The sequence below is a fragment of the Homo sapiens genome, chromosome 1 (assembly GCF_000001405.40).
Source record: "Homo sapiens chromosome 1, GRCh38.p14 Primary Assembly".
Taxonomy (NCBI): Eukaryota; Metazoa; Chordata; class Mammalia; order Primates; family Hominidae; genus Homo; species Homo sapiens.
In genome coordinates, this window is record NC_000001.11 from 16,849,606 (window position 1) to 17,370,088 (window position 520,483).

The 520,483-nt window shown below is 50.2% G+C and overlaps 8 protein-coding genes, 6 long non-coding RNA genes, 6 other non-coding genes and 5 pseudogenes across 100 annotated transcripts, besides 55 other annotated features; 18 read left to right on the forward strand and 7 right to left on the reverse strand.

The window, feature by feature from the left end:
- PDE4DIPP9 (PDE4DIP pseudogene 9) lies at nt 7,106-9,679 on the forward strand (annotated as a pseudogene).
- MIR3675 (microRNA 3675) lies at nt 9,344-9,416 on the reverse strand. The gene has a single exon (NR_037446.1). It is a non-coding gene; the product is annotated as a microRNA 3675 (primary transcript).
- On the forward strand, nt 10,593-10,665 carry TRV-CAC11-2 (tRNA-Val (anticodon CAC) 11-2; annotated as a pseudogene).
- TRG-CCC1-2 (tRNA-Gly (anticodon CCC) 1-2) lies at nt 12,316-12,386 on the forward strand. The gene has a single exon. It is a non-coding gene; the product is annotated as a tRNA-Gly (tRNA).
- Nucleotides 17,082-17,681: an enhancer, noted in NCBI's record as "OCT4 hESC enhancer chr1:17193182-17193781 (GRCh37/hg19 assembly coordinates)". NCBI's record gives its function as "activates a minimal SCP1, AML or CMV promoter by ChIP-STARR-seq in primed H9 embryonic stem cells {active_cell/tissue: H9 hESC(primed)}" and the evidence as "EXISTENCE:reporter gene assay evidence [ECO:0000049][PMID:30033119]".
- On the reverse strand, nt 17,623-23,725 carry LOC124903860 (putative protein FAM231BP; annotated as a pseudogene).
- Nucleotides 21,163-22,000: an enhancer, noted in NCBI's record as "H3K4me1 hESC enhancer chr1:17197263-17198100 (GRCh37/hg19 assembly coordinates)". NCBI's record gives its function as "activates a minimal SCP1, AML or CMV promoter by ChIP-STARR-seq in primed H9 embryonic stem cells {active_cell/tissue: H9 hESC(primed)}" and the evidence as "EXISTENCE:reporter gene assay evidence [ECO:0000049][PMID:30033119]".
- Nucleotides 22,001-22,837: an enhancer, noted in NCBI's record as "H3K4me1 hESC enhancer chr1:17198101-17198937 (GRCh37/hg19 assembly coordinates)". NCBI's record gives its function as "activates a minimal SCP1, AML or CMV promoter by ChIP-STARR-seq in primed H9 embryonic stem cells {active_cell/tissue: H9 hESC(primed)}" and the evidence as "EXISTENCE:reporter gene assay evidence [ECO:0000049][PMID:30033119]".
- On the forward strand, nt 22,621-24,491 carry LINC03126 (long intergenic non-protein coding RNA 3126). 2 transcript variants are annotated; one of them, NR_160658.1, is made up of 2 exons: nt 22,621-23,538; nt 24,118-24,491. It is a non-coding gene; the product is annotated as a long intergenic non-protein coding RNA 3126 (long non-coding RNA). The 2 variants fall into 2 exon arrangements; NR_160657.1 differs by having other exon boundaries at nt 24,179-24,491.
- TRE-TTC3-1 (tRNA-Glu (anticodon TTC) 3-1) lies at nt 22,978-23,049 on the forward strand. Its single transcript has one exon. It is a non-coding gene; the product is annotated as a tRNA-Glu (tRNA).
- Nucleotides 24,103-24,246, forward strand: RNU1-5P (RNA, U1 small nuclear 5, pseudogene; annotated as a pseudogene).
- Nucleotides 25,046-25,609: an enhancer, noted in NCBI's record as "H3K27ac-H3K4me1 hESC enhancer chr1:17201146-17201709 (GRCh37/hg19 assembly coordinates)". NCBI's record gives its function as "activates a minimal SCP1, AML or CMV promoter by ChIP-STARR-seq in primed H9 embryonic stem cells {active_cell/tissue: H9 hESC(primed)}" and the evidence as "EXISTENCE:reporter gene assay evidence [ECO:0000049][PMID:30033119]".
- Nucleotides 25,446-25,604: a silencer, noted in NCBI's record as "fragment chr1:17201546-17201704 (GRCh37/hg19 assembly coordinates)". NCBI's record gives its function as "represses an EF-1alpha promoter that drives an FKBP-Casp9 reporter gene in an ReSE screen in phorbol 12-myristate 13-acetate-treated (for megakaryocytic differentiation) K562 erythroleukemia cells {active_cell/tissue: K562(+PMA)}" and the evidence as "EXISTENCE:reporter gene assay evidence [ECO:0000049][PMID:32094911]".
- Nucleotides 25,610-26,172: an enhancer, noted in NCBI's record as "H3K27ac-H3K4me1 hESC enhancer chr1:17201710-17202272 (GRCh37/hg19 assembly coordinates)". NCBI's record gives its function as "activates a minimal SCP1, AML or CMV promoter by ChIP-STARR-seq in primed H9 embryonic stem cells {active_cell/tissue: H9 hESC(primed)}" and the evidence as "EXISTENCE:reporter gene assay evidence [ECO:0000049][PMID:30033119]".
- LOC107985101 (uncharacterized) lies at nt 37,730-40,008 on the forward strand (annotated as a pseudogene).
- On the reverse strand, nt 38,933-40,061 carry LOC105376805 (uncharacterized). Of its 4 annotated transcripts, none has more exons than NR_135059.1 (2): nt 39,943-40,061; nt 38,933-39,177 (listed from the first exon to the last, which is right to left on the reverse strand). It is a non-coding gene; the product is annotated as an uncharacterized LOC105376805 (long non-coding RNA). The 4 variants fall into 4 exon arrangements; NR_135058.1 differs by having other exon boundaries at nt 38,933-39,180; NR_135057.1 differs by lacking the exon at nt 39,943-40,061 and adding an exon at nt 39,611-39,873.
- A 10-nt stretch (nt 40,062-40,071) lies between these two features.
- TRN-GTT4-1 (tRNA-Asn (anticodon GTT) 4-1) lies at nt 40,072-40,145 on the forward strand. The gene has a single exon. It is a non-coding gene; the product is annotated as a tRNA-Asn (tRNA).
- Nucleotides 45,737-46,670: an enhancer, noted in NCBI's record as "OCT4-NANOG-H3K27ac-H3K4me1 hESC enhancer chr1:17221837-17222770 (GRCh37/hg19 assembly coordinates)". NCBI's record gives its function as "activates a minimal SCP1, AML or CMV promoter by ChIP-STARR-seq in naive and primed H9 embryonic stem cells {active_cell/tissue: H9 hESC(naive and primed)}" and the evidence as "EXISTENCE:reporter gene assay evidence [ECO:0000049][PMID:30033119]".
- RNU1-2 (RNA, U1 small nuclear 2) lies at nt 46,375-46,538 on the forward strand. The gene has a single exon (NR_004427.1). It is a non-coding gene; the product is annotated as an RNA, U1 small nuclear 2 (small nuclear RNA).
- Nucleotides 46,413-46,492: a silencer, noted in NCBI's record as "silent region_336". NCBI's record gives its function as "represses an Ori minimal core promoter by ATAC-STARR-seq in GM12878 lymphoblastoid cells {active_cell/tissue: GM12878}" and the evidence as "EXISTENCE:reporter gene assay evidence [ECO:0000049][PMID:35858748]".
- Nucleotides 46,671-47,603: an enhancer, noted in NCBI's record as "OCT4-NANOG-H3K27ac-H3K4me1 hESC enhancer chr1:17222771-17223703 (GRCh37/hg19 assembly coordinates)". NCBI's record gives its function as "activates a minimal SCP1, AML or CMV promoter by ChIP-STARR-seq in naive and primed H9 embryonic stem cells {active_cell/tissue: H9 hESC(naive and primed)}" and the evidence as "EXISTENCE:reporter gene assay evidence [ECO:0000049][PMID:30033119]".
- Nucleotides 54,223-54,502: an enhancer, noted in NCBI's record as "active region_271". NCBI's record gives its function as "activates an Ori minimal core promoter by ATAC-STARR-seq in GM12878 lymphoblastoid cells {active_cell/tissue: GM12878}" and the evidence as "EXISTENCE:reporter gene assay evidence [ECO:0000049][PMID:35858748]".
- Nucleotides 54,689-55,328: an enhancer, noted in NCBI's record as "NANOG-H3K27ac-H3K4me1 hESC enhancer chr1:17230789-17231428 (GRCh37/hg19 assembly coordinates)". NCBI's record gives its function as "activates a minimal SCP1, AML or CMV promoter by ChIP-STARR-seq in primed H9 embryonic stem cells {active_cell/tissue: H9 hESC(primed)}" and the evidence as "EXISTENCE:reporter gene assay evidence [ECO:0000049][PMID:30033119]".
- Nucleotides 54,973-55,022: an enhancer, noted in NCBI's record as "active region_272". NCBI's record gives its function as "activates an Ori minimal core promoter by ATAC-STARR-seq in GM12878 lymphoblastoid cells {active_cell/tissue: GM12878}" and the evidence as "EXISTENCE:reporter gene assay evidence [ECO:0000049][PMID:35858748]".
- Nucleotides 55,123-55,172: an enhancer, noted in NCBI's record as "active region_273". NCBI's record gives its function as "activates an Ori minimal core promoter by ATAC-STARR-seq in GM12878 lymphoblastoid cells {active_cell/tissue: GM12878}" and the evidence as "EXISTENCE:reporter gene assay evidence [ECO:0000049][PMID:35858748]".
- Nucleotides 55,329-55,968: an enhancer, noted in NCBI's record as "NANOG-H3K27ac-H3K4me1 hESC enhancer chr1:17231429-17232068 (GRCh37/hg19 assembly coordinates)". NCBI's record gives its function as "activates a minimal SCP1, AML or CMV promoter by ChIP-STARR-seq in primed H9 embryonic stem cells {active_cell/tissue: H9 hESC(primed)}" and the evidence as "EXISTENCE:reporter gene assay evidence [ECO:0000049][PMID:30033119]".
- Nucleotides 55,329-56,003: a biological region, named in NCBI's record as "Sharpr-MPRA regulatory region 252".
- Nucleotides 55,709-56,003: a silencer, noted in NCBI's record as "tiled region #252; HepG2 Repressive non-DNase unmatched - State 5:Enh". NCBI's record gives its function as "represses a minimal TATA promoter and a strong SV40 promoter by Sharpr-MPRA in HepG2 cells {active_cell/tissue: HepG2}" and the evidence as "EXISTENCE:reporter gene assay evidence [ECO:0000049][PMID:27701403]".
- Nucleotides 64,219-64,958: a silencer, noted in NCBI's record as "silent region_337". NCBI's record gives its function as "represses an Ori minimal core promoter by ATAC-STARR-seq in GM12878 lymphoblastoid cells {active_cell/tissue: GM12878}" and the evidence as "EXISTENCE:reporter gene assay evidence [ECO:0000049][PMID:35858748]".
- Nucleotides 64,480-123,359, forward strand: CROCC (ciliary rootlet coiled-coil, rootletin). 9 transcript variants are annotated; one of them, XM_047435134.1, is made up of 37 exons: nt 64,480-64,532; nt 68,723-68,828; nt 74,720-74,874; nt 80,241-80,426; nt 80,519-80,602; nt 80,681-80,742; nt 80,824-80,989; nt 81,686-81,792; nt 87,032-87,268; nt 88,036-88,132; nt 88,795-88,878; nt 89,304-89,537; nt 90,289-90,488; nt 94,495-94,677; nt 95,857-96,001; nt 96,654-96,800; nt 97,156-97,386; nt 98,726-98,919; nt 99,194-99,321; nt 101,348-101,517; nt 103,697-103,876; nt 104,618-104,752; nt 105,129-105,272; nt 105,707-105,945; nt 106,392-106,551; nt 108,978-109,145; nt 111,153-111,525; nt 116,118-116,287; nt 116,394-116,514; nt 116,803-116,966; nt 118,598-118,813; nt 119,511-119,735; nt 120,180-120,329; nt 120,648-120,848; nt 121,031-121,162; nt 121,860-122,042; nt 122,755-123,359. In XM_047435134.1, exons 3-37 carry the CDS (start codon nt 74,740-74,742, stop codon nt 122,839-122,841), a joined length of 5,838 nt encoding a protein of 1,945 aa, XP_047291090.1. In that variant the 5' UTR covers nt 64,480-64,532; nt 68,723-68,828; nt 74,720-74,739; the 3' UTR covers nt 122,842-123,359. The 9 variants fall into 9 exon arrangements, with proteins under 9 accessions (XP_047291090.1, XP_047291076.1, XP_006711121.1 ...); XM_047435120.1 differs by lacking the exon at nt 68,723-68,828 and adding an exon at nt 73,058-73,193; NM_014675.5 differs by lacking the exons at nt 64,480-64,532; nt 68,723-68,828 and adding exons at nt 72,326-72,473; nt 73,058-73,193.
- Nucleotides 70,968-71,740: an enhancer, noted in NCBI's record as "H3K27ac-H3K4me1 hESC enhancer chr1:17247068-17247840 (GRCh37/hg19 assembly coordinates)". NCBI's record gives its function as "activates a minimal SCP1, AML or CMV promoter by ChIP-STARR-seq in naive H9 embryonic stem cells {active_cell/tissue: H9 hESC(naive)}" and the evidence as "EXISTENCE:reporter gene assay evidence [ECO:0000049][PMID:30033119]".
- Nucleotides 71,741-72,512: an enhancer, noted in NCBI's record as "H3K27ac-H3K4me1 hESC enhancer chr1:17247841-17248612 (GRCh37/hg19 assembly coordinates)". NCBI's record gives its function as "activates a minimal SCP1, AML or CMV promoter by ChIP-STARR-seq in naive H9 embryonic stem cells {active_cell/tissue: H9 hESC(naive)}" and the evidence as "EXISTENCE:reporter gene assay evidence [ECO:0000049][PMID:30033119]".
- Nucleotides 72,513-73,284: an enhancer, noted in NCBI's record as "H3K27ac-H3K4me1 hESC enhancer chr1:17248613-17249384 (GRCh37/hg19 assembly coordinates)". NCBI's record gives its function as "activates a minimal SCP1, AML or CMV promoter by ChIP-STARR-seq in primed H9 embryonic stem cells {active_cell/tissue: H9 hESC(primed)}" and the evidence as "EXISTENCE:reporter gene assay evidence [ECO:0000049][PMID:30033119]".
- Nucleotides 73,285-74,056: an enhancer, noted in NCBI's record as "H3K4me1 hESC enhancer chr1:17249385-17250156 (GRCh37/hg19 assembly coordinates)". NCBI's record gives its function as "activates a minimal SCP1, AML or CMV promoter by ChIP-STARR-seq in primed H9 embryonic stem cells {active_cell/tissue: H9 hESC(primed)}" and the evidence as "EXISTENCE:reporter gene assay evidence [ECO:0000049][PMID:30033119]".
- Nucleotides 74,240-74,850: an enhancer, noted in NCBI's record as "H3K4me1 hESC enhancer chr1:17250340-17250950 (GRCh37/hg19 assembly coordinates)". NCBI's record gives its function as "activates a minimal SCP1, AML or CMV promoter by ChIP-STARR-seq in primed H9 embryonic stem cells {active_cell/tissue: H9 hESC(primed)}" and the evidence as "EXISTENCE:reporter gene assay evidence [ECO:0000049][PMID:30033119]".
- Nucleotides 76,680-77,290: an enhancer, noted in NCBI's record as "H3K4me1 hESC enhancer chr1:17252780-17253390 (GRCh37/hg19 assembly coordinates)". NCBI's record gives its function as "activates a minimal SCP1, AML or CMV promoter by ChIP-STARR-seq in naive H9 embryonic stem cells {active_cell/tissue: H9 hESC(naive)}" and the evidence as "EXISTENCE:reporter gene assay evidence [ECO:0000049][PMID:30033119]".
- Nucleotides 83,405-83,599: a silencer, noted in NCBI's record as "fragment chr1:17259505-17259699 (GRCh37/hg19 assembly coordinates)". NCBI's record gives its function as "represses an EF-1alpha promoter that drives an FKBP-Casp9 reporter gene in an ReSE screen in K562 erythroleukemia cells {active_cell/tissue: K562}" and the evidence as "EXISTENCE:reporter gene assay evidence [ECO:0000049][PMID:32094911]".
- Nucleotides 111,405-111,594: a silencer, noted in NCBI's record as "silent region_338". NCBI's record gives its function as "represses an Ori minimal core promoter by ATAC-STARR-seq in GM12878 lymphoblastoid cells {active_cell/tissue: GM12878}" and the evidence as "EXISTENCE:reporter gene assay evidence [ECO:0000049][PMID:35858748]".
- Nucleotides 122,433-123,410: an enhancer, noted in NCBI's record as "H3K27ac-H3K4me1 hESC enhancer chr1:17298533-17299510 (GRCh37/hg19 assembly coordinates)". NCBI's record gives its function as "activates a minimal SCP1, AML or CMV promoter by ChIP-STARR-seq in naive H9 embryonic stem cells {active_cell/tissue: H9 hESC(naive)}" and the evidence as "EXISTENCE:reporter gene assay evidence [ECO:0000049][PMID:30033119]".
- Nucleotides 124,845-125,652: an enhancer, noted in NCBI's record as "H3K4me1 hESC enhancer chr1:17300945-17301752 (GRCh37/hg19 assembly coordinates)". NCBI's record gives its function as "activates a minimal SCP1, AML or CMV promoter by ChIP-STARR-seq in naive H9 embryonic stem cells {active_cell/tissue: H9 hESC(naive)}" and the evidence as "EXISTENCE:reporter gene assay evidence [ECO:0000049][PMID:30033119]".
- On the reverse strand, nt 124,897-131,978 carry MFAP2 (microfibril associated protein 2). 5 transcript variants are annotated; one of them, NM_001135247.2, is made up of 9 exons: nt 131,909-131,978; nt 128,632-128,709; nt 127,504-127,590; nt 127,292-127,318; nt 127,103-127,189; nt 126,896-126,940; nt 126,038-126,125; nt 125,664-125,737; nt 124,897-125,418 (listed from the first exon to the last, which is right to left on the reverse strand). In NM_001135247.2, the coding sequence occupies exons 2-9, from the start codon at nt 128,666-128,668 to the stop codon at nt 125,315-125,317; spliced, it is 549 nt and encodes a 182-aa protein (NP_001128719.1). In that variant the 5' UTR covers nt 128,669-128,709; nt 131,909-131,978; the 3' UTR covers nt 124,897-125,314. The 5 variants fall into 5 exon arrangements, with proteins under 5 accessions (NP_001128719.1, NP_059453.1, XP_047276983.1 ...); NM_017459.3 differs by having other exon boundaries at nt 127,504-127,593; XM_047421027.1 differs by having other exon boundaries at nt 127,504-127,593; nt 131,346-131,978.
- On the forward strand, nt 126,256-128,190 carry LOC105376806 (uncharacterized). Its single transcript, XR_947003.3, has 2 exons — nt 126,256-126,957; nt 128,064-128,190. It is a non-coding gene; the product is annotated as an uncharacterized LOC105376806 (long non-coding RNA).
- Nucleotides 128,777-129,282: an enhancer, noted in NCBI's record as "H3K4me1 hESC enhancer chr1:17304877-17305382 (GRCh37/hg19 assembly coordinates)". NCBI's record gives its function as "activates a minimal SCP1, AML or CMV promoter by ChIP-STARR-seq in primed H9 embryonic stem cells {active_cell/tissue: H9 hESC(primed)}" and the evidence as "EXISTENCE:reporter gene assay evidence [ECO:0000049][PMID:30033119]".
- Nucleotides 129,283-129,790: an enhancer, noted in NCBI's record as "H3K4me1 hESC enhancer chr1:17305383-17305890 (GRCh37/hg19 assembly coordinates)". NCBI's record gives its function as "activates a minimal SCP1, AML or CMV promoter by ChIP-STARR-seq in naive H9 embryonic stem cells {active_cell/tissue: H9 hESC(naive)}" and the evidence as "EXISTENCE:reporter gene assay evidence [ECO:0000049][PMID:30033119]".
- Nucleotides 129,791-130,296: an enhancer, noted in NCBI's record as "H3K4me1 hESC enhancer chr1:17305891-17306396 (GRCh37/hg19 assembly coordinates)". NCBI's record gives its function as "activates a minimal SCP1, AML or CMV promoter by ChIP-STARR-seq in naive H9 embryonic stem cells {active_cell/tissue: H9 hESC(naive)}" and the evidence as "EXISTENCE:reporter gene assay evidence [ECO:0000049][PMID:30033119]".
- Nucleotides 136,353-162,323, reverse strand: ATP13A2 (ATPase cation transporting 13A2). 43 transcript variants are annotated; one of them, XM_047416553.1, is made up of 29 exons: nt 162,124-162,323; nt 156,079-156,173; nt 155,769-155,951; nt 155,409-155,467; nt 155,102-155,216; nt 154,727-154,803; nt 152,691-152,768; nt 152,429-152,498; nt 150,795-150,902; nt 150,641-150,707; nt 150,406-150,537; nt 147,415-147,570; nt 146,781-146,891; nt 146,649-146,695; nt 146,371-146,559; nt 144,024-144,230; nt 142,881-142,976; nt 142,638-142,797; nt 142,404-142,524; nt 142,129-142,253; nt 140,522-140,682; nt 140,282-140,398; nt 140,086-140,165; nt 138,717-138,869; nt 138,533-138,629; nt 137,441-137,664; nt 137,200-137,351; nt 136,858-137,027; nt 136,353-136,753 (listed from the first exon to the last, which is right to left on the reverse strand). In XM_047416553.1, exons 1-29 carry the CDS (start codon nt 162,131-162,133, stop codon nt 136,616-136,618), a joined length of 3,498 nt encoding a protein of 1,165 aa, XP_047272509.1. In that variant the 5' UTR covers nt 162,134-162,323; the 3' UTR covers nt 136,353-136,615. The 43 variants fall into 43 exon arrangements, with proteins under 43 accessions (XP_047272509.1, XP_047272506.1, XP_016856334.1 ...); XM_047416550.1 differs by having other exon boundaries at nt 146,386-146,559; nt 150,795-150,929; XM_017000845.2 differs by having other exon boundaries at nt 150,795-150,929.
- Nucleotides 143,635-144,136: an enhancer, noted in NCBI's record as "H3K4me1 hESC enhancer chr1:17319735-17320236 (GRCh37/hg19 assembly coordinates)". NCBI's record gives its function as "activates a minimal SCP1, AML or CMV promoter by ChIP-STARR-seq in primed H9 embryonic stem cells {active_cell/tissue: H9 hESC(primed)}" and the evidence as "EXISTENCE:reporter gene assay evidence [ECO:0000049][PMID:30033119]".
- Nucleotides 160,575-160,654: an enhancer, noted in NCBI's record as "active region_274". NCBI's record gives its function as "activates an Ori minimal core promoter by ATAC-STARR-seq in GM12878 lymphoblastoid cells {active_cell/tissue: GM12878}" and the evidence as "EXISTENCE:reporter gene assay evidence [ECO:0000049][PMID:35858748]".
- Nucleotides 161,418-161,467: an enhancer, noted in NCBI's record as "active region_275". NCBI's record gives its function as "activates an Ori minimal core promoter by ATAC-STARR-seq in GM12878 lymphoblastoid cells {active_cell/tissue: GM12878}" and the evidence as "EXISTENCE:reporter gene assay evidence [ECO:0000049][PMID:35858748]".
- Nucleotides 161,958-162,487: a silencer, noted in NCBI's record as "silent region_339". NCBI's record gives its function as "represses an Ori minimal core promoter by ATAC-STARR-seq in GM12878 lymphoblastoid cells {active_cell/tissue: GM12878}" and the evidence as "EXISTENCE:reporter gene assay evidence [ECO:0000049][PMID:35858748]".
- Nucleotides 166,194-166,728: an enhancer, noted in NCBI's record as "H3K27ac hESC enhancer chr1:17342294-17342828 (GRCh37/hg19 assembly coordinates)". NCBI's record gives its function as "activates a minimal SCP1, AML or CMV promoter by ChIP-STARR-seq in primed H9 embryonic stem cells {active_cell/tissue: H9 hESC(primed)}" and the evidence as "EXISTENCE:reporter gene assay evidence [ECO:0000049][PMID:30033119]".
- Nucleotides 166,729-167,264: an enhancer, noted in NCBI's record as "H3K27ac-H3K4me1 hESC enhancer chr1:17342829-17343364 (GRCh37/hg19 assembly coordinates)". NCBI's record gives its function as "activates a minimal SCP1, AML or CMV promoter by ChIP-STARR-seq in primed H9 embryonic stem cells {active_cell/tissue: H9 hESC(primed)}" and the evidence as "EXISTENCE:reporter gene assay evidence [ECO:0000049][PMID:30033119]".
- SDHB (succinate dehydrogenase complex iron sulfur subunit B) lies at nt 169,117-204,427 on the reverse strand. Of its 2 annotated transcripts, none has more exons than NM_003000.3 (8): nt 204,343-204,427; nt 195,156-195,283; nt 183,455-183,540; nt 178,995-179,131; nt 178,144-178,260; nt 174,368-174,469; nt 173,003-173,125; nt 169,117-169,353 (listed from the first exon to the last, which is right to left on the reverse strand). In NM_003000.3, the coding sequence occupies exons 1-8, from the start codon at nt 204,412-204,414 to the stop codon at nt 169,276-169,278; spliced, it is 843 nt and encodes a 280-aa protein (NP_002991.2). In that variant the 5' UTR covers nt 204,415-204,427; the 3' UTR covers nt 169,117-169,275. The 2 variants fall into 2 exon arrangements, with proteins under 2 accessions (NP_002991.2, NP_001394290.1); NM_001407361.1 differs by having other exon boundaries at nt 169,147-169,353; nt 179,049-179,131.
- Nucleotides 169,359-169,408: an enhancer, noted in NCBI's record as "active region_276". NCBI's record gives its function as "activates an Ori minimal core promoter by ATAC-STARR-seq in GM12878 lymphoblastoid cells {active_cell/tissue: GM12878}" and the evidence as "EXISTENCE:reporter gene assay evidence [ECO:0000049][PMID:35858748]".
- Nucleotides 180,377-180,876: an enhancer, noted in NCBI's record as "H3K4me1 hESC enhancer chr1:17356477-17356976 (GRCh37/hg19 assembly coordinates)". NCBI's record gives its function as "activates a minimal SCP1, AML or CMV promoter by ChIP-STARR-seq in naive H9 embryonic stem cells {active_cell/tissue: H9 hESC(naive)}" and the evidence as "EXISTENCE:reporter gene assay evidence [ECO:0000049][PMID:30033119]".
- Nucleotides 204,307-204,366: an enhancer, noted in NCBI's record as "active region_277". NCBI's record gives its function as "activates an Ori minimal core promoter by ATAC-STARR-seq in GM12878 lymphoblastoid cells {active_cell/tissue: GM12878}" and the evidence as "EXISTENCE:reporter gene assay evidence [ECO:0000049][PMID:35858748]".
- Nucleotides 204,917-204,966: an enhancer, noted in NCBI's record as "active region_278". NCBI's record gives its function as "activates an Ori minimal core promoter by ATAC-STARR-seq in GM12878 lymphoblastoid cells {active_cell/tissue: GM12878}" and the evidence as "EXISTENCE:reporter gene assay evidence [ECO:0000049][PMID:35858748]".
- On the reverse strand, nt 217,156-269,846 carry PADI2 (peptidyl arginine deiminase 2). 3 transcript variants are annotated; one of them, NM_007365.3, is made up of 16 exons: nt 269,675-269,846; nt 255,273-255,456; nt 253,382-253,454; nt 246,304-246,365; nt 243,962-244,079; nt 242,803-242,928; nt 236,916-237,094; nt 234,994-235,097; nt 234,121-234,232; nt 232,940-233,047; nt 229,659-229,810; nt 226,074-226,218; nt 225,251-225,344; nt 221,801-221,886; nt 220,483-220,611; nt 217,156-219,672 (listed from the first exon to the last, which is right to left on the reverse strand). In NM_007365.3, exons 1-16 carry the CDS (start codon nt 269,764-269,766, stop codon nt 219,439-219,441), a joined length of 1,998 nt encoding a protein of 665 aa, NP_031391.2. In that variant the 5' UTR covers nt 269,767-269,846; the 3' UTR covers nt 217,156-219,438. The 3 variants fall into 3 exon arrangements, with proteins under 3 accessions (NP_031391.2, XP_016855637.1, XP_047298931.1); XM_047442975.1 differs by lacking the exons at nt 217,156-219,672; nt 220,483-220,611; nt 221,801-221,886; nt 225,251-225,344; nt 229,659-229,810 and having other exon boundaries at nt 226,087-226,218; XM_017000148.3 differs by lacking the exons at nt 234,121-234,232; nt 234,994-235,097; nt 236,916-237,094; ... (4 more) ...; nt 255,273-255,456; nt 269,675-269,846 and adding an exon at nt 233,807-234,109.
- Nucleotides 236,249-236,750: an enhancer, noted in NCBI's record as "H3K4me1 hESC enhancer chr1:17412349-17412850 (GRCh37/hg19 assembly coordinates)". NCBI's record gives its function as "activates a minimal SCP1, AML or CMV promoter by ChIP-STARR-seq in naive H9 embryonic stem cells {active_cell/tissue: H9 hESC(naive)}" and the evidence as "EXISTENCE:reporter gene assay evidence [ECO:0000049][PMID:30033119]".
- On the forward strand, nt 262,171-264,240 carry LOC124903861 (uncharacterized). Its single transcript, XR_007065506.1, has 3 exons — nt 262,171-262,256; nt 263,821-263,980; nt 264,066-264,240. It is a non-coding gene; the product is annotated as an uncharacterized LOC124903861 (long non-coding RNA).
- Nucleotides 269,656-269,865: a silencer, noted in NCBI's record as "silent region_340". NCBI's record gives its function as "represses an Ori minimal core promoter by ATAC-STARR-seq in GM12878 lymphoblastoid cells {active_cell/tissue: GM12878}" and the evidence as "EXISTENCE:reporter gene assay evidence [ECO:0000049][PMID:35858748]".
- Nucleotides 270,437-270,971: an enhancer, noted in NCBI's record as "H3K4me1 hESC enhancer chr1:17446537-17447071 (GRCh37/hg19 assembly coordinates)". NCBI's record gives its function as "activates a minimal SCP1, AML or CMV promoter by ChIP-STARR-seq in primed H9 embryonic stem cells {active_cell/tissue: H9 hESC(primed)}" and the evidence as "EXISTENCE:reporter gene assay evidence [ECO:0000049][PMID:30033119]".
- Nucleotides 272,388-272,571: a silencer, noted in NCBI's record as "fragment chr1:17448488-17448671 (GRCh37/hg19 assembly coordinates)". NCBI's record gives its function as "represses an EF-1alpha promoter that drives an FKBP-Casp9 reporter gene in an ReSE screen in K562 erythroleukemia cells {active_cell/tissue: K562}" and the evidence as "EXISTENCE:reporter gene assay evidence [ECO:0000049][PMID:32094911]".
- Nucleotides 276,380-276,469: a silencer, noted in NCBI's record as "silent region_341". NCBI's record gives its function as "represses an Ori minimal core promoter by ATAC-STARR-seq in GM12878 lymphoblastoid cells {active_cell/tissue: GM12878}" and the evidence as "EXISTENCE:reporter gene assay evidence [ECO:0000049][PMID:35858748]".
- On the forward strand, nt 286,060-289,350 carry LOC105376808 (uncharacterized). Its single transcript, XR_947005.2, has 3 exons — nt 286,060-286,337; nt 288,279-288,527; nt 289,055-289,350. It is a non-coding gene; the product is annotated as an uncharacterized LOC105376808 (long non-coding RNA).
- A 50,833-nt stretch (nt 289,351-340,183) lies between these two features.
- On the forward strand, nt 340,184-346,782 carry LINC02783 (long intergenic non-protein coding RNA 2783). Its single transcript, NR_148993.1, has 4 exons — nt 340,184-340,325; nt 343,360-343,560; nt 345,838-345,996; nt 346,695-346,782. It is a non-coding gene; the product is annotated as a long intergenic non-protein coding RNA 2783 (long non-coding RNA).
- Nucleotides 343,457-343,958: an enhancer, noted in NCBI's record as "H3K4me1 hESC enhancer chr1:17519557-17520058 (GRCh37/hg19 assembly coordinates)". NCBI's record gives its function as "activates a minimal SCP1, AML or CMV promoter by ChIP-STARR-seq in naive H9 embryonic stem cells {active_cell/tissue: H9 hESC(naive)}" and the evidence as "EXISTENCE:reporter gene assay evidence [ECO:0000049][PMID:30033119]".
- An 8,740-nt stretch (nt 346,783-355,522) lies between the features above and the next one.
- Nucleotides 355,523-396,402, forward strand: PADI1 (peptidyl arginine deiminase 1). 9 transcript variants are annotated; one of them, NM_013358.3, is made up of 16 exons: nt 355,523-355,704; nt 372,685-372,865; nt 374,016-374,088; nt 374,762-374,823; nt 376,206-376,323; nt 376,428-376,553; nt 379,020-379,192; nt 379,343-379,446; nt 380,480-380,603; nt 380,967-381,074; nt 383,214-383,365; nt 387,709-387,853; nt 389,011-389,104; nt 390,099-390,178; nt 391,030-391,155; nt 394,405-396,402. In NM_013358.3, exons 1-16 carry the CDS (start codon nt 355,613-355,615, stop codon nt 394,636-394,638), a joined length of 1,992 nt encoding a protein of 663 aa, NP_037490.2. In that variant the 5' UTR covers nt 355,523-355,612; the 3' UTR covers nt 394,639-396,402. The 9 variants fall into 9 exon arrangements, 7 of the variants coding, with proteins under 7 accessions (NP_037490.2, XP_047274712.1, XP_016856592.1 ...); XM_017001102.2 differs by lacking the exon at nt 355,523-355,704 and adding an exon at nt 366,662-366,748; XM_017001101.2 differs by lacking the exon at nt 355,523-355,704 and adding an exon at nt 366,753-366,839.
- Nucleotides 360,605-361,106: an enhancer, noted in NCBI's record as "H3K4me1 hESC enhancer chr1:17536705-17537206 (GRCh37/hg19 assembly coordinates)". NCBI's record gives its function as "activates a minimal SCP1, AML or CMV promoter by ChIP-STARR-seq in naive and primed H9 embryonic stem cells {active_cell/tissue: H9 hESC(naive and primed)}" and the evidence as "EXISTENCE:reporter gene assay evidence [ECO:0000049][PMID:30033119]".
- PADI3 (peptidyl arginine deiminase 3) lies at nt 399,493-434,628 on the forward strand. 4 transcript variants are annotated; one of them, NM_016233.2, is made up of 16 exons: nt 399,493-399,624; nt 409,973-410,153; nt 412,528-412,600; nt 416,054-416,115; nt 417,114-417,231; nt 418,232-418,357; nt 420,628-420,806; nt 421,274-421,377; nt 421,462-421,573; nt 423,735-423,842; nt 425,030-425,181; nt 426,914-427,058; nt 427,169-427,271; nt 430,745-430,824; nt 431,066-431,191; nt 433,241-434,628. In NM_016233.2, exons 1-16 carry the CDS (start codon nt 399,533-399,535, stop codon nt 433,472-433,474), a joined length of 1,995 nt encoding a protein of 664 aa, NP_057317.2. In that variant the 5' UTR covers nt 399,493-399,532; the 3' UTR covers nt 433,475-434,628. The 4 variants fall into 4 exon arrangements, with proteins under 4 accessions (NP_057317.2, XP_011539874.1, XP_011539873.1 ...); XM_011541571.3 differs by lacking the exon at nt 399,493-399,624 and adding an exon at nt 407,641-409,393; XM_017001463.2 differs by lacking the exons at nt 399,493-399,624; nt 409,973-410,153; nt 412,528-412,600; nt 416,054-416,115 and adding an exon at nt 416,462-416,691.
- Nucleotides 409,429-409,930: an enhancer, noted in NCBI's record as "H3K4me1 hESC enhancer chr1:17585529-17586030 (GRCh37/hg19 assembly coordinates)". NCBI's record gives its function as "activates a minimal SCP1, AML or CMV promoter by ChIP-STARR-seq in naive H9 embryonic stem cells {active_cell/tissue: H9 hESC(naive)}" and the evidence as "EXISTENCE:reporter gene assay evidence [ECO:0000049][PMID:30033119]".
- Nucleotides 409,931-410,430: an enhancer, noted in NCBI's record as "H3K4me1 hESC enhancer chr1:17586031-17586530 (GRCh37/hg19 assembly coordinates)". NCBI's record gives its function as "activates a minimal SCP1, AML or CMV promoter by ChIP-STARR-seq in naive H9 embryonic stem cells {active_cell/tissue: H9 hESC(naive)}" and the evidence as "EXISTENCE:reporter gene assay evidence [ECO:0000049][PMID:30033119]".
- Nucleotides 421,092-421,335: a silencer, noted in NCBI's record as "fragment chr1:17597192-17597435 (GRCh37/hg19 assembly coordinates)". NCBI's record gives its function as "represses an EF-1alpha promoter that drives an FKBP-Casp9 reporter gene in an ReSE screen in K562 erythroleukemia cells {active_cell/tissue: K562}" and the evidence as "EXISTENCE:reporter gene assay evidence [ECO:0000049][PMID:32094911]".
- Nucleotides 424,392-424,893: an enhancer, noted in NCBI's record as "NANOG hESC enhancer chr1:17600492-17600993 (GRCh37/hg19 assembly coordinates)". NCBI's record gives its function as "activates a minimal SCP1, AML or CMV promoter by ChIP-STARR-seq in naive H9 embryonic stem cells {active_cell/tissue: H9 hESC(naive)}" and the evidence as "EXISTENCE:reporter gene assay evidence [ECO:0000049][PMID:30033119]".
- Nucleotides 428,284-428,370, forward strand: MIR3972 (microRNA 3972). Its single transcript, NR_039768.1, has one exon. It is a non-coding gene; the product is annotated as a microRNA 3972 (primary transcript).
- Nucleotides 445,851-446,020: a silencer, noted in NCBI's record as "fragment chr1:17621951-17622120 (GRCh37/hg19 assembly coordinates)". NCBI's record gives its function as "represses an EF-1alpha promoter that drives an FKBP-Casp9 reporter gene in an ReSE screen in K562 erythroleukemia cells {active_cell/tissue: K562}" and the evidence as "EXISTENCE:reporter gene assay evidence [ECO:0000049][PMID:32094911]".
- Nucleotides 454,914-455,774: an enhancer, noted in NCBI's record as "H3K4me1 hESC enhancer chr1:17631014-17631874 (GRCh37/hg19 assembly coordinates)". NCBI's record gives its function as "activates a minimal SCP1, AML or CMV promoter by ChIP-STARR-seq in naive H9 embryonic stem cells {active_cell/tissue: H9 hESC(naive)}" and the evidence as "EXISTENCE:reporter gene assay evidence [ECO:0000049][PMID:30033119]".
- On the forward strand, nt 458,592-514,399 carry PADI4 (peptidyl arginine deiminase 4). 9 transcript variants are annotated; one of them, NM_012387.3, is made up of 16 exons: nt 458,592-458,709; nt 481,364-481,544; nt 484,338-484,404; nt 486,554-486,621; nt 488,433-488,550; nt 490,083-490,208; nt 492,338-492,516; nt 492,694-492,797; nt 496,423-496,534; nt 498,336-498,443; nt 504,928-505,082; nt 506,378-506,522; nt 506,752-506,854; nt 509,233-509,303; nt 509,675-509,803; nt 513,917-514,399. In NM_012387.3, the coding sequence occupies exons 1-16, from the start codon at nt 458,618-458,620 to the stop codon at nt 514,148-514,150; spliced, it is 1,992 nt and encodes a 663-aa protein (NP_036519.2). In that variant the 5' UTR covers nt 458,592-458,617; the 3' UTR covers nt 514,151-514,399. The 9 variants fall into 9 exon arrangements, with proteins under 9 accessions (NP_036519.2, XP_011539453.1, XP_011539452.1 ...); XM_011541151.2 differs by lacking the exons at nt 504,928-505,082; nt 506,378-506,522; XM_011541150.1 differs by lacking the exons at nt 486,554-486,621; nt 488,433-488,550.
- Nucleotides 466,304-466,861: an enhancer, noted in NCBI's record as "H3K4me1 hESC enhancer chr1:17642404-17642961 (GRCh37/hg19 assembly coordinates)". NCBI's record gives its function as "activates a minimal SCP1, AML or CMV promoter by ChIP-STARR-seq in primed H9 embryonic stem cells {active_cell/tissue: H9 hESC(primed)}" and the evidence as "EXISTENCE:reporter gene assay evidence [ECO:0000049][PMID:30033119]".
- Nucleotides 508,953-509,672: an enhancer, noted in NCBI's record as "H3K4me1 hESC enhancer chr1:17685053-17685772 (GRCh37/hg19 assembly coordinates)". NCBI's record gives its function as "activates a minimal SCP1, AML or CMV promoter by ChIP-STARR-seq in naive H9 embryonic stem cells {active_cell/tissue: H9 hESC(naive)}" and the evidence as "EXISTENCE:reporter gene assay evidence [ECO:0000049][PMID:30033119]".

Genomic DNA, 520,483 nt, shown 5'->3' on the forward strand with positions numbered 1-520,483 from the left:
GTAATCTTCAATATACAGGCTTTCACACCTTTTTTTTTTTCTTCTTTTGTTTCTAGACACGATCTCACTCTTTCACTCAGGCTGGAGTACAGTGGCAAGATCACACAGCTCACTGCAGCATGGAATTCTCAGGCCGATGACATCCTAGGGCCTCATCCACTGAGTACCTGGGACTACAGGCTCACACCACCACAGCCGGATAATTTTTCTGATTTTCAGTAGAGATGAGGTCTCACTATGTTGCCTAAGCTAGTTTCAAGCTTCTGAGCTCAAGCGACCCTCCTGCCACGGCCTTCCTAAGCGCTAGGATTTGAAGCTGAGCCTGGCTGGCTTTCACATCTTTGCTATGTAGTTTATATTTCTTGGTGTTATTGTAAATGTTTATGAAAGGAATCTTTTAAAAATTTTGTATTAAAATTATATATTTAAGGAATTACATATATTATATATATTTAAGGAATACAACCTGAGGACTACATATACATATACACATACACATACACATACATACACATACACATACACATACACATACACATATACATATACATATACATATACATATACATATACATATACATATACATATACGTATACTATACATAATGAACTAATGCCTACTAGGTGAGGGGCTGCCTTGTGAGCAAACCCAAAGTCCTTGGCTCACAAAGCCTTGTCTAGAAAGATGGAGGGATCAGCAAAGTGGGCACACAGCAGGTTCTGTCTTTAGTGCGGGCACCTGCCCACTCGGGTCTCTGGCAATCCTGACCAGGCTTCATGATGGGTGAGGTGAGCTAGGAATGGGAAAGTGGATGACCTCAGATCCAGAGACTGCAGTTGTCACCTGGGGACCTGGCATGTGCGTGGAGGAGTCTCCCACTGATTTGGCCCTGGATCAATGCCCAAACATGCACAAGGACAGGACTGTTGGCCTCAATGTTTTAGGAGCCACCAGTCTTCTAAAGAGGGTTTGTGGTGGGGAAGAATGTTCAACAAAACAGAAGAGTTATGGGTACTCTAGCTTGGCAACAGAGAATACTTCCTTGTGCTACTAAATGACAATATTTGACAATTATGGATGACATAATTGAGCAACAGCTTTCACTGTTTAACAAGCAGGGTCTCTGGAACACTAGGTTAGTGCTGTCGGAAGTTGACTGAAAAGTCGGTGGTTTGAGCCCATCCAGTCGCATTAATGTTTCTAGCTGATGTGACCTTCCATCTGAAGAGTCTCTTCCTTGGACCAAATATATCTTCAAGCTTCTCCTCTTCTTGTCTCTTGTCTATTTTCCAAGGTGCCTCTTTGTTGCTTGAGGCAAAAAAAGTTCATTATTAATCCACACCCAGCAAACATCTACCCTTACTTATCCCGGTTTTTAGAGTTTTGAGTTTGTTTGTTTTCTCAGCTTCTCATATTTGGAATACTGGGAATTCCTAAAGTGGAGAACAACAGAACCTGAATCACACCTATGGTGAAGCCACAGGCCCTGGGTGAAAAACCTAATCTGCTCGCGTTTAAAGATAAACCCATTAATTTTCTGTGCTTCCATTTCTATCTGTCTAATGGGCTAAATCAGAACACTTAATTTGTCCAATGTTTAAACGAGCAGTGCAGGAAAAGCGTGGAGCCAATGCCTGTCACGTAGCAATTGGTCAACACGCATGAGCTCCTATCAGCGTCACGGCCTCCAGCATTTCCATCAGGCTTTGATCTTTGAAACGTCCTTCCTGATATGAATGGGTCATTCTTCAAACATTCTCTAACCGATGGCCATGACATTGTTCCAATGTGTATTATTACAAATACAACTGCAGAGACCAGACTGACACATGTATCTGTCGTGCATCACTTGTCTATTTCTCCGTAGATACCTGGAGATGGAATTGTCAGACCAAAGTATTTATACATTTCTGATTTTGCTAATTTCTATCCAAATTACTATGAAAAGAAGCTGTAACAAGTCATACTTTTAATATTTTATGAGAATTCTTTTTTTCTCCATCTTCTGGCCAAAACTGGGAAGTACTTGCCTACCATTTCCTCTGAACTTACTTTTGCCAACATTTCTGTAGTCACACAGTGGGATCACATTGCATGCATGACATCAAACTCAAATCCTAATTGAAAAGAGGGGTTCACAGGACTCTATAAAAATTTATATTCAAAATACAAAAATGCAAACATATATGTGTATACAAATACATATATATACACATACATATATGGGAAAGGAATTTTTTTATTTGGATACCTTATCAAAGTTATATAGACTGGAAAATTTGTTTAGTAAAACAGCAGTCCCCTTGTGTACTCCCAGAGTTTCATCACATAGAAGCAAGTATTTAGTTATTTATCTCCTTATGTCTAAATAGATATTATTCCTTTTTGATTTTCAAGCGTAGGCACTATCTCTCCTTCACATACTTGCTCATCACCACCACCCCCAAACATGCCTCTCACTACCTTACCCTCTAACATGTTTGTGTCCTAGTTTGAGGGCCAACTACTACATTATTATAACTTGTATATGTTATTCAGAGTTCAGTCACACTGGATATACATAGCAGGAAATGAAAGGCCAGTATCTTCAGGGACTCTCTCTCAAGTGGATAAGCTTCAGAGATTTTTGTAATCTTTGGTCACCCTCTCCATCTTTTTCCTATTCCGGGTAAGTACTGGATCTGATGGGCCCAGCTCAGGTCAGGCACTCTCTCCTTGAGAAGGGGAGAGCAGGACATCTTCATGTGTAGTACCAAGAAGACACTGTCCAAAGAGGGACAGGTAGTTCTGAGACAGAAAAGTCAATCTGGGGTATGGGTAGGCAAAACGAGGACACAAAAAAAAACCCATGTCTGTTCTGTGAGGGGAGCATGCAGTAGAGGGTGGATTCAGAGTGGGAGGGGAGAGTTTTGAGAGATATGGGCCATGGATAGCCCTCTGTGGGCTGGAGCCACGCAAGGCTGTTGGGGTCTCTCAGGGGCAGGGAGCTGAGGAGAATCTGCCCTCCCCAACCTGGGAGACTGGTGAGGGGACTGTCCTGGTCACCAGACAGAAATGGGGTCTGGGCCAGGGCAGTTCTGGTGGGAAAGAAAGAACAGGACATCTTCTCCTTAGGTAAGGCTCTGAGTTCAGGTCTTGGTAGGGAGGGAGGTTACCTTGGGCATTGGCCACTGAAGATGGTTGGCCAGATGAGCACACTGAAATCTATGTTCTATAAACTTGCAGTTCTAGTAAAAGAATGACTGCAGTAAAGGGTCTTTAGGAAGAGGAGGTGGAAGACCTGATTTGGGTTGGGGGCTCCAAGAAGAATGTCTGCCTTGCTGTGCAGAAGCCTGCTACACAACCTCCCTGGTCCCCTTGCTCAGTCTCCCGGCCAGACCCCCAGAGTACCTGCCCTGTGCACCCTGGAAGTACACAGTGAGTTCAGCCAAGGCATCTCCAGCCGGGACTCATCCCTGGGCATTTCTGTGGCCTTGGGTGCCCTGGCCTTCTCCAGGCCCTGTCTTGCAGGCAATCGTCCTGCAGGGGAATGGGAGAAGGAGGCTACTTGACAGTTGACTCTGAGTGGCTCCACAAGTTCCTGACTTAGCTCCTAGTCACTTGCAAACCTATATACCCCCATCTCATCCCCCAAATGGTGAAAAAGAAACTTTGCCAGGACTCATGCCAGACAAATAGAACAGAACCGTTCCATAGAGCCAAGGTCTTAGGACATCAATAAGAGATGGAAACCACCTGCTAGAAGGTGCCACAGTGGGAAGCTTGTTGGAAGGGAGCAGTCACTGAACTGTCAGGGTGAATCCTGGCTCCTGGCCCTCACACGCCCTTTCTCCCCTTCCTTCCTTCTCTCCTCCCTCCTGTCTGCTCTTTCCCCTCTCTCCCCTGCATCCCTCAGGTACCTTCCATGGGCCCTCACCCCTCCTTTTCAGAGGCTCCAAAGTGAGCCCTCAAAATACTTGGTAACCTTGGGCATTTCCAAAACTGGAGAGATTTGGCCACACCATTTTTAGGAGCTAGGAACGTCCTCCAGAGCTCTTGCCTAAATTTTTCTGCTGATGAGAAGAGAACAAAAGAGTTTCCATCTGATCTGGTCCTAAGGCAACTGCTCCTTGGAGCAGAGTCTGGGCAGGAAGAAGGGGGTTGCCCAGGGCCCCAGACTTGCCCCTCCCAGCTGCTGTGCTCCTCTCCCCTTCACTGCGGGAGGCTGGCCAGGGATCGGGAACCTCTGTTCTCCACAGTTGCTGCGATCCCAGGCCCAAATCTAAATATTGGCTGATTTAGGAGGCTAAGGGAGGCAATTCCCTGGAGAGAGGTGTCAGGATCTGGGACAAGAGCAGCATCTGGTTGCCATCCACGGAGACCCCAAGGACAGGAATCCAGTGGTAGCCTGTTGGAGGGGATCCCATGACAATAAAATGAAACGTGTGCATTAGAACTGGAGCCAAGACCAGGAGCTGAAAAACCGCGCCGTCCTAAGGGATGAAGGAATTAGGGAATCCCGGAAGTAAAGTTTTTCATATAGGTCATTTCTTCCAAAGAGACACAGGGCAATGGCCCAATGACATGTATAAAAGAAAACTCAGGGTCTAGGATTGAGGGGAGGCAGCCTTTTCAGTGGAGGAGACCTGTCACCTGGAGGCCCAGGGTCACCCTGAGAGGGGAGGGGTCTTGCTGGGTCGCTGGGTCTAGGACTCCAATTGCACACAGCCAGTGGCCTGGACGGTGGGTGACCATGACTGGGGCAATTTCCCCCATTCCGCTTAGGGAGCAATAGGAATATCATTGGCATTATACAGAAAGGTCCCACTGAGACTTGAACGCTGATCACCGTACTCAGAGTCCAAAGCGCTCACCATTACATCATGGAACCTCACAATAGCTCGTAACTGGAGGGCACTGAGTTCACAGAGCAGCCGTAGTTCCCACGCACCTCTGTTCATGTATTTCCTCTGATCCCTCAAGCAACACCGAGGAAGGTGGACCTGAGATGGAGGAGTCGTCCTCTTTCTTTCTCTGCCCTCTCCTTTGATCAACTTTTACCATTTCCTTTGCATCTTAGAAAATGAGGCAAAATCCAGTTTGGGCTTAGGGCCAGAGAAGAGCCCTTGAGGCCTCCCTCATGGAAAACATACTCTCTCAGTTTACCAGAGTTTCCTGTACCAAGGGGAAATTTCTGCAAACAGTAATGTTATATTCTTTTTGCCTTCCCTCTTTTCCCTTTGCCCAGGGAGGCCAGATGATTGTCAGAACAGGACTTGGGCCTTCCTGGGTGCCTCGCCCCCTTCCTCCATGTAATAAATAATAGCTGACACCAAGCAAGTGGGATTGGGAGGCAGGGAAGCTTTCATTTTCTTTTTGATATACTTTTATGCATTTGCTTGGTTGGTTATGGCAAGATTTTCTCACCAGAAATGGAGATTTGTTGGATTGAAAATAAAAAGTAATCAGCCATGTTTTACATTCAACATTTATTGAACCCCTGCTGATAAAGCACTTGCCAGCTTCAGTGGGTCTGCTAGAGATGAGAGTACACAATCCCTGACTTACAGATACCTTGTCCCAACTAAGGCCTAGGTTATCTGAAGGGGAGATTATCAATGGCAAATGCAGGCTCCTCCTGTGGAAAGAAATTCTGCTTCCTGGAGCTGGTGGTCTCTTCTCCCACCAGTTCAAAGAAGCTTCTCTCGCACTGTGGATCTGCCCTCCCTGCCCCACAAGGTTAGGGTATGTGCCATTGGGGCTCAGGGCATATGTGGGAAATTCAGACATTCTGTAACACCTGCTGTCTCTTCCCACGCAGGTGAACCCTTGCTGAAGCAGGACAGCAAGCAGGTCCAGGTGGACCTCCACGACCTGGGCTATGAGACTTGTGGTCAAAGCAAGAATGAGGCTGAACAGGAGGAATCCACCAGTCCCGGTAAGAGCACAGGGTGTGGGGCTCACCTTCCCTCCCTGGAGTCAGCTGTCACATTTGGGTGCTGTTGGCCAATTCCACACCTGACAAGTAGTGGGGAAGAGGAGGACAGGAGGTTAATAGGAGAACTCTTACCCAAAATGAGGCTGAGTATAAGTTTGAATTTCTACAATGAGTTTGTGGCATACTGCTAATAATAATAATAATCATATGAAGTTCTATCCAACTGATTATTATAGAAATACTAAGGCCTACTTAGAGACCACATGAGGTTTTGGAAACATGCAAACCATAAGTTAAAAATAATTTTGGTTTGCATTATAAAAGGACTACAACTATAGGGCCACCCACCACATTCAAAACGAGAAGAGAAGAAAAACACAGTCTCTCTCATTCTTGAGGAAGTGTACTGTGGCAGTTAAGAGAAAAGATCCTGGGGTCAGACTTGTTGCTTCAAATCCCAATTTGTAAACTTTCCTATGCTCCAGTTTCTTCAAATGTTAAAATAGTAATAAAGGAACTACCTACCCCATCAGGTACTAATGTCAATTAAATGAGTAAATTCTTATAAAATGCTTTAGAACAGTGTCTGGCATCGGGTAAAATGCTGTGGATTAGTTCTCATTCTGACTACCACTGCCCCAATACACTGATGTTAACATGCTGATATATTTATTCAAACTCTTATTTTCCTTTGCCTATTTTTCACACAGTTATAACCCAATAAACTTTTAAATTATAGTAAACTTTAGAGAGCATTAAACTTGCAGCATGCAGAAATAGCTTGTCCTACATTCTTGTGGCTATCCTAACTAGATAAGGCCATGTTAATAATGTCTTGAGAAACATCAGTGTGTGTGGAATGAACACAGGATGTTGGAGGATTTGAATTCAGGCTCTGCCACGTGCTAGTTTGAGTGATCTAGAACAAGCTGGTTTACCACCTCTCTTTAAGTTTTGGTTTCCCCAGTCAGTAAAATAGAGAGTGGTGAAACCTAACTTGTGGGTATAAGGAGGATAAGAAATACTGTATTTGAATGCCTAGTACAGTGTCAGGGTTGAATAAAGTACGACTTCACCTTTTTCCCTAGTAATTATTATCCTCATGACCAAACCTGCCTCCTCTCAAAGGCAGTGGCCACAACAGCACATCCAACTTTTATTCAGGAAGACATCTTTGTCTTTTTTCAGAGCATGAGGAGCACAGCAGCCGCAAGGAAATGGTCCTGGTGGAGGGGCTGTGCTCTGAGCAGGGGCGCCGGGGCTGAACGCTGGCTAGTTCCTCTGAGAGGAAGCCCTTGGAGAATGAACTAGGGAAGCAGGAAGAGTTCTGGGTATATGGAAAGTCAGAAAACATCTGGGTCCTATGAAAGGACATCAAAGATCTGAAGGCCCAGCTGCAGAATGCCAACAAGGTCATTCAAAACTTCAAGAGCCAGGTCCAGTCCCTCTCAGTTACAAGTGATTATTCATCTAGTCTGGAAAGACCCTGGAAGCTGAGAGCTCCTGACACCCTGGAGGGGTCTTCACCTCATAGTGTCACTGATGAGGATGAGGTGTGGCTGTCTGATGGCACTGGGGCTTTCTACTCTCCAGGACTTCAGGCCAAAAAGGACCTGAAGAGTCTCATCCAGAGAGTATCCCAGCTGGAGGCCCAGCTCCCAAAAAATTGACTAGAAGGGAAGCTGGCTGAGGAGCTGAGATCAGCCTCATGGCCTGGGTAAGGATGGCACTGTCTGGGCACTTTCTGGATTGAAAATGTGTAAGTTTGTGCTTGGTGTAGGGTAGCTCAGGCAGTTGGAAGAAACAACATGTCTGGGTATTCACAAGGACACTGATTTAAATGGTAGATATAGGTCTGTGGAAAAGACAGGTAGGCAAGCAGGAGGGCATAGGATGATGTCCCAGTATCTGGGAGATACCAGATCTCAGGGATTTCCTCTTAGGGATATATCAGTAAAGTAATAGTACATATGGTATAGTATAGTATAGTATAGTATAGTATAGTATAGTATAGTATAGCATAGTATAGTGGTAATACTGGAATCAGACTGCCTAGCTCTGATGCTTACTACCCATGCAACCTTCTTAACCTTTCTGAGCCTTTGTCATTACCTATTAAATGAGGATGATAACAGAACCCATCTCAAAGGGTGGATATTAGGTTTAAATGAATTAATACAAGTGCTGGCCAGGTGTGGTGGCTCATGCCTGTAATCCCAACATTTTGGGAGGCTGAGGTGGGCAGAACACCCGAGGTCAGGAGTTCGAGACCAGGCTACCCAACATGGTGAAACCCTGTCTCTACTAAAAATATAAAAATTAGGTGGGCATGGTGGTGCACCCCTGTAATCCCAGCTACTCAGGAGGCTGAGGCAGGAGAATCGCTTGAACCTGGGAAGTGGAGGATGCAGTGAGCCGAGATGGTACCACTGCACCCCAGCCTGGGTGACAGAGCAAGACTCTGTCTCAAAAAAAAAAAAAAATTAGTACAAGTGCTTAGAATGGTGCCCAGCATACATTAAGCTCTCAATGCTATTTGCCATAGTTATCAGTGTTATTGACACTTTGTGTTGAAAACACAGACATTCATCTTGGTATGCGTCCTGGTTATCTACTGCTAAGTAAGAACCACTCTAAAACTTAGTGACTTCAAACAGTACTTTATTATGCTTCATGGTTCTGTGGTTTGACTGGGCTCAGCTGGGTGGCTCTCACTTAGGGTCTCTTGTTTTGGGTCTCATCAGTTGATGGCATGAGAGTTTATGTGATGGCCATGATTGCAAAATACAGTCAGCCACAGTATCACAACACAGAAGAAATTCAGACATCAGGTGGTGGTTAAAACAGAAGACATGAAAGGTCCTATCTAGACTTAGGATGAGATGAGTCTAATTATTCATTGAGTATCTGCTGTGAATCTCTGTGATGCTGGTGCTGTAAGGGATGTGAAACGCAGAACTATCTTCATTCTCACAGACCTTACGATTTATCTAGGGACATATAATTAACATATATAGAACAGTTGAAGAACAGTGGCATGGTAAATTTTTTGTTTTGTTTTGTTTTGATACAGAGTCTCACTCTGTCACCCAGGCTGGAGTGCAGTGGTGCCATCTCGGCTCACTGCAACCTCTCCCTCCCAGGTTCAAGCAATTCTCCTCCCTCAGCCTCCCAAGTAGCTGGGATTACAGGCATGTGCCACCATGCCCAGCTAGTTTTTTTGTGTGTTTTTAGTAGAGGAGGGGGTTTCACCATATTGGCCAGGCTGGTCTCGAACTTCTGACCTTGTGATCTGCCTGCCTCAGCCTCCCAAAGTGCTGGGATTACAGGCGTCAGTCACCACGCCCGGCCCATACTAAATTTTTAGTGCAATAATTTATCAGGGTAGAATTTACTCTTAAATACCTCCTATGGCTTACGTGCCAGAATTCAGTTTGGGGGAGTTCCTTAGAGATGTTCTCATAGAAATCTCTACAGAAGCCCCATAACTTATCATCCACCCTTTCCTCTTCTGTCCTGCATTAGGAAATATGATTCCCTGATTCAGGATCAGCCCCGGGAACTGTCTTACCTACGGCAAAAAATACGAGAAGGGAGAGGTGTTTGTTATCTTCTCACCCAGCATGCAAAAGATACAGTAAAATCTTTTGAGGATCTCTTAAGGAGCAATGACATTGACTACTACCTGGGACAGAGCTTCCGGGAGCAACTGGCCCGGGGAAGCCAGCTGACAGAGAGGCTCACCAGCACACTCAGCACCAGTAGGTTGGCCACAGGGCTTTGGATACTCTCAGTCACCCCACAGTTCCAGCCCCTGGTGGCCACCACATCTCCACTGCAACTTTTTAACGTAGGGTCCTGTTTCTATTTCATTTCCTGGGGCTAATACAGGATCAAGACTGCTCAATGGGGAGCATGGAGAGGAACACACAGGGCTGGAGATGCCATGGTTACAACTCTAGAAACTTCACCACTCATGGAATGTGACCTGTGGGGCAGGGGCGGCATCTCTCTGGTGCTAAGAGGGAGTAGGGGACATGACATGGAAGGGCCTTGTTATAGGAGGAAGAGCCGTGAGCTAACAATTGCAAGACGTCGAGGCGCTGAGGCCAAAGGGTCCGTGAGGAAACAGGCGCAGCTCGCGCCCCTCGGCCTACGGGAGGGAGGGCAAGGAGAGTCCTACGGTTCCTGGGAGGACGAGAAGAGCCAAGAGCCCCGACGGCCGGCGCCGGGGAAAAGGCCCCGAGGCGGGGTCCGCATCCCTGGAAGGGCGGCGTCCACCCTCCTGAGAGGCACGGGGCGCCCAGGGCTCGGACGCTCAAAGCCCGCCGGCTCCTGCAGCTTCTGGGAGCCGAAGAGTGTCAGCCGGGAGGATCCCGCACACGGCGCTTAGTTCTGGAACTGCATACCCAGGGGAGGATGCGGGAGCCCGAAGCCCGGGTATGTGTCCCCGAAGCCCGGGTGTGGGTCCCCATGGTTTTCGTGTTGGGGGTGGGCGCGGAACGCTAAGCCTGGGCCTATTGGGAGCCATAGTCTTCTTGATGGCTGGTGCTTATTGGGCTTTTTTCAGTCGAATTTCGAAATGCAGTTGAATTTCTTACTTTGGAAACGATAATAGAAATGGCTGACCTAAGATTTTCATGATGATATTTTGCCTTTTTTGGTGTATATGCAGTTTCTGTGGTGTAGTGGTTATTATGTTCGCTTCACATATGAAAGGTCTCTGGTTCGAGACTGCGTGGGAACATCGTGTTTTGTTTTGTTTTTTTGTCCCTAAATTTAGTGAGTTTAATCGAGGTTGGGAAACAAACAGAAAAGTAGTTGAACCTGTGGCTACACTTTAGACCTCCTCAATCTAGACAGATCGTTGACCAGGCTACAGTTTCCACTGGTCTGCCAGCAAGAGGCCTGCTTAATATTAGCTTTGGTTCCAGAAATTCCTTCAGGTTCTCTTCATTCTCTTCTATCGCCTGTATTTTCACAGGCTGACACTGAAAGTGGATGACATCTTAGTGCATTTCCTAAGGGTCCCGCTTGGCTTCGCTTTACTCTGGTAAGTTGCAGATCTGGCTGATTTGCAAGACAACAAAAACAAAATATTTTTTAAAAAGGTTCTAAATCTGCATCTGGAAGTCATAGAGTCAATATTCCTAAATCACATGAATTATGTGTATACATTTGCATGCATACCCCTTCCCCAAATAATCCTCAGAAAACCGGTTAAGTTTTAGCATCTGTGACTCTGAGATGCATATGAGGCCTTTGTAAATTTAGAAGTTAAGAGTAGAAAGTACAGGTTTGTATTTTAGAAGGAGATTTGGGAATAAATATAGCTCTGGTGGATATAGATCATATGTTAAGGTTTGTTGGCCAGAGCTGGTTTGTGTCTTGGGTGTTGGGCAAAGAACAGAGAACAGCCAAAGCTCTGCGAGGTCAATGTGAAGGGTGATTTCCTTGGTGGGCTCAAGTTTATGACGCAGCCTGGACCTAGCTTGGCTTCTCAGCTAGAGAAGAAGCATGATTCCATGTCACAGCTCCTGTCTTTGAAAAAGTCATAATGACTCCCAGACCCAACATATGGAGAAAACTCTGGATTTGTCTCTTCAGTTGAATGTTTCCAGAGAAAATTGAGGAAAGAAATCTCTCTACTATTTGAACTTCATCAAAAGACTAATATGCTAATATTTGACCGTCAATATTTCCTTAAACTAGTCTACTCCTTACATAGCTAATACATCAAAGCATATTAACTTAGGAAATGGGATTCTCCCAAACAATGAAACATTGACGGCAAGCGTTCTTCATCTTTTCATATCACATTTCCTTCAAATGCTTTATACATCTTCAAGCAGACAAATAATAGTATTATAATGATTACGAGACTGATCGTTACTCTTTTGCCAAAAAAACCAGCGACAAAAGACTAACTTAGTGGACCAACCTTTATTTCTTCATTTTCTCTACCTTGGTTCTGTCCTTTTATTTCCTCTTTCTTCTAATTCTGCTTCTGCTACTGATTTCCTCCCTGGATTTGAACTTTACTTACCTAAACTACCAGTTAGGTTACCTTCTTAGAACCTCTAAGGCAGCAGTTTGAGGTTGACGATGGAAGATTTAGGATTAGAAAAAAGAAACGTGAATGAATTTCTGATGTTTTATTATAGGGGTTTGTAATGCAGGTAGAAAGAAGGACCTTTTTCAGAGTTAAGAGTTTGATCCGACAAATGAGCTATTTTGATATTTATAACGTTGTCTAGTAAAAGTTTCCTGTAAAAACACATTTGGTTTGGATGTCTTTGTTAGCTTTTAGTCGACACTTGAAAAAACCGCTTGGAACGGTTTCTAAGTCTTTGTGGATACTCTTTTCTGTTATCCTCCAGGCGGTAGTTACGCAGAGGCATTGGTGGTTCAGTGGTAGAATTCTCGCCTCCCACGCGGGAGACCCGGGTTCAATTCCCGGCCAATGCAAAAGGGTCTTTTTCACCCCGCTGTTGCTCTTTATCTGTCTTTTACGCTGAAAATCATACTGCATAACCTAATAGTGCATTTAGGGGCTTGGCCACCACAAGGTAAAGTGACGACAACACTCACGAAAGTAGCGGCAGGAGACATTCAGGAGACTAACTCAGGACCCCATGCAGTTGTTGGACTCAAACAGCTTAGCAAGCTGACAAGCATGAAGTGTTTCCGGTGAGTCACTGCAGTTTTCATACTGGTACCTGTGACTTTCATCTATTCACTGGAAGGATCCCTGCAAACCCGAAGAACCATCAGGTTCCTGATTCGCGTGCTGGACCTTGGGCTTACCGTTGAGCCACTATGGAGAGGATCAAGAAATGACGCTCTTGGAAGGAGAGAAGCTGCGGGCAGGACAGTCACCTCAGAGGTCCAAGAGGCGTCAGCGGCCCAAAGAAAGGGGTGGTGTGTGGGCAAGAGTCTGCGTGGAGATGAGGGGAGCGGCGGAGACTGGTCCTTGCGCAGAGGTGGCCAGTAGACCCTCAGGGCTGTACCCCAGACACCGTGAACCGAATTTGCTAACATCGTCAGCGACCGCGGCCTCCGCGTGTTTTGTGGGCCCATCGGTGTTCCCCGAGAAATTCCGTGTGTCTGGCAATGTGTGTCAACAGGTGTTGGCCTGAAATTTGGCCGGGCACGGTGGCTCACGCCTGTAATCCCAGCGCTTTGTGAGGCCGAGGCGGATGGATCGCTTGAGGTCAAGAGTTCAAGACCAGCCTGGCTAACATGGAGAAATCCCGTCTCTACTAAAAATACAAAAATTAGCCAAATGTGGTGGCATGCACCTGCTATTCCGGCTACTTGGGAGGCTGAGGCAGGAGAATCGCTTGAACTCAGGAGGCGGAGGTTGCAGTGAGCCAAGATCGCGCTACTGCAGTCCAGCCTGGGCGACAGAGCGAGACTCCGTCAAAAAAAAAAAGAAAAAAAAAAAGGAGCGAAAGAAGGCAGAGATGTCAATGGGACAAAGAGACCTCCCAGGAGGCTTGTTGTAGAGGCAGTGGCCGGATCCTGAGAGATGAGATTTTTTATTTAATTATGTAGCAGAATGGGGAGAGAAAGGGAGAAGCGCATGAAAGACAGAAAAGCACGAAAATCTGCGGACGTCCAAGAATAAAGCAGATAAAATAGTGTGAGTGTTTTTACATTCAAAAAATAGAAGAAGTGCAATGCTTGTCAGCAGGCTTTGTGGTCGTGTAGTGGTTAATACTTGTAGTTGTGGTTGCCACAACCTGGGTTCTAATCTGAGTCACAGTAGTGTTTTCTAGCCTGCGATTGTGGCTAATAGACCTGTCGTTTGCTTTGCCTTTAATCCTAGCAGCCTCCAGAGAGCAGAGTAAACCTCTGGCCCCGAAGGGCGCCAGCTTCTGGAGTTTAGCCCACAGCGCAGAAACTAGGGGGCGGCCTGGCCGATAGGAAAACTTGGACATGCTCTTTGTCTCACAATTGAGCAGGAAAAATTCCCGTAGGTGAAGATGCTGCCTCTCAAGGGCCCTTTGTCTGTAGCTTCCACTGATGAAATAATGCGGTTATAGTCTTTTCTGGTAGAGAAAACGGCTGTATCAGTGGAATTTTTTAAAAACACAAAACGAGAACGAGTTTTTAATGAGCTGACAATAAAATCTAAACTAGTTGTCATGGTCTGCACCGGCTTGCCTCCATTCCCCATCTGCTAATTTTTATGAGAACAGTAAATTATTACTATTATCATTATTTTTGAGACGTAGTCTTGTTCTGTCACCCAGGCTGGAGTGTCATGGCTCAATCTCGGCTCACTGCAACCTCTGTCTCCCAGGTTCAAGCAATGAGAACAGTAAAGAAACTACAGTTCACATAAAGTGCACAAATCTTTAGTGCAATTTGTTTAGTTTTGATCAATGTTATCACCACCCAGCTCAAGTTATAGAAAATTGCCATCATCTGAGAAAGGCCTGTTAGAGCCCCTGTCCAGGTGATTCCCACCCTGTGTCCTCTTAGTTATCACTATTCTGATGTCTATTCCCACAGGTTACAATTGCCTGTTCTTAAAGTTCACATGAGTGAATGTACATGTTTTGTGTCTGGCCTTTTTTCTGCAGTTACATTCATTATACTCATGAGATATATCCATGTAGTTTCATAGATCACTTCTCAATTTTGGGGTTATTGATTTCTTGTGCTGAATATTCTTATAACAGTCTTTGTGTGCACTTGAGATTCATGGAAGTCCTTCAATTGCTGGGTCATGACCTGAGTATAAGTTTAACATCAGTATAAATTGCCAGTCTTCTAGAATGTTTTTTCACCAGCGATGACAGTTGAAGTGGCACCAAATTCTTGTCAGCATTTGGTGTACGAACTTTGTTAAATGTAGCTATGCTCTCAGACCAATCTGGCCAACATGGCGAAACCCTGTCTCTACTCAAAATACAAAAATTAGCCGGGCATGGTGGCATGCACCTGTAGTCCCAGCTACTCCGGAGGGGGATGTTGCAGTGAGTCAAGATCACAGCATTGCACTCCAGCTTGGGTGACAGAATGAGACCCTGTCTCAGAAAAAAAAAAAAAAAAAGTAGCCATACACTGGTGAGTAGTTAGTGCTATCTCAGTGTGGAATTAATTTGTATTTGCCTAATGAGCAATCCTATGAAGCATACTTTCTTGTGGCTTCCAGCATATAAGAAACTCTCCTTTGCAAAGGCCTATTCAAATATTTTGCCCTATTTTATTTGGCTTAGCTCTATATTACTGATTTACAAAAGTTCTCTTGTATATTCAAGAATTGAGTCTTTTTTTTTGACTTTTTTTATTATACTTTAAGTTTTAGGGTACATGTGCACAACGTGCAGGTTTGTTACATATGTATACATGTGCCATGTTGATGTGCTGCACCCATTAACTCGTCACTTACATTAGGTATATCTCCTGATGCTATCCCTCCCCCCTCCCCCCACCCCACAACAGGCCCTGGTGTGTGATGTTCCCCTTCCTGTGTCCAAGTGTTCTCATTGTTCAATTCCCACCTATGAGTGAGAACATGCAGTTCTTGGTTTTTTGTCCTTGCGATAGTTTGCTGAGAACGATGGTTTCCAGCTTCATCCATGTCCCTACAAAGGACATGAACTCATCAATTTTTATGGCTGCATAGTATTCCATGGTGTATATGTGCCACATTTTCTTCATCTAGTCTATCATTGTTGGACATTTGGGTTGGTTCCAAGTCTATGCTATTGTGAATAGTGCCGCAATAAACATACGTGTGCATGTGTCTTTATAGCAGCATGATTTATAATCCTTTGGCATTTATAATCATTTATAATAATCATTTATTTATAATCATATAAATCAAATAAATATATAATTTATTTATAATCATTTGGCTTTTAGCAGCATGATTTATATACCCAGTAATGGGATGGCTGGGTCAAATGGTATTTCTAGTTCTAGATCCCTGAGGAATCACCATACTGACTTCCACAACGGTTGAACTAGTTTACAGTCCCACCAACAGTGTAAAAGTGTTCCTATTTCTCCACATCCTCTCCAGCACCTGTTGCTTCCTGACTTTTTGATGATCGCCATTCTAACTGGTGTGAGATGGTATCTCATTGTGGTTTTGATTTGCATTTCCCTGATGGCCGCTGATGATGAGGATTTTTTCATGTGTCTTTTGGCTGCATAAATGTCTTCTGAGAAGTGTCTGTTCATATCCTTCGCCCACTTGTTGATGGGGTTCTTTGTTGTTTTCTTGCAAATTTGTTTGTGTTCTTTGTAGATTCTGATGAATCTACAGATGAGTAGATTGCAAAAATTTTCTCCCATTCTGTAGGTTGCCTGTTCACTGTGATGATAGTTTCTTTTGCTGCACAGAAGCTCTTAAGTTTAATTAGATCCCATTTGTCAATTTTGGCTTTTGTTGCCATTGCTTTTGCTCTTTTAGACATGAAGTCCTTGCCCATGCCTATGTCCTGAATGGTATTGCCTAGGTTTTCTTCTAGGCTTTTTATGGTTTTAGGTCTGACATTTAAGTCTTTAATCCATCTTGAATTAATTTTTGTATAAGGTGTAAGGAAAGGATCCAGTTTCAGCTTTCAACATATGGCTAGCCAGTTTTCCCAGCACCATTTATTAAATAGGGAATCCTTTCCCCATTTCTTGTTTTTGTCAGGTTTGTCAAAGATCAGATAGTTGTAGATGTGTGGCATTATTTCTGAGGGCTCTGTTCTCCTCCATTGGTCTATATCTCTGTTTTGGTACCAGTACCATGCTGTTTTGGTTACTGTAGCCTTGTAGTATAGTTTGAAGTCAGGTAGCGTGATGCCTCCAGCTTTGTTCTTTTGGCTTAGGATTGACATGGCAATGCGGGCTCTTTTTTGGTTCCATATGAACTTTAAAGTAGTTTTTTCCAATTCTGTGAAGAAAGTCATTGGTAGCTTGATGGGGATGGCATGGAATCTATAAATTACCTTGGGCAGTATGACCATTTTCCTGATAGTGATTCTTCCTACCCATGAGCGTGGAATGTTCTTCCATTTGTTTGTATCCTCTTTTATTTTGTTGAGCAGTGTTTTGTAGTTCTCCTTGAAGAGGTCCTTCACATCCCTTGTAAGTTGGATTCCTAGGTATTTTATTCTCTTTGAAGCAATTGTGAATGGGAGTTCCCTCATGATTTGGCTCTCTGTTTGTCTGTTATTGGTGTATAAGAATGCTTGTGATCTTTGCACAAGAATTTTGTATGCTGAGGAGTCATTTTTAAAATAAATATATTGCAAATGAATTTTCCCAGTCAGTGAAAAGTCTGACTGAAAGCTGTCAACTGAAAAATCACACAATTTATAAATTTAGAAGGGAGATTTTATTTTTTATAAATGGTTACAGCCTGCAAGGTGGCCATTCCCACAGACTGGGAGGCATACCCTCCTGCTGAAACCGAAAAGTAGGTTTCCAGGGAGGGGAGGGGGGAACAGGGATTTATGTTGATCTGGTGGGCCACATATGCATATTCAACAGGGAATAGGAGGAGCTCTGAATATTCATGAAGGGATCGTGCTGCATGCATGCTGAGTAAACAAGCCTGTTACATGCAACCCATGTTCACTTTGGGGTGGAGATGACATTTAAATACATTATAATTAGTCCCTATGCTTCAAAAGGGGAAGCAGGGACACAAAGGCAGTCAAGTGCACAGCCTCTGTAAAACGTCCAGAACCCGTCCACAGCCAGTGCTCTCTTATCAAGGGGAAGTTACTGAAATCAGTCTCTTGTCCAATCAAAGCTGTAGTTATGGCTTGTGTAGGGAGGGCTCAGTCAGTTTATGGTAATGGGTGAGCTGCAAGTGCTTCAGCATTGCTTATCTCAAGGCCAGTGCTTGTTTAGCTAGAGAAAAAAAGGAAGAAGAAAAAAACCTGTGGCAATTGGAACATAGTTTATTCTTTAAGTTGAGGGGTGCATGACTCCACCTTGCCTGGCGTGGCCTTAGGTCTCGTTTATCATACCATATCTTACTACTGCAAGGAGTCTGTTCTGTCAGTCTTAGGATCTCTATTTTAACAATAATGCTGGTCAGTTGTGTCTAAACCACAAAGGGAGAGAGTATAAGGAGAGGTGTCTGAGCTTCCAAGTACTGGCCAGGAACTCAGTATTTAAGACTTCTCTGGGGTCTCCTTGGCAAAGAAGCCATCTGTCCAGCTAGTTGGGTGGCTTCAGATTTTAATTTTAGTTCTGAAAGCATTTAATTTGATGAAATTTTGCCATATTTTTTCTTTATTTTTAAAGCCCGTCATGTTCTATAAAAATCTTTCTACTCAGGATGTGAATGGATTCTCTTAATTTTATCTCTCTATGAGTTCCAGAGTTTCAGTTTTAATTTTTAAATTGATGACATCTAAAATTCTACTCCTAACCAAAACATTTTTGGGGGTGACTAAGGACAACTCCAAAAATCTTCCATAAATGGAAGTAAGACTTACTCCTTAAAGAACTTTCTGGGATCCTGAGCTGCGGGGCACAGTGGCTTTAGTGCACCTCTGCTCTTAAGACTATTCAGAAATTGTCTTTGTGAACCCATCAGGCTGTTTCAAAATCAGCAATTTAGGGCTTGCTTGCAACACGCAGTTAAGCAGCAGCTGTTTTTTGGATCTCATGAGTGCCTGCATGCATACTTCCCTGGGAATTTTCTAAATTTGAATTCTCATGGTATTTCAAGTGGCATAGTTGTCTCTTTCTTTTGCCTACAGCCACATACATACCACCAAATCCTGCACTCCAAGCTTCTCCTTCCTCACCCTGAACTCCCAACCTCCAGTTAGACAATCCACATCTTCCCACACCTGCCTCAGGCTCCATCAGGCCACTGTGCCTCCCGCAGCAACCAGGCCAGGGGGAATCTGGATTCCTATTACACTTCTGAGGAAGGTGATCAGGGGGCGTGGAGGATGTGGGTGGGAAGGGGTGAGATTGAGGGCAGGAGTACACTGTGGTCTTCTGTCTTCTACCTCATTGGCCCAGGTGCTGCTCTTCCTCCGGTTGTCTGCTTTCAGCCCTGTGTAGGGAATCAGGTCTGCGCCCTCATCTTCCTGACTCTCATTTTCTGAGGAACCTGAATGGATGAGCCGTCGCTCTTGTCCCACACATTGTGTCCAAAGGTGCCCTCCTCTCTACTTGCTCCGGTGCCTGCTCTCTGAGCTCTGACACTCAGGCTGGGATGCCGCCCAGTACAGAAGCTCTGCAGCCCTGCAGGGCTCTGACTGTTCCACACCAGCAGGATAAAGGCCACAGGGCATGCTGTGGTCGAAAAGCATTCAGAGGTGTGGGCTGAAGGCCTCTCTTTCCACAGTCCCTTTGAACACCCCATGGAAGTCAGCACCCCTTTGAGGAACGAGGTGGCCCAAGGCCTGGCTTCACATGCAGGCCGTTGGGTCCCAGTGGGTCCTCTCTGTGCCTGGTATAGCCAACGGCTTCATGCATCTTACCCGGTTTCCTCTCCTCCACCACCCAAGCTCCTCCTTGACCCCCTTGCTCAGCTGTTCTCAGGACAGCAAGATCCCCAGCCCTTGGAAAAGCCCATCTCCAGTGCTTGGGGAGGGAGTTGGGTTCAGGTCGTCTAACCACAGAAGGACAGAGAACTTGAGGCAGGAGGAAATCCCTTCCCTTGCTGGGTCTCTTGGCACAGCCCATCCAGGGGTCTGGGTCAGGGTCCAGGTATACTCTACCCTCCTATAGGACCTGGATTTTTAGGCCCCCGAGGTTGGTCAACGTGGAGTCTTTCCCACTGTTCACCTGGGAACTGAAGGAATATCCCATGGGGCCCTCTCTTACTCATTAGAGACACCCAGAAAATACTCCATTCAGCAGAAACTGCGTGCAGTGTACCAGACCACTATAATTATAACTGCAGGGTGTGGAGGTCAGACACGTTTTGTGGCTATTTTCTCTCTGTCTGTGACTTGCTTGCCTTTTCACTTTCTTAGTGGTATCTTTTGATGAGAAGGTGTGGCTAATGTTGATGAAGTCTCATTTATCATGTCTTTCTTATATATGTATTTTTTGTGTCCTGCTTGTTGGTAGGGTGATCTTTGCCTACCAACAAGTCACAAACTATCCTTGAAATGCTTTATATCTTTAACTTTTACGTTTTGGTGTGTAATGTACCTGAAATTACTTTTGTGTGTAGTGTGAGGGAGAATAACATTGTTGGTCTCCCCACATTCATATAAAAGTCCATTAATTGAAATGATTTATTTTCTTTTATTGAACTGCTTTTATTGAAAACCCATTTATTGACCGTATAGCTGTGGATCAGTTTCAAGTCTCTTAACTCAGTCTGTTTATCTATTTGTCACTCCTGATGCCTCGTCTGTAATAGCTTATAGTAAACCTTAAAGTCAGATAGTACAAGTCCTTGTTCTTTTTTACACATTGCAATAATTTTTGAAATAGGTAATAACTCATAAAACCATCACACACATCAGGATATGCTGTCACTTCATCCCTTTCTGACATGGTTTGGCCGTGCCCTCACCCAAATCTCAACTTGAATTGTATCTCCCAGAATTCCCATGTGTTGTGGGAGGGACCTAGGAGGAGGTAATTGAATCATGGGGGCGGGTCTTTCCTGTGCTATTCTCCTGATAGTGAATAAGTCTCACTATCTGCTGGGTTTCTCAGGGGTTTCTGCTTTGGCTTCTTCCTCATTTTCTCTTGCTGCTGCCTTGTAAGAAGTGCCTTTTGCCTCCCGCCATGATTCTGAGGCCTCCCCAGTCATATGGAAATGTAAGTCCAATTAAACCTCTTTTTCGTCCCGGACTATGTTATGTATTTGTCAGCAGCGTGAAAACGGACTAATACACTCTCATTTCTGAGTGGGACACATGCTGTCACTCACATATGCTGGTTGCTGACTTGTGACGGAAGATTCTCTATTGTACCCTCTGGGGACAATACATCTCCAGTTGCCTGCGGGGAGGATGAACATGCAAAAAATCCACAACACTCAGCACAGAGTCTGGATTTAGTCCCATTAGTCTGAATGGGACTAATGCCCTTATAAAAGGGACCTCGGGGAGCTCTCTCGCCCTCTTTCTGCCCCCTGAGGATACAATGAGGAGGTGGCAGTCTACAACCAGAACAAAAGGCCCTCACCATAAACCTACCATGTCGGCACCTTGATCTCGGACTTCCAACCTCCGGAACTGTGAGAAATCAATTTCTGTTGTGAATCAGCCACCCAGTTTATGTATGGTACAGTGTTAGAGAAGCCCGAACTAAGACACAGATGGAATCCCATGGAGAGTCTCTAATTTGCTAAGCTGGTCATCAGGCGGGATGTTGCCAGTTAGAAACAGGAAGAGCTGACATTTTGTGTATATGAAAGAAGATAGTGGACAGGCCCATTGTGTCGGCTTTGTCTGCCTTGGCAAACTGGAGACGGAAACTCGATTCACCATCGCCAGCCACGGGAGGACTGGGAGGACCTCCAGAGGAGGTTAGGTTGACTTCATGGTAACTTTAGATCCTGAAACCTCCCAGGATATTTCTTGTCTTCCCTTTGATCGCTCTTCCGCCTACCCAACAGGACAGGACTCGACGCCTTTCTTTCCTGGCAGCAAGAGGTCCGTTGCGGACAAGACCAAAGTGAGCAGCTGGTTTCCCCTACGTGTCCTTCCGGGCCTGGGCGTCTCTGGAGCTCAGGCTGACCCGAGACCTGACTCCCGGCCAGTGGGACCAGCAGGAGCCTGGAAGAGCGCGCCCACCGGGGTGGAGGTTGGTCGCCGGGGGTCGAGAACCGCAGTCAAACCCTCTTCTTCCCCGGGCACCGCGCACCTGCCCCCGGGGATGCCGAAGGAAGTGGCCCATAAAGCTTCTCTGCAACCGAAAGAGGCCTGAAGCTCCAGGAGGGCCGAGAGGAGCCTCGTTGAGCGAACCCAGCCCTCTGCCTGGCTGGCCCTGGTCAACAGGCTCGGAAGAGGCTGATTTGGAGGACAGAACGGAAGAAAAGACCTAAAGGTTTCGAATCTCATGATGTAGAGATGTTAAAAGCCTCCAATCCTAAGGTCTGACTGTGCGGGGGAGCGAGGGGGTCTCAAGCTGGATGGACCCCTGAGCCTTCATCTGGAGAGTCCTCTGCACAAGCTCAGACAGCAGGACAACGCGCATCAGTGGTTCTCAAGAGGGGGCAACTTCGCCCTTACACGCCTCTCACCTCCACGCTGGGACACTAGGTCACGAATGGGGGAAGCGGGGAGGGAGAATGCTAACCCCCTGGCATGTATCTAGTCAGCAGAGGCGACGGCTGCTGCTAAACACCTTACAATCCACGGGAGGGCCCCTCCCCTACCCCGAAGTAGCCATTCCGCAGAGGTGGAGAGACTCTCGTGTAGCTCAATGCCCACGCACTTAGCCGATGGGAAATTACGAATTGATGACCAGTTGGCTCTTGGATCTGAGGAAAAAACTCCAGAGTCAGAGGGAACTCTCGAAGTTTTGCCCGGAGCAAACGGAAGGGTGGCTTTGCCATCGCCTAAGATGGGAAAATGGCAGGTGTCACAGGTTGCAGGGGAAGGTCGGAGACCAGCTGAGGGCCCCGGAGCCTTCCTGGAAAGAGTTTCCCATCCAGCCCGTCTCGGTTTCCGCATCCGTCTGATTCCTTATGATGTTGAGGGTGCTGGCGTCTGGGTCCTTTATGATGCAGAGGGTGCCCCCGTCTCACCCTGGGCGCCTCCGCGCTCCCGCCTCCTCCTGGCAACCTGGTGCGCGGCTCCGGACCTGGCGACCCACGACCGGCTGGTCACTTGCTGCCACCTCGCAAAGGCGCATCTCTAGTTCAGTGGTGAGCTGCGGCCGGGTCGCTGCAACTCGCTCCAGGCCTCCGGACTCGTGGCCTCGGTGTCCCTCGCGGAGCCCTCGGTGTGTCGCTTGCAGGCTCTTTTTTTGAAGAAAGCAGGGAGGGAATGGCCTTGTGAGAGACTCCAGGAGCAAAGAGCGACCCTCACAAGGCCCAAGTCCTCCCAGAGCTCAGGGAAGCTGTCGCTTCTGACAGAAGAAGGGAGACAAAGCTCCCTCCTGTGTGTCCCTGGTGGTCTAGTGGCTAGGATTCGGCGCTTTCACCGCCGCGGCCCGGGTTCGATTCCCGGCCAGGGAATTGTTTTACACTGGCCGCCCTCCCGCAGGAATCTTCCTTCACTACGCTGTCAGCCGGCCTGCTCCAAGGGCCAGAAGCAGAACAGTCTCCGCAGCGGGGTTAAAGCCGGGCGAAGGAGGGCAAGTGCTGGTGGACCACCTCTCACGACACACCGTTCCTGTTTATCTCAGTGTCCGTCATCCGCGGGAGCAGCTTTAGAGAGCGACTGAGCGTCTCGCTCCGGTGTACACAGCCCGGCAAAGATGCCAGCCCCCGTGGAGCTGCACCCAATAAGCCCACCTTCTTTCCCGTCGCCACCCCGGAGACGCCCATCGGGCTGAGCTGCGAATAACTAAGAGAGAGGCCAAGCCAAGTCGTGGCGTTTGTGGCAGCCCCGGACACGGGCACCAGCCAGTCAGCGGAGCCTCCTCACCTCCGTTGCCAGCGAAGGCGCTCGTTAGGCCTTGGGAAGAGGCGACCGGAGGCGATGCCCGCGAATTTGTTAGGGGGGTAAGCGGCGGGTGAGGTCCTCGAGGGCGGTCCCGTTTGCTGATTGAGCGGTAGACGGAGGCGATGTTCGCTGACCCAACAAGGACAGCAGGTGGAGTAGGCACAGATGGAAAACTGCTGCCGGTGCCCTAAGCAGAAGGCAGGTGGAAAAATCAGCACTAGGACGTCGAAGCGATGGTACCACAGTCAAATCCCACGACGTCTACACTCTACCAAGCACTTGCGCACGCTCCCCCTTTTCCATTCAGTACTCCCAAGAGGGGTTCGGAAGAACCCCGAGTCCATTGTAAGCTCAGGGGAGAGCGGGAGCCAGGGAGGTGAAGTGCGCAGACTCGGCAGCGGCGGCGGGCAGAACCGCGGGGGGGTGAGAGGGCGCGGTGGCTGCGGGGCGGGAGCCGCTGCTGAGAGGCGGCCTGGGTTGTCTTGTGGGGTGACTGTCGGTGGAATCTTTGGTGGAGAGTGGTTTGGAAGAATGGCGAGGGGCGGCAGTGGGGAGGGTGGTGACCCTGAGCGACCGGCCAGGGCGAGGAGGCTGTGCTGTCCCTGCAGGCCATGTGCTCATTTCCACTTACCTGGCAGGGGAGAGACCGTGGTCACGAAGGGGGTTCTCCCAGAGTGAAGCTTCTTCATCTCACTCTAGAGTTGCTGATCCCTGTGATTTCCTCCATGTGGGAAACGGTGTTTGTGCTAGAAGAGGCTGCGCTCTTTACCTGACATAACGGGGTTCAAGACTGACAACGCCTCACGCCCACCCGAAAACGTTTACATGGCTTCCTTGTCTCTTTTTTTTTCTGTCCTAAAGTCGCCTCATCTTCACATCCCCTCTTTTTTTTCTTCCACACTCGAGAGTGTCTCTCTCTCTCAGTAAAAGCTCCACCAAATATTTGAAATATCTCAACCAGAAAGACTGCAATAAATACATTATTTCATTCGTGGAAGGTACAGACCAGCTAGATTGAGAGTTGCTTGATATTTTCTGCTAAACGGTGAGGCATAGAGCACTTGGAAGGTTTCTCTTTGGGCCACTGTTTGTGTACTCTTGGGTTTCCTTCTTTTCCCCAGACAGTATGGCGCTGTGGGGCCAGGGGTAAACCCTGCTTTCCGGCTTTCTGGCTGCAGATAAAGGCCTCAGCTGGTGCAGGAATCAAAAGCAAACCAAAAGACACGTGGGTTCGCCCCAGTGGGTCCAAGATAGAGTCTGACTGTACCAGGATTCCGATTAGAACAGAGGTTGCTGCAGGCACAACGCAGACTACTAACCACTAGAGAATCCCAAGGCGCCCCACACCTACTGCCCGTCGTTTTGCTTCCCCACCCCTCTATTATTTATTTGTATATTTTTTTGAGAGACAGAATTTCGCTTTGTCGCCCAGGCTGGAGGGCAGCGGCACGATCTCGGCTCACTGCTACCTCCGCCTCTTAGGTTCAAGCGATTCTCCTGCCTCAGCCTCCTAAGTAGCTGAGACTACAAACGTGCACCACCACGCCCAGCTAATTTTTGTATTTGTGGTAGAGACGAGCTTTCACCATGTTGGCCCGGCTGGTCTCGAACTCCTGACTTCAAGTGAGTGATCCACCCACCTCGGCCTCCCAAAGTGCTGGGATTACAGGCGTGAGCCACCGCCCCTGGTCCCCCGATTTTTTTTATTAATGTAAAAACATTATGCGATTTTTACTTCTTTATTCTTGGGCAGCTACAGGTTCTTGTGATTTTCTCTCACATCTTCTCCCCATTTCCCCCTCTCCATTCTGATACATGTCCCATCTTCTCTGCATCCAGCCGGTGCCCTCTGCACGGGCATCCTGGGCTGTCCCATTGTCTAGTCCTGGTCTCCCCTGCTTCTCCCTCCTCCTTGTCACGTTTTCCCTTTTGACTCCCCTGCCTCTTTCCCGCTCCCGCCCCACCGACCCCATCTACTGAAGCCGAGTTGAGTGAAGGGAGAGCAAGCGGAACAGATGATTGCCTGAAGGCGGCGCAAAAGAACAGAAAGAGCTACCGTGAGAGCCGTCGGGGAGTTCAGCTTCCCTTGGGCCCTACTTGGCTCAGGCTGGGGTCGCAGATCCAGGCATTTCCAGAGGCACTGGCTTCTGAAGCAGGCGAGGGTGAACGCAGGGTGAAGGCCATTCGGCCGCCCTTCTGGCTTCAGAGTCACGCAATGCACGCGTTTCTAACGTGCAGCAAGACGATTAGTCGACTCAGCCTCTCCGGTTTTCTGAAGCTTTGTAGTCTGCACAGTTGTCCCGCAGAAAGCGAATGGCAACTCCTAGGGTTTAGTGATTGCTTAATCTATATAGAGATGAAAGCAAGCGATTGAGGTTGTCTCTGTGGTGCAATCGGTTAGCGCGTTCGGCTGTTAACCATAAGGTTGGTGGTTAGAGACCACCCAGGGACGTGATTTTAAATGTTGGTTGTGACCAGGCGCAGTGCCTCACGTCTATTAATCCCAACGCTTTGATAGGCTGAAGTAGGGGAAGCCTCCACGGAGCTCAGAAGTTCAAGACCAGTGAGAATCCCACCTCATTTAAAAAAAAAAAAATGCAGTTGTATCTATCTCCTCAGACCCTTCAATGTATTTAAAAGTGAAAGACTGTTCCCTTGTGTCTTGTGCATCCCATGAGGACAGACAGCAGAAGGTCCCCCTCCAAGCCTCCTAGAAAATGAGATCTCTGCAGAACAAACTAGCTTGTATGTACGGGAAACGGAAAGTATTTGAAGGAACAAACTTCAAAAATTCTGCCTTGCTTTCCACAAAAATTAACCCATCACAGTCTGCCTTCAAGTGGCATCATACCTCTTCCCATGACTCCTCCCCCTGCCTTTATGCTATTGTCATGCATTTTACTTTACACCTGTTATAAACCTTACAATCCATCTCTATTACTTTTGTTTCAAGAGTCAGATGTGTTTTTGTTTGTTTGTTTATTTTTGTTTTTTTGTTGCTGGTGGTGGTGTTTTTAAGACGAGTCTCACTCTATCGGACAGGCTGGAGTGCAGTGGCACAGTCTTGGCTCACTGCAACCTCTGCTTTCCGGGTTCAAGCGATTCTCCTGACTCAGACTCCTGAGTAGCAGAGACTACAGGCTTGGGCCACCATATCGGACTAATTTCTGAATTTTTAGTAGAGAGGAAGGTTCACCATATTGGCCAGGATGGTCTCAAACTCCTGACCTCAAGTGATCCACCTTCCTTGAATCCCAAAGTGCTGGGATTCCAGGCGTGAGCCATCGTGCCCGGCTAAACAGTCAGATGTTAAAATTATATATTTGCCTATGTACATGTCATTTCTAGTGTCTTTTTTTTTTCATCCAGATTTTCATCTGGTGTCAGTTTCCTTCTGCCTGGAGGACTCCTTTAACTTGTCTATTAGGTGTCTTAAACTTGCACTGTCATTCACTGATGCTCTGTTCATTTAAAAAAAAACTTGTTGGCCGGGTGCGGTGGCTCACGCCTGTAATGCCAGCACTTTGCGAGGCCGAGGTGGTAGATCAGGAGGTCAGGAGATCGAGACCATCCTGGCTAACACGGTGAAACCCCGTCTCTACTAAAAATACAAAAAAATTAGCTGGCTGTGGTGGCGGGCGCCTGTAGTCCCAGCTACTCAGGAGGCTGAGGCGGGAGAATGGTGTGAACCCAGGAGGCGGAGCTTGGAACCTGTCAAAAGGCATTCTTAGCCTTAAAAGAAAAGCCAGGGACATCCCTTGCCTCAGGACTCTCGAACTTAGAAAAACCTTTCACCCTCTATGTGGATGAATAACAAGGGACAGCTTCAAATGTTCTAATTCAAAGGCTGAGGAATTGCTTTGGACCAGTGGCTTATTTCTCTAAACAGCTAGACCAGGTGGCAGCTAGGTGACTAGGAAGCTTGAGATCTGTGGCTACCATCACTTTATTGTTAGAAGAAACCAGTAAGTTTACCTTGGGACAAAAATTACATGCCATACCACCCCACCCCCACCCCCTGCCACCCCATGAAGTACAGTACAGAGGGTCCTAGAGGCAAAAGTACACCAATGGCTAACAGGGAGCCAGTTACTTAAATATCAGACCCTTCTGCTTGACACCCCAGATGTTACCCTGAAAGTATCCTGATTTTGAAACCCTGCTACTCTGTTGCTGCACCTCACATCTCAAGAAACAGATCCCAAACTCATTGACTCCTGTGTGGAAACCACGGAAGAGCTCTACTCTAGAAGGCCCAACCTTGAAGACAAGCTGTTGTCTAACCCAAATGTTGAGTGGTTTAGAGATGGAAATAGCTATATTCATGAGGGAGTAAGAAAGGAAGCTTAGCCAACAAGAAGTCATTGAGGCCAAGGGTTTACCTTCTCAGACTTCTGTTCAAAAAGCAGAATTAGCTGCTCTAATTAGGGCCTTCCAACCATGAAAAGACTTAAGCTGGACACGGTGGCTCACGCCTGTAATCCCAGCACTTTGGGAGGCCAAGGTGGGTGGATCACCTGAGGTTGGGAGTTCGAGACCGGCCTAGCCAACATGGCGAAACCCCGTCTCTACTAAAAATACAAAAATTAGCCGGGTGTGGTGGGGTGCGCCTGTAATCCCAGCTACTTGGGAGGCTGGGGCATGAGAATCCCTGAGTTTGCAGTGAGCTGAGATTGCAGTGAGCTGAGATCATGCCACTGCACTCCAGCCTGGGCGACACAGCAAGACTCCGTTTCAAAAAAAGAAGAAGAAAACCAAAACCTCAAGAGTCAATGTGTTGACTGACTCTAAATATGGGTTCCTGGTGCTCCATGCTCATGCAGCCATAGGGAAGGAAAGGGGACTATCAAGAGCCAAGGGATCCCCCACACAACTTTACTCAGATCTTGGAACTTTTAGATGCTGTCCAACTCCCAAAGAAATAACAATTACTCACTGCAGGGGACACCAGAAGGGAGACACTTTTATTATTAGAGGAAATTCCCTGGTGGAAAGAGCAGCTAAGGCCACAGCTAAGGAAACCCTGGTATTTCAGGCTGCTGCGCTACTACCAGGTACTGCATCCGTGTCAGTGACACCATACTATACCCCTAAGGAAATTAAAGGGACTGAGTAAAAGGCTTCCAGGGAGACCCCTCTGGATGGTTGCTAGAAAAGAACAAACTCTATTCCTGAGGCTGACAAATGGGAAATAATTAAACATTTTCATGATTCCTCACATTTGGGACAGGATTTTCCATTTAAATTAGTTTCCTAAATATTCTTGCGGAAGGGACTGTTCCAAACTATAAAAAGGGTTACCACTCAGGAAGCCACCCCATACCCCGATCCCTGCTTAAACCTGTACAACACCAAGGAACATACCATGGTGAAGACTGGCAGACAGACTTAACCCAGATGCCACCTTACAGGGGAGTACAAGATTTGCTAGTATTTATAGACACTTTCACCAGGTGGATAGAAGCTTTCCCCACAAGGACAGGAAAAGTACTGGAAGTGTCTAAATTCTTAAAGAAATCATTCCAAGATTTGGATTACCAAAAGGTTTGCAAGGTGACAACTGACCTCACTTCACAGCTAAGGTGACCCAGTGAGGTCATGCCTCAGCCTTAGGCATTACCTATCTTCACTCCTCATGGAGATCTCAGTCTTCAAATAACATAGAAAGCCAATCGCGACATTAGCAAAACTCTTTCAGTTTGGGGGCTTGCCTGCCCTGCGTCACTATCATTGTTTCCTTGGGTTTCCCAGGAATGTACATGTGTCAGACTGCCGCCCTGCTTATAGATCTGTTTCCCTGCAAGGAAACAGGAATATGTTGCCTGTGGCTTCCAGAGTTGGAGATACATGTAGTTGCACCCCTGAGGGCTAACATTTAATTTTGGAATCAAGTGATGCATTCAGACTGGTTGTTATCATTCTGTGGTATATATTTAGTGAACACATTCTGATTGAGTTTCCTGCTTTTAGCTGGAGCAAGAAAGTTTAATAATTGTGATTTGTATGAAAAAAATCATAGGCAAGGGAATGGGTGTAAAATAAACTTTATTGTCAGAGGTTTCTAAAGGCTCATCCTTCAAGGAAAACGGACATATGCTGAAGAGCTGATAAACCGTCTACAGCAGTGTTATTCTAAGCTAATCTTGATTCCAAGTTCTTGCCATTTTCCTCCAGCTGCTGTTGACTCCAGTTATATATAGGATGGGGGAAAGGGGATTATCTATGAATGTAGGCATCACTCTCTCTTGGGCAGTTATCACATTGGCAGACTGAAGGGATGTGATTTCTACAGTCAAACTATCCATTTGGAGTACAAATCTGGAGTGGCTGTAAAATTCGGTTCTCAGAGATGAACTTGCAGATTCAGACTTTCAATTGTTCTGTTGTTTTAGTTTTTCTCATCAACTGGGGAACTGTTTGTGACTAAGCTTTGTTAAAAGTAGAGAAGAGTTTTTCATAGTTCCAACATTAGTTGTTACCCGAAACAAACAAAAACACACACACATACAATTAAACAATAATCTTTGGTGAGGTCTTGCTGATACCTGAGGCTGGAGTGAGAGCTGACTGGTGATACAGGCCAGGTGCAAACTGAGTGCAACTAAGTGGATAATCTCCAGTAGTGAACTACAGTCTAGAAGAAGATAGTAATAATAGATTAAAAAAAAGTCTCCTGAAGTGAACCAGCTGGCGTGTGGTGTAGGACACAGGACCCCACCCACCTTATGATTCTAAGAGCCTTGCTCAAAGCCACTGCAGTTGAGTTCGCTAGGTCTCTACCACCTCCTCAGCATCAATTGACTCTCCATAATACTCCTCTGGAGAGAAATAAGGGTCTTTCAACCTCCCAGGAAGGGATTTGCTTAGCCTCAAATATGCACATTCAGGAATAGCTTGTCGTAAGAAAGAGAGGATAGTTTGCAGAGAAATAACCCTCCTAAGTCCACATCCTATTCCTTTTAAATAAGAGAGTGGTGACAAGGGAAGAGCCCTAGAATGTCAAAGCCAACAGGGTGCTCAGATACCACCCAAGTACAGTTCCATCTTTGGCCATAAGGAGACAATGGTGTCAAGAGGTTAAGGCCGTATGATCTGTAGGTGAAAAATCTGGGATGGGAATCAAGTCCTCAAACCTTTTCCACTACATCACAGAGTTTAGGAGCAGTTAGAGGGAAGGCTTCAATCTGGAGAACACTAACAGGCTCTAGAGATTATTGGGTCATGGTGGCTGGGACAGAAATAAGGATTCACAGAAAGATGTTTATAGTAAATGTTCTTTTGGGATTTTGCTTGATAAAAAGGCTGAGCAAAAGTAAAAATTTATTTCTTTTCTTTTCTTTTTTTTTTTTTTTTTTGTTTAGACAGTTTCACTCTTGTTTCCCAGGCTGGAGTGCAATGGTGCAACCTCAGCTCACCACAACCTCCACCCCCTGGGGTTCAAGCAATTCTCCTGCCTCAGCCTCCCAAGTAGGTGTGATTACAGGCATGCACCACCACGCCCAGCTAATTTTTTTTTTTTTTTTTTTTTTTTTTAGTAGAGACAGGGTTCCTCCATGTTGGTCAGGCTGGTCTCAAACTCCCAACCTCAAGTGATCCTCCCAAAGTGCTGGGATTACAGGCTCCAGCCACCACACCCGGCCAAAAGTAAAAATTTTCTAATTGCAATTCTGAACCACTTAGGGGTTGTGAAATCAATATAGTGGACTGCTTATTACTACAGGCTTTATTTAAATTCTAGGTAGGGTGGATTACACATAGTAAAAGATTTTTTAAAAACTGATCACAGGACAGGCGCGGTGGCTCATGCCTGTAATCCCAGCACTTTGGGAGGCTGAGGCAGGTGGATCACGCGGTCAGGAGATTGAGACCATCCTGGCTAACACGGTGAAACCCCGTCTCTACTAAAAATAAAAAAAAAAAAAATTAGCTGGGCATGGTGGTGGGTGCCTGTAGTCCCAGCTACTCAGGACGCTAAGGCAGGAGAATGGTGTAAACCCGGGAGGGCGGAGCTTGCAGTAAGCCAAGGTCACGCCAATGCACTCCAACCTGGGCAACAGAGCAAGACTCCATCTCAAAAAAAGAAAAAAAAAAACTGATCACAAAGAATTGTATATTTCTCACTGCGTCTTGTGGTCAGAAAAGTTTGAGAAACTACTCTACATAGGCAAATTACAGGTCCAATCTCTCCATCTACCTCTTTATCTCTTCTCTATTTCCACGCTATGCAGACAAGACCACGGAGAGAGGAAGGCAAATTCCATCAATGGGTGCTGTTAAGCCTTTTCTATGAGGTAGCTGCACATTTGGGGCACTTCAATACTGGTTACTTGAGATTCTAGTAGACAGATTGTCCTTTTCATCTCTAGCCACATGGTAAAATTACTTGGGAGCTTTTTAAGACTACTAGTGGCTTCCACCCACCTGGAAGCATTTAAATCAGAATCTCTATGTGTAGAGTCCAGGCACTTGTGTTAGTTAAAACCTCACCAGGCTTTATAATATGACAGAGTGGTTTAAAGCTACGGAGTAGACCCACCCTATTTCCTACCTTTCTCTTTGTTTCTCTTTCACCATAGGCTTCTTTCCCATGAGAAAGTAAAGATTTTAGTCTCTGTTTTCAGAGTCTCAAGTAAATCACTCTCTTTCTCAACTGGACTTCCAAGGCAAAGATTTCTTTCTATTTATCTATCTGCATTTTTACAAAGTTGGCCTCTGGATTCCCTTTTCCCAAACCTAATTCACCACAAAGGTGCCCCTCAAGTCAAGGAGCTGGGCTTTCATACACCTGCACCTGTCAATCATGGTAAATATTTTGCAGGCAGGGTTGCTGGGTGCTGTGGGATTGACGTAAACTCCCAGGTATTGCCAGCTCTGAGCCTCAGGCAAGCTTGTGACTAAATGACTCCAGTAGTCTGAGGATAGTCCTTACTCAGAAGGGTCTTTGGAAGCAAAAGCAAACATAGGCATGAGAGGGTAAAAAAAAAAAAAAAAAAAAAAAAAAAAATCTCATGTCATCTTGGCTTATACCTAACAGAACTTGTGCAAGAATGGATATTAAGGTGGGTATTGTACAGAGCAGAACTTAATAAATACCAAGTCTGGAGTTTAAGGGATAGGCTGAAGAGATTTTGCAGGCTTGTAAACATTTTTGCCAACTTGAACACACTTTTGTTTGGGTTTGGTTTTTCTCCTCATTGGTAAGAGCTACGCACAATAGGGTAGCTAAGATATTATAATTTGAATCGATACATTTGTATTTTGCCAAGGATCAAGATGAACTATGATGATTTCCATTTTTTAGTACTTTATTTTCATCAGTTTGAAAATTAGGACTTTTGCTCCTTTTTTGGCTTGTGGCACCTTTTTGGTTTTCACACTTTCTCAAAGACCAGTAACTTAGAATCTAAATTATGATTGCTTATTCTTTCAGTACTCTAGGGGAAAGTTGATTTAATCTTGACAAAATGTATTCAGTTAAAATAATTGTTCTCTTAAATCTTTCTTTCTTTCTTTCTTTCTTTTTTCTTTTTTTGGAGATGGAGTCTTGCTCTGTCACCCAGGCTAGTGTGCAGTGGCACAATCTTGGCTCACTGCAACCTCCGCCTCCTGGGTTCAAATGACTCTCCTGCCTCGGCCTCCCGAGTAGCTGGGCCTATAGGCGCATGCCATCACGCCCGGCTAATTTTTGTATTTTTAGTAGAGATGGGGTTTCACCATGTTGTTCTCTTAAATCTTTTCACCTTTTAAGTTTGTCCTTCCTTTCTCCAATTTGCAATAGGGGAGTGTGGCTCGCAGCTAAATAGTAGACTTCTCAGAGCTACTTATTCCTGGAGCCTGGCAGTCTGCAGGCCTGGAGGGGGAGCATCTAGAAAGCAGCCCTCTCTAAGTTGAGAATAACTATGAGAATTGTGGGTTATAAGGCTTTGAGCAGCTCTGGCCTCCCCGTCCTCTTTTGTTTCTACTGTGGGATGTGACAAGAGAAGGAACTCATCTGAGAGAGACTTCATATTGTGGCCTTTCACCGATTACTTCTGGAAATTTGATTCAGGCAAGCCAGGGAGAGTGTCTGGTATTCTTCTCTGAGAAGAAGAATTCATTATACAGCTGGACAATGGAATCTATGATCTGCCTGTAGAGGTTAGAGGTGCATCCTGTTCCGGGAAATAATTACAATTTAGGCAAGTTATACATGTTTGCTTAAGAGAATGCTTTCTGCACATTTCATGTTCTTCCTTTCTATCTTAGCCTAGGGAGAAAACCGTGGGGACTCAGGGCTGGAACTTTAGTGTGATGGGGCAGAAGCTTAATTTTCACATGATTCTCAACAAATGGCAGCATATCCCATGTATTATCATGTCCAATGGCTGCAATATGAAGGAGGCTTTTCCGAAATAGTTGCTGCTTTGGTAAAAAATTAACTAGATGGATTCAAAGTCAAATTTGAAGAAAGCTGAGCAGGCAGAAGAAACAATCAGTGAACCTGAAGATAAGGCAATGGAAATCATCCAGTTTGAGGAACAGAAATAAAAAAAGATTGAAGAAAAGTGAACAGAGCCTAAGTGACCATCAAGTGGACCACCATGTACATTGTGGAAGTTCTTTTTTGTTGTTGTTGTTTTGGGGGGTGGGAGGGGGGAAGGAGTTTCATTTTTGCTGCCCAGACTGGAATGCAATGGCGCTATCTCAGCTCACCGCAACCTCTGCCTCCTGGTTTCAAGCAATTCTCCCACCTCAGCCTCCCAAGAGGCTGAGATTGCAGGCATGCACCACCATGCCTGGCTAATTTTGTATTTTTAGTAGAGACGGCATTTCTCCATGTTGGTCACGCTGGTCTCAAACTCCTGACCTCAGGTGATCCTCCCGCCTCGGCCTCCCAAAATGCTGGGATTACAGGCATGAGCTACTGCTCCCAGCCTTGCATTGTGGAATTTCTAAAGAAGAGGGAGAGAAGGGCAATAGAGAATATTTGAAGAAATCATGGCTGAAAACTTCCCAAATTTGATGAAAGACATGAATACAAACACAGTAGCCTAACAAACTCCAAGTAAGATAAACCTAAAGAGACCTACACCAAAACGCATTATAATCAAACTTTCAAAAGTCAAAGAGAATCTTTAAATTGGTAAGAGAAAAGCAACTGGTCACATGCAAGAAATCTTTAATAAGATTATCAACAGATTTCTCATCAGAAACTTTGGAAGCTGGAAGGACAGGAAATCAAAAGCTGCCAACAACCAGGAGGGGTGGCTCATATCTATAATCCCAACACTTTGGGTGGCTGAGGCAGGCAGATCACTTGAGGTCAGGAGCTCAAGACCAGCCTGGCCAACATGACAAAACCCTGTCTCTATTAAAAATACAAAAATTAGCCAGGCGTGGTGGTGGGTGACTGTAATCCCAGCGACTTGAGAGACCAAGGTGGGAGAATCACTTGAACCTGGGAGGCGGAGGTTGCAGTAAGCCAAGATCTCGCCACTGCACTCCAGCCTGGGTGATAGGGTGAGACTCTGTATTAATAAACAAACAAACAAACAAAAGCTGCCCGTGAAAGGGAAAAGGATCAATAAATGGGTATTCCAAAAAGTCAAAAGTCACACAAATATCAAGCCAAAATAAACTGGTTTCCTGACTGGAAATCGACCCCAGGCTATGGCAGCAAAACACAGAACTTTAAGCACTGAACTGCAAGGTAGAGCAGACTTTATTGTGCATCCTGGAAGGGATCCAGAGCAGGCAGTTTGAGCTTATGAAGAATTTTAACTTTGTTTCGGGTCAAATTTTGCTCTTTAATTTAGTTAAGAGAATTTTTTTTCCCTACACAACACACATAATATTGTCAAGAGAATTTTTAAGGGTAGCCATGACACTATTATGTGTGTTTGTTTTAATTTGATCTTCCTATGAACTGTTAAAATAAGAGATCTCTAAAATCTTTTTTTTTTTTAATTCAGGTGTCTAATTTAAGGGATCCATCTTCAGGCCATTGGCAAGTAGAATTTCCAATGGTGTAATTATTGCAATAGCAATTCAACCAAATAGCCCCTTTGTGGAAAGCCCAGGATGTCATTTTCCAGGTTAACCTCCTGGGAAGGGCAAAGAAGAAGCAATCCCAAAGATTCCCCTGCAAGAAAAAAGTTCAATGCAAGGAGTAGACCACAGATGGGTAAGGATGATGTTGGCCTCCAGTAACCCAGATATTTATGGGGGCTTCCAGTCACAGACCTCTGAATCTATAATACCAGGTAGGCCCTCTTGGGATTGAGCTTTCCTAGGACTAACCAGGCAACAAGAATTGAGATGACAAAAGCCTCAAAGGGATGGGACTTCTTAAGACAAACCCCAAGAGCTTGACATGGTCAGAACAAAAAGTGTGCTGGGGTTCCCAGCCATTTTCAGACAGGCCACCTAGTATGACCTGATAGTTACTGCCTCTTTCCAGATAGTGGAAACCAAGAGAAAGCGCTCCCACTTGCTCACAAGTCAAGCTCTCAAGGACATAAAATAAGATGAGAAGGAACCTCAACCGGTACCCCCTTTTATGACAGAATAACACATAGAGACAAAGACAAAGGAACAGACAATTTCTGGGAACAAAGGGATTAAACAATAGGAATTGGTACCACAAAGTACCAAAAAGCACACCAGAGTCACTACACCCAAGACTAGTCACACAAATCCTTTTCTCCAATTAATCAAGATTTTGGAGAGGGAAAAGAAAGAAACAGTGATTTTTACTGTCCACTTGATGAGATTCCACACAGAGAAGGAGGCCAGGAGCCTGGCTGGTAAAAAAATTCTTACCCTTATGACAGCTGATCAGATCCTGGGTTCTTCACTGCAGCTTCCAGAAGAGCAGAGCTTTCCTATCCTGCTTACAGCTCCAAAACTGTAGGGGCCAATGGAAACCCTCCCTCTTAACCCTCTGAAGTTTCACTCAAAAATCAAGTCGCAAAAGGCAGATTAATTGGAAAAAAGGCATAAAATGTACTAACATGTGCATGGGGAGAGTCACAGAGTGATTACCCTCCCCTACCCACAATGGGATGCAGAAGCTTATATACCATCTTGAGGTAACAGAATGAATGAGGGCTCAAAGCATGGCCAAAACCAGGTGCAATCAGAGTCAGAGGTATATCCAATTATTGTGGACAAGATAAGTGATGGTAGGGAGAGAAGAGGAGGCTTGGCTAGCAAAGGTGGTCTTAATATGTAAATGAAACCCTACAGTTAGCAGCTCTCAGAGAGAATAAACCCTAAAAATTTCTTTCAGACCTTTACATGTGTCAGACTCTCAGTTAATCTTTCCTAGATCTGGGCAAGGAAAGACTTGGCTGTATCAATGCAGATTCCCTACAGATGCAAATCTCCCCAACAAAAGACAACTTTGCAGGGCTACTTCTGCAGCTGGCTTTCTGAACAGACATCTCAAAATATGTCAAAGAAATGTAGTTTGGGGTCAAATATTTTTAATTCCTTCACATCTACAGCCTGATGCATCGGCCGTTTCAATGCAACATTGTTGGTGGCAACTCCATTCTTCCCTATACTCAAGCCAAAAAACCAGGTTCTCCTTGAGGCTAGTCTTTTTCTCACAGCACACATCCAATTTGTCAGAAAACTTATGTTTCCTGTTTGGTTAATTACAGATTTTGATCTGCCCAATCTTTCTCTTTCTTGGTCTCTGAATTTTGGCAAAGGAGTCTCCTGATACAGGCAGGATAGATTCTACTGACGATTCTCAAAACCGTCAGACACTTAAGAGCCTTAATCTCGGGGTAGGGGTTTGGGCCGCCCTCGAACCTTTTCTTTGGGCCTCCCCATCAAAATCAGTCTGGCCAGGCCTGTCTTCAAGGCCCAGGGGCAGGGCCAGGTCCTCCCGATGCTTCTTGAAGCTTCTCCTGCCGGGTCAGCAGCCACCCTCCCCTTCCCTCTGACCTGCAGAGAAGCTTCAGGGGGCATTTATTCAATTTGCTAGGAGCTCACGGATGCAGGTGCGCGGTGACTCTGTGGTTCCCACCGCACCCACCGCCCTCCTTGGTCCTCTCACTGTCTGAAGCGGGCAGTAATGTTCAGGGTGAGCTTGGGCTCCGAAGACACCCAGTCAAGGAGGGACCAGTAGGGAAGGGCACTGGCCCCTTAGGTCCTTCCCAGCTAGGGATCCGAAAAAGTTCTTGAAGAAATAGAAAGGGAGAGTTGGAAGTAGATCAAAGGGAAAGAAAGAAAATCCTAGATTTCCTATCTGAAGGCACCATGAAGAGAAAGTCCGCCTCCTCTGGGCCGCGTCCTCACGTCGCTGGTGAACCAAGTTCTGTTCTCCATTGGAGACCAAATCAGTTGACTTTGGCTTGACTCCTAGTGAAGGAGCCCCGCTTTGTCCTCCCCTGTTTAGCTCTTGATCCTGAAGCACTTGATTGTCTCTCCCGGGCTTTTGATGGATTTCAGGGATGCAACTGAGAAATTTGTTTTTAATGCACTTAATTGAAGTAAGAATATTTTAAAGTATTTTGGCAAAGAAAAACGTTTCCTTTTGCAATGAAGACATTCAGATGTAAGGAAAATCACTAGGCTCTCACAAACACAAATTCCATGTCAGCAAGTAGATTTGACCCTCAGGTTGGGCACACTTTAAGTGTACTGTTGGAACTTAAGATGAATCTAGGACATTCATGATTAATATTTTTAGTTTTTTAGTACAATTTAATATTTTAAATTTAAATACACATTCTGAAAATTGTATAACCAGCACAAGAAACCGGCTTTACGCCATATTTACAAACATAGGAAAGAAAGATGATATTTTAAATGACAATGCTTCATAAATGGCAACATTTTTAAAGTACCTAGAGAAAAAAAGTTAATCTAGAATTCTATGCAAAAATAAAATTTCATAACTGTGAGTGAAATAAGGACATTGAAAAAATACAAAAGCTAAAAGAATTCACCAACCCATGCTGCAAGAAATCTTAAGAGTCCTCCAGGCAGAAGCAAAAGGATACCAGATAAAAATGCGGGCCTACACAAAGAAACGAATATTGGAAATGGCATTTAGAAAACATGTACTACACGTTTTCTTATAATTTAAATCTTTCAAAAAATATTTGACGTAATAAATAAAAGTAATAATGAATCACAAAGCTTATAGTGCATAAAGTAAAACTACATAACACTAGGATAAAGGCCAGAAAGGGAGGCATAATGACACTAGAAAGCAGACTATGATAAATTAAAGATGTATCCCGGAAACCCTAAAGCAGCCTCTTAAATAAGAAAAGGGTTATAGCTAATAAAGCAACAAAGGAAAGAAAACGGAATGAAATAAAAGCTATGTAAACACTATGCTGGAACAACTACTCTCCAGGCCTCCACCCTATAGAAATACACCAGTGGCCAATGAGAGTGTACAAGAATGATGACTGCAGCATTACTTGTAATCATAAAATGATAAAACCAACGTAAGTTTAAAGATATATGAAAAGGGTTTTATTTATTTAACAGACAGACAATGGAACAAGCAAACAATGGGAGCAAGTCCTTTGCCAAAAGGAACACAGAGGGTCATGATGATGCTACTCCTCCAAGGATTTCAGAGTTCCCAGACGCCTAGTTTTCTGTCTAGTTCTTCTGGAAGATGTTATTCTTGGGGAGCAATAGGTCCTCGAGTTTGGGGCTCTTTCAGGTTCTCTCTCCATTTCCCCATTCTGCTACAATAAACAAACAAAAACAATTCTCACTTCCAGAAGATCCCGCCTGTGCCTCTGCATGCGCCTTTCAGGAGGTCTGGATGTCTGGTCCACCGCTCCCGGGCTTCTTTCCCAGCTTTTGCTTTTCCCTTTACCTGCTCTCGCCCTACGGCCCCAGGGCCGGACCACGGCCCAGCTGAGCCCCGCGGCTCCACCGCGCAGAAGGTGCGCCGGAGGCCCTGCCAGTTTCCCGCCCTGCAGGGTACTGAGAAATCAACGATTTGTAAAAAGAACTTCCCCATGGAAAAAAATCTGTTGATTTCCGCTCTCAGGGCTCTTCAAAGGACTAAAAGCTAAAGGCGACAATGAATTCATTCGACAAGTCCTAGTCGTGAGCCCTGGTGAGTGCCAGACCCTGCTCCCCCCGAGGGGACCCACGAGCGACCCTCACCACCATCCCTGCCCTGGTGGAGCCCCCGTGCGGAACACAGGATCCGAAGATGGCAGCGGAAGCTCCTCCGCGGCCCCGAGAGCGACTGGGCAGGGTGGGCACAGGCTCTTCAATGGGTGAAGGCGGCGCAAAGAACGGGAAGAACCATCCCAGGAGCCCACAGGGCGTTCAGCTTCCCTTGGGGCCCCAGGCGGCTCGGGCTGGGTCGCCGACCCGGGAGTTCCTGGAAGCTTCTGAAGCAGGCGAGGGGCAGGGCGGGCGAAGGCAATTCCGCTGTTCTGGCTCCAGAATCTCCTAACGCGCAGGCGTCCAACGTGACCGGCGCGACTCACCGCTCTAATCTCTCTGGTTTTCCAAGGCCTTGCTCGGTGGTCCTGCCGGGCGGGCTCTGGGAGTAGAGGGAAGGGAGTTAGTTCAGTGAGTGGGCCCTTCCCATATCACCAGTAGAAGCGGAAGCGCTTGTCTCTGTGGCGCAATCGGTTAGCGCGTTCGGCTGTTAACCGAAAGATTGGTGGTTCGAGCCCACCCAGGGACGCTTATTGGAACTTTTGAAGCATTCATGCATTGTCAATCACTAGGTAAATGGGGAAGATTTTATCTTCCCGAAGTCCCAAGCCACTCATTTATGACTGATCCATGTCAAGGGCCGCCCACCTCCCCGACCAGATTCTTAACCGGCTATCTCCTGAAATGCCGGGTTTACACCTGTGTAACTTAGGAATCCTGAAACAGAGACCTAGGAACCCACTTCTGGTGTGATAAAATTCTAATTCAGTCCCTTATACGCTTAAACAAGTAATTCACGTGCCTCCATTTTTTCATATTTTAGTAATAGGAGTCCAGTATTACCTCCAGGATGTGCCTGGGTTTCCTGATTGCTCTATCAATAATGTGACCAGTGGAATCTTTCATCATGATAGTGATCCTCTCCATCATTTTTGAAAACAGTATTTTTCCTCAGTCTGTGCATGATTTATTTAACCCTTTTCAAAATGTTTTTGTTAGCCAGGCATGGTGGCACACACCTGTAATCCCAGCTACTCAGGAGGCTGAGGCAGGAGAATCGTTTGAACTTGGGAGGTGGAGGCTGCAGTGAGCTGAGATTGCACCACTACACTCCAGCCTGGGTATCAGAGTGAGACTCCCATCTCAAAAAAAAAAAAATGTTTTTGAGATGATGTTGGTTTCATGGTTTTAGGATTACAAAGAATGCTGCAGTCACCATTCTTGTACAGATATCTTTGGTCATTGTGGAAATGTCTACACTGCAGACATTTCTATAGTGTAGAGAGCTGGATGCGCCATTGCTACATTATAGTGCTTATATAATGCTTCTAATTTGAGTCCATTCTGCAAATGTGTCTTTCACGGGAGCAGTACCAAATAATATTCCAATATGAATATTTATAAAATGAAAATGTGCAGATGTGCAGTTGAGCTGCATGCCTCTCCATGGGGCCCATGTTCATAAAATGGTGGCGTTAGCAATCATCTGAGAGTGGAGTTTGTGGCCCTCTGACGTCAAAATCTGAGGCAATGGACATGAAAACCCTCACTGTACATCCTCCGTAGTCTGGCCAGAATCATTCCTGGGTCGGTGGTCTCTTATCAGGAGGGAATGCTGCTTGCTTTTTTTGTCAAAACCACAAAAGGGAGGGAAAGCATCAGGCTGTTGGTTGATAACAGTAGTGAAGCAAGTCTCTCCAAAGGCTTGGTTTGTTAACCCTTAGGAAAAAAATCCTAATTCTTGCCAGATGGTGCCATGCATTTCCAGGCTCTTGGTGTCCCAAACAAAGAACTGTACATGACACACACAAAGCAGCAAAGCAAAGCAAAAGTTTATTAAGCATAGTAACACTCTCAGAGTGGGGAGAGTGGACTGACCTCTGGGATGTAAGATAAGTATTAGTTTGGTGTACTTTGGGTCGTTTTATGTGTGTTTTTTTTTCTTCTCTTCACAAGGATGCCTAATCGTTAGCCAGTGTTTGCCTTTTGATTGATAGGTGGGTTGCTTAGTTACTTTGGCCCTTGTGTGCTTGCACATTGGCTCCATCCCATAATTTTAAGTACATGCATGATGTGCAGTCCATATGCATGAGTTTTAATGAGCTGATTATCATACGGAGTCATGTTAAGGATACTTTTTTTCTCTCATGCACATGCCTATCTCTGAGGAGCTGCCCCTTTACTGGTTTGGATCTCGCTGGCCATGGGGTCCTTGCTTGCTTTTCTTTTTTTTTTTTTTTTTTTTTTTTGAGACAGAGTCTCGCTCTGTTGCACAGTCTGGAGTGCAGTGATGCAATCTCGGCTCACTGCAACCTCCGCCTCCCGGGTTCAAGCGATGCACCTGTCTCAGCCTCCCAAGTAGCTGGGAGTACAGGAGTGCACCACCACGCCCAGCTAATTTTTTGTATTTTTAGTAGAGATGGGGTTTCACCATGTTGGCCAGGCTGGTCTGAAACTCCTGACCTCAGGTGATCTGCCTGCCTTGGCCTCCCAAAGTGCTGGGATTACAGGCATGAGCCACCGTGCCCGGCCTTGCTTGCTTTTTTAAATCTTACTTTTTGTTTTGGCTGCTCAACTTCTGCCTTTTATCTTGCTTCTTGCTCTCCCACCCCATCACCTTGCTTCTGTTTCTGCTTTTACTCGTTCTGCCTTTTATCCAACTTCCAATTCCCTCTGCTGTTCTCCTGCCTCATAATGGCAGTTAGTGAGCGGGGGTTTTGAGGTGGCATGTCCAACCTCCTAGCCTGCCACATCCAGAAACTGCTTTCAAGGTTTCTCTGTGGTCCTGTCAGCCAAGAGGGAGTCCGCAGTTGACTGTAGGGACTAGGGCTTATTTTCATTTCTCAATCCTGACAAGGTAAGGCTGGATTAACGCAGATTCTCTGCAGGTGTAAATTTCCCCTACAGAAGACAGTTTTGCAGAGTTCCTTCTGTTTGCTGGTTCTCTGACAGCCATCTTAAAATATGCCAAAGAAATACATTCTGGGGTAAAATATTTTGATTCTCTTCATCTATCTACAGCTTCACCATGCTGGCAGCCTCCAATCCAAGCATACCTGAAACCTTCTTTTTTTTTTTTTTTTTTTTTTGGTTTGAGACAGAGTCTCGCTCTGTCACCCAGGCTGGAGTGCAGTGGCATTATCTCGGCTCACTGCAAGCTTCGCCTCCCAGGTTCACGCCATTCTCCTGCCTCAGCCTCTGGAGTAGCTGGTACTACAGGTGCCTGCCACCGCACCAGACTAATTGTTTGTATATTTTTTAGTAGAGATGGGGTTTCACCATGTTAGTTAGGGTGGTCTTGATCTCCTGACCTCGTGACCACCCACCTGGGCCTCCCAAAGTGAGCCACCACGCCCGGCCCCTGAAACCTTTCTTTTTAAAAAGCTTTCCCACCTTTATGACTGCCTTCAAGTCTCTGCCAAAACACAAGTAACAGTGACTGACTCCCTGCTATACCAAGCTCACAGTAAATAGCCTTTGCTGTTTTTCATTTGGTTGGTCTTTGTTTATTTGCAGAAGCTTCAATGTAGAGTTGACAAGGACTCCAATCTTTGACCAAACCTTAGTAGTTTCCTCTGAGCCCTTTTCTCTGTTACTTCTTGGCCTGCCAAGTCCAGCTTTAGGAAAGAATCCTGTTGAGTCTAGTTTAGCAAGAGTCCTCGCAACCACCTTTGATAGCTAATCAAGTTCCTCTTAGTAATTTTCCATCCACTGACTTTCTTATCTTGCCAATTGGCTATAATCCTCAACTCCTCCTGCTGTATTTGAGGTTGAGCCCAGTTCTCTGGGCTCAACCTCAAATACACGTGTCCAGTGCAGCCCCTCAGAAACTACCTTTGCAAAATTATGACAATCAGAGAAAGCTGACATGGCTGACTCCATCTTGGTTCTAGCCTCACAGGCTTGCTGTCTTTGCTCATTCCTGTGCAATTTCTCCCAAGCTATCTTTGGGAAAAATTGAGTTTATAGTTTAAATCAGGGCTCCCCAATCCCCAGGGCCATAAGACAGGTACTGGTCCATGGCCTGTTAGGAACCCAGCTGAACAGCAGGAGGTGAGCTGCAGGCTTTCGAGCATTACCGCCTGAGCTCTGCCTCTTGTCAGATCAGCATGAGCATTAGCTGCTCATCGGAGCTCGGACCCTATTGGGAACTGCTCATGTGAGTGATCCAGATTGCGCACTCCTTATGAGACTGTAACTGATGCCACTGATGCCTGATGACCTGAGGTGGAACAGTTTCATCTGGAAACCATCCACCACCCCCTTCCATGGAAAAATTGTCTTCCATGAAACCAGTCCCTGGTGACAAAAAGGTTGGGGACAGCCAAAAATCTGGTTTAAATGATAACCTTCCCCAAAACTAAATTACCCCTGTAAAATGAATGAAAGGCCACCAAGTTAGAAGGATGAAAGCGGCCTGATTTCTAGTAAGATGTATGCCTCCTTAAATAATTACCAGCCATTATTCCAGAAGTCACAAGATTGGCAGCTTCCCCAGTTACTGCTGTGAAGAACATCACTATTGTAGAACCTAAGATTGGCCTCTTGAGATGTCTTTTCAGGCTTTGGCATTTCTGACTGCTGGATGGCACCATTTGGCCCGAAAATCAACCAGTCCCTTAGCCCCCACCCAGAAGCTGACTCCATGCAGGAGGGCCATTTTCCATGCCCCTGTGATTTCATCCCCAACGATCAGCACCACGCAAGCCCTAGCCCCCTCCCCACCAAACTATCTTTGAAAAACCCCTTACCTCCAAGCCTTCAGTGAGATTGCTTTGAGTAATAACTCTTGTCTCCCACATGTCGTGGCTGGCCTGTGTCAGTGAAACTCTTTCCTGCAGTGCCATGGTCTCCATGAATTGATTTTGTGTGTACATTGGGCAGGAAGAACCCATCAGGTAGTTACATCTGCAGGATGGTGCCAGTTCTTTCCACAAAGGCTGGTCAGATACCCAGAAAACATTTCTCCACTACTACCTGGACAATGTGTCTCCCTGTCAATCTCCAGGGAATGGGGCCTGGATCAAGTATTTAGTATTCAGCAGTTACTACACTGTCACCTAATCCCTCATTTTCAATATCTTGCCATGCCTTCCAGTGGCCTAACTGGCCACCATGCCACAGAATCTTTATGGTCTCCAAGGAGAACTCTCTACTTGATGTTTTGTGATTTGAGCAATGGAATAGAATCTGATACTGGTGGGCTGGGGGAGGTACCCGGACACTGGTGGGATCTCGACCCCAGCCGTGGTGTCCAGGCTCTTGACACCATCGCGAGAACAAAGTCAAAGATGAGTCAGCAGATAGTGAAAGAAGAGATTTATTGCAAAGCAAAAAGTACACACTCAAGAAAGGGGAGTTCAGGCATACCCAAGAGAGAACAATGGATTCTGGGGTTTCATCTTGATGGGTTTCTTTAACCAAGGAGTGGAATGTTCATGAAAATTCCTGGGTAAAGGTGGAGATTTCTCGGAACTGTGGTGCCATCCATTTTTACATCAAATATTGGTCTCAGAACTGTCATGGCACTGGCGGGTGTGTGATTTAGTATGTTAATGAGCATATAATGAGGGCCTAGGTAAAACCTCCGTCAAATCCAGCACCACATTGGGTCCACTCAGCCTTAGCCAGCTTGGTCCACACCCTGGTTTTTCAGCGTCTTAACAGCCCACAGCCTCAAGTCATGTAAATCTGCTGCCTAGAATTTGTTATCCTGTGACCACCCTGTAGTATTCCTGTCTGAAATCTACTTGTAAATATTCAAATGGTCTTTCACTTGGGCATTCCAACTTTGCTTACTTCACAGTGTTTCCTGCGTAATATATAAGAAAAGATGATCCAGACATTGTTAAACATCTCAAATAAGATGTAGCCCAGGTATTTGTGTCAAATTTGGATTATTTTGATTTCGTCTTTGCAGAATATAAAAAACTAACATGAGGTAAGCACTAAGGTGTGGAGATGGCTGTGCAAGAGATGACAAAGTCCAGCACCACGCTTGAGAGTGTCCAATCATCTCTTCTGGGGCAGCATAGTTTTCTACAATACTGATTTTGGAAAAAAAATCAAAAAAAAAAAACCTACAAGATTCATGAAACTGGACAACTGTCTTTATAACATTACCAGTGATAAAACCAGTAAGGAAGGCTGGTTTGCAGTCATCTGAGCAGCCTCTTTACTTTCATAAACATGGTTTCTCTCGGCTTCCAATTGCAAGTGGAATGCTGCATCACAGGGATAAAGATGTGAAGAGAACCGGTTTCTTCTGTAATCCGAAACATTCTAGTCTGCGAATTAAAAGCCATTATTTGAAGAAGGATGCCCCGGCTCCATCTGGCCACCGAAAGGTTGCTCCTTAACACAGGCTAAGGACCAGCTTTTTTGGGAGAGAACAGACGCAGGGGCGGGAGGGAAAAAGGGAGAGGCAGACGTCACTTCCTCTTGGCGGCTCTGGCAGCAGATTGGTCAGTTGAGTGGCAGAAAAGCAGACGGGGACTGGGCAAGGCACTGTCGGTGACATCACGGACAGGGCGACTTCTATGTAGATGAGGCAGCGCAGAGGCTGCTGCTTCGCCACTTGCTGCTTCGCCACGAAGGAGTTCCCCTGCCCTGGGAGCGGGTTCAGGACCGCGGATCGGAAGAGAGAATCCCAGCTGTGTGTCAGGGCTGGAAAGGGCTCGGGAGTGCGCGGGGCAAGTGACCGTGTGTGTAAAGAGTGAGGCGTATGAGGCTGTGTCGGGGCAGAGCCCGAAGATCTCATACTTACCTGGCAGGGGAGATACCATGATCACGAAGGTGGTTTTCCCAGGGCGAGGCTTATCCATTGCACTCCGGATGTGCTGACCCCTGCGATTTCCCCAAATGTGGGAAACTCGACTGCATAATTTGTGGTAGTGGGGGACTGCGTTCGCGCTTTCCCCTGACTTTCTGGAGTTTCTAAAAGTAGACTGTACGCTAAGGGTCATATCTTTTTTTGTTTTGGTTTGTGTCTTGGTTGGCGTCTTAAATGTTAATCCTACAGTGGAGGGCTGGCGAATAGGAAGTAACATGTCGCCTGCACGCCATAGGAGAAAAAGCGAGCATCAGCCGTATCGGCTTTGTAACACAAATTAGCTATCGTGAAGTCCGCTCAGCTCTTCCCTTTCTACCCTGGCTGCTTTTTGCAGGGATTGGTCCGTGGTCTCCAGTCTCTTGGGTTCTCACCCTGTGTGAAAATCTTCCTGTTTTTCCCTACCCCCCAAGTCACCTCTTACACAGCCTCTGCTTCCAAGCGCAGCCCCCACAGGAGTTTGTAGGATTTCTGTGCTAGCGGGGAGTGTGTTCTCACCTCATAGAGCCAGGTAGAAACTACGCAGATGGGTGCTGTTCTCCAGGAAGAAAGCAGGGCCTTTGGGGCTCTCAGTGTCCCCGTTGGGTTGTAGACATAACACGCTTACTTTGCGTAGGGGAACGGCTCTGCCGGCCCCCAGGTGCCCTCGCGCATATTCATGGAGGCCCGTAGGTCAGAACCGCAGTCTCACCTGTCTTGGCGGAAATGCCCTGCGATCCTCCCGGAGATAGAAGGCGGGAAGTTTTATGAGGAGCCAGGTACAGTTTCCCTACTATCTCCGGCAGTTCATATATCTAGTGTTTCTTCAGACTTTATTTAAGCGACAGCTTCTTGTTTGATGTCTCGCTCCCACATCCTACATCCATTGCCAGGCAACTTTCTAGATAGCACCCAGACCCATCCTTCCCACCCCCAAGCAGCCGTTTCCTATTTCTGGTGCCAGTGTCCTCCCCAGTCCCTCTTTCTTCAGGCCCTCGCTTATCACCTTCATGGACAGAAAATACTTAGCTCTCTCTCAACCTGCGGTTTATACCTGACACGCGTCAGTACCCTGACAAATTCCTTAATACCCTTTCTCAAATGGCACTGAAAATGCATTTCTTTTTAACTCCCAGAAGTATCTAATTGGTTTTGTCCCTGAACTACATGAATACTAGTATTCCACTACAGAGGAAAACCCCAGGCCTAGCGATGGCGGTTCTGGGCATTGTGCCAGCCTCTCCCAGGGTATGTTTTCTGACATCACCTACTTTTGATCAACTGAGGTCAGGAGTTCGAGACCACCCTGACCAACATGGCGAAACTCCGTCTCTACTAAAAATAAAAATAAAAATAAATTGCCGGGCATGGTGGTGTGGGTCTGTAATCCCAACTACTCGGGAGGCTGAGGCAGGAGAATCGCTTGAACCCGGCAGGCGGAGGTTACAGTGAGCCGAGATCGTGCCATTGCACCCCAGCCTGGGCAATAGAGTGAGACTCTGTCTCAAAAAAAAAAAAAAAAAAATTAGTCCATCTGAGACATTGTTGTTGGAGACAGTAGAATCCTGCATCCAACAGGCACTTGGTGCAGATCTGAACCCATTGAGCTATTGGCTCATGTTCCCTATGTTCTATTAAGTATCATGAGCAGAAATTGAGCTCTTTGGCTTTTACCCACTGAGTATGGCTATAGGACAGGTCTCTCTCTCTCTCTCTCTCTCTCTCTCTCTCTCTTTCTCATTATTTGCATCATTATTTTTTGCCATCAGTGTGGGTTTTTGGTTTTGAGGCTATGAAGTGAATTTCTGGGGACAATCTCTGTTGGGTCGTGTTGACAAGGATCCAGTCCCTGTTTGGTGATACATGACAGCTAATCTGGTCTGTGAGTCTTCTTTATTGTCTATTTATTGTCCTGAGAATAATGGTATTTCCTGAAATTTGAGACTGCAGCAATGATAAGTTGTTCAGATCTTGTCTTTCCAATGTTTGGTAAAAATTTTATAGGCCCAATTGTTGTCAATATCTGCAAGAGTGGCATCTCTATTACAAGAGTGATCTTACTACTCAATGTCCCCCCTCCCACCCAACTTCATTTCCTAGGGGCTCTTGGCTTTAACGAATTTACTGTATCTAAAAGACATCTTAGTACAGGAAGAAAACTAAATCTGTAGCATGTAAGGAGCAGTTTTCTTTGATTGGTATATTCAGGTTTCTAACCAGCTGAAAAATTCAAATACATGTCCTTTAAGGATTAAGTTTAAACTACACTACAGAAAGAAGAGAAAAGATTTATATGATCACATATAAGCAATGGAATCAGCAATATGAGCACTTTTCACAACTATATAAATCAAATTTAGTAATCTCCAGAACATTAAGGAAGTTCAGCCCTTAATGAAAATGAATGAAAAGAAATTATTCACCCACTGTTACATGCCCTGGAAAGAGAATGCCCTGCAGGACTCAAAAGGGTACCACAATATTACTCAGATTTTCAGCAATGAAGGCCCTCCAAGGATCTAATGATACTCATATTTTCAGTTTATTTCCTTCACTGATAAACATTGTTAATAGATACCATTGCCTCTGTTTTCACTTTAAGTGATGTTACTTAGCACAATTCATTTCTTTAGAATGCCCCCTAGTTTAGTGAAAGGAATTTTCCTGCTTTATAAATATAGGATATTTTCTCATGAAACAAGTTGGCGTACTCTTTCAGTGAAGGGACTAGACCGATTAGGTCTCTAAAATGTTAAAGGAGTCACTGCCTCCATTATCTTAGGAACAATAATAATCACTTATATAAAATTAAAATAAGAAAATTAAGCCAGGAATGGTGGCTCATATCTACAATCCCAGCACTTAAAGAGTTGGAGACCAGCCTGGGCAACATAGTGAAACTCCTGTCTCTACAAATTTTTAAGTATTAGCTAATTTTTTAAAGTTGGCAGGGCATGATAATGCATGACTGTAATCTCAGCTACTAGGGAGACTGAGGCAGGCTCCAGTGAACTATGATTGTGCCACTGCCCTCCAGCCTGGGTGACAGAGTGAGACTCCCAACTCAAAAAAAAAAAAAGAAAAGAAAATATAGAATTTGTTGAAAATTGTTTTACTACAATGCTAGGCTGCATGTCTTGCACCTGTACTCCCAGCAACTCAACAGGCTGAGGCGGAAGGATTGCTTTAGGCCAGCGGTTGGAGACCAGCCTGGGGAACAGGGCAAGACCTCATCTCTAAAAAAACACAAGGCAAGCTGAGCCAGGAGGATTGCCTGAGCCCAGAAGTTCCAAGTTGGTCAGCTATGATTGCCCTGCTGCACTCTAGCCTGGATAACACAGCAAGACCCTGTGTCTTATTTTTTATTTTATTTTTACTACTTATGCTTATTTATTTATTTATTTTTGAGACAGAGTCTTGCTCTGTAGCCCAGGCTAGAGTGCAGTGGTGCCATCTCAGCTCACTGCAAGCTCTGCCTTCCAGGTTGAAGCTATTTCCCTGCCTCAGCCTCCAGAGTAGCTGGGATTACAGGCACACGCCACCACATCCAGCTAATTTTTATGTTTTTAGTAGAGACAGGGTTTCATCATGTTTCCCAGGCTAGTCTCAAACTCCTGACCTCAAGTGATGCACCTGTCTCGGACTCCGAAAGTGCTGGGATTACAGGTGTGAGCCACCTCGCCCAGGCTCCTTATGCTTGAAATGTGAGGTTTCATTAGGGAAAAATTTTCTTGTTGAATTTCTAACATGAAAAAATAATAGATTTAGCTGTAGATTAAATTAATGGTCTTGATAGTTTGGTACAATAAAATAAATGAAATGAAGTTGATAGCAGAGAGGAATTTTTGATGCTTTTGGACAATTTAAATAATGTAATATTTAATATATAAAGACATGAAAAAGTTCATTACATTATTATATTTATTTATTTATTTATTTATTTATTTATTTTGAGACATAGTCTCACTCTGTTGCCTAAGCTAGAGTGCAGTGGTACAATCTCGGCTCACTGCAACCTCTGCCTCCCGGGTTCAAGCAATTCTCCTGCCTCAGCCTCGTGAGTAGCTGGAATTACAGACGTGCGCCACCCCACCCAGCTAATTTTTGTATTTTTAGTAGACACAGGGTTTCACCATGTTGGTCAGGCTGGTCTCGAACTCCTGACCTCATGATTCACCTGCTACGGCTTCCCAAAGTGCTGGGGTTACAGGCGTGAGCCGCTGCATCTGGTCTATTATGTTATTTTTTAAAAGTCAGTGTGACTCTTTTGACAAATTAGAATGGTTTAATAATCTTGGTTAGGCTGGGCATGGTGGCTCACACCTGTAATCCCAGCACTTTGGGAGCCTGAGGTCAGGAGTTCGAGACCAGCCTGGCAAACAAGGTGAAACCCTGTCTCTACTAAAAATACAAAAATTAGCCGGGTATGGTGGGGGGCTCCTGTAATCCCAGCTACTCAGAAGGCTGAGTCAGGAGAATTGCTTGAACCCGGGAGGCAGAGGTTTCACTGAGCCAAGATCGCGACATTGCACTCCAGCCTGGGGGGGCAACAAAGTGAGATTCGGTCTCAAAAAATAAATAAATAAATAAAAATAAAGTATAAAAAATTAAAATTATGTGTTCAAGTAAATTAAATATATGGCAATGAAAAGGAGGCCCAGCATGACTGACTGCATTTTGCTCCTAACCCTTCCTACCCTGTGGTGATGTCTTTCAGGCTAACTGCTTTTTCTTCTTTCTGCACATAGGCCAAGCTATCTATGGGAGGGATTTAGCTTACAGTTTAACTTTAAAGCACAGATGATAATAATCCTTTCCCCAAACTAACTCCTGAGAAGATAGGCAGGTTGTTGAAGATTTATAAGAGCAGTGTGACCTGACAAAGGACAAAGAATTTTCACCATCCCCTTGGGCTCTCACTGCAGCCCATATGTCTGTCATTGTCAGACCTCTTCACCTCAACCGCCTCCTTCTTCCTCCCTTCCCTAACGTACAAGGAACCTGAAAATCATATTAATTTAAGATGGTTCTTTAGGATGTTAGTTCACCATCTGTTCAGTTTGGTGGCTCTCTGGAATAAAGTCACCTTCCCTGCCCCTACACCTTATCCCTGGACTTATTGGCCGTCATGCAGCAAGCGGTGAGTGCAGTAAGCCGAGATCACACCACTGCACTCCAGTCTGGGTGACATAGTGAGACCTTGTCTCAAAAAAATAAAAATAAAAACAGAGAAATTTGGTTTTAGAACCAGACAAATTAAATGGGAGATTACTTCCAGTGAGACCTAGAAATTTCTAAATTTCTAAAATTTCTAAAAAAACTGAGAAAATTGCCTCCATTGAGGAAGTAAGCTGAAGGAGGTAAACTGTCATGTTTTCTGAATTGAGAAATATTGAGGAGGCTTTGTCTCTTTCACCTCCAGCTGCTCCTTCTCCTCCTGCCCCTGCACCTGCATAGTCTTTCTTACCTGAGCCTTCCTGTCCTGCCTTGCTTCTTCTTCCATCACCACCACCTGGGGAAAGTCCCCAGGGCTCTGGCCACTTCCCCAAAACTTCTGTTCTGACAGCCCCTTTAAAGGTAAAACCCAAACCCACAGGAAGAGGGGAGCCTACCATTGTGTATACCACTTCACCAAAACGTGAATTAAGAATATTATAAAGGACTTCCCTGATCTAAACTTAAATACATTTCACTCTTCTGTTTCTAAAGCAGGCTCCGAGATTCTATAGGCTCTGGCAGAAAATTTGACTTAACTGTTGAAACCTTTGAGCCCAAATATTCTGACCTTTATCAATCAATTCACATGCTGGTGAAGAAGGCAAGGCCACTAACTGGTTGCAAAGGCAAATTGGAAGGATTTTCAAAAAGGGACTGAAGCAGAACATGAAAGGTTCACATTTTCACCAAATATCTCCATGTTGCCACTCCCCAGGTCCTTCCTAAAAATATAGATTGGAGGATAATTCAGCATTGTACTAAAAAGCCAGACAAATCTGTCTTTGCTTAATTAAAATGGTTTGAGAGCCAGGTGTGGTAGCTCATGTCTTTAATCCCAGCACTATAGGAGGCCAAGGCGGGCGGATCACTCGAGGTCAGGAGTTCGAGACCAGCCTGCCAACATGGTGAAACCCTGTCTCTACTAAAAATACAAAAATCAGCCAGGTGGCTACTCAGGAGGCTGAAGGAAAAGAATCGCTTGAACCCAGGAGGCAGAGGTTGCAGTGAGCTAAGATCCTGCCAGTGCAATACAGCCTGGGTGACAGAGAAAGACTGTCTCAAAAATAAAAATTAAAAAAAAAAAGAAAAAATCAGCAGCGTAGTAGAAGTATAATGCACACAAGAATGATAATCATGAAGACAATCTGATTCTAGAAGAGTAAGGGAACCTATTCCATTAGAGAGCCAACTGAAAACATCAAATCCCAGTTCACACCCCAGGGTGTGGGGGCACGTGCCTGTAGTCCCAGCTACTCGGGAGGATTAGTAAGGAGGTTTGCTTGAATATGTGAGGTCAAAGCAGAAGTAAACCCTGATCATGCCACTGCACTCCAGCCTGGGTGACAGTGAGACCTTGTCTCAAAAACAAACAAACAAAAAACCCACAAAACCAAACAACAACAAATTGTCACCTCACTCTGAAATGACAGTGGCAAACATCACTTTGCTATTGGAAAATTAAAAGAAAAACACTCCCTCTTGCTATCAACCTGCCCTCTTGCTCTAACATGTCTGACCCATGGTTTAAAATGCCCAAAAGCTGATGTACTCAAATTATAATACACTTACCTGTTCTGCACCAGCATTTATTTTTGTCTGGAGGAGATCACCATCCATGGTCCTGTAAATGTCTAACGGCATGGAATGATGAAGGGCAGTGTCTTTTAGGATATTTGGTTATATCTATATATATGGCTCTGAAGAAACCCAACATTGGGCGAGTTCCCTCAAACTTTTCACTAGGCATGACCACTGCTCTATTTTAGATAGAGATTCTGTGGGGCAAAACCTGAGAATTATCTGCCTGGCTATCAAGAAGATAGCTCCTTGCATTTTTTTGGGGAGAACACTTGCTTCAAGGGAGTGTTTCCTCCCAGGATTACAAATCTTTTTGTAACCTCAGGAAACATTGCTGATGAAAACCAGGCATGGTGGCTCTGGCCTGTAATCCCAGTGACTCAGGGGCTGAGACAGGAGAATCACTTAAGCCAAAGAGTTTGAGGCTGCAGTGAGCTATGATGGCGCCACTGCACTCCAGCCTGAGCCACAGAGCCAGACACTGTCTCTGAAAGAAAAAGAAAAAGAAAGAAAAACATTGCTGATGAAACTGCGGCCTCTTTTGCAGCTCTATAAAAAGGTATTTAGTCACTGGCTAAGGTTGTACTAGATAATCACATCACTTTAGGTGATACATTTAGCTGAGCAGGGAGATGTGTGGTGGCAAATACCTTTTGTTGCATATACATATACATTTCCCATGTAGTAGAACCTTCTCTAGAAAAAATCAGAAAAGAAGCCACTTGGCTGCAAGAAATCACTAAAGAAGAAATGGGGTTTGATGTTTTCCCTGATGTTTTCAGTTGGCTGAAACATCAAATCCCAGTTCCCTGGTTCCCTTACTGTTCCAGGATACAGATTCTCTTTGTGATGATCATTCTTGTATGCATTATATTTCTACTACTCAAATTATTAATGTTATGTATTTCTCATTGTTTTACTTCTTTTGAGAAACTAAATTCATGGTACTCTGAAAACTAGAGATGATTCAACAAGTGACAGCAACTATAGAATTGGCCGAGATATCTCTCTCTCTCTCTCTCTCTCTTTTTTTTTTTTTTTTTCCATGTTGTGATGCCACACCAGTTCAGCTTTTGGACGCTGTTAAAAAGAGAGGTCTCCTTCCCTCCCCTGACCCCCGTGTGGGACAGGACTATCTGGGAATGAGCCATTCTGGCAAGGAGGGACACAGCTTTTGATCGACAATGCTTTCAAGAAATACTTTTTTTTTTTTTAAACGGAGTCTCGCTCTGTCGCCCAGGCTGGAGTGCAGTGGGCGATCTCAGCTCACTGCAAGCTCCGCCTCCCGGGTTCACGCCATTCTCCTGCCTCAGCCTCTGCGAGTAGCTGAGACTACAGGCGCCCGCCACCACGCCAGGCTAATTTTTTTTTTTTATTTTTAGTAGAGACGGGGTTTCACCGTGGTCTCGATCTCCTGACCTCGTGATCGGCCCGCCTCAGCCTCCCAAAGTGCTGGGCTTACAAGCGTCAGCCACCGCGCCCGGCCAAGAAAGACTTTTCATCTAAAGGGAGAATGGGGAAAGAAGAGAACTTTTTTATTTTCAAATTCTCAGGCCCAGCGAGGCATTACATTGAGACAGCAACCACATTCTGCTTCCTTTTTGTACACTACTGTATTTGAAAAACAAAAAAACAAACCTACAAGACTCATAAAACTGGACAACTTTCTTTATAACACTACTACTCGTAAAACCAGTAAGGATGGCTGGTTTGCAGTTATCTGAGCAGCTTCTCTAGTTTCATAGACATGATTTCTCTCTGTTATTAAAGGGCTCCCAATTTTAAGTGGAATGCTACTTCACAAAGATAACCAGGTTTGAAAGGGTCCGGTTTGCTTTGTAATCCGAAACGTTCCAGTCTGCTATTAAAAGCCATTATTTGAAGACGGGTGCACAGGCTTCCAGCTGCCCGCCAGAAGGGTCCTCCGCAGGACACAGGTTAAGTAATCACTTCTTCGGGGGAGACTAGATGCAGGGTCTCGGCGCACCTCCCCAAAAGACAAGGGCGAGACAGAAAGGAGGGACAGGCGGACGTCACTTCCCCCGCCGGCTGCGGCACCGGGTTGGTGGGCTGAGTGGAGGAGGGTGGGGCGGAAGAACAGAAGGGGACTGGGAAAGGCACTGTTGGTGACATCACCGATAGGGCGTTTCTATGTAGATGAGGCAGCGCAGGGGCTGCTGCTTCGCCATGAAGGATTTCCCGTGCTGTAGGAGCAAGTCCGGGACCGCTGGCTGGACGTGAGCGTCCTAGCTGTGCGTTAGGGCTAGGAGGGCTCAGGGTGATTGGGGATTGGCTGGGGTGGTGCTCGGGGCAAGTGACCGTGCGTGTAAAGGGTGAGGCGTATGGAGCTGTGGCGGGGCGGAAGTTCACATGTGTGGTATGTAGAGCACATGTTATGGTTATCAAAGTGGTTTACTGTAAGGCTGAGGGCTATGCATTCTATGGCTATGTTGTTGTCTCTTATTTTTCCAAACGTGGAAACCTCTGTTTTGTAACTTGTAGTAATAAGGTAGAAATTAAAAAGAAAAAGTATTTTCCTGTACTTGCTTGGCTGCAAGGTCAGGAACAGATAGTTTCTGAAAAACCACATCGCTGAGAAATGAGTTCTGGAGACTCTCTTAACAGTCTGTTATCCCTAGGAAGGATAAGAGCAAGAAACAGCAAATGCTTTTATTACCTTCTCTTTTCCCTTTACCATTTCTCACTATTCAAGTTTTGTTAAGTTCTTGATTTCCCTTCAGTGCAGCTGCAAGGTCACCAGCTATTCTTGCCTCGTGAGACCTGTCACAGTTTGACTAGCTGCCTTTGTTCTGCTTCTGTAAGCCCTCTTGCCTGCCCCGCGAGTTTGGTGCCATCATAGTCCCACCATGCCATTCAAACTAGCCAACCCCCTTTTTGAAGTGTGTATAAAAGTCAAACCCTGTCTTTGTTCGGGGCTCAGCCTTTGGATTTTAATCCTCTGGGCCTGAGGGCACTCAATAAAATCCTCCTGTTCCACCCATTGGTCTCTCTGTTCTCCTGATTCCCACAACAGTAGTAGGGGACTGTGTCTGCACTTTCCCCTGGTCTTTCACGGTATGAATAATAGCCTTTTTTTTTTCGCCTATAGTCGCAGGCTCGGTCTCAGTGATTTTATGGTGTGGTCAGCTGTTTTTGTTTTTGTGAGACCTTGTTTACTGTCCTGGGACAGATGTCTGTAGTCACTTGTTTCCTTGGGAGGCAAATTTCAGTCTCTGTGGCAGAGGTCTCTCATGTTAGCTGTGGTGGTACTTGGCAGGCGGAGCTCAGGGATCTAGGCTTCCCTGCTTTGTAGACTGCTCAATGGTCCCCAAGGCCTACTGGCTTTTACCACCACTTGAAAACCTTAGTGTTTTTCCACTGTCCCCAGAGTCACCTCTTACACAGACTTATTTTGTTTGTCTTTTTCCCCGAGACAGAGTCTCACTCTATCTGGTAGCATCTTGGTTTAAGCGATCCTCCCACCTCAGCCTCTGGAGTAGCAGAGGCACGAGTCACCACAGCCAGCTAATTTCTGTTCTTGGTTTTGTTGTGGTGGTGGTTGTTTTGTTTTTTAAGAGTTGAAGTTTCACCATGTTGCCCAGGTTGGTCTCCAACTCCTGGACTCAAATAATCCGCCCTGCCTTGGCCTTCTAAAGTCCTGGGATTACAGGTGTGATCCATCACACCTGGCCAGCCCCTGCTTTTCACTATAGCATTCATGGGAGTTTGCAGGATTTCTGTGCTGGGGGGAACGTGTACTCAGCTCATACAGCCAAGTAGAAATTGTACTTGGAACTGGTGCCGTTGGGTTGTAGACATAACATGCTTGCTGTTTGTATGGGAAGGGCTTTGCCAGTGCTCTGTGCCCCTGTGCAGGGCATCCAGGCCTGCAGGTCAGAACGGCAGTCTCACCTATGAGTTTGTGTAATACGCAGCAATTCTCCCTGGAATATAAGATGGGTGGTCTTGTGAGGTTCCTACAAGTAAGAAGACAAATTTCCCTTCAGTTTGTATTGACAAAATTCAAAATTAATAATAACAGCCCAACCTCTTGAATGATAAATGTCCTTTACATTGACAGACCAGAACTGCCCTGCTTGCCTCAGCTCCTCTGTGCAGGTGCAGCTCACAATTCCCCCCACACAGGTCATTTCCTCCCTGCTTTCTCCAAAAGAGGGAGACAGCAGTTCTGCAGGACCACAGGGCTCAAGGCCTTCCAGGGCCAAAAATCTCAGAAGAAGTTGCCCGTTCTGCCTGTACCTCACGACTGACCTAGAAATGGCCTTTGCTAGGAGCAAAGTAGGGGGAAATGGTCGCCAGAGCTGGGGCCTGGGTACTGGGCCAGGTTACCCCACAGGAGGGGAAGTACTCAGGGTTAGAGGGGGCCAAGCACCAAGACCTCAGCATCCTCAACCTCCAAAAGGACTCAGAGAGATGCAGAAACCGAGACAGGGTTCCTCTTTCAAGGAAAGAGACTTTTGAGGAAGACCCCAGGGCTCTGAACCAAAATCCAGATTTTTCCCCATCTGCAGCTTAATTCCACCTTAGTTGGTGCAACTTCATCCTTCCCCTATGCTCAGGACAAAAAACAGTTCTTCTATAGGCTGGTCATTCTCTGGCCCCATACATCCTATTGGTCAGAAAATTATGTTTTTTCTTTGGTTAACTGCAGACTTTGGTCTGCACAGTCTTTTTCTTTCTTGGTCTGAAAACCACCCAGTAGTCCCATATGTAGCTTTTTTGGATAAACCTAGAAATTGACCCTGCTGGTCTTAAAGCTTGAAACTTAATATTTGTTTCGTCTGAGTTCCTTCCTCAGGAAACAACCTTCAGGCCTCTCAAAAAAGCCATCAAAGAACTGAAATTCATCCAGACAATGAGATGCTGGGACCCCTCATTCATCATGATTGCTTCCTTGCTCCTCCCTAGTTCCTGTTTTCTTACACATTGTTACATTTCTTCCCTGCCATATAAACCTCTGGTTTTGTTGGTCAGGGAGATGGATTTGAGACTGAGTTCTCATCTCCCCCACTGCAGCACCCTATTAAAGCGCCTTCCTTGGCAATAATCATCTCGGTGATTGGCTTTCTCTGTGGCAACCAGCAGGAATCCCAGATCTCTGAATTTTGGCAAAGGAGTCTCCTGATAAAGGTGGGATGGATTCTACTGACCAACATCAAAACGATCAGACATTTGAAAGCCTTAATCTCAGGGTCGGGGTTTGGGCCGCCCTTGGGCCTTTTCCTTGGGCCTAACCATTAAAATCAGCCTAGCCAGGTCTGTCTTCCAGGCACAGGGGTAGGGCCAGATACTCCTGATGCTTTTTGACGCTTCTCCCACTGGGTGGGCAACAACCCTCCCCTTCCCTGTGACCTGCAGAGAAGCTTCAGGGGGCGTTTATTCAATTTGCTAGGAGCCTACAAAGCACAGGTACACGGTGACTCTGTGGTTCCCACTGCACCTGCCACTCTCCTTGGTCCCCTCACTGTCTCTGGCAGGCAGTAATGTTCTGGGTGAGCTTGGGTGCTGAAGACACCCAGGCAGGGAGGGTAGGGAAAGGCACCAGCCCCTTAGGTCCTGCGCATTAGGGATCCAAAAAACATCTGAAGAAACAGAAAGGGAGCGTTGGAAGTAGATCAAAGGGAAAGAAAGAAATCCTAGGAGATTTCCTATCTGAAGGCACCATGAAGAGAAAGTCCGCCTCCTCTGGGCCGCGTCCTCCTGTTGCAGGTGAACCGAGTTCCGGTCTCCATTGGAAACCAAAGCAGGTAACTTTGCCCTGACTCCTAGTTAGGAAGCCATGCTTTGTCCTCCCCTGTTTAGCACTTGATCCTGTAGCACTTGATTGTCTCTCCCTGGCTTTCTATGGATTCCAGAGATGCAACTGAGAAGTTTGTTTTTAATGCACTTTTCCTTAAAGTAAGAGTATTTCAGGCCGGGCACGGTGGCTTACACCTGTAATCCCAACACTTTGGGAGGCAGAGGTGGGCATTTTACTTGAGGTCAGGAGTTCGAGACCAGCCTGGCCAACATGGCGAAACTCTGTCTCTACGAAAAATACAAAAATTAGCCAGGTATGTTGGCACCGGCCTGTAGTCCCAGCTACTCGAGAGGCTGAGGCAAGAGAAACCTGTGAACATGGGAAGGGGAAGTTGCAGTGAACTGATATCAAAAAAAAAAAAAGTATCTTTTGGCAAAGGAAATGATTTCTGACAGGTTTTGCACTTAAGACACTCAGGTGTGAGGAAAACATGAAAACCACTATGCTAGGGAAAGCAAATGCTGTTGAGAATGTCTCATAAACACAAATTACATGTCAGCAGGTAGGTTTGACCCTCAGGTTGGGCACATTTTACTTTAAGTTCACTGTCGGTGGAACTTAAGATGAATCTAAGACATTCACGATGTATGTATGTATGTGTGTGGGTGTGTATACATATACATATATGTATACATATATATACACACACACATATATATATATACACACATATATATATGTCTCTCATATATATATGAGAGACAGAGTCTTGCAATCTTGCCCATATTGGTCTCCAACTCTGGGCCTCAAGCGATCCTCCTATCTCCCCATCCCAAAGTGCTGGGACTATAGGCATGCACCACCTCGTCCAGCCCATTTTAATGTTTTTAATTTAAATACACATTCCCAAAATTATATAACAAGTACAGGAAGCCCACTTTCAGCCAGTTTTACAAAAACAAAGTGGCAACATCCTAAAGTACTGAAAGAAATAAAGTTTTCCTAGAATTCTATGTCAAAGTGAAAAATCTTTCAAGAATATGACTGAAATAAGGACATTTAAAAACATATAAAAAATGAAAGAATTCAGCAACCCACACTACAAGAAATGCAAAAGGAGTCCTCCAGGCCTAAAGATAAGGATACCAGACAGAAATCTGGATCTACACAAAGAAATGGAGACTACTGCAAATCGGTATGTACATAGTTAAATATATATGTTCTTATTATTTAAATCTTTTTTAATAATTTATTTATTTTAAATTATTTATGATTTAAGTCTTTTTTTAATAATTAAAAAAAGCAATAATAATGGATTCTGGGATTTATAACATGTCTGAAATCAAGTTACATGACAACACTAGCATAATGGCCAGAAGAGGAGGTATAATGCCACTAGATGGCACTGATAAAGGTGTATTCAGGAAACCCTGAAGCCCTCACTGAAAAGGCAAAAGCAGGGAAAGAAGTCGGGGAGCGGTAGACCAGAAGAAAGAAAGAGTTATAGCTAATAAGCCAACAAAGGAAAGAAAATGGAATGATATAAAAACCATGTAATCATTATGCTGGAACAACTGCTCTTCATGCACTCCAGCCTGGGCGACAGTGAAACCCTGTCTCAAAAAAAAAGCCCACCCCTAGGGCTGGGCATGGTGGCTCACGCCTGTAGTCCTACCACTTGGGGAGGCCAAGGCAGGTTGATCACCTGAGGTCAGGAGTTCAAGACCAGCCTGGCCAACATGGTGAAACCCCGTCTCTACTAAAAATACAAAACAATTAGCCAGGCATGGTGGTGGGTGCCTGTAATCCCAGGTACTCAGGAGGCTGACGTAGGAGAATTGCTAGAACCCTAGGAGGGGAGGTTGCAGTGAGCCGAGGTCATGCCACTGCACTCCAGCCTGGGCAACAGAGCGAGACTCATCTCAAAAAAAAAAATCGTACACTTAAAAGGTCACGGAGGCAAGCAAAAATCACCTGGTGGCTGCAAAGCAGACCATCGAGAGGCAAAACTCTTTATCTGGGGAATTTAGAGGCAATTAGACTTCCTTATTATTTAAAGCAAGAATCTAGTTCCAGGCTTCTTTCCCAAAAATTTATAACTAACTAGAATTTCTGGGGTTTTTTTTTTGTTGTTGTTTGTTTGTTTGTTTGAGACGGAGTCTCACTCTGTTGCCCAGGCTGGAGTGCAGTGGCGCAATCTCGGCTCACTGCTACCTCCGTCTCCCGGGTTCAAGCAATTCTCTGCCTCAGCCTCCCGAGTAGCTGGAATTACAGGTGCCCGCCACCACACCCGGCTAATTTTTGTATTTTTAGTAGAAACGGCGTTTCACCATCTTGGCCAGGCTGGTCCTGAACTCCTGACCTCGTGATCCACCCGACTCGCCCTCCCAAAGTGCTGGGATTACAGGCGTGAGCCACCGTGCCCGGCCAGTAACTAGAATTTCTATACATCTCTGGAATACGTGCTTATCAAAACTTGTGCAACCCTTGCTGACATTAAGGCACCAAAATGTCTACAAATGTAGTATTCTGTGAGCCACCGCACCCGGCCTACAAAATGTTTTTTTAAAAAATTATTGTGTTGGGAGTGAATTATTGGGCTGGTGGCTCATGCCTGTAATCCCAGCACTTCAGGAGGCCGAGATGGGTGGATCACTTGAAGTCAGGAGTTCCAGACCAGCCTGGCCAACATGGTGAAACCCCATCTCTACTAAAAATACAAAAATTAGCTAGGCGTGGTGGCGGGCACCTGTAATCCCAGCTACTTGGGAGGCTGAGGCAAGAGAATTGCTTGAACCCAGGAGGCAGAGGTTGCAGTGAGCCGAGATCGTGCCATTGTACTCCAGCCTGGGTGACAAGAGCCAAAAAAAAAAAAAAAAAAGAAAGAAATCATTATTATTTCTACAATATGGGCTTATCCCTGTATTACTCTTCTGAACTTTTCACTTAATATATCGTAACCATCTCTCCAGTCATTGAATGTTCTTCTATAACATTTGGAATGATATCATAGTATCCCATTATATGAATAACCCATGGTTTATTATACAAGTCCCCTACTGCTGAACGTTTAGGTCTTTCTAACTTTTTGCTATTAAAGTCTGGCATGATAGACTCTGCAAGTTAGCCTTCAGATGCCCAGCAAATCCAGTTAACCAGAGCACTGTCCTCTAAGCCTCCTGGTGAATGTGGTTTTGCTGATGGTGGGCAGAGTCCACCCCAGCCGAGCCGCTGGATTTGGCAGGCACTTGGCCTTAGCAACCTGAGGGTGGTAACTCCAATCAGTTACTTGTTTCCCTGTTACCTGAGTTGCAGATTTAGAGCCCTCTGCAGTGAGCAGGTGAGCACCTGGCATGATTCTTTTCTGGTGAGTGGTCCTGGGGGTCACTGGGCCAGTCACCACCTGGTGACAGGACAGGGTGACCGGTGGGTGGCAGCACTGGGGATTCAAATGACCGCAGCCCGGTCAGGCTGAGCTGAGCAGAGCCAAGGACTCAGCACAGCAAGGAACCTAGGCTCTTCACAGAGAAGGGAGCTGGAGGACCCCCCAAGGAGATGAGTATGTGCCACCCTGCGGCAGGGTCCTGTGGGCTTTGGGAGTGAGAGGGTCAAGGGGAGAGGAGCTGTGTTTGCCACCCCCTGTTAAAAACCTCAAGTGAAGCAGCATGGTAGAGAGGAAAGAGCATGGGATTGGAAGCCATTGAACTTCCTGCTGTGTGTCCTTGGGCAAGTGACTACATGTCTCTGATCCTCAATCTCCCCTTCTATAAAATGGAGATGATCCTAGAACCTGCTTCACGGGAGTGTTCAGAGGGGACTGTAGACAGAGCGGGAACATAGAAGAGGAAGTAGGCGGCAGTGTGGTTCACAGCCAGCGCAGGCTGCCTGCAGGGTGCAGGTACTGTCACCAAGGGAGACCCAAGGTGCCCTGGAGGGAGTGGCAAGGACACAGGCCTGAGCCCAGCCCTGGTGATATGAACACTGGAGTGGGCTTCACAGGGACAGGCAGCATCAGAACTGGACTAGTGAGGTCATGAGCCCACCAGGGCCTGGGTAGGGACATAGCAAGTCTGGGGACTCCAGACAGGGTCACACAGACCTGGGCCATGCTGGGCATCCAGGGACTGGCTGTGCATACTGGCAGATGTCAGTCAGCCCTCCTGCAGTTGGGCCAGGGACACCTCAGGGAAACTGTGACCTTCCTTCCAATCTTGGTAACATCACCCTTCCACCCCAAATCCCAGGGAATGGCCCGAATCTCTCCTGACAAACAGCTCTCAGCCCTGGTCCAGGCCACAGTCTTGCTTGCACCGGGCCGGGTTTCAGAGCCCGAAGGGCACACTGGCAGCCTTTAGTGCAGTGTTTCAGATGTCACAGACAGGTTCCTCTTTGACGAAGATGGAACTTCCACTGCTTCCCTCCTACCACGCAGGAAACACAGAAGCAACCATCAGCCGAGGGCCTGCTGGCCGTTCTCTCTGGGTACTGTGTTTGGAAAAAGCACAAAATCATTAACTTAAACATGCTTTTTCAAACCAAACACATCCCTCTCTTAGCCCTGGAGATTCAGAGCTGCCTCTCCCTTTGAAAATGAATGATCTCGCCCGGGTGCAGTGGCTCACGCCTGTACTCCCAGTACTTTGGGAAGCTGAGGCGGGTGGATCGCGAGGTCAGCAGTTTGAGACCAGCCTGGCCAATATGGTGAAACCCCGTCTCTACTGAAAATACAAAAATTAGCCGAGCGTGGCGGCGGGCGCCTGTAGTCCAAGCTACTCAGGAGGCTGGGGCAGAGGTTGCGTTTAGCCAAGATCATGCCACTGCACTCCAGCCTGGGCAATAGAGCAAGACTCCCTCAAAAAAAAAAAAAAGCATGATTTCATCCAATGCCTTCAATAACAGAAGGAGGTCCAAGTCCAGTGAGAGGGTGGAACGAACATACTGTCACAGTGGAAAGGACACGAGACAGGCGCGCCACCGGGTTGAGTCTCGCGAACAAACTGAGGCCAGAGTGCCTTCCCCAGGGCTGCACGTCAGTCAGGAAAAAAAAAAGCATTCTCTCCGACAGGTCAAATCACCGAAGCCTCGGGATCGTCGCTGGGGGCTGTGACGGGGCTGGCATGAAACGTCCCTCTGTCTGGCTGGGCGATGGGTCAGTGCTCAGGAGTTTCAGGCCTTTAAGGCCCGGCCAGACCGCAGGGGGACTCTGCAGCCGGGTCGGGGTTTCGATCCTGCGCTGCGGCCTTGCAACTGCGAGGACTTGGGGGTCGTGCTTCGTTCGCCTGGTATCCTCGTTCGTGCGTGTAGGAGGCGCCTGGCTTGCCGGGCGGTGCCAGGCGGCAAGAGGGAGGGCGCACGGAGCGTGTCCGCCCAGGGCGGCCCCTGTAAGCGCTGCAGAAGCGCTGCTCCCGGCGCCCGGCCCCGCCCCAGCCTCCGCCCCACTACCGCGCAGCGCAGGCTCCGCCCCCAGTTTTCCCCGCCCCGTGGCGGGGACGCCCCGCCCGGTCCGGCCCGCTCGGCCTCGGCAGCAGCGGCTGCGGCGAAGGCGCGCGAAGGTAGGTGGCCGGGGGCGCGCGCGTGCGCGGGGGCGGGACGGACGCGCTCCCGGCGGAGGAGGCCGCGCGCCTGGGGGCGGGCTGGAGCCACGTACCGGGGCTGGGGGCGCTGTGTGTTCCGCGACTGCCGCGGCCCGGCACCGGAGGCCAGGAGAGCGTTCCCAACAGGCTCCGCGGATGCCCCGCCGCGTCCTGCCGCCCATCCTGCCCGGATTGTCGCGGGCCGGGGGCACGACAGGAGACTGGGGCCTGCAGGGCGCAGCCGTCCCTCCGCCGGCCGGGGTCCCCTCGCTCCGCGGGCGGCCGTGGGAGGCCCTCGCGACGGCCTCTGCCCCCCGCAGATGCCCTCTGCAGCTCCTGCGTGCGGGCCCCGCCCTGCACTGCCCTCCTCGTGTGGGATCCGGTTTCGTCTTCATTGCAGCCCTGCCGAGTCGGAAGCATCTCCATTGTGCGGATGGGGAAACTGAGGCCCAGAGCGCATAGTTGGGCTGGCCACGGAGGCAGGGCCGCCGGATGCTGTGCGGGGATGGGGCCCTGCACCCCTTGCGCCTCTCACCATGCGGCCTCAGGCCTCTGTGCCCGGCAGCGTCTCTGGAGTGGGCATTTTGAACGAGCTCCCTCCTGATTTTCACACAGACTTAAGCCTGACGACCATGCTGGGGCGGATGTCTGCCCCTCTGGTGACCAGGTCACAGCTCCCTTGGGAAGACGATTGACTGGGGAATGGGGACCCTGGGGAGGAGGACTTCAGGGTGCCATCTGTCTGTTTACGCCAGAAAACAGAGATTTCTGTTTTCTTTCGCTGGGCTCACAGCAGGTGCTTAATAAACAGATCTTGTGGCGGGAGCAGACGACAGCGAGGTTCAGGCAAGACTCCAGGAGTCAACCCCTGGATCTCGGAGGCTCCCCACCCGCGCACATTTCCCTGACTTAACCCTCCCCTCCCCAAGTCTTTCAGCCCTTTCCACCCAAGTGGCCCCTGTGGGGGTCACTGCCTGGTTTTCACCCTGATCTTCTGGGATGCGGCAGATGCTGGCTGGATATGTGTTCGCTGGTGTCCTTCCGTGATCCCCGTCTGTGGCTGACACCATCTGTGGCCCAACATGACCCCAGCCAGAGCCAAGGGGAATCATTTCTTTTTCCATTTAACATCCTATGTTATTACTTGGCTCTTAGCATTCATTAATTCATTCAGCAGCTCTTCATGGAGCTTTGGCCTTAGCCCATGCACTGTGGAAGTGACAGTGAGCTAAGCCAACCTGGCACTTTGGGAGGCTGAGGTGGGAGGACCGCTTGAGCCCAGGAGTTGGAGACTAGCCTGGGCAACATCTCATCTCTACAACAAGTAAAAAATTAGCCAGACGTGGTGGCACGCACCTGTGGTCCCAGCTACTCAGGAGGCTGAGGTGGGAGGATCCCTTAAGCCCAGGAGGTCAACGCTGCAGTGAGCCATGATTTTGCCACTGCACTCCAGCCTGGAAAACAGAGCAAGACCTTGTCTCAAAGAAAAAAAAAAAAAAGGAGGAGACAGACAACATACATGTTGGAGAAAATGGAACAGCCACTGGAGGGACCTCTTTAGCTGAGAGTCGGGGTAGCTCCCTCAGAAAGTGATATTTTTGAGCCAAAATCTGGCCGACAAGCGGGAGTCAGCTGTGCAAAAGAAGGGGGAAGTGCGTCCCAGGCAGAGAAAGTGGCAGTGCAAAGGCCCAGAGGTGGGTGCCTGCCTGGTGTTTGAGGAATCAAGAAGGCCATGAGCAGCCAGGTGTGGTGGCTCATGCCTGTAATTCCAGCACTTTGGGAGGCTAAGGTGGGTGGATCACTTGAGGTCAGGAGTTTAAGACCAGCCTGGCCAATACAGTGAAACCTCATCTCTACTAATACAAAAATTAGCTGGGCGTGGTGGTGCATGCCTGTAATCCCAGCTACTCGGGAGGCTGAGGTAGGAGAATTGCTTGAACCCAGGAGGTGGAGGTTGCAGTGAGCTGAGATTGTGCACCACTGCACTCCAGCTCAGGCCTGGGCAACAGATCAAGACTCTGCCTCAAAAAAAAAGGCCATGAGAGAAGGGGAGAGAGGAGATGAGGTGGGAAAAGTGGAGTGGGGCCAGATCTGGTGGGCCCTGTGGGCCATGGAAGGACTTTGAACTTCATTTTAGGTGTGGTAAGGGCTAGTAGAGGGCCTTGGGTAGGGGAGGGGTATGACCTTTACTGTGTGAAACTTGAGTGGGTGAGGGGATGAGCAGGGAAGCATAGAGACCCTCGGGGAGCCATCTCAGCAGTCCAGGCAGTGGCTTATATAATACACATCGGCGTCCTGGGGTGGTGCCAGGTACACAGCAGGCGCTGCAGGATGGAAGTCATTGCTGTTACTGTTTTTGTTTATTTGAGACAGGGTCTTGCTCTGTCACCCAGGCTAGAGTGCAGTGACACAACCACGGCTCATTGCAGCCTCAACCTTCCAGGCTCAAGCAATCCTCCTGCCTCAGCCTCTCAAGGAACTGGGACTACAGGAGGTGCATGCCACCATGCCAGGCCAATTTTTTTTATTTTTTTGGCAGAGATGGAGTCTCACTGTGTTGCCAGGGCTGGTCTCAAACGCCTGGGCTCAGGCAGTCCTCCTACCTTGGCCTCCCAAAGTGTTGGGATCACAGGTGTGAGTCAGTGCACCCGGCTTGCTGTTATTATTTAAAACTCTGGGCTGGGCGCAGTGGCTCATGCCTATAATCCCAGCACTTTGAGAGGCCGAGGCGGGTAGATCACTTGAGGTCAGGAGTTTGAGACCAGCCTGGCCAACATGGTGAAACCCTGTCTCTACTAAAAATACAAAAATAAGCTGGGCGCGGTGGCGCATACCTGTAATCCCAGCTACTCAGGAGGCTGAGGCAGGAGAATTGCTTGAGCCCAGGAGGCGGAGGTTGCAGTCAGCCGAGATCGTGCCATTGCACTCCAGACTGGGTGACAGAGCCAGACTCCATCTCAAAAACAAAACAAAACAAAAAACAAAAACCCTTTGGAATCAGGCACACCTAGGTCGCGGCTGTGACTTGAGCTCTTTGTGGCTGGGTGCATTGGAGCCAATTATTTAACTTCGCTGAGACTTCACGCTGTCATCTGTAAAGTGAGTAGGGTGGTGCCAGGAGTGTTAAAGCAGGTAAGGGACAGATGTAACGTTTTGGGCACAGGGCCTGGCTCGTGGTTGGTTCAATATTTTTGTCATAATTTCTAGTCAGCAGCAGGAGGATAACGAAGGGGTAAGCGGATAAGAGCAGCTGCTATGTTTGAAACGAGTAATCTTTGAGGGGCTTTTTGGCTAGTTCCTGCCGCTAGCCCTGGCAAAAGGCAAGTTTGGAGGGTGGTAGTGGGGAGGGAAGGGTACAAAGGGTGTCTCCTCTGTATTTGGTCACCAAATAATGTCTCAGCATCTAGAACAAGGCACAGGGTTCTAGCTTGGGGACTAGAAAGAGCCAATAATACTCATGATAGTAATGATAACAGTAGTAATAGCCAACACTTACCCGCTGTTGAACTGCAGGTAGTAATTAAGGTAACACTAGCTAATGTGATAGTGAAACCCTGAATTCTCAGAGGCTTAGCGCAATAGAAGTTTATTTCTCATTCATGAAAAGCCCTGTTGGGTGTTTGGCAGGTGGCTTTCTATGTGGCGACCCAGGGACCGAGATCCCTTCTGTCTTGTGGTTGCGGCATCCCCTAGGACCTTGGAGTTATTTCCTTCTAGCTGATGGACCAGGAAGGAGAGAAATAATTTTATGGACCAAGCCTAAAGTGGCACGCTGTCTTTCTGTCTTAATTCTATGGACCAGAACTTGACCACATGGCCGTATCTGACTGCAAGGGAGTCTGGGAAATGGCTTTTAGCCATATTCCTAAGAGGAATCGGAAATGCTTTGTGGTGAGCACATTGCAGTTTCTGCCACACCATATCCAGGCATATAGCTTAGCACGGAGTATTTTATTTAATGCTCATGCTAGAAACAGGCACCATTATTATCCCATTTTGCAGATGAGGAAACTGAAGCTCAGAGAAGTGAAGACACTGGTGCAGGGTCACACAGCTGGTGAGGGGCTGGTGAGCCAAGATTGGAGTCCAGGTGGCCAGATGCTGAAGCTGTTAGCATCCAGATTTCTAAGAGGAATTCAGTCTTTTTTTTTTTTTTTTTTTTTTTGGAGAATTGGGTGGAAGCAGTGGACACATACACGAGGTTCAGATATGACTTCCTGGGACCCACAGAACCCAGCAGGACTCTGGGGGAGAACTTTGGGGATGGAGCCAAGGGTGAATGTCACCTGGTGCCAGGGGCTGACATCCTGTCCCCTTCCTCCAACCCTTAGGGCCGTGGTCAGGAGAAGGCACAGAATAATCCAGTTCAGTCCCTCAAGGACATCTGGGGCCCCCTCTGCTGAGCTGGGCATGCAGGGCTGGACATGCTGGTCCAGGGGTATTTTTGGCTTCCCCCCTGTTCTGGTGGGCAGGTGTGCAGCCTGTAGAGGGGATTTTTTGGAGGCTGCCTAGAGGTAGAAGAGTGGGCGTCCCTGGGGTTTGTAGTGGCAGCTCTATCTGCTGGCCGGTTTAGTTTTTTGTTTTTGTTTTTTTTTTGAGACAGAGTCTCTCTCTGTCACCCAGGCTGGAGTACAGTGGTGCGATCTCAGCTCACTGCAACCTCTGCCTCCCAGTTTCAAGTGATTCTTGTGCCTCAGCCTCCCGAGTAGCTGGGACTACAGGCACCCACCACCATGCCCAGCTAATTTCTGTATTTTTAGTAGAGACGGGGTTTCACCACGTTGGCCAGGCTGGTCTAGAATTCCTGACCTCAAGTGATCGACCTGCCTCGGCATCCCAGTGTTGGGATTACAGGCATGAGCCACTGCACCTGGCCAGTAGCTGGTTTAGTTTTGCCCAAATCTGGCTTGCTTGCCATTGCAACTTGGCAACATTTATCTTTTCAGACCTGTTTCTTGGTTTTCCATTTGCAGGGCAGTTTCCTTAGTTGGGCGTGAGCGGTCCAGCCTGGACTGATGAGCATTTATACAGCACCGTGGCATTCTGGGTCTGACCTGGATACAGAAGTAGAGCCTCAAAGCGCAAATGCCTCGGCCTTGCCCTTCAGTCACTCATTGGGAGGCTGCTGGTCTAAGTGGAATGAGCTTTGGGCTCACCACTTCCCTGAAGCATGTCGCCTTGAATAGGTGAGAGCCCAATGTCTCTGAGCCTCAGTTTTCTCATCTGGAAATAGGTTGAAGTAAGGATTTAATGAGATAATGTGAATATGCCCCCTTTGGGGCACAGCATGGAGCAGAGGGCACCCAGGGACGGAGGGCTGAGGCATAGCAGTGTAGCAGGACAAGCCGCAGGCAAAACTCTTCAGTCACCAGGTTAAAGAAGGAAGGAACTTTATTCGGCTGGGAACTTCAGGAGACTTGTGTCTTAAAAGCCGAGCTCCTCGAGTGAGCAATTCCTGTCCTTTTTTAGGGCTTACAACTCTAAGGGCAGGAGCCCAGACACGTGATGCTAATGACAATAGGAACAGTGGCCCCCATTGGCTAATAGCTCACCACCTGCCAGGTGTGGTAGGTACTATCAGTCGCATTTTTTTGTTGTTTTTGGTAGGACAGAGTCTCGCTATGTTGCCCAGGCTGGTCTCAAACTCCTGGGCTCAAGCGATTCTCCCATTTTGGCCTCCCAAAGTGCTGGGATTATAGACCTGAATCACCACACTCGGTCTAGTCTCATTTTATTTTATTTTATTTTTTTGAGACAGACTCTTGCCCTGTCACCCAGGCTGGAGTGCTGTGGCACAATCTCGGCTCACTGCAACCTCCTCCTCCTGGGTTCAAGTGATTCCCCTGCCTCAGCCTCCTGAGTAGCTAGGATTATATGCACATGCCACCACGCCCCAGCTAATTTTTTTTATATTTATTTATTTATTTATTTATATTTTTGAGACGGAGTCTTACTGTGTCGCCAGGCTGGAGTGCAGTGGCATGATCTCGCCTCACTGCAACCTCTGCCTCCCAGGTTCAAGCGATTCTCCTGACTCAGCCTCCCAGGTAGCTGGGACTACAGGTGTGCACCACCATGCCTAGCTAATTTTTGTATTTTTAATAGAGACGGGGTTTCACCATGTAGGCCAGGATGGTCTTAATCTCTTGACCTCCTGATCCGCCTGCCTCAGCATCCCAAAGTGCTGGGATTACAGGCCAATTCTTGTATTTTTAGTAGAGATGGGGTTTCACTATGTTGGCCAGGCTGGTCTCAAACTCCTGACCTCAAGTGATCTGCCCGCCTCAGCCTCCCAAAGTGCTGGAATTAGAGGCTTGAGCCACTGCACCTGGCCTGGTTTAGTCTCCTTTTAGAGATGAGAAAACTGAGGCTCAGGGAGGTAACCTGTTCAAGGTCTTACTGTCTTGAACACCATAGTTGCAAGTGACAGAGCTGAGTCTCACATGCAACCTCAGACCTGATACTGACTCCAGAGCTGTGCGCCTAAGCACTAGAGCACATAGCCTCCTTGCCCCAGGGAAAGAACAATGGGAGGTGGTGGGTGACCTCTGGGTCTCAGGGCCCTGGGATATAGGGACTGTGCCTTTTTTTTTTTTTTTTTTGAGACAAAGTTCCACTCTTGTTGCCCAGGCTGGAGTGCAATGGCGCGATCTTGGCTCACTGCAACCTCTGCCTCCTGAGTTCAATCGATTCTCCTGCCTCAGCCTCCCAAGTAGCTGGGATTACAGGTGTGCACCACCACACCCGGCTAATTTTTGTATTTTTGGTAGAGACGGGGTTTCACCATATTGGTCAGGCTGATCTTGAACTCCTGACCTCAGGTGATCCACCCGCTTTGTCCTCCCAAAATGCCGAGATTACAGGCATGAGTGCCTGCGCCTGGCTGGGACTGTACCTTCTGGATTTTCAAATGAATGAAATGAGTATTTCTTGAGTGTTGGCCACGTGACCCCCCAGCACCATGTCATGTGCTGGGTATGCACACACGATACTGTTTCATCCCCGGACGGCTCCGAGAGATGAGTACCAATATTATCACATCTTACGTAAGAGGACACTGAGTCTCAGAGAGGCAAAGTCAGTGTCCCTGGTGCACCCAGCTAGTGGGGGCTGGGGTGGGTGTGAAGGGGCCAGAAGCTTCCCAATAAGTGCCTGAAGGGCAAGGCTAGGGCATTTGTAGTTCGAGGCTCTACCACTGTGTCTAGGTCAGACCTAGGAATGCCGCAGGTGTTGCATAAATGCTCATCAGTCCAGGCTGGACCGCTCATGCCCAACTAAGTGCCAAGCCTGGCCTGGGTGATCTCACAGCCTGCATTCTTTGCCCTACACCTGTTGTGGGAAAACATACTCCCAGCATGCTGTAAATCCTCTCATTCTTAGCTAACCATGTGACTCCCGTTCTGGGCCAGAAAGATGGTCACAAATACTTAGGACTCTGGCCTTTCCCGCCGCATGGCTACTGACCCCACCCCCTGGGCTTGGAGGGCTCTAGGACCCAGCAACCTGCGCAGGGTGAAGAGTGTGTGAGGTCCTGACCTCCAGGTGTCTCCCCTGTTTCCTCCTCCCATTCCCTCTTCTCTCTCCTCCCTCCTTTTCTCTCCCTTCTCCTCCCCTCTCTTCATCCTTCCTCTTCCTTTGGCTCCCTGCCTCTGCTTCCCTCCTCTCCTGTCCTTTCCCATCCCCTCCCTCCTCAGCCCACATCCTGCTCCTCCCACCGCGGTGGTCACATGGGGGCGCCGCCGGATTTAAGCTTAATCTGCCTGGTGCTCAGCACAGCATCCTGGCTGTGGCGCGTGCTGACTGAGCTAGTCTTGGGGTCCTGGAGAAGGGGGCTGGAGGCATGCCCACAGCCTCCCCCCCATGAGCTTGGGGCTGGCGGGGGCACAGGAGGTGGAGCTGACACTAGAGACGGTTATCCAGGTGGGTCCTGGGGGCTGTGCCCACCCTGTCTGGGGCGGGGCAGCGTGGACTTAACAGGAGTGGTGAGAGGTGTGTGCGTCTTGGGGATCAAGGGGTGGGAGAGGTGTGGTGGTGGTGGGGTATACAGGGGCCCCCCGCTTGCAGTTCCTGGCAAGATGGGGGGCAGAGGTACACACAGGGTGCACCTGCTGTGGCTCCCTCATCCCAGTGCCCTGGGTTGGGAGAAGGGGGTCTCTACTGCCAGATTTTAGGGCTTGGGGGACCTCTGGCATAGCCAGATCCTCATCCATCTAGGGTCGGAACCGGATTGGGGCCCCCAACACTGGACTGCCTCCAGTGGGGTTTGGGAGTTACCCGTAGGGTTTGGTTCTCATCTCTGGCCCTGGGCCTTCTTCCTGGGGCAGTGAGCACACAAGAGGCTCTTTGCATGGGGATTTTTTGGATTCTAACTCCCAGGCTTCACTCCATCTTGAGGGGGCTCCTGGGGACCTGTATCTTGGGCAGTAGGATTCTGTGGCTCTCCCCACGAGGCCAGGGAGCCCCGGGTCCCATGTCCCCTGAAGACCCTCTCGCTTTTCCCACAGACACTGGAGAGCAGCGTCCTGTGCCAGGAGAAAGGCTTGGGCGCGCGGGACCTGGCCCAGGACGCTCAGATCACCAGCCTGCCTGCCCTTATCAGGGAGATTGTCACCCGCAACCTCTCCCAGCCTGAGAGCCCAGGTGCCACCCCCATCCGCTCCCCTCCACAAACACCACCCACATTTTACCTCTTCTCATGTCCCTTTCCTGAGCAGTCACCATGATGATCATGACTGTAACTCACTGTGGGGCAGGCACAGCTTTATGACAGAAGAACCCATTTTACAGATGAGGAAACAGAGGCTCAGGGATGTAATTTGTCCAGACTTATTCCGCATGTGGTGCAACTAGAAGGAAGGGCCGAGCATCTCCTGCGTGCTTGCCTGTAGCCTGCTGCAGAGATGTGAACCCCAAATCCCGTATTCCCACCCGGGGAAGGTGTGAGCTGGCTGAACCCAAGATACAGGAAGAGGGCAGCTCAGCTCAGACCAGGGTTTTGCGGAAGTCTGAGTGGATGGCGCCGTCCATCCGTTTCCCACGTGGGCAGGAAGGCGGATGGTCCCTGCTCCTCTCAGTGGGTGGCGCACACGGTGTAGTTATGTGGCTTGAGGATCTGGGAAAGGCACACTCAGTTGCAGCTGGTGTGCTGGCGTGTGGCGTTTTGGTGCTCTAACCATTGTCTGTGTTCAACTCCCAAGCTACAGACGGGCCCCCTCCTTGGGAGCGCCAGGGATGTTGGCGCCCTGGAGCCCCAGACAGGGAGAGACTCAGAGGGCCCTCACCCTGACACCTGGGGTGTATGTCCAGTTCTCCCAGGGTAGAAGGGGAACCCACAGGAGGTGGACAACCCCGCTTCTCCCGCTGGCCTTTCTTTCCCTCTTCTCTCTTTCTCCTTCTCCTCACAACCTGACCTATGCTATGCTCTCCTGAGCCCTAGCCTTTAAAGTTCCATGAAGCCCTTCTCTTGAGCGAGGCTTTGATGCTTTTCTGGGAGGATCTGGTTACTACTATTCTACCTTTTTTTTTTTTTTTTTTTTTTTTGAGACAGAGTCTCGCTGTGTTGCCCAGGCTGGAGTGCAGTGGCGCAATCTCAGCTCACTGCAACCTCCACCTCCCCGGTTCAAGTGATTCTGCTGTCTCAGCCTCCCAAGTAGCTGGGACTACAGGCATACACCACCATGCCCAGCTAATTTTTGTATTTTTAGTAGAGACAGGGCTTCGCCGTGTTGGCCAGGCTAGTCTCAAACTCCTGACCTCAGGTGATCCTCCTATCTCGACTCCCAAAGTGCTGGGATTACAGGCGTGAGTCCGTGCCCGCCCCACCCATATTACAGATAAGTAAATCTGAGGCCCCGGAGAAGAAGACTAATTGGAAAAGGAGGGAGCAAGAACTCAGGGGTCTCCTGGCTCCTAGACTGAGTGTCTCTCCTGCACCTCCCAAACCTGCTGGGCCACACTTTAGCTGGAGTTGTGTTCACTTTACGTCCAGCTTTGTATCCCCTCCTTGCCTTCCTCCCTGTTCTCAGCTCTGTTTGCAGGCCTGGTGCTGCAGCCATTCCCATCTGGACTCCTCCCAGGGGCCTGGATGGTTTTCTTGCCCTCCCTGTTGGGGGGAGGATGTCCCACTGGACCCAGAAGCCAACCATGTGCCCACTGTCCCTTGCCAGTCCTGCTGCCGGCCACAGAGATGGCATCGCTGCTGTCGCTGCAGGAGGAGAACCAGCTGCTGCAGCAGGAGCTGTCCCGCGTGGAGGACCTGCTGGCCCAGAGCCGTGCCGAGCGCGATGAGCTCGCCATTAAGTACAATGCGGTCAGCGAGAGGGTGGGTGCCGCCCAGGTGGTGGACTAGGCCAGGGTTCCCCTCGTTCAAGGGCAGGGAGGCATCTAGACCAGGCCCACACACGGGGCAAAAGATGGGCCCTGGAGTCAGGTTGGCCTGGGCTTGGATTGAGGCTCTGCCACCTTGAGTGGCGTTGAGCAAATCACTATGCTCTTTAAGCCTGTTTTCTGTAGTGGGGATTGTAATGGGACGTGGAATTGTAGGAATCAAGGAGATAATAGAATAAAGTGCCTGGCACCAGGGGTATTTTGTTCCCATCTGTCCCAGGCCTGTTAGGGGTGTGGGACACGGAGAATGAGATCCCTAAAGATTCCTGCCCCTTGAGTTTCTGGGCATCTCCCATTGCCACGGGCCTTGGGGTTGAGGCGGTGGCTGGATGCTGGCTCGAGGCTGGTGTGGGCACCCGCGGTGTTCTGCAGCCCATCTGGGGCAGCCACAAGACCTGCCGCCACTGCCTATTGGAATGAGTTCCAGGCAGGGAAGGAAGGAGAAGCAGGCCTGTCTTCATGTCCAGGCAGGATTCACATCACCCGTGCTGCAGGCTTGTGGGGGTCCCAGGGTGTGGGGCGGGAGCTGGGTGTGAGCCGGTGCGAGGGGTGCGGGATGCTCTTGATGCACTGTCTGCTTTGGGCCTCCGGGTGGCCGGGAGGTGGCCCTGGGAAGTTGGTGGTGGCTGAAGATTGGTAAGGGACACTCGCAGCTGGGACAGAGTGTATGTGTGCAGATGAGAGGCATGCAGGTGGCAATAACGTATTAACAGTAGCTACTGTTTATTGAGTGCCTACTATGTGCCAGGCGCGTGCTGAGTGTTTCACATTTAATACACCAAGGTCGGGACCATTATGATGCCCATGTAACAGAGGAGAAAACAGAGGCTCAGGGAGGGGAAGCACCATGCTGGGGGCACACAGCCAGTTAAAGTTAGACACCAGGTCTTCCAACTCCCAGCCCAGGGCTCTGTTTGGTTTCTAAACTAACCCAGTCTAGAAACAAAGTTCTGAAGTTTCATTTCCTGTGTATGGGAAGAGACACTGGGCTAGGGATTTCAGGGCACAGCTGGCCCCCACAAAGTTGGAAGGGACCCAGAGAGGCAGGGGCTGGCCCAGGGTCCCCTGTGTGGTAGTGGCAGAGCTAGGGTTGGCATGGGACCCCTGAGCTGGACTTGTCCAGGCTGGAGCCCGCATTGGCAGGAGGGTGTGTGTTCCTGTGTATGACTGTGGGGTGTGCCCGTGTCCTGGGATTTGCCTGGCTGGACAAACCCACGACTAGTTGGGACTTGTAGAGGAGCAGAGTAGGCGGCCCGCAGTGGCCCCTGGCATGAGGACAGTGGAGAGCTCGTTTCCCCAGGGTCTGCAGCGGGTGTGTAGGGCACGCTGGCCCCAGTCATGAATTGTGGGTGGTGATGGGGCCCTGAGCCAGGCACCCCTTTCTTTTGGTCCATGCATGGCACAGTGCCACACCCCCAGGGCCGCCTCTTAAATGCCACCTTCTGAAGCTAGCCCTGCCCCCAGGTTGGCAGGGAAGGGAAGAGGTGGGAGGTAGCAGGTTCCTCCTCTGCTGGGACACAGCTGCTGGGGCTGGGACTGCAGCACAGGGGGTCTGGGTTAGTCTAGAAAGCTCCCTCCTGTGGTTAGTGGGGGCCCAAATGGCACGCAGAGGGCGCCCGCTGCTTCAGTTGTCCTCTATCCACCATGGTTTGAATGAGGCCCCACCTGGAGGCAGGGGTGGAACAGGAATGACCTCAAAGGCCTTTCCTGGAGGGTGGGTCCCCAGAGAACTTCAGAGCCTAGAGATCACCTCATCACAGATAGGGAAAGTAAGTCCGGGAGAGGGGCATGATAGGCCCAAGGTCAGTGGTGGTCCTGGGATGAGACCCTTGGTCCAGGGCTCTGCAGTTGGGCAACATTCTCTTTCCCTGCCACCCCCTTGTCCCCATGGCCACAGGTGGCAGTGCCTGCCCCTGTGGCCCTCACTGGCATGTTGGGCTGGGTTGGTGGGCAGTCAGCGAGATTGTTCTGATCTTTCCAACCCTGCAGCACCCCTGGCATGGGGAGCGGAGGGAGGGTCAGGTCTGTGTCCTGTTAACTGCATGTCCTGCAGGGAAACTGAGGCACTCCCAGAGGCCACCTCCCAGCCGAGAGAGAGGACCTCAGGGCCCCCATGGGGGTCCCCCCTTCTTGCTGTCCCTGAGAAGCAGATGTAGGCGCAGCTGGGAATGGAAAGGAGGGAGTGGTCACGCCTCCCTTGGCTCCAGAGGACAGACCCCCTGGGCTCCCTCGTGTCCATAGCAACCTGGAAAGAGTAAATTGAATGGCGGTCTGAGGGCAGCAGTTGCTAGGGGAGACAGTCAACTTCTTTCATCTCTGGCTTAGTGGCAGCCTCCTTCCCTTTTGAATTGCAAGTAAAATTGAAAGGCTGTTTTGCTCACGGTGAAGTTTGTGGAAAGGGGTGAGGTGTGGCCGAGAGGGCCCTGGCTCTGGTTCTGAGCACTGGAGAAGGGGGAGGAGAACCCAGCAACGGCCTGAACCCCTCTGTGTCCCAGAGGCAAACAGCACCTGCTTCACACAGATATGCAGTGTGTACACGACATGGGCTACACTGGGCCCCACACAGACACACAGATGCACAAAACATTCCACAAACAACATAGTGAGACCCTAAAACCAGGCCACACAGAAACACTCCAATTCACAGAATATGCACAGTGTTAGCCGCACACACAGCCAGATGCCACACAACCCCACACAGGCACAGAACAGTCCCCCCACCACCGGGGACCTATAACAACCATATGCAGATGACACAGCACGCTATCTCCCACCTCATGGGTGCACACGGACAGGAAAAGCATACAGTTCAACACAGCCACCAATCGGCCCACAAAGGTATGCCCAGATGCACAAAGTGTGTATCACACATACCAGGGAGCCCAGGCACACCCCCCAGACCCACCCACATGCGGTTGTACACTTGCCTCACCGACACACAGACATATACCCTGATACACACAGCCAGGCCCAACACCCGCGCCACAACATAGACCTTCAGCCACAGATGCCGCCTTAGCCGTTCACGGGAAGGCTCAGATGCACCAAACAGTCGACGTGAACTCAGCACCCACACACTACACACACAGTGTCCTGCGTGGAGACAAATGACAAAATACACCCCACTCGCACCTAGTGAGAGCCACCAACATCAGTGCACAGCCTGTGTGGCTGCCTCAGGCCACCGCCACCACACACAGATGTGGACACCGCTCACCATTGACCTCAGTGGGCTTGGCACAGACGCTTGACAGGCCTGCAGCCGCCATCCAGGCAGAAACCCCCTACTTCCACCTCCCCTGCACAGCCTTGGACTGTGTTCCTCCAGACTCAGGGGGAAGCCCCCAAGTAGTCACAGTTAGCTCCTCCCTATTGGTGGGGCTGCCATGCACGTGTCCCGGGGGTGGGGTGGGTAGAGATGTCCTTGCTTTGTCTGTGGCTCATAGAACATCTCTCAGCATATGGGGTCAATGCAGGCCTGGAGGGCACCTTCCCTACCGCTAACCTGGCCTGGACCCAAGACCCGAGATGAGCGTGGGTGAGAGCAGCTGCCCTCCTGTTGGCTTCCTGTGGCTGGCGTGGCCCTGCACGGGTGGGCTTTTGAATGCCCTGCCTGGGCTGTAGCAGGCCAGGTCCTGAGGATGCAGATGGTGAGTGCAGGGCTAGCATCAGAGTAAGCTGGGCTGGGGTGTTGTCGCTGCCAGGTGCCCTTGACCCACTGTGTGCTCTCCCACTGCCCTGCTCCTCCCTCACCTCCCTTCCCCCAACAGCTGGGGAAGATGAGGGGCCACCTGGGGCCAGCAGGTGCCTTAAGGGAGTTGAGAGGGTTCTATGGCTGGTAGGGACAGCCAGAGCCCACAGGGGTCTGAGGATGTGCGGGATGGAAGCTTCCTGGGGGTGGAGGAAGGGCAGCAGCAACAGAGGCTTTCCTGCAGTGAGGATGGAGGGGACCTTTTTTTTTTTAAGATGGAGTCTTGGGCCGGATGCTGTGGCTCACACCTGTAATCCCAGCACTTTGGGAGGCCGAGGCGGGTGGATTACGAGGTCAGGAGTTCGAGACCAGCCTGGCCAACATAGTGAAACCCCATCTCTACTAAAAATACAAAAAATTAGCCAGGTGTGGTGGCGTGCACCTGTAGTCCCAGCTACTTGGGAGACTGAGGCAGGAGAATCATTTGAACCCGGGAGGTGTAGGTTGCAGTGATCCGAGATCGAGCCATTGCACTCCAGCCCAGGAGACAGTGCAAGACTCTGTCTCAAAAAAATAAATAAATAAAATAAAATAAAAAATAAATAAATAAAGATGGAGTCTTGCTCTGTCGCCCAGGCTGGAGTGCAGTGGCACGATCTCGGCTCACTGCAACCTCCGCCTCCCAGGTTCAAGTGATTCTCCTGCGTCAGCCTCTTGAGTAACTGGGATTACAGGTGCATGACACCACGCCCAGCTAATTTTTGTATTTTTAGTAGAGACGGGGTTTCATCACGTTAGCCAGGCTGGTCTTGAACCCCTGACTTCAAGTGATCTACCCGCCTTGACCTCCAAAAGTGCTGGGATCACAGGCATGAGCCACTGCACCCAGCCAGAAGGGGGCATTAATATGCAGGCGCCGTATAGGGCAACACCTGTGTGCACCTCTTACAAATCTTAATGCTGTGTATATGAGGGGGTTCCTTCGTGTCCTCCGGGAATGTTTGAGGTTGCCTGTATGTGTTATGTGTGTGCATATCTTTAAGGTCAGATATGCATAGACAGATTGACACCTCTGTTTTGAATGTATTCCCATGAGCTCATCCCATTAATTCACTATCGCAACAAATATTTACTGAGCGTGAGCCATGCCATTCCACAGCCACCATTCTAGTACTAAGATACAATGAGGAACAAAAAATCCAGGCTTTCCTGAGCTCACATTGGGGTCGGGGCATGGTGGGAAGACACAGGCATCAATGTAATAAACAGAAACCACGACAGGGCTAAGTGTTCTGGAGGAGAGGCACATGGTGTACTGAGGCCCCTGAGGTTGACCCAGGTGCACCTTTGAGCTTTGCCTGCGTGGTTTGGGTTTGTGGGCTCACCTGCATGTGTCCATGCATGCCCCGTCTGCGTGCCCGTGCATGGCTGCATCACCCCATACACACGTGCACTGCCCCTGGGCTTGCCCACATGTGCTGCTCCCCAGGGCGCCAGGCTATCAGCCTACAAGGCATTGTGGGTCTGGGCCCAGCCTGCCACGCCCTACAGAAGCCTGAGCCTGCCTTCCCAGGAGGCCCAGGACTCTCACCCAGGGCCCTTCCCTGCAGCTGGAGCAGGCTCTGCGGCTGGAGCCTGGGGAGCTGGAGACGCAGGAGCCCAGGGGGCTGGTACGGCAGAGCGTGGAGTTGCGGAGGCAGCTGCAGGAGGAGCAGGCCTCCTACCGGCGCAAGCTGCAGGCCTACCAGGAGGGCCAGCAGCGGCAGGCCCAGCTTGTGCAGCGGCTGCAGGGCAAGGTCAGGACCACCCACTCCTGCTCCTGTCCTCCCACCTGTTCACTTTGCCCCGCCCCAACCCCTGGGGCTCACCATCAGCTCCCCATCCCCAGATTCTCCAGTACAAGAAGAGGTGCTCGGAGCTGGAGCAGCAGCTGCTGGAGAGATCCGGAGAGCTGGAGCAGCAGCGGCTGAGGGTGGGTGCCAGTGTGGGGCAGGGGCAGGCCCTGCCCTCCACCTGCCCAACCTGATGCTTTAACCTCTCTCCCACCCAGGACACAGAGCACAGCCAAGACCTGGAAAGCGCCCTCATCCGGCTGGAGGAGGAGCAGCAGAGGTGAGGGCGCAGCAGGGAGGGCCAGGGCTGGCAGGATGGCCCCCTGCGCGAGCGCCTACTGATCCCCTGTGCCCCATTCAGGAGTGCCAGCCTGGCCCAGGTGAATGCCATGCTCCGAGAACAGCTGGACCAGGCAGGCTCGGCCAACCAGGCTCTGAGTGAGGACATACGAAAGGTGACCAATGACTGGACACGCTGCCGCAAGGAGCTGGAGCACCGGGAGGCGGCGTGGAGGCGCGAGGAGGAGGTGGGCATGGGGGTGCAGGGAGGCCAGCCTGACCCAAGAGGAAGGGGCACTGCAGAGGAGGGAGGACTCAGAAGCCTGGAGAGGGAGAGGGAGCACTGTCCAAGGGAGCCTGTTAGCAGAAGTAAATAGCCGTCATCACAATAGCTGGTCTTTATCAGTGTGTAGCATGTACCACGTGCACGGTGTGCGTTGACCTTTATTCCTCATGATAACTGCATGTGGTAGGTGCTATCATTCTCCTCATTTTAAAGAGAGGTTAAGGCCGGTCGCAGTGGCTCACGCCTGTAATCCCAGCACTTTGGGAGGCTGAGAGATCGTGCCACTGCACTCCATCCTGGGCAACAAAGCAAGACTCTGTCTCCAAATAAGTAAATAAATAAAGAGAGTTTAAGTAACCTGCCCACAGTCATGCAACTGGCAGCTGGGATGCAAAGCTAGGTCCCTTGCATTTTTGCCCTTCGTTGCTGCCTCTTGCAGCCAAAAGAGGACTTGAAACCCAGGTCCCTGTGCAGGAGGGAGCCATGAGGCTTGGGAGGCTGAGCATGGCCGCTGCAACACAGCTCTGTGCACAGACCCACAGGAAGACCCAATCCCTGAACGACGGTGCCTCCCAGGATGGTCGGAGATGAGGGAAGCAGTGGGAGGGAGTAAACCCGCTCTCACACCAACCCTTCCCTCGGCATGTCTTCCCTCCAGTCCTTCAACGCCTACTTCAGCAACGAGCACAGTCGCCTGCTCCTCCTCTGGAGGCAGGTGGTGGGGTTCCGGCGGCTGGTCAGCGAGGTGAAGATGTTCACTGAGAGGTGAGGCCTGGCCGGGGACGGGGCAGCAGCTGAGAGCCAGCCCTGCTCTTTATGTCCAACTGAACTCAGTTGAATTTCAGTTCAACTCAACGCACTTACTGTGCACAAGGGCCGGTGAGGACACAGAGGCAACTTGTAATAACCATTACCACAGTCGTGGCAGTCAGCATTTATTAGATGTTTACTCTGGGCTAGGCTCATTGTATATTTCATTTCAACTAATATTCATAGCTTCCCTGTGAGGTAGGAACTGTGTTCATTCACATATTACAGATGAGGACATTGTGGCGCAGAGAGGTTGAGTGATCTTCCTGAGGTCACACAGTAGTACATAAGTGGCTGAGTCAGAGTTTGAAGTTCCTGATTTTTTTTTTTTCTCAGACGGAGTCTTGCTCTGTCACCAGGCTGGAGTGAGGTGGCACGATCTTGGATCACTGCAACCTTCACCTCCTGGGTTCAAGCAATTCTCCTGCCTCAGCCTCCTGAGTTGCTGGGATAACAGGCACATGCCGCCACACCCAGCTAATTTTTTTTTTTTTTTTGTATTTTAGTAGAGACGGGGTTTCACCATGTTGCCCAGGATGGTCTCGAACTCCTGAGCTCAAGCAATCAGCCAGCCTCAGCCTCCCAAAGTGCTGGGATTATAGGCATGAGCCACAGCGCCAGGCCGAAGTTCCTGATTTTAATCCACTAGAATATTCAGCTTTGCTACCAAGGACCTCACAGCCTCTTGTGATGAAAAGATGTAGATCCCCAAAATTCTAGGCTGGGCACGGTGGCTCACGCCTGTAATCCCAGCACTTGAGGAGGCCGAGGCGGGTGGATCACCTGAGGTTAGGAGTTCAAGACCAGCCTCAACATGGAGAAACCCTGTCTCTACTAAAAATACAAAATTAGCCGGGCATAGTGGTGCATGCCTGTAATCCCAGCTACTCGGGAGGCTGAGGCAGGAGAATTGCTTGAACCTGGGAGGCAGAGGTTGCGGTGAGCCGAGATCTCGCCATTGTACTCCGGCCTGGGCAACAAGAGCAGAACTCCATCCAAAAAAAGTAAAATAAAATTCTAGACTGAGGAAGCGAGTGGTCAGTGATATGTACGTGGAACAGAGGGAATGTCCTCGAGGCTCAGAAGGATGGGAGGGGTGGGGAGGTCAGAAAAACCACTTTGTGGAGATGGAATTTGCACAGAGCCTCAAGGGATGGGTAGGGTTGAAGCAGAGCAGCAGGCGCTCCAAGCAGGAGCAAGGCATGAGCAAAGGCATGGAGGTGGGAGCCCATGGCAGCCAGGGGGGTTGCAATGAAGAGCTGGTACAGGGAAAGGAGAGCCTGCCTCAGCGGGGGAGCTTGGGCCTGCCTGATCCGTGTGAGCAGTCAGCTCAACAGTAGTGTCAGGGAGGCTGCGGAGAGAGCCCCAAGGCAGGAGGCCAAGGTATTTCATTTAGTGCGTTAAAAACATTTTAGTTAGTAATCTTTTCTTTTCTTTATGGCTCACTACAGCCTCAGCCTCCTCGTCTCAAGCAATCCTCCTACCTCAGATCCTGTGCAGCTGGGACTACAGGTGCATGCCACCAGGCTTGCTGATTTTTTTATTTCTTGTAGAGTCGAGGTCTCACTTTGTTGCCCAGGCTGGTCTTGAACTCCTGAGCCCAAGTGATCCTCCTGCCTTGACCTCCCAAAATGCTGGGATTACAGGCATGAGCAACCACACCTGGTTTAATAATCTTTTGTTAATATCATCAAATAGCCAGTGTCTAAATTTTCCATATGTCTCATAAATGTCACAGATAGACCAGGTGCAGTGGCTCACGCCTATAATCCCAGTACTTCAGGAGGCCGAGGCGGGCGGACCACCTGAGGTCAGGAGTTCGAGACCAGCCTGGCCAACATGGTGAGACCCCTATCTCTACTAAAAATACAAAACTTATCTAGGTGTGGTGACACATGCCTGTAATCCCAGCTACTGGGGAGGCTGAGGCCCCAGACTCGCCTGAACCCAGGAGGCGGAGGTTTCAGTGAGCCGAGATAACACCATTGCACTCCAGCCTGGGTGACAGAGTGAAACTCTGTCTCGAAAAAAAAAGTCACAGATAGTCTTGCTTTAGTTTTTTCTTTACAATTTGTTTGAATCTCGATCCATAGACATTTACAAAACGTAAATGTTTGCTTTGTCTTTTTTTTCTTTTTTTTTGAGATGGAGTCTTGCTTTGTTGCCCAGGCTGGAGTGAAGTGGCACGATCTTGGCTCACCACAACCTCTCCCTCCTGGGTTCAGCAATCCTATGGCTTCAGCCCCCTGCGTAGCTGGGATTACAGGAGTGCGCCACCACGCCCAGCTAACTTTTGTATTTTTAGTAGAGATGGGGGCTTCACCATGTTGGCCAGGCTGGTCTTGACCTCAGGTGATCCACCTACCTTGGTCTCCCAAAGTGCTGGGATTACAGGCCCAAGCCACTGTGCCCGGCCCCTGCTTTGTCTTTTAAGTCCCTTTTAACTTATTTGTTCAGGAAACTGGGCTAGTTGTCCTTGGAGATTCTCATGGTCTGGATTTTGCTGGTTGCATCCTTATGGTGTCAATTAACATGTTTCTTTATCCCATGTATTTCCTGTAAATTGGATGTTGGATCTAAAGCTAGGTCAGATTCAGGTTCTTCTGCTTGCTTTTTTGTTTGATCAAGACTCCATAAGTAGAATGTGTTCTTCCAGCAGGATGCCCCTATGCCAGCTGTCTCTCTTTTCAAGATCCAACCCACTCATCAAAGGCTGCAAAACTGTGAGCTTCTCATTTAGTCACTCCTGTGTATATTAATTAGAATTCTGGAATGAGGCACTTTCTCTCCTTACTATTAGATAACCAGTGGTACTGTTCATTCAGGAAAGGAAAGGATTTAACCTGTATTATGGACTGAAAATACATTTTTTTTTTTGAGACAGTCTCTCTCTGTTGCCCAGGCTGGAGTGCAGTGGCACAATCACAACTCACATTAGGCTTGACCTCCCAGGCTCAAGTGATCCTCCCACCTCAGCCACCCAAGTAGCTGGGACTACAAGTGTGCACCACTATATCTAGCTAATTTTTGTTTGTTTGTTTTTAGAGACAGGGTCTTGCCATGTTGCCCAGGCTGGTCTTGAACTCCTGGGCTAAAGCAGTGCACCTGCCTTGGCCTCCGAAAGTGCTGGAATTACAGAAATGGCCCACCATGCCTGGCCTTAAAATACAAAACAAAACCAAAAATTTTAAGTAGCCTTTAAAATTTTTATATTTTACTTTTGATTAAGTCACATGTTCACAAGGTTCACATTTCAAAAGGGTACACAGTAAAATGGCTCCCTCTCACCTCTGACCCCAGATATTCCTCTTCCCTCCTTGGAGGCAAGCAGCATTATCAGCTTCTTTTTCTTTTTATATATACAGATTTTTTCTTTTTTCTTTTTTGCTTCTTCTTCTTCTTTTTTTTTTTGGCCACCAAGTTACCATGAGAAGCATTATCAGCAGTTTCTTTTTTTTTTTTTTTTTTCTTTTTTGAGATAGAGTCTTGCTCTGTCTCCCATGCTGGAGTGCAGTGGCACGATCTTGGCTCACTGCAACCTCCACCTCCCAGGTTCAAGCGATTCTCCCACCTCCGCCTCCCAAGTAGCTGGGATTACAGGCATGAGCCACCACACCCCGCTAAGTTTTGTATTTTTAGTAGAGGTGGGGTTTTGCCATGTTGGCCAGGCTGGTCTTGAACTCCTGACCTCAGGTGATCCTCCTGCCTCAGCTTCGCAAAGTGCTGGGATTACAGGCATGAGCCACCACGCCTGGCCTATCAGTTTCTTAAGTGACCTTCCAGGGTTATCTTACATAATCAAATAAAGCAGATCACACACACACACAGAGACACACAGACACATGCACACTTTTTTGCATATACGCCTGGTAAAATTTCATCTTCACAGTTCTTGAAGATGCTTCCCTAACCTACTAGTTATAACTGGGAGGTGGCTCTGTGTCAGGCCAGGAAGAACTTCTCCACTGGTTTTTTTGTTTTGTTTTGTTTTGTTTTGAGACATAGTCTCACTCTGTCGCCCAGGCTGGAGTGCAGTGGCCCAATCTCGGCTCTCTGCAAGCTCCGCCTCCTGGGTTCACGCCATTCTCCTGCCTCAGCCTCCCGAGTAGCTGGGACTACAGGCGCCTGCCACCTCACCCGGCTAATTTTGTTTTTGTATTCTTAATAGAGACGGGGTTTCACCGTGATAGCCAGGATGGTCTCGATCTCCCGACCTCGTGATCCGCCCTCCTCGGCCTCCCAAAGTGCTGGGATTACAGGCGTGAGCCACCAAGCCTGGCCTTCCACTGCTTTTTCTTGGCCACAGAGTGTTCCACAGAATGGATGTACCATCATGTACTTAGTAGCAGTCCCCTTTTGATAGACATTTAGGTTGTCACCAGGATTTCTTACATGAGCAATGCTGCAGTGAACCTCCTTGTCCACAAGCCATCTCCTCTGTGCTGGGGTATATCGTTGGATACGTTCTTAGAGGAGGAGCCGGTGGGGAAGGTCCTATGCATGCATAGTTTTCAGAGCTCTCCCTCAGTGCCCTCCGTTGTGGTTGTATCACCCTCCCACCAGCTGAGTAGGGGAGGGCCTGTTACCCCCAGAGCCCCTCCTTGTGTATTATGTATCCCTTTTTTTTTCCCCAATCTGAGAGTGGACAAATGGCATCCCAGTGTAGGGTTTTTTTTTTCTTCCTCTTTAGTTTTTGAGATGGAGTCTCACTATGTTTCCCATGCTGGCCTCAAACTCCTGGGCTCAAGCAATCCTGCCTCAGCTTCCCGCATAGCTGGGACTGCAGGTGTATGCCACCGCACCCAGCCTAGTATAGTTTTATTTTTATTTTATTATTTATTTTGAGACACAGTCTTGCTGTGTCACCCAGGCTGGAGTGCAGTGTCATGATCTCGGCTTACTGCAGTCTCCACTTCCTGGGTTCAAGCAATTCTCCTACCTCAGCCTCCCAAGCGGCTGGGACTACAGAAGTGCGCCACCATGCCTGGCTAATTTTTTGTATTTGTAGTAGAGATAGGGTTTCACCATGTTGGCCAGGCTGGTCTCGAACTCCTGACCTCACGTGATCTGCCCGCCTTGGCCTCCTGAAGTGCTGGGATTATAGGTGTGAGCCACCACGCCCTGCCCAAGCATAGTTTTAATTTGTAGTTGGGAGCAAGCCCCATCCATCCCCAGCCTGTGCTCTCTCCCGAAGGGACCTGCTGCAGCTGGGAGGGGAGCTGGCCCGGACATCACGAGCTGTCCAGGAGGCGGGCCTGGGACTGAGCACGGGCCTACGGCTGGCAGAGAGCCGGGCCGAGGCAGCCCTGGAGAAACAGGCCCTGCTGCAGGCCCAGCTGGAGGAGCAGCTGCGGGACAAGGTGCTCCGCGAGAAGGACCTGGCGCAGCAGCAGATGCAAAGCGACCTGGACAAGGCTGACCTCAGTGCCAGGTGGGTACCTGGTGGATGCCGCACGAGGCAGGCGTCCCTGCAGAAGGTAAAACTGGAGAGTTGGGGAGAAGGGAGCATCTGTTCACTAGGGGAAGGGCCTTCCTCTGTGAGCTCAGCCAGTCTTCCCATGCACTGAGGTTCCGAAGGCACTTGCCCAGTGTTTATCATAAACAGCTTAGCCTCCTATGGCAGAACTTGTGGCCGGGTGTGGTGGCTCACACCTGTAATCCCAGCACTTTGGGAGACCAAGGTGGGGGATTACCTGAGGTCAGGAGCTCAAGACCAGCCTGTCCGACAGGCAAAACCCTGTCTCTACTAAAAATACAAAAATTAGCTGGGCGTGGTGGCGCGTGCCTGTAATCCCAGCTACGAGGGAGGCTGAGACAGGAGAATCGCTTGAACCCAGGATGTGGAGGTTGCAGTGAGCCAAGATCACATCTCTGTATTCCGGCCTGGATGACAGAGCGAAACTCCGTCTCAAAAAAAAAAAAACAAAAAAAAAGAACTCGTGCCCCTTACTCCTGCCACCTGGACAAGTCCTCAACTGCTTTCCCATGAGATAAAGCTGGTGGGAACCTCATTCCCATTTCACAGATGAGAAATGTGAGATCTGGAGAGGAGCCGGGACTTGTCTGAGGTCACACAGCCAGGGAGGTGGATGTTAGGGTCCCTGCCTCGGGTTTGGAGAAGCATGGTGGACACAGAGCTAGTGGATTTGAGAAGCTGGGGTGGTCCCGTATTCACCTCTGTTGCTCCCCCAACTCCAGAGTGACAGAGCTGGGCCTGGCAGTGAAGCGTCTTGAGAAGCAGAATCTGGAGAAGGATCAGGTCAACAAGGACCTCACTGAGAAGCTTGAGGCCCTGGTGAGCTGCAGGTGCCCCTGAGATGGGGCAGGGTGAGATGGGGTACCGGCCAGATCCATGGACGCAGGCTTAGGGCTGGGCTGCCTGGGTCACCCCCAGCGTCCCACTCACACTCAGGTTCAGCCCTCACAGGTGTGCAGGCTTTGTGGGAAGCACACTCACCTCCATCCCATTTCTTCCTCCCAGCAGCCCTGTAGCATAATCCTCATAACACAGATGGGGAAACTGAGGCCCAAGAGGGGTAATGCTTGTCCAGTCTCAGAGCCACTAAGCGGGAGAGTCGGGACTTGAACTCCCATCCACGCTCTCCAGGTCCAGATGCGGCCTCTGGCAACCTAGCTGCCCCCCACCCCCACCAGTGGGACACTCACTCCCCCAGGGTACAGCCTGGTTTGGTCACCCCTCTGTGTGGGGCCTGGCCTGGGTTCTAGGTCCGGCTCTCCTGCAATCGACTGTGTGACCTGGGGCAGGACATAGCTCTTCTCTGGGCCTGGTCTGTTCAGTGAGGGCCTCGGGCCTGCTGTGGGGTCTACCAGGTGGCTGGCCTATGGACATGGCTTCAGAGGCCACCTGGTCAGTGGTGGGCCAGGTAGGGAGGGAAAGGGGAGGTTTCAGATAAGACAGAACCCCAACCACCCTTTGTCTCCCTAACCGCACTCCAGGAATCCCTGCGGCTACAGGAGCAGGCGGCCCTGGAGACAGAGGATGGAGAGGGGCTACAGCAGACCCTAAGGGACCTGGCACAGGTGTGAGCCCAGAGAGGCGGGAAGACAGCGCCCTGCCAGGCAGTCCCAGGCTCCCCCGCCACGTCTTTCGGTGACCTGGGACTGAACTGCAAATGGGTGGGGGCCTGGGACCCAGGCTGTAGCTGCTCAGCACCCCTGCTAGCTCACCCAGCCTCTGCCTTGGGGAGCCCCCAGTCTCAGAGGGGAGGCACGACCCTTTGGGAGCCCACCTGTGAGCAAGGCCAAATGATGTCTTCCCAATAAATGGGAGGCCTCAGCGGCGAGCCGAGGACTGAGCTAGTGGAGGAGGTGAAATCAGGAAGGCTTCTTGTAAGAGGCAGCATTTGGAATGAGGCAGCCCCCAGCCTCACCTGGGCGTCTTTGCCCAGCTAACCCCGCGGTTCCTAACTCAGCAGCCTCCTTCTGCCTCCCTCCCCCACCCTCAGGCCGTCTTGTCAGACTCTGAGAGCGGCGTCCAGCTGAGCGGCTCTGAGCGCACCGCGGATGCTTCCAACGGCAGCCTGCGGGGGCTCTCGGGCCAGCGGACCCCGTCCCCACCGCGGCGCTCCTCGCCCGGCCGAGGCCGTTCACCCCGCCGAGGCCCCTCCCCGGCCTGCTCAGACTCCTCCACGCTCGCCCTGATCCACTCCGCCCTGCACAAGCGCCAGCTGCAGGTCCAGGTAGGAAGGGGCTTGAGCGTTCTGGGCGCAGCCAGAGGCCTGGGGGAGGGGCTCGCGCCCTCCGGGTGGGGGCGGGGGCGGGGGCAGGTCCGGGGCCAGGGTCCGAGGGAGGAGTCTGAGCGCCCTGGGGTGCAGCCAGAGCCCTGAGAAATAGTTTCTGAGGGTGTCAGGACCCCCAAGGAGGTGGCCGAGAGCTCTGCGGTGAAGCCGAGCCCAGAAGTGGGGGTGCTTGGGCAGCTGGGGGTGGGTGCTTGGGCAGCTGGTGGAGGGAGGAGGCTGCGGCAGTGTTAGGGTCCTGGTAGAGAGGGAGACAGGTCCCTGGTCATACAGAGCCAGGACCCTGGGAAAAGGTCTAGCAAGGGGAATCAGAGCTTGGGAACTAGGGGCAGAGCCAGGGTAGGGAGGAGTCTGAGAGTGGAACCAGGATGCAAGGGGGAGGAGCCTAGGAGCCCTGGGGGTGGGATCAGAACCCAGGAGACGAGTGTGCCTGGGGGTTTGTCTGGCATCCGGGGGGCTTTGATAGGAGTTGTCCGGGACCCCAGGGAGGTGAGGGCTCAGAGGGTGGCGAGGGCACATAGGAGGGGAGCGGAAGCCTGGCTCTCAGGCCTAGGCCCCTATCCTGCCCCAGGCCAGGTCCAGGCCCTGGACCCCGCCTAGCGTAGGCTAGTGTGTATCCCTGGAACCAGAAGAGAGTAGGTGGCTCTGGAGGCCTCTCAGGCCCCCCCAGACTCTGTGACCCCCCACACCCCAGGACATGCGTGGGCGCTATGAGGCAAGCCAGGACCTACTGGGCACCCTGCGGAAGCAGCTTAGCGACAGCGAGAGCGAGCGGCGGGCCCTAGAGGAACAGCTGCAGCGCCTGCGGGACAAGACCGACGGCGCCATGCAGGCCCACGAGGACGCCCAGCGCGAGGTGCAGCGGCTGCGGAGCGCCAACGAGCTCCTGAGCAGGTGCCGGGGAGGTCTGAGCTGGGGGGTACTGAAGAATAAGTCACCGTCTGGGCATAACACCAGTCAAGCCTTATGCGTATGGCTCTGCACTAATATGGTCGCCACTAGCTGCATGTGCCTATTAACGTTTATTTATTTATTTATTTTTAAAATGGAGTCTCGCCCTGTCGCCCAGGCTGGAGTGCAGTGGCGCGATCTCGGCTCACTGCAAGCGCCGCCTCCTGGGTTCACGCCATTCTCCTGCCTCAGCCTCCCGAGTATCTGGGACTACAGGCCCCTGCCACCATGCCGGGCTAATTTTTTTTTTTTTTTTGAGACGGAGTTTCACTGTGTGGCCCAGGCTGGAGTGCAGTGGCGCGATCTTGGCTCATTGCATCCTCCTCCTCCCGGGTTTAAGCAATTCTCACCTCAGCCTCTGAAGTAGCTGGGATTATAGGTGCCCACCACCACGCCCGGCTAATTTTTTTTGTATTTTTAGTAGAGACGGGGTTTCACCATCTTGGCCAGGCTGATCTTGAACTCCTGACCTCATGTTCTACCCGCGTCCATCTCCCAAAGTGCTGGGATTACAGGCATGAGCCACCGCGCCCGGCCAACATTTATTTTTTAGTATTCAGTTTTGTTTTGTTTTGTTTTGTTTTGCTTTGTTTTGAGTCACACTCTTGCTCTGTTTCCCAGGCTGGGGCACAATTGGTCCATCACAGCTCACTGTAACCTGGAACTCCCAGACTCAAGCGATCCTCCCACCTCTACCTCCCAACTGCCCCTAGTTGGGGGCCTGGGCCTGGCCTGGGGAAGGATATGGGACCGAAGCCTGAGAGTTAGGTTTCCACTCCCTTCCTCTGTGCCCTCACCACCCTCTGAGCCCTCACCTCCCTGGGTTCCTGGGCAACTCTGATCTCAGCCTCGAGGATAGTAGACAAGCCGCCAACATTTCTAAATTTTTTGTAGAGATGGGGGTCTCACTATGTTGCCCATGCTGGTCTTGAACTCCTAGCTTCAATCACTCCTCCCACCTCAGCCTCCCAAATTGCTGGGATTACAGGCATAAGCCACTGTGCCTGGCTCTATTAAAATTTAATTAAAATTTTTAAAAAGTGAAAATTCAGGCTGGGTGTGGTGGCTCACACCCAGCTTGCTGGCCAACATGGTGAAACCCTGTTTCTACTAAAAATACAAAAATTAACCAGGCATGGTGGCATGCTCCTGTAATCCCAGCTATTCAGGAGGCTGAGGTGGGAGAATCACTTGAACCCCGGAGGCAGAGGTTGCAATGAGCCAGGATCGTGCCACTGCACTCCAGGCTGGGAGATAGAGCGAGACTCCATCTCAAAAAAAAAATAATAATAATAATGCTGGGCCCGGTGGCTCACACCTGTAATCTCAGCACTTTGGAAGGCCAAGGCGGGCGGATCATGAGGTCAGGAGATTGAGACCATCCTGGCTAACACAGTGAAACCCCGTCTCTACTAAAAATACAAAAAGTAAATTAGCTGGGCGTGGTGGCAGGCACCTATAGTCCCAGCTACTTGGAAGACTGAGGCAGGAGAATGGCCTGAACCCGGGAGGCGGAGCTGGCAGCGAGCCGAGATGGCGCCACTGCACTCCAGCCTGAGCGACAGAGCAAGACTCCGTCTCAAAAAAAAAAAAAAAAGAAAAAATTCAGTTCTTTAGTTGCCCTAGCCACATTTCAAGCACTCATCAACCATACATGGCCATAGAACATTTCTGTCATCTCAGCGAGTTCTATTGCCAGCACTATTTTGGACTGTATTTCTTGGAGTTTTTTTTAGAGATGGGGTCTTGCTGTGTTGCCCAGGATGGTCTCAAACTCCTGGCCTCAAGTGATTCCCCTGCCTCGGCCTCCAAAAATGCTGGGATTAGAGGCATAAGCCACCATGCCTAGCCTTGAAGATTTTTTTTTTCTCTTAATTTGAGACAGGGTCTTGTTATGTCACCCAGTCTGGAGTGCAGTGGTGCGATCTCATTTCACTGCAACCTCCACCTCCTAGGCTTAAGTGATCCTTCCATCTCAGCCTCCTGAGTAGCTGGAACTACAGGCACACACCACCACGCCTGCCTAATTTTTCTGTTTTTTGTAGAGATAGGGTTTCGCCATGTTGCCCAGGCTGATCTCTAACTCCTGAGCCCGTCTCGGCCTCCCAAAGTACTGGGATTATAGGTGTGAGCCATCACGCCAGGCACCCTGAAGATTTTTAAGACAAGAAATTATCCACTTCTTAGCTGCCAGGTTGTTTTTGATATTTTGTTGTTTGGTTTTTCTCTTCATAAATGTAACCATCTAATGAAAAGTTTGAAAAATAGGAATAAAAAGACAGCGCCTTCTCACAGCCTCATCTGCCCATCCTAATTCATTTAGGGCACTGGTTTTCCTTCCCATTGTGTTGCCTGGCAGTGAGATAGCAAACGTTTCCTGCACACCTACTGTGTGCCAGGCTCTTGGCCGAGTGTTTTGTATGTACTCTGTGATTTAGTCTTCCTGTCAAACTCATGCAATTCGGAACTCTGTTGTTGTAAGCTTGAGAGACTGGCTCAGACTCATACAGCGTGTGTGGCTGGGGGTGGCAGGGTGGGAACTGGAATTCAGGTCCATGTGAGAGTAAACCCAAGCTTTCCATGCCTGGAAAGGAGAAGGTCTTTTTAAGCAGTTGTGTTCACAGCAAACATCCCATTTTGCATTCTGCTATTTTTACTTAACAGCACATTGTCGACTGAGCGAGGTGGCTCACACCTGTAATCCCAGTATTTTGGGAGGCCAAGGCGGGTGGATCACTTGAGGTCAGGAGTTTGAGACCAGCCTGGCCAACATGGCGAAACCCCATCTCTACTAAAAATAAAAAAAAATTGGCCGGGCACAGTGGCTCACTCCTGTAATCCCAGCACTTTGGGAGGCCGAGGCAGGAGGACCACCTGAGGTCGGGAGTTCGAGACCAGCCTGACCAACATGGAGAAACCCTGTCTCTACTAAAAATACAAAATTAGCCATCCGTGGTGGCACATGGCTGTAATCCCAGCTACTTGGGAGGCTGAGGCAGGAGAATCGCTTGAACTCTGGAGGTGGAGGTTGCAGCAAGCCGAGATCGTGCACTGCACTCCAGCCTGGGCGACAGAGTGAGATGCCGTCTAAAAAAAAAAAAAAATTACTGGGCGCATTGGCTCATGCCTGTAATCCCAGCACTTTGGGAGGCCGAGGCGGGCAGGTCATGAGGTCAGAAGATTGAGACCATCCTGGCTAACACAGTGAAACCCCCATCTCTACTAAAAATACAACAAATTACCCGGACATGGTGGCGGGCGCCTGTATTCCCAGCTACTTGGGAGGCTGAGGCAGGAGAATGGCGTGAACCCGGGAGGCGGAGCTTGCAGTGAGTGGAGATTGCGCTACTGCACTCCAGCCTGGGGGACAGAGCGAGACTCCGTCTCAAAAAAAAAAAATAAAACAAAATCACGCTGTGAAGTTTTTTCGCACCTATGGCCAGTGGGGAACGTGGCAGCTCATGGCAAGTCTTTGGGGTCCCAGTTGTTCCCTTCTCCTCCCTCCCCTGCCGTGGCCACCATGTGCCTGTGTAGCAGGAAGCTGTGGGATCTGCAGACTCAGCTCTATCAGGCTTCCCAGAATTGAGGGGCATGGGGTGTTATAGGGGACATTTCCTGGTCACATGGCCTAGCAGAGCTGGTGGCACAATTGCCGTGTGTCCCAGGAGCCTAGCTCGGCCTCTTCTACCTGGTAGGGTGCTTGGAGATCACACCAGCACCTCCATCCACTCCAAGTGGGCGGACTGGAGAGAAGGAAAGCCAGGTTCTTCTGCTGGAGTGTGTGAGTGAAATGAGTCAGCCATGGACAGGGTGGTCAGGGAAGGCTTCCTGGAGGCAGGTGCCTTGGAAGACTGGAGGATGTAGCTCATGGCTAGAGGAGCAGCCAGCCACCTTCCCTGCAGAGAGCAGCCCCAGCATCCCCTCTGCTCCCCCTCCCCTTGTCCTGAAGGGAGAAGAGCAACCTGGCCCACAGCCTGCAGGTGGCCCAGCAGCAGGCCGAGGAGCTGCGGCAGGAGCGGGAGAAGCTGCAGGCTGCCCAGGAGGAGCTGCGGCGCCAGCGGGACCGGCTGGAGGAAGAGCAGGAGGACGCAGTGCAGGATGGCGCGCGGGTGCGCCGGGAGCTTGAGCGCAGGTGAGCAGCATCTCGCCACCCTGCCAGGACCCTTCAGATGTGCCTCGGGTCCCCTGACAGTGCCCCCCTGGGGTTAGGTGACACCCACTGGGTCCTGGGCCTCCTACCGTCTGGACCCCTCCGATGTCGGGTTTTCTAACCAGACCCATTTCAGGAAACTGGGGCTCAGGGAGGTATAGTCACTTACCTGGAGTCAGAGAACTAGTTAAAAGGTAGAACTTGGATGATAATAACAAGAATAATTAAAATAACAGTAGTAATATTAGCAGTAGTATTTTAAAAATTTAGTTAGAAGAATAATAATATCCTTACTAATTTCACTAAGTGCCAGATACCATTTTAAGCAATTCAGTTCTCTCATTTAACTCCATGATAACTCTGTGACATAGAAGCGGTTATCTCCATTTTGTGGATGGTAAACTGAGGCACAGAGAAGCCATGTCACTTGCCCCAGGTCACACAGTTAGCAGAAGAGCCAGGATTTGAACCCAGACATTCTGCCTTCAGAGTTAACCTCTTCACCACTGCGCTGCTTACCTCTCAGGGACGTGATCGATGATGATGTTTAGTAGACTGTGGTGGAGCATGTTATTCTTGTTTCTGAAGGTCCTTGGGGAGATGTGTCAGGCACTATTTTAAGCACATGTGAAGTTTGTATCCTTAAAACAGGCCGGGCGCAGTGGCTCACGCCTGTAATCCCAGCACTTTGAGAGGCCAAGGCAGGCAGATCGCCTGAGGTCAGGAGTTCCAGACCAGCCTGACCAACGTGGAGAAATCCCGTCTCTACTAAAACTACAAAAATTAGTCAGGCGTGGTGGTGAGCACCTGTAATCCCAGCTACTCGGGAGGCTGAGGCAGGAGAATTGCTTGAACCTGGGAGGCAGAGGTTGCAGTCAGCCAGGATCGCACCACTGTACTCCAGCCTGTGTGACAGAGCAAGACTGTGTCTCAAAAAAACAAACAATGTCACGAGGTAAGTGTTACCTCATTTTGCAGATGTGAAAACGGAGGCCCAGGGTCATGGAGCTAAGCGGTAGTGGGCTTGGTTGCCCTGTGGCTCAGGCTGTTTCTCTCCAAACTCCTGCCTCAGGCCTGGTCCCCAGCCCAGCATCTCGCTGGCTACAGGAGGTTCGGGGCAGGAAAGTGACATGGGCCACCCACCCACCCTTTGTCCCACAGCCATAGACAACTAGAGCAGCTGGAAGGGAAGCGCTCAGTCCTGGCCAAGGAGCTGGTGGAGGTGAGGGAGGCGCTGAGCCGCGCCACACTGCAACGGGACATGCTGCAGGCCGAGAAGGCCGAGGTGGCCGAGGCGCTGACCAAGGTGGGTCCCTGTCTGCTGCACAACCACAAACCTACCTCTGACCCCCAGCCCCAAGCCTTGTCACTCTGGCACAGACTGGTCCCAGTGTCAGGCAGACCTCTGAGCCTGGTCACAGACTGACCCCTTCCTTCTGGATACAGGCTGATCTTTGTCACAGGCCACAGACCTCTGGACCTCTGGTCCCAGCCATAAGTGGACTGACCTCTCTTTATGGCCGTATCCCTGCTCTTCTGGATGCTCCTGGGGGCAATGCCTATAGCTCAGGGTCATCCAGTGCCTGAGACTCAGCTCCTGGGGTCTGAGAGTTGTGGCCACAGCGCAGAGGGTCCTTGGCAGGGGGGCCTGCGCTGTCCGCTGCAGCCTGGGCTCTGAGCAGTGCTATCCCTAGACCCTACTCAGGGGATCCTCTGAACTCTGGCCCTGCCCTGCAGCTTGAGCTATTTTTGCACAGCTCTGTGGTGTGTGGCTTTTAAATGGCTCATAAGCAGCAGGCTTTCTGCGGTGATTTTTTTTTTTCCATCTCACACTGTGTCCCCTCCTTGTCTCCCCTACCCTGTCTCTGAGGGTCCATCTCTCTGGGTCTCTTCTTGGGCCTCCTCACCTCCTCCCGACCTTTCTGCCTTTCCTCATTTCTCGGGGCCTGACCCTGCAGGCTGAGGCTGGCCGCGTGGAGCTCGAGCTCTCCATGACCAAGCTGAGGGCAGAGGAGGCCTCCCTGCAGGACTCCCTGTCCAAGCTGAGCGCCCTCAACGAGAGCCTTGCTCAGGACAAGTTGGATCTGAACCGCCTTGTCGCCCAGGTACGCTGTGCACCTGCGGGCCCACCTGCCTTGCCCACCCATCCTCCCCACTCAGTGAGGCACCCCGGGCCCAGCCCTGTACCTGTCTTGGCCCCTGCCTCCCTTTCTGTCCCTGGTTCTCTGTCTGTCTCTGGTTCTCTGTCTGTCTGTCTATCCCCTCTAGGCGTCAAAGCACAGAAGTTCCATGGGCCCTCCTCATCTCCCCCTCCCCAGTGTCCCATACACCCAAGGGCACTGTCCCTCATTCCCTGGGAGCCTCCCCTGGGCTATTGTTGCTGGTGGGTGGGTGGAGGAGGCGTCCTGGTCCTGGGAGGGACGCCCTGCTCACGAGGCCCCACTCCTACCTGGCCTCCAGCTGGAGGAAGAAAAGTCCGCCCTGCAGGGCCGGCAACGGCAGGCAGAGCAGGAGGCCACAGTGGCGCGGGAAGAGCAGGAACGGCTAGAGGAGCTGCGGTTGGAGCAGGAGGTGGCGCGGCAGGGCCTGGAGGGCTCCCTACGAGTGGCGGAGCAGGCCCAGGAGGCATTGGAGCAGCAGCTCCCCACGCTGCGCCATGAGCGCAGCCAGCTGCAGGAGCAGCTAGCGCAGGTGGGCAAAGCTGTGTGTGGGGGTGGTGTGGAGAGCATGTGGGGCAGGCCGGGCTCCCAGCCCCCTGCATCCAGTCCTGGGTTAAGTCACAGGCACTGGAGCCTGCTTCTGGGTTAAATCCAGCCCCACTTCTGCTAGCTGGGGACCTTGGACAAGCTGCCCAATCTCCCATACCTCAGTTGCCCCATCTATAACATGGGGCCAGCCAGGCGCAGTGGCTCACGCCTATAATCCCAGCACTTTGGGAGGCCGAGGCGGGTGGATCACCTGAGGTCCGGAGATCAAGACCATCCTGGCTAACACGGTGAAACCCTATCTCTACAAAAAATTAGCTGGGCGTGGTGGCACGCGCCTGTAGTCCCAGCTACTTGGGAGGCTGAGGCAGGAGAATCGCTTGAACCCAGGAGGCAGAGGTTGCAGTGAGCCAAGATCATGCCACTGCACTCCAGCCTGGGCAACAGAGCAAGACTCCGTCTCAATAATAATAATAATAATAATAATAATAATAATGATACAGATTAATAATAGGTGGAGACTTTTTAGAATTGGAATCTTAGACTTTTGGGAACATCACATCTGGAAGAGACCTTAATGTTTCAGGGATCCAGGGACCTTCATGCAAGGTCTATCCTGGAGCGCCTAGGTTTCTGGGAGGGGCCTCTAGAGGATGGGGTAGGGGGTGCAGGAAGCAGGGTGCAGGTCTCCACCTTGAGGCCTGCCGAGCAGCTGCACTTGGGTCTGGTTTATATATTCAGCTTCTCTGCAAGTTTAGAGTAATACAAGGGTTCTGTTACTCCCAGAGCTGAGTGAGGGCCCTCATTTTTTTTGTTTCATTTTGTTTTGTTTTTGTTGTTGTTTTTTTTTCCAGACAGAGTCTTGCTCTGTTGCCCAGGCTGGAATGCAGTGGCACGATCTGGGCTCACTGCAACCTCCGCCTCCAGGGTTTAAGCTGTTCGCCTGCCTCAGCGTCCCAAGTAGCAGGGACTACAGGCGTGCACCACCACGCCCGGCTAATTTTTGTATTTTTAGTAGAGACAGGGTTTCACCCCGTTGGCCAGGCTGGTCTTGAACTCCTGACCTCAAGTGATCCACCTGCCAAAGTGCTGGGATTATAGGCACGCACCACCGTACCTGGCTGGGCCCTGGTTTTTGTACACACGTGCATTGCAGATCTAGAGAAGGTCATGACTTGCCCAAGTACATGTAGCACATCAGGGCAGACCCTGGGCTCAAACCCAGGCCTTCTGCCAGGACTGGGTTAGGCCCAGAGTTGGGGTGCTGCACGATGAACAAGCTGGGGGACGCTGGGAGTGCTACTCAGTCTCTGGGTGGGGGCCAGCTCTCCCGGCAGCTGAGCGGGCGGGAGCAGGAGCTGGAGCAGGCCCGGCGGGAGGCCCAGCGGCAAGTGGAGGCGCTGGAGCGAGCGGCCCGTGAGAAGGAGGCGCTAGCCAAGGAGCACGCTGGCCTGGCTGTGCAGCTGGTGGCTGCGGAGCGTGAAGGCAGGACCCTGTCAGAGGAGGCCACACGCCTGCGGTAAGGCCTTGGGCTCTGCCCAACCCGCCCTGGGGGGTCCTCCTGGGGCCACACCATGACCAGCCACACGCAGGCACGGGCCCCCAGGGGCAGTTACTAAGGAGTCTGGCTTGCCGACTCGTCCTAGCTGTGGCTCAGGCTTCCCCAGGGAGTGTGGGCCTGGCCAGGCAGGTAGATTGGCACTTGGCCCATGCCTGGCCACTCCCTGAGATCCACAGTTTCCTGGGGCCAGGGAGGCTGAGTCCCAGGGCCTCAGGGACTGTATGTGCTGCAGCTTGGAGAAGGAAGCCCTGGAGGGCAGCCTGTTTGAGGTGCAACGGCAGCTGGCCCAGCTTGAGGCCCGCCGGGAGCAGCTGGAAGCCGAGGGGCAGGCCCTGCTGCTGGCCAAGGAGACCCTGACTGGTACGAGGGGCTGGGGACTTGGGGGGAACACCAGGTTCCAGCCCAGACTGCAGCCTCCCAAGGTCTGGGGTCTCACAGAAGTTGGGAGCACTGGAGTAGGAGTCTGGCTGGCCTGGGTTCCAGTCCTGTGCCACCACTTAGATCTCACCTTCCCTTGAGCAAGCCCCTTTCCTCTCTGGGCTGCAGATTCCTCAGCTGATGATTGGAGGTGGCAATGCCCACCTTCTAAGCCTGTTGCCAGGATGACGTGGGAAAAGCGTGTAAGGCCGTGGCACGGTGCCTGGCTGAGTCAACAGTAACTGCCGTTCATCGGTCATCAGGCCTGTTAGTCTGAGTTCTCTGTGCTTTTCAGATGACTCTCTTGGCCCCAGAATCCCAGCCCCACTTCCCTGCACCGTTCCCATCCAGTCTCTGAACTCAGGGCTTCTTTCTGCTCACCTAACATTAACTAAGCACCTACTTGGGTCATGGAAATTAATTTTCCTGTCCATGTACACCTGAGCCAGACAGAACCAGGAAGGGAAATGCTGGTGGGTTTCCAACCCGGGAGATGGTTTTTAGATGGTAGCTATACCATTTCCATTCCCTGTAGTCATTTCCATTAATATAAATAGTTAACGTTTGACGGGTATGTTCATGTCAGTCATTAAAGGAGATGCTTTATGTGTAGCTGTGCAGCTGTGGGAAGTTGCTGCTGATCTCTGAGCCTCCATTTCATCATCTGTTAAATGGGGATGAGGATAAACTACATAGGCATGTTATGAAGACAAAATGAGGTTATGTCTAAAATACTTAGCTGGGCGCTTGACCCATAGTAAGTGCTCAGTCAGGAATAGGGTTGTTTTTTGTTTGTTTGTTTTGAGACAGAGTTTCACTCTTGTTGCCCAGGCGGGAGTGCAATGGCACTATCTCGGCTCACCTCAACCTCTGCCTTCTGGGTTCAAGCGATTCTCCTGCCTCAGCCTCCCAAGTAGCTGGGATTACAGGCATGCATCACCATGCCTGGCTAATTTTATATTTTTAGTAGAGACGGGGTTTCGCCATGTTGGTCAAGCTGGTCTCGAACTCTTGACCTCAGGTGATCCACCCGCTTTGGCCTCCCAAACTGCTGGGATTACAGGCATGAGCCATCACGCCCAGCCTGTTTGTTTTTTGAGACAGAGTCTCACTCTTGTTGCCCAGGCTGGAGTGCAATGGTGCGATCTCGGCTCACTGCAACTTCTGCCTCCTGCATTCAAGCGATTCTCCTGCCTCAGCCTCCCAAGTAGCTGGGACTACATATGCCCGCCACCATGCCTGGCTAATTTTTGTATTTTTGGTATAGACAGGGTTTCGCTGTGTTGGCCAGGCTGGTCTCAAACTCCTGACCTAAGGTGACCTACCTGACCCAGCCTCCCAGAGTGCTGGATTACAGGCATGAGCCACTGCGCCCGGCCTATTTGTTTTTTTGAGGCAGAGTCTCACTCTTGTTGCCCAGGCTGGAGTGCAGTGGTGCAATCTCAGCTCACTGCAACTTCTGCCTCTTGGGTTCAAGCGATTCTCCTGCCTCAGCCTCCCTGAGGCTGGGACTACATACGCCTGCCACCACGCCTGGCTAATTGTTGTATTTTTAGTAGAGACAGGGTTTCACCATGTTGGCCAGGTTGGTCTTGAACTCCTGACCTAAGGTGATCCACCTGCCCCAGCTTCCCAAAGTGCTGGGATTACAGGCGTGAGCCAAGGCACCTGACCTAGGGTTGTTATATGTTTGACATCCGTCCCATTTGGGAGGCCTTCTCATCAGTCATTTTATGCCTTTAATGCCATTCTAGGTAGGCAGGAAAGGGGTCAGGGCCAGTGGGCCCATGTAGCATATAGGGAAACTGAGGCCCAGAGAGGGCAAGCCACTTCAAGAGGACCCAAACTAGATGCCAGGCAGGCCCTCTGCCTCTGGGATTTTGCCCATGTGGCTCACCTGGCCTAAGTCTGCTGGCCCAAGGAAAAGTTTCAACCCAACCCTGCCCTTTCCCCCATTCCTCTCGTGCAGGGGAGTTGGCGGGCCTGCGGCAGCAAATAATAGCTACACAGGAGAAAGCCAGTCTAGACAAGGAGCTGATGGCCCAGAAGCTGGTGCAGGCTGAGCGGGAGGCCCAGGCCTCTCTGCGGGAGCAGCGGGCAGCTCACGAGGAGGACTTACAGCGACTCCAGCGTGAAAAGGTTCAGGCAGCTGGGGAGGGGTGGGCAGGACTCTGAGCCAGTGTTTCATCATCGTTCTTGCTCTGCCTCGGTCTCTACATCTGTGAAATGGGACTTCCTCTCTGTTGTGGAGGTCCTGGGGACAGCTAGGAGGACTGGGGGGATGGGGAGGTTGTGGTTCTTATTAGACATGCAGATTCCCAGGTCCCAAATCTGGTCCAGCCCTGGTAATCCTGATGCAGAGGGTCCACAACCACATTTGGGAAATACTGACCTAATGTACAGCAGGAAAGCACTTTCATTTGCTAAGAAGTACTGTTTGCATATGAAGAGCCACTCAGACCTCAGCATATAGAAAGGCAAGGGGCCAGGGAAGTTACTAGAACACTGACTCTGGGTTTGAATTGCCTGGGTTTGAATCGAATCTTGGTCGCTTACTGGTGATGCTACCCAAGGTGTCCGTGCCTTCATTTCCCCACCTGTAGAAATAGGGATAGGATAGTGAAAGGTATTGAAGATGAGCTGAGACCATCTGCATAGAGGGCTTAGCATAGTGACTGGTACTTAGCAAATGCTCCATAAGTTATGATTGCTGGCACTGACATGCTCTCCAGAGTGGCCCTCGGGACAGGGGCCCTCAGCCACCAAATCCTAGACAGGGCTGCCTCTGACAGAGGTGCAGGCTATGACTGCATGGCTCCAGGGCATGCCACTCACCCTGCAGTACCCCTGGCCTTGGGTGGTTGTTACCACGCTTCTCCAGGAGGTGGCGGTAAAGCTCTTTTTTTTTTTTCTTTTTTCTTTTTTTGAGACGGAGTCTTGCTCTGTTGCTTAGGCTGGATTGCAGTGGCGCAATCTCGGCTCACTGCAACCTCCACTTTCTGGGTTCAAGCGATTCTCCTGCCTCTGCTTCCTGAGTAGCTGGGATTATAGGCGCGCCACCACGCCTGGCTAATTTTTGCATTTTTAGTAGAGACGGGATTTCACCATATTGGTCAGGGTGTCTCGAACTTTTGACCTCGTAATCTGCCCACCTCGGCCTCCCAAAGTGCTGGGATTACAGGCATGAGCTACGGTGAAGATCTTAAAGAAGGGGCGGTTTGGCCGGTCGTGCTGACTCATGCCTGTAATCCAGCACTTTGGGAGGCCGAGGTGGGCAGATCACCAGGTCGGAAGATCGAGACCATCCTGGCTAACACAGTGAAACCCCATCTCTACTAAAAATCACAAAAAATTAGCTGGGCGTGGTGGCACGCGCCTGTAGTCCCAGATACTTGGGAGGGTAAGGCAGAAGAATCGCTTCAACCTGGGAGGCAGAGGTTGCAGTGAGCCAAAATCTCGCCACTGCACTCCAGCCTGGGTGACAGAGCAAGACTCCGTCTAAAAAAAAAAAAAAAGAAGTGGCAGCTCTGTCTGCTTCTCACAGAGTTGCTAGGGGCAAGTGCTGAGGCAGGCACCTGCCCTCAGGCTCCCCAGGTGGGCTGCTATTTGCCTGTGGGCTCTGCCTGCCCGCCTGTCCAGTCCCCAGGGATCTGAACTCCTGTGACCTCCCCCTTGCTCTTCTTGCCCTTTGCATTGCCTGGCTTGGCCTCATTAATGTCCCCAAATCTGTGTTCTCTCCAGCTCCTCTGGCAACCCCTGACCCCCTTCATTCCTCACAGCCAGTCCTAACTCCCCTCCATCCCAACCCCAATCCCTCTTCCACAGCTGTCGGAACATCCCCTAAGCTAAAAATCAGATTGCTCCTTGTCACCTTGGCTCGAGTCCTCTCTCCCACTCCCCTCACTGTCCTTAGAATCCCCATGGCCCACACGGCCTGTCCTGGCCCCACCCCTGCCTGGGGCTCTGGCCCTGTGACTCACCATGTCCCGTTCCCCTCTGCACCCTGCATCCTCTAGGCCTTTCCAGGGGCTGTGTTCTTGGCCTGGGGTGGTCTTTTCTCTCCTTACCTGGCTGACAGTTACTTGTCCCTCCGCAGGGGACCATGTTCGGACCCCCAGGCCAGCCCACTGCTGCTCCTTGGCACTTTCACGGCCCTGGCGTGTCCCCGTCATAGCCCTTATCACTCCCTTGTATTTACCTGGTCACCCTCCATCTCTGAGGGTATGGGGGCCAGATGGCTCTTGCTGCCCTGATGTTTTGGGGGGTCTGCCTGGGCCCCCTCCTGGTGTGTCACAGGCATCCGGTCCTGGCCCCCTAGGAGGCAGCATGGCGGGAGCTGGAGGCCGAGCGGGCCCAGCTGCAGAGTCAGCTGCAGCGTGAGCAGGAGGAGCTGCTGGCCCGGCTGGAGGCTGAGAAGGAAGAGCTGAGTGAGGAGATTGCTGCCCTGCAGCAGGAGCGCGACGAGGGCCTCCTCCTAGCAGAGAGTGAGAAGCAGCAGGTTCGTGAGCCCTGGCATGGCCTCTGCTGCTCTCTGAGCTGCTCCAGTTCTGGGGCCGGGCCCTGCTCTGCCACTTGGCAGCTAGGAGCCCTGGGGCAGGCCACTGCCCTCTTGGGGGCCTCAGTTTCCTTACCTGCAGGAGGGGAGGATTAGAAGGGGGTTCGTGAGGCTTTGCTGTGCTCCATGCCTGGCACACAGTGAGCACTTACTGAGTGACAGTGACAGTCGTGACACCAGGAAAGCTGTTCCATATTCTCCCATGCCTCGTCCCACCCCACGCTGGGCATGGATCCTCATGGCTGCCTTCTGAGCAGTCCCCACGATGCCCACAGGCATCAGCTGACGTGTCCCCCCAAATAACAAATCCCTAACTTTCCTATAATGTAACGGAGACAGGGCAGACTGTGCCCATCTCCTCTCCTCACCAGCTGTGTACCTGGGCGAGTCACTTTACCTCCTTGAGCCTCAGTTTCCTCATCTGTAAGATGGGTAGAAAGAAAGACTCTGCAGTCAGGGTGCTGTGGCGGGTTAGTGAGCTCTATGAGTGGTATCCACGTCCGGGATTCTTGTGACTGCCGTTGTGCCCTTTTCCAGGGCTGCATGTCTGCCCTGGGTCCACCTGCAGTGGCACACTCAGGCCTCTAAGCCCCCAGTGGGCACATTTCCTAGGCAGCAAGAAGCCTGAGCATGCCCCCAGGACCAGCCCATCCCCCAAGCCCTTTGTCCCCTGCCTCTGCCCAGGCCTTGTCTCTGAAGGAGTCTGAGAAGACGGCGCTGTCAGAGAAGTTGATGGGTACACGGCACAGCCTGGCCACCATCTCCCTGGAGATGGAGCGGCAGAAACGAGATGCCCAGAGCCGGCAGGAGCAGGACCGGGTAGGGCAGGCTGGGCAGCTGGGCCTCTGTCTCATAGAGAGGCACATCCCTGGCTGAGGAGCCCCCACCACGGGGCGGCATGGCCCTGTCCTGGAGAAGCTTCCAGGCTGTGGGAAAGGAGGTTTAGCCCTTCTTTTGGGAGCCCCCATCTGAGGGAGGTGGCTCAGCCCTGCCCTGATGAATCCTTTTGGCGTGAGGGAGAGGCTGGCTACACGGGCAGCACTCACTATGCATCCAGGGGTTGGCAGAGGGTCCGGCAGGCCAGCGGGAGGGGCCGTGTTTAGAGCTAAAAGTGGACAGTGCACTGAGCGGGTTGGGAGCAGCCCGGGGCTGGGGGACACAGCAGGACCAAGTCTGAGGAGCCCCTCTGTCCCAGAGCACCGTGAACGCTCTGACGTCTGAGCTGCGGGACCTACGGGCCCAGCGGGAGGAGGCTGCTGCGGCCCACGCCCAGGAGGTGAGGAGGCTGCAAGAGCAGGCCCGAGACCTGGGCAAGCAGCGGGACTCCTGTCTTCGCGAGGTGAGCAGCCGCCCCCCTCTTCCAAGCAGCATACCCTAAATGGCACTGTGTGCCTGGGGGCCTAGTTCCCCAGGGCCCCAGAAGAGTGTAAGATTCCTCCCTGCATTTGAGGACCAATGAATAGCAACTTAGAAAGGAGGCAGCAAGCACTACGAAGCACCTGTTGTGTACAGGTGGGATTTGGCCTCAAGGAGGGGTGAGTGGGGTCTCTGCCCTCTTGGTGTTGTGCTCAGGACAGTCCTGATTGATGGTGACTTCAGGTCAAAACATTACTGATTACAGCACGCCTTGCTCAAATGATAACTCACAGCCTGCGGTCTGAGCACTGCAGAGGGATGGGGCAGGCTCCCTGGGTCCAGGGATCTGGGGTACAAGACCCAGCTTGACGGGGGGGTCCCTGACCGCTGCCCTGGGGACACCTGCTGTGCTCACAGGCAGAAGAGCTTCGGACCCAGCTGCGTCTGCTGGAGGATGCCCGTGACGGGCTGCGGCGGGAGCTGCTGGAGGCCCAGCGCAAGCTGCGTGAGAGCCAGGAGGGCCGGGAGGTGCAGCGCCAGGAGGCAGGCGAGCTGCGACGCAGCCTGGGCGAGGGTGCCAAGGAGCGCGAGGCCCTGCGGCGTTCCAATGAGGAGCTTCGGTCTGCTGTGAAGAAGGCAGAGAGCGAGCGCATCAGGTGGGGTGTCGCAGGAGGACCAGTCCTGAGTCCTCATGGGATCCCATCCCTGAAACCTAACTTCACCCCCAACGTTCTGGGGAAATTGCCCAGATACGGATCCTCTGTCTCCTAAGCAGAGCCTGGCACCTGGGTGATTTTAGGAAGGTTTCCTCCCTGTTGATTGGGGAAAGGGGCAGAGGGGCAGTGGGCAGCTTTGGGTCCAGACTCAGACCCACCCACCGTCATCACCCTGGAAACCAGGTCCCCTCCTGGAGTCACTGGTCTACCCCTCCCAGCCGAGGGCCTGGGCCCCAGCCCTGCAGGGCTCAGGGCTTAGCTCTTCAGAGAGGCCACATGGGCAGGCAGTGCCTGATCCACTCCAGAAATTGGAGGAGACGGCTTTTGTGTAGAGCCACTGACTACTCCCAGGACCCAGGGCAGCCCCTGACCTCTGCCCTCTCCAGCCTGAAGCTTGCCAATGAGGACAAGGAGCAGAAGCTGGCACTCCTAGAGGAGGCACGGACAGCTGTGGGCAAGGAGGCCGGGGAGCTGCGAACTGGGCTGCAGGAGGTGGAGCGCTCACGGCTGGAGGCTCGGCGGGAGCTGCAGGAGCTCCGGCGTCAGGTACTCTCCCTGTGCCACCCCTTAGCCTGGGGCTTGCTGTGTGCCCCGGGCCAATAGCTCCCCCTTTCTGGAATTACGTTTCTACCCCTATGTAAAACCAGGGGCTTGAACTATGACAAGCCCTCTCACCTAACCTTGGTGTGAATGGATGGGCTTTGAGGAGTCCTTGAATCCCTGAAACTGTGCAAAAGTCTGCGTGCATTTGTGTGCACACTCAGGCTCACATTTCTGCAAGGAGAGGAGCTGGTGTCCTTGTCCAGTTCTCAAAGGAATCTGCAAACAACAAAAGGTACAGATTTTGTGAACTAGGTCAGAGGTTGGCAAATGGTTTTTTGTAAAGAGCCCAAATGGTCAATATTTCCAGCTTTACGGGCCACACAGTCTCTGTTGCAACTACTTGACTCTGCTGGGGTAGTGAGAAAGCAGTCCCAAACAGTGCATGAACAGAGGGGTGTGGGTTCCAGTAAAACTTTGTTTAGGGACACTGAAATGTGAATTTTCTGTCATTTTCATGTGTCAAGAAATGTTGTTCTTCCTTTAGAAATGATCCATTTTCGATGATTTAAAAATGTAAAAAAAAAAAAAAATCCTTAACTCAGACCCTTGTAGAAACGGGAGATGGGCTGAATTTGGCCTGTGAGCTGTAGTTCGCTGACCCGTGAATTCGATGATCTGCAAACTCAACAGCAGCATGTATTGAAGAAGCACCTGCTGTCTACTGGGCACTGGCCTGGACACTGTGGGTTCAGGCTTCTCACTCTAGAAGATGCAAAGAACAGGAAATGGCCTCATTCAGCCCCTAGGCGCTGCCTCACCCAGAGATATCACAACCAGGCCAGGCGCAGTGGCTCACACCTATAATCTCAGCACTTTGGGAGGCGGAGGCCAGTGGATTGCTTGAGCCCAGGAGTTCGAGACCAGCCTGGGTAACATGGTGAAAACCTGTCTCTACTAAAAATACGAAAAATTAGCCAGCTGTGATGGCTCATGCCTTTAATCTCATGCTTTGGGAGGCCAAGTTGGGAGGACTGCTTGAGCCTAGGAGTTCAAGACCAGCCCAGGCAACATAGTGAGAACCAGTCTCTACAAAAAATTTAAAAAATAGCTAGGTGTGGTGACACGCTCCTGGAGTCCCAGCTACTTGGGAGGCTGAGGTGGGAGTATCCCTTGAGCCCAGGAAGTCAAGGCTGCAGTGAGCTGTGATCGCATCACCGCACTCCAGCCTGGGCGACAAAGCAAGACCCTGACTCTAAAAAAAGTTTTTAAACTTTTAATTTTTATTTTATTTATTTATTTACTTTCTGAGATGGAGTTTCACTCTTGTTGCCCAGGCTGGAGTGCAGTGGCGCAATCTCGGCTCACTGCAACCTCCGCCTCCCGGGTTCAAGTAATTCTCCTGACTCAGCCTCCCAAGTAGCTGGGATTACAGATGCCCGCCACCACACCTGGCTAATTTTTTTGTATTTTTAGTAGAGACAGGGTTTCACCATGTGGGCCAGGCTGGTCTCGAACTCCTGATGTCAGGTGATCCACCCACCTTGGCCTCCCAAAGTGCTGGGATTACAGGCATGAGCCACGATGCCTGGCCCCCCCAAATTTTTTTAATTAAAAAAATTGTTTTTAATTACAAAAAAAGAGATCACAACTGGATAGCCAGAGATATTCTGATACTCTGATAGCCAGAGATACCACAGCCCCCTTCACCCAGGCCCCTTCCTGAGAAACCACAAGACTCCCGGAAAGGAGCTGGCATTTGCGTGCCAGCTTTTGCTGGACGCGTTGCATGCTACGGCCTCTCCTGTTACCCCTGCTGTAGCACATGGGGGAGGTAGGCAGTACCCCTCCCTGCTCCTGTGGGGAAATAGGGGCTTAGAACATTGCCGTTGTCTCAGATCGAATCCCAGTCTGGTGTGTGTGGGCTGTGTGACTTTGGGGAGGTTACTCTGACACTCTGAGGCTCAGTTTTCTCATCTGTTAGATAGGGATAATGTTACTACCTACCTCATATAGCATTGTACCAAGATTAAACGAGTTAATATAACTGAAGTGCTTAGAACAGGACTGGACACATGGTAAGCGCTCCAAAAACGTTCATCGCCATCGTAGAGGGGAAAGATAACCCAGGGAGCTGTGGTTCCTGCCTGTGAACTCCTGGTCTGCTAAGGGCTGAGCCCTCCTTCTATTATACCCACCCCTTTATGAAAGGTAGTTTTGGCCCATTGATTAAGTGGTAAACAGGCCACTGGTGCCCAAGTGCCTGGCATCGCCCAAGTTCAGTGTGGTTGTGTAGGGGCCGGCTCCCAGTGGATGTGGGGTGGTATTTGATACATGTGTCCCTACAGCAGTAGGTACCAAGTGGCCTTGGGCCAGAACTGGGAGGGTACAGGGGCAGAGCTGAACCTGCTGCCATTCCCGTGCTCTCACAGATGAAGATGCTGGACAGTGAGAACACCAGACTGGGCCGGGAGCTGGCGGAGCTGCAGGGCCGCCTGGCGCTGGGCGAGCGGGCAGAGAAGGAGAGCAGGCGGGAGACCCTGGGCCTCCGGCAGAGGCTGCTGAAGGGCGAGGCCAGCCTGGAGGTGATGCGGCAGGAGGTAACTGAGCAGGCGGGCAGGCTGGTGCATCTTTCCTTCCCCCAGCAGGAAGCAGGTGGGCACCCCAATGCTGGGGCCATTCTGAAAGGCCACTCCCTAGGGCTTGCTCCTTCCCCCACTCCTTGAGACTCTTCCCCAGTTGTAGTAACAACAACCCAAAGAACAGTGGGCCTACTGTGTGCCGGCACAAAATGGGTAGGGAGAGGCCCTGTAGATACAACCTTGTTTGATTTCCCCAGCAGCCCTATGGGGTAGGTACTGTTAGCCCTTTTTATTTAGTTATTTATTTTGAAATGGAGTCTCACTCTGTCGCCCAGGCTGGAGTGCGCTGGCACCATCTCGGCTCACTGCAACCTCCGCCTCCTGGGTTCAAGCAATTCTTCTGCCTCAGCCTCCCGAGTATCTGGGATTACAGGTGCTTGCCACCACGCCCAGCTAATTTTTTGTATTTTTAGTAGAGACAGGATTTCACCATGTTGGTCAGGCTTGTCTCAAACGCCTGACCTCAGGTGATCCACCTGCCTCGGCCTCCCAAAGTGCTGGGATTACAGGTGTGAGCCACCACACCCTTCCTACCATTAGCCCCATTTTACAGAGCCCTCAGAGAGGTCGAGGGATCTACCCAAGGTCACACAGCCACCTAAGTCTGTCTGACTCCAAAGCCCACAGGCTACCCGCTCTGCCTTTTCCGGCTGTTTCATTGCCATGAATCTGTTGTGTGGCCTGAACCAAGTCACGTCATCTCTGTGCCTCAGAGCGCTCATGAGAGATGGGCTAGCACAGCCGAGCATGTATGAAGGGCCCTGGCACAGGTCCTGGCAACCAGCTGCTCAGTAGATGGGTTTCCAGTGAAACTGGTGACCGTGAGAGGTTGACTCTCTAAATGGCAGGGGTGGCTTTGTGTCTGTGTGACCATGCATCCCATCAGGAAATGATATTTTAGTGCATGCCCCCATTGTGTGCAAATTTATTGATAAATTATGGGCAAGGGCGGCAATGTAGCCTAGTGGTTAAGGGAACAGCCTCTGGACACAGCTCCCTTTGGAACCAGTGGGCACTTAACCTTCCTGGCTGTTCACTGTGTTCTCAAGTGCAGCCCACAGCCCCCGTGTGGCCCCGTGTGGTATGCCTCCCCGCCTTTCCCCCACCCCCCAGGGCTGTGAGTACATGTGATTAATAAGCTGCTGTCAAGCTATTAAAAACAAAAAACAAAAAAAAAAACAGAAACAAAAACAGCCGGGCGCAGTGGCTCACACCTGTAATCCCAGCACTTTGGGAGGCCGAGGCTGGCAGATCACTTGAGGCCAGGAGTTCGAGAGCAGTCTGGCTAACATGGCAAAACTCTGTCTCTACTAAAAATACAAAAATTAGCTGGGCATGGTGGTGCTCACCTGTAATCCCAGCTACTCGGAGGCTGAGGTGGGAGGATCACTTGAACCCAGGAGGCAGAGGTTACAGTGAGCTGAGATTGCCCCACTGCACTCCAGCCTGGGTGACAGAGCTAGACTCTGTCTCCAAAAACAAACAAACAAAAACCCACAAAAACAACAAAAAAAACAGCCTTTGGAGCTAGAGTGCCTGGCTTTGAATCCCAGCTCTGCAGTTTACTAACTCTGGCCTTGGACAAGTTACTTAGCATCTCTGTGCCTGTTTCATCTTCTGTAAAGTGAGATCGATTCATAGAGTAGTAATTAGAGTTAATATTTTTTGGAAAGTTACTTAGTGCCTGGCACTGATAAGCCCTATGTATTCAAATGCCAGCTGTTATTACTAATAAACTATGGGCATTACAAGGCTTGTATAAAGAATAAAGAGATTAATAAACAAGTTCTAGTATTTCCTCCCACGGGGATGTTTTTGCACCGCCTGCTTGAGTGGCGAGCACTAAAGGAGAAAGGGTTGTACTGACCACACAGTCAGGGATGGTGGGCTCCAGTCTGGGCCTTAGGGGTGGGGCGTCGGGTTGGGAGAGGTCTTGCCGACCTCCACCTCCTGGCATCACTCCAGCTCCAGGTAGCCCAGCGGAAGCTGCAGGAACAAGAAGGCGAGTTCCGGACCCGCGAGCGACGCCTGCTGGGCTCCCTGGAGGAGGCGCGTGGCACTGAAAAGCAGCAGCTGGACCACGCCCGCGGCCTGGAGCTGAAGCTGGAGGCGGCGCGGGCCGAGGCTGCAGAGCTGGGCCTGCGGCTGAGCGCAGCCGAGGGCCGGGCACAAGGCCTGGAGGCCGAGCTGGCCCGCGTGGAGGTGCAGCGGCGCGCGGCGGAGGCCCAGCTGGGTGGCCTGCGCTCGGCTCTGCGCCGGGGCCTCGGCCTCGGTCGCGCGCCCAGCCCAGCCCCGCGGCCAGTGCCCGGTTCCCCTGCCCGGGACGCACCCGCAGAAGGTAAGGGCAGTGCCGCGCGCAGGGAAGGGGGGAGGTGGGCGGGCCGCACTGAGGCCCCGCCCCCACATGGCAGGGTGTTTTTGTTTTTGTTTTTGTTTTTTTTCAAGGAGCCCACCACACCTCTCCACTGAGGTCCACTTCTTAGCCCCGTCCCCTCACCGAGACCCCTCCCTTCACTGATCTGTGCTTCTCAAGGGCGCTTCTTTTTTCTTTAGACCAGGCCTCATCTGTTTCCCGGGCTCAAGTGGTCCTCCCTCCTCAGCCTCCTGAGTAGCTGGGACTACAGGTGTGCCACCACGCCCAGCTAATTTTTGTAGTTTTTGTGGAGACGGGGTCTCACTATGTTGCCCAGGCTGGTCTTAAACTCCTGGCCTCAAGCGATCCTCCTGTCTCAGCCTCTCAGGGTTGGGATTAGAGGCATGAGCCACGGCACCCGGTCTAGGCCACTTATTTTTTTGGGGAAGTGGGGTGATTCTTTTTTTTCAACTTTTGAGACAGGATCTCACTCTGTCACCTCAGTTGAAGTGCAGTAGTGTGATCTTGGCTCCCTCTGCCTTGGCAGCCTGTGCCTCCTGGGCTCAAGTGATTCTCCCACCTCAACCTCCTTTGTAGCTGAGACTACAGGTGTGCACTACAATGTCTGCTTAATTTTTGTGTTTTTAGTAGAGATGGGGTTTTGCCATATTGCCCAGGCTAGTCTTGAACTCCTGGACTCAAGCGATCCTCCCACTGGGATTACAGGCGTGAGCCACCGTGCCTTTCCTGGACCGGGGGCTGGAGGGCTCTTAATGCCTTTGACTCCTTATCTGATTTTCTGAGCTTCCATCCTGCCATATACTCCCACATACTTTCAGTCATCTCTAGGTTACTTAGGATACCAAATACAGCTAAGTGGAAATCTTACACTTGTTACACTGTATTGTTTTTAATTATTCTTTTTGTTTTTTTTTGAGATGGCGTCTTGCTCTGTTGCCCAAGCTGGAGTGCAGTAGCACGATCTCGGCTCACTGCAACCTCTGCCTCCTGGGTTCAAGTGATTCTCCTGCCTCAGCCCCCTGAGTAGCTGGGAGACTACAGGCGTGTGCCACCACGCCTGGCTAATTTTTGTATTTTTAGTAGAGACGGGGTTTCAAGGCTGGGCGCGGTGGCTCATGCCTGTAATCCCAGCACTTTGGGAGGCAGAGGTGGGCGGATCACGAGGTCAGGAGATCGAGACCACAGTGAAACCCCGTCTCTACTAAAAATACAAAAAAAATTAGCTGGGCACAGTGGCAGGCACCTGTAGTCCCAGCTACTCGGGAGGCTGAGGCAGGAGAATGGCGTGAACCCGGAAGATGGAGCTTGCAGTGAGCTGAGATCCCGCCACTGCACTCCAGCCTGGGCGACAGAGCTAGACTCCGTCTCAAAAAAAAAAAAAAAAAAAAAAAAAAACAGGATTTCAGCATGTTGGTCAGGCTAGTCTTGAACTCCTGACCTTACGTGATCTGCCCACCTCAGCCTCCCAAAGTGCTGGGATTAAAGGCATGAGACACTGTGCCCGGCACACCTGGCTAATTTTTGTGTATGTGTGTGTGTGTATATAAATATACATATATATATATGTATATTTTTTTTTTTTAGGAGAGATGGGGTTTCACCATGTTGGACAGGCTGGTCTCAAACTCCTGACCTCCAGTCGGGATGATCTGGGAACAGATGATGGTGATGGCTGCACAACAGTGTGAATGTAATTCATGCCGCTCAGTTGTACACTTAAAAATGATGAAAATGGCCAGACACGTTGGCTCATGTTTGTAATCCCAGCACTCTGCGAGGCCGGAGCGGGTGGATCACTCGAGGCCAGGAGTTCAAGACCAGCCTAGCCAACATGGTGAAACCCTGTCTCTACTAAAAATACAAAAAATTAGTCAAGTGTGGTGGCAGACGCCTGTAATCCCAGCTACTCGGGAGGCTGAGGCAGGAGAATCTCTTGAAACCAGGAGGCAGAGGTTGTGGTGAGCCGAGATCGCACCATTGCACTCTAGACTGGGCAACAAGAGCGAAACTCCGTCTCAGAAAAAAAAAAAAAAAAAAAATTGGGCAAAGCCAAGGTAGGGGCTAGGGCAGTTCATGCGGGGGCAGCAGGTGCCTCACTGAGGAGGTGATGGGTAAGGGGAGAACGTGAGCGAGCAGCTGGGAGGGGGACTCGGGGCGAGTAGGGAGGTCCTGAGTGGAGGTGCGCCTGTCCTGTGGACAGCAGGGGCCAGCAGTCCCAGAGCATCAAGCAGGGGGGTGAGATTTGGGGACGAAGGGCTTGCTCCAATAGACATTATAGGCCTCTACGGGGACTTTTACCCTGAGACGATGGGACCTTCTAGAGCTGGAGGCCCCCAGGGGCAGGCCTGCTTCTTTGGGAACCTCTGAGCGAGGCCTTTTGGGTGGTGACCAAGTTCATGGCTGCGGAGCAGTTTTGGTGTCCCTCTGCGGCCAAGGCAGGATGCTCATGGCAGGACCCGTGTCCTGCAGTTCCAGTGCCAGCCTCCAGGTAGTGCCCTGGTTCCACCCGCCCTGCCCCCTCCACCTCCCCGGGCCATCACTCCAAGCAGGAGTGCTGCCAGGGAGTCGGGCTGCCTGGATTCCCATCTCAGCCCTGAAACTTCCCAGCATTGAGAACAACCAAATCACTTTGTTTTTGTTTTTTTTTGAGCCCAAGTCTCGCTCTATTGCCTATGCTGGAGTGCAATGGCGCGATCTCGACTCACTGCAACCTCCGCCTGCTGGGTTCAAGCGATTCTCCTGCCTCAGCCTCCTGAGTAGCTGGGACTACAGGCGTGCACCACTGCACCCAGCTAATTTTTTGTATTTTTAGTAGAGATGGGGGTTTCACCATGTTGGCCAGGCTGGTCTTGAACTCCTGACCTCAGGTGATCTGCCCGCCTCGGCCTCCCACCAGAGTGCTGGGATTACAGGTCTGAGCCACCGTGCCGGGCCCACTTTTTTCTTTTTCTTTTCTTTTCTTTTTTCTTTATTTTTTTTTTTTTTTGAGACAGAGTCTCTCTCTGTTGCCCAGGCTGGAGTGCAGCACAGTCTCAGCTCACTACAACCTCTGTCTCCAGGGTTCAAGTGCTTTTCCTGCCTCAGCCTCCAGACCTCAGCCTCCCAGGTAGCTGGGACTATAAGCGTGGGCCACCATGCTCAGCTAATTTTTCTCTTTTCTTTTCTTTTCTTTTCCTTTCTTTTCCTTCCTTCCTTACTTTCTTTTCTTTTCTTTCCTCTTCTTTCTTCTTTTTTTTGACCGAGTCTCACTCTGTTGCCCAGGCTGGAGTGTAATGGTGCAGTCTTAGCTCACTGCAACCTCTGCCTCCCAGGTCCCAGTTCAAGCAATTCTCCTGCCTCAGCCTCCTGAGTAGCTGGGATTACAGGCGCCCGCCACCACACCTAATTTTTGTATTTTTAGTAGAGACGGGTTTTCACCATGTTGGCCAGGCCGGTCTCGAACTGCTGACCTCGTGATCTGCCCACCTCGGCATCCCAAAGTGCTGGGATTACAGGTGTGAGCCACTGCTCCCAGTCTTTTCTTTCTTCTTTTTTTGAGACGGAGTCTCGCTGTGTTACCCAGGCTGGAGTGCAGCGGTTCGATTAGGAACACTGCGAGCTCCGCTTCCCGGGTTTAAGCAATTCTCCAACCTCAGCTTCTCGAATAGCTGGGATTACAGGTGCATGCCACCACGCCCAGCTAATTTTTGTATTTTTAGTAGAGATGGGGTTTCACTAGTTGGCAGGCTGGTCTCGAACTCCTGACCTCAGGTGATCCACCTGCCTTGGCCTCCCAGAGTGCTGGGATTACAGGCATGAGACACCGCACCTGGCCAATTTTTGTATTTTCAGTAGAGACGGGGTTTTACCATGTTGGCCAGGCTTGCCTTGAACTCCTGACCTCAAGTGATCCGCCTGCCTCGGACCCCACAGTGCTGGGATTACAGGTGTGAGCCACCACACCCAGTCAACAGAACAAGCAAATCACTTAACTGCTTTGTGCCAGCCTTGCCTGGGAAGAGGGTAAATTGTTCCTTACCTGTCAGGAAGTTGTTGTGAAGATGAAGTGCCTAGCACAGTGGGCACTCAGTATGGAGAGACTTGAGGTGATGCAGCAACCACCCTTGCACTGGGCCCTGGGAACAGTGGTGGATGGAAGAGACGAGGCCCAGCCCTCATGGTGCTCCTGGTCGGGGTGGGGGTGGCAGACATCAGACCCCGCTGAGGGTGGGATGAGCTCACTGTAATCCAGCCTGTGGCCAGAGAGGCCTCTGAGGGAGAGGGATGGCCCTAAAGGATGGGCCAGGCAAAGAGAGGCCATGGGGAGAAGGGGAGCAGCATGTACAGAGGCCCTGGAGCTGGGACAAAGAATGTTCTAGAACATGGGAGATGCAGGGTGGCCAGTTTGTAAAGGGTGAGAGGGTTTCAGCTGGGATGGGCAAGAAGACCCCTAAGCTATAGCAGAGAAGTTGGGCTTGATTCTGAGGGCTGTTGGGAAAGGCAGGGATGACAGTGAGTGAGATGTGTGGGAGGCCCGTGGCTTCTGCATCACTGAGCAAGTCTTCTTTCTCTTCTAGGAAGCGGGGAAGGGCTCAACAGCCCCAGCACCTTAGAATGCAGCCCTGGGTCCCAGCCACCATCTCCAGGACCTGCCACCTCCCCAGCCTCTCCAGACCTGGACCCGGAGGCAGTGCGCGGGGCCCTCCGGGAATTCCTGCAAGAGCTGCGGAGTGCCCAGAGAGAACGGGTAAGCCTGGGTGTGCATGGCTGGATGGGGAACCTGGAGGGCCCTGGGGAGGTTGCAGGGTGTCAGAGCAGGGGTCTGTCTTTGTTCCCCCATGTCGGGGCTACAGGACGAACTTCGGACCCAGACCAGTGCCCTGAATCGCCAGCTGGCCGAGATGGAGGCTGAGAGGGACAGCGCAACCTCGAGGGCCAGGCAGCTGCAGAAGGCGGTGGCTGAGAGTGAGGAAGGTGAGTCTGATCCTCGGGGTCCCTGTTCTCTCTCCTGTGTTTTGGGCAGTTGAGGCAGGAGCCGGGGGATTGGCCTCTGACCTTGCCGTGGCCCCCATGACCTGACTCGGGGCTGTCTCCAAGAGGACCCTCCTTGGACAGCCTCACCTGTGTGCAGGCCCGCATACTACGAAGGGTGCAGACAGTCTGGCCCTGCACTGGGTGGAGTGCAGGCTGGACATTTTGTGACCTGGTTTGGGTCTCGGGGCTGTGCTTGGCCATGCCTGACGGGGTGGGTGGTGGCTACAGCCCGGCGCAGTGTGGATGGGCGGCTGAGCGGGGTCCAGGCGGAGCTGGCGCTGCAGGAGGAGAGTGTGCGGCGCAGTGAGCGGGAGCGCCGGGCCACGCTGGACCAGGTGGCCACACTGGAGAGGAGCCTGCAGGCCACCGAGAGCGAGCTCCGGGCCAGCCAGGTGGGCAGGAGCTGAGGGCCAGCGGGGCGACGGGGAATCTGTGTACCCGAGTGAGTGTCTAACTCTTATGTGTGTCTCCCTGTGTCTGTCTGCCTGAGTCTCTCTGCAACCCACTGAGGTGACCAGCCTGTGACTCTGTGAAACCATGTTCAGACTCCATCCTCTCATGTCACTTGTGGTCACTAGGCTGTAGAAAAAAGAGCTTGGTCAAGGTGCAGTAGCTCATGCCTGTAATCCTAGCACTTTGGGAGGTCGAGGCAGGTGGATCCCTTGAGCACAGGAGTTTGAGACCAGCCTGGGCAACATGGTGAAACCCCGTCTCTATGAAAAATACTTAGCTGGGCATGGTGGTGTGGGCCTGTAGTCCCAGCTACTCGGGAGGCTGAGGTGGGAAGATCACTGGAGCCCGGTAGGTCGAGGCTGCAATGAGCTGTGATCATGCCACTGCACTCTAGCAAGGCAGAGTGAGACCCTGTAAAAAAGAAAAGAAAAAAAAAAGAAGAAGAAGAAGAAAAGAAAGAGAGCTTGGGCTTTGGGCTGTCATCTGCCTGGTTTTCATTTTCCTAATCTGTAAAAGGAGGAGCAGTGATTACGTCACAGGGTGACACACACAGGCTCTTATCACAGGTGGTACTCAGGGGGCCTCTGTTTTATGTCTCTGTAGTTCTGGGGTTTTTATGTGTGTTTGGGGGACAGCTATGTGTGCCAGTGTGTATGTGCGTCTGTCGGGCAGGAAACTCAGGCCCTGGTGGTGACAGTGCAGCCAAAGCTCCCCTCTGCCCTCCCCAGCCTGTCCCTCTATTACTGCTTCCCCCCACCACCCCCGCCCCCAAGGCCTCTGGCCTGGGGCCGAGCTTAGCTGGATTGTTGTGTCTGCGGCTTCAACCCTGGCCATGGGCCCAGCCGCAGGGGCTGCAGGAGGAGGCCAGGAACAAAGCTGGGCAGGAGCCAGAGTGGGGGCCCCAGACAGGGCAGGGCTGGGGCTCTGGGCAGGGTGGCAGAGGGGCCAGGCTCAGGATAGGGGCTGGGGAGGCTCTAATAACACCCCCTGTTGATCCACCCTGTCTCTAGGATAGTACCAGGGATGGGAGGACCCCTAGTCTGCCTTCCTGTCCCATCCCCACTCCCCAGGCCTTTTTCACTGGCTGACCCTGGGCAGGGGAGGGGGAATCACCACCTGAAACCCTAGAACAGCAGGGCCCCCTCAGAACTGTCCGGCTCAGCTCAGTTTGCACGAGTCAGTGGGGCAGGAGAAGGGCCTTGGAATCTGCATTTCTACAGCCCCTCCTCAGGGCTCCTGTGAGCACCCAGGTTGTGGTACCCTGGGACCAATCCAGTGTCCCTACTGTACAGATATGAAATGGGGCCATAGGGCGCGAAGGGGCAGTCCTGGGTTCCACAGCCCATTGGCCTGGGCTAAAACTGGAAGGTGGGCTCTGGGATCTTCACGTCCACTCATCCTGGGAACGCATGGGGAGACCGAGGACCCCAGAGGGTCCCAGGCCGGCCCCAGGTCACGTAGGTCACCCTTCGAGGCTGCTCCCCACTTTCCCCCTAAGGGCCCCAGGGCGTGTGCGGGAGGGCTGCGGGGTGCACTGGACGTCTGGGCCTGAGCCCCATGCCACCTGCAGGAGAAGATCAGCAAGATGAAGGCCAATGAGACAAAGCTGGAGGGCGACAAGCGGCGCCTGAAGGAGGTTCTGGACGCCTCCGAGAGCCGCACTGTCAAGCTGGAGCTGCAGCGGCGCTCGCTTGAGGGGGAGCTGCAGCGCAGCCGCCTGGGCCTCAGTGACCGCGAGGCCCAAGCCCAGGCCCTCCAGGATCGGGTGGATTCCCTGCAGAGACAGGTGGGCCCCTCCCCAAATCACAGCCACAGTGTTCACATGCCCTGTGCCAAGAGCTTTGTAGGCACTACGCAGTCCCCCAACAACCCTGTGAGGCAAGTATTACCCACATCCCCATTTCACAGATGGACAAATGGAGGCTGAGAGGTGATGTCATTGTCTAAGATCCCATAGCTAGTAAGAGGCAGAGCCAAAATTAGAATTCAGGACTATTTGATGACAGCATCTGCATACATAGGAGTCATCTGGGACAAGTTAGAGATGTAGGTTTCACTCATTTCCCTTTTTGCCTTGACTGCTAGGAAGCTCAGCTCTAACTGGAATGTTAAATAATACGGCTAGCCTTGCCTGAACACCCAACAAGGTCAAAAATAAAAAAATTTTAGGGTCGTGGTGGTTTCCCTTTCTCTTCCACAGCAGAGAGGAGAGAGGAGTGAGGACAGGGAGGAGACCAGGGAGTCTGAGACAACTAGGTTGATGGCACTCTGGGCACTAGTAGTTAGCCAGCAATGGGATGGGGCCCAGGTGGCAGTAGGCTGAGCCAGCAGGAGTGCTTAGGAACACTGGGTCTCAATGATGGAGGCCCAGAGAGAAGTGGGAAGGGTGTGGATTGGGCATGCCAGGTGGAGGTCACAGTGGGAGCAGAGGTATAGAGGCCAGATGGGAACAGCCCCGATTGTTCTGGCTGTCCTCCTGCCAGGTGGCCGACAGCGAGGTGAAGGCAGGGACCCTGCAGCTGACCGTGGAGCGGCTGAATGGGGCCCTGGCTAAGGTGGAGGAAAGCGAGGGGGCCCTGCGGGACAAGGTGCGGGGCCTGACAGAGGCCCTGGCCCAGAGCAGTGCCAGCCTCAACAGCACCCGGGACAAGAACCTGCATCTGCAGAAGGCTCTGACCGCCTGTGAACATGACCGCCAAGTACTCCAGGTCTCGGGCCCAGGGTCTGGCTGGGGTGGGCCCAGTGAGAGAGTCAGCCAGTAAGAGCAGGCTTGGAGGGGGGCCCTGGTAGAGAGCCAGCCAATGGGGCAGTCAGTTGGAGCCAATGAGAGCAGGCTTTGAAGGGAGGGCGTGGGCCCAGTAGACCATCAGCCAAGGAGAAGAGGCTCTGGGTATGTCCCGTAAGAAGACAAGGCTACTGGTATAGACTTGGGGGGACCCAGGGGCAGGGTTTATTGGGGAGAGTTGGGGTCTGAGTGGGTCCCACCTTATGCAGGTCAGTGGATAGGCCGTGGATGGGTTTGGTGTGCACCCCACCCTCCAGGTGAGATGACTGCCTGTTTTATGCTCTGTGGACCTGTCCAGAGGTACAGAATAGAGAGGACTCCTTAGGGCTCCCAGGCCAGCCAGGCACCATCAGCCCCTGTCCCCCAGGAACGGCTGGATGCCGCCCGGCAGGCATTATCTGAGGCACGGAAGCAGAGCAGCTCCCTGGGCGAGCAGGTGCAGACGTTGCGAGGCGAGGTGGCTGACCTGGAACTGCAGCGGGTGGAGGCCGAGGGCCAGCTACAACAGCTACGGGAGGTGAGGGCCAGGGTGTGCCCCCTCTGTCCCCAAGACTGTGAGGCCCTAGGATAGGGTGGGGACGTTCCCACCCATCTCAACCTCATCCCAAACCCTGGTGCAGCCTCCAGTAAGGAAACATGGTTCATTCAGAGCATAGTCCTGTTATACAGATGGAGAAACAGACTGAGAGAGACAGGTTTGGCTTCAGGTGACAATTCTCTGATGTGGGCCTCACCGTCGCCTGCTCTGTGAGTGGGCCAGCCTCATTGTCCCCAAGCTTCAGATAAGTATGCTCAGGCCCAGAGGGATTCGGGGCCTGCCTGGCTTCTGTTGCAGGTGCTGCGGCAGCGGCAGGAGGGTGAGGCTGCAGCCCTGAACACCGTCCAGAAGCTGCAAGACGAGCGGCGGCTGCTGCAGGAGCGCCTGGGAAGCCTGCAGCGCGCCCTGGCTCAGCTGGAAGCTGAGAAGCGGGAGGTGGAGCGCTCAGCCCTGCGGCTGGAGAAGGACCGTGTAGCCCTCAGGAGGACGCTGGACAAGGTAGGCTGCTCCCCAGGCTCTCCCCTCACTTCCTCTGGGGCCTAACCGTGGTGGATCCCACTGCACATCCCCAGGGTCTGCTACCTCTGGTGGGGTTAGGTTATTCCATCAGGGTTCAGGAACCTGAGCCCCCTCAGTAAGCTCCTCCTGGCACCCTGATCTCCTGTGGCTCTCCTGCCTAGGTGGAGCGGGAGAAGCTTCGTAGCCATGAGGACACAGTGCGGCTGAGCGCAGAGAAGGGCCGCCTGGACCGCACCCTCACGGGGGCTGAGCTGGAGCTGGCAGAGGCGCAGAGGCAGATCCAGCAGCTGGAGGTCTGACCCCACCCAGTCCGGGACCCCAACTTCATCCCTAGTATGAGTGCTCAGCAATTCCAGTGGAGCTGATGGCCCAGCCAGCCCAGGGCCCATAACCCCCTCCCCCAGGAGCCCTGAGCCTTCCAGTGACCCAGCGGGCCATGGAGGGATGGGTTCTCCCTAAGGTGTACAGAAAAGACACGAAAGGCCTGTTTGCACGTGAGCCTGTGGGTTCATGTACGTTGTGGCCATGCAGCAGTGTGAGAATCCATGTGACGATTCTTGTGTATGGAGCATGAATCTTGTGCATGGTGTGGCGTGTCTAGGTATTATGAATATGTGTTTGTGTACAGATGTTTTCATGCATGGGGGAGTTGGGCCTTTGCACATACACATGCACCTGTGTGAGTCCAGATAGGTATTTACATGCTTGCCTTTGTGCCTGTGTGTATGATGTCTGAGTGTGTGTGTGTGTGTGTGTGTGTGTGTGTGTGTGTGTGTGTCCATGCACCTGCCTGAGTGGGGGTCATTGGGTGCACTCATCCTGGGCTCGCAGGCTCACTGTCAGGGCCAGCAGGATGGAAGACACACAAGGATCTCTCCTGCCTTCCCCCTCTGCACTGGCCGTGTCCCAGGGAGGTACCTGACAACCCGTCACACATGCACACACACACTCACACTGGGCCAGAACGCGGACCACAGCCCCTCCCTGCAGGCGCAGGTGGTGGTGCTGGAGCAGAGCCACAGCCCGGCCCAGCTGGAGGTGGATGCGCAGCAGCAGCAGCTGGAGCTGCAGCAGGAGGTGGAGCGGCTGCGCAGCGCCCAGGCGCAGACTGAGCGCACCCTGGAGGCTCGGGAGCGGGCCCACCGCCAGAGGGTGCGTGGGCTGGAGGAGCAGGTGTGCAGGCCCCCTTAGAAGGCTGGGCCAGGATGGATGTGTGGGGCTGCAGAAAGAGGAGAGACCCAATCAAGACCTTGTGGGTATAGGCAGTCGATGGCTCCCGTAACCGAAAAGGGTGGGGTTGGCTCTGCGCTGGTGTCAGCCAAGACCAGACCGGGGCCACGGGATGCTCCTGGGCCCCAGGCCTCCTGCCATGGCTCTGTTCCCCCTGGCTCCATGCTCAGGGTAGCCTTCTCCCTGGGTGGCCAGGTGGCCTCAGCAGCTCCAGCCTCAGGTTCTCCCAGCAATCTGTCATCTCAGAAGAGAGCAGGGGCAGAAGTCCTAAGGCTGTCCCTCACTGGCCCGCTCAGATCACATACCCCTTCCTGACCATGCCTGAGCCAGCCTTGTCGGCCGGGCAAGGCTTCTCTGCTAGGCCGGGCTGGGTCACATGTCCACCCCTTGGGTCTGGGCTGAAGCCACGCCCACCCAAGTGATGATGGGGATAAAGAATGGGGGTGGAGTTGCCCTCAAAGGTGCCCAACAGTCAGAAGACGCCTGACTCTGCTATAAGGAACAAAATGAGAAAGGCAGGACAGCCCCTGGCTCTCAGTGAGACCAGACCTTTCCTGAAACTGTGGCACTGTGTCCCTCCGGGTTCCCTGCTGCCTCCCTTTCTCTGAAGCCAGGCTGAGGACCTGGCTGGCCTTACCTTCCCTTTCTTCCCCAGGTGTCCACACTGAAGGGCCAGCTGCAGCAGGAGCTTCGAAGGAGCTCAGCACCCTTCTCCCCACCCTCCGGCCCCCCAGAGAAATGAGCTCCTGCTGGCATCTGGAGAACACCCCTGTGCCTGGGACAGGGGAGGACCCTTCTTTTGGACAGCCCCCCCACCCAGAGCCCGGTCCCTTGGGGGCCTCAAGCTGGGGTGGGATGAGGAGGCGCTCTGCTGGCAGTGCTGAGGACGGGTACTCCAGCTCCAGGCCTGGAGAGGCTTCCCAGCAACACCTGCAGTCCAGCCCCCCTCTTCTAGGATGAGCCACTGTAGATCATTAAAGTTCCTCCTTGAGAGGCTGAGCCGTAGCCAGGATTGGGGAGAGCCCTTGTCTCTGGTCAGCCCTGGAGCATGGGATCGTGGGAAAGAGGAGGGGGACCAGGCCCAGGGCAGGGGTCAGAGGCCCAGGCCCTGACTTCGGCTTCCCAGAGATCTCTCCGCCTTAGTTAAGAGCATGTGTCGGGAAATTCCTCAGAGTGCTCAGAGTCCCTGTATTTTTATACCTTTTTACAATGTTAACTGTTCAGAACTGTTTTTTGTAACAAAACCTTGTTTTTAAAAAAGTTTGTACAGCTGTGTCCCTTTTCTAGACAATTGGAGGAGACGTCGGGGGGAGACAGGTAGGGTCTGGGGCAAGAGGGATGGGGCCCTCTAGGGAGGGGTGCTTGGGGAGGCGGCAGGGAGAGCAGAGAGGCCGGTATTGGGAAGGGAACTTACCAGCCTCACAGAATGTCAGATGGGGAGGCCTCTGGGGTACTCGGTCACCCGGCCCATGGAACAGATGGGGCTGTTGAGGCCTGGGACTGGGCCCAGCCTGTGCACCTCGACTCCTTCCAGCCTATGCTTTCTTGCCCCTTTCTCTGGCCCCTCCTTAGATCCAAGCCCACCCTCGGGACAGTGACAGGCCTTCCAGGCAGCATGGCAAACAAGTGCAGGTTTGGATGTGAACGTGGGGTCTTGCCCTGGCACCGCTGAGTGATCCTGAGCAAAGCTGCTTAACCTCTTAGAGCCTCAGTTTGCTCATCTGTAAAATGGGAACCTAACCGCATAGGGTGGCTCTGGGGAAGTTCACATAGGAGGTGCTCAATCAGTGTCCGAAGGAGAAATTAACACTCATCCTCACCTGCTGGAGTCCAGCTGACCGATTCAGCCACAGCACTGCCACTGATAGCTGTGGACCCGTGGGTGGGACCCTTGGGTGGGTTACTTAACGTCTCTGGGCTCAGTTTTCCTGTCTCTAAGAAGGGGATATGAATTGCATCCACCACATATGCCTGTTCGGACGGCTAAACAGGAGTGTGTGAGCCTTCACACACAGAGCCCAGGCCCCACATGCTGGTTGGAGGGAGGTGTTACAATGGCTTGCTTGTTTTTGCCCTTTTTTTTTTGAGACACAGTCTTGCTCTGTCGCCCAGGCTGGAGTGCAGTGGCGCGATCTCGGCTCACTGCAACCTCCGCCTCCCAGATTGAAGCAATTCTTGTGCCTCGGCCTCCTGAGTAGCTGGAATTACAGGCACACGCCACCACGCCTGGCTAATTTTTTTTTGTATTTTTACTAGAGACGGGATTTCGCCATGGCCAGGCTGGTCTCGAACTCCTGGCCTCAAGTGATCCGCCCGCCTCAGCCTCCCTAAGTGCTGGAATTATAGGTGTGAGTCCCTGTGCCCCGCTTTTTTTGCCCTCTTAATGGCACCCATCTCCCCAACTTCCCAAACAAAGGCCTTGGATGTCAGTCCGCCTGCCTTGACCCTGTGCCCCCCCCACCCCATGGGCGGCCTCCCATTTTTGCTGTGTTCCTCTGGTGATGGGAACTCAATGTGCTCACCAAGCAGCCCCGGTCATCAGAAAGCTGTGTCCCTGAAGCCTTCCATCTCCCGTGCAATTCCCACAACACGCATGCGCGCGTACACTGTCATGACGCAGCGTTCTGGGCAGGGCAGAGCTGGAGCCGGCGGGTAAGGCGGTGGGGCTGGGACTGCGGAAGCACAGGGCACCTGAGCAGATCGTTCACTCCAAGGGGTCAGGAGCCTCTCAGGACAGTCCGCGTTGGGGGCACTTGGCTGGCCCCTCTGTGCTCTCCACCGAAAAAGTGACTTGATCTTTTGTAAAAACTTGTTTTTAATTTTGTATAAAATAAAGGTGGTCCATGCCCACGGGGGCTGTAGGAAATCCAAGCAGACCAGCTGGGGTGGGGGGATGTAGCCTACCTCGGGGGACTGTCTGTCCTCAAAACGGGCTGAGAAGGCCCGTCAGGGGCCCAGGTCCCACAGAGAGGCCTGGGATACTCCCCCAACCCGAGGGGCAGACTGGGCAGTGGGGAGCCCCCATTGTGCCCCAGAGGTGGCCACAGGCTGAAGGAGGGGCCTGAGGCACCGCAGCCTGCAACCCCCAGGGCTGCAGTCCACTAACTTTTTACAGAATAAAAGGAACATGGGGATGGGGAAAAAAGCACCAGGTCAGGCAGGGCCCGAGGGCCCCAGATCCCAGGAGGGCCAGGACTCAGGATGCCAGCACCACCCTAGCAGCTCCCACAGCTCCTGGCACAGGAGGCCGCCACGGATTGGCACAGGCCGCTGCTGGCCATCACGCCACATTTGGAGAACTTGTCCCGACAGAGGTCAGCTATTGGGGGCAGGAAGGAGGCAGGGTCAGGGTGGAGCTGGGTGATGGGAACCGCTGCCCCTCCCCCAACTCTGGTGATGGGAGTGTTTTGAGGATGAAAAGTAGCAAGGAGGGGAGCTCAGGGTGTCCTGGAAGTGGGCCTGGTGGATAATATGTGTTGAATAAACATCAGGTGGGTGGCTAGGTGGCCAGATAATGATGCGGGTGTGGGGACAGGGGAGGTCTTGGGGAGGTGGCCTTCCTACCTCGGAGGAGCTCCTCATGGGCACACACTGTACGAACACAGATCTCCTTGTTAATGACGTACACACGGCGGAGGCTGCGGGGACAGGGCACGGGAGGTCTCAGCCCCACTTCCACCCAATCCCACTGGGATAGCCCAGACAGAACCTGGCACGGGAGCCCGGACAGAACCTGGCACGGGAGCCCGGACAGAACCTGGCACTGGAGCCCAGGAGTGGAGGAGGTCCCTGGCCCAGGCTCAACCACAGAACTGAGCTCAACTTAAGGACTCACTATCTTTCCTCCAACTCCCACCTTGGCGGGCCAGAGCTGTCCCCTGTGCCCTCTAGCCCCCCATGCTCCGGAATCCTCCCGACAGCTGCCCATCTGTGCTCACCTGTAGAAGCAGACCTCGTTGAGACACTGTTTGCAAGGCCTGTGTATGGAGTAGAGGCGGGTGCACGGGTACTGTTCCTCACGGCAGTCTGGTGACAGGTGGGGTCAGACTAGGAGCCCAGAGTGGGGGGCGGCCCCCAGCCTCACCCACCTGAGGCTGGCTCACAGGGCCTAGTCCCCCCTGTACCTTCAGGCCCCGTGCAGACACCCATACCTACACATGCCCACATAGACCCACGCAGCATTGTCAGACTTCCCAGGGCTGTAATATTCACGTATCAATTCACAACCGCACTTACTATAGAAGCCTAAGTTCAAACAGAAATTTGCACCCACCCATGCATCGCCACAAAAGCCCATACCAACTCCCGAGCAGACGTGCCCACGCTCACAGAAGCCCACATAGGAGCGCTCACACCAACCCACACGAGAGTGAGCACACGGATTCTCCTGCACACACACACCTTGTTCTTTCAAGCTCTCAGCTAGGGCAGCCGGAGGGCACCGCTCAGCCAGCCTGCACTCCCTGGCCCTTCCTCGCCTCCACATGTGCACCACTCAGTCTCTCTGGCTGGCAGGAAGCCCCCAGCACACTCCCTGCCCCTCCCAGTATCTGTGAGGTCAGGGGCCTTCCTAGGCTGCCAATTTAGCCTCCAGCCAGGCACACTGGGGACAGGTGGGACCTCCTGGAGCTGCCTGGGGGGCCTGGTGATGCCAGCCTACGGCAGTCATACTGCCCACACTGCCAAGAGCCCACATGGGCAAGGGCCAAAGACCTCCAGCCCACCAGCACCACCCCCTACTCCACCCCAACTTCAGGGCGTGCCTCCATTTTTCCAGCTGTCAAGAAAGCCCTTACCAAGAGGCCCAGGCTCTGTGGGCTCCAGCTCTGCATTTCCTGGTTCTGGTGTGGAGACAGAGGTAGGCAGACATCACTGGGAGGGGTCTCCTCAGGGCAAGGGGAGTCACCTCTCCCAGCCCTGGCAGACCCCCACTCCCAGGGTTGACAGGGTGGGGAGGGGTGAGGCAGGAGCTGAGACGGGTGGGAGCAGGGTCTGGGGCCTACCTGGGGTTGGGGCTGGGATGACTTCCTGTTGGACTTGCTGCTGGGACTGGAACTGGAACTGTTCCTCGGAGGGCCGAGGAGTCACCTCTGCAGCCAGGGGAGGATAAGGGGGTCTGCTCCCTCTACCCCTCCCAGGGGGTCTCCCCACCCCAGCTGCCGGCCCGTCCTATCCTACCCCTAGCCCGTTACCTTGATAATCATAGTAGTCTGGGTTGTCTGCAAACAAAGATGAAAGTGGAATTGGTGGGAGTAAGGCTAATCCCCCAGCCCCTGGGGCAAACAAGTTCCCTCCTGAGCCAGGGACCAACCCCCAGAGTTCCCATCAGCGTGTCCAGTGCGGTCCCTGGCTGAGCCAGGCACATCTGAGCAGCCAGGCCTCGGTGACCCGGCAAGGCCCTTACCGATCTGGTCGCTATAGTGGGTGTACTGGACGTGGTCAGGGAACGGCGGCAGCGGGTCCAGGTCATACTGGCCCTGAGCCAGCAAGCCTGCTGTGGGGAGGCAAAGCATGTAGGGTACCCCATCGGGAGGGGCAACGGGGGCCCGAGGCGCTTCTGGAGAGTGGAGGCGGGGGTCACAAGGTCAGGCCCATAAGAGCCTAGGACCCCACAAGCAGATTCCTAGAGGATCCAGACTCTTCTTCGATGGTAAAGACCCTTCCCCACCCTGGTCATGGGTCACCTCCCTGACCTTACCCTGCCCCTTCCTGTTGCTGGCCTCCTGGCTGCTCCTAGGACTCCACATGCTCCTGCCTCCCTCAGAGCCTTTGCACCTGACACTCCCTGGGCCTGTGAGGCCTGCTCAGCTCCTTCAGGTCTTCCCTGGAATTTCAGCTGTGCCAAGATGCCGCCCCACCTCCAGCCCACCAGCCCTCCTGCTGATTTCTGTCCAGCACTCAGCACATGCTGGAGTTTCTCATGTCTGCTTGTTTCCTATTTGTCTCCCTTCCCTGGACTGGCAGCATGATGAGGAGCAACGATGTGTCTGCCTGGTTCATCGCTGAATCCCCAGGGCCTAGCCCAGCACTTGGCACGTGGTAGGGACTCAACACATCGCTGCTGAATGAATGAATGTTGGCCCTGCTAGGACTTTTGTGGTCCTCATTGATTCTCTTCATTTGGCCAGTAGGGACCCCCACAAGGTCAGGACTGTATAGAGCAGAAGGGCCCTGAATGGATCTAGAACTCAAGCATCCGGACTCCCTGCCTTGGGTGCCCCTGCACCTGCACATCGGCTCCCAGAGAGGCCTTGTGCCTTGTGCCCACGGAGTCCTTGTGCCTGGGACGTGCCCTCCAGAACCCTGCCTGCCTGCTGCTGTGGAAGGCTGGGGGAAGGGCCAGGAGCTGCCTCCAGATGCTGCCAGGGTTGGCTGGTCCAGTCTGTGGTCCAAGCAGGCAGAAGGCCCTGGGAGCTGGGGAGCTGAGTTCTGGTCATAAGTCGTGACAAAGGCTCACTATGAATTCCCCCTACTAACCCTACTCCTCAGCCCCACATAAGAGGAGCTACCCCCTGCCCCAGGAGCCACTTACCAGGCAGGAATAGCAGGAAGAGGTAGGCAGCTCTCATGGCAACAAAGAGGCAGGCCGGGGTGGTGTCAGAGAGGACAGCTGGGGAAAGACCGGTGGGAGAGCTCTACCCAGGGCCACACCCAGGACAGCAGAGCTCACCTTTGATCCCCTGATTTCGCCCTGGAGAAGGTGGCACCCAGAATAGAAGCCAGGCATGGGAGGGCTGGAGTGGAGGGACATCCCAGTCCCTGCTGGCCCACCCAGGTGTTCAGGTCACAAGGGACAAGGCCTCCAACCCAGCTCCAGGGCTGATCCTGACAAGCAAACCCCGTGTAGTGGGTGTACTTGATGTGGTCAGGGAAGGGCGGACCCTGCCCTGCTCACTAAGGGGACATTCCTAATGTGCTCCCAGCCCAGGCCATTCTGTCCTCACCCACACCCGTGCTCAGCCCTCTGGCCCAGTGGCTCCCTGGGTGTCCAAGGCACTGACTGCGTGAATCACTGAACCCAGGCCCATCCTTGGGACCCCAGCCCTGGCCAGCCGGCATCACCGCCTGGACTCAGCAGCTTCTGCCAAGCCACCACCTGCTCCCAATTAGCCCCTGGGCCCTAAGCATCCTGCTCAGCAGGAAACCACATACACATGGGCCTGCCCGGCCCCCAGAGCGGCCAGGCCGGGCAGGGCTCCCAGCTCCCAGAAGACTCCTCTCCTGCCAGGCCTCCAGGCCTCGCAAGACCTGGCTGTGTGCATCACAGGCTCACGAGACCCGGGCTATTTGCAGCAGCAGGAAGCACGAGAGTGAAGCCTGAGGGGGCTCCTCTGGATCCCAGAAAGGCAGCACTGAAGGGGCCGTGACATCACCCAGGCTGGGGGTTCTGCACCCCCTGACACTGTAGGCAAGTGTGTGTGTCATTTGGAGGGAGAGGGCATGGGGTCCGTGGCTTTCATCAGGCTCCTGACATTCAAGAGCCCAGCCTCCAGTCCTGGCTACACGGTGGGACTTGGGGGAGCCTCCGGTTCCCCACATCCAGCCCCAGCTCAGTGGAGGGCCACCTCAGGTCCGTCAGCCTTCTGTAGGGAGGGCTGCGAGGGCGGGGTCCATCCAGGAGGGCCCCTCCCGGCTGCAACCCAGGAAGTCCTTTCAGAGAGCTAGCTGGAAACCCCAACTTTGGTCTATTTTCCCCACTGGGAGTCCAGGGAGAGGGGAGGGAAAGGGGAGAAAGCAGGAGGTCTTTCCCTCCTTCCTCTCAATCCTGAGGCCTCCTGACCCCCTGGCTCCTCTCATGCATTAGGCACCTCACTAAGGTGGAGTGGGAGCCGGGAGACGAAGCTCAGGACCAAGCTGCCCCAGAGGCGAGGGATAGCTGGCTCCCCACACCCCATTCTGAAAACCCTTGACCTCCTCATGGGAGGGGGATGAAAAGACCCAGAGAGCCTTCCTTGCCCTTCTCCCCATCCGTCAGGTCGGTCGGAGCCCCCGCTGCTCAGCAGAAGGCGCTGAATTGGGGCAAGAGGGGTTGCAAGGTGTTGGGGGATGCCTGTCGGTACCCTGCGGGGAGTCTTCCTCCCCTAGGACTGGCCCCCGAACCCAGGCTTATTGGGGGAAGGAGGCCCACGGGCTAGCGGGGAGGCAGGAAAGAGAGAAGTCAGTGTGGAGTTCATGAACTCCTCCCACGGGACCACATCTCCGAGCTCTTCTAGACGAAGGGGTTTTGGGGCGTGCGGGAGGCCAGGACCTGCCTGGGAGGCTGCCCCACCCCCACCTCTGGCCTCTTCCACAGCTGCGGCCTCCCCCACCCCCGACTCCCCTGCGTCCTGGGAGGTGGGGGACAGGGGGCCCCGACGCTCGCTCAGACATCAGACGGAGGGAGGGCTCTGCCGGCTCCAGAGCCGGGCTCAGGGGGAGGGGTCCCGGCGGGAGAAACCCAGATGTTGCAGCGCCGCACAGCTGGGAACAATCAGCCGCGGAAACTTGCTCCGCGCGCCCTCGCGCTCCCGTCTCTGATCTCTCTTTGTCTCTCTGCGTCTCTGTCTCGGCCATTCCCACCGGACCCCCCCCCCCCACCCCACCCGCCACATTCCAACCTCCCCGGGAGAACAAAAGATGTCCCATCCCCCGACGACCTCACCTCTGGCTCCCCCCAAACTCGGGCTCCCCGCCCTTCCCAATTCGCGTTCTCTCTGCAGAGCAACCCCAAACTTTCCAGGTGCCCCCTTGGCCTCCGCTCTGAAGGCGCGGGGTTCAGGAACCTCCGCGGCTGCCCCAGGATCGAGGACCCAGAGAGCCTGGCACCCTCGCCCCCGCGCCGGGGGACCCGCCGACGCCCCTGACCGCCCCCCGGGGCCCCCAAGCGCCAGGCCCGCGCCTACCTGTCCGGGTCACTCCGCCGCCCGCTCCGAGTCCGCCCGCCGGAGCCGCCCCTTGGCCCGCTCCGAGTCCCCCTCCGGGCCCCCGACGGGGCTGGCGCCCGCCCTCCAGCCCCGGAGCCGCTGGGTCCTAACGCGAGCTGCCCGCATGGGCCGCCACGCCGTGCCCTCGGGGTTCCATCTCCTGGGGGGGGGGGTGTCCCCGGGGTAGAGGCGCCCGGGGCCGTCCTCACGTCTGTGCAAAGCTTCCTCCTCCTCACAGCTGCTCCTCACTCGACGTCGACGGGGTGAGGGGGGTGAGGTGGGCAAGGGTAGGTGTGTTGCCCATTTCACAGAGGAGGAAATCAAGCCTCCCAAAGTGACTCACCCTAGGCCCCTCAGCCAGAAAGTAAGCCTCGATCTCCCTCTGCCTTCTCCCAGCTTCCAGGACACTCTCCTGCCTTGGTTTTCCTTCTGCCTCTCCAGCCAAGCCTGCTGCCTCTCTCAGGCCCGCACCCTCCTCTCCTACACTGCTGAGCTCTGGGCCATGGCTGGCTTCCACAACCAGCGGTTCTTTCTTTCCTTTTCTAGAGACAGGGTCTTGCTGTGTTGCCCAGGCTCGTCTGGAACTTCCGGCCTCGAAATTTTGGCCTCAAGCATTCCTCCTGTCTCATCCTCCTGGGCTGTTGGGATTACAGGCATGAGTCCCTGCCCCCGGCCATAACCAGCACCTCTTTCAGCCCTGACCCAGCCTATGTGTCCCACAAATGTCCTCAAGATGCATCAGCTTCAACAAGCATCCAAGTCCAAATTCACGACCTCCTAACTCTCCCCCAGACCTGGCCCTCCAGGATTCCCAGTCCCCCCTTGGCCCCGCAGCCTTCCATTACCCAGGCTTCCTCCCCTGCCCTTAGCCCTGCATCTAATCCAGCACCCACCCGTGAATGCTACCTGAAAAATTTCTTTTGTGACTCCGTTCACTGCTCCCACCCTGGCCTAAGCCACTGTGAGACCAAGTTGCAATCCCAAGAAACCGCATTTGCTCTTTCTGCTTGTCAGAAGCTGACAAAGCCCTGACTCAGTGACTGGGGGCAGCCCAACGGAAGGATGCCTTGAAGATGGCAGGCAGGGCAGAACACAGGCTCCCACGCCTCTTGCCTGAATCACTGCATTGTTAGAAAATATAAGTTAAATGATCCTGGCTGTGCCTTTTCCTGTACATAAGATAGCACCTGACAGGATTGACGATTATGCCTCTATAATCTATATAACTAGGTGCATCCTCGAACCCAAACCTTGGCGAGATTTGCACTAGTGTAGCTTCTGAAGACATTTGATGTAAATTTTTCTTCTTCTTTTTTTAATGAGACCGGGTCTCGCTCTGTCATCCAGGCTGGAGTGCAGTGGCACCATCACAGCTCACCTCTTGGGCTCAAGTGATCCTTCCACCTCAGCCTCCCAAGTAGCTGGGACTACAGGCAAGAGCCGCCATGCCTGGCTAATTTTTTTTTTTTTTTTTTTTTTTTGTATTTTTTGTAGAGAAGGGGTTTTGCCGTGTTTGCCCAGTCTGGTCTCAAACTCCTGAGCTCAAGCAATCCACCCGCCTCAGCCTCCAAAAGTGCTGGGATTACGGACGTGAGCCACCGTGCCTGACCATAGCTTCTGAGCACACACAGAACCGCCTGCCTCTGTATCTAAACTGTGGGCTGAAATGCTGCTTTGGCGCAGTCTAACAGAAACTCTCTGAAACCCTCTCCCAGGGTGCAGTCCTCAGTAAGACTCAATAAAACTAACTTTAATTTTTTCAATGGCTGATTTTTTTTTTTTTTTTGAAATGGAGTTTAACTCTGTTGCCCAGGCTGGAGTGCAGTGGTGTGACCTCGGCTCCCTGTAACCTCCACCTCCCGGGTTCAAGAGGTTCTCCCAACCCAGCCTCTCGGGTAGCTGGGATTACAGGCACATGCCAGCATGCCAGGCTAATTTTTGCTTTTTTTTTTTGAGTAGAGACAGGGTTTCACCATGTTGGCCAGGCTCCTGACCTTAGCTGATCCGCCTGCCTTGGGTTCCCAAAGTGCTGGGATTATAGGCATGAGCCACTGTGCCTGGCCAAAAGGTGGATTTTTTCTTTTTCTTTTTTTTTGAGACAGGGTCTTGCTATCTCCCAGGCTGGAGTGCAGTGGTGCATCCTCAACTCACTGCAACCTCTGCCTCCTGGGTTCAAGCGATTCTCATGCCTCAGCCTCCAGAGTAGTGGGGACTACAGGCACCCACCACCATGCCTGGCTATTTTTTTTTTTTTTTTTATTTCTCGTAGAGACGAGGCTTCTCCATGTTGTCCAGGCTCGTCTCGTACTCCTGACCTCAGCTGATCCACCCACCTTGGCCTCCCAAAGTGCTGGAATTACAGGCGTGAGCCACTGCACCTGGTCAAAAGGCTGATTTCTTATTTAGTTGACACCACCATCATTTGCCTGGGCTCTGCGATAGCCTCCACTCTGGGCTCTCCCACGTGGGTCCTGCCTCCCTCACCCCCGCAGATCGTGCCCCTTCTACTGATCGCCTTTCACTCAGGTTAGAGGCTCAACTTCCCTGTGGCTTCCAGGGCCCCGGCCCTTTATGGCAGCCTGGCTCTGCCTCCTCTTCCTCCTCCAGCCACTGGCCTTTGGGGGTTTTCTCCCAAACCCCTCTCCCTCCCACACTGAGGCGTTTCTTCCTCCCGAGCACTGGCTGAGGTCTCCTCCATGGGGTCACAGATCAAACCCTCCCTTCCTCAGAGGGGCCTTCCCTTTTTCCTTTTTTTGTGCTTTCTAGCTTTACTGCTTGCAGTTGTCTTGTTGGCCTATGTCTGTGACCATCTGAGCCCTGTCCCTCTTCCCGATGAGACTGTCATCTTGCCCCGTGAAGGCCAGGACCAAGGCTGTTTTTGCTCATCTTCAGTTTTGCTCATTAAGTTCAGAGCCCGGCTCAGAGCAGCAGTTCAGCAAACATTGGTGGAATGAATGAGTGAACTGTACACTAAACTCTTCCCGGAGAAGCTGGCTGGGGGTGCAGATCCTCTGCGTGAGGGGCAGCCTTCAGCCCTGCCCAGGAGCCTAGGCCTGAGGCGGGAGTGAGAGTTGTAGGGGCTGCGGGCTGGGAGGAGATGAGGATGGCCCCTGATTTAGACCCTTGCCATCTGATCTCTTCATCGCCAGTCATTCCCCCACCTCCCTTAGACTCTGAGTCTTAGGGAGGGAGTAAATATGCCCTGTGCCTCCTTCATTCCCATGCCCCGCCCCCCAGTGTCTATTGCAGGGCAGCAGAGACTTTTGTCACCTGGAGAGAGGTGGGCCCTCAGGCCAGGCCAGCCCAGCCCTCTCTGCCTGCCCTTAGACCCCACTGCTGCCAGGAGCAATCCCACTGGCAAAAGAGAGGAACTCACCCAGCAGAAATGCTGTCCCCTACCCTTGAAAAAAGGAGGGAGGTTGGGTGCAGTGGCTCACACCTGTAATCTCAGCAGTTTAGGAGACCAAGGCGGGTGGACCGCTTGAGCCCAGGGGTTTGAGACCAGCCTGGACAGCATGGCAAAACCCCATCTCTACAAAAAATACAAAAATTAGCTGGGTGTGGTGGTGCTGGCCTATAGTCCCAGCTACTCAGGAGGTTGAGGTAGGAGGATCACCTGAGCCTGGGGAGGTAGAGGCTGCAGTGAGCCACGATTGCACCACTGCACTCCAGCCTGGGCAACAGAGCAAGACCCTGTCTGAAAAAAAAAAAAGAAAAGAAAAGAAAAACTGGGAAACTGAGGGGCTAAAGCTGACAATTCGTGTCCTGGCTCCCATGTCCTCTCTGCTGCTTCTACCCATTCCCCTGGCTGTTTCTTTGGGCAGGGGAGGGGATGGGGCTGTGGTTGCTGTGCTCCCACTACGTCTTTGGAGATGTGCTCCTTCCCTGCCAGGCTTTCACGCTGGATGGTGAACTGCTCGCAGGGTTAGACCATGTTTTTGTCCCGTTTTATTCAGTTTGTTGAGTTAGTCCTGGTGCCTGGCACACACCTGTCCAACAGATTCATGAATAATCAGCTAAGGGTAGAGGAGGGATTTGAACCCAGGCCTCTCTGTGGCTTCCTCTTAAACAGCATCTACCACCCTGAACCGTCGCTGGCTGGCAACACAGTGCCAGGAGCAGAGGTCCACTGTGATGTGCCTCCTGGCAGGACTTTCATCTTCACACCCACATCCCTTCTCCCCAGCATGATTCAACGTTTTCTCAGCCCCTACTCTGGCAGGCCTGGGGATAGCACCAGGGGTTCCAGGAATGAGGTTGGCCAGGGCTTTTGGAAGGCAGGAAACAGCCGGTCTTTCCTGTTCTCCCCTGCCCAGATGAGCCAGACGGCCAAGCTGCCTCTCTAGAGCAGAGGGGCTTGGCCAGGGGCCCGCTGGTGAGATGAGCTCAGAGGCACCCACCCTTCCCTGAGGGATGATGCGCGTGGTTCTGGCTGGGAGATGTGGGCTCCGAGCCTGGATTTCATCTGAGGAAGGAACTGCCCACAAACATGTCCCAGGATGCTGGGGTGGGACGGGGAGGGGGTAAGGTGGGAGAGAGGGAGCTGCCCCCTAGCAAATGCCTCCCAGGCAAGCCTACATCTCCTTGTCCTCCAAAGGAGGGTAGGAGGGTTAGGAACATCGAAGCTGGAGTCAAAGCTATCCGGCCCCACTCTGACTACTTGTGTAACCTCTAAGCCTTGGTTTCTTCATCTGTAAAATGGGAATAGTACCACAGTTGTTGGAAGGATGACATGACAATGTGTGTAAAATGCTAAATGGGGCCAAGCGCAGTGGCTCACGCCTGTAATCCCAGCACTTTGGGAGGCCAAGGTGGGCGGATCACCTGAGGTCAGGAGTTCGAGACCAGCCTGGCCAACATGACGAAACCCTGTCTCTACTAAAAATACAAAATTTAGCTGGGCGTGGTGGCACATGCCTGTAATCCCAGCTACTCGGGAGGCTGAGGCAGGAGAATCGCTTGAACCTGGGAAGCGGAGGTTGCAGTGAGCAGAGATCACCCCACTGTACTCCAGCCTGGGTGACAGAGCAAGACTCCATCTCAAGAAAAAAAAAAAAAAAAAAAAAAGCTAAACGGAATATCCAGGCACATGCTGGACACAGAGGAAACATTATTACTGTGAGATGAGGGAACACAGGCCCAGAGAGGGGAGTTGGCCAATGGAGTCTGAAAAACCAGGGGGTTCCAGGGGGTTGTCAGGCTGAAAAACCAGCCTGAAAAACCAGCCCCCCAGGGGGTTCCAGGGGCAGACACGTGCAGGGGCTGCCAGCTGGGCACCCGGGGGTATGTGCATTTCCTCCTGGGCAGGTGGGAGGGTCTATGGTGCCAGGTACAAGACAGGCACAGCAGAGCCAGGAAAATATCATGACTTTATTTGCTACACTGACAGCAGCACTGAGGGGAGCTGGGGGCTGCCACCCCTACGCGGGATGGTCCAAGGTAGGGGACAGTAGTCAACGCTTCCCCAGGGTGGGGGTGGTCTCGGGGGAGGAGTGTAGACAGTCGCCAACCTCAGGGATGTGGGAGGTGGTGGCGGTGGTGTTGCTGGAGAGGGGTCCAGTTGGTGGCTCAGAGGCAGGGAGTTCCAGTGTCTGGGGTGCCCGTGGGCCTGCACTACCTCAGGGGGCCGGCGGGCAGCGGCGGCCAGGGCTGCTCGGCCAGCTCTCGTTCCAGCTGCTTGAAGCGCTTCTTGGAGGCCCGCTTGGGCCGGAGGCGGCGCAGGCAGGCGGGGAGGCACTGGTCTAGCACGCTCTGCAAAGGGCAGGGAGGGTGTCAGGGGCAGCCGGGGCTGAGCTGGGGTCAATGCACCCCCACCTCCCTTCTCTCCCGCTGCTGAGACCCAGGGCGGGCCCCACCTCCAGCATGAAGGCCCCCACGAAGTTGAGGGTGACCAGACCCAGCAGCAGCAGCTTGAAGCCGGTGTCAGTGATGTTCCTCAGCGCCAGCGGCCCCTGCAGGAGGCCGGGGACCAGGACAAGGCCCACCAGGACGGAGCTCAGGAGCGCCAGGGCCACCAGGAAGGGCACTGGGAGCAGGAGAGTCTCTCAGGCAGGAGCCACGCCCCCCCGGCACCCACAGACACACGTGTGCACGCCAGTCTTCCACTCGGCCGGCACCTCTCTCCCATCTGCCTCCCCAGCACCCCAGGGCTCCTCCCTCCCTCCGCCAGCATCTCCCGCCCGCGCCCGCAGTGGCACCATTGGTGTAGAGCGGCCGGCGGAAGGGCGCCCCCTTGGACACGGCTGCAGCCAGGATGAGGTACTGGAAGCTGGACAGAGAGAAGACCACGGTGTTCTCGTAGTTGGGCAGGTTGTCTGGTGCGGCCACTGTCCTGTTCAGAGGCACGAACCTGGGGGTACAGGGATGGGGGTCAGGGAACGAACGTGGGGTGGACAGGGAAGGGGCGGGATGGGGGTGGTCAGTCAGCTCCCTACTCACCATGGCTGGGCCAGGGTCAGGAAGTAGCCCCCTAGCTGCACGCCGGTCACCAGGACCATCTGCAGCAGCAGGCTGCTGAGCACGGGCACGCTGAGCAGCGCCCCCGGTGGCCGCACCCGTCCCAGGACCAGCGCTGGCCCCGTGCGGCTCATGAGCACTGCCACTGTGGTGGTGATGACCAGGTCGATGGCCAGGAACTGCAGGTCACCCAGGTTGGTGTTGATCTGCCACAGGGAAGGGAGGACAGAGGGGAAACTAAGACCTGGCCCTGGCAGCCCCTAGTCTGATAGCAGAGGCCCCACCCCTGCCCCGAAGGAATCTGATGGGTAAGGCATCCCCCAGTCTAATGGGGGCCGTACTCTCCTGCCAGCCCAGCGGAGGAGGTGCCGCTCTTGATGTGAGACAAACCCCTGGTCTGATGGAAAGGGCACCTGTGCTGACCTTGGGGGCCTAAATCTGAGGGGAGGTTTCCCTCCCTGTAACAAACTCCCGGCCCGAAGGGGAGGCTTCGGCTCTGCCTTGCGGAGTCCCTATAGCTACCAGGGCATGCACAGTTCCTGCCCTCAGGGAGCTCCTCGCTTTCAGGCAGACACAGGGACAGACCCAAGTATAAGATGTGCGCCGCCCTGCAGTGTCACCTCATTCGCTGGGGGTGAGCAGGCCATGCCCAGAGCAGGGGAGGGGAGAGCTCCTCCAAGTAGGGTGTGGGAGGTACAGCCAAGGTATGGGGCAAAGCAAGTGCATCTGGGGAAATGGGCAGACCTGTGGGGATGGGGCGGGGGCGAGGGTTTTGGCCCTGCCTCCGTTCAGTCTTCCCTGCAGATTGGGGAGCTCCCAGAGTTGCGGTCAAGATGTTAGCCCATGACAGCTGCTGCCATTTGTGAGGACCTAGTGGGTACCAGGCTCCGTGCCTGGTGTTTTTCTCATCTCCCCCAAGCCTTGCCACCTCTCCAACCACACAGCCGGAGAGTGGCAGGGTCAGGATCTGGGCCCACGTCATCTATTCTGGGACCTGCCAGCTCCAAGGCACAGGGCTGTGTCCCCTCCCTAGTCCTGGGACGGCTCTGGGTACGGAGCTCTGCAGATACTCACCGTGTAGAGGATCAGGACGGAGATGAACTGGGTCAGGCTGTACAGAGCCATGTACTTGAAGACGCTGAACGAAGTGTCAAGGGAACAGCGCCCCTCCCTGGGTGGCAGGGCACGGACATTAGGGGACCCAGGTTGGCTGACCAGCCCTGCTGAGCCCTCACCCACCGGTCCCTGCCTGCCTTACCTGATGACCATGGGCACGCACTCAATACTGGCCATGCTCGAGGTGAAGGGTGAGACCACTGAGGCTTCTGCCTGGGACAGCGAGATGCCGACATCAGCCGCCTTCAGGGCCCCACAGTCATTGGCGCCGTCTCCGCACATGCCCACGCAGTACCTGAAGAGAGGTGTGGACAGGTGTGGCCTGGGGAATTACCCCACCACCCCATGGGTGGGCTGGCAGAATATGATGACAGCTGGGCCCCTAATGCCACATGGTGCCTGGTGTACAGGAGGCGCTCAGTGAATAGATGCAATTATTATTATTATTATCATTATTATTATTATTTTTTGAGACGGAGTTTCACTCTTGTTGCCCAGGCTGGAGTGTAATGGCATGATCTCAGCTCACTGCAACCTCTGCCTCCTGGGCTCAAGTGATTCTCCTGCTTCAGCCTCCCAAGTAGCTGGGATTACAGACGCCCGCCACCACGCCTGGCTAATTTTTTGTATTTTTAGTAGAGATGGGGTTTCACCATGTTGGCCAGGCTGGTCTTAAACTCCTGATCTCAGGTGATCCACCCGCCTCGGCCTCCCAAAGTGCTGGGATTACAGGCATGAGCCACCGTGCCCGGCCTATTATTTTTTGAGACAGAGTCTCCCTCTGTTGCCCAGGCTAGAGTGCAGTGGCGTGATCTCTGCTCACTACAACCTCCTCTGCTGCCCAAGTGCCCTCAGCCTCTTGAGTAGCTGGGATTACTGGTGTGCGCCACCATGCCCAACTAATTTTTGTATTTTTAGTAGAGACAGGGTTTCACCATGTTGGCCAGGCTGGTCTTGAACTCCTGACCTCAGGTGATCTGCCTGCCTCAGCCTCCCAAAGCGCTGGGATTACTGGCATGAGCCACCGCGCCTGGCCTATTACTATTTTTTGAGACGGAGTCTCGCTCTGTTGCCCAGGCTGAAGTGCAGTGGTGTGATCATGGCTCACTGCAGCCGCAGCCTCCCAGGCTCAAGCAACCCTCCTGCCTCAGCCTCTTGAGTAGCTGGGATGACCGGTGTGTCACCACACCTGGCTAATTTTTAAATTTTTAATAAGAGATGGGGTCTCACTTTGTTGCCCAGGCTGGCCTCAAACTCCTGGGCTCAAGTGATCCTCCCACCTCGGCCACTCAAAGAGGTGGGATTACAGGAATGAGCCACCGCACCCAGCCTACAATTATTATTTTTAGCATGAAAGACCTGGGAGAGCCTGCCTGCTTTTGGTGAGGAGGGGTGACAGCTCTCTGGTGCCTGAGGAGGGAGACAGGGCCCTGGGGAAGGACAGATGAACAGACGAACGGACAAGCTCAGTCTCCGCAGGCCCTTGCCCACACCCTCTGCCGAGCACTCACTGAAGCTTCTGTAGCTCGCACACCAGCTCTGTCTTCTGCTCAGGGGCCATGCGGGCAAAGACAGTGCCCTGGACCAGGACCTGGGAGCACAGGGAGATGGGGGAGGGCTGAGGCACCCACCAGGGAGAGCGAGCCGTGAGGAAGGAGACAGAGCAGGGGAGGCGCAGGGCGGCCAGGGAGCTGGGGGCGGCCCTACCTTGGGCAGCAGCTTGGGGAAGTGCTTCACAATGATACCAAAGGTGGGCCCGCTGAGGGCCAGGTGCCTGGATCGGGGGTCTGGCTCCACGGTGTAGCTTGCAGCCTGGTCAGGATCCTGGGGGCCCAGGAAGCTCAGCTTAGCTCCCCCTGCCCACCCTGGAGAGTTGGGGCCTGGGTCAGGTGACACAGGGGTGGGGTCACTGGGTGAGGTACAGCTGGAACTCTGGGTTAGCCTCACCTTAACGCCATTCACGGCTGTGGGGGACTCCATCGGCAGGAACTCGAGAGAGGCAGGCTGACCCCGCTCAGGGTGGGTGGCGTGGACGATGATCAGATGCTCCTGGGGGGCCACCATGCCACAGCCCCGGGCCACAGTCACCGCTGTCTGCAGGTTGTCCCCTGGGGGTTATGGGGCAAGGTGAGGGTCTGAGGCTATCCGGGGAGGCCATCCTCATCCTGATCCTTACAGATGGGAAAACAGGCTGGATGAAATCCGTCTGCCACCACCAGCCAAGTGAGCTGAGGCAGGTTACCAACATCCCTTTGCCTCAGTTTTCTCATCTGTAGATCCAGGCATTGAAGGGTCTTAGGAGAACCTGGAGCCGTGGGCTGGAGCTCCACATATACTCCTTTTTTTTCTTTTTTTAAGACAAGAGTCTCTCTCTGTGGCCCAGGCTGGAGTGCAGTGGCTTGATCTCGGCTCACTGCAACCTCCTTCCTCCTGGGCTCAAGCAATTCTCCTGCCTCAGCCTCTTGAGTAGCTGGGATTACAGGAGGGTGCGACCACACCAGGCTAATTTTTTTTGCATTTTTAGTAGAGATGGGGTTTCACCATGTTGGCCAGTCTGGTCTTGAACTCCTGGCCTCAGGTGATCCCCCTGCCTCGGCCTCCCGGAGTGCTGGGATTACAGGCACGAGCCATGTGCCCAGGCTACATATACTCCTTACTGCTGTGTGACTCTGCTGCCAAGTGCCCATGAATGTGTGTGCACATATGTGTGTGTGCAGGGGCGGGGAGGACAAGGACACAGACCTCTTAGCTCCTGCTGTCTCACCCTAGCTAGAATCTTTTTTTTTTTGAGACTGGGTCTCTCTCTGTTGCCCAGGCTGGAGTGAAATGGCGTGATCTCAGCTCACTGCAACCTCCACCTCCCGGGTTGAAGTGATTCTCCTGCCTCAGCCTCCCGAGTAGCTGGGATTACAGGCATCCACCACCATACCTGGCTAATTTTTTGTATTTTTAGTAGAGACGGGGTTTCACTATGTTGGCCAGGTTGGTCTCGAACTCCTGACCTCAAGTGATCCGCCCGCGTCGGCCTCCCAAAGTGCTGGGATTACAGGCGTGAGACACTGTGCCCGGCCATTTTCGTATTCTTTGTAGAGACGGAGTTTTGCCATGTTGCCCAGGTTGGTCTTGAACTCCAGGGTTCAAGACATCCTTCTCCTTTGGCCTCCCAAAGTGCTGGGATTACAGGCATGAAGTACCGTGCCCGGCCAGAATCTTTCTCTTCCTGCTCCTTGAGCTTGTCACAGCCTCTGAGGCTGACATCATTATCCCCATTTCTCAGAGGTGCCACCTGGAACCCAGGCTGTCTGACAGCGCACATGGGTTCCTTGGAAGTCACTCCACTCCTCTGAGTCTCAGTTTCCTCATCTGTCAAACAGGGGTGACAATTACCACTTGCGGGGGGGATATTGTGAAGATTCACGAAATGTTTAAAAAGGACCTGGCCTGAAGCAAGGGCCCAAAAAGATGCCCCAAAAAGGAATCCCTGGTGCCCCTCTTCTCTGCCAGGAAGGGGCGGATTCTGCCCTGCTAGCCCGGGCCCCTACATGCCATTGTACCTGTCACCATGACGGCGCGGATGCGGGTCCTTCGCAGAGCCTGGATAACTGGCGTTGTCTGCGGCTTCAGTAGGTTCCTCATGACCAGCAGCCCCAGGAGGCTCAGGTCTCCTTCCACAGTGTCCCTGGAGGGTGGGCAGACCTGGATCAGAGGTCATGCAGTGGCCAGGGCCCCTCTCCCAGCCACCAGGCAGGGCATCTTCCTTGGGCTCTGCCTGCGTGAGAGCCTCCCTCTGCCTAGTCCTCAGAGTGGGTGGGACAGGAGACAGGCCCACCTCGTCAGTTGCTGGGCTGCCTCCAGGCTGGGCACAGTGGGCAGTGGCTTGCTGGCCAGGGCCACGACACGGTAGCCAGCAGCTGTATAGCTCTGCAGCATCTGGGCGAAGTCGGTGGGCACTGCCAGGGAGAGGCAGGTGTCACAAGGAGGGGATGGCAGGGACAGAGGCTGGGTACCCACCCCATTCTGTGCCAATGCCCAACCAGGGGGACTCAGGGGCTTCCCCCTGCACCTGTCTCGGGGTTGCAGAGCCCTGCCACCAGCTCCGGGGAGCCTTTGACGTAGGCCTCGGGCTGAGTGGCCCCTGGCCACGCCACCACCACACTCATGCGCTGCAGAGCCGAAGAGAAGGGGAAGCGGTGGAGGACGCTGACTGGCACCGGGGGCTCCTCCTGCAGGGTTGGAGAGGCAGCTGAGGTGCTGGCTGGGGAGCCCACCCCTCTGCCCTGCACCCAACAGGCCCCCCTCAGCTCACCATTGCCTGCAGCTGGGGCTCCCAAAGTGGGGGTCTCATCACTGCCAAGACCTGGGTCCCAAATGCTGAGTCTGCAGCCGGCTCTTCCTCCAGGACCTGGCAGGCAGGCAGGGAAGTTTGGTGTCTGGGGGCTTTGGCTCACAGAGAGATTTGAGCTAGACTCAGGGAAGACTTCCTTCATGGGAGACTGAATGGTGGGTTAAGAATGTGGGCTTTGGAGCCCGGTGGACTCAAATTCAAACTCTAGCTTTGCTACTTACAAGCTGTTGGGTGACCTGGAATACGTCACTCCAAATCTCCCAGCCTCAGCATCCGTGAAGCAACATTTGAGCTTGCTTGCTAGGGCTTGGGGAAGAGGAAATGAGACCAGGCCTCTGTGGCCGTGCGCTGGCGCATAGTAGGCACTCAGCCTGAGGCCTTGCCATTATTATTATGTTACTTTTATTTTAAGACAGAGTCTTACTCTGTGACCTAGGCTGGAGTGCAGTGGTGTGATCTCGGCTTACTGCAACCTCTGCCTCCCGGATTCAAATGATTCTCCTGCCCTCAGCCTCCCAAGTAGCTGGGACTACAGGCATGTTCCACCGCACTTGGCTAATTTTTGTATTTTTATTACAGACGGGGTTTCACTATGTTGGCCAGGCTGCTTTCAAACTTCCGACCTCAGGTGATCTGCCCACCTCAGCCTCCCAAAGTGCTGGAATTACAGGCATGAGTCACTGCACCTGGCCTATCATTATTATTTTTTGAGACAGGGTCTCGTTCTGTTACCCAGGCTGGAGTGCAGTAGCGTGATCACAGCTCCCTGTAGCCTCGCCCTCCCGGGCTCAATTAATCCTCCCACCTCAGCCTCCTGGGACTACAGGCATGCACCACCACGCCCGGCTAATTTTTGTATTTTTGGCAGAGATGGGGTTTTGCCATGTAGGTCAGGCTGGGGTCCCGGGCTCAAGTGATCCTCCCGTCTTGGCCTCCCAAAGCGCCGGGAGCCACGTTACAGGTGTGAGCCACTGCGCCTGGCCTATTATTATTAATGGTGGGCATAATAAGAGACCACCCTGAAAGATGGAGAGGGAAGACAGGGTGGGATTCGTTAGGCCCCACTGCCCAGAGGCAGGGGGCTGACCTGCTTGGCCTCCTCACCCAGCCAGTAGACTCCACCATCTTCAAGTCCATGGGGTCGCCCACGGGGGTGTCCTGGAGCCGGCTGAGGGCATGGCAGGTGGCCAGTGCTCGGAGCAGGGGCCCCACAGGCAGGCGGCGAGGCTCTGGGACCAGGGGCAGGAATGCCTGCCCCTTCAGGGGCACCACCCCCATCACGTCTAAGCCGTCCTCAGTGAGGGTGCCCGTCTGTGGGAGACAGGTGGGTGGGGCAGCGATGAGTCCTGGGATGGGGGTACCCTGCTGAGCTGGGCCTCCAAACCCCAGGCCCGGCGGACCCTATGGGAACCCCAGGAACTCGAGCTGGAGCCAAAAGATGACCTTTCTTGACTGCTGTCCTTGGCACATGTGATTCCCTCTGCTGGGGTCCCCCTCCCCAGCCCCCACCGTCTCTCTGTCTAGCATCATCTCTTCCAGGGTGTCTTCCTCCTTAACTCCCAAGTTAGGGCAGGTGGTTTGCTCTGGGCTCCTACCCATGGCCTCTTCACTTCCCCACACTTGTGCATTGTGGTTAAGGACCCGGCCCACGGTTGGCTCGCTCTCTCTCTCTCATTTATTTATTTATTTATTTATTTATTTTTATTTTTATTTATTTTTATTTTTTGAGATGGAGTCTTGCTCTGTCGCCCGCGCTGGAGTGCAGTGGCGCAATCTCAGTTCACTGCAACCTCCACCTCCCGGGTTCAAGTGATTCTCCTGCCTCAGCCTCCCGAGCAGCTAGGATTATAGGCACGCGCTACCTCGCCCACCTAATTTTTGTATTTTTAGTAGAGACGGGGTTTCACCATGTTGGTCAGGCTGGTCTCGAACTCCCGACCTCAGGCAATCCACCCGCCTTGGCCTCCCAGAGTGCTGGGATTACAGGCATGAGCCACCACGCCCAGCCTCAATATATCTGTTGAATGAGCGCATGAGTCAGTGCCTGCGTTCCCCATCCTAGACTCTAACTGCCCAAGTACGCGTCTGGCTCCTTGGCTAGCCTGGGAACTATAAGAATCTGGTCATCCCCCTCCCCGGTTTATTTATTTTTTTTTGAGACGGAGTCTCACTCTGTTGCCCAGGCTGGAGTGCAGTGGTGTGATCTCAGCTCACTGCAACCTCTGCCTCCCGGGTTCAAGCGATTCTCCTGCCCCAGCCTCCCGAGTAACTGGGACAACAGGCATATGTCACCGTGCCTGGCTAATTTTTTATATTTTCAGTAGAGACGGGGTTTCACCATATTGGCCAGGCTGGTCTTGAACTCCTGACCTCATGATCCACCCGCCTCGGCCTCCCGAAGTGCCGGGATTCCAGGCATGAGCCACTGCGCTGGGCCCCCTCCCCAGTTTAAAAGCGCTCTGTGGCCCCCGACAGCCTCTGAATGTCACCTAGCCTCTGTCAACCAGGCCACTGCCTACCCGGCCCTGTCCTGCTCCACCACTCCCTGTGCTCAGGTACGCAGCACATCTGTGCCACGCCACTCCCTGTGCCCCAGGCACACGGTACATCTGTGCTATGACACTCCCACCTTTTACCCTTGCTTCTCCTCGACCTGCCCCTCACTGAGGTCACTGAGGGACCTGCTCAGGGGGCTTCCTTGACTGCCTTCTCTCTAAGGAAGTGTCCCCATCTAGAACCCATCAAGCTATCCCACTGGCTTCCTTCCTAAAACCCACTGCCCACTCCTCAGCCCCAGCAGCTCCTTTGTGCACTCCTGGATCACTTACTTTGGTGGGGGACACACACACTCCAGTGACCACAAGGATGCCTGTGTTGGTCACTGCTGGGCCCCAAGGGTTGGGAGCAGCACGGGATGCACACTAGGGCCCCAGGTCCCCACCAGTAATTTTTTTTTTTTTTTGAGTTTTGCTCTGTCACCCAGGCTGGAGTACAATGGCATGATCTTGGCTCACTGCAACCTCTGCGATTCTCCTGCCTCAGCCTCCCGAGTAGCTGGGATTACAAGCATGTGCCATCATGCCTGGCTAACTTTTGTATTTTTAGTAGACGGGGTTTTGCCATGTTGGTCAGGCTGGTCTTGAACTCCTGACCTCAAGTGATGTATCTGCCTCAGCCTCCCAAAGTGCTGGGATTACAGACGTGAGCCACCGCGCCCGGCCCCCCACCAGTTCTTGAACACATGAATACATGATTCTAGACATTTCATCTGCCAGACCGTGAGCCCAGTGAGGGCAGGAGTGGGATGGGGTGGATCCTCTGGGGGTTTCCATCCCTAGACAGGACCTGGCATCCTGTGGGTGCTGCTGAGAGAATAACGCGGGTGTGGAGGCCTCACTGGGGCGCCTGTGGCTGTCCCGCTCCCCTGCACCAACCCCACCTGCGGCCCCACCTTGTCGAAACACACCAGCTGCAGCTTGCCCCCCAGGTTGATGCGCAGTGGGTGGATGCAGAAAATGCCCTGTCTCCGCAGTCGGCTCTGGGCGTAGAGCGTGCACACAGTCATGGCAGCAGGCAGGGCAGGTGGCACCACCACGGTCACCAGGTCGAGAGCCCGGATTACAATCTCATTCAGAGGCACCTGGCAGGGGGCACCATGAATGTGAGCACCTGGCTGGTTGGCCCCTGGGCCCTGCTGGCAGCACCCCCCACCCCACCCCCAAGGCTTACCCGGTTTCGGTAGAGGATGAAGATGCTGTAGATGGTGCCGAGGAGAGCTGTGGGGACAGCGAAGGACTGAGTGGGATTTGGGACCCAGGTGGGGGGGGCTATGGGCAGAGGAGGGTGCAGGGGGCCACTCACCCAGGACAGAGAGGGCAGCCACAAACTTCATGCTGTGTTTATAGAACTTGAAGTTGATGGGCCGGGGGTGCAAGATGGAGCTCACCAGGCCCCCTTTTGCCGTGCAGAACCCTGGGGAGGAGGCGGGGACCCCAAGGCAGGGAAGCCAGGGTGAGGGCAGGCCTTCCCCACCCCTAGCCCTCCCGACCCGTGCCTCTGGAGTTGCAAGACATGATGTTTGTGAAATTAGCCATCAGCAGTGTGGAGTCCTAACAGGTCTGGCCCGGCTCTTGTAGGCTTTTTAAGGGCTTTAAACAAGGAACTAGTGGATAGCATCTAAACACTGGGTGGTTCCACTGAAAATCCAGACACAGGGAAGGCTCCTGCCTGCCCGCTACATCCCTGCCCGCTCCAGCACTGTAACCCCGGCGGCTCCTCCAGATCTTGCAATGCTTGGCCTTAGTCTGGCCCAACTTCTGCTAAGATGGGAATGCTCAGACCCCAGATGGGGGGCAACTGGCCCGAGGTCCCACAGCAGGGCAGCAGCAGAGGTGGGCGTGGGGTCCAGGGTTCCAGGTCCCACCCTGCCTCACTCCACCTCTCCCAAGGGTGCTGAGCCCGGGATCTCTCTCAAGCCCAGCCTCCCGGCTCATACCTGTGCGGGTCACCACTGCCAGGACGTGCGGTCCCACATAGGCCCGGGCCTGCAAGATGAGGGTCCCGCAGAAGAGTGTGTGCCGCCGGTGTGTCTCTGCACAGTAGGGCCCCAGCCCCTCCGGCAGTGCCGTCTTCAGCACTGGAATGCTCTCTCCTGGTGGGGAACGTGGTGTGAGGACCACTCCACACCCCTCCCTCCCACCAGCAAACCAGGAGTTCTGTGTAGAATTGTCCCACAAGCTCTAAGTCTCAGTTAACTCTGTAACCAGGTGTGAACAAGAAATCACAGCCCCATTTTACAGAGAGGAACACTGAGGCTCAGAGAGGACGGAGATATAAAGGCACAGGGAGACACTCCTGGAAGCAGGTGGCAGCCAGCTCCCTGGAACCAGCGGGGGGGGGTGGGTCAGACAGAGCATGTGTGGGCATCATGTGTGCAGTGGGGCAGGGTGGGGGAGTCGTTCTCTTTCTGCTGGAATTATTTTATAACATGCATGGAGTGCTTTTCTAACTCCAACCAACAGAAATATTTACAAGGGGCCAGATGCGGTGGCTCACGCCTGTAATCCCAACACTTTGGGAGGCTGAGGTGGGCAGATCACTTGAGGCCAGGAGTTCGGGACCAGGCTGGCCAACATGGTGAAACCCTGTCTCTACTAAAATACAAAAATTAGCCGGGTGTTGTGGTGGGCATCTGTAATCCCAGCTACTTGGGAGGCTAAGGCAGGGTAATAACTTGAACCAGAGAGGCGGAGGTTGCAGTGAGCCGAGATCGTGCCACTGCACTCCAGCCTGGACAACAGAGTGAAACTCTGTCTCAAAAGAGGAGGGGAGGGGAGGGGATGGGGTAAGGAAGGGGAGGGGGAAGGAGGAGGGGGAGGGGAGAGAAATATTTACATGGAGGGGGCAAATATTTCCATGAGTTGGAGTGAGAAAAGCACTGCATGCTCGCCATGGCCCTGTGAAGTCCTGGGCAGGCTGCCTAGCAAACAGTGGCACTCCCTTACTGAATGCCTGCAGGCTGGGACTATTGAGCACCTACTGTGTGCACATTCCTGCAAGGGAGTCAGACAATCCTGCCATGTCTGCCTCACAAGAGATGAGCAGATGAAGTATGTGTGGACAGTTTGTGGAGGGCAGGGCTCAGGGCGTGTGCCCACAAATCATACTGATCACAATTACTACTTTTTTTTTGTTTTCTGAGACGGAGTCTTACTCTGTCACCCAGGCTGGAGTGCAGTGGTGCGATCTCGGCTCACTGCAACCTCCACCTCCTAGGCTCAAACGATCCTCCCACCTCAGCCTCCCAAGTACCTGGGACGATAGACGTGCACCACTACACCTGGCTAATTTTTTGTATTTTTGGTAGAGATGGGGTTTCAACATGATTTCCAGGCTGTTTTCGAACTCCTCACCTCAGGCAATCCACCCACCTCTGCCTGCCAAAGTGTTGGGATTACAGGTGCGAGCCACTGCGCCTGGCCTACGATTTGTGATACAAATACAATGCCAGCCAGAAAACTTCCCTGGAAAAAAACCACTATCCTGTGGTTTTTAGTAAACTCTCTCCAGTATCTACCACCAAAATATAACACATCTCAGAGAAAGAAATACTTGCACACATCAAGAGACACAGGACAAAGCTGCTCCTGTGGCGTCCTTTGCAATGGCTGGAAAATCACATTCTAAATACTCATGGCGAGCGGGCCGGTTGAGTCAGTTACGATACATCCGTATTGTGGACTCTCATGCAGCCATGAGGTGGGGCCATCCGTGCTTGTGGAAGGATGCCAGGAGAAAAAGCAAAGTATGGAACAATACACAGCATACAATCCCACGTTCAGAACAAAAGGAGAGGCAAATCAGCCCATGTGCACACACGTAATGCAGAAAAAGGCGTGGAAGACACCTCACACCCTTCACAGTGGCTGCCCTGGGGAGGGGAAGGGAAGGGGACTGTGGGGTAGTGAATGGGGACCGCAGTCTCTCACTCTGGGAGAGGGCTTCCCACTCTCCTGTGCCATCTGGAATCTTTATGACCTGAAGGTGGGCACTGGTATAGAAACAGCTCAGATGCAGCCAGGTGCTATGGTTCATGCTTGTAATCCCAGCACTTTGGGAGGCTGGGGCGGGCAGATCACTTGAGGTCAGGAGTTCAAGACCAGTCTGACCAACGTGGTGAAACCCCATCTCAACTAAAAATACAAAATTAGCCGGGTATGGTGGCGCACACCTGTAATCCCAGGTACTTGGGTGGCTAAGGCAGGAGAATCGCTTGAACCCAGGAGGTGGAGGTTGCAGTGAGCTGAGATCGCACCATGGTACTCCAGCCGGGGCAACAAGAGTGAAACTCCATCTCAAAAAAAAAAAAAAAAAAAAAAAAAGGAGAAATAGCCCAGATGCACTGGGTGGCTGGCCATTTATGCTGCACCTCTCACGCTCCTAAGCACTTTGCACAACTCTGTCCAGGAGGAGTGACTGACAGCCATCTTACAGAAGAAGGAACTGAGGCACGGAGATGATACGTGGTAACGGCCCAGGGGTGTGAGGTTAGCAAGTCCTAAAGCTGGGATTGTTGCTTGAGAGAAAAAGGAAGAGGAGGCGGAGCGCTGGCACACGCCTGAAATCCCAGCACCTTGGGAGGCCGAGGTGGGCAGATAACCTGAGGTCAGGAGTTCAAGACCAGCCTGGGCAACATAGTGAAACTCCATCTCTACTAAAAATAAAAAATTAGCTGGGCGTGATGGTATGCACCTGTGGTCCCAGCTACTCAGGAGGCTGAGGCACAAGAATCACTTGAACCTGGGGGGTGGAGGCTGCAGTGAGCTGAGATCATGTCACTGCACTCCAGCCTGGACAACAGAGTGAAACTCCGTCTCACAAAAAAACAAAAAAGGAAAAGGAAACTCAAATGAAAACTTTTGCCGCAGGGCAAAGGGTTGGATGGCAGGGGAGGAAGGAAGCTGCAGGCCAGGGGCTGGGGGCTCACCTGTCAGAGAGCTCTCATTCACCATGCACTCGCCGGCCACCAGGGCGGCATCACAGGGCATCAGCCCACCCTCCTGGGGCAGCACCAGGCAGTCTCCGGGCACTAGCTCACTGGAGTCCACCCACTCTTCCTCTGCAGGCAGGCAGGAGAGGAGCTCAGCTAGGTGGGGCCAGCCCCAGCCATGCCCCCCCACCCTCCCACTCCTGCCCCCGCCCCCTGGGCCCTAGCTCCTCACCTCCCCCTGGCCGGCACACGCACACCCGCATGGACAACTTGACCATGTCCCTTAGAGTCTGGCTTTGCTGTGGGCAGGGGACAAGAGGGCCGTGAGTGGGTGGGGGCCCCTGGGGACCCACCTGTCCCGTCCCCACCCACCTTATGGCACTCACCTTTCTGGTCTTGTACAGCGACAGGCAGATGGAGATGGAGGAAATGAGGAAGATGCACAGGGCGTACCAGTAGTAGTGGTCAGCCAGCCACAGCGCGATGCTGAAGGCCTGGAACCCATAGTAGGGGTTCAGTGCCTGGGGGAGGGGCGGGAGGCAGCGTCAGGGCCGCGTCCCCCAGGGCAGCCCAGCCACAGGCTGGGTCTCCTGTGCCCATGGGAGCAGAGGGCCCAGTGGCTGCCAAAGGACTGGAGCCAGGCCTTTCTCCTGGTCAATCCCATCCCCACCCAACCAGACATCCCCAGGGCCCTCAGTTTCTCCGCTCTAAAGAGGACAAGGGTTTATGACCAGCCTGGGCAACATGGCGAAACCCCATATCTACAAAAAATACAAAAATTAGCCTGATGGGGTGGCCTGTGCCTACGCTCCCAGCTACTCAGGAGGCTGAGGTGGGAGGATCACTTAAGCTGGGGAGGTGGAGGGTGCAGTGAGCTGAGATCGCGCCACTGCACTCCAGCCTGAGTGACAGAGGGAGACCCTGTCTCAAAAAAAATAAACAAATAAATAAATAGGATAAGGGTATTTACTGAACCCCCACTACACGCCAAGTGCTTTATCTAAGTGTCATACAATGGCAATGACAATTCTACAAGGCCGGTACCACCATTAGCTCCATTCTACAGATGAGGAAACCAAGGCATGGACAGGTGAAGCCACTGGCCTAAAACCACATAGTTCCAGCCAGGTGCGGTGGCTCATGCCTATAATCCCAGCACTTTGCAAGGCCGAGGCAGGTGGGTCATCTGAGGTCAGGAGTTTGAGACCAGCCTAGCCAACATAGTGAATCCCCGTATCTACTAAAAATACAAAAAAAAAAAAAAATTAGCTGGGCGTGGTGGCAGGCGCCTGTAGTCCCAGCTATGTAGGAGGCTCAGGCAGGAGAATCACTTGAACCCAGGAGGTGGACATCGCAGTGAGCCGAGATCACGCCATTGCACTCCAGCCTGGGCAACAAGAGCAAAACTCTGTCTCAAAAAAAAAAACAACAAACAAAAAACAAAAAACCACATAGCTTCTAAGTGACAGACTGATTTCTATGGGGCCAGACTCAAAGATCTCTTTCATGGTGCCTGCCCCCGATCAGAGGGCTGGGATGTTCACACTTTATTCTAGTTGTGTCCAGGTCACTGGCTTCTCTTTGTCCCTGTGTGACCTTGGCCATGTCACAGCCTCCAACTGAAGCTTGGATTTCTCAGGTGTGAACAGTGCAGTCCCAGGCCCAACCCACGGGACTGTTGGGAGCATGAAAGTGGAGGACGCACAGAGAGGACCCAGGCTCTAGGGCGTGTCTCTGGGGACCCCATAGATGCTCAGGCTGCGTGGATTTGCCTCTTGGCCTCCAATCCCTATGAGTGGGGCCCCAATCTGTGACCCAAGCCTTGGGCAGAACCTCCAATTCCTGGACCTGGTCTCTCTGGCTAGGCTGACTGCGGCAGGTTCTGAGATGACGATCCACTATGGAGAAGGGGACAGCTGGTCTGGTTGCCACCGTAAAGTGGCCCAGAGGAGGCAAGCCCTGGGCCAAGGTCACACAGCACGCCAGGCAGGGCTGGGGCAAGACCCAGGGACAGCCCTACCTCGTCCACCAGCAGCTGGGGGTAGGACTTGACCGGTATGCTGATCACGTTGGGGCCGTAAATGGCCTTCCTGGAAGAGGGGATGAGGCCAAGCCATCAGAAGGAGGAGCTGTGGCTGGACCCTCCCGGGGTGAAGGAGCTCCCCACTTTCAGCTGGGGGAACTGAGGCCCAGAGAAGGCAGGTGACTGGAAGGCAACCACATTGGGGGGCAACACAAGGAGCCCCAGTTCTCAGGGCACCCCGGTCCAGGGCAGCACTGACCTCACCATTTGGTCCTGGAGGCTGAGGCCATGGCGGGAGCGGTGGACGTCGTCACAAGAGCGGCCATGGTCCAGGAGGCTGGGGGTGGGTGCGAGGGGACACGCATGGGCCATGGGGCCTGAGGTCTGCATCCCCCACCCTGTGCAGGCTGGAGACTATGGGCTCTAGGCCCCCCATCCCCGTTCTGCCACACTGAGCTCCTGGGAGCAAGTAAGCCCCCTTGAACCCAAGGCTTGGCTTTGCCCTTTTGTTCCTCTCACTGGGTTCCAAACCAAGTCACTGAAGAAGGAGAACAGCGAGAGATGATGCTAATAATATGAACAGTGAAAAGAGTAGCTGTTATTTAGTGATAAGGGCACTATTTACACTGATGATACCCTGGGCAAGTCACTTAACCTCTCTGTGCCTCAGTTTTCTCATCTGCAAAATGGGGGCAGTGACAGCACCTACCACATAGGGCCATGGGTAGATTAAGTGGGGCAAGCCTCGGGGACTGCTTTGGACGTGCCTGCCACTTGCTAAGTGATGAATGCACGGGTGATTTTTGCTATTATCCCCATCATGCAGCAGAGGCTGTTGCTGCCATCCCCATCTCCCCTCTGCCTCACCTCCACATGACAGCTGGACCCTGAAAACACCTGTCTTTACCTGAGGCCTTCTGGCTGCATGTGAATCCCCTGCCTGTGAGCCCGGAAAGCGTGGAAGACTTTGTGTCCCGTGACTGATAATGGCAGGGAATTTGATGGTAACTGTCCTCACTCCCTGTGTGAGGTCGCCCAGAGGTGTGTGGTCTACGCTGGCCCAAGGAGATCCCCAGGCGACTGAAGTCCGGGTGTCCACAGCTGTGGCAGCCAGCATAACCTCCCTCCGTGCTTCCATCCCTTCCCCAGCACTGCCTGGGATCAGCTTCAAAACAAACTCCCTGCCCTTGAGCCCTTGTCTGGGGGTCTGCTTCTGCGGCATTCAAACTAAAGTGTGTGAGCAGGGCCCGGTGGCTCATGCCTGTAATTCTAGCACTTTGGGAGGCTGAGGCGGGTGGATCACCTGAGGTCAGGTATTTGAGAACAGCCTGGCCAACATGGTGAAACCCCGTCCCTACAAAACATGCAAAAATTAGCTGGGTGTGGTGGCATGCACCTGTAATCCCAACTACTCGGGAGGCTGAGGCAGGAGAATCGCTTGAACCCAGGAGGCGGAGGTGCAGTGAGCCGAGAATGCGGCATTGCACTCCAGCCCGGGCAACAAGAGTGAAACTCCATCTTAAAAAACAAACAAACAAACCAAAAAAACCACACACACACACACACACACACACACACACACACACATACACACAAACTAAGGTGTGTGGTGAGCTTGTGTTTCTTTTTCTTTTTTTTTTTTTTTGAGATGGAGTCATGCTCTGTCATCCAGGCTAGAGTGCAGTGGCGCGATGTTGGCTCACTGCAACCTCTGCCGCCCAGGTTCAAGCGATTTTCCTGCCTCAGCCTCCCAAGTAGCTGGGATTACAGGCACATGCCATCACGCCCAGCTAATTTTTGTGTTTTTAGTAGAGATGGGGTTTCAGCATCTTGGCCAGGCTGATCTTGAACTCCTGACCTCGTGATCCACCTGTCTTGGCTTCCCAAAGTGCTGGGATTACAGGGGTGAGCCACCGCACCCAGCCTGAGCTCATGTTTCTTAAGCCTTTTGTAGGTGGCAGAGCAGTGACTAAACCCCAAGCAGACAGTCTGAGTACAGAGCTGATAGTCTGATTCACAGTGGTGTCACAACCTCAGATCACATTCGGTGCCAAGCTCTACATAAATTATTATCTATTTCACCATCAAAACAATCCTAGGAGGCAGAAGTTATCTTCATGCCCTATTTATAGACAGAGATCCCAGGCCTGGAGGGGCTCAGTAACCTGCCCAAGGTTTCAGACAGCAAAAGCATCAGAGCTGAGAGGGGAGCCCAGGCCATGCCATGCCACCGTCTGTGCCCAAACCAGTGCCACTCTGGGAGGTGACATGAGCCACACAGGCCCTGACTCCTACCTGACCTGGTAGAAGGCTTGCTGGGTCTCGATCCAGATATAGCGCTGGCCCTGGAAGAGGTAATACCGCAGCACCCGCTTCTGGGTGGGAGAGAGGAGAGGATGGGTTGGAAGCTGGCCCCGGCCCCAGAAGCAGTGTGCTTATGCTGGGAGCCGAGGGATGGGGGTAGGGGGCAGGGACTGGTGTCACCAGACAGAGAGGTGGGGAGAGGCCTGAAAGTGTAAACGTGCTCAGACAGCATCCTGGATGTTTGGGACAACAGAACTAAAAGGTGGTGGGAGAACATGAAGTCTGACTCTCCCATTGCACAGATCATGAAACCGAGGCCGAGAGAGGGGCAAGGACTTTTTCAGAACCCACCTGTCCGACACTCACCGCCTCCTCGCTCTTGTGGAGCTGGGCCGTATCCTTCCAGGCACCCTCTGGTACCGCCCCAACTGCCGCCTGGCTCCGGCCATCCTCTGCCTGGGACTGTGGGGACGGCTCCAGGCTGGGGAAGCAGGTGAGGGTTACTCTCGAGCTCTGGGAGCTGCCCTGGCACCTCCCTGTGCTCACAGAGCCATCTTCCCTCCCTAGGATGGGAGGCGCCAGAGTCAGCCTTTATGGGGGGGCCGAGGGTTGGGGAAGTTGGGGAGGCCAGGGTAGCAGGGGCTTCTGGGAAGGGGCAATGGGGCTGCCTCACCTGCCCTCGCCGATGGCCTCAGTCTGCACCTGGACAGTGAAGAGCTGCCAGGAACTATCCTGGAACACAGAGGTATGGACTCAGTCTCAGAAGAGTCCCCTCCCCTCCCAGGCCCTGTCCTACAGCCAGGCGGCCCCTGCTGGAGAAGGCAGAAATCAAGGCTATGGAGAGCCCTCCAGAAACCACCCGACCCGTCCCTTCTGCCCAATGCTCAGATGGGAAAGCTGAGGTCCAGAGAAGAGCGGGACCTGCCTAATGTCCCATGGAAAGTCAGTGGCCGGGTTGGCACCCAAGCATCCTCCACCCCCGACCCTGACCCTCACTGCGCTTCTCTAGCCCCAGGCTCAGCCTGACTCTCACCTCTTTGTCTCTTATTTCGATAACGAGTGTTTCGGCGTGGGCCAGGTTGCAGGGCCGGAGCCGCAGCCGCACCCCCCACAGGGGCTTCCAACGGAAGAGCAGCAAAGGGATCCCAGCCATCATCCAGACCACGACGTGATAGCCGATGACCCTCCATGGACTGCCACAGTAGCCGCTGAGCCTCTGCGAACGCAGCGAGAGAGGGCCCAGGTCGGGGTGGGAACGGGGCTGGAGTAGGAAGTTGGGGTGTCTGGGTGGGCCTGGGCATTCACCCCCTGCAGCTTTTCCCCACCCCACTCTGCCCACTTACCACGGATGAAACTGAGGAGCTGAGGGGATCTATTGATGTCCCTATCGTCAGGGTCCCATAACCGGTGGGCGTGCTGCCCACGAGAGGGCTGCTGTCTGTGGACAGAAAAGAGAAAGGTCATTTGGGGAGGCACCTTCTCCTCTTGCTTCCTTAAAAACAATAAACATCAGCCTGGGCGCGGTGGCTCACGCCTGTAATCCCAGCACTTTGGGAGGCCGAGGCGGGTGGATCACCTGAGGTTAGAAGTTCGAGATCAACCTGGCTAACATGGTGAAACCCATCTCTACTAAAAATAAAAAAAATTAGCCGGGCGTGGCAGCGCGTGCCTGTAATCTCAGCTACTCAGGAGGCTGAGGCAGGGGAATCACTTGAACCTGGGAGGTAGAGGTTGCAGTGAGGCAAGATCACACCACTGCACCCCTGCCTGAGCAACAGAGTGAGACTCCATCTCAAAAAACTAAACAAAACAAAACACAAAACAGTAAGCACCTGGTCTGACAGAGCCCAAAGCTCATGTCTTCCTGTGTCCTTTATCTGGCTCTTCTTTCCGTCGGTTCTTACTTACCGTATCTTTTTTTTTTTTTTGAGACGGAGTGTCACTCTGTCACCCAGGCTGGAGTGCAGTCACTTGATCTCAGCTCACTGCAACCTTTGCCTCCCAGGTTCAAGCGATTCTCCTGCCTCAGCCTCCCGAGTAGCTGGGATTATAGGCATGCACCACCATGCCCAGCTAATTTTTGTATTTTTAGTAGAGATGGGGTTTCACCATGTTGGCCAGGCTGGTCTCGAACTCCTGACCTCAAGTGATCTGCCCACTTTGGCCTCCCAAAGTGCTGGGATTACAGGCATGAGCCACCGTGCTTGGCCAGTAGTGTCTTGTTTCCTTGCGTGTGTCGGTCTTTCTGCTGGGTATGGCCCAGAATTGGAGAATGGGGCCTGGACAGTGCCCCAAGCCCCCATGGTGCTCGTGCATCCAGCCATTAGCTTCCTTGGAGCTCTGGGTCTCACTTTTCTATCCTCATCCAGTCCCCACCCTGAGGGCAGGGGTCAGGGATGCTTATCTTCATTCCATGCCCGTGCCCAGCCCAGGTCTGGCAGTGAGGAGATGCAAAGTCAAGTCTGGACTAATAAACGGTCAGCCCTGCAGGCCTATCTTTACAGATGGGTAAACTGAGACTTGGGGAATGGTATCAGGTGGTTCTATTGCAGATATTCTTTTTTTTTTGAGATGAAGTCTTGCTCTGTCGCCCAGTCTGGAATACAATGGCATGATCTCGGCTCACTACAACCTCTGCCTCCCAGGTTCAAGCGATTATCCTGCCTCAGCCTCCCGAGTAGCTGGGATTACAGGCGCCCAGCTAAGTTTTGTATTTTCAGTAGAGACGGGGTTTCACCATGCTGGTCAGGGTGGTCTCAAACTGCCGACCTCAGGTGATCCACCCGCCTTGCCTCCCTGAGTGCTGGGCTGACAGGCTGAGCCACTGCGCCCGGCCACAGACATTCTTTTCACTCCTTCCTCCTGTGCTGTAGAGCTGTGGCCTTAGCAGGGCAGGCAGCCAGTGGATGTTCTGGGGCTCCAGAGCGGGTAGAGCTCACCAGCCCCACCCTTGGACAGCCTCTGTCAGGGTTCATCTACGGTCCCAGACCACCTGGAGCACCTTTTACATATGCAGATGCCAGGGCCCTCCCCAGACTGGCTGGATCAACTCCTCAGGCCGGGGTAGGGATGGTGCTAGGCATCTGTGGTTTCACAAGAGCCTCTGAAAAAGCTCACTAAGCTGGAAAAGCTGGGCGGGTGCGGGGTAGGCTGCTGATTTTCTGGGCTCCCTCCTTCATCCCCCAATCTGAGCCCTTCTAAAATTTTTCCTTTTTTTTTTTTTTTTTTTGAGAGCGAGTCTCGCTCTGTCACCCAGGCTGGAGTGCAGTGGCGCGATCTCGGCTCACTGCAAGCTCTGCCTTCCGGGTTCACACCATTCTCCTGCCTCAGCCTCCCAAGTAGCTGGGACTACAGGCGCCCGCCACCACGCCCGGCTAATTTTTTGTATTTTTAGTAGAGATGGGGTTTCACCGTGTTAGCCAGGATGGTCTCGATCTCCCGACCTCGTGATCCGCCCGCCTCGGCCTCCCAAAGTGCTGGGATTACAGGCGTGAGCCACAGCGCCCGGCGAGCCCTTCTAAAATTTCTACCCAAAGAGTCCAGAGTGCCCCAGGCAGCTGCTGTGGGCACAGCACCCCCAGCCTCTGAGCAGCCCCATCCCCAAGCACTCTGGCTTCAACACTCCTAGAGGGCTCACTGTGCACAGGGTACATGGCTAACGTATCAACCCTGCCAGGTAACCTCGGTTGTGATGTCCTTTCATTCATTCATTCATTCATTTATTTACTTATCACTCTTGTAGCCTCGGCTTCCCAAAGTGCTGGGATTACAGGCGTGAGCCACCATGCCCAGCTTACAGTTTTCGTGTATAAGTCTTTTTTTGAGACAGTCTCTCTCTGTCACCCAGGCTGGAGTGCAGTGTTGCGATCATAGCTCACTGCAGCCTTGACCTCCCAGGCTCAAGCAATTCTCCCACCTCAGCCTCCAAATAGCTGGGACTACAGGCACAGGCCACCATGCCCAGCTAATTTTTTTTGTAGAGACAGGGTTTTGTCTTTTTGCCCATCATTTGTTCCTAAGAATTTCTTTTTTGATGCTGTGTTTCATACAGCAAGTGCCTTTGCCTCTCTGGGCTTCCATTTCTCATCTCTAGGATGATAGTCCCGAAGCATCCAGCACACAGGGAGGTAGAAGCATTTGAAGTTCCTGGGGGGGTTGCGTGGACAGGTGGGCAGGACCCGGCTCCCAGGTCAGGGGGGCGTGGCTTCTGCTTATCCATTTCCCAGGCTCTCTTCTCCTTTCACATCACCCTGTCTGAAGCCCTGGCTGTCCCACGGCTCCCTAGGCCCATTCAACAGTTGCTCCTTGTACCTTAAAACCCTCAGGCCGGCCGTGCGCAGTGGCTCACGCCTGTAATCCCAGCCCTTTGGGAGCCCAAGGGGGGCGGATCACGAGGTCAGGAGGTGGAGACTAGCTGAGACCATCCTGGCTAACACGGTGAAACCCTGTCTCTACTAAAAATATAAAAACCAAATTAGCCGGGCGTGGTGGCAGGCGCCTGTAGTCCCAGCTACTTGGGAGGCTGAGGCGGGAGAATGGTGTGAACCCAGAAGGTGGAGCTTGCAGTGAGCTGAGATCACGCCACTGCACTCCAGCCAGGGTGACAGAGCAAGACTCAAAAAAAAAAAAAAAAACCCTCAGGCCAACAGCCCAGCGGGCTCAGGGATGATGGGAAAGGAGCCATCCCTGCGGTGCTGATTTGATTTCCTCCCGCACCAACCCACAAGGTGGGCTCTCTTACCCAGTTTGACAAACGAGAGCACTGAGCCTCTGGGGCAGTTGCCCTCAGACTTGTCTCAAAGCTGGAACAGGGCTGGCCTTACTCCCAGGTCCTCTCTGCCCAGCACATCTACTCCTGACATTCCCCTCAGCATCAGGCTCAGATGGGTGTCACTGCCCTTACTGCTCACAGTACCTGCCATGTGCTCAGGGGTCAGGAAACACTGATTGACCGACTGACTGAATGAATGAATGTCTGTCTCTTGGACACAACAGAGCTTGAAGGCAAAGGTGCTGGGAGTTGGGGGGAGGGGCTTGAGCCTCTTCCTTTTTTTTTTTTTTTTTTTTTTTAAAAGAGACAGGGTCTCACTCTGTCACCCAGGCTGGAGCACAGTGGCATGATCCTAGCTCACTGGAGCCTTGACCTCCTAGGCTAAAGGAGGTACTCTTGCCTCTGCCTCCCAAGTAGCTGGCACTACAGGCAGGTGCCACTGCACCAGGCTAATTTTTTTTTAGTAGGGACAGGGTCTCATTTTGTTGCCCAGGCTGATCTTGAACTCCCGGCCTCATGCTGATCCTCCTACCTCAGCCTCCCAAAGTGCTGGGATTACAGGTGTGAGCCACCACACCCGGCCTCAAGACTCTTTATGAAGAAAAGGTTCTTCAAAAAGAGGGCAGAGTCCCCAGTATGTAAACAGCGGTCCCCCTGGGAAGTTCTTCCTCATGGCAATCGTATGACTGTCACTTCACAATGACACTCTCTCAGTCAACCTTGGCAAAGAGGAAAAGGGGAGTGGAACTTGAGGGAGGAAGTCACAGCTGTGGAAACCTCCAGAGCCCCTCCCTGCAGGGATCAAGCCCAGGGCACTCTCTCCTGCAGTACATCTGTTTATCCCCAGCCACAGCCCAGTCTCCCCAGGGCTTCTGTGGGCTCAGACCAGCCCAGAACAGGCACCCACAGGCTGTGTGGGGGGGCGAGAGCACCTTCATGATGGCATTGCTCTTTTTTTTGAGATGGAGTCTTCCCCCCCCGTTCCCCCCTTCCCCCCTGCCCGTCTCCCAGGCTGGAGTGCAGTGGAGAGATCTCAGCTCACTGCACCCTCCACCTCCCAGGTTCAAGCAATTCTCCTGCCTCAGTTCCTGAAGTAGCTGAGACTACAGGCACATGCCACCACACTCAGCTAATTTTTGTATTTTTAGTAGAGACGGGGTTTCCCCATGTTGGCCAGACTGGTCTTGAACTCCTGACCTCAAGTAATCCGCCTGCCTCAGGCTCCCAAAGTGCTGGGATTACAGGCGTGAGCCACCACGCCTGGCCTGTCATTGCTCTTCTGATGAACAGCAGCTCCCATGGAGTGCTCACCATGCCCTGCGGAAGCCCTTCAGTGTGCTAACTCAATGAAGCTTCACACACAACCCTCTGGGGTAGTGACTATTATTATCCCCATTGTACACCTGGGGAAACTGAGGAACAGCATGTGAATCCCTTGTCCAGGGTCATAGAGCTTGAAAGGGGAGAAGCTGGAAATGAGTGTGTCTGAATGGGCACATTCTTTCCCACAGCCATTCCATGAAAAGTACAGATTAGGATTCCCATTTAAAACGAGGCCCAGAGGAGTAGATTGACAAGCACAAAGTCACACAGCTATGAGGGGCCAAGACTGGACTTGAACCTCGTCTGAGGTCACAGCTCGGGGCAGTGTCACCAGCACTGTGGATCAGAGGGGCTAGAGCCATTTGGGACCTCTTATTTCCTGCGGAAGCCTTGGCTTCCTGCTGGTGACCTGGCAGCGGCCCAGGGCGGCTGCCTCCTCCCTGGCTGTGGTTCCCGGCGGCGGGGAGCTCCTGTCTTCTGCCAGGCTGAGGCGGGAGTGTGTGTGAACCATCTTCCCATCTTTGGATCTGGATTCTAGGGGCTGTCTTTCCTCATTCCTTCCCCTCCCTCGCCGGGGGGTGCACTCTAGGCTGTGGGGCTGGGGGCTGAGTGACAGACACTGAGATGAGACCTTTCTGGATAGGGGAGGAGGACTGGCCCCATTCCCGGCAGGTGGGATTTAAATTAGACCCTGGAGGAGTGGGCGTAGGACATCTGGCCAGGGATGGGTTGCATGGAGGGTGTGGCCCTTGGCCCTGGGTGTGACGGGTTTTCTCTGGGGTCTGAGGCAGGAGGTCAGGAGTGGCGCTGTGGCCCAGGACATCTACCCAGGAAATGGAGTCCCGACTCCCCCAACGCCATTCATTCATTCATTCAGCCCAGAGGGGTTGCCCAGAGGCCCGAGGATGCAGCCGTCTCCCCCACCTGGACATCCGTCACTCGGGGTGGGATCCGATTAAGTGGGCGTGGGGTGGCCTCCCCGTCCCCGCACGGCCCCAGGACCCTCTTGCACAAGCGCCCGGCTTCCAATCCCGCGGCTGAGGGGTGCAGGGGAGGGGAGGGACCGGCTGCGAGCGGCGGCGCCATCCCCAGCCCCGGCGTCTCTGGGAAGAAACCGGGGCCGAGTCCCCGTCAAAAGGGAGGGGACGGGCCAGGATCCCCAACCAGGTCCCGCTTCCTGGGCTCGCGACCCCGCGGTGGGGGGCGTCGCCTCCCCTCTCCCTCCAAGGGGTGACGACAACTGGCGGGCCGGGGACCGCGCCGGGCTCGGGGCCGACCCGGACTCCGCACTCACCTGCGCTCATGCCGGCTCCTCGCGCTCATCGCCGGCCCCGGCGCTGCGGCCCTCGGCCTGGGCCCCGGCGTGCGCAAGGCCCTGGGCGGGGGCGCGGTCCGGACGGCCCGGGGCGAGGGGCGCTGGGCTAGCGCGGGGCTGGAGCAGGGCTGACGCGGGCGGGGCACCTGGGCCACCAGGCTCGGCGCGGCTCCGACACTGCCGCAGTCCCTCCGTGCGCGCCGCAAGCCCCGCCCGGCCCTCTGCGGCCCTCGCAGCGCCCGCGCCGGGGCTGCCGGGACTTGTAGTCCCCGCCTGCTCCTCCGCACACACCGGGGGCGGGGCGACCGGAGACACACACCTCACGGAGGTAGCCCCCGCCAGCACGTCCCAGTGGTTAGGGACTGTGCGTGCTGGTCCAGCTCTCCATGTCTTCCAGGCCGCGCGACCGTGAGCAAGTCACTGATCCTCTCTGGCCCTCTTTTCCCAACCTGTAGGATAGCAATGCCTGCTTCACAGAGAACTGCTGCGAGGATCACACAAGAAAATGCTTGTCAACTGGGCGTGGTGGCGCATGCCTGTAATCCCAGCTACTCGGAGACTAAGCCAGGAGAATCGCTTGAACCCAGGAGGCGGAGGTTGCTGTGAGCCGGGATCATGCCATTGCACTCCAGCATGGGCAAAAAGAGCGAAACTCTGTCTCAAAAAAAAAAAAAAAAGAAAATGCGTATCAAGCACTTGAGACAGTGCCTGGCGCTGCTTGATGAATGCAAAGAAGGAAGACACACCTGCCCAGAGATTCACAGGGTCAGATGTGGGCCCACAGAGACCCAGGGAGAGTCTGCCATGATGCACTGGAGGCCTTGAAATGCCAGAGAAAGAGAAGCCTCACAGCGTGACCTGCAGACACACCTGCACTGGGGGGATTCATGAAGACCCCTGAAAGGCACCAGAGATGTCTTACCTGCGTGCAGCATTTATCCTGCTACCCCATAGTGACCGGCACAGGCATAGTGTTCCCTGTCTCCAGGACCTCTGGACAGAGGAGCTCCAAAGGGGAGAGTGGATCTGTGAGATCCTAGGGCAAACAAGGGAAGGTTCACGTTAGGGCCAAGGATAGACGTGGGCAGGATCACTGGTCATTTGTCCAGTATGAATTTATGGAGTGCCAGCACCACTGTGGGAGCCAGGAACGTGAGAGTGAACAAAACAGAGATGCCCCTGTCCCTGCGGAGACTGCTGTCTACTGGGAAGTAGCCCTAGTCAAGGAAAGGAAAACTCCAACGATCCCTATTGTGGAAGGGGCTGGAAGGAGACACAGCTGTGATGGTGGTGAGGGTGTGGGTAGGGGATAGACCCCAGGAGGGAAAGCAGCACCTGATTCATAGCAAGATCCCAGTGAACATTTGGTACAGGAACACACGTTGGCAGGACTTGCTGGTGGATAGGATGTGGGGGTGCAGGAATGTGTGGAATTCAAGATGCTCCCCAGGGTTTTGGCCTGAGCAGCTGGGTGCCAGTGGAGCCATTTACTCAGCTGGGGCAGGCTGCCCGAGCCAACCAGTTGCGGGTCATTCCTGTTGACCACCTGGGCCATGGGACTGGCTTCCTTGGGTCAGGTGACAAGAGTTCTTTCATCTTCCGGTGACACTTCCAGGGGAGGCAGGCTGCTTAACTTTTCAGAACTCCCATGTCCTCCCCCAGGGCTTAGCTCAATTTCTGGCAGGAACCCAGCCTCCAGGGCAGCAGGAAGGCTGGGTTTGGAAATGGCTAGCCCAGGTGGCCTTGGCAAGAGGCAGTATGGTACAGTGGCAAGGGGCTGGGTTCTGGCATCAGAAAGACATGGATGCATGAGTTGCTTTCTAGCTGTGTGAGCTTTAAAATGTCACTTTCCTTCTCTAAGGCTCTCCTTCCCCTCACCTACAAAATGGAAGGCATGGAGAGGATGAAATGAGATGGCAGGAACTTGGTAGAAGCCAGCTGCTTGCTTTAGATCCTGGCACTGGATTAGCGGCTTCATAAAAGCAGAGGTACTCCAGTCTGGGTGAAAGACTGAGACTCCCTCTAAAATAAATAAATAAATAAATAAATAAATAAATAAATAAATAAAAGCAGAGGGCTTGGGGACTGCATGGGGGACTGCCTTGCAAGGGTGCCCCCTTCATTCTTTTTATTGCTAAGGCTGCCTGGCCTTAAAGGGGCTCTATTCCCTGAGCCAGCTGGGAAGGAGCCGCACCTGCAGCTCGTCCCTTCTCCTTAATGAGGGAGGAGGCCAGAGGAAGCTTCCTTCCAAACCACAGAGCATGTGGGAGGCCTTGCCATCTGCTTGGGGTTACCTTTGGGGAAGTGGCTCTCGGTGTGTGGTCATCGAGGAGGTCTGTGGCCCAGGCTGTCTTCCCGGATAACCGTGTCTGAAATTTCCAGTCCCACGTGGGTGAGAACCGACTGAACAGCTTCCCTTCTAGGCTGTGGCTCTCTTGGGAACCCACGGAGAGGGCGTAATAGGCCTGGTCCCAGTGGCAAAAAGCTTGAGAAATCACTAATTTGGGCGAGTTTATTCCAGAGCATTGCTTTACTTTTCGACTTCTCTAGTTTCACTAGATTTTTGCAACAAAAGAGGATTTTTTTCACCTAGTAACAAACCCTGTTGGTAGGATTATGGCTGTCTAGACACACAGTAAAGTGGGGTTTCAGTTTTTGTTTTTGTTTTTTTTGTTTGTTTGTTTTGAGACAGGGTCTCTCTCTGCTGCCCAGGTTGGAGCACAGTGGCATGATCTCAGCTCACTGCAGCCTCGACCTCCTGGGCTCAAGTGATCCTCCCACCTCGGCTCAAGTGATCCTCCCACCTCAGCCTTCTGTGTACCTGGGACTACAGGTGAGCACTACCACACCCAGCTAATTTTTCTGTTTTTTTTTTTTGTAGAGATGGGGTTTGCCATGTTACCCAGGCTGGTCTCGAACTCCTGTGCTTCAGAGATCCACCTTGGTCTCCCAAAGTGGGATTACAGGAGTGAGCCACTGTGCCTGGCCGAGTTTCAGCACTTTGTATGGTAGTTATCCTGGTGCCAGGAAGGGAAGGGGCCTGAAGAGAATTTGACCAATGGGAGTCCCTCCCTGACCTGAGCAGTGTGACGGGAGAGATGAGAAATAAGCAATATTAGCCTTGCACGGAAAAACCATCCTCCCAACAGGGAGGCCTCTAGCTCTGGCCAGTCATGTCAGAAACATGCCAGCTGTCAACTCAGGGTTGGGAAGGAATTACTCTTGCAGCCTCCCAGCATTCACTCGAGGGCCTTTCACATAGTAGGTACTCAAGACAAATCCGTTCACTTGAGTTTATGGAGCATTTACTCTACTGCAGGCAAGATGCTTTCACATTTACTTTTAGACTTCAACCATAATTCTGAGAGGGGAATGCTGTTAATTCCCATTTTACAGATAGGAAAATAGAGTCACAGATGTTCAACATGTCCAGAGCTAGGTAAGAAGGGATGGCTGGCTTCAGTCCTACGAAATTCTATTTTTATTTTTAATTTCTTTAGAGACAGGTTCTGGCTCTGTGATCCAGGCTGGAGTGCAGAGGCACGATCCTAGTTCACGGCAGCCTCTAACTCCTGGGCTCAAGCAATCCTCCCACCTCCCAAAGCGCTAGGATTATAGGCGTGAGCCACAGGGCCAGGCTGGAAGTATTATCTTGTAAATGAAGGCACACTGGGCACAGAAGTAGCATACAGGACAAAATACTGTTCCCCACACAGGTCTGCAGTTTTACTGGAAAAGCCTTTGTGACTGTTGCAATAGAACATTTGTCTCCAATTCAATGAAAGATTAAGCAGTAAATTAAACTATCAGTTGATAACATATACCAATTTAACTTGGAGTTCAACTGCGGAGAGTGACCATCAGAGTCAACCCAGCCTCTGATGACGCTGATCTGAAGTGGCGACTCCTAAGCTACACCCTGCCTCTTATCAGTTGTTGCGGACCCATCTTTACAAAGCATTAAGTTGTTCATGAGAAGCAGGGTGTGCTTGCCCACACCTGTAATCCCAGCACTTTGGGAGGTCGAGGCAGGTGGATCGCTTGAGTTAGAGATCAGTATGCTCAACAAACATGGTGAAACCCTGTCTCTACTAAAAATACAAAAATTAGCTGCGTAACGCCTGTAACCCCAGCTAGTTGGGAGGCTGAGGCAGGAGAATCGCTTGAACTTGGGAGGCGGAAGTTGCAGTGAGCCAAGATTGCACCACTGCACTCCAGCCTGGTGACAGAGCGAGACTCCAAAAAAAAAAAAAAAAAAAAAAAGTCATTCATGAGAAAAACCCATCTTTCCCTACAGATCTGGAGATTAGAAGCCAAGTCAAATTATCCATGAATCCAAGGAATGTGACCTTTCCCCAGGCTGATAGAAAGCCATTAGGTCTGAGCTGGGGAACAGAAGCTATCCACAGACATGGCCCGCAGTTCAAGTTCCACTGTCTTTCAAGAAGCCAGTGCACTCCACAATCTTAGGCTTCAGCGCCGCAGGGCCATGTACTGTGTGTCTCACTGAGATAGTCAAGAATTCCAAGATGCTGTAGGGAGGGGCACACGGCCCTGTTCTTGAAATTTCTGATGTTTGTTCCTTTTTCCTTTGTGACCTTGGCTCCTAGGTGGCAGGCAGGCAACAAATCTTGTTCATCCTTGTCCCCAGCACCTCACCTTCCATAATGCCTGAGACAGATGCTTGTTGAATCAGCCCTTTAAGCCAGAAAATGCTCATTAAGGCTCATTCTCGGTGAGTCACACGTTTTCTCAGCTGCTTGCCTCAGGATGCATGAAACCTTTGTTTTCCGGATGATCCAGAGGTTTCCAGCTACGACTTAAAAAAGCAGCCTTGGATGAAAAGGTGAATAGGGACCACCCGAATGTGCCTTAGTAGGGGAATGGTTAAATAAGGGTACACCCATGCCACAGTGCTCTTAAGCAGGAGTTCCAAAAATTTTTACATACACACACACACAGATAAGGGAGGTCTTGGCTGGGCACGGTGGCTCATGCCTGTAATCCCAGCACTTTGGGAGGCCGAGGCGGGCGGATCACGAGGTCAGGAGATCGAGACCATCCTGGCTAACACGGTGAAACCCTATCTCTACTAAAAATACAAAAAATTAGCCGGGCGTGGTGGCGGGCCCCTGTAGTCCCAGCTGCTCTGGAGGCTGAGGCAGGAGAATGACGTGAACCCAGGAGGCGGAGCCTGCAGTGAGCCGAGATCGCGCCACCACACTCCAGCCTGGACGACAGAGCGAGACTCTGTCTCAAAAAAAAAAAAAAAAAAAAAACACACAACAAAACAACAACAACAAAAAGGTAGGTCTTTATTAGCACTGAAATCCCTTCTACATTGTGAGGTAAAAATAGAGGCCGGGCGCAGTGGCTCACACCTGTAATCCCAGCACTTTGGGAGGCTGAGACGGGCGGATGACGAGTTCAGGAGATCAAGACCATCCTGGCTAACACGGTGAAACCCCGTCTCTACTAAAAATACAAAAAAATTAGCCAGGCATAGTGGCGGGCGCCTGTAGGCCCAGCTACTTGGGAGGCTGAGGCAGGAGAATGGCGTGAACCCGGGAGGCGGAGTGCAGTTTTTTTTTTGGGACTCCGTCTCAAAAAAAAAAAAAAAATAGCTGCTGGCAGACTATAGGATACCCCTTTATTTTTAAAATCTTTTTTGGTATGTTAAGAAAAAAAAGAGACAGGGTCTCACTATGTTGGCCAGGTTGATCTTGAAGTCCTGGCCTCAAGCAATCCTCCCACCTTGGCTTCCCAAAAGTGCTAGAAGCCACTGTTCCAGGCTTTTTTTTTTTTTTTTTTTAAAGGAATGGGGTCTCACTATGTTGCCCAGGCTGGAGCGCAGTAACTATTCACAGGCGCAATCATGGCAAACCATAGCCCCGACCTCTTGGGCTCACGTGATGCTCCCACCCCAGCCTCCTGAGTAGCTGGATTAGGGGCACACGCCACAGCTCCTGGCTCTATGGTACCTTACTTTTGAAGGGAGAAAGTTTTATATATGCTGCATAACTGTAATAACGTAGAGTGTGGAAGGAAATGTCTAAGCTATCAACGGGATGAGTTTGGAGGAGCTTCCACTTTTACTTTCCCCCTTTCTCCTTTTTTGCATTGCTTTTTTGTTTTGTGGAGACAGGGTCTCACTCTGTTGCTCACACTGGAGTGCAGCGGTGTGATCTCGGTCACCGCAACCTCCACCTCCCAGGCTCAAGTGATTCTCCTGCCTCAGCCTCCCAAGTAGCTGGGATTACAGGCACGCACACCCACTGCCCAGCTAATTTTTGTATTTTTAGTAGAGACGGGGTTTCACCACGTTGGCCAGGCTGGTCTTGAACTCCTCACCTCAAATGATCCTCCCGCCTCAGCCTCCCAAAGTGCTGGGATTACAGGCGTGAGCCACCACGCCCGGCTGTGCAGTGAGCATGCCAGCCAAGGCAGCAGTGCTGTGGAGTTGATGTTTGCAGTGAGAGGCCCCACGAGGTCATTTGTGGAACTAACTGGATTCACAACTGACCAGGGTCATTGCTCTGTGCTGGAGGAATCTCAAACCTGGCCTCACCGACGTATCCAAAGACTTACCAAGATTTGGTTTTCAGTAATTCTGGTACTGAAAACTATAGAAACTGGGAAGATACAGAACACTAACACTAACTGAGTGTTCAGAATAAGTGCCAGGCATTCTCATACCAGATGAATGAAGTAGGCACAATTATGGATCCCATCTTACAGATGGGCGAATGGAGCAGCAAAGAGGTGAAGGAACTTGTCCAAGGTTGTCTAGCTGGTGAGTGGCAAAGCTGGGAACAAGCTGCAGGCCCTGCTGATGTCAGTTCCACGGCTCATCACCTCCTTCCAGCTAGGGTACCCCCACCCCCGCTCAGCTCTGAAGCCCTGTCCATCTCTCCAAGGACAAGGACTCCTGGCACCTTCACATTCCCCTGCGGCAAGTAAAGGAACAGGTTCTTTTTTTTTTGTTAATAAAGTAGAATAACATTTATTTCTTAAAATTTTTATTATACATGCTGTATTCATGGAAAACCAAGATCTTTAAAGGAACTCAAATTAGATATAAATTATGTTCAGCTCTGAGCTGGTTATAAATCATGTTTAGCATGGAAACAGTTAAACTGAAGCTTTCTTCTCCTTATAGGTTGCCATCATTTTCTTGATCTCTGCAATAGCTTTCCCTGGATTCAGACCCTTGAAAAAAGAGAAAAGAATCAATAACAAATGATAACTGAAACTGAAAGGGAAAACCCACAATCTTGGGTGAAACTCCTTCCTCAGCTGGTTCAGTGTCCAAGCAAGGTGAATGCAAATCAAGTCCCTCAAAACCATAGGGGTTGGGCTAAGGGCTCTCTTCTGTCTACCTTTTTTAACATTTGAAGATGGTCAGCTCCCTCTGGCAAGAGCTCTGCCACGTTGAATTCCTTCTTGTGTGGCTCACTCTAACAGGTAAACAGGCCCAGGGCAGAGGTGCACTCTCTGACTGCTCAAAGACACTCAGGGTAGTGTCTCTTCTAGGACTACAGGCCAATGTCAAAATCAGCCAGACATCTCTAAATCTTTTACATCATCATTATTAAATAGGCAGCAGCAGAAATCAGCATATACCAGCTCTCAAAAGTATGTGGAAGAAACTACCCTCTCTATTAACCCTTTGTAAAACCATGATGATTTCAACTGGCCAATACCATTGGTATTAGCTGCAGTTTGCCCCTACAGCTGTTAACATCTGCTTTGCAGGAGGCACAATAATTAAACCCACTGAATGCCAGCTTCATTGAAGTAGAAAGTAGGAAGTACTTTACCAAGTACTTGCTTTTACCAAGCAAGTACTTGGTAAAATGAGACAAGTACTCATCTGACGTTAGTGAAGGTTCCCCTCATTTTAGAAGGATAAGTCTACCCCCCTAAAAAAGTGTTGTGGAAAGAAAGAAGAAAAGGAAAGAAAGAAAAGAGATCTTGAGAGAAGAAGAGAAAGAAAAAATATATATTTTTTTGACAGGGTCTTGCTCTGTCATCCAGGCTGAAGTGTGATCATAGTTCACTGTGGCCTGGAACACCTGGCTCAAGTGATCCTCCGGCCTCAGCCTCTCAAGTAACTGAAACTACAGGTGCGTGCCACCACACCTGGCTAATTAAAAAAAATTTTGTTTGTAGAGATGGGATCTCACTATGTTGTCCAGGCTGGTCAAAAAGACACTCTTCATATACCAACATGGGATAATCTCCAAAATATAGTGGGTGAAAAAATACAGATAAATGTGATATAAGAAAGACAGAAGAGGACACATATGCATTTGTGTGCAGCATAAAACACCTCTGAAGTTCACACAAGAATCTGACTTCTAGGGAGGTGGCTGGGTGGAGTGGGAGGGAGAATTTTCACTGTATATCCTTCTGAATCTGGATCTACCTGTGTATTTCCGGTCCCCACAGGGTCAGTAAGGGTGTTTAGACTTAGAAGGTTGGTACATACCCAATCCATGCAGGAAGAAAGAGCACTGGATGGGGAGGCAGACGGCCTAACTCTAGTCCTACCTTCCCACTGACCTGACAGTGATCTGGGGCGAGTCACTCCCCTCCCCACCTGGGGCTCAATTTCCCCATCTGTATAAGGGGATTAAACTTGATGGTTTTCAAGTCCCTTCCAGTTTCATGATCGGCCTATGTCTATGTCTCAGTCCCAACTTCCAGCCCTGTTTTACAGAAGGGAGGGCAAGGCACAGAGAACCTGTTCTTGGCTGTCTCAGTTGTCTGCTGCACCCATCCCCTCCATGCACAGGTTTGTGACCAGGAATGCACCTTAGAGTCACTCGCAGAGCTTCTGAAGAAACACACAGCCAGGCCCCACCACTGAAGATGCTATCTCTGTCTCAAACAAGCCCAGTACTCATGTTTTTTTAAAAAATAACATAAGGTGACATTTATTGGGTGCTTACTATGTGCCAGGCACTGTTCCAAGCACTTTTATAGCATAACTTGCCTCAGAGGTCAGTAGCTATTCACAGGCACAATCATGGTAAACCACAGTCCTGGGGACAGGACCCAGATGGAAGCCCAGGCAATAGGGAGCTGAAGCCTGTGGGCTCCCCCAGCGAGGCCACTGGAAACACAGAGGGTTTCCAGGCAAAAAATAAGTGAATTCTACAGCTTGGATTTCATGTTTTCAAACACACAGTGTGATCTTTTTTTACGGCTAACTGGCCACCCTACAGTTTTCCACCTTGCCGCCCACTGACTCACTGCAACTTTTGAGTGAAATCACCCACAGTCTTTGCTCGGAGGGCAGCCGTGTTCTGAACCACACAGCCCTAGCCCTTCCCTGCCCACTGGGCAAGGCTGACTGGACCAGGGCTGACACCTGCTATGGTTTGAATGTGTCCCCAAAAGCTCATGTGTTGAAAACCTAATCCCCAATGCAACAGTATTGAGAGGTGGGACCTTTAAGAAGTGATTAGATTATGAAGGCTCTGCCCTCACAAATGGATTGCCATTATCATAGGAGTAAGTTCCTGATAAAAGGATGAGTTTGGATTAGTCAGGTGTGGTGGTGTGTGCCTGTAGTCCCAGCTACTCAGGAGGTAGGAGGATCACTTAAGGCCAGCAGTTCCAGGCTGCAGTGAGCTATGATTGCGCCACTGCACCCCAGCCTGGGCAACACAGTGAGACCCTGTCTTTTAAAAAAAACAGATGAGAGGGGCCGGTCGCGGTGGCTCACGCCTGTAATCCCAGCACTTTGGGAGGCCAAGGTGGGTGGATCACCTGAGGTCGGGAGTTCGAGACCAGCCTGACCAACATAGAGAAACCCTATCTCTACTAAAAATACAAAATTAGCCAGGCATGAGTGGTGCCTGCCTGTAATCCCAGCTACTCGGGAGGCGAATGCAGGAGAATCACTTGAACCTGGGAGGCGGAGGTTGTGGTGAGCTGAGATCGATCGTGCCATTGCACTCCAGCCTGGGCAACAAGAGCGAAACTCTGTCTCCAAAAAAAAAAAAGGCTGAGCTTGGGCTCCCTTTCTCTTGCCCTTCTGCCTTTTGCCATGGGGTAATACAGCACGAAGGTTCTTGTTAGATGCTGGCGCCAGCCTCTAGAGCTGTGCGTCAAATAAACTTCTTTATAAAATTACCCAGTCTGAAATTCTGTGATAGTACCACAAAACAGACTGAGACAGAACCTGGCCAAAGGGCAGCCGGTCTGTAGCCAGCTGTGGCCTCTGATGTGCAGGCATGAGAAGGTGAGCTGGGCCAATGCGACACCCTCTCAGGAAACTGTGCTGAGAAGTGCTGGGAGGCAGGCGGGTGGCTGAAGCTGGAAGTGTGCTGGGAGGCAAAATCCAGGCCAGAGTGAGCCAAAAGCAGCAGCAAATGCGAGCAGGAAGAGGAACGAAAGCCAGAGCTTTGAGTCAGAGAAAACCTCCACAGAGCCGAAGGAAAGAACAGGCTGCTAGAGAGCAGAGCAGATTAGCAGCTGACATCGCGAGAAAGATGGAGAAGAAATGAAGTCCTCACAGCTGCCCACGTTCCAACGGCTTTCGCTTTCTGTTTCCTGGGAAGGTTGAACGCAGGTACCTGCTCATGGGTTCCTGTGCATCCTTAACTCCCACAATGTCCCTGTGTAGCCTACAAATAAAGCCTGCTCCTGAGGTGGCCCGAGTCAGTCTACTCCTTGCAACTAAGAGCCAAACTAGCCCCTAGGCTCACACTGAAAGGACAGGCATATGCTGGTCCCTTTCCTTCTCAAATGACTAGGGTTGCTCTCTGCCAATCACCTCTTTGTGAGCACATGCTACTTCTGGCGTGTCAGCTCTGAGGCAGAGCTGAGGGTCACCAGCCCCACGTACCTTAGGACAGGTCCTTGTGCAGTTCATGATGGTGTGGCAGCGGTATAGAGAGAATGGGTCCTGCAGCTTGGCCAGGCGCTCCTCTGTGAAGTCATCTCTGGAGTCAATCATCCAGCGATAGGCCTGGAAAACCAGGGATGATTAGCTGAGCTGCCAATCAACAGGCCAGAGCGGCACCCTGGCTCAACTCAAAGCTCTGGGAGTGCAGAGGAAAGGGAATTCACTCAGCTTAGATGCCTCATCTCCATACTCTTTAATTCTTGTCCATCTTTCAAGGAAAGGTTCCCAACACTTGTAGCTTCACTTGATTAATGGTCCCTGCAAACCTTTGATCCATACTGCACCTGGTACCCGGGTGCTTAATTATACACACTGGGTATCATCTCCTAATTATTTCACATTGCTCAATAGCTTCCTACCCAGCTTATAATTTGGTGAAGGCAGGGACTGTATCATATAACTCTTATCTGTCTTCATGGCACCTACCCATGCTGGACTTGCTGTCTCTGAGTAAAGGAATGATTTAACAGACCTGTCTACAGATAGTATTTGTCCCACTTAATGATTCTTTGAACTTACACAGCGCTCTCAGCAGCCTGAGATCAGCAGGCTGAAACGAGTTAATCACATGACCATAGGCCTGCTCTAGCAGTGTTACTTAGAGGACCTCTACATCCCCAACTCGGAGCAGCTGGCAAAAGTGACAAGTATGAGTGTACTTCATTATCCAATCTTCACATGGCTGGGAATCAATATTGCTCATGTGGTCACACAAACCTGTAACTTCTCTTTTTGTGGGAAAATGAGAAAGAGAAGTTGGTTTTTGAGTTGCCTAGAGTCTGTGAAAAGCACGTATCTAAAAAAGCACAAGCTTTCTGGGAACAAAGACAGTGACTTTCTTTGCAGTGAACATCAATACTATTTTCTTTCTAAGCAACCCCTAAATCCAGGCTTTCATTAGCTGGGAAACAGCTTCCAATCTCATAGCTGGGCAGCTGCCCTTCAAAGACACTGCTTTCTCCCCTGCTTGCTCGCTACAAGTCTTATGTTACAAATCCTATGAGAGGGAGAGGGGGAGCCTCTGACCACCAGGCAAACGGAAATACATTTTAAACATCTGCAAGGCATGGTTTGCACCCCTTTGGGGTGACCCTCACTGCACTGAAACAAAGGCAATTTGCAGACAAGGCCCCAGATTTACCGAAAGCAAGTGAATACAATGCAACCAATTACCCTGTTTGGACTGGATGGCAATGAAGGAAACCAGGCCCCTCAGAATGGCTGGCTTACAGCAATCTATTGTCCTCTTGGACTTCTGGATGCTTGAGTTTCAATTTCTCTTAAAGCAATTAAGGAGCACCTCACCTGCATAAGAACTGCAGGCCCCAGATATTTGTCTCCGTTCCACCAGTAGCTGGGGCAGCTGGTGCTACAGCAGGCACAGAGAATGCACTCGTAGAGCCCGTCCTGTATGGGGAGAAAAGAGAGGCAGGAGCTTGTGACGGGAGAGACTCTGCTATGTCTTCAGCTGATTAAATGTTACCTTTGGGGTCAGTGCATGAACAAAGTGCCTACTTGCATGTGAATTTTCTTAGCAAAATCCAAGGGGTGATTTGCAGATATTTAGCAGATTAATAAAGATCTTGCAAGTGAAATGTAAACATCTGCCCAGGGTTCTTAAATCCACGTATAGTGCACTTTCCCTTTAATAAACAAGAACCTCTCACTTGTCTAAAAAAGAAATAGAAAACAAGAACACAAAAACAACTCCCATAAATTCCAGCTTCCTGGAATGAGGTCAAGACGGGAGAGATTCAAAAGCCTAGGGGCTGAAGCAGCAAGAGTCTGTAGCTGCTTCTGCCCTGGGCTCAGCAGAAGGGCCCTCAGGTTTTCACTGGGAACATCAACATCATCCCCAGTGACTGCCACTGCCAATCCTGACGGAGGCCCTGCGCCTTACACGCTTTCCTTAACTGATCATCACAGTAATCCTGTGAGGTGACTCCAGCAAGTTCCACTTACAGGTAAGGAACCAAGGCGAGGAGAGTGAGTTAGGCCATGTGCCCAGGGACGTGCCACTATAGGCAGCAGAACCAGGATGTGGCCCCGGCAGCTGGCTCTGGCTTCCTGCACTTTCACACCTGCCACACTGGGTCAATCTGCCCAACAAGTCCCAAACACAAACCGGACTTTCTGAGTTTGGAAACAACAGAAATGGATTAAAAACAGCAAAATGAAAGGGGCCCACTGACACCTGAAGTGACAGTTGAGAACAGATGAGACAGAACTGATGGTTGTGATTGAACCATGAGTCTTCAACCAAATCTATGTTATGTCCAGACAGCTGGTGGGAGTGTCAACTGGCCCCACTGGTCTAGAAGGCATAAGGTCACAGGATTAAGAGCCTTAAGAATAGTCATATTCTTTAACCCACTCCTAGAAAAATCTGTAATAAGAAATTAGAATGTTTTGGGCAGAACTTGAAGGATAAAGATGTTCATCTAGCCTTATTTCTAACAGTAAAAAATTGGAAACAATTTCATTGTCCAGCAACAGTGAAATGGTTTTATGGCGCATGGTGCATACATCTGAAGCAGTAGAAAGCAAAGTGTAAGTTAATGCTTATGAACAATTTTAAGAATATGAAGAAAATGCTCACAATAACATAAGTGAAAAAAGCAGGATATAAAAGCATATTTACATTTTGATCCCAGCTACATAAAAATATAATGTAATAAACAAAAAACAAAGGAAACTATAAATATTAACAGAGATTATGTTTTGGTGGTGGAATTATAAATTCTTTTTTTTTTTTTTTTTGAGACAGGGTCTTGCTGTGTGCCCCTGGCTGGAGTGCAGTGGCACAATCACAGTTCACTGCAGCCTGGAACTCTTGTGCTCAAGCAATCCTCCCATCTCAGCCTCCTGAGTAGCTGGGACTATAGGTGCATACCACCATGCCTGGCTAAGTTTTAAAGTTTTTGTAGAGACAGGGTCGCCCTATGTTCCCCAGGCTGAAAATTATAGCTTATTTAAAAAATGATGGAGCCTCTCTGAACCTATTTTGGTTTGGGGGCTGCCCAATTAAAAATAAATACATACATAAATTTCTCCACATTTTCCAATTATTTATTAAGTTCAGCATACTAATTTAAGGAAGCCAAAAAATGTTAAATGTTTGGTATGTAAATGAGTAAATGAGTAAATTTCTATTACAGGTTGGGCATCCCAAATCTGAAAATCTGAAATCCAAAATGTTCCAAAATCTGAAACTTTTTGAGCACCAATATGCTGCTCAAAGGAAATGTTCACTGGAGCATGGATTTCAGATTTCGGATTTGGGGTGCTCAACTAGTAAGTGTAAGGCAAATATTCCAAAATCTGAAAACATATGAAACCCCAAACACTGAAACCCAAGCATTTAGGATAAGGAATACTCAACTTGTATCTAGAAAACCAAACATGCTCAGGGGAACTCTTCAATCCCTAATAATACCACATCAGGGAGATGTTCACTAGCTACGCACCAGCCTTGCCTAGGAATGCAAAGGACTCGCTGGGCCAGAGGGCCCGGTTCAGCCTGGACTCTGGGATGCACAAGACTCTGGGAGGTAGAAACTGAGGAGCAGAGCTGCAGTCTGAGAAGAGCAGCTCTGAAGTCTCATCCCAGGCTTACTCTGACTTGCAGGCCACTGTGCTGACCCTCACTATCTTGATGGTGACAGACTGGGCACACTTACTAGGACTCCCCTTTTTCTCTTTTCTTTTTTTCTTTGAGACGGAGTCTTGCTCTGTTGCCCAGGCTGAAGTACAGTGGCACAACCTTGGCTCACTGAAACCTCCACCTCCCGGGTTCAAGAGATTCTCCTGCCTTGGCCTCCTGAGTAGCTGGGATTATAGGTGTGAGCCACCACACTCAGCTAATTTTTGTATTTTCAGTAAAGATGGGGTTTTATCACGTTGGCCAGGCTGGTCTCGAACAACTGACCTCAAGTGATCCGCCCACCTCGGCCTCCCTAAGTGCTGGGATTACAGATGAGCCACTGCACCTGGCCGGACTCCCCTTTCTTAACGTTTTATGGGCAACAGGAGAGGATGCTAAATATTTACCAAGTCTCAAAAGGTAGAATTAATTTATTCATTCATACAACTGATACTTTTCATATATTCACATATATGTATATGTTTTAGAGACAAAACCTGGGCTATGTTGCCCGGGCTGGCCTCAAACTCTCAGACTCTCAAACTCCTGGGCTCAGGTGATCCTCCTACCTCAGCCTCCTGAGTAGCTGGGACTATCAGAATGCACCACTGCATCTGGCCTTTTAAAAAATTTATATATATTTTTACAGTATTTACATAACTAATATTTATGGATAAAATAACATGCGCCAGGGCCTAGGGATCCAGAAAGGAAGAAGACACAGCCATTGCCCTTGGCCCTGTGCAGACCTGCAGGTGGGGCTCTGTCTCCATTTGGTCCCCTTCCTACCTCACGTCCACAAGTATGCAGGGAGTATGCAAATCAGAGAAGACTTCTTCGCAGAGGAGTAGAAGTAGTGTAGAAGAAGAAAGACTGAAAACTTGATAATGATGCCTCCGCTTTAAGATTTTACAGCTTGTACACAGGAATGGCAACTCCCAGAGAGTGAGCAGGCCAGGAATAATCCCACCCCACAGATCACCAGAAGTATGGTGTCAGGAAAGAATATCGATGACTCTGTTTTGCCATTAACATTTCACTCCCATTTGTAAAGCAGGACGGTGGTAGTTACAACTGGCCAGCATATGTGTTTCATTTTGCCCCCAGTGAGGGAACAGTTCTGACTTAGTGGTCACTTTTTAAAGCCCAGGCAATTTACATACTGGTTTCTTTTGAAAAAGATGGAGTAGCCACACAGCAACCACCCGCCCCTGCAGGCGGGGCACAGGGCTCTAGCTCCTTGGTCCACTCTGGGCCATTCACGGGTTCACACTACTCACCCGGCCCTAAGAGGATGAGTGCCCCACCCTTGTGCCAGTTCCTCTCCAGAATACACTAAATGGCTTGCATCAGCTTATGTTCCCTGCCAAGCCACACTCCTGGCAATCATCTTTGCAATAAATTCTTCAGATTGAAACAATAAATAGGGACTAATGACCAGTTTCTCACGCTCTTCTATGGACTGCAGATACTGCTGCTTGCCTTCCTGAGATTCATCCTTCTTCTTCAAATAAGGCTCAATGGATTTGTACTGTGCATAGAAGTTGCTCAAATCCTGTGGTTAAGAGGAAGAAGAAGAAGAAGAAGAAGAAAAGGATCAGATTCCATCATCACCTCAGCTTTATTTACCCCATTTCTTGGACACTGACTACTCGTCCACTCTATGCCAGGCAGAAGCCAGACTCTTTTCCTTTGTCATGAATATATGCAAAGATTACAAAAGGAAAAATGGTCACAATGTTAAGCATGGTTAGGAAACCTCTCCCTCACCTACTTGGGAAACCTGCCAATCCCACAGTCCTTTCTGCCCTTGAAAACACCACGTCAGCAAAGGTGTTCAAATATAGGGAGGTAGAAATTAAAGTGGGACTCATAAACAGCTGTTGCTTTCCCAACTGGCATTTTCCACATGATTTCTTTGTAGTTATGGCCAAATTATTCATTTCTGGGAATGTTCCAATTCTAAAATTCTGTGCCCCATTATTCTCAAACAAACCTCACCAAATGAGCTGCTGGAGGATTTTCTAGGCGTTTATCTTCTGCCATTCAAATTCTTTAATTAAACTCTGGCCACACTGTCTCAGATCTGGAGATTTTCCTAATCTCTCAGTGACACTGTGGTCCTCCTCCTGCCATAATATAGGAAACAGTCCCATCTATTTACTATCTGACTAGAAGAGGAGCCTTAAATACTCAAACAAATCCTGCCCTGAAAAACTAATAGCGTAACACACATAGCACTGCCCCCCATGCAAATAAAAACAAAACCAGAGAGATGCAGAAACTCACGGGAACAAGATCCTTTATCACATACATGTGTGGAAGAGGGTAGATTTTTGAGACCTTATTGAGGTTGGTGTCAATCCTTCGGGTGCAAGCTAGAGTGTTGCCTCCATTGATGTTCATTGCACAAGAGCCACAGATGCCTGAAAGAGACACACATTTAACACATCCTCACCCATATCCGGAATCAGTCCTGCCCCAAATACTTTCTTCTGGATCCTCCTTGCTGTGCCATCAGGGGCAGCACTGACATGCAACATTCCTCTGACAGAGGTGCCTGTTGGCTTTTCTCCCTTCCTTCCTTCTTCCTGCCTCGAATGTGGTTCTAATGGCTTGAGTTCCAAAAACTACTCTATGACCATGTGGCAACCTTGAGGTTAGAAGCCACATGCCAAGTATGGCACTGGAGGAGGCCAGAGGCCTGGGCGCTGCTGGCACCATGGAGTTTCCACAGCAGTTCTAGCTCCATGTGTCACGTGTTTTGAAGAAAAATCAGCCTGTTTTTTTTTTTTTTTTTTTTTTTTTTTTTAAAGAAAGGGTCTCACTCTGTCACCCAGGCTGGAGTGCAGTGGTGCAATCACAGCTCACTGCAGTCCTCAATGCCTGAGCTCAAGTGATCCTCCCACCTCAGCCTCCTAAGTAGCTGGGACTACAGAAGTAGCCCACCACACCCAGCTAATTTTCTGGTATTTTTTGTAGAGACGAGACTTGCAGAGACAGGGTTTTGTTATGTTGCCCAGGCTGGGCTTGAACTGCTGGGCTCAAGTAATCTGCCTGCCTTGGCCTCCCGAAGCACTGGGATTACAGGTCTGGGCCACCACACACCCGTCAAGCCTATTTTTTTTTTTTTTCTTTGAGAAGGAGTTTTGCTCTTGTTGCCCAGGCTGGAGTGCAATGCCGCGATCTTGGCTCACTGCAACCTCCGCCTCCCCAGTTCAAGTGATTCTCCTGCCTCAGCCTCCTGAGTAGGGGTGGGTGTGGTGGCTCACGCCTGGAAACCTAGATTTTTTAAAGCCACTGTTATTTGAACACAAATCTAACAGACACAATACCCAAAAGTAAAGTAAATCAACATTGTCTTGGTCATCTTAAGGTTGAAGTGACCTGGATACAGATTATTAAGAGATAGCTCTTCTTCTTTTTTTTTCTTGGCTGAGTCTTGCTGTGTCACCCAGGCTGAAGTACAGTGGTGGAGTCATAGCTCACTGTAGCTCACTTTAGCCTCAAACTTCTGGGCTCAAGCGATCCTCCCACCACAGCCTCCTGAGTAGTTGGGACTACAGGCACATGCCGCCATGTGCGGCGAATTCAAAAAAATTCTTTGTAGGTTGGGTGAAGTGGCTCACACCTGGAATCCCAGCACTTTGGGAGGCTGAGGTGGGCAGATCACTTGAGGTCAGGAGTTCGAGACCAGTTTGGCCAACATGGTAACCCCCTGTCTCTACTAAAAATATAAGTCGTGGTGGGTGCCTGTAATCCCAGCTACTCAGGAGGGTGAGGCGGGAGAATCATTTGAACTGAGGAGGAGAAGGTTGCAGTGAGCAGAGATCGCGCCACTGCACTCCAGCCTGGGTGACAGAGCAAGATTCCATCTCAAAAAAAAGAAAAAAATAATTGTTTTTTGTAGAGCAGGTGTCTCACTATATTGCCCAGGCTGGTCTCTAACTCACGGCCTCAAGTAATCCTTCTGCCTTTGCCTCCCACTGTGTTGGGATTACAGGCCTGAGCCACTACACTTGACAGAGGTAAGGCTTCTTCTATTGTCTTCATAAAATACGCAGCATAGTACCCTGGGGCTATGAAATCCACAAAAGCTGACTCAGCATGGACTTTCCAAAGAGGAGAAGAATGAACTAATATGAAACTGAGGCAAAGCAAAGCAAACTAAACAAAAAACGTGCTGACCCAGGACCCCGACATGAGAATTTTCTTAGCCTGGACCTACTTCCTGTATATGGAAATTTCCTGGGTGTTTTGGAATTTAAAAATGATTATGTACTCTAAACCTCTAGTGCCAGTCCTCTGAAGCTGTTTTTTGAAGATCATTAGGTCAGAGAAACCTGATTGCTTGAGAAAGTTGCACTGGTTATCATCTTTTTTTTTTTTTAGATGGAGTCTTGCTCTGTCGCCCAGGCTGGAGTGCAGTGGCACGATCTCGGCTTACTGCAACCTCTGCCTCCCGGGTTCAAGTGATTCTCCTGCCTCAGCCTCCTGAGTAGCTGGGATTATAGACGCCCGCCACCACACCTGGCTAATTTTTGTATTTTTAGTAGAGACGGGGTTTTACCACGTTGGTCAGGCTGGTCTCGAACTCTGACCTTGTGATCTGCCCGCCTCGGCCTCTGAATGCCTGGCCTCACCTTTTTTTTTTTTTTTTTTAATGGAAAGGGAGTCTATGTTTCCCAGGCTGGTCTTAAACTCCTAGCCTCAAGCTAGCCTACCACCTAGACCTCCCAAAGTACTGGGATCACAGGCGTGAGCCACTGCGCCCAGTCGGTTATCACTTTCATAAGACTAGAAAAGACAGTAAGACTCTCCTTCTCCTGTAAATCTTAGAAAGAGTGTAAGGGAACCCAAAGATGTGTCTTAAGCAAATACTCCTAGAGTTCCCCAAGAGACTGGATATTATCAATACATTTATGTATACCTGGCATCCAACTAGAGCAGTTTGCTTTTACAAGAAATGGCATAAAAATTAAAAAAATAAATCCAATGAACTTTCTCTCAAAAAGGCTCCCTGGGAATTCTCTTACAAGATGGGAATTAAAAAAAAAATAAGAAAAACAAGATGGGAATAAAAAGGAGTAGCAATTGATACAATTCTGCTTTATTTTTTTTAGTCCAGATGGGTCACACCTTATGTTCTTGGTTCTGAAAGAGTCCTACAGGGAAAGGTTACTGAAAAGCATCTACCTTTCCTGTGTTGCCAGGACTTAATGGGGAAGGCTGCTGTTTAACTGCCGCAGAATGTTCCCTGAACAGCAGGACTCAGCCGAACTATCATAATATCCATCAGCATTTGCAACGCTAAATAAGATTAGCTGAATCAAAACAGATGTCTTAAAAGACTTGAAATGCTTGAAATGTACAGCTGAACAGATAAAAAGCCATGGGCCGGTATCAATACTGGCTTTTCCTTTTTTTTTAAGGTTTTCTTAGAAAAAAGCTCAGTGTCCTCACAGAATCAAGCTACTCTCTGCTTTTGTTTTATCCCAGGTGTTCCAAGCCAAGTCAGTGCCTGAGAGAGCAGATCTGGAGTCTGGAGTCTGACAGCTTTGGCTGACTCCCGGCTCTCAAGTCACTCTCTATGTGTCCTTGTGGAAGTCCATTACCCTCTCTGGGCCTCACCTTTAAATTGAAGGTAGATAATAAGCACAGTCATCTACCTCATGTCCAGTGCACAGAACAGAGCCGGGCACACAGTCTGGCTCCACGGACATCAGGCCAGTCGGTCTTCACTGCACCCTGTGCAATTTTTGCTATACCTGAGAACCACCTGAATCAACTTTCTTTAAAGTATCTCTTGGGTTTTCTTTAACTTGTTTTGCTTAAATTCACATTAAAAAACCACTTATATCCCTATTATACCATCATTAGTAATTATATTTTTCTTTTTTTTTTTTTTGAGACTGTCTCGCTCTATTGCCCAGGCTGGAGTGCAGTGGCGTGATCTTGGCTCACTGCAAACTCCACCTCCCGGGTTCCTGCCTCAGCCTCCCGAGTAGCCAGGATTACAGGCGTCCGCTATCACGCCCGGCTAATTTTTGTATTTTTAGTAGAGACAAGGTTTCACCATGTTGGCCAGGTTGATCTCGAACTCCTGACGCCAGCTGATCCACCCGCCTCGGCCTCCCAAAGTGCTGGGATTACAGGTGTGAGCCACCGCACCCGGCAGTAATTATATTTTTCTAATACAGAAAATGAATACATTGCTATTCATGTAGAAAATGTTAGTCTGCACACTGCCTCAAATGGGCTCATGTGGCACCAGCAGCACAAGTAACCACATGCTGAGGGAGACACTGTACCAGCCAATCCAGAACACAGCTACCAAGGACATGTCATGCTGGGAGCTGAGGGAGACTCACACATCTCCCCTGCTGGACAAGCATAAGTGCCAGACAGAAACTCTCCACTGCTCCCTTAATAAAAGAGCTCAGCAGCATGGAAGGTGCCAGCCAGCAGGTCCTAGCTAGGCCTTGAAGCGTGGAGCAGCTCACAGGGACCGCCAGATGCAGTAACCACAGGATAGAATGCTCCTGAAGGAAAGTAAACTCAGAAACCAGAACTTGCACCATGGTTAGAATTTTGGATGCATTTACCCAAGAAAAGGAATTAGGTTGCACAGCAAGTTCACCCAGCAGAGAGCTGCAGCTGTTTTCCAGATGTCTCTATCAGCTTTGGCCAGCCCAAGCCTCTTTGGAAGACCACAAGTATCTGGAGCCCAACAGGAATGAAATGCTCACCTTCTCTGCATGATCTTCGGAAGGTCAAAGTAGAGTCAACTTCATTCTTAATCTTGATTAAAGCATCCAATACCATGGGGCCACATCTAACAAAGAAAAATATCCAGTGGTATTTATGTAACGTTCAACCTCCCTACACTTTATCATAATATAATCGGAGACACCTGGATGTATTAGCTTATCCATTTGGTCTTCTCAGGTCACCTTCGGAATTTGTTCTGTAGTTTTGTTTTTGCAGATTCTTACATTTTAAGTACTGCACAGTTCTATTTTGATGATCACAGTGCAAACACATTTCTAGGAAATGGAAAGCTAAAGTAGTAGTAGACAAGTATGACACAACTTCCATACAGTGGCCGAGTTTTTGTTTTTTACTTCTGAAGCTCCCTGCAAAGTTTTTCCAAATAATTTATTTCAAATTTTAGTTTGATTTTTAGGATGTAGACAATAGTTTTAAATAGTAATTAATAATACATAACCATAAGAGAAGACATAGTACAGAGAATAAAAGACACCCAATCACTCACAGTCCCCCAGTCAAATCACTGTGAGCCTCCTAGAACATACAAGGGCAGTGACATGGTACTAAGCGGAGCATCCCTGGGCGTGGGACCTGGAGTGCCGGCCTGGCAGCCAAGAGACTGGTCTGCACCATGGCTGAGCCACTTACCAGCTTGCAGGCAAATGATTTAATTTCTGCCTAGGCATTTAATCCACTGAGTGCAGAGAGCAGCACCTGCATCCCACAGGATTGCTGGAGGTGAGTTAATACACACGAGATCTTTACAGCAGCATCTGACATATAAATCATAGTTTAACTATAATAATCATCATGCAGAAACTGTGATTCTACGGAAATTACTCTCTGAACCTCAGTTTATCTGTAGAGTTAATATTTACACCACAGGGTTACTGTGAAAATTACATAAAAATATGTAATTTTTCATAGTACCTGGCATACAGTAAGTGCTCCACAAATCTATTTTCTGGTTGCCACCCTGCCCCCATTCCACTCACTAATTTTCTATGCATGAGATTAAAAATATACTTAAAAATACGTCATTTCCTTTAGTACTATCTGTATTTCATTTTTTTTCTTTTTTTTCTTGAGACGGGGTCTTGCTCTGTTACCCAGGCTGGAGTGCAGTGGCACGATCTCAGATCTGTAACCTCCGCATCCCAGCCTCAAGAGATCCTCCTGCCTCAGCCCCCCAGTAGCTGGGACTACAGGTATGTGCCACCACATCCAGCTTAATTTTTGTATTTTTTTGTAGAGGTGGGATTTCGCCATGTTGCCCAGGCTGGTCTCTAACTCCTGGACTCAAGTGATCCTCCTGCCTTGGATTCTCAAAGTGTTGGGATTATGGGTGTGAGGCAATGGTGCGATCTCGGCTCACTGCAACCTCTACCTTCCGGGTTCAAGCGATTCTCCTGCCTCAGCCTCCCGAGTAGCTGGGATTACAGGTGCATGCCACCACACCCGGCAAATTTTTGTATTTTTAGTAGAGATAGGTTTTCCCATGTTGGCCAGGCTGGTCTCAAACTCCTGACCTCAAGTGATCCACCTGCCTCAGCCTTCCCAAATGCTGGGATTACAGGTGTGAGCGACTGCGTCTGGCCCATTATCTGTATTTGTATCAGCACTATGTAGACGTCCTTTCTGCTGGACCTCTGCTAACACTGGGAATTGGAAGCTTTAAAAACCTTTGCTATTCTGATACTGGAGAAGTGTTATTGTTTTCAGTGTTTTAAATCGAGACTTTTGAATACTACATAGGTTGAATGTTTGTCATAAATTTACTAATTTTTCTTTATTTCCCAATTATTTATTGAACATTTACTCTGCCAGGTTCTGTTCTAGATGCTGGGGATGTAGCAGAGAATAAAAGAGACGAATACCACCTGCCCGCACAAAGCTCTGTTCCAGAGGACTCATTCTAGAGACTCAGTCTGTCCACATTCTTTGCCTCTGTTTACCAGGGTCTTGGAAATTCTTTTTCATGATCTGAGGCTCTTATATATTATATCTGTTGCCATTTCTGCTTCCTCCCTCACTGCCAATAGTAATGTGCTATTTGACTTCTAATTTTGGTAACAGAATTTTAAACATACATGAGTTAAATGTTTACATTAATAAAGGTGGCTATTCTTTCTTTTATAACATTATCTATCACTTTTAAGCCTAAACAGACCACTGCCCTTCCTGAGGTCTGATAAATACTTTACATTTTTTTCTACTTAAAAAAAATTTTAAGTTACTCCCCTAAAACTGCAAAAACTGTATCAGTTGTCCCAAATCACTGACTAAATCCTCTTTTGCTTCTTATTTGTAATACCTTTCTCCCATATTTAATACTGGGAACTTAGATAAAATTGAGTCTGTTTTGTTGCTACATTTTTATTCTAATGATCTGCCTGTTCTTGTCCTAGCATATTTTAAATGACAACAACATCTTTGTTTTTTTTACATTACAAAGGCTAATATTTGCAGCCTATAAAAATTTCAAATTGGCCAGGTGGGTGGCTCACGCCTGTAATCCCAGCACTTTGGGAGGCACTTTGGGAGGCCTTGGCGGGTGGATCATGAGGTCAGGAGATTGAGACCATCCTGGCTAACGTGGTGAAACCGTCTCTACTAAAAATACAAAAAATTAGCTGGGTGTGGTTGCACGTGCCTGTAGTCCCAATTACTTGGGAGGCTGAGGCAGGAAAATTGCTTGAACCCCAGAGGCGGAGGTTGCAGTGAGCCGAGACCGCACCACTGCACTCCAGCCTGGGAGACAGAGCGAGACTGTCTCAAAAAAATAAATAAATAAATAGATAAATAAATAAATAAATTCAAATCAAAGGTAAAAAGTAATCCTGCAGATCATACTGGGACAGAGAAAAATATTAAAAAGTCAAAGTCCTCTCTTTAAGCTGTTTCATGCTAAATTTCCTAATAGGTAGGGCTCATTAAAGAGTACAACATAAATTTTCTCAGATTTTACATAGATACCAAAATTGTTTGATATTCTGGGTCCCTTGCATTTCTATAAGATTTTTAGAATCAACTTGTCAACTTCTGCAGAAAAGGCAGGTGGGATTTTGATGGGGATTGCAATGAATCTGGAAATCAATTTGGAGACCACTGCCTCCTTAACAACATTAAGTCTTCCAACCCACAAACAGGGCATGTCTTTCCATTTATTTATGTCTTCTTAAATTTCTTTCAACAATGTTTTACAGTTTTTCAGCATATAAGTCTTTTACTTATTTGATTTTTGAGACAGGATCTCACTCTGTCGCCCAGGCTGGATGGAGTGCAGTGTTGTGATCACAGCTCACTGCAGGTTTGACCTCCCAGGCTCAAGTGATTCTCCCACCTCAGCCTCCAAGTAGCTGGGACTATAGGCACAGGAAGGTCATCAAGCCCAGCTAACTTTTTTTGTAGAGATGGGGTTTTGTCTTATTGCCCATATAATTTGTTCCTAAGAATTTCTTTTTTGATGCTGTTATATGGAAAATAGTTTTTAAATTTCATTTTAGGATTGTTCATTGCTAGTGTATAGAAATCCAATTTTTGTTTTTTTAACAGTACTTACAGGCTTTTTTCTAGGTAAGCAGGGTTTTACATATATAAATATAAATATTTATATAAATATGAATATATAAATATAAATATTTATATAAATATGAATATATAAATATAAATATTTATATAAATATGAATATATAAATATAAATACATATATAAATATATATGTATACACACACACACACACATTTTTTCTGTAGAGACTAAGTCTTGCTATTGTTGCCCAGGCTGGTCTCAAAACTCCTGGCCTCAAGCAATCCTCCTGCCTTGGCCTCACAAAGAAAGTGCTAGTATTACAAGTGTGAGCCACCATGCCTAGCCTAGAAAAATACATTTATCTGCTAATATCTGCTACACGCCAGTATTTTCAGAAAAAGAATTATGCTGTTGTGAAAATGAAAGAATATAGCTATTTTTTGTGTGTGTATACATAGCTACAAAGTAGGGTTTCAGAGTCGGATTAGAAGGAAATAGAACTATAATTAAAACATGGTACAATATAAAATGAAGACTGACAGACATAGGTTGAAATAAACATGGACAAATTATGCATAATAAAAAACTAAACTACATTTGATTTCTGTATACCAGTTTTGTGTCCTCCAACCTTGCTGAATTTGTTCATTAGTTCTAATAGTTCCTAGGGGGCAATGTCTTATATTTTCTTTTCTTTTTTTTTTTTGAGACAGCGTCTCCCTCTGTTGCCCAGGCTGGAGTGTAGGGCATGGAATCATGGCTCACTGCAGCCTCGACCTCCTGGGTTCAAGTGATCCTCCCACCCCACCCTCCCAAGTAGCTCGGACTACAGGAGTGTGCCACCACACCTGGCAAATTTTTTGAGACACAGTCTTGCTCTGTTGCCCAGGCTGGAGTGCAGTGGCGTGATCTTGGCTCACTGCAACCTCTGCCACCTAGGTTCAAGCAATTCTTGTGCCTTAGCCTTCCAAGAAGCTGGGATTACAGGTGTGTGCTACCATGCCTGGCTAATTTTTGTATTTTTAGTAGAGACAGGGTTTTGCCATGTTGTCCAGGGTGGTCTTGAACTCCTGGACTCAAGTCATCTGCCTGCTTTGGCCTCTCAGAATGTTGGGATTACAGGCGTGAGCCATCGCACCCAGCCTGGCTAATTTTTTGTTTGCTTTTTTGTAGAGATGGGGGTCTCATTTTGTTGCCCAGGCTGGTCTCCAACTCCCAGGCTCAAGCAATTCTCCTGCTTCAGGCCAGGCACAGTGGCTCACACCTGCAATCCCAGCACTTTGGGAGGCCGAGGTGGGCAGATCACCTGAGGTCAGGAGTTCGAGACCAGCCTGACCAACACGCAGAAACCCCATCTCCACCAAAAATACAAAAGAATTAGCTGGGCGTAGTGGCAGGCGCCTGTAATCCCAGCTACTTGGGAAGCTGAGACAGGAGAATTGCTTGAATCCGGGAGGCGGAGGTTGCGGTGAGCCAAGATTGTGCCATTGCACTCCAGCCTGGGCAACAAGAGCGAAAACTCTGTCTCAAAAAAAAAAAATTCTCCTGCTTCAGCCTTCCAAAATGCTGGGATTATAAGCACAAGCCACTGAGCCTGCCCAAGGTTTTGTGTAAAAGATTATGTTATCTATGAGAGACAGTTTTACTTCTTCTTTTCCAATTTCCTTTTCTTTCTTTTTCTCACCCAATTTCCCTGGCTAAGCCTCCAGTAAAATTTTGAATGGCTGATGTTAGCATAAATAGAATTATCTGTAGCCATTGAAATACACACACACACAAATAGTATTTTGCATATTGACCTTACATCCTGCAGCCTTGCTAAATTTACTTATTCTTTTAGTTTTGTAGACTCCCTGAAATTTTCTATGTAAACAATCATGTTACCTGTGACTACAGTTAGTTTAATTTCTTCCTTTCCAAGCTTACATATGCCTTCTACTTCTTTTACTTGCCTTTCATGGACTGGCTAGAACCTTCAGTACAATGTTGAACTCAAATACAGAGTGGACAACCTTCCTTATTCCTGATCTTATGGGGAAAGTGTTCAATATCTCACAATAAAGTATGCTATTAGCTGTGATTTTCACAGTCTTCATCTGGCTGATGAAGTTCCCTTCTTTTCCTATTAGCAGTTATTATTTAAGTAAAATTAGGACTATTCCTTTTAATTCAAATTCCTTATAGTTTTATTTATTTATTCTGTTAAAATATACACACTGTGAAAATTATTTAACCCATTATCATTTTTAAAAATCATGAATGAGTGTTGAATCTTGCCAAATGCTTTTCTGCATATATTAAAGCAATCAAATGGGTTTTCCCCCTTTATTCTGTTAATATGGTGAATCACATTGATTTTCAAATGTATTTCTTTATTTTTTCTTGCGCTTTTTCTTGCACTTAAAACAGCATATGGTTGGGTTTTGCTTTTTTTAAAAAAATCTATTCTGACACTGTTGGCTTTTTAACTGGGAGTATTTAATAGTTTTTACATTCAATACAGTTATTGACGTGGCCGGATTTAGGTCTATCATTTTACTATTTGTTCCATCATTTTGCTGCTGTTCTCTTCTTCTTTTCTTATTCTAAGTAATATTTTTAGACTAAGTAAATATTTTTAGAAATCAATTTTAATTTATATATTGGCTTTTTAGCTATATCTCTTTGCATTTAAAAAAATAATTACTCTTGGCTGGGCATGGTGGCTCACACCTGTAATCCTAGCACTTTGGAAGGCTGATGCAGGAGGACTGCTTGAGCCCAGGAGACCAGTGTGGGCAACATAGTGAGACCCTGTCTCTACAAAAAAAAAAAAAAAAAAAAAATTGGCCAGGCATAGTGGTACATGCCTGTAGTCCCAGGGACATGGGAGGCTGAGGTGGGAGGATTGCTTGAGCCTAGGAGGTCTCAGGGAGGGAGGATTGCTTGGTTGAGCCTGGGAGGGTTTAGTGAGCCATGATTGTGCTACTGCCTTCCAGCCTGGATGACAGAGTGAGGCCCTGTCTCAGAAGAAGAAAAAAAGTTACTCTAGAATTATACTTTACATAATTTACATCTTTAACTCTTTATACCTGTTTAGAGTTACTATTGTGCAACTTTATGTAATGCAAGAATCCTGCTACATTATTATAGGTCTATTTACCTGCTGTTCCCAGCCCCTACGCTATAGTTATCATATGCCTTACATCTATGTGAGTTATATATTACAGAATATAATATAATAACTTTGCTTTAAACAGTCATATTAATTTTAACAAAATTAAGAGGAAAAATCCTTTTATATCTACTATGTCCAGCGCTCTTCATTCCTTTTCTAAGAGCCAAGTTTCCACCTGGTATTATTTTTCCTCAGCCTGACTAACTTCCTATAGCATTTCATGTAGTACTGGTCTTCTGGCCATGAATTCTTTTCTTTTCTGTTTACCTGAAAATGTTTTTATTTCATAATCATCTTGAAGAATCTTTTTTTCTGAACGTGGAATTCCAGGCTGACAATTTTTCTTTTAGTACTTTAAAGATGGTATTTCACTGTCTCTTGGCCTCTAGTTTCTGATGAGAAGTCAGCAATTTTTCACCTGGTTTCCTTGTATGTAACATGTTGTTTTTCTCCAGCTGCTTTCAAGATTTTCTCCTATTTTTGGTCGTCAGCAACTTGACTTCATGGAACAGGGCATAGTTTTATTTTTATTTACCTAGTTGGGGTTCACTAAGCTTCTTGGATATGTGAATTATGTCTTTCATGGGCTCAGGAAATTCTTGGCCATGAGTTCTTCAAATAGATATTTATTTTGCCTTTTCTTTCTCTCCATTTTTTCTGGAAGTCCAATTACATGTGTGTTACATCCATCCATCCACTCACCCATGCATGGTCTTACTCTGCTGCCCAGGTTGGAGTACAGTGGCACAATTATAGCTCATAGCAGCCTCAAGTTCCTAAGCTCAAGCTGTCTTCCTGCTTCAGCATCCCAAGTAGCTAGGACTACAGGTATGTGCCACCACGCCTGGCTAATTTTTCAAAGAAAAAATTTTTTTAGTAGAGACAAGGTCTCACAGGTTGCCCAAGCTGGTCTTGGACTCTTGGCCTCAAGTGATCCTTTTGCCTCAGCTTCCCAAAGTGCTGGGATTACAGACATGAGCCACCATGCCTGCCCTAGACCTTTTGATGCTGTTCCATAGATCACAGGAGCGCTTTCCCTTTTCAAAAATCTTTCTTTTTCTTAAGAACAGATAATTTCGGCCGGGCATGGTGGCTCACGTCTGGAATCCCAGCACTTTGGGAGGCCGAGGCGGGTGAATCACTTGAGGTCAGGAGTTTAAGACCAGCCTGCCAACATGGCGAAACCTTGTCTTTACTAAAAATACAACAAATTAGCTGGGCGTGGTGGTGCACGTCTGTAATCCCAGCTACTCAGGAGGCTGAGGTGGGAGAATCGCTTGAGCCTGGAAGGCAGAGGTTGCAGTGAGCCAAGATTGCGCCACTGCACTCCAGCCTGGATGACAGAGCAAGACTCCGTCTCAAGAAACAAACAAACAAACAACAACAAAAAACTATATAATTTCTATTAATATTTTTAAGTTTGCTGATTCTTCTTATTGCCATTTCCAATCTGCTGTTAAGGCCATCCGGTAAATTTTCCTTTTCAAATATTATATTTTTCAGTACTAGATTTTCCATTTGGCTTTTCAATAGTTTCTACTTCTCCACTGAAATTTCCTATTTCATTATGAGCATAATTTCCTTTATCTATGAGGAAATTTAAAAATTCTTTAAATTCCACTGGGCGCGGTGGCTCATGCCTGTAATCACAGCACTTTGGGAGGCTGAGGTGGGTGGATCACCTGAGGCCAGGAGATCAAGACCAGCCTGGCCAACATGGCGAAACCCCAACTCTACTACAAAAATTAGACGGTGTGTGACGCGCGCCTGTAGTCCCAGCTACTCAGGAGGCTGAGGCAAGGGAATCGCTTGAACCCGGGAGGCGGAGGTTGCAGTGAGCCAAGATCGCACCACTGTACTCCAGTCCAGGTGACAGAGTGAAACTCAGACTCAAAATAAAAAAATAAAAAAGAAAAAAAAGAAAAATTAATATGCTGTAGAGAATCTGGATTGCATTATGTTTTTCTGAAAAGTGTGGATTTTAAAATTTTACACAGGCAATTAATATGGCTGCACGCAAGATGTGGGCAGAGTTCATGAACAGCATTTAGTGCTCCTCCTCTGTGTTTCTCTTCTTTCTAGGCTTTCCCCCTCATTTCCTAGTGGTTGTGGAAGGCCCAAAATGTGTCTTCTCGTTATTCAAGCTAAGATTTTTTTTTCTTTTTTTTTTGAGACAGAGTCTCACTCTGTTGCCCAGGCTGGAGTGCAGTGGTGTGATCTTGGCTCACTGCAACCTCCGCCTCCCATGTTCAAGTGATTCTCCCCCATTAGCCTCCCAAGTGGCTGGGATTACAGGCATGTGCCACCATGCCTGGCTAATTTTTATATTTTTAGTAGAGATGGGGTTTCACCATGTCGGCCTGCTTTGGCCTCCCAAAGTGCTGGGATTACAGGCATGAGCCAATGCACCCAGTCGGATTGTGGTTTTCCATCCAACTGTTAGTCCCGTTACTTCCCATACCAACTTGGACTTGTCCTCAGCAAAATCATGTAAGAGTAAAATGGTAATTTGTCCAATGCCATTTCATTCTTCCAAGTATCAACTCCCCTCCAATGTCTGCCCACTCGTGGTCCTTCTCTACTGTTCAGGCAGTTGTTTCTTATATTTTTTTCCGGAGTTGATCATTGTTATTTGTAGGAGGGTTAGTCTGATGAGAGCTACTGTGACAAAACTGGAAGTAAACCCAAAGATTCTTTAAATTTTTTATCACTAAAAAATCGTTATGGGCTGGGTGCTGTGGCTCATGCCTGTAATCCTAGGACTTTGGGAAGCTAAAATGGGTGGATTGCTTGAGCCCAGGAGTTTGAGACCAGGCTGGGCAACATAGTGAAACTCAATTTCTACAAAAAATACAAAACTTAGCTGGGTGTGGTGGCATGTGCCTATAGTCCCAGTTACTCAGGAGGATGAGGCAGGTGGATTGCTTGAGCCTGGGAGGTTGAGGCTACAGTGAACCGTGAGCATGCCATTGCACTGTAACCTGGGTGACAGCGAGACCCTGACTCAAAAAAAAAGGAATTTAACTCTTCCAGTTTTAGCCACATTCTCTGACATTCTCTAAGTTTTGATTTGCAACGTCTTTATTTTCTAAGTATCTGGCAATATTTTTTACGTGTTCCTGATCAAATAGTTAGAAGTGTACTTTTTTTTAGTTTCTAAGCAGTAGGGTTTTTTGTTTTATGAGTTTTTTTTTTTTTTTTTTTTTTTTTGAGACAGAGTCTTGCTCTGTCACCCAGGCTGGAGTGCAGTGGCACGATCTCGGCTCACTGCAACCTCCGCCTCCCAGGTTCAAGTGATTCTCATGCCTCAGCCTCCCAAATAGCTGGGATCACAGGCACCTGCCACAACGCCCAGCTTATTTTTATATTTTAGTAGAGATGGGGTTTCACCATGTTGGCCAGGCTAGTCTTGAATGCCTGACCCCGAGTGATCCACCTGCCTCGGCTTCCCAAAGTGCTGGGATTATAGTCATGAGCCACCGCGCCCGGCCTGTTTATATTTTTAATATGAGTTTAGTTTTATTGTATTTCGGTCCAAAACTGTGGTCTGTGCAATTTCTATTCCTTTGAATTTTGCTAGGGACTTTTGGTTGCTGAGTATTTGAAAATTTTGTCTATTTAAGAAGGTTATATATCAATTAATGCTACCTCATTAACAGCACTTACTTGTCACCACAGAAAGTCAAAGTAAGCATTTAGAGTATTCGTGGTATTCAAACTTTTTTTTGGTGCCACAGAAGCTTTTGTTTGAAACAAATAAAACACTTATTCACTTACACATAAAACAGATCAGAGAACAGTTCTGGTTATATGGGGGCGTGGAGTGGAGCAGCAGGAGGCTAGAGACTAACTTGCTAGATTCTTTCTTTTCTTTGGCTAACTGTGGAGTTCCTTAAAAGTGAAAGATGTTGGAAAAAGAGTGGTTTTGAGAGATGTGATGTGAAGAAGAACTCAACCTGCTGCTGCTGCTTTTGACGATGGAAGAAGAGGCCAAGAGCCAAGGAGTGCGGCAGCCTCTGGAAGCTTGGAACAGCCCTCAGCTTACAGTCAGCAGAATGACAGAGACCTCGGGCTCACAACCACAAGGAACTGCATTCCACCAATAGCGCAAATGAGCAAAAAATATTTTCCTCTAGGCTCCAGAAAGGAATGCAGCCTGCTGACACCTTGATTTTAGTCTGATGAGACTATACCAGTCTTTTGACCTACAGAACTATAAGATAATACATTTAGGTTGTTTTAAGTCACTAAGTTTGTGGTAATTTGCTCTGACAGAAATAGAAAACTAACACGCCAGTCCAATTTTTAACATTTTAACCACATCCCTACCTTGTCCATTCAAGGCAAGTTTCTGGCGGTTCTGTTATTATTATAGAAAACACAGGTCCAGATGTATAAGATATAATCAATACATTCAGCATTAAAAAAATGGTAATATATTAAATGACTTTAAATACTGTGCATAAAGTTAATTATACCAGTATTTCTAGAAATTTGTCATACTTTCATTTGGGAATTATTTTGGTATTATTCTTCTGAATCAGGTAACAACCTCATTTTTTTTTTTTTTTTGGAGACAGAGTCTCACTCTGTTGCCCAGGCTGGAGTGCAATGGCATGATCTCAGCTCACTGCAACCTCTGCCTCCTGGGTTCAAGCAATTTTTGTGCCCCAGCCTCCTGAGTGGCTGGGATTACAGGCATGAGCCACTATACCCAGCTAATTTCTGTATTTTTAGTAGAGAGGGGAGTTTCACCATGTTGGCCACATTGGTCTTGAACTCCCAACCTCAGATGATCTGCCCGCCTGAGCCTCCCAAAGTGCTGGGATTATAGGCGTGAGCCACCGTGCCCGGCCCAAGCTCATTCTTGTTTTAAAAACAGAGCCATCGGATGATCTCAGATTTTTAAGCCTTCCAAGGATGTGAAAAGCATGTCCCTAAATCAAATCAAGAACTCTCCTTCAATAGCTGGCTTTCACAGAGATACTCACTTATTAAGGTCAACTTCATAAGTCTGCATATGAGGTTTGTCTCCAGCCTTGTCTGGGTCCCATCGATAGATGGCAAATTTCTTGATACGGGGAGCTGTGGCTGCAGCTGTCTGGGCTCCTCGGGAGGCCTGAAATTTTTTAAAGTTCACAAAAAGGAAAAAAAAATTAGAAATACAAGATAATTCCATTTTGCTGGCACAACAGATGTAACGCTGGATATAAACTCACACATTACTGACACATAATCTTCTTAGAAAAGGCAGGCATTCAATATCCAACAAGTATTAAGCACCTATCATATGCTAATATATCAGACATGGTATTAGGGGCTAGTGACACAGCACTTAATACACAAAAACCTTCATCTTCACAGAACTTACTTTGTAGTGAACAAGAGTTAAATTAAACATTCACGATGAATATAAAGAGCGATACTGTTGGGAAAGTACAGGGAGCTCTGGATGAATACAGCAGAGACTTCAATGAGTGAAGAGTCAGAGAAGGCTTCCTCACATGTCATCTAAGTGGAGGCTTGACAAACCAGAATTAAGGGGAAGGAGTGTGGGGTGTGGTCTGAGGGTGGTGGCTCATGCCTGCAGTCTCAGCACTTTGGGAGGCAGAAGTGAGAGAATTGCTTGAGCCCATGAGTTTGAGAGCAGTCTGGGAAACATGGCAAAACCCCATCTCTACAAAAAATAAAAAAATTAGCTGGGTGTCGTAGTGTGCGTCTCAGGAGGCAGAAGTGGGAGGACTGCTTGGGCCCGAGAGGTTGAGGCTGCAGTGAGCCAAGATCATGCCACTGCACTCTAGCCTGGGCAACAGAGTGAGACTCTTTTTCAAAAATACAAAATAAAAAAGAAAAAAAGAAAGAAAAGACTATACTCCAGGACTGCTAATTTTTAAAATAAACTGATATAGAAAAGTAAAAACTCGGAAGGTTAATTGACTAATTACAAAAAGATGCAGTGGTGTTTATTACTGAGGCAGGAGAACAGGGTTTAGAGACAGGGAGTCTTCACTACAGCCTCTGATTCGTCTCGGGCCAAGTCTTCATTTGCATAGGGTGTAACTAATAGGAAACCCGTACAGGGTACTTTAATCCCAGAAGACTGTGCAGCTGGGGCTCTTGAACCACTTGCTCAATCCCACTCCTACTCTATGGAGTGTACTTTCATTTCAATAAATCTATGCTTTCGTCTTCTGTTGCTTTGCTTGTGTGTTTTGTCCAATTTTTTGTTCAACATGCTAAAAACCTTGACGACTTGTGGTCAAGACCGTCTACCAGTAACATTATTTCTTGGTAAAGTGTCCCGTATTAACTGAAGCTGAAAATACAAACATCAGCTAACAGTAGAAAAGAAGAAAATATATGAAGAAAATGAAAGTTAAGATGAAAGCTATGTTTTACCTTATCACCAAGCTGGCTAAAATCATCAACAAAAGGAAAGCCATTTCTACAAATGTTTTTCACCGGGAACCCCATTTTGTAAACTGACATGAACATCTAATGCCACCTTGTGGTATTTGGGAGGAAGTGAGAGGAAAGATTCCTGAAGGTATCAACTCCAGTGGACTTTGCTTGCTTAATGTCCCATTTTTTTTTTGGTCTTTTTTCTGTGAGATTTAATAAGGTATAATTCATTATAATAAAATTCACTAATTTTAAGGGTATAATGAGTTTTGACAAAGCAATGTAATCCTACCACAATTACAACAGAGTATTTCCATCCAAAAAGGTCTTTTGTGCCCTTGATGGCAAACATAAGTCCCCTTTTCCTACCCTTAGCAACTGATCAGCTATCATCACGAGTCTGCCTTTTACAGAATTCATATAAATGGCATCATACGGTACGTAGTCTCATGTCTAGCTTCTTTCACTCAACATAATGCTTCTGAGATTCATATGTTACTGCATATAACCATAGTTAAATGCTTTTTTAAAAAATTAAACTATTTATTTATTTATTTATCTTTGAGACTGAGTTTTGCTCTTGTTGCCCAGGCTGGAGTGCAATGGTGCAATCTTGGCTCACCACAACCTCCGCCTCCCCGGTTCAAGCAATTCTCCTGCCTCAGTCTCCCGAGTAGCTGGGATTACAGGCATGTGCTACCAGGCCCGGCTAATTTTGTATTTTTAGTAGAGATGTGGTTTGTCTATGTTGGTCAGGGTAGTCTCAAACTCCCAACCTCAGGTGATCTGCCTGCCTTGGCCTCCCAAACTGCTAGGATTACAGGCGTGAGCCACCGTGCCTGGCCAACCTTTTTATTTTTTAATAATTATAGATTCATATGCATTTATAGAAAATAATACTGAGGCCAGGTGCAGTGGCTCACACCTGTATCCCAGTACTTTGGGAGGCCAAGACAGACGAATCACTTGAGGTCAGGAGTTCAAGACCAGCCTGGCCAACATGGTGAAACTCCGTCTCTACTAAAGATACAAAAATTAGCCCGGTGTGGTGGCACATGTCTGTAATCCCAGCTACTCGGGAGGCAGAGGCAGGAGAATCGCTTGACCCTGGGAGACGGAGATTGCAGTGAGCCAAGATTGCGCCACTGCACTCCAGCCTGGGTGACAGAGTGAGACGCTGTTTCAAAGAAACAAAACAAAACAAAAAGAAGAAAATAATACTGAGACTCCACATACTCTTCTCACCTGTAATCCCAGCACTTTGGGAGGCTGAGGTTGGGAAATCACCTGAGATCAGGGATTCAAGACCAGCCCAGCCAACATGGTGAAACCCCGTCCCTACTAAAAATACAAAAAAACGAATTAGCAGGGTGTGGTGGCGTGTGCCTGTAATCCCAGCTACTAGGGAGGCTGAGGCAGGAGAATGGCTTGAACTTGGGAGGTAAAGGTTGCAGTGAGCTAAGACTGTGCCACTGTATACCACCCTGGGTGACAAAGTGAAACTCAAGCTAAAAAAAAAAAAAAAAGAGAGAGAGTTTTGCTCTGTCACTGATTGTGCAGTGGCATGATCACAGCTCACTGCAGCCTCAACCTTCTGGACTCAAGCGATCCTCCCATCTCAGCTTCCCCAGTAGCTAGGACTACAGGCATGCGCCACCATGCCCAGTTAGTTTTTTTACATTTATTTTTGTAGAGATAGGGGTCTCACTGTGTTGCCTAGGCTGGTCTTGAACTCCTGGCCCCAAGTGATCCTCTGCCTGGCCCTCCCGAAGAGTTGGGATATAGGCATGAGCCACCATGCCAGGGCCCACATACTCTTTACCCAGTCTCCCCAACAGGAACATCTTGCAAACTGTAGCACACCAGCACAACCAGAATACTGACAGTGCTAGTCAAGATAGGGGACATTCCCATAAGCACAGGATCACTAACATTGCCCTTTTATAGCCCTGTCCACTTCCTCCCACCCTACCTCCCCTGTACTCCGTAAGCCCTAGCAATCACTAATCTGTTCTCTACTTCTCAAATTCGGTCATTTCAAGAATGTTATATCAATATAATCATCTGGTATGTAGCCTTTTGGAATTGGCTTTTTTTATTCAGCCGAATTCTCCGGAGATTCATCCAAGTTGCTGTGTACAGCAATAGCTTTTTTCTTGTTATAGCTGAGTAGCACTCCAAGGTATCATGTACCACAATTTGCTTAACCATGTAACTACTGAGGGACATTGGGGGTGTTCTAATTTTTGGTGACATGAATAAAGCTGAGATGAACATTTGTGGACAAATTTCTGTGTGAACGTTACATCTTCATTTCTCAGGATAAACACCCAGGTGTGTAATTGTTGGGCTGTATGGTAGCTACAAGTTTAGTTTTTTTTAAGCAACTGACAAAACTATTTTCCAGAGTGGGTGGCTGCTGTGCCTGAGGCAGATAGTAGGGTAAGTGGGACAATATGCCTTTTAAAAAATGGGGCTACTTCAAGTTTTTACTTCTAATTTGGACACTTTTATTTTTCATTTATTTTTTAAAATATTTATTTATTTATTTATTTTGAGATGGGGTCTCACTCTTGTCCCCCAGGCTGGAGTACAATGGCGCGATCTCGGCTCACTGCAACCTCCACCTCCCGACTTCAAGTGATTCTTCTGCCTCAGCCTCCTGAGTAGCTGGGACTACAGGTGCCTGCCACCACGCCGAGCTAATTTTTATATTTTTAGTAGAGACGGGGTTTCACCATGTTGGCCAGGCTGGTCTTGAACTCCTGACCTCAGGTGATCCGCCTGCCTTGGCCTCCCAAAGTGCTGGGATTATAGGTACAGGCCACCTTGCCCGGCCTTTATTTTTTATTTTTATAGACACATGGTCTAGCTTTATTGCCCAGGCTGGAGATCATGGCTCACTGCAGCCTTTAACTCCTGGGCTCAGGCGATCATCCTGACTCAGCCTCCCAAGTAGCTGGGACTATAGGTGCACACCATCATGTCCAGCTAATTTTTGTAGAGACAGGGTCTTGCCATGTTGGCTAAGCTGGTATGGAATTTCTGGGCTTAAGCAATCCTCCCATCTCAGCCTCCCAAAGTGTTGGGATTACAGGTGTGAGCCATTGTGTCTGGCCCTAACTTGGACTTTTTTTTTTCTTTTTTGGAGAGTCTCATTCTGTTGCTCAGGCTGGAGTGCAGTGGCGCGATCTTGGATCGCTGCAACCTCCACCCCTCAGGCTCATGCAATTCTCCTGTCTCAGCCACCCGGGTAGCTGGGATTACAGGCATGTGCCATAAAGTCCAGCTAATTTTTGTATTTTTAGTACAGACAAGGTTTTGCCATTTGGCCAGGCTGGGCTCAAACTCCTGGCCTCAAGTGATCCACCTGCCTCAGCGTTCCAAAGTGTTGGGATTACAGGTGTGAGCAACCGCGCCTGGCCCCTAACCGGGCTTTAAACAGAATCTGGGACTGGAGCATAATCCCCTAGTTCTTTTTTTTTTTTTTTTTTTTTTTTTTTTTTGTGAGACAGTCTCACTCTGTCACCCAGGCTGGAGTGGAGTGGCGAGATCTCTCTGCCTCCTGGGTTCAAGCAATTCTCCTGCCTCAGCCTCCCAAGTAGCTGGGATTACAGGCGCGTGTCACACGCCCGGCTAACTTTTTTGTATTTTTAGTAGGGATGGGGTTTCACCGTTTTAGCCAGGATGGTCTTGAACTCCTGATGTCGTGATCCACCTGCCTCAGCCTCCCAAAGTGCTGGATTACATACAGGTGTGAGCCACTGTGCCAGGCATAACCCCCTAGTTCTAAAGCCTGATTTAGTATTGTCAGTGGGCAACAGGCATTAGGCTCTATCAAGCTGGGTATCAGAACCACAAGGCCTGTGGGATGACTGTGGTTACCTGCAATGAGGTTTTCCCTTCAACATTTCTTTATAACATTTAAATATCTGTTTCATATCCACTCTACACGGATAATTGATCACGTATTATCTTTCCAAAAGAGACTAAGTTTGTATTAGAGCTAATTTAAATTTTTAAAAAGTCTTATCATATGAATGATGTGAAATAAGAGCAATGCCAGGATGTACTACACTGAATATCTAAGTCGACATATCCCAACATCAGTTTTGGAGTGCCCCAAAATGTCATCATTTTTTTTTTTTCAGTACAACTAATTTAAATTTGTTTTGTGTCAAAAATGTATTTTATAGGCCAGGCGTGGTGGCTCATGCCTGTAATCCCAGTACTTTGGGAGGCCGAGGCAGGTGGATTACCTGAGGTCAGGAGTTCGAGATCAGCCTGGCCAACACGGTGAAACCCCGTCTCTACTAAAAATACAAAAAAATTAGACAGGCACGATGGCGGGCACCTGTAATCTCAGCTACTTGGGAGGCCGAGGCAGGAGAATTGCTTGAAATCCGGGAGGCGGAGGGTACGGTGAGCCAAGATTCCGCCACTGCACTCCATCCTGGGCAACAACGTGAGCGTGACTCTGTCTCAAAAAAAAAAAAAAATGTATTTCATACAATATTTGGTGGGGCAAAGGGGGTTTACCAGAATGAAAGAAGATTCTGAAATCAAAATCACCAGAGTGGTCATGGTTCTGAAAGTGATAGAGCTTTGCTCATCTTGAGGTCTGTACAAAGAGTTAATTCTCAGGATTATGTTATCTGTGTTCCACCAAAAAATTCGTTGAATACATATATCTAAAAATTTGCCAGATTTCATTCATCGAACCTTTATAATCTGTCACACACGGTGCCAAATAATCTCTAATCTTTATAACATCTCTATGAAAAATGTTTTGTTGTTCCCAGTTAAAAGACGAGGATAGGATCATATAGCAACACAGGTCACTTGATTCAAAAATCCAACCTTTTAGCCATTATAACCAGTGGTGAAAACGCAAACATAAAACGCAACAGTGCAAAAAGATAATTCCATTTCACAATGAGATCCAAGGAACAAAAGAAGTTGTTGCTCTAATCATACAATGAGACTATATGATTTTTTTCCCCTTGTTACCTGCCCAGCAATTTATACTACAAATCCAAAAGGAAAGAGGGCCCCTTGAAAGCATTTTTACGTTAATCTAAAGACTAATGAGTATTCAAGGCAGAAAGTACATTCCTAGGAAATCTTGGATAGTATGAATTTCATAGTTTATAATTTAAGCAAGGTAAGCAACAACTGAACTGAGAAGGGTGAATTCTGAATGGTGCTGAAGGCTGGTTGTTGTTCCTCCAGTAAAGTGTCCTTAGGGTGCAGGCTTGGAGTTGGATGGAGTGGATAAAGATTTGGAGGCCAGAGAAGAAGGTGGGGAAATAGAGAGGAAGAAAGCAAAAAGGACTGTATGAAGATAAGCCTGAGTAAAATACAAGGTGCAGGCTTGCTGAAAAGTGTGATTGGTGATGCTTGAAATCCAAGCTCTATCACTTACAAGCTGTGTATTCTTCTGCAAATTATTAGCTTTTCGGATTCTATTTCTTCCTTTGTAAAGGGTGGGTAGTATTAATATCTGCCTCATAAGATAACCCGGGGGAGGGGGGGTCAAGTTTCTAGCATAGCCCAGAAAAAAATTTTTGCTCTACAAGATTGGCAACCTTATCAGTCTTTGTATTATTCTGATTTGTAAATAGGTATCCTAGCCCTGCCAGCCTAAGGAACAAGATGCACATTTTTTAAATTTTTTTTTTTTTTTTGAGACTGAGTTTCGCTCTTGTCGCCCAGGATGGAGTGCAATGGTGCGATTTCAGCTCACTGCACCCTCCACCTCCCAGGTTCAAGCAATTCTCCTGCCTCAGCCTCCTGTGTAGCTAGGATTATAGGCGCCCACCACCACGCCCAGCTAATTTTTTTTTTATTTTTTTAGTAGAGACGGGGTTTCACCATGTTGGCCGGGCTGGTCTTGAACTCCTGACCTCAGGTGATCCACCCACCTTGGCCTCCCAAAGTGCTGGAATTACAGGCATGAGCCACTGCACCTGGCAAGATACACACTTTTAAGTAGGTAGTTCTTGTCCTAAAGGAGTTCATAGTCCAGATGAAGAAATAAGGCAACACAAACAATAGTTAATATACTACAGTCAAATACTTACAGGCAGAATTGTGGTTCAGTGGTCAGACTATAAGCATAAAAAGAATTCAGAACCTGAACCTGAATGTTACCCACAGGTAACACACCAAGCTCATTACTGAATTCTTTTGAGGTGGCTTTTGTGGGTATACATGTACATTCCCACAAGGAAGGGGAGGCCTTGGGGCTCTTCTATTTTCTGTTGCCCTCAGGAGGCCCTGCAAAGACCTTGCCTGGAATTACAAAAATGACCTATGAAATTAGCCTTTTCTACAATGCATTCTTAGAAGAGGGGCTTGGAACTCTCTCGTTAGTGGGGCTCTCACAATTTAATTGTTTGCTCAGCAACTATAAAAGGAACAGGTAAACAAGCTCATTATCAATCATCAATTTAATACTGAGAGGATGTCAGCTTGAGGCTCTGGTAGGCTGTCTTCTTCCTCTATCTCCCCTTTTCAGAAAGGCTGATGCAGACAGAGTGGATCCAAGTTCACACACAGCATGCTGGATAGAACCAGGATTGGAACATGGGCAATATGTACTGTGTTATGCAGCCATAGCAGGCACTTAAGATGAAAGATGTCCTCATTTAAGTGCAAGAGAGGAAGAGGAACTAAAATTTCTTGGACACCAACCATGTCCCAAGATCTATGCTAAGGAGTTTTTCTGGTACCATGTTAAAAAACTGCCTCAGGTCTGCTTCTTGGGAATGTGATATTTTGAGCAAGCCAAAAATTTTCTTTCTGGGGGCCTCAAGTTTTCAAAGCTCCAAAAAGGAGGGTAAGGATTCTTGCTTGCCCACCTTAAAGGGGTTGTTGAGAATCCCAGAAGAGGAACAGACTTAGAAAGGATTTGCAAATCCTTAGTCCCTTATGTATACAAAAGCAATTTCCCTTCCCCTTCTAAATGTTCCCACTTAGAAGGCAGGTCAGAAATGTGTTGTTTCTTGGCCATACAAGGGGCGTGGGAAAATCTGTTACTGCACACGGCATAGTAATAAACAAGAACAGCGCCAAGCCCTCTACCTGTCATTCCATGTCAACTCTATGAGGTCCGTATTATTATATGACCTTTAGAGTCAGAAACACTGAGAGGATACTAGTGAAACTGTGGTGACACTGCTTTAAGGAACCCAGTCTTTCCTGCAACCCCCACCACCCACCTCCGGGATCCTTCGAGGTAGGGGGCTGGGTGCATTTCCCTCCATCTCTCCCTTCCCCTGCCCTGTCCCCAACAATTCACATGTCCTTTCCTCACCCATCCCGGTCCTCAACCTCGCACCCTTGAGGAATTACCTCGCTTCCCAATTCCCATCCTTCACACCCCGCAGGTCTCCCTTTTCTACAGAGGCGATAGTTTGGTGGCAGAAAAAGGGCTTGGAACTCCAATGTCTGGATTCAAATTCTGGTTCCAGCAGTCATTCGCTTGCCATGTGACCTTGAGCAATTCAAGTCCCCTTTCTGAACGTCCCCCCCCCCCGCACCCTTAGCTGTAAAAAATTGCCCGTGCCCTAACTCACAAGCTGCTGCGAGGCGCAGAAAGATAACTTGACAGGGATGCTCGAAGCCAAACCAAAGCACTGCACCAGGGGGAGGAGGTCCTCCATCTCCCTGAGGCCTTGCCCTATGCTTCCTCAGTCTCTCCGCAGCCCCATCAGCTCCAGGCAGTCTCTGTGGCTTTCCTGACTTTTCCCTCTCTGAGGCTCCAGGACTCACCTGCAGGCAGGCTCCGCCAAGGGTTGTGGCCGGCAACCGGCGCCTCAAGGAGAGGGCGACCACCGCCGCCATCTTGGCTCCTGACGTCAGCCCCACCCCTTAACCCCGAGGTCGCTCTCCGCCGGTGTCCCGTCGAACATCGCGGCGCCCAGCCTACATCCACTGAGGACCCACTAGCCGCGTACGAGCAACCAAGTGGGAGGCGGCTTCCGGTTTCCCGGGTGGGCGGAGGGAAGGCGGGGCAAGCACAGCGAGCGTGCGCAATAGCGCAGTAGCGGCGCATGCCCATTTGGCTTCCCCCGTGACCTTCTCAGAAAGGGGAGGAGTCTGAGAGGCAGGGCGACTTTCAGGGGGTGGGGCTAAGACTTAGATGGGGCGGAGCCATCCTATCCGGGTCCCTGCCCCGATTTCAACCTCTTTATTCCTGGAATTTTTGTTTGTTTGTTTGAGATGGAGTCTCGCACTGTTTCCCGGGCTGGAGTGCAATGGCGCGATCTTGGCTCACTGCAACCTCCGCCTCCCGGGTTCACGCGATTCTCCTGCCTCAGCCTCCCGAGTAGCTGGGATTACAGGCGCACACCATCACACCCGGCTAATTTTTTGTATTTTTAGTAGAGACGGGGTTTCATCATCTTGGCCAGACTGGTCTTGAACTCCTGACCTCGTGATCCGCCCACCTTGGCCTCCCAAAGTGCTGGAATTACAGGCATGAGCCACTGCGCCCGGCCAATTTTTTTTTTTTTTTTCAGACAGGGTCTCACTCTGTTGCCCAGGCCGGTGTGCAGTCTTGGCTCACTGCAGCCTCGACTTCCCAGGCTCAAGCGATCCTCCCACCTCCAGAGTAGCTGGGACTACAGGCGTGTGAGCCACCATACCCGGGTAGTTTTTTTTTTTTTCTTTTTTTTGAGATGGAGTATCGCTCTGTCTCCCAGGCTGGAGTGCAGTGGCGCGATCTCGGCTGACTGCAACCTCCGCCTCCCGGGTTCAAGCAATTCCCTGCCTCAGCCTCCCGAGTAGCTGGGATTATAGGCGTCCGCCATCATGCCCGGCTAATTTTTTTGTGTTTTTAGTAGAGATGGGGTTTCACCATCTTGGCCAGGCTGGTCTTGAACTCCTGACCTCGTGAGCCACCCACCTCGGCCTCCCAAAGTACTGGAATTACAGGCATGAGCCACCGCGCCCGGCCACCCGGATAATTTTTTTAAAAAATTATTTGTAGAGATGGAGTCTGGCTATGTTGCCCAGGCTGGGCTCAAGCAATCATCCTGCTCCAACTTCCCAAAGTGCTGGGATTACAGGCGTGAGCCACCACACCTAGCCTCCCTAAGAATTTGTCAGTCTTATTATTCATCTCTGACGCTTACTGGCTTGAGTCAGCCCTTTCTGTCGCATACCGTGCAGCTTGCCCGAGGCTGCCCAGGTTTCTGCACTGAGAGTCCCAAACAAACTGGGCAGTTGGTGAATGAGCTGAGGTGATTTCAAGGGTGGCTGGCAAAGGTGCCATTCTTTTGTTCGTTCATTCATTCATTCATAAATACGAATGGAGTGGCTACTATGTGGCAGGCACCAAGTGCTGGGATGCTGCAGGGAATGAGCAAGCCAGGTGGTCACTGCTCATTGAATTTACTCTCTAGTGGTGGAGACGGCAAGTGAGCAGACAGCTAGACACTGTGAGCTCTGTTCTGTACGAGAGGGTGTGCCCAGAGAAGGACACCCAGTCCTTGGTGGCTTTGTTAGCCATTTAATATAAGAAACCATTTCTACTCTGTGCCAAACATTATGGTCCATTATCCCACTTAATCCCCACAGCAGTTCTGTGAAGAAAGTTTTTTGGTTTTGTTTTTTACTGAGTTTCCATTTTAGACATCTCAGCTTCTTTTTCCAGCCCCCTCCATGGATCTGCTCAGAGCTGGCCTCACTCTTGGGACTTACCTTGGGCAGGAGTGGCCTGGAGCCTCCAAGGCACCTGCCTCTTCAGTCACTCCACGCGTTTGTGTAGATTGTTAACCTTGCAGGTCCCGGGGTTTCGTAGGAGTGATTTTTTTTTCCCCTTTCTGTCTGCTTGTTTTGGACATGTGAAGGGCGCCTTTCTATAGTCTTTGGTTTCCACTCTCACAGCTGATGTGGATGCTACTGGAGACATTGAGATGGCCAGGTCAATTGGCTGGATGGGCTGTTTCTGGAGTCCTTGACTGGAACCCCGCTATACCGCCAGTGTGGCCTCATTAAAGGGGGTGTGTAGTGAGGCCTGAACCTCTAGGTCTAACCTGGAATATTCTCTTCAAGGCCATGTGACCTTGGATAAGCCCCTCCCCATCTTTGACCTATAGTTTCCTTGCCTGAACCATTAGGGTGTTGGGCCCTCTGATTTAAGATTCTGTGATTCACGTGGCTGTCTTGTGGATAACTGGTAACAATGCTGAGGTCACCTTGACTTTCACTGGTGCTGACCCAGGACTGGAACAGGGCCCCTCTGGTCTGCCCCATGGGGCCTCTTGGGTCACCCAAACTGGCTGAGATATGGGAAGACTGCCGCTCTGTCTCTAACTCCTAACTGAATTGTCGTCTGAGCTGAAGAAAGCTCTTCCTGAAAGGAATGTATTTCTAGAGAATTGGTCCTCTTAGCATTTTCAGGGTTCTTTCATCTCAAAGGCAGATGCCACCCCTAGATAAGCAACTACCCTTTCAGTTTGCCCAGGTCACCTTGGAAAAAGCAGTCTGAGGCCAGCATAAGTGAGACCTTGATTTATGGAGGGGCTGTTGGTGCCAATGGGCCCACATGCCCTGCAGTCACATCATTCCTGGGCTTCGTGGGGATTTGGGGAGCTCAAAGTTATGGAGGAATAAATTCCTGGGCGGCTGTACCTCCGCCCTGGACTTTGGGATGCCAGAAAGTCACAGCTGCAGAAGGACTTAGAAATTTTCATGGCCTGATCCTGACATATTTTCCAAAGATGTCCTCATGATAAGACCCTAGGTTTTTTTGGTTTATTTCCATTCGTCTAGAGAGTGACATATTGCTTTTCACCAGACAGTCTGCTAGACACTATGTTTATACTGAACTTTATCACTTGCAAAGGTGTTTACATAAACAGTCTCATTTAGTCCTCATAACCACACTTTTGGGTTGGAAAAGCTGCTCCTGTTTTCCAGACTCTCTCAGTCTTTGGACAGCAGGAAAACTGAGCAGCCTTAGGTGAGCGTTTTGCTTTAGGAGGTCTTTCTCCCCTAAGAGCTGGAAATCATGTCCAGAATTGAAAATTAAAACCAGCTGGGCAAAGTGGCTCATACCTGTAATCCCAGAACTTTGGGAGGCTGAAGTGGGAGGATCGATCCCTTGAGCCCAGGAGTTCGAGACCAGCCTGGGCAACATGGTGAGACCCTGTCTCTACAAAAAAATTTAAAATCCGCCAAGCATGGTGGTGCAAACCTGTAGTACCAGCTACTTGGGAGGCTGAAGTGGGAGGATTGCTTGAGTGCAGGAGGTCGAGGCTGCAGTGAGCTGTGATCACACCACTGCAACTCCAGCCTGGGCAACAGAGCAAGAACCTGTCTCAAAAAAATGAAAATAACAAAATAAAAAAGCATTATGTTGTATCAACTGTCATTTGTACAATCAATTGTAGTCTGGTGTCTTGTAATTTAGGGCAACCTGGATGATTTCTGCCAGCCAGAGGGTGAAGGAGGGTTGGATTTAGGAGGAAATATCAGATGTTGCCTGGGAGATTCATTTGCCTCTGGGAAAAACCCACAGCAACAGATTGCTGTGGTGGAGCTCTGGGGCCTTCTCATCTAAAATTTAGGATTTTTTTTTTCTTTTGAGATGGAGCCTCACTCTGTTGCCCAGTCTGGAGAGCAGTGGCACGATCTCGGCTCACTGCAAGCTCTTCCTCCCGGGTTCACGCCATTCTCCTGCCTCAGCCTCCCGAGTAGCTGGGACTACAGGCACCTGTCACCACGCACGGCTAATTTTTTGTATTTTGTTTAGTAGAGATGGGGTTTCACTGTATTAGCCAGGACAGTCTCGATCTCCTGACCTCGTGATCCACCCGCCTCGGACTCCCAAAGTGCTGAGATTACAGGCATGAGCCACTGCGCCCAGCCAAAATTTAGGATTTTATTTGCCTTTGGCCAGTGGGCTTCGTCCTTTCCGTCTCCCTGGCTGTCTCCTGAGCATCTCCATCTGGGCGTCCCAATGGTCCTTTAAACCCAACCTATCCCAAACGGTACATCTCACCTGAGGAGTTTATACTTGTCTTATTAGCACCACCATCTACCGGATATCCAAGCCAGAAACTCGATGTCATCTTGATTCTTCTCCCCACCCCATATCCAATCAACCATCAACTCCCACCATAGCTCCAAGGCTCCCCGGCTCCCCCGCGGGCCCTTCCAGTTACTTCTGTCCCTGTAATACAGCCTGCTCTATTCCCCGCCTCATTTCACACCTCCAAGCCTTTGCGTACGTCCGTGTCTTGGATCTGGAGTGTCCTTTCCTCCTCCTTCATGTGGTTGACTTGTCATCATTGAAGATTCAGCTCCAACTTTTTCCTCCCTTAGGAAGTCCCTCCTTGATTGTCCCTATCAAAATATCCTCTGCATATGCCATCCATGCATGCAACACCTGTTTTAACAATGACCCATGAATATGTCTGCCTCCCCAGACTATGGGCAATTTGAGGGCTTGACCCACTTGACTCTATTTGATTTTCTTCATATAACTTATTGCTATCTGCAAGTTTGTTTTTAATTCTTTTTTTTTTTGAAACAGAGTCTTGCTCTGTCACCCAGGTTTAAGTGCTGTGGCATGATCATGGCTCACTGCAGCCTCGCACTCCAGTGCTTAAGTGATCCTCCCACCTCAGCCTCCCTAGTAGCTGGGACCACAGGCATGCACCACCATGCCCAGCTACTTTTAAAAAGAATTTTGTAGGCTGGGCTCAGTGGCTTGTGCCTGTAATCCCAGCACTTTGGGAGGCCGAGGCAGGTGGATCACTTGAGGTCAGGAGTTCGAGACCAGCCTGGCCAACATGGTGAAACCCGTCTCTACTAAAAATACAAAAATTAGCCGGGTGTGGTGGTGGGAGCCTGTAATCCCAGCTACTCGGGAGGCTGAGGCAAGAGAATTGCTTGAACGTAGGAGGCTGAGGTTGCAATGAGCTGAGATCGTGCCACTGCACTCCAGCCTGGGCGACAGAGCAAGGCTCTGTCTGAAAAAAAAAAAAAAGTTTTTTTTTTTTTTTTTTTGTAGAGACGGAGTCTCCCTATGTTACCCAGACTGGTCTTGAATTCCTGGGCTCAAGCAATCCTCCTGCCTCCCAAAGTGCTGGGATTACAGGACTGTGCATCTGCGCCTGGGCTGTTTTTAATTCTTTATGAACGTATTTATTGTCAGAGCCTCCCATGACCGATGTCAAGGACTCCCAGAATTGGAATAGACGGAATTGGCAAATCAAAACGTCAACCAGCCAGCGGCACAGATCCTTTCTAGCCCCCACCCCAGTCCCATCTATGATTTTTCTCAGAGAAGCCTTGTCCCTTATGCTAGGGCACTCGGTGGTCATCTATACTAAGGGTCATGGGGCTATTGGGGTGACTAATGATGGTAACTGCCACATTTGGAGGACACATTTGGTACTGTGTACCAGGTCCTATGCAGAACACTTTGGGTACATGTCCTCTCTGTAATCATTTCAGCAACGGCACAAAGTAGGGATTACTATTCTTCATTTACAGTTGATGCAACTGAGCCTCAGAGAGTGTCAACAACTCACCGCAGGTCACCCAGCAAGTAGGTCAGCCTCTTCTGTTAGGTAGATGGGCTGGGCTGCAGGCGTGCGCCTAAGGCTCGTGGGAACATGGTGGTTGCAGCCATTCTGGTCTACCCACAGAGGGTGCTGCTGCCTCACAGAACTACCCAGGGCTCCCTACTGGACCTTGCCAACCTGCCCTTAGAAAGGCCTTATCTAAACTCTCTTCCCTCATCCCATGCAAACCCCACCATATAATTAGACTTCTCAAAATATTCTCTTCGAGTGGGATGGGGACAATCATAGGCTACAGGCTTCTCCAATTTCAAGAGCAGCCTCTATGGAACTCCCGGAGCAAAAAAGTCATGAGCCACCCCCACTCCAGATGGGGCTGCGTTTCACACAGCTGAAGTCAGCTCAGCTGCTGGGACTTAGCAAGTGGTCCAAGGCCTTCTGGGGACTGTCATGCTGCTGGCCCTATAGCAGCACACACACACATACATTTGGAGCTCACCCACCCTGCTAACTTCTGCCTCATTCCCAGATGCCTGCCGTCACCAGCATACTCTCAAATGAGCAGTTAGTTTGTTCCTCTGGATGTGTGTGGGTGAGCACTTTGCAAACACCGTATAATGCCATGATCAAACGCCCTTTCCAGCCGAATCTGGCTTTTGAGCACTGTTTTCTGTCAGAGACACAGCCATGCAAATGAAATGCAAATACGAATAGTGGGTAAATATTCATGCGTAGCGGCGAGATGCCAGCCGACTGGAAACAAAAGTCAGAGAGCTGCAGAACGTTAAAGGCAATTTGACCTCTTAGGGAGGCTGGTAGGTAGAATGGTTAAGTGTGCAGGCCTTTAGGGGTCTGAAACCCTGTTATATCAGCCATTTGCTCTGTGATCTTGAGCAAGTTCCTTAACCTCTTTGTGCATTCATTTCCTATTGTGTAAGACGGTGAAAAAGAAACAGTCGCCTTGCAGGGAGGAGAATTAAATGAGTTAGTGTCTATAGGGAGCCATCAATCTTAAATTGGTAGTGGAGAGCCCAGCTGGGGAAAGGAAAGAGGTAAAAGATAACTGTGCCTTATTAGGGGAAATAGATTATGCTTATCAGAATGGGAAGACTTCAGCATACATACAATGTCAAGGATTTCAGGCAGCTCTAAAAAATTATTTTAGAATACTGTACATATGTAATTAAATTCTCACTATGTAAAAATTTCAAGCAATATAGATAAAGCTTAAATCCCCTCAGTCACACTTCCTTTCCCAGGGGTGATTGCTATTGTCAGTTTCATGGGATTGCTTCCAGATTTTTTTCTTTGTATGTATTTACATATGTATGTTTCTACAGAAATCCATGGCTTTGCTTGCTGTTATTTTTCTATTTTATTTTATTTTATTTTTAGATGGAGTCTTGCTCTGTCTCCAGGCTGGAGTGCAGTGGTGCAATCTCGGCTCACTGCAACCTCCGCCTCCTGGTTCAAGCGATTCCCCTGCCTCAGCCTCCTGAGTAGCTGGAATTACAGGTGTGTGCCACCACACCCGGCTAATTTTTGTATTTTTAGTAGAGACGGGGTTTCACCATGTTGGCCAGGCTGTTCTCGAACTGCTGACCTTGTGATCTGCCGACCTTGTGATCTGCCTGCCTCAGCCTCCCAAAATGCTGGGATTAGAGGTGTGAGACACTGTACCCGGCCATTTTTATTTTTAGAAAATACAAACGATAACATACATGTTCTGCAAGCTGCCATTTTTTCGTCAAGTGCTGTGTCTTGGAGGTCTTTCCATGTTAGTATGCATAGATCCGTCTCATCATATATGCTGCAGAATATTTAAAAGCAGGGCTGTACCATGGTTTGCTTATCCCTCAGGAAATTTCTTAAAAATGTTTTCCCTATGAGTTTAATATCAGTGAAGAAATATGTTACTGTCAGCTTCCTAAAATACAGGATTGATCATGTGACCGCAGTGACCTCAAACCTTCAGACGGTTTCCAGGGCACCAACCCTAGTGTTTCCAGCATTACTGCAATCTATATTTTAGCTACTCACTATAATCACAATTTCCCAGACATATTACACACCTGGACCTCTTTGTGTCTCTACTCAGCTTGGCAACCCCTCCTCCCCTCTTTGCCTAATCATTCATTTCTACATTCACTCAGCAGTCATTCATCTTAGGACAAATGAACACCAGGCCATCCTTGGTCATTCTCCCAGCAGGAAAGGTGTGTGTGTGTGTACACAGATTTTTGTACCTTATTCATTCCTCCATTCAGCAAGTATTTATCAGGTGCCTATTCCATCAGTGTGCCTCTCTGCTCTCCTGTCTGTCTCCCTGACTCAGCTGTCAGCTCCTTGAGGGATTAGATCATGTCTCATGCACAGGGCTTTCCAGGGAGAACAAACACCCTGGTTTGCCGAGCATAGTTCCGGATTCTTCTGTTGCCCTGATGGAATTATTTGCAGGGCTCCTCTGAGATCTCAGAAGTGCCCTGGTTTAGATGAAAAATTGTGGGATCACTGGTTTTACACACAGTAGACACTTGGCAAATGTTAATGGAGAAAAGTGAATGGATGGATGAATGAATATAATTTGCTTTTCACGATTTAGACATGCCATCTTACTCCGAGCTGAGGAATAGAGAGAGCACATACTGAGCTACGTAGAGGTCATTTCATTATGGGCCTTATTGCCTTAGAGGGGTTTGTAGGAATCCTATAATCTCCAGACATCTTGCTTGCAGGTAGAGGGGATATCTTGTTGATAAGATTCTTCTAATAGGACACCTGACATGCTAAAAACTGGTGCAAAGATAAGGTAACATTTGTGAATGAAAGAATGCTAAACTTGGGTTAGAAAGCTGTTTCTTTTTTCTTTTCTTTTTTTTTCTTTTGAGACAGTGTCTTGTTCTGTTGCCCAGGCTGCAGTGCAGTGGCATGACCTTGGCTCACTGCAACCTCTGCCTCCTGGGTTCAAGTGATTCTCCTGCTTTAGCCTCTCTATTAGCTGGGATTATAGATGTGTGCCACCGCGCCTGGCTAATTTTTGTATTTTTAGTAGAGACGGGGTTTTGTCATGTTGGCCAGGCTGGTCTTGAACTCCTGACCTCAAGTGATCTGTCCACCTTGGCCTCCCAAAGTGCTGGGATTATAGGCATGAGCCATGGCGCCCGGCTAGAAAGCTGTTTCTGAGATGTAGTCAAGAGCAGGCGCTCAGTGGGTGGGCTCCGGAGCCAGACCACCCAGGTATGAATCCCAGCTCTGCCATTTCCTGCTGAGTAATCTTGAGCAAGTCACTTCCTGTCTCTGAGCTTCAGTTTCCTCATCTGTAAGGTGGGGATAACAACCTCACAGCTTAGTTTTGAGAATTAGATGAGATGACGAATGCAAAGCATTAGGTTGAACCAACAAAAATCGCCTCTATTTGACCATTTTGACCTTCCAAATGGGATTCCATATAGTTCCACCTGGTAGGAATGCAATCAATGTTTAAGAAATGTTTGGGCTGACTTTTCTGCTTCCATTGCCTAGCTGAACAGATGTTTCCTTCTTTTATTCAAAACACATTTGCTGAGCATCAACTATGTGCCAGGAATTGCCATCAGTAGGAAAACAAAATATTCCCTTTTTTTTTTGTTTTTTGGGATGGAGTCTCGCTCTGTCCCCCAGGCTGGAGTGCAGTGGTGCAATCTCGGCTCACTACAACCTCTGCCTCCAGAGCTCAAGCGATTCTCCTGCCTCAGCCTACTGAGTAGCTGGGATTACAGGTGCTCGCCATCACACCTGGCTAATTTTTGTATTTTAGTAGAGACTGGGTTTCACCATATTGGCCAGGCTGGTCTCGAACTCCTGACCTTAGGTGATCTGCCCGCCTTGGCCTCCCAAAGTGCTGGGATTACAGGCATGAGTCACTGTAGCTGGCCGGAAAACATTCCTTTTAAAGATTGAACGTATCTCTTCAGCTCTTCAGTAACACAGTAGCCTGCGCATGGGGCCTTAGCATGCTGGTCAGAGACTGTTAGTCATCTTTGGGTATAACCAGGGCTGTCAGAAAGCAGACCTTTGCTTGTGGAAGGTGAGGGATTGAGGCCAAGCTGGCGTGGCCTGAACCCAGCAGTTTGCTTAGAGACTACCCAGAGAAGACCTTTGCTTTTTCAAAGATCAGGGCTGAAAAAGAGCCCAGCTGGCCAGGGGGATGGGGTGAAGGTCTTTCACATCAGCCAGGCTTGAGACAAGGCTGCAGAGCTGGGCTTTCTGTCTGGGAGCATTCTTTTTCTGCATGTCCAGCTGGAGAAGGGATCCTACATGCTGCCATTTGATGTCACTCCTATATTTAGTTGCTAATAACTTTTCCATCAGCCCCTTGGACCTGATACCACTTGCTTGAGGATCCTACATGAATCTCACTGGAGAGGCAGATTCATTCCTGGCTGCTTTTTGTTTCGGAGGAGAGACCTCCCCCCAACCACTTCCGTGGGGTTTTGGCTATGCCAAGGTGTGGCTCTGATCCCATCTGGAATGCCGGAGGAATCTGAGATAACGAGCTGCTCTCACCTGGGACTCCAAGTACACATTTTAGATTAAATGTAGAACCAGGCTGTATCCACAGGAAGAGTGAGGGGAAAAAGAGGACCTGGTGGGGGTTCCCATCTTGACAGTGGGCAGAGGGGACCTGGCCAAAGGCAATCACCTTGCAGAGAGAGAGGGGGGTCCTGGTAACTTGGCAGCAGCCATGGTTCAGACAAGAAGACTTTCTGGAAGGGCAAGGGTCTGCATACCAAGGCCAGTGATGGCTCGTATCTATTTTACATTTCTCTTTTCAATATAATAATAATAAACTTTTATTAACCATTGCAGTCAAACTAGTGGACTCTGGGGGTTTAAGGAATGTGCCTATTTCCACAATTGGCGCTCAGCCTGGCAGACAAGTTTCTAGAACAATACCTTCCAATATGATAGCCACTTGTAGCTATTGAGCACTTAAAATGTGGCTAGTCTGAATAGATGTGTGATATAAGTATAGAATACACATTAGATTTCAAAGACTTACTACCAAAAAATGAGAATGTAAAATATCTCATTGAAATTTTACACTTTAGATTACATGTTGAAATGATAATTATTTGGATAGATTGGGCTAAAGAAAATATATTATTAAAATTAATTTCACCTGCATTTTACTTTTTAAATGTGGCTACTAGGGAATTCAAAATCACATTATGTAGTTTGCATTATATTTCTATTGGAAAGTGCTGTTCAAAAGTCTCAAGGTAACACTCAGCGACCCTGAGGTGGGTGATTGGCCAAGATGTGAAAACATCACCAGGATGAACTTGTTGAACATCCCAGCATCCCTTGGGGAATTGCAGAACTAGATGGGTCAGGAAATCTATGAAAGATTGGCCTTGCAGTGGCTTGGACCACATTAGTTGGGTATAAAAGAGGATTTCGGTAGGGTGCTGGCTCACGCCTATAATCCCAGCATTTTGGGAGGCCGAGGTGGGTGGATCACAAGGTCAGGAGATCGAGACCATCCTGGCCAACATGATGAAACCCCGTTTCTACTAAAAATACAAAAATTAGCTGGGCATGGTGGTGCTTGCCTATAATCCCAGCTACTCTGGAGGCTGAGGCAGGAGAATCACTTGAACCAGGGAGCCGGAGGTGGCAGTGAGCCAAGATCATGCTACTGCACTCTCCAGTCTGGTGACAGAGCAAGACTCCGTCTCAAAAAAACAACAAAACAAAACCAAAAAAAGGGGATTTCAGAGGCCTGGGCCCCTGGGTTAAGCCTGGGAGTGAGTGAACCAGTGATTCTCATTTTGCAGTGGCCCCTTTAAAATAGTGGCACCAAGACATTGGTCCAGAAGCTCAAGATGGGACTAAGGAGTGAGAAGGGCCCCAGGTGTCTCCCAAAGAACTTGGAAGCAGCTTCTAGACTCAGCAACCAATCAGGTGACTCCATTTTAGGGCCTCAGGAGTTTGTTCACAAAGACCCTGTTAGATCATGGTTATGTTGTATGGATTTTCATACCATGGGTCAAATCACAAATACTTGTGTGTAGTAGCTGTTGATTAAAAGGACACGACATCACCCAGAGCAATGGACAAGGCTGATTCCCTGCCGTGGTTGCGGTTCCCTCTTCTGGTTGCGGCAGAACTTGTCACAAGCTTGTGACTTTGTTCCTAATCCCAGCTGTGATCTTTAGATGGTTGCCTATGAGCTCCTGGTGCCCCCTCGCCCATTCAGAGGGCCAGAGTCCCCAGAGCCAATGACTGGTGCAGGCGGACAAAGACTCAGCCTCCAGACAGGACAGCTCAGAGGTGCCATTTATGCTCCAGAGCTCTCCAGGGATCGGTCTGAGGCTTCACCTCACACTCTTGTATGGTTTCTTCCCTTTCCTTGGCCTGCTCCCCCAGTTACCATCTTGGTTTCCCCGGAGGCTCCTTTTTTTTTTTTTTTTTTGAGACAGGGTCTTGCTCTATCATGTGGGTTGGAATGTAGTGCAGTGGGACGATCGTGGCTCCCTGCAGACTCCATGTCCTAGGCTCAGTTGATCCTCTTGCCTCAGCCTCCCCCCAAGTAGCTGGGACTACAGGCATGTGCCACCATGCCCAGCTAATTTTTTAAATTTTTTATAGAGATGGGGGTCTCACTATGTTGCCTAAGCTGGTATGGAACTCTTGGGCTCAAGGGATCCTCCTGCCTTGGCCTCCCAAAGTGCTGAGGTTACAGGCATGAGCCACTGCGCCGGCCACTTCTCAATAAATCACTTGTTCCTGAATGCTCATCTCAGGCTCTGCTCCTGGGGAACCCCATCAGAACAACATAGTCAGACTTTATTGCGGGTACTGGTCTTGACCTTCGGTGGTGGCCATGTAATATGCAGTTGCTGAGTGTGTTGGGGATTCCGAACCCTCAAGATACCTATGCTGAGAGCCCAGACCCTGTGCCCAGAACAGCAAGGGCTGCAGGACCAGGAGGGCCCAGTGTGTGGCTTGCCTCACTCCAGGCCGTGTCTATGAAGCAGCAAAGAACATCACACCAACAGCCATATGACTTCCCCTTGGACCATTTATTTCATTGTTCTTTAGTCGAGCTCTTCCCTAAACATCTTTAGATCTCCACCACAGGCTCTTTTCCAGAAATTTGAAACTGTGTTCTTCTTGCCATCTTCACGACATCCCCTGCCCTCTTACATAAGATATTTCAACATCAAGGTGGAAGCAGGAACTTAGCTGAGTTTTGCAACAGAGAAGCGTATTCTAGGCCTACATTTATAGAAAGTGGGGGTGGGGAAGAGCCATGAGTCCACGGGGGTATATCCACACCGAGGGTTGTCACACTGGGTGGGCAAGTGAGATGGGAACGGGTGTGTGAGTCCTGGGAACTTCAGAAACATCAGAAATTACCGACATCATTGGGGAAAGCCTTAGAAAAATCTATAAAGACACACTGTCTGCACATGGGAGGCGCTCACTTCCCCCTAATGTAGACTAAAAAAAAAAAGAAAAAAAAGAAAGAAAACCCATAAACCCACATTAACCAAACACACACACACACATGACAAACTCTAAGTCTCCAGACAGACACCCTCAAATAGGCACTTGGTGTTTTCAGCTCTGGGGCTGGAGAGATCTGGGGCTTTGGCCTCCAAAGGCAGGAGCTGCTGTCCCCAGAGAGGAGACAACAGCTTCTGGAGGCTCTGGGGACTCATTGGATGGGTACTGGCTAGGTAGATGGGAAGGGGGCCTGTTTAAAGAAGACCCCCCACCCCCACTGCCCATTTCACCACAACAGTGACTTGCTGGAAGTTTTGTGCCCTGCGGATTTCTGAATATAGTGGACTGGCATTTCTAAAGAGCGCATCACTGAAGGGGCAGAGGCTGGCCTTTAAATGTGGGCTTTGCATGTTGGGGAGTGATGGGTTCCATGCCAGTAGGGACCAGGTCCAGACTGCTACTAACCACTGTGTTTGCAGAGCCCAACGCCGTGCCTGGCGCTTAGTGGCATACAACAAATGTTTGTTGAATGGTTGAAGGAAATAATCCCAAATGAAAATCTTGTTCCTCCAAGAATATAAATTACATTATAACCTTTTCATTGGTTATAAATCGGTTCTTCAAAATGGGATTATAATTCATTTATTCTTCTGGCCCTAAAGGAACTTTTAACGATTGAAACTGAGTCTTTTCAGTTGGAGCCAGGGAATGAATCTGGGTATGTCCAAATGAGAGGGTCTTTGGCAAAGGCACTGGTGAATTTCAATGGGATAATCAAACCACCCCTAAGTTGGCAGCTGACCCAGAACTGGCTGTTGGGCTGGAGGGTAGGCCAGGGTCCTTATGTGTTGGATCTGATGTCCGGAGAGGAGGGGCTGGTCACTTATTATGCCCCTGGGAAGGCCTGAATCTGGCTGCTGGCGAACAAGTTCTTGTCTAGCTGCCTGGACAGATGGCACCAGGAATAAAAAGGAAGAAAGTCAAGGCAGTGGAAGGAGGAAGGTCAGGGAGCGGCCAGAGAATCAAGGACCAGGCAAGAGAAGATGGATATGGCTGACCAGGGGCATCTTTACGCATTGAACTCTCAGGTCACAAGTATGCTGGTCTGGGGAGAAATCCCCATGCATGCGGGGGAGCCTGCATCCCTGAGACAGATGAGGCAAAAGGAGCATCCCACACGTGGGGAAACCTGCTCAGATGAAATGTTTCCAGGAAGGTTCTAAGCTAACTTACTGGACCCTCAGGGAGTGGGGAGGACTAGCCAACAGTGTCCACACTGCAGAGAGAAAGCCAAGAGGATTTGAGAGGTTGGTAAGGAATGAATAATTGGGGGTGGCCACCTGGAAACCCTGAGGGAGATGTATTTGAAATGACGATGGCAGTTCAAGATACGTCTAGGGTCCCGGGGTCCTGGGGTCCCTTTCCATGGATTCTACCTTGATTTTCAGAGCATGGCTGCTGGAAGAACTGGCAATCCCAGAATCTCCTTCCCTTCTCCCCTCATTCAGTGTCAGATTAGAGACTCAAAATTCTTTGGGGAGCAGTTTGGGCACATGGTTTGCTGTGTTTTGTTGTGTTCTGTTCCTTATGTCAGGGCTACAGAGACACTGGCCCAGCTATTTTCAGCAGGGACAGAGTCGAGGCTCACTGGGGATGGCTTCAGAGGACACTGAGGCCCCTCTCAGGGAGGGCAAGGCACAGATACCCCAAATTCCACCCCACGTCCCAAAGGTCTCCCAGCGGGGCTGTCCAGTCCATGTCAGCAGAAGGCTCTGGGCGTGTGAGGGAGGGTCTGGAGAACTAAGCGAAGGAGGCAAACGCCAGGGCCCCTGGCAGGTCAGGGCACCATGTGCCACCACTTGAAGGTGAAGGGCTTCCTGCGGACGTTGGTGCCACAGTGGACTTCCCCCAGAAATTTGTGGTAGGCAGAAATGTCGTCGATGAAGGTGCATTCGAGGCCCAGGGGCTCCAGGAGGCCACGCACGTGCATCTCCAGGCAGCATTCCTCCTCAACCTGTGGCCCGAATGGCTTGGGGATGCCCAGGTCCTTGTCCAGCACGATCATGTTCACCTGTGACGGGGGATTGCGATGGCAACAGCTTCCATTTAGTGAGCACCTAGTACACACATGCCTATCCTAAGCTCATGGAACCCTCACGGCAACCCTGTGAAGTAGTAACTGTGATTGGATAGGGACGGAGTGGGGCTAAGTCACTCACAAATGGCAGAGCTGAAGTGGAAAACCAGGCAATCTGCCTCTGTATGTATGTGTGTGCAAAAGCATTCACATATGTCTGTACATGTATGTATATGTGGCTATATATGCATGCATCAGTGTGTACATGTACATGTGTATGAATGTGCACACACGTATGGGTATGTATGCATTTATGTGTGCATGTGTATTTCTGTGTGTGCATGTGTGTATATATGTTCATGCGTGCATGTGTGTTTCTGTGTGCATGTGTGTGTATATATGTGTCCATGCATGCACATGTGTTTATGTGTGCTCATGTGTGTATATATGTGTCCATGTGTGCATATGTATTGTTCTAACCTCTTTTTATGTTATAGAAGACTCCCCTCTATGTAACAGAAATCCCTCCTGTACATAAAGGACTTCTAATCTTTTGCACAGCACTTTCCTATCTGTTAAGGAAAAGGGTTCCCAGTATCCCAGTGAAGCAGCTAGGATGAGCATATCACTCCTAGGAGGAAATGGAGGCCCAGAGAGGGCAAGTGCCTGAGGTGAGGTCACACAGCAGCTCAGCCAGGATTGGGACCTGGGCCTCCCCATTGGACAGCTTCAGCTGAGGGGTCCTTCTGGATCTGGCTGCCCTGTACTGGCATGGGGCGAGGGTTGGGGTCTGCAGGGCCTCACCATGTTTGGGAAGAAGGCTCTGGCACGGTGGTCCTCGTCCATCTTGAACAGAGCGGGCAGGTCAATGATGTCCTGCTCTGTCAGTCCCAGCTCCTTCTTGAGGATGTCACGGTTCCAGTCTAGGCAGCGCTGGGTAGGAGAAAGGATGGAGGGCATGCAGGTGAGGGGGACACACACCGGCCACCTTGTCAACCCCATCCCTGTCTGCAGCACCAGGCCAGGGGCCCCGGCACTCCAGAGAGACTTCTAGCAGTCAGCGGGCGCCTCTGCAGCCTCTCCCTGGCCCTGTCCACCGGGGTTCATGAACAGCAGTCGTAATAGGACAGAGGAAGGTCACAGATGCCAGAACAGCAGCTGCCATTTCCTGAGCACTCACTAGAGCCGGTCCCTGTGCTAAGTGCTTCCCACACAGCACCTCAGTGACCCCTCGGGCCACCCCATGAGCTGAGGATAACACTGATGATTTTGGTAATAACAAAAGCTAATGCGTACATGTGCTTAGTACTGTTCTAAGCGCATTACATAGATTGCCTATTTAAGCTCCAGCCCTGTAATATAGATGCTATTATTATTCCCTTTTAATTTTTTTTTTAAGACTGAGTCTCACTCTGTTGCCCACGCCGGAGTGCAGTGGCACGATCTCGGTTCACTGCAACCTCCACTTCCTGGGTTCAAGTGATTCTTCTGCCTCAGCCTCCCAAGTAGCTGGGATTATAGGCGCCTGCCACCACGCCAGGCTAATTTTTGTATTTTTGGTAGAGATGGGGTTTCAACATGTTGGGCATGTTGGCCTTGAACTCCTGACCTCAGGTGATCTGCCCACCTCAGTCTCCCAAAGAGTTGGGATTACAGGCATGAGCCACCAGGCCCGGCCAAAGTTTTTATTTATTTTTTTTGTAGAGACAAGTGTCTCACTATGTTGCCCAGGCTGGTCTCAAGCCCCTGGCCTGAAGCAATCCTCCCGCCTTGGCTTCCCAAAGTTCTGAGATTACAGGCATGAGACACTGTGTCTGGCCCCCATTATCCCCTTTTTAGAGATGAGAGACCCAAAGACAGCCTTAGTGAGTTGCCCATGGTCCTACCTCCCCAAGTGAGGGGGCGGCACAATTTGGCACTTCTTTAACCCTGGGACTTTAGCCCAGGAGCAAAGCAAGGAGGCTGGCTGGATGCTGGTGGAGGCTCTTCCCTGTGCTGCTGTGCTCGGGGTCAGGAGCTCCTGAGCCCTTGGCCATTCTCTACGGAAGCCCCAAGGATGTAAGGGCCTGAGCCTCATCCCTCCCAGGGGCCCTCTGGCCCTGCACCCCTGCCCTGCCCTCACCTGGAAGTACAGGTTCTCCTGCACAAGGCTCTCGTTGGACAGAATCTTGTTGATGGTGATTCGCTTGCTGCTCATCCCACCCAAGCCTGTGGGGTTCAAAGGACAGGGGATGGTCAAGCTTTAGATACCCAGGCTGAGTGTTCCCCTTTTGCCAAGATCCTCCAGGCCTGGGCTAACTGCTGGACTGGGACTGGGGAGATGGGACTGGGGAGAGGCTGGATCACAGGAGGGCACTCCCAGGCAAAATCAGGCCCCCCTCTGTCTGGGGAGGGCAGCACACACTCTTTTCTCCAGAGTTGACCATGACATCTGAGCCAGGACAGTGGTGGCAGCTGCCTTGCTCTTGCTTTGGCCAGTGGGATCAGGGGTGCTACAAGTAGCCCCCTGGTTCTCCCACCTACAGCCTACTCCTAAGGATGAGCAGCTGACCAGCATGAATGTGGCAGAAGCAGCATGGCCAAAGGGGACACCCTTCCTGTTTTCCAGAGCTGCCTCATCTTGGCTGCTGCTCTGGAGTGGCCTGCGTTTTCCTCCTGTACCACACGATGGCTTATGTGGCTTCCAGCTTGATTAGTAATGCCTAATGCTCAATGAGCACCTACTATGTGGCCGACGCTCTTCTAAACGCTTTACATTGAATTAACTCATGGATCCTCCCCACATTTCTATGGGGTAGTCACTACCCTGAAAAATGAGGAAACTGAGGCACAGAGAAGTTATGTGACTTGTCTCAGGACTTACATCTAGCAAGCGGCAGAGTTGGTGTGCAGATCAGGCAGTCTGATTCCAGAGCCTATGCTCTTAACCTATTATTTGTTTATTTATTTTGGCCTCATCTGGGAAGAGACTGCTGGTCCATTGCACTTCCCAGGTTTATAACTGGACAGCAGTAAAGATGCCCAGCTACAAGCCGGATGTAATCTTTGAGGCTTAGGGACTCAGAAGGGAGGGTCCAGGTAGAAACAGAAAACTTTAGGGATCTGTGATTTTCTAAAACTGATCCAAGTTCAGGAGATAGATTGATATAAGCATTTTTCTGGAGGGCAAGTCTGTAGTTTTTATCATCTTTTAAAGGGATGTGTTTTCCCCAAACATTGTGGGCTCTGGTCCAGCGGAGATCTTGGCTCTTTGGCATTGCCTGGTTCACCTTCCTCCCCAGGTCTCCTATGTGCTTCTACTCTCTGCTGACTGCACATCCGCGCATCCTCTCTCTGTCTGTCCCAATTACATGAATGTCTAAGTCCAGGAGATAATGTTTCACTCCTGAACTGACAATGACGATGCCTGACCATGCCTTCTGTCCATCAAAGTCCAGTTTTCTTCCTGTCCCCAAACTGTATTCTATCTATTTTCTCTCTATCTCTCTTTCTAAAATACAAAGAGAAATCTGGGGCACTGCTTGCCCCTATTTGTACAAAAATAATGGTCCCTATATCCTATGGGTAGTTTTTGAGGGTATGTTTAATATTAGAGAGGAAGCCTCCAGGAAGTCAGGACTCAAGCTTGCCAATCCAAGAACAAACTTCCCATCAGTGGGGAATTTAAAAAGGGTGGTGGTGTTAAATTGGTCTTGTCTGTCCTAGACACCAGTGACAGTCAGGAACACTGTCTTTGGATCTGAGGGGCAGTCATGTAAGTATCAACCAGCTGCGGGAACTCAGGCTTTCAGGCATGAGATATATTATGGATACCAACCTGAAAAGTGACAAAAGTAATTTAAGAAAAAAATAGGCCGAGCATGGTGGCTCACGCCTGTAATCCCAGCACTTTGGGAGGCCGAGGCGGGTGGTTCATGAGGTCAGGAGATTGAGACCATCCCGGCTAACATGGTGAAACCCCACCTCTACTAAAAATACAAAAAATTAGCCGGGCGTGGTGGCGGGCGCCTGTAATCCCAGCTACTGGGGAGGCTGAGGCAGGAGAATGGCTTGAACCTGGGAGGCGGAGCTTGCAGTGAGCCGAGATGGCACCACTGCACTCCAGCCTGGACGACAGAGTGAGACTGTGTCTCAAAAAAAAAAAAAAAAAGTATAACGGATATAGAGAGTGCTGATGGTTAGTCAGCATTGTAGATGTATTTAATGTCCCGGAACTGTGTCCTTACAAGTGGTTAAAATAACAAATGTGTTAGATTAGGTATATTTTATCACAATAAAAAACATGTTGGACATAAGGATGGCAATGGCAAACACTGGGGACTATTAGAGTGGGGAGGGAGAGAGGAGGGAAAGAGTTGAATGACTAACTGTTGTCTACTATGCTCAGTACCTGCGTGATGGGATCATTCATACCCCAAATCACACAATACACCCAGGTAACAAACCTGCACATGTACCCCCTAAATCTAAAATAGAAGTTGAAAAAGAAAAAAAAGAAGTATGAGGAATTGGCATGGTGTCTCTAACCTGGCTGGTTGTCTCCACCTGATCATCTTTCCCTCTTTCCGTGATTAATTCAAATGCAAACCTCATCCCGACTATGTCTGTCCCAATTATGTGAATGTCTAAACGTAGAAGATAATGTCTCACTTCTGGACTGACAACCACGATGTCTGACCATGCCTTTTGCCCACTAAAGTCCACTTTTCTTCCTGTCCCTAAATTGTATTGCATCTATTTTCTATCTCTCTTTCTAAAATACAAGCTCCTTGAATGCAGATTGCACATCAGTTTCCTTTTCTTTTTCAAAATTTTTATTATAGAGAGGCTGGGTGTGGTGGCTCATGCCTGTAATCCCAGCACTTTGGGAGGCTGAGGCGGGTGGATCACCTGAGGACAGGAGTTCAAGACCAGCCTGACCAACATGGTGAAGCCCAGTTTCTACTAAATAAAAAAAAATTAGCTGGGCATAGTGGTGCCTGCCTGTAATCCCAGCTACTTGGGAGGCTGAGGCAGGAGAATCGCTTGAACCTGGGAGGCGGAGGTTGTAGTGAGCCAAGATTTCACCATTGCACTCCAGCCTGGGCAATAAGAGCGAAACTCTGTCTCAAAAAAAAAAAAAAAAAGTATTATAAAAATGGGGCTCTCACTATGTTGCCCAGATTGGTCTCGAACTCCTGGACTCAAGTGATCCTCTTTCTTCAGCCTCCAAAGGTGTTGGAATTGTAGGCATGAGCCACCAGACCCAGCTGCATGTCAGTTTTCAACCATTTAACCCTCCACTGGGTCTGGTGCCATTTAAAGTATACGCTAGGGCTTGAAGATGCGCTATGCACTGCTGGTGACACTAAGGAGCTGTGGGCAGCTCACAGTCCACCCAGCCACAGCAAGGGTCACAGGAGGCCAGAGGTGCTTCCCAGCATGGCGACCTCACAAACCCCCGATCGGGCCAGACACCCAGGGAAGTGGAGCTGGGTGCTCAGGGACAAAGTGCTTATCTGCCCCACCCTCCCGAGGGTCTCTCTGGGGCCTCCAGCTCGCCACTTCCTGTCAAGGCCCTGTGGCCACTCACCTTTGAACATGATGGCCTCTCCATGGCCGTCCTTCTGCTTCTCTCGGAAGAGCTTGTAGCAGGCCGAGGTGCTGGCCATGAGTAGCAGGAATTTCTGCAAGAGACAGTCCAGAGGGACAGAGTCAGCAGTGGGAAGGCACCCAAGGAGCACGGGGAGGCCCTGCGCTGAGGACCCAGTGCCTTGCCTGCTCATTGCCTCAGGCCTCCCATGCCGAGTGGCAAAGGCTGACGGGGAGGGTGTTCTCTGCTTCAGAGGAATATTTCTCACCTTTCCTCTACCTCAGCAATGTCACCAGATCAAGGCTCAGAGTCAAAGGTGGACTTGGACAGGACATCTCCAAGTTGCCAAGCAGCCACACAATTTGCAGAGAATTTCCAGGGTATGAAGTTGTACCCATAAGAAAATGAAAGAACCTCTTTCCAGTGCCACAGGTGCATAACCTATTTCTCTCTAGAGCATTACCACCAACACAATAGCCACTAGCCTTATGTGACTATTGAACACTTGAGCTGTGGCTAGTCTGAATTTAGGTGTGTCATGTGAGTAAAATCTTTGCCAGATTTTGAAGATTTAGTATGAGAAAAGAATTTAAATCTCTCGTTAATAATTTTTAGGCTGATTATGTGTTGCAATGCTAACATTTTGGATTTATGGGGTTAAAATTTTACCTGCCACAGCAACAACATGCAAACCAGCTTCAGCCTACTTCCTCCTTCCTTTATGCTGTCGAGTTCCTCTAGCTCTTGCCCTCTGCTGGCAGGGGCGGGTAATATATTGGTTTGCTGCTACCCCATTCACTCCAGCCTCGGGAGGCTAGCTTACCTTTGTGCCGGGGATGGGGACAAAGGACATGAACTCATCCACGTGGCCCACAGTCAGCCAGTCTGAGTAGAGCTCCACGGGCGCCTGCACCTGCTGGGCCTTCAGGAAGTCACGCACCACCTTGGTCATCCTCCGACCACCAGACCTGGAGAAGGGAGGAAGAGGAGTTTCAGCAAATTACCCACCGCACCAGAGGGCCTGCAAGAGGAGTTTGGTCTCTGGGACCCACCTCGGACCCAGAGTGACATCAGCAGAGAAGTCCCAGGAAGGAGACTAGGTTGGGTTAAGAGACCCTGGCGCAGGCAGTAAGGCGTTTGAGTCCCAGGGGAAAGAGTAGGTGTGAGTTGCAGCTGCGGCCTGTGTGAAGGGCAGGGAGCCCAGGCTTCAGCCCTTGAGGGTGCCAGTGAGTGTGCAGAGGCTACCTTTTGTGTGCGGGAGTCCCACCTGGCCTGCTGGACGGGGCTAGGGCACAGGAGGGCTCCAAAATCTGCCCTCATCCATGTGCCTCTTTGCTACATTAACTTCTACTTACTTTAATCTTTTTTTTTTCCCCCGAGATGGAGTCTTGCTATGTTGCCCAGGCTGGAGTAGAGTGGCATGATCTTGGTTCACTGCAACCTCTGCCTCCCGGGTTCAAGCAATTCTCCTGCCTCAGCATCCTGAGTAGCTGGGACTACAGGCGTGTGCCACCACGCCCGGCTAATTTTTGCATTTTTAGTAGAGACAGGGTTTCACCATGTTGGCCAAGCTGGTCTTGAACTCCTGACCTCATGATCCGCCCTCCTTGGCCTCCCAAACTGCTGGGATTACAGGTGTGAGCCACTGTGCCTGGACTTACTTTAATCTTTAATCAGTTCAAGAGAAACCTCCTCCAGGAAGCCCTTCCTCATTTCTTTTTTTGTGTGTGTTTGTTTTTTGTATTTTGAGACAGAGTCTAACTCTGTCACCAGTGCAGTGGCATGATCTCAGCTCACTGCAATATCTCCCTCCCTGGTTCAAGCGATCCTCCTTCCTCAGCCTCCCAAGTAGCTGGGACTACAGGTGCCCACCACCCCGCCCAGCTAATTTTTTTGCATTTTTAGTAGAGATGGGGTTTTACCATGTCGGCCAGGATGGTCTCGATCTCTTGACTTCGTGATCTGCCCACCTCAGCTTTCCAAAGTGCTGGGATTACAGGTGTGAGCCACCGCTCCCGGCCAGCCCTTCCTCATTTCTAGACCCCCCAAGGTCTGCAATCTCTCCATTATCCTCCGAAGATAACCCTAGCTCCTTAGGGTGGCCAACAAATTCCTTTCTGATCTGGCTCCTGGCCAGCCCTCCTCCCTCGCTTCCCTCCCTTCCCCCGGTTCTGTCTGCTCCAGCCACCTGCTACACTTGCTATCCCTTGGGGCTTTTCCCTTTGCTGTTCCTTCTGTATGGAATGCGCTTCCTTTACAATCTCCTGATGGCTGCCTACTTCTTAACATCCAAGCCTCAACTCTAGTCACATCTTCAAAAAAACAACAGCTAAGGCACCCCTGTCCCCAGGAATGTTTTATCATGTCACCCTGTTTTATCTTCTCCATTGCATGTATCAGCATTCAGAATTATCTAATTGATTTACTTGATTCCATGTTTATTTTCTGTACTGCCCTTACCCAACTATAAACTCCCGGAGAGCTGGGACTTCATCTGTTCTGGTCACCGCTGTATCCCCAGAGCCTAGAATAGTGCCTGGCACAGAGTAGTTTCTCAATAAATATTTGTCTTTAAGGGCCGCCCCTGAGCTCCTCGAGGGGGTTCAGGGCCACTCCCTGGGCTGACCTGACTCCCTGTTATTCTTTCTATCGTTGCAAGTCCCTCCATTTCATCAGGGTCTATTTGCATGCCTGAGACCTCTGCTATCTCCTTGAAGGCAGGGGCTGGGCTTCCTGTTTGGGACCCTGTGCCTGACACAGGGCCTGGCACTTGGCTGGTGCTCAGGAAATGGTTGCTGAGTGAATGAGTGGCCACTGAGTGGAGGGAGAAGGAGGCAAAAGTGGGCAAACAGTCGCTGGCTGTGCCAGTGGCCTCCCCGCAGAAGGCTGAGCATCCCATGTGGCTCGGAGGAAACTGGCGGCCAAATCCTGGCTGACCCCATCTGTGCAGGCTCCTGGCAGCCCTTTTGTGACGTGAGAACCTAAGGTATTCACTCTTTCCCCAGCGACTGCCCTGACAAGGAAGAATCTGTCTTTTCACTGGCTGGTGGGTCAACTGGGCAGGGAGTGAGGAGAATCATGGACAGGCCAGGGAGCCAGGGACTCACATTTCTGGGGCAGGACCACGTCTGCTCATACCTCTTTTAAGTATGGTAGCCCTGAGGATTCATTGGTACGCTCCCACTCATACCTGTCAGTTTTCCTTCTCTGGACTCCTCCATCCCTTCCCCAGCTGATTTATTTAATATTTTATTTTATTTTATTTTGTTTTTTGAGACGCAGTTTCACTCTTGTTGCCCAGGCTGGAGTGCAATGGCGCGATCTCGGCTCACTGCAACCTCTGCCTCCTGAGTTCAAGCGATTCTTCTGCCTCAGCCTCTTGAGTAGCTGGGATTACAGGCATGTGCCACCACGCCCGGCTAATTTTGTATTTTTAGTAGAGACGAGATTTTTCCATGTTGGTCAGGCAGGTCTCAAACTCCCGACCTCAGGTGATCCACCCGCCTCGGCCTCCCAAAGTACTGGGATTACAGGCGTGAGCCACCGCACCAGGCCTGATTTTTTTTGCCAGAGTCTCTCTCTCACCCAGGCTGGAGTGCAGGGCATGATCTCAGCTCACTGCAACCTCTGGCTCCCAGGTTCAAGCAATTCTCATGCCTCAGCCTCCCAAGAAGCTGGGATTACCACCATGCCTGCTAATACTTGTATTTTTAGTAAAGACAAAGTTTTGCCATGTTGTCCAGGCTGGTCTCGAACTTCTGGTCTCAAGCAATCTGCTTGCCTCGGCCTCCCAAAGTGCTGGGACTATAGGCATGGGCCACTGTGCCCAGCCTATTTATTTATCTATTTATTTATTTTTGAGATGAGGTCTCACTCTGTTGCCAGGCTGGAGTGCAGTGGTGTGATCTCAGCTCACTGCAACCTCCACCTCCCAGGCTCAAGCGATCCTCTCATCTCAGCTTCCTGAGTAGCTGGGACTACAGATGCATGCCACCATGCCTGGCTAATTTTTGTATTTTTTGTAGAGAAAGGGTTTTGCCATGTTGCCCAAGCTGGTCTCAAACCCCTGGACTCAAGCGATCTGCCCACCTTGGCCTCCCAAAGTGTTGGGATTACAGGTGAGAGCCACCGTGCCCCACCAACCAGCTGATTTATAATCTCATTATACACCTTTCCACTTGGGGAAAAGAGTTGTTTATTTAGTTATATATTAGATCCTAAATCACACAAAGATATAAAGGCTAGCTTGATTTTCTTTCCAAGAGTGTCGGCCTCTTAACAGGAAGTCGTGGGAGGGAATAATTCCCCCAGCCACTTGCTCCATGTGTGAGCAACCCAGGCCACCCCAAAAGAGAAACAGTGACTTCCCCACTCCCACAGCCCCTAGCCCCAGCCTGGCTTCTCTTACAGAGGAAAGCTGCTCCCGATGAGGATGCGGCCAAGCGGGTATGTCTTGCCGTTCACGGTCACTGGGGGACTGACCTCCAGGTTTCCAAATGAGTCAAGGCTGGTGACAGACTCAAAGAGGGGCTCCCGGGTCACGTAGCCAAAATCTGGGCCCTAGGCAGAGGGCACACACCTGCGTTAGTCTTCTGCAGCCAGGGTCCTCAGCCCCCAAGCCAGCCACCCTCTTTTATCACCTTCAGTCTGGGTCTGTGGGCACCCAGTTTCCAGGTGGGTTGTCCACGGTCTTCCTATGATTAACAAAGAGCAGGGGCCTGGGCATGGGGAGGCTGAGTGTGTGAGCATCTCGGTGTAGTGTGAGAGTGCGAGTGAGAGTGAGTGTGAGAGTGAGTGTGAGAGTGAGTGTGAGTGTGAATGTGAGTGTGTGGGCATCTGCATTCCTGTGTATGCCTCTATTTCCCAAGCACAGATACATATTGGTGATTTCAGAATTAGTCCGCATTTTATGCTATGCACTTTCAGTTTCCCCATCTGTTGTTGTTTTTTTTTTTCTGAGATGGAGTCTTGCTCTGTCGCCCAGGCTGGAGTGCGGTGGCATGATCTCAGCTCATTGCAACCTGTGCCTCTTGGTTCAAGTGATTCTCCTGCCTCAGCCTCCCCAGTGGCTAGGATTATAGGCAAGCACCACCCCTGGCTAATTTTTGTATTTTTAGTAGAGATGGGGTTTCACTGGGTTGCCCAGGCTGGTCTCGAACTCCTGACCTCAAGTGATCCACCCACCTTGGCCTCCCAAAGTGCTGGGATTACAGGGGTGAGCCACTGCGCCCAGCCCGTTTCCCCATCTATAAGAGAGTTACCAGATTAGGTAACCTGAGGAAGGGGAGCAGCTAGTATTATTATTTCCAGAGATTTGCTACCCTCTGCGCAGTAAGAGAATTTTGCATCCTGACCCATTGCCATGTGACTTCTGGCATCTTCCTGCAAAAGGAATATACTTCCCTGCCCAGTGTCAGACTTGGTCACGTGACTTGCTTTGGCCAATGAAATGTGAGCAGAAGGGATGCATGCCAGTGAACAGCAGAAGCCACAGGAGCCCCCACGTGTGTCTGCCAACTCTTTGAATTCTCCCTGTGCTAGGAGAATGGCATTTCCCAGACTGGGGCTGCTCTGGCACCTTGAGCGCTAGAGTAAGGAAGGCATAAAGAAGCAGAGTGGCAGACCACCAGCAGCAATCAACATGGAATGCCAGCAAGACACAGGCCTTTGCTGTTGTCGGTCATGGAGATTTCGGGTTGGTTTGTTACTTGGTGAAGCTGACCAATACATGCAAAAGTGGCAGCTATGAATATACATGACATCTCAACCCAGTCTCAACCTGCCAGACTTGCCACTGAGCCCAGAGGAAGCCTCAGAACCCTTCTTCACACAGAGCTCCAAAAAATTGGAGTTAGCCCGCAAGTCATAACCCCATTGGCCCCTGAATTTTAACATTCCTCTCATGGCTTTTGGGGTACAAATATAGGAATCTTGTTTGGGAGCTTGCACTGGGGTTGGGATGAAGCTTGCCTTACAAAATCCAGTGGAGTCGGAGGATGTGGCTTATCCTGGCTCAGCTGAGAGGCTCCAGGGACAGCTGAGCCCATGGGGTAGATGGCAGCAGCCTAGTGCTTTCTCATCTTGGGGCCCCAGCTGGCAACATGGGAGCTTGCCAAGGCTGGGGTGCTGGGGCTCTGCAGCACCATACAGGTGGGCAGGTATGCAGCACAAAGCCGGGCCTGGCCTGGGCCTCAAGGAACAACGCAGCCTGGGGCCTTGGAACCAGGCCAGCCTGGAATACTGAAGGCAGGTGGTGACCTGGAAAGGCCTCGCTTCTCATGCCTGTGGCAACTGGTGCTGGTGGTTGGTTTGACTCTACTCATCATAGTGTTAGGGAAAGTGGACAATAAGCTCACTAAGGACAGGGCCCGGGGAATGATAACCATAACAACAGCTAATAATGGTCATTATATCAGACATGGCACTGATGCCTTATACAACGCCTTCAATCTTCACAACATTCTGTGAGACTGATATCATTTCTATCCCCATTTTAGATGAGGAAACTGAGGCTCGTGGAAGGTAATTGCTTGCCCAAGGTCACATGGCTGCTAAGAGGTGCAATTAGGACTCAAGACCGGGTCCACCTGACATTCCAAAGCTCTGTGCTGACACCATTGGCTCTAGCATCTCCTTGTGAACAGGGCACTGGGTAAGGAATGTGGGGCAGAACAGGTGTGAACCTGGCACAGGGTCAGCTCTGGGCAGCCCTGGCGTCTGACAGGAATGCTGTCCTGCATGTGACCTTGGGAAAAGTCCCCTGATCTATTCCAGTCTCTTGTTTCATGCCCTGTTCAAACCTCCCCCAGCCTGTTCAGGGCAGAAGAGTGCAGACAAAAGAAAGATTGGTTTCGGTTCTAACTTCACACACTAGGTTGTCAAGGGCCTAAAAGGGGACTGAGAATGGCTTCCAGAATGGGAGGAGTCAGATGACTTAAAAACAAACAAACAAACAAACAAAGAAACAAAAAACATGGCTGAGTACAGTGGCTCACACCTGTAATCCCAGCACTTTGGGAGGCCAAGGTAAGTGGATCATCTGGGGTCAGGAGTTCGAGACCAGCCTGGCCAACATGGTGAAACCCCATCTCTACTACAAATACAAAAATTAGCCAGGCATGATGGTGCATGCCTGTAATCCCAGCTACTTGGGAGGCTGAGGCAGGAGAATTGCTTGAACCTGGGAGATGGAAGTTGCAGTGAGCCACTGCATTTCAGCCTGGGCGACAGAGCAAGACTCTTGTCTCAGAAAACAAAAACAAACACACACATACACACGCACCAAAAACCATAGCCTCAAAGTGCTGATGAACTTGGAAGTTGGAACCATGACTTTTGACAATTGCATAACTATGTTTTTTTCCTCTTTGAAACTTAACTCATTTTGCTGCAATTTGGAGGGGAAGGGCAGCAGCAGGGGCCAGGGCCTCTGGAACTAGGTCTTAACTCTATTTCCCTTAGTTCCCATTTCCCACTAGAAAACTCTCTATGTTTTGGAAAAACATCAGTTATCAGAGCAGGAAAGGACCTCAGAGGCAGCTATCCCAAGTGGACTCATTTTGCAGAGGAGAAACAGAGGCTCTGGGCAGCAGATGAATGTGTCAAGGCGGCCCAGGGTCTCCTGACCACTCTGTCTTATGAGAATCTCCAGGATCATGCTCCACCCGCAAGTGGCCCTCAGCATCTTACCAGGAGCTCCTTCACAGGGAAGTCCTTTAGGTTTCCATCTCGGGGAGAGTCCAGCACCACGGGGAAGCCTTTATGGGGGGCCTCGATGTAGCCAAACTCAATTTCATCCTGCAGGGACACCAAGGAGAACTGTTAGACGAATCCAGGGGACAATTTGTGCACATGGGCAGAAAACTCGAGAAACACAAGAGCACAAAGGAAGAAGAACGTCTGTCTTGTTCCCCATTCCCTGGTCCCCCATCCTCCTCCCCTCACACTGATGATGGCAGCACAGGTGTCCATAGGCAGTCTCTGCACATCACAGGCAGGTTTCTTACCGATATCAGCCCCATTTTTTTTTTTTTGAGACAGGGTCTCACTCTGTTGCCCAGGCTGGAGTGCAGTGCCATGATTATGGCCCACTGCAGCCTCAAACTCCTGGGCTCAAGCGGTCCTCCTGCCTCAGCCTCTGAGTAGCTACGACTACAGGTGTGCACTACCATGCCAGGCTAATTTTTAAATTTTTTTTTGTGGAGTCAGGGTCTTGCTATGTTGCCCAAGCATGTCTTGAATTCCTGTTCTCAGGCAATCCTCCCACCTCAGCCTCCCAAAGTGCTGGGATTACAGGTATTATCCACCACGCGTGGCCTAGACCTCATTTTAAAAAACACAATAACCAGGCGTGGTGGTGCATGCCTGTAGTCCCAGCTACTTGGGAGGCTGAGGTGGGAGGATTGCTTAAGCCCGCAAGGCGGAGGTTGCAGTGAGCTGAGATCATGCCACTGCACTCCAGCCTGGGTGACAGAGCGAGACCTCGTCTCAAACAAAACAAAACACACAAATAGCAAGCAGCATCCTGAATATGTTTTCCGTTGAGTAACAACTTAACTTGAAGCACATCCTGTATCCATATTGAGAGACTGGCTTCATCCTTTTTAGCGGTTGCACAGAACTTCCGGGAAGGCCGTTACTCAGTCCTCCACAGATGGACATTTAGGTTGCTTTGCAATCTTTTGCTACTACAAGAAGCAGCACTGTAGTGCACTTGTATGTTTATGTCTTTGTGCACATGTGCAGATATGAGCTGACAGAAGAATCCCCATCTGCAGAGCTGCTGGGTGCCAGGCAGTTCACATGAAGCCAACTCTTCTTTGCTTGACCCGGGGGCCATGTCCTTCCCAGCCTGGACCTGGGCTCCTTACCTGGATCCAGCGATCGCCTCGGTTTAGGTACTGGAAGCAGACCTTCAGCTCACAGTTGGTTTTCTCCACAAGGTTCTTCACCTCTTTCAGGAACAGGTAATTATCCTTCATGCTGAGAAGTTGGGGGAAGAAGGAGAGGCCAGGAGAAAGGGTGAGGAGGGGCCAGAGTCATCTCCCTGAGATGGTGACAGCAGCTGGTATCTCTGGGCTGTGCCGGGCAGATCAGTCTACACCTGTGCTCACGGCCACCTTTATAAAGGCCGCTGGAATCAAAGGCCAAGTAAACCCACCCACTCATGTGGCGTTTGTCAAGGTCATGAACAAATAAAATGAGGGGGGGAACTCTCACCCCCACCTGTCCCAATGCCTTACACCTCTGACTCCACAGATTTTCAAAGAAGAGCTCTGCCTGGCATGAAGATGGGATGGACGTGAGGACCCCAAGGGTCCCTTTTGGGTTGCTAGCCATCTAATCACAGGCACTTTTTCCCTTGGTTCTCATCTTGCTGTTGTGGACCTAGCTCATAATAGGTGGTCAATAAAAGTCTGTTTAATGAATGAGTCAGATGAGCTGCATTTCCACTGCATAGGAGGTTGCTAACTGCCTGGTAGAGGGTTAAGCAAGAGAACAGAATGGCAGCTATTATTTTTAGAGCATACCCTGTGTGCTGGGCCTTGGATAAATGCTTTGCCTGCTTCATCTCATTTAATTCTCACAGTGACTCTACGATGTGGGCATTTCAGAGAGGCCAAGAGAGTTGCTCAAGGTAACACAGTGGTAAGTGACGGGGCCAGGAACTAGACTCATGTCCATCTGACTCGGCCCTTGGCCACTCTGCCACGCTGCCTCTCCAGGCTGGGGTCACCCCTTACCAGCACACAAACACCGACACGGGAGGCAGGATGTTGGGGGTCATGATCCACGGAGCAATCCGGAATATCACGGTGTCCGTGAAGATGGGAGTCAGGGGAATGTCCTGGGTGTGGGAGACAAGGCGTGGGGGATCAAAAGGTTTTGTCAGGTGCTTTCTTTGCCTGCCTTTCAAAGCGGGTGAAACTGATGACAGTGAATACATTTCCTCAGGACTTGCTATGCACCAAGCCTGTGCTAAGTACTTTCACATGTGCCAATTCTTTTCTGCCTTCCGACCACCGCAGGAGGTAGATACTGCTATGATCCTCACTTTTCAGATGGGGAAACCGAGTCACAGGGCTGTTAACCGCCCAAGGTCACATGGTTGGTAAGTGGTAGAGCCACCCGTGTGCTTGACCACATGGTAGGCTTTACACCCAGGCAGTCAGCTGCTGAGGTCACACTCTTAACCACTGTCCTATCTTGTCCCATCAAACTTCTCTTCCTGAAATCGCCCCACGCAACAGCTGAGCCAGCCCCCCACCTTCCTCTGTTTTTGCCCTTGGCACCTTGCCGTTTTCTGTATGTGGGCATTTTCGCGTTGTTTTGGGTCAGTTTTGCTATGTCCAGACTGTTTTGTTTTAAGGAATGGTCAAGCAGCTTGCCTGGAACCCAAGGGAAAGTGAGGTCTGATTCCAGGGTTCCTTTGTGGGGCTGGCTTTCAAAAGATATAGGAAATGGACCCCATCCTTGGTGGGGAGGTGCGGGGGTGGTGGGACTGTTGCACGGCTTGCCTTGCTTGCCGTGGTCTGCCTTTTGAGTCTCTGCGGGTGCCTGAGAGATCCTGGGGGTCAGGCTGCCCTGGGCATGGGTGCCATAAGAAGCCCCATCCCCGTCCCCTATCCTGTTAGCTTTGCCTTTTCCACTTCCCAGGGAGCTTGAGGGTGCTTTGTAAGTAGAACTTCACAAGTTTGGATGCTCACAACCACCCCCGGCAGCAGAAACTTTTGGACGTTCTGTCTTACAGATGGAGAAACTATGGCAAACTACCCTTAACTAAGGAAATTAACAGGAAGTTTAATTCATTTGCCTAGTGTCTCGTGGTGGTTAAACCAGGAGTTGAACCTGGGCAGTCGGCTGCCAGGGCTCATTCTCATACATCTCAGCTAGATCCAGCCTCACCTTTCTATAGCACCCATTGTATCCTTTCCCAAAGTGGCCTGGGGATAAAAATGAGGGGCTCTTGTGTTTGCGAGAGCAGCCAGGTCCTTCCCTTTTTTTCTGAGCGAAACAGGGTGGGCCTGAGAGGCTAGGGTCTGGGGATGAAAGGTCTTTGTGATAGAGATTCTTGTGAGCACAGCACGCCCTCAGTGATGGGGGCTTCTCTAGAGGGACAGGACCTCTTCTCCTCATCCAGTTTCTCCCCAAAGCAAGAGCAAGGCTGGCTGAGATGCCTGGCCCCAGGGTAGGGCACAACCTGAAACTGGGATTTGGGGTTCAGCCTGCAGTCAGAGTTGGTATAACCCACAGTTGGGGGAGGGGTCAGAGTGGGGCAGGAAGTACAGAGCGCGCAGTAGGTGGTCAGCAAACCCCACCTGGGTGGCTGCTTAGAGCCTCGCGCTAATCAGCAGGACTCTGGGCCTTAGACCTAGGCAGGGAGCAGGGCAGGCCAGGACACAGGCGTGGAGTGTGTCAGGAAACATTGCCCACAGGGAATCCGTGGGGAGCAGAAGCAGCAAGGAGACTGATCCCAGGAGCATGGCTCAGAGGACCCTGGCAGACACGTGCAGGCTTTGCTGGGGGGCATCGAGGTCTCCTAGCCTGGACCCACCCCTTTGGCGCTTTGAGCAGGGTGGAGCATAGCATAGGAATGGCCCACTAGTAGGAGACCCACCCTGGCCCCTGGGGTTAGCCCCCTGTGGTGGAGGCCTGGAGCCCTCACCTGGGCCATGTACTCCAGCAGGCTGACATGGATGGAGACCAGGCCTGAGAAGCCCTCGTCGGGGAAACAGAGGCCTTCCACGAAGAACAGCAGCTCCGCGGAGCCACCCGTGTACTTGACCACATGGTAGAGCTTCCGCCGGCCCAGGATGTGGATATAGCGTTGGCCGAAGAACGGGTCTGGAGGGAAAAGGACCAACGTCAGACTCCCACCCGCATCAGAAAGAGGTCGGTGGGGTGGGATCACCGATGGGGACAAAAGGGCAAAGTAACTTGTCCTCTAGACAGAGAGAAAAGCACAAGCAGAAAATGCCACCAGAATGGCCATGGCTAGGTCATTGTCATTGTCTCAGCACTGCTGTGTGCTGGCTGTGTGGCGCTTTGCCAGACAGTCACCCTCTCTGGCTTTTGGCTTCCCCATCTATAAAATAAGCAAGCTCTCTCGTGAACGGCTGATAGGAAATTGCCAGCTGAGCAGTTAGTGGTTCCAGGGGAGGATGTAATTGTTTCCATTTCACAGATGAGGAAACCAATCTCAGAAAGGAGGAGTGGCTTGTCCAAAGTCAGACAGCCAGTAAATAGCTGAGCTGGGACTCAGATTCAAGTCGAATTCTGAATCCCGAGCTCTCATCCCCTCTGTATAAACAAACCATAAATGTGCCCATTATACCAAAAATTCCCTCCATATCATGGAAGCCGTGTTGGTGTAAAGGCCAGTGCATGGGCTGTTCATTTTTGTGGCTGGGCGGAAAGATAGGTTCCTCCAGGGCTCCTGCCCTCCTGAAAGCTCCCAGTTTGACTTGTGCTCTCCCCTCTGCCTGAAACAATTGTGTCCCTTCTTCCTTCAGGCCTTGGTTTGTGTCACTTGCAACAATCCAGCCCAGTTTCCCCAGAGACAAAGCCAGGGGCTCTGTTTGGAGCTCCCACAGCCACCTGCCATCTCCATCACAGTCTTTTTATGTTTGTTTGTTTGTTTATTTATTTATTTATTTATTTTTTGAGACAGATTCTTGCTCTGTAACCTAGGCTGGAGTGCAGTGGCATGATCCTGGCTCACTGCAACCTCTGCCTCCTGGGTTCAAGCGATTCTCCTGCCTCAGCCTCCCAAGTAGCTGGGATTACAGGCGCCCACCACCACATATGGTTAATTTTTGTATTTTTTAGCAGAGACAGGGTTTCATCGCCATCTTGGTCAGGCTGGTCTCGAACTCCTTGCCTTTAGTGATTTGCCTGCCTTCAGACCCCCAAAGTGCTGGGATTACAGGTGTGAGCCACCACACCCGGCCTCATCACAGCCTTTTTAAATGTGGGTGACCTGTGCGAGGGTAGAGACAGGCCCAGTGGGGCCCAGGGCCTGCCCGGCACATGGTCATGTTTAACAAATGTCTACTGAACGAACCAATGACTCCCACAACATTCCCTGTGGGAGAGACCAAGGGGGAATTTTCAGGCAGATTGAGAGCACATGAATCAGGCAAGGACCTTCGGGGAGACAGAGGTGGTCCAAATGCAGCCTCTGTAACAGCAGTGCTCAGCTGATGATAAGATGGAGCAGATGTGGGAAGCGTCATAACGGCGGCTATGGGTGAGATCCAGTCTGGTTACTTGGGGTAGGGTGGGGAGGGCAGAAGAGGCACGGTGGGAAGCATTTGAGCAGAGGAAGGCAGCCTTTGAGATGCCCTTGCGGGTTGGCAGAAATGGGTGTGTTGGGGAGAGGAGATACTTGCATTGGTAAAGGCATGGAGGTAGGACCCTATGCAGTTCCAGAAGGAATTTCTTTATGCCCTGTAGAGCTGGAAGGGCAGAATCAGCCTCAGCTTAGTGCTTTCAACGACAATGATAATGGTTAATGACCAGATGCTCAAGGGTTAGAACACATAAGCCGAATAGCCTGGCACAAACTAGGTGCTTGATTAAAACGTGAGAAATAAGTGGATGAACCGCGAAGCCAGGGCTTGGGATGGCTCCTCCTGTGGGACAATGTGCCGAAATAGACCCTGGTTATAAATCTCACTAAGGGTGCTTCCCTTAGTGGTTATGACTTCCAATGTCAGAGGGACCTTGGTTTAAATACTTCTCTGGCTTTACAAGCTATAAAACCTCAGGGAGCCGGGTGCAGTAGCTCACGCCTGTAATCCCAGCACTTTGGGATGCTGAGGCGGGCGAATCACGAGGTCAGGAGTTTGAGACAAGACTGGCCAACACAGTGAAACCCCGTCTCTACTAAAAATACAAAAATTAGCCGGACATGGTGGTGCGTGCCTGTAATCCTAGCTACTCGGGAGGCTGAGGCAGGAATATCACTTGAACCCAGGAGGCAGAGATTGTGGTGAGCCAAGATTGCACCACTGCACTCCAGCCTGGGCGACAGAGCGAGACTCCATCTCAAAAAAAAAAAAAAAAAAAAAAAAACCAAGCCTCAGAGAATTCACTTAACCTCCCTGAGCCTCAGTTTACTCATCTGTTAAGTGGGAGATAATGATACCCACGCCACAGGTTCAATGTAAATGACACAGGCTCAGTAACTTCAGTAACCTCAGTAACCATGGGTAACCATCAGTAACACTGCTTGGACCTGTATTACGAGGATGTGAAGGAGTTTTCATTGAATAGTTTCCAAACAGAAGGCAGGGAAACCACGTCCCACCTCATCCTCCCTTGGGAGGGAGGAGTCCAAGAAATGAGGTGGAAAAATTCAGATACTGAAAGTCCCAAAGAATAGAAAGTGAGGTCCTGCTCACCCAGAAACAATAGTGTGCACCCTGCAGCCCTGTCAGTCAGTAGTTTCAGATAGACTGGCATCATGAAAACATTTTCCTCCAGGCACTCGGGCCCTCCCATGCCCACAGGCCCCAGGCTGCACTTGAACTGATGCTCAGGGGACAGTCAGGCTTAGAAGCCAACTTGTCCTGGCAGAAGCCACACAGCCAAAGCTTTCCCAGGGCTCAGAGCACCTGGGGGGCTCCACCAAGGTCTGGGGTAGGAACAGGGATCTGGCCAGGGGTGGTGGGGCAGGTGGAGGACACGTTCTAGTCCGTCTGCCGGCAGCTTTCTCCCTCCCGATGTGGCCCGTGGCCTGTGATTCACAATGCACCTCTATTCTGGGCTGCTTTCTGACAGTTGGGGCCAGCTCCGGGCGGACTGATTTCTTGGTGGGAACAATTCAGCCATTGTCCCCAGGAGCCTCCTTACCCCGTCCTCCATCCCTGGCTCGGTGCAAACCCCACACTGAGCGTGGCCAGCTTTCTCTGCAGGAACCAACAATGCCGCTCTATTGAGTGGTCCTCGTGCCTTGGGCTGGGCCCACTGACCACCGTGACCTCTCTGCCCCAGGCATTGGCTGGCACGTGGTTTGCCTTAACCTTTCTAGCTACTTTGGAATGATTCCACTTCCCAGCGAGACTCCTTGATAGTGTGACCAGCTGATTTGGTTTCCCTAGGACTGAGGGGTTTCCTGGCATGAGGAGCCCTCAGTGCTAAAATAAGGAAAGTCCTGGGCAAACTGGATTACCATTTCCTTGTATAAAGAGGTAAGGCCCCAGTGCTTGGTGTTTTGGGCAGAATTTGAGGCTAAGGCCGTTACCAGGTCTTCCTAGGAGCACTGAAGCCTTCTGTCCACTCCAATCATTGTAACTAACAGTCATCATCATAATCTCAACAAAAGCCATAATTGCCATTTATGGAGAGCTTTCCAAAGGCCAGCTACTGCACTCAGTGCCTGACACACCTTCCTCATTAGATCCCCACCACGATCCGGGACACCCGGGACAGTCGGAACTCTTACTACTCCCATGCCACGTCAGAGATGAGCACCCCAAGGCTGGGGCTGGTGAGAAGACTTGCCTGGACCCAGAATTGTAGCTCCCTGACTCCAGCACTCCCTATAGGGGTCCTTCAGTCTCCAACCCAGCCCCCTGGCCTTGGGGAGAGCTGGTCTGACCCTACCAGGACACCTGACATTCGCTCATCCACAGGGGTGCCTGGAATTTGACATAACTCCAAAGTGTTTGCCTGGAAGAAAAAGAGACTGTGCTCCTGGTCAATTATCTGTCGTCCTTTGCTTGTGTGTGTGTGTGTGTGTGTGTGTGTGTGTGTGTGTCTAAGAGTTTTCACCCAGTGACCCAGTGTCAGCATTATTGGGAAACTGTCTCTTCTGGGTCCCCACTGTCTCAGTCGTGGCTGCTCCCCACAGGATGGGCAGCCCAAATAAGAGGCTCCAAGGGACGTTCTCAAAGCCCTTGTGGTAGTAGTTCCTCTTTTTTCTTGTCTGCTCAGGACCCATCTCAGATGGCAAGTGATGAGGAGGGATGAGATTATGGAACCAGACCAGTCCACTCCCTTTAGCAAAAAGAAGAAACTTCTAGATAATGTCCAGACATCATTATTTGCAACAGGTCTCGTGTCACGACACCAAGGTCAAGAGGCCGAGGTTGAGGTCCTGCTTGCATCCCTCCTGCTCCCACTGGTGATCCCATCCTCCATGACAACCCTGGCCTGGATGGTGTCAACATCAACATCTCCGGCCCCCTGCGGCAGCGGAGCCAGCCTGACTCTGGGCACATTCCAACCTGTGTGAGGTCACTGCTTGGAGCCCAGGGTGGATCAGAAGGAAGACTGGTATTGGGTGGCTGCTGGCCACTGCCATCCTGGCTAAATATCTCCCTGATGTGAGGGTCCAGGGTCCCTACTCACCTCATGGTGAATGCCCTGGATCTAGTAGGCCTGTCTAGAGGTGGGTTCGGGGCTGGGCCAGAGATCCTGGCCCCCCTAGGCAGCTGGGCATGCAGAAGCCTCCTCCCGCCACCCCACGACCCGCCTTGTACCATGGCAAATTGCAATGCCGACTATTTTGCTGAGGGAGTTTTTAAAACACATACATCATTATTATGACAGTCCCTTGCATAAAACCCTCTAATGGCATTCCATTGCACTCAGAAGAAAATCCAAACCCAGTCTGCATGCTCTGGCCCCTGGCCGAGCTGACTGACCTTGACTCCCAGCCCTGCTCTGGGCTTCCATCTGCTCTTCCCACACTCTAAACTGGTCTCCTCCTCCAGGCTTTGCAGATGCTGTTGCCTCTGCTTAGAACACTCTTCCCTCAGCTCACGAGTGGCTGGTTCCTTCTTATTGTTCATCTGAGTCTCAGCTCAGATGTCACCTCCTCAGAGAGGCCTTTTCAGAGGCACCCATCTAGTGGTGCCTCTGCCCTGCCATTCTCCTCACTTATTCTATTTCATTTCCTCCAATTGTGGTACTGATTATGTCTCTCTTGCTAGACTGGCGGCTCCTTGAGGGCAGGGTGTGATTGTTGTGTTTACTGCAGAGATCTCAAAGCTGAGAACAGGGCCTGGCACCAAAGGGCTCAACACATATCCACAGACAGGGTGAGGCAGAGCCGGCAGCTACGAGGACTAGCTCCAGGGCAGGAGCCCGTGCCCTACACAGTGGGGGCCCAGGACATCTGTTGCCATCGAGAGGAGCAAGGGGTCAACTCTTCAAGGGTGCCCACTGCATCTTTAGGGGGTCTTTGAAAGTCAGAGATGGCAGAAAATACCTGGAGGTGGTGCCTGCCCTGCCTCAGGTATCCTGAAGGTGACATGACTCCAGAAAAGAAGTGCCCAAATGCCCTTCCTCCCCTGATTCGTAGGGAGGAAGGGCCTCTGGGTTCTACATAGACCCATGTCACTCCAGACTCCTTTGAGAGGAGGAGCGATGTGTCCCCATGGAGTCTTTCAACTTCACGGGACAACAGCATTGCCATGTTACAATCACTCAGAGACCAATCCAGGTCTTCCCCAGGCACCTGCACCTGTGAAGGCCACAACTGCTAAGGGGAGGAGGGTAGGTGGCTAGAAAGGTCTAGGCTGGACTGGGCTGGGATCACTCACTCTCCACGTAGAACACGCCCACTTTGTCTGAGTCTGACATGGAAATGTACAGAACTATCTCGTATCCGGCGGGGAGGCGGTCGGGGCCTTTGGTCCGCAGGATCATCTGGGACATGTCCTTGAGATCTGAGGGACAGAAGGTGAGAATGAAGAGATCTATCTGTTGCTGGAGCCTCAGCTTCCCAATGCCTTTTACTTTGATAATCAGGAAAAAATCCCCATGGATGTGTATTATGGAAACTATAGAAAAGCATAAAGAGGCTGGGTGCTGTGGCTCACACCTGTAATCCCAGTGCTTTGGGAGGTTGAGGTGGGTGGATCACTTAAGGCCAGGAGACAAACACCAGCCTGAGCAACATAGCAAGACCCCATCTTTACAAAAATAAAAAAAATTAGCCACGCATGGTGGCATGTGCCTGTAATCCTGGCTACTCAGGAGGCTGAGGCAGGAGGATGGCTTGAACCCAGGGGGTTGAGGCTGTAGTGAGCTATGATCATGCCACTGCACTCCAGCTTGGGCAATAGAACAAGGCCTTGTCTCAAAAAAAAAAAAAAAGAAAAAAAAAGAAAAAGAAAAAAGCAAAGCATAAAACAGAATAAAAACCAGTTGTCATTTCCAACACTAGAGATGATTAACCTTTTGGGAATTTCCTTCTGGTCTATTTTCTTTTTATTCTTCTTCTTCTTCTTCTTCTTTTTTTTTCTTGAGACAGAGTCTTGCTCTGTTGCCCAGGCTGGAGTGCAGTGGCATGATCTTGGCTCACTGCAATCTCTGCCTCCTGGGTTCAAGTGATTCTCCTGCCTCAGCCTCCTGAGTAGTTGGGATTACAGGTGCATGCCACCACGCTCAGCCAATTTTTGTATTTTTAGTAGAGATGGGGTTTCACCATATTGGTTAGGCTGGTCTTGAACTCCTCACCTCATGATCTGCCTGCCTTGGCCTCCCAAAATGCTAGGATTACAGGTGTGAGCCACCACGCCCGGCCCTTGTCTATTTCCTATGGTTTTGCCTTTGGCTTTAAGCAAGAGTGGGAATTTGTGTCCACCATCCCCAGGAGGCCTGAGTCCACACCTGCCTCACCCTCAGCCCAGCCCAGGACTGGGCATGAATCTTTTCACTCCTCTCATCCTGCCCCCCAAGTGCAGGGCCTGCTGGCACCTTCCTTGCTGTAGACCTTCTCATCACGGCAGTCCTCCTTGGGCAACCAGGGTGTCTCTCGGTCACAGTTCACCAGCAGGATGGCCCCCTGGCCCTCGGGGCCCCAGGTCCAGGATGCCTACAGTGGCAGGAAGAAAGGTCAGTGCCCTCTTCTCTATGCTTGTATAGACCCCATGGGACACTGGAGAGATAGCCCCAGGATGAGGGTAAAGAGTAGCCGCCACCCACTGGGGCAGCTGTGACCTGGCAAATGTGAATCTCAAGACTGATGTCCACAGAGGATGAATGTGGGCATCAAAGGCAAGTTCAATAGAGGCACAGAGACAGGAAGGCTGACTGAGGCATTTATGGGCCTCCTGTCTGGTGCAGCTGGTGTCTGGTGTGGGTGGAGGCAGGGAGGTGGAGGCTGGCCAGAGAAATGAGCAGACAGACATTCTACCATGGGTCCCTAGGTCCCTAGGGGAGCTCAGGAGGAGACGCCTGGATGGATGCCACCCAGCTGTTTCCAGACACGCTCCTAGTGCTCCGAATGGGACCTGCATGGTGCTCCACTTTCTACACTGCAGCCATAGCACTACTAGAACAAACTCGGGCCAGATTGTGTTGCTTCCCTGCTTTAAGCCAGGTCAGGGGCTCCCAGTTGAGTTGGCATGAAGCCCTGATTCCTTGCTGTGGCTTGGAAGGCCTGGTGAAACTTGCCTTCCTCTCTGTCTCATCTCCTCCGCCTTGCCCCTCGCTCACTCTGCCCCACCCATCCCGGCGCCTTTCTGCTCCCAAAAGACTCAAGCTCCCAGGCCTTTGCCTATGCCAGTCCCTCTGCTCCTGTCCTGCCCCTTTCCACCTGGCCCACTCTACCCTTCCTCGGTTACAGCATGACTGTCTCTTCTTCCTGGAGGCCTTTCTGATTCTCTAGGACAGAGCAGCTTCCCCGGGTCCACACCTGGCCCTGTACACATCCTTTTTGGGAGGACTTAGGACAACTGTGATGACACAGCTATCCGAAACACTCCATATTTAATGTGGACCATGGGCTCCTTAAGGCCAGGGCTGTGTTTCTCTTGTTCTTTCTGTGTCCCCTGGGCCTGACCCGCTCCTGGAACATAAAAGATGCTCAGCAAATATTTATGGGATGAGTGAAGAAAATGTGAAAACTTCACCGGCCCAGATTTAAAAATTCTGGCCAAGTTCAGGCTCATGGGGATCGTGTGACTTTCCCAAGACTGCCCAGCCCCTTGGGGGAGGTTGGAAGCTGTCGCCCTGGGGCTGCTGGGTTTCAGAGGCCTCTGTGGAGTTCATTCTCATATGGCTTGGCCATAGACTCAGAGAATGAGTGTGCAGGGCTGGCCCTGGTCTCAGGCAAGCCTTGCTCACGATCCTAGAAGAAGGGACTTCCCCACATGGCTGAGAACCCTCTCCTGACCTGCAGAGAGTCAGGGTAGCAGGCTGCTAGGACCCAGGCTTCTCATCAGGCTGTGTTTATTTTACTTCGTAAGTACCCCTCTATGTATACTTTACTCTAGGCTTCAGAGTGTTATTATAAAAGTCACATATGCCCATGGCAAAAATTGAGATAATACAGAAGGGCAGAAAATGGAAAGCAGTTAGAAGCAACAGCCTGAATGTACACAGAGCAAGACTGATGGAGCCTAAAAACTAGGTTGAGGGAAAAGTACAAAACAGAATGTGATGGAGAACACCATGCCGTCTGCACAAATTAAAAATACATGCACACCAACCACACCACATGCCTCCTGAGAGTCACCAGAGCAGAAAGAGACACATTAAACCCAGCAAAATGGTCCTCTGTGGGGGAGCAGAATGGGAGTGGGGAATGCAAGATAAAAGAAAATAAGTAAATGAACGAGGGAACAAATGAATGAATGGTGAATGAATGCAAGAATAAATAGAAAGAGGAGAGGGGCCGTGCATGCACCAGCAGAGATAATACCACGCCTGGAACTGAGAATGATGAATGCGACCCTCTGTCCTGAGGGTCTGTCTCCCCCACCTCCCTAGTCTTAAAAGAACAGGCAAAATAATAAGAGCAAATGCCTTCACAGTGCTTCCTCTGTAGCGGGCACATTTATCCTTCCCAGCAGTTCCATGAATTGGGCGTCCCCATCATGGGATGGAGAAACTGAGACTCAGGAGCCTGCTCTGTTGCCGTCTCTAGGAGATGCCTGAGCTCCTCTGTGGGTTCCATCATTGGTATGCTGTGTGTCTGGGAGCCTGTCTTGGGCTTTAGTCTCCTGAGCTGTGAAATGGGAATTGCCTGCGGGATCTGGGGCTGTGCCCTCGGAAGCCCTGGGTTCAGGGTGGTGCCTGCCCTGAAAGCTAGGTACCTTCTTTGGGTTGTTCTTCTCCACCACACCATCCCGGTCTGCGTCCACATCCAGGGAGATCTCTGGGGAGAAGAGACATGGGTGAGTTGCTGAGCCTGCCAGGCAGGGCAGGGCAGGGGCAAGAGGAAGACCTGTGGGATTTGGGTGCGTCTCAGCCATTCATTTGGTCACGGGAAAGAGAGGACCTCGCTGAAGTCATCTTATGCAACCCCCTGCCTCAACATCCCACTACCCACTGGAGACCGTCAGCAGACACCGTGTGGACCTCGTAGCTTACGGCTGCAAGAGCTGCCATCGGGGAGGTCTGGGACCTCCTACCACTTCATTGTTCTGGCTGGGGGTTGGGGAATGATCCTCGCTGCACAGATCTGGATGCCTCAGTTCAGAGGTGAAGTCGCATGCCCAAGATCACATAGGGACGCTAGCAGAACTGGGGTACACAGTGCGGTTGGTCTGATTCATAGTTCATATTCTGAAAACTTAACAGGGATAGCATTCCCAAACTGCCTTTCTCAGTCTACCCGGGCATGCGCATAGGTGTGCACATGTGCACCTGGGTGTGCGTGTCTCTTTCTCTCCCAGAACTTCCAGTGGGCTAGATCCCACCTTCAAGGACTGAGGGTTTTACTGTGGGTGGGAAGCTGTCTCTAACCCCTCTTGGTCTGAGGTCACCTGTGAGTCTAGATGGAGGATCCAGGGCCAGGCCCCCACTTATCCCTTCTCTTGGTGAAGGGACCCTCAGCATCCCTAGGCCTGCCATGGAGACAGGCTTTGTGGAGACTGTAGGGAAGTGAAAAGGTTTAGTATCAGACAAGGTGGGGTTTAGACCCTGGTTCTCTGCTTATAAGCTGTGTGACTTTGGGCAGGTTAGAGGACCTCTCTGAGCCCCAGTTTCCTCACTTGTAACATGGGGCCCTTCCTGGTTACAGCAGATGCATTAGCTGCAATGGAAGGCACTACTGACATTTTTGAGCCAAATAACTCTTTGTGTGGGGGCAGCCTGTGCATTGTAGGATGTTTAACAGCACTCCTGGCTTCTACCTACCAGATGCCAGTAACATCCCTCCCAGTCGTGACAGCCAAAAATGTCTCCAGATATTGTCAAATGTCCCTTGGGAGGCGAAATTGCCTTGAGTTGGAGACGGATGAGGTCGAGTAGGGATGTGGTTGGGAAGGTGTTGGGAGTGTCACACACATGACATGTGCCCGTTCCAGGTCCCCAGAGCTGCCCGAGTGGGCTCATCTCACGCTGAGCATGACTTGGACCTGGTGGGCGCTGGGTGGTAATGAATGCATTCCTGGTTAGTCCCCGTGGCAGGCACACCCTCTGCCTGGAGGGCATGGAAAGGAGGGTCCTGGCACACGAAGTGCACTGATGTCACCCTTCTCTGGGCCAACCAAGCCCAGAGTCCAGAGATCACATTCAGGTCCTCCCTTTGCCTATAGCCTGCATACCCTAGACCTGCATGTGACTTTTCCAGTCTAGAAGGAGGCTGCAAGGGCGCCTGGCCCTTGAGAGAGGCAGTCTTGTGTGTCCCAGCCTCTGCAGCTGTGCGGTGAGTTAGGTGCTGTAAGGCATAATTTGTAACCTCCTCCCTCCGATCGCATTCACTCCACATTTCACTGCTGAGGAGCTACTGCTCCGGGAGCTGTACCAGGCAACGGGCAATGGAGGCACAGCACCTGCTCTCAAGGCGTCCACAGTCCCATGAGATGAATAGCATTGCTCTCGTTTCACAGGGCAGCAAACCCAGGTTCAGAGAAGCCACTTGTCAGCAAATCGGGCTGGTAATCTGGGAGGCTGGTGCAGGATAAGGACCCCAGGGGAAAGAAGGGAAGGCGGTACCACCAGGGGCTAAGAGCCTGGGGTGCAGGGGCAGGAATAATACTGGTTTTGGTTCCTGGACCTTTGTGAACTTTCCAGCCGGTCACGTCCACTGAATGCTGCCTTTCAGGGAGCTGGCTTCCTGAAACTCCTCCCTCGGAAGGAGCCGCAGGTCCAGCCTCTTTAGGGAGCCACTCTGTCCTTTTCAAGGTAAAAATTTCTCCCCTGCGGGCATCCTGCTCTGCAGCTGCACAGCGTTTTCCAAGGTGTGTTCTCTCGGCCACTCCAGGGGAGGCGTGACCACCCCCACCCCCTAACGATACAGATGAGGAAACCCAGGCCCGCAGCAGGGAAGTGACCACCGAAGTTCCCAGAACGCAGAGCCAGGCTCTCAGCAGGGCCTCGGACTCCGGCTGCCTGCTCTCTGCTGTTCCCTGCAATGAACCCAGGCTGACCTCCCTGCAAGCTGTTTCCAAAAGCCCAGCCCAAAGTCAAAGACACAAGACTTGCTCCCTTGAAGGTCATTCCCAGAGGAAGTGCCCATTTCCCCACCTTGGTAGCCCTGCGGCCTTCGTCTCTAGGCCGTAAGGTGACATTACATTGGGACTCCTTGTGGCGAGTCCATTAAAGCAGTGGGGCCGTGGGCTAGGAGAGAAATTATGGTGCAGTCTATACTGCTTCATTTCATTATGAATTCTTAAATGGAAACATTTTATTCATGTAATATTTGGACATAGTACAAACAAAATCAAATAAAATAGTAACACACTGTTTCTAAAGAAAGACAGCAGTTCCTTGTCCAGCCCTTCTTCTCAGCTGCCTAAGGCAACCTCTCTCATGCTTATTGCGATTTCCTGATTTACTGAATTCAGACAGGTTTCGTTACCTTCCTGTTACGAAATGTGGGCATTTCACAGTGTGGCTCCCTTATCGTCCTCCCAGCCTCTCACAGGGCTTCATAACTCCTCTCTGATGACCCATGACCTGTCCCCATAATCCACTGAAATGACCTTCTGGCCCCTTCACCCTCAGAGACCGCCCACCCTGTAGTCATGCCCATGGGACTTCGCCCCTGCAAGGCTTCCCCCAATGTCTGATTTAACTAGATTCCAGTGGGATGCTGCGGGTAGGGGCAGAGAACAGGGCTGGTGTGACCTGCCCAGAGCATTGCCTCTTGGGATGGCTCTGCCTTCCCGAGGGGGAGGAGGGAGAGGAGCTCTGCTTCAGGGCCTCCAGGCTCCAGACGACATTTCCCAGAGGCTCTGGATCCCACCTCAGTTCCCCAGAATAGCCCCAAGGCGTCAGGTGGCTCCTGGGTGTGGGGCAGATTGACGGGAAATGTCCCTAGGATTGGGTTCAAGGCAGTCTGCCCTGAGAATGAAGACACTGAAGCCTCAGCTCTGACCGAGAGGCACAAGCATTTTGGAGGGTCGCCAGAGAGTGGCAGGGTGCCTGGCCTTCTTGCCTTACTAAGCAGCTTGAGATGTTATGGGAAGGAAGGACACCCTCCCCCACAGCCAATCAGGGCAAGTATCCCAGCCTCTGGGGAGAAGGCATAGGATCAAGCCCCTTAGGTTGATGTTAAAATTTTCTGGGGCCCGCATATGTGTACTCCTTCCACTGCCAGGACCTCAAATAGGGTGGGATTCTTCCTCCCTCCCCACACCTCACCTCTTGCTCTCCCCCATCCCTCCCAAAAAATGGAAGTCTTTGCAAATCAACCCTAACCAGGGTCTTGAAGGTCCTTAGGGATTAATTAGCTCAAACCCCTTATTTTATAGTTTGTAAAAAGTGAGTCCTAGTGGGGGTGGTTACTTGTTAAGGTCACACAGCAAGTCCTTGGCGGGATTGGGACAAAGACCCAGAGCCTGATCTGGCCAAAGGAATCATGAATTTGCTCCCAAATCCCAGAAGGAAGAAGGAGAGACCATACATTTCTTTAACTTCACCCAGGCAGAGAGAAAATGCGGCCACCTCAAGAGCAAGAGAGAAAAGCAGGCGGAGCATTGACTAAGCACCCACTCTGTGCCGGGCCCTTCGCACACAACATCCCACTGAATCCTTGTAAACACCATGCAAGGCTGCTCTGTGAAGCGCATTTTATAGATGAGGAAGCCAAGGCTCAGGGGGATGATGTGACTTGTCACAAGCTGGCTGGAGGGGACAGAGAAAGATCTTAGGCTTACTTCTGTCTACCCAGAAGCCAAGGCTCTTTCTGCTCAATGTGGACTCAGGATAGGACCAGGGTGAGAGAGATTCAGATACATTTTTGTGCCCAGGGGACAGTCCCAGCCTCTCAAGATATTGGGGTTGGGGGGGGGCTTGCCTCTGAGGCGCTGCCCCTGAGTGATTGATTACTCAGGATGACGGGCTCAAGGGCTCCTGGGGCAGATGCTCGAGAAAAGAGAAAACCTAGAAGGGACAGAGAGAACAGTGGTCCCCAAGGGAAACCAGATTTTCACCAGGGTCTCTGTTGGAACAGGAAACAGAAGTTCAATGGTGTTAGTTTCTTTTTGCAATTGAATGACTGTCTCTTATTCTGTTTTTTGTTTTGTTTTGTGTTATTTTTGAGACAGAGTCTCATTCTGTCGCCGAGGCTGGAGTGCAGTGGCACTGTGTCAGCTCACTGCAACCTCTGTCTCCTGGTTTCAAGCAATTCTCCTGCCTCAGCCTCCTGAGTAGCTGGGATTACAGGCGTCCACCACCATGCCCGGCTAGTTTTTATATTTTTAGTAGAGACAGGGTTTCACCATGTTGGCCAGGCTGGTCTTGAACTCCTGACCTCAGGTGATCCGCCCACCTCGGCCTCCCAAAGTGCTGGGATTACAGGCGTGAGCCACTGTGCCCGGCCATGACTGTCTTTTATTCTGAGATTATGCCTTGCCTATTTTTTAAGAGTTAAAATGATAGTGATAGTTGATAGCAAATTTTTTTTTTTTTTTTTTTGAGACAAAGTCTCGCTCTGTCGCCCAGGCTGGAGGGCAGTGGCACCATCTTGGCTCACTGCAACCTCCACCTCTTGGGTTCAAGCAATTCTCCTGCCTCAGCCTCCTGAGTAGCTGGGACTACAGGTGCGTGCCACCACGCCCAGTTAATTTTTGTATTTTTAGTAGAGATGTGGTTTCGCCACATTGGCCAGGCTGGTCTCAAACTCCTGACCTCATGATCTGCCCACCTTGGCCTCCCAAAGTGTTGGGATTACAGGCGTGAGACACCGCGCCTGGCCACAAATTGTTTTATTGATGTATTTTTTTTTCTTTTTTTTGCCAAGCATCAAAGTTGTTAGTGTTCTCATTTTTTGGGGGGTGGGGGCAGGGGACATTTGATTGGCCCATGGAATCTAAATATCTGGAACTTGTGGCAGTTAAATAAATAATTATTAACAGACCTCGGAAGGATGAACTTGGTCACTTGTCGTGGGCACATGTGGCATCTTTTGGGACTCAGCCATGCCGCCAACTCTGAGCGGGCTTCCTCTAAGCACAGCTTTGTCATCTCCTAGTGAGGAGGAAAAGTCCAGTCCTGCCTCCTTATAGACGCTTATTTTGCCATCTATCCTAAGTCTGTCTTGCTTTGGTGGAAGTCTTGTTAATGGTGCAGTCAGCCTTCTGGGATCATCCTCATTTGACAGGTGTCAGGCCCCTGCCCTTCCTGCCCCCGTCCTCAGGTGTCCCTATCTTGGTGGGATTAGGTTTCCTCAGGGACTGTCATCTGAGACTGCCTGGATGCTGTGTGCATGCAAGGTTCACACACGTGCCAGGGCTCAGTACAACCCAGGAGTCTTTGTTGATCATCTGCCACCCTCACCAAGGTCATCCCGAGGTTCCCTACCCCAGGGCTGGGCACCTCCTTGGGACAGAAAGAGGGACAGGGGGACCAGCAACCAAGCCCATTTGGGAATTAGCCAAGAATGAGAAGGGCCCTGCTGCTAAGCCTGTTTAAGCAGCTGAGAGCACAGGGCTAGAGAGGAAGGGGCTGGCTCGGGAGTTAGTTGTATCTTGGGGAGATTCTGAGACCCCCCCTGAGAATGTGGGATAACTGGAATGATTGGCATCTCACCAACCATTTTCTGGAGATGTAGCTGCAGGCAAGTATTTGTTTTACCTTTTCTGAGCCTTGATTTTCTCATCTATAAAATGAGGATGATAATAATAATATCTATCCTTGGAATAGTTGGAAGAAGAGATTGAAATCGTGACGGTAAAACATTGAGTACTGGAGCCTGGCACACCATAGGTGCTCAATTAATATCAGGTGTTTACCATTCTCCCCCTCCTCCTCCTCATCAAAGTGCCCAGTGCAGCTCTAGACACACAGTAGGCCTGCAATAAGCAGGCCGCATCATTATTTTGAAAGCACTCAGCATGCAGTTGACTCTCAATAACTGGTAGTTCCCTTCCTCTGCCATGCGGCAACTCTGTCAATGTTAAACCAAGGTTGGATGAACAAAATGACCCTCTGAAATGTCCTCTTGGCTTTAACATTCTATGATTAAAAAATGAAATAAAATAGCATAAAAGTAATGCCTCAGTTTCAGGGGGTGGAGTGATGGAAAATTCAGATGATCACAGCCAAGGGTCCTGTAGAGCCAGGCTAGGCTCCACCTCCCTGGCATGCAGGCCTGGCACCCAGCGCAGGGCAGTGTGATGCAATGGAGAGAACCTGAGACAGGGATAATTCTGGGTTCTGGACTCAACTTGCCACCCAGTTGCTGTGTGATGTTGAATAAATTCCCTAACCTCTCTGGGCCTCACCATCCTGTGGATCAAATGAAGGACTTGGACTAGGTGAGTTAAGGACCTGGAGGCTGCATCTCTGCACCCTCGGGGCTGAATCTGGGGAGAACCAGGGGGCAGCTGGGATTGTCAAGAACAGCTGCTAGTTTTATAGACTGTGGCCATTCCCCTCACCATGAGAGGGACACTCTTCTCCAGGCTGCAGGGGAGAGGCAGGGGGAAACACACTTCACCTTTTTCTCTTTTAGGGCCACAGAGCCTGGGAAGGGGACCTTGACACTTGGGGGGGGGTTGCTGATGGATCAGGGAGTGCCTCTTCCTGCAGATAAGCCCCCACCCCAGTATGGAAGGACCGGGGTGGGGCACATGTGACATCCCTCCCCAGGCCTGTGCCATTCAGAAGAAGCTCCAAGTGCCAGGTCAGCCGCACTGAGAACCGCCTAAGTGCCCCAGAGAAGGACAACAGTGCCAGGCCCTGGGTGATGAAGGCACTGAGACGGCAACCATGCCAACTCACCAATGGCTGTGAGGAAGAGCCCCGCCTGGTCGATGGGAATGCTCCCTTCCTCGTCATAGTAGTTGACGGTGACCTTGGTGGGGAGGGGGCACATTGGAGTAGAGAGAAAAGAGAGCAGAGATCACAGATCACAAGCAGGAAAACCTGAAGCAACTGCTGTCCCTCACAGCTTGTCAAGCCAACCCTCTCCAAACATCAGAACCCTCTCCTCCAGGAAGAACTCCTGGGTTGGTGGGCGGTTTCCCTCAGGTAACTGAACTAGACTGTGGACTCCCCTCCTGCTGGCTGAGAGGGCAGTTAGGATGCTGTCTGCCTTCCTGTGCCACTGTGTGCATTCTGCTGCCTGGGGTCCCCCATATCTGCCATGTTGCACGTCTAGTGCCCACTGAGGGGACAGGGCTGAGGCTATTTTCTTTGGACCATGTTCAATGCCATCACTGTGATGGGGCACATGGTAAAGTTCATAATTACGGAACCCAGAAAGGAGACAGTTCTGGTCTCAGCCTCACCACTTAGGCAAATCACCCATGGATGTTCAGCACCCCATTTTACAGATAGACCAAGGACACTTGTGACTGTAAGCTCCAATGATTCTATGGTTCTGAGCCTCTAAACTTTCTATCACTCAGCTGTCTATAATTTTCATCCTTTACGAAGCCATCGTTCCATGGTCTAACCCCACAACATCCACATGGCTACCGAGCACTGGAAATGCGGCTATTCTGAACGGAGGTGTGTTATAAGGTGTAAAACTCACACTAATTTTAAATTTGGTATGGAAAAAGAATATAAACTACCAGCCTGGGCAATATAGTAAGACCTGTCTCTAAAAAAAAAAAAAAAAAAAATTAGCTGGGCACGATGGCAGGTGCCTGGAGTCCCAGCTACTCGGGAGGCTGGGGCAGGAGGACTGCTTGAACCCAGTAGCTTGAGGTTGCAGTGAGCTATGATCGCACCACTGCACTCCAGCCTGGGAGTCAGAGTGAGATCCTGTCTCTTAAAAACAAACAAACAGGCCGGCCGCGGTGGCTCACGCCTGTAATCCCAGCACTTTGGGAGGCCAAGGTGGGCGGATCACAAGGTCAGGAGATCGACAGCATCCTGGCTAACACGGTGAAACCCCATCTCTACTAAAAATACAAAAAAAAAAAAAAATTAGCTAGGCATAGGGCAGGCGTCTGTAGTCCCAGCTACTCTGGAGGCTGAGGCAGGAGAATGGTGTGAACCTGGGAGGTGGAGCTTGCAGTGAGCCGAGATCGCATCACTGCACTCCAGCCTGGGTGACAGAGGGAGACTCCGTCTCAAACAAACAAACAAACAAAAAACAAACAATTTTGTTAATATTTTTTATATTGATAGCATGTCAAAATGATAATATTTTGATAGATAGGGTTAAGTAATAGATATTAAGACAATTAATTTCACCTGTTTCTTTTTGCCTTTTCTTTTTTTTTTTTTTTTTTTTTGAGACGGAGTCTCGCTCTGTCGCCCAGGCTGGAGTGCAGTGGTGCGATCTCGGCTCACTGCAAGCTCCGCCTCCCGGGTTCACGCCATTCTCCTGCCTCAGCCTCCCAAGTAGCTGGGTCTACAGGCACCCGCCCCATGCCTGGCTAATCTTTTGTATTTTTAGTAGAGACAGGGTTTCACCGTGTTAGCCAGGATGGTCTCGATCTCCTGACCTTGTGATCCACCCGCCTCGGCCTCCCAAAGTGCTGGGATTACAGGCTTGAGCTACTGCGCCCGGCCTCTTTTTGCCTTTTCAATGTGGTTACTGCAGAACTGAAAATGACACATGGCCCACGTGCAGTTTCTATGGGACAGGGCTGGTCCACCCTGCCTCTATCCTGGCATGGTCCCGGGCCCGCAGAGGCTGGACTTCCCGCCGTGGTACCTTGTCACTGCTGGCCTCGGTGCTCGCCTGGCTCATGGTGACCCGCAGGGTGGTGCTGGGCGAGAGAAGCCAGCGCTGCTTGCCATTGGTGGCCACCTCCTCAGCCTCCCCATCACGCACCACCTCCACCCACACGTGTTCCGAGTGCTTCAGGCTGAAGGTTTGGGCCCCGGCTGGGGCCGCGCTGTGGGGAGAGATGAGAGAGGGTTAGGGAGAGCCCTGGGGTAGGTGGGATGAGGGGCTTCAAGAGGAGACTCCTGCTTCCAGCACTTTGGGAGGTCAAAGCCCGAGAATCACTTGAGCCCAGGCGTTTGAGACCAGCCTGGACAACAGTGAGACCTTGTCTTTATATACATTAAAAAATTAGCTGGGCATGCTGGTGCACACCTGTGGTCCCAACTACTTAGGAGACTGAGGTGGGAGAATTGCTTAAGCCTGGGAGGTTGAGGCTGCAGTGAGCTATGATTGTGCCACTGCACTCCAGCCTGAGCAACAGAGCAAGACCCTGTCTCTTCTTTTTTGTGTGTGTGTGTGTGAGGCAGAGTTTCACTCTTGTTGCCCAGGCTGGAGTGCAATGGCACAATCTCGGCTCACTGCAACCTCTGCCTCCCAGGTTCAAGCGATTCTCCTGCCTCAGCCTTCTGAATAGCTGGGATACAGGCATGCACCACCACAGCTGGCTAATTTTGTGTTTTTAGTAGAGATGGGGTTTCTCCATGTTGGTCAGGTTGGTTTTGAACTCCCGACCTCAGGTGATCCGCCTGCCTTGGCCTCCCAAAGTGCTGGGATTACAGGTGTGAGCCACCACGCCCGGCTCTTTTTTCAAAAAAGAAGACTTCTGGAGGGGCAAGTCTGCAAGGGCCCCCACAGGTAATCTGATCTGGGAGACCCCAAAGGGGCCAGCTGCATTGCAGTCACCTGGCTGTGAAGAGGACATCTGTTGAACATGAAATCTCTTGGGCCAATCTTGCACCTCCTGAGTGTGAATGTATGAGGGTCGGGCCTGGGGATCTGAATTCTTAACAACCTTCCTAGTGCCTCTGATGGGAGGCCAGTTTTGGGAGCCACAGGGTCCTGTGAAGGTGGAAGATGGAGACCCAGGCAGGAATGAATTTGCTCCACTAGCAGAGCTGGGCCTGGAACCCTGTCTCCCTGCCCAGGGTCGCTGAGTAAAGTGCTGAGTCCTCACAGGGATGGAGCCCAGTGCCTGGGTCCTAACAGGGCAGAGGTGGGGTGTCTCTTGTTACAAAGATCCCTTCCTTCCTGCCACAGCTTTCTTGCCACCTGACATCCCCCACCTTCTGAGTCATTTCTTGGGGTTCAAAAGTGGTTTTCCATTGCAAAGCAAATACTTTTGGAATTCTTGAATTCCGAAATTCAAGAACTCCGAAAGTATTTCAGAGCAGGAGAACAAATGGATGTGATCTGGCTGCTGTGTACTGAATGTTTGTCTCTCCCCAAATTAGCATGCTGAAGCCTTCACCCTCAGTGTCATGGTATTTGGAGATAGAGCTTTTAGGAGGTAATTAAGGTTAGGTGAGGTCATAGGGGCAGGCTTCTTTTTCTTCTTCTTTTTTTTTTTTTTGAGATGGAGTCTCACTGTCTCCCAGGCTGGAGTGCAGTGGTGCAATCTCAGCTCATTGCAACCTCTGCCTCCCGGGTTCAAGCTGTTCTCCTACCTCAGCCTTCTGAGTAGCTGGGATTACAGGTGCACACCACCACACCCAGCTAATTTTTGTATTTTTAGTAGAGATGGGGTTTCGCCATGTTGGCCAGGCTGGGCTCAAACTCCTGACCTCAGGTGATCCACCCACCTCAGCCTCCCAAAGTGCTGGGATTACAGGCGTGAGCCACCCTGGCCAAGGGCAGGCTTCTAATCAAATAGGAGAAGAAAGATGAGAGAGGAGGAGGAGGAGGAGGAGCAGCAAGAGAGGGAGGGATAGGTAGATAGAGATCTCTCTCCATGGACTGAGGAAAGATCTTGTGAGGACGCAGTGACAAGGTGGCCATTTGCAGGCCAGGAAGAAAGCCGTCACCAGAACCCCGACCATGCCACCACCCTGATCTCGGACTTCCAGCCTCCAGAATTGTGAGAAGATGAATTTGTTTTTAAGCCACCCTGTCCATGGTGTTTTGTTGTTGGCTTAAGGAGAGGTGACAGGAAGGACAGGGGACTAAGGGAGGAAGGTGCCTAGGGCTGGCGGCTTTGCTAAATCCAGCCACTGGTCTGGAGGCCCAAGAGGGCTCAGAGGGACTTAGGTGGGATTCTCGTGGGATTTGTGACTAAGACATAGGTGTAAGCCTGTCTCAAAGGCACAGCTGCTATTTTGGGGGCCTGGTGCTCTTGGGTTCCAGGAGTTCTCAACTATGGCAGGCATCAGAATCATCAGGGGTGCTGTTTAAATCTATAGGGTGTTTTTCTTTGAAGGCTGTAGATTTGTAGATCCAGTCTCTGGAGAGGCTGGCTGGCATGGCAGAGGCTGAGGGTGCTGGGGCAGCTGAAGATGGAAACAGTGGCCAGGGTTGAATGACAAGTGTAGGCCAGCGGCTGTCAAAGTGCAGCAGCAGTGTCTGGGGCGGCGGCACCTGGAGGTCTTGTCAAAACAGACTGCGGGGCCCCATCTCAGAGCATCCAATTCAGGAGGTCTGGCATGGGGCCCAAGAATCTGCATTTCTAACATGCTTCCAGGAACTGTTGATGCTGCCGGTCCCAGTACCACACTTTGAGAACCACTGGTCCAGACAATCAGCACTGCGGTCCACTGCTGAGAGCCCTGGGCTGGCCAAGGCCGTGAGCGTGAATCTGTAGAGGCTGCCGGGCAGTGTCTGTCTGACCTGGGCCACAGACTTCAGGGGCTATGGGCAAAGACTACTGGTCTTGGGCTCTGGCAGGAGAATTGGGAAGGACTCGGCAGCCTGTGGCCAGTGCTGGGAGAGGAGCTCAATGAAGACACCCCAAGGTCACTCTGGTTCTTGTCCTGCCCCCTTCCAAACTCCACAGCCTGTCCTGGGATGATGTGAGACTGGACACTTCTTGGTCATGGCTTGCTGTCCCCTCTCCGCATCCATCACTTTTTTTTTTTTTTTTTGAGGAGGAGTCTCTCTCTGTCACTCAGGCTAGAGTGTAGTGGCGTGATCTCAGCTTATTGCAAACTCTGTCTCCTTGGTTCAAGCGATTCTCCTGCCTCAGCCTCTGGAGTAGCTGGGATTACAGGTGCCCGCCACCATGCCCGGCTAATTTTTGTATTTTTAGTAGAGTTGGGGTTTCACCATGTTGGCCAGGCTGGTCTTGAACTCCTGACCTCAGGTGATCCACCCGCCTCGGCCTCCCAAAGTGTTGGGATTACAGGCGTGAGCCACCGTGCCTGGCCACATCCATCATTAAGAGGGGCACAGAGTCTGGACAAAAGCCCTGGACTAAGGGTGCACGTGCAGAGGACCTGGGTTTGAGTCTAGTTTTGCCCCTGACTTGAGGGGGTCTGCACCTTCTGAATGTCCATCTGTTAGTCCCTACGCCTCAGGAGGACTGCCACCCTCCTGCCCATAGCTCTCGTCTCTCACTCCCCCTAGGGCTGGGGCCACGTTTTGCTGAGTGGTGTTGCCACGTGGTACCTGCCCTCCTTTGGGTTATAAGTCCCCTGAGGGCATGGTCCGGCCTCTCCCATCTTCATTCTTCAGAGCCTAGCACAGGGCTTGGCCCATCATACACCCAAGCAAAGAGGGCAGAGGTGAGTCGGACGGAAGGTAAGCCGTTCCCAAGGAGAGGTGTGAGTACACACCCTGGATGCTTTAGGTGGCACAGGGAGGAACAATCTACAAGAAGACTTATGTGTTTATCAAACACAGTATCTTTTTATGGTGACTGATAAAGTCTTGCCATTTATGGTAATGCTATAAAATCTCTGTTTAAAATAAAGTTATTAAGAAAAATGTGAGCTGGGTTAAAGAAAAGTGTTATAGTGAGACAGGTTGAAGATGGTTTTGGCCAAAGCCATGAGAGTCTGGGAAACTATGGCCTCAGGTCTGGGAAGCATTCCTCTCCTGCAAGTCTCAGCTTTGCCCATCAACATGCTGGGTGGCCTTGGGCCAGGGACTTTCCCTCTCTCAGTTTCATCCAGTGTTAGGTGAGAGGATGGAACCAGAGCAGAGGTGGCTGAGTCCAGAGAGTGCAGAGGAGAGGCCCTGGGCAAAGGGGTGAGGAGGAAGGCTCTGGAAAGCTGGGGATGGCTGGGTGCGGTGGCTCACACCTGTAACCCCAGCACTTTGGGAGGCTGAGGTGGGTGGATCACTTGAGGTCAGAAGTTCAAGACCAGCCTGGCCAACATGGCAAAACCCTATCTCTACTAAAAAAAATACAAAAATTAGCCGAGCGTAGTGGCGTGTGCCTGTAGTCCCAGCTACTCGGGAGGCTGAGGCAGGAGAATCACTTGAACCTGGGAGGTGGAGGTTGCAGTGAGTTGAGATTGTGCCACTGAACTCCAGCCTGGGTGACAGAGCGAGACTCTGTCTATTAAAAAAAAAAAAAAAAAAAAAAAAAAAGCTTGGGATATCTCCACTGGATTCCTGCCACTCCCCTCCCCACCTTAACCAGAGCCACTACTACTACTATTGTTTATTTATTTATTTTCTTAAACTGAGAGTCGTGCTCTGTCATCCAGGCTGGAGTGCAGTGGTGCTATCTCTGCTCACTGCAACCTCCGCATCCTAGGTTCAAGTGATTCTCCTGCCTCAGCCTCCCAAGTAGTTGGGACTACAGGCATGCACCACCATGCCTGGCTAAATTTTGTATTTTTAGTAGAGATGGGGTTGCACTGTGTTGGCCTGGCTGGTCTTGAATTTCTGACCTCAAGTGATCCGTTCGCCTTGGCCTCCCAAAGTGCTGGGATTACAGGAGTGAGCCACCATGCCTGACCCAGAGCCACTATTATTTCATCTGGTTTTATATATTGAGCTTCTGCACACAATTCTATTTAGGAAAAAATGTTTTACAAGATGATCTTTTAGGACCCTGACTCAGTTACTGTAAGTGATGCTTCCTGCCCACCTTCATTCCTCTGGACCAGAGAGAAACCAAAGGAGGCCTCAGAGGCTCCAGAGGGTTAACGCCCAGCCCACATCGCAGCTCCAGGGCCCCACACCCTCCTATTCCCCAGCACCAGCCCTGTTCTGAGCTGAGCAAACAGCTATTCTTGGAGTGGCCCTGGGCAAAGCAATAAAGGGGCCCATTGTGCCCCTGCAGATCCTGTTGGCTGCCTTCCTCCTCAGGAAGAACCCTTTAGAATCTCTCTCGCAGAAACCCGAGAGCCAGGGGCTTCAGGCACCTGGATTGTCCCTGGAGGCTGCAGGGAGGGGCCCAGGACAGTATTGAGGGAAAGGGAGGGGGCTTGGGGGTGGTTATGACCTTCTTGCTTATTAGAGAGAGGCTAAGGAGAGCATGGATGGAGGGACAGGCTGCCAATCACTGTGGCCATGTCTCCTGCCTACCATGGAATCCCAGAACCCAGGACATGGATATGCTCAGTGTAGTCTTTGGCAATACATGAATGAATGCACCTGCCCTTCTTGGCTTTCCAAGCTGTATTACACAAGTGATTTAAAAAACAAACGAACAAACAAAAAAAACCCAGAAATCAGGTCATGGGCTTTCTTGAAAATATTCACTGGCTCCTCAGTGCCTACCCATACAAGAATATCCAAACTCTTCATCCTGGTGTTGAACTAGGCACATTTGGCCATTGCAACTCAGCTTGACTCTCTGGTTTCATTTTCTGCGGTTCCTTCCACCACTTCAGCTCCCTGCATTGTTCCATCTACTGTGCATTTTGACATATGTTGTTCCTTTTACCAGCAAGACTTTCCCCTGACTTCTCTGCCTGGCAAATGTCCATCTCTCCTTGAAGACCTAACTCCATCCATTTGCCCCCACAGTTACTGGCCCTTTTGGCAGTTCACTCCTTGAAGGTAGGGATTGGATCTTCTTGTTTGTTTGTTTGTTTGTTTCAGCACCTGGCCTAGTATGGGCACACCGTAAGTATAAATGTTTGCTGCAGGAGGGCTGGAGGAGGCGGGCTTACTTATATGGTCGTTCATTCACTCAACATGTATTTACTGAGCACTTACAATGTGCCAGGCACAGTTCTAGGCATTGAGGGGTAGATTAGTGAAAAAGCAAACACATTCCCTGGGCCCATGGAAAAGACAGACCTTTTTTTTTTTTTTTTTTTTTTTGGGACGGAGTCTTCCTCTGTTGCCCAGGCTGGAGTGCAGTGGCATGATCTTGGCTCACTGCAATCTCTACCTCCTGGGTTCAAGCGATTCTCCTGCCTCAGCCTCCTGAGTAGCCGGGATTATAGGAGCCCACCACCACGCCTGGCTATTTTTAATTTTTGTATTTTTTAGTAGAGACGGGGTTTCACCATGTTGTCCAGGCTGGTTTGGGACTCCTGACTTCAAGTGATCTGCCCGCCTCAGCCTCCCAAAGTGCTGGGATTACAGGTGTGAGCTACTGTGCCTGGACAGAAAAGACAGACTTTCAATGGATTACATGATTACAGCTGTGATAATTACTATAAAGGAGGAGAGGGTGCCATGAGGCCCCAGTCTGGGGTTCAAGGAGGGATTCCCTGAGGAAGTGGCATTTGAACTAAGGTTTAAACTTTATAATCTAAAGGACAGGCAGGAATTAATTACACCATTGCAGTGCTGACTGTAAAAAAAAAAAATTAAACCAGAGATTCTTAAATTTGAGTGTGCATTACCACTACCTACAGGGCCTACTAAAATACAGGTAAATGGGCCCAGCCCCTGAGTTTCTGATCTATCGACTGTGGGGTGGGACCTGAGAAACTGCATTTCTAACAAGCTCCCAGGTAATGTTGATGCTGCTGGTCCCCCACAGTTTGACAACCACTGAGTTGGACAAGGAAGGAGAGGAAGAGGAGCAGAGATTTCCAAGCAACAGGACAGCTTGCGTGATGGCCTGAGGTGGGGGTTAGTCCTGCATGTTCGAGAAGCTGGAAAGAGGGGAGTGTGTCTGGAGTTTGTGAGCAAGGGGGAGGGAGAGTGGTGGGAGCAGGGATTTTAGATAATGGTGAGGAGCTGGCCTTCCTCTGATTGTAGAGGGAAGTCACTGAAGGTTTCTAAGCAGGGGTGGCATGATCAGTTTTGCACTGTAGATAGATCATCCAGGGTGCAGGGTTGCCCAGAATGCAGGGTGGGGGATGGATTTCAGGAAAGCAACAGAGGAAGTGGGGAGGAGGTGGCTGCAGCTGCCCACGTGAGCGATTATGGTGTCTTGGGACCAGATAGTGGCTGTGGAAATGGAGAGAAATGGCCACTAGGTTGGTGTCAAACAAACGACACTTGCCCAGTCCCACAAATGCTTTGTGGTCTCTAGGAGCCATGGTCCTCTCTGGTCTTGGCTCGGTCAGTGGGGAGGGTCACTGGCTTGGCCTTGCAGGGCTGGGGTGGCTCACCAGCCCCAGACTTGAGGGCATGAAGCGCCTGCTCCTTGCTGGCATCTGGCTTTCTTAGCTTGCCCGCCTGGCCTGGGCCTCATTAACACCAGCTGGGGCTCATCCCCAGAGTGACCCCAGCTCCTGGCAGCCTGGGTGTGACATCCTGCTCTTGGGGCTTTAGAGGAGTCTGGGGGGGGGAGTCGTGGGTGCCAGCCTGTCATGCAACCCCATGGCGAGCAAGAGGCAGGCAAGGACCAGCGGGGAGAATGACCTCAGTCCAGACCTCACACCTGGTGCTCGGCATGGTGGTGGCTGGGGCCCTGTGGGTGGGCAGCTGCCCTGAACAGGGATCAGTGGAGGCAAACAATGACGTCTGCCTTCAGCCAGCTTCCCTCACCACCTGGTGCATCCAGCTGTCCCGGGCCTCTCCTTAGGGAAGAAACAATCTGATCTATAGCTACTCCTCTCCTCAGAAACCTTCAGTGACTCCCTGCTACTTACAGAACAAAGTCCAATGTCTGAACGATGTATTCAAAGCCTGGTTAGAGCTCATTGACCCTCCAGCCTTATACTCCAGGCCTCTGAAGCTGTGCCCTTTCTGTCTCTGTGTGCCCCAACTTCCCTGCCAGTTATCTCTGCCCCTGAGTGGCATGTTCTTGGTCTCACTCTGAACCCCAGTCCATCCTTCAAGACCCAGCTCAGTTGCCACCTCTTCCAGGAAGTCATCCCTGATCTCATCAGCCAGAATATATCTCTCCCTCCATTTATTGGTGTCTCAAACAACACTTAATAAATTCAGTTCTAGATTTCTTTCCCATAAGTGCTATGAAGTCTTTGAGGAGAGGGATCAGGTCTCATTATTACTTGTTTTCAAAATAAACTCAATACTAATACATAACAACTTACTGAGTATTTACTATTATTATTATTATTATTATTATTATTATTATTATTTTTCTAACCACTAGACCACCAGGGAACTGAGTATTCATTATGTCTCAGGCACTGTACCAAGCCCATGGCCCACATGACCTCAGCCCATTCTTTCGATAACCCCATGAGGCCCATACCACTGTGATTTCATTTTACAGATGAGCACATTGAGGCCCCTAGAGGGCAAGCACCCGCTTCAAATCTCAGGGACAGTCATGGCCGAGTGTGAGGGGAACTCAGGCTCTCTGAGACCTGGGCCTGGCTGTCCCCTCCCTGGGAGAGAATTCAAAGTCTGGAGTCTTTCCTGAGATCCCCCAGGTAGGTGTGCCTGGTGTGGGGCAGAGGGGAGGATCAGGCCTGGCTCTGAAGAGGACCAAATGAGAGCCCCTTACTTATTTCACAGGTGGGAGTCTGAGACACAGAGAAGGGACACTAAAGACTGGCTTCCTGTCCTGGGCTCTTGGGTCAATGACAGAGAGAAGCAAGCCTGGGCCCATCAAAGCCTCTGGGTGCAAGGTCTGGCGTGGCTGGGCAGGAAAGAGCTGCCTTCAAAAGCTGCCTCCTCCAAAGTGCAGCAGGTATGTCTGGCCAGCTAGGGGTGGGCACTGGGGTGAGCCCCTGCCACTGTGCTCCCATCCCAACTCAGGGCCCTGCAGTCAATGAGGGAAGGTCTCAGGGACCCCAACTATGCAGGGACTGTGAGCCTGGTTCTCCTTAGAACACTCCCAACCCCAGGAAACTAGCCTGAAACCAGAGCCCTGGAGCAATTCCTGGCAAGGCATCCCGTTTGGGGTTGAGGGCTCTGGGTGCTGTTCTAATTTATGGGCCACCTGACCTGGCCTGAATTCCTCCCACCGTCATTCTCTCAGGAGCAAGCGCTGCTCGGGCCAAGCTTGGCCACATGCCCTTGACCTTCCACAGGCCCATCCAACGGTGCCTGTCCCTTGAGGCTGGGGGTGGGGAGCTCAGCCCCATGACAGGCCAGTCCACAGGCATCACAGGCCACATTCATTCATTCATTCGTTCATTCATTCATTCATTCAGGGAGCCCTTCATTGACTCCAGGGAGGATCACAAACAAGGAGGAGGCACGCCTGAAACATAAGTACCAGGAGGGCAGCCTGGCAGAGCAGGCAGGGGCCTGGGCTCTGCACCCCACAGTTTACTGGCTGTGCCATCCTGGACAAACACTCCTTCCTTCAGTTTCCCCAGCTGCGAAAAGGGGACAATAATTGTACCTAACTCATAAAGTTGTTGCAAGGTTTAAATACGTAAATTATTACATGTCCGTGAGATGAGCATGCAAAGTGTTGAGAAGCCTGCACAAAATAAGTGTTCAATAAATGTCAACTAGTAACATTAAGAAACGATGAGAAGTTGTGCAAAGAAAAAAATGTGATGAAACAGAGTTCTCGGGACTCAGGGTAGGGCACCACGACATGGGGTAGTCAAAGAAAGCTTCCTGGAGGAGGTGACATTGGAGCTGAGACTTGACTGATGAAAGTCAGGCTTGTGGGGATCTGGGGGATGGTGTTCCAGGCAGAGGGAACAGCAACTGCAAAGGCCCTGAGGTGGGAATGAGCTTGGCACAGCCAAGGGCTAACAGCATCCACAAAGCCAGCGTGGCCGGAATGGAGTGTGTGCTGAGGAATTGCTAGAAGAGGAGATCAGTGAGGTAGGGCCTGGCACACTATGGGGAGGGGAGCCCATAGCACCCCAGGCCCCCATCATGGAAAACTGGATCTCAGACCCTCCTGGCCTTTGTCCTAATGACACTTTTTAAAAAAGCAAATACATCTCTAGCCTTCACACCAACCAAGAGACAGAAAGTCTGGGAGTGAGTTTGTGCCAAAGTCTAGGAGCGCCTGCCTGATACCTTCTTCCTATCTTCTGCCAGCGAGTTATGGGCAAATTATTACTATTTACTTGATATTACTAGCTGACATTTATCTTCTTTCTGTCTTCTACTGGGACAATGGCTGGTCAGCCTCTGCCTTGGGGAATCCCAGGGAAGGGAATCCTCCCACCTCCACCTCACAGACGCAGCTGGAACCTCTGCACAGGCAAAGGGACAATGTTAAGATCATTCCAGTGTCCTGAAGCTCCTGCAGACCTCAGGATCTGGATCCTGGCTCCTGTACACCAGGGAGGAAAAGAAGAGCCCTGCCTTCTCGAGAACTCTCACTGACAGAGGCATAAGCCGAGGGAGGAACAGAAGAAGCCATTCCCAAGGCCCAGCTTGTGGGCAGAGAGTGACCACCCTGCTACCTACTTTACTCCGAGGCTGCCCTGTCCCTAATAATCCTTCCAGACTCTGGGAGTGTCCATGCCTCCAGGGCTCACAAGAGGTGGGTGGCCAGGATGGAACCAACCTAGGGACTCCCTCTGTGCTCTCTTTCCAACTTCAAGCCCAAATCAGATGGGGACCCAGGCCAGCCCCACTGAAGAAGTGACTGTCGGCTAAAGGGACCACCGGAGGAGATTGTGTGGGCCAGGTGTACCTGTGCCAAGACTAAGATGAGTATATTTGGGAAGAGCAGAAGGAAACAGCGAGTATCTTTAACAACAATCACAAAGTACAATTTCTAACAAACACCCTACTTCCTTCTTTCTATGTATCTATTCATTGCTTGCTGGAGACTAGCAGTCAGAATGAGGCTAGGTCAAGGCATCCATCCCCAGGGGGGCCAGTTTTGCTGGGAGAGCGTGGGTGGCCCAGAGCACCCCTGCCCATGGTGGCCTGGATGACCCCTCATAGGGCAGCATAGTGGTCAATTGTTCATCACTGTGACCCTGAGTGTACATCTTCTATTGAATACAAGATCCTTCCTCCTGTTCTCTGATCGACCCCCATTTGGGTCAGTGGAGACTCAGAGAAGTGAAGCGATTTGCTCAAGGTCACACAGCCCGTGGATGGAAGCTGGTAGGGCAGTGCCTGCCAGGACCACAAGGTCTATTGAGGAATGAGGCTGGGGAGGCCCCTGCTATGTGTCTGGAGGGGATCCTGTGTGCCAGCATCACAGGAAAGGGAGTCCAGAGCCCTTGGGAAAGGGAGTGGGTGCTGAGGCCGTTTCGCTCACCTTTGCGACTCAGAAGGAGTGAGGGTCAGGATGCCACTCCGTAATTAACTGGGCCCAGCACCCCCGGGCCTTGTTCCTTGGGGTCTACTTGGAGGCTCTGGGGGCATCACTTGGGGTCTTGAGCCAGGACCTGTGTCCGGGCAGCAAAGGACTCAGGGAAGAGTGGAGGGCCAAATGGGAGTTGGTGAAGTCTCTGGGGACAGTGGGCTCGTGGCCAGGGTGGAAGAGACACAGGCTGAGAGGGCCGTCCAGTTCAACCCGCTGGTTTTAGGGTCACATAGGACAGAGTGGGGTATAAGAGCATGAGTTCTGAGTCAAACAGACCTGGACCTGAGTCCTGTGTGACTCTGGACAAATGGCTTCATCTCTCTGAGCCTTACCTTCCTCATCTGTAAAATGGGATGATCAATGAACCCTCCAGGGTCTATGGTGAGGAAGAAAGGAGGTGGTGGGTTCAGTTCCTAAGTGCCCACTAATACCTCCTCCTGTTATCAATACTGGCAGTTGCTCTCATTACTACAGGTAACTCGAGTCACAATAGCAGTAACAACTCAAGCTCCTTAGTCCTGGAAGAGGCTTCCTTCCACTGGACCAGTGAGTCTCAGCTGGCTGTGATTTTGCCCCCTGCCAGGGGACTGCTGGCACTGTCTGGCAACATTTTTGGTTGTCACAATTTGGGGGTTGCTACTGGCATCTAGGGGACAGAGGTCAGGGATGCCACTAAACATCCCGCTACAACAAAGAAATATCGAGCCCAAAATGCAATAGTGCGAGATTGAGAAACTCTGCACTAGACCTGTTCTGTCCCGGTGTCACTGGCTCACGGTGGCCAGTGAGCACCTGAGATGCACTCAATCTACGCTGAGATGTGCTGAAGTGTAAAATGTGCACTGGATTACAAAGACTTAGCATGAAAAAAGGAAGGTAAACCATTTCCTTAATAATTTTTATATTGATTGCATGTTGAAATGATAATATTCTAAAATATTGGGTTAAACAAAATATATTATTAAAATTATGCCTGTTGTTTTAACTTTAAAAAAGTGTGGACTACTAGAAGATTTAAAATGCAATTGTGGTTTTGTTGTGGTTCAAACTGGACTTTTCTGGACAGTACTGGTCTAGAGCGCACTGCCCCTCTCTGTGGTGGTGGAGAACCTTAAGTGCCGGTGGGGGTTAGGGTCTTTGTGGTCGTTGAGACAGGACAAGGGGAATCGTCACACTGCTGCCCCCTGCTAGAGGGAGGCTGAGTCCATATCTGCCCCACTCTGTGCCCCTACCCCAGCTGGGCCTCTCTTTGCCAGGATAGAGCGATAGCAGGGCGCCTGAGCAGGAACCCTCCTTTGCTCCCCACCCCCGACTGGGAGGATCATGCCAGCTTTTCAGGCGGCACCAACCATGCCCCAGCAAATAAACAGGTGGGTATGGTGACAGCTGAGGCTTAGAGACCTGAGCACTCTGGCTCCGCGCCCACTCCCTAGCGGTGCCCAGTTCAGGGCTGGGGGTGGGGAAGGCAGGGGAGCTCTTGCACCCCACCAGAGCCTGGACCACCCTCCACTGCTGTGTTCTTGTTCTCAGAGACCACCCAGTCCACCTCTGAGGTTTACATGGGGGACAACTGAAGCCCAGGCCCAGGGGAAGGCAGAGGTTGAGGCCAGGGACAGAGGCATGGAGTGGGTCCCTAGTCCTGGGGCTTGTTGGTATCAGCGTGGCCAGTGCCTCTGCAGCGGTGGCAGGAGACTGGTTGGGCAGGTGGGAGGGCTGCCAGGGCTGTGTGGGGAGACACATGATGGGTTGGTGGGGGCCTGGGAGAGGCAGGGTGCTCCAGGTGTCAGGATGATTTGAGAGCCATAAACCACGATGGTGCCTCCGTGTGAGTTCAGCTTGAGGCAGAGAGGATAGGGGACTCATCCGGTGTCAGCACAGGGTCCCACCTCAGAGTCCTGCATGCTCCCTGCCCCCAGCACTGACCCCTCCAACCCTAGCAATGGGGAGGTTTTAAATGCTTGGAATAGAGGGGGCAGATCAAACCCCAGCATAACCCCACCCTTTCATTCACACCAGCCACACCTTTCCAAGGCCCCGTCCCATTACTCAGGGAGACAGATCATTGGACTTGGCTGCTTTCTGGGATTGCGGGGGGAGTGGTAGGGCCCTACCCTACCTTCAGCTGTCTCGGACATCCCGCACTCTACCAAGTTCTTGGACAGAGAGAAGGGGAGGGAGCAGAACTCTGAATCAGGATCCTTTTCCAACAAAGTACCCCGCTATACACCCCAAGTCCCCGTCGTCAGCTGGGTAGAATATTGTCCCTCTGTGGTCTCAGAATGAAGTCAGGGGAAGGTATCTGGGGACACGGAGCTCAGGGCCAGTGCCTGGGGACAAGCAACCACCAGCAGCCCCCACAGGGCGAAATCGGAGCCTGAGTAACCTCCAGGGCCGGATTCAGCCTCAGGGCAGCTCCCTTCGGGTCCTGCCCCAGTCCCCGGCAAGTCTCCGCGGAAGCTCCGCTGAACTGGGAGTGGGAAGCAGGAGAGGGGCTGGGTTGAGGTGGGTCCGAGGGGAAGTGAGGTGCGGAGGGGAAGTGAAAGGGGAGAGGACGGCAGGGAAGCTGAAGGGGTGTGAGGTCCCCCGGGAGGAGAACTGGAGAGGGCCAGACGGAGGGTTACGGGTGAAAGGGAGGGTCTGTGAGGGAGCTGGGGCTGAGGCTGTGTTAGGGGGTCTGGGAGAGTCTCAGGGTTTCTGGAAGGTGGACACAAGGTTCGGGGGTTGTCAGGTTTCTGGATGAGATTCTTAGGATTTCTGGGCTCGGGGGCTCGGGATGAGGGACAACTCGGGCTGGACAAAGGCTGTCCACGTCCCCGAGTCTGAGCGCGTCTCAGGATTTCTGGGCTCGAGATCTCGGCCCGGGCATCACGGTGGGCCGGCTCACCTGTAGACATCGGTCCAGAGGTAGGTGCCCAGCACGTACACCGCCTCCACGCGGCTCCCGTACTGCAGCCGCACGGTCCGCTCGCGCAGCATCCTCCCCGCCGCAGTGCCCGCGCTCGCTGGTCCGGGGCGGCCGGGAGCACCTGCAGCAGGTGCGCCTTCTCCAGCAGCCTGCGCCCCACGGCCCCGCGCGCAGCCTTATCCAGCGGCCGGTGGGCGGGGCGGCCCGCCCCAGTCCTCTCGCAGTGGGCTGCGGGCCTGTCCGTCAAGCGTGGTCCCGCCCCTAACTCGTCCCGCCCCGCTGAGGTCGTGGCGAAGTCATCAGGGACCAGTTTTGTGCTTTCCATGGTTGGATTGTCATTCTTTCATTCGACAAACCTTCGGTGGGCGCCCAGGTGTTGGAGGGCCCTAGCTCCCCTCCGGACGCCCCAGCCCAGTGGGGCTGAAAATGCAAATGTGGGAACACAAAGAGGGTGCCCTAACCCAGCCTGGGGGCCAGGAAGCCTTCCCAGAGAAGACGATCCTGGAACCTTCTTAAAGGAGGCGTTTGCAAATTAAAGGCGAGGAGAGGGAGCTGCCTGTGCAAAGCCGGGTGCAGCCCGGTACCCCCATCCCCCAACAGTCAGATGAACCTCACCATAGAGAAAACGGGAAGCGGTGGGGATGGGGAACCCGGCAGCTGAGGGAGACCAGGACGCCAAGCCAAGGCATTGGAGGGTGGGAGATGGGAGCCTGGAGTGGTTGTCTCCGCGAGCCGTGGTCGGGTGTGCTCGTGAAATGGGTCATTCTGGGCTGGGGAGGGGCAAGGAAGCCCCTGGCTGTGGCCAGAGCTGGAGAGGTGGGGACTGACCCGGCCACTGCTTAGGGACTGGGATTTTGGTGGCACCTGGTGACTGATAGGATGTGTGGGTGGAGGGAGAGGAGAGGGGTAAGGATTAGGGCCCCGGTTCTGGCCTGGGCCACCAAGGGAAGGGGGGTGCCACCCAGAGGTCATCGTGTGTCTCACAGAGGCTGAGATGTAGGATGACAATCAGTGTGGGCCTCGGCCAGCCCCTCCCATGTCCCAGCCCTTCCCCTGGGACCCAGTGGGAGTGCTGTTCAGACACATACATCAGCCCTGTGTGAGGAAGTGGTCTTTGGTAGGTGAGGACAGAAACTGAGGGGGGGTGGGCAGAGGCCGTGGGAGGGAAGGAGTGGGGCGGAGGGGATGTGTGTTTGGGAAGGAGTTAGAGCTGATGGAAGATGGAGCTCCAGGAACGGGTGCCCCCAGACAAGAGGGGTGAGGCCCACAAGTGCCCAGTGCTGATATACCCAGCCCTTGGACTCCAACCTTCTCCCTGAGGCGGCCCAAATTAGGAGGTGGTGAAGAGCCCAGCTGCTTCTGAGTGGCAGGGATTTGGGAGGAATGTGAGTGGGGAAGAGGGAAGGCCCGAGTTTTAGCCAGGAGGTCATTTGTCCCCCAAAGGCACAGCTCACAGACCCAGGGAGAGGCCAGTAACTGTTTTTTTTTTTTTTTTTTGAGACAGAGTTTTCCTCTTGTTACCCAGGCTGGAGTACAATGGCGCCATCTCAGCTCATTGCAACCTCCGCCTCCCAGGTTTAATTGATTCTCCTGCCTCAGCCTCCCAAGTAGCTGGGATTACAGGCAGGCACCACCACACCCAGCTAATTTTGTATTTTTAGTAGAGACGGGGTTTCTCCATGTTGGCCAGGCTGGTTTTGAACTCCTGATCTCAGGTGATCTACCTGCCTCGGCCTCCCAAAGTGCTAGGATTACAGGCGTGAGCCACAGCGCCCGGCCGAGGCCAGTAACTTCTGATGAACTCCAGGCACCCGGCTGAGCACATCCTCCAATCAGGAGGAATCTCTCGGGTGGCCACCTGCCAAACTGGGACAAAACTTGTGTAGCTTGGAGAGACTTCGAGGCGCCCCCAGAGGTGAGCTCGTGTCTGGGCACCCCTCTGCCACGAGTGACTTTGGAGCCCTTACTGTGTGACAGATAACGGGCACCCACCAGGGTTCTCACCTTCCTGGGGCTCTAACTTTCATTTGACTCATGGGGAGACTGGGGCCAGAGTGGGGGAGGACACTGTACCCCCCACTGACGGAGACCCCGGGCAGCTCATAACAGGACACTGGGCAAGATAGTGATAACATCAGACCGCAATACCCAGGGGAGCTGGAGTAAGAGCGGGCACTTACTGCTTTCTTTCTGTGGGTCAGGCACTGTTCCAAGCGGCTCTTTTCATGTATTAGAGTTAGATCACTGAACCCTCCCAGTAACTCCGCCACTTTACAGATGAAGAAAGTGAGCTGTGAGGAGGTGGGGGAATTGACTCTGGGTTGCAGAGCTCCTAAGAGTGGCAGAGGGAGGAGCTTGCAGGGCCACTGGGGTGGAGGCAGGGGGCAAGGCCGAGTGAGGGCAGGGGCAGAATGCTGTCCATGCTTTGTAGATAAGGAAGTCGCAGTTCTAGGCCCAGCTCTGCTTTTGTGCCGCCTTGGGCCAGGTACCCTGCCATTCGGAGCCCCATTTTCTGCCTCTGTGAAGTAACTGATCCCTCAGCACGGTGTAAGGACGGTATTAAACGAGACAACAAGGTGCAGAAAATACTAGCACAGAGCCTGGCACAAGGCTCAAGAAATGAAGCCCCCTCCCCTTAAAAACCCAATTCAGACCTGGCCACCCACACTCAGGACTCCTGCCCGGGCTCAGGCCATCATGTTGGGCCCAGAGCCTGGTTGATGAGACAGGAGTTTCCTGGTGCCCAGAGGTTTAAAATAGCTGAAGTAGTCACAGCTGTTGGTGGATTCAGGGCCGGAGGTCGCATGCATCACGGCTGCTCCCACCTCTCCCCTGGGATCCGGAAGAGCCACAAAGCATCTCACGGTGTCTTTTGGGGACTTAGCTTAGGCCAGTTCCTGGCACAGACCCGCACCCACCCCTCCAGCAAGCGCCCCTGCCAAGCCTGTGGGCAGGGTGCCTGGGCTAAGAGGGGCTCTTCTGAGCTGTTTTCTGTTAGGTTCCTCCACTGGGTGTGGGGTCTCCGGGCCAGGCCTTGGGGGAACCAGGGAGGCCACTCAAACTTCGACAAGCCTGCTTTGAGGAAACAGACAGCTTACTGAGAGCACTATACATACAATAATTTAAAAAGAAAGAAAAAAATGCACAAGTATTACCTGGTCATTGTGGAAAAGTTAAAAAAAATATGATCACCCATGACCCTAGTACCAGAGATCAGTCTGAATCTATGAGTATGATCTGGCCGGGCTGCCCACAGGCTGCTGTGGGGCAGCACACTTCCTGAGCCCTTGCGCCATGCCAGGAGCTGTTCAGAGCCCATTCACACACACATCTCAGCCTGTTTAATCCTCACGACAGCCCTGTGAGGTGAGAGCTATTATTATCTTCCATCTGCACAGAGGCACCAACCAGCCTGCAGTGAAGAGCATGGACTTTGGTCTTGGTGGACCTGGGGTCAAGTCTGGCTCTGCCCCTCACTAGCTGGGGGCCTCTCTGGGCCTCAGTTTCTTCTTCTATAAAGGAGATACTAGGAATTGTTATAAGGAACAAGGAATAACAAGATGATATCCAGTAAGGTACTGCACATCGTGGCCTGGCACAGACCCAAGTTCCAGTAGACGGTAGTTATTTCCTATGCGTATATAGTTATTTTAAGTTTTTGTAAACATGGGCTTCTGACTACATGCTGTTTGATAACATACTTCAAAGCTTCCACAATGTGAGAGGCTGGGCTGGCTGTGGCCAGGTCACACAGAGCATTGTAAGTCGTGGAAAAGGCTTTGGGGCTTTATCTTTATGGGGTCATGGGGGAAGCCTGGGAAGGACTTTGGAAGGTGTCAACGGCACGATGTACACTTTAGGAAAATCACTCTGGCTGCTGTAGGCAGCTAAATTTGACAGGAATTCTGGCAGGAGACCAGAGAAAGGAAGAGGTCGGGGTCTGGGCCATGGATCCCCAAAGCAATCCTTCTGTGGCCAGGGATCGCCCCAACCCCTGACTCTGCACCATGGGGACCTGCAGTCATACCCTCAAGAGCAGATCCCCATAACCCTGGCCCTGCCTGGCCCCGTCACATTCCCTTTCCCCTGGCAAAGCCCACCCTTTGGTCTCACTCCCTTGAGAAGAGTCTCTGGGATGGGGGCGTTGATTCAGCCTCTGCCTCAGCTCTCGGTCCTGAGAGACATCGTGCTCAGAGGCGGGGAAGGGCTGGGGTGCTCCATTGTTCTAATACTGCGTGAGTTCAGAATGAGGAAGTCATGTCTCTTCTGCGTGCTGCTGTGGCTGTACCCCACTCGGGGGTACATTTATATATGCAGAGAGAGAGATTTATTTTAAGAAATTGGCTCACATGGTTGTGGGGGCTGACAAGCCTGAAATTTGTAGAGCTGGCCAGTCAGAAATGGGAGAAGAATTGATGTTGCGGTCTTGAGTCTGAAATCTACAGGTTGGAAACAGCACGGTTTCTATGTTGCATTCTGGAGGCTGAATTGCCTCCTCTTTGGGAAACCTCAGTCTTTGTTGTTAAGGCCTTCAACTGATTGGATGAGGCCCACCCACATTTTGGAGTGCAATCTACTTTACTCAAAGTCTACTGATTTAAACGTTGATCACATCTGAAAAATATCTTCACAGCAACATCCAGACTGATGTTTGACTGGATGATGGGGTGCCATAGCCTGGCCAAATCGACACAGAAAATTAACCATCACCATGCTGAAAGATGGGCTAAGGCTTTCATTCATTAGGTCACCATTTATGGAGCATTTATTCCCTGCCAGGCACCTGCGCTAAGCACTGTGTGTATGTTATCCCATTGAATCCTTGCTACAACCCCAGAAGTAAGTATTTTTCTTACCCTTATTTTATACATCCAAGGGTAAGATGACTTGTCCGGGCCAGGGTTCTACCCTTAGTCAGTGAAGCAAAGCTAGAAAGGTGAATTCTGGAGAAGATGTAATAAGCCAGTTGTCTGAGGGGCTGCCAGGGGGCCAGAGTAAGCCTGGGAGGTCCTAGACCCATGCTTTCCAACATGTAGCCACTGCCAGACAAGGTTTATGTGGCTAATCTGAACTGACACATGCTGTAGGTGTAAAACAGTGGTCCCCAACCTTTTTGGCACCAGGGACCTGTTTTGTGGAAGACAGGCTTTCCATGGATGGGGGTGGGGATGGTTTCGGGATGATTCAAGCGCATTACATTTCTTGTGCACTTTATTTCTATCATCACATTGTAATACATAAGGAAACAATTTTACAATTCACCGTAATGTAGAATCAGTGGGGGCCCTGAGCTTGTTTTCCTGCAACTAGATGGTCCCATCTGGGGGTGATGGGAGACAGTGACAGGTCATCAGGCATTAGATTCTCATCAGGAGCTCACAGCCTAGATCTCTCACCTGCGCAGTTCACAATAGCATTTGTGCTCCTATGGGAATCTAAAGACAAAACTTCCCTTGCTAGCCCAATGCTCACCTCCTGCGGTGTGCCTGGTTCCCAACAGACCACAGACTGGTAATGGTCCATAGCCTGGGGGTTGGGGACCCCTGGTGTAAAATACAGATTTCAAGGAGTTACAAGGAGAAAAAGATGGTAATTTTAAAAATAATTGACTCCATGTTGGAATGATAATATGGTGAATGTATTTCATTAAATGCAAATGTATTATTAGCTGGATGTGGTGGCTCAAGCCTGTAATCCCAACACTTTGGGAGGCTGAGGAGGGAGGATCACTAACATTCAGGAGTTTGAGATGAGCCTGGGCAACATAGCAAGACCCTGTCTCTACAAAAAAATTTAAAAATTAGCCAGGCATGGTGATGCACCCCCTGTACTCCCAGCTACTTGGGAGGCCAAGGTTGGGGGAATCTCTTGAGCCCACGAGGTTGAGGCTGCAAGTGAGCAGTGACCGTGCCACTGCATGCCAGCTGGGGCGACAGAGCAAGACTCTGTCTCAAACAAACAAACATCAAAAAGCCCAAAGACGTATTGTTAAAGTTAATTGTACCTATTTATTTCAGCTTTTAAAAATGTGGCTACTAGAAAATGTGGTTACCTGTGAGGCACACATTTGTGGTTGCCATCATTTTTATTTTTCTTTCTTCCTTTTTTTTTTTTTTTTTTTTGAGACAGAGTCTTGCCCTGTCACCCAGGCTGGAATGCAGTGGCATGAGCTTTTCTCACTGCAACCTCCGCCTCCTGGGTTTAAGTGATTCTCATGCCTCAGCCTCTGGAGTAGCTGGGACCACAGGCACGCGCCACCATGCCCGGCTGATTTTTGTATTTTTAGTAGAGACAGGGTTTCACCATGTTGGCCAGGCTGGTCTCGAACTCCTGACCTCAAGTAATCTGCCCACCTCGGCCTTCCAAAGTGCTGGGATTACAGGCGTGAGCCACTACGCCCGGCTGGTTTGCATCATTTTTCTATGGGTGGTGCAGATCCAGACGCCTCTAAATGGTTAGGCAGGGACTTGTTCATGATTTTTCTGGGTCGAGCCTGGGTACAGCTGGGCACAGTAGATAAATATTTGGTGAAGAGAGTGGAATTGCTTCAGAGTTCCCAGAGGGCAGCAGTGGGGTTAATAGCAAGAGTTAAAACAGGGAACACGCGAAGGCCGCAAGAGGCGGAGACCACAAGGTGGCGCCAGATCCCCATCTTGGAAGCAGGGAGGCGGCGCTGGCCGGCCTGAGCCCGAGAGATCAGAATGCCTCCGCCTCTGTCCCACCCTGCTCAGCACCTTCCTTTAGCTTTTGGGACCCTCTTTTTCCTGGTGGTTTGGGTCAGAATTCAGGGGCCACCTTTGTGTGAGGTCAGTGGCAGGTCCCTTAGAGTGGGAACTTCTCGCTGGACAAAGGGGCGACTGAAGCTCAGAGAAGGATGAGAGGGGCCCAGAGAGGGGCAGTGACCGGCCGAAGGGCGCAGAGCCAGTTGGTAAAAGAGGGAGGTCTTTTGTGTCTCATCCTTCAGGCCTGTCCTGTTACCTCAGTGCCTTTGTCCTGTGAGCCTGGGTCGTTGATTCGTTTTAAAAATCACTTGATAAACAAATCACAGAGTCAGGTGCTGTGCGGGTGGGAGTGGGGACACAGGTCCATCCTTATGAGCAACCTAGCAGGAGCAAAAAACATGCACGGATGCTCACAAACACATGCACACACACAACATGCACACACGCACATACACGTGCACACACACACGCACGCATGCACACACATGCACACACACACACCCTTGTGTAGGAAGAACATCACGCAGTCATTTACAACCACATTGGAAGAAGGCGCTATAATCATTTCTGCCATACCCCATGATGTGGTCACATTTTCCATCTCGAGAATCAGTCCACCTGGATTGACATCCTAGCCCTTCCTGGCTTAGGAGACCTTGGACAAGTCATCTCACTTGAGTCTCAGTTTTCTCATCTGTGAAATGGGGGTTAATCATGGCACCTCCTTCCCAGGTGGTTGTGAGGTTTAAACAAGATAATGGGCTGGGCGCAGTGGCTCACGCCTGTAATCCCAGCACTTTGGGAGGCCGAGGTGGGCGGATCATGAGGTGAGGAGATCGAGACCATCCTGGCTAACACGGTGAAACCCCGTCTCTACTAAAAATACAAAAAAAAATTAGCTGAGCGTGGTGGCGGGCGCCGGTAGTCCCAGCTACTAGGGAGGCTGAGGCAGGAGAATGGTGTGAACCCGGGAGCCTGCAGTGAGCCAAGATCATGCCACTGCACTCCAGCCTGGGCAACAGAGCGAGACTCTGTCTCAAAAAAAAAAAAAAAAAAGATAGTAGGCTGGGTACGGTGGCTTATGTCTGTAATCTCACTATTTTGGGAGGTCGAGGCGGAGGCAGGCAGATCGCTTGAGCTCAGGAGTTGGAGGCCAGCGTGGGCAATATGGTGAAACCCCGTCTCTACCAAAAATGCAAAAAAATTAACCAGGCGTGTTGGCGTGTGCCTGTGGTCCCAGCTACTCCGGAGGCTGAGGTGGGAAGATTGCTTGAGCCTGGGAGGTAGAGGTTGCAGTGAGCCGAGGTCGGCCACTGCACTCCAGCCTGGGTGACAGAGTGAGACCCTGTCTCAAAAAAAAAAAAAAAAAGGATCTCCTTTGGTTTTCAAAAATTATTATTCCACTTACTGTCATTTCAAATTCAACAATCCCACTTTAGCTTTGAGTTCAAGTTAAAAATCTTCTCTTAAGGACAAATTCCACTTTTTTCTTTTATTTGCTAGAGATGGGGTCTCACTATGTTGCCCAGGCTGGTCTTGAACTCCTAGGCTCAAGCAATCCTCCCACCTCAGCCTCCCAAAGTGCTGGGATTACAGGCATGAGCCACTGTGCCTGGCCTATATGATTCCACTTCAATGAGGTACCTACAATAGTCAGATTCACAGGGACAGAAAGTAGAAAGGAGGTTGCCCTGGGGGCTGAAGAGAGAGGGGAATGGCAAATTGTCGTTTAGTGGGCGTAGAATTCTAGTTTTGCAAGATGAAAAGAGTCTTGGAGATTGGCTGCATTTAACAATGTGAACGTACCTAACACTCTGCTGAACTGAACACTTACAAATAGCTTACATGGCACATTGTATGGTATGTATATTTTACCACGATTAAAAATTTAAGAAAAAATTTAGGAAAAGTATTCTTTTAAAATATAACAACTTTAGTGGGCCAGGCATGGTGGCTCATGCCTGTAATCCCAGCAGTTTGGGAGGCCGAGGCAGGTGGATCACCTGAGGTCAGGAGTTCAAGACCAGCCTGGCCAATATGGTGAAACTCTGTCTCTACTAAAAATACAAAAATTAGCTGGGCATGGTGGCGCATGACTGTAATCCCAGCTACTTGGGAGGCTGAGGCAGGAGAGTCACTTGAATCCGGGAGGCAGAGGTTTCAGTGAGCGGAGATTGCACCACTGCACTCCAGCCTGGGCGACAGAGCGAGACTCTGTCTCAAAAAGAAAAAAAAACTTTAAAAATTATTATAAAATTATTAAAATGATACAACTGAATATTTGGTTCCATTGACAATCTTGGCTAATTAAACATGCATGAAAATATAATTTAAAATCTGTCAGAACCCCCGACACACTTCAGCCTTGAGAGAGCTGTGACTGGGATCTGAGTCATGTGCCTTTTATTCCTCAGATTGTAGATTAACTCACTTTCTTATTTTTCTTATTCTGTACAATGACCAGAGAGAATTAAAGAACAGCAGGGACAAAACCCTCCTGCCTTCTTAATTAATGACCCTGTGACTCATCTACTTCCCCTTTGTTGTCCTGCTCTGCGTAGAACAGATGACAGGAAACGCATAGCTATCATACCCTTCACAAAAAATGTGAAATATGCCCTCCGCCAAAAGAAACACTGCCCATAACCAGTCAAATGGCTGTAACTATGCGCCAGCCTAGTATGAAAAATGTTGTTATCTGGCTAAAAATTCCTCTGTCCCTGCCTCTATAAATGAAAACTTCACTTCCCTACTTCGGAATGCTGAGTTCATTACTTTGGAGTTGAGGTTTCTGGGTGGCCGTTCTCAAATCTTGTGCTTGAATAAACTCTATTTTATTTTACTTTGGTGTATTTTACATTTTTTTTTATTATTATTTTTTGAGACAGGGTCTCGCTCTGTTGCCCAGGCTGGAGTGCAGTGGCACAATCACAGTTCACTGCAGCCTCAACCTTCTGGGCTCAAGTGATCCTCCCACCTCAGCCTCAGTAGCTGGGACTACAGGTGTGGGCCACCACACATGGCTGATTTTTAAAATTTTTTGTAGAGACGGTGTCCCACTACGTTGCCCAGGCTGGTCTCGAAGTCCTGGACTCAAGGGATCCACACAGCTTCCCAAAGTGCTGGAATTATTGGCGTGAGCCACTGTGCCTGGCCTAAACTCTTTTTAAATTAGACTCTGACGCTCCTGGTTATTTCAGGTTGACACACAGTTAAACATTTTTAACTGCATGTATAGATTTAACATATTCAATTTCTTTTAAAAATACTTCAGTTGCCTTAATAACAAACACAACTTTCTCAAGCACTTAAATTATTCTTAGAAATCTGGTAACTTATGCTTATCATGAATTCAAATTTTTATAACTTTTTAACACTTCTGTCAAGCATAGTAAAATTTCAACTTAAAATATCACAAGTCTAAATCAATCAATGATTCATTTGTGCATTTTACTTTATTTTTGAGACGGAGTCTTGCTCTGTCGCCCAGACTGGAGTGCAGTGGCATGATCTCGTCTCATTGCAACCTCCATCTCCCAGATTCAAGCGATTCTCCTTTGTCAGCCTCCCAAGTAGCTGGGATTACAGGCATCCACTACCACGCCTGGCTAATTTTTGTATTTTTAGTAGAGACAGGATTTCACCATGTTGGCCAGGCTGGTCTCCAACTCCTGACTTCAGGCGATACGCCCACCTCGGCCTCCCAAAGTGCTGGGATTATAGGCGTGAGCCACTGTGCCCGGCCTCATTTGTGTATTTAAATTAAAACCTTAAGACTGACTTTTTATTCACACAGACTGGGGTGTGCAATCTTTTGGCTTCCCTGGGCCACGCTGGAAGGAGAAGAATTGTCTTGGGCCACACATAAAATACACTAACACTAATGATAGCTGATGAGCTAAAAAAAAAAAAAAAAAAAAAAAAGAATTGAAAAAAAATCTCTTAATGTTTTAAGAAAGTTTACGAATTTGTGTTGGGCCGCATTTAAAGCTACAGCTGCATTCAAAGCCACTGGCCAAGGGTTGGACAAGCTTAACATAGCCCATATTCTCTTAAATATTAAAAATATTTCAAATTCCAAAGTTGAAATTGTTTGATTCTCTGAAACATTTCTTTGCTCAATTCTTGTCAAGCTTAAAAAATGAGAGCCTACTAAGGCAATGATGTTGTCACACCAAGAAAATTTCGAGCTTAGTTTTCCAACCCATTTTTGGGGTTCCTACCTCCTCTAAGATTCCTTAATGTCCACGGAAACTTCAGGCTTGGATGGAGGTTTTGTCCAAGGTCTTGATAGGACACAAGTCCTATTGTTAGTCATTTAAACAGGATTTCCCATAACCTAAAAAGGGTGGTGGCATAGTCTGTGTCCCCAGGGTTCAGCATATGCATTTCCTATTTCTTAAGTCAGATCTGGGGCTAAGTAATACCCTCCCAGGTAGCTTCACCACTTGTTTGGTTTCAATTGGTGTTTTAGTCCACTTTGCATTATAAGGAATGCCTGAGGCTGGGTAATTGATAAGGAAAAGAGGTTTATTCAGCTCATAGTCCTGCAAGCTGTATAAGAAGCGTAATGCCTGGATGACCCAGCCTTGGCAAAATACTAAAAGCAAGAAAAAAATAAAAATGAAAAGAAGCATTGGCAGGGTGCAGTGGCTCACGCCTGTAGTCCCAGCACTTTGGGAGGCCGAGGTGGGTGGATCACCTGAGGTCGGGAGTTTGAGAGCAGCCTGGCCAACATGGTGAAACCCCATCTCTACTAAAAATACAAAAATTAGCCAGGTGTGGTGGTGGGTGCCTGTAATTCCAGCTACTCAGGAGTCTGAGGCAGGAGAATTGCTTGAACCTGGGAGGTGGAGGTTGCAGTGAGCCGAGATTGTGCCACTGCTCTCCAGCCTGGGTGACAGAGTGAGACTCCGTCTCAAAAAAAAAAAAAAAAGACAAAAAGAAATATGGCGCTGGGATGGAGCCCCAGAAGACAGACTCTACTAAGGCAATGGTGAGGGGAAATGTGGGGTTGGAGCCCCCACAGAGAGTACCCACAAGGGCACTGCCTAGCACAGCTGGGAGAATGGGGCCACTGCCCTCCAGACTCCAGAATGGTAGAGCCACTGGCAGCTTGCACCCTCAGCCTGGAAAAGCTCAACTCCAACCTGTGATAGCAGCTACGTGGGCTGTGCCCACCCAGCAAAGCCATGGGGCTGGGGCTGCCCAAGGCCTTGTGAGCCCACTCCTTGTGGCAGAGTGCCCTGGATGTAGGATATGGAGTCAAGGGGATTATTTTGGAGTTTTAAGATTTAATGTCTGCCTTGCTGGGTTTTGGACTTGTATGTGGCCGTTCCCCTTTCTTTTTTTTTTTTTTTTTGAGATGGAGTTTCGCTCTTTTTGCCCATGCTGGAGTGCAGTGGCACAATCTTGGCTCACTGCAACCTCCACCTCCTGGGTTCAAGCAATTCTCCTACCTCAGCCTCCTGAGCAGCTGGGATTACAGGCATGCGCCACCATGCCCGGCTAATTTTTGAATTTTTTTTTTTTAGTAGAGACGGGGTTTCTCCATGTTGGTCAGGCTGGTCTCGAACTCCTGACCTCAGGTGATCTGCCCGCCTTGGCCTCCCAAAGTGGCCTGTTCCCCTCTGTTTTCGCCACGTTTTGCCTTTTGGAATGGGAATCTTTACCCAATGCAAGTACCACATTGTATCTTAGAAGTAAATAACTTGGTTTTCATTTTATAGGATCATAGGTGGTAGAAACTTGCCTTGTGTCTTAGATGGAACTTTGGACTTTTGAGTTGGCAGTAGAACAAGTTAAGACTTTTGGGAACTATTGGGAAGGGGTGATTGTATTTTGCAATATAAGAAGGACATGAGATTTGGGGTCCAGGGGCACAATGATCCAGTTTGAATATTTGTTCCTTCCAAATCTCATGTGGAAATGCGATCCCCAGTGTTGGAAGTGGGGGCTAGTGGGAGGTGTTTGGGTCATGGGGACAGATCCCTTATGAAGGGATTTGTGCCCTCCTTGTGGTCATGAGTAGTTCTCACTCTATTGCCATGTGACATGCCCGCTCCCATTCGCCTTCTGCCATGATTGGAAGCTTCTTGATTCTGCCATGATTAGAAGTTTCTTGAAGCCCTCACCAGAAGCATGGCGCCAGCAGATGGTTTTACTGCTTGATTCTATTCTGGATTCTGTTCAAAGACTTTTTATCTCTTGGGGACCACTCTGCTACAGGTATTTAAATGACATCCAATGGAATCTCCTCACTTTGGTTCCTGGGGACATTTCTAAGGTTTTTATGGGGACAGTGAGTCACAGCTTAAGCAACCAGGACTCAGCTAAAGAAATTGGGTGGTGCACACCTGTGCTGTAGGCCCACCTACCCTGGAGGCTGAGGCAGGAGGATTGCTTGAGCCCAGGAGATCGACGCTGTAGTGAGTTATGATCACACCACTGCATTCCAGCCTGGGTGACAGAGACCCTGTCTCAAAAAAAAGAAAAAAAAGAAAAGAAGGGCTTGGTGCCCTCCTCGTGGTAATGAGTGAGTTCCACACTCTTTACTGATAATGAGCTGGGGGAGTGGAGGTGGACTCCGGGGTGGGGGCCTCTTTTCCATTCAGGTTTTGGCTTCTCTGGCCACTCCTTCACTCTCTAGCCTCGATTATTTTCCTCAGACTATGTCACCAGCTGAAAATATCTTATGTAGGCAAAGAAAAACATGAGGCACCCAGTTACATCTGAATTTCAGGTAAACACCAAATAATTTTTCCAGGTTCAAAATATTGCATGGGACATTCATCGTTTCTTCAAGATGCACATTTGACTGAGCTCTCTGTTGTTTATCTGGCAACCTTACTTATGTCAATGATTGCCTGTTCCACATTCTCCCCAAATACCCCATAAGCCCACGAGGGTTCAGTCTGTCTCTGTCATGTTCATTGCTATGTTCTTGGTGCCCTGTGAAGGACCCAGCTCATGGTAGGTACTCTGTGAATGAATGAATGATTTCAGAACCTGAGAGAGGTCCCTGTTTAGCAGCTGGTGCAGAGGGAGTGCTACAGGGAGGCAGGTTTAGGCTCTTCCCAAGGTCAGGGATGTGACTGAGAAGCCAGCTGCCTCTGGAGGGCATGTGTCCCCCTGGGGCATTTCTGGCTCAGACTGGTCCTCCCTTTTTGGGGGGGTTGTCCTTGGCGATCTATGAAGACATCAGAGTGAGTCTTTACTGAGTTCAACACTGAATTTTCTTCTTGAGGCTGCCTGGGCTCTGACTGGGTTTTACCCCATAGAGGTACAACCTGGACACATTTGTTGAGTTGGTTTTTCCAGTGTCTTACTGTGTGTGGTTGGGACCAGTGCAGACCCTGGCCCGGGAGGCTCTGCGGTGCCTCTGAGCCCTGACACTCTGTCTGCCCCACCGTCCTGAGGTTGAGATGGCCCCACAGCCAAGTGGAGTGCGTCCCTGAGTCCTGTGGAATCCCAGTGCCCACTCAGGGCATGGCTTCTGGAGGTCCAAGAGAGGACACAAAGGTCACACAGGTGGGCTGCAGAAATGTGTCCTCCCTTGGCATCAGGAGGGCGACCTCCTGCCCTCACAGGCTCTCACGGGCTCCAAGCAGGGGCCCCGGGGTCTCCTGTGGGGCTGAGCTGCATGGAGTCACCTTTTGTTGACTGAAATAAAGAAACTGAGGCAAAATTAATATAGAGAGTTTATTTGGGCCAAGGTTGAGGACAGCAGCCCAGGACACACTTCTTTTTTTTTTTTTTTTTAGATGAAGTCTTGCTCTGTCACCCAGGCTGGAGTGCAGTGGCACGATCTCCGCTCACTGCAAGCTCTGCCTCCTGGGTTCATGCCATTCTCCTGCCTCAGCCTCCCGAGTAGCTGGGACTATAGGCACCCACGACCATGCCCGGCTAATTTTTTTTTGTATTTTTAGTAGAGACGGGGTTTCACCGTGTTAGCCAGGATGGTCTCGATCTCCTGACCTCGCGATACACCCGCCTCAGCCTCCCAAAGTGCTGGGATTACAGGTGTGAGCCACTGCACCCGGCCACCCAGGACACACTTCTAAGATGCCTTGGGGAGTGCTCCGTCCAGCCTTCATTACGAGCAGGTTTTTGAAGCAGATACAGTTGTTTGACAGGCATTCTCACTGGGTTGCAGAGATGACATTGAGCTGTGATTGGCTGTGCATTGTTGAATGATAGGGTATGAAGTATGGTGTCCAGATGGCATTTTATGGCTGCCTGGTGTCAGTCAGTCCACATAGCAAGTGGCTTCAAGAAGTCATTATTTAGCTCAAGGCAGGAGAGAGACATGGCTGCTGTCACATTTCAGTGCCTCTCTGGGCCTGATCGTTTAAAGGGGCTCACATTCCTCAGATACAAAATTTCTCTTTTTTCTCACCTTGCTCCCCAGCCAGGGCTTGCGGTGGATGCCTGGCCTGCAGCTGAGGACTGGCAGCAAGGCCTGGATTCCCAGAGGTCCTGTGAGGGGTCAGAGCCTCAACCTCAGCCTTGATGGAGCTGACTGCGTGCACAGATGTGCCGACACTCTCACCCGGCCCAGACACACATGTATGCATGCACACACACACACACACACCCCTTGGGGGCTACCTACACAACACCTGTGCACACACGCCCACACACCTGTGCACCCCCACATGCACACACACACATCCCTACCTACCCACACACCTGTGCACCCCCGCATGCACACACACATATGCACACACCCCTACCTACCCACACAACACCTGTGCACACACACTTACACACCTCTGTACCCCCCACATGTACACACACTCTCACACATACACACATCCCTACCTACCCACACACCTGTGCACACACACACCCATACACCTGAGCACCCCCGCATGCGCACGCGCACACACACACTCCTATCTACCCACACACCTGTGCACTCACCCACACGCCATGCACCCACATGCACACACAGATGCACACGCACACACACACTCCTACACCTACTCATAGAACATCTCTTTGCACAGCCACACACCTGTGCAGCCCCACCCACATGCACATACACACACACAGCCCCCTACACCTACTCACAGAACACCTGTGCACACACTCACACACCCATGCACCTCCTCCATGCACACACAATCTCTTCCTCCATCCTTCCCAACCCCCCGCCCACCCCCACACAATTCCCACACACAGCATGTCCTGCCTCAAGCCTGTTGAGCTCCAGGAAGTATGAGCTCCTGGTGGCCTCCCTGACATACTCTTTGTGGCCTTTCTCCAGCACCTTGTGCTGGTTCTCAATGGCCTTTAGCTCAAAATAGTCTATGTGCCGAAGAGACATATTTTGGGGTGGCTAGCACCCCTCTAGGAGAGCTTGCCTCCCCTATGGCATGAGCGAGGAAATGATCCTTTTCCTCCACCCACCTTAGGCTTTCTGGCTGGGGCCCCATAAGGGAGACTCGAAAAAGACAGATGAACAAGAGAAAAACAAACCGAAGTTCATTAATAAGTGCATTGTGTATACACATGAGAGCACCCAGCGATCAGTAACCAAAGGGGTGGGTGGGACTGGGGTTTAAATATCAACAAAGGAAAAGGGGTTTTGAGTTTCTGGGCTGGGGAGGGCTGTTCTGGGAAGGGGTCAGGAGGAGATGTAGGTAAATAAGAGTTATCTTGTTCTGCAGAGAAAAGCCTCAGGTGACAGCAGGGCTCCCCAGGAGCAGCTCTCTCCCACGTATGAGACATCTTTACACGTGGAAATTTCCCTTACAAAAGGGTCTATTTGTACAGCTGCTCCATGACTTATGATGGTGCCTTTTCGACTTACAATATTTTCCATTTATGATGGGTTTATTCTGAGTTAACCCATTGTAAGTCCAGGAGTGTACTGAATGCAACATCACAGCCGAAAAACCCCAAATTGGACCATGGTAAGTTGGGGATTGTCTGCACTCAATTTTTAGGCAGTTAGGAGGAGATAAGGAGCTTTTCCTGTGGTGGCTGGTTCTCAACGGCCTTTAGCTCAAAATAATCCATGTGCCAAAGTGGCCTATTTTAGGGTGGCTGGTACCCTTTGCCAGCAAGCTGAAGAGCCAGGGTGCAGACTAGGCTTTCCGCTCCAGAATCTGTGCCCCAGATGTTCCACTAAGCTGCCAGCGGTAGCCCCATACAATCCGCATACAACACCAACACACGCATGAAATATACACGAGAGGGGTGCATCCCCATCAAGGTCCTCATGCACACACAGGCACGCCTATGCACGCATACCTCACTCTCCTCCTCCCAGTCCCCCTGCATCCACCCATCCTCACACAGGTGCATACACCCACACACCTAGTATGCATAGGCACAGATATACGCACACACGCGCACGTGCTCACTCTCCCAGTCTCCCACGCACAGGCAGAGTCACGTTCTTTGTGCCTGGAAAGGAAGCTGAGTCTGTAGAAAAGCTTGTAGCCGGCTCTGACTCTGACCCCAATCTCATGTCATCCTTCCACCACCTGTGGGGATCTTCAGAGTGACCCCTCCATCCTCTCCCAGGGCAACCCAGCACTCACCATTGTCACGTGCCTCTCAGGTGGCTGTGGGTCAGGGCCCTGAAGCAAGGGATCTGGAGGGGAAGGGGGACCCAGCCAATGGTTAATGGAAATAGGGTAACACGAGCCCCAACCCTCAGGATCTGGTAGGCAGCAGGGGAAGGCGGGCCTGAGCTGCACAGACTCGGCACTGTACCCTGCCTGCCCTGCAGAGATGAAGCTCCCCTCCAGAAAGGAGATTGGGGCACTGGGCTTGCATTTAGTCTTTTTTTTTTCTCTTTTTTTGAGATGGAGTCTCACTCTGTTGCCCAGGCTGGAGTGCAGTGGTGTGATCTCGGCTCACTGCAACCTCCTCCTCCCAGATTCAAGCGATTCTCATGCCTCAGCCTCCTGAGTAGCTGGGATTACAGATGAGCGCCTCCACGCCTAGCTAGTTTTTGTATTTTTTTAGTAGAGACGGGGTTTCACTATTTTGGCCAGGCTGGTCAAGTACTCCTGACCTCAAGTGATCCACCCACCTTGGCCTCCCAAAGTGTTGGGATTACAGGCGCGAGCCACAGCGCCCAGTCACATCTGGGTTTGAACCCTTGCTCGGCCGCCTGCCAGCTGGCTGGCCTTGCACAAGTTACCTAACCTCTCTGAGCATCAGTTTTTAAAATCTATTACATGAGGATGAGGACTATAAATAAATAAGAAGAGCTACTGCCTATGGAGCACTTACTATGTGCCAGACACTGAGCTAAGGAGATTAGATGGATTAATTACTGTAATTCTCCCCAAAACTTTCCAGGACAGATCTGTGTGAAACTGCCATTATTATAGGTCCAAAGAGTCAAATGTTGACAAATTTACCTGGTTTAGCCTAATATTATTATCCCTGTTGAGAGGATTCAGAATGTACTACCCCAAAATATGGTGCTTTGGATATTGAATATTTGAAACTGAAAGAATTTGAGAAACGGCGGGTGCAGGAAGGACTCTCCGAGCTTTCCTCTGAAGCAGATCACAAGACCTTCAGGTGAGAGGAGCCCTCCCTGTACCTGGAGGAAAGAAGCATCTTCACCTCTGAAGATAGAGGGACAGGAATGCCGAGAGGAATCCAAACAAGCCACCCTGCTGGGTGTTCCCAGTTCACTGCCCTTAGCTCAAATTCTTCTGTCCTTCACATTTTCCCATGACTCCCCACCCTTCATCCAACCCAGCAAAAAAAGGCTTAGCTCGAACCGCTTCTGTGGGTCTTCATTTTCTTATGAAGTCTCCTGTGTCATGTAAAATTTATATTAAATAAATTTGTGTGCTTTTTCCTTGTTAATCTGTTTTTTATTACAGGGGCTCCAATCAAGAACCTAGAAGGACAGAAGGAAAAGTTTTTTCCTTTGCTACCCTACGTTACAGATGAGGAAACTGAGGCTCAGAGAGGGGAAGCGACCTGCCCAAGGTCACACAGCCAGCACAAGGTAGAGCTGGAATTCGAACCCGGTCTACCTGGCTCTTCTGTTACACTTTCAGTCCCGATGCTAGCTTTGGTGTGAACCAAACCAGAACACGTCAAGTGTTTAGCACAGCACCAGGCAAACAGTAAGTGCTCAACAAATGCATGGTTCTTTTCCTTGTTTTCCTTTCTTGACTTTCAGGACAAAGCTCTTAACCCCTCAATGGGCTCAATGACTGACACTGGCTTGATGATTGACTCCGCCCACCACCATGTGTCTCTTACTCCAGTGCTGGGATGAAATCACGTGCTGACCCCTCCCCACATCTCACCCTCATCTTCCTCCATCATCCAAATAGTTCCTGGCAGAAGCAATCCATCCTCTTTCAGGGATTCGTCCTGGATGGGCACCTCCCTGCCAGGTGCACACTTCCCTTCTTCCTGGGCTGAGGCTCAACAGCTCATTCAGTTGGTTCTGCATTTGCCCATGGATGCCCTGATCTGGTGCAACCAGCCAGGGCTCTGGAGCCAGCATGCCTCCTGAGGTCTTTAGCTCATGTTGGCTGAGCACCTCTCCTGTGTCAGGCCCTGGGCTAAGTATTTTCTGTGTTACCGAATTTCATTCCCACAACAACCCGTTGAGGGGCGTACTTTTCTTCTTCTCATTTGACAGAAGCTGAGACTGAGGCTCTAAGACTTGAAGGGATTTGCAGACATGAGGTGATTTGTAGGCATGAGGATAAAGGAGGGCTGTGACAGCCACTCAGGAACACAGGAGCACATCCCTGTGCAGGTGATGTTTGGGGAGACCCTTGACAAGGGGCTAGCCTCTCAACAGGGAGAGGTGGGGAGGTGAGGAGTGAAGGGAAGGGCAAGCTGGGCAGAGGAGACCACGGGAGCAAGGCAGGAAGACAGGTCTGGCTTCTGGTGTCTTTAAGGAGTGGATGGAGAGGGTGGAAGGAAAATAGGGCTGGGCTGTGAAGCACCTTGGGCAGCAGCCAGTGGCCAGAAGACAAGGTCGCAGCAGCTAGGAAGCTCAGAGCATGCCTGAGCAATAAGACCCTTGGACGGGAATCAGGCAGGGAGAAGAAGGCTGCTGGGGGTCAGAAGGGATTTGTGCCCCAGATAGGACATGTGTTCCTGGCTTCTAGAAGATCCCCTCCACCCAGGACATTCTGATTTTCCATGGTTCTAAGAATCTGCAAGTTTAACACATTCTGGTTAAATAACTCCACCATTTTAATGGTTTTTATATTTTAACAATTTAGCACCCTAAGATTCCCTAATTCTAACATTTTCAGGGCCTAAGTTCCTGCATTTCTTCCATTCTAAACTTATACTAAAAGACTTAGGAGAGCTGGGTGCGGTGGCTCACGCCTGTAATCCCAGCACTTTGGGAGGCTGAGGCGGGTGGATCACTTGAGGCCAGGAGTTCAAGACCAGGCTGGCCAACATAGTGAAAACCCATCTCTACTAAAAAAACAAAAATTAGCCAGGCATGGTGGCACATGGCTGTAGTCCCACCTACTTGGGAGGTTGAGGCATGTGAGTCGTTTGAACCGGGGAGGTGGAGGTTGCAGTGAGCCAAGGTCATGTCACTGCACTCCAGCCTGGGCAACAGAGGGAGTGAGACTCTATCTCAAATAAATAAATAAATAAATAAATAAATAAATAAAAAGGAAAAAAAGAAAAAGAAACAAAAAGCTTAAGAGAACTTAAAAGCTCAGAGCTTGTATAATTCACACCTTCTGCAGAGTCTGAGCACTTCAGATCATGTAATCTGAAGATTCTATGATTAATTTCAGGAAGGTGCTGAGCATGTGGGTGGGGAAGGCAGGGGGACAGGTCTGGGTGCATAAGTATCACCCTGCCTCTCATGTCAACTTCCCAAGGGCTGGGTACAGAAGAGGCATCAGGAAGTATTTACAGAAAGACTGTTTGGGCAAGAAAGGACAGGTGTCTTAGTCTGTTTTCTGTTTCTTATAACAGAATACCTGAATCTGGATAATTTACAAAGAAAGGAATTTATTTCTTACAGTTATGGAGGCTGAGACGTCCATTGCCAAGGGGCTGCATCTGGTGAGGTCCTTCTTGCTGCTGATGACTCTCTGCAGAGTCCCATAGTGGTGCAGGACATCAGCTGGTGAAGAAGCTGAGTGCTCACAGGCTAGCTCAGCCCTCTCTTGCTTTTCTTATAAAGCCACCAGTTCCTCTCCCATGATCACTTAATGGATCAATTGATGGGTTACCTATTAACCCATTAATTCACTAATCCATGACTGGATTAACCCATTCATAAGGGCAGAGCCCTCATGACCCAATCACCTCTTAAGGGCCCCACCTCTCAGTACAGCCACATTGGGGATTAAATTTCAACATGAGTTTTGGAAGAGACAAATATTCAAACCATAGCAACAGGCCTGGCTTGTGGGTGGAGATGGGGGTTAGGGGTGGTTCTGAGTCAGGTTTGAACGGGAAAAGCTGGGAGGAAACAGTCAAGTGCATTTGCAGGGAAGCCCACACAAAGTTTCAGATAAAAGTTTGAGCATTTGAGTTGGTATTTGTTGGCATGCAACTAAGTGGGACTACAGGTCCAGTTCCATGACTGCTATGAAGCCAGGGTAAAACAAGAATTGGGTTGGCCAACTTTTTCTATAAACAGCCAGAGAGTAAATATTTTAGATATTATGGAGCGAGACATGTATTAAAATCTTTTGGCACAGATGCAGTGTCATTGCCTAATAAGCACAATGTCTTGCTATCTAACTGGATAACAAAATAATGCACACTTCGCTGGGCCTTAAAAATGTGACACTCCACCATTGATGGATAAATAGATAAACAAAATGTGGTATATGCATACATAGAATATTATTCAGCCTTAAAAAGGAAGGAATGGCTGGAAGCAGTGGCCAACACTTCAGGAGGCTGAGGCGGGTGGATCACATGAGGCCAGGAGTTTGACACCAGCCTGGCCAACATGGTGAAACCCCATCTCTACTAAAAAAAAAGACAGAAAATTAGCTGGGTGTGGTGTCACACACCTGTAACCCCAGCTACTTCGGAGGCTGAGGCACGAGAATCGTATGAACCTGGCAGGCGGAGGTTGCAGTGAGCCGAGATTGTGTCATTGCACTCCAGCCTGGGGGGCAGAGCGAGACTCTATCTCAAAAAAAAAAAAAAAAGAAAGGAAGGAAGGGAATTCTGACACATGGTATGATGTAGATGAACCTTGAGGACATCATGCTCAATGAAATAAGCCAGTCACCAAAGGATAGATATCATAGAATTCTACTTCTATGAGGTACTTAGACTAGTCAAAATCATAGAGACAGAAAGTAGGGTGAAATAAAATTTACTGGAGGCCATTGTTTTGGACTAAGCTCCTGTACTAGACCCCAGAGTGGAGTCACTCATGTTAGGTGCCACGTAATCAAACTGACCCTTAAAACAGTCAGCTTTAAAAAAAACAAACAGATTTACAGCAACCAGCAGAGAAGGTCCCAGTCAACCTGAGCTGATGTGATAAGGAAGTCCCCTCTGCTTTCATCCTACAAGAAAAGTAACTTTGAAATGCCCAGTCTACTCTTTGTTCCTTGTTTCTGTTCCCCTTCTGCCACTTTGTGCCCCCAAAGACAACCCCCTCTTCTCATTGGGATGTCTTTTTCTATTTCATCAATGGGATGCTGCCTAATTAATGAATCAATAATAAAAGCCAATGAGTCAACTCAATTCATTGAAATGTTATTTTTTGACAGTGGAATGGTAGTTGCCTGGGGCTGGAGGAGAGGGGAGAATGGGGAGTTCTTGTTTAATGGGTAAAGGGTTTCAGTTTTTCAAAATGAAAAGAGTTCTGGAGACGGATGGCATTGATGGTTGCACAATGACGTGAATGTACCGAACGCTGCTGAGCTATCTAGTTAAAAATAGAGAAGATGGTAAATTTTATGTTGCGTGTATTTTGCCACATGATTATCATGTATTTTTAAAAAGTACAACATTGGAAGTCCACTCTTCTTGTTTTGACATGACGTGTATGCACTGGTTATAAAAAAAGAAAATACTGCCCCACAGCGATGTGCATGCTGTCGACTTGGAGCTGTGGCATGTGGTTCGTAGTGTGCTGAGCAGCCACACAAAGAGATGAGAGCAGTGACTCTCGGTGCCTACTACTGAGCTCTGCCATTGTAGCAGGAAAGCAGCCCAGATAAATGTAACACACGGGCCTGGCTGTGTCCCCATAAAACTTTATTTGTGGACACTAAAACTGAATTTCATTTAATTTTCATGAGAATGTCACAAGATTTTCTTCTTTCAGTTTTTTTTCTCCAACCATTAAAAAAAAATGTAAAAACCATTCTTAGTTCATTCACGGTAGTTGCCGACCCCTGGTCTAAAACATCACATTTCTTGATCATTTGGCCAATTTTTTTTTTCTGAGAATTGACTGTAATTCTATTTAGTAGGAAGGCTCTTTGGAAGGGGTGATATTTGAAGGGAGACTCAAAGGAGGAGGAGAAGAAAGCAGCTTGAAAAGCCAAGAAACCAATATTCCAGGCAGAGGGAAGAGTAAGACAAAAGTGTTTATGCCAGAATGAATCTACCAAACTCAAACTCAGGGACATTCTATAAAATAACTTGCCTGGATTCCAAAAATGACAAAGTCATGAAACAGACAACTGAGGAACTGTTCCACATTAAAAGAAACTACAGAGACATAATGATTGGAGGCAATATATGATATTGGATTTACTTTTGCTAAAACGGGCACCATGTTGACAATTGGTGAGATCCCAAGGAGATCTGTGGATTAGATAGTAGTATTGTATCAGTGTTAATTCCTGACTTTGATTCTTGTACTTTGGTTATCTAAGATAATTCCATACTTTTAGGAAATATACACTCAAGTATTTATGGTAAAGAATATCATGCCTGCAATTTGCCACTAAGTGGTTCAGAAAAATATATACATATGTAGTATAAAAGTATAAAACTATTATATATGCACATGTGTGTATATATACACACATATACGTATGTATGCATACATATGTACATATATCCATATGTATGTGTATGTATGTACATATATCCATATGTGTATATATACACACACAGATACATACATGTGTGAGTGTATATATATATATTTTGGGAAGAGAGAGAGAAACAGAGAGAGAGGGAGAGGGAGAATCCTAGTGTAGTAAGATGATATTTGGGGAATCTAGGTGATGTGGATGATGGGTAGGGTATCTGGGAATTCTTTGTATTATTGTTGCAGTTTTTCTGTAAGTCTGAAATTATGTCAATAGAAAAGATTAAAACAAAGTATAGGATTGATCATTCTATTTTATATGTCTCTTGATCAATATTGAGAAAAAGCCTTCTAAAAAAAGATGGTACTACTTATCTTCTCACCAATGGCAAATGAGAGTGTTTGTTTCTCTATATCTATGCCAATACTGAGTATAATTAATCTTTTGAATCTTTGCTATCGTGTTAGATTAAAAGTAGATCTCATTTGTCTTAGTGGGCATTTCTTTGGTTATAATTGGAGCTGAGCACAATTTTCAATGTGTACTGGCCATCCATATTTTTTCTTTCATGTAAATAGGGAAGCGAAGGGGGCTAGGACCAGACCCTAGGCCCCTTCTACACTTAGAGGAGGAGCCGAGACAGTGTGGTGTCATGGAAGCCAAGGAAAGAAGATGCTTCAAGAAGGAGGGAGGACAACTGTGTCCAAAGCTGCCAAGAGGGCCAGTAAGATGGGGACAGAGGAGTGACCATTGGATTTGATGGCCTGGAGGTCTTAGTTGAGTGTTGGGATGAATGCTTTGTTAGAGTGGGTGGAGGAGAGAATGAGAGGTGACATTTTGAAGAGACGGATTGTACCAACTCTTTAAGGAATTTTGCTATGAAAGAGAGTGGAGAAATTGGGCAGGCACTGGAGGGGGAGGTGACACCAAGGAACAGTGACGCTCTATGTTTGCTTATGGGAATGATTCGGAAAAGAGAGAAACTGGTAATGCAAGAGAAAGCAGAGATAACAGGAGAAATGAAGTTTTTCAAAAGAAGAGAGGGGATGGTATATTCTCCTTAGGTGACCTCATTCAGTTCCACAGTGAAAGTCCCATCCAGGCACCAGGGACTCCCAATTGCAGATTCCCTCTTCACCCTGACACTCCCCTGCACCTCAGTGGCATGCACACACCTGCCTGTTGGAGCTCTCTTCATGAATGGTTGTCTTAGTGCGTTTGTGCTGCTGTAGCAAAAATACCTGAGACTGGGTAATATATAAAGAACAGAACTTTACCTCTCACAGTTCTGGAGGCCAAGCAGTCCAAGATCCAGGTGCCAGAAGATTCAGTGTCTGGTGAGGACTGCTGTCTGCTTCCAAGATGGTGCTTTCTTGCTGTGTCCTCACATGACAGAAGAGTTGGAAGGGGCAAATCAACTCCCTCAAGCCCTTTTGTAAAGATGCTAATCCCATCCTGAAGGTCCCGTCTCTTAATACTATCACATTGGGTCTTAGGTTCCAACATGAATTTCAGAGAGACACATTTATACCGTAGCAATGGTCAGTGGGCACTCAAGCCCAACTTGGCCAAAAATAAAGACTCATGACTTTGGATAAGTTAAGTATTCTGGGCCTCAGTTTCCACATCTGTAAAATGGGGATACTATCAGCATGGACTTTATAGAGTGGTTGTGAGGATTACAGAAGAGAATCCATGTAGAGCAGTGTTCTCACCAGGAATGATGAGTGGGCCTTTTGGCAGTGTCTGGAGACATTTTTTGGTTGTCCAACTCTCTCTCTCTCTTTCTCTCTCTCTCTCTCTGTGTGTGTGTGTGTGTGTGTACGCTCACACATGTATACTTGCATGCACACTAATGGTGTCTAGTGGGTAGGGGCCAGAGATGTTGCTTAACACCCCACAATGTATAGGACAACTCCACAGCAAAAAATGATCTCATCTCAAATAGCAACAACGTAGAGATTGAGAACTCCCTGATGTAAAGCAAGCCAGGCACAGAGGAAAAACTTGGTAAATGTGAGCTCTTACTATTATTTTGAAACTTCTCTCCAAACCAGCTCCTGCCCATCTTCTGCCATTTTCCCACCTAAGAAGAAGTACCACCATCTACCCACCAATTTTTCAAGGCAAAAAATATGTATACACAGTTTCCTTGAGACTTAGTTTCCTCTCATCCCCAATTCCAGTCCATGATTAGCAAATCCCATCAATTTCTATCCCTAAAACATCCTGAATGCTTGCACCTCCACCTCCACCCTTTCCACTTTATGCCAAGTGTTTGTCAATTCTCCCTTGGGCTAATTCAGGGGCCTCCTAACTGGATTCCCTGCTTCTGCTCTCATTTTTGTCGACTCTCCACACAGTGGCCAAAGTGATAGTTTGAAAACGTAACCAGATCACACCCTTCTCCTGCTTAAAATCTCCCAGGTCTTCCTGCCTCACTCAAATCTCAACTCTGTCCCCCGCTTACAGTCCCGCACGCTCCAGCCGGTCCCGTACTCTACACTTTCCTCCTTGCCCACTTCTCTCCAGCCACGCTGGCCTCCTCTTAGCTTCTTAAATATTCCTGGCTCACTCCTTCTTGGAGATCTTGCACTATCTTTGCCGGTCCCTCCTCTGGAAGGCTTTCCCCCCTGGCCATTGCATGGCTGCCCATTCTTGGCATTCAGTTATCAGCACCTCCTTGCAAGACCTTTCCTGACCACCCCTTCTAGAGTAGCTGTGTCACCTCTATCAGATCACCCTATTTTACTTTGCTCCATATACCTGCCATAGGAGAGATATATGTTTATTTGCTTGCCTGTTTCGCCTCACTAGGCCATTCCATGAGAACAGGGACCTTGTCTTGTTCATCATGTACCTCCAGTGTCTAGAGCCATGCCTCGTATGCAGTAGTGGCTCAATGAATCATTGTTGAATTGATTTTACATTATGTGGCTTGCCTCTTTGTGACTTTTACCTATTTTCCTACTGAGTTACTACTCATTTATCTATAAGGTTTCCTTGTTTATTAAGAATATTAACACTTTGTCTTTTGATTCTTTCTTTCTTTTCTTTTTCTTTCTTTCTTTCTTTCTTTTTTTTTTTGAGACGGAGTCTCGCTCTATCACCAGGCTGCAGCGCAGTGTCGCGATCTCGGTTCACTGCAACCTCTGCCTCCCGGGTTCAAGCGATTCTCCTGCCTCAACCTCCGGAGTAGCTGGGGCGCCAACATGCCCAACTAATTTTTGTATGTTTAGTAGAGATGGGGTTTCACTATGTTGGCCAGGATGGTCTTGGTCTCCTGACCTCGTGATCCACCTGCCTCGGCCTCCCAAAGTGCTGGGATTACAGGCGTGAGGCACCATCCCTGCCCTTGTCTTTTGATTCGTAAAAGGTGTTTGCTGAAATAAATGGTGCAAACTTTTAACTGTGATCGTGTAAGTTCCTAGCTGTAGCCACCTGGGTGAAGTGTTCCAGCTTTGCAATATAAACAGTGAAAAATCATTAATGGACACTTAGAGTTGGCCATCTCATATGCAGGATCAAAGGGAGGGACCATTTCCCCTCCTTGGAATGCTGAGGAGCTTGGACTCTTAGGTTCTTGCCCTGACTTGGCCAGTGGTATGAGCAGATGACTTTTCGGCATGTCTCTTTGGCTGAGCTGAGTCACTTGCAAATTGGGGATAATGAGGTTTGTCTTTGGCTCATCAGCTTGGTGTGTTTTCAGCTTTTCAGGTGGTAGGGTTTTAATCAACAGGTCCACACATATTTAGTGAGTTCCCTGTCTGTGCCAGGATGGTGAGGATCCTGATAGAATAAGACATGGTTCTGCCTTCAAAGAGTTTACAGTCCAGAGAAGGAGAGAGACAAGTACACAAATCACTATAGTGGCTACAAGAAACAAATGTGTGCACAGGCACAGATGTACCCAAGAAGAAGTGGGTGACCGTCTAGAGGGAGGGCAAGGAAGACTTCCCAGAGGAGATGTCATCTGACTAGGGTTTGAAGAACTGAATAGGAGTTCGTTAGACAAGGCCGGAGAAGGTGGGGGGTGGGGGGCGTGTGTGTGCAGGGGGTACTGTCATAGCAGAGGGAACTGCATATGCAAAGGCTTGGAGATAACAGCATAATGGATATGGGGAAACCACAGTCCTATGGGATTCTTGTCTGGCTGACCCAACACTTCCATTACTTCTTTCCTTTCCCCACTTTGTCTTGAGCCAATGTGGTCCTGGGGAGGTGGCTGCTGTTTGATTGCAGGAGGGCTGAGCCTCCTTAGGAAGGGATAGGAGATAGTGCTGCTAGAAGGCACTGCCTGGGAGGAACAGGTCTTCAGGGGGCTTGTTAAGCATCCTTCCTTTGTACCACAAGGGAAGAGGCAGAAGGAGGCTCTGCCCCATGTCTCTCTGGCTTGTCTCAGTAGTGTCACTCATCATGGGGGAGGATCTTTTCCAGGAGCAGAGAAACCACAGGGCTGGAACCCTGGGAGAATTGGAGAATATTGGGCTGAATGGCAAAGCTAGGGAGAACCTGAGCTACCTTAGTTTGGAGAGGACAAAATATTTCATCTTCCCTAGCACCTCTACCCTTGGTGCTTGGGGACTGCTAGTTTTGTTTTAAGAAACAGTGCCTCACTCTGTCACCCAGGTTGGAGTACAGTGGCTTGATCATGGCTCACTGCAACCTCAAACTCCTGGGCTCAAGTGATCCTCCCACCTCAGCTTCCTAAGTAGCTATCACTACAGATGCGCACCAGTACGCCAGGCTAATTTTTTTACTTTTGTAGAGACGAGGTCTCACTATGTTGCCCAGGCTGGTCTTGAACTCCTGGCTTCAACCAATCCTGGGAGTTAGGTACTTGAGGCTGAAATGTGTTTCAGCAGGAAAGTGTGCCATGATCAATGAGCAATATCTGCCATGAGTGCTGGAAGGGAGCATGCTTGCATGCACATTAATGAAAGGGAGAGAATGGGTCTGCATGCCATCTCTGCCATCTCCAACCTTGTACGCGTGGGGAATCTGAGGGGCAGAGCATGCAAGGTCTTATTTATTGCTCTGTCTCCAGTCCCAGAACAGTATCTGTCACACAATATCAGGAAAGGTCTGTGGAACTGAGTTGCATTACCCAGTTCTCCCAAGTGTCAATTTTGGGACTCTATTAAAATGAGACAAGTGGCTGTTTGGTGCGAAAACTCTTGCACATTTCAGGGGAGATTTTTCTGCAAAAGAACAGACTCCAAAGGAGGCTAGGAAATCAGAGTGGTGCCTTCTCCTGGTAGCTTTGTGATGCCTGGGCACAGAGGCTGGGAACAGACTGAAGAACCATAGCATAGCAGATTTGGCCTTTTTCAAAAAGATCAATTCAAAAATATTAAATATTGCAGCAGAGCCACAGAACCTCGAGTCTGAAAGCTCTAAGCAGACATTTAGTTCAATTCGGCTGAAACAAAACAAAACAAAACAAAACAAAACAAAACAAAACTCTGTGGACTGAGGTTCAAATCTCAGCTCCATCTATTTCTAGCTGCAGGGCCTTGGGCAAGTGACTTAACCCTTCTGATTCCATTTAGTTTCCTCATTTGTAAAACAAGGACAATGTGATCTCTAGCTCACAGGATTAAATGAAATACGTAAGCAAACTGCCAGCCCAGTGCTTCATGTGGAAGTTTCATAGGAGTTTCCATTTTGCAAAGTGATAGCAAAAAATGTTAAAAAGAAAGAAAGAAAAAAGGACTCCAAAGAACACTAGGAGCTGTATTTCCAGCAAATATTCTATAACAGAGGCATATTTTACTGTCTATTCTATACCTTGCAGAATATTTCACCCCTCACTTCTCCACTTGCCTTCAGGCCATAGTCTTGTCCTTTTCACCATTTCAATATGGCGTTCTGGGCTGACTCCAAAGGGCCAGATTCATTCCTTTACAACTCAACACCTACTATGTTCCAGGCCCCGGCCACAGCGCTAGGGCACGAGTTTTGTCCTCAAAAACCTCCTTTATTCCAGAGGGGACAAGGTGATGACAGTCAGGCAGCCGGCTGTTCAGGGCGGCCATAGAGAAGTCCAGCTCTGCTGGCCCTGGGGAAGTTCCTTCCCGCTGGGCCTCGGTTTTCCCATCTGTGACATGGGAACGTGGGCCTGGACCAAGAGAACTCCGGAGGCCCTTCCCGCTCGGGCCCGGGGGTTGGGGAGGGGTGAAGTTCGTAGCGTGAGCAGGGTGAGAAAGGCGCGCCCCGCCGGGCCCTGACCCGTGACAGCCCGGCCCGGCCCGGGAGTGAGCCTGCAGCGAGGGATTAGCGCGGTAATAGCCGGGATTAGCGCAGGCTGCGAGCGCGTTAGTCACTAAACTGCGCGTTCGCATCCCGAGCCACCTCCCCTGGCCCCCGAGCTCCAATCACAAGCCAGGTCTCCACGCGCTGCCCGGGCGCGGGAGAAACTCCGGAGCCCATTGGCTCCGTGACCTGCAGGAGGGACTGGGGACATGCGGTGGCCCCTCCCTATAACCCAAAGGCCCCACCTCCCTCTTCGCGGAGGTCTAGCTCCCCAAAGCGAGCCCGTGTTTGTCGGTGGTCACGGGCATCCTGCACATTTGCGGCAGCTTGGCCTAGAAGTGCGACCATGGGCTTTGGGTTCGAATCCCACCTGAGCCGTTTGCCTGCTCCGTGACTTTGACAAGTTAAGCTCTCCAAGCTCCCAGTTTCCTTATGGGGTCGTGGTAAAACTCATGATTAATAATAACAATAGCGAAGAAAGGGAAGGAGTAAGAAAGAGAGAAGAGGAGGATGCCTAGGAATGGGAGCTATTTCTAGAACTTCTCTTCCCCGTTTTCCAGGTGGAGTAACAGGCTCAGGGAGGTTAGCTGCCTTTCTGCGAATCCCACAGCCAGAAGCAGAAGGCGCCCATGCAGCTGCGCCCTGTAGGGCTCATCCCTCCCCCAACGCTCAGGCTGCACCTGCCTCAGGGTCAGGACCTGGGGCCCTGCCCTTGTTTCTTCCGCTCTCTCCCAAGACTCTCCCTTAATCCTACTGCTTTGGCCCTGGCCAGGGTGAGGCAGCTCAAGGTCAAAGGTCTGAAAGAAGGAATGGGGACGTGCAAGGCCAAGTATTAGGCTGGTGCAAAAGTAATTGCAGTTTTTGCTATTAGAAGTAATGGCAAAACCGCAATTATTTTTGCACCAACCTAAAACTCAGGCTTCCTCGCTGAGGCACGGGGCAGGCTTCCTGTGGCAGGCAGAGGGCGGAGCCCCTTGCCCGGCCTGGCAAGAGAAGAGTGGGGCCCCTCTGTAATCCTATATTTGAACCCAGGACTTCGTGATTTCAGGACCAAGCTCACAGCCTCTAGTTTTCAGATGATTCCATGGAGGTCAGGGCTACACCTCCTATTTACAGAGGAGGGAGACAAGGCTCAGTGTTTGTATTAGTTTTCTTGGATGCTGTAACAAATTAGAGCAAATCTGGTGGCTAAACAATATAAATTGATAAATAACAGAAACTTCTTATTTTCTTTATTTATTTATTTGAGACAGAGTCTCGCTCTGTCCCCCAGGCTGGAGTAGAGTGGCACGATCTCAGCTCACTGCAAGCTCCGCCTTTCAGGTTCACGCCGTTCTCCTGCCTCAGCCTCCTGAGTAGCTGGGGCTATAGGCACCCACCACCACGCCCGGCTAATTTTTTGCATTTTTTTTTTTAAGTAGAGTTGGGGTTTCACCATGTTAGCCAGGATGGTCTTGATCTCCTGACCTCACGATCTGCCCGCCTCGGCCTCCCAAAGTGCTGGAATTACAGGTGTGAGCCACCTTGCCTGGCCAAAACTCTTTATTTTTAATTAAAAAGAAAAAGAAATTTGTGAGACAGGGTGATATGGTTTGGATTTGTGTCACAGCCCAAATCTCATGTGGAATTGTAACTGCCAATGTTGGAGGTGGGGCCTGGTGGGAGGTGACTGGATCATGGGGGCTGTTTCTCATGAATGGTTTAGCACCATTCCCTTCATGCTGTGCTCGTGACAGAGTTAGTTATTGCGAGATCTGGTTGTTTAAAAGTGTGTATCACCTCCCCCCTCACACTCTTCTTGCTCCTGCCCTGGCCATGCAAGATGTGCCTGCATCCCCTTCGAAGACATGCCTGCTTCCCATTTGCCTTCCATCAAGATGGTAAGTTTTCTGAGACTTCCCCAGAAGCCAAGCAGATGCCAGCATCATGCTTCCTGTACAGCCTGCAGAGCCATGAGCCAATTAAACTTCTTTTCTTTATAAGTTACCTAGTCTCATGTATTTCTTTATAGCAATGTGAGAATGGACTAATACAGAAAATTGGTGTCTCATGTGTCCATGTGAAGAGACCACCAAATAGGCTTTGTGTGAGCAACAAGGCTGTTTATTTCACCTGGGTGCAGGCGGGCTGAGTCCGAAAAGAGTCAGCAAAGGGTGATGGGATTATCATTAGTTTTTATAAGTTGTGGGATAGGCAGTGGAGTTAGGAGCAATGTTTTGCAGGCAGGGGTTGGATCTCACAAAGTACATTCTCAAGGGTGGGGAGAATTACAAAGAACCTTCTTAAGGGTGGGGGAGATTACAAAGTACATTGATCAGTTAGGGTGGGGCAGAAACAAATCACAATGGTGGAATGTCATCAGTTAAGGCTATTTTCACTTCTTTTGTGTGTCTTCAGTTGCTTCAGGCCATCTGGATGTACACGTGCAGGTCACAGGGCATATGATAGCTTAGCTTGGACTCAGAGGCCTGACAATTGGTATTAAAGAGGGGGGCATTGCTGTAAAGATACTTGAAAATGTGGAAGCAGCTTCGGAACTGGATAACAGGCAGAGGTTGGAAGAGTGTAGAGGGCTCAGAAGAAGACAGGAAGATGAGAGAAAATTTGGAACTTCCTAGAGACTTGTTGAATTGTTGTGACCAAAGTGTTGATGGTGTTATGGACAATGAAGACCACTCTGAGAAGGTCTCAGGTGGAAATGAGGAACTTATTGGGAACTGGAGTAAAGGTCACTCTTGCTATGCTTTAGCAAATAACCTGGCTGCATTGTGCCCCTGCTTTAGGGATCTGTGGAACTTCGAACTTGAGAGTGATGATTTAGGGTATCTGGTGGAAGAAATTCCTAAGCATCAGTGTTCAGGATGTGACCTGGCTGCTTCTAAATTCCTATGTGCATATGTGTGAGCAAATAAATGACCTGAAACTGGAACTTATATTTTAAAGGGAAGCAGAGTGTAAAAGTTTGGAAAATTTGCAACCTGGCCATGTGGTAGGAAAGAAAAGCCTATTTTCAGGGGAGCAATTCAAGCTGGCTGCAGAAATGTGCATAACTAAAAGGAAAGTAAGTGCTGATAGCTTGGAACACTGTTCCCTGCATCCCTGCTGCTCCAGCTCCAGCTGTGGCTAAAAGGGGCCCAGGTACAGCTTGGGCCACTGTTTCAGAGGGTGCAAGCCATAATTCTTGGTGGCTTCCACGTGGTGTTAAGCCGGTAGGTGCACAGAATGCAAGAGTTGAGGCCTGGAAGATTTCAGAGAATGTATGGAAAAGCCTGGATATCCAAGCAGAAGCCTGCTTCAGGGATGGAGCTCTTACGGAGAACCTCTAATAGGGCAATGCAGAGGAGAAATGTGGGGTTGGAGCCCCCACGAAGAGTCCCTAACTGGGGCACAGCCTAGTGGAGCTGTGAGAAGAGGGCCACCAAACTCCAGACCCTGGAATGGTGGAGCCATGGGCAGCTTGCACTTTGTACCTAGAAAAGCCGCAGGCACTCAATGCCAGCCCTTGAGAGCAGATGCAGGGGCTGAACCCTGCAAAGCCACAGGAGTGGAGCTACCCAAGGCCTTAGGAGCCCACCCCCTGCATCAGGATGCCCTGGATGTGGGACATGGAATAAAAAAAAGATTATTTTTGAGCTTTAAGATTTAGTGACTGCCCTGCTGGGCTTTGGAGTTTCAAGGGGCTTCTAACCACTTTATTTTGGCCAATTTTCCTTTTTGGAATGGGAGTATTTACCCAACACCTATACCCCCCTTATATCTTGGAAGTAACTAACTTGTTTTTGATTTTACAGGCTCATAGGCAGAAGGGACTAGCCTTCTCTCAGAAGAGACTTGGATTTTGGACTTTCAAGTTAATGCTAAAATAAGCTAAGACTGTTGGGAAAGCATAATTGTATTTTGCAATGTAAGAAGGATATGAGATTTGGGAAGGGCTGAGGTGGAATGATATGGTTTGGATCTGTGTCCCTGCCAGTGTTGGAGGTGCGGGCTGGTGGGAGGTGATTGGATTATGGGGGCAGTTTCTCATGAATGGTTTAGCACCATTCCTTTGGTACTGTTCTCATGATAGTGAGTTTTCACAAGATCTGGTTGTTTAATGAATAGCACCCACCACTCACACTCTTCTTGCTCCTGCTTTGGCCATGTAAGATGTACCTGTTTGTCCTTCACCTTCCATCATGATTGTAAGTTTTCTGAGGCTTCCCCAGAAACCAAGCAGATGCCAGCATCATTCTTCCCATACAGCCTGTGGAAATGTGAGCCAATTAAATCTCTTTTCTTTATAAATTACCTAGTCTCAAGTATTTCTTTATAGCAATGTGAGAATGAATTAATACACAGGGTCTTGCTCTGTTGCCCAGGATGGAGTGCAGTGGTTCAATCATAGTTCCCTGCAGCCTTGACCTCCTGAGCTCAAGCAATTCTCCTGCTTCAGCCTCCCAAGTAGCTGGGACCACAGGTGTGCACCACCACACCCAGCTAATTAAAACAATTTTTTTTAAAAAATAGAAACAGGGCCTCACTTTTTGCCCAGGCTGTTCCCTAACTCCTGGCCTCAAGTGATCCTTCTGCCTTGGCCTCCCAAAGTACTGAGATTACAGGTGTTAGCCACCATGCCTGGCTGAAAAGAAACTTTTTATTTGAGGAATGTGAGCTCACTTATTTCTAAAGCCCAGAGAGCACTGACGTGTGACAGCATGTGATGGCAGCCATGTCTCACTCCCACTTTGAGCCAGATAATGACTTCTTGAAACCACTTGCTGTGTGGGGTCTAGACTGACTGATGCCAAGTAGCTATAAAATGCCATATGCTGGACACCATAACTCCTACTCTATCATTCAACAAGGTATTGCCAATCATGGATCAATGTCATCTCTGTAATCCAGTCAGAATGCCTGTCAAACAACTGCGTATCCACTTTAAAAACCTGCTTGTAACAAAGGCTGGATGGAGCACTCCCCCAGACAACTTGGAAGTGTGTCCTGGGCTGCTGTCTTCAACACTGGCCCAAATAAACTCTCTATATTAATTTTGCCTCAGCTTCTTTCTTTAGGTCTACTAAATTTGTTATCTTACATTCTGGAGGTCAGAATCACATCTTGTGTCTCACTGGGCTAAAATCCAAGGTCGGCAGGGCTGCATTCCTTTCAGGAGGCTCTGGGGGAAAAATCCATCTCCTTGCCTTTTTCAATTTCCAGAGACCACCCACCCTCCGGTTCTAGCTTCCTTCCTCCAGCCTCCAAGTCAGCAATGTTGTGTCTCTCTGAACTTTCTTCCATAGTTGTGTCTCCCTGCAACCACAGCTGGGAAATTTCTCTGCTTTTAAGGATTCATATGATTAGATTGGACCCACTTGGATAATCCAGAATCATCACCTCATCTCAAAATCCTTACCCTTAACCACATCTGCAAAGGTCCTCTTGCCACGTTCACAGGTTCCAGGGATTAGGACGTGGATATCCTTAGTGGGCCATCATTCTGCCTTGCACAGAAAGAGTAAGCATTCTGCCCCAAATAACACAGCCCAGAAGTAGCAGAGCCAGAACTTGAAGCCAAGCCCCAAATCCCAGTGACCTCTCCCACCGTGCTTTTCTGCCATTCTGGGTCTAACTTCTATTGATCAGGTGAGGGTTCACTCGAAGCTCACAGGAACTCTCTGAATTAATAAATCACTTTACAAATGAAGATGTCTCAGTAGGTGGTTGATAGATATGATTAGGGAGGACATACCTAAGGACATGCAGAAATGCCAAAGCTAGGAAACTGTCACGGCTGCCCATGGAAAGTCTGTCTTTCTGCCAGGGCTGGCCAAAAGATAGGGATTTGTTTCCCTATCTTTTGTTTAGCTGTGGCTCCTTTCAGTTGGAAGAAAACTGGCTGGTCTTGGCCAGTGTCCTCCACTGTGGGTTCTTTAGCCCTACCTGTATGCTTAGCCAGGAGACTCTGGGGCTTCACTGCAGATTTGCATTTGGGCAGATAACCTTGAGGTGATCAGCTAGCAGAAACTATGGAGAGAGGTGGAAGTATGGATGGAGCTGGAGGATGAGTAACCCCCACTTCCTGCTCTTCTACAATCCACTATAATAACAAGTGTTGTGGGAATCAGGAGGACCAGAGAGACCTTGGGGTGTATACAGGAGGATCTTTATTGAGTGCACTCAGACCCAGCAGACTTAACATCCAAAAACTGGGCCCAGAACAAAGACAGCACTTGACTTCTATACACACTTCAAAAAGGGGGTGGGCTAGCTAGAAGCAGGCTTACAGCGGCACAAAGGCAAGGACACAGAGGCAGAACAAAGACAGTTAATCAAGTTGTGACAGGTTCATAACTCAGGATTACACATGACCATTGCTATGCAGCCCAGATGTCTGTTATCTAGATTTCCTCTAGTGCCTAGCACAGACTTATCCCATAACCTTCACTATGGCAGCCAGGTGGCTGTATCTCAGGCCTGCTCAGATGGTTTATGACCTTCACTCCACTGCTTAGATAAAAGAGAATACTTCAAGTTACTAGTTACAGAGAACAGGAATCTATAAACTCATACCGTAAGATAAAGGAAAATCTGTTTTTCTCCTCCCTATGTTGAGGGAGTGCTGGGAAAATCTCCAGGGCACATTCCTTTGTGTCCTGGCTTCTTAGATAGTATCAAGACTTTTCCTAGGTCTGGGCTGTGCCTGTTGCTGCCTCTGGGGCAAGTCAGCCTAATACAGGAAAGCTTATTTCTCCTTTTTAAATTTTATTTTTCTTTCTTTCTTTAATTTCCCGCCTCACAAGTAGTGAGGCAGGAGAATAGGGTCTGGAGGCAGGGAACCTAAGGCCAATTCACACTAACTTCCTAGAACTAAATCAAAAGGAAAACCCCAACTTTCCACGCCTAAGTAACAAAAAGACCAGAGGCTACTCCCTTTGCAAACCCACACCTTTTCTGCCTGGCAAATGGCAAATTGAAAGTATCTCTGATTGGTTGCTTTCTTCAACCAATCATATGTTTGCATAGGAGTGTAATTTTTGTAACTTCACTTCAACCTCTGATTGGTTGTTGTCTGCAACCAATCAGACTGATTGCTGGCCAAGTCTTCGTGTGCATAGAAGTGCAACTTTGTAACTTCACTTTAACCTCTGATTGGTTGCTTTCCCCTGCTCAGGCTGCTTCCACACTGGAGTGTACTTTCATTTTCAATAAATCTGTACTTTCGTTGCTTTATTCTTTCCTTGCTTTGTTTGTGCATTTTGTCCAGTTCTTCATTCAAAACACCAAGATCCTAGACACCCTCCACTGGTAACAGTAGGGTTATGAGACCTTTATAAAAACAGTCAACTGAATTTCTTATGGGTACATTGTTGAAACTGTTTATATTTGTCAGGATACTGAATTAGGCCATTCTTGCATTGCTATAAAGAAATACCTAAGACTGGGTAATTTATAAAGAAAAGAGGTTCAATTGGCTTAGAGTTCTGCAGTCTTTATAGGAAGCATAGTGGCGTCTGCTTCTGGGGAGGCCCCAGGAAGCTTTCAATCATGGCAGAAGGCAAAGGGGGAGCAGGTGCATCATGTGGCAAGAGTGGGAGCAAGAGGGAGAGAGAGTTAGGTGTCCCACACATTTAAACAACCAGCTCTTGGCTGGGCATGGTGGCTCACGCCTGTAATCCCAGCACTTTGGGAGGCTGAGGTGGGTGGATCACGAGGTCAAGAGATCGAGGTCATCCTGGCTAACATAGTGAAACCCCGTCTCTACCAAAAATACAAAAATTAGCTGGGTGTGCTGGCACATGTCTGTAGTTCCAGCTACTCGGGAAGCTGAGGCAGGAGAATCACTTGAACCCAGGAGGCAGAGGTTGCAGTGAGCTGAGATTGCACCACTGCACTCCAGCCAGGTGACAGAGCAAGATTCCACCTCAAAAAAACAAAAACAAACAAAAACAAAAAAACCAGCCAGCTCTTGCGAGAAGTCACTATTGTGAGGACAGTACAGGGAGATGATGTTAAACTATTCATGAGAAAACCTCCCCCATGATCCAACCACCTCCCACCAGGTCCCATCTCTGATACTGGGGATTACAATTCAATACAAGATTTGGGCTGTATCAGATACTTTTCAGCAGCTACAAGTTGTAGAAAACCCAGTTCAACTAAAAATGGGAATTTATTGGCCCATGGAACTGAAGTCATGGGTAGGTTGGCCTTCAGGTACAGCATGATCCAGCAGCTCATATATGCTCATTTCCATAGCCTCAGTATTAGGTCTATTCTCAGTCATACTCTCCTTTTGTGTTCCAAAGGTGGCTGCAAGAAGTTTCTGGAACTCTATGTTTTTAGATTCATATGTGGTAGAACAGAAAAATGTACCTCTCTGGTGACTTAAAAAAGTTCATACATGGGATCTTGTTGGCTCCAATTGGCCTGCCTTGGGTCATCTGTCCATTTTCCAATCAATAGCTGTGGCCAGAAGCATGGGATATGCTGATTGGCTTAAATCAATTGGTGCCTCCCTCTGAAGCTGAGAGTAGGTCAATTTCTCCCAAAGCTCCAAGTTGGCAAATTGGGAGTCCTTGTTAAAAAGGGAGACCAGAGTCCCTAGCCATTGTTCTTCCATTTATCATCATGTTCCCATTGTGAGAACACACAACTTTGCTCTTTCTGAGCAATGGGTATGTTTGTACCTATGGATCTCATGACTCTTATATGTGTGTATATGTGTGTGTGAGGGGGTGTGGAGTGAGGTGGGGTGGATTCAAATGATAAATAAATTAGGGAGGAGAGAAAATGAAGGTCAAGGAAGATAAAGCTAGGAAGAATTAGCACATAGAAATTAATGTCACAAACTTGTTCTTTGTCCCAGGCTCTCTGAGCCTTAGTTTCCTCATCTATAAAATGAGACTACTAATTCCAACATCATGAAATTAAATGAGAGGAAGTCTGTAAAAGTTTGTGTAAATACAAGCAGTTATAGATTTTTTTGTTCTCCTCCATTCCCACTGCTTTACTTGACTAGCCTAAAAAAAAGTTTGTGTAAATAGAAAGGAGTGGCCACTCTACCATTCAACAATCACTCATGAAAAGTGCCTACTATGTGCCAGGCTCTGTGCTGGGGATCTAATGATGGGTAACACAGACATGATCCCTGGCCCAAAGGGAACAGAACTTTCCAAGTACAAGAAATTATTTTTGTTATTATTAAAAGATGCTAATGCCAGAGGGGGATCTCCAACAAGTCACAGATGGTGCTATAGTTTGGATGTTTGTCCCCCAAAACTCATGTTGAAATTTGATTCCAGTGTTAGAGGTGGGGCCTAATGGGAAGCGTCTGGGTCATGGGAGTGGATTCCTCATGAATAGATGAATGCCCTCCCTTGGAGGTGAGTGAGTTCCTTATCTACTAGCTCCTGTGAGAGCTGGTTGTTAAAAGAGCCTGGTACCTCCTGCTTGCTCTCTTGCTTCCTCTCTTGCCATGTGATCTCTGCACATGCCAACTCCCTTTCACCTTCCTCCATGAGTGGAAGCAGCCTGAGGCCCTCACCAGATGCCTCCTGGACCTTCCAGCCTGCAGAACCATGAGCCAAATAAACCTCTTTTCTTTGTAAATTGCTCAGCCTCAGGTATTCCTTCCTAGCAACACAAAATTGATAAGACAGATGTGCCTTGGGCCACATGGTGGTGGAGCTGGGACTCGAACCCAGAATCTCCTGGCTCTCTCTGCTGCTTCCCTTGGCCTCTCCCTTCCCCCACACAGTAGCTACCCCCTGGTTAATGGGTCAGACTTCCCTCTGGTGCACTTAGGAACTGTGTTTGATGTGCTCTTCCTGGCTTCAGGAGAAGACAGTTCCTTCCCACTGATAATTGGAGTGGAGAATTAATCATGGCTTTGTGGTTGAACTTTCCCTGCCAGTAGCCCTGCACTGCTGCCCAGAGAGGGAGTTGGAATGAGAGCACCAGGTAATGATTTTTGTGTTTTGGGATGAGGCCACTGGGAGGAAGTCAGGGCTGCTCCGCTCTGTGGGTACATATGCCTGAGTGCATATGCACATTTGGGCATGCAGGCTGTGTGTGTGTGTGTGCGTGTTTGTAAGTGTTGGGACTATTGCTGGACAAGGTCGGGTCTCTCCCCAAAGGAGCCCTGGATCTAGACCTTGTTTCACCATTCTCTAGCTGGGTCACTAATGCCAAATCACCCCTCCCCTGTGGGTCTGCATTTTCTTCACTGTAAAATAGGGGTAATCCTTGCCTCATTCCTTGTCTTCCTTATGAGAAGTCTGCGAACATCAAAGAAGACCAGGAGGAAGAAACTGAAAAGGGCAGAACACCCACAGAGGCAGAATGGCCTCATGGTTAGAGTCTAGACAGCCTCTATTCAAGTCCCAGCTCCCCTATTTACTACTAGCTGCATTACCTCGACTTCACCTCTCTAGGCCTCAGTTCCTCATTTGCAAAGTAGGGAGAATATGAGAAGCTACCAAAATTGATCAAATCTAAGATTCCATCAATTATCAGATACCAGTATTTTATGTACCATAAATAAAGAAAAAAAGGCCACTAATTGGCCGTGCCCTGATTTTTCTGACCTGAGATGTGGATGCAGAGCAGCTCAAACTTCCAAGGAAGGTGTATGTGGCACGGTGGGATGATGACAAGCGACACTGGGCCAAGGCAGCTGAGGCCCCACACCTGGGAACTAGGGAGGGATAGAGATTCCTCAAAGGATGGGTCACAAACCACATGCCAGTCTACCTCTGATTCTACCTGCATGCCAGATGGCCCCAGCTCCAGTCAGTGAGACTATGAACTATATTTAAGTCATTAACTAAAACTTAAATCTACTGGAAAAGGAAGAAGGGGTGAGGGTCAGGAAGAAAAAGCCCTACGTTGATGGAATTCACCCTAATTTTCTCAGAGGCACACAAATCCTAATTGACTGAAATTAATCTGAAATGACCAGGGCTGCTCATTGGCTGGTTTAGGTTTCCACCACCAGGGAATGGGGAGCTTGAGACACAGACTACATTTGGTTGCAGAAAAAATAAATTGTGTTTCTCGTGTAAACCAAAAAGTATCTGAGACAAGTCTCAATCAATTTGGAAGTTTATTTTGCCAAGGTTAAGGACATGCCAATGGCACAGCCTAAGGAGGTCCTGATGACATGTGCCCAAGGTGGTTGGGCTACAGCTTGGTTTTATACATTTAAGGGAGACATAAGGCATCAATCAATACATGTAAGATGTGCATTGGTTCAGTCTGGAAAGGAGGGACAACTTGAAGTGGGGAGGGAGTGGTTCCAGGTCACAGGTGGATTCAAAGATTTTCTGATTAGTAATTGGTTGAAAGCGTTTATTTAAATACCTGGACTCAATAGAAGGGAGTGTCTGGGTTAAGATAAGGGGTTGTGGAGACCAAGGTTTTTATTATGCAGATGAAGTCTTCAGCTAGCAGGCTTCAGAGAGAATAGATTGTAAATGTTTCTTATCAGACTTAAAGAGTCTGTTCTGTCTTAAGGTCTCTGCTTTAATGTTAATGCTGGTTAGCTGTGCCTGTATTCCAAAGGGAGAAAGGTATGATGAGACACGTTCAATTACCCGTTCCCATCATGGCCTGAACTAGTGTTTCAGGTTTACTTTAGAATGCCCTTGGCCAAGAGGAGGAGTCCATTCAGTTGGTTGGGGCTTAGAATTTTCTTTCTGGTTTACATTTGCATACCTGAGTTTGTGTACTGGGAAATCCACACCTCCTGTACATTCAAATACACATGCCCCCATAAATAGATGAACATTCATGTATATATTGATATACAATATGTCTAGAAAAAAGAATCAAAGGAGAGATATCAAATGCTAACAGATTCTCTCTTGATGGGGCTACCTTGGTTTGTATCAGTTATCCCACAGATTTGGCTAGTGTCACAAATATCAGAAAAACAGTGGCTTTAATAAGGGAGGAGAGGAAAGGGTGAAATGGATGTGGTCCAGGACTACTGAAGGCGCTGACTGACATGTGGGGACCAGGCTCTTTCTGTCTCATTGCTCCACTCTCTCTAACACTTGTATTCTACCTCATGATCTAGTCTGGCTGCCCAGGCCCCTCCATCACATCTGCATTCCATCTAATGAGAAGGGAGACAAGGGAAAGGGAAGGCAGGTTTCTTTATTGTTTTTTCTTAAGGACACAACTGAAAGTTGCATGTATCACTTCCTCTCACTTGTCTTGGACATATCCTGGTCACGTGGTCACACCAGCTGCAAGGGATACTGGGAAATGAAGTCTTTAGCTGGGTAGTTTTGTGCCTCAGTGAAGCACATCTCTGAATATTCCAGCTCTGGAGCCTCCTGTGGGCTTGGCTGAGATCTCTGTTGGAGTCCACCACAGCCCAGCTGCTCTCTCCACCCAATACATTTCCCTTGGCCTGCCCGCACCCACCCTAGGTGTTGATCCTGAAAGCATCTGGCAATTCAGTGTGCAAGTCTCCTTCCCAGAGCCAGTTTCCCAGAGCACACTGCCTACAATGCACTGTGAAATGGAAGCAATATGGTTGTAAGGATTAGATGTGATATTTTAAAATGAAACACTTCCATTGAGTAGGTGCTGAATAAATAATGAAACTGGCAAACACCAGTTTACAGATAGCACTGCCTCTTTCAGAAGGTGTTCTAAGACCTTTTCATGCGTGACATCATTCACTCTTTGCAGCCAGGCTATGAGGGTGTACTGTCATTCCCATTTTACAGATGAGGAAGCCGGGGCTCAGAGAGGTTAAGTACTGCACTCCAGCTGCCCAGTTTGTAATTACTCTGATGCAGCACAGACACCTGTCAACCAGCGTGTCAGGATTACAAGGCCAGAGCCCGGAGGACGGTGATGTGGGAAAGGAGCCTGGGCCTCGGTTGCCGCTGCTGGGAACCTCCAGCGCTGTCACCTCATGGGCTCTTCGAGGCTCCCATGTGACCGCAGATGGTAGTGCCTTGTAAACTGTAGAGTACTGGGCATCACTGAGGTGTGGTCATCTCTCGTGATTCTTTTAATAACAATGATAATTGGGCCCATTTGTGGGGCACTCACCATGTGCTGGGCCCTACATTAAACACCTGACAAACATTATGTCATTTGCTTCTCACCAACCCCACGAGGCAGGCAGCTGGCACCGTGCTTCACCAGTGAGGACATAGAGGCTCCGGGAGGTCGGGTCAATTGCCTCAGGTCCCAGGGCTGGGGGGGTGGCAATGTAAGACATGAGCCCAGGTTGGAGTGAGGCCGGAGGGCATCCCTCACCTCGGGGCCTGTGGAAGGATGTTGTTCCTACTACACAGCTGCCCTCGAACAGCCACTTCTCAGGTTCCACTGCACTGACTCTAAGGGGATGGGGACTCGTTTTCCAGGACTGGCCAGTCTCCCAGAGGAAGGGGTCCAGGGAGTTCCTAGGGGACGGAGGAGACAGAGATCCACCCTGGGAAGGCCACTGGTTTGAGGGAGAGGTGCAGCTTCCACCCAGGCAGAGCTACTGGTCCAAGGGATACCCATGGGAGAGCTCCTGGTGTGGCGGGAAAGGCACAGGCTCTGCCTCGGAGGAGACCCCTGTCTAACGAGGGAGGCTTAGCCTCTGCCCCTGCTCCCTGCTGACGGGGACTCTGGATGCCAGCAGATGCCCCAGGAAAGAAGAAGCAGGGATGAGAAGGGGCTGAGGAAGGAGGAAACTGGGCAGGGCTCTGGCCAGAGGCCCATCTCTCCTACCTTGCCCTCCCCCATCTGCCCGGGGCCTCTGTACCAAGCCTGTGAGTAACTGCCCAGCGGCGGCACAGCCAGTCATGAGGACGTGATGAGACTCCATGAGGTAGCCATGCAGGTCCCAGTGAGGAGGACCTGGTGACTCAAGTGCTCTCCAGCCGGCTTGTGCCCTGGGCCAGCTCCACTGTCTGCCTGGGCTGCACCTGCCCCTTGTTGTGTAGCCCCAGGCCACTCCTCCTTCGCAGGCCTGTTTTTCCATCTGCGCATGGGGGAATGGCCCTGGACAGCTTCTCTCCCTGTGTGGCTCAGTCACCTCAGGCCACAGACCCACCAGGAACCCTCTATTTGGGAAACCTGGTCCTGAAGACCTCCTGCCTCTGGTTGCTGTCCTGGCTGGCTCTGTTCCTCACACCTTCTCAACCCCATGCCCCGCAGAGAGTCCCTTTAAAGGATGTCTTTGCCACCACAGCTTAAGGACAGTCCTTGCCTGCACAGTGTCTTTGACTTCATGACCTGTGTGTCCCTGGGCTGGATGGCATGCCACAGTCCCGGTTCTCCTCCTGCTGCTCTGTTGCCTCCGCACCCTCCTGCTGTCTGTCACCCCCGCACCCCCACCCCATGTTGGCAGGGTGCATGGGGTGGGGGACACTTAGCAAGAGGGCCCCTCTATAAGAATGACTCCCAGGGCTCATGCCCAGTGGGGCTTTCACATGGGGGTGTCCCCAGTACAACCCGGCAGGATAAATTAGGAAGATGCTCGTCGCAGTTCCCCATGCCCTACTGTGGATGTGCGGAGTGATTTTCCCCTTCTTCATCGTCATTAGTGAGGCCTTTGTATTACCCCACCCAGGGGGGATTTGGTCTGGGACCCAAAGCCAGGCATCCCTCAGATGCTATGCTCTAAAGAGTTGGGACTGTGTATATCTTGCACATTTTTGTAGCCCAGTTCTGTCTTCCAGGTCTGGCACATAGTAGGTGTTCAGCACATATTTGTAGACTCAGTGGGTGATTGGCTGGTGGAAGAAATGCATCACATGTCATCTGCACAAAGAGGTTGCATGGTACTGTCGGAAAGAGAGAGGAGAAAGGCCTGTGAGGTCCCAGCACAGTGCCGGACGCAGTCAGGGCTTGGTGCGGGCCGACAGTGGTTGAGACACCTGGCTACAGTTTGACAGGGCTGAGTGATGTGAGCTTGCACCTGTTGCCCCGGGTTCCTTCGGGCCTTGATTCGGATTCCTGCCCATGGCCTTTTGGATGGGTCCAGGCCAGCATCTGTCAGAGGAGCTCAGAACTTCTGAAATCTCAGCCTCCAGCTCCCGAGGACTTGTGCGGCCGTCCAGACCTTGATGTTGTCGGCCGTGCCTTCAGCAGTAATTGGAAGGGCAGCCAGCAGCCTTTAGAGGACTCCATCTGAAAAAACAAGGCCGAGGCAGGACTTCACATGAGGGTGACTCCTGGGCTGTGCCAGGCTTTGGATCAGTCCCTGAGTTTCTGCTGAACACCTGCTGTGTGCCTTGCCTGGGGAGGGATGGGCTCCAGGAAAACTGTGAGAAGCAGCTCCTGACATGGAGTTTGGTGTCAGGCAGACTTGAAGTCAAACCCAAACTGATGACCATGGAGAAATTCCTTCAACCCTCTCAGCCTCAGTTTCCTCAAGTGGCCAGACGACCAGGAGGCTGCTGGAGCATGGAGCGCAGCCTCGTATGCTGGAGCTTTAAGAAAAACACTTAATTCTAGGATACGGTCTTGACCCTAAGCATCTCTCTCACATTCCAACTGGGGAGATGGAATTGGAGAGAAGAAAACCGGTAGTTCATAAATCCCACCATGGCATGGATCCCATGTGACATGCAACTGGGAAGAGCGGAGACAGAAGCTCTTCTAGGTTAGAGTGATTAGGGAGGGCTTTCTGGAGGAGGTGGCTCCTGAGCCGAGCCCAGGGGAGGAACAGGCTGTGGACAGGTGGATGGGAGAACAGAGGGTGTGTGGGCAGGGGGACAAGGTGTGGGAGCTGTGGTTGTGGGATAGGACTCATACACTGAACCTGGGTACAGTGTTAATGGGAGGCAGTGGGGTGACCTGAAGACTCTCAAGGACAATTTGGGGTGTAACAAGAATGGGGTGAGAGGCAGGGCCCACAGTCGACAGTCTTCTGGTGGAGGTGCAGGTGAAGGTCGCTGAGTTGGCCCGGTTTAAGGGAGGTTTATTTCTTCAGCTCCCAGCAGAGTTGAAAATAGGTCTTGGCAGTTCAGGGGAGAGATGGGGGTGGGGGGCTACAGCCTCATATCGCCTTCAGGATAAAGTCCAAGCCCTCAGCCCTGTCTGCAGGAACCTCTGGGATTGGGGATTGGGCTTCTTCTCACCTCTCCAGCCTGAGCATCCCCACCCCAATCCTCTAGCCCTGCTGAGGCCCACCCTGTTCCCTGAGCATGCCTCTGCGCCACTGCTCCATGGATCCTTCTGCCTGGAATGCCTTCCCTCATACCCACCTAGCAAACCCCTACTAACCCCTTAAGACTTGGGTTAACATGACCTCCTCCATGACATTTGCCTTGATCTGCCCAGCATGATGGTGCAGGACACTCTCCTCTGTATCCCATAGCGCCTGCTATCCACATCCTTCATAGCCAATTCATTTTGCTCTCACGATAACTGGCTGTGTCACGTTGGTCAAGTAAATAAAATTCTCTGTGCCTCAGTTTCCTAATCTGCAAAATAGGGGCAATAATTGTAGCTGCCTTGGTTGGGTTAACACTTGTAAAGACTTTAGAAGAGTGCCTGGTGCTTAATAAATAGTAAATGTTACCCATTATTAAAATAATTATTCTTACCTCATAGGGCTGTTATGAGGATTAGAAGTCAAGTGCTTGTATCATGCTTGTAACATAGTGAGCCCTAACGAATGAGAGCTATCATCTCCACTGTCTTCATTGTCCCCCTCATCCCCACCATGATCCTCACCATCCCCAACACCATCCCCACCATCCTCCCTTCCATCTCCATCATCCCTACCACCATCCCCAACATCCCCACCATCATCCCCATTACAATCCCCACCACTATTTCCACCATTCCCACCACAGTCACCATCACCCCCACCATCTCCATCATCATCCCCACCATTCCCACCATCCTTACCATCAACATCACCATCCCCACCATCCCCAACACCATTCCCACCATCCCTACCATCACCATCACCATCCCCACCAACATCCCCACCACCCACCATGCCCACCACCATCCCCACCATCAGTTTGCCTACTTGCCTCCTCCAGACTGTGAACCCCTACGGCATGGCTGTGCTTTGGCAATCTCTGATCTCAGTGGGATGCTCAGAATCAGGCATGTAGTAGGTGCTTAGTACAATTTTCTTGGGCAAATGAAGGAAGCAGGGCCCTGGCTTGGGGGCTGGTAAGGAAGGGAAAGGTGTGAGTGAGGTTTAGGAGGGAGAGCTGTCAGGACTGGAACCCCATGGTGGGGGTGGGGGTGGTGGGGAGAAGACTCCAGGCTGGCGCTAACCTGGAAACTGCCCGTACTAGGGGACTCCATCCTCTACAAAGCAACTTCAAAACCCTTTGGATCCAGCCTCTATTGGAGCAGGTGGGCATTAAAAAGGATTTGGGAAAAAACAGATCCCCTCTGAAGTCAGGTCTCCCTAAGCCTCTGGTCTCAGGGACTGTCCACAGCCTTGGACTCCACCCTTAGTCGTAGCTGTTGATTCTATTGTGAGGGGGTCTCTGGGTGACAAGGTTGTGCACAGCTCCAGGAGGATCTTCTCAATAGCCTGAGATGTGGATGGGGGAAGGGAGAGCCTGGGTTACCAGCTCAGAGGATGGGAGAATTAGGGAGGGCTCCCTGGAAGAGGTGTTAGGAGCTAGGGTATAAATCTAGAGAAGGGATAGGTGGCACCAGTGGACAGCATAGAGTTGGAGAAGAATGAGCTCTGGGTCCTCAGGAACTCAACCTGTCCACCTCTTGCCACCTGATGCCCCTTCTCTAGTCCCAACTCTCATCAGCCCCATCTAGCCCACTGCATCTCCCTCTTTCCTGCCCTGCCTCCCTGGCATCCACTCCCTGCAGAGCATCCTGGGCTCAGAACCTTGCAGTGACTCCCACCTCGCTTGGAGTCAAAGCCAAAGGGCACAACTGGCAAACAAGGCTCTCATCCCAGCCCCTGCCTGCTGCTTCTGTCTTTGATCCCACCCTCTTCCCTCCCCCCTCCCTCCCTTCCTGGCCACAGAGGTCTTCTTGCAGCTCCCTAAACCCTGGAGGCAATTTTCCAGCCCAGGGTCTTTGCATAAACTCCACCCACACCGCCCCCCCCCCGCCCCAACCTGGAACGCTCTACTCCTGACAGTGTCTGGGGCTTTCTCATCCAAGGTTTCAGCTTAAATGTTGCCTTGCCCAGGAGGCTTTCTCAGACCTCTTTATTTGCTTCCTTTACAGACCTAACCATGATTTATAATTAAGTGTATTGTTTTAAAACTTATTATCTCTTCTCTTCACCAATATGTCAGCTTCATGAGGACAAAGCTCTGTCTGGCTCCTTATTGCTACATCCCTAGAGCTCCAGGCAGTGCCTGACATCTAAATAGGCCTTTAGGTTAAATGGAATTCTGTGCTTTGACATGAGGAAGGGAAATCAAGGAAGGCCCCCTGGAGGAGGTGTTTAGAGATGGGAAGAAAATGCAGAGAGGAAGATGGGTGCTCAACAGTGAGGACAGGGTTGAGGTGCTCAGAGCTAGGTGGAATGGGCCCAGGGGAGCCCCTTTGCCCTCCCTGGAATATTTTTAGTCCTACCTGAGCCCCGAGAACTTCTGTCTAGGTGTGACCTTGCTCCAGGCAAGCTGTCTTGTAAAATTCCAGAGCCAGGTATACCCAATTCTGCAACGTGGTAGCTGCATGACTGTACAAGTCCCTTAACAGCACCGGGCCTCAGTGACATCATCTGTTAAATGGGTTGGTGATGATAATGGTCAGCATTTATGGAGGAGCCCACACGGTGCTAAGTGCTTTACACATATCAGCTAACTGAATCCTCACTGCTGCCAATGAGACAGGTACTATTGAATCAGAGGCCCGGAGAGAGCTCCACGCGGTTGGTCATACTGGTGAAGAGCTTGGTTCAATGCCTGGTGAACTCTCGGCACAGGGGTTACCAGTGAAACTCATGCTGTGGGCATTTGTTTCCCTCCAAGAGGGACAGCCCCAGTGTCCCTGGACGCTGACTAGGACTGAGTCAGACCCATCCTCATTAGAGTCCCAACCTTGAGGCTGCCTGCACAGAGTGACGTCTGCAGATATGTGGGTCTCTCTCTGAGCCCGGTCAGGCTTCACGCCCCTCAGAGCCTGCCCTGATGTTACCCCCAGCAGGGCTGTGAGTTACCTGGTTCCACCTCCCTGGCTGTGAGCCCGGCCAGCTGCTTTTGTGCCTCACATTTTTATGCCAGTTAATTACAGCCATTACTGCCATTACGAAAAAGTTGTGTGATCTCAGGCAGGTCCAGGAGACCCCGAGGCTCCTGGGGGATCTGCCATGCATGGATGTTTGAGAGGAGGCTCTCCCGTGCCTGCCTGTTCTGTCTTCCACTGGACTAGGTCCCTTTGAGGTTAAAGATGGTGTCCCACATTAGGCTGGTGTCCTGGACAAAAATTTTAAAAGAATCTTTTAAAAGGCATGACTGAGTTGGCAAGAATGTAGAGGAAGTGCTCCAAAGCCAAAAAAAAAAAAAAAAAAAGAATGTCTACACAAATCAAGAGGGGGTGAACCCTCGACTGGAGGCTGGCCTAAAAGATTCCTGTAAACTAGAGCTTTGTTGTTTTTAAAGTTGTGGTCAACTTCACGTAGAGTAGAATTCACCCTTTTTAGTATAAAGTTCTTTGAGTGTTGACTAATGCATAGAGTTGTGTACCCGCCATCACAAATCAAGGTATAGAAGTTTAATCTCTCGTCAATGTCCCTGAATCCTTTGGAAGTCAATCCCTGTTCTCACTTCTGCCTCCTGGCAAACACTAATCTGTCTTCTCTTCCTATATTTTTGCCTTTTCCAGGATGTCACAAAAATGGAATCATCCAGCAACACGTTGTCTTTCGAGTCTGACTTTCACTTAGCATAAGGCAATTGAGATTCATCTATGTTGCGTTTCTAAGTGTGTTAGTATTGTGCAGATGTGCCAGTCTGTTGATCCACTCACTTGCTGAAGAATATCTGAGCTGTCTTCAGCTTTTGGTTATTATGTATTTTTTTTATTTATTTATTTAGACAGTCTCTCTCTGTCTCCTAGGCTGGGGTGCAATGGCGTGATCTTGGCTCACTGCAACCTCCACCTCCTAGGTTCCAGGGATTCTGGTGCCTCAGCCTCCCGAGTAGCTGGGATTACAGGTGTGTGCCACCAAACCCAGCTAATTTTTGTATTTTTAGTAGAGACAGGGTTTCACCATTGTTGGCCAAACTGGTCTCAAATTCCTATCCTCAAATGATCCGCCTGCCTCAGCCTCCCAAAGTGCTGGGATTACAGTGTGAGTCACCGGGCCCGGCCTCATTTATTGATTTTTAAGACAAGGTCTTGCTCTGCTGCCCAGGCTGGAGTGCAGTGGTACAATCATGGCACTGCAGCTTCAAACTCCTGAGCTCAAGCAATCCTCCTACCTCAGCCTCCCGAGTAGTGGGGACTACAGGCATGTGCCACCAGGCCCTGCTAATTATTCCTTTATTTTTTGTAGAGACAGGGTCTCACAATGTTGCCAAGGCTGGTCTCAAACTCCTGAACTCAAGCAGTCCTCCCACCTCCGCCTCCCAAAGTGCTGGGATTACAGGTGTGAGCCACTGCACCCGGCCTGCTTTTGGTTATTATGAGTAAAGCTGATACAAACATTCACGCATAGGTTATGGTGTAAATGTAGTTTTTTCACTTCACTTGGGCAAATAGCTGGGAGTGAGATTGCAGGATTGTATGGTAAGGGTTTGTTTGACTTTATAAGAAACTGCCAAACTGTTTTTCAAAGGGTATGTGCCATTTGATACTCCCTCTCCCACTACAATGTAGAGCTTTGCTTTTAACAGATGCAGGGGAGATAGAAGACGTAGCCCAAGGCCTGACCGAGTGGAACTGGGGTCTGAGCTCCCATACGAAGTCAGAGCTTCTGCAGGCAACATCCTTAGTGAAAGGGCAAACTTGAAAAAGATCTACCTTCTAAAAGGATATGGCAAGAAAAGGGTTGGTCTTGGCTTTCACTCAGAATAAAGAGGGAAAGAAACTCTCCCCTGAGCCAGCCCTTATGTGAGATCAGGGCCCAAATTCCCACTTTATTTTATTTTATTTTTATTTTTATTTTTTGTTATACTTTAAATCCTGGGATACATGTGCAGAACATGCAGGTTTGTTACATAGGTATACATGTGCCATGGTGGTTTGCTGCACCCATCAACTCATCATCTAGGTTTTAAACCCCGCATGCATTAGGCTTTTGTCCTAATGCTTTCCCTCCCCTTGCCCCCCAACCCCCAACAGGCCCCCAGTGTGTGATGGTCCCCTCCCTGTGTCCATGTGAAGAAATTTATTTTTAAATTAATTAATTATTTTTGTTTTAAAGAGATGGGGTCTTGCTATGTTGCCCAGGCTGGTCTTGAACTCCTGGCCTCAAGAAATCCTCCTGCCTCACCCCCTAAAGTGCTGGCATTGCTTGTTTGGTCCAGAAACACCAGGCTGAGAACCTAGTTTCAAGGAGTCCCTGGTGAATAGTACTCCCAGGTCTCCAGCAAAAACAAACTAAAATCCTTTCTAGAGAAACACATATCAAACCAGACCTTATAAAGTTCCTACCAGTTAGAATCCTGATGATCATGAGCTCACAATAAAAACATTTAAAAACATGCAAAGAAACCACAAACAGAGGAATCAGACCTGTAAACACTTCAAGGATTGGAATTAGAGTATTCATTTTGGGTAATAAGAGTGCTACATAATTTAAATAAAAGTGTCCTGCTGGGCACAGTAGCTGACGCCTGTAAGCCCAGCACTTTGAGAAAGTCACTTTAGGCCAGGAGTTCAAGACCACCCTGGGCAACATAGTGAGACCCCCGTCTCCACAAAATATTTCTCAAAAATTAGCTGGGTGTGGTGGTGTGTGCCTATAGTCCCAGCTACTTGGGAGGCTGAGGTGAGGATTGCTGGAGTCCAGGAGTTTGAAGCTGCAGTGAGCTGTGATCAAGCCACTGCACTCCAGCCTGGGTAACAGAACGAGACCCTGTCTGTAAAACAAACAAGCAAACAAAACAAAAACAAAAAAAGAAACATAAAACCATAAGCACAGAACAAGAGAGTATTAAAAAGGACCAGACTTGGTTTCTTATAAAAATTCAATGTACATTTAACATATGAGCCAGCAATACCTAAGTATTTGCCAAAGAGAAATGAAAACATGACCATGAGAAGATTTGTATAGGAAAGTTCATAAAAGTTTATAATATCCCAGCACTGAAAACAACATGAATGTTCATCAACAGCGAGCAGATAAACGAATTGCAATTTATAATGGAATATGACTTAGCAATAACAAAGCAATGAACTGCAGATACTTTCTCTTCTTTTTCTTTCTTTCTTTTTTTTTTTGAGATGGAGTCTCGCTCTGTTGCCCAGGCTGGAGTGCAATGGTGCGATCTCGGCTCACTGCAAGCTCCGCCTCCCAGGTTCACGCCATTCTCCTGCCTCAGCCTCCCGAGTAGCTGGGATTACAGGCACCTGCCACCACGCCCGGCTAATTTTTTGTATTTTTAGTAGAGACAGGGTTTCACCGTGTTAGCCAAGATGGTCTCGATCTCCTGATCTTGTGATCCGCCCGCCTCGGCCTCCCAGAGTGCTGGGATTACAGGTGTGAACCACCGCGCCCGGCCTCTTTTTTTTTTTAAGTACACTTGGAAGAGGGCCAAGTGGGTGACTTGTGAGATGAAGTGCCAGATACTTTCAACAACGTGGATTAATCTAAAAAACATTTTGCAGAGAGAAAGAAGCAAGATGCAAAATAATACCAAGTCTATGATTTCATGTGTAATTCTTTGCAGGACAGGCAAAAATCTAGTCTATAGCCACAGAATGCATGTGAGTGGTGGCTTGGGGACAAGGGTTGAGAAAGGGATTGACTGCAAAGGGAAAAGGGACCTTTTGGGGCTAGTGAAAATGTTGTAACTCTTGATTGGGGGTGGTGATTACGTGAGTTTATACATTTGTCAAAACTCATCAAACCATACACTTATTAAAATGGATGCTTTTACTGTATGTAAATTATATACACATGTAAATTATATGTCAATAAAGTTAATTTTATTATTTATTTATTTGAGACAGAGTCTCACTCTGTCACCCAGGCTGGAGTGCAGTGGCACGATCTCAGCTCACTGCAGCCTCTGCCTCCTGGGTTCGAGTAATTCTCCTGCCTCAGCCTCCCAAGTAGCTGGGATTACAGGCGCCCGCCACCACGCCCAGCCAATTTTTGTGTTTTTAGTAGAGACAGGGTTTCACTATGTTGGCCAGGACGGTCTTGAACTCCTGACCTCAAGTGATCCACCCACCTCAGCCTCCCAAAGTGCTGGGATTATACAGGTGTGAGCCAATGCGCCTGGCCCTAAAGTTAATTTTAAAACTAAAAAGGCATTTATCAGGATGGGAGGCCTAGCTGGGATCACTTTTCAGACCTTTTTCTTTCACATGCTGATCATGCTCCTTATCTGTTTATTTATTATTTTTATTTCTTTTAGAAACAGGGTCTTGCTCTGTCATCCAGGCTGGAGTGCAGAGGCATGATCTTGGCTCACTGTAGCCTAGAGCTGTGGTCTCAAGTGATCTTCCCACCTCAACCTCTCAAGTAACTGGGACCACAAGTGTGTGCCACCACACCCAGTTTATAAAGAAAAAAAAGTTTTTAGGGAGGGTTTGTGGCATGGGGTCCCACTATGTTGCTCAGGCTGGTCTTAAACTCTTGACTTCAAACAATCCTCCAGCCACCACACCTGGTGATCATGCTCCCTCTTGAGACCCTCTCTCTTCTGGGACATCCCACTTTCTCTTGGGTTTTCTCCTACCTCCCTGGCTCCTTTGTTCTCCCCAAACTCTAAACATTGGAGGGCCTCAGGGCTCTGTCCTTGGGCCCCATCTCTCTCCTACCCACACTCACTCCCTAGGAGATCTCTGGCTTTGAAATTGTCTGCCCACTCCCACAATCCTATGTCCAGCCCAGACCTCTGGCTTTGGACTCCAGTGAGATTAACCAGTCCCCTCCCCTGTGTTGCCCCTTGGAGGTCTAATAGGCACCTCAACCTCACACCTGCAAAACCATCCTCCTGATGTCCAGCCCTGCAAACTTGCCCCTCCCTGAGACTTCCCCATGCTTCTGGGTGCCTGTGCCAAAACCGTGAAGTCATCCACTCCTGTCTTCCTCTCACACCCCACAGTTTATCCATCAGTGAACCCTGTCGGATCTGCCTCCCAAAAATCATCTCTGACTGTTTATTACCTGCTCCACTACTTCCTCCCTGGTCCAAGACACCATTGCTTCTCGCCAGGATTATGATTGCTTCTCTGACTGGTCTCTCTGCTTTCTACCCTTGCCTCCCTCTAATCTGTGGTCAGCAAAGCAGCCAGAGGGATTCTGCCAAGTTATGCCTCTCCTTTGCTCAAACCCTTCCGGCAACTCCTCATCTCACTTGGAGGAAGCAGACCCTTCCTTTGGCCTATAAGGACAACATGATTCTGCCTTTCATTTCTCTGACTTCATCCCCTAGTACTCTGGTATGGTTTGGCTGTGTCCTCACCCAAATCTCATCTTGAATTGTAGCTCCCATAATTCCCACATGTTGTGGGAGGATCCCAGTGGGAGATAATTGAATTGTGGGGGCGGTTTCCCCCATACTGTTCTTGTGGTAGTGAATAAGTCTCACGAGATCTGATGATTTTATGAAGGGTTTCACCTTTGGCTTGGTTCTCATTCTGTCTCTTGCCTGCCACCATGTAAGATGTGCCGTTTGCCTTCCGCCATGATTGTGAGGCCTCCCCAGCCATGTAGAACAGTGAGTCCATTAAATCTCTTTTTCTGTATAAATTACCCAGTCTCAGATATGTCTTTATGAGCAGTGTGAAAACAGACTAATACATAACGTGTCCCTTCCCCTCCCCTACCCCTGGGCCACACTAGCCTCCCAGTGGTTCTTTGAATGAGTCAACCATGGTCCTGCACTTGCTGCTCCCTCTTCTGGGTCTCAGACTCTCCAGGTGTCCCCATGGCTGTGTCCTTTCATCCTTCAGGTCACTCTTAGTTTGCTTTGCTAGAGAGGCTTCCTGACCCCTGTAGAAATCAGTGCCCTTGCCCCACTCTGTGTGCTAATCATCACCGAGGCGAACATCGATCACCTGGCTGAGGTAGTGTTCATCAGTTTTCACTTGTTATGGGTTGAATTGTGTCCCTGCTACTCACCTAAAATTCACATGCTGAAATCCTAACCCCTAATACCTCAGAATGTGACCTTATCTGGAGACAGGGTCTTTACAGAGGTAATCACGTTAAAATGAAGTTGTTAAGGTGGGCACTAATCCAATGTGACTGGTGTCCTAATAAAAAAGAGTAAATTTGGAAAGACATGCACACAGGGAGACACCGTGTGAACGTGAAGATGGTCATCTATAAGCCAAGGAGAGAAGCCTGGAATAGCTTTGGTATGATTAAGCTTTGTGTCCCCACTCAAATCTCATCTTGAATTGTAATCCCCATAATCCCCATAATCTCTTCATGTCAAGGGAGAGACGAGGTGGAGGTAATTGAATCATGGGGGCAGTTTCTCCCATGCTGTTCTCGTGATAGTGAGTGAGTTCTCATGAGATCTGATGATTTTATAAGGGGCTCTTCCCCCTTCACTTCTCCTTCCTGTCGCCTTGTGAAGAAGGGGCCTTTCTTCCCCTTAGCCTTCCGCCATGATTGTAAGTTTCCTGAGGCCTCCCCAGACACGCTGAACTGTGAGTCAATTAAACCTCTTTCCTTTACAAATTACCCAGTCTTGGGCAGTTCTTTATTGCCGTATGAAAATGGACTAATACAAGCTCCTTCTCTCACAGCCCTCAGAAGGAACCAACCCTACCAACACCTTGATTTTGAACTTTCAGCCTTCAAAATGGTGAGAAATTTGGGAACAAATTTCTGTTGTTTAAGCGACTCAGTTGTGATACCCAGTTATGACAGCCGTAGGACATTGACACAGCACTGTAAAGTTACTCCCCCACCCCACCTGTCCATATTCTCCTCAGTAAATCTACATAAATTATTCTTCTCCATGGACAATATATGTTTTAGTCATATGTTTGTTTGCTTAGCCATTTGTTTATTGTCTATCTCCCCCAACCAGACTCTAATGCCAAGCATGTGTATTTTTGACTCTTTGATTCACTGCCATATTTTAGCACCTAAAACAGAGCCTGGCACACAGTAGCCACTTAAATATTTGGATGAACAAAATTAATGAGCCAGCAATGACAATAATTGGAAATGGACTGGAATAAATTATCTAGCTGAAAAACATATATTGTGAGAGTGGATGAAAAAGCAAAACTTTGTACTAGAGTAAAATATAAAATCAGGCCGAGTGTGGTGGCTCATGCCTGTAATCCCAGCACTTTGGGAGGCTGAGGCAGGTGGATCACTTGAGGTCAGGAGTTTGAGGCCAGCCTGGCCAACATGGTGAAACCCCGTCTCTACTTAAAAAATACAAAAATTAGCTGGGCATGGTGGCACATGCCTGTAATCCCAGCTACTCAGGAGGCTGAAACAGGAGAATCGCTTGAACCTGGGAGGTAGAGGTTGCAGTGAGCCAAGATTGCACCACTGCACTCCAGCCTGGGTGACAGAGTGAAACTGTCTCAAAAAAACTATATATATATATATATATATATATATATATATATATATATATATATACACGCAAATATACAATCATAGGAAGTAGAGAAGCAAAAGAATAGGAAAAGACATACCAAAAAAAAAAAAAAAAAAAGCCAACCCAAAGGAACTAGGTTCAGCTTTAATAAACGTGGATAAGATGGGCTTTAAAGTAAAAACGTTGTGAGGAAACAAGGGAGTTACCATATAATCTTAAAAGGTTCAATACATTGGAATACTGAAACAATTATGAACTTGTATGATCTAATAACATAAGTTCAGAATATATAAAGCTGGGTTTCCTGGGTTTTCTTTTTGCCTCACATATCCCAAATTGGAGAGGCAGCAACCCCAAAACATGAAGGGATGCAGACAAATAAGCCCCAAGAAAAGCTGGCTCTTTCTAGCCAAAGGACCAGGAAGAAGCAGCTGAGAAAGACAAACTTTCAGATGATAACTGCTCTACTCCAGCCAAACACTACAGAAAAAACTGTGACCTTAGCCTTACCTTTCCAGGGAAGGCTGAGTGGAAAACTTTGACTTCCACCTTTTCCAGACTACAAAGAGATGCCTCAACTTTTCAGCTGTGGTGACGTCAGAGAAGGCCGAGGAGCTGGACTTTGATTCTCACTGGGTGATAATGAATACCTTCATACTCTGTAATATCAGTAGACCATGCGGTCTGATGTCCGCATGTAGAGGGGCCTGATCGTCCACCTCTACACTGCAGCAATGAGGGGCTGACTGAGGTGGTAGCAGAGGAGCCCTAGAATTGCATCAGGGCTTTCACTACTGTCCAGTAGTAATGAGGATAACCTCCACTTCCATGTCAACAGTAGAGGCCATATGGGGAGCAGCAACAGGGCACCCCTGTCCCTCTAAGCCTAGTGGGGAGCCTGAGCTCTCACTTTCACTCAACAGTAATCAGAAAGCCCTCCCCACCAGATGTCAACAGAAGCTGAATGGGGAACCTGAACTTCCACTTCCTCCTGGCAGGAATGAGATGGCGCCTCTCTTTTCCCACTAGAGCAGTGTCAGAGAAGGCCTGCTATAACACAGGGTTTCAATAAGATCCAGAGTTTTATAACATAACACCCAAATGTTCAGATTTCAATAGAAAATCATTTGTCATACCAAGAACTAGGAAAATCTCAAGTTGAATGAGAAAAGACAATCAATAGACATCAACACTGAGATGACACAGATGTTAGGATGTTAGAATTATCTGACAAAGGTTTTAAAGCAGCTATCATAAAAATGCTTCAAAGAGCCATTGTAAACACGCTTGAAATAAATGAAAAGGTAGAAAAGCTCGGCAAAGAATAGAAGACACAAAGAACCAAATGGAAATTTTAGAACTTAAAATACAATAACTAAAATTAAAACTTAATGGATAGGCTCAACAACAGAATGAAGACAACACAGGAATTAATCAACAAACTTGAAAATAGAACAATATAATTACTCAATCTGAACAATAGACAAAAAATAGACTGGAAAAAAACTGAACAGAACTTCAGGGACCTGTGGTTAATAATAAAATGACCTCAGGTTTGTTATATAGATAAACTCATGTCAAGGAAAAAAGTAATAATAAAACAATCTAACATTCAGCCACTGGAGTCACAGAAGTAGAGGAGAAAGAGGATGGGGCTGAAAAAGCACTCAAAGAAATAATGGAAAAATTTCCCAAATTTGGCGAAAGACATGAACATACAGATTTAAGAGCTGAGTCACTCCAAACAAGGTAAGCCCAAATAAATTTATTCCAAGACAAATTATAGTCAAACTTCTGAAAAATAAAGCCAAATAAAATCTTGAAAGTAGTAAGGGAGAAATAACATCTTACTTATGGAGAAAACAATTTGATAGACTGAAGATTTGTCATCAGAAACCGTGGAAGACAGAAGAATGTGGCATAACATTTTTCAAATAATGAAAGAAAAGAATCATTAACCTAGAATTCTACCCTCAGCAAAATTATATTTCAGGAATGCAGATACACTCAGATGAGAGAAAATTAGATTTTGTCACCATAAACCTACCCTATCATTTCCTTTAAGCAGAGAGGAAATGATAAAAGAAGAAAATTTGAAACATTAGGAATGGAAGAAAGACAATAGAAAGAGCAAAATTATGATAAACACAATAAACTTTCTTCTCCTAAGCTGTCTAAATTATGTTTGATGGTTGAAGCAAAAATCGTAACACCGTCTGATGTGATTTTGAATGTATGTAGATAAAATATTTAAGACAATTATAAATGGGGAAAAAACAATGTAAAGAGAGACAAGTTTTCCATACTTCACTCAAACTGTTAAGATGATAATACCAGTAGATTATGTTCAGTTATGTATATATAATGTAATACCTAGAGAAACCACTAAAAAAAGTATACAAAGAGATACACTAAAAAACACTATAGATGATTAAAATATTATAAAAAATAGTTCCAGTAACCCACAAGAAGGTAGGAAAAAGAAAACAGAGAAACAAAGCAAAATGGCAGGTCTAAGCTCTAACATACAAATGATTACCTTAAATGTAAATGGTCTATATAAACTAATTAGAAGATGGAAATTGGTAAAGTGGATAAATATTACCACACTAACTATATGCTGTCTACGAGAAACTCACTTCAAACATAATGATATAAGTAAGTTTAACACAAAAGGATGGAAAAAGATATACCATGTCAACATTAATTGAAAAACAGCAGGAGTGGCTGTATTAATATCAGATAACATAGACTTTAGAGCAAATAAATTACCAGGGATAGAGAGAGCCATTACATATGATAAGAGTCAATTCACCAAGAAAATACAGAAATCTTAAATGTGTATGCACCAAACAATGGGGCTACAAAATATATGAAGTAAAAACCGATAAAACTGAGAAGAGAAATAAACACATTTACAATTATAGTTGAAGGCTTTAATACTCTTTCAACAATTGATAGAACAATTAGACAGAAACCAGCAAAGTTACAGAACTCAACAAACACTGTCAACCAACAGTATCTACTCAACATTTTGTATCAGCTCATCCAACCCAAGTAGAACACACATTCTTTTTCAAAAACCTGTGGGACATAAACCAAAATTGACCACATCCTTGGTCATATAACAAATCTCAAAAAATTTAAAAGAATTGACATTGTAGAGGGTGATCTCTGACCCCAATGGAATTAAAATAAAAATCAGTGACAGGAAAATTTCCAAATACTTAAAAACTAAACAGCACACTTCTAAATAATACATAGGTCAAAAAAGAAGTCTCAAGGAAAATAAAAATACAACATATCCAAATTTATGGAACACAGCAAGTTCTGAGAAGGAAATCTAAATCACTAAACAGTTACATTAGAAAAAAGAAAAAGCTTCAAATTGATACTCTAAGCTCCCACCTTAAGTAATTAGAAAAAGAAGAGTAAAAGAAACCAAAAGCAGCCAGAAGGAAGAAAATAATGAAGATAAGAGCAGAAACCCAAGAAAATAAAAATAGAAAAGCAATAGGGAAAAATCAGTGAAACAAAATCTGGTTCTTTGAAAAGATAAATACAATTGACAAATGCCTAGCAAGATCAACAAAGAAAAAAAGAGAGAAGACACAAATTACCAATCTCAGGAATAAAATGGGAATATCAAGACAGACTGTGCAGACATCAAAACAATAATAATGGAATACTTAAAACAACTTAACAAGCATAAATTTGACAACTTAGATAAAACGGACTACATTCTCAAAAAGTACAGCCAAAACTCACCCAATATGAAATAAGTAATTTGAATAGCCATATAGCTATTAAAGAAATTGAACTAGTAATTTTACTTTTTTCATGTTTTCCTCTATTTTATTATTTTTTTTATTTCCGTAGGTTTTTGGGGGAACAGGTGGAGTTTGGTTACATAAATAAGTTCTTTAGTGGTGGTTAGTGAGATTTCGGTGCACCCATCACCTTAGCAGTATGCACTGTACCCAATTTGTAGTCTTTTATCCCTCACCCCACTCCCACCCTCTCCCTTAAGTCCCCAAAGTCCATTGTATCATTCTTATGCCTTTGCATCTTTATAGCTTGGCTCTCACTTATGAGTGAGAACATATATGTTTGGTTTTCCATTCCTGAGTTACTTCGCTTAGAATAATGGTCTCCAATTCCATCCAGGTTGCTGTGAATGCCATTATTTCATTCATCTTTATGGCTGAATAGCATTCCATGGTGTATATATATTTACATATATCACAATTTCTTTATCCACTCATGGATTGATGGGCATTCAGGCTGGGTCCAAATTTTTGCAACTGTAAATTGTGCTGCTATAAACATGAGTGTACAAGTATCTTTTTCTCAGGGAATTAAATCTAAGACCTGAAACCACAAAAATTCCAGAAGATAACATCAGAAAAACCTTTCTAGACACTGACTTAGGCAAAGACTTCATGACCAACAACCCAAAAGCAAATGCAACAAAAACAATGATATACAGGTGAGATTTAATTAAACTAAAAAGTTTCTGCATAGCAAAAGAAACAATCAGCAGAGTAAACAGACAATCCACAGAATGGGAGAAAATCTTCACAATCTATACATCCAACAAAGGACTAATATCCAGAATCTACAATGAACTCAAACAAATTAGCAAGAAAAAAACAAACAATCTCATCAAAAATGGGCTGAGGACATGAATAGATAATTCTTAAAAGAAGATTTACAAATGGCCAACAAACATGTGAAAAAAATCTCAACATCACTAATGATCAGGGAAATGCAAATCAAAACCACAATGTGATATCACCTTACTCCTGAAAGAATGGCCATAAAAAAAAAAAAGATGTTAGTAGAGATGTGGTGAAAAGGGAACACTTTCACACTGCTGGTGGGAATGTAAACTAGTACAACCACTGTGGAAAACAGTGTGGAGATTCCTTAAAGGACTGAAAGTAGAATTACCATTTGATCCAGCAATTCCGATACTGGGTATCTACTCAGATGAATTAGTAATTTAAAAACTCCTGAAAAGAAATCTCCTGGCCCAGATTGTTTCACTAGAGAGTCCTACCAAATGTTTAAAGAATGTACACCAATTCTGCACAATCTTTCCAGAAAACAGAAGAGGAGAGGTCATTTCTCAATTTATTTTATCAAACTAGTAATACCCTGACATCAAAAGATATGAAGCTAAAATTTATTGAACTGCAAGAACTGGACAAATTTACTAATATAGTGGGAGATTTTAACATGTCTCAATAATTGATAAAGCTGACAAAAAAATTAGTAGTCAATAGGAGATCTCATGAACACAAATAAAGCTCCATCCAATCAACGTATAGGTGACCCTGCATGGGCCATGACACATTTTTCTCAAGCACATAAAACATACATGAAAACTGACTTAGGTGGGTATTGGCAAAAGCAAGTCTCAACAAAATTGAAATAAAGTGTATCATCCAGACCACATCCTCTAACTCTAAAGCAATTAACTTAGAACTCAGCAAGGATAATAAGAAAACCCTATTCATCTGGAAATTTTAAAAACCAGTCATTTAAATAACTCATTGATCAAAGGAGACATTGCAATGGCAATTCCGAACTGAGCAGTAGAAAGGTCACATATGAAAACTCATGGACTCAACTAAAATTGTGCTTAGAAAGAAATGTATAGTCTTGAATGTTTACAGTAGGGACGAAGAATGGCAGAAAGTGAATGAACTAAGCGCCAAACTGGAGAATTTAGAAAAATAATGAAATTAACCCCCCAAAAGGAAAGATAAATGTAAAAGTGGGAATTGGTGAAAAAAATAGGACTAAAACAAAAATCCAAAAGTTGGTTCTTGGAAAAGATTAATTAAATGGATGAACTTTTGGCAAGGTTCAATGGGAAAAAGAGAAGTCTTAAATAAAGGAACTTAACAAGACAGGCACACAAGAGCGTAACCTTGTGTTACACTCAGGAAACGGAGAGAAGCCACCACAGGAAACGGAAGAAGCCACCTCTGTTTCTGGAGGAGACTGGTACCATCTCAGACCTACTAGCCCTTGGGGGACCCCAAGAGAGGGGACACCCATCTCCTGCAATATTTTGGGGAGCCAAGCTTGTACCTGCAAACACACAGAGCCCAGGCCTCCAGAAAAGTGTCTGCATCCTCCCTGAAGGAGCCCCAGGCCAGCAGCCCCTTCCTGTCACATTCCCCTCCTCCCCAGAGGTAGAAGGGCTGTCAATCTATCACAGCGCTGCAGCTGCACCGGCGTTTCCCAAAGTGGCTGCACCATTTACATTCCAACCAGCAGTGTATGAGGCTTCCAGCTTCTTCAACTCCTTGTCAACACTTGTTGTGGTCTGCCTTTTTGATTATAGTCATTCTAGTGAGTGTGAGGTAGTATCTCATTGCAGTTTTGATTTTCATTTCCCTACTGACTAATGGTATGGAGTATCTTTCATGGGCTTATTGGCCATTTGTATATCTTCTTTGGAGAACTATCTACCCAAATTCTTTGTCCACTTTGTAATCTTTTCATTGTTGAGTGATAAGCATTCTTTACATATTCTGGACACTAGAGCCTTATTGCATTCACAATTTGCAAATATCTTCTCCCCACTGGGGATGGTCTTTTCGCTTTCTTGATATTGTCCTTTGAAGCATCAAAATTTTAAATTTTATTTATTTATTTATTTATTTTTGAGACGGGGTCTCGCTCTGTTGCCCAGGCTGGAGTGCAGTGGCACGATTTCGGCTCACTGCAAGCTCCGCCTCCCAGGATCATGCCATTCCCCTGCCTCAGCCTCCTGAGTAGCTGGGACTACAGGCACCTGCCACCACTCCCGGCTAATTATTTGTATTTTTAGTAGAGACAGGGTTTCACAGTGTTAGCCGGGATGGTCTCGATCTCCTGACCTCATGATCCTCCTGCCTCAGCCCCACAAAGTGCTGGGATTACAGGCGTGAGCCACCGTGCCTGGCCCAAAGTTTTAAATTTCGATGAAGTCCAATTTATGCGTTTTTCCTTTAGTTGCTAAAATTAAATTTATGAGACTGACATGCTGCCTACTGCACTGAGGAAGCAACTTAAATTTAAATTAAAAGAATGTATATGCCAAGAAATGTGGAAATTTAGATAAAAATGACAAGTTTCTTGGAAAATCTAACTTATCCACACAACCCGTGTGGTGTTCTGATAAATATTTAACAATTGGCTTTCCAAACCAACCAACCTAATGCCGCACACATAAAAGCCCCTTTCGTGTAGTGCTAACCAGTTTCCATGGTGTAAATACTCCCACCATGGCCAGTGTGACATCCCTGAGTGTGGTGTTGGGAAGAGATGTGCATTATCTGCTCTCCAGAGCCAGCCTCCAGTGCGTCACTGAGCTGTAACACAAGAAATGGAGAACCCAAATCATTCTATAACCATAAAACAAGCGGAATCAGTGGCCCAGCCCTCAGTCCTGCACCCATAATCTTCAAGGCTTGCCATGACTTTCTGCAAGAGGGACCACCAGGCCACCCTCCACTCTGGTAGAGTTGCTGATGTGGCAACCAGTGAAGAATGCCATCAGCAAAGTCCCACTGGAGAGGCCCAGCCCAGTAGGTCATACCCAGTCCCGGTCCAGCTCTCTTCCCCTCCTCTGCCCCTCCTGCTGAGCAAAGGTTCTGCCTGAACCTTTGGATCTAACCAGGCACATGTAGACCCACGTATCACAGGATGTCAGTGACCAGCTCCTAGCAATGAAGGCTCAGAAAGGTCCAGCAAGATGCCCAAGGTCACACAGCAGGCCATGGCAGAGTTCAGCTGGAGCCCAAGCCTCAGAACTCCCATCCCAGCCTTGAACTGTGAAACTAGAGTCTGGCCCATGAATCCTCTTTAGCTGAGCCCTTGGGCCCCCCATGCAGGCCTGAGTGGGCCTGGGGATCTCAATGGGCTTGAATGTGTCCCAAGGCCAGGTCTGCCTATGCCTGTCCCATCACTTCTCCCCAGGGAGTTCAGGGAGCCCCACAGCCGGGGCTACAACTGAGGGCACAGCCAGCTCTGAACCATGGACAGAGCCTAGCCCCTGCAAGTCAGGGGTTGAGGTGACAGGATGCTCTGGGCGCTCCCTGGAGGAGGCGGGCATCGCCTGAGGCCCTTCTGGAGGCTGCTAACACAGTGGGGAAATCAAGCGTGCGCTTTGGAAGCAGACCGAGCCAGGCTGGCATCCCAGGTTCCCACGTGGTGCTGCGTGACCTCGGGCAAAGTGTCTCAACATCTGGAATCTCCTTTTTTTCCTCATAAAGATGCCTGGTCTCACAACCGTTAAGACTTGAATGAGGTAATGTTATGTTCAAGTGCTCTGCTCTGGGCTGGCACAGGGTTGGTGGCCCATAAACAGTAAGTTCCACTCCTTCCCTAGTGGGAGCAGCTTAGCTGTCTCAGCAGAGCCCTTTCCCCTGCTTGGGGATCCTGGTGGCTGGTGGGGGTGGGGACAGGGAGGAGGGGTGGTACAAACCTCTACAGAGTGCATACATTTTAAGTGTAGAGCTCTGGGCCAGATGCCATGGCCAGGTCCTGGGTTAGCCTCCTCAAAGGATGCCATAGGGGCGGATACAGAGCCAGGAGGACAGCCCCACAAAGGGCAGCCCCCTAGGCCAGGCACCGTGGCTCACATCTGTAATCCCAGCACTTTGGGAGGCCGAAGCGGACAGATCACCTGAGGTCAGGAGTTCGAGACCAGCCTAGACAACGTGGTGAAATCCCATCTCTACTAACAATACAAAAATTAGCCAGGCGTGGTGGTGGGTGCCTGTAATTCCAGCTACTTGGAAGGCTGAGGCACAAGAATCGCTTGAACCCGGGAGGTGGAGTTTGCAGTGAGCTGAGATCATGCCACTGCACTCCAGCCTGGGAGGCCTTGGGACTTGGTTGGTGACTGGAGCCAGAGACTCCATCTCAAAAAACAAAACAAAACAAAACAAAACAAAAACAAAGGGCAGCCCCCCAGAAACCCGAATACAGAAGACCTATCCGACATCCTGACCTGTCCCCACAAGGACAGCTGGAGGGGAAGTGCTGCTCCACGTGGCTCCAGTGCTGCAGAGAGCCCTGGCCAGGGATTGGGAGCCAGTGTTGGTGACCTTGGGCAGGTCGCCACCCTTCTCTGTTCCTCACCATTCCCATCTGTAAAAGGCAAGGGTTGGACCAATTCATCCCCTGGGTCCCTTCTGGCTCTGACCTTTGGGGATTCCCAGCCTGCTCCCAGCCTTGACTTTCAGAGAAGCTATGGACTGGCCAGGGCTGCCCCTTGGCAAGTGTTTCCTTTGGCTCATGCAGAAGCTGTGCCCCAGGCTCGCTAGTCCAGACCAATAAGCCAGGCTCATAAACGCCTGGCGGGGCAGCCGGTCTCCTTCACATAAAAGTCATTTTCCAAACAGGATTGAGAAAGGCCAGCTCCGGACAGGCCATCTCGGGGGCACTGGAGCAGAGAGTGCCCGATTGCCTGAGCCTTCCTGGCCAGCTCCCCCTGTCATCTGCCTCGTCTTGGTGCCTATCTCCCTCCCGCTTACCCTCTGGAGATAAACTGGGGCATGAGTCCTGCCTCCTATGTGGCCTTGGTCCTGTCACGTCTCCTTCTGGGCCTCAGTTTCCCTATCTGTCAAACAGGGAGGCCCATCCCTGGCTGGCCTCACTCGGCAGTGTGTGACAGTGCCTTGCCAGGAGTGAGCAGCGAGCTGGTGAAGAGTGGCTCTCAGCCCCTGGGTGACCCTCCCCATATCCCCCAGCCCAGACCTCTCATCTCAGCTCTGGCCTCCCACCCTGGCCCAGAACCACATGCCCAGAGGGAGCTCTGCACACATGGGCAGAAGAGGCCTTGTGACTTGGCTGCTGGCTGCATCTGCTGGGTGTGCTGCCTCCCCCATCAGACAAGGAATCAGACCAGAGGCTTCCTGAGGACCAGAGCTGCATCTCATCCATCAGACCAGGACCCCTGAGGACAGCAGCAGCTTCGTCTCCACCCTCAGAAAGAGGTGGGTCTTGAAGGTAGCAGTGAGTCCCTTCCACCTGCAGGAAGAGTGTCCTGAGAGCTCCTCCATCAAAAGACTCCAGGGCAGGGCTGTGTCTCCCCCATTAGATTAGAAGGTTCTCAAAAGAGAGAGGGAGCATTGCCTACTCCTTAATTCTTATACCATGGGAGCTGTGTTTCCCCCATCAGACTAGATGATCTGTGTGTTCAAGGGCTATGCCTCCCCATCAGATTGGAAGCTTCCAAGCGCAGGGGCTGTTCCTCCCCGATCAGCGAGGAGGCCCCTGAAGGACAGGCATTTTGTCTCCATGCTCAGTCTGGGGTCTCACTGAGCATGACCTGAGCCTCCTCTTCAGACTGTGGGCCCCACTGTCTTCCTTCAGAGCCAGCACCTGGGCGGCCTGTGCTGGGTGTCTGGGAGAAAGGAGGATGCACGTGGGCTGAGGGGAAGTGGGGCAGGAAGCGTGTATTAAGGCAAAGAGGTGGCTCAGAACCAGGTGCCCACCGTGCCAGGCTGTGCTGGCACCCCGTGCTCCCAGGGCAGAGGGCCAGGGCAGGCTGGGTGATTCACGCCTAGGTTGGAGCTGGTTGCTTCTCAGACTCCGCCCAACCCTGGCTGGCCTCACTATGGGTTACCTGGGGGGATCTGTAGGGGGACATGGAGGCTGGGGGCACTGGGATGCTGTTTGGGAGAAGGCAGGGGAGAGGCCTCAGGAGATGTAAGCCTCACCTGGTCTCACTGAGTCAGAGCTGGACAGGCCCCTGAGCATCAGCTACCCAAGCCCCTCCTTGCAGAGAGGGCAGAAGGTTGCACAGCCGGTCTCCAGGGTCTTAGGACGGGGACCTAGGGATCCTGAATCCTGGCCCAGTACTGCTTCCAAGCTGGTGACCCAGCTTGTGTTATTAGACAGGCCCCTCCCACATGAGTGGGGAAGAGAGAACCCTCACTTCCACCTAATTGTTAGCACTGAGTCCAGATAACCCAGAGGGCAGGGCAGGGGCCTGTCTGGGAGCCTTCCTAACCACCCCCATCCTTTCTTCCGGCATCATTCCTCCTCCTTGCCTTTTATTATTCTCCTCTGGCTTTGCAAGCCCATTCCTCTGAAAGCCTCATGTAAAGGGTCGCTTTACATGAGACTTTTCAAAACTGACACCTCAGTAAAGGCACAAGTAGATTCATGCAACCAGAGGTTGCAGCTGCACAGGCTGGCTGCAAGCAGAGAATCTCCTTGAAGCTTCCTGCTTAATATCTGTGCACGTGTGAATTGAGTTCCACTCCGCAATACAGGCCTGCTGCGAATGCTTGGGCAGGTTGTTCACTGCATACAGAGGAGGAGTTGGGGCTGACTTCCCATCCGAGCGCCTCTTGCCAAGCTTTGTGCCTGAGTGGGGCTGCATCTATCCCAAAGAAGGGGCATGCTTTTTCTCACTTTGCACAGAGGTGCCTTATGGACCAGCAGGGGCCCTGCCATGACCCGGCCAGATTTGTCTTAACATTTTCAAATACTTTTTTTTTCTCTCAAATTGTTGGGTAAATTGATGCTGCTGCAGGGAGCTGGGCCATGTTTTCTCAGGGGCTTTGTGGATCTAGATCACAGCCTGAGAAGCTCAAATTGACCCCAGATCACAACCTCCTGCCTGGTAAATTAAGACGATGGGTTGGCTTTATCTGTAAATTAAAATTTGGGCTTTTACATATCTTGTAGCAGGCCTCGCCTGGTGGCTCACGCCTGTAATCACAGCGCTTTGGGAGGCTGAGGTAGGTAGATAACTTGAGCTCACGAGTTCAAGACCAGCCCGGGCAACATACAGAAATCCTGTCTCTACTAAAAATACAAAAATTAGCCAGGTGTGGTAGTGCACATCTGTAGTCCCAGCTACTCAGGAGGCTGAGGTTGGAAGGATGGCTTGAGCCTAGGAGGTAGAGGTTGCAGTGAGCCGAGATCGTACCACTGAGCTCCAGCCTGGGCAATAGAGCCAGACCTTATCTCATAAATAACATAAAATATAAAATAAAATAAAAATCTTGTAGTGAATGCTGTTTCTGGAAGGTTTTTGACTCTAAACCCCACCAGTTGTACATGTGGTTACCTGACAATGGCTTTTCTGGTTTCTATCCTGGTTTGGGCGTGTTTTCACTGTACGGAAAAAAATGTTTAATTGCTTATTGAAGTTCCTATACACAAAGTACATAAATTTTAAGTGTATAGCCCAATGTATGTTTACATATAATTACAGCAGTGTAATCACCACTCAGATCAAGATACAGAACATTTCCAACACCCCAGAAGGCTTCTTCATGCCTGCTGCTAGTCAATGCTGCCTCCTCTAAATGTAATTACTTTTCTGATCTCTATCACCACAGGTTAGCTTTGCCTGTTCTTGAACTTCATATAAATGGAATCACGCAGTATTTAGTCTTTTGTGTCTGGATTCTCTTGCACATCAATATGTCTGTGAGGTTTATTCTTGTTGTCACATGGAACTGTGATATGTTCTTTTTCATTGTTGTATAGTATTTCATTTAATGAAGATACTACAATGTATGTATCCCTCTCTCTATTGATGGACATGTGGGTTATTTCCAATTTGTGGTTATTGAAAGTAAAGTTGCTATGAATGTCCTTGTACATATCTTTTGGTGGGAAATGGTCTCATTCTTCTACAGTGTCTAGGAGTGGAATTGCTGGGTCATAGGCGTATTAGTCTGTTTTTGCATTGCTATAAAGAACTACTTGAGACTGGGTAATTTATGAAGGAAAGAGGTTTAATTGACTCACAGTTCTGCATGGCTGTGGAGGTCTCAAGAAACTTGCAATCATGGTGGAAGAAGAAGTCAGCATCTTCTTCACAAGTCAGCAGGAGAGAGAGACAGCACAGGGGAAACTGCCACTTTTAAACCATCAGATCTCATGAGAACTCCCTCACTATCACGAGAACAGCATGGGGGAAACCACCCCCATGATCCAATCACCTCCCACCAGGTTCTTCCCTTGACACGTGGGGATTACAATTTGATGTGAGATTTGGGTGGGGACACATATCACAGGGAAAGTATGTATTGTGCTCCAAGTCTAATAGATACTGCCAACAGTTTTCCAATGTGATCCTACCAATTTCCATTCTCACAGGGAGTGTCTGAGAGTTCTATTTGTTCCACATCCACATCGCCAACACTTGGTATTGTGAGGCTTTTTAACCTTGGCTATCCTGGTGGTGGAGTCTTCTTTTTGTTTTCATTTGCATTTCCCTGGTGACTAAAGAAGTTGAGCATCTTTTCCTCTGTTTATTGGCCTCTTGGTATCTTTTATGTTTTTAAGTGAAGTGCCTGTTCAATTTTTTTTTTCTTTTTTGGGGGAATAGAGTCTCACTTTCTCACCTAGGCTGGGATGCAGTGGCGCAATCTTGACTCACTGCAACCTCTGCCTCCCAGGTTCAAGCAATTCTCCTGCCTCAGCCTGCTGAGTACCTGGGACTATAGGCGTGCACCACCACACCTGGCTAATTGTTTTACTTTTAGTAGAGACGGGGTTTTGCCATGTTGGCCAGGCTAGTCTTGAGTTCCTGACTTCAGGTTATCCACCCACCTTGGCCTCCCAAAGTGCTGAGATTACAGACGTGAGCCACCAAGCCCGGCGAATTTTTTTTGCTCGTTAAAAAAATCAGGAGGTCTGCCTTTTTCATATTTATTTGTAGGTGTTCTTATAAATTCTGGATGCGAGCTCTTTGTCAGATGTAAGGATTGTGAGTTACCTCCTCTATTAGCAAATTTAACTTGCTTATTCATCAACTCATTCCAAGAGCACCAATAAGGAATGGGCCAGGCCCTGTGCTGGGTGCTGGGTTATCAGAATGAGTATGATGTGGCCCTCATTCTTGAAGACAGCTCGACCGTGATGGAGGAGACAGGCATTTAGAATAAGCATGAAATAAAGGTGGCTGTTAAGGGGTCAGCTCCCCTCACCAAAGTCACTTTTGATTTACTTACAAAAGTTTTCTTAAGATTTCTTCAGAACCCAGGTAAGGTGAAAAGCAAGGGTTTCCCTATGCTTATTTTCTGGGCTGGGTTTTTAAATCCTTTGCAGTGAGTACTGCTTTTAGAAGATTCCTTGACTCCATCAGCTGAATGCGTGCTCATCTGCTGATCCCTCCCTTGGTTTCCGCCCTGTTTTGGGGAATGTTAGGCTGGACCCACCAGGATGTGGTCAAATTCTTGGCCCTGGAATCCAGTTCCTGGTGCTCAGTGTGGGTAAGTCAGACCCAGCCAGGAGGGCGGAGGCTTTGGTCGGGAGTGGGGGTGGGGCCAGGCTGGCGAATGCTCTGGAAAGCTGGGTCCAGTTTAGAAATCTTCACCTCTCCTGGGAAAACTTGTCATGTCAGGCACAGCCAGACTTCCCCTCCCACCCCTCAGGCTGCCAGCCCTGATGGGGACTCAGGGGGCTGTGAGTGGCATGGGGACAGAGGCCAACACATTGGAGTGAAGTGGCCATGCTGAGGCCACAGGCGGTGGGCAGGCATGAAAGCCGGGCCCAGGACATGGAAGAAGCCCATGGCCAATCGGTGCATGAATGATGGGGGGCACCTTGGCAGGCTCGGGGGGCATCGTGTCCTGGAGTCTGAAAACAGGCACAAAAGGGCAGTGCACAGGGTGCCGGGCAGGGCATGAGCCCTGCATTCTAGCCTGGGGCCTGTTCCTAGCTCACCCAGTGCCACCCAGCTCCTTTCTCCGTTCTCTGCTCTTGTGGCCCATGTGTCATTAAGGGCCCAACAGCTCTGACATTCTCTGTAGCTTATCTAGGAAGGAGGCACTGTGAACACCTGGGAGCAGGTAGGCAGTGGGGCCTGGCCTTGGGGAGCCGAGTGACCACAGGGAAGCAAGGGGTGTGCTGGACAGAGGGGCCTGACACCCAGTCCCTTCCTCACGCTGCTGCTACACTGTCACCTCCCAGGAAGGCTCCTGACCCCGGATGGACCCAGAGCCCATGGTCCTGGGGGGACCTCTCTATGTTCATCATCTGAGACACCAAAATAGATGCCCCTTTATCAACTAAGATGGACCCCAAGGTTAAGGAAACAAAAGTTACCTACAGGCAGAAGGTTCAAGGCCTGGTTGGCATGGCAACTCTCTAAATTCCCACCACTGCAAGAATAACCACACCTGGCCGGGCACGGTGGCTCATGCCTGTAATCCCAGCACTTTGGGAGATCAAGGTGGGTAGATCACTTGAGGTCAGGAGTTCGAGACCAGCCCAGCCAGTCTTTACTAAAAATATAAAACTTAGCTGGGTGGTGGTGGTGCGTGCCTGTCATCCCAGCTACTCGGGAGGCTGAGGCAGGAGAATCGCTTGAAACTGGGAGCTGGAGTTTGCAGTGAGCCAAGATTGTGCCACTGCACTCCAGCCTGGGCAACAGAGTGAGTGAGACTACTTCTCAAAAATAACCACACCCAGCTGGGCGTGGTGGCTCATGCCTGTTATCCCAGCACTTTGGGAGGCTAAGGCGGGCTGATCACGAGGTCAGGAGATCGGGACCATCTTGGCTAACATGGTGAAACCCCGTCTCTACTAAAAATACAAAAAAAATTAGCTGGGCGCTGTGGCGGGCGCCTGTAGTCCCAGCTACTCAGAAGGCTGAGGCAGGAGAATGGCATGAACCCAGGAGGCGGAGCTTGCAGTGAGCCGAGATCGGGCCACTGCACTGGAGCCTGGGCGATAGTGTGAGACTCTGTCTCGGGAAAAAAAAAAAAATTACCACACCCTTGCTAAACTCTTAATAATAGGAACTGTCAGGCAAATCGTCACATCCTTCATGACTTGGATTTACAACCAAGACCACTACAGCTCTGACTGGATGGAGGAACTGCCTGACAAACATTTTTTCTTCTTCTTCTTCTTCTTTCTCCTCCTCCTCCTCCGTCTTCTTCTTCTTCTTCTTCTTCTTCTTCTTCTTCTTCTTCTTCTTCTTCTTCTTCTTCTTCTTCTTCTTCTTCTTCTTCCTCTTCTTCTTGTTCTTCTTCTTCTTCCTCTTCCTCTTCCTCCTCTTCCTCTTCCTCCTCTTCTTCTTCTTGTCCCTCTTCCTTCTCCTTTTTCTTCTTCTTCTTCTTTTTGAGACAGAGTCTCACTCTGCTGCCCAGGGCTGCTGTGCAGTGGCGTGAACATGGCTCACTGCATCCTCGACCTTCCAGGCTCATGTGATACTTCCACCTCAGCCTCCCGAGTAGCTGGGATTAGGCATGCACCACCATGCCTGGCTAATTTTTTTTATCTCTTGTAGAGACAGGGTTTCACCATGTTATTCAGTCTGGTCTCGAACTCCTGGGCTCAAGCAATCCACCTGCCTTGGCCTCCCAAAGTGCTGGGATTACAGGCATGAGCCACTGCGCCTGGCCTCAAACATTCTCTTCTGATACGCAACTGCAGACCTTAAGCCATTTCAGCAGCTTATAGAGTCTGCAAACAAGCTGTCTTTGTGTCCTGCACCTTTTGCTATAAAGAACGAAATTCCACCTCATTTTAGTACTAGAACCCTAGCCCAAAGTGAAAGTGGGGTCTGCTTTACACTACGTGTGTGAAAGTGGGGCGTGCATTACACTACGTGTGCCTGTGTGCATACACTCCCCTCCCTTCATAAATATGGATAGCCTTTCCCGCAAACCTGCTGAATATGTATGACTCTATTGCGTCATATGGGCTCCATGAGGCACAAAACCCAACCTGCCCTTTTCCTCTCCCAAGAGAGAGCACGTCCAGAACACGCCAGAGACTGTCTCTTCCTGGTTTGCAAACTCATACCACTAGTAAAGCTCCTTTCTGCTATTTAGCTATCCTGGTGGTCTTTTGGGCAACATGCTTATCTGGGAAGAGCTGTCTTGTAATCTCTGTGTCTGCATCAGACTCTGCCAGCCCTAGATTGGGAGCTCTGAGATGACATAGGCTGCGTCCCACCCCAGCAGCAGCATGCAAGGTTGGGGACACATGTGAGGGTGTGTGGTGCAGCCCTGAACAGCCTCAGGCAGACTCCCTGTATTCTTGTTCCCAACCTCCTCCCTCCCTAGGTCAAAAGGCTGTGGCAGGAGGCCAGGCAGATCACAGCGTCCATGCCTAGATGCTCCCTGACCCCCAGGAACCAGAAGTGCTGTCTCCTGAAGGCTCTGGAAACCCGGAATCAGCCTACGAGGCACCAGGGCCACCTTGGAGGGTGGAAATGAGGACCTCAGGCCCCAGAGGGCATGCAGGCGAGGTGAAGTTCAGGAGAGGTAAGCCTAAGGACCCTCAGAGCTATCACACTATGCCCTCCACCCAAATGATGCAGACAGGAAAACTGTGGCCTAGACCGGACCACCACGGCCAAAAAGGATCTTTGTCTTGTCTTGTCCCACAGCCAGGAAGTGTCCCCCTCTTCCCGGCCTGCTGTATCCCAGGACACAGGGCGTAAGTGTGGAGGAGGAAGGGCTGCAGGGTGAGGCAGCCCACACTTTGGCTCAGGACAGGGATGGGACCGGGACATATGGGAAAATAGTCTGGGGGTCCTGGGTAATGGCAGGAGCATGAGCTCAGGGTCGGGTGGCTGTCCTGGATGACCTGTGGGACTCTCTTCCTCTCCAAGCCACGCTTTCCTCAACTGTCCCTTCCTTGTGGGATGCAAGAGGCCACGGCGAGCGAAGGCATGTGCCAAGAGCTGCCACTCAATGTGAGTCAGCGTGCTGGTCCTCCCTCCTTTTCTCCAGGGGGCCTAGGACTTTTGGGGGGAGCCTGAGGACATGCTTCGCTGATGTCACTGTGTGGAGTGTACAAATGGCCACCCTGCTGCTCGTTGGTTCTATATGGGCATCCAGGCTGGAGAGCAGGGGGTGGGGAGATGGAGATGCCACCAGCAGGGGACTGGTTCCTAGAAGAGAGGGCGAGTTTGGGTGGTCCCAGAGGTGTTCTTCCCAGAAAAGAGAGCAGGAGGCAGGAGGTGGGCATGGAGAATGTGGAGGGGGGCATTGACAGTGTTCTCCACCACCCATCAGATAAGACCTGGAGCCTCATTACCAAAGACTTAATGAGATTCGCTTTGTTTTCTTATGAGCCAGGCAAGGTGCCAGGGGAAGCGGCTTCCAGCCCCAGGCTCTGCAGCTGGCTGCTGTGTGACCCAGAGCCAGGCACCACACCTCTCTGGGCCTTAGACTCCTTATCCATGAGCTTCCTGCCTGCACCCTAACATTCAGTGTCATTGGCCGAGTTACCCAATGGCTCCCAGCCTCAGTTTCTTCATCTGCACATTAGGGATAAGTACAGCCATCCACCTGGGAGGTGTCAAGGGGGTGTGGCCGCAGCACCCAGCCCATGCACAAGTTCAGTGATCATTACCTGTCTCCCCCAGCCCTGCCTGAGTGCCAGGATCAGCAGGCTTGGGAAGGGGGAGCCCCCAGGGATGTGGAAAGTGGAGAGGGAGCACATGGGCTCTGGGGCCTCGGGGCTCCTGGGCTCTGTTCTGCCTGTCTGGGAGCTGTCTCCTGCTCTCCCTTGCAGTGTCTCTGTCTCTCTTCGTTCTGTTCCTCCCTCTGTCCTTCAGTTTTTCCCTCTCCATCTCAGTCTCTGGTTGTCTCAGTCTCTCTTTGCACCTCACTGTCTCTGCCTTTCTCTGCATCTCTCTTCCTTTCCTGGGCTCTCTCTCTCTCTTTCATCCCTGTTTTGGGCTTTCTCTGTCTGTGTCTCTCTGTTTTTCAGTCTGCTTCTTTCTGTCTCCGTTCATTTCTCTGTATGTCTTTGTCCCCTGCACTCCCATTCTCCTCCCATGCTGTCCTCTCTGGGGGCTCCTCTGGCTTCACTGGGCCACAGGCCCAGGCTGGGGTGTGAAGAAGCAGGAGCTCCCCCGTCAGATGACGCTAGGTGCCCCAGTCAGGGCAGTGGGGGCCAGACAAAGAGCTCTGCGAGGGGTGGCAAAATCCTCTTCCCAGGGAAGGGAATGTGGGGGCTACTGGCCAGCTGTGGGATGGGTGGCTGAGAACTCTCATACCACTGTAAATTCTAGATGTTTTTCACTTATATCAGCTTCCTGATCCCCCTGAGCCAAAGGCCTAGAAGGTCCCTGTCCCTGTCCTTTTGGAATGTGCAGTCTTACTTACCAGAGTGACAAGGGGAACAGAGTTGAAACAGGTGGTTTCCCAGCACAGGAGCCTGTGGGGGCTGCTTAGAGAACAGCACATTCCCTGGGAGCCAGAGCCATCTGGGAGGGCTTTCTGGAGGAGGCAGATCATGAGGGATCAGGATGGGGACTAATATGTGCTGAGTGCCTGGTGGTGCTTTATAAGTATCAGCAGATTGGGAGATAAGCATAGCCACCCTGTGGAGACACCTGGGAGGTGTCAAGGGGCATGCATTGTAAAGGCCCAGAGTGGTGAAGCATCCACCAGCTGGTAAGTGGTAGCCTCGGGTGGGGCCTGTCGCTGTCCCCATGCTCTGTCCACTACTGGTGTGGCTTGCCCCACTTGTGACCATCGTTTCTTCCCCTCCACCCCCAGTGCCACTTCCTCTCTCCCTCGTTGTAGGGGAAAGAACATGGGCTGTGTGGCCTTGGACCAATTGCTTGCCCTCTCTGGGCCTTCTTATTGGTGACAGACAGACTGGTGACTTTCTGAGAGGATCTATGCAACCTCAGGCTCCTGCACCTGGGTTACAGGGTCTTCTGGAGGGGAAGAGATGAGCAGGTAGGCTTTGACACCTGCCTGCTTTGTCCTGAGTGTCTACTATGTCATCTGCTTTAAATGCGAAGTCCCTGGGACTTGCGAGTTATCTCTAAGCCTTCTCTTTTCCTGACTTTCTGGGAGTGTGTGTACCCCCATTCCCTCACCCCAGCCATCAGGGCCCTTTCTGAGTTGGGCCTCCTTCCTAGCTCTGGGCTAGGCCCCAACCCTGGCCCTTTCCAAGGCCAGCAGGAACTGGAAGGTCCGTACTCATGCCCTGGGAGGCTCCAGGCTCTAAGGGGTGCTGGAGTGATGGAGTTGGGCGGCTGGTGCTCAGAGGACCTTAATGGTGTGGGGACAGCTGGAAACTGGTTGTCTCTTGAACCCTCTTGCCACCAGGCCTCTGTCCAGGAGGGCTGCTGGGGGCCAATGGGCCAGACACCAGACAGTCACACCTTTGGCAGGGCTGAAGTCGGGGGGTGTGTGACACAATGGGAGGGGCTGGGCCTGGCAGTCCCTGCAGCCTATAAGCACCAGCAACCCATGAGGGGACACAGGCACCCTCTGGCCTCATCCTTCTTGGAGCCAGTGGGATGTAGCAACTAAAATACAAGCTCTGAAGTTTCATGGACTGGAGTTGCATCTCTGCTTCCATCCTAATTAGCAAGAGACCTTGGTCACGTTGCTTAAACTCTGACACTAGATTTTCCCCCTCTGCAAAGCAAGGACAATAGCAGTGCTCCCTTCCCGGGTCAGTTGCAAGGATTAAGGATGATGTCTGCAAAGTGCTTAGTCAGAGCCGGCATACGGTAAGTGCTCAATAAATGCTGGCTCCCATTATTAGTATCCCTTCCCTCCACGCCCTCAACACATCCCTTTATCATGATGGAATAACCAATTGCCTGGTAACAACATGTTCACACTTCCACGCTCCCCATCAACCATGCTCACCTATAAGGCAGGCTGCGACCAGCTCCTCTTCATCTATTCATTGCCTGGCCCATGCTAGGGGCCCAAGAAATGTCTGCTGCATCAACGAGTGATTTTGGGAAAGGTGCTGAGCCCTTCTGTCCCATGAAGTTCTTGCGAGACAGTGTCTCACCAGCAACCTGGATCGTGAGAACCACAGCGGGTGGGCCAGATCTAGATGGAGAGTGTCCATTGGGCAGAGCTGCTTCTGTGAAAGGAAAGGAAGTTTTTCAAGAAACCATGAGGGGGGCCCAAGAATCCAAGTTTCTAACTCTGGGATCGGTTTTCTGTCTTTTACCTCGGTTTGCCTCTCCCTAGCTGTGTGGTTTATGGCAAGTCACTCTGTGCCTCTGTCTCCACGTGTTCAAGGAGGCAGCCGGTCCAAGGGGCCTTCATAGAAGGGGCTGCCGAGATGTGAGCCCTGCATTGGGGGGATGCCCCACAGAGGTGCTGTCCCCCATCCCCTTTCCAGGTATGAGTGTCCCCCAGCTCTGAGTGAATCAGTAGGAGGTGCTGGACCTGGGCTGATTCTCACAGTGGGACCTCAACTCTAGCCCCGGGTTGGCTGACATTAGAGGACTTTGGGTCGTTGTTCTGGCAGCTGCAAGGAAGAGCCAATGTCAGGGAGGGAAACCCCACATTCCCTGGCACTATCCAAACAAAGGTTTGGTTAAAACAAAGAATTCTCATGGAGAAGAGTCTGAAGGACCCAAAACACATATTTCTGTAGACATCCCATCCCAAAATAAACCCATGGATCAAGCCAGACCCAAATACAAGGATGCTGTGAACCACATGGTTGAATATTCCACACTTTCCCCATCCATTAAACCCCACCCAGGGTGGGAAGGGGATGGATTTCCCTCAGTTCTCAGGGCCTAGAAGAGCAGGGCTTTTTTCCCTCAACTGGTTGAGTTTTACTTTGTGAGCACCATGATTCCTAAAACCAGTTATATTTTCTTTTTCTCTTGGGCCGCCAGGGAACTCACAGCGAAATCTACCAACCAAAGAGGATGTCCATACCTGTCTTTTTCTTTCTTCCTTCATTTTTTGACTTAATTTCCTCACTTGAAAAAAAAAAATAAAACACCTTATTCAGGGTATACTTTATGGGCAGTCTTAATTTTTTTTATTAGGATGTGGGATGTAAATCCATAAAAGAAGTAGAAGTGCTGAGCCTTCCTGTGGAGTGGGTGCTGGAGGGGAAAAGGTGGAGTTAGGGGAGGGAAGGGGAGGGCAGGAAGGTTGGTGATGGGCAGAGATTCACAGAGACTCCCAGGTCAGGGAGCAATCCCCCAGTCAGGGCAGCAGGAATGCCCAGAGGAATTCTGATCGGGACAGACGTCGGGCACTGAATGAAGAGAGGTCCCTCAGGGGCCTGGTCTCAGGGGCCTTGAATTCCACGCAAAGCGTGTCTTGAGCATCAACTATATGCCAGGCACCTTTTACATATATTATTTCTTACTTCTAAATTATTCCAGATTTTAAGCCGGGTGCAGTGGCTCACGCCTGTAATCTCAGCATTTTGGGAGGCCAAGGCAGATGGATAACCTGAGGTCAGGAGTTCGAGACCAGCCTGGCTAACACGGTGAAACCCCGTCTCTACTAAAAATACAAAAATTGCCTGGGTGTGGTGGTGCATGCCTGTAATCCTAGCTACATGGAAGGCTGAGGCAGGAGGATTGCTTGAACCTGAGTGGCAGAGGTTGCAATGAGCTGAGATTGTGCCACCGAGCTCCAGCCTGGACTACAAAGTGAGACTCCATCTCAAAATAATAAATAAATAAATAAATAAATCTATCAATCCAGATTTTACCAATTAGGAGACTGAGCCTCAGAGAAGTTAAATCACTTGTCCAGAGCCCTGAAATTGGAGAAGCAGCTGCGCTCAGACTGGAACCCTAGATGGTAGGGCCCCTTAGTCCTCCTTTATCTTGGGGGGATCCAGGGAAGGCTTTTCAGCAGGGGAATGATGCAATTGGATACACATGTCAGGGGGAACATGACTGCTTGTGGCAAGGAACGCAGTAAGCCTGGGGTCAGGGAGACCAGGAGCTGCTGAGGTCTCAGCTCAGAGATGGTGGCTGGAACCAGGAGGGTGATGGTGATGGTGGAGGTGAGGGTGGGGGCAAAGAGGAAGGGAAGGATCAAGAGATGTTTGGAAAGTAGAGGTGATACTCAGGAGGGGTGCGGGAGAGGGAGGGAGAGGTTGCCTGGGCTGGCTTGGGCAGCTAGGGTGGAGGTGGCACCATTTGCTGAGATGGGAAAAGCCAGCTGGGGCAGGGAAGGGGCTGATGTGCTTGGAGGCTGCTGAGTTGGCCACCTGTGGGGATGACTCGCCTGGTCACAGCCCCCCGAGGGCAGAGGACACATGCCTGCTCAGCTGGGGCTGTGCCATGTCCCGCCCTGCCCCATGAACGGTATCATTAACACTGCTGATGCTGCCACATGGAGCCTTGGATGTCCCCAGACCCGAGGAGGGAGTTGGTAATTCCTGCAGGTCTGCACAGCCCAGCAGAGCCTGGTCTGGAGTTTGGATGCTGAGGGGATAGCGTGGATTGAGTTGGGTGACTCATGGTCCTCACCACTTCCCGCCATTAGAGCCTCTGGCCTGCCCTCTGGCCCTGTGGGAATCAGTGGGTACCCTATTTTCTCACAATGGCCAAGTCAGAACCCCCAAGGCTTCTCCCCCATTCACCAGGAGGTCCAGGATCCTGCCCTGGGTGCCAGGAGCACAGGAAGGGGTTGGGTCAACATAGGGAGCTGAGCAGACTCAGCAGATGTCAAGGACTCTGACCTCTGGAACGGCACCTATATATAAAAAGTGCCTAATAGATGTTTGTTGAATGAATGAAGACTTTGGATCCAAATCTGGCTTCTTGTGACTTTACTGTGTCACCTTGGGTGAGTCACTGCTTCTCTCGGTGCTGTGGTTTACCCAGCTGGAAAGTGAAGGGGCTGGATTGATAGTTTCGGGGGCCCTTCCAGCTTGAAGTTGGGTGATCCTGGAGAGCAAGTGGAACTGTCCCTGTAGTACCCGGGGGTGCTGGGAGGGGAGAACGGTCTCAGACAGGGGGTTACAAGAACTGGGCTCTGCTGATCCTCCCTACCTTCCTCCATGGGGTTCTAGGTGAGCTCAGGCACAGCAGGCAGCGTGTGTGTGTGTATGTGTGTTAGGGAGAGGTCCCCCGGACCAGAAGAGCCCACAGCTGGTGTCGGCAACACAAGTAGACCCAGAACCTACCCTGATTGGTCCCAAGGCCTGAGGCAGGCAATTTCCATGCCTTGATGGTGGCAAGCCTCACTGGGGCCCACATTGCTTACCCTCAAGGGCATCAAATGACTTCCCCAGCCAGAGTTATTCCCTCCACCCCTCTCCTTACCCACCAACACAAAATAACCAATGCTGGGGGCTCAAACTCATGGCCCAAGAGCTAGGTCTGGTCTACCGATGGGTTTTGTTTGACCTCAGTATTCTGTTTCTGAGAAACACTGACTTAACGCATGAGCCCAGCAGGCTCTGTCCCCTCTGCAGCAGTTACCACCCCTCCCTATTTTCTCCCAGCTGGTAGCGTCACACATATCTATTATCTGCCTGCCCTCCTGAAGGTGCCTGAGTTTGGAAACTCTGATCCAGCTTAACAACCCATTTTGTAAATAGGGAGACTGGGGGGTTGTCGGGGGTGATCCTAGTGTTTCCGGATGAACGAGGTCAGGCTGCTTGCTCTCGTGGTCCAATAAGGAGATGCAGACAGACTGAGAAAGAAGGGAGTTTATTTCTGTAACCGGTTACAGGGAGAAGATCGGAGTAACTCACCAGACCAACTCGAAAGTACAAGTTTTTCCCCCAGTGTTGTCTACATTCTAAGCTGTATGCCTACGTGTGGGAGTATACGTTGCCAGAGAGTAGGTCTGTTTCATTCCATCTTTATCTAATCTTTAGGGTCTAGGGTCTGGGAAGCTTTTTCTAGAGCCTTGGAAAGTTTCTTAATCTTTTTTTTTGAGACAGAGCCTCACTCTGTTGCCCAGGCTAGAGTGCAGTGACACAATCTCAGCTGACTGCTACCTCTGCCCCTGGGTTCCAGCAATTCTCATGCCTCAGCCTCCTGAGTAGCTGGGACTACAGGTGCACACCACCACATCTGGCTAGTTAATTTTTTTTTAGTAGAGATGGGGTTTCGCCACGTTGCCCAGGCTGGTCTGGAACTCCTAGCTTCAAGTGATCCACGCACCTCAGCCTTCCAAAGTGCTGGGATTACAGGCATGAGCCCCTGTGCCCAGCAGAAAGTTTCTTAATCCTAAGTGGGCCCTGGTATGAGGTGTATGTGTAAGAATACTTTCATTATTTCATCAGACTTTCGGGTCTGAGAAAACCCAGGAGCGGTCTTAACAGGTTTGTTTTCACATTCCAGCCCTCATACTCGGGCACCATTTTCTTCAGTTCTCTAATGTTTAACTTATGCATTCATCAGAATGAGAGGAAAGGGCTCTCTCTCTCTGTGTGAGAGAGAGAGTGGCTGCTCCGGCTGTTAATGGAAACCCAGCTTGCCACACTAGGTTCATGGAATCTTAGACCATAGACACCTGTTTTCCTGGGCTCTGTATCCATGGAGTAAACTTAGAACTTGCCTTGGTGCCTTTAGGTGTGATGTACTCTGCAGATCAATAACATTTGCAATAGGAAAGATTATTTCAAAAAGATCTTCAAAATCAAAAGTAACCAAATAAATGTTTATGTCATTATCACTAAGGTCTCATTTCCAGCTCTCTACTCCAATATCATTTCTTCAGATTGGCCTTCTCTGATCACTTGACTCAAAACAGCACACCATCCCCTCCTCTCTTCTATTTTATTTGTCTGAATCACTTCCTGGTATCACAGTTTTTATCCCACCAGCTTTCTACCTGCCTGCTCTCCACGATGTCCCACGAGGGCAGGGGCTTGGTCTATCTTGTTCACTGTGGTATCCCCAGGGCCAGAATAATGTCTGGCACATTTTAGGTGCTCAAAAAAAATTGTTGAAGAACAGGGAAAATGAAGCCCTGGCCATTGTAGCCCCAGCACCAGCCACCTTCCCTATAGTGGTTTCTTGGGTTGTTCCAGGGGCTTCCTGGGGTCGTCTTACAGTCCCCTAGTCACCGGGCAGCTGGCAGGCCTCTACCCTGCATGGGGCCCCGTTTCAGGCTAAGTGGGGCCGGCCTCCCAGCTTTATGTCCTCCTTCAGAGGGGAAGGAGGCAGTGATGTCACAGAGGTCTCCCACCCTCGCTCCTCCCCAGTCTGACCGATCAAGGCTGAAATCCCAAGTTCAAAGAGACCACAGCATGGGTGTGCAGGATGTGTTGTTTGTGGGTTGTAGGTAGGGCAGGGGCCCAGGCAGGTCATGGTGTCTTAAAAGAATGTTCTTTGAGCTGGAAGACTGAAAAAGGGAGGCGGGGAAGGAATAGCAGAGGGTGGGGAGAGAAGCCAAAAGGAGGAAATGCATCTTATTTTTCCTCGAAGAGAGAATAATGAGGGTGGCTTCATTTTTTTTTTTCCAACAGTAAAAATGTTGTTTGCTCATGAAAGTGATTCAAACAACACACAAAAGCATGGGGAAGAAATGACCTGATATTCTGCCTCCCAGGGATCTAGTCAGCAATCAGCCCACCAGGGTCAGATGGCCTGGGGTTGAATCCTGATGGGACCAACTTCCAACCATGGACTTGGGAGGGTCCCCAACTTCTCTGTGCCTCAGTTTCTTTTGCTGTAAAATAGAGATGTGCTTATCCTCCTCTCTTCCTCTCTGCCTCCCTCTGCTCTTCCCTCCTTGCCCCCCTTTCTCTTTCCTCTTTCCTCTATCTCAAAGAACATTCTTTTTTTTTTTTTTTTTTCAAGACAGAGTCTTGCTCTGTTGCCCAGGCTGGAGTGCAGTGGTGCAAGCTTGGCTCACTGTAACCTCCACCTCCCAGGTTCAAGCAATTCTCCTGCCTCAGCCTCCCAAGTAGTTGGAATTACAGGTGCCTGCTACCACATCCCGCTAATTTTTGTATTCTTAGTAAAGACGGGGTTTCACCGTGTTGGCCAGGCTGGTCTTGAACTCTTGACTCGAGATCCGCCCGCCTCGGCCTACCAAAGTGTTGGGATTACAGGCATGAGCCACTGTGCCCAGCCCGAAGAACATTCTTTTAAGACACCATGACCTGCCTGGGCCCTGGCCCTGCCCACAACTGGCCAAGGGCACATCCTACACATCCATGTGGTCTGTTTGAACTTGGCATTCCAGGCTTGATTGATACCTGCCACCCAGTATTATTGTGAGGATTAGGTAAATGAATACATGGAGAGGTCTTAAAACAGTGGCACATGGTGAGGGCCATATATGTGTTTGCATCACCATTATTGTTGTCATCATCACCATCATCACCATCATCATCATCATCATCTTTTTAGACAGCTCTTTATGCACCAGCCTGCCTTTCTTCCTGCCTCCCTTTTTCCTATCGTTCACCTATCCATCTGTCTGTCCATCCATCCATCCACCCACACATCCATCCATCCATCCACCCACACATCCATCCATCCATCCATCCATCCATTTAATCTTCTCTAATGGGAACACACCCATGTGCTCTGCAGGAAACTGCTTGTTCCACTCTGCATTCCATTCCATAAGAAATGGACACGTTTATGTCAATAAATGCTGTTAAACAAAATGACTGAGGTCCTGGTAAATTGAGGTTTGGGGTTTGGGTGATGGAAAACCATCCCTGAACACCTGTTTCCCTGGGTTCTGTATCCATGGGGTAAAATTAGACTTTGTCTTGGTGACTTCAGGTGTAATGAACTTTGCAGATCAATAACATTTGCAATAAGAAAGATGGTTTCAAAAATATCTTCAAAATCAAAAGTAACCAAATAAATGTTTATGCCATTTTACTATTTCCTGCCTCCCTAATCAGGCTGGGGTTCCTGCAGCCAGGGACTGTGTGTCCCCCACATCTTCCATCAGACTGACAACTCCTCAGGCAAGGCTGTTTCTCTCTCTCTCTCTCTCTCTCTTTCTTGCTCTTTGCTGCCCTGCCACCCCAGCCCTGTGGACACTAGAGTTCTGGTTTATGTGCCCCTTTTCCCACTCTGTATAAGAGCCCCCTGGAAGAAGAGGACCACATTACTGAGGATGGGTGTCCTGCGATTCCAGAGCAAACGGCTCTTCTCATCACCCCCAATGCCCGATATGAAGGGAACACGTCACCTGCAATTCACCACCTCTACCCCAAGCTCTAACAGACATCTCATGTCGAACAAGTCCAACAGAGAATGGCCAAGCTCCCTGCCCAGCTTGCCCTCCTGCAGCCTTCCCTATCTCTCTGATGACAACTCCATCCTTCTAGTTGCTCGGGTCCCAAATACTCCAGTGATCGTTGACCACTCTCTCTCACACCCACATCCAACTCATCAGCAAACCTCATCGGCTCTACCTTCAAGATACATTCAGGATCCAACCACTTCCCACCACCTTCCCTGTTACCCTGGGACCAAGCCATGCCATCCCTCGCTTAGATAATGGGAAGAACCTTAATGCACCATCTGATGTCATACACACTTTACTCATTTAACTTCACCTACGGTCTGTCTCCCCCAGAATATAAATGTCGTCAGAGCAGGAATCATGGTCTCTTTTGTTCATAGTTGTATCCCTATCACCTAAATGAGTGCCTGACACATAAAAGATGATTAACAAACACTTGTCAAATTAACAAATGAAGTTCTACAAAGAGCCTCAGAACAGGCTGAAGCTTGCTGTGCTGAGCTGAAAGAAGAGGGATTTTCAGAAATGAGTCCACGCTCCCAGGTCATTGCTCTGAGCTCTTTTTCAAGTTCCCTCCTCTCTGGCTCCCCAAGAATGCTTGCCTGGGGTGGCTTCTGCTGTCTGTGGAGTCTGGGCACAAGGGCCTACCCTCACCTGTTGGGGGGTGGTATTGTGTGGCGAGACGGGTGAACCTGCGTGGAAGTTATAACTCTACCACTTACTAGCAGTGAGACCTGCAGCCATGGTTCTCTTACCTGCAAAATGAGGATAAAAGTCATAATTGTTAGTGTTTTAGTGAACACAGGTGCCAGGAGCTGTGCTAATCTTCTTACACATAACTCATGTCTTTCCCACATCAACACAATGGGACAGGTACTACTGTTACAGCTGCCAACTTACACATGAGGCAGCTGAGTCACAGAGAGGTTAAAAGGTTTGATAAGGATCACAGGTGGTTATAGGCAGAGCCCGCACATAGTCAGCCCACAGAAACACTGACATCATTGTAATAGGGGTTCAGGCACCAGGAGTCTTTGGAGGGGAGGGCAGAGGCTGCTGGGGAGCTCTGGAGGGTCTCCTGTCAGCAGGTGAGTCCTGCTTCGCCCGGGGCCCCCAGTTGAAGCTCCCCTTCCCCATCTCCCAGACAGGCCTTGGGCACCTCCTCCCCTGACCTCCTGGATTGACAGCCCTGAGTGAGGAGGGTGTGGAGCCAGGAGGTGGGGACCAGGCTCAGCCAGGCTAATCAGGTCGCAGGGTGAAATTTAAAGGGAGGAGGAGGCACCAGTCCATCAGAACTCACACTTCTTCCTGGCAAAGAAGTGCCCAGGACGGGAGCTGGGGAGCCAGGGCTGATCTAGGAGGCTGGGAGCCAGGTGACAGGATGGCCCCAAAGAGAGTTGTGCAGCTGTCCCTGAAGATGCCTACCCATGCCGTGTGTGTGGTGGGAGTCGAGGCACATGTGGACATTCACAGGTAAGAGCTGGGAGGCGCTCTCCTGGCTGCAGAGAGCTGGGTTAGAGTGTAAGTCAATGGGGTGGGTGCCTGGTAGACAAGTCAGGCACGTTGGAAAGGATGCTGGCAGGAGATAGCAGAGAAGGTGGAGTTGGCTGTGGAGTCTGGAAGGAAGGAACTAGGGTCTAGTCAGGTCCTCCTTGGGGCCCCAGCTCCTGGGCACTGGGCTCAGGACATTGGCTTCAATCCCCTGGGTAAGAGTCCAGCCTTAGATTTCTAACTCTGAGCCCTGGGGTCAGGCTTTGGGGTCTGGGCCCTGCATTCTGACACCTAGGTAGAACTTGTGTGGAACATCAGATGGCTCAAGATGGGGAAGAGAACTGGTTCCCACCTCCCTCAATTTCTTGCCAAGCCCCCATCTCTTTGAGGTGAAGGGACGTGTGTGGTAGCTTGACCCTTGGAGGTCAGCCAGAGATAACTAGATTGATTCCAATCAGGAGGGAGTGGTTAGGAAATACTCGATGAATTAATATGAAGAGAGAACCTGGAGCAAGACGGCTGGGACTTATGTTTGCTGTGAGATGATGGTGATGACGCTGATTATGGTGATGAACAGTGATGATGGCGATGATGGCGGTGATGGTGGCAATGATGACATCTGAGGGGGCATCAGTAGCATTTGCTTCTCCTGTTGACCCAAATCTTTCCTGTGCTGGCTGTGTCCAGATGGGGACTCGGGGACTCAGCCTTAGTTTCCCTACCTGGCCACTAAGGGAATTGGATTTGGTGATCTCTGGTGGCATTTCCAACTCTGAGAGGCTGTCTATGGATTCCATCCCTGCTGGAGCAGGTGGGGCTGAACCCCTTGCAGATAGGGGGCTCGTGGTGGGAGTCTCCCTCAAAGAGGAGCTGGGTGCTGGGGGTCTGTTACTGGGTGAGATCTGAGCTCCTTTCTCCCTCTTGGGACTCAGCCCCTGTACCTGCTGGTCTGGTTAATGTATGTGGGGCCCAGGGCCAGCTGCCCACCTGGCCTCTGGTGATCCTCTGCTCGAGAAGCCCTTCCTGCTTCTCTGTTGGGCAGTGGTCTGTGACCCCGGTGGCAGGGCTGGGGAGGAAAACCAGGAGCCATGGAAACCAAACCTTGACTCTAAGTTGCTGCTGGGAGCCCCGCTGTGGGGGCTGGTTCTCTCGGGTCTAGGTGGCCAGCAGAGACCCCATTGTCTCTTGCCCTGTTAACATAGGCTTGCCAGATTTAGCAAATAAAAATACAGGATGCCTGGTTAAGTTTGAATTTCAGATAAAAAACAAAAAGCTTTTTTAGTATATTGCATGGGAGATATTTCTACTAAAATAATCTGCTGTTTAGCTGAAGCTGAAGTCTTTTTTTTCTTTTTCTTTTTTTTTTTTTTTTTTTTTGAGATGGAGTCTCGCTCTGTCACCCAGGCTGGAGTGCAGTGGCGAGATCTTTGCTCACTGCAACCTCCACCTCCCGGGTTCAATTCTCTGCCGCAGCCTCCAGAGTAGCTGGGATAACAGGAACCCACCATCACACTCGGCTAATTTTGTATTTTTAGTAGAGACAAGGTTTTGCCATGTTGGTCAGGCTGGTCTCAAACTCCTGACCTCAAGTGATCAACCCACCTCGGCCTCCCAAAGTGCTGGGATTATAGGCGTGAGCCACCGTACCTGGCCACTAAAGCTGAAATCTAACTAGGCATCCCACATTGTATCTGGGAATCTACTTTCACACCAAGAGTAGGAAAAGGGTCCCTTGCAGGCCCCCTTCTTCTTATTTCAGGCTTCTGCTCTCATCTGAGGGCATGGCTGTTTCTAGAAGGTGATTTCAGAACCTCTGGCTCTACACTGTGCTGCTAAGGCCAGAAACATTTCACGGGGAGCCGGGAGACCTGGTCTTAGCTCTGCCACTGACTTCCTGCTGGATGTGGGCCAAGTCACTTGTCCTCTCTGGGTTTCATTTCCTCATCTGAGCCCCCATGAGATGAGCTGAGTCCACTCTGCAGTTCACTGTGGAGGTGAAGTACCCAGACCCTGGAGTTGAACACACTCCATTCTCAGGCTGGCTCCAGGCGTGGCTGGAGCTGCACTTCCGAGCCTCAGTTTCCACATCTGAAAATGAAGAAACAATATAACACCAGTTATAATGGGTTCAGGGGAAGATAAATGAGCCCATGCATGTATAAGACCCCTTGCGCCGTGGGTGCCCTGGCAGTGCGCACAGCTCTGGTAGCTCTGTGAGTCCCCTTTTCTCCAGCATCTGTCCTTTCCCTCACACCTGAGAGGATGGGAGGAGACGAGGACAGCTCAGACTGCAAGTGCTGGGAGCATAGGGTGTCTGTAAAGCTCCTTAGCGTCCTCAAATGCAGGCCCTGGCCCAGCGGAGGGGCAACGGGAAGTTGCCTGGGCTATTCATAGCTGTTGTGCTCTGGTTGGCTCTGGGAGGCAGAGGTTGCTCTGGGATCCTGAGTGAGCACACAGGGCACCTCCATCCAAGAGCCCTTCAGGAACCTTCACCTGGGTGTTGGTGGTGACTATGGTCATAGCTACTGAGAGCCTCCAAACTAGGACACAGAAGTTGATTCTGCAGCATAAGGAAGAGCTTCCTGCTGGCCAGGTCTGCGATGGGCAGGGAAAGAGGGGCATGGAATTGTCAACCTGGGAAGGTTTTTAAGAGGAGCCTGAAGCTCACTCCAGCAGCTGGGCTGGCAGCAGGAGGAAGGGGTTACACTTGATGACAAGTGATGAACTTGGGGCCTCCCCAACCCCTTCACCCAGTGTCTGACTCTAGCTAAGGCCAAGTAAGGGGTTTCTAGTTGGCCTTACTGGTGGGAGGGGGGAAGCCCCCAGAAGAGGAGGTGTTGCCAGTCACCTGAGCTGCTGGGAGTCTGAGCCCTCCAGGAGATGGGTGTGTAGGGATGACATCACAGGAAGTGATTCATTCCCCCAGGGGCTGTGTGAACTGGTTATTTGGAGAAACACTTGTGTTTGGGGTAATTGTGTGCCCCAGGGTGTCCCAGCCTAGGAAACCCTTAGGAATCCTCGACTCAGCATGTGCTGCAGGTCCCATCCCCACACCCCAGTAGGCTAGCCCACCACCCTGTCCACCCCCGACTCCAGTGGGCTAGCTCACCACCCTGTCCACCACCCACCCCAGTGGGCTAGCCCACCACCCTGTCCACCCCTGACTCCAGAGGGCTAGCTAACCACCCTTTCCACCCCCCACCCCAGTAGGCTAGCCCACCACCCTGTCCACCCCCGACTCCAGTGGGCTAGCTCACCACCCTGTCCACCCCCCACACCAGAGGGCTAGCTCACCATCCTGATGACCCACACTCCAGTGGGCTAGCTCACCACACTGACCCCCACACCCCAGTGGGCTAGCTCACCACCCTGATTCCCTGGATCTGGCCAGACTGCCCTGGCTATCCTTGTCCTTGCCTAAGGAGTTCAGGTGGCTCATGCCAATAAAGACAGGGGTGGGAAGTGTGAGGAATCCATCTGCGGTCCTGTGTGGCCCTCCTTGACTGCCCAGAGGCCAGAACCAGAGCCTGAGGCTGGAGACCATAAAGAACCTTTATTCTTTGGGATGCAGAAGGCCGGCCTTGTAGGAGACAGGGACATTCTCCTGCACTTTCCCCCAAGCCTTCCCCACCACTGCAAAAGCAGCAATGCAAGACTGAGTCAGGATCAGACAGCGGTAGAATTGGAGGGGCATAGGGAGAAGGGACTCTGCAGGCCTCTCAGATGCATTTTCTGGAATTCTCTGTATTTCAGAAAATGAAAATGCCAAAACAGAGTTCGAAAACTTGTGGTATGTGTAATGTGTACATCGAGTAAATTAATGCTTTTAACTCGCACAGAAGAACAATGAGGCATAATTGTGCTCCTCAGGGGAAAATTACAGGATTGACACTGACACTAATTTCCAGCGACCGACAGGCTGCCGGCCCCTGGCTGGACACATTCTCTGCTCCGTCCTGTCACTGTGTCACTGCAGCAGGAAGAACACTATTCACCAGAAGAGACATTAAAAGTTCAAGTTTCAGGGTCCCTGGAGAATATGAAGCTGGGGTCCTCCGCAAGTTCCACAGGGCCCTGACAGGCCCGGGGGTTGTAAAAACTGGACTCAGAATGGAAGAGGGTAGCATTCTTGAAACATAAAATATTGACATCACGAAGGGCCTCAGAGGTCAGCCACCCCTTAATTCTGTGGAACTCCCTGCTCCCCTGGGTCCTAGCTGCCACTTGCCATTTTGGGACTGGCTGGGAATCTCTCCCCCTCCCTCTGGCCCCCCAGGCCCTCCGCTTTCCGCCTCCTTACCCCTTCCTGGCATTTCCTGGATCCTAGTCTTGGAATGTCTCCTCACTCTGAGCCTTCTTCTCTTCCCTTCTCAGCTCCCATCCCTTTTACTTCCAGCTGGTCTTTGCAGGCTGTGTGACCTTGGGCCAGTCACTTAGCATCTCTGAGCCTGTTTTCTTCGGAGTGACATCCCTTATTGTTTGTACCTGCGAAGCTGGCACCTTTATTTTTTCCATTTTATTTTATTTTTATTTTTATTTTTGAGATGGAGTCTCACTCTGTTGCCCAGGCTGGAGTGCAGTGACATGATCTCGGCTCACTACAACCTCCATCTCCCAGGTTCAAGTGATTCTCCTGCACTCCTCTGCCCCCCAAGTAGCTGGGATTACAGTTATGCACCACCCCGTATTTTTAATGGAGACAAGGTTTTGCCGTGTTTTCCAGGCTGGTCTCGAACTCCTGACCTCAGGTGATCTGCCCACCTCGGCCTCCCAAAGTGTTGGGATTACAGGTGTGAGCCATCTCACCCTGCCTAAGTTTTTATTTTATTTTATTTTATTTTATTTTTTGAGACAAGGTCTCGTTCTGTCACCCAGGCTAGGGTGCAGTGGTGTGACCATGGCTCAGTGCAACCTCAAACTCTTGGGCTCAAGTGATCCTCTGCCTTAGCCCCCCAAGTAGCTAGGATTACAGGCCTGAGCCACCGCGCCCGGCCAATTTTTTTCCATTTTACCTTGAGGAATTCCACAATCCACAGAATGCGGACATGCTTTGGGGAGAGGATCGGTGACTCACGACTTGGACTCTAAATTCAGGGCCCTATCTCTCAGGGACATTCTGGTCCCCAGCCCCTGTTTATCTCTTCTGGGAAGACCAGTGAGTGAAAGCTGTCCCTCTTCTCCAGCCTCCATTCCTGGCTGGGCAGAGCTCCACTTGGGAGAAAGCTGGTTCAGCCTGCGCCCTCAGCCTGGGCTCTCTGGGCGTGCCCCTCCCCAAGCAATGACAGGGCATAAGGCACCCACTAGTGTGATTTCTGTGAATGAGGGAGAAGACAGGACACAGCCACATCATGTGTGATTCTAGACTCCTGAGAAAATGCCTGAGCCTGCTGAGGGGTCTGGGACATCAGCCATTGCCCTCCCTCAACCTCCAGCAGCCCCAGCCAGCCCCGGGGAGAGGATGCAGGGGAAAGCTAAAGCCAGGGTTGCAGCCAGGGGACTGGGGGTTGGAGCTGCCCCCTCCTACTGTCTGGTGCCCACACCTCCCATCTCAAGGAACCTCCTGTGGTCTTTTCCCCAGGGCCGTCTGCTCCCGGGCACCTGCTCTGTGCTGGGTTCTGGCACTCGGTGATGATACGGCCCATGGCCACATGTGAGGAGCTTCCATCCTAGTTGGAGAGTTAAACAAATTTCAGGATGTGGGTTTCAACAATTGCACACCTGACCCATTTTCTTGGTCAGGGAGGAGAGTGAAGGGAGGTGCCAGGGTCCTATTAACGACAGGGCCCTGTGTCCTCTTTTGTCCGGGTCTGCCCACTCCTCCATGCCTTTCAGATGCCCTCTGTGACTGTAATGATCATGATGGCAGCCCTGGTTTTTTGTTTTTGTTTTTGTTTTTTTTTGAGACGGAGTCTTGCTCTGTCACCCAGGCTGGAGTGCAGTGGCACGATCTTGGCTCACTGCAACCTCCGCCTCCCAGGTTGAAGCAATTCCTCTCCCTCCACCATGCCCAGCTAGTTTTTTGTATTTTTAATAGAGATGGGGTTTTACTATGTAGGCCAGGCTGGTCTTGAACTCCTGACCTCAGCCTCCCAAAGTGCTCGGATTACAGGCATGAGCCACCATGCCCAGCCGGCAGCCCTGTTTTAAGTGCTCACTGCACCATCTCAGTTAAACCTCACAACAAGCCTGTGAGATGGGGACTACTATAATCCCCATTTGCAGACACGCGGAGACACAGAGAGGTTAAGAGACTTTTCTGAAGTCACACAGCCCACAAATGCCAGAGCTGGGATTTGGACCCAGGTCCACCTGGTTCTAAATTCTGTGAGCCTAACCCTGTGACTGCCCAGGCTCTGAGACTCTTCTATGTTGCTGGGTAAGTGAGGGGTGAAGTGAAGGCAGGGCAGCAGATGAGCTTTGGAATCAGACCCAGGCAGGGGCCAAGCACGGCTGTGCCCCATCACCCTCTGTGTGACCTCTCTGTATTTCAGCTCATTTTCTGTAAAATGGGGAGAAGAATAATCACTCCCCTATTAGCAGGCAGGGGCCATGGGGATGGAATCAGAGAATGGAGTAAAAACCCTCCGTAGACTCTGTGGACCCCACAAGGGCAAAGCCAAGGATGATTTGTCTCTGCTTTCCTGGTGCCCAGCATGGGACCTGATGTACAGTAGCTACCCAGGAAGGTACGTTGAGGCAGAGCCACTGGCAGCACTAATGGGAGCCCTGTGTGCCCCAGGGAAGCTGCTGGCCTTTAGCTGGAGCTCACGGGGTGGCGGCCAGTACCCCGGGACTATCAGCCTCCAGGCAGATCCCTGGCTCCAGGCAGAATCACCCACGGAGCTGGTCACCCCAGGAGATTTGCTGGGCCCTGCTGCCTGACCCTACGGCATTTCTTGTGGCTTCATTCCAGGACACCTAGCGGCTGGCACCTGTGGGGCTCCTGGCAGGCCAGATCCTGGCCAGGCGTGCAGGGGAGCCACAGGCTCAGCCAGCAGTGCCTGCTCTTCAGCCTTTTCGTCCGATTCTGCCTGATTCTCCCCCTCCTGCCCCCACCACTCATCCAGCACAGTGCCCCAGACGACCCCCAAGAGCACATTGGCCCCCACCCCCACCCACTCAGTTTCTGCCCCCAGGATCTGGCCATGTCCAAAGTGCAGGATAGGACAGTTGGCAGGGAAGCATTCCTCTGTGACTGCTGTATTTCTCTTCTCCCTAGAGACCAGGTGGTACATTTCTGAGCTGTTGACCTAAGATTTGGCCGGTGGAGCCCCAGTGGGCCGAGGCTTCTGGGAAGCAAGTTGCAGCCACGCAAAAGGAAAAGCTTTCTAATTACCTGAACTGTCAAAGCAGAGAGGGGTGTGAGGTAGTGAGCTGTCAGTCTTTGGGAGTGGGCAGGGGGCTGGCCGGGATGACCTCCAAGGCCCGTCTCTGACCCAAGGCCTATGCTATGCAAGATGCTCCCTGGTCTCTTCTGTCATTTTAGGGCAGACAAGGACAAGAAGATCACAGGCACCACCCCCCTCGCCTTGCCGCTGTAAGATGTGGGTGTGTGGTGGGGCCAGGGGGCTGTGGCTTTCCTGCCTTGGTGCCGCCACCCTCCCTAGGCCTCCCTGGCCTGCTGCCAAAGAGCCATGCAGAGGAGCTCGAATTGCACACTCTCTCAACACATTCCTGTTTCCTTCCGACATCCCTGATCGTCTCCTCCTTCCAGTCCCCGACAAGGGCATGCTCAGGGCACACACGCACTCATTTTAATACCAGCCAGGACAGCTTCTCACTTTGCTATCTGGGTGACCTGAGTAAAGTTACTTAACTTCTCCGAGATTTCTTCATCTGTGAAGTGGGGACGTAATCTCCTACCAGGCTGGTAGGAGCAGGGAAAAGTAAAAAAAGAAAAGAAAGCTGATCAGCTCCAAGCCTGCCTTTCTTCATGGTCCAGGACGCATTGCCCTCCTATGCAAGTAACTCACAATCTTCCTGCACCCAGCTTTCACCAGACCCCTGCAACTGAGCTCCCCGCGGCCTGGGCATAATCAGTACTGCACAAAGCCCTCTTCAACAGACAGATAAACATCGTCCTATAAAATCCCCAGCAAGTCTTTGTTTCTTTGCAGTCGGCTTCACCCCAGAGAGAGGCTTCTTTCTTGAAGGCTGACTTTTGTGTCTCTGGCGATGTATTTTCCTACTTTCTGTAATCAATCTGCTTTCCTTTACACACAGCTGTCCTGGTAAATTCTTTTACTCCTGCATTACCGGCCGTCATTACCCTGTGACAAGTAACACCTACCTTGGTCGGGGAGCAGGAGTTGGAGTGAAGTCTAGATGAGATCATGGATAGCAAAAGCTAAGCACGTGCCTGGCACACGGCAGGTGCTTGAAAATGCAGGCTCTTTCCCTGCCCCACTAGAACCCATGGAACATGCTGCCTTATGCCATAACCAGTGGGTGAACCTGCACCTTACCACAGGAGGCGGGCAGGGGTGGAGAGTAGTTGGTTTTACACTCCTCATCCCGCCCTCCGCGTCTCCTTTTGTGAGATTCTCTAAGAATTCACCCCATTCTGCCCATAACCTCTCTATTGAACCTGATGCAACTGGCCCTGCTGTGGGCATGAGGTTGGTGGGCATTGCAGGGTGAGTAGGAGGACGCTGCTCTGGGCGGCGCAGACGAGATGTGAAGTGGCCCCCAGGAAGGTCTGAACCAGGGCCATGGGGGCACAGAGGAAGCACATAAGGTTTCTGGCTGGAGTGAGTTGGGCTGTCTGGGGATTCTGAGAAGAGTAATTGTAACCATGGTGACAGCATCTAACGCTGAGAAGTCATCATCTCAGGGAATCCCTCCAACAGTCTAGGAAGTAGCTCTTGGGATTGTGTCCATTTTACAGCGGAGGAAAATCGAGGCAGTTGAGTGACCCAGTTGGAGGCCATGCTCCACACAGAACCCACACTTCACTCCATGGAAGAGGTGGCATTTGAAGTGGGTCTTGAAGAATGCAAAAGACCCCCCTGCCCCCCGCCCCATGACTTGGCCCAGCAGAGATGGGGGAGCAGCCTGGTGAGGGGCAGGCTCATCAGCATAACAGTGGAAACCATGATGATATAACAGTGATTACCAAGACACCTGACAGGGTGACTCCTGTAGTGGTAATGATTTGGCCTTTTTTATTTGGAGGGGTGCTTTCAAATCTGTGACCTCACCTGACTGTGCATTTGGGGACATGCCAGTACTGCATATCTGGGGGTTGGTTAGGTCTGGGGGCTACATCATGAGACATCACCAAAGAGAAGCATCTTGGAGAGGATTATTAGATTTGGAGGAAGCCGGGAGCAGCTCCAGAAAGCTGGCGCAATACAGCCCACTGCAGGGTGGCCTGGGGCTCCCCACAAGCTCCCACTCCTGCCTGTCACACCTCCCAAGGGCAGCCCTTCATCCATGACCAGGCCCACAGATCTGGGCACCTGAGAGATAAGGAAAGGCAGTATAAGCCCCGTCTCCCAGCCCCGGGGCAAGGGTTGGGGTAGGATGCCAAGGGAATGAGAATCAAAGGCAGCGCAGGGCTCACCCGGCATAACCTGCCTTGCTTGGGTGCCAGAGAGAATAAGCAGACCCCTCCTCCTGCCTCTTCCTGGTGGTTTTCAAAGCTCCTGCTGGGGTACCTGCCGCTCTTCTGTAGCTGAAGCTGACCTGGATGGGGGTGATGGGAACCAAGTCTTGAAGGCAGTGGGGCTGGGAACTAGAATAGGCCCCTCCCCATGCCTGTGGGAGTGGCCCTGGGCCTCAGACCTGCATAGCAGGTGTCTCCTGCAGGAAGCCACATTTCCCCCAAGGCCTGACCCCTCTAGGCACTGCCCACTCATCTGTTACTCACAGGGGAGGGAGACACTGAGACCAGGAGCCCAGCACCCCAGAGAGAGGTGAACAGAGGTGTGAGCTATTGAGCAAGTTTGGGGTGGGGAGGGAGCAGATCTAGACTACAGGAAGCTAGGCTGGGCTTGGAGGGTCTTGATAGCCCCAGAGAAATTGTACCTGTCATTTCTTCCCCCTTCTTTCATCATCATCATCATCGTCATCATCATCATCATCATCATTTTCTACCAAGACTCCAAATAGGGGGCTGTGACTTAGAGATGTCAACTTTTGCCCAAAGCTAGGGATTGGCTCCACAGAGTCCTGCTTCCCTTGAAAGGGCTGTGTCTGGCACCGGTGGTCCCTGAGTGGGGTGGAGCAGGAGTCACCCATGAGCTAGAAACCCTTCTGCTGCCAGCTGGGTGCCCTGGGCTTGTGGCTACTTGCTCTTGGAACTCATGGGCCAGGCCGACTGGATTCAATCATGACTCAGCCACCTCCCCGCTGGGCAGTCCTGAGAAAGCCACTCCACCATCCTGAGTCGCTGTGTCCTTGTCCAGAACGCGTTGATTGTGCCCCTGGTTCATGCCAGGCACTAAGCTGGATGCAGAGATGACAGCAGCGATGCAGACAGCATAAAACAGAAAAAAAATCTCTGCATTTTAGAGGGAGAGACTGCAATGAGCAGATATGTGCTCTGTCAGGTGGCTGGGAGGTGGCCGGTGCCATGGGCTGGAATGAAGCTGGGGTTGGGGAACCAGACTCATGGTGTCATTTGTGTCACGCCATTTGCAACAGGCAAGAAGGGTACATCAGAAAGGCCTCGTATGCTACCCTGAGAGAAGGAAGTGAGGGGCTGGGCGGACCGCAGGGATTGGTGACAGGAACATTCCGGACAGACAGAGCTGCAGCCCTGGCATGCTTGAAGAACGGCAGGAACAAGCAAGAGGGCGTGGGGAGGGAAAGCAATGGGTCAGGAAAGCCTGGGAGGCCACACAGGCTCTGGTGACAGCCTCTGAGCAGGAGGGATGCAACGGGACTTCTATTTTAAAAGGTCCCTCTGGCTGCTATGTTGAAGCTGGACTGTGGGGAGAGAGGGGAAGCAGGTCACTGGCCTATGATAAAAATCCACATGGAAGCAACTGGTGGCTTGGACAGGATGTGAGCTGTGGCAGAGGTGAGAGCGGTCAGGGTCTGCAGTTGCTATGAAGGTGGAGCTGATGGGATTTGCTGAGGGGCTGGCTGTGCGAGTGAGGGAACAAGAGGAGGTGAGGCTGAATTGGAAGGTGGAGCTGCTATGGACAGACTTGCGGTGGGTTGGGCAGGAGCAGGTTTGAAAGGAGTGGGGAAGGAGTGGGCATGGGGAAGCAGGAGTTTGGCTTTGGATGTGTGAAATTTAAAATGCTTGGTAGGGCTGGGCGCAGTGGCTCACGCCTGTAATCCCAGCACTGTGGGAGGCCGAGGTTGGCAGATCACTTGAGGTCGGGAGTTCAAGACCAGCCTGGCCAACATGGCGAAACCCCATCTCTACTAAAAATACAAAAATTAGCTGGCGTGGTGGTGAGCTCCTGTAATCCCAGCTACTTGGGAGGCTGAGGCAGGAGAATCGCTTGAACCCAGGAGGCAGAGGTTGCAGTGAGCTGAGATCATGCCTTTGCACTCCAGCCTGGGTGACAGAGCACGACGTTGTCTCAAAAAATAAAAAATAAATAAAATAAAATGCCTGGTAGACACCCAGGGAGAAACTCAGAAAGCAAGAAGTCTGAGAGTTCTAACCATATTGATGTGGCAGGTGGAGAAAACCAAGGGAGTGGGTGTAGACAGAAGAAAGGAGGAGAGGAGAGGGGAGGGAGGGGAGGAGAGGAGGAGAGGGGAGGGAGGGGAGGAGAGGAGGAGAGGGGAGGCTGAGCCCTAAGCCAGGTGCGCTGGGGCCAGCCGCACTCTGAAGAGTACCAGTGTAGGGATTCTGCCCGTTGCCGATGGTGCCTATTCCAATTACACATTTCAGAACTTGTTGGGGTGGGGCGGAACCACACATGGGCTCAGGGGCTACTGGACCCACTGTAAGATGAACCTGAGCTGAAACTCCATGGATCACCTGGCCTCCATGAGCCCCTGCTCTGCCAGGTGGGCCGCAGTGTTGTTTAGGGTCTCCTAGACCAGTTCAGGGCCGGTGTGCAGGAGAACTAGAAATGTACGATTATTTCCTTTTCCCCAGTGACAGTCACCCTGGTAAAAAGTTGTGTGTCCTCTCGGGGAAGGCTGGGAGAAAGTTGAACAGTGTGTTTGTGGCAATGTACCAGGGTCCTTCCTCAAGGAGATCTGATTGTTTAATTTTTAAGAAGGTTATGAACCCCTTGTTAAACACAGCCACTATTTAAAATTAAATATACACACAATTAAGCAAATTATATTAAAAACAAAGGCAGTAGTACTGAAAACTCATCACTGCTTAATTATTTTACTGCATTTTACCATTGTCCAGATATAGTGGAAATAGTGATGTCACGAGGTGCTATTATGCAGCTCTTTGAAACTCTGAGTCCAATGATGTTGGGCTGGTAACTTGAAACTGGCTAGAGTGGGAGTGTTTACACCACAGACATTGGTCAAGGCTACAAATCAGGGCTTCATTCATCGTTTTATCAAATGCCTAGAGTTCAGAAAGTGATGGAGACAGGTTAACAATGTCAACTCAATTTAAAAGTGTATTGCGTCTATAGCCATGACATTGTGGTTAGTACCAAAAATTGATGAAATGTTCCTCCAGGATTATCTGATTCAGCAAAGAGGTTGCTCATATCCTAGATGAATGAATGAAGGGTGACATGCATCTTCATTGTTTCCCCTTTCATCTTATTCGTGAATGCCAACAAAAATATCAACCAACGTTTACGTCACATATCAGATTTAGTGACAATAAACTTATGGAGGAAAGAATGAGCAGATTGGGATGCAATTGCATTGGTCAAATCATGGTCAAATTGCAACCACAGGTTGGCTACAGTTGCAAGAGAGGGCATCTGGAGGAATCAATGTACTATATAGAATTTACAACACATTTTACAATAAAGAATTATATGTATTATACTATTATTTTTACATTATGTGCTACACACTATTTACATCAGTAAAATTTATAATAAATTTATATATACATATATATGCATAAGAACCCCCCCACTCCAGAGAGCTGGTTGTTAAACATTTGCCAGCACACCACTGCCTGGAGTTAGGGGGTAAGGGGGAGTGACACAGCAAAGGCATTAGAGGAAAGGCCACGGAGTCAGAGGAGAGCAAGCAGAGCCCGTGTCCCAGCTGCCAAGTGGGAAAGTGTTTCAAAGACAGGTGATCATCTGGGCCAAGTGCCTCTGACAGGTCAATGAGGGGAAGAAGAGAAAAGACCCACTGGGTTTGGCAACAGTGGAGTTTCCTTGGTGTGGTGGGAGGAAAGGCTGATTAGAGGCAGGTTGCAGACGCAAAGAGAAGAAATAATTGGAGGTGTCAAGGGAGCAGAAGAAATGAGGAGGTCAAAGGAGAATGAGTTTGGGGATGGGTGATATTCACGTCTGTGTGCTGGGTGCAAGGGAGGGGAGAAGGGGCAAGGCCAGTGATGCCCTTGAGTAGGGGATGTGCCCCAGGAGGGCTGGTCTTGGGCAAGAGCCCAGACAGCACACCCCTCTTCCCAGGAGGGCAGGCATGGTCGTGGACTCAAAGGCAGGAGGGCTGGGAGATGAGGTGGTGGGAGGAGGGAGGTTGAAGGCTCTGAGTGACAAGGGGGAAGAGTGGGGAGGCTTCTGGAGATAGGAGAAGATAGGACATAGTCCTCTAGGACACTGAAAGAGAAAAGAGCCTGGAGCAATGCTGTAGGAGCACGAGCATGTCACGCATCCATTGAGGTCAGCAGTCATGAGTCCAAGTGAACCATGGTCAGCCGCGTGGTGCAGGTGCAGAGGGGGTGGAGAGTTGGATCTGATTGTATAGCTGGAGCTCTGCCAGGCAGCTCAAGGGAGGGAAGGATGAGCAAAAGATTAGGGAGTGGAGCAAGGGGGTGGCCGCAGCGGGGGACTATGGGATCTATGGGACTATCCTGGGGAAGGGAAGAGGGAACATGAGGGATGAGGGACAGCAGTGGGGGGCGAGTAGAGAGGACTCAGCCTTCAAAGGTCAAGCGTCCCAGTGGGCTGAAGGTTTGGTTGCACTGGTGTGTTAGGAGTGAGCTGGAATATTGGGAAGCGGTGTCCGAGTGGGTTGCTAACAGGGGAGCTTGTAGTGGGTGCAGTTTTTTGATAATAACATTCTATAGCACCTGCCCCGTGAAGGAGGGGATGAGGCCAGGTGGAGGACAGGAGCATTGGATGAGAGGTCAAGGGACTGAGGGACCAGGGTGCAGCACACCATCTACATCGCCATTGAAGTATAAACTGGTGACGGCAGCCGGCTGAGGAACATGGCAGGAGCTGGCACCCTCGAGATGAGGACAGAGCGATGGTGTGCAAAGGTGTCCCTGTAGATGGGTGGTGTAGTCTGGAAATGTCAATGCAAAGCTGGGGGTTTACGGAGTGAAGAAAGATGATGATCTGGAAGGGACATTGAGGAGCATGAAGGACCCTTGCCCACCTCCAGGCCCAGGGGCTGGAGGGAGTAAGGGGGAAGCAGTCACCAGGGAGATGGCTGAAGGGGAGGCCATGCCTGCTATTGGGGGCAGGCTTCTTTTACAGTACAAGATCAAGGAAACTGTCCAGGGTGGGACTGAGGATATCGTGCAGATGATGGTGGCTGGGATTGAAAGGGAGTTGGGGAGGATGAGGAAGGGGGTCAGATGAGAGGATGATAGTCCAGGAGACTTGGGGTTTCCATGGCAACTGATGTAAACGATGAGGAAGAGCAGGTAAGGTGCGAGGACCCCCAAAAGTGCTGTGGAATGTGGTGATTGTAAGGCCAGGAGTGGGGGATGGGGGAGGTGGGTCTTGCCAGCAGCCTGCAGGGGCTCCTGGGGCCCCTGCACACTCCTGCCTCTTCTGTAAAATGGGGATTATAATCTTTGCTTTGGGGGGTTGTGATGAGCATTAGGGAGCGCCAAGTAGGACTCGTGATTGTTGGAATTAGGACTGTTGTCACCGCAGTCAATGGAGACAGTTTTTTGATGGGGCCAAGTGATCATGGCAGAGGTTGTGGAGGGGGTCTGGTTTCTCCAGAGGGCTGAATATTTGGGTGGTTTTTTAGGGGTCCAGGAAAGGATGAAGGCGGGAGAATATGCAGAAGGACCCCTTTTGCAGAGTGGCAGAAAGTGAGAATCCAACCATTTATTAACAAGTGTTTATTGAGCACCTACTATGGGCCAGACACTGTTACAGGTGTTGGGGATGCAGCTGTGAGCAAAACAGACAAAATTCCTCCAGCAGCATCTTTGTAGTCAGGTGGATGTCTGTAAGTGGACTTGACCTTGGGTGGTGTCCTGGTGGCTGATGGCTCTGCCGTGGGGGATGATGTTGGAGAGCCCTGACTTACAAAGGAAGAACAAGCACCAATGTGTAGTTCTCTCATTCAACCTCCTCTCCAGAGTGTGAGCGCCACAGGCTCAAGAGCCTCCTGGAACTCTGGGGATTAGTGCAGTGCCTGGCACAGAGAGGCCATAGTTCACGCTTATGCAGGGGATGAAGAAGAATGAGATGCCACCCACAGAGGCCCTGTTGGTTTTGCTCTGCGTGCCCTGTAGCCTGAGTTTGCAGTGCATCCCCCTCTGATGCTGTGGGCCAGGAAGGCTGGCCCCAACCAGCTGTGGCTGGGAGCAGCTGGTGGTGTGAGGGGTAGGGTGGGGGCCCGGCAGATGAGTGCCCCAGGCTGGGGCCAAGGCAGATGGGAGGCTTCTCAACACCCATTTCTTGATCCCAGAGCTCTGATGTATCAGGTGAATGCGGTGTATTGGGTGATGGAAAGAAGTTGCACGGGGTGCTGGCATTAGTCAAGTTCTAGATCTCCACTCAAGTGCAGATGGGCTTGAATCCCCCTGCAGAGTGGCAGAAAGTGAGAATGCATCCATTCATTCACACGTGTTTATTGGGCACCTACACCTACCATGTGCCAGACACTGTTATAGGTGCTGGGGATGCAGCTGTGAACAAAACAGATAAAATTCCTGCCCTTGTGGAGCTGACCTTCTAGCAAGAGAGATGGACAGTTGACTGGCATTGAGGTGGGAGAATCGCTTGAACCTGGGAGGCGGAGGTTGCAGTGAGCAGAGACTGCACCACTGCACTCCAACCTGGGTGAGAGAGTGAGACTCTGTCTCAAGAAAAAAAAAAAAAAAGAATCAGAGCAGGGGAAGGGAGATGGGGGATCAGTCGGGGGGAAAGGTGGGCAAGGTGCAGCATTAAATGGAGTGATTGGGTGGGGGCAGGAGCTTGCTGAGAAGGTGACATTTAGGCAGAGCCTTGAAGAGGGTGAGGGAAGGAGACTTGTGGACATCTTGGGGAGGAGCAGTCCATGCAGCAGGAGCGGGCAGTGCCAGGACAGCCTTGCCATCTTCATGGCACAACAGGAAGGCCAGCGTGGCTGGAGCTAAGTGAGCGAGGGAAAGCGTAGTAGGGAGGAGGCAGTCAGCAAGGTGGCAGGGGCGCATCAGAAGGGCCTCTTATGCTACTCAAGAGGATTCTGCCTTTTACTGAGTTTGATGGAAACCACTGCTTTCCAGCAAAGGAACAACACGCTCTGCTGTGTGCAAAACAGACTGGAGGGGCCTGGGTGGGACCACGGACCCATGAGAAAGCTGCTCGGTGATCCAGGCGAGGGGTGATGGTGGCTTGGGCCGCAGTGATGTCAGTGGAGGTGGTGAGAGGTGGTGGGTTAGTGGATCTCTGTTGAGCTGGAGAGTTTGGAAGTGTCAGATCTGGAAAGGACTTGGGTGTGGGCTGGGGGTGTCCAAGGGTTTACCATCTATGCCCTGGCTTCCAGATGCTCCTGGCCAGTGGCACTGCCCTGTGCCTCCCCAGCCTGACTGTTGAGGGGTGCCATTTGAACGGCCTGGCAGCCCCAAGCCCCCACCCCACTGTGGCCACTCCCCTGAAGAGAGATGGGAAGACTGGTTCTCTTCCCATCTCTCTTCTCTGCCAGTGATGTGCCCAAGGGTGCCAACAGCTTCAGGGTCTCTGGAAGCTCCGGGGTGGAGGTCTTCATGGTCTACAACCGCACACGTGTGAAAGAGCCCATAGGCAAGGCCCGTTGGCCGCTAGACACTGATGCAGACATGGTCGTATCTGTGGGCACAGCCAGTAAGGAATTAAAGGACTTCAAGGTAAGAGGCCACTTTCTCATAGAAAAGGGTTGGATCTCTCCACCCCCATCCAAGGTAAGAGCCCCACATTGGCAATTCCCATTCCAAAGCTCCCCACTTAACCAAACCTCACAAAGCTTATCACAGTACATACACAAAACGTATCCTGATACAATGCCACTGACGCCCAAAACACGCAAACCTCCACCACCACTCCAGTATCACACATGTACACGTGAGTACTCCCACAAAACACAAGCTCTCCTAGTCACCCCCTCAGATTCACAGACAACTTCACATTAATCCCTGTATTCAGCCCACACACGGACCCAGCAAGATGCCCCAGTGCTCTCGTGTGGGCAGGACCGCACAACAACAACCCGTGCAGGTGCACACACACACGTCCACATCTTTGTGTGCACGGATCTCCCACACCTAAGCCAACCTTCTCTCTCATCGCCTGCCCGAAGCTCAGACGAGTCCCTCCTCACTCGCCCCAGCCCCCAGCACCCAAATCCTAGACATGGCCCTTTCTCCCCGACAGGGAAAAGGCAGGGATAAAGCAGCTGTTGAGGGAGGGGCTCAGGAGCCCACTGTGGGCTCAGACCCCACCTCCTCTGCTTGCTAGCTGAGGGACTGCTGGACTGCAGGCAGGGTCCGGACAGTCTCCTGTCGACTGGGGCCATCCCAGGGGCTCACTGGGATGACCCGGCTGGAGGGCTTGGCACGGATTCTGGACCACGCTAAAAGCTCCAGGACCACTGACTGGGGTGATGGAGTGGGGGTTCTCATTCCCATCTTATTGAGGAACTACCCGAGGCTTAGAGGAGCTGAGAGACTTGCCTAAGTCGATGGAGCCGGCTGCTCCTCCCTCATCTGCCAGCTGCTCCTGCTGGGAGCTGCCCCACCTTTCCCATCCCTCCACCTTTCCCCCACCCTCCTTGCTCCTCACACCTGCTCTGGGAACCAAGGTGGGCTCCACAGCCACTTGCTGGAGAAGGTAGCTCTGAATCCCAGCCGGGAGCCCTTGAGTCTTGGGACTTCAGAGACTGGGGGGGTCTCCAGGCCTCCTGTGCCTCTAAGTAGGGCTGTCAGGATGTGTCCCTCATCACCTCTGCCTCCGCCATCTCTGAAGGTGATGGCCGTGCAGGCTTAGGGCTATGTTCTGCAGGTGAGGGTCTCCTACTTTGGGGAGCAGGAAGACCAAGCTCTGGGCCGCAGCGTGCTTTACCTCACTGGCGTCGGTAAGTAGCAGCTCCCTGGCTGCCCATCTATCCCTTTGCCCCTCCAGGTTGACTGTTTGAGGGTCTTAGTGGATTCCTTGGAGTGGAAGACCCATGGCCAGCTTCCTCCATCACTGAGGGGCTTGGATTCCTCGGGACCTTCTGTCCACTCTGGAACCACAGGGATTGAGACCCAGCAGTCCTTAGGACCACAAGGATCTAGAAACTTCACTGCCCAGTGAACAACGGCTAGACCCACAATAAGCCTCCTTCATCCAGAGTCCCACGTATACCCTCATTAGACCTCCAAGACCCAGCACGGAACGTGCCCCCTTCAGCCAGGGCCAGGGTCAATGTAACGGCAGAACCCAGCCCCTGCAACCTCAGGCCATGTCCCCAGTTCTCAGAGTTTGGGGTCACCAGCATATGATTTGGAACCCCAAAGCCACCAAGAGCTAGCAGGTGGACATGCACAGGCAAGCAAGTGATTCAAGAGCCAAAGGCTTGGGTCCCTCCAACTCCCAGAACCACAGGGCAAGCCACAGAGGTCTCCCAAGTGTGGGGTCTGACCCCCAGACAGGGCTTCCAGTCCTCACGGGCTTGGGGAGGGGTCAGAGTTTGCCCAACCTGGACTTTAGGGGTGTGAAGATGGGGCTGGATGAGCCCCTGGCAGCCCCTCTCCATCTCTTTGCAGATATTTCCCTTGAGGTTGACACAGGCCGCACAGGCAAGGTGAAGAGGAGCCAAGGGGACAAGGTGAGACCCTTCCGGGCACCCCAAGGCTGCGGGGTTGAAAGGCAAACTTGGGGTGGTCCCGGGTGGATTGTGCCCTCCCTCCAGAAGAATGATGGATCCCCAGGGTCTGTAGTATCCAACCATGTAGGGAACCCATCTGGGACAGCAAAATTGGCATGAGTGGACATTAACCTACACCCTGTAACCGACATGCTGTGTGACTGCTGGAAAACAGCTTACCCTCTCTGGGTCTCTCTTGTGCCACTTTGAAATTGGGATTGGTTCTTTTGTTGCTGCCTTTTTTATTTTGAGGGCTATATTTGGACCCCTACACATGTGGGAGTGCTTCCTAAAAGATTGTTGAGTGACAGAAGGCAAGGAGAAGACAAGCCTTGGGGTAGAGGAGGCTATGGTGGTCAGCCCCAGGTAACACCTGAAGAGTAAGGAGGAGGACAGAGTGGGCTCAAGGCGTCACCCCACAGGAACTATCTGGAAGCTGTCCTGGGAGGGGTAGAAGGTACAATTTAAAGGGAAAGACTCCAGAGAGGCAGCCTGGATCACAAAGCTTTGAGGACAAGGTGGGCAGGGCTGCCATGGATGGCTGCGTGGGTTGTTCACTGCACAAGACTGCTTGGGCATGGTGGCAACTATGATACAAATCATGTCTAGGGCCCTGCTGCAGAGTGGCATCTACCCAGAGGGTGGGCAAGAGTGCCATAAAGGCTAACAGTGGCCCTGTGCAATCCCAAGAACCTGGGTTTAAAGGCCAGCTATGCGGCTTGGGACTCACCTCTCAGAACCTCCCCGCACCCTTCTGTGAAATGGGGAAAGTAAGCCCTGCCTTGTGGGTCTGGTGGGGAGGTGTGTTGGGGACAGCAGCAACCACAGAGGCAGGGAGAGCTCCAGCCATGTTTCCCGACTTGGCTCAGACCTCAGCTTGCAGAGCCTGCAGGACTGCATGCGGATGCCAGAGATATCTATGGGACAGGTTCCAGGAGAGTGCTGGGATGGGAAGGGTCTCCCAAAGATTCTCCAGATCCCGACCCTCATCAAGGTCATGGCAGGCAGCCTCTGCCCACCCCCGCCCCACAGGCAGAGCTAAAGCTTAGCCAGCTTTTGAGGGCCATTTCTTGGTGTGGTAATGACACCTTTGCTTCTCCAGTGTGATGGCTGGGTAGAGCCATTGTGTATGGTTGTGCAGGTTGCTCACTGCACAAGGATGAGGTGGGTCTAGAGCCTTATCTGGAACTCCATTCCCCAAATAATCCTTTTTAAAATCTTTAAGCAAACTAAAAATATGAAAATCTATAATCTAATAAAGCAGCCCGCCCTGGCCATGTCTAGAACCCCTTCCTGGAGCCTCCTGGGTCCCACTGATCCCAAGGCATCTTATTTTGCCACAGAAAACCTGGCGCTGGGGCCCTGAGGGCTATGGGGCTATCTTGCTGGTGAACTGTGACCGGGACAATCACAGGTCCGCAGAGCCTGACCTCACCCACAGCTGGCTGATGTCGCTGGCTGGTGAGTGACACAAGGTGTTGTCTGGGGAGTGGGGAAGGGGGATGGAAGTGGATCCTGTTGGTGGGGTGGAGAAAGGGCGATCTCAAGAGGGCCACTCTCTCCAGACCTGCAGGACATGTCCCCAATGCTGCTGAGCTGCAATGGCCCCGACAAGCTCTTCGACAGCCACAAGCTTGTCTTGAACGTGCCCTTTTCTGATTCCAAAAGAGTGAGGGTCTTCTGTGCCAGGGGTGAGTGGCCTGATGGGGCCTTTTCCTCCCAGCTCCATCCATATCTATCCTCTCCTCCCCCATCTCTCTCTCTTTTTTTCCATCACCTTTTTGTAACTCTCATTACAGCTTACAAACAACCACTCCATCAGTACCAAATATAGTCCTCAAGGAGGAGGTTCAACAACAACGAGTTCCATTTTATGGAGAGGAAAACCGAGGCTCAGATGCAGGAATTCACTATGGCACAACCATCTGGGGTGGAGCAGGCATTCCAACCCAGGTGTCTTGGGTGCACCAAAGCTCCTCCTTTTACCATTGCCCCACACCCGTTCCCTCCTCTGGTCAATCAGCGTGGACTGAACTGCATGCCAAGCACTGTCCAGGCAGGGAGGGCGTGAGAACCAGTGAGGCTGAGGCCCGGGCCCTGCCTCTGGCCCCAGAACCTGTCTTTCTCATCAGAGTTTTTATTAATCAGCCTGTGGCTTAAAAAAATATGGCCAAGGCTGGGCGCAATGACTCACATCTGTAATCCCAGTACTTTGGGAGGCGGATCACCTGAGGTCAGGAGTTTGAGAGCAGCCTGGCCAACACAGTGAAACCCTGTCTCTATTAAAAATACAAAAATTAGGCCGGGCACGGTGGCTCACACCTGTAATCCTAGCACTTTGAGAGGCCGAGGAGGGTGGATCACAAGGTCAGGAGATCGAGAACATCCTGGCTAACATGGAGAAAACCCGTTTCCACTAAAAAATACAAAAAAATTAGCCAGGTGTGGCGGCAGGTGCCTGTAGTCCCAGCTGCTCCGGAGGTTAAGGCAAGAGGTGGAGCTTGCAGTGAGCTGAGATCACGCCACTGCACTCCAGCCTGGGCGACAGAGTGAGACTCTGTCTAAAAAAAAAAAAAAAAATTAGCTGGGTGTGGAGACTCATGCCTGTAGTCCCAGCTACTCGGGAGGTTGAGGCAGGAGAATCACTCAAACCCAGGAGGCAGAGGTTGCAGTGAACCAAGATCATGCCACTGCACTCCAGCCTGGGTGAGTGAACCAAGATCATGCCACTGCACTCCAGCCTGGGTGACAGTGCAAGACTTCATCTCAAAAAAAAAAAAAAAGAAAAAGAAAAAATTGGCCGGGCCCAGTGGCTCATGCCTATAATTCCAGCACTTTGGGAGGCCAAGGCGGGAGGATCACTTGAGCCCAGGAGTTTGAGACCAGCCTGGGCAACATGGCAAAACCTTGTCTCTACAAAACATACAAAAAAATTAGCCTGTAGTCCCAGCTACTCTGAAGGCTGAAGTGGGAGGATCACTTGAGCCCAGGAAGTCAAGGCTGCAGGGAGCCGTGTTCATGCCACTGCACTCCAGCCTGGGAGACAGAGTGAGACCCTGTCTCAAATAAATAAATAAATAAATAAATAAATAAATAAATAAATAAATAAATAAATTACCACTCCTTAACCCCGGACTGCTCTTACTTGTTTTTACAAACAGCAACAGGCTTCTACCCCTTCCCGATTCCCCTTCACCCTTCGCTGTTCAAACTGACCCAGAGCTTGTTGTTCCAGCTAAATGAGCCTGGCAGGAGCCAGAATGTTCCCTCCCATGCACCAGTGGTGGATGTTTAGGCAGAGGACTCAGCTTAAAAGTACTTAGTGTGACACCAGGGCGTAAGCAAAGTCTCGACAAGTGAATGGATAGCCTCTCTTGCCGTGTGCAGCCACCAATGTGCTCTCTGTATCTCTGAAATTCCCTATCTGGATATTTCATATAAATGGAACCATACAATAGGCTTCTTTTAGTTAGCATAATGTCTTCAAGGTTCATCCATGGTGTAGCATGAATCAGTGCTTCATTACTTTTCTTATGTTTTAGAGACAGGGTCTCACTCTGTTGTCCAGGCTGGCGTGCAGTGATGCTATCACGGCTCACTGCAGCCTTGAACTCCCGGGCTCAAGCGATACTCCCACCTCAGCCTCCCGAGTAGCTGGGACTACAGACATGTGCCACCACGCCTGGCTATTTTAAAAAATTTTTTGTAGAGATGGGGTCTCCCTATGTTACCCAGGCTGGTCTCAAGTGATCCTCCCGCCTTGGCCTCCCAAAGTGCTGGGATTATAGACATGAGCCACCATACCTGTCTGGTCATTACTTTTTACGAATTAATAATATTCCATCTTATGAATATATTACATTTTGCATATCTATTTATCCATGGGTAATTTTCACCTTTTGTGCCAGGTGCTTCTATCTCTTTATTTAGTTTAAAGTTTATATTGGCCTCATGAGAAAATGTTAGCCATTTTACAGATAAGAAACTGAGGCTTAGAGAGGTTGAGTCATTGAGCTAAGGCCATGCAGCTTGCACGTGGCAGAGCCAGAGAGGAACCCAAGCTGCTCTAACCACAAAGGGGGCTCTGTCCTGGATTCCTGGGCTTGCAGCCCCTCACCCCTGTCTCCTCGCTAGCCCCTGACTCTTGTTCTTCCTAGGTGGGAATTCTCTCTCGGACTACAAACAGGTGCTGGGGCCCCAGTGTCTGTCCTATGAAGTTGAGCGACAGCCAGGGGAGCAGGAGATCAAGTTCTATGTGGAGGGGCTGACCTTCCCCGATGCCGATTTCCTAGGGCTGGTTTCCCTCAGTGTCAGCCTGGTGGACCCGGGGGTGTGTACAGCACTGGGGGGTGGCCAAGGAGGCTGAGGGGTTTGGGGGCCCAGTTTGCAGGCTCCAGGGCTGGGCAGGCTGGGGGCTGGGGGGGCTTGAGGCAGGCTAGGGGTCCCTGCAGGGCCCACCAAGTCCTCATTTTCCCCTCAGACCCTGCCCGAGGTGACCCTCTTCACAGACACTGTGGGCTTCCGCATGGCCCCCTGGATCATGACGCCCAACACTCAGCCTCCTGAGGAGCTGTATGTGTGCAGGTGAGGCTCCCTCCCTCCAGCCCTCCCCCAAGTCTGGAGTGCAGAGGTAGGGACAGAAGCTGCCTCAGGGCTGCGCCCCTCACTCACACCGACGGATTCATTGCGGGCACCCATTCAGGCAGAGCTGGTGGCAGGACAGCAGCAGGTGGGCTGGGGCCCCACCCTGCCCAACCCTGACCCACCCTGCCCTGTGCAGCTAAGGCCTCTCCCAGGTCACTGGCTCAAGCTCTGGCTTTCCTGCCCATCCTGTCCTGTGGCTGCAGCCCCAGAACATCTCAGATTTAGTCTGGGCAGTGGAGCCAGGCCCTGCACAGGCTGCTGGTGGCCATCGGAGACCTACCCTCACTGTAACATGGGTACGATCCCTTGCCTGCTATGGACATGGGAACCCAGTCTCTGCAAGCCCGATCTCACCCAGCTTGCTGGTCCTTCTGCCGTCTCTCAGAATCCTCATCATGCCCTTGAGGGAAGGATCAGCCTCGATTGGCAAAGCCCTGCCAGGCCTCTGTGCCAGAGGTCAGACCACTGGAAAAAGCCACAGTTGAGCTGGTCATAAGTTAAAAGGCTGGGAAGGGTGTGGCCAAACAGGTTTGCTCTGCTTCCCCGGGTCTAGGTGTGTGTAGGTGTTAAAAAGAGACTGTTCTCCTGCTTGCTAACCCCACCCTGACCCCTTTGCTTAGGCCAATTGTGTGGAACAGGAGTAGATGGGGCTACCTGCCCCTCACTGCTATTTTAACCCAAAAGATTCAGCCTCAGGTCACCTCTGTGGCGACTTCCCTGACTCCCTGTGCTGGGTTAGGTGCCCTGCCTCTGGGCACCACTGCCCGCGCTTATGCCTCACCTTGCACCTGTCACCTGATGTGATCTGGAGACTTTATCCATCTTCCCCATGCGCCTATGAGCCTCTCAAGGTCATGAACTGGAACCCCTGTACCCCAGAGGCTGCACAGGGCCCAGCACAAACTGAAGGCCACTCACACCTCAGCCACAGTCAGAGGCCATTAGCATGCTCCCCTCTCCCTACCTTTTACAGAGTGATGGACACTCATGGCTCCAATGAGAAATTCCTGGAGGACATGTCTTATCTGACATTGAAAGCCAACTGCAAGCTGACCATCTGCCCTCAAGTTGAAAATCGAAATGACCGCTGGATCCAGGTGGGAGCTGGGGGCAGCTCGGGAAGCCTGCAGCCTGGCTTGGGGAAAGGGAAGCCGCACAGGTGCCTGATGGACCCAGTGTCGCTAGAGAAGCCACGGCAGCCTGGGCCAGGCCTCTGGGGCGAGGGCTTTTCCGCTGCCTGCATCAGCCCCAGCCTCCACTGCTTCCCTCCAAACGCTCTGGTCCCAGATGAAAGTCCTCTCCTGGCTGGGGTCCTAAGAGGCCTCACTTCTACCTCTGCCCCTCACCAGGTCTTAGGGAAGACCCGCTGCCCTGCCCTGCCCCAGGCCTGGTGGGGACCACCCTGTTCTGTAAACCACCCGAAAAAGGTCACTGTGGCTTTTTCATCTCTCCCCTCCCAGGACGAGATGGAGTTTGGCTACATCGAGGCCCCTCACAAATCCTTCCCCGTGGTCTTTGACTCCCCCAGGAACAGGGGCCTGAAAGATTTCCCCTATAAGAGGATCCTGGTACGTAGCGACAGGTAGAGTGCAGAAACCCTGGTTGGGTCCTCCTGGAGGCGCACCAGTGAAGTCTCATCTGGACCTAGTCCTATAGGGCTCAGAGAACAGGAAGAGGGGGCAGAAGGATACAGGAGGTGGGATGTCAGCAAACTGGGGAGCCAGTGCGGAGTTTGGGCAAGAGAGGAAATGATATGCAAATCACATGCAAATAGGCAGCAGCCTGATTGTTCCTGTGTTGGGAGGGGCAGGTCAGCAGCCCTCTTCTGGATAAGGCGGCTGGTCACCAAGGGGGAATTGGCAGTGTGGTCAGCTCTGGGGAGACCAAACTGCCTTTTGGAGAGAATGCACCCTTAGTGAGCCTGCACGGCTCTTGTTCTTAAGAGCTAGGGCCTCTCTTTAGGTGCCAAATGTTTTCTGAACACCTACTACGTGCCAGGCACTGTGCTACCTCCTGTGCACAAGATGGCAACAGCAGCACCCACCGTTACTTATTGAGTTCCAGGCACTGTCTCCTAGCTTTCCATGGCTTACCTTATGTATTCCATGGGGTACTCCTACAGATAAGTGCTATCATTATTTCCTCTTTATGGATGAGGAAATCAAGGCTCAGGGAGGTTAAGTAACTTGCCCCAGGCCATGCAGCAAGTTAATAGTGGCACCAAGATGCAAAACTAGGGGGGCTGTCCCCACAGCCCTGCACTCAGCCTCGAGGCTGCACTACCCCTCGAGGTGAGTCCACAGTCTCTGCCTGTTTCCCGGCTCCCACTCTTCCACTGCTGGGACGGTGATGGTCCAGGTAGGAGCTGTGATGGGATGCAGTCTGTGGGCACACAGAGCAGGGACATTCAACCCAGCCTGGAGGGATCAGGTGACAATGAACCCTGTAGGTGAGTGCACCCGCCAGGGCCAGCGTGCTGGAGGGGGACCCACCTGACCTGCCCCGGGCTTGGCCTGTAGGAGCCAGGGGATTTTTTCACTGATTTCTGCTCTCATCTTTATCATTTTCATTTTCTACTTTCTTTGTGTTTAGTTTGCTGTTCTTTTTCTGGCTTGAAATGGAAACTAAGATGTTTCAGCCTTTTCTTTTTATTTTATTTATATGTATATATATATTTTTTATTATACTTTAAGTTCTAGGGTACATGTGCCATGTTGGTGTGCTGCACCCATTAACTCGGCATTTACATTAGTTATATCTTGTAATGCTATCCCTCCCCCATCCCCTCACCCCACATCAGCCTTTTCTCTTCCTAAAAAAAACACGTGTTTGTTTGTTTGTTTTTGAGAAGGAGTCTCACACTGTTGCCTGGGCTGGAGTGCAATGGCGCGATCTTGGCTCACTGCAACCTCTGCCTTCCGGGTTCAAGCGATTCTCCTGCCTCAGCCTCCCGAGTAGCTGGGATTACAGGTGTCCCCCACCCTACCACCACGCCTGGCTAATTTTTTGTATTTTTAGTAGAGATGGGGTTTCACCATGTTGTCCAGGCTGGTCTCAAACTCCTGACCTCGTGATCCACCCACCTCGGTCTCCCAAAGTGCTGGGATTACAGGTGTGAGCCACCACGCCTGGCCTACTTTATTTTATGAAACAGGGTCTTGCTCTGTCACCCAGACTAGAGTGCAGTGGTGCAATCCTAGCTCACTGCAGTCTCCACCTCCTGGGCTCAAGCCATCCTCCCACTTCACCCCCTGAGGAGCTGGGAGCACAGGCTTGCCCCACCACGCTCAGTTTAAATACACATGTCTAGAGCTCTGACAACTCCCTAGCAGTGCTGCCTCGTCAACATCTCATGAGTTTTAATGTGCTATCAAAAGACAGCAGATTTTTATGAATTTCACTTCAAAATCTTGTCTAATTTCCACTTTGATTTCTTCTTTGATCCATGGATTCTTTAGATGTATACTGCTTAATTTCCAAACATTTGGGGGAGTTTTTAGTTATCTTTGGTTATTGATTTGTCTTTAATCGCATGGTTCGCAGAGCCCAGGGGGGATTTGTAAAAAGTGGACAGAGATCGTTTTTCAGGTACTAAGAGCCATGGAGTGGGAGACCCCCAGCAACTCCCCTCTACTCCAAGAACTGCCTCGTCCTGTCCTCACTGACCTCTCCTTCTTGGGGTGGGGGTCTCGCTGGTTCTTCCATAGGGTCCTGACTTTGGATATGTTACCCGGGAGATCCCGCTCCCTGGTCCCTCCAGCCTTGACTCCTTCGGCAACCTGGACGTCAGCCCGCCCGTCACGGTGGGCGGCACGGAATACCCCCTGGGCCGGATCCTCATCGGGAGCAGCTTCCCCAAGTGAGGGGCTGGGGCGGGAGGTGGGGAGGCACAAGGGAATGACTGCAGCATCCACCCTCCCTGTGCCCCCATCACAAACACAATTCCCCAGTCTGAGAAGTGATCTTAACTTCCTGCGTGGAATCCTGGAATCAAAGACTCGGCAACCTAGGATCTCAGATTTAAAAGATCAGAGAATCTTAGGAGAAAAGTCACACGCTTGTGGCCTGCGATCTTTTGGCCTACCTCATTTTATGAGCTTAATGAGTCACCAACATAAACAGATATCGGGAGGGCCTCCCATAAAAAGGCAGGTTTCTGGCTTCTCATGAAAAATTGGAGAAGCTGGGGAGGTGAGATACAGTCTGGCACAGAGACAGAGGAATAGACTCATTGACTTCTCCCATTAGGAAGTCAGAATAGCTTCTGTCCTAACCATGGCTTAAAAGGGTCCTGAGGTCATGAAGTTCCCAGGGCAGGTGGCTGCAGGTAAGCAAGTGATTGGCCAGGATACCCTGATGACAGAGGTGAGTCAGTGGATCTCACCCTGGACAGATGTGATGGAGCAGGAAACAAGGTATTTAGGTTTTAACGCTCAAACAGGTGGCGATGTCTGTTAGGTCCTGCTGAGTGGGTGCACACCCTCCCTGCAGGTAACCAAAGAATGACGTGTGCAGTTCAGGGTCCTGGTGGGTCCCCCTGTTTCCTCCCTGGAGATGACACCCACTGTAAGCCCTGGAGATCACCTTCCTGTTTGTGGGGTTTTTGCATAGCAGGGGTGCCCCCACTTACCCCCCAAGCCCTGGCTGACCATCTGGTCTCCAGCCCAGAGGAGTCAGGCAGTGCTGAGAAGGTCACAGCCTCACCTGGTGAATCTGGCAGCCTCAGAGCTCTGGATCGGATGAGGCGAGGCTTCCTGGCACCTACCCAGGCACGTAACTGGGTGCCCAGACAGGATGCCTGGGGCTGAGACTGGCCAGGCGAGAGGCATGTGCTCACCCTGTTGGTGACTCATGCCCAGACACTACTGTGTGGGCTGTTCTACCCACACCCTTGGGGGCAGACGGTCCTTGAGGCCTCAGGACAGTCTTTCTCTAACTCAGGGAGGAACCCGTGAGGAAGGAGCACAGGCTTTGGAATCAGATGGACTTGGGTTTGAGTCCTGGCCCTGCCACTTGCCAGCTACATGATTTGGGATGAGTCCCCCAAACCAGTGTATACCACAGTGCCTGGCACACAATAGGTACTCAATTAATTCACTTAAAAATATTTATTGTATGCCAGGCACAGTTAAAGGTACTGGGGATACATCAGTGAACAAAACAGATGCATTTTAAATGAGCAAATTATTTTGTACTCCATGCCTCAGTTTCCTTATCTTTAAAACGGGCCTGATGAAAATCCCAGTCCTAGCTACAGAATCAGCATTACTGGGGATAAAGAATTCGTGTCAACCACCTCTTGAATGCTTAGGTATTTTTCATTTGGCCCCAGTAGTGGGGCTGCTTCAAAGCAGGTTGGAACTAACTGGAAAAATGTATTGACCAGCTACTACCTACTACATGTCACACCCATAGTGCTTTCCCCAGGCTACCTCATTTAATTTCTACAACAACCCTGTGAGACTGAGACCATCATTATCCCCACTTTACAGATAAGGAAGCTGAGGCTTGGAAAAGTTAAGTTACGTGCATTCTTTCATACATTCATTTACCAGTTCAGTAAATATTTATGGAGACTTCCTATAGGCCAAGCCCAAAGTCTAATGCTGGGGATACAGAAATGGCTGAGGAGCTTGCCCTTGAGATTTAGAGTCTAATGAGGGAGACAGGCAAGCAATGGATCAGAGAGGGGATCACATATCATCCCACGTGCGTTGTCCTAGAAGGCTTCCTAGGGGCAGCCAACGATATTGACGCTTCTTTGCGAGGCCAAGGTGGGTGGATCACCTGAGGCCAGGAGTTTGGGACCAGCCTGGCCAACATGGTGAAACCTCGTCTCTGCTAAAAATACTAAAATTAGCTGGGCCTGATGGTGCACGCCCATGGTCCCAGCTACTTGGGAGGCTGAGGTAGGAGAATTGCTTGAATCCAGGAGGCAGAGGTTGCGCTGAGCTAAGATCAAGCCACTGCACTCCAGCCTAGGTGACAGAGCAATACTCCGTCTAAACAAACAAATAAATGAAGGAAAGAAGGAAGGGAGGGAGGGAGGGAGGAAGGGAAGGAAGGAAGGAAGGAAAGAAGGAAGGAAGGGAGGGAGGGAGGAAGGGAAGGAAGGAAGGGAGGGAGGGAGGGAGAGTGGGAGGGAGGAAGGGAAGGAAGGAAGGAAGGAAGGAAGGAAGGAGGGAAGGAAGGAAGGAGGCAAAGTAGTGTGGAGTGGACCATGTTGCAGGCAGAGGGAAGCGCTCAGGCAGAAGCCTGGAAGCCAGAGAAGGTACAGCTCAAAGGAAAAGTCGAAAAAACTCGGTATGGGTGGCATGTAGATGGGCAGGGATGGACCGGTAGGACCTCAGGCAGGAGGGGGCTCTGCGGGTCCAGCTGGGGACAGAGTTCAGGGAGAAACCATTCTGTTCAGATGCCTCATGGGGCAGTTCTCTCCTCCAGGATCCTTGGGACCTGGGCTCAGGAGCAGAGAGCTCAGAGGATGCAGGCTCAGGGGCGGAGAGCCGGAGGATGTAGGCTCAGGGGCAGAGAGCTCGGAGGATGCAGGCTCAGGGGCAGAGAGCTCAGAGGATGCAGACTCAGGAAGGGGAGGGGCTCCTTGGTGTTCTCCAAGGACTTTGCTCCCTTCTCTGTCCCAGGCTCCTGCCCCAGTCTCTATATCACACTGCAACACATGGACATCCTTACCTGTCTGCTCCCACAAGCCTCACGAGCCAGTGAGCCAAGCCAGGAACCTTCTCTCAAGGGTGCAGGGGTCTGCTCTGGGAACTCCCAGGCACAGAGCAAGGACCCCACATGGGAAAGTGAGGGGTCTCCTGTGTGGACGTGTCCCCATTCCATTGGCTGTTGGACTGAAAACCAGGAATGAGGCCTTTGGTGGATAGATAGGACCTGAGGTTTGAAAAGGGTTGGCTACGTATTAGGACCACATAGCAAGTTAGCAGTACGGTCAGAACCCAGGTCTCCTTCTACCTGGGCTCCAAACTCAAATTTAGCACCTCAGGCTGCTGTCCAGTGACCCTGCCTTGGTTTCTGACCTTAGCAATGGACAAACCAGACAACCAAACATTCCAGCAGAGAGAAACAGACAATAAGTGAACAAAACAAATAAGTACCTCCAATCATATGTATGAATATAGTATGAATGCATGAACAAATGCATATAACTTTAATTTTCTGGGACTCAACTCCCTCACCTGTAAAATGGGGACAGTAATAGTCCCAACCCCACAGGGCTGTCATAAGGATTAAATGAGGTAGCCTGGGTAAAGCATGTGTGTGGCACATGTCAATAAATGTTTGTCTCAGCTTTGCTGAGAGTCTGCTGTTTAAACAAAGCCTTGAAGGAAAAGAGGCAGTTAGGCCAAGCACAGTGGCCCTCACTTGTAGTCCCAGTGCTGTGGGAGGCCGAGGTGGGGGGGTCGCTTGAATCCAGGAGTTTAAGACTAGCCTGGGTGGCATGGCGAAACCCACCTCTACAAAAATTACAAAAATTAGCCGTGCGTGGTGGCACATACCTGTTGTCCAAGCTACTCAGGAGGCTGAGGTGGGAGGATCACTTGAGCACGGGAGGTTGAGGCTGCAGTGAGCCATGCACTCCAGCCTCTAGGCTGGGCAACAGAGTGAGTGAGACCTTGTCTCAAAAAAAAATTAAAAAAGAGAGAGAGAAAGAAAGAAAAAAAGAAAGGAAGGAAGGAAGAGGAAGAAAGAGAAAAGAAGGAAAGAAAGAAGAGGCAGTTAAAGATGTGGCTACTTAGGAGAATATTCCAGGGTGTAGAAACAGCTGTGCAAAGGCCCTGAGGCAAGAGCAGGCTGGAGACAGCAGATCAGCAGGGAGGCTGGTGGGCCTGGAGCCAAGTGAGCAAGGAGGGGCGCAGTGGGGAGTGAGGCCAGAGAGCTTGGCCGAGCACGCTTCAGATGTAACTTGGAGCTGGTATTTCTATGTATATCATAGGGTCATCAGGAGGCTTAAACAAGACACTTACTGCGAGGACCCTAAGGACAGCACACAGTAGGTGCTCAAATGCACACACAAATGCACAGTCCATTCTCTGCTGTCTTGGCTTCTCCACGCTCTACGCCCCACGTTTAAAGCGTTCTTTGAGCAATTCCGCCCCCTGGTGGCAGATCTGATGATGACTCAGGCAAGGCCTGATGCCTCTCAGGCACAAGGTGACTGCCCGCCCTCTCCCTCCTGGCCAGGTCCGGTGGGCGGCAGATGGCCAGGGCAGTGCGGAACTTCCTGAAGGCACAGCAGGTGCAGGCACCCGTGGAGCTCTACTCGGACTGGCTCTCTGTGGGCCATGTGGACGAGTTTCTGACCTTTGTGCCTACCTCTGACCAAAAGGTGCGTCCCCTCCTTCCCTGCCTGAGCCACCTCTGCCCTTGTCTGACCTGATGGGATGAGTCAGGGCAAAGCCATCTGGAACCAGCTCAACCCTGTGCCCCGAGTAAGCTCTGGATTGGGACATTTTCTGGGTCAGGGCACCCTGACACGCTCATCCTCACACTTCCAGGGTATTTGTGCTTGGACCCAAATCCCTTATCCAATAGTCAGGAATGATATTGATAATAATTGGTAATATTTATTGAGCACCTACTATGTGCCAGATACTCACATGTTTTAATTCATTTAATCCTCCAACAAGCCCGTCAAGTGGGTGCAATTATTATTGTCCCATTTTACAAGCGAGGAAATTGAGGCTCAGAAGGGCAATTAACCCATCCAAGCTCACCCAGCCTGCAGGTGTCAGGATAGGATTCAAATCCGGGTTCTGGGCCTCTACAGTAAGCCTTGCAGAGGTGGCTTGGGAAGGCATGGCCAGGGAGCCAGCAGCCTGGGAGAGGAGGCTTCCCAGTGACCAGTGGTTACAGCTCTGCTAGGGACAGCTCTGACAGTGAAGGAGGAGACATCTGAATTGGGTATTTTGTTTGTTTTTTGTTTGTTTGTTTTTCGAGACAGAATCTTGCTCTGTTGCCCAGGCTGGAGTGCAATAGCGCGATCTTGGCTCACTACAACCTTCACCTGCTGGGTTCAAGCGATTCTCCTGCCTCAGCCTCCCAAGTAGCTGGGATTACACCACCATGCCCAGCTAATTTTTTGTATTTTAAGTAGAGACAGGGTTTCACCATGTTGGCCAGGCTGGTCTCAAACTCCTGACTGCAGGTGATCTGCCCACCTTGGCCTCCCAAAGTGCTGGGATTACAGGCGTGAGCCACGACACCCAGCCCTGAATTGGGCCTTGAAGGAAGAAATCAGAATGCCCTGGTGGGCAAAATGCGAAGGGCGTCCAGGGAGGGAGAACAGCACAGACAAAGTTCTGGAGGTGGGAACCTGCTTGGAGGACTGGGAGAGTTGCAGACAGTGCTTTGTGGCTGGGGTGTAGACCGAGTGGGAGAGGGGAGTCCCAAGAACTGTCAGGCCCCTCCTGAGTCCTGAGTCTGGGGTCTCCTGTGTCTAAGGGGACCCTGTCCACTGAGCCATTCTCCCTCCCTCCGTGCCAGGGCTTCCGGCTGCTCCTGGCTAGCCCCAGCGCTTGCCTCAAACTCTTCCAAGAGAAGAAAGAAGAGGGTTATGGGGAGGCAGCCCAGTTTGATGGTGAGTGCCAATGACCCGGTCACCCCTGGGGGACCCTGCCCTTTCATCACCATCCTTGGGTACAGCCCCTGCACCTGCAGATCTCTCAGCTGGACTCAGAACCCAACACCCACTCTCTGTTTCTTGGGTCCCCAGGTCCTCTGATGGGTGGGGGAGTTCCTGGGCCACACCCCAGGAGAGGAAAGGCACAGGAAGTCATGAGTGCCCCAGGTGCCGGTCAATGCCAGGCATGTTCTTGTTCTCACTCCCCTTTGATCTCTCTCCCCTCTTCCTTATCCCTGTTCACAGAAGTGGAAACTGAGGCTCAGAAAGGTGAATTGGCTTGGACAGGGCTATGCAGCCAGGGAGCAGCAGGGCTGGGGCCTTGAGAGAGGAAGGAGGAGAAGCCAGGCTTGGTCAGGGCCCCTCTGCAGAGCTTCCTGCAGGAGCTAACAGACCCTCCAAGGGCTTGGTTGGCCCATCTCCCCTCCTTATCACAGCCTCAGTGTTCTCATCTGGGGAATACCTGGGGAATAGAGCATTGGAATGGATGTGGTGCAGACATCCACAAGGATAGCCCTGAGTTCAAATCCTGATCTTGGCATTTGCTGGCTGTGGTATCAAGGGTGTGTTCTGAACCTCTCAGTGCCTCAGTTTCCTCTTCTCTGAGTTGTAGATGATAATTAATCCCTCCTATAGTTGCTTTAAATATTAATAATACATTAAGTAGGATGCCCAGAGCATGGCAGACATTCAATAATGGTAGCTGTGCCATAATTATTAGGCTCCAAGTCCAGAGTCACTTCCTGAGGGGTTCCTTATCCATCACCAGGTTTTCCTTGCAGCCATGGCTTGGTCCCTTCAGGGGTTCTCAGTCTCTGGCTTTCTCTGTCCTGGCTTCTGACCCTGGCACTGAGGTAGGAGGGAAATCCTGGCCTGGATTATGTAGCCCCAGGCTGAAGACGGCCTCCAGGCAGTGCTCCCTGAGCTATGTACTGTCTTTCTCTTCTTGCAGGGTTAAAACACCAGGCAAAAAGAAGCATTAATGAGATGCTGGCAGACAGACACCTCCAGAGAGACAATCTTCATGCACAGGTGAGAGGCAGGACCACCAGCTGCTCTAAGGGGTCCTTTCCCTTCCAGGGAGAAGAAGCCCCAGGAACTGGGTTGGGTCAGAGATTCAGCGCTGGAGCTCTCATGGTCCTGGGGGCTGCTGGGGCCTGCAGGTGGGATAGAGCCTCTGCCTTCAGGAACCCACAGTCTGATGGAAGAGACAGAGCCATGCCCTCAGAGAGCTCCCAGCCTAATGAGGGAGACCCGGCCCCACGCTGGGGCAATGACCTATTTTCACAGAAGCAAATCTGAGCCTCTCATCTGAGAAGTCTGGTGAAATGCGAGAGACACGGTGGGGAAATAGGACCTTGAGGGGCCCAGAGGTGGGGTGGGTAAGATTCAGGGGGATCCTGTGGGAACAGGTGAAGCAAGGTGTCAGGAAGGGGCAGGGCTCACCCCAAGGATAAAAAATGCCTGCCCCATGCAAGGCGAAGGGGCTAGCACAGAGTCGGTGCTCAGTTAATGGCAGGAGGGCCCTTACCCCTTCCCGGTAGTGCCCAGCGCTTTCTCCTAAGCTGCTGAGAAGGGACAGGAGCATCAGCCATGCTGTGGCTGGGGCTGGGACAGTGTGTTGTGCTGACAAGAACATTTGCATCCAGAAACTGCCTGGGTTCGAACCCCAGCTTTGGCACATCCTAGCCTTGTGCACTTGAGCAGGTTGCCTGAGCCTCAGTTTCCCCCGGACAGCAATGGTTTCTATTGCACAAAGCTGTTGTGAGGCTTGAAGGAGCTAGCGGGCCCAGAGGGCTCCACACGGGCCCAGCGCACAGTAGGTGCTTGGCCAGTGTTATGCTCTTCCTAGTCCTGGGCTGCCCAGCTGCCTCCTTCCCCAGAAATGCATTGACTGGAACCGTAATGTGCTGAAGCGGGAGCTGGGCCTGGCAGAGAGTGACATCGTGGACATTCCCCAGCTCTTCTTCCTGAAAAACTTCTACGCGGAAGCCTTCTTCCCAGACATGGTGAGAGCCCTTGTGCAGGGTCCTGCTGGGGGGTCTGCGGGGCTCTGAGAAGAAGCACTCCCTGGCCCAGGGCAGGCTGGTGCAGAGGCTGGAGGGCCCTGCGGACCTCTCCAGTGTCTGTTTTTGTGAATATAGAGAACATTCCCATCAGTGGCTCTCAACCAGGGCAATTTTGCCCCCAGGGGATTTTTGTTGCCGCAGTGAGGTGCATGCCCCTGGCATCTGGTGGGTAGAAGCCAGGGATTTCACTAAACATCCTACAGAGCATAGGATGCCCCGCCACAAAGCACTTTTTTTTTTCTCACCCAGATGGAAAAAGAAAGCGTGGTTTGGTTCCAAGTGTTTCAGGCTTCTGTCTCTGGGTCTCAGCTGCCTGCTGTGTTCCCCACCACAGCCCCTCGCTTGCTGCTCCCCAGTGGGGGTCCTGTGTCAGGCGGTGCAGGTGGGGTGGGCGGTGGCCTCGCTGACTCTCATTAACAGGGCAGCTGACAAGGAGATGAGCAGATGTGATCTCAACTGGGAAGGGCCTGAGCGATGCTATCGGGGTGGGCCTGGCCCAAGTGCCCATTAACCTCTTGGGAAAGGATGTTGGGGTGTTGGCAGCTGGCAGGGATGGTCCCCCGGGATGGGGATAGACCCTCTTTCTTCAGACTGCGGTCTTTAGCTTGAATCCCTCTCTTGGGACAAGCCGAGGGTTGGAAGTGAATGTCGGAATCGGGATGGAATCAGGGTTGGAAGTGAAAGTCGGAATCGGGATGGAATCAGGGTTGGAAGTGAATGTCAGAATCGGGATGGAATCAGGGTTGGAAGTGAATGTCGGAATCGGGATGGAATCAGGGTTGGAAGTGAATGTCGGAATCGGGATGGAATCAGGGTTGGAAGTGAATGTCGGAATCGGGATGGAATCAGGGTTGGAAGTGAATGTCGGAATCGGGATGGAATCAGGGTTGGAAGTGAAAGTCGGAATCGGGATGGAATCAGGGTTGGAAGTGAATGTCGGAATCGGGATGGAATCAGGGTTGGAAGTGAATGTCGGAATCGGGATGGAATCAGGGTTGGAAGTGAATGTCGGAATCGGGATGGAATCAGGGTTGGAAGTGAATGTCGGAATCGGGATGGAATCAGGGTTGCAAGTGAATGTCGGAATCGGCATGGAATCAGGGTTGGAAGTGAATGTCGGAATCGGCATGGAATCAGGGTTGGAAGTGAATGTCGGAATCAGGATGCAGGTTGCAGGAGGTGGGGAGGGTCAGTGTGCTTTCCTGACTCCTCATGGGGAGATTCCAGCCTCTAGGTCCTGGCAGAGACCCCCAAGCAGGATTTCTCGACTCTGTAGCTCTACTTCTGTTTTAGGCTGGATAAGCCTTTGTTGTAGATGCTGTACAGTGCCTCGCAGGATGCTTAGCGGCCTCCCTGGTCTCTACCCACTAGATGCCAATAGCACTCTCCCAGATGTGACAACCAAAAATGCCCTAGTGGACAAAATGGACCCTGATTGAGAACCACGGCTTGAAGGCAGTGTTGTCTGTTAGAACATTCTGTGCTGATGAAAATGTTCCATATCGGTACAATACAGTCCAGTAGCCACTCAGCTACCACCTGAAATGTGGCTAGTGTCAATGAAGAACAGAAATTGTAACTTTATGTAAGTTTAATTTTAATTTAAACAACTGCATGTGGCCAGTGGCTACTGTGGTGGACAGCAAAGCTCTAAGGGACTGCTGAGCTCTGGTTCTGGCTGAAGGTGGCGGGGAGGGCCTAGGCTGGAGCGTGTGTGTCTGTGGTCTGGCCTCCATCTGCCGGAAGCCCCTGACTGTGGGTCATCCTGTGGGGATTCCCTAGCTTCGTTCCAGGCTCTGCTGAAGGATCCCAGCTTGTCTTCACTGGAGGGTCCCATAGGGAACACCCAGTTAACCCCTTGGTTTGTCATATGGGGAAACTGAGGCTTAGAAGGAGAGTGGGTCATGTGTCTGAGGTCACACAGTGAGCGAGTGGCGGAGTTGGGACCAGCCCCCAATCCCATGACTCCTCCTTTAGGAGGAAGCAGAGGCCTGGCTGGCTCTGGCCCTGGTCCTGGTCCTGGTCCTGGCTCTTTTCTCCTCTTTCTGCCCTTTGCCCCCTGCATGCCCCACCCCCACTCCCACCCCAGCATGTTCTGGCCCATTAGTGGGCAAAGAGGTAGTTCAGGGCCAAGGCCAGGGGACTGACCTCACGGGACCCTCCAGCTTTATGTTGGTCCCTGCCATGGATGAGGGTGGGGCAGACTTGAGGGTGGGGGGCAGAGCACGGAGAGTTTGAGGGCAGAGTCCAGGACAGGCTCACCTCAAACTCAAGACAGCCCAGAGCCGCCCTCTAGAGAGAAGGTCCGGAGTCCCCTTTGAACACCAAGGGTCACCCCTTATGACCTCTTGCCATCAACCTGGGCTGAGATTTCCTCTAAGAAACCCCCATAGCACAGCATGGGGGAGAATTCCCATCCCCAGATTAGGGCCCCAAGCCAGGTCCGCAACCAAGGGAAGGAGAGGTGCCCCCAGAGTTAAACTCAAGTGTCCCCAAAGGCTTTTTCAGCCCTTTCCCCCAACTCCTCAGTCCCACAGGTGGCCAGATAAAAAGCATGGATTTTGGCACCAGCCAGATCCAAGTCCAAATGTCAGTCTCATCATTCTCTGGCTGTATGATTATGTGACTTAACCTGTCTGAGCCACAGCTTCAGAGGGAGGCTGTGGCATTTAGTGATGATATATCTGGCACATAAAAGATGCTCAATAAATGCTAACAATGATCAGGGCTGCCAAAGACAGTTAAGCAAGCTGTGCACAGCAAAAGCACACCACACTTTGGAAGACATCCACACCACAGACCTTGTAGGTGTGTATATTTGTTGTACAAGTTTCTGGCAGATGACACGAAAATCTCTTGTTCTAACAAAGTTGCTATAATATGACAATTTTCTCATAGATGAAAGAAAGAGTGGGAGAAGTTTTTTTTTGTTTTTTGTTTTTGTTTTTTAATGTACAAAATTCCTGGTAGTCCTGGCTGTTATTCAACCTCATTTCCAACCCTGAATCTTTTTCTCCTCTGCTTTCATAGGCCCTAACTCTTGAGCAAACTCCAGTCCTAGAGCCCTTTCTAGGCTGTGGCTATGGCCAACCCATTCCCCAGGGCCTGTCTCATTCTGGCAAGGAAGGGGTGCCAGAAGCACAGCACTTATAGCCAGACAGCCTCCCTCTTGCCTTTTCTCTTTTGCAGGTTAACATGGTGGTCTTAGGCAAGTACCTGGGCATCCCCAAGCCCTACGGGCCCATCATCAATGGCCGCTGCTGCCTGGAGGAGAAGGTGCAGTCCCTGCTGGAGCCTCTGGGCCTGCACTGCATCTTCATTGATGACTACTTGTCCTACCACGAGCTGCAGGGGGAGATCCACTGTGGCACCAACGTGCGCAGGAAGCCCTTTCCCTTCAAATGGTGGAACATGGTGCCCTGAGCCTGCCCCCACCCGCCATCCTCTCTGCCCTCTTGCTAGGGAACCCTGCCAGGGTGAAGGCAAGGAACAACCACCTGGCCTCCATTCTCTTGGGGGAGTCTTGGCACTTTGCAAACATCCTGGCCACCATGGGCACCAGGACACAGGGATGGATACCACCTACCCTCGCCTCTGGAATGGCCTACCCAACCCGAGAAGAATGCACCTCATTCTTCCCTGGCCTCTTTCCCACCCACAGCCCCCAGAGGCTCTAGATCAACAATGTTAGCATGTTCCAGAATGGCTGTGGGAGGCCTAGGGAGATGGGCCCCACTTAGAATTGCTCCCCCTTCATTCTGATGCCTCCCTGGGGAACAAGGATAATGACTTTGCATCTGCACCTGGAACGGGGCCTGGGGGACCTGGGGTCTGGTGTGCCAGGCACCAGGCTGCCTCTGCTCTTGGAAAACTAGGAAAGGGGATCAGAAACATCCTCTCCCCGCTCTAGGTTTCTTCTCCCAAAGGGGACCCAAGGCTGTGACACTTACCTCCACCCCCATCCAGCACCCTTCAGCTGTGTGTGGACAAACAAGGACAGAAAAACCCAGTGTCCAAGGGCCAATTTAAATAGAAAAAAAGACAACAAAATTTTAATAGCTGACTCCGACCTCAGAAGAGTGATTGCTACCTTTCTGGAAAGACTTTAATTACCAGAGCTGGCTTCTCCCAGCTCAGAAATGCTGAGAAGCCAACGTGAGGCCTGAGGACACACAAAGGATGACGGGGCAGGAGGGGATGAGGTCAGGGTAGCAGAGTGTGTGACGACGGATTTGGGGGCCTAGAGGTGTCCGTGGTTCCTGGGCTGGGATTTTGGACTCTGGATTTGAAGGGAGCTGGAGCTTCCAGATGTAGCAGGGGTAGGGGGCCAGATGTTAGAAGAGGGTGTGTGTGTTGGGAGGAAATTAGGTTATCTCTGAAGGTGGAGTTTAATTTCCTTTAATAGTCTTTAATTATTCCCCTTCATTCTGCAGGCAGTGGGAGGGGAAGGCTTGCCCGGTCTCTCTCAGCAACCCAGGGACCCTGCACATAGCTTAGGTTTCATCCCTGAATAAACCGCTGTGCAGGCCCATGTCCCCTCCCACAGTAGGGAAGACAGCTGCCACGGGAGGTTAATAGCCCGGAGTGAGGTCACTGAGACATGCACAGGCAGGCTGGTTCAGCTGGGCTGCAGGGCACGGGCAGGAGGAAGCCAGCCTACCCTCTTCCCCCACTGCCAGTGAGGCCATTGTAGGGCAGTTGGCCCTAGGGCTTCGGTCCATCTAGGTTTTCAGTGGCCCCTGCTGAGACCTCACACTGAGCCAACTACTGTCACTGTTTTAACCAACAAAAGCTAGCCTGGAACTGCTATGGTTAAAGTGGGTGAGCGGGAACCTGAAAATCCCCTTCTGGAAGGTTCTACAGAACTCTATTTGCAAGCTCCTGCTTTAACCTGAGCGTCCTCTGCTCAGGATCATACCCCAGCCTGCACTGAGTCAAGAAGGAGAAGGAGGCTCTGAAGGGGCCGGGGGTGTGAGCTGGGGTTGGGACTCCCCTGAGAAAGAGCTGTGGGTAGGAAGGGAGTGAGCATTGCAGAGATAGGGCTGGGGGTCGGGGCCACACTGAGTGTGGGAAGCTCTGGAGTTGCTGCTGGGCCATCGAGGGGCCCTGGTGTTGGCTCTGAGAATGTTCTGGGTGACCAGTCACCTACTTTCTGATCAATAAAAATGTCGACATGCATTTCTTACAGGGCTGTCTACCCAGCCTGTTTGTTGGGTTGGGGAGGAGGGGAGGAAAGCGGAGAAGACTGCTTCCAGTTCCATCCACTATGAAGCTGCTTGGCTCAATTTCTGCTGCCACAGGCGGCCCCTGCTCAGCTAGGAGAGCCTCACAGTGCCACGGCCAGTGCCACGGCCAGTGCCAGGCAGGCTGATTCAGCAGGATGGCTGGCACATTGCCTCTTGCTCTGGGGCTGATGGCCCTGCTAAGATGGAGATCAGATCAGGGGAGGGATGGGTCCTGCCTCTTCATCTCTTCTCTCTTCCTTCAGCATCCCCTCCATCTCTCAGGGACAACAGGTCGGGGAGGCAGCCCGGGCCCTATTAACAGAGGTGAGAGTTCCCCAGCAGGGCTGGTTCCCAGGGCCACAGGCCACTACAGTTCCCTTTCTGGTTTTCGTTTTGTTTTGTTTTCTTTTCTTTTGTTTGAGACCGAGTCTTGCTCTGTCACCCAAGCTGGAGTGCAGTGGTGCTATCACAGCTCATTATAGCCTTGAATTCTTGTGCTCAAGCGATCCTCCCACCTCAGCCTCCTGAGTAGCTAGGAATACAGGCACAGGCCACCATGCCCAGCTAATTGCTAATTTATTTTTTACGGAGCTGGGGTTTTGCTATGTTACCCAGGCTGGTCTCAAACTCCTGGGCTCAAGCGATCCTCCCATCTTGGCCTCCCAAAGTGCTGGGATTACAGGTGTGAGCTACTGTGCCTGGCCCAATTCCCTTCCATTTTTGTGTCTGAAGCTTCTAAGTTACCTGGCTTCAGTGGTCTGATTTTGGATGCCTGAAATCATCACCCTCTCATCCTACACATTTGCTGCTGCCTCAAATTACACCGTTTGATACTCACTCACTTTATTTTAGCTTTTGTTGTGGAGTAAGAGGGCAAAAAGTTGCTGCCTATTAGTCATTGACACTTTAGTCTGAATTAACCACAAACCTGTTTCTAAAAGTTGGTATTAACAGAGGAGAAGTGAAGGCATGAGTCTCCTTCCAAAGACATATACAGTTCTCCGAGAAAGAGGCAGGTAGTGGGCCAGCACCCCAGGGAAAGCCCCTACTTTCTGCATCTATTCCCCATCTGTGCTCACAAGAAGGCTAGGGAGACTAAGGCTTCCTCCTGAGCTCGAACTCTTACCCAGGGCTCCCAAGGCTGACTCAGCCATCAAGCCATTCCACAGCTGAAAAAAGTGAAGCTGTCCCTTGACCCAGAAGCCCAGCAGTTCTCCTTGAAAAGAACATCTTTCCCAAAAACTGAGACATGGGAATGACAATCTCAGGGTCCTGTTGAGGCCCTTGAACTGGTGCAGATGTCCCAGCTGGAGATGCTGGGGAGCGGGTCCTGGTCCCCATCCTGTCTCAGGCTGTCAGCACTGCCAGGGAGAAGGGAGGAAACCTCTATTCAGCACCTCCTGAGCCTCCGCCAGGCAGGGTGCGTCTTCACTATTATCTCCGCCAGGGCCAGTGATTAGCTGCATTTTCTACAGATGAGGAAACCGAGTCTCCAAGAGGGGGGACACTGACACCCAAGGCCCTATAGTGGGTGCACGGTGGAGCCTGCCTCTGAACCCAAGACTTCTCTCCCCAGAGCCCTTGCTCCTGCTCTTCCAGGAGCCTGAATGCCCCTCTGACTTCGGTTTCCCACCTGACGACTGAGCTTTCCTACTCTGACATGCCAAGCTCCCCCTGGCTGGAGAGAGTTCTCACCCTCATCATTTACCGCTTTCAGAGGTTTTTGGGACCTAATAACAGCAACAATAGTAATACAATAACGCCAAGCTCCATACCAGAGCTCTACCAACGCTGGCCCCTGAGGCCTCACAGCAACCATTTTTCAGACGAGAAAAGTGAGGCACGAACAATTAAGAAAGTTGCCCGGCCGGGCATGGTGGCTCACGCCTGTAATCCCAGTACTTTGGGAGGCCAAGTCGGGTGGATCAAGAGGTCAGGAGATCGAGACCATCCTGACTAACACGGTGAAACCCCGCCTCTATTAAAAATACAAAAAATTAGCCGGGAGCCGTGGCAGGCGCCTGTAGTCCCAGCTACTCGGGAGGCTGAGGCAGGAGAATGGCGTGAACCCGGGAAGTGGAGCTTGCAGTGAGCCGAGATCACGCCACTGCACTCTAGCCTGGGTGACAGAGCGAAACTCTGTCTCAAAAAAAAAAAAAAAAAGAAACTTGCCCAAGGTCGCCCATCCAGGAAGCAGCTGAGGCAGGGCTGAAACCCAGGTCTGGCTCTAAAATCCATTAAAAAAAAAAAGTTGGTGTTTCTCAAAGGGCACCAAAATGCTTTGGGGGTGCTTATTAAAAAATCCAGAGGGCCGGGTGCTGTGGCTCATGCCTGTAATCCCAGCACTTTGGGAGGCCGAGGTAGGTGGATCACCTGAGGTCTGGAGTTCAAGACCAGCCTGACCAACATGGAAAAACCCCGTCTCTACTAAAAATACAAAATTAGCCGGAAGTGGTGGCACACGCCTATAATCCCAGCTACTCGGGAGGCTGAGGCAGGAGAATTGCTTGAACCTGGGAGGCGAAGGTTGCGGTGAGCCGAGATCGCACCATTGCATTCCAGCCTGGGCAACAAGAGTGAAACTCCGTCTCAAAAAAAAAAAAAAAAATCCAGAGGCCAGGCTGCACCCCTAACCTGCTGGATCAGAGTGGACAACAGACCTGGGAATCCGCATTTTCACCAGCTTCCCCAGCAGAGTAAGAAAGCTCCCCATTATAGTCTCTGAAAATGCAGAAAATGGAGGTGAGGAAGCAAGAAGCGTCCGAGATCAATATCATATATCTCTGCACCCCCTCAACAGCACCTGCCCCCAACAGTTCCTGGTGCCTAGCCAGGTACCTGTGGGGACTTGCTTCCCAAGAAATTAACTTCCTGGGTGCCGGGGTCGGGACAACAGGTTCGTATACAAATACTGGGTCCCTTCCAGCCAATCCTGAGCTCTCAGCTCTGGGAAGGGGCTGGGCTTTCATGACTGGAGCCAATGAATTGGCACCCTGGGCTGGAGGGGTGGGGCCAGGGGCTTTTAAACCTCATCCTAAGGGGCCTCAGGGGCAGTGTTGGGGTTGGCGGCCACAGCTAAGTCCAACACCAGCATGTCGCTGCAGAGAATCGTGCGTGTGTCCCTGGAGCATCCCACCAGCGCGGTGTGTGTGGCTGGCGTGGAGACCCTCGTGGACATTTATGGGTAAGAGTCAGAGGCCTAGTGGTTTGCAGGCCCTTGGTGCTGATGCCCTTGGACCTTCCTCCCTGCAGGCTGGGCAGGGCTTCTTCAGGGCCCACTCCCCAGCCTTGGCCTCGGAACAGCAGCCAATCAGGGAAGCTTGGGTCCTCCTCTTGCTCTACTGAGTTTCCTGAAGACCTTAGCCAGGGAATTTGAAGTTTGGGAGGCTGAGCCAGGTAGAAGAGGCTTCAGTGACTGAGCTCCAGACCGGGGGCTTGGAGGGGGCTGGTGCCGCGAAGAGATGGCACTTTTCTATGTCCAAGGGATGCTGCAGGTTGGGCTGAGGATCTGTCTGGGGCACACAAGAATAGGAACAGGCAGATATCCCCAGCCCCATCCTGAGCCTATGAGCCTAGAAACAGAGCATGAATCATTTTTAAAAAATAAGTTAATACATAGCACTTACCATGTGCCAGGCACTATTCTAAGAGCTTCACAAGTCTCTTGAGTTAAGTTTTGAACTTTAATCTTGAATTTAACCCTTACAACAACCCTGTGAGCTAGGCTTATTATTAGCATCATCTCATCAGACAAATGAGAAAACCGAGGCAGAGAGGGCAAGCCATTTGCTCAAGTCACACAGTTACTAAGTGGCAAAGCCAGGGTTTAAACCCGCTTGTGGTCTTACTCAGGAGTCTTATGGTTTTAGCTGCTCTGATACTTGGAAAATAAAGATTTCCAACCTGGTTTCCTCTAGACACTCAATGCCCATGCATTATGCTCCTACTGTGTGCCAGGTCATGCCTTTGAGGCCCATGGTAGAGGGAGGTAAGGCCTTATCTTCTCTCTCTTAGGAAGAAAAGAGGGTTAGGGTAGGGTTTTAAGAGCTGGGCTCTGGGGACCACCAGGGAGCTGGCTTCTTAGGCTTTTGGGGAGAATCCAGGGTCCTGGCTTGGAGGTAATCAGGATACTGGGAGGGGAGGGTGCAGAACTGTGGGACAGCTCTCACCTCTCAAGTCTCCCAGCCCTCTCCTCAGGCCAGGTTTCTCAACCTCAGCACTGCTGTCACGATACCTCTTTGTCATGGGGGCCACCCTGTGCACTGTAGGATGGAGAGCAGCATTCTGGGCCTCTCTTTGCTAGATACCAGCAGCACACTCCCGAGTTGTGACAACCAAAAATGTCCCCAGACATTGCCAAATGTGCCCTGGGGTGGGAAGAAAATAGCCCACCCATTGAGAACGAGTCTCCAAGACTAAGACTCGAAAAATCAGGGCGAACTTAGTCGGGAGCAGCGATGGGGTTGATCCAGGGCATTGGATGAGAGGGGGTGAGGAGCTGGTCATGGGAGGGAACCAAGTCGGGAGCAGAGCCAGCCCAGGAAATAAATCCTGGTATTGGTGGGTGGGCAGTAGGAGGAGGAAGGGGATTCAGTGGTTCTTGAAGGAAGGGGCAGCCACGGAGGCTGTGCCAAGGAGGTAATGAGGAAGGAGGGGTATCTGCCACTTGGCACCACTGCCTGCCTGCCATGGGGTGACTGGGCTGCGTGCCATGGGGTGACTCACCTGCCCCTGCTGCCTCGTGCCCGTTGGGCAGATGTGTCTCCGGTTTGACCTGTCCCAGGAAGCCTGGGCCTGGCTCCTCCCCCGCAGAGCTTCCTTAGAGGATAGAGGATGGATTGGGGCAATAAGAGATAAAGGCCATAGCTTCCTGGAGTCACCTGAGCCACACTGGAGGTTTGCAGAGAAGGCCATCGGTGGGACAGCCACAGGGTGGGGGATGGAAGCTCTGATACCTTCAAATGAGGGATTCTTGGGCCCTGGTGGCCAAACCCCCCAGGGGTGGGAGTGGAGAGCTCCTAGTTCGTTCATTCACATATTCTTCAAGTATTTCTTTTGGGTCTAGTGTGTGTACCATTCAGAGCCTTGAAGGATGAGCACAGGCTCTGGGGACACATACAGGGGAGAACAAGCAGCTCCTCCTCTCTGAGAAGCCAGCAGAGGCTGGACAACCTTCTTACAAGGGTGCCACAGAAAGGACTCCTTTCTGGGAAGGGGAGCAGGACTGAGTTAGTTCTGAGGTCCCTCCCGGCTTGGAGGTGCCATGATGTAACAATCCTGGGTCCTCAGCCTGCGGGCCAACAAGAGAAAGGGCAGTAGGTGTTGTGGCTCAGTCCTGGCTCTGCAACTTCCCAGCTCTCTGACCGTGGGAAACTCCTTTAACTTCTCTGAGTCTCTGTTTCCTCACCTGTTGCCTGGGGATGATAATAATATCAGCAATGGCACTGAATGCCACTCCCCAGCAGTGCCTGTAAGCGCTTTCCATATGTTAACTAATTCTCACAAAATTCTCAAGTGGGCACTGTCATCATCGTCATTTTATAGATAAGAAAACAAAGGCACAGAGAGGTTAAACAACTTGTCCAAGGTCACATGGCCAGTGAGTGGCAGAGCCAGGATGTAACCCAGTTTGGCCTTACTTCAAAGGGCAGTTAGGGGCATTGAATGAGATTGTGTGTGCAAAGCATGTAACTAATACTGATTTGTGGTGAACATTCAGTTATGTTAACTGTCACCATTATCATCATCATCAGTTTAAGGCTTTGTCCTGGGCCTGTGGACAGCCTCAAGCATCCCCAAACCTGCCATATGCAGGATGTCTGGGGAACAGTCTCTGGACCGTATTGGGAGAAGGAGTTGAGAAAAGAGAAATTTACATCTGACTCATGGCTGAGTCAGGGCAGTCTTCCTGGAGGAGGGGCACCAATCAGACCCTTGAAGGATGAGGACAAGCAAGTCTGTTGGGCCTCTCTATCTGTGGCAGTGGATTCAACTTTATCTTCTTGCCTTTCCATGAATTGGAGATGACCCAGGCATGGTATGGGGGCTTTTCTTTCTTGAGCAGTGAGTCTTAGGATGGGGAAAGGGAAGGAAGGGTACCCTGGTGCACTGAGCCATGCACTGGGCGTCTGGTGGCTGATTAACTCCTCCCTGCAACTGGAGGCAGGCTCAGCGGGATGGTGGTCTGACAAGTGCTATCCCACAGGGCTATAGGGCTTGAACCCAGATCCCATCAAGTTCCACAGCCCAGGTGGTTTGCTTGGTTCCACACAGCTCTTTCTCAAGGCTCAGGCATCAGCACAAACCTTAGCACAAAGTCTTGGTGCAGGAAGAAAGCTGCTTTCTTTTCTTCTTCTTTTTTTTTTTTTTTTGTTGAAGACAGGGTCTCACTCTGTTGCCCAGGCTGGAATACAGTGGTGCAATCTTGGCTTACTGCAGCCTGGACCTCCCCAGGATCAAGCTATCCTCCCGCCTCAGCCTCCCGAGTAGCTGGGACTACAGGCGTGCACCACCATCCCCGACTAAGTTTTGCATGTTTTGTAGAGATGGGGTTTTGCCATGTTGCCCGGGCTGGTCTTGAACTCCTGGGCTCAAGTGATCTGCCTGCCTGAGCCTCCCAAAGTGTTGGGATTACAGGTGAGAGCCACCGTGTCTGGCCCAGTTTCATTCTTAATGGGCAAAATCAAAATCCCAGGATGACCTCTGGTGGGGAGGGCCATCCTCAGGGCCTCTGTCATTGGCCCAGTGGTAAGAACAGACTGGACCCATTCCCACTGGGCTTTCCCATAACATGTGGAGATGCTTCCTGGAGTCTGTTGGGTTGTGGCTGCTCATGTGGCTGAGGGGCCCGCGAAGCTGGTCACCTTTGGGATTCATCACAGGTGGGCTTGGAGAGCAGTCCCCAGGCTGGTTCAGTGAGACATCTCTGGGGTCTTACACGCCACTTCATTTTTTAGTTGGGGAAACTGAGGCCTGGAGTGTGAAATGACTTGCTCAGGGTTACATAGTGAGTTAGGGACAGAGCTAAAACTAGAAACTAGGTCTTCCAATTCAAACGAAGGATCTCTGACTATTGGTGAAGAAGAAACTGAGTCACAGAGGTGCTGAGACTCGCCTGGATTGGAGGTCCTGGTGGGGCTTGTGGCGCCTCTGTGCTGGCAGACTTGGCTCTAAGGGCCCCAGAGCTCCAGGTGTTCTCAGATGCACGGCTGTGTAAGCCCTGCAGTCAGAAGGTCCTGGAAGGGTCAGGTCCCATCTGCATGGCTGCAGAGGGGCCCAGCGCACACAGCAGCCTAGAGGGCAGCTGAGTCTGTTCTCTAAGACACCTCGAAGAGGGGGCAACCTTGACCTGAGCGGGTGCACAGCTCTCGCACCTCAGAATGACCTCAAGTAACAGCACATGGAAAAGACAGAAGGCAGGGAGCCCATCACTAAGGTATCCCGGGCAGGTGTCTCCTAAGAGACCACACCTGGCAATGAGCCATGAAGCTCCTCTTTTCTCCAGCTCAGAGGTTCTCAACCCTGGAAGTGTGTTTCAATCACCTGGGGATCCATAAAAAAATTGATGCCCAGGCCCCACCTTGGGAAACCTGATTCAACTCATCTGTGAAAGGCCCCAGCACCCTAGGTTTTCAGGATCCGCTGGGGATGAATGTGCAGCTGGGGCTAAGAACCGCTGCCCTCACTGGGAAGACAAACAACTCATGTCACCCCTTTCTCTGCAGAGGCTGCCTAATGGAGCCAGGACTCCAAGTTTTGGTCCTAGTTCTGTGGTCACTCACTATGTCATCTTGAGCAACTTTCTACTCAACCCTGGGCCTCAGTTTCCCCATATGGACCCTGAAGGGGTTGGCATAGAACAGTGGGTTTCAATTTCCACTCATGGAGGCCTCTGAGTCCCCTCCCTGATTTGACAAAGCAGCTTCCATTCTGTCAACATCGGATTTTGTTTGATGCGAGAGCTCTGACCTGCCTGTGCAGAGAGCTGGGCCCTTGGGGGGATTGGTGCATTTCTGCTCTTTTAAATACGGGGGATTTGGAAAAAGGGTATACGGGGCTGCCACTTTCCAGTGGTGGGGTGGGGCAGGGCCACCCAGATTACAGTGGGACCATGATTTCCTGAACCTGATTCTATTGATGAGGCTGGCAGCGTCGGCGGATCTGGGATCCTCGCTGACTGGGGAGGGGCAGCTGGAACTGCCACCCAGAAACCCAGCTGCCTGGGTCTTGGTCTCCTCTGCCCCCACATCCCAGCTCGGTGGAGACCTCGTTGGTCATCTTGTCAACCTTTCGGTGTTCAGCCATGGGGAACTTTCCCATCAGTTTCTCAGCTCCTAAAATGTCTGATTTTGTTCTCCCAGAAGTCCAGGCCCTGAGTCCATGAAGGGAGAAGATGGGTTTGGGTTTGCAGGCGAGTGGGGACAGAGCTGGCCATGAGTCCTGGCTCTGTCACTTGCTAGCTGTGTGACTTTGGGCAAATCACCTGCCGTCTCCAAGGCTCAGTATTCTCATCTGTAAAGTGGGGATAATAGCACACAAGTTATGTGGCTGTGGGGGATACCTTCCTCACCAATGCCCCGTCTTCCTCCTCACCATTGAAGGGGGTGATACACGAGGGGGATGGGCTCACACTGAGTCAACTCTACACGGGCTGGAGGGACCAGGCTCCAGCATTTTTTTTTTTTTTTTTGAGATGGAGTTTTGCTCTTGTTGCCCAGGCTGGAGTGCAATGGGGCTATCTTGGCTCACTGCAACCTCCGCCTCCCAGGTTCAAGCAATTCCCTGCCTCAGCCTCCCTAGTAGCCGGGATTACAGGCATATGCCACCACGCCCGGCTAGTTTTGTATTTTTAGTGGAGACGTGGTTTCTCCATGTTGGTCAGGCTGGTCTCGAACTCCTGACCTCAGGTGATCCACCCTCCTCGGCCTCCCAAAGTGCTGGGATTATAGGCGTGAGCCACTGCGCCTGGCCCACCAGGCTCCAGCATTTCTAAGACAACCTACTCTAAGCCGTGATTCTCAGATGTCAGCAAATATCAGAATGGCTTAAAATGCGGTTCCAAGGCCCCACCTGGAGCACTTCTAAGAATCTGCATTTTCAATAAGGTGGGTCTGAGGTTGGCTACTTTTAGGGAGGCCAACTGTTCCTGTTTGTCTGGGACCTTGCAGGTTTTAGCACAGCAAATTCTGTATCCAGGAACAGCCTTAGTCCCAGCAAACTGATGCTGTTGGCCACCCTACCACATTTTACCCCCAACTCACCATCTTAGGCTGGCTGTGCCAGAGGAGCAGTTGAGTTCTCCGGCTGGCTTGGGGGGTGTGGGGCTGGGAGAGCCCTGGACAGGCCTGTGCATGGAAGCCTCAGCGGCGAGGGTCCAAGGCCCTGAGCCCAGGACTGGACCAGAAGCACTGCCTAGAAAGCCCAGAAGCCAGCATGTGACAGCTCAGCCATGCTGGCAGCTCGAGGTGGCCTGGAGAGGAAGGACTTTGTCCAGGTGAGGCTCCAGGTACTTCCCCTGTTCTCTAGGAAATGGGAAGCTAGATCCTCCCGTACCTGATGCAGGTTCTCCTCCCAGCAGCTGCCCCTCTCATTCTCCTAACACACAGCTTTCATGACAGGCATGAGCACTGGACTGGAAGTCAGCAGCCCTACCTTCTAGTCACTTATCTTCTGGGCCTCAGTTTCCCCATCAGTGAAATGAGGGCATGACTTTTGCTCATCCTGAGTGCTTTACCCACACTGGTTCCTTTCATCTTCTCCTCATCCCCACCAGATAGATGTCGATGCTGCGGCTGAGGGAGGCAGTCACTCGCTCAAAGTCACACACCTAATGAGTGGTGGGACTGGGATTTGAACCCAGTTGTCTGGCCCCAGGGACCACAGGCTCAAGTACCTTGCCACGGCTCCATCATGTTGCCCCTCCTGATCAAGAACCAGCGCTGGCTCCCCATTACATAGGGATGAAATGAAAACAAGCTCATTATAGCCTGAGTCTAAACTAGACCTCTTAAGGTTCCACGGTGAAAACACCTTCCCCTCACTTGTGTCTCCTCTTGGTGCCTTCCCTGGGGAACCTGCCCCAGCCACCCAGCCCACTGTCTCATCCTGCCTCCAGACCCGTTTCCTGCACCCTCATTTACTTTAATAACTCCTTCCCTGTCCTGGGCCAATGGTGTTGCAAGCCTTTCCTGTCTATTATCACACTTGAGTTTCATGATTGCCCATGAGGTTGGCCAAGTAGGTGTCATTATCCCACTTTAAGGTGAGGTTAATGGGCCCAGAGAGACTAAGTGATTTAGTCAAGCTCAGCTGGCCGATGTGTGACCCAGCCTGGTCTAAAACCTAATTCTTGACTCTGGTCCCAGCACCACCTGAGCCCTCGGCTTGCAGCCCCTCCCTTCCCCAACCTCAGATGTAGCTTGTTCACCTGTGCTAAGCCCTTGTTCAGACCGTGGTCCTGGGGACCCTCCTGGGCAGGGGTGCTTCAGTCTTCACTGGGGATCCCCCAGCATCTCACACAGAGCCTGGCACATGGAGAGGCAGGGGCGCTGGGCTGAAACACCCTACACCCAGGGGCTGGAGCCTGGGGACTGAGTGGGGTTTTCATACCAGAAGGACCATCAAGGGCGCTCAGCCCTTGCCCATGGACACTGGAGGCCCAAGGAACAGCTTTGGGGTTGAGGGAGTTCCATAAAAAGTGTACAGGCTTCAGCCAGGCGCGGTGGCTCGCGCCTGTAATCCCAGCTGGGAGGCTGAGGCAGGCGGATCACTTGAGGTCAGGAGTTCAAGACCAGTCTGGCCAATATGGTGAAACCCTGTTTCTACTGAAAATACAAAAATTAGCCGGACACGGTGGTGGGCTGTGTTGTCCCAGCTGCTTGGGAGGCTGAGGCATGAGAATTGCTTGAACCCGGGAGGTGGAGGTTGCAGTGAGCCAAGATTGCACCACTGCACTCCAGCCTGGGCGACAGAGCAAGACTCTGTCTCAAAAAAAAAAAAAAAAAAAAAAAAAAAAGGCTTCCTTGGGAGATGGAAGGCGAGTGCCTCAGGAGCGTGGCTGAGGGTGTTCCCGAGGGTATGAGAGGCTGCTCTTCCTACCTGGGTTTGTCTTCCTGTGTCTCTTTCCGACTCCCTGTCTCTGACTCTCCATCTCGCTGGGTCTCTCCAAGTCTCTCTGTCCCTATCTCTCTGTCTCTGTGTCTTCATGCCTCTCTCCCTGGTTCTGCCATTTCCCCTGTGGGGGGCTGCCCAGGGCCAAACAGGCCAGAGGGCTCCACCAGCCCTGGAAATTACAGGCTTTGGGAGTAGGGTTGCCAGATAAAATAAAAGATGCCTAGTTAAAATTGAATTTCAGGTAAATAATTAATAATTTTTTTAGTATAAGTGTATCCCAAATACTTCACGGGAGTACCAAACAATGATTGACTGTTCACTTGAAATTCAAGTCCAACTGAGCTTTCTGTATTTTTATTTGCTAAGTCTGGCAGCCCTGCTTAGGAGGAGAAACAGGTGTGTCTGTCCCTCCCAACTGGTGAGGACACCTGACAGGGGCCCAGACACCAGAGTGGGACCTGCCTGATGGAGAGAAGCTTGGGCTTGGTTTATTTCCCTTTTCATAAAAAAGCTGCTTTGAGATGTAAGAGAATCATGTTGGTGGAAGAGTGAAGAGGTTGTTTTGGGGGAGGTCTGCCTTACTCTGAGGGAAGATGGGAAGCGGGGGGAGTGGCCAGCTGTGGAAATTTGGGGTAGTCCCCTACGTATCCTGTGCCTCAGTTTCCCCATGTGTAAACAGGAGTAATTATCTCATCCTGGGGCTGCAGTGAGGATCAGATGAGCTAATGTACAAAAAGGCTTAGGCAGGCCTGCCGTGATAAGAGTGCAGAGGCTGGGGGCTTTTTATGTTATGGTATTGTTGTTATTATTACTCCTGGGGAGGTGGTGGGCAAGAGTGTGGACTGAGGAGCCACATGGCTGGGTTTGGATCCCAGCCCGGCCACAGACCTTGGGCAAGTTACTTAACCTCGGCTTTCTCATCTGTATAATGGGAGACAATAATAGATAGTGCCTCCCTTCTAGGGTTATTGAGAGGATTGCATGATGGGCTGGCACACAGCATGAGCTCAGTAAGTGTCAGTCACTGTTATCCCCCAGGGGCATGCATGCCGCTGCCTCCAGGAGGCCCTCCAACTCGCAGTGGCCTCTCCCTACATGGGTTCCCACTGAGCTGTGATCCTGTGGCCTTGAGCCCCATCTGGCTGCCCTGGACAATGTTGGTCCTCAGCTCCCCAGCGGGATCAACAGTGGGGAGAGCAGTGGGTGGATCTGCCCGCCAGGCAGTACCTGAGTGCACAGTGGGCACCCCACAGTCAAAGGATGCATAGTCTGGTTTCCAAGGAGGAACCCCAGGCTAGGTGGAATGAGGGAAATGCAATCTCAGGGCCAGATAACATCACAGATACTTTAAACCTGCAATTAATTTCTGGTTGTTTGACCAAATCCGGCCAAGTTTCCCGGGTGACACTGCAGAGCTGTGGAACAGCATGGGCTTGGAGTCAGACCTGTTGCACATCTGGCTCTGCCATGTGATGCAACCTCAGGCTTGTCACGAGGCCTCCTTGAGCCTCAGTTGCTAATATGCCAAATGGGGATGATATTGCTCACCTTACAGCTTGTAAGAGTGGAGGGAGCTGCGTGCGCCAGGTGCCTGGCATGCAGCGGGCACTCAACCAGATTGAATTCCCTTCCCAGGGAAGAATTCAAGGATATCTTCCCACCCACTAAGGAGACATGTGATGGGATCTGGGGTGAGAATTGCTCTTTTTAAAGCTCTCAGAACTGTAAGGGGCTCCACCCACCAATGGCTGGTGTTCACTGAGCTCTTCGTGCCCAGACCTGCACTGGGGATTTATCGAGCACATGGCTGGCTTCTGACTTCCGAAGAGCTCGCCATTCTGGTGAGTGGTAAAGAAACTCACAAGGGAAATGTTAATGAACACAGGGGCTTAGAACATCAGACTGTGTGTATGTTTTTTTGTTTTGTTTTGAAACAGGGTCTTGCTCTGTCGCCCAGGCTGGAGTGCAGTGGTGCAATCTTGGCTCACTGCAACCTCTGCCTCCTGGGTTCAAGCGATTCTCCTGCCTCAGCCTCCCCAGTAGCTGGGATTACAGGCATATGCTACCACGCCTGGCTATTTTCTTGTATTTTTAGTAGAGACAGGGTTTCACCATGTTGGCCAGGCTCGACCTCAAGTGATCCGCCCGCCTCGGCTTCCCAAAGTGCCTGACCTCAAGTGATCCATCCGCCTCGGCTTCCCAAAGTGCTGGGATTAAAGGAGTGAGTCACCACGCCCGGCCGACTGTGTATATGTTTGTGTGGGGTCCAGGCTTGACTCGCAGGAGCTTACTGTGAGGATCTGAGGGGACTGGGTGGCCAAGGAAAGCTTCCTGGAGGAAGCAGGGCTTGAGCCAAAGCTCAAACATCTGAGCAAAATATATCTCCTTCGGCACCGACCATGGCTCTCTGCCCTGCCCAGGTCAGTGCCTGAGGGCACAGAAATGTTTGAGGTCTATGGGACGCCTGGCGTGGACATCTACATCTCTCCCAACATGGAGAGGGGCCGGGAGCGTGCAGACACCAGGCGGTGGCGCTTTGACGCGACTTTGGAGATCATCGTGGTCATGAACTCCCCCAGCAATGACCTCAACGACAGCCATGTGAGCTGGTCCCTGGTGGGGTGGGGAGAGGTTTCGAGGGAGGCAGCTGTCTAGCTCTAGGAGGGCCCAACATTCTCTTTCTCCAGAGCGCAGGGCAACACAGTGGGTAAGTGCCTGGCCTTGGAGCCATACTGCTGATTTTGAATCCCAGCTCTGCAAGTTACAGACACATACCATGTGTCCTTGGAAAGCCTTATCATCCCCTTGGGGCCTCTGTCTGCCATCTGTAAAATGGGATAATCATAACCCCTGTCTCCTATCATTGCTGTGGAGTGCCATAGGAGCCAGTGTTGCTCCTTCTCTTGCTTCCCAAGACCCCCTGGAGAAGGAGTTGTCCCAGTTCTGCTGAGTTGGGTCTCAGTTTCCCCACATGTAGGCTGAGGGTTGACTAGGGGATCTCTGCCACTTTGAATGAAAGAGAGAAAGCAGGGACAGGGGAGGGACACCGGTGCCTGGGAAGACCCCCTTCCTAGGTGACAGCATTTCCCCAAGGCGCTTTGCTGTCCGTAATCCACTCTCTTCCTGACCCTATTTGCAGGGTAGGGGACATTTAACACATGGGAGAAATGGGTGGCCTTTAAGCTTGGCACAGGTGATGTTTGCTTCGAGGGCTGATAGGGACCAGGACTTGGAGTGTGGGAGTAGTGGGATCCACTCCATGTCAGGAGCGATGTTTCAGAAACTGGCCCTTTAAGGAGCACTGACCACGTGCCAGGTACTGGGCAGCCATGACCTCATCCAGCCCTCACAGCAGCCCAGAGAGGTGGGGGACTGATGCCCATTTCGCAGATGGGGCAACTGAGGTTCAGAGTAACTGTCCCGGGACCGCACACTAATGGTCAGGAGAGCTAGAATTCAGTGCAGACCCCTGGGGGCAGTCTCCCTCCATCACCCCCACCTCTGTTCCCAGCCATGCATCCATGAGGCACTTGGGGCAGGACCCAATGAACCCATTTAATAGGCAAGAAAACTAAGAAGGAGAAGGGGTGGCTTTCCTGAAGTCACATGATCTAGCGAGCGGCAGAGCTGGTGAGAGTCAGGACAGAGTCCCAGGGGTAGTGCAAGAGGACTGGCCAGCCTGTGAGGGGCCCCACCTTGGTGCCGGTTGAAGTGGCGATGGTGTGGGTACCCCCACCTTGAATTCCTTGGCCATGATGGCTGGTGGGATGGAGGAAGTTCAGAGTCTCTCCCACTCTTTCCCTCACCCGCCATATACCCCTGCTCCCTATCCTGCCTTTGGCCAGGATCCCAGTAATTGTATGTTTGAGGCAAGCATCACTGCTGGTGATTGACACATGGAGGTCAGTAATTGCAGGATTTAGGGGCTCCCAGGACTACAGAGGTGAGTGGCCCCTGCAAGATCCTCCCCTCTGGCTGAGATTCGGACATGAGAAGCAGAGAGTTGAGACACCCATGTCAGGAGGGAATACCCCAAGGGGAGGGTCATGCTTTAAAGGGAACTTGGATGCCTTGGATTCATCTGCCTCCAACTAAATATCATCCACGCCATCTTCATCCTCACCCTGTAACAGTTCTTGAGTGCTCGCTGTGGGCCGGGCACCGAGCTGCATGTGCCCCATACATGACTCCTTTCATCTTCACAGCCTCTAATTAGTCCTAAGGGGTAGGAACTATTATTATCCCCACTTTACAGTTGAGGAAATTGAGGCCCAGAGAAGATCAGTAACTTTTCCTGGGATATTCAAAAGTGGGGGATTCAGAATCTGGGCCCAGGCCATCTGACCTCAGAGCCCTGCATTTAACCAGCCCCCACCCCACAAGATGCCACCTGCCCACTGATAACAGTAGCTAGTATTTCTTGGGCACTTCCTATGGGCTCAGTCTTTTACATGTATTGTTTCCAAGCTGCATTACAAGCCTCTGAGGTAGAGACCTATAGAGGTAGAGGCCTTTTCCCATTTTGCAGAGGAGAAAACTGAGGTGGCTCAGGTAGGTGAGAGGCCTTGGCCAAGGTCATAGAGTACCCAGAGGTGCCGGGCTCAAGCCCGGGCCTGTCTGAGTCCCACAGACAAGAATGTTGGCTTGGAGAGTGTCCCCAAACCCTGCCCAGCCCAAACCCTTTATTTTACAAATGGCAAAACTGAGACCCAAAGGGGAGCAAGAGCTTGTCAAAAATCACAGAGTAGGTTATTGGAGGGACTGGGACCCAAGTCTCTTGAGAAGCTCTCACAAATAGCTCCCATTTTACAGATATGCCAACCAAGACACAGAAAAATAAATGGCACAGAGGAGGTTAAAGAAAGAGCAAGGTTCCTTGGGCCCCCTCCCCTCCTTACCAGATCCCCGAGAGCTATCTTTTGGGGCGGGAGCTCTTGGCTTCTGCTGGTATTACTCTGCGCCCAACTCTCCACAGGTTCAGATTTCCTACCACTCCAGCCATGAGCCTCTGCCCCTGGCCTATGCGGTGCTCTACCTCACCTGTGTTGGTAAGTTGGGGGCCATGTTGATGGTGTGGCCAAGGGCACATTTGAAAAATTCAAGCAGTACAAAAGAGTATACGTTGAAAATTAAACCTCCTTCCCTCCAACTCAAGACTTCTAGTTCCCCAAACCCAGCATTTTTCTAGAGATACGCTGTGCTTATATATGAAAGCACATACATACCTGTATATCCCCCCTCTTTTGTAAGCAAATTGAAGCATACTATAGACATGGAACTGGACCTTGCTTTTGCCAGCTTAAAGTTTTTCTGCTAAGCCTCCACAAATGGATACATAAACTCCGTGCAAGATGGCTCAGATGTTGGAGCTATCAGACAGGGCATGCAAAGTAATAGTGATTAATATGTTAAGGGTTCTAGTGGAAAAGGTAGACAATATGTATGAACAGATGGGGAATTTCAACAGAGAAGAAAATCAATAAGAAAGAGTCAAATGGAAATGCTAGACATAAAAACCATAGTAATAAGAGATTTTAAAAATGCTTTTGAAGGTTTCACCAGTAGACTTGACACAGCTGAGGAAAGAATCAGTGAACTTGAAGATAAGTGAATAAAAGTTACCCAAACTGAAACCCAAAGAGAAAAAAGAATAAAACAAACAAATGAAAAAACATAACAGATCTAAGAGCTCTGTGACAGTATCAAACAGTCTAAATTCAATGAAATTCCTATAGAAATTCCAACGTGGCTTTTTTGTTTGTTTGTTTGTTTGTTTTAAGGAGTTTTGCTCTTGTTGCCCAGGCTGGAGTGCAATGGCACAATCTCAGCTCACCGCAACCTCCGCCTCCTGGGTTCAAACGATTCTCCTACCTCAGCCTCCTGAGTAGCTGCAATTACAGACACATGCCTCCACGCCCAGCTACTTTTGTATTTTTAGTAGAGACAGGGTTTCTCCATGTTGGCCAGGCTGGTCTTGAACTCCTGACCTCAGATGATCTGCCTGCCTCGGCATCCCAAAGTGCTGGGATTACAGGCATGAGCCACTGTGCCCAGCCCCAACATGGCTTTTTAATATAACTTTACAGAGCTGATCCTAAAATTTGTATGGAAAAGCAAAGGTCAAGAATAGCTAAGACAATTTTGATGAAGAATAAGGTTGAGGGATTCACAATTCCAAATATCAAGACTTTTTTTTCAAGCTATAGTACTTGAGGCATTGTGAAATTGGTATAGAGCAATAGAGCAAATAGAGAACCCATAGACAGACCCATGCTTGTGTGGTTATCATGTGGCAATAAATGAACTTGGAGCCCTACCTCACACCATACTCAAAAATAAACTTCAAGTCAGTTAAAAATCTTAAGGTGAAAATCAAAATTGTAAAGCTTTTAGAAAAGAATATCTTTGTACCCTCAAAATAGTAAAGATTTTCTTTAACAAGGCAAAACAAAAGTGCAAAGACCATAAGGGGAAAGATTGCTAAATTAGACTGTATTAAAATTAAAAATTTATATGCAACAGACAACAAGTAAAAAGTCAAACTGTGAACTAGGAGAAGAAATCTGCAATGCATACGGCTGACTTGGTGCATATAGAATATGAAGAACTCCAATCAATAAGAAAAGGACAAAAATAATAGAAATGGGCAAAAACATGAATAAACAATTCACAGAAGAGAAAGTCCCAGTGATCAAAACCCAAATTAAAAGATGCCTAAATGAGCATTGCCAAGGTTGTGGAGCTGGGAAACTCCTTACAAAGGAGTGGGTGGGAGTTTGCTTTGGCTCACACACTTGAGAAGCAATTAGCAAAGAAGTTGAAAATGCTTTATCTGTAGGAGGCATTTTTTAGAAGCAGAACTTCTAGGTTATAGAGAATCTATATTTTTTAACTTGATAGATATTGCCAAACTGCTCTCCAAAAACACTGTATCAGTATACATGTCTGCCAACTGCATATATGCTTTGCCAACACTGCATTAGCAACTTTTTCCCTTTTTGCCAATCAGTTGGCATTGCACTGTGGTTTTACTTTGCCTTTCTTTAGTTAGGAGTGAGGTTGGGCATTCCCCATCTGCAGCCCAAATACATACACACATGATCATTGGAAAATAACATAGACAGAAAAGTACATAAAGCTTTATTTTACATACATATGTGCATAAAGCATATGTACACACACACACACACACACACACACACACACGAATAATTACAAAGCAAATCAAAGAATAGCTCAGAAAATAAACCCAAGAGTAGCCCAAGAAATGAAACACTACCAGAACCCCAAAGTCCCCCTCAATGTCCGTCTCTGATCATAACTCCCTCCTTCTCCTACAGGTAACCACTATCTTGTGATAAGTATTTTCTTGCTTCTCCTCATGGTTTTATCTCTTGAACGCAATACCCAAATAACATGGTCTCATTTTATCATCTGATTTTCTGTGGATGCAGTCATATCATGTATGTTCTTTTGCGTTGGGCGTCTTTTGCCCTATGCTATGTTTGTGAGATTTATCCACTTGTTGCATGGTGGTTGAGTATCTTTTCACATGTTTAAAAATCATTTCAGGCCACGCGTGGTGGCTCATGCTTGTAATCCCAGCACTTTGGGAGGCTGGGGTGGGTGGATCACTTGAGCCCAGTAGTTCAAGACCAGCCTAGGCAACATGGTGAAATCCTGCCTCTATGAAAGATACAAAAATTAGTTGGGCATGGTGGCATGCACCAGTAGTCCCAGCCTCAGGAGGCTGAAGTGGGAGGATTACTTGAGCCCAGGAGGCAGAGGTTGCAGTGAGCCATGATCATGCCACTGCACTCCAGCCTGGGCGACAGAGACCCTGTCTTGTCTCAAAAAAAAAAAAAAATCCTATCTAATGTATTCTTTCTTCTCTCCCTCCCTGCCCCTCACTGCTTCTTCTTTAAGAACTAAGAAGACTGCTTTTTTTTCAGAGCAGAAAGATTGATTCTGACCTCCTGAATGCTCCATTTGCATTATGAAATCTCACCCAGTGTCTAGGGCTAAATGTTAAGAAGGTGGGATGGGGGTGGGATTTGGGGACTGCGAGTAGCTCAGAAAGGACACACAGCCAGGAGGCGGCAGAACCTGGGTTTGTGTTCACATCTGTTTGACACCAAAGTCCAGGCTTGCTACCCCATTCCAAGGAGATGAGGCAGCTTTATATAGACAAGAATGTTCCTGGAGACCTGGGCTCAGTTCAGGGCATGCCTGGGACTGCAAGGGCTGCAGGGATGCAGATAGGAAGTGGTCAGGGAAGTCTCCCTAGAGGGGGCAGCATTTGTCCTGGGCCTTTGCTGTGACCCTGCTTCTTGCCTCAGGCCTCTTTCCCCAGCCCAGAGGGTGCAGATGCCCTCACCTCTTGGATGGTGTCTCCTTAGAAATGACTTGCCTTTGCTCAGCCCCAGACAAGCCCTGAGATCAAGGCCTGCCCTGGGCTCCTGGGAACCTTGTAGTGACTTACCCTCTGCCTCCTCTTGCAGACATCTCTCTGGATTGCGACCTGAACTGTGAGGGAAGGCAGGACAGGAACTTTGTAGACAAGGTAAGCATCTCTGCCTGGGCCCAGGAAGCAGGAGTGCAGTTGGAGCTTGCTCTAGGTTGGGTTAAGAAGGATGAGGCCATTACAGATATCCCCCTGCCTCCCAGCTGATGCCGAGACCAAGGGCCAAAAACAGAAACCAGGCATGGCTGGGGATCTTCTTTCACCAGGAGAAAAATCATCGCCAGGAATTATCAGGCATGGAGGTACCCAGCCCTGAGCTAGGCCTTGGTTTGTGGGATCAAGACCTTCTGGACTCATAAACTAGGTCAGGAGTGGGCAAACTTTTTCCGTGAAAAGTCACATAGCAAGTATTTTAGGCTTTGTGGGACATATGGTCTCAATTCTGCCACTATAGTGTGAAAGCAGCCACAGTTAATACAGAAATGGATGGATGTGACTGTGTGCTAATAAAACTTTATTTATACAAACAGGCAGTAGGCCAGATTTGGCCCACAGTTCATAATGTGCTGATCCTGACCTAGGCGAGAAGAGAAACCAAATATGAAACTGTTGAAGAACTTGGGACTGAATTATGTTGGAACTTGGTGCCCTGGGAGTTAAGAGGAGAAGGTCGAGGTGGGCTGGGTGGGTGAGGAAGGCTTCCTGGAGGGACGTACCCTTGAGCTGAGCTCTGAAGGGGTGCAGGAGGGAGGACGTTCCAGGTGCAGGGAATGGCAGGAGCAAAACCAAGGAGGGTTTAATGGAGGAATGAGCACAGAGTGAGGCGTGTGGTCCTATAATCAGGTTGCCTATTGAGAAAGAGGATGTTGGCTGAAGGCCCATCACAGATAGCCATGAAAGACAGCTCTGTGCTTTGGACTGGATGGTGTGGGCAACAGAGAGCCATTGCCATTGACATGTCTTGAGAAGGAGGTGCTTCGAGAACGTGGACCTAGCCTCACAGGGTTGGGTGGTTACAGGCCAGGCTCGGGTTCCTGGGTAGGGAGGCACAGGTCTCATCTGAGCCCTCATCACTGGCTATGTTTTGTCATTGGCAGCGGCAGTGGGTCTGGGGGCCCAGTGGGTATGGCGGCATCTTGCTGGTGAACTGTGACCGTGATGATCCGAGCTGTGATGTCCAGGACAATTGTGACCAGCACGTGCACTGCCTGCAAGGTGAGGCCGGGGCAGCCTGAGTCCCTGGGTGTCCAGGGTCACTGCTCAGTTACCCCATGGGAGTTCCAACCCACAGGCGAGACTCTGAGGCCAGAGTCCAGGGGAGAGCGCCAGCCTCCAGACACACCTCGATGCTCCTCAAAACCCATCTCAGGCTGGCAGCTGCCCCTCCCTAGTGTCTCTAGGGCCAGTGAGCACTCACATGCCAGGGCAGAAGCTCTGGAAATGAGCCACCTCGCCATTCTCTTCCTCCAGGGGAGCAGAGGATGCTAGCATTATTTGAGCACCTACTGTGTGCCAGGCCTTTTCCCCAAATTCTCATTGAATCATCCAAGTGGGACAATATCATCACCCCAATTTAGAGATGAGGATGCTGAGACTCAGAAGCCAGGAGACTCCCTGAAGACTGTGTCTGATCTGGGGCCTCCCCTCTCAACCCCAAATCTGGGCCTCCTCCTTCAGCACCTCTGGCCTACATTTCTGTGACTCCCCCACCTCTTGCTAAGTCCATCTGTCCTGAATTCCAGCCCCATGGAGAATGAGCTGCAATATTCCAGGGTATGCTAGGTGCTGTCCACGGGAGATGCCCACGGTTGCCTTCTGAAGTGGGCACCATTGGACATGGGGATGCTGGGGCTCCAGAAGGGAGGGGCTTGTCCAGGGTCACAGGGAGTGATGCTGGGATGGAGGCCAGAACCCTTACCTGCACGACGCCCACATGGCCTTACCCTCCTTGCTTCTCTGGAGCACCTGTTGTGTGTCAGACACCAGCTGGCTATGCCACACTTCATGTTTCTCTGGGCAATTGAGGAAACATGAGTCCAGGAGAGCATAGATGTCTTCATGGTTTGTTCTTGATGGCTTCCAGGGTTTTCACAAAGCTAGGGCTGGGAGACCCAGGTCTTGATACCCACTGACCTGGGGAGGGAGCTGGGCAGCAGAGGAAGGGGCCAGGGGCCAGGACTCCCTTGAGTCACTACCACTCTGTCTGGCTTCACAGACCTGGAAGACATGTCTGTCATGGTCCTGCGGACGCAGGGCCCTGCAGCCCTCTTTGATGACCACAAACTTGTCCTCCATACCTCCAGCTATGATGCCAAACGGGCACAGGTCTTCCACATCTGCGGTGAGTTTGTGCCACTGCCCCTTGCCATCTGTGCCCTGTTGCCAGGTTGCCTACCAGGGAACCTCCTGTTCCTGCCTTGGGCCATGGGCAGGTCCTGCTTACACTCCGGGAGATGCCCTGGTGGGTGGCGGGTCGCAGTAAGAACAGTCAGAAGTGGGGGCTTTGGAACTGATGAACTGGTGCCCCCAGCACAACACCTGGCCTGAGGTCATTTTATTTGATGAATGACCTTTTCAAATACATTTTAAGCATGTGTAGAAATTCTTATCAAAAATTTCAAACATACACAAAAAGCAGTGCTGTGAATCCCCATGTGCCTGTCACTCAGATTAAACAATTATCACTGTTTTGTCTGTCTCGCTGAAGTTTTGTAAAACCAACCCCAAACACCATAGATTTCACCCAATTAATTCAGTTTGTATTCCCCCCAAATATAGATGGCTGTTGTTTTACATAGTCTGCCAAAATCACAAGAAATACAAGTAAAAATCTAAATGCCTTTGAGAAACTAAAAATGTATACAAGTAATAAGATGCTTTTTTTTTTTTTTTTTTTTTTTTTTTGAGACAGAGTCTCGCTCTGTTGCTCAGGCTGGAGTACAGTGGCGTGACCTCGGGTCACTGCAACCTCCACCTCCTGGGTTCTGGCGATTCTCCTGCCTCAGCCTCCCAAGTAGCTGTGACTGCAGGCATGTGCCACCACACCCAGCTAATTTTTTGTATTTTTAGTAGAGACAGGGTTTCATTGTCTTAGCCAGGATGGTCTCAATCTCCTGACCTTGTGATCTGCCCGCCTCGGCCTCCCAAAGTGCTGGGATTATAGGCGTGAGCCACCGTGCCTGGCCGCTTATTTTTTAAATAATCAGACAATATGGAAGTATAGAAAATGAAACCTGAGAGTTCTCTACCCGTCTCTAAATCTGACTTTTTTTTTTTTTTTTTGAGTCAAGGTCTTGCTCTGTTGCCCGGGCTGGAGTGCAGTGGCATGATCTCAGCTCACTGCAGCCTCCACCTTTCAGGCTCAAGCAATCCTTCCACCTTAGCCTCACGAGTAGCTGGGACTACAGGCATGTACCACCACACCCTGCTAATTTTTTTTTTTTTGTAAAGACAGGGTTTCACCATGCTGCCCAGGCTGGTCGTGAACTCCTGGGCTCAAGCAATCCACCCGCTTTGGCCTCTCAAAGTACTAGGATTATAGGCGTGAGACGCCGCACCTGGCCTGAATCTGATTGTCACTGTTAACGAGTTGGGATGTGTGCTTCCCAACTTTATTCTACATGTTCTCCAGCGTGTGTCCATATGCTGCTTTCCAACCGGCTTCTTTCATTAAGTAATAATCCCACACACCTTTTCTGGTATTTATTGAGCTCTACTTCATTCTTTTCCACTGCTGTATAATATTCCTAAGCATAGAGGTGCTGTGACTTACACAGTTCTCTGAACATCATAGTGGTTTGCAGTGTTTTGATTTTATAACAATGCAGGTTGCTTGAGGTCAGGGGCTTTGTTCAAGTCCAGAACCGTGCCCCATGGGTGCACTGTAGTTGCACAGTAAATATTTGATGAATTAATGAATATCGAGCACTCTTGTACAGAAATATTATGTGACTTTGTACCTATTATTGTTTGTTTGTTGTTGTTGTTTTGTTTTTTGTTGGTTTTGGTTTTTTTTGAGATGGATTCTCGCTCCATGCCCAGGCTGGAGTGCAGTGGTGTGATCTTGGCTCACTGCAACCTCCGCCTCCTGGGTTCAAGCAATCCTCCTGCCTAAGCCTCCTGAGTAGCTGGGATTATAGGTGTGCACCACCACCGCCCGGCTAATTTTTGTATTTTTAGTAGAGACAGGGTTTCACTATGTTAGCCAGGCTGGTCTTGAACTCCTAACTTCAGGTGATCCACCGCCTTCGGTCTCCCAAAGTGCTGTGATTACAGACATGAGCCACCGTGCCCAGCCTGTAGATGTATTTTTGTAGGAAAGATACCTAGCAGTGGAATTGCTGGGCTTGGGGTAAACATTACTTTGTTGGATGCTGCCAAATTGTGCTCCAAAAAGGTATGAGCGCCAGTCTTAGAAAGGAAGACCCTTTCCCCCAGCCGTGGCCCCCACTGTGTATTACCTGTCCTCTCCTTTGCCAGTGGAGGTGAAAGGAGGGAGTTGTTGGAGGACTTGGAATTTTTGGTGAGGCTGCAGACCTCTTCCTGTGTCCCTCATACTCATGCTCCCTGGGCCCACAGGGAGTCACAGCCACCCCGTCCCTCCCCTTCCAGGTCCTGAGGATGTGTGTGAGGCCTATAGGCATGTGCTGGGCCAAGATAAGGTGTCCTATGAGGTACCCCGCTTGCATGGGGATGAGGAGCGCTTCTTCGTGGAAGGCCTGTCCTTCCCTGATGCCGGCTTCACAGGACTCATCTCCTTCCATGTCACTCTGCTGGACGACTCCAACGAGGTAGGGACAGAGGGGGTTCAAGAGGAGCTCCACTCGGGACCAGCCTGGGCAACATGGTGAAACCCCATCTCTACAAAAAAAAAAAAAATAGCGAGGTATAGTGGTGTACACCTATAGTCCCAGTTACTTGGGAGGCTGAGGTGGGAGGATCACCTGAACCCCAGGGAGGTTGAGGTTGCAGTGAGCCATGATCACCCCACTGCACTCCACAGCCTGGGCAACAAAGTAAGACCCTGTCTCCAAAAAATAATAATAATAAAGGGCAGTGGGGAGGACTCCATTCCTGGTAAGTCTACCAGGCACCACTGGTGTGAAAGACCCCAGACTTCTTGACCACCCCTCTGGTTCATTTCCATCTTGCAGAGAAGCAAGGGGTTTTCTTATGGACCACAGTGGTGGAATCAGAGTCCCCCCAGGCCTCTGGACTCCAAGTCCAGTGCTCTTTCTCCCCTGGTCTGCCCCTGCAGGATTTCTCGGCATCCCCTATCTTCACTGACACTGTGGTGTTCCGAGTGGCACCCTGGATCATGACGCCCAGCACTCTGCCACCCCTAGAGGTGTATGTGTGCCGGTGAGTCTTGGGGCAGTGGGTGGTCCCTCTGGCCCCCAGGCCCCGGCTCCATCCTGAGCCCCTCTTCCCTGGGCTTGTCCGTAGTGTGAGGAACAACACGTGTTTTGTGGATGCGGTGGCAGAGCTGGCCAGGAAGGCCGGCTGCAAGCTGACCATCTGCCCACAGGCCGAGAACCGCAACGACCGCTGGATCCAGGTAACCACAGCCACTGGGCAGGGCCCAGCAAGGACGCCATCCTGGAGAGAGAGGCCTTCATTTGGGGGCCACCGAGAAACATCCAGGAGGACCTGGGTGCTCCCCAGGGAACTTGCTGCCGTTTCTAATGTGAGACCTAGAGGCTTCTCTCCAGAACCTTCTGGAGACCCACGCTGATCCTGGATTCAACACCCATTCACCCACCGGATCTGGGCTAGGCACTAGGCTAGGCCCACAGGGGTGGCACAGGTGTGAGACACACACTCCCTGCCCTCAACAGCTGAGACCAGTGGTTCTCATCAAGAGGCGATGTGTCCCCAGGAGACGTTTTGCAGTATCTGCAGACAGTGCGCAGGACAAGCCCCCACAATAACATATCATCCAGTCCCACGCCTCAGTAGTGTCGAGGCTGAGAAACCTTGATGTGCAGAATGATTGCTACAAAAATACCTACTCCTACTATCTAGTGTGTAGCTGGGGCAACATGGTGAAACCCTGTCTCTGCAAAAAAGTTAAAAAATTAGCAGGGCATGGTGGCGTGTGTCTGTAGTCCCAGCTACTCTGGAGGCTGAGGTCAGAGGATCACCTGAGTTTAGGAAGGTCAAGGCTGCAGAGAGCTGTGATTGTGCCACTGCACTCCAGCCTCAGCAACAACAACAAAAAAAAAAAAAAAAAAAGAGAGAGAGAGAGAGAGAAAAAGAAATATCTAGGGTGCAGAGGCTATACCAGCAAAGCACCAGTAGGGTTTGGGGGATGCAGCATCACCTCTGCCCAGGGAATCAGTGAAGACCTCCAGGAGGGAGAGCATCTGAGCTGGACCAGATTTGGCAGATGAGGGCACATGACTTCTGCCATTTATGCCCCATTTTCTGCAGGCCAGGCATAGCATCATTTCATCTTCTTGATAACCCCCTGTAAGTCCCCCATAATTCAGGAGCTCTTAGGGGAGCATGACTGGGCCACAGAGCTGGTAAAGGCAGTGCTAGGACTCAGGCTGCCAAGCACCAGGCTGTACAGGTTGGTGGTCCTGGCAGAGACCGAGCATGCGCAAAGGCCCGGGGGTGGGAGGCAGGAGAGAGAACCTTGTGTGTTCTCCTCTGTCAGGGCACTGGTTCTGAGAAAGGCAAGGGTTGAGGTCGGAGACCTTGAATTCCAAGTTAAGGAGCTTTCCTCTTGGCCGGAGGTCAGTCCAGTGAGAGGGTTTGGGGCAGGACTCTGGGGCACGATGGGCTGGGTTTAGAGCCTGGCTGTGCCACCAACTAACTAGCTGTGAGCTTTGGGACAAATATTTTTTAATTTTTATTTATTTTTTTAAATTAATATATTTTGAATTTATTTTTCTTTTTGGAGACAGTGTCTCTCTGTCACCCTGGTTGGAGTGCCATGGCATGATCACAGCTCACTGGCAGCCTGGAACTCCTGGGTTCAAGTGATCCTTCTGCCTCAGTCTCCCGAGTAGCTGAGACCACAGGTGCAGCCACCAGGCTCAGCTAATTTTTTGTAGAGATGGGGTCTTGCCATGTTGCCCAGGGTTGTCTCAAACTCCTGGCCTCAAGCAATCCTCCCGCCTCACCCTCCCAAAGTGCTGGGATTATAGGTGTGAGCCACCGTGCCCGGACTGGATAAATAATTAGACCTCTTAGTTCCTCATTTTCCTCATCTGTCACATGGGATAATTATGGTGCCCACGCCCAGGCATGTCATGAGGATGAATGGAGTTAATGTTTATAAAGAGTTTAGGGCAGGACCTGGATGTGAAGTTCATTCACACTGGGCCATCTTTTCCTCCAGAACCAGAGGGGTCAGGACTGACCTGGGCACATTTATGGATCCAACTCAGGCCACTGTGAGTGCTTCTCTGTGTCCACCTGCCTTGGCCCAGTACTCACAGGGACACCCCCAAGGTCATGTCCATGTTCTCGTTCACCTCCGGCCTCTGTCTTGCTGTGTGACCTTAGACAAGTGCACCCCCTCCTTGAGCCTCCAGCCCCTCCTCCAGTCAGCAGGCACCCTGACCTCGGTCCTGTCCGCCTCCAAGCACAAAACATGCTTGGGCCAGGGGACTTGGTGAGCAGTCTGCCCCACAGGGCTCAGAGCCGAGCCAGCAGGGGCAGCTGTTGACTGTCACAGCTGTGCGTCTCTCGCCTCTCCTCACTTGCAGGATGAGATGGAGCTGGGCTACGTTCAGGCGCCGCACAAGACCCTCCCGGTGGTCTTTGACTCCCCAAGGAATGGGGAACTGCAGGATTTCCCTTACAAAAGAATCCTGGTGAGTGGTCCCGGCCGCAGCCCACCCCTGAGAGCTGAGAGGCCTTACCCCAGGGGCCACACCGGGGTGTGGGGTACAGAGGGCAGCAGTGGGAACCGTGCTCTTTAGGGATGAGGGTAGGGTTGCCAGATAAAATGCAGGGATGCCCAGTCAAATGTGAATTTCAGACAAGCAACAGGTTAACTTTTTGGTGTAAGTACGTCCCAAATATTGCATGGGATATACTTACACTAAAAAAGTTGTCGTTTATCTAAAATTCAAAGTTAATTGGGCATCCTGTATTTTTATTTACTGAATCTGGCAGCCCTAAATAGGGGAGGCAGGATGGTGCACCTGTTCAGAGCACAAGCTTTAGGGTCAGACCAACCCTGTTCCGTTACTTACATGCTGTGTGATGTTGCGTGAGTTACTACCGCTCTCTGAGCCTCAGTTTCCTCATCAGTAAAAATGACATTTTGGCCCTGGCCTCACAGGGGTTTGTGAAGCATCTCATCATCACAGTACCTGCATGGAGGGAGTGTGTGTGCGCGCACCACTATTAGCTAGTATCATTATTTTAAGAAAAAGGATAACAGGGAAGGTGATGATTGCTAACGAGGACCTCTTGAGAAAACAAGAGTGACTTGCCTGGTGCCGTAAAGAACAAGAGACCCCTCCAACCCCCTCACTGATCACACAGATGCTAGGAGCTCTCTCTCCTGACCCTTGATGTTGTCGAAGTTGCTTCTGAGAGATAGCCCTGGGGAGGTCTCCCCTTCTCTAGAGTTCAAAGACAGAGGCCCAGAGGGCCATCAGCAGCCTCTTGGTTCCCACAATTGGCCACTTGAGCTGCTACTTGCCCTTGGGCTGAACTTGCAGGAAGGCTGTGTAGGTAAGGGGATGGAGTGGCCATGGCCTCAGGCTCCATGTCCGATGGGGAGTGCAGGAGCAACCGGAGCGCCCCCTGCTGTCTTGCCGTGATAAGGCAGCAGGGCCAGAGAGTCCGAGCACTTCCCGACTTTGCCTGCTATGCGTGCATGAAATATTGACTGGGTCAGATCCCCCACCCACCGCCAATGACTCTGTATTTCCACCTGAAGAATGGATGGCCTTTCCCACCCTGTCTTGAAGGAGCTCAAAGCCCAGCAAGTTGGTTCAGGCCCTTCCTGGTACCCTCCACCCCCGCCTGACTTGGTTTCCCTCTCCAGGGTCCAGATTTTGGTTACGTGACTCGGGAACCACGCGACAGGTCTGTGAGTGGCCTGGACTCCTTTGGGAACCTGGAGGTCAGCCCTCCAGTGGTGGCCAATGGGAAAGAGTACCCCCTGGGGAGGATCCTCATTGGGGGCAACCTGCCTGGGTGAGAGAGAGACAGGGAATGGAGTTCCTGGGGTGGAGGCTGAGGGTTGGGGGTGGTGATGATGGTGGAGCAGGGGCCATTGCACTCCTTGAAGAGAGCCAGAAGCAAGGAATGATGAAATTATACTCCCGGATGTGCTGGGGTTGGTGGGTGTTCACCAGACACAGTCCACACTTACCTCGGGGACTCTGAAACCAGAGAGAGCAGAGACCTAAGAGATCATTCAGTCCAACACTTTCATTTTACAAGTGGGCCCAGAGAGGGTAAGTGAGTCACATAGAAAGCAAAGTTATAACTAGACTCAAGTTTTCTGATTCTGAAAATAAATAGATGATACTAGTAACAGTCAATTAATAGTAACAGAAGAAGAGTGGGCATGGTGGTTCATGCCGTAATCCCAGCACTTTGGGAGGCCAAGGCAGGCGGATCATGAGATCAGGAGATCGAGACCATCCTGGCTAACATGGTGAAACTCCGTCTCTACTAAAAAAAAAAAAAAAATTAGCCAGGCGTGGTGGCAGGCGCCTGTAGTCCCAGCTACTCAGGAGGCTGAGGCAGGAGAATGGCATGAACCCAGGAGGTGGAGCTTGCAGTGAGCTGAGATCATGCCACTGCACTCCAGCCTGGGCGACAGAGCGAGACTCCGTCTCAAAAAAAAAAAAAAAAAAAAAAAGTAACAAAGAAAAAGTTTCCATTCCCAACAGTCCTGGGAGAAAATGCATTTAGGTCAAAGCTTGTTCATACTACCATGTAAATGACTAATATAAGATCTTTTCCTGAGAGCAAGAGAAGTGAGGTACAAGACATGCTAAGTGAAATGACAATAACATACAGAGAGAGTAACAAATGATGTGTTGTTCAGTAGTGACACAGGGGTGCTGATGGAAAAGGAATCCTATCATATTGGTTACTTGCTGTGGACTAGACCAAGACATTGAGCTAACCAAATGCAACAAAGCTGTTAGAACAGACTTGGGATCAAATAATGAATGAATCCAGAGTCAAGCTTTGGAAGGGACTACTGCCCTCAAATACATAATCCCATTGAAAGAGGAAGCTGGACCATGCCCTTAGATACATTTTCGTAAAAATTGAACATGGGGGTGAAATCTGTCTCTTGGAGAATAAGAACCTGGTGTGAGGGTGGTTCTGAAGATTTTCCTGGATGGTGGGACCTGGTAGGTCATTGCCCTGGTGTGACTGACCTGTCCTGAGTCTGCCTCATGCAGAACTCACCCTAAGTGGAATTTTAAAATATACGTATCTGGCTGGGTGCAGTGGCTCATCCCTGTAATCCCAGCACTTTGTGAGGCTGAGGCGGGCAGATCACTTGAGGTCAGGAGTTCGAGACCAGCCTGGCCAACATGGTGAAACCCCATCTCTAGTAAAAATACAGAAAAATTAGCCTGGCCTGGTGGTGCACGCCTGTAATCCCAGTTGCTTGGGAGGCTGAGGCAGGAGAATCCCTTGAACCTGGGAGGCGGAAGTTGCAATGAGGCGAGATCACGCCACTGCACTCCAGCCTGAGTGACAGAGTGAGATTCCATCTCAAAAATAAATAAATAAATAAAATGAAATATACATATTTATTACTTTCCTGTTTATAAAAGTAATGCATGTTTTTTTGTTTTTTAAAAATCAGATATTGCAGGAATGCTAAACTCTTGTCATTTTATTTCTGCATGGAGTCTTTTTAGTTAAGCAACTTTTTTTTTAACCTCGTGGGTCCCAGGTCAAGTGGCCGCAGGGTCACCCAGGTGGTGCGGGACTTCCTCCATGCCCAGAAGGTGCAGCCCCCCGTGGAGCTCTTTGTGGACTGGTTGGCCGTGGGCCATGTGGATGAGTTTCTGAGCTTTGTCCCTGCCCCCGATGGGAAGGTAAGAACTTCGTGCATGACGTGTCTTTCCCTGGCATCTGGGGCAAGAACTGAGCTCCAGGGCGCCATGCCAAGGCAGGAGGCTCAGCTGAATCTGTTCTCTGCACGCAGGGCTTCCGGATGCTCCTGGCCAGCCCTGGGGCCTGCTTCAAGCTCTTCCAGGAAAAGCAGAAGTGTGGCCACGGGAGGGCCCTCCTGTTCCAGGGGGTTGTTGGTGGGTAACAGTGCCGTGTCCCTCCTTGCGGCTTGCCTGCCCCTTACCCAAATTAAGACACATCATGGCTTGAGAGGGGGAGGGCAAGTTTTAAAGCAGGGGTGTGTCCCCAAATTCAGGGCTTCTCACTCCTGCCCCTGCACACCTTGCTTCACCAGACACCACTGCCCACAGCTGGGGCCGAGCTGAGGTGGGAAGCGGGGTGATAGAAGGTGGACATGGACTGAGCGGGGACATAGTGGCTTCCCAGGCAGGTGACCAGTGCAGTCACGGCGTGGAGCTTTAATGTTCTGCAGTCACTATCCTGAAATCTCCCTTTTTTTTTTTTCCTTTTTGAGACGGAGTTTCACTCTTGTTGCCCAGGCTGGAGTGCAATGGCGTGATCTCCACTCACCGCAACCTCCGCCTCCCAAGTTCAAGCGATTCTCCTGCCTCAGCCTCCTGAGTAGCTGGGATTACAGGCATGCGCCACCACGCCCGGCTAATTTTGTGTTTTTAGTAGAGACGGGGGTTTCTCCATGTTGGTCAGGCTGGTCTCGAACTCCTGACCTCAGGTGATCAGCCCGCCTCGGCCTCTCAAAGTGCTGGGATTACAGGCGTGAGCCACCACACCTGGCTGCCCTGAAATCTTAATTCTGTTTTGTGAGGTCTGATGGATCAGTGGAGCATCTACGGGGCTTGGAGCCTCTGCTCAGGCACAGTCCTGTCTCCCAGCCTCCCTGCCTCCCTGGCACAGATTCTCTGCTGCCTACTTCTGTGCTCCCTGGAGCCTCAGTGCAAGGCCTCCCCCATCTCTGTCACTGTCCTGAGATGCTGCAGCACTCTGCCCCCAGCAGGAGCCTGGGCATGGGGAGGGCTGGGGTTGGGCACATGTGCCACTCAGCATCTTCATGGCATCAGTCGTCCCTGCCCTGCAAGGGCATTTGGTGGGCAACTTGGGAGGGGTAAGTGTCTCACCCAGGCTTGCTCAGGTACCCAGCACATACCCAGAGGCCACAATACTCTGGAGGTCGCCCATTTGCCTTGGCTTGGGGTGGCAGTCCTGTGGGAATGAGAGATGCCAAACTGGACCTGCCAGCCCCGTTCCAGGGCACAGCATGTGGGTCTCATAGCAGAGGCATGCCCAAGCACAGCCCCCTGGGAGCTAGGCCTCCGCTGTGAGGCCCACAGGGTGGGCCCTGACACCAGCAAGGGACTGTCCAGCCCCATGCAAGTCCCCGGCAAAGCGCAATGTGAAATAGCAAATAAAAACCACCCTGACAAGTCAGGAGAGAGACTCGGGGACAAAGAAACAACTTTATACTGTAGCACTTTTAATGGTACTCTTTTGTCTGCTCTTTAAACAAGGAGCTGGCATTTTCTTTTCTTCTTTTTTGAGACAGGGTCTATCAGCCAGGCTGGAGTGCAGTGACATGATCTCAGCTCACTGCAGCCTCGACCTCCCAGACTTAAGCGAGTCTCCCACCGCAGCCTTGCGAGTAGCTAGGACCACAGGCATGCACCACCACGCCTGGCTAATTTTTTGTATTTTTTGTAGAGATGGAGTCTCACCGTGTTGCCCAGGCTGGTCTTGAACTCCTGAGCTCAAGTGATCTGTCTGTCTTGGCCTCCCAAAGTATGGGATTACAGGTGTGAACTACTGTGTCTGGCCAGGGCCCACTTTTTTTTGTTTTGTTTTTTGTTTTGCACTGGAAGAATTTTGAGAGAGAGAGAGCTGGCTGGACTGGAGTCATCTGGCAAGCTTGCTGGAAGCGTTCTCAAATTCACTCCCTTTCCAGCCCCACTGAGACTGCATGAATCCCAGAGGATCCTCCCTTTCTCAGTGACCCCAGAGGTCCCAGGGCAAAGACCCTTTGACACGCAGGATCATAGATTTTCTTGGTCCCATGGCCTCAGGGAAGGCAGATAGCATCCTAGACCAAACACAGCTCAGAGAGAAAAAAAGCTCCTGTAGAACTTAGACGCCCCCAAGTATAATAATTTCCAAAGTCCCCTTGCTCTCTGTTTGCTAGCGTTAACTTCTTCCAACACAACCCTGGAGCCTTAGCAATAAAATGGAAGAGAAATAGTCTTTCTTGACCCTGTTGCTCCCAAACGCACCCTAACTAGACTCCGGTGAACCTAGAGTAAGTCTTAGAAATCCTTAAATCCAAATTATGTACCAGGCAGGGAGAAATGCCACCTTCATCTTTCCTGGGAGAACTTATGGTGAGCAAGACCCAGGAATGGGTTGAGCAGAGTTATTCCAACCTGCCCAGCTGGGAGGGAGCGTGGGAGAATTCACAGATGGCAGGCCACAAGCAGCCACCCCACCCTCGAGGGCTGACACTCAGGCAGTGACTGTGGCGATTAATTACATAGACACAGAGGCCAGACACAGAGGCCAGAGCACTGATTAGACACCTCAGTGCGCCAGGCCTCACGCTGTGTGCATCACACGTGTTATCTCATTTGATCTCACGAGAGATCAAATGGGATGACTCTCACCCACCTTTATTCCCAAGAATGTGAGGCTCAGAGAGGGGATGTCACTGGCCCAGAGGCCTCAGCAAGATTGCAGTGGAGCTGGGACTGGACCCCAGCTTCCTGCCTTAAACTGGGGTGAAGCGGGCGTTAGACCTGCAGATGGGTCAGGGGAGCCCTCTCCTTTCCCTTGGTCAAGGCTTGAGGCCCTGTGCGAGCCCTGGGCTTGGGTTTGAATCACAAGCCCCCACATATCCTACCTGTGTGACCTTTGGCAAGTCTTCTGACCTCTCTGAGCCTCAGTTTTCTCATCTGTAAAGTGGGGATCATAATGCATACCTTGTGGGGGTCACCGTGAGGGTTAAATGAGATGCTGAACCTGGGCACTCCCCTCGGGGCCTGCTCATGGTAAGCGCTTACTAAGTAGCAGCCATGAGGATTGTGTGCCATTGACTCTAGCCTCCGCTTCCCTGTCCAGTCTCATCTGCATGGGCACACCATCAGGCTGAGAAAATCTGGACCCCTGGGAGGTCCCCATTTCACGCAGTCACCCCCTGAAGGGCAGGATTGGGGCTGGATGGTGTCTGAATCCCAGGACTGGCTGGTTCGCTGCTCAGTGAACCTATAAAACCTGACTGATGGTGGGTGGGTGGGCAGCAACTGACCCAGCTCCCCGCTAAGCCAAAGCAAGAGGATTCCTCATCCAGTGCCCTCGGGCAGTTGTACATTTCCAGTGACAGGCGTTACCACTTCCAGTGAACTCAAATAAAGGTCTCAGTTCATTCCACTGTGGCAACCAGACCCTCCCACTCCTTATACCCCAAGATGTGCACAGTGGCCAAGGCAAGCTCAGACAGGTGGAACCCACCCAAGGCCTGGGAAAGTCAGAGGCTGCTGACTCGGCAAGACCATTAGCTGTGAACTTGGCTCCTGCCTGTCTGCTTCCCTAAGCAGGTGGTCCTCACGTTGGTGCTGTCCCTGTCCTTCTCTTTCATCTCTCTCCTTCACAGATGATGAGCAGGTCAAGACCATCTCCATCAACCAGGTGCTCTCCAATAAAGACCTCATCAACTACAATAAGTTTGTGCAGGTACAAGGGCTGTGGTGTACCTGTGGGCTGTGATTTGGGAGTAGGCGGGGCTGGAGGCAAGGATGGGATACAGACATCTGAGGCTAACTGTTCATGAAAGCTCAGGTTAGAACAGGCCCAGACAGAGGGGTCCCAACACCCTCTTTTGACCCAGAAGAAGTGAGGGGAGCGACAGGATGCCTTGGTGCCCCCAAAACACACTGGCAAGGTGTCCCCAACTCTGGCCCTCCCCTGCCCCCAGAGCTGCATCGACTGGAACCGTGAGGTGCTGAAGCGGGAGCTGGGCCTGGCAGAGTGTGACATCATTGACATCCCACAGCTCTTCAAGACCGAGAGGAAAAAAGCAACGGCCTTCTTCCCTGACTTGGTGAGGGCACTACCCATGACTCCTTTGCCAAATCAGGCTGCAAACCTCTAAGCTCGAGAGAGGAAAAATGTCTGGTCACAGTCATATTTAGGATTGTGGTGGCCAGTGGGGGTGGCAGGGAGAATCAGGGGTCCTATGGTGCTCCTCAGAAGGGCTTCTAGCTGGCTGACCACCATGGTCCCTGTGGAATGCTTGCTGGCCAAGCCCTGGCCCAAGGGGCATCAGGGAAGGGGTCCACTTGACATTTGTGGAGTGAATGAATGATTGCATGAGGTCACGTGTGCAAAGCACATGGCATCAGCTGGGAACCCAGATGCTCATTCTGCTCTCTTCCTCCCAGCTTGTGGCTCTTCATCCATCCCACATGTATTTAGGGTGTCCTGTGGCAGATGCAGAGATGATTAAGAATGCCCCCTGCTCTCAAGGGACTTTCAGTCTAATCGGTTGAGAGGGAAACTCTTCCCTTCTCTGAGGACATGTCCCAGTGATCTATTTTGTAGGATAAGGCGATGTGGCAGTTTGGAGGTGAGACAAAGCACTTCCAGCCTAAGAGGTAGAACTGGAGATCCAGGAAGTCTTCATGGAAGAAGTGGCTTTTGACTGAGCCTTGAGGGCTTTGCCTCTGATGCTTGTAAATCTTTTTTTCTTTTTTTCTTTTTTTTTTTTTGAGACGGAGTCTCACTCTGTTGCCCAGGCTGGAGGGCAGTGGCACAATCTCACTCACTGCAACCTCAGCCTCCAGGGTTCAAGCGATTCTCCTGCCTCAGCCTCCTGAGTAGCTGGGATTGTGGGATTGCAGGCGTGCACCACCACGCCCGGCTAATTTCTGTATTTTTAGTAGAGATGGAGTTTTGCCATGTTGGCCAGGCTGGTCTTGAGCTCCTGACCTCCGGTGATCCACCAGCCTCGGCCTCCCAAAGTGCTGGGATTACAGGCGGAAGCCACCGTGCTTGGCCTGCTTCTAAATCTTGAGCTTGCCTTTGAAACACCTGGACAGGTGGGGCCCCACCCCAGCGGTCCTGATTCAGCAGGTCTAAAGCACGGCCCGAGGCACTGCTGCCGCGCTAACAAACACCCAGGTGGTGCTGATGCTGCCTTTTAGAGGAACACAGTTTGAGTAGCACTGCTATAGGTCACCCAGCTCCCCTCTCCACTCCTCCCCACCTCATCCCCTAAAAGAACTCAATTTGCCCATTGTCAGAGCCTTGTGGGGAACCTGTCCACACCACCATTGCTTCATGCCCCGCTTTTTCCTTCCTCTTTTCAGGCAACATTTTGCCCTCCGCTTGCAAAGCCTCTTTTCACTCCCCTTCCTTCCTGTTCGAGGCTATCTTGTAATTATATATGTGCCCCAAGAAGTTTGTGCAATGATTCAGGTTCTTGTGTTCGCAAGAGACAGAGTCCTACTGAAGCCAGCTTCAGCCAGAGGGAGTCTTAATATAAGGACACCAGAAACCTGAGGGCAGGATAGCTGCAGCAGAGCCTGGAACCCTCTCTGTTTCTGTGTCTACATCATTCATTCTCTCTCTTTCTCTCACCCTCTCCACCTCCTACTTCTTCTCCCTCTTCTTCCAGCTTGGCTTCCTTTGCTTCTCTGTTCCTGGGGACAAAGATGAGTATGGCCATGCACAGAGACACTGACACGGGCAGAGACCAACTAGACGCTCCCATTGTCAGTTTCAAATTCCTGGGAGAGGGACTCTGATTGGTCCATCTTGGACCAGCTGTTCTCCCTGGCCCAATCAGTTATGGCCTAGAAGGTTGGGATTCTGCAGCACAAACATGGCAGCTGCCACAATCCACAATTCCAAATTCACATTAGGGCAGTTTCCAGAGCACGTTGCCAGAGTGAGTTCTGCGGATGCTCCCAAAGGCACCTGGCTAACCGGTTCTTCCCAGCCCCTTTAGCCAGTTACCTTCTCATTGCACAGGAAAGGGTGAGTAGCTATTGACAAGGCTGTCTAAAACACAAACCTAGGTCCTGCAGGTAGAGTAGAGGTGTGGGGTGGGAGCCCAGTGATGAAGTGCTGCTTCCCCTTTGGACTGCAGGTGAACATGCTGGTGCTGGGGAAGCACCTGGGCATCCCCAAGCCCTTTGGGCCCATCATCAATGGCTGCTGCTGCCTGGAGGAGAAGGTGCGGTCCCTGCTGGAGCCGCTGGGCCTCCACTGCACCTTCATTGATGACTTCACTCCATACCACATGCTGCATGGGGAGGTGCACTGTGGCACCAATGTGTGCAGAAAGCCCTTCTCTTTCAAGTGGTGGAACATGGTGCCCTGAGACAGCTCCCACCCACCATCCTGTCCCCCTGGGGCGGGCATTGGCCCAGGTGGTGGAGACAGAGACAGGCCCCTGAACGATAAGCACCAAGAGACCCCAAGGCTCCAGATGGAACACTGAGGGTGACCGTCCCTCTCAGAAGCCTTTTCCCTGGAAGTGTCCATGCCTCACCTGCAACCCATGTGGTTCTCAGACTTGAATCTTCTCGGCCCCCCAAAAAGAAGGACCTCATTTCTTATAGCCTCTCCTGTGATTCAACACAACCCATGGAGATGTCCCCTTCTCACTCTGAAATCATCCATTTGGGGACAAATCCACATTGGGGTCTAGAAACATCCACGTATCTCATCAGCCATCTTGTCCTGTGCATCCTAACAGAGGAAGGATCCATGATTCTGCTTTGGTCCAATTGCTTCCTCTCTGCAGAGGAACAACCCTAAAACCAGACCACTCCACGCAGGACAGGCAGGAGAGATTCTTCCTAAAGCCTCCCCCATAAAAAGGGAGCTGTGGATCCACTTAGATCAGGGCGGAACCATCTTTCACCCGGCCAAGCTCCTGCCCAGATGTTGACCCTCACCCAGCGTGAGCTGTCACATAGTAGGAGCTTCTAGATGCATGTGGAAGCAATGAGAGTTGTCCCTTAGCCTTATAAACTCCCCATGATCTGACATGCAGAAATCCAGCCTTGTCCAGAATCCTCCTGGAATTTCTTGGAGACGAAAGTATCTGGGGGATTGTTGGGTACTAGGGAGACTGGGTACAAGGGTGAAAAGTAGTTCCCATAATACACATGGTTGACTATGGTGATCCACCTTGTGATGGTTAATATTAGGTGTCTGGAGAAGGTTGCTTCATTGGCCCTGGGACTTCTCTCTGCAGGAGGAGAGAACGCTGCCTCTCCTCTGGATTGGTCTCAGGCTCTCTGTTGGCCTTTGGTCAGCGTTTCCACATCCTGCTCTGCTGCAGGAGAGGGGGCTAAGGGGCTGGATCCACCAAGGCAGCTCACAGCGGGAAAACTCTGGGAATGAACCACTGAATTCAGGGGATGGGGGTGGGGGGGCGGTTCTCGAGGTGTGTGCCAGCTACACGTGTGTTCTGTATGGGTCCAGCTGCGTTTCCATCACTCGCTAATAAATCAACAGAAACACAAATGGCTTGGCTCTCATGTTGACCCTTCTTTGAGCTTAGAATGAGACAGCAAAGAGAGAGGACTTTCTTGCAGCTGAAGCATTTGCTTTCTTGACCCCCAAGAATTTGGGGCTGACATCCCAAATTTTGATAAGACTGAGATTGCCTTGTCTTGGCCAGAGGATGGGTTAGGACTGCCATGGACACCTGTAATGATATGGACACATAAAAGCAAGCCTGGGGGTAAAATGCCAGGCTACCAGGACAAGTGAGCATGGCAAGGCTAGGGGCCGGGCTGTGGCTGGAGGTTGCACTGTGGAAGGATGGGCAATGGGGAGCATGTGGAGGCCTTTTGTGTGTCCTTAGCAGCATCCTCCTTCCGCCTGCAAGAGGCTGCGGGAAGCCTTACTTCAGAGCACTCGGGCACTGTCCCTCTGCCCTCCACCCTCCCAACCCCTTTATTTTCCCTCAAGGCGCAAAACACAGAAACACACTCAAGCTCACCCCGGGCTGGGTGGCTAGAGCTGTGTAGGTTTCTCCAGTGCTGCCTCCTTGCCGTGGCTTACTTAGGTTCTCTGAACAGATTCCCGGTGTCCCCTCACATACCCATATTTTGACAAAATAAGCTCCCTCCCTCATTTCTCCCAGCAGGGGAAGCTGAGACAGATGAAGACGCTGAGAACATCCTATTTTCTGAAAGGGTTTGGGGAGGGAAATGTGACTCTCTAGAAGGCAAGTGCCTAAAATTCGGAGAACAGGGATGAGTTTCCAACAGGCTTTTCTCACCCCCAAGACTGGCCACAGGGCTCTGGGTGGACCCAGCATAAAGCCCTGGAAACAGAATGCCTCTCAAAGTTGCTCCCTGTGCTCTAGGTTGGTGTGGGTGGGGCAACTGAGCAGTGAAAAACCTAACCCCAAGGCGGACGAGAAGCAAAACACAGTTGAACACGGCATCCACCTGTCCACACAGCAAAGGACAGGGTCAGTGCATTACTTTTTGAAGGCTACTATAACAAATTACCATAAACGAAGTGGCTTAAAACAACACAAATGTATTATCTTATGGTTCTGGAGGTCAGAAGTCTGACATGGTGTCATGCTGGACCTCTACTGACTTCAGTAGTAGCTGGGCATGGTGGTACAGGCCTGTAGTCCTAGCTATTCGGGAGGCTGAGGCAGGAAAATTGCTTGAGACTAGGAGTTTGAGGTTACAGTGAGCAAAGATCACACCACTGCACTCCAACCTGGGTGACAGAGTGAGACCCTGTCTCAAAAAAAAGGATAGGGATGGCACCATGTTTGAGAGACCAAAGAAGAGACCAGGAGCCAGTGACCGAGACATAAGGTTTATTGAGGGGACTCATATACGGGGCAGTGCAGTGGTGGTGGGCTGGACAGGGGAACCACCTCTGCTCGTAAAAAGCATGCAGTTAGCCAGGTGCAGTGGCTCACGCCTGTAATGCCAGCACTTTGGGAGGCCAAGGCGGGTGGATCACAAGGTCAGGAATTCGACACCAGCCTGGCCAAGATGGTGAAACCCCGTCTCTACTAAAAATACAAAAATTATCCAGGCGCAGTGACGGGCACCTGTAATCCCAGCTACCCGGGAGGCTGAGGCAGGAGAATTGCTTGAACCCGGGAGGCAGATGTTGCAGTGAGCCAAGATGATGCCACTGCACTCCAGCCTGGGCAACAGAGCAAGACTCCGTCTCAAAAAAAAAAAAAAAAAAAAAGCATGCAGTTTATATAGCATTTTGACTTAGCACTCTCACCCTAATAACCTCCTCCTGGCAATCTTCATTTCACCCATAACAAAGGGCCTCAATCCCCTGTACAGCCTGCATTCTACGAGATAAGTGGTGGGTCCCAATGTTCCTCATAGATAAGAAATGAATCTCCGGGTTGGCACTTTCCATAGCTGGGAATCCCAAATGCACATTCATCAGAGACTGTAAGGTCATTCTCAGGGTATGCTCCAGTTTAGCTATTGCTGGCGGTGCGTCTGCCACACACATGGGTCTCACTGAGCTAAAGTCAACATCTTGGAAGGGCTGGTTCCTTCTGGGCTCTAGGGAAGAATCCTTTTTCTTGCCTTTGCCAGCTCCTAGAGGCTGCCTACACCCCTTGGCTTCTGGGCTTTTCCTCCATCTTCAAGGCCAGCAGCATAGTAACATTTTTGTATCTTCCTCTGATGGATTCTTCTGCTTCCTTCTTCCACTTGTAAGGACCCTTGCGATGACACTGGGCTCATCTGGATAAGCAAGGCTCACCCACCCTCTCTAGGTCAGCTGATGAGTGAACTTCATTCAATCTGCAACCTTCATTCCCTTTTACTAAGAAGGTCATATACTCACGAGTTCTGCAGACTCGAACGTGGAAATCTTTGGAGGACCATTTTTCTGCTGACTACAAGCAACCAGGCCCTGACTGCCGTTTCTGGCCTCCAAGAGTGAGACCATACCCGGTCCCCTCTGAAATCCACAGAGGCAGCAGCAGAAAGATGCAGTCAATGAACCCTCACTCTGGGACTGGTGTTCAGTTCTGGACCCTCCGCTGGGCTGAGATCTGGGATCCCATGGATGCAGGCTGGGTGGCTCCAAAAAGCACTGGAAGCTGCCTCCATCAGGCCTGGGGTCAGGGGTCACCTCCGCTGGCCACTGCCTTCCCAGACAGCTGCCCATGCCACACTGCCTGGTCCCTTCCGGGGCCTGGCTCTCAGGCCTGGAAAGCCCAGGGAGACTAGGATGAGGCTTGGGTTCTCGTAGGGAAATTTCCCTTCACCCTATTGTGGTTCCCCTAACACAGTGGGCAACCTTGACCAGGCCTGAGGATAAGGGAAGATACCCAACCGACTCACCTACTCCCAGCTGGCTGCCTGAAACCCCTCGGAGTTGGACCATCAGATGCTGAACTCGTACTCTCTAGCTGAGCACATAACTTGGGTGAGCCTCAGTTTCCCCCTCCATAAAATGGGCAAAATAACTGCCGCTTCATAGAGCTTGCATGGGGATGAAGTAGGGTAACTCACAAGATATACTTAGTGTCAATAGCACAGTGCATGGTGCATAGTAAGTGCTCAGTAAATGATGACTGCTGTTACATAACATCCCCCAGCCCTTCCTCAAGCATCTGCTGTGTAGAACACTCCTAATCTCCGCGCTTTAATAGATGACAAAGACCCTTTGAGACCCAGAGGTGAAATGAGGGAGGTAGGGACAGGACAGCTGTCTTGGCTACTCTCAGATCATACCCTGCTTGTCTCAGCTGTGTAGGACTGGCCCAGGTGGAGGCTCCTGCCTGGACAAGAAGCTGACAAGAAAGCCTGTCTTTTTTGTGGGGATTTGCAGCTCTGGGTGGCCCTGACTCATGCTTTATTCAGAATTTGGAATAAGTAGCTGCAGGGCTTCCGCAGGCATTGCCCAACTCTGTGGCCTCCTGCGGCTTCCAGCAGCCCAGGAAGGAGGGCCCTGGGTGAGGATGGCTGGAAAGGAATTCTGGATGGCTGGACAGAGTCCATGGGACCTATCACTTCCTACAAAGTCACTGTCATCCCAAGTCCCCTCCAGCATAATGACGGCAAGTGCAAGCATTGTGCCAGCAGGTACTGAATGCTTCCTGAGCACCATCTGATATAGCCCTCACAGCATGCCAGCAGGCAGCTATTACTATTGTTCTCACTTTATAGACAGGGAAACTGAGGCACAGCCACATGAAAGCGCTTGCCCTGGTCACAGAGCTATTAAGTGGGGGAAACAAATTTGAGCCTAGACACGTGACCTCTGTACCCAGTCACACCAGTGGTTCTCAACCCATCTACACATTAGAATCACCTGGAAGGCTCTCATGAAAACCTAGCAGGGCCAGGCCCCCACCATCAGAGATTCTGTCTGGACATTGGGATGTTACACAAAGCAACTCGGTGACTCAGGTGTGTAGCCAGGACACAGCAACACTTTGGAAGGCCAGGCGGGCAGACCACCTGAGGTCAGGAGTTCAAGACCAGCCTGGCCAACATGCTGAAACCCCGTCTTTACTAAAAATACAAAAATTTGGCTGGGCGTGGTGGCTCACGCCTGTAATCCCAGCACTTTGGGAGGCCGAGGTGGGCGGATCACGAGATCAGGAGATCAACACCATCCTGGCTAACATGGTGAAACCCCATCTCTACTAAAAATACAAAAAATTAGCTGGGCGTGGTTGCACGTGCCTGTGGTCCCAGCTACTCTGGAGGCTGAGGCAGGAGAATTGCTTGAACCTGGGAGGCAGAGGTTGCAGTGAGCTGAGATCGTGCCACTGCACTCCAGCCTGGTGATGAAGCGAGATTCCGTCTCAAAAAAAAAAATTAGCTGGGTGTGGTGGCTCGCACCTGTAATCCCAGCTAGTTGGGAGACTGAAGCAGGAGAATCTCTTGAACCAGGGAGGCAGAGGTTGCAGTGAGCCGAGATCGCACCACTGTACTCCAGCTTGGGTGAGACAGAGCAAGATTCCATCTCAAAATAATAATAATAAAGAAAGCTCTGCATGGGGAAAAGCTTAGCATGAAATTTTGGGGTGAGGGATGGGAGCAGGGAGACAAGTCAGAAGGTGGCAGCTAGTTCAGCCGAAGAGAAGCCACCACATTCAATTCACTCTTTGTGGGGAAACCGGAAGGGACGGGCTTACTGGACAGGACGTGGGGAACAGGGAAAAGGCAGGGACAAGAGTCCCTCCCAGAGTTTGAGATTTATTTACTCATTGATTTATTATGAAGTAAATCATTAATACAAGACAAGTTTTTTATAATGTTTCTGAATGACTAAAAGAATAATTATGGAATGAAAACCTGTATACTCTGGCTGGGCGTGGTGGCTCACACCTGTAATCCCAGCACTTTGGGAGGCCAAGGCGGGTGGATCACAAGGTCAGGAGATCGAGATCATCCTGGCTAACGCGGTGAAATCCCATTTCTACTAAAAACACAAAAAATTAGTCGGGCGTGGTGGCTCATGCCTGTAGTCCCAGCTACTCAGGAGGCTGAGGCAGGAGAATGGTGTGAACCCAGGAGGCGGAGCTTGCAGCGAGCTGAGATCGCGCCACTGCACTCCAGCCTGGGTGACAGAGTGAGACTCCATCTAAAAAAACAAAACCAAACAAAAGCCTGGCTACAGCAAAGCTTTGGTAACAAAGCAGGTACGTGTATCCCCCATTTGCCCACCATGATGGGCCAGTGGCCACTCCCCCAGGACTCACAGATGAGTCAAAGCAGTGGGCAAGTTTTTTCGAGGCTTCGGGCAAGAAAAGGGCTGGGATCCCTCTTCCCCCAAGTGCTTCCCCCCAGTTCTGGGCCCCACGCCTGGGTCTCCTGGTTCACAGCATTTTATTGTTATGTTGGTGGTGAGGATTTGAGATGGTTCCTGATAGGATGTCAGGGGGCAAGGGTCTCCTTCCGAGTTCCTGGAAAGGAATGCACACTCAGAAACCCAGGCTGAACGTTGCCGGTGTGGGTGCTTGGTGGATGTGTCTGTCCTGGACCAGCAGATGGAAACTAACTACCGCTCAGCTGGCTCTCTGAAGCAATGCTGTCTTTCAAGAGCTGGAAGCCAGCACCAAAGCTAGCTCCATAGTTTCTTTTTTGAACTCTTCTTGGGTCTTTAAATAAGTCTTGGCATTCTGAGAAACTGCATCTCAATGCCAATTATCTTAACTCAAAACATCTCAATCACAGAAATTATAGCTGCCTTGGGCAGTTTCCAGTGCTCCAGCAAGCAGGGACCTGAGCAGGGCTGGGCAGGGCATCATTCAGAAGTGTTTATGTGACTAACGCTCCCCAGGAGTCTACTGGACAGCTCAATCAGCACATTTACTTACTGGTGTTTTTTTTTTTTTTAATTCCTTTGCCAAATTCCTCTAGGGATTTGAGGCAACATATATTAAGAGTACATTCAACAAACTGATGATTTAAAAAAATTTTTTACATTAAGACACCAAGGCCAGACACGGTGGCTCATGCCTGTAAGCCCAGCACCTTGGGAGGCTAAGGCAGGTGGATCAGTTAAGGTCAGGAGTTTGAGACGGGCCTGGCAAACATGGTGAAACCCCATTCTACTAAAAATACAAAAATTAGCCGGGTGTGGTGGCGGGCGCCTGTAATCCCAGCTATTCAGGAGGCTGAGGCAGGAGAATCGCTGAAACCCAGGATAGGTTATCTTGAAATAATAATAATAATAATAATAATACACCAAAACAGAAAAAAAAATCCAGAAAATAAAACCCATGGAAAAGGACAAACAAATATATGACCATGAGAACCAAACTATCATTAGGATTGGAGCTTCCCAGTAGCCCTTGCAAGAAGGGAACCAGAGTCAACCACCTAATTCTCATTATCAGAAGGAAGGCAGCATGCCAAAATGATTCCCGTCATACATGGACCTTTATAAAGGGACGTGGAGTGGTCAGTGTGCTCAACCACCTTGCAAGAGCAAATTCTACATTTGCTCTTAGCCAAAAGGCCAAGAAGCAGTTGCAAGACCAAATTTAATGGGAGATTTCCTATGGTTGAGCCTCCATTTGCTCATCTGTAAAATGGGAATAATGCTTACCTTCACGGGTTGTTTGAGGACTACAGCAGTACCTGGCAGACAGCAAGAACCTAACAAGTGTTTATTTCTTCATTTTCTATCCCCAGCAAGCTTAGGGCCTTCTTCATCCTCTCCAGGGTAGCTACTTAATCCTCACACCTATTTTACATGGGCACAATTTTCCCTACTATGTGTCCAGCTCAGCAGCAGATTCTGGGGATACAGCAGTGGGTGAGCAGATATGGAATCTGCCTTTAGGAAGCTCATAGGTTAGTAGAGAAGCAGGGCAAACGGAGAGTAGCAACAATGTATGGTAAGTACAATTGTAAAGCCATAATAATAACTGTAAGAGCTTCTGTTTTGTAGCACGTAACCTGAGTTTGCTAGCTGTGCTTGACAAGAACAGAATGAGAAAGAAAACCTACGAACATAACAATAAACCCATAAATGCAAAAATTCTAAACAAAACTATTAGCAAACTCAATTCAAAAATGATACAATATCAGATTATACAATATCAGATCAGAATAAATTGATCCCAGGAATGCATGTTTCATCTTAGAAAATCAATTCAACAGGTTAATAGATCAAAGAAAAAATTTACATGATCATCTCAATAAATCAGAAAAAAGTTAATAAAATCATCATTTATGATTTTTAAGCAAAACTTAAGAATAAAAAGAAACTTCTTTAACCCCATAAAGAATAGCTATAGGCTGGGTGTGGTAGCTCACTCCTGTAATCCCAGCAATTTGGGAGGCTGAGGTGGGTGGATCGTTTGAGGTCAGGAGTTTAAGACCAGCCTGGGCAACATGGTGAAACCTTGTCTCTACTAAAAATACAAAAATCAGTGGGGCATGATGGCACGTGCCTGCAATCCCAGCTACTCAGGAGGCTGAGACAGGAGGATTGCTTGAACTCAAGAGGCGGAGGTTGCAGTGAGCCAAGATCACGCCACTGCACTGCAGCCTGGGTGACAGAGCAAGATTCTGTCTCAGAAAAAAAAAGGTACAATAGTGATTCTCAAAGTGTGGTCCCCAGACCAGCATTAGCATTATCAGCATTACCAGGGAGCGTGTCCAAAATGGAAGTCCTCAGGCCCACCCACACCTTCTGAATCAGAAACTCTGGAGGCTGGGGGAGCAGCAGTCTGTGTTTCAATAAGCCCTTCAGGTAATTCTAGTGCCACTGAAGTTTGAGAACTACTGATCTATAAGAAACTCACATCAAAAATTATTCTTAATGATAAAGTATTGAAACCATTCCTTCTAGGATCAGAATAAGAATACCCATTATCATAACTGTTAATCAGCATTGAACAGAAGGTTCTTGCCATTGAGGTATAAGATTAGAAAGGAATTATTATATATACAGAAAATCCAAAAGAATCTACAAAGTAAAAGAATTCATAAGAGGGTTTAGCGAGGCTGTCACTATAAAACCAATATACAAAAATCAATTGTATTTTTTTTTCTTGTGGGACAGGGTCTTGCTCTGTCACCTAGGCTGGAATGTAATGGCTCAGTCACAATGTACTGTAGCCTCGACCTCCTGGGCTCGAGTGATTCCCCCACCTAAGTCTCCCAAGTAGCTGGGACTACAGGTGTGTGCCACCATGCCTGGCTATTTTTTTTTTTTTTTTTTTTTTTTTTGTAGAGACAGGATATCGCATGTTGCCCCAGCTGATTGCAAACTCCTGGCCTCAAGCAATCCTCCCGCCTTGGTCTCCCAGAGTGCTGGGATTACAGGTATGAGTCACCACACCTGGCCCAACTACATTTCTATATACTAAAAAGAAATAGAAAATGGCAAATTTGAAATGTGCCATTTATAAGAGCATCAAAAAGTAAAAAACAAAGCATATCTAACAAAAGATGTGCAAAAACCTTATGGAGCATACTATACAACTGTATTGAAAAAACATTAGAGGAGATCTAATTAATGGAGAGATACGCCATATTCATAGATTGAAAGGCTCAATATTAAAAAGATTTCAGTTCTCTGCAAGACCTACGAATCAGTGTAAATCCAGTCAGAATCTCCACAGGGTGCGTGTATGTGTGTGTGCACATGTGAGAGCATGCACTTGAGAGGGGAGGGGAGGGGAGGGAAATGTGGGAGGGGAGGGAGGGGAATGGGGAAGGGGAGGGAAGGGAAGGGAAGGGAAGGACATTTATAAGGTGATTCTAAAATTTATATAGAAGTGCAAAGAGCCAAGAATAGCTAAGTCACCCTTGAAGATGAAAGATAAGAGAACTTGCTCTACCAGATATCAAGACTTATTATAAAGCCACAGTAATTAAGACAATATAGAACTTATGCAGAGACAAATAGACCAACTACACAAAACAGAAGGCAAGACATTTTATTATTGAATGATAGAAGTTATTTATTAATCCTATATACTGATCATTCGTCGTTTGCATGTGTTACAAACATATTTTCTCCCAGTTTGTGGTTTATATTTCTACTCTGTTAACCACAGTTATTTCTACTCTTTTAAAAACCAGAAGCTCTTACTTTTAATATATTAATTATATTACATATATTTAATATATTAAAATAGTTACATTTATCATTCTTTCCTTTTTATCATTTTGTTCTTTGTGAACCAGTATCTAAGATGTACAAATAACTCCTACCATTCAATAAACATAAGAAAAAGAAGTAGATAAACAATCCAACAGAAAAGGTATTCAACCTAATTAGTTATCGGGGAAATTCAAATTAAAACCTCAGTGGTATACTATTACATGCTCACCACTTAGGAAAAAAATAAATATACAAAATAGAACCGGGAGCAAGGATGTGGAAGAGCTAGACCCCTCACAATTGCTGATGGGAAGGAAATTGGCATTAGCCCTGAAAAACAGTTTGTGCTATTCAGTGAAGTTGAAAATGCCTATACCCAATGCTAGAAATTCGACTCCTAGGTAATACCTAGAGAAACCCTTGCAGTTCTGCCCCAGGAGACATGAATATCCATAGCAACATTGGTCATGTTATCCAAAAACTAGAAACAGTGCCCATCACCAGTAGAACAAATAACTAAATTGTTGTCTATTCATACAATGGAATATTAGAGAGTGATGAACAATTTATGACTCACACATCTGTGGCTGACCGCCACTGCTACTGCTTGAGACCATCACTACAGCAGCTACTACTGTTACTGCTTGAGACCGTCATTACGAGACTGAACGAAGGGATGAACGTAGAAATGAAAACCTAAGACAAAAGAAACTATTATAAAGGAAGGGGAACCAGGGAAGAAGAAGAGAGCTCCCTGCTTCTCGTGAGCAAAGGCAATCCCCGAGCTTCCACAGCCCTTCTCATTTATTGGGTAGAAAGAGCAGGGAGGAGGAGGCAACGACTGGTCAGCTGCTTAATTGATCACAGGTTCACATCATTACTAGCAGGCTTCAATTACACCTAATCACAGGAAACACTTGTGCCTGGGTTGTGACCGCCCTTGGCGGTCCTTCTGGGTGACAGACGCAGTTTGTCAGTTTGCCAGCATCCTGCTTTCATGAGCACAGCTTGCTGTTTACTCACACAGCCTCCAGTGGTATACTGAGTTGATCACGACCCTCACTCCTTTGGCCTCCAACATACATCAACATGGATAAATTTCACAAACACAATGGTGAGCGAAAGAAGCAAGTCACAAAGGAATAAAGTGTGCTTTCGTTCACATAAAGACAAAAACAGGCAAAACTAAACAGTAACCACTGCACTTGACCCTTAATCTCAGCGCTTTGGGAGGCCAACGTGGGAGGATCACTTGAAGCCGGGAGTTTGAGGCCAGAGTGGGCAACATAGTGGGACCCTGTCTCTACAAAGAATAAAATAAAATAAATTAGCGATCATGATAGTGTGTGCCTGTACTCCCAGCTACTCAGGAGGCTGAGTTGGGAGGATGAGTCCAGGAGTGCAAGGCTGGAGTGAGCTGTGATTGCACTACTACTGCCCTCCAGCCTGGGCGACAGAGCAAGACCCTGTCTCTAAAACAACAACAACAACAATAAAGTACAAACCATAAATGCAAGGGAATGATGATCACAAAAGTTCGCGTAACTGTTAGTCCTGGGGGCGGGGGGATGTAGTCAGGGAGATGTCCCCAAAGGTGGCTCACGCCTGTAATCCCAGCACTTTGGGAGGCCCAGGCGGGTGGATCACGAGGTCAGGAGATCGAGACCATCCTGGCTAACACGGTGAAATCCCATCTCTACTAAGAAATACAAAAAAATTAGCCGGGTGTGGTGGTGGGAGCCTGTAGTCCCAGCTACGCAGGAGGCTGAGGCAGAAGAATGGTGTGAACCTGGGAGGCAGAGCTTGCAGTGAGCCGAGATCGTGCCACTGCACTCCAGCCTGGGCGATAGAGCAAGACTCCGTCTCAAAAAAAAAAAAAAAAAAAAAAGAGTACTAAAGACTTTCTATTTCTTAACCTGGGTGGTGTTTACACGGTATTTAGTATTATCCCATATATGCACGTATGTTTACACACTCCTCCAGATGTGTATTTTGCAATTTTAAAAGATGCACACTTTTAAAAGATACAAAGGCAATCATGAATGCATATGTATGTGAATTAATCCAGTTACTCCACACTGTTCACACTGACAGGACAAAGAGGAGGTCTGGCCTCCAGTGGGCAGATTGCAGAGGACTGAGCAACCCACGGTGGGGGCGCTGCGGGTGGGTTGGCAGGGGGCCAGCTGCTGGAAGCTTGGGGAAGAGCAGGTTGTTGCACAGTGGGGACCACACCAGGATGCCATCACTGAGCCGCCTCTCTCTGGAAAAGTCCCTGGGCACATGTGGGTGGGTGGCAGCTGTGTCAATGAAGTCTTGCCCATTTCCCAGGGAGCACAGGTGCATGGGCATGGGGGAAAGAGGAAGGACCAGTCACCAGAGGAAGATTCAAGCCAAGAATCTTAAACTTGGGTCCCCAGGTGGGGTCCAGGGGTCCATAAATCCATCCAACTGTACACAGAAAATTCCATGTGCATGTTTCAGGCGATTGTGTTCCCAGCTGTCTTCTGCTTCTTGAAGGAGTGTTAAGCCTCCCCTAGCCTGTAGAAGATGCCATGTGTGCCCACCCACTCCTCCTACAATCCCTCCTTCAGCTCAAAGAGACCCGGCCTCCAAGTGCCGGCACCTGTACTGTTTGCCTGAGGCCTTCTCTGACCACCAGAGCCTGCTGACCAAATGGCCAGGGAACTAATACCACCCAGAGCAGCCCTCAGCAAATGACAAAAGGAAGTGGGAGTATAAATGCCCCAGTTCCCTTGCTCCTTGGGCTAACTCTGAGGCATGGGCTTCACACTACTTTCTAGCACTCCTCAGGGGGGTGATCTTCAGTTACTCACAGGTGGTAACTAGGTCATTCACAGACCCTTTACTCGCTTCTTTCCTTCCCTGACTCACTTTCCCACTGTCTACCAGTGTATCCTGCACCTCCCAAATAAACCTCTTGCACACAAATCCTTGTCTCAGAGTTGCCTTCTGGGGTTGCCCAAACTAAGAAATTCCCAGAAGATGAAGAACGCTAACCGAAGTCAGAAGAGGAAGTCCCTGCCTTCGTTCTGCATCCACTTGCCTGTAGCTTTAGGAAAGTTACAGCTTCTACCCGAGCCTCATTTTCCCCACATGCAAGAAAAGAAAAGCTAAGGGCATCTTGATTGCTTCCTTTAAATGTTCAAAAGACTAAATGACCCCATAGGATTAGGAACCCTGCCTTAAACTATGTGTTTGGTGCTGGTTAATTTTTTTGTGTCAACTTGGCCAGGCCACCAGTTCCCAGATATTTGGTCAAACACCCGTCTGGATGTTGCTGTGAAGGTGTGTTTTAGTTGAGATTTACATTTAAATCAATAGACTTCTAGTAAAGCAGATGACTTCCGTATTGTGGTGGGCCTCATCCAACTGGCTGAAAGCCTCCAGAGAAAAAAGACTGACACCCCCGCAAGGAAGAGGGAGTTGGAGTTCTACGCCTGTTGTCTTGAGCTGCAGTATCAGCTCTTCCCTGGTCTCCAGCCTGCTGGCCTACTTAACAGATTTTGGATTTGCCAGCCTCCACAATCATGTGAGCTGAGCCAATTCCTTGAATTCTGTCTCTCCCTCACTCCATATATATGAACATATATAGATGTAGATATCTATCTATCTATCTATCTATCTATCTATCTATCTATCTATACATCTATATGTTCTATTGGTTCTGTTTCTGTGTGTCCCTGATGCCTAGGACAGAGGGGTGCTCAGCAGAGGGGTGCTCAGCAGGTGTCTGTTGAATGAATCTAAATCAGAAGATCAGAGGGTCTGGGATCTTTTATCTCCCCCTGTATTTGGCCAGCAAAACCTTGTGGTTAACGCTTTGCAATCAGCTAAATCTGGGTTCAAGTCCTGATTTATTTTACTAACAGTTGTGTGATCTTGGTTGAGTCATTCCACTTCTCTGAGCCTATTTCCTTGCCTACAAAATGGGGTCAATAATGCCTTCCTCATGGGGTTGAGATAAGAATTATGTGAGGCCAGGTGCGGTGGCTCATGCCTGTAATCCCAGCACTCTGGGAGGCCAAGGCGGGCGGATCACCTGAGGTCAGGAGTTCGAGACCAGCTGGCCAACATGATGAAACCCCATCTTTACTAAAAATACAAAAGTTAGCCAGGTGTGGTGGCACGTGCCTGTAATCCTAGCTACCCAGGAGGCTGAGGCAGAAGAATCGCTGGAACCCAGGAGGCGGAGGCTGCAGTGAGCCGAGATCGTGCCACTGCACTCCAGCTTGGGTGACAGAGCGAGACTCCGTCTCTTAAAAAAGAAAAAGTAATTACGTGAGGTGGTACATGTCAGCAGCTCAGCCTGGAGCCTGCAGAGGGCTCAGCACACCATAGTCAATGTCACTGGCTGGGAACACGAACATCAGGACCTACCATTCTCTGCACGAAGGTACCTGAGGAAATATTATTTGGGGGCAGCATATTTGAAATCAGAACATTCCAGAAAAATTGAGGCCTGAATTTCTTGAGACCTGGAAAGAGGCCCTGACACATGAGCGTTGAAGAAATTGAATGGAGGTGGGGTGCACAAATAGTATGTTACAGCCATTTGAGGCCCTGATTAGTGAAAAATAGGATGAGAGCACTGAAGTAAGAGGAGATATAGCATCCCCATGCCTAACTCTTCTCCATCATGGCTTCTGGGCCCCGGAGTATAGGGCCAAAAGACACGTTCATTCTAAACCCACAGGCAGCTGAAGACGCCTGGGCAACCCTGCTTAGCAAGAAGGAAAGCTTGGGGAAGTCCAAGGCACCTGGGAAGAGAAGAACCAACCACCAACCGAACAGGCAGCTCTGCCAACACCCTTGGGACAGCATGATCCAGCCCCGCCTCATGACTTCTGCTGGGTGTGAATCACGGAACAAATAAATTTTGGAAAAGAGAATCACTCAAGCCTGACAGAGGAGAATGTGAGGTGTCAGAGTTATTTTAAACCAACCTGAGGTACAAGTTTTATGGCAGTGTTACATGAACATAGCTCCAGGTTCAACCTTCAATTTGCGGTTGGAAGGACGCAATCACAGTCCTAACCAGAAAAAGTAAAGTGATGAATCTGTGAGGTTGCAAACTGCCTGCAGTTTGCAAAGCTCCAGTTTCCCGGCTTTGGCACTAACCGTCTCCCACTTCTAGCCCCTCACCTCTACCCCAGCCCTGCCAACATCTCTCCTGACCAATATTGCTCTAACATAATAACAAGAACAATTACAACATCAACAACTTGATGACAAATACCGGGAACATTTGTTAATCTCATTAGGCACTAAATGAACATAAAATGCCACCATCAAAATAGCAGAAACAGAAACAAAAAAGAAAGTTTCTGGACAGGCCAGGGTGAAGTGAACAGCCTCGTGTGTTAAATACAGAGGTGGGTTTTGATATCATCCTTTGGAAAACAGTTTCAAATATCAGGAGTTCAATCTCTAGGAAAATAAACAAAGAAGTAACTCTAATCAGACACAAATCTTTATTAGGGATTCATAATAGCAAAAAATCAGAATCAAGCTGGTCAAAATGTTAGAAACCTATGGGAATGAGTAGGATGCTCATATATTGCTCCATTTGATGCAATATATGAAACCTCTGAGGTCTTTATGGTAATGCGACAGATACCTTTCATGTTAAGTGAAAAAATATGGCTACAGAAGAAAATGATCCATGAAATGACAAAGAGCTAAACAAGAAAGTAGAAGTGGTCTAAGTGATGGTGGTTGTAGTAATCATTACCTATGGAACAATTTCCATAGGTAATTAGGAATGATTTGCTTAAATTAGGCATGATTTGCTTTGACTGCATCTTTTAAGTTTTTAAAGTATGGAAAAAGAGGGAAGATCAGGTGTGGTGGCTCATGCCTGTAATCCCAGCACTTTGGGAGGCCCAAGCAAGCAGATCACTTGAGGTTAGGATTTCGAGACCATCCTGGCCAACATAGTGAAACCCCATCTCTACTAAAAATACAAAAATTAGACAGGTGTGGAGGTGGAGGTTGCAGTGAGCCGAGATCTCACCATTGCACTCCAGCCAGGGCGACAGTGTGAGACCCCATCTCAAAAAACAACAACAACAACAAAAACAAACAAACAAACAAAAAACAGTAGCCAAGACATGGAAATAACCTAAGTGTCCATCAACAGATGATTGGATAAAGAAAATGTGATACACACACACACGACACACACACACACAGAGGAATATTATTCAACCTTTGAAAACAGGAGAAAACCCTGCCATTTGAGACAACATGGATGAACCTGGAAGGACATTATCCAGGTGAAATAAACTAGGCACATAAAAACAAATGCTGCATATTCTCACTTATAACTGGCATCTTTAAAAAGTTGAACTCACAGCAACAGAGACAAGAATGGTGGTTACCGGGGATGGGGGTAGGAGAAGATGGGAGATGTTGGTCAAAAGGTAAAACTGTCCATTGCAAGATGAATAAATTCTGGAAAGCTAATGTACAGCATGGTGACTATGGTTAATAATAATATATCTTATACTTGAAATTTGTTAAGAGATTAGATCTCAGGTGTTCACATACACACACACTCACACACATAACTGTGTGAGGTGATGGATATGTCAGCTCGATTGTAATAACTGTGTGTGTATAACAAAACATACACTTTTTTTTATTTATTCATTTTTTCTGAGGTGGAGTCTCACTCTGTCTCCCAGGCTGGAGTGCAGTGGTGTGATCTCTGCTCACTGCAACCTCTGCTTCCCAGGTTCCAGCAATTCTCCTGCCTCAGCCTCCTGAGTAGCTGGGATTACAAGTGCGTGCCACCACACTGGGCTAATTTTTGTATTTTTAGTAGAGATGGGGTTTCACTATGTTGGCTAGGCTGGTCTCAAACTCCTGATCTCAGTTGATCCACCCACTTCAGCCTCCCAAAGTGCTGAGACTACAGGTATGAGCCACCTTGTACGGCCTCATACTCTTTAAATGTATATAATTTTTATTTGTCAATGATACCTCAAGAAAGCTGGAAAAAATAAATCAGTATTGCTACTATTAATAATAGTTTTGAAACAGTAATTGGAAAAAGTTAAAACAAAAACTATATAAAAGGCTGGGCGTGGTGGCTTGCACCTGTAATCCCAACACTTTGGGAGGCCAAGGTGGGTGGATCACCTTAGGTCAGGAGTTCGAGACCAGCCTGGCCGATGTGGTAAAGCCCCATCTCTACTAAAAATACAAAAATTAGCCAGGCGTGGTGATGGGTGCCTGTAATCCCAGCTACTTGGGAGGCTGAGGCAGTAGAATAGCTTGAACCCAAGAGGCAGAGGTTGCAGTGAGCCGAGATCATGCCACTGCACTCCAGCCTGGGCGACAGAGCAATACTCCGTCTCCAAAAAAAAAAATAAATAAATAAAAAACCTGTAAGATATGAAATCTAAAATTCTGTTAAAAATGGGAGGAAATAAAATTGTGTGCTGGAAATGACTATCTGATTGAAACCAGGTGATATTTTTATTTTGTATTTCCTTCAACTCATATCCCCCTCCACCACCATTTTTCTTATGATCCACTTATAGTAAGGAGGGGGAAATGGTTTCTAAACTTTTTAAAAGGAAACTGTGGAACTCACTAATTCTACCATGCAAAATATGAGGTCTCCTTTGTGGAGTTTCCATCACCAGAAAGCAAAGTTCCAAAACTGGTGGCATTTTGAGTCTCCTCCAGTGGGTAGGGTAAGAACTTTGAACATTGTCAGGGAGAGGTGTCTTCTTCAAACTCCCAAATAATGAGCTGGTTGTTTCCCCCCAAAATAGAAGAAATTTATCTTTTGACTTAGTCTCTGCCAAGCTGGGGAAGCCTCCTTTCCCCAGGGAGGAAAGCAGATTCTGAGCCTATTCTCCACTGGCTGGGCCAGATACCAGTTGTCACCAGCACCAAGAAAGCCTCTCTCACATGGTTGCTATGGGCCCTTCACATCCAACTGTCCAGTGGTGGAGGAAAAGTCTTGGACATTGAGCCAGCTTGGGTCTAAATTCCTATTAAAATCCCTGGTGGCCAACATGGTGAAACCCCGTCTCTACTAAAAATACAAAAATCAGCCATGCATGGTGGCAGGTGTCTATAGTCCCAGCTACTTGGGAGGCTAAGGCAGGAGAATCGCTTGAACCCGGGAGGTGGAGGTTGCAGTGAGCCGAGATCGTGCCATTGCAATCCAGCCTGGGCAACAAGAGTGAAACTCCGTCTCAAAAAAAAAAAAATTAGCTGGGCGTGGTGGCAAGCGCCTATAATCCCAGCTACTCAGGAGGCTGAGGCAGGAGAATCGCTTGAACCCGGGAGGCAGAGGTTGCAGTGAGCCGAGATCATGCCACTGCACTCCAGCCTGGGAGTGCCCCCCCAAAAAAGAGAAGGGGGGCATGTTGGGAGAAAAGCTGAGTGTTGGGAGAGAAGCTGAGGCAGGGCTTGCATGTCTGCTAGACTTGCTGGCTGCTTGCTTCTAGCACTCCCATTATCTCAAGCAGCCATATGTTTTTCATTCACTTGATACACTGTTTCCTTTCAACCCCCACATCCTCACCACCTGTTTGTTTGCATCCTCACCACCTGTTAGTTTGTTTGAGCACCAATAAACAGTGTGGGCTCCCAGAGCTCAGGGCCTTCTCAGTCTTCACACTCGCAATGGCCCCCTGGTCCCACTTGCTCTCTCAAAAGGTCTTTTTCTCATTCCTTTGACTCTGCCAGACTTTGTCGCCCCCACGACCTGGTTTTGGGTCTGATCACCCCAACATATGGTTTGGTGCTGTCTTTGTGATAGCGAGTGAGTTCTTGTGAGATCTGGTCATTTAAAAGTGTGTGGCACTTCCCCAGGCTCGCTCTCTCTCTTGCTCCTGCTTTCGTCCTGTGAAGTGTCTGCATTCTGCTTCACCTTCCACCATGACTGAAAGCTCCCTGACGCTTCACTAGAAGCCAAGAGGATGCCAGCACCATGCTTCCTGTAAAGCCTGCATGAGCCAATGAAACCTCTTTCCTTTATAAATTACCCAGTCTCAGGTATTTCTTTATAGCAAGGCAGGAAGAGCCTAATATACTACCCAATTTTAAGATTTATCATATAGCTACAGTAATCAAAATTGTGTTGTATTATTGGAGGAACAGACACAGATCAATGGAACTGAATATAGAACCTGGAAATAGCCCCACACATGTATGCCCAACATGTACAATTTTTGACAAAGATGCAAAAGCAATTCAATTTCAATTTGTTGAAAGAGAGTCTTTTCAACAGACGATGCTAGAGGAAGGAATGTATCTTAAAATAAATAGTGTCATAAATTCAGTAAAATACAGTATTTCTTGTGCACCTACTCTGTGCTAGGCCCTGTCCTAAGCACTAGGGAGATAACAGTGAGCAAAGCAAAGTCCATGCTTTCATGTCACTCACATTCTCATGGTCTTGGTCCCCAGGAGAAATCCTGGGTGCCAGAGAAGAAATGTAAGCACCTGGTGTCAAGGGTTGGGTAGGAGCCAGTTCCAGAAAGGGAATGCAGAGACATTTGCCTTCATCTGACTGGTCCCCTTCCTTTTCTCAAAGGTGGCAGAGGGGAAGGTTGCAGGCTTTTGATGCAGATAGATTTGGGCTCCATCTCCTGTCTCTGCCCCTAATGTGCTACTCATCTGTCAATGACTGACATTCACTGGGTTAGTGTATTGTTCACATGAATGGGCTCCAGTGCAGGGCAGAGCCTGGCACATGTTAGAGTCATGATTATGCCCTTGTGTGCCCATGAATCCTTCCAAAACCTAGAAGGATTCTGCAAGGGAGAGAAAGGAGAGATGCTGGGGGCAGGGAAGAGCTGTGTGAACAGAGAGGAGAAAAGACTGCCCCTGCAATACACACAGCAGGCAGGGGGCTCCGGGATGAACACTTTGCAGGAGGAAGGATTTTCTTTTTTTTCTTTTTTTTTTTTTTTTTGAGACGGAGTCTTGCTCTGTCACCCAGGCTGGAGTGCAATGGCATGATCTCGGCTCACTGCAACTTCTGCCTCCTGGGCTCAAGTGATTCTTCTGCCTCAGCCTCCCGAGTAGCTGGGATTACAGGTGCCTGCCACCACGCCCAGCTAATGTTTATGTTTTTAATAGAGACAGGGTTTCACCATGTTGGTCAGGCTGATCTTGATCTCCTGACCTCAGATGATCCACAGGAGGAGGGATTTTCTAGTTTCAGCCAGCCTGGATGATCTAGACATGCTCCAGTGTTCTGCTAGAAGTCATGAATTCAGAGAGGCTGAGAGACCAGGGTTCTTTGTGCTGGAAGGGTCTTCAGAATTCATTGGCCAAGTGACCTGGCCTGGGGGCAGCTGCATAGCCCTAGAGTGGACGAGGATGCAGGGGCTTGGGAGTTAGACCACGCAAAATTAAACGTAAGTGTCACCACTTCCTTCTGCGTAACCTTGAGTGGTTACCTAACTCCTCTGAGACTCGGTTTCCTCACCTGGAAAACGGGGAGAGATGTTAAGGTTGCTGTGAGGATTAGAGATGATGCATGTTAGGACCTGGCATAGGTCAGGGCTACACCAGGGCATGGCATGTTGGATGAAGCCAAATTTGAAACCCCCCTAGAGGCCGTGTGACCTTGAGCCTGGTGCTTCACTCTTCTGTAGAAATGAGATTGTACCTGTTGCCCCACTTAATGGTGAGAATTAGAAATAATAGAGCCCAAGGACCTAGTGACAGGTAAACACATAGCAGGCGTTAATAGATGGTGGTCTCTATTATCACCCTGGGTGCTTCTACATTTATGTTAAACAAAGCCTAGGTTAGCTTCTAAGCGAGGGCCAGGCACTTAGGAGGCATTCGGTGAATATTTGTTGAATGAACAGCTCAGTGTTGGGAATGAACTGTACTTATGCATGAATAATGCTGAAGCAAGAGCTAGGCTATCTGCTGTAAGAACAGCACTGCACTATACCCAGACACAGAGCCACTGGGAGAGTCCTCTGACCCTAATTCCTTTCCCCCAAATGATGTCATTGCAATCAACTGGAGCAGGCTAGCCAGCCAGTCTCTGGGACAGGAGCTCAGGTGGCCTCAGCCCTCTGGGCCCCAAATGCCTAGAGGGTATTTGGCAACACCCAGAACACCCTTGCTTCCTCTGCGTGAGCTGGGCTGGTGATTCTGCCTTTCAGCAGGAAGAGAGGCCTCTTCCTCCAGGGTTTCTGGCCTGGATCCTGAGCCGCTCACCATGTATAAGAGAGTTCACTCCCCAACCCCAAAGGTCCCCTTTGGGCTCTGAAAGGGTTAATGCCATCAGCAAAAGAAACAGCCAGGCCGGGTTCTCAGGGATCTTCACAGGATCCTGTCTGGGTCAAGTACTGGGCTGGGTGCTGGGAACACAAACAGCCACGGCGTTAAGCCACCAGTGTTGAGTGACAAGTCTAGGCACTGGCCTTGCTCTCAGGCTAGCTGGGGGATGGGCATTTAAACACAAGGTGTGGCAAATCTCAGGAAAAGAATGAAGCGCTCTGCCAAAAAACTAAAGAGGGGCAAAGATGAATCTACAACATACCTGCAAATAACCACAGACACGGGCACAAGTGATGCATCGCTGCATGGTTTATGACACTGAAAACTTGCAGACAGCCCCCATGTCCAACAGTAGGGGAGCAGCCATGTCAGGATGCAGCTGGAGCTGCAGGCACAGGTGGGGCACGCGCCAGCCCCAAGTCTGTTGGCCTCTCATTCCACTGCCCTTGGCTCCTGCCCTCAGCCCTGCCCATCACAGAGCCCGTGGCCCTTGTTCCACTGTGAGTGACCAAGTGTGTTTCTACAAAGAGGCTTTGCTTCCAAAGTGCAGCCGTTTTCCCTCAGTGTGAGTGAGTGTGTGTGTGTGTGTGTGTGTGTTACAAACCTAGTTTTGCATTGCTCCCTGTGTAATTGCAAATAGCATGCATTCTCTTTTGCATCTCCTCTCCCTCATCACTCCCCTGGGTCTCTGGTGGAGGACCCCAGGGCTCATCCCTCGGCCTTCTCTCTTCCCTATCCTCACTCATTCCCTAGGGGAGCTGGAGATGTTGACATCTCACTGTTTTATCCTTTTCAGCCTGGTCCTGTCTCTTAAGCTCCGGAATCATGTGTTCAAACGTCCTACAGGGCATCATCACACCAAATGACACTTGGCAAAGCCAGGACCAAACTCCTGATCTCCACCATGCCCACCCCCCGCCCTTCCCTCAGCCTTCCCTGCCCAGCTGCGGGCAGCCCCATCCCTCCAGGGCCTCAGGCTCCAAACTGCGGTGTCCTCCTCCATCCCTCTGTCTTTCTTAACACCCCTCATCCAGTCCCTCTGCAACTCCTATTGGCTGTATTGCATCACAAAATGTCCAGAACCTGACCCATCCTCCCCTCCTCCACTGCCACCACGCTAGCCTGAGCCCCACCGTCTGTCACCAGCCTGTGTGCAGCGGCCACCTCACAGGTCTTCTGGCCTCCTCCCGGGTCCCCTACAGTCTGTTCTCACATCACAGCCAGAGTGATCACGTTCAAGCAAGTTGGTTCGCGGTCCTTCTCTGCTCAAAATGACTCCAGGCTCCCCACGTTACTTGGAGCAGAGGCCAAAGCTCTTAGGATGCCCGAAAGGCCCTATATGATCGCACCCCGCCCTGGGCTGCTCTCCCCCTCCCTCACTGCATTTCAGCCACACTGGCCTCTTTGCTCTTTCTTGAACCCGCCAGGCATGTCCCTGCCTCAGGGCCTTTGTACCGATTGCACTGGCTGTTCTCTTGACTTGGAACCTTCTCCCTGTGTTCCTGGTAGCCTTTACCCTGTCCTTTTTCCTTTTTCTACCCCACTAACATACGATAGAATCCACTTACTGCATTTATTGCTTACTGGCTGTCTCTCTCCCAACAAAAACAAACAAACAAAAAGGCTCTATGAAGGCAGGATTTTTGTCCACTTTGTTCACAGCGTATCCACGGTGCCTGGAACAGTGCCTGGCCATCAATAGGCACTCAGTCAGTATTTGTTGAATTAACAAAACTGCTTTGGGGCTCGTCCTCTTTGTGGCTCGTTCACAGCAAATTTAAACCCCAAACTGCTGAAGAAAATAAGAAAGAAAAGAAGGAACAGAAGAAAACAACCTCAAGAGACCTAAGACTTGGGGTAGAGGCCAGCCCTCCCTCTGATTTGCTGTGTGACCGTGGGCAGGTCCCACTCCCTTTCTGTGCTTCAGTCTCCCCTTCTGCAAAACGAGGACTGGATTGGGTGTTCTCTAAGGGCCCTCCCAACTCTAACAATGGACAGCTCCCTCCTGCCACTTCCCAGTAGAAGCTCAAACTAGTTCTAATCATGCGGTCAGCCAGAGAAATTGGGTTTATTAACACTGTGTGCAGGCAGTCATGTAGATGCGTCAGAACGTCGGACCTGGCCACATCATCATCTGCTGGTACAGAAGATAAATTTTGAGCCCAGAGAAGGTGGTCTGAATCCAGATCCCCACTGTAGGGCTTATGAGACCTTGGGGGTCTCACTCAATCTCTCTAAGTCTTTGTGGTCTCATCTACACATGGGCATCCTGATAGGACGCACTCCATAGGGATGTTGAGATGAGGCAGGATTTGAACTAAAGCCTGTTTGATCCCACAGCCTGACTCTGAATTAATGAGGCAAATTCTTTGCTTCAAAGCCAAAGCAAGCAAACAAAAAACAAACGCAAGATATCCAACCCACGAAACGCTCTATGTTCACGCCAGACTCCCATGCATGCACCCTTTGAGTGCTCCTTGTTGGGACCCATCCACCACCCCCCAGTTGCCTCATTAAAGGCAGAGCCTGGCACCAATGGCCCAGGTGCAACCACAGCTCTGAGGCCACATGGGCATCCCCCTGGCAGGCGTGGCCCACACCTGCACTGTCTGGTCTGACACCCAGAGGCCCTGGCAAGAGGCAGGTATCCTGGAGCATGCAGAGAACATCAACTTCCATGCCAGGAAGCTCATCTTCTCTTCCCAGCTCTGCCGCATTCTAGCTCTGGCACCTTGGGCAAGAGCTAGTCACTTTTACTCTCTGAGCCTCAATTTTCCTTCTGTAAAATGGGTTGTAATAATAAGCCCATATACACCTTGTATTGTAGCGAGATGTAGCTGTGATACAGTCTGGAAAGCACGTGTCATATAGACAGGCAGCTAATGAATCTCACACTCTGGAACTGGACACCTTTGGTTCCAATTCTGGCCCTACCACTCTCGAGCTGTGGAAGAACTGCACCTCTGTTTTCTCCTCTGTAAAATGGGTATAATAATGGCACCAACCTCAGAGGGCTGCTGTGAGGGTGAAATAAGGGGATAATGGTATGATCTAGTTCACGGGTTTGTCGTAATGAGCTATTCTATGTGAAGTGCAGGAAAACGTGCCTGGCATAGAGAATGTGAGCTGTCATGTGGGTGGCCCAGGTGGAGAGACTTGTCCCAAGCCTGGTTGGTCTTTGAACGTGTAGCCTGGCCTGTGACTGCTTACCTAAAATCTCCCCGCTTTTCCCACCTTCTCCTCTCTGATATGCCTGTTTGACATAGGTGAGATTGGATAGATCAAGGTGTTCAGGGCCTCTAGGCAGGGATGGGACTGTGGGCATGAGGACCAGGACCCAACCCCTCAGCCCCACTCTCCACCCCAGGCTTTCTGAGCCATCCATCCTTCCCAAGAAACTGACAGAGCCACCCTGCCACTGGTACCAGCATTGACACCCATCTAGAGGTCCGAGGGGCAGCCCCAGGGCAGAGGAGATTTTGAGAGCCCACACCCCTGACCTGAGTGGGGAGGGGTTGAGCCTCTGGGCCACAGACCGCAGGTGCTGACTCATGGCCTCTGCTGGGCGATATAAAGGAACCAGCCCAGGGGCTTCCTACAGCCAGAGGGACGAGCTAGCCCGACGATGGCCCAGGGGACATTGATCCGTGTGACCCCAGAGCAGCCCACCCATGCCGTGTGTGTGCTGGGCACCTTGACTCAGCTTGACATCTGCAGGTAAGAGGGGGGCCTTCTGGGGTTTTGGAGGCAGGTCAGGAGATGCTGGATGACCCAGTTCTACTGACACAGGAGCATGTGTTTGGCCCAGGCTCTAGGCTCCAGCCTCTGCAGCCACTGCCAGGGGAGTAGCTGGAGAGAGAAGACCCCAGCAGCCCTGGGAAGTGCCAGTCTCATGGCTGTGGGTTCTTTGCCATGTACAAGTGCAAATTCCCCAGGAACACACGACAGATAAATTATTATGGGGCAAACCAGGCCATCCATCTCCCTGTCTTCATCGAGGCAACAGAAGCTTACAGAGAGTCTGTGACTTGCTCAAGGTCACACAGCACGTGTGCCCTGGAAGTAAGGTTAGCCCCTGGGCCTCCTGGTTCACAGCACAGTTTGTTACCCCACATCTCTTAGCTAAGCCTCCCTCAGTGGGTGCATAATAGCGTGGGTGGGGATGGCGAAACGGGGCTCTGTGGCGGCAGAGACTGAGGTAGGAAGCCTGGACCTGCTGCTGGCTAGCAAGGAGGCCTTGGGCAACTGAGCCTCAGTTGCCTCATCTGTGAAATGGGGATAATACTCACATCATGGGCTGGTTATAGGAATTCAATGTGAAAAAATGTGCAGATGTTGGCTGAGTACTTAGCACAGTGGTGGGCCCATCCTTGGTAGTTTTTATTTACTCATTTAACAAATGCTGAGTGCCATGCTCTGTGGCAGGGTCTGGGTTAAACAAGAGAGTTGAGGAATGCTCTCGGGGAGTGTGCAGGGTCATTGTTGTTATTGTAGAACAGGAATTAAAAGAAATTTTAAAACGTGTAAGCAAAAACTCAGTTCTATGTTAAAAAAAAAAAAAACAATTTTCCCTGGAAAAAAAAAAAAAAAAGAGCTGGAGTCCCTTAAAAATTAACTGCCTGTTTTTTTGTGGCTAGTGAGCCTTATTGCTCCTCTTTTTCCAGGCATTGTAAAGACCCTGTTTCTCCAGCTGTGCAGCTGCAAGGTCACTAGACAGATAAACTCAAGCTGTAAAAATTTTTTTCCTTAAAAAGTAAAAAATAATATAATGCATGTCTCAATTAAATAACTGTCTTTGTTTCTTGCCTCTATAATATGCTTCCCCCTGCACAGATCTACCCCCGCCCCATGAAATGCTTAAAAGATAACTTAACTCTTTGTTCAGGGCTCAGTCTTTTGAAATGTTAGCCTGACTGAGCCAGTGAATCTAAATAATAAATCCTCCTCAACCCCTCGGTCTCTCTGATTCCTAAATTATCCTGCAACAATTGCTGTTGTCAGGAATAGGAGTGGTTGCCCCTGGCTTCCCCATCCCAGTCTGGGCATCGGTGGCCCTAGAATGGTGCCCACAGGAGTGCCGGGGACATTTCTTTGCTACTGCCTGAGCCCCAGCAGCCAGAGAACAGCAGGAAATGTCGGGATGGTCTCCCAGGGCCACATGGTGGAGGCAGGAGACCAAGAAGTTGGGGAGAAAAGGAAAAAGAAAATCACCTGACATCATCTGAGGCGCCCCCAACTCCTCTGAGAATGGGTGTGAAGGAAATGACAGGAGCTGAAGCTAGCCCAGGGCCTCTCCCAGCATGCCCAGGCTAGCCCTCTACCCAGCGTCCATGAGTAGTAATCAAGATCACAAGTGCTTCCTCTGGCCCTAGAGAGGTGGGTGGACAGCTGGTCAGTGTTGGGCAGAGAGGAAGGCACTGCCCATTTCTCCCAGAAAGGATGGGGACTCCGGAGTTCACAGGGGCCTCTAAATCCTTCTTTTCTCCTCCTTCAGCCACACGTTGAGCCTGTCACTCTATCCCCTGAACATCTCACGTAACAATGGCTAATATTTACATCACACTTCCTACATTCAACTCATTCAATGGCCTTGGGAGGCAGGTAATGTTGTTATTCCCATTTTACAAAAGAGGAAACAGAGGCTCCAAGAAGTTAAGTAACCCACCTCAAGCCACACAGCTAATAAGTAGGGGAGCCAGGACTCAACCCAGGCAGCCTGACTCTAGGACCCTCCATTCTCCCCATGGGTCTCCGTTCCAGACCTTCCTGTCACTTCTTATCTGTTCTTAACATAGCCCCAGACAGCGCCTCCCTCCCATCTCCTGAGCAGCCATCGGCCTCTTCCTGAACCACACAGGTGGGAGGGCCACTCCCTCCTCACCTCCGCCCCTCATATTCATGCCTCCATAACTTTGCTCAAGCCATTCTCTCTGTCCCCAAAGTCAGGAACCCGGGAGGCAGAGGTTGCAGTGAGCCAAGATTGGGCTAGTGCACTCCAGCCTGGGTGACAGAGTAAGACTCTGTCTCAAAAAAAAAGAGGCAAAAACACCTAACCGAGGGTCACATAAATTAAAGGTGGCAAGCTGGGCACGGTGGCTTATGCCTGTAATCCCAGCACTTTGAGAGGCCAAGATGGGCAAATCACTTGTGGTCAGAATTTCGAGACCAGCCTGGCCAACATGGGGAAACCCCGTCTCTACTAAAAATACAAAAAAATTAGACGGGGCGCAATGGCTCACATCTGTAATCCCAGCACTTTGGGAGGCCGAGGCAGGCGGATCACAAGGTCAGGAGATCGAGACCATCCTGGCTAACATGGTGAAACGCCGTCTCTACTAAAAATACAAAAATTAGCCGGGCGTGGTAGCACGCAGCTATAGTCCCAGCTACTTGGGAGGCTGAGGCAGGAGAATCGCTTGAACCCAGGAGGCGGACGCTGCAGTGAACCGAGATTGTGCCACTGAACTCCAGCCTGGGCAACACAGTGAGTCTCCGTCTCAAAAAAAAAAAAAAAAATTAGATGGGAGTAGTGGCACATGCCTGTAATCTCAACTACTCAGGAGGCTGAGGCACAAGAGTTGCTTGAACCTGGGAGGTGGAGGTTGCAGTGAGGCAAGATTGCACCACTGCACTCCAGCAAGGGCAACAGAGTGAGACTCTGTCTCAAAAAAAAAAAAGTTAAAGGTGGCAAAGCCAGGACTGTCTGACCCTAAACCCACCCTGCTTCGCAGCCCACCCTGCCTCCAAATGCTGGGGAGTGGACTCCCCTGGGCACTGCTCCCTGTGGGCAGAGCTCATTCAACTTCCAAAGGATTTGGTAAAGGCCTAGAAGGGGTGGGGGTCCAGGAGGTGCCAACTGCAAAGGGCAGTGTGCATTCAGAAGCTGCCATCTATGGTCTCTCTTCTTCCTCCCAAAGTCTCCTTCTTCTTTTTTTTTTTTTTAAAAACGGAGTCTCGCTCTGTCCAGCCCAGGCTGGAGTGCAGTGGCAAGATCTTGGCTCACCGCAAGCTCCACCTCCCGGGTTCACGCAATTCTCCTGCCTCAGCCTCCCCAGTAGCTGGGACTACAGGCGCCTGCCACCATGCCTGGCTAATTTTTTTGTATTTTCAGTAGAGACGGTGTTTCACCGTGTTAGCCAGGATGGTCTCGATCTCCTGACCTCGTGATCCACCCGCCTCGGCCTCCCAAAGTGCTGGGATTACAGGCTTGAGCCACCGCGCCCAGCCGGGTTTCCTTCTGAATAGACCAGTTGGCATGACAGTGGGGAGCCTGGACAAGTCTGTTTGTCTCTCTGAGCCTCGGTTTACCCATCTGTAAAATGGGAAAATTAACACCCCTTCCTGGGTTACGGCGAAGATTGAATTATATAATGCACACAAAGTGTCTGGCAGAGGGGTCCCCTTTCCAATGCAAATCAAAGAAAATGACTAAAGTGAGTGTCAATCATTTTCAGAGGTTTATTTCCAAGGTTAAGGACGTGCCCAGGAAAAGAATACAGAAACAGGAAAAATCTGTAGTCCGTGCTTTTTCCTAAATGGGTCTGGGACTTCAATATTTAAAGGGAAAAGAGTGGGAATTGGGCCGGATGTGGTGGCTCACGCCTGTAATCCCAGCACTTTAGGAGACCAAGGAGGGTGGATCACCTGAGGTCAGGAGTTCGAAACCAGCCTGGACAACATGGTGAAACCCCATCTCTACTAAAAATACAAAAATTAGCCGGGCGTGGTGGCAGACGCTTGTAATCCCAGCTACTCAGGAAGCTGAGGCAAGAGAATCACTTGAACCCAGGAGGCGGAGGTTGCAGTGAGCTGAGATTGCACCATTGCACTCCAACCTGGGCAATAAGAGTGAAACTCCGCCTCAAAAAAAAAAAAAAAAAAGTGGGTATTGGGGCAAAGAGGAAGAAAGAAAAAAAAGATGGGTAGATAAGAGGTAAGTGGTTGCATTGAGTCTTTGATCAGCTTTCACTGAATACATTTTCCGTGTGAGGTGGGGAGAGGAATAGTCACTTATGCCTTGAGCTCAGGGAATCTATATTGTCACAAATGATAAACATAGAGCAAGGGAAGAAATCAGATATGCATTTGTTGCAGGTAAGCAGAGGGATAACTTTGATTTCTGTCCTTTGTTCCATGCCTGTGAAGATAAGCTATTAACTTACATTGTCAGGGTGAAATTCAACAGAACTGGTTCACGGGAAAGATCTTAGGGCTCACAAGGAATTTCCTTGTCGGCAAATTGTGAGGGAGATATGTAGCTTTTTTTTTTTTTTTTTTAATCTTTGTAGCTATCTTATTTAGAAACAAAATGGGGCTGGGCATGGTGGCTCACGCCTGTAATCCCAACACTTTAGGAGGCTGAGGCGGGCAGATCATGAGGTCAAGGGATGGAGACCATCCTGGCCAACATGGTGAAACCCTGTCTCTACTAAAAATACAAAAATTAGCTGAGCATGGTGGCGTGCGCCTGTAGTCCCAGCTACTCGCGAGGGTGAGGCAAGAGAATCGCTTGAACCTGGGAGGCGGAGGTTGCAGTGAGCAGAGATGGCACCACTGCCCTCCAGCCTAGGCGACAGAGCGAGACTCTGCCTCAAAAAAAATAGAAAGAAAGAAACAATGGGGCCAGGCGTGGTAGCTCATGCCTGTAATCCCAACACTTTGGGAGGCTGAAGTGGGCAGATCACTTGAGGTTAGGAGTTCAAGACCAGCCTAGCCAACATGGTGAAACCCCATCTCTACTAAAAATACAAAAACTTAGCCAGGCGTGGTGGTGCATGCCTGTAATCCCAGCTACTCGGGAGGCTGAGGCACGAGAATTGCTTGAACCTGGGAGGCGGAGGCTGCAGTGAGCCAAGATCATGCCACGGTACTCCAGCCTGGGCGACAGTGCAAGACCTTGTCAAAAAAAAAAAAAAAAAAAAAAAGGAAAGGAAGGAAAGAAGGAAAGAAGGAAAGAAAGAAAGAAAATGGGAGGCAGATTTGCATGACCCAGTTCCTAGCTTGACTTTCCCTTTGGCTTAGTGAGTTTGGGGTCCTGAGATTTATTTTCCTTTGACAGCAGCGAGGACTGCATGAGCCTCTGTGTGTGAGAGTGGCAGACACTGAATGCCACCCTCATGGGGGTGGTTGATCAGGAGATGGCGGATGCTGGAGTTGGAGGAATGATGTCACTGTCTGGGGCTCAAGCTCCCAGTGCTGGCTGTATGGAGGGTGTTGGAAGTTACAAGAAGATTCAGCTCTGGATGGTCTTATGATAACACATGTGGGTCACACGCTTGAGGGCATGCACACACCTGGTGTGAACCCCCAGATGTTTATGAAAGTTCCTTGTTTAGGAGCTGAGAACATCTGGAACACAGCCAGAGGAAGCACACTCATCTTAGAATCGAATCCCAGTGGCCCAGTTCCCAGCTGGCCCTTACCTCTCTGAGCCTCAGTTTCCCCATCTAGCAGAGAGAGTGGCTATAAAGGTGCCAGACCCACCCGTTTGTGCCCTTCTCCCTTCCCCTCTTGAGGAAGCCACATGGGACAGAGGGGGCTGAGGCGGACCTAGCCCCTCGGTCCACCTGCTGTGTGCCCCTCGGCCTCCATTGTCTTTTGAGCCCCTTATTCATCTTCTTGGTGGACCAGACACAGGGCGTGTCCCTCTCCTGTCCCCATCCTCTGACCACAGTGCCCAGGCAGTTGGAAGGCCTGGCTTATCACTGAGGCTTTGAGAGAATGAAGGAAAACAACAGCACACAGAACCAAGAGAATGAGCCTCCAGGCTTTGGCAGAGAAACAAGAGCCTTGGTTAAGTTTTGGTTCGGCCAGGTAGGTGTATCATAAATGGAGGCACCTGAGCAGAAATGCACCAGAGCCACTGGGGCATCTCCTGGCCGGGAACTGCCCCCTGGGCTGAGCTGTCTGCTGCTTCATTTATTGTTATTATTAGTAGCCGTCCCATACTGAGCAGTTACCACATGCCGGGCCCTCCAAACCTTGCAACCACCCAGGAAGCAGGTCGACGTGATTCCCATTTTACAGAGAAGGAAGCTGAGGCCCAGGAGAGGTCAGTGGCTAGGCCAAGGTCACAGAGCCTGTCAGAAGCAGCCCAAGGTCATTGCCTCTCTCACTCCCTTCGAGGCTGCCTGCTGCTCCTGGCCTGGCCTGGGAGACGTTTCCCCGGGGCAGCTGAACCACTCCACCCCAGCTGGTCTGCAGGAGAGTATCTGATCCCAAACTGCTCCAACCAGCTGGTGATGGCTGAGTGCAAAACCACAAGCACATGCTGTGCCCTGGCTGGCTGGTGTAGACAGACTGGCCTGCTGTGGTATGTGGTGTGTTGGGAATTCGTATGTTCCATTCACACTGACCCTGGCAATCTCCCCGAGGCCCAGGTCAGTGCCACCCGGGGTGATGACAACCCAGCCATCCTGCTCCCCACCCCCGTCAGCATGGGAACCAGGCTGGGAGCAGGTGGGAAAGCCACCACCTGAGCTGAGGGGACAGGCAGGGACAGCCATGGCTTGAGTTTAGCAGATGTAGAATGACGTCCTTGTCAAGGAGGACTGGGGGGAGTCCACAAGGGAACCCCAGATTTTCCACCTTGTCCCATCCACCTTTGTCCTCAGCACAAGGTCTGGTACACAGTGAGGGGTGAGTGAGTGTGTGGTGATTGATTGATTGATTGAATGAACGAATGAAGGAATGAGTGTGTGTTTTAAGGGAAACTATGCCTGTCACACAGGAGGTGCTATTTAAGTGTTTGTTGAGTGAATGAAAGAAAGTTGAGAGCAGGAAGGGTGTCATTCCTCTTTGCATCCCCTATAATGTGTGGGACGTACTTGGCACTCAGCTATCATGAAATCTTTTTGCAACAAGAGCAGGCGGAGGATAAAAGGGAAAGAGAGAAAAATTGAGAGGGATATGGAGAGAAAGAGAACATACTCAAAAACATTCCACCATCCTGACATCAGCCACCACCATCCCTTACAGCGCAGGAGCCCCTACATCCCAGGCCACTGGGACATGGTTTTTTGCTTCCATGGCCCTTCGGGAAGGACCCCCAACACTGGCTCCTTTGGTCAAAGACTGCAGTGTGAGTTCAACAGGAGAGAGAGAAGGGGAGGAGCAAGTAAAAGAAAACTTTCTAAAAATCGGTGCCTGCTGTGACCCACACCCTTTTCTCATACCTTCCCTTGTAGCCCTGGGAAAGAGGAATTCTTCCTTTCCATTTTTGGAGAAAATTCTGGGATCCTACACTGGGTTCCCATTCAGGGGCTGCTCTCTCAACCCCCAGTCCCCACCCACGGTGACCTCACAGCCCCCAGGGCTACACCTGTCACTTGAACCTGGCTGCCTCCCTGATGACCCACAGCTCTGCCCTGACCCCTCCTCTCTCGGCCCCTATCCACAGGGTGCCTCCACCCAGATGGCCCGGCAAAAACAAAACCAGCCTGGCTCCCTGCCTTTTCCTCCTCCTGATGAGGAGGCTGCCACCCCCATCTTCCCATTTATGTCGATAACACTCCTGGCTGGATGCAGTGGCTCACGCCTATAATCCCAACACTTTGGGAGGCCAAGGTGGGCTGATCACATGAGGCCAGAAGTTTGAGACCAGCCTGGTCAACATGGCGAAACCCCGTCTCTACTAAAAATACAAAAATTAGCTGGGCATGGTGGTGCACGTCTGTAGTCTCAGCTACTAAGGAGGCTGAGGCGGGAGAATCATTTGAACCTGTGAGGTGGAGGTTGCTGTGAGCCGAGATCACACCACTGCACTCCAGCCTGGGTGACAGAGCAAGACTCTGTCTCAAAAATAAATAAATAGCCAGGCGCGGTGGCTCACGCCTGTAATCCCAGCACTTTGGGAGGCTGAGGTGGGCAGATCACGAGGTCAGGAGATCGAGACCATCCTGGCTAACACAGTGAAACCCCGTCTCTACTAAAAATACAAAAAAATTAGCCAGGCCTGGTGGCGGGCGCCTGTAGTCCCAGCTACTTGGGAGGCTGAGGCAGGAGAATGGCATGAACCTGGGAGGTGGAGCTTGCAGTGAGCCAAGATCGCACCACTGCACTCGAGCCTGGGAGACAGAGTGAGACTCCGTCTCAAAATAAATAAATAAATAAATTAATTAATTAATTAATTAATTAAAATAAATAAATAAATAAAATAACACCCCTGCCCAAAAACAACCCCCCCACCCGTCTCCCCTGCCCCGCGCCCAGCTTCTATCTGTAGCTGCATTTCAGCCGGGCATTCAGTAGAAGCTGTGGGACTGCATGACTGGGGCAGAGCCTCAGTGTGCTCATCTGTAAAATGGGAAGAGGGATGCCTGCCTCACAGTAGCAAGACCTCATAGTGCTGCCGTGAATGTTCAGCCGATGAGACAGTGTGTGTAGAACGCCAGGCTCACAGTAGCTCTCAACAGATACCAGTGTATGCATTCTCTCCAGCCTCAGTTTCTTCATTTGTAGAAGGGGAACTCCAATAGTACGTATGTCGCAGAGTTGTCATGGAGATGCCTGTAGAGATGGGGTTTAGCCATGTTGCCCAGGCTGGTCTCAAACTTATGGACTCAAGCAATCCACTTGCCTCAGCTTCCCAAAGTGCTAGGGTTACAGGCATGAGCCACCATGCCTGGCTGTGTGTATGGCTTTTCTGCATAAGAAAATAGCAATAACAATGCACGCCACAGACATAATGCCGACGGAGTCTCGCTCTTGTCGCCTAGGCTGGAGTGCAATGGTGAGATCTTGGCTCACTGCAATCTCCACCTCCCAGGTTCAAGCAATTCTCCTGCCTCAGCCTCCTGAGTAGCTGGGATTACAGACACCCACCACCACACCTGGCTAATTTTTTTGTATTTTTAGTACAGACGGGGATTCACCATGTTGGCCAGGCTGGTCTCGAACTCCTGACCTCGTGATCCGCCCGTCTCGGCCTCCCAAAGTGCTGGGATTACAGGCTTGAGCCACCATGCCTGGCCATCATAATGCTTTATTTATTCTGTCCTGTGCATCATGGCATGGTTCCCTCAGATTCCACTCAAAAATCAGGGTAATTCAGCAAACTCGTATTAGCATCTTCTTTGGCAGTGGTTCTCACACTTGAGTGTGTATCAAAAGCATCTGGAGAGCGTGTTAAAACACAGATTGCTGCCGGGCACTGTGGCTTGCGCCTGTAATCCCAGCACTTTGGGAGGCCAAGGCAGGAGGATCACTTGAGGCCAGGAGTTCGAGACCAGCCTGGGAAACATACTGAGACTCTCATCTCTATAAAAATGTTTTTTAAATTAGCTGGATGTGGTAGTGTGTGCCTGTAGTCCCAGCTACTCAGGAGGCTGAGGCCGGAGGATTGCTTGAGCCCAGGAGTTCAAGTCTGCCGTGAGCCATGATTGTGCCTCTGCATTCCAGCAAGACCTCCTCTCAGAAAAACCAAAACAAACAAAAAACACACACTTCTGGGCCCCACTCCTAGAGTTTCCAACTCAGTAAGTCTGAGTGGAGCCCCAGAATCTGCATTTTTAACAAATTCCCCAGTGAGGCAGATGCTGCTGTTCCGAAGACCACACTTTGGGAAGCATTGGTCTTTAGGAAGTGCTGGATGCTGGGCACAGCAGAGTGGCACCAATGCAGAGAAGGAGGTAGTCGTGATGTGGCAGGAATGGCACCAGGCTGGGCTGCAAGAGGACCCAGACCTGCCATTATCAGCCAGCACCCAGAAACGTCACTTTGCCTCTCTGAACCTGTTTTCTCATCTGTAAAAGAATAACAATGGCTCACTCATAGGATGATTGTGAAAACAAAGGTTAATGGCCACACAGAGAAAGGTGACTAGCTTGTCATCTGCTGCAGGCATGTGAACACCAACTCAGGCAACAGTGTCAGGACGGGAGAAGGTGCCAAGACCGAAATGTCACTGAGGATGACAGAAATTCTAAATGTCAAACTCCCAAACGGAGGCGGGAAGAATAACCTGACTGCTGAGTGTGTCTTAATGTCTTGATCAGACTTCCTGTGACTTTGAGCTCTGAATAAACATTTTTATATTTTCACCTTTTGCCGTTCATATGCACACAAGGCGAAAATTGGCATGCTGATTTTTTTTCTTTTTTTTTTTTTGAGATGGAGTCTCGCTCTATCACCCAGGCTGGAGTGCAGTGGCGCGATCTTGGCTCACTGCAAACTCCGCCTCCCGGGTTCATGCCATTCTCTTGCCTCAGCCTCCCGAGTAGCTGGGACTACAGGCACCCGCCACAACTCCCGGCTAATTTTTTTTTGTATTTTTAATAGAGATGGGGTTTCACCATGTTAGCCAGGATGGTCTCGATCTCCTGACCTTGTGATCCACCCGCCTCGGCCTCCCAAAGTGCTGGGATTACAGGCGGGAGCCACTGCGCCCAGCCTTTTTTTTTCCTTTTTGTGGAGACAGGGTCTAGCTATTTTGCCCAGGCTGGTAGAAAGCAGTCCTCCCACCTCAGCCTCCCAAAATGCTGGGATTACAGGCGGGAGCCATCGTGCCTGGCCAGTATACTAACTTTTAAAAAAATCTACTACCACATGCCCCTTGCTTCTTCCTTTTTCTTAGGAAGATGCTGATTTTGGTTCAAGTGTTTTTTTGATTGTCTGCCACTTTTCCAGACCTCGGCCATCATATCACTCAAGAGTACAGGGTTTTACCTAGGATCAAGAGAGAGACAGAGGCATGGCGTGGTGGCTCATGTCTGTAATCCCAGCACTTTGGAAGGCCAAGATGGGAGGATCCCTTGAGCCCAGGAGTTCAAGACCAGTCTGGAGATAAGGAGACTCCATCTCTACAAACAATAATTATTTTAAAATTAGCCAGGGGTGATGGCATGTACCTGTGGTCCCAGCTACTCAGGAGGCTGAGGTGGAAGGGTCACTTCAGCCTGGGAGGTTGAGTTGCAGTGCACTGTGCTTAAAAAAAGAGAGAGAGAGACATTCAAAGACAGAGGGTGTATTAGTTTCCTATTTGTTAAAAGAAACACAAGACAAATTAAATTTAATAGCTTAGTGGAGCAAAGAACCATTAGTGAATCAGGCAGCCCCTTTTACCCAAACCAGAATAGGTTCAGAAAGACTCAGGAGCTGCCACATGGTTGAACAATATTTACGGACAGAAAAACGAAAGTGACCCACAGAGCACGGAAGCGAGGCTCAGAAACAGCTGGATTGACTACAGCTCGGCATCGGCCTCATTTGAACATGGTTTGAACAGTTGGCTGCCTGAGATCAGCCAAAACAGTGCTTGGTATAAAAGTAGGTCACGGGCTGTTTACACCTCCAGTTAGGTTACAGTTTACTATGTACGAAAAAACCTTTCAGCCGAACTTAAAATACCTAAGGAGGCAGCTGTGGGGTAAACTTAATATAACACATTGCTGCTGTAACAAATCACTACAAACTTAGTGACTTCAAACAGCACAAACTTATTACTTACCAGTTTGCAAGATCAGAAGTCCAAAATATGAATCTTACTTGGCTAAAATCAAGGTGTCGGCAAGGCTGTATTCCTTCTGGAAGCTCCAGGGGCAAACCCATTCCTTGCAGCTTCTAGAGGTGCCCGCATTCCTTGGCTTGTGGCCCCTTCCAGCAACAGCATCACTCTGATCTCTGCTGCCATCACCACAGTTTCCCTGACTCAGACCCTCCTGCCTCCCTCTTATAAAGACCTTTGTATTACTGGAAAGTGGTCCCAATCCAGACCCCAAAAGAGGGTTCTTGAATTTTGCCTGAGAAAGAATTCAAGGTGAATCCATAAAGTGAAAGCAAGTTTATTAAGAACGCAAAGGAATAAAAGAATGGCTACTCCATAGACAGAGCAGTCCCAAAGGCTGCTGGTTGCCCATTTTTATGGTTATTTCTTGATTATATGCTAAACAAGGGGTGGATTATTCATGAGTTTTCAGGGTAAAGGGTGGGCAATTCCCTGAACTGAGGGTTCCTCCACTTTTTAGACCATATAGGGTAACTTCCAAGCGTTGCCATAGTATCCGTAAACTGTCATGACGCTGGTGGGAGTGTCTTTTAGCATGCTAATGTATTATAATTAGTGTATAACGAGCAGTGAGGACGACCAGAAGTCACTCTCGTCATCGTCTTGGTTTTGGTGGGGTTTGGCCAGCTTCTTTACTGTCACCTGTTTTATCAGCAAGGTCTTTATGACCTGTGTCTTGTGCTGACCTCCTATCTCATCCTGTGACTTAGAATGCCTAACTTACTGGGAATGCAGCCCAGCAGATCTCAGCCTTATTTTATGCAACCCCTATTCAAGATGGAGTTGCTCTGGTTCAAATGCCTCTGACACTTGTGGTTACATTGGGCCCATCTGGCTAATCTAGGATAATCTCCCCATCTCAAGATCGTTAACTTAATCACATTTGCAAGTTTCCTTTTCTGTGTAAGGTAACATCTTCACAGGTTTGGGGGACTAGGGTGTGGTCATCTTTGGGAGACCATTGTTCTGCCTACCACAGAGGGCTGATCTCATTTTGAGGAAGAAATCCCTTTTGGTTGGAGTGATAAAGGGAGGATTCGATGGCAGAGAACCCACTGAGATGGGCCTTTGGGGCTGGATTGGATTCTGCAAGAAGGATGTGGGAAGGGAGAGCCCTCCAGATGAGGGGCAGGTGAGAAGCAAAGCCCGGGAGATGGGAAAGTGGGGGGCAGGTGCAGGGAACTGTGGGCCATTCAGTCTGACCATAGCACAGGGAGAGCAGCACGGGGGACCACTGGGGGCCAGGCCAGGGCCCACCCTCACTCTCTTTATGAAGCAGAGATCCAATATACCTAACTCTTGAGTTTGGGAAAGTGACTTCACCTCTCTGTGCCTCAGTTTACTCATCTGTAAAATGAACAGTACCCGCCTTACAGGCTAGTGGTGAGAACCGAATTAATTAACGTGTGGAAAGAATGTGAACAGTGCCTGGAGCAGAGTAAATTGCCTGTAAGTAATTGCTGTCATTTAAGAATGTGAAATTGACTTCGTGAGGGTAGAATGAGAGCCCAAGCCAGGGTGGGCAGGAGATGGAATGAAATCTCCTCTTCTGTCTACTTCAGACCTCTTAGGTTCTTCAAAGGCTATGTCAAATTCCATCTCCTGAAGGATCAACATCAGAATGTTAGTGATTGTCTTGTAAATCAATGAAAATGACCAAGATGAGTGTCAATCATTTTAGAAGGTTTATTTGCCAAAGTTAAGGACCCGTGTCTGGGAGGCAGGTCCATGCCCTTCTCTGAAGATGATTTTGAGGCCTTGGATATTTAAAGGAGAAAGGGCGGATAATGGAAGAAGATGAAGAAATTTTTTTAATGTGTGGGTGGATAAGAGACAAACAGTTGCATCCTTTTGAGTCTTTGATCAGCCTTTTACTGAAAACACCATTTTCGTGTGAGGCAAGGTAGAGGAGTAGTCACTTATGCATTCATCTAGCTCAGTGAATCTGCATTTTTACATGAGATTACATAAATATAGCGGAGAGGAAGCAATTACATATGCATTTGTCTCAGGGGAGCAGAGGGATGACTTTGAGTTCTGTCCTTTGTCCTGTACCTGTAAAGATAAGCTCTGTCCTTTGCCCTGTACCTGTAAAGATAAGCTATCAGCTGGGCGTGGTGGCTCATGCCTGTAATCCCAACACTTTGGGAGGCCAAGGCGGGTGGATCACCTGAGGTCAGGAGTTTGAGACCAGCCTGACCAATATGGTGAAACCCTATCTCTACTAAAAATACAAAAAATTAGCCGGGAGTGGTGGCATGCACCTGTAGTCCCAGCTACTTGGGAGGCTGAGACAGGAGAATTGCTTGAACCTGGGAGGCGGAGGCTGCGGTGAGCTGAGATTGCACCACTGCACTCTAGCCTGGGTGACAGAGTGAGACTCCATCCCCCCCCAAAAAAAAAGATAAGCTATAAATGTACAATTGCTAGGGAGAAATTCAACAGAACTGTTTTAGGGTAAAGATCTTTGGGGCCCACAGGGAATTTCCTTGTGGGCCAATTGTGAGGGAAGTATGTAGCTTTTTATCTTTATAGTTATTTTATTTATGAACCATGAGAGGCAGGTTTGAGGGACCCAGTTCCCAGGACTCTTCCCTTTGGCTTAGTGAGTTTGGGGTCCCAAGATGTATTTTCCTTTCACAGTCTGTAAGTGGTAAGATTCATTTTCTTCTAGGCAATTTATGTCTTCTTCCCTCCCTTCCTTCTTTCTTTCCTTCTTCTTTCTCTTTTTCTCTCTTTCTCCCCTTCTCCCCCTCCCACTTCTTCTTTCTTCTGGTATACTGTATTAGCTATCTATACTGTGTAACAAATTGTCCCAAAACTTAGTGGCTCAAAATGATAACATTTATTGTATCATAATTTCTATAGGTTAGCAATCCAGTATGGTTTAGCTGGGTTCTCTACTTCAAGGTTTCTCATAATCAAGGTATTGGTAGAGCCGTAGTCATGCTAAGGCTCCACCAGGGAAGGTGACACTTCCAAGCCCACTCATATGGCTGTTGGTAGGATTCAGGGCCTTGCAGGGTGTTGGAACCTCAGTTCCTCCCTGGCTGTTGGCTGGAAGCCTCCCTCAGTTTCCTGCCACATTGGCCTCTCCATAGCTCACAAAATGGCAGCTTGCTTCATCAAGGTGAGCAAGGCAAGAGACAGGCAGAGAGAGAGGCAGAGAGAGAGACAGAGAGAGAATTCTATTGTAACCTTATGACAGAAGTGATATTCCAGCACTTTTACTTCCTTGGTTAGAAGGAAGTCAGTAGGTCCAGCCCATACTCAAGGGGAGAGAATTACACAAGGGCATGAACAGCAGAGACGGGAATTACTGGGGACCATCTTAGAAGTCTGTCCACCATATACTTTTCCTGTAGTTTCCTAATTCTTTATAATGAATACATATAACTCTTAATATAGAGACAAATATTCAATACAAAGATAAAAATAGAAAATGTAATCCTAAGCCAGGTACTGTGATTCATGCCTGTAATCCCAGCACTTTGGGAGGCCAAGGCAGCAGATCACTTAAGTCTAGGGGTTCAAGACTAGCCTGCATGACATGGCAAAACCCCATCTCTACAAAAATACAAAAATCAGCTGGGTGTGATGGTGCACACCTGTAGTCCTGGCTACTTGGGAGGCTGAGATGAGAGGCTAGCTTAAGCCCAGGAGGCAGAGGTTGCAGTGAGCTGAGATCACACCACTACACTCCAGCCTGGGCAACAGAGATCTCACCTCAAAAAACAAGCAAACAAACAACAACAACAACAAAAAAAACACAAACAAACAAAAAACACATGTAATCCTAAGTGTTTCTGTGACCTTATGTGGACGGAGTTCTGCCTCTCTAGGGATTGTCCACTGTGAATCCACTATAATTTATTAGCTATTCTTTTGTGGGTATTTAGACCATGTTTCATTGTTCACATTACAGAAAGGGCTGCTCTGAACTTTCTTGAACATGTCTCCTAGTGAACACATGAAAGAGATTCTCCAGAGTATCTGCCTAGAAGTCAAATTGCTGGGTTTGGGGCTGGCTAATAACACCAAGTTGGGTTTTTTTTGTTTTTTTTTTTTTGCAAAATGGTTAATTTCACACTCCAGTAAGCAGTGTGTTAGAGTTTCTGTTGAATCGTGTCATTTATAGTGTTATTTTTCACCAATTGAGTGGGTATAAAACCCTATTTCTTTATGGTGTTAACCTTTTCATTCTCTTACTTGTTAGTAAGGTGGAGTGCCTCTTCATGTTTTCATGTTGATTTGCCTAAGTTCTTTAAATAGTCTGCATGCTAAGCCTTTGTTGGTTTTATGTTGTGAATATATTCTCCTTACATTGTGCTTGTCTTTTTACTTTATATTGTCTTTTGATTAACAGAATTTATTTTCTTTTTTAATTTTTAAATTGATGTTAATTTTTTAAAAAATAGAAACAGGGTCTCACTATGTTGCCCTGGCTGGCCTTGAACTCCTGGCTCAAGTGATCTTCCCACCTTGGCCTCCCAAAGCACTGGGATTAAAGGTGTGAGCCACTGCACCTGGCCTATTTATTTACATCTAGTTGAATTTTTTGATCTTTTCCTTCAGGTTTACTGGTTTTGAGTCTTGTTTCAGAGAAAGCATAAATATGTTATCCTGTATCCTCTTCTAGAGATTCAAAGTTCTGACTTTCACATTTAAGTCTTTATCTCCCTCCAGCTGATTTTTGTGTATGGTGTGAGGCTGGGATCAATTTAATTATTTTTCCAATTTAGTATTTTCTATATGAATGAGCAATTGCTCCAGCAACATTTATGATATAGTCTCTACTACCTCCAGCCATCTGCAAGCCTATTTCTGTCATAGATCAAGTTGTATGTCCTTTAAGTTTTATCCTTCCTTTGTCTTGGCCTGAGCCATTAAAACCCCATCTTAAGTTCCATGGCTTTATAGGAAGTCTTATACCTGGTTGAGAAAGTGCCTCACCTTTTACTACTTTCCTTTACAAGTACCTTGACCAACTTAGTTCCTGGATTTCTCGTGTAGATTTAAAAATCAACTTGTCAAGTTCCATAAGAAACCCTAAAATTCCATTGAATATATAAATCCATTGGAGAGAATTCATACCTTTACGGCAACAAGGCTTCCTAACCATATACATAGTATTTCTATTTATTTGGATCTTCTCTAATGGCTTTCAATAAAGTTTGAATATTTTCTTCATAAAAATCTTACACATTTTGCTAGATTTATCCTAGGTACTTTACAGTATTTTTTCCTTTTGTAAATTACATCAGTTTTTTAAAAATTGTTTTCTTCTTAAAGAAATGGTTTGCTAGAAAAAAAGAAAAATATTTGTTTCCTATTTATTGCTGATGTATAGAAATGTAATTTATTTTTTCCTCTTTACTTTATTAGTCACCTTATTAAACTTTTGTCTTTTTATTTATTTTTAATTTTTAAAAAAGTTTAATTCACTCTTTTGGAGTTTGCAGACAACTGTATTTTCTGTCAATATTGGCAGTTTTTTTCTTACTTTTCACTCTTTATATCTTTTACTTTATGTCTTTTTTTCTCTTGCTGCAGTGCTTAGAATCATCCACACAATGTTAAAAAGATGTGACTTTTTGATCCTACCACGTTCCTGATTTTTTTTTTTTTAAACAGAGTCTCACTCTGTTACCCAGGCTGGAGTGCAATGGCACAATCTTGACTCACTGCAACCTCTGCCTCCCAGGTTCAAACGATTCTCATGCCTCAGCCTCCCCAGTAGCTGAGATTACAGACGTGCACTACCCAGTTAATTTTTGTATTTTTAGTAGAGACAGGGTTTTGCCACGTTGGCCAGGCTGGTCTCCAACTCCCGACCTCATGGGATCTGCCCACCTCAGCTTCCCAAAGTTCTAGGATTACAGGCATGAGCCACTGCACCCAGCCCCATGTTTCTGACTTTAAAGGGAAGGTTTTCACATTTTCCCTGTCAAACAGGACGTTCTCTGTGGGTCTTTTGTTAACCTTTTATCAACTATCTACAGAAAAAAAAAAATCTGCTTTATCTTCAGTAATATTTCTTTTGCTTTCCTAATATTTTTTCTCTTGATCAATGTTGCCAGAGATTTGTCAGTTTTATTGGTCTATTCTAAGAACCAACTTTTGGCTTTATTGATTTGTTTTATTATTTCACAGATTTCTTCCAACTTTATTTTATTTTGGGATTTTACATTACATTTTCTTTTTCTATTAATTTTCAGCTTTTACTTTCTTTTTAAAAATATAAACATTTAAGGCATAAAGTATCACTTTTACATCTCCCCAAAAGTTTTGAAAATAGTATTTTAGTTATTGCTCAGTCCTAAGTATTATTACTTAATTTCCATTATTAATTGTCCTTTGACTTGTAAGTAATTGAGATGTCTGGTTTTAAATTTCCAAATGTATGGTGCTTTTAAAAACATACTTTATACTAGTGACTTCTAACTTAGTTACATTATGATCAGAGACTCTGCTACCCATATATTACCTATGCTTTAATGTTTGTCACACTGTCATTGACTTGCTTTATGGCCAATTACATAGTCACTTTTTTAAATGACCCATGACCCGTGTGTGCTTTGCTTGGGAAAATGTATATTTGCTACTTGTGGGATACACAATTCTATATATATCGACTAAATCAACTTTGTTAATTATGTTAGCAAAATCTGTATCATTACTTAATTTTTATCTGCTTAATCTATTGTTGATTGAGAAAGAAGAGTTGAAATCTTCAACTCTGATGGTGGTTTTGTCAACTTCTTTTCCCTATGAATGTATTTCTATTAATGTTTGCCTTATATGCTTTTTTTTTTTTTTTTGAGACACAGTCTCACCCTCTCACTCTGTCACCCAGGCTGGGGTACAGTGGTGCAATATTGGCTCACTGCAACCTCTGCCTCCCAGGCTCAAGTGATCTTCCCACCTCTGCCTCCTGAGTAGCTAGGACTACACGTGCATGCCACAGTGCCTGGCTAATTATTTTGTATTTTTTGTAGAGATGGGGTTTTACCATATTGCTCAGGCTGGTCTTAAACTCCTGGGCTCAGGCGATCTGCCCACCTTGGCCTCCCAATGTGTTGGTATGAGCCACCATGCCCAGCCTTGCTTTATATATGTTGAGGCTCTTATTAGATGCATACAAGTTTAGAATATCTTCTAGGTAAGTTAAACCGTATATCATTAGGTTGTAATCCTCTCTATTGATACCAATGTGTTTTGTCTAATAATTCATTCTTTTGATATTAATATATCCATCCCAGCTCTCTTTGAGTTAGCATTTGCTTAATGTATCTTTTATCCTTTTTAAAAATTTTTCAACTTTTCTGGATCGTTATATTTTAGATGTGTTTCTTATAATCAGTATATTACTGGATTTTGTTTATTTAATGAAAACTCTCTTTTAACTGGCAATATTAATCCTGTTATATTTATTTTGATTATTTACTTTTTTTTTTTTTGAGATGGAGTCTCGCTTTGTCACCCAGGCTGGAGTACAGTGGCGTGATCTCAGGTTACTGCAACCTCTGCCTCTCGGGTTCAAGCAATTCTCCTGCCTCAGCCTCCCAAGTGGCTGAGATTACAGGCACGTACAACCATGCCCAGCTAATTTTTGTATTTTTTTTTAGTAGAGACTGGCTTTTGCCACGTTGGCCAGGCCGGTCTCAAACTCCTAACCTCAAGTGATCCTCTCACCTCAGCCTCCCAAAGTTCTGGGATTACAAGCAATTATTTACATATTTGGATTTGTTCTCACCAATCTTTTATTTTTATTTGTCCAATTTCTCCCTATGTGGCCTTTTCTCTTTCCTTGCTTTTTTGGAAGGCAGTTCTCCTATTCATTTTCTTATTATTGCATTTTTTCCATGTGTAGAAATTTATAAATGCTATTTCTATTATTTTGGTGAATATCTTTATTTATTTTGTTTCTTAAAGACAGGTTCTCACTCTGTTGCCCAGGATGGAGTGCAGATGTTGTGGAGTGCAGAATCATGGCTCACTGCATCCTTGACCTCCTGGACTCAAGTGATCCTCTTTCCTCAGCATTTTGAGTATCCATGACTACAGGCACAAGCCACCATACCCAGCTAATTGTTTTATTTTTTGTACAGACAGGATCTTCCTATGTTGCCCAGGCTGGTCTCAAACTCCTGGGTGCAAACAATCCTCCTGCCTTTGCCTCCCAAAGCGCTGGGATTATAGGCATGAGCCACCGTGCTCGGCCAAAGACCTTTAAAAGTATAGGCCAGGCGCATAAAAGTTTAGGCCAGGCACAGTGGCTCATGCCTGTAATCCCAACACTTTGGAAGACCAAGGCAGAAGGATTGCTTGAGGCCAGGAGTTTGAGACCAGCCTGGGTAACATAGCGAGACTCTGTCTCTACAAAAAATTTTAAAAATTAGCTGGGTGTGGTGGCATGCACCTGTAGTCCCTGCTACTTGGGAGGCTGAGACATGAGGATCACTTGAGCATAGGAGGTCAAGGCTGCAGTGAATTGTGATCACGTCACTGTCCTCTACCCTGGGTGACAAAGGGAGACCCTGTCTCTAAAAAAAAAAAATAAGTTTAACTCTAAAAAATCTAGAGTTAAACAATATCTTAATTCCCATTTTAATCAAGGACCTCAAAATACTTCAACTCTCTCATCCTCCTGCCAAATTATATTCTGCCTTTTTTATCCCACAGTTTTTATGACTTTTTTGTATACAATGTTGGTTTAGATTTACCAAAATATTTACCATTTTATTTGTTCACGATTCTTTGTTGCACTTCAGACCATTCTTATGACATCAGATACCTCCATCCTAAACTACGCCTTCAGAAATTGCCTTGGTGAAAATCTGATTTTAAAATATCGGTTTTTGTTCATCCAAAAATATCTATATTAAGATATTTTTATTATGATATTTATTAAGATATCTTAATATAATAAATTATATTAAGATATAATTTATTAATAAAATATTAATATTAATATTTTATTAGTATCTTAATAAATATCTTTATTAAGATATTTTTTGTACGAGTGCACGATTCTAGGTTAACAGTTACAACTGACCCTTGAATAACATTGTGGATAGGACTGCTGACCCCCAATGTAGTTGAAAATCTGTGTATACAGGAGGCTGAGGGAGGAGAATGGCGTGAACCCAGGAGGCAGAGCTTGCAGTGAGCCAAGATCACGCCACTGCACTCCAGCCTGGGCGACAGTGAGACTCTGTCTCAAAAAAAAAAAAAAAATAGTAAATCTTGTATAACTTTGACTCTCCAAAACTTAACTACTAATAGACTACTGTTGATGGGAGGCTTACCAGTAACATAAACAGTTGATTAACAGATATTTTGTATGTTACATGTATTATATACTGTGGTCTTACAACAAAGTAAGCTAAAGAAAAGAAAATCATAAGGAAGAGAAAATATATTTACTGTTCATTAAGTGGAAGTGGATCATCATAAGGGTCTTCAGCCTCGTCTTCATGTTGAGTAGGCTGAGGAGGAAGGGGGGTTGGTCTTGCTGTCTCAGGGGTGGCAGAGGAGGAAGGAAATCAGAGTAGAAGTGGACTCACGCAGTTCAAACCTGTGCTGTTCAAGGGTCAACTATTTTCCCGAAATACTATAAAGAGATGACACAACTGTTTTTTGGATGTCACTGTTGTTGACAAGTCTGCTTCCAATCGAATTGTTATTTCCTCCTAGATAATCCGACTTTCCTTTCTGAATGCCTTTAAGATCCTCTCTTTGTCTTTGATGTTCTTCACTTTGACCACTGTGTATGTGCATGTGTGTGTATGTTTGTGTGCACATGAAGAAGGCTAATTCTGGGAGATGTACCTTATTTCTCATGAGTTCAGCAATACTTTAAAAAGTATATTTTATCCATGATCCAGTTGTTTCTTAAGAGGAAGGTCCTTCAGAGTACCTGGTCTGCCACAATTCCAGAAGCAGAAGTCTATGATGCTTTGTACATGCACAATCCTGCGTGTGCACAGTGGCGTGGTGGAAACCTCTGGGTGGACACACCCCTCCATGCCTACATCTGTGTGTGTGGGAGCCTTTAGTGTGCCCATCCCTCTGCTATTTTTCTAGTTCAAATGCAAACCCTTCAGGTCAGGGGATTCGCTTTCTGTCAGTCTCATTCCCTCCTGACAACCTTACAGTACTTACTCCCCACGGTCAGAGTAAGCACTGGCTGCTGTTTGGTTTTTACACCTGTTGGGAAAAGGAGTATATTAGTCAGGGTTCTCCAGAGGGACAGAATAATAGGGTGTGTGTGTGTGAGAGAGAGTTTATTAGGGAGAACTGGCTCACACGATCACAAGGCAAAGTCCCACGATCTGCAAGCTGGGGAAGAGAGAAGCTGGCAGTGGCTCAGTCTGAATTTGAAAGCCTCAAACCAAGGAAGCCAACAATGCAGCCTTCAGTCTGTGGCCAAAGGCCCAAGAGCCCCTAGCAAGCCACTGGAGCAAGTCCCAGAGTCGAAAAGCCAATGAACCTGGAGTCTAGTGTCTAAGGGCAGGAGGAGCGGAAGGAAGCATCCAGCATTGGAGAAAGAAGGCAGCCAGAAGCCCCAGTGAGCAAGGTGATCCCACCTCTTCCACCTGTTTTTGTTGTAGCCTTGCTGGCAGCCGACTGGATGGTGCCCACCCATACTGAGGGTGGGTCTTCCTCTCCCAGTCCACTGACTCAAATGCCAACCTCCTCTGGCAACACCCTCACAGATACACCCAGAAAAAATACTTCGCATCTTTCAGTCCAAACAAGCTGACACCTAATATTAACCATCACAAGGAGAAATGCTGGGAGAGCCATGGCTGGCCCAGCCCCTCCTCACTGCATCCTCTGCTTTCCCATGTGTCTTGTCCACAGCTCTGCCCCTGAGGACTGCACGTCCTTCAGCATCAACGCCTCCCCAGGGGTGGTCGTGGATATTGCCCACGGCCCTCCAGCCAAGAAGAAATCCACAGGTTCCTCCACATGGCCCCTGGACCCTGGGGTAGAGGTGACCCTGACGATGAAAGTGGCCAGTGGTAGCACAGGCGACCAGAAGGTGAGTGTCATAGCTGTGGGGTGGCAGTGTGGATGGGCTTCAGCAGGGCAGCCACACACACTCTGTCCTGCCGTGATCCACAGCACCAGCCTGGCAGAGCCTCTTGCCCTGTGGAAGAGCTCGTGATGGCTTCTTCCAGCCATAGTGTCCTTGGGGACAATAATATACGGCTACCAGGGGTTCATGGAGGTCAGGGTTTAGATTAAACTCTATTCAGCAAATCTTTAGTCAGTACCTAACACATGCCAGACACTGCTAGACACTGCCAGGCACTGGGAATCCAGAAATGAATAAGACAGCTGAGGGTGCAGCCCTCATGGGGCTTACAACCTATGAATGGTAGCATCAGAGAATCTACTGGTAAACAAACAATTGCAAATGATACTGAGTTCTATGGAGGCCACAAACTGGTAGCCCCAAGGGATGCTGGTCCATGCTCCTGGATCGGTTTCCTGTGTCTGGTATAGAAAATCACCATGGTGGCCTGGCCGGGCACAGTGGCTCACACCTGTAATCCCAGCACTTTGGGAGGCCGAGGCGGGTGGATCACCTGAGGTCAGGAGTTTGAGACCAGCCTGGCCAACACGGTGAAACCCCATCTCTATTAAAAATACAAAAATTAGCTGGGCGTAGTGGCGAGCGCCTGTAATCCCAGCTACTCAGGAGGCTGAGGCAGGAGAATCTCTTGAACCCGGGAGGGGGAGGTTTCAGTGAGCCAAGATTGCGCCACTTCACTCCAGCCTGGGTGAAAGAGCAAAACTCCGTCTCAAAAAAACAAAAGAAAGAAAATCTCCATGGTTTGCTTAAAACAACAGAAGTGTATCCTCTCACTGTTCTGGGGTTCAGAAGTCTGAGGTCAAGGTGCCAGCAGGGCCAGATTTTTCTGGAGGCTCCAGGGGAGAATAATTATTTGCCTCCTCCAGCTTCTGGGGGCTGTCAGCAGTCTGATCTGTGGCTGTCTCACTCCAGTCTGCTTCCATGGTCGCACTGCCTCTGCCCCTTCTCTGTGGAATCCCCCTCTGCCTCTCTCATAAGGGTACTTGCCATGGGATGTGGGGCCCAGCTGGATGGTCCAGGGTGATCTCCTCATCTCAAGATCCTTTTTTATTTTTTTGAGACAAGAGTCTCGCTCTGTCGCCCAGGCTGGACTGCAGTGGTGCAATCTCGGCTCACTGCAACCTCCGCCTCCTGGGTTCAAACGATTCTCCTACCTCAGCCTCCCAAGTAGCTGGGAGTACAGGCACTCGCCACCATGCCCAGCTAATTTTTGTATTTTTTTTAGTAGAGATGGGATTTCACCATGTTGGTCAGGCTGGTCTCAAACTCCTGACCTCAAGTGATCCACTCACCTCGGCCTCCCAAAGTGCTGGGATTACAGGCATGAGCCACCGCATCTGGTCTCAAGATCCTCAACTTAGATCTGCAAAGACTTTTTTTCCAAATGAAATCACATCGACAAGTTCCAGGGATTAGGATATGGATGTATCTTTTTGGGGACCACCATTCCACCTACTACACCCCCTTTGCCTGTAGATGGGCTCAACAGGACCCTCTGGGGTTCCCACAGATCTCTGGGCCAACAGCCACTTATTCCCAGCAGAACCAGCCAAGCAGGCTTCTCCCTGGGGGAACACAGAGCTTGACTATCCAGGCAGGCTGGGGAGGGGGTGGTCGGGGAAGGCTTCCTGAAAGAAGTAGCAAGCTGAAGGGTGACACGAACTACCCACCTAAGAGCAGGAGAGAGGAGAGAGTTTGACACAGAGGGGCAGGCTGTGTGCACTCTCTGGATGAGAAAAGGGTGAGACACGTGTTGGGGAAACTGAGGAAGTTCTGTATGGCAAGAAAGGTAGATGGAACAGGAGGTGAAGGAGTCAGTTTGAAGAGTTTGGTATCAGGGACCTCATTTTCTGCAAACAACAGGAAGCCAACAAAAAGTTTTCAGCCAGCGAATAACAAGACAGCATTTGTACTTTAGAAGGATCCCAATGGCTGTGGCCTAGCAAGTAGATAGGATCTAGGGAGTGGGTGGGAGGCAGGGAGACCAGACAGAAGGCTGACACCATGGTCCAGGCAGAGGCAGTGATGGCCGTGGCGTTTTCCTGGATTTCCACTGTCTACAGGGCAGGTCCGAGCACCTCCGCGTGGCCCCTCAGGAGCTCCTCTTCCTCTGGTGGCAGCTCTTTGGCTCTGCTTTGGAAACTCCCCACCGCCATTTTGCTTGGATGTGTCAACCCAGATGCTCCACCCTCCTCTGGCCAATCCGAGGTGTTCTCCTAGGATTTCTGAACCTTGGGCACAGTGGATTGGTGTTTTCTCATCTCTTCCTGAAGAAACCTCCATCCACTCAAAGCTCCTGCTCCCCAGATCCCCCAGGACCCGGCCTTTCCAGGGTCTGGTTCTTCAGGTCTTTCCTTGATCCCTTCTGCTTGCCAGAGTCAGTTCTGTGGCTTATGATCAGCTCTCTCTAGCGCCTCTTCTGCCCCATCTCCAGCTGCTGGGCCCCTACTCCCTTTCCCAGATCTACCTCAAAGCACACTCCTTCACAAACGACCCTGCCAGGCAGAGTGTCTCCATTGCTGGGCCCCCATAGGATGCTCTTCTGTAGCACCAGTCATTCAAGCTTTTTGCTTTCCCTCCATTCCCATCGGATGGGGCCACTCCTTACAGGCTAGGACCAGTTCTTGCCCAACTTTGTCTCCCCAGTGCCCTACCCTGAGCCGGCACATAGGAGGGGGTCCAGTGGGTGTTTGTTGAATGACTAAGAGAAGTCATTAGTGATCTGCTCTCCCATAGGTTCAGATTTCATACTACGGACCCAAGACTCCACCAGTCAAAGCTCTACTCTACCTCACCGGGGTGGGTAAGTGACAACCAGGATCCTAGAGTGCCGTCTCATCCCCTGCCCACCTCCTAATCCCTGCAGGATGTCTCTGTAGGAGAAACTACACCTGGAGCTTACTTTAGACTGAGTAGAGAAAAAGCATGGTTTCTAGCCAGTCAGACATCTGGGAGTTCGAAATATTCCATCCTTAGTCAGTGAACCACAAAGAAATACAATGTGGCAGTGGTGGTGCGGGGAATTTTAATTATATCTTAACATTTTGCTTCTCAAGTTAGGAAGTAGGAACTTGGATTTTCAATATATGCATCTCCATTAATTTTTTTTTTTTTGAGATGGAGTCTCACCCTGTCACCCAGGCTGGAGTGCAATGGCATGATCTCGGCTCACTGCAACCTGCGTCTCCCAGGTTCAAGCGATCCTCCTGCTTCAGCGTCCCTAGTAGCTGGGACTACAGGCGCTTGCCACCACGCCTGGCTAATTTTTGTATTTTTAGTAGAGATGGAGTTTCACCATGTTGGCCAGGCTGGTCTCGAACTTCTGACCTCAGGTGATCTGCCTGCCTCAGGCTCCCAAAGTGCTCGGATTACTGGCATGAACCACTGCGCCAGGCCCTCTATTCCTTTTTGATACCTCAAATATCTATAACAAAAAGTAGATAATGACACTGTCTTATACAAGAATATAGATAGTGTTCCTCAAATTCCATTATTTATATCTCATCTTCACCATTTCTGCCATATCAATGATCCACCTATACTCATATTTATGTAATGTTCTTCTTTAAATAAAATCCATTCTTAAACTTGACCTCATTTTGAACAATAATATCATGATTAGTATCATTATGTGTATTAAACATATAAGTAGCAGCCAGACATGGTGGCTCACACCTGCAATCCCAGCGCTTTGGAAGGCGGAGGCAGGAGGATCGCTTGAGCCCAGGAGTTTGAGACCAGCCTGGGCAACATAGTGAGATCCTGTCTCTACAAAAAATAAAAAAAAACAGCTGAGCATGGTGGCATGTGCCTGTAGTCCCAGCTACTCAAGAGGCTGATGTGGGAGGATTGCTCGAGCCCAGAAGGTCAAGACTACATGATTGTGCCACTGCACTCCAGCCTGGGTGACAGAGTGAGACCCAGTCTCAAAAACTAAAAAATATATATATACACACACATATATATATAATATGTAGCATATAGAATCTTCAGGTTTCATTTCATTAATGCATTTCATTCATTAATGCATATTTAAGTAATAATACTACAGCACTTACTCAATTGCCAGGCACTGTGCTAAGACTTTACATTTAATCCTTACAACAATCCAGTGAAATTGGTATTATTATTATCATCCCATTTTACAGGTGAGGAAACTGAGGCACAAGAGCTAAACAGACTTGTCCAAGGTCATGCAATTGGTTAGTGAAGGAGTCAGGAAGTCCAGGCCACGAAAGGACAATGCTTCCCCGGCCCTAACTAAGACGTGGCTATGAATATGTTTAGAAGGTCATCTGGGTCAGTCTCATGTGGGACAAGGGTCACCATATCATGCTGTGGGGCACACGGATCTATTTTATTGGAATGACCTTGCAGTCATATATTCGGATGAGGGAGGAAGGATTTACAAACAAATGTTTGCTTTCTCAGCCAAGCCATTTGGACAGAGTGGGGGCATGTTCAGGGTTGCAATTTGTCCCCAGATACAGTCACAACACATGTCATGAAGAGCCCGTGGGGCTGGTGTCACCGCTGGGTCCCCCACCCCAAGGTCACTGAGGGCTGGGGCCAGAGTCTTTCGAGAGGCTGGCAGGGTGTGCCTGCAGAGGCTTCACATCGAACCTCTCATTGTGGTGGTTGGGAATTCCTTCCAAAATCCCTGGGGGTGGCCAGACGTGCAGGGTCTGGTGGACATCACAGTTGTGGCCCCGCTGAAGGGGAACAGGTGTGGTCAGAGGCCCCAGCTCTGCTGTCCGAACTGTAGCCAGACTTCCTGGGGGCCGTGGAGGAGGGATGTCTTGAACCTGTGTCTCCTCTGAAGGACGGGAAGAGGGGCTCACACTATGGGTGCACACAGTCCCCTGGGGAAACGACCTGCCCATTCAGGGCCAGGCTGGGTGCCCCAACCCCGGACCCTCACCAACCTCTCCTCTTACTTGATGGGATTTCAGAAATCTCCTTGTGCGCAGACATCACCCGCACCGGCAAAGTGAAGCCAACCAGAGCTGTGAAAGATCAGGTACCACTCACCCAAACGCTCCTTTCCTACTTCTACTGGATTCTCCCCGGGCGCCCCCTTGTGGTGATGGGGCAAATGCTGGCCTGTCCCACGTATTCCGTGTTAACTGTTAAAAAAAGAAAGAAAATTAGCATCACCATTAATATTTTGGCTTATGTATTTCCCATCTATTTTACAAAATCAGAATTTCACCAATTGTGGGTTCAGATGTGTTATCCTACAAACTGGAAACCCTACTGAGTCACCCAGTTAATACACAGCAGAGAGGAAATTCGTGGGCAGGTCTCGACTCTGGCTCAAAAACTCCCTACTCCATGCTCTACAGCTGATATGGGAGAGATTTCTGCAGAGCTGTCTACATGGGGGAATAACAGAGAAAGGAAGAAATGGCAGGGGGAGAGGCGGGAAGGAGCCAGGTGGGGAGAGGGAGGGTGTGTTGTGGAAAGACAGGATGATGGGATGTGCAGAAAGGGCAGGTGAACGCTGTCTTAAACCAGAGTCTGCAGGTAAACCTGAAACCCCAGAGCTGCCTGCACCATTTTATGCTGGTGTGCACTGGGGGCTGTGCCCTGTAAAAAGATGAAGATCCTTTGTGGGGTCAGCAAAAGTGGGAAGACAAATTACAACTCTAGGAGTAGAATCTGTCCCTGTATCCCTCCCGAAATGCAGTCATTTCCCAGGGGCAAACGCTCTCCCGCGAAGGGAGGCGCCATCACTATTAGATCCCTACAGGGTGGGGCTGCTTAATGTGCTTTAATCTCTAGGCAGATATTAACTGGCTGCTAAGAATAGTACCACACTTTGCTGAATGAGTAATTAAGAGTTCACATAATAGTAACTATTTAGATTAGAATATTGACATACATATTTAGCTGCATTTGGTTTGTCAAGCTCAACATTTTATTTATTTATTTATGTATTTATGTATTTATTTATTTATTTATTGAGATGGAGTCATGCTCTGTCTCCCAGGCTGGAGTGCAGGGGCGGTTCACCGCAACCTCCGCCTCCCAGGTTCAAGTGATTCTCCTACCTCAGCCTCCTGAGTAGCTGCAATTACAGGTGCATGCCTCCACGCCCAGCTAATTTTTGTATTTTTAGTAGAGACAGCGTTTCGCCATGTTGGCCAGGCTGGTCTTGAACTCCTGACCTCAGGTGATCTGCCTGCCTCAGCCTCCCAAAGTGCTGGGATTACAGGTGTGAGCCACTGCGCCCAGCCAACATTTCTTAAAAGCTGTTAAAATCCATGTGACTGTCTTGGGCTCCTTTTTTTAAATGGATGAATTGTGTTTTGGGTGAATTTGGTTGTGACTTTTGGAGTAAAAGGCAAAAATCCACTCCTGAGATCAAATAATTAATTGATGTGGAAGCAAGATGTGTAAACTGCACTGGGTTAAAGAAGTGATGGGGGCCGGGCGTGGTGGCTCATGCCTGTAATCCCAGCACTTTGGGAGGCCGAGGAGGATGGATCATGAGGTCAAGAGATTGAGCCATCCTGGCCAACATGGTGAAATCCCATCTCTACTAAAAATACAAAAATTAGCCAGGTGTGGTGGCATGCGCCTATAGTACCAGCTACTCAGGAGGCTGAGGCAGGAGAATCACTTCAACCTGGGGGGTGGAGGTTGCAGTGAGCCAAGATCACGCCACTGCACTCCAGCCTGGCAGCAGAGGGAGACTCCGTCTCAAAAAAATAATAAATAAATAAATAAATTTTAAAAAAGAGGTGATGGGGAGTTGCTATGCCTCTTGCAAGAGTTGGAGGGCTCTATGCTAGTTTCTGAGCATGACTCTTCCCTGCTGGTGTCCAGAGGACCTGGACCTGGGGCCCTTGTGGACAGGGTGCCATCCTGCTGGTGAACTGTGACAGAGACAATCTCGAATCTTCTGCCATGGACTGCGAGGATGATGAAGTGCTTGACAGCGAAGGTAAAGAGCATTTGCTAGCTAACGGGAAGGGCTTTTTATAAAGCCCTTTTGCCCACATAGCCTGAACCTGGTGACGGCCCTCTGAAATAAGGGTTATTGAAAGCATCTTCTTGTTGGCAAATCTGTTTTATAGGTGAAGCAATGGGCAAAGGCCCTCGGGGGTCAAGTGACCTCCCCAAGCTCACGCAGCGGTCAGGGAAGAGCTGAGGCCAGTGCTGTCTCCTGATGCCTCCTACAGGCCCTGGTTTCCATGCCTCACCCTGCTGCCCAACCTAAACGCTCTTAGGTCAAACCTGGAGCCTGAAATCCTTCGAAATGAAAGCTTTTCATTCCCAAACTCATATCAGAGCAGGCCCTGAGACCTCTGCCATAGGCCGGGCACGACTCTGACCACTTTGGAATGATTAACTCATCTGATCTTCCAACACAAACCTTTATAGGTAGGAAAACCAAGGCACGGGGAACTTAAGCAATTTGCCCAAGGTCACAGCACTGACACGTAGCAGACTCGGGGTTTGAACCCCGGACGTCCCAACACCGGAGCAGGTTTAGAGGCATGAGGATGGTGGGGAATGCAGGATCTCTGCAGGCAAACCTCTGGGCTGCTAAGGGGGTGGCTCCGGGGTTGAAGTGAGGAAACATTATCCACCTGCGCTGGAGGAAGGTGCTAAGGGGCTCTGGCTGGCAGGCCTTCCTGGGGAGCTCTTAGAATAACATAGAAATGGATGTATTTTCAAGTTGCATGTAGTTGGCCTGGCCCGATGCCAGGGGACAGCCTCTGTACAGTGCCTGACATGCGGTAATAATCACAACAGCTGTCCTTTGTGGGCACTCCCGGGGTGCCAAGAGCTGGTATAAGCACTGTGTATCACCTGACTTTATCTTCACAACCATTCTACGGTGGGTACAACTCTTGCCCCTGTCTTAGTGATGAGGAAACAGAGGCAGAGAAAGCTGAAATCCGTTTCCTAAGCCCACCCAGATCCCAGATTCAAACCAAATTGACCGCAAAGCCTTTAAGCCCTTGGCTATCAGTCAGTCCCTTGGGAACCATCTCTTCACTCTCCCCACCCTCTACCCCTTCTTGGCTATTGTTCAAGTTGGTTCACAAACCCCACTTCTTGCTCAGGACCAGCACAGAAACCTTTCACTCGTTCATTGCACAAATCTCAGCCGAGCGCCTGCCGCCTGCTGGTCATTGTTCTAGGGAGTTCTCGGCTTTCTAGGTTCAAGATTCAGGGAACGTTGCAAGGAGCAAAATATTAATAAATGTGGTCCCCGCTTTGCTGAGGTTACATCCCCAGCTCATCCTAGTGGGAGGAGACCAAAACCTTAATGAGCTCTCATTCCAAAATGAAAACCATCATTTAAATACTCAAAATAGCATAAAGAAAAGAAAACCAGGCAACATGGTAAAGGGAGGTCTCAGGGGAGCGGTGGGGTGTGAGGCTCCACCAGGAGGTGAGGTGGCTATGGGAAACCAGCAGCGGTCTCAGGGCCCTGTGACTCAGGCAATGCCCTTCTCATCCCAGACCTGCAGGACATGTCGCTGATGACCCTGAGCACGAAGACCCCCAAGGACTTCTTCACAAACCATACACTGGTGCTCCACGTGGCCAGGTCTGAGATGGACAAAGTGAGGGTGTTTCAGGCCACACGTAAGTCATCCCCATCTTTGTTCCCCTCCTGCCCTGGCCAACGGGGCACAATCCTGTCACACAGCTGTGTGGCAGATAAATCCTGAGCACCTACTATGTGCCAAGTTCTAAGAACAGCAGACGCAGCAGTGGGCAAGACAGACGACATCTCGTCTACTACCTTCCAGTTGGAGGACACAGACAAAATGACTCGTTATTGCTCCCTGCTTTTCTTTCTCTCTCTCTCACACACGCGCGCGCACACACACACACACACACACACACACCTCCTGGTTATAGACTTTGAGTGCAAGCTGACAGCATGTGGCATGTAATCATTTGTTCTGCAACATCCTGCTAATCAGAGACATCAGGAACTTCTCAGTGACCCACGAGCACCTGCAACTAAGTAGGTGCCAGGTTGATCCCAGGCACGGGGCACAGAGCCATGACTGTGACCGAGTCCCTGCCCTCGTGTTGCTTTCATCTTAGTGGCTGGGAGAACTATAGGTAAAATAATTACATAAAACACCTAGTGTGTCCAACGCTGTGACATGCTATGTAGAAGAATGCGGCAGGGAAGGGGATGTGGAGTGAGGAGTGGAGTTCGGGTTGTGTGGAGAGAGGGTGGCCAGGGAAGGTGTCCCCCATGAGGTGCCATGTGAGCAGAGGGAGGTATAGGAACAGCCAGACAGACACCTAGGGGAAGGGCGTTCCAGGCAGAGGGAACGGCAAGTGCGTGGGCCCTGAGGTGAGATCATGCCTGTGGTTTGGAGGAATGCAGGGAGGCTAGTGCAGCTGGGGCGGAATGTGCAAGGGTTAAAGTGGGGGATGAGGGTGGAAGAGACAGGGCAGAGGGGAAGGGGGAGGTCAGGTAGGCGTATATTGACTTTGGCTTCTGGATGGAAGGAGATGGAGAGCGCCATGGGAGGGTTTTTTTTTTGCATGGGCCTGACAATCATTCTGATCCTGATCATTCTGCCTGGTCTATTCCAAGCTTTTTTTTTTTTTTTTTAATTTTTTTTTTTGAGAGAGTCTCACTCTGTTGCCCCGGCTGGAGTGCAGTGGTGCCATCTTGGCTCACTGCAGCCTCCACCTCCTGGGTTCCAGAGATTCTCCTGTCTCAGCCTCCCCAGTAGCTGAGGTTACAAGCATGTGCCACCACATCCAGCTAATTTTTGTATTTTTAGTAGAGATGGGATTTCACCAGGTTGGCCAGACAGGTCTCGAACTCCTGACCTCAAATGATCCACTTGCCTCAGCCTCCCCAAGCACTAGGATTACAGACACCATGCCCAGCCTCTGTTTCTTTTTTTTTTTTTTTTGAGATGGAGTCTCTCTCTGTCGCCAGGCTGGAGTGCAGTGGCGCAATCTCAACTCACTGCAACCTCCACCTCCTGGGTTCAAGCAATTCTCCTGCCTCAGCCTCCCGAGTAGCTGTGATTATAGGCATCCACCACAATGCCTGGCTAATTTTTTTGTGTTTTTAGTAGAGATGGGCTTTCACCATGTTGGCCAGGCTGGTCTGGATCTCCTGACCTTGTGATCCTCCTGCCTCGGCCTCCCAAAGTGCTGGGATTACAGGCGTAAGCCACCACACCCGGCCTGTTTCATTCTTAAAGTGATTAAACTGACACTGATTTGGTGACAGGTCAACTTATTGCCTCCACCCAGGCATCACCTCCTCCAGGAAGTTCTCAGGGATTCCCTCTATCACAGCTGTCTGCTATTTTCATGATCTCTGCTTCTCCCTACTCACCCGTAAGACTGTGCACTCTCTGGGGGTGAGGATAGGAGGACAGTGACTCTGTCTCCCTGGTCCCCTGCTGTGCCCCTGTCCCCCGCTGACATCTGGCTAGAGCAGATGCTCAGGAATGAGTGAAGGAATGGTGTATACTGGACTTCCTATAAAGTTTGGAATAGCTCAGGCACCCCTGCCACACCCTTCTGGGACTTCAGCCGGGGAGCAGCGTCCCAGCTAGAACTTCAGTCCTTTTCTCCTAAGGGGACTGGCCAGATTTGGCTGCAAGGGGTTCTCTGATGGTGCCATGTGGTGACCCTGGGAAAGGCTTCTGGGGAGCACTAAGGAGAGGAGGAAAAGTCTTCAGAAGTGGGGACGCAGACCTGAGTCTCCCCTGCCTCTCTCCTAGGGGGCAAACTGTCCTCCAAGTGCAGCGTAGTCTTGGGTCCCAAGTGGCCCTCTCACTACCTGATGGTCCCCGGTGGAAAGCACAACATGGACTTCTACGTGGAGGCCCTCGCTTTCCCGGACACCGACTTCCCGGGGCTCATTACCCTCACCATCTCCCTGCTGGACACGTCCAACCTGGTAGGCCGAGAAGGCAGCCCTGCATCGGGGGCCTGGGCTTCCAGGCAGTGGCCTGGCTAGGGAAAGGGGTACAGAGCCCAGCTGGGCAGGGGGACTCCAAACAGCTGCAGGAAGTGGTAGGTGCTGGGCCCTGGCAGCGGTGACAGCCCCTCCTTCCCCTTACCCCCTCCCCTGCAGGAGCTCCCCGAGGCTGTGGTGTTCCAAGACAGCGTGGTCTTCCGCGTGGCGCCCTGGATCATGACCCCCAACACCCAGCCCCCGCAGGAGGTGTACGCGTGCAGGTGAGAGGTCCTGGGGTGCTGGGGTGGGTCCAGACAACAAAGAGCCTGAGTTCCATCCGCAGCACTCACTGTGTGATGGGAAAAACAGTCACCCCTCCCCTGCCCACTGAGAGCTTGCTGCTTGTTGGGGGCTCTAAAAAGGCAGGGAAGTTCCCTACTGTTGTTGTCATTGCCTCTGTCCTGCCCTGATGCAGCTGAGGCTACGTTAACTCCCAGGGGCCTGTAGAGTGTGTCCCATGGACCTTGTGCACCAGAAACTCCTGGGAACTCATTTAAAATGCACCTTTCTGGGCTGGGCACGGTGGCTCACGCCTGTAATCCTAGCACTTTGGGAGGCTGAGGCAGGTGGATCACTTAAGGTCAGAAGTTTGAGATCAGCCCAGCCAACATGGTGAAACCCTGTCTCTACTAAAAAATACAAAAATTGGCCGGGCGTGGTGGCGCATGCCTGTAATCCAGCTACTCAGGAGGCCGAGGCACGAGAATTGCTTGAACCCTGGAGGCGGAGGTTGCAGTGAGCTGAGATTGCGCCACTGCGCTCCAGCCTGGGCAACACAGTGAGACTCCATCTCAAAAATAAAATAACCAGCCTGGCCAACATGGTGAAACCCCGTCTCTACTAAAAATACAAAAAATTAGCCAGGTGTTGTGGCATGTGCCTGTAATCCCAGCTACTCGGGAGGCTGAGGCAGGAGAATCACTTGAACCCAGGAGGCCAAGGTTGCAGTGAGCCGAGATTGCACCATTGCACTCTAGCCTGGGCGACAGAGCAAGACTCCGTCTTGAGAAAATTAAAAATAATAAAAATTAAAAATTAAATTAAATTAAATTAAATTTAAATTAAATAAAATGCACCTTTCTGGCTGCCTGTGAGCTGCTGGGTCTTATCCCTGAGGACGGGGCCCATCTGCATTTTGGGGAGGCCCAGGCAATCTTCCTGCAGTCTGAGAGCCGCTGACAAGTGTGCTGGGGTCTCAGGAGACCCTCTCCTCCCCTCTTCTGATAGCTTCAGGGGCAGAAGAGTAAGAGGGTAATGTGGTCAGGACGCAGGCTGGAATCCAGTGAGGACTGTATTCCGGTCCCAGCACTGTTCCAGGTGGTGTGACCTTGAACAGTGAACTCATATTCTGTCTTCTCCCAAGTTGATATGGTTTGGCTCTGTGTCTCCACCCAAATCTTATCTTGAATTGTACTCCCACAATTCCCACGTGTTCTGGGAGGGACCTGGTGGGAGATAATTTGAATCATGGAGGTGGTTTGCCCCATACCATTCTCATGGTAGTGAATAAGTCTCATGAGATCTGATGGTTTTATCAGGGGTTTCCACTTTTGCATCTTGCTCATTTTCTCTTGCCGCCGCCATGTAAGAAGTGCCTTTTGCCTCCCACCATGGTGTCCCCAGCCATGTGGGAGTGTAAGTCCAATTAAACCTCTTTTCCTTCCTAGTCTCAGGTATGTTTTTATCAGCAGCGTGAAAATGGACTAATACAGTAAATTGATACCAGTAGAGGGGGGCGTTGCTGAAAAGATACCCAAAATGTGGAAGCAACTTTGGAACTGGGTAACAGACAGAGGTTGGAACGGTTTGGAGGGCTCAGAGGAAGACAGGAAAATGTGGGAAAGTTTGGAACTTTCTAGAGACTTGTTGAATGGCTTTGACAAAAATACTGATAATGATATGAACAATGAAATCCAGACTGAGATGGTCTCAGATGGAGATGAGGAACTTGTTGGGAACCGGAGCAAAGGTGACTCTTGTTATGTTTTAGCAAAGAGACTGGTGGCATTTTGTACCTGCCCTAGAGATTTGTGGAACTTTGAACTTGAGAGAGATGATTTAGGGTATCTGGCAGAAGAAATTTCTAAGCAGCAAGGCATTCAAGAGGTGACTTGGGTGCTGTTAAAGGCATCCAGTTTTAAAAGGGAAGCAGAGCATAAAAGTTCAGAAAAGTTGCAGCCTGACAATGCAATCGAAAAGAAAATCTCATTTTCTGAGGAGAAATTCAAGCCAGCTGCAGAAATTTGCATAAGTAACAAGGAGATTAATGTTAAGCCACAAGGCAATGAGGAAAATGTCTCCAGGGCATGTCAGAGGTCTTCATGGCAGCCCCTCCCGTCACAGGCCCAGAGGCCTAGGAGAAAATGGTTTCGTAGGCCAGGCCCAGGGTCCCCATGCTATGTGCAGCCTAGGGACTTGGTGCCCTGCATCCCAGCTGCTCCAGCCATGGCTAAAAGGGGCCAGTGTAGAGCTCAGGCTGTGGCTTCAGAGGGTGGAAGCCCCAAGCCTTGGCAGCTTCCACATGGTGTTGAGCCTGCAAGTGCACAGAAGTCAAGAATTGGGGTTTGGGAACCTCTGCCTTGATTTCCAAAGATGTGTGGAAACGCCTAGATGCCCAGGCAGAAGTTTGCTGCAGGGGTGGTGTTCTCATGGAAAACCTCTGCTACAGCAGTGCAGAGGGGAAATGTTGGTTTGGAGCCCCCACACAGAGTCCCTACTGGGACACCACGTAGTGGAGTTGTGAGAAGAGGGCCACTGTCCTCCAGACTCCAGAAGGGTAGATCCACTGACAGCTTGCACCGTGTGCCTGGAAAAGCCACAGACACTCAACACCAGCCTGTGAAACTGGCCTACCAGGAGGGAGGCTATACCCTGCAAAGCCACAGGGGCAGAGCTGCCTAAGACCATGGGAACCCACCTCTTGTGTCAGCATGACCTGGATGTGAGACCTGGAGTCAAAGATCATTTTGGAGCTTTAAAATTTGACTGCCCTGCTGGATTTTGGACTTGCATGGGCCCTGTAACCCCCTTGTTTTGGCCAATTTCTCCCATTTGGAATGGTTGTATTTACCCAACACCTGTACCCCCATTGTATCTAGGAAGTAACTAGCTTGCTTTTGATTTTACAGGCTCATAGGAGGAAGGGACTTGCCCTGTCTCAGATGAGATTTTGGATTGTGAACTTTTGGGTTAATGCTGAAATGAGTTAAGACTTTGGGGGACTGTTGGGAAGGCATGATTGGTTTTGAAATGTGAGGATATAGGATTTGGAGGGGCCAGGGGCAGGATGATATGCTTTGGTTCTGTGTCCCCACCCAAATCTCATCTTGACATGTACTCCCATAATTCCCAAGTGTTGTGGGAGGGACCCAGTGGGAGATAATTTGAATCATGGTGGCAGTTTCTCCCATACTGTTCTCATGATAGTGAATAAGTCTCATGAGATCTGATGGTTTTATCAGGTTTTTCTCCTTTTTCTTCTTCCTCATTTTCTCTTGCCACCGCCATGTAAGAAGTGCCTTTTGCCTCCCACCATGGCCTCCCCAGCCATGTGGAACTGTAAGTCCAATTAAACCTCTTTTTCTTCCCAGTCTCAAGTATGTCTTTATCAGCAGCGTGAAAACGGACTAATACACGGGTGGAAGGGGTACCCACTAGTTCCTGCCTCATAACTTGTTAGATGGATTCCATGAGCTAATGCCTGCTAAGAGCAGATGGACCGGACGTGCCAGGAGCCTCTGTTCAGGCCACAGGTGACCCCTGAGCCACCTGTGTGTCCCTCCCAATCCTTCCAGGCTGAGCTTCAAATTCCAGAGCACTAAGGAGCTGCTTTTCTGCTCTCTCTAGTATTTTTGAAAATGAGGACTTCCTGAAGTCAGTGACTACTCTGGCCATGAAAGCCAAGTGCAAGCTGACCATCTGCCCTGAGGAGGAGAACATGGATGACCAGTGGATGCAGGTATGTGCCCTGCGGGGCAGGCAGGGTGACTGTCCCTGAGGGCCAAGAGACACTTGGGGGACCCGGGCTCCTGGGGTTCAGCCTGGTGCCTCACCGGCCACTCTTCCTTAGATGGACAGGGAGATAGGAACCTGAGAGATCCTTGGGCCGGGAGGCTCAAGCAAGTGATTCATCTGACGTTTGCTGTGGGCCACTGCAGGCCCACTGCAGTCACCAAGATGAAGCCACCTTCCTGCTTGAAAACACTCAGGTGGCCTCAGGAAATGATGTGAAGCTCAGGAGATTGGTGCTCAACCAGCCCCTCAAGTGGTCCTCCCTCCAGGCTGTCCATCTTGGGCCCAGCCACCAAAGCAGGTCACACCCCAGCTCCAGCACTTTCCATGGCTCCCATCTCCTCCTGCTTAGTCTGTTTCCAGGCCCTCTCAGCCTGCCTGGTTCCCTTCCCTGGGGCCAGCCTGCCACTGTGCCTGGAAACACATGATTACCAGTCTCTGTTTCCGTGCCACTCCCCCATCATGCCAGGAGTGCCCCAAGGACTGAGACTGGGCCTCATCCAGCCTAGCACCCTGACCCTCCCCACCACTGCCTTGCTTTGCCTCGGGACCCTGTCCTTCCATGCCGCACCCCTGCGGTGCTGTCTCTTGGACCCATCTCCCCATTCCCATCCCCCATCTCCAATCCATACCGGTGAATCCCAGCACAAATGCTCCTCGTCCATAAATTTCCCCCATCACCCCCAGCAGGAATTCATCCCTCTTTCTTTTCACCCCCACACAACATCCTTTCTTCCTTTCTTGCCATTCCATCTTTTCTTTTCTTTTTTTTTTCACTCTTGTTGCCCAGGCTGGAGTGCAATGGCTCGATCTCGGCTCATCACAACCTCTGCCTCCCGGGTTCAAATGATTCTCCTGCCTCAGCCTCCTGAGTAGCTGTAATTACAGGCATGTGCCACCACGCCTGGCTAATTTTGTATTTTTAGTAGAGATGGGGTTTCTCCGTGTTGGTCAGGCTGGTCTCGAACTCCTGACCTCAGGTGATCCACCCACCTCAGCCTCCCAAAGTGCTGGGCTTACAGGCATGAGTTACTGCACCTGGCCGCCATTCCATTTTTTTGATACCAAGTTGACCTGTGTGAAATTGCTGATATGTGCCATTTTTGATTTGCAAGAGTGGAACTTTCATCTGGTTCATCCTAATAGTAACTTATAGTAGTGATTATGTCCAACATCACACCTGCCTGCTAGAATACAAGCCTGCGGAGGCGGAATTTTCAGCAGATTCATTTCTGAAACCTCCCCGTGCTCCTCCTGCTGCTCCAGTGGCCCAGGCTGGGTCTTATCTGCCCTCCTTTGGGGAGGAGGCCGCGAGCTCTGGCGCCAACAGGTCTTCTCTGGCCCATCCTAGCTGCATCAGGAGCCCCTCCTCTGTGTCCCCACAGACCCCTCAACCCCTCACCCCCCATCACCTCCTAACCCTGGTGCCCACTGCCTGGCTCCCTTGTTTTCTCACCTTGAGGAGGGGTCTCAGTTTTGCTCACCAGGGGTCCCCAGCACTGGCCCAGGCACCACCAGGAGTAGGAGGGAAGGGCACTCCTGCAGGCTCATGGCCTCTCGTGCACTGGGCAAACAGGGGGCAATAAGCTCCGCTTCTGAGCCCCTTCTCTGAGATCAAACATCCCATAGGAATGTGCCCTTGACTGCAAGGGTGAGAGTGAGTGGATGGTTTCATGCCCCCATCCTGGCGTCGGGCACCAAGACCCAGGCAGCACGCGCAACAGCCTCCTCTCCACTCACTCCCACAGGATGAAATGGAGATCGGCTACATCCAAGCCCCACACAAAACGCTGCCCGTGGTCTTCGACTCTCCAAGGAACAGAGGCCTGAAGGAGTTTCCCATCAAACGCGTGATGGTACCTGCATGGGGTGGGGAGGGGGCACAGCTGCCGAAACCCTCTTGTCTTGAGACTCCCTCCTTTTAGCCTGCCTTCCCCGCCCGCGCCTGTAGCTGAGTAGCCCAGTGCAAGGAGGTGGAATTCCTACCAAAGTGGGAGCATGTAGGTGGGGCTTGTTATTTTTTTATTACCAAGATAAGATCTGGCTCTTCATTTCCCAAAACCCTTGTCACCCGTGAGCTCAGCTTGATCTCCAGGTAACCCTGCCGAGGAGGTGGCTCAGGCTTGGACCTCCCTGTGCTCTTGAAGAAGCTCTTGCTGCAAGGTGGAGGTGGGGCCGGGGCTGGAATCTTTCCCAATGCCCAGCTGGAGGCTCTGTCTTATGGGTGGTGTTTGGTCTTCAGGGGCTCCATCTGGGATATGGGGGATTTTGGGATCAGTGGATCAGTGGTCATTTCCTGGGTGTGACTTTATCAGCCACAGGCTGTCCATGTGGAGGTGGGAAGTGACGTATTGCTGACTCATGCTTGACTAGCCTGGCAGGTTGATGCAAACTCAGCACAGAACAATAATAATAATAGTTGCATTTATTGAGAATGAGTTGTGTGTTAGCCAGTGCTGCATTCTTTACCTGCACTGACTCATTTAATTTGATAAACTGTTATGGAGATTCTATCAATAGGCCCATTTTATAGAAGAAGAAACTGAGGCTCAGAGTGGAGAAGTTGGAATTCAAACCCGGCCAGTCCGGCTTGGTGAGCATGCTTTTCCCCGCCCTGCCTCCCTCTCCCTGCTTTCCCAGGAAGACCCCAGGCCTGCGCTCTGAGTCCTGGCAGCCCCTTGGCTCAAGGTGCCCAGGGAAAACGACGGAAGGAGTGTGGGGTCCAAGGTTTGCTAGGACAAATGGCTTTCCGACAAGCATCTGTACTGTGCCCCAAGGGAGGGGAGAGTGGCCCTGCCCACACAGAAGGCTTCAGAATGAAACTTCAGTTAAACTCAACAACTTGTCCCGAGTCTCGCTTCCTCCTGGCCAAGCTGTGCGCTGAGCAGTGGAGATGCAGAGATGCTGTTGGATTCACAGTGTGTACTCAGCCATGGGGTCGAGTTCATCCTGTTTCAGCAGCGTTGGGGCGAACCAGCCAGCTGCTACCGTGACTTTGCCCTCTTTCTGCTGCTTTCAGTCCTGCCTGGTTCAGTGGCTGTGTCTACTTTGATGCTCCAAGTATAACAAAGGCCAGATTTTCTGATGCCACAAGTCCTGCTGGACAGACAGACGGACACCTCGGCACCATTGTTGTCCCCTTTCCCACAGACAACTTTGGATGAAGGCAGGCAGCACTGGTCCCTCAGCTAAGCACATCTGTGTATTCCAACTCAAATCACTCAGAATGAGGCCAGGTGTGGTGGCTGACACCTGTAATCCCAGCAGTTTGGGAGGCCAAGGAGGATGGATCACCTGAGGTCAGAAGTTCGAGACCAGCCTGGCCAGCATGGCGAAATCCCGTCTCTACTAAAAATACAAAAATTAGCTGGGCATGGTGGTGTGTGCCTGTAATCCTATCTTCTCAAGAGTTTGAGGCAGGAGAATCCCTTGAACCCAGGAGGCAGAGGTTGCAGTGAGCCGAGATTGCACCACTGCACTCCAGCCTGGGTGACAGAGCAAGACTGTATCAAAAAAAAAAAAAAAGAAAGAAAAAGAAAAAACAACAACAAAAAACACCCAAATCACTCAGAATGAAGAGAATTGGAGAAAAAGTCACACTCAGCACCAGGCTTTGGCCCCACCTGCCTCTCCAGCACCATTGTAGGCCACTCTCGCTGTCCCTTACCCAGCCCCACCTCCACTGGCCTCCTTCCTGTTCTTCAAACTTGCCTAACGTTTCCCCACCTCACGGTCTTTGCATATGCCGTTCCCTCTGCTTGCAGTGCTGTTCCCTGTTCACGGGGCTGGCTGCTTCTCAGCCTTCAGGTTTCAGCTTCTATTTCCTACTCAGTGAGGCCTTCCCTGATGCTAAAAGAGGGATCCCTACTCCCACCCCAACTCCTAGCCTTCTCCACTACAGCCCCCTGTTGACTTCTTCAGTGTATTTTGTTAAAATCATGGACTCGTTCATCTACTTTTCGTTGCCTGCGCTGCTGGGCCTGAGGCTGTTATGCCTTACGCTGTCCATCGGGCAGCTGGCACAAAGCTTCACACACAGTGGTTGTTCTTCCTGTAAGCATCGTCAGTAAATTTTCTATCACCACCATCAATGGGAAACCAGCAGCACTTCCTGCAGATAGAAGGCAACTGTGAAGTTAAACAGAATGAAACAAGATCCTGCTACCAAAGCCAGCTCGTTACAAGTGACTGCAGCATCTCTGAGCTCGAGGTCAGCTCTCTGCTGGTTAAAATGAGGGATTAGCAGGTGTCAAGGATGTGTTTGCATCACTGAAACTTGAATTTTTGAGGAACCAGAAAAGACTGGAGGAAAATGAGAAGGGCAACAGCTTTCCAACGTTGTGCCTCAGGCCGCATCACCTGGCATCCATGAGCGTCCCCCACACAGCCCACTCTTGGGGGGCCACTTCTGCAGACTATGGATATGCCTTCATTTGCCTGCAGAAATCCAAGGCTGAAGGCTGTATAACTGACCCCCTCTCACAACAACAGCCAGGGCAGTGATGTGGCTGAATTTACATTCATTCATCAAACACTGTTTGAACACATACTCAGCGGGGCCTTGTTCTAGGCACTTGAGATATGACAGGGAGCAACGCCAAGGTCCCTGACCTCACGGAGGGGACGTTCTGGCCCAGAGAGACAGACAGCAGACAATGAATAGAACAAAGCAGTTATATGGTTCCTTAGAAGGGGATGTCAAGAGCTACAGGTGCCAGGTGTGGTGGCTCATACCTGTAATCCTAGCACTTTGGAAGGCCAAGGTGGGAGAATTGTTTGAACCCAGGAGTTTGAGACCAGACTGGGCAACATAATGAGACCTTGTCCCTACAAAAAAAAAAAAAAAATTGTTTCAATTAACTAGGCATGGTAACACATGCCTGTAGTCCCAACTACTAGAGAGGCTGAGGTGGGAGGATCGCTTGAGCCCAGGAGGTCAAGGCTGCAGCGAGTCATGATTGCACTTCTGCACTCCAGTCTGGGTGACAGATGAGACCTTGTCCCAGAGGAAAAAAAAAAAAAAAAAAAGAGCTACAGGGAAAGACAGAGTAGAGCGGAATGGAGGGGCTCATAGGTGCCAGCGTGGTAGGGAAGGTGGATTAGGTTACATTCTTAAAGCCGAGTCTGGTGGCTCATTCCAGTAATCCCAGCACTTCGGGAGGCCAAGGCTGGTGGATTACTTGAGCCCAGGAGTTCGAGACCAGCCTAGGCACCATAGTCAAACCCTGTCTCTACAAAAAAAAAAAAAATTAAAAATAAAAATAAAAATAAGCCAGGCATGGTGGTGCATGCCTATAGTTCCAGCTACTTAGGAGGCTGAGGTGGCAGGACCCTTGAACCCTGAAGGGTGAGGCTGCAGTGAGCCATGATCACACCACTGCATTCTGGCATGGGCAATAGGAGTAAGACCTGGTCTCAAAAAAAAAAAAAAAAAAAAAAAGATTGCGTTCTTAAATAGGATGGTCAGGGTGGGCTTCACGGAGAAGCTGACCTTGCAGCAGATGCTTGAGGGAGGTGAGCGAGTTGGCCATGTGAGTGGGTGTCTGGGTGAAGAGTGTTGTAGGCAGTGAAACAGCCAGTGCAAAGGCCCTGGGGCAGGAGCATGCCTTGAGTGTTCCAGAACAGCAAGAGGGCCTGGAGGGGTAGAGCAGAGCAACCAGGAGGAGAGGCAGTCAGAGAGGAGATAGGAGGTGGTAGAAAAGGCAGTCAGGGAGCTGATGGGAGGCAGTAGGAGAGGCGGTCAGGGAGGTGATGGGAGGTGGGAGGAGAGGCGGCCAGGGAGGTGATGGGAGGAGAGGCAGTCAGGGAGGTGATGGGAGGAGAGGCGGCCAGGGAGGTGATGGGAGGAGAGGCAGTCAGGGAGGTGATGGGAGGTGGGAAGAGAGGCAGTCAGGGAGGTGATGGGAGGTGGTAGGAGAGACTGTGGTCAGAGAGGTGATGGGAGGCAGTAGGAGAGGCAATCAGGGAGGTGATGAGAGGTGGTAGGAGAGGCGGTCAGGGAGGAGATGGGAGGTGGTAAGAGGGGTGGTCAGGGAAGAGATGGGAGGTGGTAGCAGAGGTGGTCAAGGAGGTGATGGGAGGAGATGGGGGGCAGTAGAAGAGGCTGTGGTCAGAGGTGATGGGGAAGGGACGGGATGACCGGATGGGGTTGGGCTTGTTGGCTACTGTTAAGGCTGCTTGTTTAGAAACTGAGAATCATCACAGGGTCTTAAACAGAGGAGGATTATGATCTGGTTTGTTAGAAAAGGGAACAAGCCCTGCTATGTGTTGTTGAGTAAAGAGAACAGAGGCAAGGGGCAAGGGAGTGGGCAGGTGAGGGATGCTGGGAGTGCAGGCAGGGTGTGGCCAGAGGAGGTGAGAAGCCATGAGATTCCGGCTATGTCTGGAAGGCAGAGCCAGCAGGGCATTCTGACCCCCGCTATGAGAGAGGCAAGCCAAAGCTGACAGCAAGGCTGTGACCTCTGTGGGTGGCAGGCACCATCCCCTGGGAGGGGAGGACTGTGGGAGGAGGAACAGATTGATGGAGAATGAGGGGGTGGGAAGAGGGGACCCAAAGTTCTGTTTAGGGCAAGTGGGAGACAATTGGTCAACATCCAAATGGGAAGTCAAGTGAGCGTGGATACACATGTGATGTTTGGGAGGGAAGGGATGCCCAGAGATGCGAACATGAGGGTTGTCGGCTCGGGAACGGAATTCCATGAGACTTGGCAGGACGACTGAAGGGGCAAGTGAGGTTGGAGGTGAACCAGGATCCCCCGGTGTCCTGAAAGCCAAGTGCAGAAAGTGTGCGGAGAACACAGGTGTGACCGCCTGATTCAGGGGCTTCTGAGGGGAAGGCGAGGCCCGCGCATTGCACTTGGGATATGGCCATGTGTTCATGGAGACCTGGACAAGGAAAGCTTTGATGGGCGGGAGAAGCGGGTTGGTCTGGGTTTTAGAGAGAAGTGGAGAGAGGAACTGGAAGTGTGATTGTTAAATCTGTGGAATCAGGCCAGGCGCAGTAGCTCACACCTATAATCCCAACACTCTAGGAGCCGAGGCAGGAAGATTGAGCCCAGGAGTTTGAGACCAGCCTGGGCAACATAGTGAGACCCCATCTCTACAGGAAAGAACAACTTTAAAAATTAGCCAGGTTGTGATAGCATGCACCTGTGGTCCCAGCTACTCGGGCGGCTGAGACGGGACCGTGATCCTTTGAGCCCAGGAGGTCAAAACTGCAGTGAAGAAGTAAATTTGAAGATCACAGACCTCCTTAAGACCCACTCATCTTCCCAGAAACTCACACCTGGGCACATAATTTGGCGTCTACTCTCAGGGAGTTCATGGCCCCCATGAAGCCTCAGGGAATGGACCATCTATGTGTAGAAGGCTAGATGTACCCTCTCCTGGGAGGCAGGGGAGATGGGCGGTGGACTGAATAATGGCCCCTCTACATCCTAGTCCCCCCGAACCTGATGTTTCCTTATATGGTAAAAGGGACTTTGCTGAATGTAATTATATTAGGGATCTTGTGATGGGGTGATTATCCTGGTTTATCCTGGAATGCGGGAGGGCCTGTGATGATGGAAGCAGAGACTGGAGATCTTTGAAGGTGGAAGAAGGGGCTGCCAGCCAAGGCGGCTATTAGAAGCTGAAAAAGACACGGAAATATAATAGATTCTTTCCTCAGGGCCTCCAGGAGGAACCAGCTCTGCCATCCCTGGACTTAAGCCCAGTGGAACTGATTTCACACTTCTGGCCTCCAGAATTTTAAGAGAATAAATGTGGCTGGGCGTGGGGGCTCATGCCTGTAATCCCAGCACTTTGGGAGGTCGAGGCAGATGGATCACTTGAGGTCAGGAATCCGAGACTAGACTGGCCAACATGGTGAAACCCCATCTCTACTAAAAAAAAAAAAAAATACAAAAATTAGCTGGGCGTGGTGGGGCGTGCCTGTAGTCCCAGCTACTCAGGAGGCTGAGGAGTATTCCTTGAACCAGGGGCGGAGGTTGCAGTGGCTGAGATCATGCCACGGCCCTCCAACCTGGGCAACAGAGTGGGACTCTGTCTTAAGGGGAAAAAAAATGATGTTTTACAGATTTGTTTTATGCCCAAGTTAAGGTTTACCAAGCAGCTGGCACGCTTTAGGGACCCAACAAATGCTAGTCCCTTTTCTTGTCCATTGAATGAACTCAACATTCCTTTAACCTTCCACATGTGATAACAGCACCTGCTATGTGCCAGCTGTAGACGGTACTGAGTTACTTCCTGTGCCCAAGTTCATCTCTAAACTTGGACCCCCCGACCCTTCACCAGGGACCTCATTCCTCTAACTCTTGGCACTCCCTTCTCCTATCTCAGGGTCCAGATTTTGGCTATGTAACTCGAGGGCCCCAAACAGGGGGTATCAGTGGACTGGACTCCTTTGGGAACCTGGAAGTGAGCCCCCCAGTCACAGTCAGGGGCAAGGAATACCCGCTGGGCAGGATTCTCTTCGGGGACAGCTGTTATCCCAGGTAAGGAGGGGAGTAACAGGAAGGGGTGGCCAGGACCCAGGTATGCCGTAGAAAAGCAGAGGCCAGAGTGGAAGCCTTGCCTTCCTGCTTCCGATTCTAGACAGCCCAACAGACTTGAGGGAGTGTGAGAGGAATCCAAGCGCAGGGTGAGGAATGCGGGCTTTGGAGCCCATAGACCCAAGTTCAATTCCAGCCCTGCCACTTACCCTCTTTCAGTCAGTGAATATTTACTGAGCATCCAAAATGTTCTGGGAGCTGGGAATGCAGCCGTGGACAAGAAAGACAAGTCCTTACCACTACTCTAGTAGGGAAACAGATGATAGAAAAGTAGACAAGATAACTTCAAATGACAAAAACAAAAGAGAGGGGCACGGGAGGAATAGGAACTGTTAGGGTGACCAGGGAGGTCCTCTCTGGGGAAGGGGCTTTTGAACTGAGGCCTAATGACAGAAGGGACAGGGCCACCTGGAGATCTGGGACAGAGAGTTCCTGGCAAATGAAAGTGCATGTGCAAAGGCCCTGAGGCAGGAATGAGCTCCTGCGTGCAAGGCCAGGATGGCTAGAACCTATTGAACAAGAAGAGGCTGGGCACAGTGGCTCACACCTGTAATCCCAGCACTTTGGGAGGCCAAGGCAGGTGGATTACCTGAGGTCAGGAGTTCGAGACCAGCCTGACTAACATGGCGAAACCCCGTCTCTACTAATGCAAAAATTAGCTGGGCCTGGTGATGCATGCCTGTAATCCCAGCTACTCGGGAGGCCGAGGCAAGAGAATCGCTTGATCCCGGGAGGCGGAGGTTGTAGTGAGCCGAGATTGTGCCAGCCTGGGCAACAGAGCAAGACTCTGTCTCAAAAAAAAAAAAAAAAGTGAGGAAGAACAAGGCACTGCAACACTAATTTTTTTTTTTAGGAGAAAACTGAGGCTCAAACAGGTGAAGGAATGTCCCCAAGGCCACATGGCTAACAAGAGATCACCGACTTAGGTCAGACTGGCTCTAAGCCCCATGTGTACCCAGAATACCAGCATCTCATCTAACTCAAGAGGCAGTGCTTTCTGAGGCTAAGCTCTGTTCTACTTACCTTAGTGACTCTGTGCCTCAGTTTCCCCCAATAAAACTAGAATGACAATTCCTTGATTTCTCAAATGTTAGGGGATAAAATAAAGGCATTCTAGACTCCTGCATCCCTTTCTCAGCTGAAGGAGAACCCTGACCTTTTTGCCAAGCCCCTTGTCCTTCAGGGACTTCCCTGTAGCCCTTGCTGCCGATAACACCCCTTTAACCCTGCCATGACAGCAATGACAGCCGGCAGATGCACCAGGCCCTGCAGGACTTCCTCAGTGCCCAGCAGGTGCAGGCCCCTGTGAAGCTCTATTCTGACTGGCTGTCCGTGGGCCACGTGGACGAGTTCCTGAGCTTTGTGCCAGCACCCGACAGGAAGGTACAGTCTTGGGGGCTGCCTCAGGAAGCCATGCCTCCTTCCTGGGTAGACCCTCTGCCTGGGGTGGGAGCAACTTTACTTGTCTATTTCTCCTTCACCCTTAGGATGGCAGTAGAGGAGGTGGCCAGCTTGGGTCCAAGTCCACACTACTCCCACCCTCAGCAGATCCACCCTCGTTGGGAGCTCCAGGGGCAAAGCTGACTTCTAACCCCAGTGTTTCTGCCTCCAGGGCTTCCGGCTGCTCCTGGCCAGCCCCAGGTCCTGCTACAAACTGTTCCAGGAGCAGCAGAATGAGGGCCACGGGGAGGCCCTGCTGTTCGAAGGGATCAAGAGTAAGTCGGCCCTGCCTTGTTCTCCTGTCTGTGCACCTTCCTGCTTCCCATAGTCCGCTGTTGCCTGGAGGGAATCATCCAGGCAATAGGGTAGCATCTGAGCACCTACTGTGCGCCAGGCACTGTGCCAAGTGCTAGGGAGACTGCATGAACAGGGCAGAACAGCTTGCTGCCCTGTGGGCTCACAGGCCAGGGGGAAGTGAGTCAAAAGAACAGCTCCAACACAGGGGCTTTGAGGGGTGTCTGAGTGGATGGAGCTCAGGGAAGGCTTCTTGGAGGAGGCAGAGGCCAAGCAGTAGCATGCAAGTAGGGGTTGGCTGGGCAAACGGGGCAGGGAAATGAGAGGAAGAGAGATACCACAGGCAGAGGGACGGGGGTGGGGCGGCTCAGAGGCAGGAGAAAGCACGATGTGTGTGAGGACCTCGGGGAGGTTCGGTATAGCTGGAGCACAGATGAAATATTACTCTCTCAGCAGAGCTCACAGACATGGGCCAGGCCCCGGGCTGAGATGCCTCTGTGGCTGAGAGCTCCACCTCAGATCTGAGTATGTTGTGTGGCATCAGGAGAGGGCTGACCTGTTTCTTCCTCTCTCGATGGGATCTCTTTGGAGATAAGATAATTTAGCGTTAATGCAAGGCAAAATGTTCCAGTGAACAAGTTTCATGGTTCAACTTTATAATAATTATAAGTAAACCTGTTAAATTTTTCTGGACATTCTTTTCTTTTGAAACGAAGTTTTCCTCTATTGCCCAGGCTGGAGTGCAATGGCGCGATCTCGACTCTCTGCAGCCTCTGCATCCCGGGTTCAAGTGATTCTCCTGCCCCAGCCTTCCGAGTAGCTGGGATTACAGGTGTGCACCACCACACCTGGCTAATGTTTTGTATTTTTAGTAGAGATGGGGTTTTGCCATGCTGGCCAGGCTGGTCTCGAACTCCTGACCTGGTGATCCACCCACCTCGGCCTCCCAAAGTGCTGGGGTTACAGGCATGAGCCACCACGCCTGGCTTAAAACAAGGACATTTCTTATTGACAGCAACTAAATGGTACTTGTAGCATTTTTATCACACAGTAGATTCCATCCATTCACTATACTTTTCTGAGCTGTCTGTCCTGCATGCAAGTAGATATTTTTAATGTTGTCTGTTTTCTGTGCTGTTCCTGTAAGTGTGCTATTAAAATACACTAAACTAGGCTGGGCGCGATGGTTCATGCCTGTAATCCTAGCACTTTGGGAGGACGAGGCGGGTGGATCACGAGTTCAGGAGTTCAAGGCCAGCTAGGCCAAGATGGTGAAACCCCGTCTCTACTAAAAATACAAAAATTAGCCGGGCGTGGTGGCGGGTGCCTGTAATCCCAGCTACTTGGGAGGCTGAGGCAGGAGAATCACTCGAACCCGGGAGGTGGAGGTTGCAGTGAGCCAAGAATGTGCCACTGCACTCTAGCCTGGGTGACAGAGCAAGACTCAGTCTCAAAAAAAAAAAAAAAAACAAGAAAATATTAAACTAGGCCAAGTGTGGTGGCTCACACCTGTAATCCTAGCACTTTGGGAGGCTGAGGCGGGTGGATCACCTGAGGTCAAGAGTTTGAGACCAGCCTGGCCAACGTGATGAAACCCCGACTTTACTAAAAGTACAAAAATTAGCTGGGCGCAGTGGTGCGCACCTGTAATCCCAGCTACTGGGGAGGCTGAGGCAGGAGAATCGCTTGAACTCGGGAGGTGGAGGTTGCAGTGAGTCAAGATCGCACTACTGCACTCCAGCCTGGGCGACAGAGCAAGGCTCTGTCTCAAAACAAAAAAAAAATTACACTATAAAAATATATTTTAGGCCGGGCGCGGTGGCTCACGCCTGTAATCCCAGCACTTTGGGAGGCCGAGGCGGGCGGATCACGAGGTCAGGAGATCGAGACCATCCTGGGTAACACGGTGAAACCCCGTCTCTACTAAAAATACAAAAAATTAGCCGGGCGAGGTGGCGGGCGCCTGTAGTCCCAGCTACTCCGGAGGCTGAGGCAGGAGAATGGCGTGAACTCCAGGGGGCGGAGCCTGCAGTGAGCCGAGATTGCGCCACTGCACTCCAGCCTGGACGACAGCGAGACTCCGTCTCAAAAAAAAAAAAAAATAATAATAAAAATAAAAATATATTTTAAAAAGAATTTAAATGAGGTGAGAACAACATTTTTAATGAGAACTTATACTGCTAAAATATTGTATTAAAGATATTTGACTTGCAGATGCTCACAGCAAACCTGTATGGTAAGAATTATTACTGACTCCATTTTATAGATGGGAACACTGAGTCCCCCCCCGGCACTGGCTGGGAAGAGGGAAATCGACCTCTAAGTTCATTTGCCTTTTTTTTCTTTTTCTCCATGACAGAAAAAAAACAGCAGAAAATAAAGAACATTCTGTCAAACAAGACATTGAGAGAACATAATTCATTTGTGGAGGTAGGAGCCTGGGTGCCTACACCCCAGCAGACCTGACGCCCTGTCCCCGGCTCAGCCACTTTCCCAGTGATTAGAGGCACACAGAGGCTCAGGGTCTCAGGATGCGCTGGAAGACAGAGACACAGAAGCAAGGGCAGAAGCAAAGACTGGGAGAGGCTGAGGGAGCAGAGGGAATGGGAGGCCCCAGGGTCCCCCGAGAGCACTGGCCAGAGGCCCCTCTGTGCAGTGAGGCCTGGCAGCCACCTTCACTGCCTTCCTGACACTGTCCCAGGTCCTACCCTCCGGCAGGGGGCCTCAGCCCCACACTGTCCCCCACCCCCACCCCCGACTGCCATCAGTCCCCCACTCACTGCCCCTGCCCCTTCCCCAAGAGATGCATCGACTGGAACCGCGAGCTGCTGAAGCGGGAGCTGGGCCTGGCCGAGAGTGACATCATTGACATCCCGCAGCTCTTCAAGCTCAAAGAGTTCTCTAAGGCGGAAGCTTTTTTCCCCAACATGGTGAGGAGGTGGCGGCTTTAAAACCCCAGGGTGTGGCATGGAGGTAGCTCAGCCCGAGAGGCCAGTGGGGCACCCGGGCGGTCCCAGAGGGCTTGGCTCCTCTCTGTAACCGTTTGTAGCTTTGTCCTGAGTGGTACAAGGTCAGACGTGACCAGGTCCATGCACGTTGGTGTCTTTCCACAAGGTCAGGCTTCTACTGATGCTATTTCCATCATAAAATCCACAAGCCACACGGAGTTCCCCAGGGGCAGTCCTCAGGTGGGCAGAGCCCTGGGCACACAGGCTCAAGCCACTCCACAAGTCAGTCAGTCCTGCAAACCATACATAGTAGTGTACTTAATCAACACAGAAATGTTACAGATGAAACATTCTTACCAAACAAAGCAATATTTAACATCAAGAGAGAAGGGGATAGGAAAAGGGGTCAGTGAACCAGTCCAAGGAGAGTGATGTGGACAAGGAGAGGGTCCTGGGCTGATCTAAATGGACATCAACGTCTTGCAAGGAAGAGTGTAATTTTGGCAGAGCCTTCAACAGCGGGTGCCAGGTGCTAATCACTAGTGACAGCAAGACAGTGTCTGTTAAGACAGTCATCTTGAGGCCGGGTGCGGTGGCTCACGCCTGTAATCCTAGCACCTTAGTAGGCCAGAGCGGGTGGATCACTTGAGGTCAGGAGTTCGACACCAGCCTGGCTAACATGGTGACACCCCCATCTCTACTAAAAATACGAAAATTAGACAGGTGTCCTGGCAGGAGCCTGTAATCCCAACTACTTGAGAGGCGGAAGCAGGAGAATCACTTGAACCTGGGAGACGGAGGTTGCAGTGAGCCAAGATCATGCTATTGCACTCCAGCCTGGGTAACAGAGTGAGACTTTGTCTCGGGAAAAAAAAAAAAAAAGACAGTCATCTTGAGCTAGTGAAGACCTGCTCTTTTTATAGCCAGAGTCCTCTGGTGAGGACTGATAGTAATAGAGTATGCCTGCTTATGTCCCTATCTGGTTGGGTGCAGTCTCTGTTGATTAGGCAAACATCTGGTTCCTGTTAGCATGGTGCCTTTTGAAATGTAAGATGGAGTCTTTTTCTAAGATGGAGTCACTTATGCCAAGGGTGCTCTATACAGGCTTGCATGGCCCTGTACCACTTCCAGAGCACCTTCTGGTATCTCACAACAATTCCAGAAGTCAGAGTCTATCGTCGCTTCTGCCAGGGCTCTGGCTTCAAACCCCATGCCGTAACTACCATGCTGCCTTCCCACGTAGCACCTTCCCTGGGGCTCCGGGGTGATGCAGGGGATGGAGGGATGGATAGGGAATCAACCAACAAACACGACACCCTCAAGTCACCTTATGCACCATAACAGGGACACACGTGGGGGCACCACCTCAGACTGGAGGGTCCGGGAAGGCCTCTGTGAGGAGGTGGGGCTGGCACTGCCTAGGCTGAGTGGGATTCACCTTCTGGAGGCTGCACTTGTGGGTGGTCCCACCTTTGTCTTGAGCGTTCACCGTGGCCCCTAAGTGCTGTCTTGATATCATCCATTGTGTTTTTGCCATTCCTTGGCCCCATTCCTCCCTCTCTTCAGAGCATACCCGAGACCGAGGCAGAGACTTCACCCGGTCCTACTGGGGAACCCCAGCCACCCCCTTCTTCTGGAGCTGGGGGTTACAGTTCAGGGAGGAGCCAGCAGGCCCTACCACCGTGGTTTTCAAACTGGGTTCCCACTCAGCCTAGGCAGTGCCAGCCCCACCTGGGGCTCCGGGGTGGTGCCTCAAATCCAGTGGTTCAGATTTTCTGTTTCTGCATTGACATTCTGCAAAAGATTGTGTGTAGAATAAAGGGTTCCTTGGCCAAAAGGAATTAAAGTATTGACCCCAAGCGTTTTGTTTCCCTCCAGTTTGGCCAAGCCAGGCTTCCCAGTGCGGGAATGAAAGTGGACGCCCGCGGCTATGGTAGTCAGCAACGCTGAGGGCTGACTGTGTGCCTTCACTGTTCAAGGTCCCCAGAGGGAGTCTGAGCATGAGACCAGACTCTCTCCCAGGAGCTGGCTGTGGGAGGCGGGGAAGAGGGAGTGATGAACAGTACGAGGCACTTAGCACGCATGGGCTGTGTCTAGGCGGTGGCCCCCTTGAGGACTCATGACCCATGGAAAATGGCTGTGCATCTACTGTGTGCCAGCACAGTGCTGTGCCTACATGTTCTTACCTAATTGTCATTGCAACGGAGATATGTGTTGGGCTCATTTTGCTGATGAGGCTCAGAGGGGTGATATGACTTGCCTAAGGCCACACAGCTATTGAATAGCAGAGTTAGGATTCAAACCCACATAGGCCTACAGCCAAAATCCCACCTTCCCACCTCACCAGGCCACCTGCCAATCTAATGGAGGAAGCAGAGTCATTTACATACATTATTTACATATGGAAAGTGCCATAACAGAGGCAGTCATTTATCTGTCTAGTCAACAGATGTTTATTGAGTGCCTACGACGTGCAAGGCGCAGTGCTGGGAGTTATGGGAACACAGAGCAGGAGTGACTGCCAGAGCTCAGGGATTCATGGGCAGTTTCACAGAGGGGCTGCCATCTGAGCTGGGCCCTGAGTAATAGAAAGAGTTTACCAGAAGGTGACAGGTAGGGGAGGAGAACGTAGTGTTAAGAGCATGGGCAGCATCAGAAAGAACGAAATCAGCCAGGAGGGGTGGCTCATACCTGTAATCCCAGCACTTTGGGAGGCTTAGGTGGGAGGATTGCTTGAGTCCAGGAGTTCAAGACCAGCCTGAGCAACATGGAGAAACTCTGTCTCTACAAAAAACACAAAAATTAGCCAGGCGTGGTGGCATCTGCTGAGGCAGGATGATTGCTTGAGCCCAGGAGGTGGACACTGCAGTGAGCTGAGATGGCACCACTGAACTCTAGCCTGGGTGAAGAGTAAGACCCTGTCTCAAAAAAAAAAAAAAAAAAAAAAATTAAATAATGTCCTTTGCAGCAACCTGATGGAGCTGGAGGCATTATCCTAAGTGAACTAAAACAGAAAATCAAATACTGCATGTTCTCACGTATAGGTAGAAGCTAAACAGTGGATACACATAGACACAGAGATGGAAATAATAGGCACTGAGGACCCCCAAAATGGAGAGAATGAGAGCGAGGTGAGGGCTGGAAAATTACCTATCGGGTACGATGTTCATTGTTTGGGTAATGGATACACTAGAAGCCCAGTGCCCACCAGTAATCAATATACCCATGTAATAAATATGCATATGTACCCCCAAATCTAAATTTTTAAATTTAAAATAAATAAGAGTATGGAACTTGGAGTCTAATAGCTGTAGTCCAAGTATAGCTGGGTGGCCTTAGGCAAACAATTTTCCACGTCTGGGTCTCAGTTTTCTCATTTGTAAAGTGGGGCTATTATTTTTATTTTGTTTTAATTTTTGAGACAGAGTCTCGCTCTGTCACCCAGGCTGGAGTGTATTGGAATGATCTCGGCTCACTGAAACCTCCACTTCCTGGGTTCAAGCAATTCTCCTGCCTCAGCCTCCCAAGTAGCTGGGATTACAGGCACACCTGGCTCATTCTTGTATTTTTAGTAGAGACGGGGTTTCCCCATGTTGGCCAAGCTGGTCTCGAGCTCCTGACCTCAGGTGATCCACTCGCCTAGGCCTCCCAAAGTGCTGGGATTACAGGCATGAGCCACCACACCCAGCAATTTTTATTTTTGAGGTAGAGTCTCGCTCTGTCGCCCAAGCTGCCAGGCTGGAGTGCAGTGGCACAATCACAGCTCACTGCAGCCTTGACCTCCTGGGCTCAAGTGATCCTCCTCCCTCAGCCTCCAAAGTAGCTGGGACCACAGGCACGCACCACCATGCCAAGCTAATTTTTAAAAATACTTTTTTTAGAGATGGGGTCTCACCATGTTGCCCAGGCTGGTCTCAAACTCTTGGGCTCAAGCGATCCTCCTGCCTCAGCCTCCCAAAGTGCTGGGACTACAGGTCTGAGCCACCACCCCTGGAGGGGCTATTATTTCCAAAGGTCAGAGAAGGGTGGGGCCGCTCAGATTGCGCTGCAGGCTGCCCGCTGCTGCCTGTGACCTGAACCCTCACTTCCCTGCAGGTGAACATGCTGGTGCTAGGGAAGCACCTGGGCATCCCCAAGCCCTTCGGGCCCGTCATCAACGGCCGCTGCTGCCTGGAGGAGAAGGTGTGTTCCCTGCTGGAGCCACTGGGCCTCCAGTGCACCTTCATCAACGACTTCTTCACCTACCACATCAGGCATGGGGAGGTGCACTGCGGCACCAACGTGCGCAGAAAGCCCTTCTCCTTCAAGTGGTGGAACATGGTGCCCTGAGCCCATCTTCCCTGGCGTCCTCTCCCTCCTGGCCAGATGTCGCTGGGTCCTCTGCAGTGTGGCAAGCAAGAGCTCTTGTGAATATTGTGGCTCCCTGGGGGCGGCCAGCCCTCCCAGCAGTGGCTTGCTTTCTTCTCCTGTGATGTCCCAGTTTCCCACTCTGAAGATCCCAACATGGTCCTAGCACTGCACACTCAGTTCTGCTCTAAGAAGCTGCAATAAAGTTTTTTTAAGTCACTTTGTACATGAGGTCAAGATGTTGTTGGTATCATTCATTCATTCACTCATTTGTCATGGTTGAATTGACTATCACAAAACAAACTGAAAAGTGTTAACAGGCTGCACTGAAGGCCACGTTATTGTGTGTGTCTTTTGCTCCCAGACATGTATTTGGGCTATAAAATTTTGCATGATCCTAGTTCGTTCTGAGTTTCCCACGGGACCTTTCCAAGAAGAGGAGGAGGAGGGAGCAGGGGAGGGGTAAGCCCCGCTGAGAATCTGGGCATATCCCTCTTTAAACTCACCTACAACTGGGCATTCACCTACGTACTGATAGCGATGGATTTTTGTGGAATGAAGTAATTCATCTCCTCGGTGTTCTTTTTTATATTGCCTTTTATGGCTTCGACATAAAGACTCAGATTCCTCTGTAGAAAATAAAACTTGATGGCTTGAGATCATTAAAATTGAGACCAGATATTGGCTCAAAAGGGTCCAAGATATTCAGAGAACACCCAGGGATCCTGTTATTTTCATGTAGGTCATGGAGAATATATGATGGCGGAAAAGATGAATATCAAAAGCCTCTGCCTTCACACTTCCTGATTTCAAAACATACTACAAGCTACAGTCATCAAAACAGTGTGGCATGCTCATAAAGACAAATAGACCTATGGAATAGAATAGAAAGCCTGGAAGTAAACCCTCGAGTATAACATTTCTCCAAAGATGATATACAAATGGCCAACAAGCACATGAAGAGATGCTTACCATCACTAACCATCAGAGAAATGCAAATCAAAGCCACAGTGACCTCACACCCATTAGAATGGTTACTATAAAAAAAAAGTGTTGGTGAGGATGTTGAGAAATTGGAACCCTTGTGCACTATTGGTGGGATTGTAAAATGAAATGATACAACTGCTATGGAAAAAAGTATAGAGGTTCCTAAAAATAATTAGAAATACAACTGATATATGATCCTGCAATCCCACTTCTGGGTAAATATCTGAAAGCAAGATCTCCTTTTTTTTTTTTTAAGAGGGGGTGTTTTACCATGTTGCCCAGGCTGATCTCAAACTCTTAGGCTCAAGCAATCTGTCCACCCTGGCTATGGAATATTATTCAGCCTTAAAAAGGAAGGAAGGAAGGCCAGGCACGGTGGCTCACACCTGTAACCCCAGCATTTGGGGAGGCCAAAGTGGGCAAATCGCTTGAGCCCACCAATTTGAGACCAGCCTGGACAACACAGCAAAGCCTTATCTCTACAAAAATAAATAAATAAATAAATAAAATAAAAAAAAAAAGAGTTGGGCATGGTGGTGCACACCTATAGTCCTACCTACTTGGGAGACAGACGTGGGAGGATCACCTGAGCCTAGGGAGGTCAAAGCTGCAGTGAGCCATGATTGTGCCACTGCACTCCAGCCTGGGTGACAGAGTGAGTGACCCAGTCTCAAAAATAAGGAAGGAAATCTTGTCACATGTTACAACATGAATATGCTTTGAGCACGTTACGCTATGGGAAATAAGCCAGTTACAAAAAGAGAAATCCTGTATGATTCCACTTACATGAGTTACCTAGAAAAATTCACAGGAACAGAAAGTAGAGGCTGGGCCAGGTGACTCACACCTGTAATCCCAGCACTTTGGGAATCTGAGGCAAGTGGATCACTTGAGGTCAGGAGTTTGAGACCAGCTTTGTCAAGATAGTGAAACCCCATCTCTACTAAAAATATGAAAAATTAGCCAGGTGTGGGGTGCACATGCCTGTAATCTCAGCTACTCAGGAGGCTGAGGCACATGAATCACTTGAGCCTGGGAGGTGGAGGTTGCAGTGAGCCAAGATCGCCCCACTACACTCCAGCCTGGGCAACAGAGCAAGACTCTGTCTCAAAAAAAAAAAAAAAGTAGAATGGTGGTTGCCAGGTACTGGAGGAGCAAGAAGAAGGGAGTTGTTGAATGGGTGTAGAGTTTCAGATTTGCAAGATGTAAAAGCTGGAGATCTGTTTCACAACAATGTAAATATACTTAACACTGTTGAACTGTACACTTAAAAATGGTTAAGATGGGCCAGGTACAGTGGCTCACGCCTGTAATCCCAGCACTTTGGGAGGCCAAGGCAGGCAGATCACCAGAGGTTAGGAGTTTGAGACCAGCCTGGCCAACATGGTGAAACCCCGTCTCTACTAAAAGTACAAAAATTAGCTGGGCGTGGTGGCGTTTGCCTGTAGTCCCAGCTACTCGGGAGGCTGAGGCACGAGAATCGCTTGAACCCAGGAGGCGGAGGTTGCAGTGAGCCAATATTGTACCACTGCACTCCAGCCTGGGCATAGAGTGAGACTCTGTCTCTAAATAAATAAATAAAAACTGTATTTTTTTTTGAAAAGCCTCTGCCCTGCCCCACTAAGGAGAAGTGGATCCATAAAACCTGGGTCAAAATACACTGCTCTGAAGACAATCGGCTGCTCCCCCAGCCCCAAATGTACTGAAGCAAAGGATGTGAGTGTTTCTGTGGACCAGAAGGGGACCAGGGACAGAGGAAGCTGGTATGAGTTGAGCCCCAAACCTGGCAGATAGGGCTGCCTCGAGCAGCGAACAGGACTTAGCAGATAAAACTGAAGATTTTGCTGGATTCCTAGGGCTGGGGAAGGACTCAGAGACAAGCTGGTGGATAAGGCACCCCTGGCATCAGGGGACATGCAGATGCGCAGATGTTACCCCAGCCACGTATGGGTTGCAGGTGGGAGGTGTCTCTGGAGAAGTCAGGGAAGCCCACGGGAGAGAAAGTGCTACCATCCCTCTAGAGCACAGAGCCATCCCCTGATCATGCCCATCAAACAAAAACTTCCCTGTTCCTTTCGCCTTGCTCCCACCTCTCCCTTCCCCAGAGACCACATAGGAGTTTCCTGAAGCTGCTGTTACAAATCATCACGAACTAAAAGGCTTAAAACAATAGAGATGGACCCTCTCTCAGTTCCAGAGACCAGGAGATCAAAATCAGTCTCACTGGGCTGAAATTCAGGTATCAGCAGGGCCATCCCAGCTCCAAAGGCTTTAGGAGGGGAGTTTCTCTTCTAGCTTCTGCCAGCTTTCCTCAGCTAGTGGCTGCCTCATGCCAATCTCTGCCTCCCTGGTCACATGGCTTTCTCTTCTGTGTGTGTCAAATCTCCCTCTGCCTCCCCCTTATAAGGACACTTGTGATGATATTTGGAGCCCATCGGATAGTCCAGGACAATCTCCCCATCCCAAGATCTTCATTCACCTCTGCAAACAGACTCTTTCTTTGTTTCTATATGAGACAACCTACAGGTTCCGAAGATTAGGACCTGATCTCTCTTGGGTGCCATTATTCCACCTACTGTAGGTTGGAAATCACCACGTGCCAGCTGCAGCCAGCAGAATAGGAAAGAAATAAGCCAGGCACCTCCTTTCCTTTCCGCAGCTCTAAGCCTTGCACCTGCATCAAGCCCTCATAGGAAAGGGTGAACATTCCCCTTTACAAATCTGAGTCCTGAATTGAGAGTGTTTTATGTCTGGTTCCTGGAAACAGATTCTTAGATGGAGATTTGCCTGCAGGAGGTTTATGGGGGGTGCCGGGGGAGGGTGTTTCCGGAAGCGCACCTGGGAGGGAGTGTGGGGCTCAGAGGGGGACACTGAACTGGGATGCAGTTGCCTCAAGGCTTCAGGCAATGCACGGGGTATCTTGGGGGCTGGGGAAGGGCCTCAGAGTTGTCCTGCATTCAGACAAGGCAACCTGGCCTTTGTCCCCCCACATTGGATGTGGCTGTCCCCAGATGGGGACACAACCAGGTACTAGGCCGCTCCTAGGCACAGAAGGCAATTCCAGAAGAGAGACTTGCGGCACTCGCAGCAGCTGGGGGCGTGAGTGCCTCCCCCTAAAGGGGGGCGCGGTGGCACACCACAGCGCCCACCACAGTGACCTCAAGTGACCATGGGACTTCTGATGAGCAAACCTGAGTTGAGCATGATGAGCAAACCTGAGTTGCCGAGAGAGAACTTCTGCATGGAATAAGCATGTGAGGAGTGCGGGAGTCAATACAAAGTTACTTTATGATCATGTAACCCAAGCAGGTCCAGCCAATGCCAGTTGGAGAGCTCGAGCCCAAAAACAAGAGCAAAATGTGGTAGAAGGTGACTTTATTTACCAAAACTAGCAATGGGGGAGTGGTTGGATTCACATCAAAAGCAACCGCTTCGCCTTTCTGGGTTGAAGGCAAGAGTTTTAAAAGGGAAACTCTGGCTGGGCGCGGTGGCTCACACCTGTAATCCCAGCACTTTGAGAGGCCGAGGTGGGCGGATCACCTGAGGTCAGGAGTTTGAGACCAGCCTGACCAACATGGTGAAACCCCATCTCTACTAAAAATACAAAAATTAGCTGGGCGTGGTGGTGGACGCCTGTAATCCCAGCTACTTGGGAGGTTGAGGCAGGAGAATCGCTTGAACCTGGAAGACAGAGGTTGCGGTGAGCCGAGATGGTGCCATTGCACTCCATCCTAGGCAACAGAGCGAGACTCTGTCTCAAAAAAAAAAAAAAAAAAAAAAAAAGGAAATTTGGTACAGGAGGTGTGCAGGAGTTGTGAGGAGTACAAGGTCTGTGTCTTGTTTCCATGGCTAACTCGGGTCTCAGTCCCCCTAAAGCACGGGCTGACGTCATTTCAGCAATGTGCTGAGTTGTTGGCTAGCTGCCTGGAGGTAATCTCTTGAATTCTGCAGCTGGGTCTCCAGGCTCGGTCTGTCTCAAGATTAGCCCCTGGAACTTCTTTTATCATCATCATCATCATCATTTAGAGACAGGGTTTCGTTATGTTGCCCAGGCTGGTCTCAAACTCCTGGGCTCAAGGAATCCTTCCGTCTCAGCCTCCCAAAGCTCTGGGATTACAGGCGTGAGCCATCACACCTGGCCTGGAACTTGTAAGCAAGCATATAATTAGATACTAGCATACAGTTAGATAAATGTGAAGGGGCTTTATGGTGGGAAAGGGAGGGACATGGAGTCTATTTTAGGGTTAAGGGAAAAGGCTTCTGCAGTTTGCTTTAAGGTTACTTCTTGAGACTGAAGAGAAAGGGAAAAAAAGTTGTAAAATGCATTTGAAGTTAAGCTGCTCAGTTACAATCACTAACCCCTCGGTTCAGTGGAGACACCCCTGGAAGCCCATTGGGTTATTATCTTTATTTTATTCATTTATTTTTTTTTGAGATAGAATCTTGCTCTGTCGGCCAGGCTGGAGTACAGTGGCATTATCTCGGCTCGCTGCAAACTCCATCTCCCCAGCTCAAGCGATTCTCCTGCCTCAGCCTCCTGAGTAGCTGGGATTACAGGCGTGAGCCACCACACCTGGCTAATTTTTGTATTTTTAGTAGACGGGTTTCACCATGTTGACCAGGCTGATCTCAAACTCCGGACCTCAGGTGATCCACCTGCCTTGGCCTCCCAAAGTGCTGGGATTACAGGCCTGAGCCACCGTGCCCGGCTGGGTTATTATCTTCTTAGGGGGAGGACAAGGAGGTGATTTAGTCATTTGCTCCACAATAACTTGTTGAGTACCTACTATGTCTGGAGCTGTTTTGCAGGTGCTGGGGATTCAGTGGTGAATAAGAAGCCCCTGGAGGCGAGCAGGACGTGCTCTGGGTCTGAGTCACTTTCATCTCTGTCCACGAGGCTGGGTGAGGAGCCTTCCTCACTGTGCTCTGTAGAGCCCTGGCACAAGGCAGGGCTGCCCCAGGGTGGGGAACGTCAGAGCTTCCAGGCTGCCTTCCTCCAGACCCCAGAGCCTGGACTGGGCCTCAGCGACCCCTCCCCAGTCAACCCGTCTTCTCCCTCCAGCTGCCTCTGGCCGCTTGTGCGTGAGGGTGGGTGAGCCCTTTGGGATGAGTCTCATCAGAGCCTCTGCACGCTGAGTGCTTCCTGCCTGCTTAATTTTGCCACTTTCAATCCAACCAGAGGGGCATTTTGGGTCTTGCTGACCAACCCCCTGCCTCCAAGAGCAACTAAAACAGAGACATCCTTGAGAGTTGTGTTGAGTGCTTAAAACCTCCAGGGAGGGAATTTTTTACTGCAACTTGCAAATTTAGCCAGCCTGGCTGACCGAA

What these genes read in the sequence shown, in the direction of transcription:
- CROCC (NM_014675.5), top strand. Translation starts at nt 72,414, where the DNA reads ATGAGCTTGGGGCTGGCGGGGGCACAGGAGGTGGAGCTGACACTAGAG. An exon ending in GTGAAGATGTTCACTGAGAG is followed by an intron (nt 81,793 to 87,031) that starts GTGAGGCCTGGC and finishes TCTCTCCCGAAG; the next exon opens with GGACCTGCTGCAGCTGGGAG. An exon ending in TCAGGAGGACGCTGGACAAG is followed by an intron (nt 120,849 to 121,030) that starts GTAGGCTGCTCC and finishes TCTCCTGCCTAG; the next exon opens with GTGGAGCGGGAGAAGCTTCG.
- MFAP2 (NM_017459.3), bottom strand. Translation starts at nt 128,668, where the DNA reads ATGAGAGCTGCCTACCTCTTCCTGCTATTCCTGCCTG. An exon ending in CCACTATAGCGACCAGATCG is followed by an intron (nt 127,319 to 127,503) that starts GTAAGGGCCTTG and finishes CTTTGTTTGCAG; the next exon opens with ACAACCCAGACTACTATGAT. An exon ending in CATCCCAGCCCCAACCCCAG is followed by an intron (nt 126,941 to 127,102) that starts GTAGGCCCCAGA and finishes TCTCCACACCAG; the next exon opens with AACCAGGAAATGCAGAGCTG.
- ATP13A2 (XM_005245810.2), bottom strand. An exon ending in CTCCAGGACCAAATGGTGAG is followed by an intron (nt 152,499 to 152,690) that starts GTCAGTGCTGCC and finishes CCCCTCTTCCAG; the next exon opens with GAAGGCCATTTACGGCCCCA. An exon ending in TGCGAGCTACAGAAGCTTCA is followed by an intron (nt 138,870 to 140,085) that starts GTGAGTGCTCGG and finishes ACCTCTCTTCAG; the next exon opens with GTACTGCGTGGGCATGTGCG.
- PADI4 (NM_012387.3), top strand. Translation starts at nt 458,618, where the DNA reads ATGGCCCAGGGGACATTGATCCGTGTGACCCCAGAGCAGCCCACCCAT. An exon ending in TGCTGGACACGTCCAACCTG is followed by an intron (nt 492,517 to 492,693) that starts GTAGGCCGAGAA and finishes CCTCCCCTGCAG; the next exon opens with GAGCTCCCCGAGGCTGTGGT. An exon ending in TGCCAGCACCCGACAGGAAG is followed by an intron (nt 506,523 to 506,751) that starts GTACAGTCTTGG and finishes TTCTGCCTCCAG; the next exon opens with GGCTTCCGGCTGCTCCTGGC.
- PADI3 (NM_016233.2), top strand. Translation starts at nt 399,533, where the DNA reads ATGTCGCTGCAGAGAATCGTGCGTGTGTCCCTGGAGCATCCCACCAGC. An exon ending in GCACGTGCACTGCCTGCAAG is followed by an intron (nt 417,232 to 418,231) that starts GTGAGGCCGGGG and finishes CTGGCTTCACAG; the next exon opens with ACCTGGAAGACATGTCTGTC. An exon ending in GCAACGACCGCTGGATCCAG is followed by an intron (nt 421,574 to 423,734) that starts GTAACCACAGCC and finishes CCTCACTTGCAG; the next exon opens with GATGAGATGGAGCTGGGCTA.
- SDHB (NM_003000.3), bottom strand. Translation starts at nt 204,414, where the DNA reads ATGGCGGCGGTGGTCGCCCTCTCCTTGAGGCGCCGGTTGCCGGCCACA. An exon ending in TGATAAAGGATCTTGTTCCC is followed by an intron (nt 178,261 to 178,994) that starts GTGAGTTTCTGC and finishes TCTTAACCACAG; the next exon opens with GATTTGAGCAACTTCTATGC. An exon ending in TAGAAGAGCGTGAGAAACTG is followed by an intron (nt 174,470 to 178,143) that starts GTCATTAGTCCC and finishes CTCCCCATACAG; the next exon opens with GACGGGCTCTACGAGTGCAT.
- PADI1 (NM_013358.3), top strand. Translation starts at nt 355,613, where the DNA reads ATGGCCCCAAAGAGAGTTGTGCAGCTGTCCCTGAAGATGCCTACCCAT. An exon ending in GCTTTACCTCACTGGCGTCG is followed by an intron (nt 374,089 to 374,761) that starts GTAAGTAGCAGC and finishes ATCTCTTTGCAG; the next exon opens with ATATTTCCCTTGAGGTTGAC. An exon ending in GGAGGCAGCCCAGTTTGATG is followed by an intron (nt 389,105 to 390,098) that starts GTGAGTGCCAAT and finishes CTCTTCTTGCAG; the next exon opens with GGTTAAAACACCAGGCAAAA.
- PADI2 (NM_007365.3), bottom strand. Translation starts at nt 269,766, where the DNA reads ATGCTGCGCGAGCGGACCGTGCGGCTGCAGTACGGGAGCCGCGTGGAG. An exon ending in GGGCGTGTTCTACGTGGAGA is followed by an intron (nt 237,095 to 242,802) that starts GTGAGTGATCCC and finishes TTTTCCCTCCAG; the next exon opens with ACCCGTTCTTCGGCCAACGC. An exon ending in ATCGGGAGCAGCTTTCCTCT is followed by an intron (nt 226,219 to 229,658) that starts GTAAGAGAAGCC and finishes TCCCTTCTCCAG; the next exon opens with GTCTGGTGGTCGGAGGATGA.